This window comes from Chlamydotis macqueenii, chromosome 3, assembly GCF_036417535.1.
Source record: "Chlamydotis macqueenii isolate bChlMac1 chromosome 3, bChlMac1.mat, whole genome shotgun sequence".
In the NCBI taxonomy this organism is placed as follows: domain Eukaryota; kingdom Metazoa; phylum Chordata; class Aves; order Otidiformes; family Otididae; genus Chlamydotis; species Chlamydotis macqueenii.
Window position 1 is genome coordinate 105,406,259 of NC_141558.1, and position 423,070 is coordinate 105,829,328.

The window sequence follows — 423,070 nt, forward strand, 5'->3', positions numbered from 1 at the left end:
TTGTTAAGAAACTTCGTGCTGCCTGCTCTGTAGCAGGGATATTACAACTGCTGCAGGTCACAGACCCAGAAATAAAGCTCTGGGGAAAGGGATGCAGACTGGGACAAGGACTTTAGGAGGCATTATTCAGAAACATGCTTGGGCACAGACATGAGGACTCTCATTGCTTTAAGTTATCCGCCATTACTTCTAGGTCTTTTATCTATGGATATATGCATCTGGATTTTTATAAATAAAATAATTAGAGTAGTGCAAACATCAGAGGAGCCACATAGCAATGCTAATGTAATGATTGCTCTCACTTGGTTGTTTAATCATTCAGAAGTGCCATTTGGTGCCTGCACAATTTTTGTATCTTGCAGCCCCTGAGAGATAGCCAGATGAGTGCAGGTCCTCACTTCTGTCATCATGCTGGTGGCCTCTGACCTGGGGCAATGAACAAAAGGAAATCAGAGGAAAGCAAGAGTTAAAGGAACGGATGCTATGTGGGCATGACATGCCCACTTTATTTAAAACCTCAATAAACCAGAAAGTTTTTGAGGCAGCAGATAACAAACAGGGATAGAGGGGAAAAATTGTCTCAAGGAAAGCAGAGGTTTAGAAGTGACATTTTAAATGTCTACACCTAAACAAAGGCTCAGAGCAGGGAGTCCCACTTTAAAACAGAACAAAATGAGTTTAGCTCTGCAGCAATGCTGTTGGAGCCCTCATGCTCAGCAAAGCATTTGCAGATGAGCTTGAGTTTAGGCTTGGGCTAAGGCTTCATTTATTCCCACTGGATTTCATCAAGCACTTAATATTCTGTTATGTGTGTGCTTAACAGAGCACACGCTTCTCTGATGGAGGAGGTGGAGAAAAAATTAATTACACTCTGACTCTTCCAGTACAAAAACTAGGGGCTGTGAAATGCATTGCAAAACAAACAAAATAATGTGGATTTTCCTCCAGTGTGTAGCAGACTTGTGGAGTTTTTTGCCAGAGGCCACTGTGAATGCTTGAAGCGTACGCCCACAGAAGACAGACAGAGTAAGCACTCGAACAGAGATACATCACAGATTACTAAACAGAGAAATTACACCAGCTCTGGAAATTGCTTGAGCTACAAATGGTCAGAGGCTAGGGGCAGCATCGTACCCTCCGTTCGCCCTGGTCTAACTCTGCCCTTGGCTTCTGCTCCACGCCACTGTCCCAGTCCCAAGGTGTTGGGCTGGGTGAACCCTCAGTGCGACCTCCCGCAAGAGAACCACTTTGTGGTGGAGAACACCATTATCAGCCTCGCTTCAGAAACACAGAAGCCAAGACTAAGTCTCAGATTCTGTTTCCAGGATATCCCCAGGATGCAACTCATGGTTATGAGCTGAGCAAACAAGGTATGTTTGGGATCACCCCAGGAATTAGAAAAGAAATATTACTCTTACAAGCCCATGGGAGACACCAAGTATAAATCAAAGCAAACTCAAGCAGCTGTTCTCAGCAACTGCTCTTGTTTAGCCACCCACTTCTCTGCTGAAGCTCCGCTGTCAAACAGAGGTCCTTGGACTTCTGCCACTTCCTTACTGGGTTCAGGAACTATGAAGGAACAGGTGAAAAGAAGGATCTGTGGCATTAAAGTACATAGAGTAACGCTCTAGTATTTGGCAAGTCTGGAACAAGCAGTTACCAAAAATGTGTAAGGAAGCCCATCGAGAACAAAAATCTCACAAGTGAAAGAATTTTCCTCAAAATTTCTGTAGAATTTGAGTCTGTTTCAAATGGGAGAGAAACAGAAGCAGAATGCAAGCAGAAAAGTAGAAGAGTAAATATGTACAGACTAGAGAAAATCACATCCATACATAACACAACACTGCTAAAAGCTGCAGGCTCTCCCCAAGACACTGCAGAGCTCATTTGTGTTTCCAGCCATTAGGTATCTGACACGTACATATACATTATTTTCATTTGCAGTCCTGAAAACTCAGATCTTTGGTAGGCCTTCTCTCAATTTTATTTATTTTCCAGACAGGTATGTGGCACGTGAACACAGATGCTCAGAAAACTGCTGGCATGGACAACACAGTTTTCAGATACTGTATTTGTATTGAAGTTCCAACACCTATTATCACACATTCCCTTGAAAAATGAAATTATTTCACTCTACCGCCTCACACAGCTTGTTTGAATCACAGAGTCATGCAACAAGCAACTGTCCTTATCCTTTTCTAAGGGCTCACAACTCATGGCATTTGCTGGGGGCATTCTGGTTGCAGCGATATACGAATTTAGAACTCGTCTCATCAAAAATCAAGGTGGAGAATGCAGCAAAGCACTTAGGCACTAAGCGTAAATTTTTCAATGTGAAATCCCCAGGACTATTCTCGTACTTAAATCTCCATAGGCAGCAAGTGCTTTGTTTGATCAGTCTCTATCTAAAGGAGATGTCCCCTGAGTAGAACCTCTCAGAGCACAGAAGGAGAATCAGCAGATCATCTGCCCGAACCCACTGCTGTGGGAGGAAAGGTATGTTGATGTGCGTAAGCATGTCTTCTGTTTGACTTTAACAACTTTATCCAAATAGTTTTCTCTCCTGCCTTGTCAAATGAAAAGCAGATAACAGCAGAATAAACATTCTGGGAACTGTTGCATTTCTCACCAAGGTTTGTTTTACAGGTGTGGGGTTTCTAACACAGATTTTAACATCTGGATCTTCACAGCAGCACAAAAACATAACAGTTTCAGAAACAGTTTCAAACCTAGCTATTTTTTTATATTTTCTGTACTACCCAAGCATACGTTTTAGTCTGGAATATGAGACAGCAGTTGAATAAAAAGACAACCACTGCACATTCTAAGCTCAGTAATACTCCCACAAACCAAGATGATCATCATTAAAAGCACAGAAAATACCCTAGATACATATCATTAATATCGATTTCTTGTATGATTCTTTGGGGGTTTGTTTTTTTTCTTTTCAAATCAAGGTGCCACTGAAGGAGATCTTGAAATTACTGCTATTCAGGAAAGCAAAATAAAACCATATTTACAGCTAAAATTAAGTTATTGATTTCAGTTCCATAAGCAGAAATACACGAATGACAGAGGTCAGCATTTTCCAAAGTGTACTCAAGTCATGTTCCCTGCAATCAAGAGAGACCTAATCAAATTTTTTCCTCTCAAAAATAATGAACTTGGCAAATTTTGTTAAATAGCTTGCCAGGCTTTGCTGTTCCTGTGGATATTGTGTGCTTTTGGTGATCGCTGGGTGCTGAGATGTATTTGTGTCTCAATGCCACATTATTTCAGTCCCTGTGCTTGTGTCTGCTAAGTGCTGAATGAGATTTTTTCAAGTGCATTGAGATAAGAGCGATGATTTGACTGCGGTGGTCACACCGCTGCCCCGAGGCAGCAAGCCCTGCTCACACCTCATCTCTGAGCCTTTCCCCAGGTTTCTGGCCATTTCCCAGCTGCTCTGGGTTCACACAGCTCTGCCCCAGGCTACCTCCCCTCACTGTCCTCAGCCTGCATCACAAGCCCTCGCTTTCTCCTCTGTTTCTTTGTACGTGACGTGAGACCACAGGATGGAAGGCCATTTGCTCTGCATCATCTCAGCAGACCACTACTCCTGCTTCTAAATCTTTCTGTGGTGGTCTAGGATATCTAGTTATTGCCTATAAAATATTTTGTAGTCCTCTGAATGAAAATTACTGCAGAATTATGGATTTATTTTACCATTTAGGAAGAGTGGAAGACATTAAAAATTCAGAGCAGCATTTTCTATTTTAGTTGCCCACAGCTGAGTATTTAAATTAATTAAATTTTTAAAAAACCAAACCTAAAACCACATCACAAATGAGATTTTCAGTGGTGCTGAGAACACTCTATCATGACCGCTTTTGTTACTCTTGGAAGAGGGCACTTGGATGGCGAGTGCCGTATAAAGCACCAAGAAAACTACAGTGAGTCTGACTGAAGATGACAGCATCTGTTCACACATCTTTATTTCCAGTTGAGTAAGACATCTGAGTTGGGAAGAAGGTCAGATTAAAGTCCTGGTTCTTATTGCTAGACTGTGTGTTGCCTGTGACTGCCATCAAAGTGTAATACTCACACACATGCCAGGAAAGTATATTGGGGACTTGGACAAGTAACTTCCTGAGAAATTTAAGTCAATCATCCAGACCATATGAACATGGAGTGGCAAAGCAGTTCCTATAGCATCTGAACAAGTGCTCAGAGGGGCCCACACAGCCACTGTGGGTGGAGGCACTGAGAACAGCAGTTGTCCCATCCAATTACCAATAGAGTACTGGGGTTGTGTTAAGGAACAGAATAACTCAAGTTAAAGAGATTAAATAACCCATTTCACCTCCCGAGTCATAGGCAGCACTGGGTGCAGGACCTTCTGTTTGTTTTCCAGTCTGCCCTTCTCTGGGCCGGATCCCACTGGGCCATCTTGGTTCTGAAAGGTGAACTTTAGCTCTCTCATGCCTGTGCCTCAGAGGGGCAGCCTTCCTCTGAATTTGGCCAGCTCTCCCAAACTCGGTGATGATGCGAGCAATGTCATTTAACAACTAACTAACCGAGGTCAGGACCACTGCTACTCACTATTTCCCATTCTGGTGCTCTGGCTTTAGGCACAGGTGCTGTGGAGCAAAAGACCCCTAAGAGGCTTTTGTGTTTCAGCAAGACACATGTGAAGAGGAAGACTCCATCAAGACATAAGTTTGTTTAGCCTTCCACTTAGAGCTATCATTTAGGCTTATTTTAAGAGGTGCCCTTCCCATGAGCTCTGAAGCACAGCCTGATCGATCCTATTTCAGAACAACACATCTCTACGCAAGGGATTTATTTCACTGCCAAACCACAATGCACCAGCAACCACTTTTGCACTCATAAAGCTTCACCTGCTTAAGTACACTCCATGAGTTAGTTGCCCAAAAGAAGGTATAAAATCGGTCTATATTCTTGAGAGCTTACCCTTCCACATTTCTTTCTTTATACAGATAAATATTGTGACTCCATTTTAAGCCTAAAAGGCTTGGCGGTATCCCTTTAACTGGCTAGCGAACTTTAAATACCAGCTATACTTTTATCTAAGACATTGATTATGTTTTAAAATGAGTTGTGGTGTTTGCTATCCCACTCCAAAATATTTCTCCCTTTGACATTAGCTAGGATTATGTTTTATATATTTTTGCCTTTCTCTAAATACAATCTTTATATTCATTTCTTAACCTCTGCGTTTATGTATTTTATTGAATTTTTGGAGATTGGATTCATTTTCAGCATTTGATTTGTTGCAGTGACTTCGGGCTGGCTGCCCAACTTGAACATGGCTGCTACCCTTGGATAATGGCCTGACTGTTAATTATTTCCCTGCTGAAACCGCATTACCGCAAAACAAATTTTGTTATAATGACATTAAGTAAAGACCATAGAAACCTGCCCAGCATTATAAATTTTGTCTTGGCAGCTGTTTTATGCTTTTTCCTCACATAATCTAAATCAAGACTGAGATATCATTTAATATTTTACCAGCTCATGAATAAACAGGCCTTCTATTTTCCTTAATGTAAATATAACATCAGCATTGAAGTAATTATCAAATCACAGACATTATCTTGCAATCTTTATAAATTCAATCCCCAAATAAGACATGTTTAAGCACAAAAACATTGAATAAGGTAAGGTTCACAGTGTCATCATCCTTGTTTTACAGGGTATAACAGTTCTTATTTCTTTATCCCCAGACATGCTTTGATTCCTAAACAACGTTCAATAAAATACACATTACTTATCTTTAAAAATATGGAAATTCTTAGTCACAAAACCATTTATAAACTTGTCAAGACTGGAAAGAAACATCTTGGGGTGAAAGGGCAACACAAGAGGAAAACATGTCTGATTCAGGATGAACACCCTATGGAGTCACTGTTAGCATAACTGAAGGGCCAACAACATGTATTTCGGTTGCTTATATCACAACTATGCAATTATGCGAATAGACAGCAACGTTGTTACCCTTGAAAAATTTGCTTTCCTCTGTTAATTTAGGAAGAAGATCAATTATGAAGTCATATGGTTTGGTCTTGCTGTTGGTGAGGTCATTGTATCACTGAGCAACAGAAAAAGGATTAGTTCTTTCATACTTCCACCATTTCAAAATCTGCTCCCTCAGAGCAGCCCCTTTCCCTTTAAGCTACATACATGTGGAAAATTTTTCCAGCAGAATATTTTTAAGGCAATAACTGCAGAGGTGTTGATTTACCCCTGAGAATGTAAACAGTTAGAGGTGGAGACAGTCATCTACATCCTGTCCTCTGCTACATTAATCCAATTCCATTTTAGCTCAGGGCAGCCTGATGTTCACTATCCTTCAAGAAGGCAAGGCTTGCTTGCCAAATATATGCTTTTGCAGTAGTTATTTTGCCTCTAAATATTTTTTCACAGTTTCCTGTTACACAGTTCCAGTGTATTTTTTTTTAAGAATCATATTATTCATTTTTTTTAACTCTAGCATTGGTTTGAAACCACTCACTGCAATTTAATGATGAAGAATAAAAGAAGCAGCAAGGTAATACAGCTACGGCAAATGTCTGACTACTTCAAATCAACCTTTTTTTTCTCAATTACAGATGAGTAGTCAGTGGAGTTTATAAATCAGAACTCAAAAAGGCCATGATAGTTGATAATGGAGTAAGTCAGACTTTCTGCATTCTTGTTTTAAGTAAGGATTTTATTACCTGCTCCTGCACAACCTACAGCCTGTCTTTTCCCTTCATCTTTGCCCAAGGGGTCTTGGCTGCCTGTCTCAAATTTTCATTCCACTCCAGAGCAGACACACTGTTTTGCACGTCTTTGTGCAGCACATACAGTTCAGTGGCCACTTGTGAGACTTTTCAACTCCCCCGGAAAACAACCTGATACAAAACCTGCAGTGCCAACCACATCCAGAGCTCCACCGTGCTGGGATGCTGCACAAACAGAAAGGAAGACCCAAAACTTACAAACTAAGCAACTAGAGCAGACCAGTGCCAAAGGGACCAAAGTTCAAAGTGGGAAATAACAAGTAAGGAGTAAGGGAGAAAAGAAGTTATTCAACAGTCATGCCAGCCAGCCCACTCTCCTTTCACCAGGCTGCATCGTCTACCTAAAAATGTCACACAGAAGATTCTCATTAGTACTTTTCTGATGTCAAAAGGGAAAAAACTGATGAAACTATTCCACTCAAAGCCCAACCCATTCCTCAAGGGTCTGTGTTTGTTACAAAACCATTCATAAGAGGTAGGATTGCCTAGCTCCTTCATGCACATAGCCCTGAGAAAGCATGTATGCCACTGTTTGGCCTAATAATGGCGTTCAGATACTCCAATTATCCAGAGTTATAAATGGTTCAATTCCACGTAGTAAATTCTACTTTGTTCTTTAATTTAACAGAAGTAAAAACTTGGCTGTAACAGGGCAGAGAAAACAGATGCTCATACCAGCAAAAAAAAAAAAATTTTCCCAACAGACACTTTTCAGTGATAAGTTATGAAAATATTTCTACGTGGCTCCCCTTATTATGTATGTATTAGCTTGGCTTCTTGGGCCCACTTTAAAATAACCGTTACTGTTTATGTGTTTCTAATTCTTTCCACAGGAGTTGTTGTTCTCTAAATTTCATAGCACTTTTATGACTAAAGTAGCAAGGAAATATACAAGTATATAAAAAACAGACTGTCTTCATCCTTTCATCCAAATTGAAAGAGCTAATAATCCCATCAGCATAAGAACATACTACAAATTGGAATTCTAATAGCTAATCTCCAGATGCAGATTTATCATGTAATTACACAATTGGAGAAACTGTATTTTTTTCTGTTGCTGTAGCCTCTTGCAATGATCTCTTTAGCATTTAAATTCCTAGTGGCATTCAACAGACAGATCTTCAAATGAATGTTACTCAACAGGGTGGTTTTCAATGAGGAAGGCAGGAAGGTGGCAATGAGGAAAAAAGTATGCTACAAATAGGTACAAAGGGACTGCAAGCCATGGGATCTCTTTGCATTCTTTGTTAACACGATGCTGGCAAGTTGTTTTCATGTAGTTCATCGGTTAATGCAATCTGTATATGATGTAGTCCCCCAGCAGTGCAGCAGACAATCAAACTGAAATGACAATACACAATGAACTAGCAGTGCCCTGCTAAGGCTTCCCTGTGTGTGTGGCTACTGTAGTGTTTGAATTCCTGTGGTACAAATGAAGCACCAGTTTGCTTCCATGGTGAATAAAACAGAATTAGGCAACAGTTAGGCATGTCCCTGCTCCTTGCGGGGGGGTTGGACTAGATGATCTTTGAAGGTCCCTTCCAACCCTAACCATTCTATGATTTTATGATTCTAACAGCTGATAGAGCATGGCTATACTTACTTAGTCATACACCTACTTGTTTGTGCCATGTTACACTCTGCTCAGTCCCAAGAGCCCTAAAAAAGAAATATAGTTAGCTGTGAAAGAAGGACCAAAACCACAAGCACTTGTCCCAACATATATTACAAGTTGCACCTGATGGAAAGGTCTGTCAAGGATGCTTGGAGACAGACTTCAACCGTGGGGTTTTAAATACATCTCAACAGAAATTTAAAACTCACTTGAGTTCTACTCTCTACTTCTTATGCCATCCTCCTCTTCTCAGCACTTGATTTTGAGAAGCACACAGCGGCAAAACTTCATAATTTTGACTTTAAACTCAGTCAAAACTAGGTAACTCCTGGGTGCTCCTGGATGCTCAGCTGTAGCTCTGCACATTCGCACAAGACCCCAACAGCCAGACAGCAGCATGGACACACTCCCTCTGCTCTACACATCAGGCTAGGAGAAACAACCCCTTTTTTGGTCTTTAGAGGTACCAGAGGTGCCATATCACCCACACATCTTTGCTATGCTGTTTTTTTTTTTTTTTTTTTGAGATTTCCTTCTAACAGCCTATCAAAACTGACATAGCATAGCAGGCAAGAAATGGGTGGTTACCATTAAGTGGGTGGTCCCACCCCTATATACTAATACCAGTCATGACTCTTTTTGCTATTCATGAAATTGGGAGCCAAAGACATACAACAAAATGGGCTACTGTAATTGTCATTATGTTTTTATTTAACAGAGAACTTTTCTCATCCATTTTCTAAACAGGCAGTGTTATTTCAAAGCAAAAAATCAGAAACAAAGTCATAATCAAACTCACACATATAGAATAACTTAAATAAATATTTTTTCCTTTTGAAGACGATTGAAGTATATGATAAAACATATTCTGGACATTCTCCATAAACAGCTTCATATCTAATAGTCTCAGTTAAGCATTCAGATAATCAACCTATATCAGCTAAACTGCTCTGGCCCTGACTGGGTCTTTAGAAGGACAAGTTGGCTGGAAAAAATTAGATTTCACTGAAGAACAAACCTATAGAAATTAGGTTTCTTGATGTTTATGCATCCTTAATTCTCTGTCCCTTAGGAAATGCTTTCTCTCCCTTCTCTCTTGGACTCAACCCACAGCAAATTGGTTTTACCTGAGCAGGGCTTGAAGCTGTTGGTGCCACTGCTTAGTTTAGCTAAGGGACTAAGCAGCCCTGGACAACATGAGGGATCATCCACAAAGCCAGCATTAGCCTACTGAGGCTAAGTCCTGAGAAACCCTCTTCAGAGTTGCTCTTTGCTCCTATACAGGAATGTATTCGCTTCACTTGGCTAAAATCTAGAATTGTGAACATCCACACATTGCTTGTGCAAGAAGGAGAGACTTTCACTATAGAGAAGAAATTCATCTAGGTCAACAACACAGGGGCTGTGGTGTCAATCAGTCTTATCACACAGTTCCTATACGTCCTGTTTTTACCTAGGAGTTACTGCTTAGATTGAATTGGCACCTAGGGAGCCCACCGTACAGCACTGCATAGACCAGAAGAACAAAATGTGTCTTCGGCTTAGAGATCTCACAGCCTAGGATAATGTAATAAATAGTAGTTCTTCCCTGCAACAGAGTAAGACTGCAGTACGTGGAGCTGTTTCCTCTCTCCATGCCACATTCCAGCATAACCTCACCGCCATAAAAAAATACAGCTGGACCTCATAATATTTAATACTAACTAGAGAGGCAAAGAGAGTAAACTTAGTTCACTGCGTTAGACGTTACCTTTTTGTTTAAGAAACTAAGTCGAAAAATCAGTTTCCTTCTGATTTTTCTCATTAATGCAATTTGTCTACAAAATTACTACTAAACACTCAATAACGTACACTCCACCCAAAATAACTGAGCAGCTTTGACAATGATCAGCTCCATCCTGAGCCTTAATGCTCAAAGTCAAACTTTGTATCTGTTTTTCTGAGAATGTCTTCTCTTTCTTGTCACTGAAATATTGCCAACTCTATTTCACATCACATCTTATTTAGTGTCTACTCTAAAACCTCAGTTCCTGTAGGCAAGTAGTTAAAAGAAAATCTTAAGTTTCCCTTTGCAGAGTTTCTAGGTCTCATACTTGCAGCAAAAGGCTTCAAAATATGAATCACATCAGCTTAAAGAAAACAAGTAAAAAACCCTCAAAGGCACTTTTTAAACAAAATTCTCACAACTTTTACGACAAGCTTATAATCTGAAGAGAAGAGGCAGGCGTCTGACTCATGACCTCTAAGTCCTTGGGGTTCAAAAGTAAGGATTCCTCTTCACTTTCCTTTTCCTCTTCTGCTTTTCTACTCTTGTACTTTGCATGAGGAACGAAGACGCCCAAATTTCTGGTAGAAATCATCTTCAGCACGGATCAGGGCTTCCTCATCAATGTAGACAGCTGGTCTGCGGGAAGTCAAAAAGTACTGCACTTTCCGCAGGCTCCATCCCATCACGTACTTCAGCCAGCCACTGACAGCGGCTGTAGACCTCCCAACGCCAGCGTTGCAATGAACGTAGACAGTGTGTCCGTTCTCCAGTAGCCCATGCAGGAGGCAGACAGCTTGTGGCAACATCTGTATTCTTCCTAAGGTTAAAAACAAGGCATGTTCATTTGCATTTGGGAAAGGTAGGTTCACAGTTGAGATAATGTCTTTACAGCCTGATGCACCATGAATCACAATGGCAAGCCTGACATATTTTGTTTTTTTTCTTTTTTTTTTTTTCCCCAAATGACCTTCTAACCCTAAGCTTTGCTTCTTCTGGCAACATAGGTTCAGATCACACAAAATCTGTAAAATGCCCCAAGTCTTCTCTAAATATACATTCTAATTAACACTGAACCTGTGTGGCATGTTAATTTTCTCAGGGACTGAGATAAAGCAGCAAATTACATCAAACAGTACATAGCGTTAAAGTTAGCAGGCCTGAAGTGCGATGTTTTCTAGGATCAGAGGTTTGTGAAGCTACTTACATACTGCTGCTTTCCAAAACATTATAATGAAGGCCATTATGTCAATAATAAGGGAGGGAGGGAGAGCAGAAGAGTATTTTCCTGTACAACTTAATACTGTTATGATTTAATTGTGTACCAAGCAGATGGTTAAACACCACAGAGCAGCCTTTCTCACTCCCAAAGGGATGACTACACCATATTTCCAGATGCCTTTCTCCCTGTTACCCAGGGAACTGAAGCTGCAAACATCAGAGCCTAACTTTTCCTCATAGAACAGGCGAGCACTGACATTATGCCCTTTCAAATCTACTTTAAGGTCTCTTTTCTACCCTGATGTCCTATTACTGATACGACAGATCTCTTTCTGTGGCAGCAGTATTTCACCCCATTAAAAGAACTCTCCTGGTAGGCTATTCACTCCAAAACATGCACACTTTCTAACCCACTGGTTGGAAGTAAGATTTTGAAATGAGAATTCCAACTGAGGAATTAAAAATAATAATTTATGTTACGACATGAGGTGCTATGGGTATTCTAAATTAATTGCAAATAATTATATAAATTACTCTGTCGAGATCATTTATTCCAGTATCAGACTGGGATACTATAGTTAAAGAAAAATTATTTTTTAGGGGAAGAGAATAGCAGAGATGGGCATAGAGCACTGTCTCTCCATTTTCAACCAGCAAGGATGGCAAGCTGTCCTGCTGTGCAAGCTTGCAGTCTTCCACCTACACAGCATATTTTCATTATACAGCTGAATTCAAGCTGAAAGGAAAAACAGTCAAGTAGATAACAATGTCGGATGGCTTTAAACTCAAATACACATATACTTCCAGACACAAAGTACTTTAGACGGCCTCTCCGCCTACAGGAAAATATGAGCAATTTCTTAGAGATAATACATACACAGAAATTACACCTTGTGCGTTAGCTATATTTTTACACAAAATTTAAACAGAAAAAAAAAAAAACAGTCATGAAAGACAGAATAGTAACTCAAAGGATTTGTTACTATCAATTTAGCTGCAAGAGTGGTCCGAGAATTACCTTCAGTGCTCATGTCTGGGGTTGGCATCCAGACATAAGCAAGACCTTCTTCTTTATACAGTCTCATGAGGATTTCGGGGCTCATGGGTTCCGGGTAGCGGTTGCAGCCCCAGGAATTCTGAACAATGTCCCATTCAGTCTGGAAGTTCATCACAGCTGTAACACCCAGCTCATGCTTCAGCTTGACAGTCACGTGCTCCAGCTGCCGAGGGCAACTTCCCAGCCAGATGTTCGGCAGAATTCTAGCATTTAGAAAACATTGCAATGGGATTGATTACGATATCTTAACAAAGAAACTGGCATGTTCAGCAGCGTTCCGGCTCCAAACCTGCTTAGCATCGTCACACGAACAGTGCTAAGAGCAGCTTTTTCATGTCCTGCAGTAAGCAGCTTCTTATTTCATTACAGTTGAGTTGGTAATGTTTGATGCTGGGGATCAAGTTCCTAACTTACCACAAAGAGCCAGATGGTCTGAGAAAAAATTCAGAGCATAATTAGTAGCACAGGTCTCCAAGGCATCCATCATTAAGCTTCCTAACATCATAGATTAGAATAAGAAAACTCTGAAGATTCATGCAATTTGCACCAAAAAAAAAGAGACCTAAAAGATTCACATGATCCAGATATTAATTACTTCAGTAATAAGTCAAAAGCATAGAACTCTTCCAACTTTGTAGCTACCACTATAATGAGGAAAGTAGACAGAAAAAAACTTCAACTTAATCTGCCCTTCTGTGAGGAAACTCAAAAATGAATGAGTAATTTTCTTCTCATTTTTCTCTGCTCTTGTGGAGTCTAGTGGGAACTAAATGTAGAATTACAATTACATGTTTAGCTTCCCTCAAGGCCTAAACAACCAGAAATTTTGCAAGAAAACTCAAGAGATATGCATAGGATGGATAAACATCCACATTTCTCGTACTTATCTAAATCAAACTTCAAGACTTCTTAGGCTTTTTCCATTGTTAATTATCATAACACTATTGTATGTCTCAATAGGCTTTGCTACAAATATAAACTGAATATGAAGAGGCTTGTTTTCAAATAAGGATTTTTAATCTGCATATGCAATTAAAGTGATGGATTATTTGCATGCACAAATTATTAGTGATCTACTTTAAATTTTTTTTTGTTTGCATACATTTTTATTTTGAACATGCAATCCACAAACTACACAAAATATCCCTGTAGCTGAACACACAACTTCACAAACATTATTAACTAAAAAAAAATGAAGCCAATCTACAACAAAAGCAAGATCTCCAAAAGGAAAACGTCTGCCATGCACTTCTTAAGGTCTTTCCAATTTTAATCTCAGGGACAAATAAGAAAAGTTTTATGCTTTTTTTCAGAAGCAGTTACTCATCTAAATAGCCCTTAAATCTCAGGTAGTTATTTCCATTCCACTATCACGGTAATAAGTGCTTACTAGCGTTTAATTAAGACCTGCAATTGACTATGATTAAATCCTGCTATGTTACTACTAAAAGATTGTCAAGAAGAAAAATTCAAATCCAGAAAGTACTTATTATTATTGTTTCCTATATTTTGGCTGCATCCACACTGAGTCACATACCAACCACACAAACACAGTGCTTGGCCTTAACAGCCCCTGTTTCAGTGGGACAATGAACTTGATGTCAGTATATGCTAACTGAGTCTCAACCTTGTGGATTACAGATAAGGAATGAAAACCTGAAAACTGAAAAAAAATCTATTACATAGCAGATCATCATTTCAATCGTGCTGCCCTGACTGTGAGTTCATTTGAAGAGATTTGACTTAGTTTTTATACATCCATGTTTTTGTCTGATACGTGGTTAAGAGTATTTCCCACTGCTAACAGAAAATGCATTTGTTCCTAAGCAGGAAGCAAGCTTTCTTGTATGTCAGAATTTAAGAGTTTCAGAATTTAAATTTCAGAATTTAAGAGTTACCCCTTGAAGTATTTCCCTTTGTCACTTTTCTCGCCCTCCTGAACACTACCTTTCTAAAGGAGAGAAGACATAGAAAGAAATAAGTTCTTAATACACAGGCTCTGGATTTCTTAAGCTACAAATTAAATTAAGTTCATTTATTAAGAAATACTAATACCCAGTAGACTCCATGGCAACATGAAGGAAATGCAATAAAGCACAACAATTGTGTATTACCATTATGTTCAAGGCACAATCCCACATGCTGGTCCAAGAATGGAGCTTCACAAAATTGCCCAAAATCCAGCATAACCAGCTCAAGCATTTCAACTGACCAGAGGGATTAGCTGTAACAATTCCTTTGCTGTCCCACCTCCCATGTGCCAGCCCCACAGCAAACGCAATCCTAACCTGAGTGACCCTTGTCAGGTCCCTGCCACACGAGTCTGTTGCAATAATTAGAGCATTTCAAGGTGGTGAATGCAAATTAAAGGCTGATGAAAGCCTGGAGATGAGCAATGCCCACAAAACTCCGTAGCAAGGAAAGAAAAATGGCAATATCACTAATACCTTGTGGCAATATGAGGCTATTCAAGAACAAGAACATTAGTATCCTTCCCTCAAAGGCTTTCCTGGAGACTCATACGTATGCAATTCTCTTGATATTTTGAGAAGTTACCTTGACAGGAGAGCAAAAGCGTGTTTTCTAGCATTTGATTGAATAAGGAATGACTAAAGGGTTCCTGAGGTAAATAAAATTCCGGGTAGTACTCTTGCTTACACATAAATCAATGCTTTCCAATTTTTTCCCCAATGATCATTTAGTGGGCCAACATCACAGCTGTGTTACCTGCAAGATCACTGGGATATACACCGTGCGTTTATTCTGGTTTTGTAGCCTAAAGAGTCTTGTCCATGACAAGACCTTCTGTATTTCACACTAACAATTGCATTTACTGAAGAATCTGATGGGTTTACCAGATTTTTATCACTCTCTCTCCCTATAATTAACCAAAGTAGCGGTGGCATTCAGAGAATTACCAAAACATCATATTTAGGACAGCCAATTCTTGTGAATTATTTTTCTGATCAGATCCTAGAGTTTAGCTGTTGAGAGGATCGAGACACAGTCTTGACCTTGGTCTTCAAGCTCTTTATTTATCCACCTCCAAATGACTGTAAAGTCTTGGTCTTGCTGCACAAGGCTTAATCACTCTTTTTTCCAGGAAAACAGTCCATGCAGAAAACAGTACTGCAGAGCTATCCTATCGGACAATTTATGTAAAAATCCTGGGATAATTCTACTACATCATACCTATATTTCCATTTGGCTTTATCTGGTTCATACCTTGACTTTGTCTTACATCAGAATGAAAGACCATGAGAGTACAGAAACTGATTAAAAGTTTAGCAGCTAAATTTTATACATTTTTTTTAATAGCCGTACCGACAGCTTAATTACACTGAGGATCAGGGAAAAGTACATATTAAACAAAGTAAGAAAGTGGTAATTTCATTTTTACATCTTGTTCCTTAATAATATAACTTTTCCTTTTCCAATATGGCCTTTCTTCTATAAGCTGCCACTACACTTCAGAAAGTAACTAGAATTTAGTCACAAGAATATTTGCATGGGAAAGAGACCTCTTATACTTTCCTCTCTCAGCTGCCATGTAATAGTGCTCTGAGCTCTCCAATAGCTGTTACTTTCCTGCTCATACGCGATTGTTTTCCAACAGCAAATTAAGTGATGCCTACGTACATTTCAAAAAAACATTTAGGGATTATGTGTGATCGATAAGCCTATAATCTTTTCAGCCATTAACCCCTGTCATATTCCCCAAATATCACAACAGGGTGGTGTTTTAACACAATTCTACTTGGAATTCTTTTTTAATATAAAAATGGCACTTTGGCATTGTACTTGTTAACTCCGTATGTACCTAAGGATAACAAACCATGCTCAGTTCCAGAAGATATGGTCAATTCAGACACAGACAGTTTATCAATGAAGAAATCACCTAGAATAACATCAAAAATATTCAGCTAACTTCAGAGGTTAAGACTTGCAGATTGTCTACAAGTCCTTTCTTTAAAGCTGCTTTCTGTAAAGTTACCTTCAGCCTGCCACACACTTCAGTTCTTCATCACTAATACAAAGATAATATTTACCTACCCTAAGGGGACTTTGGGGATTAAATGAACAAATGGACGTGAGAAGCTTGAATTTGTGGTAACAAGGACTAAATGTTAGGCAGGTGTCTGCTCAATTTACCTGACTTACAGAGCCCAGACTAAAGGCTGACGTGTTAAAAACCTACCTTGTGACTTGTAAACTCAGCAAACCAACAATTTATCATTACCAGGGAATAAATATGGAACATCTCGAGATCACTTATACGGTTATTTTCCAGCTGTCATCAGACTTCAATTATTTTTAATGATGCAGATACATATTGCACTTGGTTGCTTCCCCCCAGGACCTTGCACAGCCTAGATTAAATTATAAAAATTCACTATGAATGCATCTGAAACAACAAATGCATTCCGTTTAATCAACGCATATGCAAATAGTCTTCCCATCCTTAAGGACAAAATGAGTCTGAGGCAATGAAAGATTAGTATTCTGATTTCTTTTTTAATGGTGCAGACTGTAATTTTCAGGCTAGAAGAAACGTTCCCAAAGTGTGACGCACTGTAGCTTTGAATCTTAGACCTCCACAGATAGTACAAAACCAACCCAGCAATGGCAGCTGTAGGGATTGGATTCTCAGCGAGGGTGACCTGCCCCAGGGGAAGATACTCGGTTACTGCATCTGGCTGTGAACTCCTCCTCCATGACACAGATGTCTATGCTTCTTCTTAAGCAGCTCCTGTGTTTCATTTGTGGATGATTGTTTAAGGCAAATGGGCACCAAACTCAAATTTCCTTAAAATGCTGAGCTGTAAGCTGGGATGACTGGTACTGTTTCCAGTTCTCTTCCATCATCAGTGTAACAAGAGCAGGCATCTTCCAATTTCTCCTAAAATCGGTGAACCCTCCTAAGGAGTCACAGTTCTTATGGAAAAGAGTAGAATTCAAGCCTTTGGGGAACACATTTCATCAGAACATCTATCAAGTACAATATTTCAGATGTCCTTTTATCCCTATAGTCACCAGCTTTAATCAAGAAAGACGATCTGAAACTAAGGAAAAACACTAAGGTGTCTTTCATTGGTTATTGGCAAGTGATCCATCAGCCATTCAATCTGTTTATATTGGCAATAATTTTGACCAAGTTCCAGCATGTTATTTTAAATTAAAAGTGATGGATTCATCCTTTAGCGCCAGGTCAAGACGCAGCCTGATGTTAAAGCTTGCAATTCACTTCAGTTGTCTGCACCAGTCTGTCTCAGATCCCAATAAGCATCTGATGACAACAAGATGAGCATTAATATATATATGTAACAAGACAGAGCAATTTAGCTGAAACAACAAACAAAATAATGATTACATCAGCTGTGTCCTCCCTCAAGGCTTTTATTTCCTAAAGGTGTAGCATGTAACTACAGCGACACGTAACTTGCAGCAAAACTTACTCTGCATTCCCAGAAGAGCAACATATATAATTCAGTCAATTTACCCCCCAGCATTTTGTGATGCTCGTATGCACACGGAATATTTTTTTGTACTGATGTAGTTTTTTGCACCTTGACACCACTACAAGCAAGCAGCCCAAGGGGAATGTAGGCCTGAAGTACAACTCAGAGATGTTTTTTTCAGCACTGTAACTGCTAGAGACTGCTTCCAATTACCGTGCATTCCTATTTCCTCCCCTGATAGCGCTGGAGTAGGAACTGGTTCAGAATTTTTTGCTAAGGTGGATTTTAAATGGAAAATTATGAACTGTCAGAACCAAAAGCTTGCATTGAAACTTTCTACTTTTAACCAAATTTAAACTTGTTCAAAGACCAAATGTCTGATGAGAAATAGAGAGAGGGGGATGGCAGCATTCAACACAAAAGAGATTTCCAAAAGTATTGCTTTGGGCATATTCAAAATGAGAATATAGGAAATCCTACCAGCTGTAGCTGAGATGCTCTTTCATCTTTTTTTTTCTACCCTCTGCCTTGTGACAAGGCACATCACTTTAAATTGTGATAGCACTGGATTATGATGACCCAGAACTATCATCCTGCATGTGCTCCTTCTTTTGCCATTGGCATCATTTTAACAACATAGAACAGCTTATTCTTTGGTACATGCATGTCTCCTCTGTGCCTTCCTTATTCTTTTCTCCTGAACTGGTGACAGTGAAAATACTAAGAGCACTTGCTAGAAGTCAGATGAGGTTCCTGCACCTTTGTCAGAGCAATCTAGAAAAATTACTCAGATTGCTATCCAATGTCTTGAAATGCATTTACAAACAGAAAGATTTTCAAGTGGCCAAATTCTGCTCTCCAGTGGAAGATTGAACACTTTCAAATATTGCTTGATGTGTGGAAAGCACCCTGATTACTATCCTCACCTTCAGAAATGCTTTCCTAGTGTCCAATATGAATAGTGCAGTCACAGGTCACAGTGACGACTTCTTGTCTCCACAACGGACACAAAGAACATATTATTTCTTTCCACTCTAAAAAACCCTTTTATCTATCTGAAAATTACTAACAAACACACACACACACAGAGTCTTGTATTCTCCTCTCTCTCTCTCTCTCTCACACACACACACATCTTGTCATATAGAATCATAGAATAGTTTGGGTTGGAAGGGACCTTTAAAGGCCATCTAGTCTGACCCCCCCCCGCAAGGAGCAGGGACATCTTCAACCAGATCAGGTTGCTCAGAGCCTCATCCAACCTGGCCTTGAATGTTTCCAGGGATGGGGCATCTACCACCTCTCTGGGCAACCAGTTCCAGTGTTCTACCACCATATATTCAAAGCATCTGATGATACTTGTTTGCCTTTGGACTCTCCATCTGGTCAACATCTTAAGATGTTACGCCCAGTACTGGAAAGAGGTCTTACTATTTCTCAGCAGAACTGAAGGTTAGTTACTTCTTGTACCTCAAAGGCTATATCCCTCTTTACAGCTCCCTGATTGTCCTTTTACAGCATGACACTGTTGACCTATATTCAACATGGAATCCTGTTTCCCAGTTAAGATCTCTCACAAGAGATGAGTCTACTTGAGGAGAGGGTAAATCTGCCTGAAACAGAATTATTTAAGATTTTATTAGTTACAACTGCCAGTGGTATCAAATTAAATTAGCATGCAGCGAAGGACCAGATGAGATTCACAGCTGATGAATGCATCTCAGTAATGTGTCTTGGAATAAATATTCTCAGCCACTCACATACATCACTGGGTTTTAGGTTAACGATAATCAATTAGAAAGGGAAACAGTACATGCTTGAAGTGATGCTTGGTGAAAGTGTTGCTTTATAAAGAGGTCAAAGTGGTAATATTAGCCTGTACATAGAAGTGAACTGAAAATATCAGAAAACTTATAGTAACCTAAAAATCAATGAACCCATTCAATACACTCCACCTTTGAACTTTCTATTAACTATTTTATTGTATCAGAAAAGATACAGAAAAATGAAAGCATTCAAAATACAGGAGATGGTAGCTATATCTTGTGAAAATACTTTCATGTGAGGGCAGACGAAGAATTTAGCATATTTAAGAGGAAACTGGATGACCGCTTAAAGATAAAACATACAGGAGAGGCAAATCAACTGGCCTTATCTACATAAAAGAGGTAAAGAATCTCAGCTTCCATATAGCTTCACCTATAAAGCAACTACTAAGAGATGAGAAAAATAGCAGATTTTTTAATTTTTTTTTTAAATTCTTGCGCCTTTCAAGTACTGAAATCAGCAGACAGCAAAACAGAGGAGTCCTTGGTTTTGTCTTGTACAAGAATTCTGGTTTCATTACATTCTCTTTAAATAAAGGACTGAGAGATCTCTCAGCAAAATGCCTCCTTACCAATGAAACAATAACGCAGAACTAAGGGGTTACAACACTGACATTTCATTGCACATTGCAGAGGGCATGTAGGTAAATGGCTGTGGTCTTAATCCCTTCTCCTGCTAACTTACTGATAAAGTCTCCTTGCAGAAGACAAGCTGACAGAGGCTTTGTGATGACAGGCTTGACTGAAGTAGGATTGACTGACACAGCCCGATGCACTCAATCGCCCAGCATGCAGACAAGCACTACTGGCCAGAGCAGGAGAGCAAGGTTTGATGATACTATGGTCTAACTCACAGAAAACCAACATTTAAGAGCCAGGCTTAGTAAGATCACACTGATCAATAAAAAAGGATTAAATGGCCATAACCTTAGCAGAAGTCATCAGAGAAAAGCGTTGATTAATAATAAAACTATATCCTACTGCAATGACACAGCTGCAGACCTTGTAAAAACTAGCTGTATTTTTTAACAAAAAAAAAAAAATACTTCAGCCTAAATGCCAAGTGTAGAAGGAGCACAAGTCATCACTTACAAAATTTGTTCTGCTTTACCACTGAAAGAGCACAGTTTACTGCGAAGTTAAGAATTCTACCTCAGGGCTTTAAATGAGGAGAATTAAATAGACTACAATGTAGTTCCAAGGTGTTTTTTTTTCTTCTTCTTATTTGGCACTGTAATGAAAAGTAATTAAGCTCTGGCAAATTTTCTTCTTAAATGTAATTTGGACTACTTATCTAGCCTCTCACATGGGAGCAGACTTGGCAACTAAAAAGAAGCACCTGCTTTTATCACTTTAGAACATCACTTCGTCAGCTTAGCAATATGCAAAGTTTCTCAAGCCCTTGAATTCTGAGTGTTATGTTTAATAGCATCTTATTTATTCCATGTTCACAAATTTTTGCATGAATGTGGCATCAAACTACCTCATTTGCTGATGCAGGGAGCAAATAAACCATTAAGACTTGACCTCAAGCTGACAATGTGCTAAAATGAAAACAGGTAAGAATAACACCAAACTGATAACTGAAATACAGGGTTACACAGAAATTGAGCTACAAAGCAGTTCCAGTGCCCTCAGGTTCTGCTGTCTTAGGAGGAGATTTCCATAGCATCAGCTTGATGGCACAAAAGGGCTTGGTTGTCCCTTGTCACCCACCAACCTGCATTTACAGCAGGTGGCACAGTACACTCTTCAGGTGGTGAGACAAGGAGCAACCATGCTAAGGCCTAAGCACAGCTCTCCTTCCCATTCGTAACCTTCTGGGGGATTCTGGCTCTGGGGAGGCCTGCAGGCTATGTCTACTTTATGGATTGTTCTAGCTTTGACTGCACCAGGGATACAGGGTTAGAAGGATCCACACGAGTAGGACTGAAGTCAACCACGTAAGAGAAGTTTACTCTAGATGGATCCACAAAGTTTTCTGTTTATGGCCCATTTTCCCCTTCCACAGCAACCCCAAATATTCCCTTTACAAGAAGGATAAGACCTTTATGAGAAGAAACTCACAAAAACATCATATAAGGACAGCTGCAGAGATCAAGGGCATTTCTAACATCCTATACCTTTCCACAGCAGGGAACATGTTTGATGAAAACACCTAGACAACTGGGAAGTAAACCACATCCCACACTGCAAAAATGACAGTGATACTTGGATAAATAAGCACTATTCCTGAGAGTCACAAAATAATCCTTCCATCGTATTCAGTACTGGTAGAGTCATCAGGAGGAATGGGAAGAAGGAAGAGGAACCTGGAGAGCCCAGCAGAGAGAACCAGAACAATCAGTGATCTAGAACGCATGTTTTCAGGGAAAAGACTGAAAGAATTGCCTGTTAATATCAAAAAGAAAATACTGAGATGTTCCAACATCAACCACTCCATGATTCTGGCAAAAAGGATAGGAGTTTCCAAGCACATAAGAGACAGCTATAAGGGACAGGATATTTATCTGTTCTCCAGGTCTGCTGTGGAGAGGACAAGAAGAAATAAACTTACATTGCACTAGGAAGACTTAAACTGAGATAAGAAAAGTTTTAATGGTAGGAATAGTGAGGTAATTGAATAGAAGAGTAACAGGGCATATTTACGATCAGGCTGGATAATCCTCGAATGATTTAAATATAAATGAGACTAAGTTAGAGCATAGAAAAGGACCGGATGCTTTTTGAGGTCTCTTTGAGCCTATGATCTATGCTACTATAATCATAAACTTTAATTTCCATCTCTGGAATCACTACTATATTAATGTATCAAGCTCCATCTTGAAATAATTTAGGTTCTTTGTCCTCCTTGCCCTGTTTGAAAGATCATGCCAGAATTCAGACATAATTCCTTTGATGTCAGAAACCTTGTTCTAATTTATACTCTAAATTCATTGAGAAGCAATTAATGTCCATTTGATCTTAAAGCAGGTTCAATTTCAATAAGTCTTCTTCCTCCCTTGTCCTAATTCCTGAATGTCTTTTACAAATAGTAATATATCCTCTTTCTCAGTCTTCATTTAACTATGCTATCTCAGACACCAGAAGTAGTCGAGCTATGGTAGCACATAGTTCCTTGCAAGTCAGCTTATTTTGCTCCACCTCCAGTGTCACTAAAGCTACACCGCCTGTGGAAAATGCCTCCATTCATTCCAAATTAGCTCAGGTATCTCTGCTTTTCACTGCAGTTTGTGAGGAAGGCATATTTTATGTCAGGGAACCCCTGACACAGAAACAAAAAAAAAAAAAGAGTATTACATAAATTTGTATTTTAAGTGGGTTTGCAAAACAAATTTGCTATTTCTCCTGCGACGCAAAGAGGATATGAAGTTCACCTAACAAGAAACTTTGGGGATTCTTTCTGTGGGATATCTCCTGACCACGAAGTTCCTGTGAAGAAGGCAACACAGAAGAGGCAGTGTATCCCCGTTAACAGGGATGGCACCACTACCTCAAAGCTCAATTACTGATAGATCAGATAAACCAGCCTGATACAGCTGATCTCTTCCATGCCAGGAGTAGAACCCTGTCCCCTTCTTGGGAAACGGAAGGGGAAAAGGGATTGTAAACCATCTTTGTTCTTCTGACACAATAACAGATAAATTTATCTAATTTTGTCTCTAGGACAAGTGTGCATGCTCCAATAAATTAAATGGAATTGCTCTTGTTAATCTTGCAGCACATTTGCACCTATACAGAAAAAAAAAACCACACTATAAACCCTTCTCCTCTCTAATTCATCTCACTCCATTAAAAACCTTAAAGCTTTTTATATCTTATACACTTTTTATAAGCTATTTTATCTCTACTCTCGACGTGATCTAAAATAACTTGGTTGCACGAGACTTTATGTACATGGCCAAAAAAAAATTGTGGAAGATAAAATTTTATCCTCCCTATATTCAAAGTGAAATATGTCATATTTCACTACATATTTCTTGTGAATATAAGAAAGTAATGATTCATAAGCATACCAATACCTTACAAGACAGGGTGTCCAGATTTGACCTTACAGGACTTAGTCAGACTTCATTTTCAAGCATACACATAAGGTTTCTACTGATGCCCAAAGAGCGCACTGCATGTGGCAGAAAGCAGGATTTGCCTTTGTAAGGAATGACTCTTCTCGTACTTTCATTTGTATAAACATTATCTGAAGCAAACCATGCCAATTACAAAAATACAGCCTGAGAAGAGAATCAGGTTCCATGGCTTGTACTGAACAACCTGGAAAGGACTCCTCCGCTGACCTGTGAGGATTAATCCTTAAATGCTCCAATTATAGAATCCTGTCCCATGCAACCATGGTTGCCAATGGTTACTTCCTACATATGCCTCTGTTAGGTCGCCAAAATTCCCATTTGTTTTGAATTAGAACAAATACTCGGAAACAGAAGAACAACAGACTGCTAAACTAAGCCAGATCGTAATGAGCCATGAATCTCTTGGCATCAGGAATGAGAATTTCTAACATTAATGCTTAGCAACAGGAATGATGCCACTGCTGGCACCTTTAAGCTAAAGCATCTTAACAAAATTGACTTAAAGCAGTTGAACTTGAAGTTAGTGCTTAAGAAGTTTCAGGAATCGTTGGCAAAAATATCTTCTGTCTTCTTTCAGAATTTACTTACAGGCAGCTGCTTGGAGATTGTGAAAATAATAAATGATGAATCCACTTTTCAAAATGCAGCTTTCCAGATCCAATGGAAATGCTTTCCAATGCATCAGAAACAAGCACATATTGATTAAAATTACATAATTGCAAAGGACAGCTTATTGAAAGGTGGCCTTGCGATCCACATGGCAGCACATGCACACGTACAGAATGCTGGAATCCCCTCAGAACTCAACTGCCAGAGGAAGAAGCACATCCATCCTTTGTGGTACCATCCAAATGCAACAGTCCTGATGCGTTCTGTATCTGTCCCTGTTCATTCCAGTTAAGATATTTATTCATGATTTCTAAACCCACATCAGTTCATTTACATTAATTTTAAAGAAGGATAGACAAACTCTAGAATGCCACATGGTGGATAACATCTTAGAAATATTGAGAAAAACTGAATAAATGCATCACCACAGTCAGCTATACAAACGCCTAAGAGAATGTGTTCCCACAACAAAGTCAAATCAAAGGGACAAGAGCTGCATTGTGCTACCATAATAAAATTGTCAGAGAACTTCATTTTACCTAACCTATCTGGTTACTAGATTATAAACACAAAATTAATAATCCTGATGGATGAGTTGCCATCCTCAAAGGCTGAGGCTGTAAGGGAGCTACTGAGAGACCCCATAGGACCCGTGTAAGTCTTTTTAACACAAAACTACAAAAATACAGTGGGATCTCTTGAAGAAGTCTTGGATGTCAAAAGGGAAAAAAATGAATTTGCCTTAAATTTTATGAACTAACAATGCTGTATTTTTTATTTAAGCCCAAAGATTCACATGAATTACCAAGGGTTATCTTCCCCCCCACCCTGATTTTTCTTTTCCTAGCAATGTCATTTCACTTGCTTGGAAATTGGAATTGCAGGTATTTGAATAAATGTACTAAAGTGATCTACTGTTATTAAAGTTTATGTTAATGTGTTTACATTCTCAGCTGAAGCTTGACTTTGTAAAACTTTACTTATACTGGTGCCATAGTTTAGCCCTGCCCAGGACCAAGCTACACAGTCTCTCACTCACTCCCCCCACCCTCCAGTGGGACAGAAAGGAGAACTGGTAAAGACAAGAAGGCAAAACTCATGGGTTGACATGAAACAAAAAATAAATTTAAAAGAAATAACAGAAGAAAACAAAACAGAGACAGAAAACAAATATAGTACAATAGCTCACAGCAAATCCTAACACCCAGTTTCCTCCCAAGTAGGAGCAGGAGCTTCCCCTCAGCACCCTCCTCACCGACACACTGAGCATGGTGTCCCATGGGGTGGAACAACCCTTGGGCCAATTTGGGTAACCTGTCTCAGCTGTTGGCTGATTGGTAACCTATCCCAGCTGTGTCCCCAGCCACAGGGGCCACCAGCTCCAGTTCCTCTCCCAGCTCAGGTGAATGTTAACTCCATCCTAGCCAGAACCAGGACAATTGGATAGCCTTATTACCTCGTCGACAAATATGTTTGAGACACTTTTTCCTCCTTTCATCTCACCAGATCCAAGCAACTTAGTATTACAAGAATCTGAGCAATCCAGTCTTCTGCAGTGAAAGCTCTAGAAGCCCAACATCCACACATACATCCTAGGGCCTAGCATCCAGCCCCTGAACCGAAAGACAGAGCAGTGAAGAGTCTTGCTGTTGGCCTACACCTGATGCATGGACATTCTGCATGAATGCTACGATCCTATTCCTGCTGCTCTTTACTCAATTAATTTAAATTATAGGAAGGGAGCGAGGGAGGAAGGGAGCTCCTAGTTCATTATTGATCTTATTTATATTCTTCATTTTCTTGTCTCTGTATTAAAACTGAAATGCACATTTCCCCTTTTTCCTCCTCTTGCATGCTTAAAATAATCTTTTCCATTATTAGGTTTTTCACATCAAAGAAAAAAGACGTTTCATTTAAACTTACAAACCACAGTGTCTATTGAACCAATAAAGAGGAAATCCATATTTCTTATAACTTGGCAACGTCTATGACATTTGACTCAATTTTTATCATAGTTCACAAGAGGACAGACATTAAACTTTTGAACAACAGCAGGGATTATGTGCCTGACTCCCTGAAATTAAATTTCCCAAAGTACAAGCATTAAAGGAAGGAACAAGATATTTTCAGTTCAGCCGCTTAATATGTTCCCTGGGAAGAAAAACACAGTTCATTTCTTTGTTTTTTTCTTTTTCTTGCAAAGAGAAAATTATATATGGGAAAATACAGCAGCAATTTGATAATCTCTATTTACTCTTGGGAAATAAAATACTTATGTTTCTGAGACAAACGTCAAAGAAACTAGAGCTACATTCAAGTTTCCGTTCTAATAAATCAATTTTTATCCTTTAAATAGGATTCTCCATATTTTTATACAGAGGAGCTTTTAAAAAATTGTCTTGCAAATATCTAGAGCATTTAAGCATGAAATCTTGCATTTATAAAAATTATTGACGATAGCAGTAGAATTCATAACTTAATAGCTTCAGCTTGCTACTCTTTTACATAAAGTATCTTTTACACATTCCGCGTTTCCTCTGAGTTGAAACAACTATTCAGTTGTTTATTTCAGATTTTTGTGACTTAAAGGTTACCTGTTTCAGAAATACAGTATACATTGAGCATGCAAACACCAAAGCAGGTGGTGTCACCTTTCATATCTGGGGACTGAAAACTCATTTTGAGGCTTTTTTTTTTTCTGTAAGAGTCAGCTGCTGGCTGCCTGGGCTAAACTGCCCTAGGAGATGTGCCTGCAAAAAAAAAAAAAAAAACAACCAACATGGGAAAAGTAGGCAGAGTGAGTCTGCACTGCAGATGCAAGTCCCTGGTTCAATGGTTTCACCAGTTGTAAATTACGGAGTTCTCTTAGTGAAGTTCTCCTGATGACAACCAAATACCTGAATTTACTCCCTCTTGGTAAAGTAAATAGCAATAAGGTTGAGTATGCAATCTCTGCTTTTGAAAAAAAAAAAAAAAAGCTTCTGCTATTTTTAAATAAACTATATTAAGAAATGCCAGCAATTACAGGGCACCAAATAAATGCATGTAAAAGCTAACAGGGAATAAATACCTGCAGGACAACTGGAATATCATCCTTGGTGAAAGAGTGATGCTACCCCTTCCCTGTCATCCCGGCTGTGAGCTAAATTGCCCAGGATTTCACAATCTCAGTCAATTTTGTTCACAGCCAGCAATGCCAGCAAATTGCTTTCCCATAGAGACAGAACTTTACTTTCTCACTGACAGCCTGAATGTTAAAGAGTAAAGAGGCAAGAAAAAGGGCTGAAGATCTCCGGAAGAAATACAGGCAATGGACAGGGAGGCACAGTAAAACAGAAAGAGAAATTAGAAGCAACAATTGTTTTTCCTCCCTAACAGTGATACCCCACATAAAATTCATATTTACTAGACTATCAACATTTGTCTGTTACATCCCACAGGGAAAACCAGAACAAATAAGTATGTTTACTCCTCAATGTTTTTTTCAGGGAGGGTTCTTGGTCTTCCTTCTGGTTTTTGCTCCCAGAACGACACAGAACCGTAATTTTTTCTTAAGAAGCAAGGAAATAGTTTTGTGCAGTAGCACACCTATGGGAAGATTGATTGTAAAGAGGGACCGTGGTTTTAAGCAAATGTTACCCATTAGCAGCCAGCTGATGAAAGGCGTTCACCTTCCCACGAACAGTCAGTCTCTGCTTGCTGTCATTTCATTAACGAAATACTCATTCCTCAACAACCACCCCTCTAAATAAATAATTCTCAATCAAATGCCCGTTTCAACTGCCACATACGAATGACAGAATGCTAAAGAAAAATTCAGAGAAAACGTCCAGTAAACCTCACAATGCTAAGCTCCCCTTGAGCTTTGTGTCCTATTGCCCACTCTCTGTTTAGAAATTACTTGGTTAAATTACTGCCTCTTCTGAGTTGAACTTCAGGTTTTTTTCTAAAGCATCTTGTAGGCCACAAGCTCCTGGTATGTGAATAAAAACCAGTTGCCTGTTACATGACATAAACGTTGAAAATTAAATATCAATATGAGGTGATTCTTGCTAACTGTAGTCACATAGGTTAAATTTTATATGAAATCTATTTGTCCTTAGAGGGAATGGGAATCTTAGAGATATTACAATACCTCGTTTGTCAGAGGTTAGTCTAGCATGTCTGGGGTAGTTAGGAGGAGTGGTAGAACAATGGTAGGTCCCAAACACCACCTGTAAAAATAGGCCCTGAGCCATCATTTTGGAGCCAGAAAAATCAAGGACAACGCGACCTTGTGCTCAAGACCGTATATGGAGATTTTAAGGAGGGGTTCAACCGGTGAATTCGAGGAGCATGCACTCTGACGACCCTCAAGACCACCAAAAGACCCTCGACTCAAAAGACTGAGCATGCGCAAGTGGGTGGGGAAATATTATAATGACTTCCAGGAAAGTTAATGTTTATGTGTAATATTTCTCAGAAATGTAGTGAATATGTATAACAGGTGTGTATTTAACCTGCGCTGTTGGATCGAACAGGTGCGCGCGCTAGGTGGAGTGATCCCCCATGCGCCCAGCGCTGCAATAAAGGAGTGTCTCCTTCTTAACTTCTCATTGCTGTTAAGGAGTTTTATACCAGATTTCGGTAATACCTCCATGAAGCAGGAGCCTGTCTTTGCCGTTTTCTCTCGCTCTGCCATCTCACCACACTCGGTTGCACACTGGTACCATTTCCCTCATCAGCAACATTTAGGGAAGCCAACTGGTTCTTCCTTAGCTGAGCCACGGGGCAGTTCAAAGGGCCCTGACATTACTTCCAAGTATGATTCAGAATGTGACTAGGAAAAAAACAACTTTTTCAGATGTGTAACATCCAAAAGATTTTCTTTCTCTTTCTTTGTAGGGATAAGGAATGGAAAGAACTTCACAATTCTCCTCTCCCTCACGACAGAGTTAAGAAAAAGAAGGCAAACAAGACTTCATAAAGGCGTTTTGGAAGCCATTTCTTTCTAGTACAATGAGAGCTAGGCATTACTTCAGGGATTCAGTAATTTCTGAAAAGTGGAAATATTCTCTGTTTCACTAGAAATACCCTAGTTTTCATCAAAAGTGAAATCCACACATCAGTGTGATGTGCTCTTACTGTGCTATCAAGAATTATTCTAATTGCTCTAATGACCTAAAGCAATATAAAGCACCACATTAAATCATTTCTAAAATATTATGCTATTAAAACATGAACTGTTCAAAGTTATTAATTTATCAATAATGCTGGAAACATACATTGCAGCTTTACAGAAAGAAGGGTAAACACTCAGAAAAGAAATATTAATGATGCCTGTCATTTGAAAAATTGCTGACATACAAATATTAATAGTTCAAAAATTTGCTAGTTTTCAGTCCCATTTGCTACAAAAATCATTCCCTCCCACAATTTTTTCAGATTCACATAGATAATTTACCAGTCACTGCCTTCACTTGACAATTCAACAGCATCACCCCAATGTCTAGACGGTATTTTGTGTCCCTCAGCCACTGCAGTACACAACAAACCCGGCAGCATGCTGGCTAGTAGGCATTCATCAGATCTAACAGGCCAGTCACTGTAGGTAGAAGTAATACTGGGAGTTCAAACTCTGATCACAGTCATGCAAAAATCTTTCATCTAAAAGCTGTGTCATTTTTTCTTCTGGTAAAATCTACACCACTCATTTAAATGCCAGATTTTGCTTGTTACTACGGCACATACAAGACACGTGATTAGAAATGAGTAACTGAGATCCACGAGAGCCCATTTCAAGCTCCTTTCGAGTGCTCAGCTGGTTCGTCACGGCGAGGGAACTGGAACTGCGCTGACAACAGCTATTTGCCAATACTCAGAAAAACAAAACGTGAAAAGTGAGTCTCCTCAACCCAGCGTATCCACGGTACTACACAGGTACCACAGTTTCTGACTGCACTGCTGGCACATCCTAACACTATTCCCGTGCACCATTTACGGGACTGGGAATTGCAGCTAACTCTCCAATAGCCTGGCTTAGGGTATCCCAGTCAGGTGCCATCCTGCCCATACAAAAATCACAAAACTTAGAAAAGAAGAATCAGTTTTCAAGTTTTCAGTCATTGTGGGATGGGCATTGTGTGGGGAGCTCATGAAAGGAGAATTTTTTTGTTTTGATGGGCATCAAATGTGGAAGAAAAATGCAATTGTTATCCAATACAGAGATACAGCCCAATTAAATAAATGTAAACAAATAAGGACTTTAAAAACTGATAAAATACCGACCTCATAATATGTTTGTCTTCTCACTCTTGCTGCTATTTCCTCACACTCCATCTCAATTTTCAAGAACTTAAATTAAAAAATTGCTTAAATTCACTTCTTACACTGATATGAAACCCATTTTCTTCACAGCTGAGACTAGGAAAAGCATTTCACAGCTCCAGTTGAGGGTGATATAGAAAAAAAAAATGAAGACACACATGGGACAGAGAAGAGAATTAATCTTTAAACTGCTATACAAAAGCTGATTCCCATTGGTAAGGAAAACTGGCTCTAATTTAGACTAGTTGAAGACTACAGTCCAGTATAATAAAACAATACTCAAACGAGCGGTCAAATATCCTAGTCCATGGGATAAACATATCACAAAATGTGGCTTAGAATATTTTCACTATTTAATGTATTAAATGGCCAGATAATTTTACAGTTAGAGCTCCAAGGACTGAAATTGAAGGCCAAATTCTTATTAAGTATTTTTAATCAGGATTATTTTACTAGAATACAAGTGAAGGCTTTTGTTCCAGAGCTCATTATTTCTTATTCTTTTCTGTAGTACCAAAAGTATTCTTTAGGCACAGGGGACAGCTAGCTCTCAGCTTTTAACAATAATTATGGTAATCTCCACAGACACCATCACCTCTTCTCCTAATTCATAACACAGGCATAAAGTATCAGTTCAGCTTTCTATTACAGGGGCATAGTACACTGCACTCTAAGGGGGTTTTGTGACCGCTTCCTCTTTGAAGCTTTTTTTATAATTCAGTAATAAAAAAAAATTACTTCAGAATTACACTTAAAACAGAAGGATATTTTATTTTGTGAAGTACTTAAAATTAGTAGGTCAGAAGAGACATTAAAGAGTAAAAATAAATAAAAGCGCGCTCTTTTGTATTTTTTTCCAGTTGCATAATTCAAAGCTAATTCTGAATTCATCCTGAACCAAGATGGACATTATTCATTAATACAGGCTAGGGATGGCACAGAAGATCTAGATGAAGATATCTAGCCCTGGTTGTCTACAAATAGGCACAGCAAAGCTCAATGCGTTGCCTAAGGACAGCTTCCCACTGACATCTGAGTTGTCCCATGACATCTGGAACATCTGCATGGGGCTCACAGATATGGCCAAAGAGCTATAAGAAAGCCTGTTCCCGAAGTGCAGCAGCTGGAGGCCAGACAGTAAACTCTAGAGCATCTCAAACGACACTAGACATCAACATTCAAGCAATCAGACAGGATGTTTAAAGTCTCATTATAGATCAATAGAGATCTCATCAGCATCACCAGCAGAGCTTGCAGACCAATTCAATTCTTCAGTTCTCTCTAAAGTAGACATCTACTTGCCAGCGAGTTGAATTGCGGTAAACAGACATATGAATTTAATGGTCTTAACGTCAAGCTGACATCCTACCACAGATGTGTTTAAGTATATCTTTATGTTCATCAATCCTAGCAGTGTTCTACCTTAACACCTTAGTACAATCAAGAGCATACATTTCATGTGACTCTCCTATCATCCCCACTTAACACTTAACTTAGGTTACAACTGGCATTACTATGGCAATGCCGAGGGAAACTTGTCTTACCAACAAGCCACAAAGCGTTTGTAAAGACTACATATATAATTAAGTCTAATTTGCAACCATAAAGAACCAACCAAACAAAACCAAAGTATTTCCAAGTATAAGGGTTTATTTTCTTTTATTTGTTGCTTTATTTTGTCTTAGGGAAAAAAAAATAGGGACATAAAAGCTGATGATAGGAACACATTTGTCAACTTCACAATGTCTTGGATTATATCCAGTTACAGGAACATCCCACTCGCTCCATAAATATCAAGTATCAGTATTTAATGGCTTTAACAACTAACTGCAAAAAAAGCTACCACAAAAACTACCTCAAAAAATTATTGTCAGGACCCAAAGCTATTCTGATGTAGTGACTCCTCCATTACATTCTTTTACATCTAAACCTGATCATGTATTTTCCTCTAAAATGTTTGGCAGCCCTAACAATGCTTCAGTTAGAGATTAGCTATTATTGTTGTCCGAGGAATTAACTTACAGAGTCCAGTTTAGCTGCATTTTTTACATGCAAAACATGTAAAAAAATATTTTTCTTCATCAGATTTATGAGGTATGACCCACAAAAAGCATATACAATGAATAGAAGTACAGTTATGAAAACAGTAAATTTGAAAAACATATTAAAAATTAGACACCATAGGTGGCATCAAAGTATACATCCTAACATGAAGAGGTGGCAGTCATACATCATATTCGAATGAGTAGGCAAAAACTATGGGAACTCACTACTTATCAGGGGTAGATTCGGGAATCTAAAATCAGGCTGAAAATAGAAAATTGTAAATACATGGCTTTTCCCCTCGGTAATACTCATTCCCATAGCACCTAATTCTGCCATCAAGCACCATTGTCTCCAACATATTATTTAAGGATTTTGTTATTTCCGTTGCCACTACCGCTCTTGCTCTTATTCAATTCCTTTCTTCTGAGAACTGCAGAGGTTATTATATAAATAATTAGGTATATAACACCTATGAATCAGGAAGTTCCACCTTTCTCAGATGGAACTGAAAGAGAGTTAACATGCCCCAGATTTACAAATTTTCTGAAGGCACCTTCTCACAGAAAAGATTACAATAACTCTAATTTGCCTTGGAAAATTACTGTGTCCTAAGTGAACTCCCCTGCAATTTGAAGGCATTTTATTGCAGTAATATCCAACCTGAAAGAGAAAGGGACTGCTCTTTTTTCCTGAATCAGATTCCGGTGATACGTATCATTACACGTCCAAAACAAGTGAACACTAATGCCACAGAGATAGCAGTCGTGACTCTGTAGCTGCAGGCAAACTCCATTTCACACTTAAAAATAACTAATGCAAGTCCTGCTATGCTTAAAAAACACGTCATATACTCTCCAACCTGAATGACCAACACAAAATGAGTTCTTTAAATAGAAGTTTAATCATAAATTCACTGGTTTATGAGCAAACACATCTGTACCGAATAGGAAAAATCCGATTCTTCAGAGCACTGCCGTCAGCCTCAGCATGACTCAAAATAATTTTTGGCAACAGCAGGAAGCAGGCGCTTTGCGTTCTGCTGCAGCCCTTTTAAAGTTTAAGCACATGTTTTATGAAGAAGCAAGGTGGTAGCGAAGCTCAGAGCAACTGTTCCTAATTGTGGTGATTAGACAGAAGACAAGTAAAATGAGTCTGAGGGCTCACGTAGGAGGCCATTTCGACAGAGAGAAACTTCCCTCTCCAGCTAATTTTGCATGGCAATCCTATTAAGTGGAGCAACGTAGAGAAGAGGCTCACATCAAAAGTTTTCACCGATAAATCACTTCTTTCCAGCTGCCACCATCCTGTAAAGATCCTACAGCCAGTGACAGGACTCAGAATTTCTGCTCATAAAGCTCCCTGTGGTATTGCTGCCTTCATTACTGAGCGGAAAAAAGTAACCTGAGCTGGATAACTACAATCTTTGCTTCTGTTTTGGGGGCCGGGGGAGGGGGAATGTTGTCTTTTTTTTTTTTTCCTTCTTGGTGATATTAATCTCCATAGTACTCTTCTGAATCAATAAATCAATTACAAAATAAAGGCATTTTCATCAGGTCACTTCAGCTGCTCTGCCAAAAAAAAAAAAAAAAAAAAATCTTAATTAGCCAGTATTTTGTTATAACCAGCAGAATGGTGAATCTGCCCCCAACTGTTAATAATTAAAAAGTCATTTAAGGCTGCCTATCTTCAAAGTATTAAAAATAATTATGCGACAGGACTGTTACGGGGTATGCTCACTTAATATAGCTCAAAGAAATGAGATAAGAATGACTTACTGAAGACATACATATAAGGTTGCCTTGCAATGAAGGTGTATGTGTGTGAGAGGGGAACGAAGGAGGAGATCCTCATCTGGGAAAGATTACACAACTCAGAAAATTTCCTCCAAATATTCTTTAGTGGAATCTGTGCTTTTTTACCTAATCTTAGAAACGTATAGTCATGCAGATAAAGCAGTATTAAATGGATCACTGCTGCCTCTGGATAGGAAGATAAGCTAGCCTTTGGTGCTTGGATACGTGCTGTCTGACAGCTGTTCTTCTTTCTCACAAACTTCCTCTAACAAGATTATTTAGGATTGACAAGCCTGTGCTCTGGAACAAACAAGATCTTTGCTCTGATAGGGCGCTGGAAACAGATGCTTAAGATACAGACAACAGTACTGTCTGTCAGGCGTATCATAGAGCTTGACGGAGTCTCAAGGAAAAGGTACCAAGGTACCATGAATACCTACATACATCTAACAGTGCTTATAAATCTGTACTATTCCAAAAGATAACCAGAGAAGGAAATCTCTCCCTCACACACTGCAACTCTGATGACAAAAAGACAATTCTGCTTCCTACCCTGTGAGAGGGTGGAGACGAAAGAGAAGAAACAGGAGACAAGATGGTGAGGCTGGAGTAGCTGAAACGGTAATCTGGAGAAATTCACAAAATGCAATGCTAAGACCTAATGAAAGTACAAGCTGGTTTGATTTATTCATAAAAGACATACCCCTTTGGGATCACCAGCTGCTCTGTAACCAGCTCCAGCTGTATGTGGCATATCAGGGCTGCCAGCATTCATGCAACCATTATCAACCAACAAACCTGCTGCCACACCCATGACTGCAGATGGGGAAAGAGTTACAAACGGTCCCAAATTCCTCAGTGTCAGTTTCTTCACTACCCGTGCTAAGGCTGCTGCTCTAAACACAGCCTGTACTTTATCTGCAGCCCTGAAGGGTGGGTGCCCATGTCTCTTTAGTCTCTTTAAGCTTTACCGTCTCCTAATTCAGGCCAAGATGCTCCACTGGTGAGGCAGTGCACTCAAGCGAACACCACAGAAGTACAAACATTTTAAGACTTGTCTAAGTTTTTGTACTTTCTTTTAAATGCACGCCCAGAAGCAGAAGTCATCTATAACAGCTGTCACTAATTGATTGCAGTTGCTGCTACACATAAGGAATAACGTGATGCCCTAAAGTTCTGGTGCTGGAATACATTCTTTTTGTTTCCCAGGAGATGTTCTTCAGCAAAATAATTCTAAACAAAACACATTACGTACACGCAGATTTATATGTGCATGTGCACAATCATTTGAAAATGACAGTTCCTCATGAACTTATCCATAAATTACCACTACTCATTTTCAGATGTGATGCAATTTAACACACTTGTACAGGCTGCGAATCCTTGAACTCAAATATCTCCTTTTTATTGCCAAATGTGACATTTAATTGCAAAGAGGCGTTGAATCTTCGTTAGACTTCACTGTTACATACATACTATCATTCACCACTTCAAATTCAAAGTTTGCTGATATTATATTGGTACAGATTTTCTGTTTGAATACTTGACACCAGCCAAGCCCTGCACTTTTCTTTTACCTGGAGTAATGGATAGCTTGATGTCCTGCAATATTAAAATAGAAGTCAGTTGTATGTTTCATCTCATCCGTATGTCCAGAGACTTCAATCCAATGTGCTACTGGGAGGCAGTAAACTCCATCTACTATGTTGCTCTGGTTGTAAACGCAACTTCGATCATGATGGGGCCCATTACCTAGAACAGAAGAAAGGACAATTGCAGGCTGGGTATCCGGAAAATCTTCCAAAAGATTTGCAGGAGCTGTGAACTGAGTATTTAAGGCCAGGAGCGGTGTTGGCTGCCTGTTCAAACTGCATTTCTCATAACACATTATTAAGACTGGAAATAGTGGTAACAGAGGTGCGGCCACAAAGCAAATGTTCAGCATTAAAATCAATTTTTGCAAATTATTTTTTAAAAGACACAGTAGAGCTGTACAAGACTGCCGAATCATCAACCATGGCACTTAAAACTTCAAGAATAATTGAATTCATTTAAGTTCCTCATTTGATGTCTGATAATACGTGACTTCAGTGTTTAATGTGTCTGCTGTGTGACCTCCCTCTTGGTGGGAGGCATCGCGGTGCCTCACTAAGCAAAGAGCCAAACTACGAGAAAGATCTCAGAGAAAGCACAGAGTACGGCCACGCAAGATCAGAAAGTTAAAACTGCAAACAAAGGTAGGACTGGTGACACTGGAGTTGACACCAGCTTAAGGTTTCAAGAGGAGAAACACTGATGTGGAAAGGCATCAAATCCCGAAAAAGAAAAGCAAGCAGGTGGCAGACAGCAACCCAGCAGCAATGAAGACCTCTTTCAGGTCTGCCCACACGCAGTAAAGTTGCCCAAAGTGACCCAGAGAGACACAGTCACATTGCAACACTGAGTGATCACGATTACCCAAAACAGCTTTGTCTAAAGTAAGAATTTTTTCTTACAGCTTTCCATTATTTAAAATCCATTCCCCTTCTCCTCTTACAGCAATAGTGTGAGCTTCAGTACAGAAAACCAATTTTTAATACTATGCCAGAGTAAAGAATTTGAATTGAACCGGGTCACGTCATCATTCAAAAGGTTATCTAGCCTCCAAAAATTCAGTACATGTATATTCTACCCCCTCTGCCATTTTTACATACTCATTGTAATACTAATTGCCATGTAGGAATTATTCTGCAGATTAGAAGTGACCCAGTCTACGGCTTGCTTTTAGTGTAAACCTGTTACGCTTATACATTATTGATGATGGTAGAACGTTTCTGAGTAAGATTATGCCCGAAGGAATACCCTCAATTTCACACTGCACGTAAATGCATGACCAGCTTCCAAGCACCACATTTAGGGAAATTTGCTAGAGCAAGAGCATCTTGGGAGATGCATTAATGCAACGATTAGAGAATAAGACTAACATTTAATAATAAAGCTCAATCTCCTTATTTCCAGATGACATGCAGCACCTTCTAACAAAATTGTGAAATATTATTATTTACCAAAAAGAAAATACTAGGCAGAAAACTATTTTCTCTTTCTGTAGTGCTGAGGCATTACATATCATAGACAACAGCAGGACACAGCTTTTGATAAATAAGGTGAGCAAGATCAGTATACATTAGCTCTTGAATCTACAAATCTTACCACTATGTTTTTATCTCACATTTCTAATCGTTTGCACATTCTTAACACTTTTAAGCAATATCTGAAGACAGCAGTATACATCAACAAATACAGCAGCATAACAAAACCTACGGATGTTTATGACACTTGACTTCATGCATTCACCAAAATCTTTATAACCACAAGTAACACATCTTGCCTTCCTCATTTTACTCTCTGAGAACTGTCCGTAGCAACGTGCATCACCATGACCCCGCCCAGCCATCACAAGGCTGTGTCTGATCCTCACCCCCACCCACCCACCGGCCAATGACCCATCCCAGCCTCAGCCCATGCCTGTCCCTGTCCCCAGGGAGGTGCTTGACACCCAATGTCCGAGGCTGCCCCAATGCTCCTGGGTGCCAGCCCTGTGGGGTGTCCCTGCAGCCCCCAGCCCCAGTCTCCAGGGAGCCACCTGCCTTCACTGCACTCTGGCAGTTTCGGACCACGTTCTCAGGATCTCTGGCTCTTTGCTACTCCCAGCCCTGTGCTTCCTTGCACATGGGCACCTCTGTGTGATGGGTACCCCCTGCACCTGACCCCTGTTAGTGTCATCATTCTGCCAAGAATTGCTAAAGAACCTGCCTGTCCCCGTGGTGACACCTTGCACACACTCTCGCTCCCTTGAGGACTTCCCCTTCCATTGCTCACAGCTGTTCCTCCTCTCCCATCAGGGTTTCTGCAGGAATTTTTTCCCATCGCAATCTATGATATCTCTCTCCTACTTAATTTCTCCTCTCCTCGAGGTGATGGTCAGTCCTACAAGAACGCCTCACTCTTCTTCATCTTGACGATCTCTGTTGCATACCTCCTGCTTTCCCGTTTCCAGCTGCTGCTGCTTGAGGTGCAATGTCTTTCGCCAGTTTTACTGTCCATCCTCTTCTCCTCCAGCTTTAATTCTTGGCTCTTTTTCTCCTTCCTTTTCTACCATCTGCCTTCTTAAATGGCAGTAACCTCCTTGCCTTGTAAGCTTCTCACCTTCACCATCATTCATTCCCTTACCTAGCCTGCAACGACACAGGGAAGCGAGGCCAAGAGTAAGTTGCCACAAGACATTTCTTTCATTTTCTCCCTCAAACAGGTTTTGTCAAATCTCATTCTGAAAAGCTTCCTTCTCTAATTGCTATTTATTGCTGTTGATTTTTCTGCGCCACTCAACCTCACCTTCCCGCTGTGGCCTACGGTCAAACCAGAATCTCAAAAGGTACGTTTCCGTTTCGGCTGTAATACTCAGGTAAACAATAACAGCTTGCATTCGTAACATTTTTCATGAGAATTGCACAGCTCTTTACCATTCCTTACATTTATACTGATCTACGAATTAATGACCCTCTTATTGAAATATGATGTCTATGCAACAGAATGTATATGAATATACATTCAACATACATATATTCCTGTATGTATATATATTCAGTATTTTTTGAATATATATTCAACAAATATAGTAATATAATTTCAGACAGAAAGGGAAGAGTGCTACCGTCTCCAAGAAATACTAATTTAGAGAACAGTATGATCCTACCGAACTGCTCAGGAGGCTGAATTCTCCATTCCCCTTGCAAGAGTTACAAAAGAAGGCAATTACCACAAACGATCAGGATCCCACCACCCAGGCAATATCCAAATGATACAAAAGCGCTTCTCACCACAGTTTGCTTCACAAGGCACATTTAACAAGTTTCAAAAAAAAGATAAAATTGTTGTATCAGTTCACATCATGCTTCTGCTAGCATCATTTGTTACAGGAAAACCGTAATTTTTTGAATTCCATAAAACAATAATGCAAGGAAACAGTTTCAGAAGTAGACACAGACAATATTTGGAGAAGTAATGTAGATCTCATCCATAATTTAGAGCTGCTATAACAGGGCTAAAGATTGAATTCTCTTAACTTTTATCTTCCAGAGTCGCTCAATGCAAAAATAAGTCAGCCAATGAAACCAACTTTCGTTCAAGGTAGCCGATCATAAACCATGTTTTAAAGGGAAAACAATTAGCATCACTTACATGTTCCGTTACACATTTGCAGAATGGAGAGGGCTAGGAAAATGAGGACAGGCTGGGTGATAAGCAGAAATCATTAACTGAGTAATCCTCAGTGACGAGCAGAAATCATTAACAGGATAATCCTCAGTTCTTCCTTCTCCACCCCTATATTTTTACACCTTTCCTCATGAGTTTCTGCTCTCTGAAGCAAGATGCATCAGCCCCATGGTATGAGGCACGTCCAGGCAAAACATGCCTTAGCCTCACCTTAGCCCCCCTTCTCTCTGCTGGTGGAGCGGGCTCCTTGCATCTCCTCTGGGGCAGTTACAGGACTCTGTCAGACTCAAAAGAGCTGGCCCAAGACTCCTCACAAGTAGAGGAAAAGTTCATGCCAAGAACAAAAAAGCTTTCAGAGCCAGAGGCAGGATAAAAATCTTACTCTCCCCTCCCTCATCATGACAGGCCAAGTGAAGTCTTTTCTGGATTTGGATCTCTGGAGTACGGGGACTATCCCATGGTGGGACAGGGCAGGGTGTTAGCTACAGGCAGTGACCAACAGCACCGCATGTCAAAGCCATCACTTGCTCACTCTTTCTCCGGCCCGGGGCTGTTTTGTGTGGTGGCTGGTTAGTCTGGGAGGAAGCAGAGCACCTGATGAAGGCAGTGGGACCGAGCTCAGCAGAACTCGATTCTTCTCAGTGCATCAGAAATGTGTGGCGGCCCTTTCCCATTTATTACCTTCTGCTCAGGCACCAGAGAGGAAAGACAGAGGCCAGTGCAGAGAAGTGCCATGAGACTGCATGGATGCAGAGTCTGGACATGTCTGCTCATGACTGAAGCTGCTCACACCCACACCAACTTCCCACTCCACTGATTTCCCCCACAGGTCCCAGTTATCTCCGTTATCTGAAAGGCCACCACACCTTCAGATCTTCTAAGTGACTTCCTAAGAAGCCAGACTCAGCAACCCTTCTGCACAGAAACTCAGCTTTGTTACTCCGTTCTCAAACACACAAAGCACTTCACAAAGTAACTTACCAAAACTGAAGGCCTAGTGCTGAAGTTTAGTTTCTGTACCTGAAGCTCGGGAAGCTCCTATCCACAAGCCGGGAAGGCTACCTGGACTGTGCTGGGCAACCACGGCTGTCAGGGTGCCTCTATATCACCGCCCAGCACGGCACAGCATCAGAGAATAGAGAACTTCCAGAGCTTAATCTGCCCCAACCCAACACGCTGCCAGGACCACAAGCACATCATGTCTTTACCAGCAACACAGCATGCACTGCTGGCCAGTCCCCTGCACAGACCGCTCACGCGGAGGCTGAACAGCCGGAGGACTTCGCACCCCTATTACAAGCTGGGTGCTCCAGACTTCACTCCGTTAGGAGGGAAAGAGCTTGAAACACAGCAGTGCTGAGTGCGGGGGCATGCTGCAGAATTCCTGAAGAGCTGCGAGGCAAATTCTCACCAAAAGGAACCCTTTGGTCCACAAATGGTTGATGTAAATACATCTGTCCCCTTACACTGACTAGTCTCCCCAAGCTTACCCAAACCTTGTACGAAGACTTCAAGATACTTTGAACAAACCCCTCAGGACTCCACCGGCCTCCAGAGCAGGAATTCACCACAACTCCCATTTAAACACCCTGCTCGGACACAGCAGCTGTGCATATCCTCACCTGCATTCCCAACTCACATGTTGCTCACAGCACACAGCACCAGACCACTGGGTAGGCTTACAGCTACTTTTAATAGGAAATAAACAATTATTTGGATGAAATGTTTTGGTTGTTTATTTTTTTAATAGCCAAGAAAACTCAAATGCGGCCTCAAAGACTTGGGGGGATCTTAACAGCATTTCAACTTTTCTGTTCCTAGAGCCAGTAGTAAAGCAAAGAAAATCACATCTGTTTTACACTGGCCTGTTCATCTTTGCAGAAAAGCAAACAAAGACAAATGCCCTTGGAGAAAGGGCAATGCACAACAGGAAACACTTGTTTTTACAGCCCAAACCACTTCTAAATTAGTCTTCTTCTCCATCTTATTTTTATTCATATTGTTCCAAGGGGCAAAACATTGGTTTAATTATTTATTTTTGGGAGGGAAATGCACAATCATTTGAAAACACGTAAAATTCCACCATAAAAAAAAAAGAGTGAGTTAAATATCTGGACAGTACTGATCCTCCTGTTAATTGCTCACGTGGACTTTCCTAATGAAGGAATTCGGAAGACTTTGTTAGAAAATACAAGTCCTAGCTTAACTGATAGGGTAGCACTCTTTCCTTCAATAAGGTCCAAAATGATGGTTTTTTAATTCTGTCTTTGTGACTCTTCACAGCAAAAATGCTTATCTGAAAGAGAAACGTAAAAATAAGTTTCTAGGCATTCAATTATAAAGTGGGTGCTTTGGCAACCCACTTGTTGTGCTCTCTACTGTGGATGGCTGTGCAGTGAAATCCACGGATGCAGGCAGGGAACTGCCGAAGAACAAAGCAACCAAACAAAAGATTAAAACCAAAGATCTCCGCATAAGCGAGAAATGGCACTGGCAAAGGACAGAGACAAGAAGGAAACAAAGGAAAAACAGGTTAAGAAATATCAAGAAAAGGACATCCATAGGTCAAGAACTGGAAGAAGATAAGCAGGGACCAGAAGAGGATCTTCTGAAATTTGAGCTAACCACATGAAGTGACAGAACACAACGAAAAACCTTCAGTTACTATTTTATTACAGCTGTACAGCAGGGATGAAAAAAGTATAATCCAACAGTCTGCCAACAGCACAGACTCAACTTGACACAGAGCACAACTGCACACAGATTGCATAATGTTCTGGAAGAGTCACACTGGTGAAATTATCAGCTTGATCTTAAAAGATAATGAGCAAAATCTGGGTCAATGAAATTTCTCAGCACCATTAAGTGTGGTGAAGAAAAAAAACATGAATGAACGAAAAAAATAAGACTGCCTCTTCCACTGTCTCTGCAGAGCTCTTTGCGGCAAAGCTACTTGGTGTACTGCTCAGCCACAGCTCTCCCCGCTACTGGCTCGTTGCATACCTTGCTGGAAGTTGTTTGTTTTTTTTTTCCTGTTTTTTTTTCACTGTGTGAGGGAAGATATGTAGAAACTCCAGGGCACAGCAGCAGCTGTAGAGGCGATACGCCTCTCATCCTTGCCTTTGCCAGACACCATGCCAAGACCAACTGCTTCCAAACCTCCAAACCCCAGTAATGTTAGCGTGTTTCTCAGTTCACTGCTACCTTTGAAAAACCATCAGGCTACTTAAATGACCTTAGATATGCCCATTAGCTTCAGTGGCAACTAACAAATCCAAACAGGAAGCAGCCAGGCAATTTTCAGATCACCTGCTTACAAATAAGTAAGAGCAAAGAGTTATTCTTTGAATGAACCATTAAGCTTTACACGTCAAATCAAAATTTCAAGTATGCTTAAACATTATAAGTAATTACATTTGAAATACTAAGCAAGGTCCTTTAACAAGGTAAATGAACATCTTGAGCTCATGCTTAGAAATCCCACTGGAAGAGTTTAATGCATTATCAACACTCGGGGGGCAGAGGAATGGGGAGAGGTTGAGGAATAGATTTTATTTTTTTTTAATAGAAAAAGGAACTAGAAAAAACATACAGAAAAAAGCTCTCTGAAATAAGGATTTCAAAGATTAAGTACTTGCTAGTATCCTTACCTTTCATACTAACATTAAAACAAAGAAAATCCCGAAGTCCTACTTTGGACACAATTTTCAGTTATCTGAGTGTGCTACTGCATGGCGTCATTATCAGACATTGCTCTAGCTGGACTTCCATCACTACACTTACAATATTCAAATTTACTTACCTTTCACACCGGGTTCTGTCATCAAAGTCTCCCTGCTGCCTAACTGCTTGAACAAAATTCAATCTCTGATGTCTTGAAATAGGATCTGTTTCAATCAAACTAAGGCTGAATTGGTATCGATTGTTAAAAAACCAGAGAGATGGGAGGCTGAATTCCTGTCTCTGGAACTGAGCTAGGTGAGGTATTTTGTCAGTCTGAGCCTGCCACAGGCTCTTAGACTGGAGTTCCACCTTCCTGAGGCCTCAGTAGTGCCCCTGCATAGCTGCCCTTTGCTTTTACACCTCTGACAAGTAGCACCAAGTGACACATTTTAATTCCTTATGTCATGTACTAATCCTTACTCATATGCTTAATAAAAATATACTTACTCTGCTTTTTAATGCTACTTTTTCTGCTGTAAATAAACTGTTTTTCTTTTAGATTCTGAAAAAAGTAGGTGAATTTCTTGTATTACTTAAATACATAATATAAGACAAAATTTGACACATCTAGTTCACTAGCACCTTCTTCATGACTGGTTTAATTTTCAGAAATGTTTCCTTGCATTTGCCAGCCCAAAAGAGATATAAAAAATCACATTTATTTTCTACCAGACTTAAAGCAGACTGCTTCAGCTTCTCATTTGGTAGGGCTAATATATAGAAAATATATATATAAGCAAGGAAACAAGTTTTAAATTCATTAAAATCCAGGCTGAAGTCAAGATTTTTTACTCTATTAGTCTACTCCTAAGAGAATTCTTTTTATAGATTTTTTTTAATTATACCAGAATTAGAACTAAATGGTTTACAAGAAAGACCTCCTCAGTACTTAACGTTGTTAATCAACAACACTTTTTTTTTCTTTTTTTTTTAATCAGAGATGACAAAATAAGGTTTTTCAAAGGCAACTTTCAAAACCATGTATTTTATTTCTCTCTCTAGCTCTGCTTAGGCACAGGTGTTTCTCAGTGGGAGCTGCTACCATACATAAGAGTTTTTAGACAAATGCCCAGCCTAATGATGTAGATTAAGCCAGAGAAAATCAACTAAAAGGGAATTCAGCCCATGTGAAAAAGAGGTTCTTCTCAGACGGATGGTGGAAATAAGAATAAAGGAAATGCAGACAATAAAATAATGGCTGATAGCAACAAAATGTATCATGTCATACAGTCTTCCTAACTGCCTTGATACTCTCTATGGCAGTGTACTGTATATTACTGATTGTTACTTTTTACTAGACCAGAAAAAACTACTGAATTATAGGCAGGAAACAAGCTGCATATAGTAACCATGGCAAAATCTTAAGCAAGGTATCACCACAGTTACTGTACTTATCACTTCTCACTGCTTCTTGACATTGAAAAGAAGTTCTTGACTTGTATCGCACGCTGCTGTCACTTGGAAGTGAGGGCAGGGAGTGAAGTGGTGGATAGGAAAAATAGTAAATAAATACAATAGTTGCATAAACAATGCATTTATTGTCATTTTACCATTATAACCACAAATGCTTTAATTAAGCACTCAGAGCTAGCCCTTGACTATCCCTGCAGGTAGGAAACCACGCATACCTGCCAAATCCAGAGGAATGCATGTGTACATACTTATTTTTATTCTTCTAATTTAGCAGTTTCATGGGCAATTCTCCATTGTTTTATTAATCTCCAGTAGTCTGCTGGTTAATAGTGACATACAGAGAGGAAATAATGAAAAATTTGCTACCAATTGTACCATAATCCATGCCAAGTGAATGTCTTGAAGGGGTTGAAAACAAAACATCAGGAGCTATTGCACTTTGTAAACAGTTTCTCTCCATTCATTAAAGAGGTATTGGGTAGCAGGTTTCAGAGTTATCCACTTTTATTCATAAAGTTTCCTCACATCTGAAAAGTGTTAAACATCCAGCATTGTCCAGGAAGCAATAGCCTTGCACAAACAAAATGCATTACAATTATTCAACTGTCAACATCCAATTGTGCTTTACGTTCCTTCCCTGTCACCATCTACTTCAGAACAAGACTGGGATGGAGGAAGCAAGTAAAGCCCTGGATTATTTTCAAAAGGCGAACCGATTACAGTAAATACTGATGAAATGTGCAAGCAGCTGCAAGAAACGAGGCAGTCAGCGGCTATATACAGGTAAAATGGCGACACCCAGTGGGAACAATACTACACAAAACATCGGCATTAAAAGAGGCATGAAGAAGTGTTATCCTCTCCAGGTTTTTATTTTTTTAATAACAGAACTGCTACCTAATTTGAGGATCTGCAGATTACCTGTGGGAAAGAAAGAAAGAGATGCATCTCATTTACAAAAAAAAAATTATGTTCCATCCAACTGTACTTCTCCAGAATGGCCTCAAAAGAATTTTTATGATGCTTTATCCTGCTATGGCTTAGCCCCAAATATTTTTTATTCTGTTACAATCTCTCCTCTCAACTTGAATGGAAATTGGTATTAACTTCCCATACCGCTTTTAAAAAATTGCCCCCATTAAAATAAGAAATTAAACCCATTTTGTTCCACAGAGTTCCACGGACGCCAAAAGTGAGATTGGTTTAGGTTTCAACATACTACAACTTTAAAAATAAAATTTTAATGTACCTTACTATCATCAATGTTTTCAGCCAATCAAGTGCTCGACCCTTGAAAGCTATGAGTAAATTTAACTTCTGATATTTTCACTAATAATATTAAATATTATTATAACATAAAATAAAAATAAAACCTTTCTCACTTCAGAAATGTACCAGTCGTTTTGAACTGTCATCAGAAGTGTACCTTGTCCAACAGATGGCTTGAACTGTAACTAACAAGCTCACAGAAGCATGAAGTGGAATGTTGGAAGCTCAACACAGGCTGTGTAACCTAACTGTTACTAATCCAAACTGCGTTGTACTGTTTGTTTTGGGCCCCCCAAAAAAACCACAGAGAACAAGAGCAGCAGGTATGTGCAAACAAGACATCTCCTTTTCTCTCCTCTCTGCTCCTCAAAACTAGAGATTTTTTTTTTGAAGGAATAAGGCTCTGTTCACTTGCACAATTTACTGGAATGTAGGCTGATCCTGCTTTTCAGCTTTAACTGACAACACTGTATCTCTCAAGCTTCAAGCAAGCACCAACTACACCAAACTCATGGTTATGTGAAAACAGATCAACATTGCAGAATATAAACTTATAGCTTTTATATATATTTTTTTTCCCTTCTTAAGACATAAGGTGTCAACAGACTGTATTCCATCATCCCAAAATACAGCTTGGAGCATGCTTAGTAACTCCTCTGTCCTTTTATGGAACATGTATCTTGTACGGTACCTACAGTTTACCTAGACCAGAGTAAAGTGGAAAAAAAGGCATAGGTGAGTGTTGAAGTATAAATTCACAAAAATAAATTCAAGCGTAAGTTTGATCTTGTATTTATTTAGTTTTGACAGCAGACACAATATACTTTTACTTTCCAAGCTGAAAGAGGGAGAATAAATAAACTCACTTCTGAAGAATCTACATCAAAAACGAAGTACACAGAAAGACACAGCGGATGCAGTTGGGGCGGGGTGGGGGGGAAGTATACAGATTCCTTTTTTCTTCTTTTAATGGGTAAAGCTATGCCCAGTTTCTAAAGCTCAATATAATCAACTTGTTTTCCACAGATGCTGTAGAATACTTAAAAACCCTCCTGTATAACAGGCCTTTCAGCTGAGCTCACAACAGGCAAGCAAAATACCATCCCTGAAGAAACCTCACTTGGGCCAGAACGCATACAGGAATCACACAATTTGAGCCAGAAGAGCCCAACGGCTTTGAGTTACAAGCCCTCAGTGCGGCACCATCACCCTGGGACAGCAGAGGTAAGCATTTGACTCCTCAGGAGGACAGGGAGTGTCCTCTCCCACCTCATCCTCCTACAGAGGGGGGAATTAGTTCCCTCCTGACATAAGCAACAAGCCAACAACTCTGCCCTCCCACAGGCCAAGCCTTGCCTGAAGGCTTCCTACCAGACCTCCTGGCAGAACCCAAAAGCCACAGAACACTGGCCCATGACTTCGACTCTTCTGGCCCACAGAAACAGATACCCTCACTTTATCTTTCAGTTTCCTGACTGCGTTGGAACAGCTGTAAGGATGAAATTGATACTCAAACCATACGATGCACCATGTACAGGAGTGTTACAAAAATAATACACAATACTAGTGGAATTCTCACATGAAGTATACTAATCAAAAAATTGGGAGCAATTGTCTTAAATATGGCAACATCTGACATCCATAATTGGACAGGAGTTTCCCTGGTTACAGATGAATGCCTCAACTCATAAATTCAGAGCAAGTATCATCCTGCCCCTTCCTCTATCCCTCCTGACCATGTCTTCAAAATTGCAGATGTTCTGTAACTGCTAAATGTCTCCCAGAGCACATTTTCATTCTAAACACATAAGATACTAAAGAGCCAAAGTACAGCATTTGCTTATCACCAAAAAAAAAAAAAAAGTTTTGTTCTATTTTTTAAAAAAGGTAGTTGTCTTTTCAAACTGTGATTTTTACAAGAACAAACAGATGACAGACAAACATTCATTGATCTTCAGTTGAAAAAAGATTAAATAATTAAAGCAAATGACATTTAAAAAGACTGCAAGATATTACTTCATTATTGGATAGAAAAACATCCTTAAGCTCCTTTCATGTAATACATGAAGAACAATAAATTTCAGAGTTTAAGCAAATTTAGTTCTTTCCGGTAAATAACAACTTAGAAAAAAATGGTTGATATGAATGACTAATTAAAAAAACCCTCTGCATTTGGATGGTATGCCTGTTTGTTTTCTGTCATTCTAGCTAAGCAACAAGCTCAAACTGCTGAGCATTCACAATGACAAGAACAAAATCCCACACAGGTTAATGCTAAAACTGTATCAGTAGCACTACTGCCAAACCACAAAATTGGTACTACTCAACAGACTACACTTACTGAATGCTCTCCCAGATACAGACAAGTACCTCGAGATATCACTACTCCCAAACTAGACAGTAACCATCACCTTACGATTGCCGATTCTCTACAGACTGGAACACTCATTATTATTATTATTATTTCTATATTCTGTGTGGTGAGGACCTCTTTATATACCAACATCACCGGCACATTATGTATAACTTGGCATCATCAAAAGAGACTCAACTCTGCTTCCTTGGACAGATGTAAAGATTTTTATTCCAAAAATTCACTTTTCCTGCATTTCTGCAAAAGAAAAACATGGTTAAAAGAGGCAGAACATGCTATTTATTTCAGCTGCTAAATAAAACAATTACTATTACATGGTGTAAATAGTACTTCATGAGGTAAACTTCCCTGAACGTACCATTAACACGTAGTCTTTTATTAGTATAAAGAAGAAACAAATGCAACAGTTACGACAACATGCATGTTTTAGCCTATACGACAGAATGGCAGTTTAAAATGTGATGTGTATTCTTAAAATGGATGAAGAGCAACTGCCCTACAATGTGTTATTTCAGTATAGGGATTACAAAATCTTTTTATAAGTTGAAGAAACCCCTCACAAATTACCTACTCATCTTACTTTCACAAAGTCCAATGCACTCCTCAGTGACAAGAGGTATATTTAGAGCCTCATTTGACTCGGCATACAATTGCATGAGTGCTCTCTTTTATTTAAGATACTTAAATTAAATATACTAGAATAGTACATGGAAACTGACGGAAGTTATTCAACACTGACAACACAGAACAGGAGAAAATCATGGCAGAATCGCTACTGAAACAGCAAGACAACTGGAAAAGCTGTGACAGAACTCTTCCCTTTTTTTCAGCAATTCTGATGGTAAAATTTACCAGCCTGAAAATGCCATCGTGACATTTCAGCTTACTGAAATAAAGTAACAAATCACAACTTTATGCATAAGTGGGAAATTCTGAGCTCCTTACTTCTGGGGAAAGAAAGAAAACAAAACATCAGGATCAACGGATGCCTAAAGTAAGGGGGAAAAAAATGCAACTGTTTCAGAGAACTTTTACCAATCTAGAAGAGCAGCTTCTTCCTGTATTCGCTCTCCTCCACCACACAGTTAAAAAAAAAAAAGTGTTTTTGTTAGCGAGCGCTCACGTCATGTCACGACAGCCCAGCAGGTTCCACCTGCAAGGGTAACTCGGGCCTTCCCCGCACAGGACGTGGCCGGCGCCTCCCGGCAGCACCCAGCTCAGGGCACGGCCCGTTTGGCGGGGACACCCTCCCGGGGCAGCGGGCAAGAGGCGGAGCTGCCGGAGCCGCCAGCACGGCAAGCGGTCCCTCAAGGAGAAGAGCTCACAGCTCCGCTCCGGCCCCGCAGAGCCACCCCACGACCGCCCCGCTCCTCCTGAGGGCCGGCCGGGCGGCGCCGGGCCCGCCCTGCTCACGCTGCGTCCGCTCCGCCCCACCGGTGACCGGTCCCGGCTCTCCCCAGGCTCTCCCCATTCCGTTACCTTCCCAGAGGAGGTGGCCGCCCTGCCGCCGGAGGAACTTGTACCAGAAGGTGCCGGCGGCGTCCTCGTCCGGCAGCACCACCTCGGCCAGCCACAGCGCCGGCTCCTGGGCCGGCAGCGCGGCGGTAGGCCGCGCCGGCTTCATAGGCACGGCGCGCTGCGGGTCCCACTGGCCCAGCTCCGGCCGGGAACCGACCACCAGGAGCCCGCCGCCGCCCTCCGTCATCCGGGCCGGTAACACCACACCGAAACGGAACAGCATGGCGGGCAGCGGCCTCCCTCTGAGGGCGACCTCCTCCCTTCGACCGCCCCGCCGCCGGGGGGCAGCGCCGGGCCCGCACTTCCGGCCGGGGCCGGGGGCCGGCGCTCGGTTCGCGGAGTGGAAGTAGCCGAGCAGCGGCTCGCTCCGTCAGGGTTTTGTTTTTACGATGCTTGTGTAGCTGAGGGGTCTTCCCTCCCAAAATACCGGTTGGGAGGTAAAACAATACCAACCCCCGGATAGCCTCCTAAGATTAGGCCGGGAGCGGAGAATTATCTCTGCGGGTAAATAGTGGGTTTCCGGGCTGCAAAAGGCCACACGTTGTGTATATTGACTTTAGCGAGGGAGTCCGATTACTTCGTTAAATGAAGCTACTGCAATTACTCCTGAGAGGCCAGACTTAATTTAGCGCAACGAACACATCATTAAATAACTGCCGTACGTGGGGCATTACAAACAAGGTTTAGCCTCAGATAATCGCTTAAATGTCCGTGATGTTTGTATCTTCTCTGCAGACAGGCAGCCACCGGTGGTGAGAGCAGAAATGTGACATATCAGGGGAGGTCAGGAAGGTTTTTAAACAATTCTGTAGCTCCCAACTGCACGCGCTCTGTTCTGGCAACTGGTACGTGTAGCAATCTTCAGGGCTTGCAGAGGATGACTGGGAAAAGAGGATGCAATCCAGCCATTTATAAGGCAGTCCTTGTCTGAATACACTCGTTTCAGAAGCGCTGAAGGACAGAAACGGAGAAGGAGTAGCTTTATTTAGGTCAAGTTCTGGGAACAGGATGAAGGCCTTTCAATGAGTGAAAAGAAATCCTGCCTGAACAATCCTGCTTGTTCCCTGTGTTCAGGGGTGATGAGACACTGAAGTGGATGTACTGCCAAATTTATTTTTAAGAGTGCTTTAGCTCATTTTCACTGATCCTCATTGAACTTGTGTCAGAGATATGCCACCACTTTTCCAGACGTAACCAAAGCTAAGGGAATTCTGGCTGTCCTCCGTGCGTTTCAGCTAGCACCAGCCCTGACTGGAGCACTGCTGCCTTTTTGGAACCCAGCACTACATTTAAATCTTTGCTCTTGCTCAACCTTACAGTCGAGTTACCCATAACCTATCTCATAACTATCTTTCAAATATCTATCCCTTTACCATGCACCTTCGGTTTAGTATTATAGGCAATGCAGAATGTAACAAAGAATTTTGGAGTTTTATCCCAAAGTTCAGGCTTGAGAGCAGCCCAGCATGTTGTGTCTATGTAAAACCGTGTGCTTCTGTTCATTCCAGTCACAGTCCCAGCTAAGAAACTGCAGGATCCACCGAGACTTCTGATAGATAGGTTATTTCCTGGCTGTTGTCTAAGCCTTGATGTAAAGAGAAATCAGCAACACGTGTACCTTTAGACAAAATTTAACTTCCTTGTGCCTGTAAGTACTGAGTTGTCGCCTTAGACCTGTAAGCTGTGTAGAACAATTTAAAAAAAAATGTATTTCAGACTGATGTGGCAAATACTAGCTTTAAAAATAATTCAGTCTGTTTCTTCTCCAGGGTCTGCCTTAATCCATTTTATGCCTGTCAATACTGGGTGTTAGATTCAGGTTAAAGATGACAGCAAGTGACAAGCTTGACTTCCTGCTCTTTCCTCAAAAACCCTACTTCAGATTAGGGTTAGCATTGAGAGATCAAACAATAAAGATTGAAAACCTGGATTTATTGCTGGATCCTACAAGACTGGGATAAAAACTAGAACTGGAGATTGGCTTGGGACTCTGAAGTCCCAGGGATTGGGGATAGTGGGAATAGAAGAGGAATTTTTATTGATGAATACTACCGAGTTGTGAACTGTATGAGGGCTGTGGACAGGATAAAATGGGTTCTCGTTAGATCTGAGACTGGGGAGCTATAGGTACTGTAAGGTTTGGGTTTTTTCCAGTGCTAGATTTGCATGGCCCATGGATTTGTCATCTCTAAACTGGAATTTTAACTAGAGTAAAGGCAAGGGCGGGGGAGGATGTTACATTTACTGTTGTTGTTTGGGATTGCAGGAGTTGAAGAAGTACTTCCACTGTTGTGCCATTGCCATTACCCTAAATTTAGTTTCAAGTGTCATTTTAAGCCTTCTAATGAATTAACAATAAACTAGTTTCCTTTGCCAAAATGACCCCCTATCCTAGCACTGCCCGACCAGTGCTCTTTCCCTGCAGTCCTCAATACTATTCTCAAACCTAAAAGCCTTCCCTATAATCCAGTCATCTTTTACAACCACAAAATTAAACACGACCATTTCCCTTTTTTTCTCCTATATTAAGTCCTCATTCCAACTTGGGAAACCTTACAGGTCCCATTAAAAAGCTTTGGCATAAAGGAGCCAAAACCCTAATAATCTTATAACTGTCCTAGAAACTATTAAGTGTTCATTCTTCTGAGAACAAACTACCATCTTAGTGGTCTGTCTGAATTGTAATAATAAGCCTCGTGCCTTTGCGTCCTTAACAGCTGCTGAGGATCTAGCAATATAATTACACCTACAGCATCTACTGAGTGCAAGCCTTGACCTACCTAAAATCTAACTGGCTCCGTTGGACATAAGGGAAGCTTCTGGCAGCTTCTCACAGAAGCTACCCCTGTAGCTTCCCACTACGAAACCTTGCCACACAAACCCAATACAGTTTCCGACTAAGTGGGGAGAATTGTATGAAAAAGCCTGGTGATTTTTCCGCAGCATTAGTATCCAAGAATGGGCTGTAGAGATCGCAATCAATTGCTTCATGAGATTTCACCTAAATTGCACTCATAAGTCTAGCCTTATGTAATTTCCAGCTAATTAGCCTTTATATGTGGTTTATTATCCAAAATTTCTGCAGGTGGTGGAGATTTCACAGGAGGAATCAGCAAGGCTGTATACCAACTGTAACATCAACAGTTATAGCTTCAGTTTCTGCCTAATTGCTGTAGCTGAAAGAGTTCTAAGGAAAAGTTTGAATGTCCAGAAATTGGACCTGTGATTATATTTATGTACATGTAAAACATGCTTAAAGGCATTTTCTGTTGCTGCACACTGAATTTTTGCAGAATCACCAATCTAACTATCTACATAGGGCCCTACTGAAATAATAATGCTGAGATTCTGTGTTCATGCAAATCCCATTGCTGTGGATGATTAACCACTCAGGAAAGATATGTTTATGGTTTTCTTATGCTACAGAAGTCCCTCTAATTTTTTGTACTGTCTGTTCCTGGCATAAAATTGTTCTGGTACTTTTGTGTAAAAAATACAGAGTTTTAAATAGTTTGTTACATTCAGGAAACTTGGACAAAACATTACTGGCTGAAATTATAATAAAGACACTAATCAAGAAGCTTGACAGTATCCAGCAGTCCAAAATTTAGTTTTCCAAGTGGAAAGTAATATTTTTCTTCACAGTTTTCTTATTTGAAAAGCGCCTACTAGGTATAGAAATAGCACAGTCATCTGAACAACGTGAACACTACTAAAATGACAGATGAACTTCATACTTGCATGTTGGCCTGTGCCTGTAGCGTACATGTTCTTTACTGATCACAAACTTTTACACAACGGGCCAGTTTGCTGCTTGGCACAGCTTTATCTGTTGTCACCGTACAGTGATCTCAAATGATAGTATTTCCAAGTAGGGAAATCTGTAGTGAAGACAGAGTTTGAAAAACAAAACCAAAACACAAGTACTGAAAGGATCTGGTTGGAGAAGGGAGGAGGGGTGGGGGGGCTGTCCCTGCTTGGAAATTGTGGGTGATGTTTAGATTAGCTGTGCTCCTTCCTCGACTAGCCTTTCTTCCCTTTTTAGGGCATTTTCTTTCTTGTAAAGATACAGAGAAAGTGTTATTGCAATTTCCAAATGATTGTGCTAATTATAGAAAAGAGAAAGGCAGCACACTGTACAGTCTTGCTTGTAAGAGGGAAAACATTTATATTATGTGGTAAGCTGATTTAGATGTGTTAGTGGTTTAGGTGTATTAGTGATTTGTGTAAAATGTTCATTGCTGAAAAATTTAGACAGCCTATGTTTCTTCAAAGAGATTGAACTAAATATGAAAATAACTAGTTTAATTCAAAGAATTTATGACCACTGTTTTAAGCGAAAGTTCATTATCTTGATTAATAATCTAAACTAATCAGTGATCTATGGATCCAAATCTTCTAATTGAAGACTAACTGTCCTTCTTGTGATAGTTCATATTTCTATCAGAATTAACGCTTTCACTGTTTGTTCTAATTTGACAGTACAGCAGCCAAGAAAAGAAAAGCTGAGATTTTACCTTTACAGTCTGAAGACTGAAAGAAAACTAAGCAATTTAAGAACCTGTTACCAGATAAGCACTGCTATTCTCATGTTTTAGATTTAGGTGCTGTGTCAGAGCAGTGATACCTGCATGAACTGTTCTGGCTGCTTAATGCCAGTAGCAGCCTTTTATGCAGACTAAGCTACAGAAGTTCTGGCATGACTGACCATTTTAGGAATTGTGTTGGAGAATTATATTGTAATAATAGGTAGGACACTACTGGAGATTATTTTCAATTTTGTACGGGGTTTTGTATAGCGTATTTCCTTAAAAAAAAAAAAAAAAAGAAAGAGTTTGTTATTCTGAGAAGTAACTAGGCAGCATAAATATGCAGTAACATTACAGTACACATTACAGGAACACATACAGGAAGAACTGTTCTAGTAGGCTTGCTTTTTCAAAATCCAATAAAAACATAATGCCATTTCTGCATCCTCCCCAGCCTCAGATGTCTTGGGAGCTGGAGAAAGTCCCAACATATTTCACCAGAGGGCCCTTTCATTATGCCGTATCAGCCTCATCAATGCCCATGTATCAACAGATATCACAGACAAGCCCAGCACACAGCGCCTTTCCTGCTTCAAACAAAGTGACCCACAGAGTTCTTGGAGGGACGCTTCAGGCCAGCCTCACCTATCTGGAGTGTCTGCACCAGGGTAATATGTCCCCAAGCAAACCCAGAATCCTGGTAGCCCTAACAGCAACGTGGCTCTTCTGCCTGGCACAAAGGGACAGAAGAGAGGCCAAGGATTTTCTAGTAGGGCTTGTGTAAACTCCTATAGGAGAGTAAAGATTTGATGACTGCAAAGTACCCTGAGCTTCTTTAGTGAAAACCAGCATGTAACAGTAAACCGTTTCAATGCCAACTCATTATAAAGTACATTGTTTGAAACTTGCCTTTTACCATGAATGGTTCGTCAAGTTTCTCATTAAAATACCTACCTCGGGGAGGAAAAAATGTGCTCCAGTGCTTTTGAATCAAAGCACAGTATAAGACCAAACACTTGACTGTATGGAATACCAGAACTTTATTCCATTAGTTAGGAGAGTGCAATCTGACCCCAAATTGATGTCCAATTTAACAGATGAATTTTTAAGTAGAAGAATGTGCCTTTTTTTTTTTTTTTTGTGGAGACTTACATAATCCTTCCACTTTCAAAAGCAGATGCACACAGACCCTAGTAACTCTGCTGCAGCCTAATGCACCACCTGGAACTATGCTGGGTTTCAGTGTTCTTAGGACCCCCAACAAATTATTGGTTGATAGAAAGTTCCTGTGTGTTACATTCCTGTGACTGTTTTAAGAAAAAGTTACTGGTTAGTTTTCATTATGCAGATTTTTTTCTTGCAAGCATTTTATCCATGCCCAACTCCAGAAAGTTACGGCGTTAGAGGGCAAAACATTTGTCACAGTCTTTGAGATTATAGCATCACTTAAGTATTGTAAGTAAAGCACAATTTGCTATTTTCAGAATATAAATGGCTAAATTATTGATCTTGAATTCAGGAGTAATGAAAATCCAAATGCTGTAAAAGGTGAGAGAATGCGCTTGTTAGTTTGCGAAGCAACCATGGGAAAGACAGTTAAAAATTTATTCTCAATACATTTCTAGTTCCAAAGCTGACTGGAACTTAATGTATGGCATTTTTTAAAATGTGATTCTTGCAGAAAAGTCTTCTGACTTGATTTTAAGGAAGTTAGAAACAGACTGTTTCTTTGTATAATAATTAAACAGTTTTGTTTCCTTTACTGTTTTTTTTTTAAAGTAAGCAAACACAGACTAAGGGACGCTGTCCCTGAAGTCACGATTTGTGTAACAAAAAAGGGAACAGAGGATGACATGTAGAGAGATTAATATTCATTTAAGTATACAATTCCCAGTGGTTATTATATGCTTCTCATAATACAAGAAATCCAACTTATTGGTGACTGACTCTACCCATCAGTTGCTTTCTCAAATTATATTAAAAATAATAACAACTTAAAGTCTTCTTCTTAGACTGAAACTGGATCCAAAAAAAATCCAGCAGTTATCTTTAGATCAACAAATTATCTTTAAGCTCTTGGTAAAGTGGCAGCAAAGAGGGAAAAAAGTTCCAGAAGCCACCCTGCTTCCTACCTGACAGTCCCACAACACACAAAAAATAAGAAGAGGTTGTATCATCAGCTGAATCTAATGAAGTAGATCTAATGCTCAAGGGGATAATAGTGTATAGAGTATCTACTCCATCACCTTCTTTCCTTATATGAATATGTTGCAGTATCAGGGTATCATAGAATCATAGAATCATAGAATAGTTAGAGTTGGAAGGGACCTTCAACGGTCATCTAGTCCAACCCCCCCTGCAAGAAGCAGGGACATCCCTGACTGGATCAGGTTGCTCAGAGCCTCATCCAGCCTGGCCTTGAACGATTCCAGGGATGGGGCATCCACCACCTCTCTGGGCAACCTGTTCCAGTGCTCTACAACTCTCATTGTAAAAAATTTTTCAATATCAATTCAATACATTGCTCTGCTTCCTTATCTTCTTGGTTTCATGCATTTACCAATTTTTCAACTGTACATTTCTTGTTTCTCTTTTAAAGAAACTTTATTTCAGCTGATTTGGCAAGCTTCAGTGAATTTGCTTACCTGACACACAAATAATCCTACCTGAGGAACAAAAACTGTTTTCATCCAGCCATAAAGAAACCCTTGAAAATAGGAATTGAAGTCTAGAACGAGTGTGCAAACAAGCTGCAACTTAGCAACTTTCCACAGGTCATGGCAACAGCTGGCAGCCAGGAGCCAGAAGATACGTATGACGTACTTTGGAGACTAGATCATAGACAGGGGACTCCTGCTACTTAATTTGGTGTGTGTATGTTGCTGTGTACCATAGTGACCTGTTTCCGCTTGAGCTCAAGTTCTCCCACAGATGCCTTTCCATTAGCACACCCAGTCCCTCAAAGTAATCCCAACACAGAAGCCACAGCTGGCTACTCAAGAGCTGTACCTGGCCCAGGAGTCACCAGCTGACCTCTACTTGTTTTTTTCCTTCGTTCGTTTTGAAGGAATAACGAGTTGGGAGATCAGCCCGAAAATGGATCAGTCGTCTTAATAAACAATATTACAATAGCCTTTGAAGTACAAGGATATCTAATTCACTACAAGCATATGAGCAGTCTCCTTGTAGAGTTACACTGATATTACACATACATACTACGTTGTCTTGAACAGCTACGAGCACACTTCCATTTTCAAATTTTCAGTACTCTCAGTACTTACTTTTTGCTCCTTACTGCCTGAAAATATAATTATACAAGCTGTCTGAAACATCTTATGAAAACCAAGTGGTTTTAAGTTTACTGAAAAATAGTAGCTAGGTCTAATTGTCCTACTTAGAATCCTTCTTGGTTTACTTGTATACATTAAGTCATCGGCACACTTACGTAGGCACAATATTCTCAAACAGAGATCATTATGCGAGGCTTAGTGCTATAAAAACATAGCTGCCGAAAGCCTTTCCTGTTCTGAGATAAATCTAATTAGAAAAGGTCATAGATTCACAGATTAGTAACAGGCACTAAATTGGCCAAAATTTAAATTTCTGAGTATGTCACTCATGACCTCAAATTCCAGGTAAGTGGAATTGTTTTCTTAAAGTATCAGAACTACTTTTTGCTTGATATCAAATTCCTTGTCTGGGAAACTTGTAGAATAAATCATTATCTGATCTCTCACTTTTCAGGTTCCTACCCATGAAACAATGAAATGGAGTTTTTAAAAATATATTTATACATGAGTTGTTGGAAGTAGTTTGCATGGAACTAGTCCCATGCAAATGTCAAGCCCTCTCTGAGTTCCTGCCAGCCAACCAACCACTCTTTGCAGCGTACTGTAGTTCAGTAATAAACACGTGTAGTAATATTGTGTTCCAAGTTCTCAAGAGCTTAATCTTGTTTAAAAAACAGTTTTTACATTGCATACATTCATGAGTATTTTTAATTTATTACTGACTACTGTTATCCCAGTGGTTAAAACATTTTTAAGGAGGAAAAGGGAAATGGAATAGAGCTATTACACTGGTGTGATGGCCAGTCTGGATTGACAGGGGCAGCACAGTGAAGCACTTGATGAGCAGTTACTAGATTTCCTTTATAAACATCCACCTTTCAAATGACTTAAACTGATGGCAACAATTAACCTCTGTATTTTCAATTCTACTGCAAGTATGAGTATGTAAATAAAGTGACTTTTTTTTACCTTAGTGATCAATGATACTGATACTGTAACTATTCACTACCCTGATTGCATTAAATGGCACACAAAATAATCTGTATCCTTCATTTTGAAAAGATCTAGATGTGATATGTGCTTCCATAATTAGAACTTCTGAGAATATCAGTCCTGACCTAGTGCCTATGACCAGTGCTGTTGTACAGCTCCCCCTCACCAGGAGCAAGTACATTAACTGAGGTACTGACTGCGCGTTCCAGACCACTTATTTCACCTTTGCTCTCTGAAGTACCTCATTTTCAGCTACACACTCATTTCTTTCAAACTACATAGATTCTATCCATATATAATAACAAACAAGCGAAAATAATTGAGAGGGTTTCTTTAACTGTATTCTAAGAAGTGATTATGCACAAAAAAAGGCATATTTAATATTTGCATGTTGATCTGCGTGTTCCCTTAGTAACTATCTGCAGATACCTGTTTGTCTGTATCTACCATTTTACTGTGAGATGGAAAGTAAACAGTCCATCAAAGTTATCAACGTCAGTACCTTTAAAAAAAATCAAGCCTGCTGCCGCGTGTGACCAGTTGAATAATCCATGCTACAGGATGCTCAAAGCCAAGCACTACAGGTGAGATGGCAATCGCAGGCCTGTCCACACTCCTGCACAACAGCCACCCGAAGGAGAACAACTCCAGTTTTATCTTACTCCAGAAAGACCCTATACTGAACAAGTGTGAGATTTACATCTTTTTAGACTTAATACTGCAAAAGCTGAGCCCACCATTGTTTGCCTGCCAAAGTAACTGAGCCAAGACGGCGTGTTCTGTTGGAACAGCTAAATTGGATTTATCTTCTACTGCTTTTCCTTTTAGTATTTTTAGGAAGAGAACACAAATCAGTATTCATATCAGCCTGGTCTCCATGTCTTTGTCGGGAAAAGTTAAACCAATCTGCCTTACCAGATGAGGTTCTCTGACAGTTTTAAACACTAAACTTTAGAAGGTGGGTGTTTGTTTCTTCATATTAAGAAAGTGTAAAATAAAAAACACTGACTGTCAGTGCCTTCACTTAATAGTAGAAAGATTCAGAGTGACTCTAACAAAAGCATTCTGATTTGGAAGCCTAAAGCTAAGACTTTAATTATTAAAGGTAACAGATAAACCAGTACTCTCTTGATTTTATTAACTCATAAAGGATTAAGTCCCTCTGGAAATACACCTTTCATTTTCTGTGCTTTTGAGCTGTATATTTGGGTATTTAACCATGGTACAAGTTTCAGGGTAAGACGTTATGAAAATAGAATGAATTGTTGTTTATAAAGCTATTAAATAATAGTCTTTTACATATGTAATTTGGGCTAGTATGACTGCAAATTAGGAGTCTCACTAGGGATATTATTTTTAGAACAATGCAAGGAAAATAACAGAAATTAAGAAATAAGAGAATAATGCAAAGAAACTCTTCACTGTCTGGACTATGTAGACTTCAGGAGAGGCAAATCATTTTGCTGCTGCTGCTATCAGCCATGCTTTTTGCAAAGCTCTATCAATTTCATTAAAGTTCACATACAATCAGCTCAAAATTTAAAGGGGGTAATTAAACTTCAGCTACGGATTTGGATTATATAAATTTTTTGAACACTGCAATTCTTCCCTGCCTTTCAGAAAGGCTTGCAAATATAACAACTTTTTCTTTAGGGACATGTCATCAACCAGAGAACTATAAAAGGGAAAGCTACAGAACTGTTACTTGGCAGCTGACGAGCATGATGGATGAATTGGATATTATCACCTAGAATGGCTTATTTCAGACTTGGATAATTAATACTTTGTTCTGGAATTGAGACGTATTTTAAGCAGATGCCAGTATGACCTGGATTAGAACAATCTGAAAACTGCATGGAAGTCCACTGAATCCACGCATTTCACCACAAACACCTATTTTCTGTAAATTTAGTAATAGTAGTGTTTTCATATGCCAGAACATGAATATGTAGCACACGTATATCCCTGTAGCTAGCAAACTTAAGACTGTTCTACTGAGACCAAAAATACTCAAAAATCTGTTAAAAGTTGTGTTTACATAACAAATCCAGCTGGCATCAATTTTCAGTAGAGTGCTTCTAAGTCAGATAAACAAGGTGCTGGCAGTCTTTCCTAAGTAAACAAGTTCTGTTAAGGTTTCTGTCCACACCACTAGAGAATGAGTGGTTTTGTATTGCATTTATTATTCTGTATTTTTTAGTACTTGTTTTGCTGTAGCACATCTTTGCTCAAACATTACTACCTGCATAAATTCAAGGACATAGAAACCGAGGTATTTGATATATTGATCCAACTATGCATAAAATGAACTCTGCATGAATTTAGCAGAATTACTGTAGTCATAGCTTTAGCATCTCACTTCATGTAAATATGATTACATCTATATGATCCATAGGGAGCAATAAATAAAAAGTGATTTTTTTTTTTTTTCCTCACTCAGGCTGCATTATGGATCAGTTTGTCAGAACATCCCCTTGAAGCCTAGCGGCAATTTTAAAGCCCTCTAATATCCATGTCAAACAGTGTTTTGGAAAAAATCATTCCTTCTATTGTTCATCCTACTTACACTGATGTAAAAAGCAACAGGCTACCATCTAATGTCACAGAGAGAAATAGAAGTGATAGTAAATCTACTGGGAAAGTGCATCTGGCAATGATGGGATCACCGACAGTACAAGCTAGATTTTGGCACCTAGCACATCCTGTGGCAATTCCTCAATCAAATTATTTGTGGAGTAACATGTCATGAGCTGAGCTGCGGTAAGTGACCAGAGGAATTCTCTCAATCAGCTTCAGCTGCAAAGTATAACACATCTGCTAACAGTACCATGCTGTCTCAGCTGATTAATGGGTAACTCGTTATACCGCAGTTATTAACTGCCTGGTCACATGTGTGTGGGAGCAGGTAACTCTCTGATCATGGGTGAGTCCCCAGGTAGTGTTGTGCAGCTGGTAATGTTCTTCATGCTTCCTTCAGTCTCTCCTCAAGTTAGTTCCAGCTTGAGCATAACTCTAAAATTTTACCTCCCTGGATATAAGCGGTCACTCTAACCTGATGTGCTGCATCAAACTTTGAAGAAAAAACAGTCTCACATGATCTTCACATAACCATCAAGTACTTGCTCAAGATCCAAAGTAGCACAGCGCACTTCAGCTGGCCACTTGTTAACTTTTTCCTGAGCATTGTTAGGTCACCACAACTGACAGGGAATACTTGACCACTCTGTGTGGTGTTCTTGGTAACTACCAGAATTAACACTAAGTTGTTCATCCAAGTTCTGTCACTTAAGACCATCTTAAAATTCAAACAGAGTATTCCAAAGGCAGGCGGTGCCCTAACTCTCTCTAGAGTTGTAGTTCTCAAATCCACTTTTGCTGAGAGCAAACCTGCGGTCAGAGCAAAATTAAACACCAGTTACAATTTATCTTGACTAATTTTCAAAGCACAAATTATCTGTATTCTCTATGCATTTTGAAGAATTCTTACTTTTTGTTTCACCTACAGACCTTCTGTCCAACCTTGTTTAACACACCTACGTACAAGGTAACTCTTTCCTATCCTGCAATAATTTAGCATCATTAAGGAGGAGAGAAAGGTGAGAGAGAACTCAGAAGCAGCTCTCACAGTGATTATGATGTGAGAAACAGCACCTTATTATTGAATGTTTCTTCTCTATTTGATTTGGAGACAAGAGAAACTGGATCTTCCACATACAAAGTGGCCTAACCATTCAGCTGTTACTCTGAATATTTGTACCTTGCTTTCCTGACATAAACCATACCAAAAGGTTTCGTTTTCATTCCAAAGGAGAAGGAAAATATAGATAAAACCTCTTTTTTTTTTTCCTGCAAAGCAGAATTACAGCTTTCCAACTGAATGATACTGTTGAGTGACATTAAACCACACAACCCATTTCACTCCATCATTACCCCTGCAACCCGAATGACAAATCTAATTAAGGCTTCAACACCTACTCTGGATCAACAACCCTGAATCAAAACTGTTCAACCATTCGAGGAAGTGGAACCAAGAAAGCTGGTTATTAAGAAGCGAAACCTTTGAAGTGGTGCTATTGTTACAAGTTCATACTATAAGTACACATGCATCCAATATTTCAAAACCAAGTACTTTTTAGTATGAGCTAGGACCTTCACGGACATGATCAGACCCTTCCCTGTCACATGCAGCAGGACTGGTGCTCACCTATCTTGCTGAGTCATAGGACCTCATCATCTCATATATGGTACAAATACACACAGTAAGCCTTGTATCTCAACCGCCCAAGTCCTTGCATGTTCCTTCCAGCTTCCAAGACCCATTTAGCAGAACGTAAACACTCATATGGACGATACATCTCAAGTAGCTTGAGTCCTCTTCACACTTTTCCCCTCCTCCAGAGTGGGATCCCTCCCATGGGATACAGTCTTTTACAAGCTGCTCTAGTGCGGGTCCTTCCCATGGAAGTTCTTCACTGAAGTGCTCCAGCATGGGTTTTCACACAGGATGCAGTCCCTCAGGAACAGACTGCTCCAGCATGGTTCCCCCATGGGGCAAGCAGGTCCTGCCAGCAAAGCTGCTTCAGCATGGGCTCCTCTCCATGGGCTCCAGCTTCCCTCAAGGTACATCCAACTGCTCTAACATGCGGTCCTCCGTGGGCTGCTGAATTGATACCTGCTCCTGTGCAGTCCTCCATGATCTGCAGAGGGGGACAACCTAAGTCACCATCGTCTTCTCCATGGGCTGCAGGGGAAGCTCTGATCTGGTGGCTGAAGCACTTCCTCCCCCTCCTTCACTGACCTTGGCCTCTGCAGGGCTGTTTCTCTCACATTTTTGTCACTGTTCTCTCACAGCTGCTGCAGTGTTTTTTACCCTCTCTTAAACATGTTTTCACAGAGGCACCACCAATTTTGTTGATGGGCTTCACTTTGGCCAGTGGGGGGTCCATGGCAGAGCCATCTAGAACCAACTGTGTTCAGCATGGGGACGCCCCCAGTCTCTTCTCACAGAGGTTCCCCTGCTCCAACCCTGTCGTAGTTTAGCCCGATTGGGACAAAACAGAGTCCTGTTCAAGATAAAACATGCTTTACACCCTCAAGGAGGAAGGCCTCAGTCTTGGATACACATACCTTAGGGTCAATCAGATAGAGCCATCTCCTGGTTTCAGTGGCAGCAAGACAGTATCCCAGGGAAGAATTTGAAGTATGAACACAGGGAAACATTTACTTGTGGGGAGGGAAGGTCCCTTGCATAAACAGAATCTGCCACAAAGGCTGAATTTTCTAAAATCATTCAGTGGAAATTGTAGCCACCAAAAAGGCTGTTAGCTTGAACAGAAGGAGGCAGATAGTCACACGCTCAAAAAATGTCCTCGTGAAGAGACAAGATCAGATTATCATAGAATCATAGAATGGTTAGAGTTGAAAGAGACCTTTAAAGGTCATCTAGTCCAACCCCCCTGCAAGGAGCAGGGACATCCCCAACTAGATCAAGTTGCTCAGAGCCCCATCCAACCTGGCCTTGAACGTTTCCAGGGATGGGGCTTCCACCACCTCTCTGGGCAACCTGTTCCAGTGTTCTACAACCCTCATTGTAAAAAAATTTTTCCTAATATCCAATCTGAATCTACCTCCCTCTATCTTAAAACTATTACCCCTCGTCCTGTCACAACAGGCCCTACTGAACAGTCTCTCCCCATCTTTCTTGTAGGCCCCCTTGAGGTACTGGAAGACTGCTATCAGGTCTCCCCGGAGCCTCCTCTTCTCCAGGCTGAACAGCCCCAACTCTCTCAGCCTGTCCTCATAGGAAAGGTGCTCCAGCCCTCTGATCATCTTTGTGGCCCTCCTCTGGACCTTCTCCAACTGGTCCATGTCCTTCTTATGTTGGGGGCTCCAGAACTGGAAACAGATTAAGCTGGTGATAAAGAACAGAGTTTGCAAGCAGAAGGAGCATGCCAAGTCCTTGAGTAAATTTTCCTGCGACATGACTGCAAAAACACAGAATGGCCCTTATTGGTGTGTAAATGGCTACTAAATGCACTTTTACTAAACTTCGGAGAGCTTCCCATTCTCAGACCACAATAAATGACCAACGATCACAGGGACTGTGTCATACCTAAGCACTGAAGAGAAACTTCTCAACTTGATCAAAGTAGACCAAGTTGCTAGTCTTTTGCCTCCATTTAATTATTTTGGAGGAGAGCAGGCACGCTTAACTCTTTGAACATGAGTTCACCTGTCATGACTTGCTTTCCAAAGGAGATGAGTTTAAGGAGTACTCACAGAACTTCTCAAGGGTTAAACCAAAGAGCAGGACTCCAGGAAGCTCTAAAAATAAGGCAGGTTTTTGTTGCCTCAGCAAGAATGAGAGCCATTTTTTTTGGTTACAATTTGCCTCTTCCCTCTACCACTATGAAAAAACATACTTTCTTCAGGTATTGTAATCAGATGATCAGAAACAAATTTATTGATCCAGGTATCTGCCCCACCTGGGATGAAAAAGATCATGATTTTGGTATCAGTTAACATTAGTTTTGATACTCATCTGGCCCATGTTCCAAATTACTTGAAATGTGAACACTCAAGCATAGAGACAACTAAGTGTTCTGGGTTTTTTTTTTTGTGTCAGCTTCCCTGCTAAGTATGAGTGGGACTCTTGCAGGTTCAATGTGACTCCTAGAAAACGGAAGTTTCAAGATGGTATGGAGGATCACAGCTATATATGAGAATTGCCCTTCTCCCTGATCTTCAATACAGGGTTGAAAAGATCATCTCATTGCAGCTAAGGAATGCAATAACCACCAGAACCTTAGCAAGGAGCTCTTATAATCACAACAAAGATCAATGGTAGAATCTTGTACTTGAAACTCTCTCAGCCCATTTAATACTTATAAAAGCTCTGAGATTTTTTTTCAGCTATTTACACACTTGAAATAGTCAAAGAGAATAAAAAACATCTGGATGATAAAATTAGCAAATCTGGTATCATTTAAGCTTCACTTGAAGATCAAAAGGACAGTAAAAAGGTGACACTGCTAATGACACAGCTTTTGTAAATGTGTTGCTTTAGGTTTGGTTTTGATTAAAATTGTGCACCTTCTTCTCTATATGCAGTAGATTTCATTTGAACAAAATACAGAAATTGAGTTTTCTATTTACTTGCCAGGCTCTCCTAACAAGCATTCATGAACACTGTCTATATACAGAACAGGACAGAAATCAATCAATGAGAATTTTTCTAGTTGTTAGAGTGGGGTTTTTTGGTGTTTTTTTTCTTGTTTGTTCATTTTGTTTTTTAATCTTCAACATAAATGCTTCTATGTTTATCCAAAAAAATAGCTGAAAAATATGATTACAAGTTGCAAATCCAGTTAATTGAAGTCCAAGTCACAGGTCACTTAGGCTGAACCTGTTTTATCACAAAATACAGGAGCAATTTTGTGTTGTGTGCAATCACATCTGCTGAGAAGTTAGTCTTAACACACTGTTAAATCAACAACATCCTACTCATCTGCATATGAAAAACCCTGTGCACAGTGAGACACCAACTTTTCTTGCTTAGAAGTAAAGCCACCTTACTTAGGCAACAAGGCATCGACTCATCCCTTACTCTTGAAACACAGGATGACATGAAACTCCTGACAGCTAATGCTCATGAACAGCTGCCACAGTACAGAACAGTGATATTTTACCTTAACCAAGGTTCACGTCTCAGTAAGCGGCACATTGTTTCCTGTTTGCTGCAAAGGCCTCCAGCATTACGTGTGGAACACAGCTATATAATAACAATACTAAGGAGCAGACCATAGTCAGAAGATTACACAACATGTAACAATCAAATATTAACACTTCTGAACAAAGTCCAACATATATTCATGCCAGGTCCTTGATTGTTCATCTGCCAGTCACATAATCAGATTAGTTTTGTTCTGCAGCCTACCCCTTTGTTGGGATGTTCACCTGAAAAATACTAATGCAACCCAACCTTCATCTTGCTAGCAGAATTCTCTCCATCTAAATAATAATAAGCATGCTTGAAAATATACCTTGGGGGGAGCGGGGGGGAGGTGTGAGGGGAATCAAACCTTAAATGAAAAGTATATATATTACAATCTATGTTTGTGTTCAATTTTTTTTATATTGCAAGATTCTCAGGCTGATATGACATTATGGCACTGTCAAACTGAAATAATAATTTTGTAAAGTCATTGCAACTTTTCCTACTACTATTTTTCTGCAGTTCATTCATTATTTTATTTAAAACAAATAAATAAACGTCAGCACACTTTAGGATTAAACTAAGCACCAGAACACTGCAATATCCTCCAAGCAGCAATCAAATTTTTCTGATTGATTCAAATCTAGCTTTATGTGAATTCATATCTCATAGAATTCTGCTTTTTTGGTATATTTTGCAGTTAAAGTAATACATGCTTATTTTGTATAAGTTTTTCTACTACTTGAGGCTATAACCAGTCTGCATACCTACCACTGCATGTGTTGCAGGATTTGGTTTGTCCAAATGGCAGAGGTGTGGACTTTTGCTGTCACATTTCATACTGCATCTGATGATGATTAATAATGTTTTCTCAAAGACCAGGCCATTACCAACTTATAGTGAATGCTGTCAGTCCTCTTATTTTGCTCCTTACATTGCCAAACACAATTTTAGTTCCCTTTTTGTGGCAAATACTGATGGAAATCATGCCGATGAATTCTCCTTATCTGAAGGACCTTATTTTCCTATTACTTTTACCAAATATTGCCTCTGACACCACTAGCATGTAGAACCTACACTGAATACATACCTTGCATTCAGCAGAGAGATTGTATTCATGGTGACTAATACTTGATTCAGGAATACAGGCAGCACTTGGAGAAACTAAAGCACATTACAGAGCTCAAACAGCAGCAGGGCAACTCCTGCTATCATGGAAGACTGATAAACCATCAGTAAAACTCAGCTGCAGCATGCACAAGTCAGAAAGTCCCAGAACTCTCACAAACGCAGTCCCTCAGAGGAGTTTCTATGCTGGGACTGGATGCCTTTGTTATTTTAAGCCTACTTCTCCATTCAGTTTTCCTCTCCGGTTTAGATTACTGCTACAATATTCACCACATGCCGAACAGTGACACTATGAGAATCTCATTCTTCAAACTGTCTCTGCTTTACGTGCCATAACTTTTTATAAACACTATCTGAATGCTATTTTCCCTTCAGTGCTGCAAACAACCACAAGACCTTGTTCATCTGAAGATGATCAAAGATGCCTAATGAGACATTCTGACTGCAAGAATTTAAATCAGCTTTCTGATATTACAGCAAGCATTGAATTCTCCACTGAACTGAAATCTTATTTTAGAAAAGTACATTCAGCAGATAAAAGCCTATGAAGATATAACAGTAGTATTCTCAGAAAAACAAGCTAAAACATACAGGCAAATCCTCTAGAATACTTCAAGCATCAATAAGTTAAAGTTAGACAAAAAAAAATACTTTGTTACACCGCAGAATATCTAATCCACTTATGGAGAGAGAAAAACAAAAGCCTACTATGGCCTGTCTAAAAAGTAAAATAGCCACAAGTTTCTAATGGCTGAAATGAAACCATGAGTCACATCACGTTACTCAAAACATTTTAGATTAATTTATTATCAGATTTATGTAGCATAGGTACATTTTTATTTGTAAAGACTACTAGCATACTCATATTAGCAAACAGCAGAGCAAAAGGTCAATTTCTGGGTAGAGTCTTCTATCTTAACAAGGTTTTGTTTTGTTTTGCCATTCCACAAACAGTCTGAACTACAACTGTTATCTAACAACTACCCTAAATGTTTGCTTCTGTACCATTTTAAGCAACAACTTTCTACAGAAAACTTTACTCAGGAGACAATACACTGAAATCTGTTCTTCGCAAATCAGTAGCATGTGTATGATGTTGATCAGATAATCTTTCCAATTTATTATTCAGAAAAAACAATTAAAACAAACCTACAAGGTACAAGATGAGTTTTCAATGTTATGTAGTTAAATCTTTAATTGTGGAAGGAAATCTATGCTGCATAATAGACCAAAGCAATAGAAATGGGTGTACAGTCTAAAAAGGAATGACTGATCTTCATAATGAAATGAATGTGAATACATATTAATTACTTCCAAATTAGGTAATGTTTAAATGTGTGTAAACAGATTGTTTTATGTAACTTGGTTTTTGAGTTCTTACTGGATTCCTATAGGCAAATACTGAGCACCATGTTTGAACAGCAGAAGGCTAGGGATAAGCTTTAAAAAAAAAAAAAAAATAAAGTACAATCATACTAAAAGAGGAACTCCAAAAGTTTTATTAGGATTTCAACAGACATTGCAAAAAAAATATTGCATAATGATTGAAAACATAATACCTTAAACAAAGTAGCAATGTGGTATCAAGTAAAAGAAAGACTGGAACAGCTGTCTATATATGCTGTAAGGAAGAAGTACCAGGAAAGGGATATGACATTTTTCAAATTCAAGGGCAAATGTGAACAAGCCACATTTTGATAGACTGACTATACACCATGGATGTTTTACAAACTGCATAGCAGTGTAAAAAAAAAAAAATAAAATTATCCTAACTATATTGTATTCCTGCATTTGGAGCAGTTTACAAGGCAGAGATTCTGTTTACAACATTGATAGTTTAATAGCTCTGGATTCTCATAAAAAATAAACTAATTTAACAAAAAAGCCTGTATCTACATTTGAAAACAAAAGTGCATGTATTGAGAAATAGTGTTATCTCTTAAGAAGAGCACAGAGTACTTAAGTTCATTTTAATAGATCAGCAACTGATGATACTTTAGATGTAGATCTGCACTGTGCTGCAAGCAAGATTCTACCAACACCAGCTCCTCTAACTGAATACCCTCTTTTCCTAAACGACCGGGACACACGCCTGCCTACCACACTTATCAGGGTTCTGGGTAGTTACAAAGAATGGCGAGTACCAAAACCACTACACTGCTGACCAAAAAAAAATACCAGTAACCCAAGACAGATGTTTTATAGTAAATTTAGCCATAAACACAACCATAAACTCCTCAACATTCAGGATCCTTCCCGTCACACAACTACTTTTAAACACTGGAGAGCAGCAGCAAGGAGCCATTAGAGCTAAAAGACAAGAACTGACGCAAGTCTGTCTCCTGCCTTGTACTGAAGAATTAGTGGGTGATGAGCATTTCAAAGCACTCAGAGAACCGGGCAGAGGTAGGGAATGCATGTTAAAATCCCTACCTAAACCCAGCTGGTGTAGTTGGATCTGTATATGAATCTTGATTCTTCTTTCCACGTAACTGTGGTAACAGCTAAGAATTACTGCAAATATTGCTAACTTCTGTAGAGGGTTTACTCCTTTTCTCTCTCTCCAGGAAAAAAAAAAAAAAAAAAAAAAAAGAGAAAGTGTGGAAAGAGAACATGGTAGTTTGAAGATCCAGGCAGAATTTCTGTTTGAGCTCTTGTAATTTCAACTCATGGCACTAGATTTAATTTTTTTCTGGACACCTGTAGCACTCTGGATAGAGAAAGGCAGTGAATGTTTAGCTGGACTGGGCCCAGAATGGGAAACGCACAGATACCAAAGATGTGAACTGCAGCCAGACTCGCCATAAACAAGTGTCCAGTACAGAAAGTACGAGTAATAAATTCAGCCATTTTTGTAAACATCTCCTCCTTACCAATGTCTTATTTTCTCCTGTAATGGAAATACGTACTGTATTTCTTTGTTCCAAGCACTGGTCTGTTTCTGTTTTAGCTTTGTGGCACAGTTGCTAAGTGCAACAGGCTAGAGACACCAACATTAATACAAACAAATCGGAAAGTCAGTTCAAGTTATTACAGTTTTGCTATACCAGGCCATTTTTCATAGCATGTATTCTCTGTTCACAAATGCTTTGTAAGATCTTTTATTATGGAAGACTAGAAGCAAATTGGAGTTGTTCATTTAACAGATGTGGTTGAACATACAATTCTGATATGCCTTATGCAATTAACAAATCATGTCTCATCTTATGAAGATGATACATTTGCTATACATACCAGTAATTTAAAATGCTCCTCAGAAAAGCAGCATTTTTATAGACAAATTAACAGAAAAGGAGACAATACATCTCACAATACCATAAAACAAGTAAAGCCCTTTCATTAGCTGCATTATAAATTCATAACTGTTCATCACATACTTTGAACTTCCGACTGCTCAAGCAATTTAACCCTCAGCCAAATGCAGGACAAGGAAAAACATTTTAAACATTTTACATTGATGTCATTGTAGGTGCGAGAGTAAAAACTAGTATTCCATGTTTTTAGGTCTAGAAGTTTTGCTCCCGAAAGTGAAATAACTGTTAATAGTTCAGAAGAAAAATAATCATTGTTGACATGTCAAAAAAGAAAGTTGTACTAAAAATTAAGCTGTTGTAAATCTGAGTTCACGTAGATCATTCCTAAAAAAAAAATAATTTAAAAAAGGCTGATCCTAGATCATCTGTTAACTAGGAAGAGCACTAGAACACTGATTTCATGAGAAAAGATGCACTTAAAAGCCATGTTTGAGACACCTACTATAAAGTTTTGAATTCTTCCTTATCTTTCAAATATTTGCATTATAATTTGTTAAAAAAAATAGACCAAATACAGAAAGTACTTTTGGTCAGGATTTTGTCTCACTACAATTCAGTGTTTCCTATCTAAATGTGCATACCATTTAGAGGCAATTTTTGAAATGTTATCAGTCAACAGCAACATGGGCACCAGTGAATCAGAAAACACACCTTAAGATTTTGTTCTTAAATTATATAAGTTAGATAAAACTACCCTGTCCAGCAAGTTCCGAATTTTTCAGACGTTAAGGCAACTTTCATTACTTTCCAGCTAAACAGTATTATAAAAAATAAATGTCACTTCAAACCTTATATACACAGTGACAGAGCAGATTTAGCTAGAAAGTATCTTTAGTACATTAATAAAGTGTCACGTAATATTACCGAGGTTATATCAGGTGCTTGAGTGTATGTGCAATTGGAGTGGTTGCAATATTTAAAGTACTGGTTTCAAAACAGAGCGCAGTGAACGTCCTTCTTTAGTGAGTTCTCGTGTTACACACATACATGGCAGCGGAACAGCCTCCTCTCTTCTCTCTACAGCATTATAGCTACATTTCTTCAAGTGGTCAGCCATGCTTACGATGTCAGCAAACTTCCACTCGTTTACAGTACAGAAGGCTGTACTGAAGCGCCAAACCTAGAAAATAAGTTGCATTTAGGCTCAAAATGTTTCAAGGTACCTGAACTCAGAACAGGAAATCAAATGTTTGTGCTATAATACTTTCAGGCAATATTTCAGGCTACTATAAGTCATACTAAAAATCAACATGATAAAAACATACAATGCTAAATTTTGTATAGCCATCTAGAAAGTAGATGCAATAAAAAGTTAATGACCAAGTGGTGCATGACCAGTCACAATAATCTATTTCTGAAATTATCAGCTTCTGCAACTCCAACTGACTGCTGCAGATACTCTGCAGTTCTGGGGGCAGGGGTCTGGGGTGTGTGGAGGAAATGGTGAAAACTATACTATAGAAAGGTCACTCCAAGATTTTAAGAATTATTTACATACTTAAGGCATTCAGTATCATGGCAATGGATAGGATCTCACCAGATGAGTAAAAACTAAAGTTACTGTAAACACTATAAAGGCAAGAAAAGCAAACTTTGTAGGCAACTCTCCCACTTTCATGCAATATTGATATTAAAGAAAATCATGAAGTAATCATTTAATATTTTGAAATTTTGGGAAAATCAGAGGTTAATTTATTTACATCAAGTAAAAACTAGGCAGATGCTACTTTAACTTCTACTTCTTCAAGTGTGGAGAAGACAACCAATTTGCTAGCAATTTTCACTGTTATTCTATATGACAATCTGTTTCTTGAAGGGCTATTATATAAAAAAACAGTAATAACAAGTGATCAAGGAAAATATTACGGGAAAAAGTAGAGACATGACCAATTTAATACTTTCCCTTTCATCTTCAAAATAATAAAAAATAACTTACCTTTTCTTTTATTTGCCAAGAAGAACTTCCGTCTGGGTACCTTCTCTTCTCCCAAAGCAGTATCACCATTCCACGTGCTTGAAGCAAGCTTCCACACACATCTCTCATTAAACGTGACACTCTTGAAAGCTGACATAAACTAAAGCCATCTAGAAAACTAGCAATGTGCTGCAGAACCTCAAAAGGTAGACTACTCAGATGGTCATTGTGTAGTCCAATTAAGCAGCTTTTTGCTGGTTCTACTAACACGGTGGATATACAAGGCTGAACTCCAAATGACCGTAAGTGGCGGTCATGAATAATTTTTGCCCCTTGTGTTGAAGGACAAAACCTTCGTTGAGAATACGTACACCCATAATATGCCAAAGGACACCTCTGCTCCATCCAGCCGTTAAGGCCAGCATGAATATCACCATGCACATTCTTAAAATGTGATGAAAATTCATTCCTCCTAAACAACTGTCCACAAACAAATGTAAACATTGAACGCTGTTTTGTTTGGTATCTAGCCACATATTCCAATACCAAATCCAGTCCAAGAGTCTGGAATGGACTTGGATTTGAGAGTTGTGGGTTGGCATGATCACATGCAGAAGCTGAAGCTATTTCCCCCACCATTGTATTTGTGGCCAGTATAGCAGATGGGAGAGAAAATGTTTGGGTCCCAAAGTCAACGTGATATACATCAACAGTGCGACTTTCTGATATCCCCCTACCTCCAGGAGAGTCTCCTAGGCAAAACAACAGAGCTGCAGTGATTAGATCAATCCCCTGAAGACCCATAGGATCTTCTGTTATCTCCAAATCTGATGTATCAACAGCTTTGTCTTCTTTCGGTGTAGACCAATAGTGGTTAACAAGGAATTTGTACGATCGATGTCGTAAAAGTGAAAACGCATCTATGTTTCTCAATCTTTCTTGCTCCGCTTGTCTCTCTAACATTTCTTCTTCGTTAGCATTATGGGGAAGTAGTACATGATTAACATTGCCATTAACTAAGCGATCAGCTGACACTACTTCTTTAAGTTGTGCTGTTACAGGGCAGGAGCTGCAAGACTGTAATGCTTCATCATCATGAGATGCAGTACATTCACCATTTGCTACACTGGATGGATTTGAATTCGATACACCAAGATCTTCATTCTGGTCCAACACCTTTGTACACTCATTTTCTACATGAAAGCCATTGCACAAAAGTGAGGAGTTATTGAGGTTTAGATTTAACTCATGTTTTTGCACTACATCGTAACAAATATCACTGGAACCATTTTGCTCCATTTGTGAATTTTGACTCAGGCTATCAAAGTTAATTCCCCCAACTGCTCCTATGTTATCTTCATCTGGATATTCATGGTCAGACTTTATATCCTGAATAATGCCATTAGAAGCTTGTTCTTTAATCTCAGCATCTTCTTTCATTTCATGTGGTGAAATGCAGAGTCTTGAACTTAACATATTAATGTCCCTTGTAGCAGTGTTCAGGATATCCAGAGCAGCAGCTAAACTCCTTGTTGTTTCTACAGTAGCTTGATAAAGTGCACCATAGGACTCTTCATCTACAGGCATCAAACCATTTGAATGCACTGTATCTGGGGCACTTGATTTGACAGAGGTTTGCTCTCTGGATTCTGGTATTTGATCACCTGTTTTTGACATCATAGTTGCTACTTTAAGTGATTCTAGTAACATGCGCTGGTCTTGAAGGGCTAAAGCCATATCTAGCTGTTCCACTTCATCAACATCTTTACTCAGATTTTCGTAAGATTTTCGGTCTGCATAACTGACTGGCCATCTATTCCACTCCATGGTACAACACACCACACTCGCGGGACAAACTTCTAGATGATCAGCAATTTTATTTCGGGCTACTATGAAGGGACATCCAAAGCCACTATTCAAACAAGGCACTCTTTCAAGTGGACATAACATGCGATGTTCCTCAGCTTTACACGAGTGAAAAACTGCTCCACAAACCAATGGGCAGCCAATCAAATCACAGGAAATGCCAGGCTCTGGTCTGGTCATACAACGACGGCTGACACAGTTCACACAGTGTAAGTGTTGCTGATGATCCTCCATGACTGTAAATCCAATTCTGAGTGAAGAGAAAGGAGACAAAAACATAGAATATTAACTCAATATTGTTAATATTTACTAGCAGCTATTTGCAGTTTTGCACCCTCTACATGTACAGAGATATGTTAACACAATGGGAACTAATCAGGAGCCATTTAAAGAGAACAAGTATGTGACATTTTATCTCACAGAAATGGTGTTCACCTGAAAATTAAAGAGACGTTTGTATCAGAGTTCAAGACATAGCCTATGCATTTATTCACCAGGTATAATATACGCAATGTAGGTAAAAATGTTGTATAATCCTCCCCTCTGGAACAGCTCTTTTCCCCTGCTCATTGCAAACAGATGATTCAATGAAAAACAAAGCACGATCACTGACTATCACTGGCTACCTAAAATCATAAACCATACAACTCTACAGAGCAGTGAGATGAAATAAAGGAAGTCAGACTCGTCCTCATCTCCAGTTCTCCAAATTAAAGAATCTACTTATTCCCTGGGCTGCTTGCTACCACCTAAACTTCTGACACCCTCTTCATGCAGTTCTGTTTAAGGCAATCTGCAGCACTCAGCGTGCATCTCAGTATCCTGTCATGTCCCATCCTCCCCCGCATCTATGCTTCTGACAGACAGCAGTCCTTTACAACAGCTCTTCACTCTTCTTCTTCATCTATAGTCTATAGCTCCTCCCTTATTTTTATAGTAGTTATGGCATAAGGGTAGCAACTATACTACACTTTAAATGTCTTTTTATTTAATTAAAAACTTTTATGTAAAACTTCACTACTCAACATGGTCCTATCTATACCTCTAGTTCAACCTACAAAAGGTAATTTTTAAAATGCATCCTATGGTTGTCTTGATTACAATACTAGCAGTTCAAAGTGTAAGAGTAACACAACTTTGCCTAACAAGGCCAAACAGCAATAAAAATCCAAATAAAATTCATTGCATAAGCTATTATAACAAATTGACACCAAAAAAAAAAATAATTTTTTGTTGTGGTATGGAGAAAAAAAAAAAGGAAAAAAAAATGAAGTGAGTAAACTTTGCATCTTTGTACCATACTCCAAGATGCTTTGGAACTGCTCACTAGCTGGAGTGCAGGCCCATGCAAGTGCTCAAGCTCTCCCCTATGCTCTAACAAACTCCCTCTCAGCAGTGATACCACTAGGGATTACAGTTCAGAGTATGGCTTGCACAGATCCAAATCTCAAAATATTGTGTCAAAAATGCATTGCTCAGTTCCATCTTTTCCCTCACTCCCAACCCTCCAGCAATTACATTGAAAAATAAAATGCTTACAGAATTTAAGATTAATAGAAATGGTACCTTATTTTATTCTACTAGCTAACAAGTGCTCTCATGCATTGCCTTCAGACTAAACACTTCAGTTTTAATGCATTAAAACTTCTTAAATTAAAAATACTCTAAACTGTAAAAATAAAACTCATTACTATTGTTCCTTTTGTTCAAACTGAAGGTAAGAGGAAACAAAATAGCCTTTTAGACACTCCACTTCAAATTATTTAAAGTATTTAAATAGAAATATATGTGACACTTCACTCACTTGTATTCCTTTAATGCTTTGAAATTCATGCCAACTTTAAGTAGCAATCAGCCCTCATCCCCCCCATCCGTCGTAATTTGGATAACTCAAATATTTTAACCACCCACTCTCCTGAACACTTCTAACAAAGAAGCATATGTGCTACACTTAGCAGGCAAAACACAGCCAAATTTTCCCTGACATATTTTAGTATTTATATGCTGAGTAACAAGCAATTTTCGAATAAATTGTCAAGTGCCTCAGTCACTGAACTCAGTGACTGATTGACTTGCTAAACATTTTAGCAAAACTTTTTTGCGCACGACCTGCTTTCAACTTGCATATTAAGTCAGACGGCATCTACTGCAAAGAGCTGAAACATGTCCAGTAAAGAACCGAAGAGAGAAAATTATTTGACTTCTCCGAGATATTTTTAGTTCTTCTGGCAAAGCCCCCTCTAAGTAATGCCTGCCAAATGCAGCAGCCTACCTGTTGCTAGACCAAAGAAAATTTCAGAGTTTTGTATCAATACTGAAACCAAACTCTAGTTTTCCTCAAGCCAACAGGTGAGCAGAGATCAAAAGGAAGCTCTCGGGTTACGTGTGTGTTTTAAAGAGCTTAACACAAAATGGAAACAGCCCTGAAAAAGACAATTGCTAGTTTATAATGCAAGAGCCCTCATACAGCCCAGCCCTTGTTTTATTTATCTCAGCACAGTCCTGCTCTCATACCACAAGCAGTCTGGTAGCAGTAAGGCTTAATTTAATCAATTATCCACAATTCTATGTAAAATAAATTTATATATATTGTTTACCTGCTTTGCAAAAAGCTATGCACCCTACTCACTTTAAGATGGCCAGAAGTGAGCCACTTCTAGAGCAGAGGGCAGGTGTGTTAGCCAGCGCACACTGCTACGCGAGCACTGTTCTGTTCCTTCTAGGCCAAAGCTGGCCCACATGCAGACAGCTCAGAACACAGTCTAAGTGAGGTGGTGTTTGCCTGCACCATTTGTGTAGACATACCCTAAATTAGTCAACCATCATTAAAAACTATCTTTAAATAGCCTATGTGAGCTTACACAGAAGAACATTCTATTAAGACAGTAAAACATCCTCCTCCCTAGCACACTATCTTGGTCTTTACAAGTCAGATCATGAAACCCAAGTTGTGTGATGATCCTGGCTTTCCTTAGGCTCCTGGACTCCCTTCACACATCAGCTAATATTAAGCAAAACTTAATACTTTCATACAAGCAAATGAAATTCTAAATTGCGTAAGGAGACAAAACCTGGTGAAAACATCAAATATCACTAACAGCCGGTATACGAAAGCCAGAACAGACACTAAAATACCATGTTTTACCAATAGATAGGGGTTAACTTAGTTCTGTAACAGATGCTTGCAATTTATAAAGAAGCAGTTATGTACATGATCAATTAAATAGCTGAAGTAACATATTCTCTCAGTTTCTGTAAATTAGAATTCTATTGGTCACTAAAAAGTTTTAGATTAGTTGCCACTTCTCTTAAAATTTAAATCCCTTGGCTCTTCTACTACATATATAATTTAAAATCTCTTTGGACATCAGTAGACCATCAGCAGGACATTCACTAAAATTCTGTGTCCTACTTAACAAGCCTTAACTTCACAGCACCTGCTGCAGAATTTCAATGTAGTCAGAATGTCACATTTTATTTATAGCTTAATACAAAGTCCTTTTATATATACTAAATATCCTTTTTCTACATTTTTAATTTTAATACTTGAGCTTCAACCTCAACAACTGTTTTTTGCAGTCATGAATTCCTAGACTGCTTAAACTAGTTAAGGTTTTTGATGTAATTCAATTATCAAATTGCAAAGTAAGTCCAAAGGCAAAAAAACAAATGACCCTATCAAACTGGTGAAATAATAGATAAGAACTCAAGAATTAGCATATTCATTAATCAACAAATGGTCATGACTCTCTCAATTTTGTAAGCCAGCCTCATGAACCACAGAACTTAGCACCCCTTTGATTCATTAAGACATCCACATATGAATCATTTTCCTTTGAAGAACCAGAACCATATATCACTAGCACTAGACTGAAAACAAGAACCACCCTCTTCCCAAACATTGCCTTGTAAAGGAAAAAACTGTTAGGTGAAGGGGAGATAAAGAAAATTCTTGCTGGAGGTAACAAAGTGCTTTCAGTTACTCTGTTACAGAAAATCGAAAAGGCTAGCAAAGAGCGTCATTGCTGACCAGAAGAAAGTTACCTGTCATTAAAACGTGTACCAATAATATTTACAGTGTTTATACCCCATTGTGTTCCTTGCCTCAATTTGGTGAGAAGATAGTGTCAGATCAATGACCATAGCAAGAATGAACAGCTGTCCTTTTCTGATACTGTAGTCAGCAACTAGCTTCAGTTCATATGAGATGCTTAAGTAGACACACTTGACTGTTACTAGCAGAGAAACCTAAAAATACATCCCGTTCCAGTGAGGTGACCATGCTCTCAGAATTTGTGCAATCACTTGATGTTATTGTACATACTATACAGTCAGCTGACCAAATCAGCCAGAACATGCTTTGAAAATCTGTCATAATTAAAAGGATTAAAATTCCTGCTGCTACAGCCACATGATTTTCAGTTGCTGTTGTAACACAAACACTAAAATAGCATAATAAGGGTTTCAAACCGTCACCACACAATACTTCAGCTACAAGTGAGAGCTCTCACTTTCTTCTACCCAACAAAGTATAGGGACCTGTATTTAGTATTATCAAACCCAAAGTCTGCTTACTTATTCTCCCCTACATCAATTCTTTGGTGCCAGTAAGATATGAAATTACAGCAACTATTACTGCTATTGCAGCCCTCCATTACTCAGCTACCTGTTATGCACCAAACCTATAAAGCTCAACTATCTTTGAGACTCTTCCCTCTATCAAATTTGACTAAATAGACCAACAGGTTCTCAAATTACTGGTTCAAGGAAGTAGAAGAATAGAGAGACACAAGCAGTACTACAAGTTTAAACTCCCAGGACCATCCAAATCCACCCACAAGCAGCTAAATATATGCAAAGCATTCTAAAAAAATTCCCTTTTGTTTTGGAGACTGTAGAAGAGACTGCCATATTTCTGAATCTTCCAGCTTTTACACAAGTCTCTGGCTAAAAGAGTGGCTAACAAGTCTGGTAAGATGCAAAAAGTTTCAGAGAGGAAAGGTCCAAGTGAGAGACTACAGATAATTATTGAAAAAAGCTATTTTATTTTTCCATATCCTACCATGCATGGGAGAACAACTATCATTCACCTTGACTCACAGGTCTAATTATCACATGCTTTAAACTTTGCAGTCTTCTAGAAGGAAAGCTTTTCTTGTCTTGTCATCCCTATCCTGCACAAAAAGTATAACATTTTTTTGTATCTAAAACCCAACACCTCAGTCTATCACTACAACAGTATGTCCACATTAACTTTCTATGTTACACGTGTAATGCTCCCTTTTTGGGTTTCGGGTGGTGGTGTTTGGCTTGGTTGGTTTGAGGTCTGGTTTGATATAACAGTTTTTGAATAACCGATGAAAAACATGAACTAGAGGTTCAGCAAGGTGTCTTTCACACCATTTAACATGGACAGTGACAAATACCACCACTAGTTGCCACCCCTGCTAGAGGTGAGCAAAACGCAGCTCTGACTCTCTTCCTCAAGACTTCACAAAGACTAACCTTAGACAACCCCATTCTCAGGCTTCTCCAAAGCCAGTGCAGCCACAGTCCTCATGAGGGAGTGAGGAACCTCAAATCCTGCTTAAATGTCTCTCCATAGCATTGGGAAAGCAGGAAATAAGACCATACAGCAAAGTTAATCTAATGCTACACTAATTTCCAACTACTGCTTAAAATGGTAAATTCAAAACAGCAACAACAACATTACAGCCTGCTAGTTATTAACATGAAATAACATGATGAATAAGTGACAAATGTAAAGGTATGTGCTTCAGTTGCACAGGTAATAGAGTAGTACATGCGGCCATATTTTAATGTCTTCTATACTAGGCAATTGTTCTTTTTTATACAATTTCTCCGATTTCAAAAGAGAGGTTCCTGACAGGAACTTTATGAAGCCTTATATTTCTTCAAACTACATCAGACATACTTTCACGAAGTAGAATCCTTCGTGATGCCACACTTAAAAGCTCAACCTTATGAGACACAAATTACCGCCCCTTACCCTTGAGTTCATCAGGACAATCCTGGCTTCTGTTAAAACCAGGCAGATCAGAGAAGTCAAAACTATATTGAAAACATTTGGACAGACAGGTTTTCACTGCATTCTCAAATATTAATTCATCCACAACAAAGAAGAGAGCATCTTCCCTGTCTGGTACTGACCACACAGATTGGACATACTAGAATGAGTCTACATTATTTTTTTGTTAATTCACAAGAAGGAGCTTCAATTACTAAACCCCAAAGTGCTGTACAAGTAGTATGCCACTTCTACCATTACCATCATAGTCTATAGCAATTTATATGCACTACAGAAAAGAGGCAGAAAAGGGTCAGGCTCAAAATGTGGCTTCTTGTTCCAAGAAAAAGACCTCAGAGGGATACATACTTCTGGAAAGATTCTAGTTTTATCAGTGATCTAACATCGAAGGAGAATATACTAACTGCTTTTTGAAGCATAAATTTAAGTTATCCATCTATCTCAAAAACAAACCAGACCAAAACAAAGAGAAACTTCTAACTACAGCAATAATAGCAAGTGAGGATTGTAATGAAGAGCAACTTTTTAATGTCAACCTTAGAAAGAAAAGCTTTTCCATGTCTCCTCCTGCCCCAAACATCCTATTAAAGGAGCTGACCTGTACTTTGCATTCTTTTGAGTAACACTTAAGGAGTTCCTTTCTCCTTTGTGGCAAACCATCTTCCTCCCATTCAGAGAATTCAGTAAGATAGTTCCTCCCAAATCACTGTAGCTGAAAAATAAATATAATTCAAGGGGGAAAAGACCCAAAGCAAAACACTGCTTTAACTGAAGTGGACCCTCCACTAATGCCCCATGTGTCTGGCTTTGTTCTGTTTCAGAATAGAACGCTTTATTCTATCACTATTTAACTCTACGAGTGTTAAAAATCAAAACCAAAACTACTAGGCTTTTCCTTAGAGTACTTTTGTGACAGATCTGCCATGCATTCTTGTCTCCTTGACACATTCCCCAAAGAAGAAACCCAAAGGCCTCAATGTGGCTTTGGCCATACACTGACACAGGACAACCACACCAGGAACAGCTACGCTTGCTGCATGGCTCAGGCACAAAAGCACTCTACCTGTTCAGATGGTGACAGGGCAGAATCAGCTAGAGAGCCAGTAGATTTCATGTGTAAAGCACTTCTGAACTTGAATTCAGTGCGACTTCTCAACTGCTGCAGACTCTGCAAGAAATGAGATCAGAAGTAAGGTTTCATTTCAGGTGTACAGATTGCTTTCTGTATGTACAATCCTCTGAAAAAGTCATGTGCTTATACTATCTGGAGCTACAAATGTTGAAATATTTTGCAGGTTTTATGGAAAAAATAAACAAGTTTCTTAACGGACTTTACAAGCACACTCTAAATTCTGTCATGTTAGCTTATTGCTAGGTGTTAGTCACACTAGATGGTTACCTATTTAGATTGAAGGCTAGAAGAGATTATTAAAAGTTATTATTCTAACCTACTTCACTTAATTCTTTGGTTTGGCCCAGTAGGAACCACTTAAGAAAAAAATCAACCTTGAATTAAAGTCTACAAGAGCTGGAGAACAAAAAAAAAAAAAAAAAAAGACAAATTTAAAGTTTGATTCTTTTACAAACTGTATTTTAGTCTAGATAAAATTTTTCCAGCTTCAATCTTCAGACATGAGAACTTAAGCAGTTGCTTAATATTAAAAAGCTCTGTAAGAAGTTGCTTTTTCCATGTGTTCATACGCATAGATTATCACTAAAACTTAACAGAGGTAGAACAATGATATCCTTATCCCCAGATACCATCTCACAAATCTTTCAGGAAAAAAAAAGAAAATAAGCAATTTGTCAGAAATCAGAAACAGTACTAGAAAAAATAATGCCTTCTACAACAGAGAAGGTAGTTTTAGCCACCCAAAAGGAGTAAAAAATAAATCCTTCTTCTTACATAATATTTAAATTCATACATGTTGCCACAGAATTCCTGACTTCTGTATATTTACAGAGATCAGACCAAAAATCTTGTTACTATACTGTTTCAGGTCTTACTACACAAGTATAACCAGTTTCCATAGCAAAATAAGAAAACAACTTTAAAGTAAATGAAACGTGAATACAACTGCTCTCCAAAATCCCAGACGGAAACGCAGATCTTATGTACACTGTACGTCTAAGGTTATCTTTTCTATTAAAAGCACACTCTTGTTAGTAGAAGATGGCCTGACCACTGTACAGCAAAAGTAGACAGCACACACACAAAAAACTTAACAGACCGCACACACACACACTACCCACTGCACCAGATAATACTGAAGTAGTCAAGATGGAGTTTGTCTTAAAATATTTTGAAAAATTAAAAGTAGAATAAAAAGAATAGGAGAACAAAACAGAGATGGTATTAACAACTTTAACCTATTTTATTTTCAGGTGTTTCACTTTTTTATAAAGTTAAAGATGTTTTTTGCAGCACCTGTTAGGCTTTTTCCTCTTCCAAGCTGCTTGGTTTTAAAACCAATGGAAACAGTAAAAAATATCCAGTTTAAAAAAAATATATATATTTTCTAAACAAAAACTCACCTGTCTCAAATAGTTGATGATAGGAAGCTGGGAATATATCTCATAATAAGCATGTTATACCAGCTCTTTCAGTATGTTTTTAACTTGACTGAAGAACCGGAAAACACAAAGATCTGCACCACACTTTTGTGCAGGGTTTCAGGACGTATAATGAGTCATCAGTTTCTGATCTCTAATATAACTTAGGCCACCTTTTCCAAATGTCAGCAGGCTTGATGCTATTACTTTTTCCTCAAAGACTCCAGCTGAACATTCCTCTCCAAACACATTCCATAGCTGATGACAATAGTGACTCAGCTAAAACAAGGTTTTGTAAGAGTATTACAGCTATGTCAATAAAGCACACTCCTAAAAAGATCCTATTTGCAATGAGTCTGTCACTCCAACAAATTACTCCGTCCCATAGGACTTTTGGAAACTACAGTTTCTACCAGAGATGCTTCTAAACAGGCAAATAAATACAAAGTTTAAACTTCAGCAAACTAAACACCACCCACCTTCCAGCACCTACGTCACCAAGCCTGAACCAGGTATCACTGCTCAACCATCAACCACTAGCTTAAGTTTCATATGAAAAGCTTAACTATGGCAATTAGAATTTCACCTCACCGTGCCTCTCCTTCTCATGCCTTAAGCTTAAACCTATCAGGTTTTCATCATAATTTCACATTAAGAGCTTAGATCAATGTTTGGCATTTGGTATACAACAGCACAGACTACTCAGTCTGAGGTTCTGCAGACTGTAAGGCTTTGCAGAGTATTTTAGATTCAAGTAGCATTAACTGATTACAATAAAATTAAAACCAGACATCAAGTGTCACCTCAAAAATGACTACAAACAGAAGCTTGCAAAATAAGTCAGAATCTAGAGGATCCCCGTGACTTTAACTCTCTTGGCCTGTTTTAGACTAGTTTACATTACAAGATTTTTTACTCTTTTTCCTTCATTCAATATCAAGACTAGATAGTGCCCAGACACACAGGACAGCTTACACAGGATCTCTCTGTAACTCTCACTTAATAACGTAACTACTTGTTTATTTGTGGTCTGTTCAGGAATACTCACTCCTTATGCAATCTAACCATCTCACCAACAAATACTCGAGTTGTCTTTATTCTTCTTGTGCAGATAAGGAAACTGAGAGAGAACAGTCACCAATACAATGATCACTAGATAAATGATTCCCTGCTCCCATCTCTGTACCACTGGATCTCATTGCCAGAGCAATTGCAAACAGCATTTGCCACATTTCAGACAGAGCTCACCAAAGAAATAGGTCTATCAAGATGAAGGAAATTTTATTAGTTATTTTTAGTTCAACTGGACTGAATACAAAGCATGGGTTTACTAAAAAGCTGAAATCCACAGCAGCTACAGGAGCTCACTTGAAGACTAATAGCCACATACTTTCTTCTTCTTCACAAAAGGTACTACCAAGACACTCTTCAGGACCTAGGTAAAAAACTTGCTTGTCCAAAAACATGTAGAAATCTTGCCCAGAAAGTTCCCAACCAGATACTGTTAGTTAAACTCCGCACCTATTTTGGCCTGTAGACTTCTAATATCAAAGCAGGAGGCAAGGGAAATATAATCCAAATTTAAGAAGTTGAGTAAAAGAAGAATTTAGTGCCAAAGAAAGAACATTCAAGCAGCAAAGTAAAAACACTGCTTTTGCATAGCCTTTGCCTATTCTGCTGGGATTCTCCTGTTCTCTAACACCTCCTAACTTTGGAACAGAATTAGAGACCCCACAAAAAATCTCTGCTTGCAACACAACTCCAATTCACCTTTTGAATCTATTTCTTCTCTGGATTAAACTTGACCACTATGGAGAAATTATGCACAGATAATTACATACAAATATAGTGGAAAATAGATTAAAGTTGCCAGTGTATTTTTTGGTCTTTCAGGTATTTACCTTGCTTACCAACCGAAGTTCTTTTCATAATATTTTTGTACTTTTGGGAGAGGAGTGGAGAGGGGAAGATCATAAAAAAGCACAACTCATCAGCAGGGATGGATGAACCTTAACCTTCCAGATCACAGCACAAGTTAAGGTGTATGGCATTAACACGCAGCAGAAGGCAGCAACCAGTAAGGAAAAGGACTTAACCAGCAAGTCCTACACATGGATTCTAGAGAAAGCAGAGGGAGACCTCTTGCCTGAAGTGGTAGCACAAGCAAGGTGGCTACAGCAGCACAGGGCCAGTTTTAGATTAGTATGCTAACACTCTCTTATTTTGGCACATTAACAACATAATCAGCAAAAGGGAAACAAGGATTATGAAAAGCTTCTCAACCAAATCCGAGCAGAACTTTATAGAACAAAAGAAAGCCGTCTCTCCTGCCCACGGGTTTTCTCTCTGGAGAATTCAGAAGACCTGCTGCAAACAACAGCGGCGCTAGAACTTTTGGAAGTGAGGCCACACGACTGTTTCAACGTGCCTGCCGTTCAACAAGCTGCTGTCATCTCCTTATACGCTTCTGACTGCCAGCCTGTGGGGTTACAGGGAGTACAGCTACGCAACCTTCTTTACCTTCATAAAGGGGGAAAAAAAAAAAAAGGTTCCAATAACAGCCATGAAAAAAGGAATTGAGAAAAGAGACAAACCATCACCTCTTGCATGATCTGAGCGCAGTTACTCGAAATACAAGAACATGGGGGATTAGAGAGGGATTTCAGCAATACCTCTGGATTATTCGCTCCCTTCCCCTCTCCTGCCATGTAGGAAGGAGACTCTCCGACCGCGGTCTCGGCAGCACCGGGCAGAGCCCGGCCCTACCCCTCCCCACGTGCTATCGCGACAGCGCGGGCAGCACTGGCGGAACCGCGGGGTGAGAGGAAGGGGCAGCGGCTGGGCCGCCTCCGCCGCCACCCGCGGGCACACGGAGGGGCCAGGCGCGGGGGCGGAGCGGCCGGCGGCCCCCCTACACGGCCCGTCACCGGCGGGCAAGGCTCAGCACTTCGGGCCCTGCAGGAGCCGGGTCGGGAGGAGGGGACACCGGCGAAGCACGCAAACCTAACCCCCCTGCGGCCTCCGCCGTCTTCTGGCCGGGACCTGTCAGGGGCGACGGGGAGCCGGCGCCGGACCCCGCCGCGACCCCTGGCGCTCGCCCCCGCCGGGCCGCCATTTGTTTACCACCCGGCTGCCAAGCAGCCGCCGCCGGCCAGGAACGGGACGCAGTCCCCGCCGGGGGCGCAGGCCCCGGCTCGCCCCGCCGGTCGCGAACAGCTACAGCTCACCCGTCTCCGTCGCTCGGCAGAACGGCGAGAGGGAGGGCGCGGGAGATTGCACTGCGCCTCGCCCTTTCCCCCGCCGGGCTCTCGCCGCCGAGACGCTTGCTTGCTTCGCTTCGCTTCGCCTCTCCTGGCCTGGCCCGGCCTGGCCTCACCGCCCGCCGGGCTCCCGCGCGCCCCCGCTGCCGGCCGCGCCCCCGGCGGCCGCGCGCACCAGGGCAGGCGAGCGCGCGAGGCGGGGCAGCGGGCGGGGCAACAGGCTAGGAGCGCGCGCGACCCCGGCACGGCCTCGGTGGGAGGGGAGGGGCGGGGCGGGGCGGGGCGGGGCGCAGTCACGGAGCGGGAGCGGAATACCCGGATGTCGAGTTCTTGTCTGCGCCTTGGCCCGTTCTCGCTCGCGCGCATGCGCGGTGGCGGCAGCTGTGGAGGAGTGGGGAGTGGGCGCGCGGGAAGGGTGTGCGCGCGGAGGGCTGCGCGCCCGCGCCAGCGCTCGCGGGCGTGTGTGTGCGCGCGCGCGCGAGGGCTGGCGAGCGTTGGGCCGGGCGGTTGGTGTGGGACGAGAGGGACTGCGGCCCGGCCCGGCCCGGCCTGCGAGGGAGGCTGGCTGCGGGGGGACCTGGGGCTGGGCCTGCCCCGCCCCGCCCCGCCCCGCCTCACCTCCCAGGCCTGCGAGCCGGCGTCTTCTGGCTGCGGGGTTGTGAAACTTGCGGGCAAGCCGTAGAGCGGGCAGGGCCCGGGCGGAGGGCACAGCGAGAGCAGCTGCTGCCTTGCGGCCGAACAACCCCCTCGGCTTCCCTAGAGCGCTGCTGGATGCTGTGGCACTGGGCCTCACTAAAGTTGTCACCTCAGCAAAACGTTTCCTGCCAGACAGTTTGAAATATGCCTTTCGGTGTTACTAGCAGTGCCAGTCTAACGTCCTTCTTGGTGCATGTTTGTCTTACGGTCACCCTGCAGGCTCCTAGAGCGCTGAGCAAAATGTGTTGGTTTTTTTTCTCAGAAGCTTGAACTTGCTCCCAGAGGTACAAGGGCATTGAGCCTGCCTTTGCAGGTTCTGCTTTTCAGACTATGGAAGCCAGCTGTTCAGGGGGCCGTAGCTAGGTAGGAATTACTCAGGGTGTTATGACTGTAAGGGTCCTTATTCCTGATGTCATGTTTTGAAAGGATACAGTGTGTCTTGTGGTCCTGAGAGAAAAACAACTTCTGTTTAGAAGGAAGAACTTCTGTTCTTCAGAAGGAATATACTAATGTGAACGTATTTTGTGGCCACAGAAAATAGAAATTAGGAAGTTTAGGTTGTTAATTCACAAGAAATAGTATTATTTCTTTAAAACTCCATTAGAAAGTCTTGTCTGCACACAGTTTTGGAAGACCTTATGTCCCTGCCATGTGTGTAGATTTCTGTTTGAGAGCGGTTGTACGTGCTTAAGAGCAAGCCAAATAGATTCTCTAAATCTCTTAGGACTTAACCCAAGTTCAGTGGAGGGTAAGTAAAATGTTGCGAGTTTGGACACTGAGCATCAGAGAAGATTCTTACCTTTTCTTACTCTAAAAATAAGAGCACATGAAAGAAAGATGTAAGCTGTCATTTTCATGTTGTGTATGTAAGACAAAGCATAACATGACCTTAATATGAGGCATCATTGCCAGCTCTTGCTATAATAAGCACTCTCAGGTTTGCCCCACCCTTATACTACAGCCTTGATCTTCCTTGATCCTGAGGATAGGGCCTTTTCTTCCTGCAGGTTTGATTATAGGATCAGGACGTAATCATCTAGCCAAGTGAGTTCCAGAAGGTGGTAGGGATTGGCTCCATGACTCACAGAAGCCAAGCAAAATCATTTTGTCTACTCAGCAGGCAATTATACAAATTGCTGGGCAGAATCTGCGTAGACAGTCATTGGTTTTTGCAGCTGCCTCTTATTGGAAATGCCTTCTGTGAGACAAGTGAAGTTTGCTGTGCTGCGTATTCTTACCAGAGACTGACTGAGATCAACCTGCTGCAAAGGTATTAATTACGTAGGGTGTTGTAGAGCTTTGGTCTCTGATTGCCTGTGTGCTGGGACTGGGCTTCAATGACGGAAGTGGGCCTTTTTATTTTAATTGCTTCTTTTGAGTGAGGAGAATGAGTTTCTGTGGCTTGGACTTCTCATACCTCAGCTGAGACTACTTTGGTCGTTTGGTCACTCAGGGAAGATTGTGCTGCTTCTCTAATGCTTTAGTGGCAGTACTTGCTCACAGGCCCTAAGCTATCTCCTTCCACCCCACCTGACCTGACAGTCATCATCATTCTCATGAACTGCTATTTAAGGTAATCAGGCAAGTTGTAATCATACAGTTTGGCTTAGTACCATTGACCTACAAGCCAGAAGGTCTTTGAGGATTCAGTGGGTGAGCAACTGGAGAGGCTATTTTCTACTGGCTTAAATCCAAACTGAATGAAGCTTCATTCTGGTCACTCGTAAATGGAAAATTCGTATCTGTGTCTGGTCCAGTATTGTTCTGTACATGACACTGTCACTGAAGTCAATGGAAGAGTGAAGTGTAAATTGATTCTTGAGGCGGTGTAATTCAGGTCTTTCCTCTTGTCTGAAGTAAAGCCTGTGTCAAATGCCAAGGCAGTTGCTGAGGTGTGCGGACAACCTCCTGTAAGCTGGCAACCGTATGTGAAATAAAACACATTTGTTCCATTACAAAAAAAAAAAAAAAAACCAGTTTGTTTACTGTCACTTTGTAATAAATGTGAATAATTTAAGCACTTTATAGTTCCAAATCCTAACAATCACAGTTGTTTTTCACTGACAGACATTTTTGTCTGGGAGTTCTTTCTACATTGAGATATACAGGGAAAAAAAAATCACAAATGTTTCCGAAATGCATTTGCAAGTGGATTTACTAATGCGTGAGCGTTCCTATTTAGCAGTGTGTAAAAATAAACAGCTGAGATCTGCCCACAAAGCTGCATATGCAATTTGCACTGCACAGCTTTGAGAGCAGGATGTTTCCAAACAACAGAGACCTCAAAAGAAGTTTTTTTACACCTCCTGGGTTTGTGTTTTTAACCTAGGCTCATCCAGAGATCTGATACTTACTTTAATGCCTTTATGTTTATACCTTTCCAAGCAAAGCCTCTCCTCTCTAACAAGGTACCTCTTCTGTCATTAAAAAAAAAAACCCTGTAAATAGCCTAGAGACTTAAAGTAGCATAGTGATCAGATTCTCTTTTGTGAAGCATTTTGATAACAGTAACGTTTGAGCTTTTCGAACATCTGGCACACCTATTATAAAAGAAGCCGCTACAGAAGGTCCGTGAATTTTGGAGTTTGGTGGTTTTGTCATATCCTGTCTTTAACGTGAGAAGGGGTTTTTTTGGTAGGAAAATCCACCCTAACATCAAGTCAGATGTCCCAATGTCAGCACAATTGCCCACCTACCTAGTTACAACCATGAAAACAGGTGCGTAGGTGCCACACATATTTTGCGGGAATTTTTGGACTAAGCTTTCAGCTGGCAGAAGTTTGGTTTTATGTGGAGAGAAAACAATAGGCAGTGTCTGTTTACAGAGGAGCCTCTTCCAATGAGATCTCACTGACAGTAAATTATCTCAGTATAGATCAGGTTTCTCCAATTCAACACCGTTTTTAAAAAAAAAAAAAACATTTCTGAATCAAAATGACAGTACAGATACAATGTGTACCAGTTTATTTAACTTGGAGAAGGGGTACTGCACTCTGAGGAAGCAGCGAATAATCTAGGACGGAGTGTGAATGGGTGCAAAAATGATTTCTTTGTAACTTAATGGCATCCTCTTCACTTTTTGCTTTTACTCCCAGTTGTCATTCTGGCAGGGGGAGTAGAGTGGGATTGTTAGAGCAGCTGAGCAAGGGACAGTGGTGGACTACGAAATAAAAGATACCCAGAACGCTTTTGTGCCATACAGGTGTGGCATATGATTGTCTGGGATACGGTGTGCCTCTTCAGTTCAGGGGTTGCCTTTGTGGGGAGGAGGCTGTTTTCAGCACTGTGGGTCTCTTCTGTTGTTTCACAGAGGCTTCTTCCTCCGTGATCCAGCTGAGAGGATGAATTGGTCTCCAGTGTGAAGGGAAGACTCTCCACCATGCGGCATTGCATCTTCCATTATGGATGGCAGCTAGGCTAGACAGCGCGTTAGGACTGAATTCTTCCTTAAGTTGCCTCAGTTTTATAACAGCGTAGTCATAGGGAACCTGGGGGAACTGTGTCTGATTTGGAGTAGTGGAAAGAGGGAAGAGCTGGGCCCTCCAGCTCCACATCTGTGAGGAGCTGTGTGTGAACAGCTGAGTTTTACCTGGCAGCATCAAGGAGACCTCACAGCAAGTTTAGCTTGGAAGCTGCAGCGCTCATAGGGATCATTGTACATCCTGGCTTAATAGCACAAAATTGGTTTTTAGTGGAGATGGAGTTCCACAGTAAACAAATAAAAATAACAATGATATAACACCTTTATTGGATTTCATTTTCTTTGGCACTAACAAGTCCTTTGTATAGCTACACTTCAGCAATTTTATCTATCAGTATTTTTATTTATTCCATATGTTTGGGGATATTCTTACTAGACAGCCTTGCCATACTGTGTGACCTTTCTGTTTTCAGTGATTCCAAGCTACGTCATTTGTTTTAGAAATAAAGGTGCTATTTGAGAGCTGTTGTATTTTAAAAATAAAATGTTAGCTAGACTCAGGTGATTGATTCAGAAGACCTAGCAAGATTCAGTCAGCCACTGGTGCGTTTCATTTCTTTTCATTTTTCCCTTACAAAACCAAAATGGTAGTGTGATAAATGCCACTTCAGCATTTTATCAGTTTTATCTGAGAGGAAAAGGAGCTGAAGGTCAAGTGATAGAACCACATCAGCTGATTGAACTTGGCAATGCCATGGAGGGCTGGAAGGGGAAGAAAGGGTCAAAATATCATATACACACTACTGCCTGCTGTGCAACCCCTTAGCTTATTTCTGGCTTTGGCAGCACCGTGATAGGGGAGAGGGAGCAGTCAGGACTCACTGTAATGCAATTAGAGCTGGCTGGTCCCTCTGTAAACTATCAACCATGTGTGTCTCAAAAAATTCTAGCTTTAGTTTTTATCACAGCCTATGGACAGGAAGGCATGGTAGCTCCCAGTCGTTAGGACTGATCAGGTAGCAGTGTATTCATGAGTCTTACAGGAGCATCTGGTTGGGTTATGCACATATGTCCTAATCCAAAAGAGTAGACTGGCAAGGAAATCAAGCCCCTTCATGACATGCATGCGTGAGTACATTTAAGTATTTTGGATTACAATAGATTTCAGTTTTAATCTCCTCAAACAGAGATAGGAATCCAACTTCAAAGCAGTGTCACATTTTTACTGCAAAGTGATTTGCACCAAGCTATGTAAAACTTTTGTGTTTCAAAGGAACCACTTTATGAATGACTGACTTGGAGTTGCTTCCCTGCTGTCTGTTAGCTTTCATTTAATGGGACCGTAAGAGACCATGAGTGGGGAATGGAGTCGAGTCTCTTTTATTTCTGGTCATCCTGCCATAGTCAGTACAATTCTGACAAAAGAAATGGCAAATTATCAGGCCTGTATATGCTTCTCTAAAAAAAAAAGTCAATTAGTTCACGCGCAAAACTACTTGCTTAGAAATGAAAGCTCACCAGGTAGAGGAAGGAACAGCTCTATCAGCTCTGTGAGGCCCTGCATAGGAGCTATCTTCTTTCAAGAGAGGGCTCTGGCACCTATATATACCAACCAATACATCATGGAGATGAGACACAAGACACAGCTTGTCCTGCAGCCAAAACAGGAGTATCTGCTACTCTGAGGACTTGTAGTGGAACATTAACATTCTTGTAGACAGGCTGGTTCAAAGTCATTTGAGGTCAATAGTGGCCTGAACCTGCAGAAAAAAAGACCTGGAGCTATAGACGGCCTGGGGCAGCTTGCACAAATACAGCTATACCAGAGTCATACCACTGCAAATCAATGTAGTTCTTGCAAAAGAGGTACCAGCAGTCTGCCTGAGAATGAATTCCTAATCACATATGATTTTAGTCATACAAGGGGTACACTCAGCAATAAGAACAATGAAAGTAAGTTAACGGGGTTTAAACATGGACATTTTACTCTTACACCATGGGGGTTTTATTGACTCCTTGAACTTGTGTTTCAGAGCTGTTACCAGCAATGCTGGTCACATCCGAAATGGGAGAGGTTACTGGTACATAGTAGAGTATGAAACACTAAGATGACAAAAGGCATACTGGAAGATACTTTAGAAATTGAGATTAGGCTTGTCACATACCCTGTTAGTTTGTAAACTTCAAAGATTTCTGTTTCTTGGTCCTAGTATTTGCAGGTACAAGAGGAAATGTCCGTATATGCTTGTTTAAGCCTATATTTCTGTCTATATTATATAGAAGGTTATGTATTTATATATTATATATTAATTTATATATTATATTTCTATATTGTGTAGAAATATAGTTCTTTTCTTGTCAGAGCTTACTCTGTCATGTCGAGCAACTTTCCAAATACATCAGAAATTCTCAGCAATGGATTAAGTTTTGGTGTCTGGCAGATACAAGGACAACTACTGTGGCTATTTCAGAGAATGGTTAGTACACTGTTGGCTCTTCAGGACAAAACTGGCAGACATATAATAAGCAGATAAATCGGAGGCAGTTTTGTTATGGCAATAAAGGACACAGGGCTGTCAATGTGGTCTTGAAGAGAACAATTCTAGTAAGAAGATGATGTAACCAGGAGAGCAATATTACAATGAATGCTTGGATTTAGAAGTATATGGGGAAAATTATGTACAGTAACAGTGCATTTTAAGCTATTTGTAAAGTTGGCCTCTTACAGTAATTTCCCTGTTTCCTCTCTTTCCAAGCAGACTGATTCAACCAATGCTCTCTGCAAAGAGAAGATAGGTGACTCCTTCATGTTAAATGCTTCTGCCTACAATTACAGGTCAAATCTGGCATCCTGCACACTCCCTTTTTCCAAGGACAAAGCCTTCCCTCTTTCCAAGCCCTATATATAGTGATGAAGTTCTTGCGAATGATGCTGGGGAATTCCACTGAGCAATGCTAGTGAATCTCTCAGCATCTTGGTTGGAATGGGGAAGGGAATTCCCAAAGTGCTGGGGAAAGATCTTAATATGCATGGTGTTGTCCTGGTCCAGTTCTCCAAAAAGAGTGAATTTCAAAAACAAGACTGAGGATTAAGGAAGAACTTTCACCATCCATGATAAAACAGATCAGGATTCAGAAATTCTACCCCTTTCACACCCTTGCAGCATACCCAGAACTGAACATTCAGGTCAGCTGCAGAGACGAAAATAAAACCTTGCTTCACTGATTGGGCTCTCAGCCCATAATTCCGTCCAGTCACAGCTGTGCAGGGAAGTTACTAGGGCTGTAGCTATCTCTCCTCCTTCATAAATACATGTGCTGGAGGTTTGGGAATCTCCCAGTTAAAGATATTGCGCAATACCACAGAAAGAGGTCTGCAGAAGGAGTCAATAGGCAGGACTTCCTTTGTAGCCATAAGATTTTCTTGCCAATTTCTTGCTTGGAAATAGGGAACTGAGTACTCTTAAGTTCGTGGACCTTAGACATCGTAAGCACTAACAACTGGGTAAGGCTGAGGAAGGCCTCTGAGTGACAAGAGTCTAAAAATCTAAAAAATCTGAGTGACAAGAATCTACCTTACTCCAGAAAGAGAAAATAGAGTCAACTACAGCAAATAGATGCTGACATTATTAGGCTGTACATTTTGAAGAAGATCTAAGGTTGGCCATGCAGTCCCCGATCAGTTTTGTTCATATTGATGAGTAAATGTAACACAGCTATCATTTATACTAACACACAGAAAAGGAGATTCAAGTCCCTTTAAGACAACCACTGCTGGATAACCCCCTATGATCAAATCAACACCAACTCTGCAGAAATATCCTGAAGTGTCTTTGTTTCTCACATTAGCAACGGTCAGTATGGAATATGCCCTGATCTTTATGGTGCCATAATCTCCTCCTTTTCTCCAGCAATAGATGAGCCTAGGTTAGGTCCTATTAGGAAAAATAAAATAAATCAGGTACAATGGTAAATGACTTATTTATGCCCTTCAAAAGTATTTTATTAACATGATGACACTGGATTGCTGAGGTTTTGAATCACAAGATATACTAAGCAGTGATTTAATAGGATCACATGTTGCTGAAATTTCTGGGTTTTGTCTTTTTAAAGGAAGTCCATGCTGTTGTGTGCACAACTTATGTAACAAGGTCTGAGGCAATATATGACATTTATATCTGGAAGCAGAAGCAAACCCTAGTATTGTTTTTGTCAGACTTTGTTGAGTGCATTTGCAATCTTGTGACTTTCAGACCTAGCATCTGGTTTTCAGTCCATTTCCAAAATGTCATCCTGCCTTTTGCTTTGATTTCTTCCCTTGTTTAATGTCAGTGTGATGGCATTTCAGATATATCTCTAAAGAAACAAACTGGTTCATAAAACCTTGTTGTCATGAGGCTGCTGCCATTAATGTGTAAACCTCTGCCACCCGAAACCTATCAACTAGATATTGTATTTTGTGTTATAGTATCTCGTAAGCACTGAGAATATGATATAATATTTTCTCTTCTGATCTACAAAATATTTCCCCTCTGGGCTTTGAATAATAAATCTTCTTGCTATTATCGTAACGCTATAGGATTCCACAGCGTAAAAGAATCTGTTCTTCTGGACGGAATATTAGAGCACTCCCATTAGAAAACTCCTCTTCTATTTCAAGAGCCCATAATTCATTAGCTGAATGCTTGTAAATGTCACCTAGTTAGAACTCCTCTAGGAACAAGGAATATCGCATGCTTTCTGGTACCACATTACATTGTCTGATCAGAGAGAGACAAATTCTTGGCTGTTTGTTTTCCTTCGAGACTAGAAGTCTGTAATTTGAGCTGTAAACTAGCATCAGTACAGATCTTTTTTTCTATGCCCCACACCGGACAGGCTGCTCTAGAAATAATATAAAGGATCAGTCCAAATAATGTAGGCAAAGCACAAATTGATTTTGATGGCACTTTTGCCTCTTTAATCATGGTTAAAAAGTTTGCTATCTAGCTGTGAGTGTAAGGCTGAAATAAAAACCTTTGCTGATCGCTCCTGGGTTGCGTTTCTGCTGAGTCATTGCACAGGCGTGCAGTGAGGAATTATTATTCTTGTCAACGGGGATGCTAAAGCCCTGTGGTTGAACACTTTGCTCGGGGCTAAGCACCAGCTAAGTGATGGCAGTTGGGACTCAGAAACTCCCACATAAGGAACTTGCTCTCAAGGTTTTAGGTTGGCCCAGCAGTAACATAACTTCATCTTTATCCTCACATCTCTTACGCACGCACAAAAAACTTATGGGCTCGTGAACAGCTGCAGTATTGTGACGAATCTGAACTTGGCAGTGCAGAAAAATGGAATTGTAAAAGACATCAACAAATCTGAACGGCTGGGTCCTAAACATTGCTTCTGCTCCTTCTCCATTCATCAGTACTGACAGGGTTTCCCCCTTGGCAACTTGGGGGCAACGATATAAAATAAAAGGTACGATGCAGTTAGATCCAAAGTTCGTGAATCTTTTACTCTGTGGAACTGATTGTATCAGACATTGGAAGAGATTTAACTAAACAGCAGGATCCGGCGGCTAGACTTGAGATTCATGCATCCCACAAAATAATCAAAATTAGAACTAAAGGAATCAAAGTCAAACTGAGAAAAGCAGAAATGAGTGAGAGTTTGCTAAATTTTAATAATAAAGTGGATTCTTGTTCAGAAGACTATTTAGGAAAAGGTACTAACACCATTTCACTCTAAAAAGTCCCAATTTCCACTCCATTTTAAAGTAATCATTTTCAACTTTCTCGTCACTTTAAAATCATCTTTATTTTTTCCAGCCTTACCAAAGGATAGAAAAAGTGAAGGACTGCAAGGAAAAACATTTCACTTATTCTTTTGACTGCAGTTTCTTCTGTGAGCATTAGAATAAGATGGAAAAGTAAAACTAAAGAATTCCTTAGGCAGGGTCACAGAATCTTATTTTAAGAACAGGGAGGCATCTAAATACACACAAGCTCAGACCTCTGGTAAAGGCAGATGTACCTTTGTAAGTCTGACCTTTCAGGTGGAGGAAGGATTCAAAAGGAATCAAGCTTTAGTGCCTGCCTGTGAAAAGGACAGCCTAAGGGAAATTTAGTAGTGGGTTGTCAGACTTTGAGATGGGGAGTAGCTACATAAAAGGTGTGGGAGGGTGGCCTCTGTGGCACAATGTCCTTCTAACAGTGTTGGCCATTGGATGTCATACAATGAACTTGTCTCACGTGGGTTATTACAACATTTCTTTTCTCCCTTCCCCTTGCCTGTTGTTTGCGTGGTGTTTGGAGATCCCTCCGAGGCACCCAGCCCTCACTTCGGGGCTGGGTGGCCAAGGGGGCTGCTTTGACCCAGCTGCAGCAGGAGCTGGAGAAGGTCATCTCTCTTTTGTCATTCCTGATGCTGCACTGCTGAGACTGGTGTCATTTAATGCTAGGAGTGAACGAAGACCTCAGAAGCATTTTAATGCATGTTAAAAAAGTGTTCAAGTGAAATGCTGAGTTCATTTCAGCTGCAATAAATCTTCATGTGGGACTTGTTGCAAGTATTTGACCTTCCATTGAAGCATGTTTGACATTGCATACATTTATTGTATTTTAAAGAATGTCAGCATCAATTAAAAAAAGGGATTTTTTTTTTTATTGTTGGGGCAATTTGATGGTTGCAAAAAAAAATATATTTCCTGGAAAATTACTGACAAAATAATTTTTACATTTTGTTATTTGGCCTACTATCAGAAGGTGAAATACTGAGAATACTGATTCTTAATGGGAGATGTAGATCCAATACCCTATATTCTGGATTCTCTGGCCACATTGCAGATTTTATTCTACCTTCCGTATTCCCAAAGAATGCAGCTTAGCCCAGAAAATCTTGTCTATAGAGGAGAATTGGATCATAAAGTGAGCAAACTGTAACTCCAAGGAATGTAATGCCATCTTGAATCAAAAGGGTTTGGATTTGAGGTTTCATGTTTTAGCATTTTTATTGAAATACGGAAATGGCTACTATAGTTGGAGAGGGGCAGGGAAGAGTGACTCTATCTATTGTGAGTAAATTTGCCTCAAAAACCAAGTTTTTCATTAGCTGAAATGTTCCATTTCTCTTATTTCTTTTTTGTTGTTGTCTCAAGCCTTTTCTGCACACTGTAAAATTTAAAATTGTCCCTTAAAGTGAAAGCTGTGATGATCAATGTGTTGGAAGATTTAACAACAAAATTGCAAGATGAGCCACCCTAAAATTACTGGCATGCGTGTTTCTGGATTCATTCCAGAAAGTATTTTGAGTTCTCCCATCAAAAATGGGGAACATTACAGGAAGAGTTCCATGCTTAAGGGAAAGGGGATACATTTTAAAGAAACCTGCTGGGGGGGGACAGCTTCTACCAACATGGCTATTTGGCTCATCAGTCAGTAACCTGCTTCTGCACAGTGGCCCAAATTAAGGCTTGCCGCTATGTAAAACACTTATTTCCCTTTGTCACCCAGAGCTCTCAGCTGAGCTGGTAAACTGGAGAGGATTTGGAGAGGAAGACGTGATGAGCAGCTGGGAGATGGCAATATAGCAATATCTTAACCTGGATCAAGAGCAGCTGATAGCTTGTCAGACAGCAGCCCACATCCCCGTCCCTGCAGTCTGCAGCACCAGCTACTGCTCATCCCTGGCTTCTCATTCCATTCATTACCGGCAGATAAACACATTAGCTTGGCGTTTCCACTCAAATTATCATCAGTGAAAAGGTAATATATTTAAATTATTGTCAGTCTTCATTTTAGTAATTCATAGAGATGAACTGCAAGCCCCTTGCACAGAAGTACGTGTTTGGTGCAGGTTTACGGAGCTATCACAGTGCAAATCTGCATTTACGTAAATGCTTCAAGTTTTCTTTCCCGCCTGCGTTAGCTAGTGGCTATTTTAATGCATTCTTAAATTCTGGAATAAAGTCGAATAGGAACTTATAGTAATATGAAAATATGCATGGCTGCATGGTCAGACTGTACGTACAGTTCAGCTAATGATCTTATAATGGAGTTGGTCAATATATAGAATTTCTCCTCTATGGAACATTTCTACTTTGACTTTTCCTTTTTTTCATGAACTGAAAGGAAAAGTTACATTTTCAAAGGTTCTCATGAAGTAAGAATTCAAGAAAATATTATTTGACAGTTTCAAACAACTCTTTTTGAAGTCTTTCATCTCATAAAGATAAGACCTTTGTTTGGAATAGCTTCAACCTATTCATAACCTGTTAAGTTCAGATAAAGCACACTGAGTTTCATCAAAGCAATAATTCTTTCAATCATTTTTTTTCCTAAAAATCAATATATTCTTGTGGAAAAATACTCAATTTCATTACATATTTTCTCTAACAAAAAAGATGCTGTTCAGAAAAATTTCAGTCAACCCTAGTTTCAGAATAATGTTTAGTGTATGATGCAGGAATACAAACCTTTCTTCTATAAAAGAGTACTGGAGGGCGTGGGAAGGGTCTTTTGTTGGTGTAGACCAGCAGTTTTCAATTTGAATTATTAAATGTCCTGGAACCTGCAAGGAGACAGACATAATTTTGTGATAAGTATAAATCTCTAACTCCAGAGCTAAATGCACATTGTTTGTGCCTTCCCCTAGTTGGTGCTTGTGACAAACTCAAAAGAAGAGAGGACGGTTATTGTTAGGTGAAACTTTTTGTAGTATTAACAATTCAGACTTTTATTTATGTATTTTTAAATGTGACAGTTATTTATAATAATTTCCCTTCAAGTTAATTTGGAAGGAGGCTGAACCTAACTCGTTTCAGTTAAGCAACTAGTTTTGACTAAAAGAGAGAAGGAACTTTGTTGAAATCTTTTTCCAACATTTTTCCCAACAGTTTTAAAAAAAGAATACCAACTCTCACTTTTAAAATAATACTGTTTTCGGAAATATAGATTTTATTGAAAGTTAGAAATAATTTAGCAACCTGAAGCTAACTAAAATGTTTTCATTTAAAACAGATTTTTGGTTTTTTTCCCAATAGCTTTATCTCACTTTGAGAATAAGAAATCCACCACTGCAATGGATCAGCCTTTGGAAGCTGGATGCCGCAGGGGCAGTGGCTGGTAGCAGGCTGCTGGGGACAGAGAAGCAGTGGAGCGCAGGGACAATGTTGGCCATGCGTGTTCCAGGGAGGGCAGAGAAGCGGACCTGAGAAAACACACAGTGCAAAAGTACCATGTGTCGTGGTACTCAGAGCAAAACTGAGGTGTGTGGGAACATCTCTCACTCAACAAGCAGACGAGCCAGACAGAGAGCTCCGGAGACAAAAGAAAAGGCAACCCAGGAGGGAATGGACCATAGAAGTGATGAAGGTGCCACTTGGCCTGACTCCACTACTGACTCATTGCAGTGAGGAGGCCTGCTCTGTTGGTCAGCTGTGGTAGGTTTGTCAGATGTGGCTCTTGTGTTTCTCAAGCCTCCCATTCTCTATGATCTCCACCCTTTACCAAAAGCCATGCATTATTGACCTGCTAGGTGAGGACACAGCCTCTCTGGCATTATCCTTTATGTGTAATATCTCTTAAATGTATTTCTCTTCTGAGTAGTTTACTCTCAATTTTCATCTGACTGCTTCCATCATTATGGGGACACAAGAAAGTGTGCTTTCCACCGGCCTACCCGTGGAGGGATATGGTCCATCAGGCTACAGAAGTCAGAGGATCCAAATCTGATGCAAGCCACATCGCTCCATCACTCCTTATGCTCATTTAAGCCATGATCTAACTTTGTAGTGGATCTTTCCTATTAAAAGAGAATAGTGTAGGAACTGGAACAATGTGTGAATAGGGAAGCACAAACAGGAGCAGAGAGAAGGAACTGGGGCTGGCAGCTTGGGGTGGTGGTCATCACTGGAACAGAAAGAGCACAGGACCCCATGGCAGAGCTTTGTCAGTTGTAATCTTCTCTGCCATCTTGTTACCATCTCAGCACTCTAGCCTCACAGGAAACATGGTTGTCCTTCAACAGTTTTTTTTATTTAATTAACTCTTAATTAGCATTTTTATTTTAAAAAACCTATGCCTAACAACTGAAATTATTCCTCCTTAATTCTCTTCCCTTGTTGAAATGTTGATGTTGACTAAGTATCAGTGAGAGCTCTCTTATGTTCACTGTTGGACTTGATGATCCTAATGGTCTTTTCCAACCTAAATGATTCTATGATTGTGAAGCACAATGGTGGTGATAGCTGTTTGGCATCCTTCCTCTTCTCGAGGAGGACTCCTCACACTCTTCCCTTGCTCCAGCGTGGGGTCCCTCCCATGGGAGACAGTGCTCCATGAACTGCTCCAGCATGAGGCGAGCCTGTCTTGGAGCTGGCTGGCATCGGCTCAGTTGGACTTGGGGGAAGCTTCTGGCAGCTTCTCACAGAAGCCACCCTTGTAGTTTCCCCCCCTGCCACCCTGCTACCAAAACCTTGCCTTGCAAACCCAACACAATTGCATAACATACCAAATTTATTTTAACAGAAATGTTGTCCTCCAGAGTTAAAAAGGGTATAGTAGGCCATATAGCCTCAAACTTCAGATCTTCGTATGGCAGCATTGAGACAGAGAAATTCCCATCTTCTGTATTCAGTGTAATTGTTCTGTGAACAATTTAGATCAGTCACATAGTGACAGGGAGACAGTCCATGAACGGATCATGAGAAGCAGGTCTGAACTGAAAAATCACTCTTTGCATGCTTTACAGCTATCCATATTTTGGTGCTTTAAATTTTAATTTTGAATTCCTTTCTTGTGTCTTTGAAGAGCCTCTTATTTTAAGAAACAAAATGACTGCTTTTTTTCAGCAGTATTTTCCAGACTATGGTGGTGCCAGACACACCATGCTTCTGATGCCACTGCTTGCCAGATGATACAGGAAGCTGAGTTTGCTCCAGAGCCCAGTTCAGCAAAGCCAGAAATTAAAACTCAAACCCTACTTAAGTCACTAGGACACACTCACATTAACTGCAGCATGAGTTCAGTACTCTGCTGAATCGGGATCTGTGGCGTGAAGGACTACGCTGAACTTTTCACAGAAATATGAAAGTTGGCCCAGACCTGCCCGCACTGCCAGATCAAACCCAGTGCAGCCAGCGTATCCCGCTCTCCCCGTGCAGCTGCTCTGTGCAGGTGCTGTAAGGTGTTTGGGTTTGGTGCTTCCAAAGCCCTTGGTCTATGCAAACATGTGTCCTCTCAGCATTGCAGGTGCAGGGTAGGTCTGGCACAGCCGGATGCCCCCAACACCTGGTGCGTGGGCTGTACAGCCTCTTCATGCATGTTCAGTGGCCGTTTGTCCATCGCGTGACCCAGAGATTCCCTGCTCAAAACCCCAGGGCACTGGATTACACCAAAAAGGAGAAGTGGCCAGTCCTGTGAGTCTTTGGCTCAGTGTTCGTGGCTGAAATGCCCAACCCAGGCCAAACAGTGTCTGTGGCCCAGCGGCGGGCAGCGTGTGCGTGCATTCCCCCAGAAGCCACGCTGAGGATGTGAGAGAGGCTTTTGGCTGTGGGGCTTATGTCTGTCCTTCCTCAGGGGGATGCATCTGACCAGCTGCTCCTGGGTGTTTGGCACAATCCCTGCAGCAAACTAAGGCGTTTGCTCCAGAGCTTTCTGACTGTGAGACTTAGATCTACAGGATCCCAGGAAATGTACTGGAAATGTATAGGGCTGCGTGGCCTGGAGAGAGGCCACAACTGAAGCTAAAACCTCACTGCAGTAAGCATCGTACGTACGTAAATCAATCATGAGATCTCACAGTTTGAAGCAGGCCAAAGCAAATTCTGCTAGCCTCATTCTTTACTACAAGGGTAATGTAAAAAGGCACTTTTTAAAGTGTAACTAATAGGGCACTGGCAAGCAAACATAATATTGACAGAGGTTCTTGCAACTATACTGGAGAAGTTACTCTGTTTGTGAAGACAGTATGTGCATCATTGGAAGTCTGAAAGCTAATAAGGAAATATTAGGAGATAAGGAGACTTGTCAGCAGTTGTTCATTGTACAAACCTTCATAACGGGAACATTTGAACACCGGGGACATTGTTGGAGCCCCCAACATAAGAAGGACATAGACTTATTGGAGTCAGTCCAGAGGAGGGTCACGAAGATGATAAGAGGGCTGGAGTACCTTTCCTATGAGGACAGGCTGAGAGAGTTGGGGCTGTTCAGCCTGGAGAAGAGGAGGCTCCGGGGAGACCTGATAGCGGTCTTCCAGTACCTCAAGGTGGCCTACAAGAAAGAGGGGGAGGAACTCTTTAGCAGGGCATGTTGTGACAGGACTAGGGGTAATGGTTTTAAAATAGAAGGAAGCAGATTCAGACTTTACACTGAGGGTGGTGGAACACTGGCACAGGTTGCCCAGAGAGGTGGTGGATGCCCCATCCTTGGTAACATTCAAGGCCAGGTTGGATGGGGCTCTGAGCAACCTGATCTGGTTGTGCATGCCCCTGCTCTTTGCAGGGGTGTTGGGCTAGATGGCCTTTGAAGTCCCTTTCAACCTAAACTATTCTATGATTCTAACATTTCTACCACTGTGCACCACACAGCTCAGTTAAAAGCAATCATCATTAATAATAATTATGTTTATTTTGTTAGCACTGAGATGCAAAGGCAGACCTGTCCTCCACCAAGCCAGGCACTACACTAACTGCAGATGGCTGGCTCTGCTCTGGAGGGTTCCCAGCCTCAAAGCATGGCTTGGCCACGGCTCTGCAAACAGAGACTGGTTTTTGGAACGGGGTAGTCTGAGGGGGGCCTTAGGCATGTGCTCCAGGCCTGCTCTTGCTCTTTTGTAAAACAACACCCAGATGGAGAAGGAAAACCTTGTTAGTGCTGAGAGGGAGAAGAGCCAGCTCTTTCCCTTCCTTTTTCCGTCCTGAATGTGGGCTGCTGGCAGCCCTGTTGGCATGCTGGCCCAATGAACATGTGGCTCACCAGCCCCAGGCTGCCTCCCACCCCCAGTCACAGGCCACAGTGATGTGGGTGGTGAATGCATGGAGGGGCTCTTGAAGGACGAACAGGGACATGAGGGAGAGCTAGGGGTACCACCACACAAGTGTCTAGGGGAGGGAACGCTCCAGGCTTGGCCTGATGAGATCCTGGGTAAGCACCAGCTTTCAACACAAGCTGGAACCAGATGGTCTCCAGGGTCCCTTCCAGCCCACGGGCTCTGGGGTTGATTCTCGAAAAGCTTGCCAGAAGGTAGGTACTCCAGAAAACCTGAAAGGACACAAAACTTTGTGGTGGAGGCAGTGACAGAGGCTGGTGCTATGGCAGAGGAGTGGAGGCAGGAGGTGACCTGCAAATCCGTGAGGAGCCAGGCTTTGTTACCAATCAGAGCAGAGCAGCTTATGAGGAGAAAATGAGCTTTCATTAAGGTAATTTCAAACTAACAGTTGGTGGCAGACATGATTAAACTCACACTGTGTAAGGTAGTACACATCATCTTTTTCGTGATAGATGTTTAAAACTCAGGCTGTCTCACATGCCCCTTCCTTCTGCATGCAGAATGCCCTGGCTTCTAAGAAAGTGTTATTCTCTTCTCTTCCCCAACGCACATCTTTGTTTATCCTGATTTTTTGCATATTTCATTAATTCACATTGCAAATTCTAATTATGGCTATTAATCCAAGGAATGTCAGTGGAGAAAACTGCTGCACCTTGGTTGTTTTTTTCTCTTAAGTTACACCTCTGATAAATCTTCTGAATTTGGCCTTTTCATAGCTGTGAGATTCTTTCTTTAGTGTATATTCTAAAACTGCACATATAGCAAGTTCTTGGTTTTGTCTATACAAAGATCTGTTCCCATGGACTTTCAGCAACATCAGCTTTTTGATTAGTGTCTGTCAATCTTTTAAAGTTAACGTACAGTTTTGCAGAATAGGCATACTTGATTTCATTGCCTAATACTTCTAATATCTTACTAATTATATTAGTTATTCAAATGGTTCATTAAGTTTATGCAAACTCTTCACAGTCATAAAATTTTCTGGAAACATCAGCAGTCCTCACGGATGTGAGTGAATAATAAGAAACCAGTACAGGGCAGCAGCAGCAATAAAAGACAGAGAAAATATGGAACTGTGTGCTTCATGGTCAAATGTGTCTCCTATTCTGTAATTTAAGCCACCCCAGCTGCAGCACCAGAAGAAGTATATGTGGCATTTAGGGAAAAAAAAAAGGTTCCTTTTTAACAGCAGGCCGTTGCGCATATTACAACTCTACTTTCACAGTCTGTCAAATGGGTTTTAATGCTGAACGTGTAAACATTTCCCTTTTCAGTACCGTGGCATGCGGGGTCACTCAGGTGAAATCAGAGATCTGGAGTGAAATTACCACTTTTAGCAGCTCGTTTTCTGTTAGCATCAGCTCGTTTTATAGGAAGATGGTCATCACCATATTTATACATATTCCAGGCTCTGAAACAGGACATTTCATTTCTAAAGAATAAAATAAACAAGGAACTATTCATTTTAGCCATGCACTACAGCAAAAAGAACATCTGTCCAGAATCTCAAAGCGGGGGCTTGGGTCTTTTCTGAGAGTCCAACTCTCAGCATCGGCATGGAGAGGCTCTGGCTTGCAGACCCATAGAATGCACAGCTGATGGCTAAGAGCTGCACTGATGAAGAACGCTGAGTAGCAGGAGATTTGTAACCCCATTTACCCAGAATGTTTTTAGTAGGTGAGCAGAGCTCTCATTTAGGGTCTGAACACAGCTCTGGAGTAATGCAGGCAGGAGCACTGAGGTTTTTCCTTGCAGAGTTTTGCTGTTGAGTCTTGAGGGGTGAACCTCTTGTGTCTGATCATCTGCCTGGGAGATCTGAGCTGGGAGGCAGCCATAATAAAATCCTCTGAGCTTGATTTGGGAAGCTCCAGTATAAGTCTTGATCCTCTTTTACTGTTCGGTTTATGCTGCAAAACACAGTTTTCTTACATAACAGATGACATTTCCAATAACTTAAATGGTGTCAGCACGTTTGGACAAATAAAGACTGGTTTTGAATCCATTGCCAAACTTAAGAAAGAAAACAGCAAAAAAAAAAATTGTCTGGATAGAAATGAAATGGATTTTTGTCTCTTATAAAACAAGCAGACCAACAAGCAAGAACATTTTGGATCAATTCAAATGTTCACTTTTCCCCTTATGTTAATTGCAAAATGAGAAATGTGTTTTTAAAGCCAACTAACATATTTCTTTCTGAAGGCATTGGAATTTTTTTTTTTTTTACTTTTCCAATATGAAGCAAATAATTCAAATGTCAAAGCAAAGTGTTTCAGTATTTTCTGGTTCTCCTTGGTTTTGATTGGAGCACATTGCAAAATTCAACCTGAAGTTCTGTATATCTACCCCTCTTCTTACCATACAAAATTTCATTTTGAAACTATGTTTGGTTAATAGGCTGAGAGAATAAGAAATTGGCCAACACTAGCTAAGAAGTCAGAGCACAGTAGTAAACCCCATATAGAGACAACAAACGCCATGTAGGTGTTTACGATCCAGCTCCAGCAAAGTGCATGCAAATATCAGTTGGATTTTACCATATTTGTGATTTTTTTTCCATAATATCTCTTCTTGAGCCCTGAAACGGAAGTCACTGTACGCTGTTGACTGTAGGCAGTCAATAAGTAGGAATGCACGTGTCTTGCAACTCAGCAAAATACGTAGTAAAGTGGGAAAACAGAAGCCTTTTACCCACCATTACATTTTCATCCAACTCAAGTAGGTAAGACGAAAAAGGTTTTTTCACATGACAAACTGAGCCATATGTAATTTGTTATCACTTGTCTTATAGGATGTAAAGATTGTATCTGTTTATGTGGAAGTAAGAGAAGAGAGACAAATGAAATATTCAAGTGCAGGAACTGCAAAGCAAACCTTTACTCTTTCAGAAATATTAAGAGAGCTACAATAGGACCAAGGTTTCATTGCAGGCGTTCTTGTATTTGAAGACTCCTGGTTGTTTTTTTTTTTTGACGTGCTATCCATCAAATTCACAGTGACTGACATAGGATTCCCAGCTACTGCTGGAGGGGACAGTGACAAAGGCCTGCTGGTTCCTCCTCAGTGCTTCAGAAACTGATAACTGACAGGAATAACCTCTCATCATCAATTCTGGAAAAAGCCATTAGGGAAGATCTTCCTTATCTGACTTCTCTGGGCCTCTGCTGATTTATGCCAAATGGGAAACAGGTCTCATTGTGTCATGTGAAGTCCTTGAGATGATCAGACAGCATTAAGCTGAAGAGGTTTGCAGCTGAACTCAGGAAAGTGGTGGAATGGATGCTGTTTTGTCATTTTTGTTCTGAAGTGTTCTGGTCTTTCACTAGGTTGACAGCCTGGAGTTATTGCTTTGCACTACCACTGCCACTTCTCATTTTCTTTACTACTGAAAGGGGGCAAAAAGTTATAAAGAATTAAAGAGAAAATGGTTTATCATATCTGCTTTTTCTTTTGACGCAAAGATGTCTAGTGAGACTTCTGAATTCAGATTAAAGCCTAGAGAGCCCACTGTTCTGCAGGGGCAGCTCTCCCATGATTTCAGTGATGCCCTTGCTCTAGCATTATCTGCCTGTCAAAATTCAGGAGGTTTTACATTATTACAGTGAGCCTGGCTACAGGAATATGTAATTGGCACTGAGATCAAATGAAATGATACTGATTAGAAGGAAAAAACCCACAGTTGAAGGTGTAAAAATACCCTATTTGTTTAATGCAGACAAATATTCACTAGAATTGGAGGATTCTGTTTCAAGAAAAAAAAAGGTACTTGGAATCTACACCTCAGTCAGGTCCTTGGTACACAGAAGTGTTTCAATGATTTCTGTAAAAACATTACAATTAAATATGGAGTTTATGCAGCCTAATTTCATTTGATCCTTCATCATAGTAAATTGTAATTTAGATTTAACAAAAAACCCTTTTACCTAAAGATCCACACAAGACTGCTGTATTGAAAATGACGTGGAAATAAACTATTCTGAGCCTCAGTTACAAAAAGTACAATGAAGTAAGTGCAGCTAAGGAGAAAAAGTCAAATGGCCATTTTTAATAATTTCCTAATAGTTTGATCTTGACTTTCATCCTGAGTAGGAAATAGTAACTTCTCTATAAAATCGAAGATTTCTAAAAATTCTGAATCAAAAATGTAAAAAAAAAAATATGTTTAAGAATGAAAATATTTTACTTCAAGTCAGTTTGACATAGAATTGTGCTCGAGTAAGTGGCCAGAGTACCTCTGGAACATTTTCCTTCAGTCCCATCATGCTTCCACTCTGTTCCGTCAGCTGTGTTTTCTTCCCTGTGCTGTACCGTGCCACTCTGCAGCTTTCCCGTAAATGCCATGATGCACCGTGAAGCAAGGAACTTGGCCTGTGGGATACGTGAGGCATTTAGACTGGCACTCTGACAGGAAAAAATGTCTCAAAAAAACTTCTACAGAAACTAGATATTGTATGCAAAGCATATTATGCCTAGAAATCTGTTGTGGTTTTGTTAGTGAGGGGGGGCCTAAGGTGGTAGCTTCTGTAGGAAACTGCTAGAAGTCGCTCCCCTTTGTTCAGTGGACTCGGCCGGGCCTAGGGCAGACCCGCTGCTGGCCAAGGCTGAGCCAATTGGTAGCAGAATGTCCCGTGATAACGCCTCTGCGATAACGTATTTAAGAAAGGGAAAACAGAAAAAAAAAAAAGAGAGAAGAGAAGATGTGAAGAAGCTGAGCGGGGGCAGAGGCACAGAGGGGGAGGCGCAGGCCTCATGGGCCCTGCAGGCCTCACCCTCTGGCCTCTCGCCAGGCAGCCGACTGGGCCCGACTCGGTCCAGCCTGGCTGCAAGAAGTAGAAAGGAGATGAGAAGTGAGTAAGATGTAAAAAAAGATCCTGAGAGACATCTACCAGCCTGTTGTGAGGAACGGCTGCAGACGCCAAGGTCAGTTCAGAAGGAGGGGGAGGAGTAATGCGGCTCCTGGCCAAGATTCCCCTGCAGCCTGTGTTGACGACCATGGTGGAGGAGGTTGTCCCCCTGCAGCCCATGGAGCTCCACGGAGGAGCAGAAATCCACTTGGAGCCCATGAAGGACCCCACACCGGGGGAGGTGGATGCCTGAATGCGGCTGTGGCCCGTGGAGGGCCCGCTGGGACAGCTGTTCTGAAGGGACTGCACCCCGTGGAAGAGATGACCCACGCCGGAGCAGTTCCATGAAGGACTGTGGCGTAGGGGTGGGACCCCACAACGGAGCAGGGGAGGAATGTGAGGAGTTCTTCCCCCAACTATGAAGCAGCGGCATGAAACAATGTGTGATGAACTGACTGCAACCCCCATTCCCTCTTCCCCCCTGTGCCGCTCAGGGAGGGGAAGGTAGTAGAGATAATGTTAAGCTTGGGAAGAGGGAGGGGTGGATGGAGGTTATCTTGTTCCCTGTCTCATTATCCTGCTGTTTGTAGTAATAAATGAATAGTTTTCCCCAAGTCGAGTCTGTTTTGCCCGTGACGGTAACTTTAAGGATTTCTCCCTGTCCTTATCTCAAACCTCGAGCCGTTTTTCCTTATATTTTCTCTCCTTGTTCTCTCAGAGGGTGGGGGGAGTGAGAGAGAGACTGCGTAGTCTGGTCCTGATCGGGCCTGAACTATGACAAAATCCTAGGTCAGCTGTAGGAACAGGAGTGGAGTAACAATGCTGTTCTCACTGTTACACCTTATGAACCTCAAAATATGTGCGATGCTGTGTATAGTATAATAAAAGTCCGGCTCATATATAGGTTTTAGGAAAAAAATTCTTCCCTTTGGACCACATTTTGATCAATCTCTTGAAAGCATTGACTTCCATGAAGCATTGTAAATTGTTCTGTATAGGTAAAGGGTATTTTAAATCTGTAGGTGCCTGGCCCTCACAGCTAGTGTGACGTGCACCCCTCAAGGAAAGCAGTCAGCAGTCCATAGGGATGTTTCCTTGGGTCTCTTTTGCCAACCTCTTGGCAGTTCATGCCATTCAGGGAAACTAATGCAGCGGGGATGGACATCTTGGGGGACAAAGCTTAGTTTAGAATCATAGAATGGTTAGGGTTGGAAGAGACCTTCAAAGATCTTCTAGTCCAACCCCCCTGCAAGGAGCAGGGACATGCCCAACCAGATGAGGTTGCTCAGAGCCTCATCCAACCTGGCCTTGAATGTTTCCAGGGATGGGGCTTCCACCACCTCTCTGGGCAACCTGTTCCAGTGTTCTACAACCCTCACTGTAAAAATTTTTTCCTAATATCCAATCTGAATCTACCCCCCTCTATTTTAAAGCCATTACCCCTCGTCCTATCACAACAGGCCCTGCTGAACAGTCTCTCCCCATCTTTCTTGTAGGCCCCCTTGAGGTAATGGAAGACCTCTATAAGGTCTCCCCGGAGCCTTCTCTTCTCCAGGCTGAACAGCCCCAACTCTCTCAGCCTGTCCTCATAGGAAAGGTGCTCCAGCCCTCTTATCATCTTCGTGGCCCTCCTCTGGACCCTCTCCAACTGATCCATGTCCTTCTTATGTTGGAAGCTCCAGAACTGGATGTAGTACTCCAGGTGGGGTTTCATGAGAGCAGAGTAGAGGGGCAGAATCACCTCCCTCGACCTGCTGGCCACACTCCTCTTGATGCAGCCCAGGATGTGGTTGGCCTTCTGGGCCGCAAGAGCGCATTGCCGGCTCATGTTGAGCTTCTCATCCACCAGCATTCCCAAGTCCTTCTCCTCAGGGCTGCGCTCGATCCACTCTCCGTGCAGCCTGTATTTGTGCCTGGGATTGCCATGACCCAGGTGCAGGACCTGGGCCTCGTTGAACTTGGTGCACTTGGCCCCGCTGAACTTCATGAGGTTGGCACAGGCCCACCTCATGAAGCTCCCATCCATCTTTGGAAGCTTTCTTCACCCAGCATATGATATTTAAAAACACAACAGTATTTATTGCTCTATTATAGCGTTCCATAAGCAGTTACCAGCATAAGCAGTTACCAGCATATTGTTTTCCCTTTGTGAGAGTCTTACCACCCCAACTAAGCCAGAGACTGCCGAGCAGGAGGGTGATGATCAGCGGGGTCAGAGCAGAGAAGGGAGGTAGGTGCAGCACCTTCAGGGCGTCCCCTGTTGTTCGTAGAGTGAGCTCTGGGTCCCCCCTTCTCCCTGCTCCGAGCCGCCTCTGTTTATACCCTCAGCAGATTCAGTGGCAGAGCACTGACCAGGTGTTGGTGCACGCGTAGCCAGCGCACGCAGCAAGGCCTGCCAAGTACGTGCCCGGCTGGCTAACAGTGGTTCCCGGATAGCAGCAACACCCTGCTCAATAACAGCCCTCCTAGCTCCCCTCTCTGAGATAACAGCCCTCCTAGCTCCCCTCTCTGAGATAACAACCCTCCTAGCTCCCCTCTCTGAGATAACAACCCTCCTAGCTCCCCTCTCCGAGATAACAACCCTCCTAGCTCCCCTTTCTGAGATAACAGCCCTCCTAGCTCCCCTCTCCAAGGTCGCATTCTCACAGCTGTGTGCAGCTTGTAATCTTCCACAGTGGCCCTACACGGACCATCACTGAAATCCCTCACACAGTGACTCAAACCATCTCCATGAAATATTATTGTGCTCTAAACTAATTTAGTAGTTCCCAAACTCAGAGATCGCTGACACAATATGCCAGAAAAACAGTCATTGCTGCCTCACATCTTGTCACAGCAGGGTACTTAATGATCACCAAAATCAGTAACCAGCCCACTACCTTTTCCACTGGTAGCAACAGAGATACGATAAACTTTTTATACATCATAGCAAACAGCTTCCATCATTAAAACAATTCTGTAACTTTATCTTTTTTCTTTAACATAGACCAATTTTTAGGTTGTGAGATACAGTGGAAGCTTGAAAAACTTTAGTTGGAAAATAATTTGAGCAACTTTTAGGGCCTGATGTCTTCTTTTTCCTTACCCAAGCCACCCATTGGCAAGTTCCTTAATAAATGATATCACATTAAACAATAGCAACGCAAAGCTCTCTGATGCCAATCCCTTCTTGAGAAGAACAAAAGTCTGACTGAAGATGGAGCAACAATCCAAGCCTACCTCTGCTTCAGTGTTAGCAATGTCACAGGTTCCTTTCTTTGAGCATCACAGCTGCAGCACAAAGTTAAGCTTGAGACCAACAGCCAAGAGTCCAGCTCTGCAGCCCCAGACGGATGTGGACCTGTTGGAGCGAGTCCAGAGGAGGGCCACAAAGATGATCAGAGGTATGGAGCTGTTCAGCCTGGAGAAGAGGAGGCTCTGAGGAGACCTGATAGCGGTCTTCCAGTATCTCAAGGGGGCCTACAAGAAAGATGGGGAGAAACTCTTCAGTAGGGTCTGTTGTGATAGGACGAGGGGTAATGGTTTTAAAATAGAGGGAGGTAGATTCAGATTAGACATTAGGAAAACAATTTTTACAATGAGATTGGTGGAACACTGGCACAGGTTGCCCAGAGTGGTGGTGGAAGCCCCATCCCTGGAAACATTCAAGGCCAGGTTGGATGGGGCTCTGAGCAACCTGATCTGGTTGGAGATGTCCCTGCTCCTTGCAGGGGGGTTGGACTAGATGGCCTTTGAAGGTCCCTTCCAACCGAAGCCATTCTATGATTCTGTGGTTCTAAGGAACGGCTCAGCTGTTGTGTGGCACTGGAATTCAAATGAGGGAACAAGTGCAGCAACCTGAGAAATAGTTAAAGGGTAAAGCAAAAAAAATCATCTGTTAAATGTAACCCAAGGTGTTTATTTTCAGTTTCATTAGCACTGCTAAGTATAGATTCTGGGGAACTGGAAACTGGCTCATGGAGATCCAGAATGTTTATGTTTTGTTTGCAAGAGTTGGAGCACCTCTTCCCTCACATCTGTGCCTGCACAGGGACACACTGTCCCCAGAAAGGAGATGGGAGTGGAAAGGAACATTCTTTGTTTTTCCCCATCAGATGCAAGACCCTTCTGCTCAGATCTTAGCCAATGGTGCAAGGAACAAGTCTTAATGCACAGTTTGTATTCGGGGAAGTGTAGCTCCAGCGACATCTCAGGCTCCAGGCTGCTGCTAGGATCCCAAGAAGGCAATCGTGTCAGGGAACATTTTAATTATACCGGCCAGGGTGAGGAAACCTTGCGTTTTCTATACAACTTTTGCAATTGTTTATAAAGCCTGTGGTTATTTTGGAAAACAAGGGGAAGATTATTTCTTGTGCTTGCAGGGTTTGCACAGGGAGAGCCCCAGCCCTCTGTTTACCACTGAGTCACCAGCTTAGCATCAACTTGACCAACCCACGTAAGCTGCAGCCAGTTAATTCCACCTCAGCAGCAGCAATTCCCTCTCGCTGCCAGCTATCCTCTGGCACAGGGAGCTGCAAAGGCTTTTGCCACATTGCAGACGATAAGTTCCTGCTGGTTTATGACCAGTTCTTACTGTAACTGAAGTGGCTTATGAAGGTTTTTATGTACTAATCGTCTTCCAAAATGTCACAGTGGCTGCTGGCTTTAAACTTGCATTCTGGAGTGGATCATGAGCTGCAGGAGGTAGAAAAATAAGCTAAATCAGTTTCTGCTTGGGGGGGGAACAATTTGTGTTTAAGAAGGGGTCTAACTGAGGAACAGAAATGCAACCACACAGTATCTAACTCAGACCGTCTCCAGAATTTAGACTTGGGTACAAGGGAAGGGTATCTAAAAGACAGCTCTCCCTTTCCGAGTATTCATCACCTTCATCCTCAGTTTTCATCGTAGCTTGCTTACTGTTTGTTAGGAACAGAGGCTGAGCAATTAATTATCAACTGATGCGTGCCCCGGCTCGGGGTAGACTGAGGCTGCAGTTCCCAAGGGACGGGAGGCAGCTGCTCAGTGCCCGTTACAATTTCACTGACACCGAAGGGAATCAGTACAATTAGCAATTGTGGGACAGAGGAGATTCTCAAGCTGTCAGTTTTATACAGGAATCCAGGGAAGCTAATTTTAATCTTCCTGAATGTAGCTTTTCCTGCAGAACAGAATACTGGGAGCAGATGGTGCCCTAGAGTGCTCAGATATTTTTCTTGGAAGAAACCCTATGCTCCCGCGAAATAGTTAGCAGGGGCCTGATTCGTCTCTCATTTCTGTAAACATCCTAGTGTTTATAGCAATGTTAAGTATTACTGTACCAAATCCAGATGTCCCAACTCAGACAAAACTTTATGGAGTCAAAAGGAATTCTTCGGTGGGTAAGGCAAGCCGCAGCTTGCTCTAGGTGGATGTAACCAGAGCCAAAGTTTTCTCTCAGTTGCACTGGCAGGAGCGCAGAAAAACTCCATAAAGCTCCAGATTTACAGTGGACTAACTGACAGCAAAATGTGGCCCCAGACACTGAAACTTGTTTAAACATTTCATTGGAAGGGGTCAGGGGCACACCTTAACTTTCAGTCTTTCCCTCCAGCTGGGATTTCTGTTTAGCTTTTAGCTCTGTCAGAGGGCCAGATCTTCCCTTTCCCCTTGCCATACAAACACCTAAGAATCTTTTTCCTAGTAATACACCATTACCATCTTCCTTTTTCAGGATGCCATGGATACCTAAGCAACTAGATGCAGTAATAATTCCTTTTTTTTTTTTTTTTTGTGCATGTTAGGAGGAAAAAGTTGCCCCTCGAAGCATTACTTGTGCACTCCTGCTTCTCTCATTACAGTTCTGCTTCACGCCCCGCTGTTCTCTGTCTCCCTGGATGAGGGTTATGGACCCCAGTTACCACCAGCGTGCACCCGTGTTCCCTCAAGCCAGAGTGGCCCCGCAGTGGGTTGGGGAATCGGCACATGGAGCATCCCTCACAGGAGCAGCCAGGAGGGATCCCCTGCCCAGGTTCCTTCTCAGAGGTCCTCTGGCTCCTTTGCAGTAAAACCTCCACATGAAATGGATGTTTTCAGGGTGATTCAATTGAAATCCTACCTGTCACTTCTCACCATGTACATTATATTACAGTATTTAGGACTAAAGAGATTTTTTTTCTCTCCAGTAAGGTGGAAAACAATTTAATAAAAAAAAAACCAAAACAAAAAAGAAGAAAAAGAAAAACCCAGAAAACCTCTCTTCCTTACCACAAGTGCTGGGACAAATGATGTCAAAATATCATAAGACAGTGTCATCATAACACATCTTATTTAAAGTCTGTATGTTGCTCACACCAGCTGTTTTCATCTTGATTTAACAAGACCCCACTATGGACTTTCTGTGAGATGATCTTTTAATAACTGGACCCCAAAGAGCTTTGGTGCTTTGCTTTAACATACTTAAGACGTTGTTATTTGTTTATTCCAGATCTGTAAAAAGCTTGATCAAGGCATGCAGCGTTTTTGATTGGCGCACTGCCTTTTGATACAAAATCTTACTGCCTGTTCACAGCATGAGGATTTCAGCACATCACATCATAAAATGCTCTGGTCCGTTAGTGGATGCAGTGTTTTTTCGAAGGTCATGCTCTCTCGCACCTGCTGGCCTCTCCAGAGGAAGACTGGCTGGTGGCTCAGCGCAGCTCCTGCACGTTTTGGTTGCAGGTTACCTCTCTCTGTTTAACTGGTCCCCAGCCTGCTTGACAGAAAGTCTCCCCTTTTGGATGTGGGCTTTGGATTACAGCCCAGGCATTTGTAGAGTGCACAGAAAAATAGGGACTTGCTGGAGTGCTGACCTAATACTAAGTTAAGCCGCTTTATTTTCAATTATAATTTCTCAGGTTTTTTTTTTTTTTAAAGTTGGGGGTTTTTTGAAACATATCACCTATTTTCTTCATTTTTTTGGGTTCTATCTAGGTACAACTAACTGAACAATTTTTTATTTTTTTAATTCATTTTTGAAAATGTTAAAAGGAATTAGAAACAGTAACACATGAACCACGATACAGCAGCAGGCCAAAGATGACTCCTAATCATACTACAGTATTAAAAATAATTTCTTGTATGTTGGGATTGACCAGGACTGGTTTACAGTTCTAGGAAGGAAAATATGATACAACTGATCCGGCAGATGACTTGATCGGGGAGGCGTCATGGGCCCAGTCTCCATGGAGCAGGGGAAGGCGGTGAAGATGTACTGAAGGAAGCGGCAGCTGTTTCCAGAAGACAGCAGTTTCGGAGCTGGGTTCAGCCAAACACACTGAAAAGAATAATTTTGGACTCCCTGGGCTTCTCCACATAGTGCAAGTGTAGTTTTGAATAACAATTGTTTACACATGCAGAGCATTCCTATGAATTGATACTTATTTAACAGGTAACATCTATCAGGCAATTCAGTGGCATGCTGAGGAAAGTCATTAGCAACACAAATTATTAAGCACTGTCTCTCAGAAGAGGTGCTATTTTTCCACAAACCAGAAAAGATGGAAAGAAAATGTTATTTAATGACTATTACAGCAATCACTGTTACTTCATTAGCAGGTCATATAAAACAAAAATTTGTGTTCACAAAGACTGTGAAATAGCTGTGAACCTTAAGAGACAGTATGACGTCATTCTGACAGCAAATTGCAAGTTCCATTGAAAGGCGATTGAGAGGAATGCTGAGTTACTCAGAGAGGAAGGGAACACCATTAACCATCCCTGGTACTTTTCAAATACAAATTTAGGTTTGCTACTTTCATGTCTGTATAATGCAAGGAAACAGATCATGTAATCAAAATACTCTTTCTTGGCAGAGTTTCAGTTTTGGAACACAACTGAAACCTGCTCTTTTCTCCCCCATGAGTTGCGTTCTAAAAGTCATTACCTCGCCACTGCAAAAGCTGATTAGTTTCACTGTTCTGTTACTAGAACGATCCAATTATTCTCTGTTTCCACACTTAAATCTATAATTAAATTACAGGACATCAAATTGCTTGTAAATACCTGAAAAAGTTTTGTTGTTATGTGTTTATATAAAAGAAGACATTTTCTATCAAAAAGCAGGTAATTTATAGGCTTTATAGTAATTTGATTACTAAAATAATATTTGAAAAAAATTAAATGTAATTCAAAGATCTATCGCAGGATTAATTTGCAAATTATTTTTTAAATTTAACTTTATTATAGTAACCAAATAATAACATGAATAAATGAGGAACTGGCACAGCTGACACTAAAGCAACTGACCATTTTATTTTAAAATCTGTATCTATTCAGATTTAAAACATTACAAAGGCTCTAGCTATGTTTTTGTAAGCAACAAAGTTAAAGTAGAAAGCTAATTCAGAGGTTATGAAAGAAATTTTGGTTTGGTACTATCTAAAATTATTCCACATCCCACTGTACATCAGTATGACACCAAAAACGTACTGCCTTCTGTTATTACATAGCTGTGATGGACTCTGATTTAAGATTGAGTTTCAAAGCTGACAGTTACACCAGCAGACGTTAAGAACCTGGCTTACAGGGTTTCTGTGTTGCTATAGCTGCTCCGCAGAAATACCCTTTTTCAATAATCAATGATGTTTTTTTCTTCATGAAAAATACACAACTCACCCTCTCCCATGTCAGCATCATCTGTTGAAGTTAAAAAAGAAAAAAAAAGAATCAGCATAGCAACAGCCAGTAAACCAGCAAACAAGGTGTGGCAAAGCACAGTCAGTATCGCACTTCCCTCTGCAGTTCAGAGTCAGGGATCTCCGAAGACCTCGCTGTTATCGTAGTGTTCCAGCTGCATTTTCTGGTGGGAGTAAAAGGCAAGGTTTTTCCTTCAGTTCAGTGGAAGGTGAAAGAATCCCTCAGGATTTGCAGTCCAGGGTCATGGTTTTGGGCTTTAAGAAACAAATGCCTCAAAAAATGACCAAATGGTGTCCCATGCCCAACACTGGATTCCTGAAGTGCAGAGTCAGTGGAGACCAAGACAACTCAGAAAGCCTTTCCTACCTATTTTAGAACTGATTCCCCCCAGACAGGACCAGACCCACTCCCTACCGTACCACCACTCGCATGTTTTTCTCTTATGCTACAGCAGCAGCGTCATGTGACCTTTCCTAGACAGAAGTAGAACCTCCCTCACTTCATTCACTTTGTCTGCCCTTTTCATGTTTTATCTCCTTCAGTTCTACTTCAGAGGCTTTTAACAAGCACTGTAAATGATCCAGAGGCACCCACCTTTGTTACAAATGAGTAACAGAAAAAAAAAAAAAAAAATACATGCTCCACAGGGAAAAGTCCTTTTGAGTAGTGGTGGCTTTGCTGATGAAGGAGGCACGTGTTAAGAACTGTAGAAACTTCACAGAAAATCTGTGCTTACAAGATGCCTGGTGATGATAGTATGCTAAAGGAGAGACTCCTCAGAAACATCTTCTGACGTAGCAGGCTCAAACCTTTGGCAAGACTTCTCAGCACTCGGTTTCCCTGCACAACAAGACCAGTCTAGGCTGATTGCATTTCATCCCCTCTGCTGGCATAGAAGTTTGCTAGGTGCAAAATTTCCCAAGTGGCAATTACAAAGTCCACTGTCTTGCCCCTTCAGAGACACTGGCGCATTTACAGGAGAAGTGATTAATTACCTCTCCTTTATTAAGCAAAACTTGTCAGTTTGTTTCAGGGATGCCTAAAAATTTATACCATATAAGATTCAACTGTTATCCTTCACAAATCTACAGTGTAAGTTTGACTAGGGTGTCTGATGACTCTTCTGAGGTGCATGTTAAAACATGTATCACAGGGGTAAAACTTTTCAATATTCCCATTTGCTCAGCCACTGCAAAGTGCTGTATATTCACATCCCAAGATTTCAATGAGAAAATGACTATAATCTCAAATCATGAACACAGAACAATGTGCCACTGCCTTCTGATGAACACTGAGCTCCAATGAATACGTTACACTTATGCTATTTCACCCTTTGTTTATTCACTGCTTGTATCAGTGACTCATTCCTCCCACAGGAAAATCACCAGAAGAGCATTCAAAGGAAGGTTCTACAACTATTCCTCAAATTTCCTCCCCAACCTCCTCCTTATCTCCTCCAACTCCATCCAGTGCAGGTTCTAGATCCACTGCAGCATGTGCAACAGCAGTAGCAGGTGTGAATGGATCACTGGGACTTGGAGATATTCCCTCCATCTCTTTCCTGGCTGGTGGTGAAACCCTCTGGTCTTTCTACCTCTGTAAGAGGAGCTGTATGATGGAATGTCTTTTCGTCAGATCTGCCTTCAAGACCTAACAGCAGTTAGCACAATATAATCATTTCCACAAAGCCCTACATTGCTTTACTACGACTTTGTAGAAGACTAGAAGAGAAAACACACATATGTCCTCTCCTTGGTGCTGGTCCCCTTCCAGTGTGGACCAGACACGCAGCACATTCTCTGTGGTATTGGAAGGTTAGCGCTATGAAGGTGGCACGCATTTAAGAGAATGGTAGCACGCTATGGAAGATCTCGTGTCATATTTAGGTATCTGTGCTGCAGAGTAGAGTGTATATATTTAAAAGTGCCCCATATCAAAGAAAACATTCCAGGGAGGAGCTGTTAGCTTTATACCTGATTCGGTTTACTTTCCAGTACATTGGGAGAAGCTGGAATAGAAACCAGTTCTGCTGCTTGCAGCTGCTGAATACATTCTTATAATATAAATGTGCACTAATTTACATGGGAGAAGGAAGAATTAGTGTAGTCATTTGTCATTTTGTGAGCAAATGTCATTTTGTGGGCAGGAAACGGCCTTTATGTTAACAAAGAGGAGATCAGAAACTTTTTGCAACCAAGATTTCCCATTCACAGGGCCTAGGTTGTCAAAGGGGAAATAGAAGAGGCATTTCCAGGAATTATTGTTCCACAGCCCAATATAGTAATGTTTGGAAATCACACAAAAATAATCCCGCCTAGAAATACTTAGGTTGACTTTCACATTACTTAAGCAAACCTCCAGTTTGGTGACGTAAAAGTAGGTGCTCATCACTTTGGTCACACACACCCTCTATTCCCTCGCCATTTGTTGTAGCGTTGCTTCAAAGCCTACAGTGCAGAATATAAACCAATTAAATTGCCTGCAGGGAAGAAGGGAAACAAAAAAAGTCACAATTGGAGAATGACGAAGAAATATGTCAAATGTAATGGCTTTGTCTTCTCTCTAGAAAATGTGTGCCCTGTCTTACCAATGTGCCTCAAAGCTGTTTTTTACAAACGCGTACGAAGCACCTAGTGGAGCAGTGACCCTGTATCAAATATGCAATTTTATTAGTAGTTATTTGACTGTGTGAGATGACATGCTGAATATGTATATGAATGTATACATATGCTCTATTAGTGCAGAACAAGCCATCAAAAATGCTTGAATGCACCTTGGTGTTTTAAGTGCCATTCTCAAATAGAACAGTGTAGACTATTTCAATTGGAAGGCACCTACAATGATCATCTAGTCCAACTGCCTGACCAGTTCAGGGCTGACCAAGTTAAAGGCGTTAAGGGCATTGTCCAAACGCCTCTTAAACAGTGATAGGCTTGGAGCATCAACCACCTCTCTAGGAAGCCAGTTCCAGTGTGAAATCCTTTCTGATGTCCAGTCTAAACCTCCCCTGGCATAGCTTTGAACCATTCCCACGCATCCTACCACTGGATACCAGGGAGAAGAGATCGGCATCTCTTTAACTGCCTTTCAACAGTACCCAGTATGATCTTCTCAGTAGTTTTTTCCAGGAACTGAGGTGAAACTAATGGATCTCTAGTTTCTTGGGTCTTCCCTAATAACCTTTTTGTAAATTGGAGTAACTTTTTCAGACACCCTGGAAGTAGTCAGACCTTACGCTTGATAGAATCTGGAAAGGTAGTTTCTACCTGCTGTGAACGTTGCTATCAAACCAAGAGATGTTACATCACGGAAATAATAACATCTGCTCCTAAACTGATAAAATTTGCTATGTGTCCAGTTGAATGAATGGGGCCGGGCACTTGCTTGTGTGAAATCTGTAAATACACAAAACAAAGGGACTTGGAATTTAAGCCCCTGAAGGCTTGTATGTAAACATCTTGTGTAGAGAAGTAAACTGAGACAGAGGTTTACGGGTATCTCACATCCTATTTTAAGTAGAATTATTCTAGTATTTAGAAACCCTACATCATTTACCTCACCCCCTAGATGACTGAATTCCTTAACTACATTGGAAAGCTACAAGTTCAACTAACTGTCCTCTTTATGCAGTGTACGACTGTAGAATATGTAGAATGACTACCTGGGACTTGAATTCAATACTACAGTATTCAATACTTACCTATTTTTTCCTCCTCCTCTACAGAGAATAAAAGACTGTGGATGCACTGGGACTTGTGATAGTGGATCAGGTGCACATTACGAATTCAAAATCTATAGACTTTACAACTAAAAACTTGTAAGCCTCACTGATTGCTCAGTAATTAGATGTTGTGGTTTTGTTAGTGAGGGGGGGCCTAAGGTGGTCTTTTTATATATCAGCTGTACAGTATAAACACAGAAATACAAAAGTTAACAGACTGAAATTCAACAACTACTTCCACAACGGTGGTAATTTAAGACATTACAGGCACAAAAAAGAATTTATACCAGGCTAAAATTCCCTTTACGCCAAACACTTTTCCTCTGACACAATAAGCTAGTTTTACTGTAGCCTTTTTAGGGATTATGACTCTCTTACTCTCCTTCCACTGACCAAACACAAACACTCTTTGTAACAAACTGAGTGAACTGGGGGTGGGTGGAGGGTCAGGGGGTGGGATGAGATGACAGACACAGAGAAAGGGAGATACACAGACAAGGAAGTCTTGGACCTCCTTTTTTTCCATTATGAAATTCCTTTAACCTATGTTTATAGCACATAATCTTGTAAAGACCTTACTTGTTTCAAGCAACCAAAAAAGGAAGAAAAGCACATGCACAGCAGCTTTGCAGCTAGCCTTTCAGTCTATAGAAATCTATCATATTAAGCAGTAAGTCTTTAGATTAAGCTTCAGAAACAGGCTCCATCTATATCTAGAAGAAAACTCATATTTTCCTTCAGAAACTCATCTAATTCCTTGCCTTGGGGAAGCAATAAATTTCAAGGTTAATTTTTCCTATGTTGGTCAATGCAAGATTGATCAATACAGATTTTTTCCCCTCCAATTTAATTGACTCACAGTTGCTAATTAAACAAATAATTCTGGGACTCCTGGAAAATTTAATGTAGTCATGATTGCAAAAAGGGATGGAAAGAGGAGAGCACTGTTTCTGTCAGAACAGACAGTGGTAGTGGTAGAGAGTTGTTACCTGGTCCTTAACCACCAATTTAGGCAGAATCTTGCAGGAAAAAGTATGTCTAATTATGGTTTTAACTAGAAACAACTATGCATTCTTTCTTCTGTAGGATCCCACTCATTTGTAATGAAGTACAGTTACTTCTGAAGTTGAGGGTTCTCTGCTAGCAGACGAATACATCTACAGATACTGGCAGAAAAGTGGTTTTGGAAGACCTGTCTCACAAAAAGCATCATCAACTCTTATGTCCTTTCCTATATAAGCAACTTCAATATGCATGAGAAGAGTGAGGTAAATATTCTTTTGAAGTATCTGACCTATTTGAAAATGATGGTATCATTAGTATGCTAAAAAGTTACCTATAACAGGTCCAGATGAAAACCTTTGCCCGGCATAGACTGATTCAGAGAGCAAAGAGGACCTTAACTTACAATCTCATTTAAAGATCCACAGCAAAATTCACAGAGCTCCATTTAACACCATCAGGGATCCACTCCTTAGTTTCCAACATGATCATATCCTGTGGTTCAAGGAAGTCTACTATTTGCACCAAGCTTTCACAGATACCTAAATAAGATGACAGCTCTGTTTTACAAGGCAGTGAACTTTTATATACAGGGAGAAAACCTTGTCCTGAAATCCTCACCAACTACAGTCAAAAAACTCCCACCATTTTAGGTCATGGGACTGAAAGAAACGAAAGGTCGGCACTGAGTTCTTTGGAATCAGTTGGAGCCTCATTTTTAAAGGGACTGACTTCACTGGATAAACAATACTGTCAACTCGGATCATGTTTACATGTTTTAGCAGGAGAACACATGAGAATCTGGTACCCGACTGTGGGTATGTCCACACAAGTATTATGCAAACACTGCAGTCAGTATTTATAGATTTCTGTCTTCTGTGGAAAATGCCATTTCTATGAGTATATTAAAACTATTACAACAGGGCAGAGTTTGTTCTCAGCTAAGATACTGTCTTTCAAAAGAGTGTTCTCCTGATATCAAAATCCCAGCAGCACCATGAAAACAGGCTTACTGTGTTTTGATAGCAGAATTTGCAGATGTACAAGCTGCACCCTTAGCAGATTAAAAAAAAAAAAAAAAAAGAAAAAAAAAAGATTTGACCTCCTGCGATGTCTTTAAATGCCTGAAAGAAAACCTTTGTCAAAGAAACTAAATGTTGCAAAGAATAGCAAAAAAACCCAGTAAGTTACAGTTTGATTTTTTTTTCAAAACTATTCTTTAAATTTAGTCTCTGTACTTAATGTTATGTGAAACTCGAAGAATCCATTTTACTACTGACACAGGCTATTTACTCTATACTCTAGTGGTTCAACCTTCCAATTTCAAGAGATGCTTTAACACAACTAGTGCACACATTTTTAACACTATCTGTCCAGAGCTCTAGGTCCTGGTGCTCCAGCGTGGTCAGGAAAGTGCCTAGAATCAGATCTCTGGCATTCCATGCTGTTATGTGAGCATAAGAGAAGTTAGGACTGAAGACTCATGCACTGCTTGATGAGAAGCTATGCTTTTGGTTTGGAATTCAAAAGTCACATTTTTTAAATAAACAATGATACTACCATCTTTATATAAATAAGCCAAAAACTTGCAGAGCTTGAGAAATCTCTCATATCAGACATTTTTCAGTTTGCTTCCCTGTCTTCATATTCACTGACAACTATTATTCCCACATCTAGTTATTTAAAATGGGAGCTATGAATGTAAACACTATGTGCTTCCACAATTTTTAACACATACATCATTTCTCAGAGTGAACAGCAGCTCCTTGTTCAGCCACATCATGTTCTACAATATTAAAGTTCTCTCAGGACGATGAGGAAACTGGAATGTTACTGCCCTGAGAGTTCCTGGAGTGTCTGTACAGCATGATATCCAGTACACTGTAGAATAATTTAAGCTGGAAAGGATCCATGGAGGTCAGCTGGTCCAACACACCACTCATAGAACGGCCAACTTTGAAGCTGGATCAGGTTGCTTAGGGTCATTTGAGTTCCCAATACATTTAAGGATGGAGAAGTCACAGTCTCTGTGCAAACTGTTTGATCAATCTCATTTTGAAAAAGCCTAATATCTATTCTATTTCCCTTGCTGCAAAGTGTAATCTGAAAAAAAAGAAAAAATCAGTACTCTCCAAAACAAAATATAGATATAAGACTAATACATATTACAAATATGAGTAATAAAGATAAAACATCTGTAAGTTTGCTCAAATAGTCTTTAGAACAAAAAATTTAATTGGTCCAGAAGGACAACAGACTATAAATGCTGAAAATCCACTTCTTCATGTGTTGTTATTCAGGTAAATTCTATTCACATTTGCTGTCAGCAGTGGAAAACTTGTCTGCCATGTGGGTAGGCTTAATACCCAAACAGTGCAACTCAAATGCGGTATGACTGAAAACAGACCTCAAGAAGATCAATAACTATATGGCAAATCTATTTAGCAGACACAATTACAGTACAAATTCTAAGATGATAGTTCTTAAAAGGCTCATTTCCATTTCAACCTCAAGTAAGACTTCTAAAATATCTGAAAAACATTGTCAACTGAAACAGTAAATACTGTAATTGGAGGAAAGTAGCCTGTTGCTTATGCATATACATTTTCCCAGTCTCTAAACACAAAATTGTGTTTAACATTAACTGCGTAACTGAGCCTGCTTCTGTAATACCCTCAGAAATGGTGTTAAGCAAATGTGTATCCATAACCTATGCCAAAAGGCTTAAAATTTATCTTGTCTACTTCCAGCAGTCTAAAAGTCACCCTAGATTTGTTTTCTAAACGCTGTACTGTCAAAGGAGATGGGGTAGAGTGATCTCTCATATCTAACGATGAAGTTTCACGAAAGTTTAATTGCACTCCACTGATTATCTGACTTGGACTAGGTATCTAATAATTAGACCACCTACCTTAATCTCATCTATTTTGAATATGTAGATTGCTGCACCTTTAAGGAGAAGAACTAGGCAAAGAAGTCAGGGTGAGAAAATGTACACAAGCCACAAATGATTATAAAGTGATCAGCAGCTTAACAAATTAATTTTTTTAAAATTCCGTACCAAAGGCATTACTTTTTTTTTTTTAAACAAAGCACTAAATTAGTCATGGCTTTAAGAATAAGTGAAAACACATACAGTAAGTTCAAGTCTTTAACTGATTACCAGACCAACACATATACAAAAAGCATAATTTAATTATTATAATTTTGCAGTGAGTAAGCATTAACAATGAAATTTGTAACTGTCACGAGTCTTTATGAATATCTAAAAGCCTAATACAAATATCCAAATTATAAGTAAAGATTAGTCATTTAAAGTGTTACCAATAAGACGCTCAGTAACTCTGCATTAAATGCTAACGAGCCCTTTCTAGAAGAATATTAATGTACATTCATTCTTTCTAATAATTCTTTTTACAGTAAAAAAATTACATTAGTGTTTTTCTGCTTCCCTTTCCCACCCAACCACCCACGTAGTTTTGCTCTCAGATTGAGCTACTAGCCAATCAAAACCGATGGTAAAAAATCTTCCCAACCAAGGGTCCAAGATGTCTGTTTTAGCATCAGCTCAAATGCTCTTTGGGAATAAAATCCTTGTTTTTGTATAATGTGCAAAGTGCAAGTTTTCTCCAGTGCTATCAGAAGGGTGTGCTGCTAAAAACTTCACCACAGAATAAAACAGTAACAATTAAGACTTTTTGATTTCCTATAGCTCTGTTACAGACAAATATTAGAAGATGTTTACAGGAATGATTAAGTAGATTATATACCGGTGCTTATTAGGTCAGGTACTTTCTGATTTCATTAGGCCAAACCAATGTTTTTACTCAAGTTCTTCGGTTTCCTCTGTAAAAAGGTCAGCCAAATCTGCCACTGTCAGAACTGAGGCTTCTGACTGTTTCATGGAAGAGCTTGTGTGGCTGTGGGAAAAAATTGCATGCAGACATCAGAGAAGGAATCAACTTAAGTAACAAGCTGGATGCACTGAAGACAGATCACACAGTTCAGAGTCCAGTAACTGTTCAGCTTTGAAGCTCAGCAGAATATCAGGGAAAATACATACACTGATCAGCTACTGTTTGCACATCTGCTGTCTCTACCAGCGGTCAACACCAAGCACTGCAGAGGCAGCAGAACAAGGGATAATCCGCTTTGCCCTCTTAACGTTTAAGGGATTGGCTTCAGCTTCCAAGCATAAGGTTTGATATTACTTTCAAAACATTAGCTCTCATTTGATCATTCACCCACTGTATATTTATCTGAATTTTATATGCAAAAGTAGTGCTACTTCACAGATATGGATACTGATTAAATCATTCTTTCAAAGCTAAAGCTGAAATCTTTTGTAACTACAGCCAACGTTATGCATGTACATTTTTAGTCTCATGATTTGTAACAGCCAAAAACCTGGAAAAATAACTAATTTTCTTAAACTAAGGCCTCCTCCTAGATTTGTTAACTGTATACAATACAGTTAAAGAGGTTCAAACCACTTAAACTTTCTCCATAAAGAATGCAAATAGCATTTCTGTTCCACTCCCACTCTGTCATTCCTTATAGATTTTGAAAAGATAAACACAATGAAAACTGCTTCCTGTTTCTGCACACCGGCTAGCATCTGGACAACTCCTGTACTGACTCCAAACCCAACCAGTGTGAAATGGAACTGACAGACTAGGTTTGCAGAATTTAAAAATAATGAAAGAAACAATTAATGTCCTATATTAGAGCTTATAACATATGCTGTTACTCCACTTAGTATTAGTCCATTAATTGCAATGCTTTTATACTAATGGAAATAGGTAAACTGAAAAGATAAATTATAGCACATAAAATTAAGTGGACTCTTACAAAATAAAATATACAAAATGTAACCAAAATATTCTCCAGAGAACTGAAATACCTTAAGCTTCAAGTTACTGGAACCAGAGTAAAATATAAATTTTTCAAGTCTTAAAACTTTTTTGTCAATCAAAACAATCTGAAGGAGAACAGTTGAAGCTGATACATAAGATATGCATATCTAACTGTAATAAAAGTTTGGTTGAGAACTTCCTTTTCATTTTCAGTGCAGTAATGTTTTCAAAAAAATTCAACACATACCTTCTATCTACAGTTTTTAGCATAGTCTGCATTCTCTCTTCTATTGTTGCTTTTATCAGGAACCTATGAACAATGGTAGATCTGAATGCGTTTAAAAAAAGAAAAAAGACCAAAGTGAGTAAAAGTTTTGCTGTTACTGTCAAATTCAAGACTACATTTTTGTCTCATATTAATTATTTTAAGAGGGCTGAAAAAACACCTCTATTTTAAGAAAGAAGTCTTACAAGGTGATTAACAACTTCCACTGACATTTAAGGATGCTTAGTGCCTCCCAGAGCACACGCTTCCACTTGCCTGGATCACATATTAAATGACTATAAACTGTATTAACTAAAATCCTAAAGCAGAATTTGGGCAAAGTTCTGCTTTCTGTGTCCCTACTCTAAACAAACAGTCCTCAAGAGCCTAGCCTCTCACTTAAAGGCATGATTTTGGCACACTGGTTATATACAGTGTTTACACTGCAGTGTCACAGGTCAGTCCAAGAGACTCAGTGTGAAGGATAATTAAAGCTCATTCCCAGATTTTTAACAATATTGTTCTTGATAATAGCAAAATATTACAATTTTTTTAAGTAGTCAAGAAACAGGAAATTGTAAACACCAGTAAAACATAAAACCTAAAATGTCTATAAACATAAAACAAAATAGGAATTTCATTTACAAAATAAAATTTCAAATAGAAGGCTGTAACAAAAAACAGAAGTGTCAGGCACAAGAAAGTGAAATGGAAAAGAATCAGCTCCAAAGATAAAAATGAAAAATCACTCCAGGGTCCTCAATATAAACATTTTTCAAGATATGAACCCTTGGAAGTGCTTGGATAGTTTTCAGATCTTAAGTTGAAACTTTGGCAGGTAACATTACAGAGGGGAATTCTGGAGGAATACTTTCTGATTTATAGACAAAGGTCTACCCAAAAAAAAAAGAAAAGTAAATAAGAACTCAGCTGAACTGGTAAGAGTTGTACTATTAGTGCAATAACAGTGAAACTAAACAGAGTATTCCCTTACGCTCATTGTACTTGAATACAGCCTGTTTTCAAATAAGCCTTGCTGAAGTACTGTATACATTCTTGCTGCTTTTATTGCCAGGTTTTTGCCAGACCTTTTGTGCCAGCATCATGTAAACTTATGATGCAGACTGTTGCAAACAATCTTTCCTGTGCCCTCACAGTTAATTCAACTTTACTAACACACCCAAATATCCATCTGTTCATAAACATTCTTTCCCATACATGCTCATTCACGCTCTCTTGCTTTGCTTACATTTCCAGAATACAAAATACACTATATTACTCCAGAACATTATTATTCCAGAATTGATTCCAGCTATTTTTCTTCTTCATGAACAGGGTTTTTAAAATTATTTTTTTCAAGTGACATGAAATCTAAGGGAAAACATATACATCTTATCATTCAGAACAAACTTTCCAAAACCTCTGTTAAGTGTTCAGTACTACCCAGGTAAAATCTCCAACATTGAAACAAAAGATATGCAAACTCATTAATGTCTTCAACATATTTAGATGGGGGTGACGACAGAACTCTGATTTAAAACTAATCAGTTCTAAAAAATGTATGCTATAGTTTTCTTTTTGGAAATAAAACAAACAAACAAACCCAACTCCCAACACCCCAAAAAACAACTTACAGAGCTTCTAATCTGGAGCTGGGAATGACCAGCTAGAAGGAGCTTCTCAAGGAAACTAGGAAGGGCCATGCCTGAACTTAGCCACGTATGATATAAATAGTGAGTTGCTCAGACCTGCAAAGCTAAGACATTTCTGGACATGCTTACAAGCTGAACTTCAAAGTTAAAAACTAAGGCATCCATGGCATACAAAAAAATAGGGCAGCAGCTGAACAAAGTTTTTCAGCATTTTGGACTCAAGAGCCTGCACTCTTCCTGAATGCCTAAACACAATTTGCTTCTTCATCTTACCCCTGTAGTACAAAATAACTCCCTAAAATATACATTGTGTATTTTCAGCATTTTTCTTTTAATTTTAATCTTTCTGTTCCTTATATGAGCATATTTAAAAATATGATTCTTAAGAATACTCTCCTCTCCCAAATTGAGAAGTTCAGTGAACTAGATTTATTCTGATTGCAGTATGCAGTTCTTTTCTGGACCAATCACTCAATGCAATTTTAACTCTTACTTTGTTTGGCCAATACGATGTACTCTGCCAATAGCCTGCAGCTCGTGTGCAGGATTCAGAATGGGTTCCACAAGCAGAACGTGAGTTGCTTCGATGATGTTTAGTCCATTGGAACCAGTGTGAAGAGGTAGCAGCAAAATATTGATGTTGGGATCATATTTAAATGCAGAGAGATTTTCCTAAAAGGCAAACATGACAGCAGTGTTCCTCAATAAAGACTGTGAGGGACATATCTGTATTTTCAAGAAGTTAAAGCAGCTACTACAGGCTCCAGAGTGACAGTCTTGCAGCATGACTGATCCAAGACCTGCCATCACAGAAGAGATACCCAACAGATATCAGGAAAGCAAGAACTTCTTGCAACACTGATCAGCGTGTCTCAGCCTTAACATCTAGGCCAACGCTTCTTTCTCAAAAGTGAATGTACTGTTTATCTCCAAAGGCTTTAAATTGTGGCTTTTTGTGATTGCAATTTTTAGAATGAATGAGATGATAGAGATCAAAGCTTCTGCCAAATAAATTTGCTGTTCTTTCAGTTTCTCAAATGAAACAATGAAGTAAAATGATGACATTAATTTCCATGAACTATAATTTTCCCCACTGAAAATAATTTTAAGAAAAATACCCCTTACGTACCTGAAATTTACTAATTCCATTGATCTGAGAAAAAATCATATTGTTGTCATACAAAGCTTTTGAAATTATGTCCAGTACATCTTGCCACTGTAAAAAAAAAGAAAACAAACCACAATAAAAGTAACTCAACATTATGAACAGCAAAGAAGACTAAAATATACTAATTGACTTCTCTAAGAAAGAGTAGATTAAAAGGCCTTTCAAAATACTAGCATTTGCAATTTTAAAAAAGGAAAAAAAAAAAAAAAAAATCACATTTGTATGCCAGGAACCAAATCTTTCATAAAACTAAATAAGAAATGTAATTAAAAAGATCAGCTTGAATAAAAGACATTGGTAGCCATCACAAAACCAATTTTACAATGTATCAAAAATAGCTGGACATAACATTTAAAACATCTAGAATATCTAACGCTGCCATATAAATCTAAGTGTTTGCCCTTTAAAGAAACAAGCTTTTACATCTGTTGACTACGGTCATTGTTCATGTCCCAGTTACATGAATTGTTGCCCTACAAATTCTCAAAACAATCAAGTAGCTGTACAGAGTGAGTCAACATTTTGGTAGCTAAGCTGATTCCTGAAAATCGTGTGACTGCTTTAAACTCACACACACACAAAGACAAGACAGAAAATGGTGATCAATACCGTTGAGAAAACTAAGGCTTTAGCCCCTGGATCTTTAAATTGAATTCTCTTCAGTGTTCGGACCACAGCTTCCACTTTGGTGGAGTGACTTCCCTTTGAAAAGTCAAAGAACAATGTTAGTAAAGCAGGATATTAAACATCTCCTTCCACATTCGTTGTTTTAATAAATAATGTTATATTAGTGCTCTTACATGTCTCACACAAATTTAAAAATTAGCAGCCTGGAGGAAGAGCTGGTTAAGTAGCACTGAACTGCTTTTATATCTCCCTCGTAACGCAGTACCGTAGGATCAGCAGTGTATTACAGCACGTGCAGGGCACGGCAGAACGAAGTGCCACACAGATACACCTAGCTGGTTCGGCACGAGGCAGAAATGGATACAGCTCAAGCAGCGCAGTTGCACCAAACACGCCAGTTAGGCCTGCTGAGGTGTAACTCAGAGGCACAATCTTTGAAGAATTTTCCAAATGCACATTTAAATTTCACTCCCTTCACACCTCTTGAAAACTGGCAACGAAAAAAACTACCTGAATGCTATTTCTGTTGCTTTTGTTTCTCACTCTGGCAACACCAAACTTATGTTCAGCACTATGAAGCTTGTTAATTGTATTTTAAAATAATACGAAATTGGTAGCTATAATTAAATTAATTCTTGAAAGATTGTGCAACGCAAAGAAAACATCTTCATACTCTGCATTCAGAAGTATTGCAGTGCTCAATGAACCCAATACTACATTCTACTTCTTGTCCACTTTGATCTCTGTACTCCTCCCTTTTTCCTTAAATTGGGAAGAGGATTCTGAGGAACAGTTCTTTAGTATCTCCCTCTATTTCCTTCAGTATGTACTTTGTACTACAGCAATTTTACCTAATGTGTTTTTTTAAGAAGCCCTTATTTAATTTCCTCACTAGTTCTTACATGCATAGTAATTTCAAGCTGCACTAGATTCAGTTGGACAAATATTGGTTTATTTCTGTCTGCACCTGTCCTCTGAACGTTGAATTAACTATGTTGGCTTGCTACAATGACAGATCAAATTTACTGAAGTTATGCTGCTTGCAGAACTGGCGGGGCAGGATGGCAGCAGTCTAAGCACAAGTTGGAAATCAATGCTGCTCGATCCTTCATATGTTATGCAATTAAATACTGTTTTACTGAAGGCTGCAATGAGCAGTAGCAGTTTCTTTCCCAGGGTCTTCCACAGTGATTCCAGTTCAGTGTCACAGACACAGAAATAAACCAGCTTTTTTTCATGTCATCTCTGTTCCACCTGGTAGACATTAACACCATTTCCAAAAGTCAGGTAGACAATTAAAAATGTCTGTGTCAGTAGGTGTCATGGTCTGCAAGGATGAATGACACATTTGCAGCCCTACAGCAGCTGCCTGCCACTCACAACCACCTACAGTTAAGCGATCCGAGACTAACTTTTGGTATTTCCTATATATTCCTGGATCGTTTATGTGCTTTTCTGGTACCTTTCATCTCTGATTCAACTGTGACAATTCTGGCTAAACGGCTCCGATTGTCTTTTCCTCAGAGACTTTTTTTGGACCTTACCATAGGTCCTATTTTTCCCTGCTATAAGAGACCGTAGCTTTAGCCACTGTTCTTGATTTTTCCACCCTGCAGACTTCCTGTGACTCAGGTGTTACAAATGTGACTTTGTACAAGATCAGTCAGAGGAACTATGGTGAAGAACAGAACAGCACAATGATCAAAGTGGTTACAGTCTTTTTGCTCTATTTTTTTTTTATACAAGATAACTAAGTGTGCAAAGTTCTCCATTCCTCTGTTTACACTACATTAGAGAAACTATATCAGACTTGTAATTGAACCAACAAATGACTACATCTTTGGTTCAGAGCACACAAAAAAAATTTCAATTTTGTTCTCAGTATTTATGGAGATGAAACTGATAGAAGCACCCTTGCTATTATGTGTTCTTGGTGTTTCAGTCTGTCTTTAAGAAAAAAAAAAATTAAATTATCCCAGTCACTGCCCATACACTTTGAATTTGTCATTTTGTTGAATATCCAGATGAGTATTTATAAACAGATTAGCTAGTTCTAATTAATTATGGAACAGCACACATTAGAATCAAAACTACCTTCTAACAAACAATTTCTGTCTCAGATGACAGGCTGGCAATACCCACTGTTATACTGACCAGACACTGGAAGCTTTTACAGAACCAAAACATGCAGGGATGCCAGTAATCTCTCTCTCAGTACAAAATGCTCCCATTTACAGTAGTCCTTTTGCATCTAAGGCATTAACTTAAGATGGCTAGTGCTGGTACAGTAAAGAACAAGATGTATACAACAACGTAGAAGGAAAAAAAAAAAGGAAAAAAAGACAGGTACTGAATACTGAAAGAGACCAGAAGGACTGAGAAAGTTCAGATGAAAATATAAATGCTGAATACATCACACAATTTTCATACATATACTGCAAGATACCAATCTTAACCTCAGTATTCTATAGAAACCAGAGTAAGTTCATTATTCTTTGTTAACGGTCCTTAAAGGAATATGAGGTAGAAATTTTTATTTTTAACAATGTTGTTTGTTTCGATAGTACAGACAGTGGAGCTACAGTATAAATTCTTGATTTTTCATGAAATATGAATGGGCCTTGCTCAAGATGACACATGAATTCACAGAGAATTCATGTTTTTGCTTTTCCTGAAGTTTTTGATTCAGAAATACTTCAAGAAAACACTAAAATCCTTTATGCAGGATAGTAGATTAAATGTTCCTTCTGTGTTTTATTTATGAAATTCATTTATTCTATTTATTTTATTTTTAAATGTAATTTATGAAACATTTGTAATTTTCTTGTTAGGCAAAAGGTGATATCTCTAAACCCTGAGAAAATAATCTGTTAAAAAACATGTATGAAGCGATGTGCTAATAACTAGCACTTCACAAATACAGCTTATTTGCTCCCTCTGGTGCCACATGCTGTCAACTACTTCAAGTCTAACAATTTGAGTTAGGAAGCACCTACTAATTAAATGGAATTCCAGTTGTCCAGGGAGGCTGACATAACTAGAGCGAACGTGGTAGCACTGACTTCAGTACAGGCCAGCAATCCTCGTATACTCACAAGGCTGAAGGAGAGTTGCACAGATACCATGGAAGTCTTTGTCAGCACATTTCGTTATTACTTTTTACTATACTAACCAGATTAAAACTATGATTGGTATGTGCAACTGTGTTGTAATGATATTTTAATTGAAGATAGCAGTATAACCTAAATCAAAACATTACCAATATTAGTCTTTTATCTTTGCATTTTAGTCCAGAGTCCTCTATTTTTTTCCACAACTGCAATAACCACAGTTTTTTTGGTCTAATGCTATTCTATAACAGATTTGTGCAAAGCAAAAATGTACCTATGCACTACATGTGTGTTAGTCTTGGTAAAGACTAATAGAGACGGTTTCTCTTCCTTCACCCTTGCCTTCAACCCAATGAAAACCCTCTGTTACCAAGAACAGTAGATAAAATAGTGCAATCAGAACTGATTTCCTACATGTTTCTGTCTAGAGATTGATTAATTTTTGTCATTAGGAAGGCGCACAAATTACAAAGTTTCCCCCACAGACTTGAACTTTAAGATATCTTTTGTAGTAAGGGGAAAGTCAAGCCACAGTATTTTGCTAAGTAGCAGACGTACTTTATGTGGATGGCTATTCTAATAAGACTTGTAGAAAATGAATTGCCTTTGAAACTCAAAACTCTGTGTCAAGCTGTTTGAAATGATCTAATGGGTTGCTAAATTAAAAGAGAAGTCTAAGATAGCACAAAGAGAAGACCTTGTCTCCTTAGAAAGCCAGGCTAAAAGGAATAAATACAAAAAGTCACAGTGGAAAATGCAGCTACCAGTCTTCAACAGAGCTGTACATTGCCAGTGGAAAGCCTTGAGAAAGAAACTGCCCAGGCCGGGAATTGTTTCAAGACCAAACGTCACTCTTTATTCAAACAATCGTCTTCTCTGTAGGTATATGTATCCAGTCAGTGAGGCTTTAACCAAATACCAACGAGTTTAAAATGAGGATAGGCAAGAAGCACTAACAGGTTTTCCAAAGTTTTCCTCCTCTTTTTTCAAATAAAAGCTAACCAAAAAACCCCAGAAAGAATACTGTTGCAGAGTATCCTAAGCTGCACAGAGTCAACGCTCTTCTAGAATATGCAGAAAAAGCTTATGCCACACAATGAGATCAAAAGAATTGGGGATGAGCTTGAAGAAAGTGGCCTCAGAATCATGGTACTGATGATACACTTGCAGGAAAAAGAAAAGAGAACGTCCCCAACATCATAGCAGAAAAACTCTTCTCTAAAGAACAAATTAATGGTCATCAGGTTCCAATGAAAGCATTGGTTTTGATAAATAATATTTTATGTGATAAATTTTTTTTCTATTGTTCTCTACTGTGATTTGATTTATTACTGAATAATCTTTGGGTCAAGTTACTGAATCTACTCATTGGAACCTGTCCACTCATTTGTTAGTGGACAAGTTAGATGGAGGAAGAATAGATATAATCTTCCTTCAGGCTTTTAATGTTCATTCACCTCTATTAACAAAGTAGTCAGTTTTTTCCTCCTAATTATGGTTTGTATAGGAGACCATATTATATAGATAGGCAAAACGCAAAACAAATACTCTACTTCTCAAATAGCTCGAGAAACAGTCCAGATGACTAATCTTAAGTTCAGAATCAGGATTTATGTTCTTTGGCTAACAATGAAGACTAACCAATTTAAAATATTTACATTATCCTAACAGCCGTATAGTACAAACAGCCTTCTCAAACTACTCATTTCAAGCACAGTGAAACTATGGCTCCAAAAAGCCTCATCTCTCCTTAGCCACAAAAAGCCAAAACCACCACAACCAAAAAAAATCAAATCACATGCCTACAAACAGCATTTATTACTCCCCAATCTCAATTGCTTAAACAAAAAAAAAAATCATAACTAAAGCTCAGCAAAAGCTGTTCCTCCCCCTGACGCTCTAAGACAGCATTATGTTACCAGATGTGTTGTAATCCATCTACAAAGCCTTTCCCTCACGCACATTTAAAGAGCAGGTGTTAAAAAGATATCCTCTTTCACACCATTTCCTCTCATGTTTTGTTTCCAAAACTGTTAAGAGTTATGAAGAGTATAATTTAGACAATCCTAAACCAAACAAAAAACCTTTTACTTGACAGAAGAACATGTGTCCTTCCTTGGGGAAGGATGCAAAAATATTGATTACACTCTAAGAAAGGCCTATATATATATCATGTCCAATTCAATAGAAAAAGAATTATACTTGCTATAAACAAAACTAATTATAAAAGTGAACCTGATCACTAGACACAATATGCAACTGAACACAACAAGTACACACTGCTGAAAGTTTGGGCCACAAAGCTCACATAAACAACATACCTTTACAGGAATATCATCCTCCTGATTTGCAGTTTCTGCAGTGAAGACATATGATATTTCTTTATGAGATGTTGTCTGCCTGCAAATGGCACATTTAATTGAGCTCCGGCGGGTGCCCACGCTGTACTGTTCTATGATGATCGCTGTACACTCATTGCAAAAACAATGTCCACACGTCAGCACTGCCCACTATGCAGGGAATAAAAAAACAAACAAACCCCACACAACACAGTGTTAGGTTCAGATCAATGCAAAAGAAAAACAGTGTACTAATACATGAGAAATTACATTATCATAGAAACATTACTTTATTTGCATGAAACTCATCAGATTACAATTAGACTTTTACAATTTTTAGCACTCCAGCTGCTAAAAAGCCTGTATTTCAAAGTTTTCCAGCACTGAAAGATTCATCATTCACCAAAGTTCTCTGCATTTATTGTTCATTTTTTTGCATTTTCCCAGTTTTAAACTTGAGGAAAAACACTACAGTCTTTCATTTCTACGAAATGATGATTCTATGAATGATGATTCTTTATGCATAGGTTAAGTACACAGATTAAGTATTTACACTATTAAAAAAAAAAATTACACAAATGTTTGTATTGGCCTTCTGTCTTTACCTATACATTCATACTAGATTAGTCTTTATTAAAAAAATCCTGAAGAAAGTGCTTTAATTTTTACATATTGTTAAGTCCTAGACAACATCTTTGGATTTAAAAAGAAAGAAGATTTTGAACAGAGAGGCTTAATATTTTTTTTGACAGAATACATTAGAAACAGAAGATTGCATTGCAGAAGCTGTGCTTCCCTTGCGGGTCTAGATCATCTATGTGTCACCTGTGAGCTTCCTTTATAGAGAAATAATTGGTAAACTAGTGATTTTGCACCTAGAAATAGTGTCTTACTCTGTACTGGTCTGTTCTATAGGCCATTCTAAGAGGAAAAAATAAAACAGTTTTTCATGGGTCCAAGTAGCAGAGGGAATTGACTAAATGACTTGATTATCAAGTGAAAGATCTTTTAGGCTTTGTAAGGTTCTTTCAATCATGCAGAAATAGGATGCAAAGTATTTTAAAAGTTCCTTGCAACATGAGGCTACTATCATCTCAAGCGGCAGTCTCAGACGAAGTTAAAGAAAAGACTCTTTTTCCTTTCAGTGAGCTCCTCCAGCTCAGAGATGAAGCATAATGGCTGTTAACAGGGCAAACAACTGCTCCCTGTAAAAATCTGTATCACCTTTGGAAAAAGACTGCAGAGGAGATTTTGGGAACATGGCGTAACAGCATTTCATGCTTACAGATGTCTGCAAAGCAACAGAAGTGAAAATACCTTAAAACAGCTACCCTAAAAAAGAGTCAATTTAGTTTGACTGTACAGGAGTCCTTTCATGTTTTTACCTAATGCATGGTAAGTAAAGTATAAACTATGGCTTTTTCCTTTATGATATAGATCAGTTTTGATTTAATCTCACTTAATTTTCAACTCCTGCAGTTCAGGAGTAAGTGGTGAGCAAAGAAATCCAGATTGCCAGTCTTCATTCTATTGTTTTTTACTACTGTTGAAGTAGCTAATATCCATTTCTTTGAAGTTTAGAATTAAAAAAATTATATCAATAAGAGCAGTTACAGTAAAATACAATAGTACACTACAGAAGCTTCGCTATTTCTTCATTCTATTAGCCTATAAATAGCAAAAAAAAATTTCTGACAAAAATATGAAAGCAAAACTTCACAGTTATAAAACAATCGGCAACACACATTTTTGGAATCCTTCTGCATTACGCATTGATGTCCATAGCCACACGCAGCAGAGGTTCTTGCATCTGAGCAAGATGTTATTTCAGGGGAGAGGCTGGCTGGTACTTTACAGGAAAGGGCTTATTGCCCCCAGTTTCAGTACAATGTTCCTTTAAATTCTTATGTTGAAAAATTTACCCACAAGTGACTCAGATCTAGGTAAAGATGTTCTAAAACCAAAAACCTACTGACTAAATCTCTTACCTGTTTTCCTAGTTGACGTGCACAGATGGGACATGGTTCTGGGTTAACTCCTCCAGTAGTTTTATCCTGAGACTATAAAGCAGAAAAAAAATAAACTTTGTGTTTCAACAAAGAAAATGTTATTCTATATTTAAAACAATCTTCTAGATAAAACAAATAGCGAAGTCCTTAAAAAAAAAGTGAGCAAATTAAAAAACGTCATTCATTAATAAATAAGTCTATCTTGAGGAGTTTAAAAAAACATGTAATTTACAATAAGTAAAAGGAGCACTGTTCATACTGCAATCCTTCAGATTGCACCTGTATCTCTACTACAGCTTTGAAAAATCCTGGTAAGATTCAAACTTCAAACAAGAAACTCCTCATATTTTCTATCGGCTTTACATTGTTGTATAAACACTTAAATATACTTAATCATGCTTAACCATGCTTACTTAAGCATAACTGTACTTACTTGAACACTATGATTAAAATAATGTACAGAGGGTCCGTCTGGTTTCTTTTACATTTATTTAACTTACAGACCTGCCTGTCCTTCTGTTTAAGGAGGTAAGCTCTTTGGAAAATAGCAAGTGTACATGGAGAGCTACGTAATTTTACAAGGCTTCAACTAAGCATGGACCAGTTAGGTTTTAATCATCTAAAATTATTTCAGTTTTATAACAGTATAATTAAGCAAATAGCCAAAATAGATAACGTAATAAATAACTTCATGACTATGCAGCAACACAAAGAACAATACATTGAATTTCAACATGTAATGAATCTTTACAGAAAATATATATTATTTAAAATTTAAGCTTTAGATAAAAATAATGGTAGGTTTCTTTCCCTGGCTACTGAGAGAAGAATTAACTCCATTCCTGCCAAAACCAGGACAACTAGGTATATAGAGTACAACACTTTGGTAAAGACCAAGGAACTGTAAACCTTACCTTCTCCAGATTAGTGAGATACAGAAGTTGTCCTAGTTTCTTCTGAAGCTGTGACTTGGCAACTGCCTTGTCATTCAGAAGTTTCACTCGATTTTGCTCTACCTATGGAAAAAGTATTAAACACATATTAAAAAAATTTTAAAAATCATTAAGTTCTGCAATAAAGCTTAAATTAATTTTTTGGCAAAATTCAACTGAATAATTTCCCAGGGACAGACAGAAGAACAGCTGACTCTGGAAATTTAAAATGCGCTTCTTCCCTAGCAACACCGATTATCACTATTCCTTTCCTGTACCCAGTATGGATACAGTACTGTGAACTGTATTCATTACAGACCAGGAGGTATACAAACTTACTCTTTATTGTTATATTTCCATTATGGGTCCTTTCCAGAGACAAAACCAATTTAAAATAATTTAATTTTTTAAAAGTTTCTTTCAAATTTCAATTTACAATTTGTCTTCTTACAGCCAAATAGATCCTAGCCTCTACTGCTGGTTCCAAAACCAATGTGTAAGAAACAATTAATTACTTTCTTTATACCTCCTAGAAGCTTTTACTTTTCATTTAACCTTTACAAAGATAGAACCATCAAGCTGACTCCCTTTTAGATTAATTACAGTTGGTAGTGCTGGAGTTATTAATACTGCAGAGAGGCAAGCACCCAAAGGATGAAGGCCAAATTAATGGGTGTTTCTTTTTATTGTTGCAAAGACTTAGATAAATCTTAGACTTTGTTAAACATACGTTAAGCAAAGTGTTTCATTTTTAAAAATTGCTTAAATACACAGATGAAATATCCATTTCCCAACAGAAGGAAAAGAAGCACTTTTATCTAACACAATCTCACTGAAAAAAACCACACATAATGTTTCTATTGAAAATACATTTCTATGGCTGCGGAAAAAAAAAATAATTAAAAGGTTAAATCAACCCAACATTTTCTTTATGCTCATGAACAGAAAGTATCTCAGAGGTGGCTTAGAAATGCCAAGATACTGAGAAAAGATTTGTCTTTTAAGTTTTCATTGCTGTTTTTAGGTCCTTGTGGAAAGTAGCAATATGGGTGAGAAATCAGGTCAACCTAATTTTCCACCAGCTTGAAAAACTGGGCAATTGTAGAGAAAGGTCCCAGAGCCATTCACCTGCTGCTGGAAGGACAGCAATCTTTTGGAAAGATGCCACTCTGACAGTCAGAAGGCTGACAAAAATATATCAAAATAAGAGTTACAAGCTCAAAAAAGGCCCATACACTGAATGTAGAAATAGGTAAGAACTCTTTACTCCACCAAGGCTTTCTGAAATGGAAACAGAGGCATATTATAGACCTTACACGTATATCTAGATACATATCTTGTTTTTGTAGATCGCTTCTTTCAGAAAAAAAAACCAACATTTTTTTCCTGCCAAGTACTTTACCTCATGCGGTTCTATGATGTAGAGAACTGGTGGATTTGGTTTTGGCTCATCAGGATGACGCACTCTCAGCCGTTCTGTAGCCATTGCCAGTTCATCAATAGCGGACACGTGATCCCTCAGTACCATCCAATATTCATGAAGTAACTACAAGAAAAGCTCCAACAAATTAGTAACAGAAGTGAGTTGAGTTCCCTTTATATGACTCTGCCATACAATGTATGATGTGAAAATCTTTTTGGAGGAAGGGATAATATTCCTTTACAGTAATTTAGCCACAACAACTAACTGCAAAGGAAATAACAGTATAGAGCTCGTCTTGCCTGCTCTCTTTCCCAGCCTCTATTAATGAACAAATACACATAGCTGTCTCATTTCTTCTACAACAATTACTATTACAATAACTAATGCAACTAAAAGTTCAGAAACAAAATGCCTTTGCAAGACTACACAAATGCTGAATTAAATAAGGAAAAATGATTAAGTAAATTTGAACAGAGAGCTATGATAGTACTAAGACTGCTTCTGAAAGATGAAGTATCTTTTAAAGAAATGTTTACAGTTTGAGTGGTCTTGATAAAAGCATGGACAAGCACAAGATGAAGACAACATCAGATTCCATTCGCCCAAGGAATTGTAAATTCTGGCCTTCTACAAAAGAAATGGCTACAACTGGAAGCATACTATAAACTGACATTATTTTTAAATTCCTGATAATACTGTAAAATACTTCCTTACAAGCTTTCCTCTATTAACATAAGAAATATCTTCAGTGATCTTACTGAAATTCTAAGACCTTTTCAAATGTCAAAAATAACTATTTTTTGATTCCTGATTTTTCAATTGTAAAGATATTTCTAAATACTCAGTTGTTGGGGAGACCAGGTTGTTTTTTGGGAGTTTTTCTTTTAGTTCAAGAAAGACTACTGAAGCTATGCCTAGATTACAACATAAAACTACTGTGTATTCAACTTGACATACAGGGTAAGGACAGAGAATAATTTGAAAGGAGCTTACTCCCCCAAAATTGAAGAGACCTGACTAAATTAGGGAGAAATTAAGCTAAAAACTTTTCCTTAAAAAGAGTTATTAAAGCAAATTAGTAAGGCTCTTGGTTGCCAGTCTAAAGGTTAATTCAAGAATTCAAGTAACATCAGTAGCTGAAGTTTCCTTTTTGTTATATTAATAATCCTACTTCCACCTGATGCTTTCTGCGAAATCCTAGGGTTACCTTCAAGTATGCAGATCATACAATTTCTTGCCTAAACTTGCACAAATATTCTTCAGTTAGTATTCACTAATGGAAAAGCCTGGCTGTTACTTTTGCTTTCTCCTCCAAGTCAGAGTTTGTGCATATTAAGCATTTGTCTGAACTGTACGAAGCCTCCCTTATTTGAAAAAAAAGCAGTCTGTGTGACTAAGAAACAACAACAACAAAAAATCTTCCTTCTGTTTTCAGAGCATTTATCATTTCATTGAATTTAACCACAAATTGTCTGTGTTTCTTGTTATTACATTAATAAATTAAGTAGTTTGGGGTGGGGTGTAAAAGGCCAATTAATGCAAGCTTGTTTTAGATTTAAGGGTTAATTTACAGAGTATCATCCCTGTAGCTCAATGCAGATTATAGTATGGACAACTGAATCAGTATTTCCAAGTCATGACAGGTGAAATCGTAACAGTGCTATTTTCATTCTCACTGGCATATTTGTCCCACCTTTTGTTTCCTAAAGGAAAAAGACATTAAGAGACTGTGTTCCCTTCTTGCAGCAGAAAATTCTCAACGCATAGCATTGCCTTGGTAACTGGTTACCTTATGTCCTCCTGGCTTTCATGAACTGCTACAAGCCAAGGACATAAGATAATGACGGGTGAGAACAGCTAGGGTCATTATTCTCCAGCCAGCATTTTGGTACCATAAGCAAGTGACCTGACTTTGTGAGAGAACTTTATTAAGTGTTTAATAACTTTAACGATCAGATACCTAAATACTGATTGAGATGTCATTTTGTTTAAAAAGGTTTTGCACTCTGTTACACTGTAATCTAGTAGTATTTTTTAAAGGCAGCTCCAGAATAAGTTTAACTCCCAAGTAGTCCCACCAGTTTGAGGAAAGTAGGTGATCAGTAATGAAGTTTGCTGAAAAACAAAGACAGACTGAATTCCATTGGTTAAGCTAAGATACGTGAAGTAAATCACTCTCTAGAGTATCTTCTCTTCCTCTATGGACTAAAGCTAATAAGAAATGTTTAAATTCTTGGATAGCATACTTCTGCAAGAAGTATCTTTGCTTTTTCAAAATCTTCTAGCAAGTTAAGCGACAATTTCCTAGAATCATGAAACAGAAGGCCTGGGAGAAAGATCAGAGGGGCAAAAACCTTTCAAGGAATAGGAATTTCCTCTGATGTCAGACCGCATTTATAGAAAAAAAAAAAAAGTGTATGAAAGAGTCAATAAATCTGACACTATTGTATCAAGTGTGTTCTACTGAAGCTAAAGTCTGTGTTAATTAAAAATGAGAAGCAGAAGCATTCAAAAGAAAACACTTTTGATAACACCTAAACTGTAAGACAGGATGAGACCCTTGTGTGCCACAGCTCTTCCTCCTTCTTCATCCCTGGTATGTATTCACTGCAAGGAAACACAGATACACAAGGATGCGTGTAGAAAGCCACATTGTACTCCTGTAGTTCTCTCCGATCCAAACAGAAGACTAATTATTTCAGGTTACATTGTATAGTAAAGAAGATCCAGGAAATAAAGCACTACTGAAAAGACATCCGTAGCTAGCACAAGACTGAAGGTAAACTGAATTACAGAATGGATCAATGTTCAATTTGCTGAGTCTTGCTACATTCTAATTTAACTACACAGATGAACACATTTAATTATATCTGTATATTGTCTTCATAGATGCAATTATATTGCTTACTAGTTTGCTTAGTAGTCAGTATAGCTTTTAGAAACTCTTAAATCATATACAAACCATTTTAAATCAAATCCTGTAATAAGCACTGTGAAAAAAAGCTTTCTGCAGGCAATCCCTAATTTCAGGAATACAACTTCGATTTGTTCATATTCAGCTTAAATTTGTTCATATAACATTAAATAGACTACACAGCTGTTTCACCACCATGTCATTTACCACACCTTATATTCCTTTTTCCATGCTTCAAAGAGTTCCAGAAATACGCTGCCTTCTTCGGTCACCTTAGCATCCATTCGGTGAGCTTTGGCAAAGGAGAGGATAGCTTTCAAGGCACGTTCAGTTTCACTGGCTGCCCACAGTCCTCTACTTGTGGTGGGCAAACGGTCATCAACGAGCCCTTCTTCGTCTTCTATCATCTCCTCAAATATTGCCATTTGGCCTTTAACACTTAAAAACAAACCCAACGGATACTTATTACTGACTGTGTACTTCCACATCCATTTCTACTTATTCACCATAGATTTCAGCCTTCTAATATTTGATTAAAAAAGAAAGCAAACCAAACAAATATAAACAGCCATTTTATTACCTGATACGCCAGAAGCTTGCCTTGAACACCGTGATCTCAGTACCAATGAAATCACTGTACAGGATATTTTGCCAGCTCAAAATCATTAATAGCTTTTGTAAAGGCTTACATCTCTTAATTCTCTTTCAGTAATTATTAATGTCCCATTCATTTAAAAAATTGCAATTTTCACTTCTTAAATCACCAAGAGTTGCAGTTAAACTCTGATGCAAAATTTGCTGCATATTACACTATTTAAGAACACTACAGCTTCCCAGTTCCCTCCTTGACAAACAATGCTAATTCAGAAACACACTAACGTTTCCTAATGATTCCAGCAATCATTAGGTAACACAGCTCTCACTGGTAAAGACTTTTCCAAATGTTTTCTCAGCAACCTCAAGTTTTTTTAATCCAATTTTGACACTGTGAGGGATTTGAGAGATAAAAATTAAAGAGAAAGCATATAGAGGGCTGTAATCTATGCCTCTCAGTACTGTCCACTATGCATGCTTCTCTCACAGCACATGCTGGTGCAAACCTTCTTTCAGCTCACAACTATATTCATGTCTGAAACACCCTCTCTCATTGTGGCTTTAGTCAAATTTTGTTGCTTTATGAGTTATACAGAATTAAAACAAAATTTTAAAAAAATCTATGAATAAGTATGGTATTACTGCAAATACTTGTACAAACAGGAATATGTGTTAAATTAGCACACTTCTATTTACACACACACTTTCTGAACACACTTCACTTCAGATGTGTGGCCGTATTATAGCAGGTTGAGAAAAAGTGGCATGTATTCACTCCTTGCACACAACTTTTTCAAATGAACTTTACATAGAAAATTAAACCTGACTAATAAAATTGCTATCAAGGCCACTCGCAAGAAGTTGCTGTAATTTGGTCAGAAAATTTAAAGTACAAAATATAAAACAATCCAACTTTCACTTTTTTCAGTGAGAAGTTTATAAAACTATGAACTTACGTATGCGAAAAGAGCTTCGACTCGTATTCTGTGAACAACTCATCAGCCTTACAAAAGACACAGCTGCAATACAGAAGATTGAAAACAAGCACTCAGAATTTCTTCAGAAACTAAAGCAAGTCTTGTAGTTCCCTATTCTAACATGAAAAAAAACACCAAAAAAAGTCCTTAAAAAGAACAATTTAACAGTTCTATGTACACTCAATATAATGACAGACAGGAAAAGATTTTAGAACAATAAAACCAAAGTAAGGTCATGATTCTAACAAATGGATCTGTGATATCTGTGTGCGTACAAACTCTGAGTACAGAATAAAGACTTTAGTCTCTTCTTATTTCAAGTGAAGGAAAAATTAATAATACATATCTAAAGTATATTTTCTATTCTCAAGACATACTTGTTAAGTGGAAGTCTAACAGGTCGCAAATGGCAGACAGTGGCAGCCTCAATAACCTGCTTAGAGGGAGGGCCTTCTAAGTTTTTCACTGCTTCTCTTACAATCTTCTGGAACTTCTTCACTTCATCCAGCTGGGTTGTGAGCAGGTATTGAAGTCCTCTGCAGTCACGGAATCTGATTTAAAGAAAAAGAGAACTAATTGCACAACGAGTCACTGAATTCAAACTTCACTCAGTATTTTGAAGAGAAAGAGCTAAATAGCAGTAAGGACAACACAGGAAGTTTGTATCATAAGCAAATTCTTACTACATGCAATTCTAACTGTTGGAAATCATTCCATTGTATCCCTTGAGATGATGCCTGATGTTTGTGGAACAGAAAGACTCTTTCCAAGACTGGAGAGATGCAATCAAGTATTAGTAGTCAACACCAACCTATAACATTCTGGTCCACAACGCAAATCTAGTAAAGGTAAATTACTGCATATACTTATAATCTTATTTGCACCTGTTGGCCAACAAACTGATTTTCAATGCACCTCTGCAATTCGCAGCACACACATCCACCCATCAGAAAAGCATACCACAAGTTAAAATTATTAAATGGACATGTCAGTGAACTATTTTCCTAAAACCTAGCTGTCTTTCTTGATTGGAGTGGGAACATGAACACCAGTTAAGCACTTCCCATATTGTGTTTTTCCTGTGAGCAGAGGTCTCTTGCTGAGTGCACCGCTCATACAACGTCTGGCAATCATACACCAGACAGTGTATTACAAGACTGTGGTTCCACCCCATATGGAAGGTTCGATCCAAAACATCCCTTTTCTAAAGTGTGGAGAGAAAAGCACAGGTTTAACAACACTACTAAATTTTGGCATTTAAATGACCTACTTAAGCAACATGTGTTTTAAAATAGACAAGTTTGCCTAAGAAGGTAGTCTGAAAATACATGTAAATTGCAATCATAAGCCTGGTGTTAATACCATCAGTTGCCAAATATTTCAGACTTACGAAAAATCTCCCACACTACACCCTGGATTAACCACTCTAATACTCAGCTAGAGACAAGCACTTGTTCCTTCCACCACTGTCCAATAATACTTCATAAAATACTGTTTTTTAAGTGTTTATTGCATATGCTAATATAAATTTCAAAGGAAATAAGTTTTATCTCTACTTTACAAAATAAACAGTTGAGTCACAGATAGCTTTTCTAAAGTTATACAACCTGTAAGCAGCAAAAATTTAAAAAAATACTTCCTAAATAGCTAATTTCTAATGAGAAAGAAATGCACTTTTTCACAATATGACACAGGCAAGCATATAGATAGATGCACAGGCACGTGAGCTCATCAGTGTGAACATGCAAACAATCCTTTCCTCAAATTTATTTTGATCAGAATGAGATTCCGTCATCTCAAATAACACTTAACTATGACACGTTCACATCGCAGACTCACAGACTGGTTGAGGTTGGAAGGGACCTCTGGAAGTTGTCCTGTCCAACCCGTCTCCTCAGGCAGGGTCACCTAGAGCTGCTTGTCCAGGACCATACCCAGACAGCTTTTGAGAATCTCCAAGGATGAAGACTCCACAACCTCTCTGTGCCACCAGTGCTCAGTCACCCTCACAGTAAAAAAAGCATCTCCTGATGTTCAGAGGGAACCCTCTGTGTTTTAGGTTGTGCCTACTGCCTCTTGTGCTGTCACTGAGCTCTGCTGAAAAGAGCCTGGCTCCATCTTTTTTGCACCCTCCCTTTAGGTATTTATATACATCGAGAGGATTCCCCCTGAACTGCTGAACAGTCCCAGCTCTCTCTTATATGAGAGATGCTCCAGTTCTTTCATCATCTTCTTGGCCCTTTGTTGGACACCCTCTTAGTATGTCCATCTCTCTCTTGTACTGGGAAGCCCAGAACTGGACACAGAGTACTCCAGGTGTGGCATCACCAGCACTGAGTAGACGGAAAAGATCACCTCCCTCAACCAGCTGGCAATATTTTGTCTAATGCAATCGAGGATACCATTAGCCTTCTTTGCTGCACGGGTACATAGATGGCTCATGGTCAACTTGGCGTCCACTAGAACCCCCAAAGTCCTTTTCTGCAAAGCTGCTTTCCAGCTGGGTGGTCCTAACATCTGTTTTGAACAGACAGAATTTCCTTCTTCTTTCTCAGCATAATCCTGAGATTTGAAGAAAGAAGAGGTAGAGTTTTGTATATTTATTTAGATTATTCAACAGAATTATGTTAAATATTGAAAAGTAAAAGATATCTTTACTTCCAGCCAGGGCAAGGAATTGCCACTGTTTGGGATCATGATAACAGACAAGTCATACTGGAGGATATATATAAATATTTAATTAAAATATGTGCTTATTTTAAGTATTTAAATTTATACACACATAGACATTTAATATACATTAGATATTTATATACATATGTATATTTATATAAATACATTTTATATATAATAATAATAATATGTATTTAACTAAAACATGATTCAGAAAGACTATTTAAGAGCATAAGGATTGCTCATGTATCTAAGAAAACTGCGGGAAATTACATTGTGAGAACACTCTCCTTCCTGTGTCTCCCTTTTCTGTGATGAACTTATGGAGCACAGAATATACAAAGGGAGACTGAGAGAAAAGGGCTTATTCAGCCTTAATATGAGATTGCTCAGGTGAGACTTTAGTGCTTGCTACTTTTATCTAACAGATACAGAGGTACAGAGAAGACTGAGCCAAACTTTTCTCAAAGGCACATGGTGAAAGGACAAGAGACAACAGACACCAGGTGCAACACAGGCAATATTAATTAGATAGAAGAATTTTTAATTTGTTGCTGGTGTTTTGTTTTTTTTTTTTTTTACTCACCCCCATCAAGTGGATCAGACACTGAAACAGGCTTCACAGAGACTATGAAATCTCCCTTCTGGGATACCCTAAACCCAACATGACAAATCCCTGTGCAACCTGATCAGGATGAATCTCTGAGCATGGGCCTGGATCTGTAAGCTGGGCGTTGGTCTAGGTGACCTCCAGATGTCCCTTCCTATCCATTATTCTGTAATTGCACACAAAAACAGTGGTAGTGTTGTCTCTAACATGAAACCAAACGAAAATTCTTGGCTCAGAAAGACAGTGATGCTATTTTATGCTGTTACACAAAAATTTTCTGATATTGTCTATTTACTTTCCATTTAAGCAAGTCAGCTTCTTTTAGAGGTTGCTCAATTTTAAGGCAATAAACTTTGCATCTTTCTTGCTCAGCAGTTGCACGAGTACAGAAGACTGTAAAACCACAGTAGATAATACCAAAGAACATTTAGAAGAATGCTTGTCTAGGAGAAAACTAATTCTCCTGCTTTTTTTTCCTCCCAAGTCTTCTATCTAGTTAAGCTTTTTAGGGGACTGGTTTTGAAACTTAATTGTAGCCCAGATGCTCTGAAGCAAAAATGCCTGCTATTTAATTGCAACTGTTAGTACAAACTGATAAGAGGATTTGAGCAGACTTAACTGTATTCATTAGCTTATTTTAGCTATTCTTACTTCTCTGCCATGGAGAGTTTATTAATCTGCTGTTTGTAGTTGCAGGCTATTTCATTTTGCACACGTTGAACAAGCTCCTCATCGATGGCATACTGTATCGCTGTCTGGATGACATCCAACCACCAAGGAGAACCTGAATGTATCTGCAAAAGAACAGATTTATCCATGAACATTCAACAAAACCAATTTGTTCATTGCAGTAGAGCAGTGGCCTGCTCTTTCGGCCACACTCAAACACAGACCGGTAAATTCCACGGAAAGTGGGAGATGAGAGTATGCTTAAAAAATATCCCCCTTTCCTGCTTCAGTCAATATATGATTAAGAAATTTTCTACATTCCCATCTACTTCCACACCTTCACATTGCTTCAGTAGAGTTAGATTCACTGAGGCCACCTACACAGAATAGCCACATAGAGATACTGTAATCTCAAAGTTTCTTCTTTCTCTCTGTAGCTCTTAAAAAGAGATGAAAGGATAATTTAATCAAGGAAAGTAAGCTCTGTGAAATTAATAGAGCAACACTGAAGTGCCATTTGCCTCCATTTCTTTATTATTTCTTTACTGTTATGCAAGTGACAAGCAGCATTGCAACTCAGGTGTTCATCAGTTCATTAAGAGTTTGCACCCTCCCATGAAACCTGAATTGTCATACTGACTAAACACAATGAAGCCTTAAGCACAATCACTAAATGCATATCAGAGGAGAGTTCCTGTGAAAGTAACTGAAATACCATCTGATACACCACAGAAATTTTCAAGGCCAAAACCTGTAACTTATTTACCTAAATTACAGGTGAAGCACAGTTAATATAAAAACCAAGCATCGTGTTAAACTTTACTAGAATCATTCCAGCATGTATTTCTGGTTTTAGTTATTTGTTCATCAAGTACTGTGGGCATATTTATGCCGCAAATACAGAATAAGTTTTGGGGCTCTGTGTATGTGTGTGTGCATGCATGCGTGCACACTGTCGAAGTTCCATTCCAAATAAGCCTTCAGAGAACTGTAAGAGATCAAAACCAGCTGGAGTTCTAGATAAAGAGAAAAGAATATTTTAAAAAATTCTCAAAATTCAGAGACTAAATATGTAAGAGATACCCTGCCTTTCTCTGGAGCTCCCGAATGGTCTGAAGAACTGGCTGTAAGGCCTGATGGGCTTCTGCAACTTCTGCGTTGGATTTACTCATATAATGCTGTCGAAGTTGTTCTGCCTGTATGGAAATAGCAGCTTAAATTATGCACAACTCATATTTATGAGGAATAATTGAACATGTGAAAACTCCCCAGCTACCATAATGTTTTAAAATGGTTAGCTATCTACGTGCTACCCACTTTCATGCATAAGCAATATTTAGCATTATTTTTTTCCTCTAGACTCTAGCCCAGGAGTGGGCTGGATGAACCAGTTGCTGTAGGACATGTGAGTACAACGTAAGTAATACAGAGAAAGCCTGGACAGATGCCACTGGCAAACTCTAGGCTATAAAGAACACTGCAAATCAGGACTTTCTCAAAAATGTTCAAAGAAGATATTATCAGTACCACACACAGGACCAAAAAGAGAGGTAGAAAAACAGCTTCAAGGCGTGACTGAGAAGATGCATTAGACAGTAGTAGCTTATATTGATTAGGAGATTGGGAAGTGTTTTGGAATGAAGGGCATCTGTGCAAGAAAAAAACAACTTTACACAGAGAAAACTCTGACTATCTGCAGTTAGAACGAGAAAAGCTAAAGAAAATGTTAGGAAATAGACTCAAAATAAATGCAGTATGATGCATTCTTTATCAGTAACATTTATGTAAGTTATTTTCACAAAAACACTGTGGGTGGTGGGGAAAAAATCACATTTCAGAGAAAAATTATTAAAACTTCCATTAAACATGCTCACAACATAACAGAGATCACCATGCATTCAGAACAGCAGCATTTTACTGGACATTTCTGCTCTCTCACAGTAAACAACTCTTGATTTTACTAACCTAAAAGGAAATGTACGTAGTTAACTTGAAAGCTATTTAATGTTTCTTCTTTAGCTAGAGAAAACAGTGAAGGATAAAAAAAATAAAAGGTGGTCTTCAAAATGTATTTATATAAAAATGAACGTTTACCTCTTCTGCAAGTCGGCTATCACGCAAAGTTGGGGGAATTCCTGGGTGCTTTGCCAACAACAGTTCCATCAAATTGTGTGTAGAATGAAGTCTCTAAATATACACAAAGTCAACAACAATTTTGAAAAAATACATTGCAACATCTGCGACAGGAAAAGCTTAAACAGCAATAAAAGCTTACAGCAATAAATTATTATCCATTTAAAAATAGTTTTATTTTTGGTCTGTTATTGTGAAAGCATCTTATAAAGAACATAAACATTATTTTCCTCATTTTACTGAGGTAGGAAATGAAACATTAAAAAGACCTTCTTCAACACCTCAAAAGCAAATTCGCAGGCAAGATTGATACCACGTCATCAGATTCTGTCCCATACTCACCCTGCTAATTAAAACAGCCCTTGACTTATGGAGAACAGGTTATTTGTCTTAGAGCACATTCTTTGGTAAATATCTTTCAGAATATTATAAATAGACAATTCACTTAGTCTGTCTAAAGCAAAATAAAGTACAAGAAAAAAAAACTAGCTTTCAAGAGCTTCAGTATTTTTTCATATTTTTCACTTTTCTGAAATAAAATATGACTGAATAAAACATTATCTTTTTGTTTATTTTTAGGGAAAATAAACTTGATTGTTAATATAAAGCAACTCTATTCCTCTTCCCTAGGCTCACCCTACATATATCCCAAATCACACCCCTAATATTGTGCTGCCTGCATATCTCCCACAAACTCATACTAATAACCTCCACTATCATGAACTTGTGCCCTTCTCATCTCCTGGATTCACCTCATCTTTGCACTATTACTGTCTCAGCCACTGAAGAGCACTGGCCAGCAGTGATTTGCCATCATCTTAAAGAGCTTACACAACTGGTAAGTCCTCAACGAAAGCTGAGTTTTATTACACAAAGGCAATTATTAAACAGTGTACCTTCTGAGGGGCAGAAAAAAAAGATGTATTGGATTGTATAATCCAGTAAAACAGCTTCATTAACAATCTTGTTATCAGTAGCTTAATAAGTTTATGCTAAGTGAAAAATCCCTCTGGGAAACCACAAAGGAGAAAGAAGCACAACAAAGCCATCAGATTACCACATGCAAGATAATCAAAGAATAACTTAGTGAAGCAAGCAAAGTAAAGAAATAGACAACTGATCACTTCTTATTTATCTGTCATTAACATTTTAAATACCTTGTTGTGCTTTAGAGAATTTTGGTCAATTTAGAATTGATATTTCTTGAAGAAATATAAAGGTGTTACTTACAGAACCATTGCTTTTTTAATCAGGAAAATACATTCATATTTTTAGTACAGTATTAAAAATGTATTAATATATTTCCTGAAGAGAAAATTTACTTTGATTCTTTTTCATGTTTTGATGCCCTTTCAGAGAACATCTTCTGCAGTGCAACAGTTTTATTATTCTCTGTCATTTGGCACATTAATATTATTCTCAATGCAAACCCTGTATTTGCAGCATGTAATAGAGCACCATTAATGGGAGCAGTCATAGTCACATACACAAGTCTAGGAATTCAGCTTGTTAAGTTTATTGCAGAACAGCAGGTGGAGATCATACACTGCTTCTGGGATATCAGGAAGGCTCACCAACAAAAGTTTCTAGAAATACAGTAGCTTTTTTTAAAAAAAAAAAAGTAAACATAAAGGTTACTGGTCAGTGAAGGTCACTGGACAGATCCCCATCTAAAGTTTGTGACACTGTCGGCAAGCTGAAAGAGTCACTCAGCACACCACTGGGATGAAGAAAATGAAATTAAATCTAAAGTAGTCCAGTTCTTAACTATGTCTCTTTATATTTGAATGCTCACTCACTTGCAAAGAATCTGTTTTGAGCTTTTCTTTGTGCTCTTCAGAGGATCGTAACACTTCTCTGTACAGCTCTGCAGCCAATGCATATTCTCCTAAATAAAAAGAAAGTAACAAAAACATACATATATTGTGTTGGTTGTTAAATATACAAACAGCTATGACTGGCCTTTGCTTGTAACGTACTAAGATGTTCTCAGAGAGACTGTATAATGTCTGCTTGTCTTCAAGCAAATCTTCCCTATTCATTCTCCCTCTCCCAAAAAAACTCAACTGATAAAAGACAGGGAGCATTATATTTTACAAAGACTAAAGCAGTTTCCAAATTAAATACCTTTTGTAACTGCAAGATCTGTAGACTTTTTGATCTTAAAATATGCATTCACAGTTGTTTAAGTAAAAAAAACCTCACACATTGCACTAAAAAAACCCCAAAAAGATCTACAACTCACTGCAGTGATGCATTAATAAATTCACACTGCGAATATGTTATTCACTCTTCCAGTGAAAACAATGAAAATTGTGTCATACATCAGAAATGCAGAAATGATTACATACATGCAGGGTGCATAACTAATGTAAGCTGCTAACATCACAATCACTTCTCAGAAAATAGATTAGAGAAATACAAAATTGAAGTTGCATATGGAAAAGTAGCAAAAAAAAAAAACCCAAACAATTTTTGTTTTCCTTTCTCAACTGATGGAAATTTATTTAGCCAGTAATAGTCTTAGAAGACTCTTAAAACATACAACAGAACATATACTTCTCCAAGTATAAGGACATGAAACATACAAAGGTAGATAACAGAGTAAACCAAAAATCATCTTGCTACCTATCTGGAAGCGTAACAACTCTACTTCCAATAAGATTGGTCGCTTCTTACATTGAAAGAGTTGCCAGTTGTAAGGGTATAGTCCTGCAATATTCTATTGCCATTACTAGTAATAGGACAAAAGCTATGTACCGATTTTTCAAGGCCTCAAGCTTAAGGCTTGTCAGGCCTCCCTTGAATTTTTCTTGACCTTTTACTTGGCCTAACTGTGACGGCAATTTCTCTAATACACTAGGTGTCTATGGCTATTTTTTTTTCTCTTACTTATATATATATATCTATATCTTTGTGTGGTACAATCGCAGCTTTATATAAATAGCAGGAACAAGCAGTTATTTTATGCAGAATGAGATATTTACAACTAACACAATGATGCAGGGTAGAGAAATGCAGGCCTAGTAACAACAGCAGAGCCCTTGAAAAATAAAGATATAGGATGCAGTGTAGAGGAGTACAGCCATGGGATGCTAAGAGATGGTGCACAGGCTTGGCAGTGAATAAAGAAGCCATGGCTATAAACAACTCACCCACAGTCAAAGAAATGCAGACCTACAGCTGGACAAAACTGGGTTTAGGGGCAACAAAGAGAACAAAGAAATTGTCTGTAACATTCATAAAAGGCATCACGTACACTAAATTTGGTGTTAACGTGGAGCTGCAGACCAATGAAGAAAGAGAAAGGTGTAGCAGTGTGCTAGCAAACATAAAAATGACCCTAATTGGATCCTTGAGCGGAAAGAAGAAACAATCAATGCAAACATCTTACTCCTCCTGACGAATAACTCCAGGTGGTGACAAACAGCCATAGCACTGCCACCACCAGTACGAAACCACTGACCTCAGGGCCCAGAAGGGCAGTAGGAAGATGAGCGTAAGAGCAGGACAAGCAGCAGAAACAAGTGGGATTATTATTATTTTTTTCACCTGTAACAATTAGATCTGGACTAATAACAATTACACCTAAAAGATTTGAATTACACTAACAATAAATTCATGGCTTTTCTTATACATAAGATGTACTTCCTCCTGGCTGATAAAAAAGATGGAGTGCAACAGTAACGCTGGGAGGGGGGGAAGGAAAAGAGTTATAGACCAGAACTGTGCCTCCGTCCTGCTTTTGCTTCTCACCAGATGCAGTGTTCATCAACCTGATTTTCAAAAAGGGCCAAACTTAATTTTTGCTACTAGTGTATTTTAGAAGTATTTAATCTGTACAGAAATCTTCTTAAGCACTTCATTCTGTCTGAAACATTTTATCTTCATCCTGCAATCATAAAGTATTTCAAACCTACTAAGTACAGACTAGAGAATCTGAACGTAGTCATTCTGTAAGGAAAGTAACAGAACAGGTAGTTTGCTTGTTCTCCTCTTTCAAGGAAGACTTTAACATGAGCTGCAAAAATTCAAGCAGCTTGTCAACTTTAGAAGACATGTTACTAAGCAAAGAGGCACTTCTTGCACATTCATGACTAAGTAATTTTAATTTATTATTATTTTGCTTATTGGGACATTCCAGATTAATATAATTATTTTTGTTTCCCATTCAAAGCTTTTTTCCCTCCTAATTCAGACAAAATCTACATTGACAGAGGGGTATAGCAGGCAGCAGCAAACAGATTCCACAGACCGCATAGCCATTTGCATGGCAGGGGGCACAAAGGGAGCCGAGAAAGCAGTAGTGATAAAACAAAAGCAGGTTAAGTACAGTTACACAAGTACACATAGATGGTAGAATCAAGAAAGGACATAAAACAAAAGAAGCCAGAAATACTCTGAAACATCTCAAAGGTGCACCAAACTACAGCTATTCTTTTCTCCCTCATCTCGAATGTTGTTTTCTGTTACAAACACTGTCACAAGCCTCTCTAGTTTCATAGAATTACAGAATCATTATGGTTTGAAAAGATATCCAAGATCATCAAGCCCAACTGTCAACGCAACACCACCATGCCCCAAGTGCGACATCTACATGCTTTTTAAACACCTCCAGAGATGGCGACTCCATCACTTCCTTTGGCAGCCTGTTTCAATACTATACCACTCTTTCAGTACAGAAATTTTTCCTAATATCCCACCTAAACCTCCCCTGACACAACCTGAGGCCATTTCCTCTTGTCCTATCACCTGTTACTTGGGAGAAGAGACCAACAGCCACCTCACGACAACCTCCTTTCTCAGGTCACTGTAGAGAGCAAGAAGATGTCACCTCAGCCTCTTCTTCTCCAGACTAAACAATCCCAGTTCCCTCAGCTGCTCCTCATAAGACTTGTGCTCCAGACCCCTCACCACCTTCACTGCCCTTCTCCTGGCACACTCTAGCAACTCAACATCCTTCTTGTACTGAGGGACCCAAAACTGAACAGTGTTCAAGGTGCAGTCTCACCAGTGCTGAGCATAGGCGCACGATCACACTGTTCCTGATACAAGCCAGGATGCTGTTGGCCTTCTTGGCCACCTGGGCACACTGCTTGCTCATGTTCAGACAGCTGTCAACCAGCACCCCAGGACCCTTTCCACTGGGCAGCTTTCCAGCCACCCTTCCCCAAGCCTGTGGTGTTGCATGGGATTGTTGTGACTGAAGTGCAGGACCCAGCACTTGGCCTTGTTGAACCTCATACAATTCACCTCAGCCCATCGATCCAGCCTGTCCAGATCCCTCTGCAGAACCTTCCTACCCTTGAGCAGATCAATAGTCCCACTCAATCTGGTGTCATCTGCAAACTTACTGAGGGAGCACTCAATCCCCTCATCCAGATCATTGATAAAGATATTTAATAAGACTGGTCCCAAAACAGTCCTGGGGAACACTGCTTGTGACTGTTCACTACAACTCTCTGGGTTCGGCCATCCAGCCAGTTTTTAACCCATCGCAGGGTACACCTGTCTAAGCCATGAGATGCCAGCTCCTCTAGGAGAGTGTTGTGGGAGACAGTGTCAAAGGCTTTACTGAAGTCCAGGTAGGTAACATCCACAGCCTTTCCCTCATCCACTAGGCAGGTCACCTGGTCGTAGAAGGAAATCAAGGTTGGTCAAGCAGGACCTGCCCTTCATGAACCCATGCTGGCTGGGCCTGATCCCCTGGTTGTCCTGCACACACCTGGTGAGTGCACTCAAGATGAACTGCTCCATAATCTTCCGCGGTACCAAGGTCAAGCTGACAGGCCTATAGTTCCCCAGATCCAGCTTCTGGCCCTTCTTGTAGATGGGCGTCACACTAGCAACCCTCCAGTTGTCTGGGACCTCCCTTGTTAACCAGGACTGCTGATAGATGATAGCGAGTGGCTTGGCAAGCTCCTCTGCGAGCTCCCTCAGTACCCTCAGGTGGATCCCATCCAGCTCCATAGACTTGTGCACAGCAAGTTGATAACTGCTTCCTCCTGGGTTATTGGGGGTTCATTCTCCTCTCTGTCCCCATCTTCCAGCTCAGGGGGCTGAATACCCTGGGGATAACTGGTCTGATTATTAAAGACTGAGGCAAAGAAGGCATTAAGTACCTAAGCCTTTTCCTCATCCTTGGTGGCAATATTCCCCCTGCATCCAACAAAGGATGGATATTTTCCTTGGCTCTCTTTTTGTTGTTAATGTATTTGTAAAAACATTTTTTGTTATCTCTTACAACAGTGGCCAGATTGAGTTTTAGCTGGGCTTTTGCCTTTCTAATTTTCTCTCTGCATGACGTAAGGATCTCCCAGGATTCCACTATGGCTTTTTCCCTGAATTCAGAAAAGCCACTGTTTTTACATGGTGTCATCTAAACCATAATAGCCTACTAAAAGGACTAAAGAATATGCTACAGCCATCCAGTCTTACCTTTAATGATATGGATACCAGCTAAGCCATTAAGAGCACACACCAACTGTCGGTGAGCTTCCTCGCACTCCGTTCGACATTTCTTCTGCAGAGATGTTAGCAGTTCCTCCATGGTCATGGTGCTGAAATGAAGATCAAATGGCTCAAATTTACCACAATACTAGAGAAGTAAAACTGTCATGCTGCGTGGCATGAAATATTGTTACATGCATCTAACATAACTGCAAATGTTTATTTGATATTTATTTACTTATATTAATAAAACACTAGTTGTCAGTTTTTCTTCCAGTTAGAGTTTTACCCTAACTTAAGTATGTCAAGAGGTTGACATCTCCTAAAAATAGGAAGAAATAAGAATCAAGAGGAAAATTAGAACTAGGTAAAATAATCCTTCACAGAGGGCAAAATACTTTGCTCCTTCTGTTCCAGTGGTGAACTGGAAAGAAGCAAAAATAGACCTCATTTTACTAGAAGCTTTTACAATTAAAACAGCTGTAAGAGACTACATTTCTCCCATGTGCTACAAATCTAAACATGCAAAACAGATGAGGTGTCAAGGTAAAGAGGAAAATGTGTAAAATGAGGACAGTGAAGATTAGCAAGTATCATTTTAAACTTCCTTTTCTACATTTGTTTGTAGTATTTGTAATTCACGAGAGGAATTTAGTCAGGAATTAGCTTAACATAAAAATACAGAAAATGGAAAGGTAAAAGGGAGAAGCAAGAACAGAGATGAGAAAGACAAAAGAAGCATGAAGTATAGCTTGAAGCCCAAGAGACAAAGAATCAAGGTAGGAAGAAGACTGATGCGAAGGGACAGGACAGTAAATTGCAACAGGAGCCTACAAAGCTGACCTGCGGCTGCTTCCATGACAAATCGCTGTGAGACCAGACACTACACCCCTCCCTGAAACTCTGCTCCTCAGCCTCATTCACCTTCAGGAGAAGCATTTCCTATTTCGTGTTTAGTGCTGCAGAGTAGAGTAAGAGGTGACATAACTTCTGCGCAGTCTGGAGCCAAGGTATGCTGGAAGGGTATCCTTTATTTTACCCTCCTTACAACACTGTTCCATTTGCAGAAGCTGTTCCTTGAGTTTACACTACAGTGTTACACTAGAGCAGGCTTTAACTCAATATAATTACTACTTATAATCAGCTGAATTCTGCAGAGGTATTAGCAAATACACATAGCACCTGCTGCTCATACTCTGATACTTCTACCACTACTACTTTCATTTTCAAAACCATCAGCAACTTCAAGGAAAATTATAAAAGCAAAAGGATGTACATAGAAAGTACACAATTTGATACATAGCCTGAGACTACCAATTAAGACAAAAAGAAGTTTTGGGTTTTTTTACTCAGTTTAACTAGGGGAGCCTAGAAAATTCCCTTTTGAGGGCTGTATTTTTGCCGAGCAGATGTTCTCATTTATTGCCTTCACTACACAGGTGGGAAAAGTCACTTAGTCACTTAGCATAGAATATGCTCCAAATTCAGCTTTCTTGTTTCCGGCCAGTTTCTCTTATCCATATGCTCCAGCATCAGCTTTCTTGTTTCAGTAAATTTCTCTTCTTCAAAGTTCCTAGCTCTGAATTTCTTCATTATTCTCATACATATAATCAAAGCCTGGAGTCAAATCTTCCTGCTGTTCTGTGAATGTCCACTGCAGCAGTCAAGCTTGGTTCACAAAAAAGATCTGTAAACGGTGCTTCGAAACAACTTTTCTATGTCTAAATAATTCTTAAAAATCATATGATTTTCATTTCTAGTTTTTCCACCAGTTACCATGCAGGTGTCACTCTGCAAGCATTCCACCAAAATCAGCACAGTACTAAGCTGTCCCCAGCATACTCAGGTCAGTTTACACATTTCATTTGTACTCCACTGGCTCATTTTAATGCAAATAATCTTGTACGGGTTGGTGGAAATATTGATTTCTCCAGTGTTTGAGTCCTTGCTTCCACACCAGCAGACTGTCAGACAGAAAGCGCTACAGCACAGTGCCTACTGTTGGTCCCTGCTGAAGTAGGTGCAACGTCTGTTACAGCTGCTTAGGCACTGTAGGTGCCCTGTATGAGAAAGGGGAAGGACACAAAACTTCAGAAAAGGATAGAAAGAGACTGAATAGAATGGAGGACCAGGAGAAGGAAACAGTCGAAATAACACTGTCAGTGCTAAACTTTTAAGTTCTTCCCTACCTGTAGCTTAAAAAAGAGACACCACAGACAGTGCTCTGAGAGCCTGGAATGGAAACAGTCTGTTCTTTCAGAACCCTCCTCTAATTGTCTGAAAAAGTAGTAGCTACATTTTGTGAAGACTGCTAGCAACATGGTTTTGGTCTAACAAAGGCTTAGATCAAACTGGTATTTGCAGGGCACTTGTGAGGAAGATAATCTTGAAAGCAGGCAAAAAAAAAAAAAAGAAAAAAAGAGAAAGAAAAACAAGCTTTCAAGTTTGGATCTACATTTACAATTTCTGCAACCTCACATTAACAACATTTTCTTTGAATTAAAGAATTATTTCATTTTGTCCATTGTTCTCATGAGTTTTGTAAGACACAAAGAAAATCAGTGGGCTTATTTAAAACTGAAAAAGATTCTGGTTGGTTTCACACTCAGTCTGTCACCTGCAGCACCCTAGTATCCATCAGCCTCATAAGGTTAAAATGTTGCTGCACAAATAACTGCCTCTCAGTACTATGTTCTTTAACATCAGAATTACACTAACTACCCTACTGCATCCTATTTAGCTTCTGAGGTCAGATAGCTTGGTGGGGCATAGTTGCACATTTAACTAAAGAAGCTTAAAATTAGGCTTGTTTTAGAACAGTAGAAGATCTTGCAATTGGAGTTTTGCTTTGGATAAAGCAAGCCATTTAGGAAGTGACAGAAATTCACCTTTTCTGTAATGGCAAGAACTCTCCCCGAACAGCTTGTGGATGACAGCAGGCCTGCCTCAGCCGCAGCAAAGGGTACAGAATAGAAGTCACCGTCCTTCTATCTAGGCTGCTAAGCTTAAGAGTCCAGTCTGAAATCTTCCTGAGTTTTGCCAACGCATCCTGGCAGCACACCTCATGCTGGCGGTGATAGAAGTGTCTCTCCACAGGAGAAAAGTGAAGCCAGTGTACATTTTCTGTCTGAGGGGGGATTTGAATCTGCAATTGGAAAAGAAAATAAGTATTTTTCAAATAAAACTAGTCATAAATGTTGTTCAGGAATTTTAAAACTCAAAAAACCTCTTATTTACTTGGTCAATCACATCCTTCTTTGCTGATCTCCACATTATCTTGGCAATTAGACTGTAGAGAGGCTGGGGATTTTTCCTACAATATGGTCGATATAAAAGTTGGTCCCACCAATGTTTGACCCAGTAAGGATCAACTCCAAGAAAAAGGACTAATCCATAGAGATCTGCCAAGAAAAAAAAAGTGTTTTAGGACAATGTTTGTGTTTTAATACTTTACAATATGCCTCAAAAAACAAAAACAAAAAACAACCCTAAGATTTAATAGCAAGGTTACCAGGCATAAAGTAACTACGTTCTGGCTGTTATCTTTTCCACTTATTTTCCAGTCATTCCCTCACCAAAATAGCTAATTTCAGGCAGAGGATTGGGTAAAGGAAGGTAGGGGTTCTCTCCTTTAGCTAGTTGCCAATTTTTATAGAACTTGCTGGAATATAACTATTTGAGAGACACTTTCCTAATTTTAAGTTTAGCAGGACAGTGCAATGAATTTAAACCTCTTCAGAGCAGGGGTGAGAGGCAGAAATTACATGATTGCATATGGTTAACTGGGTTTGCCAAGTTTTTCTGAAACAATATTGCTCAGTATCATTACTTTGTAGCCTGCTGTGCACCAACTGTCTGTTGCCCACTATCCTAAAAGGGACTGTAATTCAGAAGACTTTCACTTTTCTACTAAGGCAGAAGAAATTAACAAAACACCATTTTATTGTTGTCTTACTAATTGAGAGACTACAACTTGCTAATTCTGCACAATTCAGAAACTCACCATTTTTGGGGATGAAGTTTAAGGACACATTGACTTTAAGCTTGTACCTAAATCTTACTGGAAAAACACAGAAGCCTATGTTTAAATGTTGCATGGGGACAACACAGAAATAGAAATACATGGTATCTTACAGATAGTTCTTAAAGATCTGGTGGCTACATTCCTTATGCTGTTAGCTTTATGGTAATTTTGGTATTCACCTGAGAGCTGTAAGACATTCACCAAATACATCACACAACAAAGGAAGAAAAATCCTGGGAATCATTTCTATGCAGGAAGCAACTGTTTACCCAGAGGTCCTATCCCACTTTATTACAGCAGCGGTGGCACAGATTCAAATTACTCAGCAGTTTTTGTCCCCTATGTGATGAGAACTGCCTGAGTGCCTGGCTAGCATTTTGTTATGGACAATATGACATCTGAAATGTATTAAATCAACACTATCACACATAAGGACTTGAACAAATTAATCATGATACTTAAATTGATCACTTCCTTCTATAGTGTTTGCTTTATTAACTACATATTCTCACAACTATTATGTGCATTTATAATTTAATTCACAATTCCATAATGAATTAATGTACAATATTGACTTTTATAATAGTCTGGTATCTGAACAATAGTTCACAAATGCATGCAAATGCTTACAGTGATTTATCCACTTTCAAACTCATCGCCTCAATGCATAGCACATATTCCTCAGTCCATCGAAGAACACAGGGAGATACACAAATCAAGTCAGCTCCCTTTCTTTTTTTCTATCTCTGTCTGAAGCCTGTCTACAAAAACTGAGTACCTCACAAAAAAGACAAGATAAATGACACCTGCTAACATACAGCTCCCTACTCCACACATCTCAATTCATTAAGTCCTTACATAAGGACTTAAGACAGTTTTATAAAGCTTTAGTAAAATTTTTAGAATTTATATTCATGGCAGTTATGCCCACCGCAGTTCATACAGGGCTATGCAAAAAGCAAATACAGCTTGGCTTGCTGTATTTGACAGAAGGATTCTGTAACCAGAGCAGACTATCTTTAGCTGCAATAGAGAGGGGTTAACATTCACCCACTCTAAGTGAAAACTGAAGAACAGACTTGAGTCAGCTGTTCAACCTACAGCTGCTCTACTGCCCAAAGTATTTGTCTAACTCAGGGAGATGAAAAGATTTCAGCTCTGCAATTTTTATATTGATACATTTATTAACGTATTTTTATTACATGCTTAAGGTTTATGGCTTACCAAGTCAGAGTACCTAATGAATTCAGATTAAAACTAGCAGACATTTTAACTGCTCCAAACCACTACCTGATTACTAGCACAAGGAAAACCCACAGAGGACACCGCTACAGAAAATCTCACCTTCTAATCCTCGCTGCACAGGCGTGCCACTGACACACCAGCGATTGATTCCACTTAAACGGAGTGCCATTTCAGCAGCCTAGCAAAATAAGATAGAACCAATGGTAGGAACAGAAAACCAAAGATATAGTGGAGTACAGTGTGAAAACATGTGGACCTTATTTTTAAGAAGCCTGAACATCTTTTCAGTATGCAAGATTAGCAGACCTATAAGCAGCATTGGCACAATGTATTATAAAAATGTGTATAAAGTTATTGAGCTTTATTGAAGGTAACTAAAAGCTGATAAAAGCCATATCCACTTCCAAGTAATCAAGTGCAATTAAAGGTTCATAAAAGGCAAATAGTTAGCAACATAAACTGTATGTAAAAAAAAAAATTAAAACATTAAAATCATTACATAAGTAGCATTTTTGTCTTCCTGACTTGGGCAAAAAGACTGGTTGAATACTAATTAAAATAATCTCCCTTTGCAAGCTGTAGCCCTGGAGTTTGCAGACAGGCTGCTGTCTATTTTAGCTTCTAGACCCAAAGGACATGTCTGTGCCTCTGAACCATGTCACTGAACAGGCTAGTGTCTTGTTTGAAACTATCAAAACACCATCTACAGCATGATGACCTAGTTCTTTAAACTGTCGGTATAAATTATGTTAAGTGTTTTTTGAGCTGGATATACTTCACAGTCTGCCAAAATTCCAACAGGAGAACCATTTAATAGCAAATATCTCCAACTGAAAATTCACTTCTAAAGAACAAGCTACAAGGACAAATTATCTGAGTGCACTAAATATTAAGAGGGGGAGAGGGAAGTCTATTGTATTATTTACAATAAGCTTGTCAAAACCTTTTCATGTTAAATAAATGCATGACCAGGAATGTCATACCTTTGCAGTAGTGCATTCAACCATTTGTGCTTCGTCAAGGCAGATTCTCCACCATTCCACTGCTACTAAGGGGCTTGGGATAGCCATGTACCGCTTCTGGTTCCTGAAACGGCGCCCGTCTTCGCTGTTACTGTGCGGTATATCTACATAGTTCAGTTCAGTGCGGAGGACATCGTAAGTGGTGATAACCACGTCCTGCTCCGCCAACATGTGTGGCTGCAAAAAGCCATGCTTCTTCACACCTTGATACACCTACACAGATTTGTATTGAATAGCACAATAGCAAAGAATGAAGGGAAAAGACACTTCAGTAAAAATGCAAGAATACCAGTACAGCTTAATAAATGCATGCTTTTATGCTCACTGAAGCAACTGTTCAGAAAAAAAAACAGCTGTCAAAGTCTAATGATCTCTTCTGAGTATTTATGAACAGATTTCATGGAGGTTTATAACTTGGCCAAGTTTGGGTTGTTTCCATAGCAGGAGGAAAAGACGTCCTGCCACAAAGCAAGACCTACTGATAAATTTTAATTTCTTGTTCTATTACATAAAACCATTAGAATTTCCCATGGGTTGTAAGCATAAAAAAAGCACCCTTCACATGCAGGGCAAAGCCTGTTAACATGGAAAACTGGTACCTGGAAATACGTGCACTATTTTTGGTTTAACTTTATAAAAAAAAAAAAAAAAAACCCAAACAAATTTTCATTTTGAAGCAACACTGAAAACAAGTCAGGATGACTTACAGTTGACAGCAAATGAAAATAGTGTCTTAGAATGGAAGGTGTCACACAGCTTCAAGTACTGACATTCAGTATTTAAGCTATTTTACTGTTACCATGTAAATCTATTTCTGACAGTTTCATCAAAGCTGGCATAAAACTTGGACTGGGTCCTACGAAAACTGTGCAAGTTTTACACATTTATTAGCTGCTGCACTAAAGCTAATTAGACTGCTCACACCAATGACTTACTGGAAGCTTAGAATTCACGTATACATTGGGCAGGTATGCCATATAGCTGAAGGTATCAGATACATCTCTGAATACAAAGCATCTTCTCTTTATCTATCTACTACTGTTTTTTGTTCAAAATATAAGAAAGTGATCTACAATTCTCAAAGCACTTGATCGTTAGAAAGGTTCTTGCCTACTAAAAATACAAAGGACAAAATTTGACTACATTAATAAAAGACAATGGCTACCATTGAATACTGTGATAACTATACTTAAAAAGAAATCCTGTATAGTCATAGTTACTATATGTATAATTAGGTTTATTTTAGTGATAGAGCTAATACAAACCAATTAAAAGGATAATACAAGGTCTCCAGATAAGCAACATCCTAATAAATATGGCAGATGTTATACAGACAACACCCAAATTGTAATGGTGTTATTCTCAGCAAACACCAAGGCCCAAGACTTCTTTTGTAAAGCCTGAGAAGCAGAAATTCAAAAGTACACTCTTTACCTACTGAAACATCCGGTTTTATCTAGAATGAAATGAGAAACAACCGCCATAAAACTGCTTGGCTGCAAATGTACAGTGAGACTTGACACTGCCAAAACACCTATAGTGTCCCTTGGCAATCTTTCAGAAAAAAGAATCAAAACAACCACAAACAGCCTTTTGTCTCAGAAATGACCTGTTGCTGCAACTGCTCAAAATTTGCTATCCAAAGTAGATAAAGATATCTACTCCACTGTATCATCTCCCAGTGACCAACTAGTAAGGAAAAAACAAAGAACTACATGCAGACATTCTTTCTGGGACACAAATACACCATGTGGTACCAAAGCATAGCTCTAATACCAAGAAATGTAGAATTCTGACACAGAGGACAAAGAAACCTCCGAACTTTACATGATACAGAATTTTCAGACAGGAAGCCCAGAGCCTTGATAAAATAACTCTCCAGAACATTAGGCTACATAATCTTACCAGAACTCGAAGAGAAGATGATCTTACATGCCTGTTGATCTCATCTACCCACTGATGACAAATAGAACTCGGAGAAATTATCAGAGTTGCTCCTGTGGAAACTGGTTTCATTGCCACGAGGCAATGGGGACAGTAGAAGGGCTTGATCTTCAGGTTTTCCTCTTTGTAGTTTACACATTCCGCATGCTGCCATAAGTAACATTTCAGGCACTGCACACGAGCCTTATAGTCAGCCAGTCCAAGCTCACCACAGATGCATTCAAATCGATATTCAGAGGTATTAAAGGGAAATACAGAACTGGCATGTTGTACACTACTGCCGGCACGTTCTTGGGAATGTGAGGACTGGTCCTTTGGGATTTCCTGCTGGACATCAGCTGTAGCTTTAGAAATATCAAAATCGGGATGATTGTTCATGTCACTGGAGACAAGGAGGCTGCCATGCAAATCAGGAGACTTTGGGACCACAGCTTCCTGCTGAACATTGTTCTCTTTTACAGAGTTCTCATGATCGGCTTCAGATTTCGTGTTATTTTTGCTAGTTGTACAATAATCATGTTCGTCCATGGTGATATCCACCCGTAAAGGGGTTTTAATGACATTTTCAGAAGTGACATCACTAGTTCTTGATTCTTTGGTTTGAGTTTTAGCATCAATCAACTGCTTCTTCTGAACACTTTCTGAAGTCTTTGCTATCTACAAAGTAAAATTAACCAAGAATGTCAGACTTCCTCCTCACCTTTGTTTTGGAACTTATAAACACATCAAGACACAGTTATTAAGATTTTACACCAATTTCCAGTTTGAGGATTTCGTTCATGTTCACCACCCCTTAAAAGGCACCTTCACAGTAAGAAAAATACATCTGCCAGCCACCTTAGCACTATTTTAAAATATTTATGACAGATATAGTTAATATTTTAGCCCCAAATTTGATCTGCTTATGATTCTGCTTTTCTGTTAATGAATGTCAAAGCAAATGCTGCAGTTTTCTTCCTTTTTTATCAGTAAGTCAGTGTCACTGAACTACTGCACACAGACAACACAGCTGAGAGTAGTATGCAACCAGTAGAAATAAGATCTGCCTCTGCAACATTATTTGAAGTAACTATGACAGCATGTTTTACCTGTTCTTTGGTTCTTTCTCGCCTCTTCTGTTCCTTGTAATTCTTTCCCAGCTTGAAAGACCCAGCCAGACCATGTCCTTTTACTTGCTCTACTACTTGTTCTGTGATTAGTTTTTCTAGAGTTCTTTTGAGAAGACGTCTATTTCTCTGTATGTCATACTTATATATAGTGCTGATGTACTTAAATATTGCAATAATGGATGCTCCTTTCTTCACATTCATTTCCTTTACAGCTGCTAATATCATCACTCGTAAGCCTATATGTAGAATCAAAGCAAAAACAAAAACCTTACAATAGCTCAGATAAAAATCAAAGTTACCTCAGAGAATGCAGATTAAGGGAACTCTAAACACTGCGTTCATCTAAAAAATGCAAAAAAAAAAAAAAAAAGATGGGCAGTAGTTTTGACAATGCTTTACCTGAGGTAGCCCTACAAATCGCTATTTTTCATGGATTCTAGGACAATATTGAGTAGCAATACAAATAAGTCACTCAGTTTTCTTACTGAAGCTTATAAAAAGACAGCATATTTCAGTTAAATGCGTAAAGTCTCTTACAACAATCTTTAGTTACACGGAACTCTGTAGCACAGAGATCTCAGCTGGTACCTTTACCTCTAAGTGTGGATCACTTGTCTGTAGCATGCAATTTTACATCACAGTGCTCGGCAAAAGAATCATTTAATTCTGCAGAAGTGAAGAGTAGCCTTGAACTCACAGTCAGTGGCCCATGTAAGACTTATGCCAAAAGCAAAATGTATTTTAAAAAGTTATCAGAAATACTTACTGGGATATTGTATTTTTTCCTTCAATTTAAGCTCCATTTCCTTTGTTTTTTTCTTTATATTTCCTTCTAAAGGTTGAGGTGGAACAAAGAAATTCACAAGCTTACCCTAATGCAGACAAGATTACATAGTTATTAGCTGATTTCTCTTCACAGTAATTCTGAAATTCGTTAAACTTTTCACATCTGAAAACAAGCAAGAGCTGCTACAGATGTGTGCTCTGATCTCACCAGTTTTCTCAGATAGCTCACTTTTGGTGTACAGAGTGATACCCCGCCATTCAGTTCAGTTTCTCAGCAAAGGGTGTTCAGCACCCTACACTGAGAACAGAAAGAGCAGCCGCCCTGCAAGCCGCCTGGGTCCTCCACTACTTCAGAATTAAATTGCAGCAGCCTATAGCTGTAAAAGATCTAGGTTACTGATGGGGGAAGGAAAATATGTATTTAATATACAGCTAGAAACGCAAAAGGAGGCAAGCAATACAGATTGAAAAGCCCTAGTTAATTGTACAGCAAGTAAATGTCTCTGTCTCTTTTTAGGAACTGCTCCCCCAGAATGTACTCTATTAGTGATCCAGTAATAGTGATTTAATTCAAGGAGATGTACACTCAAGAATCAGAATATAAAAAAGAATCTCAGAGCTGGAACAAGTGCAATGCCAATATTTCTATGATTAATTTTTTATCACTTGATGTATTCATTGACACTCCATTCTGCTTTGTCCAATTGGTTGCTTTGCAGAGCTCTTAAACAGTAACCGCAATGGAACTCCAGACACTGTTTGAGCCCTACAGTAAGTTGAAATATTTGCAGTAACTATGACTTTGGCTTACACAAGCTAGGAGTCATCCAGAAAGCCTCTGCTGGAATCAATCACTTTAGGGTTTTTTTGCAGGACGTCACACAAAGACATTTTACATTGAAGACAAGAAAAATGCAGATGACAAGGGGCCTTCTGATGAGTGGAATAGTGCCTTTTAACCACAGGCAATGTCATATAATTCTGTTCATAAAGATCCCAAAATATCAGCCAAGATGTCTGTCCCAGCTACTCATATCATGAAACAGTTTCATAACTCTGGCTCTCCAAAAGCTATGGTCTCTAGCTATTGCTGACAGCTGACGTCCAGATGCTTTAGTGCTAATACTGCCCTCTTCACACTCCTCAGAGCTGACCCTCAATTTAAGAAGAATCTTATTGTCTCTTTGAGAATTGGGTCTTTTTAACTGATAAAATTACAAGCAGGCAGGAGATCATTATGAATAGATGTACAATGAAACTGGCTGCCAAGAATTCAAAAGGATGGAACCCATGGAAGTGGTAAGAGTTTCCTTAAGGATAAAGGCTCTCTCCCTTCAGAAGGAATTTTTGGTTTTAGTGAATGTGCTAGGTTTTCACAGGGTGCATGATGAGGAAAGTGAAAAGACAAAAAACTGTTGCTAAGTAAGCCCATTTATTGTATGGAACACGGGGGGAGCAGAAATCTTTATTCACTGAGTTTAAATCATCCCTATTTTAGCACAGAACGTACATCTAACGGATGTTTGATACTCATCAATAGAATGAAGTAGAGAATTCTTTCCAACATAGTAGACTAAACTATATATTTGTACACTCCTGGAGCGTGTGTAAAATACCAACAGCCTACTAAAAGCGCAGTTGTCTAACTTTGTGCTAACACTCTTGCACAATGGCAAACTATCAATTGCTTCTCATGCAAACCATTCCACTATTTATGCCACCAAGTATCACAACCTACAAAGTAAAAACTTTCACTATGCTTTAGTCCAGCTTTAAATCTGGACTTCTATGAAACAGAAAGTAATAAACTGTTTAACATCTTCATCAGTGACATAGACGGTGGGACAGAGTGCACCCTCAGCAAGTTTGCAGGTGACACCAAGCTGAGTGGTGAGGTCAACATGCTGGAGGGACGGGATGTCATTCAGAGGGGACTGGACAGGCTCAAGAAGTAGGCCCATGTGAACCTCATGAGGTTCAACAAGACCAAGTGCAAGGTCCTGCTCATGGGTTGGATCAACCCCTGGTATTAATACAGGCTGGGGGATGAAGGGATTGAGTACAGCCCCTATGAAGAAAGACTTGGGGGTACTAGTGGATGAAAAGCTGGACATAAGCCATCAATTTGCGCTTGCAGCCCAGAAAGCCAACTGCATCCTGGGCTGCACCGAAAGGAGCATGGCCAGCAGATCAAGGGAGGTGATTATGCCCCTCTACTCTGCTCCAGTGAGACCCCACCTGCAGTACTGCATCCAGCTCTGGAGCCCTCAACATAAGAAGGACATGGACCTGTTGGAGCAGGTCCAGAGGAGGGCCACAAAGATGATCAGAGGGCTGGAGCACCTCTCCCATGAAGAAAGGCTGAGAGTTGTGGTGGTTCAGCCTGGAGAAAAGGAGGCCCCAGGGAGACCTTATAGCAGCCTTTCACTACTTAAAGGGGGCCTGTAAGAAAGATGGAGACAAGCTTTTTAGCAGAGCCTGCTGTGATAGGACAAGGGGTAATGGTTTTAAACTAAAAGAGACTAGATATAAGGAAGAAATTTTTTACAATGAGGGTGGTAGAACACCGGCACAGGTTGCCCAGAGAAGTGGTGGATGCCCCATCCCTGGAAACGTTCAAGGCCAGGCTGGATGAGGCTCTGAGCAATCTGATCTGGTTGGCGATGTCCCTGCTCCTTGCAGGGGGGTTGGACTAGATGGCCTTTGAAGGTCCCTTCCAATCTGAACTATTCTACGAAACTCAAAAGAAATGCATTTCCACTAACTCTGAAAAGCATTTTCTTTGTACTAAATCTTATTCTGGTTTTCTTACCTCAGGTAACGTCAGATCATCTTGTTTAATGTCTGGTCGGGTATGAGTCAGAATAAGAGCCAACACTTCTACTGTTTTTCCAAGACCCATCTCATCTGCCAAAATGCCTCCAGGCCACTGGGGTCCAGCAAATGGATATTCACGGATAATACTAAAATTCAAGTACATTCCCAAATGAAACTCAGTAATTATAGAATGGTGTGATAGAGAAACACATGTTCAGGGACACACACAGCATAGCTTCAGCAAGGCAGAGTTTGTAAGGTGAGGCAGTACCTTTCATTAGATAAGCTGAGATAAACAAAAGCTAGCAAAGCTTTTTGGGTGTACAAACCCGGACAAAACAAACATGTATGCTGGAAGGCTTTTAGGTATTTTCCCCCCTGACAGGCCTTGCCTTGCTAACCTTAGCAACATATCATAACATCAGACTCAAAAAAATTGAAATATATTTATATTCACACGTGTTGAAGACCTGAAAAGTATATATGGGGAAAAAAATAAAAAGCAAACTAGCAATCAAAAGGTTCTATTCCAACCAAATTAATGAGAAAAGTGAAACAGAACTAGTAATGTAATACCCAGCATTAATAAAAAGCATTGTACTGCCTCCTTCCTTTAGATTTTAAAAACATTGGACCAGAAAGTCAAAGCCTCCAATGCTCTAATTTAAAAAAAAAAAATCTTAATCTTAAAACCAAAAATTCACATTGAAATTTAAAAAAGCTTTAAGAATTATGTCTTCAACCCAAGATTTACATATTTACCTGTGCTTATATACTCCAGTTTGCCTTTTTTTTTTTTTTTTCAAAATTAGAGATAGCACTGTTCTAATTCTTTAGTTGCTAACTGAAAAACTACAGTTATGGATTATCTTATATGCTCCAGGTAAAAGCTGCTAATAAGGTTTTCACAAAGTACAAACTTGAGGTGTTCTCAGGAAAAGATAACTATAAAAACATACCAGCCAGTAAACGGATTATAGTAGATTTTTACTCCATCCAGAGTGATGACCTCCCGCCATAAGAAGTGCAGTGCATTTTCTATGGAGAAAAAGTTCATTAGGAGGCTTCTCTACAAACAGCACACCGCTCAGAATTGCTCAGCCTTACTGTGACAGTTAGAGACCAAGAGCAGATGTCTACCTGCACAGTGCTTCATGACCAACAAAATACATAACTACCATTCAGCAAAGTTTAGTTTATCACTTTGCGTACTACCCAAACAGCAGCTTTTATAAAAGAGTAATGAAATAATTAACAAAGCTTCTAACCAAAAGAAAACATCACTGTTGACAATACAATGTCACTTTCCTCAATTACGCAAGTTTTCCAGACCCATATACTTGCCACTGCTTGGAGTGCTTGTGAGGTTCTCTTGGTGAAGCATCCAGTTCACAGCCTCACTTTGGTAGGGCCTCAGAATAGGAATCAATGCAGGATGCTGCACATCCTCTCTCAGCAACTGGATATCCCGCTGATGGGTGTGCCTTACAAAGTCATAAAGCTCTTCAATATTTTGTCGCTCTAGTTCCATGTCAGATTCTTCCTCATCTTCTTCCAGATCATCTGCATACACCAAGTCATTCAAGACATGCATTATCAATCAACTGTGGTCAACACTTCTGTAAATTTTGCAGCAACACATTTAGTCAACATTTGAAAGCAAGCAAAACAAAATGTCTTTTTAAACATACATCATGACTGCACCTGACTCAGCTAGCAACACTGCAGGAAACAATGAGCACTACTTTCCTGAAAGTGGAGATGAACATGCCATTATGGTGATCAGAGGTCTGCATGATCAGCAAAGCTCTTCCTTTACAGTTTAGGGATAGAATGACGAGACCTTCCACTAAACATTTGCACCTGATACAGAACCACAAACAACTCGCATTTCTGACTCAAATGTTAACATGGGTTGATGATAATATAGAAAGGGGAAAAACACAGTAGGCTATCAAGAATTTGTACATTTTTTCATTAAATAAAGCTTTTCTTGATAAAATAACATATAAAAAGGAAAAAAACCACAACAGGCGATTCCCTTCAGTGAGCTTTCATGGATAAGAAAATTGTAGCAGTAGGACAACACTAAACACTTTCCTTTAAAGGATATTGTAGTCTTTGCTCCCCTGTAAAGTTCTGGATAGATTTAGTTTATGTAGAAGTCAATTTACTATGCTCTCAAATGTGAGACTGGAAAACTGTTATTTTAGCAAGCATAATGATAGATGTCATTATAGATCAACATAATTGATCAAAGTTATACCCTGCAATCACTCTAATTTCTCCGTTCTTCCCCTGAAGTGAAGAACACATGTGAGAGGATCCCTTGGAATGGTTTCTGTAGTGTATAAAGCTGCATGCTCTGCTTGGTGCTCTTCCTTTGGCTGTAAGATTAATAGACCCACACGTGCATTCTGGCTGCCTTCTTTACTTTAAAAGTCTCTATATAGACATTTTTTATGAATTTATAGACACTTAAAGTCTTTCAGAATTATCTTTTCCCTTGTAAAACACTGGAATTGTTCCATTGACTTAAAAGGATTAGGAGAGGGTGCTGATAACTGCCATACATAGGCACATAATTTCCTGCTGTTTGTTTTGGAAACCATTCTTCACCTTCACCATTAATGTGAATGAAACAAAGCCTTTACTTTCTGTGAAAGAGACTCCTAATAGCAGCCCTCCAATCTTATTTTAAGATTAAACTCTCTGGTGCTTATGCCAGGTACATCTCTTCTTTGTTATGCATCATAGTTATGTGAGGCATTGTACTTATAATTTGATTTAATCGTGCCTGCCATTATCCATTTTCTCTTTTTATCAGTACGATAGACTTTTGAGTATACCTTAAGGTCACCTTGTGCTGAATTTGCTGGCCTTTACTTGCTTCTAATTTTTTTTTTTTTTTTTTTTGAGAAAAATTCTGCAAGTTGGCTTTATCTCCAATACTAGCTAGGGTTCGGATCTTTCTTTGAACTGTAGAGTTGTACAGCTGTTCCTAGGTAGATACAAACAGGTGTTTTATTGGTACCAATGTTTTTAATTTGACACCTAAAACACTGTTAAAACTTGTCCTCTAAGTCTTTTGTTCCCTCATCTTGTGTCAGTTTCCTAAGATACTGACCCTTGAATTTTTCATGAATTTTTGTCCTACAATGCTTCAGTTCTGCATATGCCCTTATAGCCAAATTATACGAAAAATATATAAGTACAAGGCCTTCTTTCCTAGAAGACAGAAAAGAAGAATAGACCTTCTGTCCTGGAGGGTACACACTTCTCTTGAGGTGGGATTTTAATTTCTAAAGTATGCATCACTGCAAAAATTCAGACAAGGCAATGGGATATGTTTTGTTCACACCTTTCTTGATTTGTTCATTCTCTCAAACATTTTTTTTTCCTGATTAAATGGCTCTATGTATCACAGGGATTTTTAAAAGGATGCTAATCAAGTTTACCAGTCAGTTAGTTACTTATTAAGCAGTGAACATTTAATTATACTTTCAACTATTTCAAAATGCAATTCAATTACATAACTTTCATCTTAGTATTTTTTACCTTTGAGAAACAGATGGTACTGTACTATCTAAAAATACTGTTTCTCTGACATGATTCTATAGTCAAGTATTCTACTTCATTCCTTCAATGGCTGAACTAAAGTTCTGCTATTACATCTGCAGTAGAATCTTCCAGTTTTATCTGTAGGGCAATCTCCAGATTGCTGTAAAAGAATATCTACATCAATGAAAATGTAAATCTTTTCCCCCTTTATTCTAGATTAATGGAAAACTCGTTGCATCACATTTGGTATTAAAAATTGCCATACAAAGACCCAAAATCTCTCTTGGTACAAATAATTTATTTTTTTAAGAAAACTGAAGGAGAATGGTACATGGTAAATGCTATTGCCATGCTACTCTGTCATACTATAGTTCCATGACACGATGAGAAAACAAACTCCAAAACATTTACCATTCACTAGAACAAATATATGAATAGCAATTAAAGACATCATAATTAAGATAAAAGACTAAAACGACTTTTCATACTAAGAAAGCAGCTAGCTGGATCTATAAATGATCTATGCCTGTGTGTTCACTGAAGTAACATGTAATATTATACAGCAGATAAAAGATACAAGCTGTTACAAAACCAGCTATTTGTTAAAACAAATAAAAGAAATCTCTGTAAACAAATTTATCAGAAAAAGTGGTTAACTCTACAATTAATATTCAAAGCTCGTGAAAGTCCTGCATATTAAATATTTTGTCTCTTACAGATTCAGTAATACATCTATCCTCCACTTGCCACAACTTGAGATGGCATTCCCGCCACAAAGTCTCAAAATCATCTATAAGGACATTAATGGGATGAGTACATTGAGGAAAATAAATATATAAAAATTAAATGTAGGGATAGACAGGTCACGTCCCTTGTTTGTGTCTTGTGTGCAACTCCATCAACACAAGAATTTGCTCATCAATGGGGATAACAGGAAGCCTCATCTTGGAACATTATTGTGTAACAGTTCATTTTCGATGGATACTGACAAGTGTTAAAATACATAATTACATCCAGTTTTACAAAAATTTCAATTAATTCTGTTCAAAAACAGGTGAGATTCAAACACACCCTTGTTAGAAATGGAAATCAATTTACACTTACTAAGAGGAATGCATTCACTGGCACAGAATGAGACCACATTATTATTTTATGCTACATCAAAAAGTATGTGGTGAAAAACTGTCTGAAAATGTAACTGCTTTCACAGTGTGTAACCACCTGTGGTCTTCCCTCTCAGATCTTTTCCACTTCTGTGATAAGCATTATTTCTGAATTTGCAGCGTAGCATAACACGCATTTCAGACTCGCATAGTGGTTGAATGATTCTGTTTTGTTCTCTAATACTTTCAGGACAGTTCTTTACCTTTGATTTGGTTTGACTGACACTGAGCACTAAGCTGATGCATTCACTGAGCTATATACCTACCTATGGAACTACAATCCTAGTTGCAACTGTTAGCAAAGAGGCCATCATTTCCTTCTAACATGAATTAAGGATTTTTTTTTCTTCTGCATTGCTTTATATTTATCTATATTGAATTTATACTGAATCTCCACTTCATCGCCTAGTCTGCTTGCAAGCTGTCAGTTGTTCTTCATCTCTATTATGCTGAATAACACATTTAAAGTTTGTTGATGATACCATCTCACCAATTGCTGGATTTCCCAAAACATTAGGAATATATTAAGCTGCACATGCCCTTGTAGAACTTGACTGGTGATCTTTATACATATTAAGAATCACTTATTTCTATTCTCTACACCCTCTACTTTACTTAGGCATTTACATGACATTCATCAGAATGTAGAATTACGCCACATCAAAACATACATGCTGAAAAACGGTCAGAAAATTTACCAGTTGGCAACACAGCTCCTTTATGAATCTGAGCTGGTGGCATGGCTTCTGAATAGGAAAGTTAAGGCATAACAACCCAATCACTCAGGTCCACATTCTTGCTCCAGTGACTCTGAGGGGCATGTCTTCTCTTTCAGAAGTTATACTGCTGCTTCACCTGTAAGTTACACTCAACCACATAGTCCATAAAAATCTATCCTTTACTGTACTGAGGATAAATGCCACAAGTTCCAGCAGAAAGTTACTTTGTATCTCAAAATAGGTTGCTGTTCATCTTGTCCATAAACAATCTCTTTCCCCAGTTCTTCCATAATGAGACGATACACAGGGAAGAAAACTGTGCTTCCTGTACAGTGCTCAAGTAAAGTAATGCTTTTATATGCCTTGGTTATCTCCACCCCATGAATTCGCTGGCAGATATACCGCTTTTAACGCACTTATGATAATGTAAAAACATTACTATTCATTTCTATATCTTAAACTATTTATGCTTCTGATTTATTTTTAGGACCTGCTTTACTGTGCTTTTAAACCTACATTGACGAATTTGCTTTGGTCAGATTACATCAGCTTTTTGAAAAACAACTTTATATGTGCAATATCTTCCCTTCTCCACATACTTAGTTATACTGGCCCTTCTCTTGTTGTATCACAAATCTTTTCTGACAGTTCCATGTTTGTTCTTTGCAGCAGGCACAGGTGTACAGATTTTAATCTGTTAGCTCTTCCCTTTAGCTTCTCTTTAGCAAATCCTCTAGTTTTTTAAGTGCAATTCTGCCTTTTGAAATTAAGTACAATTAGCAGGAGGTGGGGGTTCTAGGCTTCTGTTGCTTCTGCAAAAACACTGGAACTTAGTTTATTACAGTCACTGTTACTGAGGCAGTCTTCAACTAACATTTTCAGTCAATCTTACACACAGGAACAAGACCAAAGCTGAGTTTTTCAAGAGTTTCCTAAGCCATCAAACTATAAAGCAGTCATTAATCACCCTAAAAATCTGTGTTGCTGCTAAGTATGATCTGGCAAACACATTTTCAATTCCAAAATGACGATAAGGCCCATATTCGTGAATATGCAGTGGTGTATATTTAAAACAGTCATAAAGGTGCATTTTGCATTACTTTACATTATAACTGCTTTACAATATAAGCCAAACAGAAATTCTGTTGTCACAGTTGTGTGGCAGATATCAAACCAAAAGCTCTCCATATTTAATTTCTGGTTCTTTTGAGCTGTTCCTGTGTAACTCAGATAAGTTACTGTAGATCTGTTCAAACAACCCACATGAATCAGTGAAAATTGTATTTACTCCCAAAAAGGTAAGGACTCAAACTTCTACGTGCCTCGGGGCCTTATCTGTAGAGAAGGAATATTATTACCTGTAATTTAACCATAAACTTGATTAAAGGTCAGATAATAACATGGAGAGAATTACCTAATGTAACACCTTGAAAGCAAAAGCTGCTTTAGATGGCAGGAGTAACTTCCTACTTGCCCTTACATTTAAAACTACAAAAAAAAAAAAAAAAAAGAAAAAAAAGAAAAGAAAAAAAAAGATACATTTAATGACAAAAATTATTCATCAACATTCAACTGAATCACATTACCTGGAATTAAAAAGCTATAGAACTTTTCCATGAGTTTTTGAATCAGCTGATTAGCTTTTTTGGGTCTTCCACCTGCATCACTGAGAAACTCTGGTTTACTTAGCCCAGCTTCCAGAAGGTAAATTCCAACCTGTGAAGTGGTTATACAGTTAACCATTTAATTAACTGTTAGAATGACGAGAACATTATAAACAGAAGAGTACGAAAGTAACAAGAGGGCTATTAAAGTTAGCAGATGTAGACAGATATAATAAATCTACTAAAATCACCATACAGAGGATAAAACACATGCAGCTAAAAGCTTCTTTGATTTCTTCAGATAATGCATTACTAACAATGCAACAGCAAAAATAAGTTTTTAGGAAAGAACACAATGAAAACACTTATATAAGCATATAGAAACTACATATGTTCATCATATTAAAAAAAAAAAAGCATGATAGTTGCCAGACTTTGCTGTTCAGAGGTTTTTGTTTTATATTTCAAACAAAAAAGAACTTCCATATGCAAAACCAAACAATATATGTACCCATACCTTTAAAGCTTGAGCCTCTCCAGGTCTTTGATAAAGTCCAATTATCCTTTTCTTCTGCAACCACCTCAAGCCCTCCAACATTTCACCACCTAAAGTTGGTTCCACCGAAATACACTGTTCATAAGCACCCAGGTATTCTTTTGTTTCATTACTGTACTCTTCTTCAGTTCTTTCATGAACACAGACCTGCAGCTGATCATCGGAATCTCTTCTCAAAGTAAAGCTCCTTTCATGGAATTTGTCAGTTAGAATTTGCTCAGAAGGAAGATGAAGAGCAAATTCTCCCAACAAAGCTTTCCAAGATCCATCTGCACGGTATGGCAAGACTGTAATATTTAGCTGTACCGACACAGGAGTCAAGATGCAATAAGAGTCTTCATCATTAACTGTCAAAAACTTAACAGATTTTGAGCCACTGTCCTCTTTTTGACCGAGATCTTCATCAGTGCTATCATCATTTATAACAACAAAGGATGCAGAAGAAGTGCTTGGACCTGGAACATAGTCCTCGCTAGTTATTTCATCATCTAATGTTATCACCTCATTTTTTCGGTCTTCATGCATATTCCAGCAGAGCTTTTTCTTTTTCTCCTCATCTATTTTTGACGGAGGTGCCCGTTTTCGACGACTACTCATTTTGTCGTTTTCTCAATGGTATTTTCAGTCTCTGAAAGTAAATTAGTAATGACTAATGAAGTAAATTAGTAATAAGTAAAATCAAATGCCCACACTGAAATTTCATTGTGCAGTAGCTACTAAGCTTGCAAAAGTTTTGGATGCAGAAATACACACCAAGAAATCTAACTGTTCAAAAGAGACTTAGTTTAACAAAGTCTCTCCTGTCTCTGTGCCATCACACAAGGCTGGACCTGAAGCCTTTGCCTTGCCCTGTATCTTATCATTTTGCCAGACAACTACAGACAAAGATCAACAAGAACACTACACTTCACAGCTGCTACTCAGAATCTTGTGGGACAGATATAAAACGAGAAGCTGTGGAATCCCTCAATGGCAGGGGTGGGGGGAGACAGCAAAAGAAACTCCACAAACAAAAGTGCAGGAAGTACAGGAGATACAGGGGTGGGTGTGGGGAAAATACACACACACAATTCTTTGTTTCGAAGCTCACATTGAGATGAAACTTTAAGCAAATTTAATACAGGGCTAGTCGGAAGTTGTCATTACATAAAATACGATGTATAGCCTAAGCTATCAAATTCTGTCCTTAGAAGTCCCTAACAATCCTCCTACTAGTATTGACTGTTTTATTTTCCCAGGAAACTGTGCATCCTGGGACTTAAATCGCTTGCAGAGGAGCCTTTACTTATTCTATTCTGCTTTTCAGCAGGACCAATGAGCAAACTAAATGCATAATCTTACTGACTTTGACTAACAGCAAAGCTAAGTCAAGATACACGTCCAACTCCTTGACTGAACCTGGGTAGCGAATAGATTTTCTGGATAAAATACTGGAAAATAAAGTACACATGCTAAATAATACACACGAAGAAGGAGATTAAGGAATATTAGACACATCTGGGAAATTAATAACTACATGCTCATAGTTAAATAAGCAAACAAGCAGTAACCTTGTTTTTCTAAAAGTACTGGTTTTATAAGGAGCCTGAACACAGCAATAGATTTATGACCTTCTATTACAGCCCTGTCTTTGTCAGTAAAGCAAATAAAATATTTGGATATCCATGTCCACTCAGCTTCTGCATACAACTCTTAAAGAAATACAGGAAGAGGAGAGGCAAATACTCTAAGCTACTAAATCCAGTGTTCCACATCCCGGTGTTAGAAGGGTTTAGACTGGAACGGGGCAGAATTCCTAGAATTCTGCATAATTTTTAAAGAGTCCACTGGTAAAAAAAAAACCAACAAAAAACAAACAAACAAACAAAAAAACAAACAAACAAAAAAACACAAAAAAACCCCCACAAACCAAAGAACCGAAACCGAAACAAAACAAATCAGCAGCCGGCCCGGGGCACCCACCGCTCCCCAGCGCCACCGGCACAGGGCCCCGGGCCGCCGCCGACCCGCAGCCGCCCGCAAGGCCGCCCCGCCGCGCCACGGCCGCGCGGTGGCCAGGCGCGCAGGGCGAGCAGGCAGGCGGACGGGCCGGCCTCCGCCCCACCGAGCCCGGACCGGAGAAGAGAGGGGGGGCGACCCCCGGAGCCGCGCGGGTGAGGGGAGTTAAGGGGGGGTCGGGGGGAAGCAGAGCGAACCCCCCACCAACGTACCGAGAGGGTAACGCCGCCGCAGCTGCCCTGGGGGCTTCGGCTCCTTCCCTGCTCGGGGCAGGGCCCCCCCCCGCGCACACGGGCAGGGGGGCGAAGGGGGTGAACCGTAACCCCTCCGCCGCTGGCGAAGTCGGAAGGACCTCCCGGGGCTGCGCGCGCACCCGCCCCGGCCCGGCCGGTGGCCAATGGGATGCGGGGAAAGTGACAGTTCTCCCCGCCCCCCACGGCAGCGGAAAAAGCAGCGGGAGGGAGAGGAGTGGCGCAGGCGCAGACGTTGCCTCTTTGGGCAAGGGGGGCGGGGAAAACGCCCTTCGCCCTCAGTGGGGCGTGGCTGAAGGGGCTCAAGAACGAGGCTGCCACGATATTGGCGGCGTGCGCAGGCGCGGTCGACTGTAGGAGTAGGAGTAGGAGTAGGAGTAGGAGTAGGAGTAGGAGTAGGAGTAGGAGGAGTAGGAGTAGGAGTAGGAGTAGGAGTAGGAGTAGGAGTAGGAGTAGGAGGGGTTTAGCAGGCCCGTATGTCCACCTTCCCTGAAAAGGCAAAGCCTTGTGAGGCAGGAGTGTGGGAACGGGCGGGGTTATGCCTGTGAGGAAGGAGACTGGCAGGTTTTGGGTGGATTAAAGCCCCACATTGGGTTTGTGAGGCGTTTCAGGTCTCTAGGACAGGTGTTTGTGTAAGGGGCGATGGAAGAAAGTCACCTTGGCGGGTAAAGAGTGAAAAACTTTTGGGCCAAGTGGTTTTAAGCACAAATACATGCACCGATAGTGCTTCTGTCGTTGCATTAAGAAGCCTTGTCAGGTTTAGGAACAGTCAGAGGAGATGCCATCTTGCTTCCATGGCCCCTCGCACACAGGGAAAGGTGGCACTGAGAAGTGGTTTCTCAAAGCAGGGGTAACAGTGGAAACCTTGATGCAGTCCATGAGGTGAAGCACTGTAAAAAGAGAAGCACAGAAAGGTCCGTTAAGCCATGTGACAAGAGTGACTTAAGGAGTGGATTTCTGGGCAATTAGGACTGCAAAAAAAAAGCAAAATCAGTCCAATGAATTTTTAGTGACAAATATCACTTCAATAAAAAGTATGAAAACATTTATGTTATGACACACAGATCCACACTTAGGGACTTAAAATAGCTGTAAATACACCAATTGGAAAGCCATTTACTATAAGGTGTTTTTTTTTTCTTGCAGCAGTCCTTTCAACCATTTGTTAGTATTAGTCTTTACAAATAAACTCATCACTTGTCTGTGTCTGATTTTCCACTGTTTTCAGCCCTTTTGGAAGGGTAAGGCTCCTGTGGGTTCAGCGGAGCTGCTCAAAGCTGTGGTGTGCAGTAGCAAAGGGAGCCCTCAGAGCGTTGGCCCTTATGCCATGGTGGTTTGGCTGGTTTAATTCACAATATTTAGTTTGCTACATGAGCATTTGGCATTCCTATATGAAAATTCATTTAAAAGTCATCAGTCAGTTGTACGTTACAATAGTAAATTACTGCAGAACAGAGACAAAAGGGAAGACACTAATGTATATTGAAAACTGGAGTAATAGCAACTGAGGGGATGAAGAGGGAGCAAGCCTGTTTCATGGGCCCGGAGCTCGGCAGACCCCATGGCTGGGCAGGGCTGTGGGAGCTGGAAACTGGCCCTGCTGTGGCATCGCTGGGGCAGGGGCTGATGACCCCAGGGGCTGATGTGGGGCCCTGGGCCGTGGGGAGTCCTGGGGAGCTGGGCAGGGACAGCGAGGGCTGCTGGGGCCCTGAGGATGTTGATGAGTATTTGCTGGTGCTGCAGGCACAGCTTTACTACTGGCAGTTTTTCTGGCAACTGTGTGAAGAACTTGTTGAGGAGGTGACAAAAGAGCTAGGTTTGTTCAAAGTAGGAAGAAGGTCCTATTAGTTCAAAAAGCTTAATGCCAGACCTGGATCACGCTGGGGACAGCTCACCGTAGGTTGCTATGCTGTGTTCCCACACCTAGTGATCCATGCCTCTGCCTGTGCTGCGTCCTGGCACACTGGGTCCGGGCGTTACAGATTGCGCTGCCAAGCTGGTGGCTTGGAGCTGCCTTGGAGTTGGGAGGCTTTCCGTCTTCATCCTAACGAAAAGGTCTTGTTAAAAGATCTTTCTCCTTTTTTTTTTTTTTTTGAGTGGAGGCCTTTTATTTCTGGATGTGCCTTTTGGGATTTCGCTGTTGACTCAATCAGTAAGATAGTGAGCAGCTGAAGTTATAGGCTTCTCTAGGAATTTATGAAGCTACCATGTTTCACTCCCACCTCCTGGCATGCAGCCATATGCCTGGGTAGGCAGCTCCCTTTAAAGAGATGATACTCAGGTTCACCTTGCAAGATACAGACATGAGATTTTCCCATCCTGAATAGGCTCACTCGATGACAGGAATCAGGGCAGCCAGAGGACAACAATTCTGGTCTTGGTTACTGGGATGAAGGGGTCACAAAAGTGGTATACTGTCAGTCTGGGGCAGCATGTATTCCTCCCATGTGGGACCTCAAACCAAGGGTGAATTTTCCTGATCTCCTTCAAACTGAAAAAAACACACTGCCGATGTAATGTTCTAGCAGTAACTACCTTACCCTAGCTTCCCTAGGAACTGGTGACCATCAAAACTTTACCCCTTTCTCATTAAAAGTCCAGAGCACACTTCTTTGACTCAGACTTCTTCTTTTGTGGCACCACAAAAAAGAACAGACAGAAGCATCTGAACGGAAACATTATATCGCATATTCTCCTGCAGGAAAAGAATGAAGGAAAAACACATGACAGATGGTAGTCAAATCACTCGCCCATTATTATAAACCGCTCCAACAGCATACACTTAAAGAATCCATATAGAAAGAGCAGACAACAATCCACGCTTCAGTGAGCTCTGTTCACAGGCTAAGGGCTGTGAATCTCTTAATAAGTCCTTCTCTTTAAGTTAACTTCTGTATTTCTGTGTTGTGCATGCAGGTCTATTTAATGAGTTCCTCTCCAGGGTTGGGATTTCTGCTTTCTTTGGTAGTGATGGTGGTTTTTTAAGACTGTAAAGCACTTGTGAAAGAGAACTTCATTTTCTCATCTGGATGTCATAAAAATTAGTAAGCAAGAAAGGAAACTTTCTGCTTTCAGAAGAGGGTAAAATACGACGGCACCGAGAGGATGCTTGTTCCGCATAATGGTTTGTGTCTGAGTCTCCCTTTTTCTCTCACTCCCATTCAGTAGGAAATATCTTCCTAAGTTCTCAGGATAAATGTGCTGTGTTTTGAAATAAGGCTCAAGAGCAGGTGGAAGAATGCCTGTTTCTCTTCAGCAGCTAATGACTAAGGATCCTGGCGATTAGTACCTTGTAATTTCCCACCTTTTCTAAAGAACTTGAACGCATGGAAGAAGATAATTGCCATTTAATTTAATGAAAAAGAAAGGAACAGTATAAAGAGAAGAGAGTATGACATAAAATGAGATTGTGTGGGGTTTTTGACCACACTTGAGACCATAGCCTCCCTTGCCTGGGGATACAAATTCCCCTTTGCTCTCAGTAGCAGCTCCTAAATCCTAGAAAGAGTAAGTAGATAAAAGCAGGAGACATGCTACTTTCCCAAGGGTTTCTTTTTTTAGGGAGAATGGAGAAGATAAAATAGTGTGTTAGTCAACATGATGTTTTAGAGTCCTTTCCACCAGTATTTTAATTGCAAAGGCAAGTAGAAGTTTTCTAAAGAAAATCAAAATTGTATTTGTCTCCAGATTGGTTCTGGTGGCAGGAAATGTGAATGGTTGCAGCAAAAGAGTAAAACTGAGGGCAGATAGACTGTATTCCCTGTGCTACAATGGTTGTACGTTATCCTGAAGAGGTAACTGAGCATCCGTGTGCCTCAGCAAACTAGATAGAAAACCACTCATTGTGTTAATCGGGTAGTTAACTAGTAGGAAAAATCATTTGAGTTCTCTAGATAAAAATCACCATATGATAGAAATGAAAAGGTGGACCCCAGTGAAGGTGTAGTATGGCTCCAGTCTATTCCGGATTAATAAACTCATAGTCAGTATTTTGTGTCCTGGTAGGAAATTATGTTTGAAGGTTCAACTCTACTCAAATTCCTTAGTGTTTAGTGTTGTAAAATAATTCAGCTATCATAGTAGGACTTTTAAAGTGTGATCATATAATTGCTACCATCCATAGTGCATGATACTGCTTCAGGCAAAAGAGGAGAAGATTTAAATGTTTTTCAGAGAACTACAAAGATCGGAATATTTTTGTTTGCCAAAAGCTATCTTGTAAGCCAGTAGGCTAACTCCCCGGCACACAGGGAACAATACCATGGAGCCACGGGATGGCAGGCCTCTCTTTTTTCACTTCTTCAGGGCTCCAGTTCTGTTTCTTCAAAATAGCGAAGTTCAATATATCACTCATGCCCTTCTACCTCTTAACACAGCATCTCCTGGAGGAATCTATCTGCACCCCACGGAATAACACTCTTCAGGCCATCTGTCTCAGCTCATGTGTATGCACAATCCTTATACACCCTTGTCCATCTGCCGCTCAACTGAGCTACGTGCTGGTTTTGTGGAAACCAGGTGATACACCTGACCTCAGGCCTGACGGTAGCAGCTGATCAGTCACTGGTGGGAGTTAAGCCCATCTCTCTTTTTCCAAGAGGAAAGGACAGTTAAAAAGACTATCTAAATATAGAGCAGAAAAAAAAAAATAACCATGTCATTGCATCTAGGACATCGTCTAGAGTTACTATGTAGGATTTGGAATCCAGTTCTTGGAATTATTTAAATATATACCTAAATAAGGTGTTTTCATTGCTTTAATATTGCTTTTATGAACCTATTTTTTTTTTTTTACATAACAAAACTGTGTAAAGGAGAAGTTTGCAGTTCCTGAGAAAAAGCAAACCGTCTAATGAAACTAGAATTGAGTAAATAAAGTGTTTATTATAGAATCAGTAAAAACGTTTGGAAATTTAGGCTCAAAATGTAGATGTTTATAGCATAATCTGTGCCACAGTGGTTTGGAGGAGAGCTGAAGGACATGACAGAGAGCTATTTCAGACGTTATCTATTAGAGATAGATACCTTTCTTCGCAGTGAAAAATCTTTATTTTCACACTCTGGCAAGAGAAAATTTAAATTCATAGCTGACACTCTAATATAAAAATTAACCCAATCAAAACTTCTTCATGCAAAATTCTCATCGGTGATCTGCACTATGGATAAAAAGGCAATTCAGAGTGAAATTGAAACAAAAATGTGCAGTCTTCTGGGACAGTTGTCTTTTGGCCAATTTCCTCATAAAGAAATGAGAAGCAGTCTTTGTATTTTCTGTCAAAGAAAATATGAACTCCATCAAAGATGTGATTTCCTTCATTTTTAAAAGGAGTACAGAAAGATCTGCAGTACTCAAGCCAAAACCCAATGTATTTATTTAACACAGAAGAAAATCTGCCTCCAAAGATGTTTTCTTCAAGTTTAACAAGGTCTGATGTTAAAATTACTTCATAAAGATTTATGTAGCTTCATGGTAGAAGATTAATAATAATTCTCTTTAGAGGAGCGTTGTATTTAATTACCTGTCCGAAAATTCACCTTCGAGCCCACCTGGATGGTTACACTGACTCAGAAAAAGCACCTGGTTTTACACGGGGGTAGGATGCGTACTCCACACTGCCCAGCATTTGTTCTGTCTCTGAGCTGAGAGAGCAGTCAGCGCTGAATCACGGACTGCACACGGCATGAGACAGCCAAGGAGAAACGGCAAAGCTGTCGGTGAACTACCCAGTGCTTCGGGGTAGTTACACCTTATCTGGATGTTCTTAGTGCTAGACAGCATTTCTGGTAGAAGACGTGGGGATATTTCTGTCTGCAGTGTATGAAGTAGTTCAATCAAGAAGCCTGTGTGGCACGACGCCTCAAGGGAGTTACAGCGAGGCAGTTCTCAGCTGGGCAGCAGAACTGCCTGCTTTGTGCTGCTAATGCAGTGGGATCTGGTCCCTTATAACTTTTCTCTGAAAGGCACAGTAAATCTGGAGCGGGAGAGGCCTGAGTGTGGTAGAACATGGCTGATGCTGCTGTCTGGGGAGAAACGTTAAGAGACCAGAAGCCTCTAGACCCCCAGCCGCCTGGGGCATTGTGGATCCTGGAGCAAGTCTCTAGTGGGAAGGAGCCTGAAGCATCCCTGAGCTGACATTTTATTTTGACCTGGGGTATTAACTCACTAAGACAGCAACCTTAACTGATGAGAAAGAATATTTCCTCTGGATGTCATTGTACTTCCAATAATACATGCACCTAGACTCATTAATTAGATGATGTTTTTGCATGTCTTTGGCCTAAAACTTAGAACTGCACCATCTGCAGTGACTGGTGAGCAGTGAGAAGCTGGTTTGGGGCTCCAAATGTATATTTGGTTTTGTTTTTCTACATGGTGCCATAGAGAGCCTAACCTAGTGGGAACTGATGGAACGGGCCACGTAAATGAGCAGCTCTAGTTTGCAGTTTATAACTAATACAAGTGGTGCAAGCAATGTAAGTACTTTATTTTGGTACTTCTATGCATAGTCACCTTTTCCAGTTACAGAAATTTGTAGTTGAATTTTACTATTTTTCTTTAACCTTTTCTTTATTTTTCTTTAATCTCCAGTATCTGTAGATACTTTGCCTTTCTCCATCCAACCAAACCCAACTGCCTGGATTGAGTTCTAGCTGTAAAACCATAACAAAAAATAATTCCATGTCTACCATACTCTCACCAGGGCAGATGCATAATCTGTTATGTAGCACCACAGTTACAAAGTTTGTACACAAATTTCAGTAATAAACCATGCTTCAGCTCAATCTCCTTCCTGCTTTCAGTGCTCTGAGGGTTTTTCTTTTTGATTTGTTTTGTTTTAAGGCATTTTCCTACATGGTGTCCCATCTGTATGCCACAGGACTGGTCATGATTCTTAGCTGTGGTTGGTAGCATCCACCTTTGCTGGCTGGGGAAATGAGTCAGCAGAAATGACTGTGCCTCACTGAACACAATCTCAGCGAAAAAAAACCCACCTTGTCACATAATAAAGCAATGAAATATTGCATCTCACAACCCTGCTTGAGCGAAAATAAACCTTTTTAATTGAGGAGGTAATTGGGAGGTGAAAGAGATGGGAGAAGAGCCTTTTATTTGAAAAATGATTGTGAGAGAAAGTAATGGGGTCAGAGCAAAATCAATATTTTCCTTTTTTTTTTCCAACAAAGTATTACTTTTCATTAACTTCAGTTTGTTTCTCTAGGCAATAGGAACAGAATACAGAAATGTTGTAAAAAATACTCTCCTTAGGATGCTTATGGACCTGCAGATGTTCCTAATAGATGAAGTCCTGGATCTGCAGCACAGATGGAAAGTGATAAATGATTAAGATGTTGTAGGATATAAATAACGATACTACTATGTTGTGAGTAGAGATATCAGCAAAACAAGGAATCTTTATCTTCTGGCTGGATAAGCGTCTTGTTTATGGTTTATCACAAATCGCAACAGTTCTGGCTCCTGTCCAAAGCATAAGTGAGTGTATTTCTGTCAGAGGCCCAGGGGCACCACCAGCCCTGGCTGTCCCTACCTGGCTACCGCCCCGGGGCTCTGCCCCCAGCTGTCCTCCTCCTGGCTGGGGCAGTGGGCCGGGTCCTGGCTGCTAGACCCTGGCCCCGATGGACCCCCATGGGCAGCCCCTGCCGGCACTGGCCCCCAGGGAGCCCTGCAGTGTCCGCTCCCCCGGGAGAGCAATGAGGATGCTTCTACCACAGGCCAAGGATGGTTTTTCCTTTCTTCAGTACTTGGAAAGAGTATTTGTCAGGAAGCCTTCCAGAAAAGATTAACCCAGTGGGAAATACCCACACTATTCAGTTTTAACTCGAATGCTTAGAAATTGTGACAGTGCTGTGCACAGCTACTGATGGGATCCAACAAAGAGAGAAGTGTTGGACGAGCTTCCTGCGCTTGTTGCTGTGCCGGGGTTGGTCCAGCTCTGGGTGCAGGTCAGTGTGTTGTTAATGAGCATGGTGTCAGAAGACCTGAAGACAAACATCACTGGTAACACAAGAAAGGCCAAGTTATTTTCAAAAAACCAACCATATACCATTATTTATAAGTTATCCACCAAAAGTGATTTAACCCTGGATGCCAAGTTTTGGGTTTTTTTTTGCTACCCTGCTAGTTGTGAAAGAATTATTTGCAGCTGCTGGTGTCGTTTCACAATTTTGCTCCTTGTTCTTAAACCAAATAAACACCATTGTTTGAAATGGGAAAAAAGAGGGGTAATGTCCACACTAAGCAAACCCTCATGGATTTTTTGTCCCAGCTTCTTTTGACTTGAGAGCTTTCCTAGGAAGGTCCTGCCCAGGCAGTCACATTTTCCAGTTCAGCCTGATATGGCCCAGTCAGAATTGTTCAGGCTCGGGTTTGCTGTATCCGATGAGACTCTGGTGTGATGTGACTTTTGGTGCCACCTTTCCCAGGCAATATGCTCCTTCCACAACTGCTTCTGTCCAAGCAAGGTGGTTCCCTGAAGAGCAAAGCTCATTGTTCCCTATCCACGTCTCACATTTTGGAGCGATGGTGAAGTTAACATTGTTTGGAGCAAGATGACTTCAGTCTGAGTGATCATTAAGATACCTGTAATGTAAAGTAGCATAAAGGACAATCTGCTCTAAAGTGGTCTTTATTGTTTATTCTTCAAAGGCATGCACTTCCCTATCTCATAGCCCTGAAGTATTATGTGCTAAACAAAGAGCTTTCTCCTGAATAGCGAACTTCCGATATACAATTACCATAATTATTGTAGGCATTATATGCTCTATCCACAGAGTAAGAACTGCATCTAATCAAAATTATCTCATAAACTATATAAAGATGTGATACTCTTTAACAGCATAGAATGCAGATTGCCTTCAAAGAAAAGGTTTCTGAATACATTATCTACACCATAAAACTAAAAATAGCATCATACTGAATAACAGCTTCCTCTCACCCACATTTCATGTCTCCAACCAAGACAGTTAAAATGGGCAAAGGGATAAGACAGTTTAATCTCAGCATCCTAAAAAGTACAATTTACAACCGTGAAATGCTAAGAGGCTTTTCTAACACCCCTTAGAGCTCTTCCACACCCTCATATGTACCGTGCAATCTCAAGGAGCCAATGTGAATGCTGATCTTACAGCATCAGATCTTCCTTGCAGCACCAAATACACCAGGATGTCTCTCGTCAGCTGTGGGGGTCTTGAACTGGGAAGTATATATGGGGATGGAAAGCATAGCTGTGATGCATGGCAAACGTGTGGGGTGCTTGCTTCATAGAAGAGCAGTTCCTCTGAATGTTTACTGGGCAGACCTTTTATTTATTTATTTATTTATTCATGAGGCTTTTAATGCATTAGAAATGAATAAACAAAATTAAAAAGGAACTAGACAACTGAAGCTGAAGGCAGTCTTCTCACCACATATCCCTGAATTCTTCTCCTTACCCTCCTCCTCAATTTCTAAAAACAAAAGTGAGGGCACAAACTTAAAAGCTGTGTTAAATGAGAGTGCAGTTAAGCATATGTCCAAATACTCTTTGGGATTAGGTTCTATTTTCATGTAGCCACAAAATGAAAGCAAACAAGGAAGACTTTTAACGCAGATCTAGGCTGAACTTTCAGATTTTAGAATGATTTAGAAAACAGGCTGAAAATGTTGTATAAATTATTTGAGTGGCACATACTACATTGTCTGATAAAGGAGAGTGAGAAGAAAGAACAATGTGCAGATTTGCTTCCTCTGTTGACAGTCGTTGAAATTTAGAGAAAAATAAAAGCCAGCTAGGACATAAGATGTTCAATTAGACCGAGAGATCTAATAATGGATTTGCAAAAGCCAGTTTCCTGAGATTTGAACACAAGGCAAAGAAGACAAACTAAGTGCAGGTACCGTTTAGAAATCAAAAGCACAATAGGAATTAAGATGTTTATATGCAGCAGTAGCAAGCGTCTGTTGAATTTAAATAAAGACATGGAAATCAATAGCTGCCTATTACTGTAGTGACAGCAGCTGTCAAATCAATTGAACTGGTTTGGGATAATTTATTGGGAACTTATGGTTTGCAGCTAAAGTAAAAGTGCAATGGTGATGAAAAGGAGTCTTTTTAGAAGCTGTTGCCAAGAAAAAGGAGAACAAAAGCAAGCATATGCTATAAAAACAAGCACATGCTAGGGTTATCAAGAAAATGTCCTCTAGAATAAAAATAAAAGACTATACCATTAAATTAATACGTGCTTACACAACAGGCTTGTACAGATAATTTGAAAACCACAAGGACACCTTCTTTTAAACTTATAATTGTGAATATGAGACTGTTCTTGAAACAATACAACTAACTGCTACTAAGAAATTTTCCCTGAAGTGAGTTCTCATAATTTAGTGAAGAAAGTGGTGATTGCCTATGCGCTTGATTTACAGTATGGCACCACAGCACCTCAGCCATATATTCTTCCTGTCCCTTCATCCATTCATTGCTAATCAAGTTTAATGAATCACCTTGTGAGTTACAATTAGTAATCTATACACATGAGGGCATTAGTGGTTCCGTGAGGACTCCACTTTCCCACCCTACTCTAGTAATCAGGCACGTATCATCAGTCTGCCTAATGATCGCTCCATCATCCACTTCTGAAAATCACCTCTCTTGAGTACCTGGTTGTACCTGCCCTGGTTGATACTGATGGTTATTTAACCTCTCTCCCAGTCTGGGTATTTATGTAGGTCTACTTCTTCTAGTCAACTACTGACCTTCAAAGACTCAAACAAATGTATTTCTCTTTGAGACTTTTTCAAATCTCAGTGATTTTTCTTTTGCCCAGTTGCAGCCTGAATAGGCTTTGGCATTTTGTCTGGAGGGGGCTGTGCAGGCCATAGGCACAGTAAACACACTGGATTTTTTTTCCTTAGACAGCCAAGATAAAAGTGTTCTTTAATTAACACTATGTGAGATTCTTCTCTTTGGGTTTTGTTCACTGCTTCTGGCCTTCCTTTTTGACCGTTTTCAGTTCAACCCCATGGCTACAGGTAGTAAGTAAGATTTTTTAAAGAAACTAATGGTTTTATGTGCATCCTTCTTCTTCATGTCCAGTTCAAAGCATATGAAAGGGTCTGGTGTGTCAGAACATTATTACTCTAATGTTTATAGAAAAACAAGATCTGTCTTATAACTATGTTTTGGCAAGAGCCAAAAAAAAAAATTATATCATCATGTAAGGAAGATATGCAGGAGAGCAAACATCCAAATATCATGTTTGAAGCTCTGTGATCTAATGCATGAACCAAATGTGAGCCATTAATCATAAGTCGACTGGAGATATAAATGAAGTATTGCCTAGTTAGAGAATGGGTGGCAAAAGGCAAATAGCTGACGGAAATGCAAGACCAAAAGCATTTGGATATATTTGCTGAGGGCCAGCATTCACGGCCAGTGAAGTCAGGCTGCTGGATCAGCCGGACCTCAGCCATTTCCTCACCAGTGGTGGTGTTATGCTTGATGTTTGTTTTCCCGCTTTAATAAAGGCATTTTTTTGGTGATAAATCCAGTGTTAAGTCAAATAGAGTTGCATAGCTGGGTGAGAGTAAGAAAGTCTGATTCTGGAGGAACTAGGATTTGAAACACCCTAAGGACCAGCCAGTTATAGCTAGCGGCTGAGGAGCCAGGCATCCCAGGTGGGGATCAGGATCTTGGCATCACTGAAATGGCAGTGGGCCAGTAAGACTGTGCAGCCACTTTACCAGAAGGAAATCACAGGGAAAAAGCTATTAATGTGTCACCAAAATCACAGCAGCAAACTGTCAGGGAAGTGAGAGGAAAGAGAGTTCTAACGATGATTCTAATAGACCCTGAAGTAATGAAATGCTTCCAGAAATGCTTTGCCTGGATAGAAAGTAAAAATGGTAAAGTCTGTGTGCAAATTCTGTTATCAAGGCAATTCCTCATGAGAACTATAAATAAAAGAAGTACTTAAAAGAAACATATGTACTCTGATAGTGTTCTTGGTTTTATTATAGTATAGAAGATGTCAGAACACATGTAAACAGTGAGAATATTTTAAGTACTCTGAACTAGCCTTTCATTTTGTAGGAGTGATGCTTTTGTGTATTAAGTTTTTACAGATGTAAATATGTAAGCCGTGTTATAAAAATACATATCTGCTCCCTTTTCCTTTTTCAATATGGAGTATTTTTCTACGGCTGTTTACAGGATGCAGAGCATTGCCGATACCTCTTTATCTCTCATTCAGCATAATATGAATCTAGACCAGGTTTCCTCTGGTCGATGCACCCGTTTGCTCACTTCGCTCAGCCCAAAGTGCTTATGCAGTGTATAATCCTTGGAAGACCAATAAAATCTGAAAGAGGGCAAAGCTGTGGCACCTCAATCCCTTTGAATTCACTCATGCACATCTCTGCAGCTCAGCATATCTCAAACCGCAGATCAGCTTTGAGATGTGTCTTAAACCCCTTGAAAACATGCATCTTCCATTATTTTATTGAGTAACTATGCAATGATGTGCTATTCTGTCACGTTATCTACATTTAGAAAATGAATCAAAATAATGATTGTGAAACTGCAACAATAGGCCTAACATTCCCCTAGTTGACACCTCTGAGTTGATTTAACACTCATGTTTAGTGAGAGCAAAGTGAATGAAAGCCAACCAGTCTGATGGCAGTGATTCCTTCCTTCCATCCATCCTGGACAAATGTAAATGCATAACGAAAGTGTAGGGTAGAAAAAGTTCATTTCAGTTAAAGGTCACCACAAAATCCTACTAATCTCTGAGATATTCCATTCTCCCATTCTTTATTTGCTATTGCAGACTTCAAATATAGGTATTTATGGAAGCTGATAAAGAGTCTCCTATACAGTGTTACATAAACAGCAATAAACTATAAATGGGCAAAGTAACGTTCTGGGGTATTCCGCATCAGTTACACTTTTGATCCGTTAATTTGGACTTTTTTGAGCATTAGAAAGGTTCTTTAAAATGTGTCAGATATTTGTTACACATGGTTTGATTGCTAAACTGGTATTTGTAAAACCATTGATTTGAGCATTAGAAATGTTGATTCTAATCAACCTGTAAATCCTCCATTTCAGCATTAGAAAGATTAATTCTAATCAACCTGTAAAACCTCAGTTGATTATTTAGTCATGTAAAATATTCCCATTTTGGAATTGTGGCTAGCCTTTTCAGTCTCTGACATTTGTGATTTTTAATATTTTTTTTTCTTTTTGATTTACAAAATGTCTAGAAGGGGGTTGTGTGGTGAAATGAAGGATACAGATAACGGCCGGTAAATACAGAGCTGTTTTCTTCAGTGCTAGCTGTAGTCACTGGGGAAATTTCAGAAATTACTAGGTACTTGCAGGTTTCCCTCTGAGCAATGCAGAGATGTGTTGTTTAATAGTGTAGTCTGAGAGTAAACTTTTTATATTCCTGAGTTACTTGTTCCTTTTGTAACTGAAATTTGCGGTGTGAGGGATAACTGACTCACAGCACCAGCCTGAAAGCGGACATGGCAGGAGGGAGCAGGGATACCTTTCCCTCACCTACATGGCAAGGACTCCCTTTCCATGTATAGCTGTTACCAGTTTTCTCTCGTACCAGACTGGATTCCTGCAGATGGCTTTACACAGAGCTGTCCTTGAAAATCACTAGAAAATTCCGGCTAGCGGATGCTTTAGCTGCCATGTTTCCCACAGAGTACCCAGTCTTTCTCTGCAGGGTATAGTGACTTCTAGTTAAATTCCTTGTCCTGTTGGTTAGTTACAATCTAATTAAGTAGACATATCTGGTTAATCTGTATTAAGTCCCATGTATCCAAGATGCTGTCTCTCTCTTCACACTTACATAAGTCCCCGGCTGGTGAGTTCTGCCAGAGTGATTCAGACTGACATTTCCGAATTAAATTAGGAGTCCGTGGATTTTAAATGGAGAGTCTGAAGTTCAGACATTGTGGACCTTTGACTTTGAAATGCACTTTTCTCTTTGGCCTGATGTAGCATAAGCTTGTTGGCATGCAAGTCCCAGCACAGATTTATCTATTTACTCAGGTTGTTTCTTAGGGGATGATTTCAGGGAAATCAGGGGATTTCAGGGCAAGAGAGTTTTATCAAAATTAATCGGGCTGGATAGAATTGATGTGTGTAAGAGTGTGCCGTAAATATTGTGTAGCATTTTGGCCTAGAGGGCACCCTAAGTATATTTTTGCAGTTAAGAAATAGATAAATACAGGAATGGCTTGAATCATTTGGGCAAAGACTGTTCAGTAGGACCTGTTGTGGCAGGACTAGGGGTAATGGTTTCAAAATAGAGGCAGGTAGATTTCGATTAGATATTAGGAAAAAATTTTTTACAATGAGAGTTGTAGAACACTGGAACAGGTTGCCCAGAGAGGTGGTGGATGCCCCATCCCTGGAATCATTCAAGGCCAGGCTGGATGAGGCTCTGAGCAACCTGATCTAGTCGGGCATGTCTCTGTTTCTTGCAGGGGGGTTGGACTAGATGACCTTTGAAGGTCCGTTCCAACCCCAACCATTCTATGATTCTATGATTATCCAGGACCAAGTATTTGTGCTGTTTAGCAAAGGAAACGTTCATCTGACTTCTTGTTTACTCTTTGGGAGCGTCTCTGTAGCCATCAGAGTGACTTAATTCATCCTTGGGTGTCACAAGAGCAGGTGCCCAGGAAATCTCCAGGCTTTGAGACACGTCCTCTTGACGAAGTGAAGGGAAACCAGGTGCTTTTGGCTATCGCGCCTCATTGCGCTGATGGCACAGCTTTGTGGCAAGTAAACCATTTGTGAGGCAAGTTTCCCTTGAGGAGAGGTCAGGCCCTGTCTCTTCTGGAGCATGCTTCTCCAGCCTCTCTCCTTAACAGTCAGCATGAAGCACTTCTGCTGAGAGTTTTTTAATATGGTGTTATGAAAGCAATCAGTTACTTATTTTAAAGCATAGAAAGAATTAATCTTAGCTTATTAACAGCTCCGCTAGCCAGAGATGGAAACTGCTAGATGTCGGAGTAAGTCTAGTCTATTCATCACTTCATGGAGTCTATAATCCTTAGAGAGTGTAAAAAATTTCCAGGATGTCCCTGAATGCTGAATTTTGCGTTGATTGGGATCTCACACACATTTGAAATCATAACCAAGCAGACAGTTCCCTCCTGACTAAATCTCTGAGGATGTTTTAAAAGGATGTGAAATCTCCTAAGCCTGTAAAAATATGCTCAAGATACTGTGACTTGAGACAGGGGATGAGAGGATGTGTGATGACTAGCAATGGAAGCTTTCAAATTTCTGGGGATCCTTGGGGTCAAGGGGTGTGTATGCCTTTAACAGCCCCTTACCATCACAAGCTTATGTAGAAGCTATTGCTAGTTTCTAAGTATCGCAGAAGTGAAGCCTCAATTTCATGGGTTAATCCTATTTAATTTTAATCGATCTACTAGTACAAGGAACAGCTGAGCAATCAGACCTTCATGAAGCGCTGTATATAGTGACATCGATCCATTAATGTTCATTTCCTAGCAGCTGCAGCAAGTAAGTGTAAGTAATCAAAAGTGTTAAAAATGCTGTTGCTTTGTTTCTTAACAGATAGGATGACTTAAAAGCTTAAATATAAGAAAGAGGGTGAAAACGGTGTTGTAACTGCCACATGTTTGAAATGAAAACCTATGAGAAATGTTTGCTTTGCTAAGAGAAAATGAGAAAATGTATTGAATATATCAGGAAAATTAAAATCCCTCTTTCGACTGAGCAAGCCTGCCAGATGATGAGATGACTCTAAATCCTTGTTCATGAGCAAACGTTTCAGTATCTACTACAGAGGGCTACCTATGCATGTTTTGCAGGCACACTCTTTATATATAGTAGGTGGCTTTTGTAAATCATGGGAGGAAAGCATCTGAGTGAGCAGAACAGAAAGGACTATTGACAATTTATAAAAGAGCTGGTATATGTTTTATCTGACTTCAGACAGGAGTGCATGAGCTTTCTACTTGTTTCCAAGGCAGAATAAAATTGTATAATTTTAGCAGCATTGATCCTTGCGGAATAGCTTTAAATCTCCCCAATAGTTTAGCCAGAGAGTCTGCACAACGAGTCAATCTGGCTTTTCTCTCTTGGTAGGAGGTAGCAGAGGGAGGAGCTGTGTTTGGGAAACCAAAAGTGGGGTCTCAGCAAAGCAGGTTTCCAAGCTTCAGTCTTTGCTACTCCAAACCACCTCCCCTTTCAAACTATTTGCTATAGTACACTGATCTCTCTCATTACACCTGACCAGAACTTTCCAATAGAAGATTTTCTGTTGGAAGGGGTAATTTTGATGAAATAGAAACATTTAGGAGGAGTATGCCTGTTGCAGAAAAAAAAAAATCTTTTGAAGAAATACTGGAACAGAACTTCCATTTTAAGCTGATGATTGATTTCATCTGAAGTAAAAATAATGATACACTGTGCTACACTGTATAAAATGTTTAAACAGAAAACAGAACAAAACACTTTTGATGCTATCAAAATAGAATATATCAATCAACCTCCAAGTGATTTTTAAATTGTATTTAATAGGAGATTGAAAATTGTTCACTTTTTCTCTGTTTCAGGAAGGAAAAATATTCAACATCAGGAGAGCAAACATTGCTTACCACCCAGCTCCAGCCCCCGCTCTATTCTTGCCCTGATCCTCTGCTTGTCTGACAGCAGCTCGTGTCTCTGCAAAAACTGCAGTCCTGTGCAGTGCCCCAAGGATGGTTGCCAGGTGATAAAGGTACTATGTGTTAAGAAATTTGGGAAGGCAGTAGGACTGCGTCATGGGCTCTTCTTGAGGGGATAAGTGTTACATCTGTGGGCTGGGGCAGGATCAGGATGTGTAGGAGACAGAGTCAGAAGGCAGTGGGATAACTCTGGCCTCTGTGTGGGGACAGGGACAGTAGGGCCACATGGTTCTGCTTCCCCATGGGGGAATCCTTTATTTTCCCCATGACCAGTGGGGAAGATTGAAGCCCCTACAGTCCCAGTGCCCCCTTTCCCCAGCCTTTCCTAAAGCCTCCTGACATCCCAGGTGTCTTTCATGAGCCCCAGACCTCTGCCTGTTCCCACCTACTCTCACCTGCCACTGCAGGGATTGGAGAGGCAGCAGTCAAGGCCATGGCTGGGCATCAGGATCTGGTGACCTCCTCTCCAGTCTCAGCAAAACTCAGACCATCCACCACAGGAGGGAGAATAGCTCTGTGTGACAGCCGTGCACGAGCCTCAGCAGAATGACCTGATGTCTTTGCAGGTGCCAGGTTGGAGGGTGTGAAATGTTGGGAGGAACCCAGGGGAGCATTTGCAAACACTTCCCCTGCTGGAGCCAGCAGAGCAAACCTTTCACTTAACCACTGGAATAATTTGCTGGCATGTTGCAAGTCCGTTGTGTCCAGGGCAGAGACTAAAGTTTAATAATTAAAGAGTGGATGAAGGGGAATTTCTTCCCCATTTGTGTGCACATCTGGATGCCCCTCCAGGCCTGGTCCTGGCAGAGCTGTCCCGAGCTGGCTCTGCAACGTCCCAAGGGAGCTTCATGCCCAGAAGCAGACGAGAGGCAGCCCCTCTGCCCTGGCTCCTTCTTTGGGAAAGGAAGGAGCAGGGAAAGCGGGCACCTGCAGACCCCTCGGCTGGGTCTTCCACAGTGAACGTGCCTCATGGATAAACACACGACGCAGGCATGTGACTGGCTGTGTGACAGGGAAAAAAGTGCAAATATCGACACAGGGAGAAGACACCCCTGAGGCAGCATTCCCTGCAAACCCTTCTCCAAATGAGCAATAGTTAAATGTTTGTCCTTGCCTCTTTCTTTCAAAAGTAGGGCAAATATCTATAGAGTTCCCAGCGGGGAGCTAATCTAACTTTAACTTTCATACAGTCAAGTAAAACACCCGAGACCTGTGTTAGGGATGCAAGCAGGTCGTCTGAATTATGATTATTCAATCTGGTATTATTTTAATCTGACATGCCTTTCACGTGCTTCATTTAGATTCATCTTGACCTGAAAACTGTAATCTCGATGCCTTTATCCTTACAGGTGATTTATCTTCTTGCAGTATCTTTAAAAAAATTATTTTAATAGCAAAACCCTGCCCGTGGGGCAGACCGGCACGTTTCACTGTCTGGGGTCTCCCAAGCGTGGTCTGGATCCCCTTCGAGCAGCAGTCTCTTGCTTTTGCTCTGGTTCTGGCTAATTGCGGCAAGAAGGTGATGAATGAAGGGGAGGGAAGGGCACGCACCTCCCCTGCAGCCGAGCCGTGCTGGGGCTGATGCTTCCCCGCTCGCTTACCAGACAGTAGCCGGAGAAATGAAGGAGGGAGGAGAAGATGACTGATCCTTCCCTGTGAGATAACGGGTGAGCCCGGGATGACCTGTTTTTTTCCTTGCGGTGAAGCGGTGCTGAAGACAGAGGGCACCAGCGCCCAGCCCACAGCCGTCGCCCGGCCGCCAGCGCGCCAGCTCGGGCCGGCCGGAGAGCGACCGGTGCTGGCTCCGGGCAGGCGGGGAGGGAGCCGCCGCCTCACCCGGACAGGTAGGTCTCAGGGGGAACCCCCCCTCCCACGAAACGTTCGGGTCCCGGCCGTGGGGCAGGAGAAAAGGCGCTCGGTGAACGGGCCCGGGGGAGTCAGCCCGCTTCGGGCGGCTGTGCCTGCCTGCGGGTGCGGACGGGCGGCCGGGACGGCGGCTCTTCTCGGAGCATCCCCTTCCCCGGGACCGCCTCCAGCCCTCCGCGCCGCTAGGCAGGCAGCCCTGGCCCCGGCCCCGGCCCCGGCCCCGGCACTCCTGCCCGCCGCCGGGGAGGGACGGGGGAGCGGCGGCCAACCCGAGCCGGTGCGTGCGGGGAGACCGTGGCAGAGGATCCGGTCGCAGGGCAGAAGTTTGGGGGGATGCGCCCGGCAGTGCTGGCGGGTGGCCGAGCCGGCGGTGGCGGGGACAGCGGGGCAGGGGGACAACGGGACAAGGGGGACAGCGGGGTGCTGGGACTAGGGGACAGCAGGGTGCCGGGACAGCACGGTGCTGGGACTGGGGGATAGCAGGGCAGGGGGACAGCGGGGTGCCGGGGCAGGGGGACGGCGGGGGAGGGCCTCTGCAGTCCGTCCGGTGGCCCCGGCTGCCGGGCGCTGTCCAAGGTTCTGAACGGCGCCGCCGTGCAACAGGGACCCAGTCCGGCCGCGCTCCCGCCTCCCCGGGCAGCGGCGGTCGCGGCGGTGGTGGCTGGGGTGGCGGTGGCCGTGGCGGTGGCAGCCGCGCCGCCCACCCACTCGCCACCGCGGCGTTTGGAGGCTCCAAGCCCAGCCGCCGGGCTCGCCGCGTCTCCCCGCCCGGAGCCTGCACGCAAGGCAGGCGCGCCGGTAAGGCACACCAGGACTTTGCCCGCTGTTGCCGTAGTAACTAATATGTGGTTCCTTCCCCCCACTGCCCCCCCCCCGCTTGCATATGTGTGTCCCTGGCTGAATTTTGCCCCCTACCCACGGAAAAGTTAATCTAAACTGTAAAGCGGTTCCTTTCTTCCTCCTTTCGCTGACCTTTAAATGACATTTCCCGTTGCTAGTAGGGCAGATTGCACCCCTCTCTCTTCCCCTCGCCTTTCCCTACTGGGAAAAGAAATTCCTGAGCCGAGGAAGATGCCTTTGGGTAGTCAGGACGGCAGAAAAGAAGCACTTATCACCCCACTTTCCGGCCCTGGGGCCGGGCTCGGAGCTAACTGTCTCCTGAAACTTTCCAAACTTCCCGGGGGAGGGGGGTGGGGGGTGCCGGCTGGATATGCGGGAAACAGCAGCCTCGGCTTGGAAAGGGTCGTATAGACTTAACACACGTGAGTACGCCTGATCGTATGTCAAGGCAAACAAATCCCCTCGTGAAACTTCCTTTCGAGAGGCGAACGGCAGCGCATTGCCCTGAGCATTTGCGACAGCAGTCATCTCCCACTTTGCGGGGATGCTTTATCGAGCTCCGGTTTGACATCGGTTGTCCAGCTTCGTCTGTTTTTATCCCCAATTTCTGTGCCGCCAGGTTAGAAGTCCCGAGGATGACGGCTGCCTTGGCACCTCCGAGAGCCACGCCGTAAGATTTCGCTGTGATGGTTTTTGGACCAAGTTGGGCGCCGGCGGGGGGAAGCGGATGCCATTTCCTACATGTCCTTAAACCATGTACCGGCAAGAGGAGCCCCTGAAATTGGTCACCTGGGTCTGGATGGCATCGCGCAACAAAATGATTGGCGTGCTTCTGGTCTTTTTCCCTGCTCTCCTCCTGGAGATGGACGTGCTGCCCAGGAGCGCCGGGAGGAAGGCGCTCCTCTCCTCAGCCTCCTCGCAGCGCTCGGTGGCTCGGATGGACGGGGATGTCATCATCGGGGCCCTCTTCTCCGTCCATCACCAGCCGCCGGCTGAGAAAGTGCCCGAGAGGAAATGCGGGGAAATCCGGGAGCAGTACGGCATCCAGAGAGTCGAAGCCATGTTTCACACTTTGGATAAGATCAACGCCGACCCCGTCCTGCTGCCTAACATCACCCTGGGCAGCGAGATCCGGGATTCCTGCTGGCACTCCTCGGTGGCCTTGGAGCAGAGCATCGAGTTCATACGGGACTCCCTCATCTCCATCAGGGACGACCGGGACGGGGGCACCCGCTGCCTTTCCGACTCGCAGCCCCAGCCCCAGAGCCGAGTGAAGAAGCCCATCGCAGGGGTCATCGGTCCGGGCTCCAGCTCGGTTGCCATCCAAGTCCAAAATCTGCTTCAGCTCTTCGACATCCCCCAGATCGCTTACTCCGCCACCAGCATCGACCTGAGCGACAAAACGCTGTACAAATACTTCCTCAGGGTGGTCCCCTCCGACACGCTTCAAGCCCGGGCCATGCTCGACATCGTCAAACGCTACAACTGGACCTACGTCTCCGCCGTCCACACGGAAGGTGGGTATAGGGCAGTGCTCCCCCCCTCCGCCCCCCGCCCCCGTGAGCCTCCCGACCGGTCCTGGGTGCTGGGACCCCGGGGGCACCGGCCACTCCCACCCCCGGAAGCTGTAATGTGAACGGGAAAAAGTGGTTGGGGACGGGTGGGGATACGGAGGAGCTCCCCTTGCCCCAGTTGCTCCCCCCTCCCCCCGGCACAAAGAGCGGTTCTTGCGTTTCGGAAGAAAAAGTGACCGGGTGCGAGCATCCGGCTGTGGGGCTGGCGGCGGGGGCGCCGCGGGGGGATGATCCCGGCGGTCGGGTCCGTGGGGAGGTGAAGCGGGCTCTCTCCCATCCGCGGCAGCTGCCGTCGCGGGAAAGTTTGGCGTTTCTGGCAGGGCACGCATGCTTTCGCGCAGCTCGAGCAGTAGTAAAAAAAAAAAAAAAAAAACGGCTCTGTACAATCCTTTCACAGTCAACAGGTTTTATTAATTTTCAATACCGAAATATCAAAAGTTAGGGTATTTTTACGAAGGAGACGCTGGTCTATAGCCAGGGTAGGTGTACCAACATCAATTAGAGAAGTAATTGCGTTTGATAGAAAGCAAACTCCTGTGATACATTATTGCGATATTCCTATAGTCCAGTTATGCTCCTCGAAACGGGATTTTTAAGTATAAAATTGCAAACTCGACCACATTCTTGCTGTAGTTTTGCAGGTATTCAATTTCTCTGACTACACCTCTTGTATGGATTTGATTTATGGTTCCCTCTGGTTGCTGAGCTGACTCCACACCTTTTACTCTCCCAGAGATGACTAAGTGAAAAGAGTAAGAACACGTGTTATGATGAATAAATAAAAGACTCCCCGGGAAGAGTTGCATATGCAACAGTCAAAGGTCAAACTGGATTAAACTGGACACCTAAAACATGACAGTGCTGCAATTTGGGGGAGGGGTGAGAAGTACGAGCAGGAAGCAATGACCTGACATTTGCAGTTCATTTGTGCCCTGTTCAGATGAGCAAACGAACTGCTAGCAGGAGTTGGACATGAGCTATTAAGGCTCTCTGTCGCTGACAGATACGATTAGATCCTGTGGCAGGCCAGGGTGAAAAATAAACAGGAAAGGCTTAATTTCTTTGTTGATGTAGATCGGCATCTCTCCCTTCAATGCACTTCTGGGGAGCTATGCTGACTCCCAGTACCTGAAAAGGTTCCTTGAGGGAACCTACTCCCTCCCTCTCTCACTCTCCTTAACATCAGTGAGATCTCTCTCTTCTGGAAAAGACGATAGATATGAAGGTTATGTGTTCATTCGTTTTTAAAAGATCAGTATAAGTCGTAATTGCATTCATTGCTTGTGAGAATTTTTAAGTTAAATATCTGTTTTTATGAGCATGTTACTGACAGATGAAAAATGCTTGTTGCAAGGTATTTTTATAGACTTTGAAGTGATACTTTCGAAAACAGTGGATCAGTTCTACATCACCAGGCAACAGTCTCTTATTAGGAAACATCACAAGGATTTTGCAGATGATGCAGCTCGAGATTTGTATTTGCTTTTTAAAAATGATTATTAATCTGTATCTGCCACACCTTTATTGTTAAACTCAAGCTACAAATTCCACTGGAAATATGTAGCAAGCTTCAACTTCTGTGTTTCTTTCCAGAAAGACAAGTTATTAACCCCATCCCAATTGCTGTTGGGTGGGTTCCAAAGACGTGATTTTTTTTTTCTATTTAAAGTGAAATTAGTACTCATGAAGACTGGTGTAAATTGTTACATTTTCTTTTTTTTCAAATCCCATGCGTTCAGTGTGAAAGATCTGCTTGCTAGTATGTTAAAGGTGGCATCATTCTTCGCAGACAACACAAAGCCACTCTGAATAATAGTCTGCATGAACAGGAGCTGCTCCATCCACGCTGTGTTTGGAAATACAGGCATAAAGTGTAGTTAGAAACATTCCTCCTCCACAGTTACTCATAGGCCTCTATGCTGTCTTTATGGTGGGCTGCAAAATGTGCTGGGAGGAATTCTAGGATATCATGGGCTGGGGAATCACTTCAGCAGGGACTGTGAGAAATGGGCATGTTTCTAGGAAATGCACAAGTTGATAGTGTGAAGAAGTTCATTGTTTCACTTCCGGAGTAGTCCGGATCCAGTCTGGTCACCTCTTTGGGAGCAGAAAAGCTGTTTAGTTTCTGCCCCAACCCCTGGTTCCCGTGGGGATGGACAATCCTCAGCTCTTGTAGCCACCCAACCACAAGGGGATGCAATGAGACCACGGAGTTGAACGGCACCTGTGTCAGACAGCCCTGCTCCTACCCTGCAGTAGCCCAGCGCAGGGTCACAGAAAGAGCCCACAGGTGATGAGCCCTTTCTCAGACAGCCCAAACCACCCAGCTCCTCTGTTTAGCCTGTACTCTATCATCTGGAGTTATTTGAATGCCCTAAACAATACCAGTCACACAATTATACTTTTAATGAAAATTGGAAATAAATACTGCATGATTTAGTGCCCATGTTTCTTAACATGAAGCTTACACATGCCATGAGAATGACAATAATAACCTGTAGCATGATGTCTTTAAGTAGTCCCCAATACCTCACTTTGCATTTGATGTGAAAGTTTATTCTGCATGTGTTAATACGATAATTAGTGTTAATCAGTGGTGACAACATTTGACTATATACTGTCTCCACACACGAGTATATGAAGCTGCATGGAGGTATGCCATACTTGTTTTGGGGTGGTTTTTTTTTTTGACATGGTTGTTTATTAAGATGTATAAACATTGCACTTGGGAAGGAACTTCTCAGTTAGTGAATAAAATCTGTTTTCAAGGGCCCACAGAACACATTGCTCCTTTTAGATTAAAATTGAGATCTAGAGCTCCACATTCAAGAACAAAGAAAGGCAAGTTACTATGTGTGGTTAGTTTATTACGTGTCTCAGTTGAGCGTAGTTGCACATCGTGAGAGTGCATTTTTTTTCCCAGAGTGGGCAGCAGTCATTAAACAATGTGAGAAATCTGTGCATCTGCCAGCAGAAGGCTTTGGGACTGTACAATTTCAAGGCTATTGTTTTTTTAAGGATTCTTCAAAGGTAATTCAGTGTTGGAGTTCTTGGCGTGCATACATCTCAGCTCTTTGGCTTGGAAGTCATTCTTATCTGGAAATGCACCTAAGGGGATATCTAACTCCGAGCCAAGGCTTTCTATGGAAATGAAAAGCATCAAAAGCACATGTGTTAAGTTGGGCACAATCCTGAGTGTGCTAAGGGCAGAAGGAACTACACTTGCTAAGGGTTACTTTCCAAGCAAGATAGTTCTGCTCTTCAGTAAGACAACCTCAGAGTCAGGTATTAATCTCAATTTAATTGGTAAAACTGTGAAGAATTACCGGGGACACTTTCTTCCCTGCTTGGAGAAGAGCACCTGGGCTGCCTCTGGGATGAGGCAAGAAATGCTGAGCGCAGATGGCAGGCACCACTTTTGTGCTGTTTTGGTGTCAAAGGCACAGAAATTAATAGGGTTCTCTTCAGAAAATGCGCAGCGCTTGTGAGATTTGCTGTAGGTTACTCCAGCTTCCAAAACCCACAAGATGCCTGCACCCTGGCTAATGATCAGTCTGGAGGCTCCACCAAATCCCTCACTTTTATCTGTTCCTCTTATACATGAAGCAGGAGAGCTGATAGTGCAAGAAGCCTTTTTATCATCTCATCTTTCAAATTTATCACTTCTGAATAAGCAAAGAGAAATACTGAATGACTGTGCCTGGCTTTTCATTTAAATCGTTGCATATGTGTTAGCCTTATAAAATGTATGTGAAACTTTTGATTCCGTGAAAACAAAATCTGAATGTACAGAAGAGATCTGTTTGAGTGCCATTTGCGATTTATGGACCATTCTTACACTTTATTGTGCAAATACTCCATTACACAAAAAATTTCCATTCCAACAGATTAACATGCAGACTTCGTAGAAACAACTTTGGAAATAGAATGGTTAAGTTAATTCCACCAAAATTTGATTGTTTACAGATTAATTTTACTGACAGCACTGAGATGTTTCTGGTCTTGATCAATTTTGTCAGATTTGTATTGCCAGGCTGTTTCTTTTTCTTGAGTATAGGGCTTAAAATGAACTATGATGAAGCAGATGGCACAACTGTAAAGACTGTCAGATCAAAGGAGATGGTAGGTAGATTATCTTCATGATGCTTTTTTGTAACCTGACTGCCGCACACTCTCCATTGTAGTAACATACAGGAAACTCATAGGCACAGTTATATAAGTTGTAATGAGGATGGCAGGGACTAAATTTTGCACTTTATTGCAAATTTCACAGGAGATAAGTTCACTAGAACTCACTAAAGTAGCTTTAGAGGTGCTAGAAAATAATACTTCTGTTTAAAGACAAGTGGGGCAGTATCCATCTCAAAGGAATAATTTTCATACAGTCATGTTTAATTTCTCGCAAGGTGTTCCTATGGCTGTTGCTAACAATGTTATATTATTAATTCCATGGTGTCACTCAATGATTGATACTTTGTGATAAAATTACGGCCAGGCTATAGAAAAGAACAACTCCAATTCAAATGTTTGAAATTCCAGATTTTCGAAATATTTCTATAGGTACCAACGGTTACAAAAATGCTCTTAAAGGTTAACTTTATGAAGTGTTCTGAGTTGTGCCGGAGATGTGTATTCACAAATGCATATTCCAAACAATTTTTTTCTCCATTTAGCTGGCTTCACTAACCATCTTCAGAGGCTTTGCAACAGGGAAAAAAGGAGAGAGATATGTCCCAAGGAGGACGGAAATTAATTTGAAAACAAGTAGGGACTAGAATATTTCCTGCATTAAACACATTAATTGTATTTATTAGAAGGTGCAGGGAAAATAATAATAATACATTGATTGAAGTTGACAAAATTATTACGGGTGACAAACACCATTGAGATCAAGAGAAATTCCTTCTTGAAAATATATTGCTTTACAGAACTCTTAAATTCACAAATAATCTACCTTTTCAGCTACACAACTGGCAGCTACATGAGTTAAATCAACTCAAAAGCCTCATCTTCTGTGCCTGCCTTCTCAGCAATATTGCTAGTGTTCATATTTATCAGTCAGCACCATGGGTTCATTTGTGCTTTACTTCTATTTTTTTTTCATTTTTTTCTGCATTATGCCCTTGCTTTCAGATTTCCATGTCCTACGATCCTTGTAAACTCCTGCAGGATTCTTGTCTCATTGAAGACTGTTTTAAAAAAGTTAAATAATCTTGACTTTCTCAAAAAGCTAGGTGAAAATGCCTCTAAAATATTCCTTTGAACATATGGTTCGTAATATGAAGGTGCTTGTGCTTAGGTTTCTCAGACAGAAAACCACAAGCTATGTGAAGTGAAATCCTAAAACTAGAAGTATTGTCACCCATTGAGAAAGATTCTTCAGGCGTCTGATGCATCAGTGAGCTGGTAACTGTGGTGGGAGACCAGAAGCATCGCATCTGCCCCAGGCAACCCAGAAAAATACTGATCAAAGTCATAACTAACTGGTGCTTACTGACCCACGTGAAACAAAGCGGTGGTGTCAGTCTATTTTCTGGATGGCAGATGTTCGCAGCATAAGCCACCACCACAGATGGCTCTAATTAACACCTGTGCTGGCAGTCTGAATGATAGGGCCCGAAGCTGACTGAACATGAACTACAATAATATTTGACCTAAAGGAACCATCCCTTCATCTTTGGGTATCTATGGGATATTGAGTGATATCGCCAGAGGTGGCAGGGGAGAGGTGTGCAGCAAACGAATGCCATCCAGTGGAAAACCAGCTCGGTTTTGCTGGCTGATGGTTCAGACTGGATCTTTTCCCAAACACTAATATTGCTATTATTATTCTTACTGTTAACGTAAAGCTTAAAGAACAATTTCTAGATCTGGCTTGCCTATCAGTGCATCACAAAGTTGGCTGTTGAGAAAGGTGGCAGGAGTCTTGTGATCTTTGAAGCAGCTGTAGCCATTGCTGCCTGTTGGGCTGCGGCCCCGGCTCCTGTCTAGTCCAAAGCTGTTCGTGGACCCTAGAGTGGCATAAAGTCACTGAAGTCAACTGAGTTTATGGCAATCTTAGGTCTTTATCAGTGAAGAAACACTTCCAGGATGAAGGCCATTTTTTAAAAACCCTGTCCCAGTTAGAATACCTCATGCCAAAGACAAATGATGTGTAAGAAATGTGTCTAAGAATGGTGTACATATAATGGTTCTTCATAGTAATTGTTTTATGTGAAAAATAAATTGTCTTTGGCTGAGGAAAGGAAATCAAAATTAAAGAAATATTAAAACTGCTGTACTGGTCTTTTGACAGTGGGCTGAATATTAAAAGAGGCAAGAGCAGGGTATGTATGGAGCATACCTTCACAGCTCCAGTGTGTAGTGACTTCCCAAATACCAGGGCTACCAGCCAATATACCTTTCCTTTATTAATTTTTCTAATCTCTTTTTGTACCTATATGTATTTCAGTCCATAGTACCATAACAATGAATTCTATAACTTAATTGTATGTTGTGTGAACAAGTGTTTCCTGTTATGTACTTAAAATTATTCCTTTATGACTGCATTACATTTGTACATTCATACAAAACTTCTCATCATTTGTTAATCCGGATCATTATTCTGTACTTCTAGTTCCAATATGAAATGTGGGGAAACAGAGCTATATTCAGTATTCAGGGTGGAGGTACCCCACGGTTAAACTCACTCGTGAAGTAACAATTTCAGTATTGTTCTCAGATCTTTCCTAATAAACTTCCGGTAGTCCATTACCTTTTTAGGAACCACCATGCACTGAATGGATGTTGTCAGAAAATACTTGAAAATTTCCGCAAAGCCCTTTCCTTAAATGGTAAAACCTACTTCAGAGGCCATTATACACGGAATTTTCCTCATGTGTGTTACTATTCATTTATTAACTTAAAATTTATTTCCTGCACTTTGGCTCCTATCTGTTAGCTGATTATTAATCCAGGACCTTCTGTCTTATGCCATATTACCTCTGTTTCTGTCAGAGCCTTTAATAAGGGACCTTATCAAAAGCTTTCTTAAATTCCAAGTACTCTATAGTGATTGTATCACTCATATGGTTATCTGCTCTAACAAAGAAGTCTAATAAACTCCTGCAAAAGCTATGTTGGTTCTTCTCTAATATGGCATATTTATTTACTTGTGCGTTAATACTGGTTTTGTTATGGTTCCTACCAATTAGCATCGTGCAGAAATATCTTAGGTGTGTAGAAATACCATGTCTTTTGTTGGATTACCCTCTATGCCTCCGTACTCTCTATAAATTCTGTTAAAAATGAAAAATGATGCGTGAAAATACAAAATTACTTTTTCCACATTACCACTTCCATCTGTTTTGATACTAAGGCCAGTTTAACTGGTAGTAACATACCACAGCAGAAAATTAGCTGGTATTGGCAATTTGTTAATGTCGATCTTGCTGATTTGTTCTAAGACAGATTCTGTTGACCCTCCGAGACAACAATTCAGACTTACCCTACATAAAGAATGACCTTTGTATGAGAACCATCCTATCTGCCTTCACAGGCAGTGCAGACTCAGAGAATTAATGTAACTTTTCTGGTATGGTTTTATCTTCCCTCAGTGCTCTTTTTATGTAACTGGTTATCACTGTATATCAGGCAAGTTTCCCACTTCTGGAATATTTGAAGAATGGTGGGTTATTAGATTCTGTGCCTTTATGTCTCAAAATTGTTTCATCTTGTTTTACTGTGGTTTTGTATTTCATTTGCCAAGGTATACTCTGTTCTCTTTCCCTCATTAGGACCCAACTTAGACTTTTAAAAGTATTTGTTTTATATTTATTTTATTTTGGTTTGTTTTATTTTAATAGCTTTAGGAAATTTACTTTTCTGCTTTATCATGCTGGCTTTTTTTTGATCCTTTTAGAGCTCTGGCTTTCAGCCTCTCATATATTTCTGAGTAATCTCCATGTAATTTGCTGGTATTTCACTCTTTTAGCTGCTTCTTTTGATTTTCTTGAAATTGGCTTTCTCATTTGTATATAATTTATTTTGTTTTAAATTAAATATTACAGTTACTTTTTTTTTTTTTTAATTTCACATGCAGCTTTTTCTGTCCAAATGTGACTAAAGTACAGTCACCATTACAGACTTTGTTGGATAGTTAGGTCTTAATAAGGTCTTGTATACTGCTCAAGACTCAATCGAGAGTTGCTTCTTCTTTTGTGAGTTCAATAAGCAGATGAGTAACACACATGAAAAAGAAATAAAATAAATCAATGCACAGTATGTAAGATTTGCCTTCATTTTCCATTATCTAATCTACAGCCTGGCAGTACTACATACAGAGCTGGATTGTGTTAATAGCGTTTTGTGACACGTGTGGTGCTTTTTAATGAAAAGTACTGTGCATCACAAGCTGTCCTTTCCTCTTGGGACGTGCCACTACCTAGATGGCTTGTGTTATCAAAAACCAGTGTGACAGATATTTCATTTTTCTGAAAAGTCATATTGTGTTATACCATGGTCCTCTGTTCAAACAATTTCCATTTGCATTCTGTCTTGAATGTTTTTAAGCAAATGAATTTCTTGAAGTATGTTTGAATTATATTAACAACCAGCAATGATTGATAATTCCCTTTGAAATTTGATAGAAATATTGTAAGGATAGGCAGTTGGCAGTTCTGGTAGACAAAGCAGGGAAGGTTACTTCCCGCGCTGGTGCATAGAGCAAGTGTAGCTGTAAGGGTCTTGATCCAGTGCTCATTAAAGTTAGGTGGTCCTAACCTCCTCTGTTGAGTCCAATGGATCTTGAATGGGGCTCAGCATGGCCATCTGATGTTATCTTTTCAGGCTGGTGGAGCTGGCATTCCTCAGGAAGCACTAAAAATCCACAGGGCTTGTGAATCCCACAGCTGGAAGGATCTCATTGTTAATTGAAAGTAGTGTAAAACTGTGTGAAGGCAAACTGTGTATGTTGGATTTGCATAGATATTAGAGGATATTCATATACAGAGTTTTTTCCTTCCAACTAGAAGGCAGCTGAATCTAGTTCACTTGTTCCCATACAAATTCCCCAGTGAATTTTACTTCCATTTCTTTAAATGCAGTCACAATTTGCAGTTGTTTGACCAGCAACTTTCATCCTTATTCATCTGTGGATACAGATGGATTTGTATAAGCTAGTAATTCCCCAAACATTTATTCAAACAAGACTCATCCTGGCAAATTGCAATAAGAACCAGGCATGAATATTGCTGAAGTGACAGCTATTTGAAATCCGAATAAGGGTTCATAAATACTTTCTTAAAATGTCTGGCCAGGCTCCATTGAACATTGAATGTGTCCTCCTATGTGGAGTGGAATATAAAAGATAAATTTGTAATTAATTGTCAGGAAGTGAGAGAACCTTTCATGCTTATTTATATAAGCCTTTCTTACCCACATAGGGCTGGGGAGAGGCTCTAGCAAATGGAAATTTGGCATGTAGATCATCGTGCTGAGTACTGAAAGATGGTGATCCTCCTAGCGAGAATGTATTTCTCTGGCTGCAAGCTCCACACGCGTAAATCTCAGTGTCTTGCCTGAGCAGCAAATATGTGAAACTGAATATTGACAGTGCTGTAAAGGAATGGTATATTGCCAGCATTGCTAAAACTGGTAGGATTATTTGAGAGACTAGAAAGTTAAAATCTACTTCCACTGAACCGGTCAGAATGGGTTACAGCAGTGGGCCAACAGCAGTCTCTCGGAGGATGCCCTTATTTGCCAGGCCATAACTCACTGGAAGGATAAATTTGCATTCAGGATGAGAATAAAAACTCTACAGCTGTATGAAGCAAAATGCTGAGCTGGGACAGTTGCTCTGCTGGGACAAAAGTGTTCAAGATTTTGAGAAGGAGGAATGAGCCAGGCAGCAGCCCCGGCGGCCTGGGTATCACTTAGCCACAGCACACCATGTGGTAACTCCTTCAGCTAAGCCACCTGCCTTTTCATTAGTCCTTTCTTGGTGCCTTCCCCCTCAAGGCACTACAGTTGTGGTCTGGTGTCACTGCATTCCCTTGTAAGTAGGCTTAGCCTTCCTCTTTCACATGGATACCTGCCCGACTCAAAACATTCTTTGTCCACTGTCAAGTTTGACCAGGACTCCAACATCTGACAGCTCAAATCTGTGCATACTAAGTGGCACAGTGCCAGTGCCAGTCACCTAGAGCCCAGAATTCCTCCTCCTTCCCATGCAGTGCCAAGCTGAAAGTGAAATTGCAAAAATGACAGGAAGATTTTCCAGGAGTTCCTTCTGGGTTTATCACTGACCTCTGAAAGAGATGGCCAGTATTCTGTTAAACACATGCTCCTAACCATGCCTCCAATGGTGTCCTCCAATGTTGGCATCCTGGATAGGGTAAGGACGTAGTAACAGTCTGAGTCTGCAGCATGAGGACAGTAATGTGGAAAACTGATGTTATGAAGTTGAGTGAGGCAATGAATATTGATTTCAATACATTATGGAACAGCCAAAAATGGACAGTGCTGAGTTGTGCCAAAAATCCACATGCAAAAGACAAATGAGCTGTCCCAGAGACCTCTGGCTCCCAAGACAGCAATCTCCAGAAAAATAATAAGATGATGATTCAGGATTCTGCTGACAAAAAATTGTAATTAGATTAAAACCAATCAGTGCGACTCTACAGAAAATAGGTCTTCTCAAACAAACCTGGTTTTATTCCCTGATGAAAGTGCAAAGTTGGTAGCTACAGATAACAGTGCGAATGGAATATCTTCAATTTCTGTAAGGCACTGAATTGGTATTACAGGATACTTTGATTAAAAAAGCACTATGCAATGTCAGAAAAACAGGTATTGCCCAAATTAAAACTCAGCACACTGACCTCAGCAAGTAAAGAGTGACCATCAAATGAGATTATATCTACTGCATTGCCCAGAGCTCAACAAAGGCTGTCATGCTTCATTGTCTTCATCAACGGTATACAAAGCATAATTGCTGACAAGCTGTGCAGATTTGTGAAATGGCAATTAATGAAGAGAAAAGGGAAGATTCAGATCTCTTGGTAAGCTAGGCCCAGTCTAAGAAAATGCAGTCAAATCAACCATACATACAGGGATAAGGCACATGTGCAACTTACGCAGGAGAAGAATTGTATCACTGAAATAAGTCCTAAATATACTGTATAGTTACAGAGGAACTGCATTAAAAAAAACCCCAACTGAACAAACCAAAACAACGCAAAATATGAAAAGCTAATGTCATCCTTGAGAGGGGGAACTGTACCTCAATATAAGGATTATTAGTATTAACTTTGCTATTCTTTGTTCAGTTCTATTATCAGCATTTTACAAAAAAAAAAAAGCTAAAATATTGAAAAGAGATAGGGATAAAACTCAATAATGAGGGCTGAAAAAATGCCTCATAGCATCAGGCCAGCTTAGTCTCTCTGGTTTGTCAAAAAGAGATAGAGCTTTATCAAAAAATGCTTCATTTCCTCCAGGCAAACAAAATCAGTACAAACTACAGGGCTCTGTGTCCTAATGGTAAAGTGCATAGCAAGCACCGATTGTTGGTAAGCCAATAAATTCCAATTATAAAAAAGACAAACATTTTTACTTGTGATGGTGATTAACCACTGGGACAAATGACTGAGGAAAGGGACACATTTTCAGACTTCTGATGTTGTCTAATCAAAATTTGCTGCAGATGTTCCGGAATAGTTTGGTTTTTTTTCTTTTTAAATGCAAGTCACTGGACACAGCACAATGGGATGGGGAGTGAATATATGGGCTGGCCTTATATAGCTGGTCACATATGAAGAGCTGACAGGTCTTTCCAGCATGAAATCCTATTCATTTATTGATAATTTTTATTATGTAAGAAGGCAGGAAAAAATGTTTAATTTAAAGAGCAGTTTAACATTTATGTGTTCATTCTTCTGCTCAGCTGCCTCAGAAAATTCAAAGTACCCTGTGCTGTTGATACTGACTGTACAGGAAGAGAAACTCAGGATGAAATAATCCCCTCCATCAAATTCGGTCTGCTGTTGCAGTTCACATGTGTTATTTTAATTCAGTATTTGTTCCCTTACCAGCAGTTGGTGCTTGTTATGCATTTTACCATTAGATTATAGAGCCCTTTAGTTCCTACTCTTTTTGTTTGCTTGGGGGGAAATTTTCAGCTTCATGGGGATTTTATACTGCGCTTATTCTCTTCCTTGTGACATAAATGTTGGCCTCTGTGACTGAAGAAAACAGCAAGTTTTCTAAAAGGATGCAGTGACATTTTTCTATGGTCTCATTAATTAGAATACTACTTTGCACCTAGAATGATATAATTCATCTGACAGCCCATGCAAAATAATTAAAAAAACCCCAACACTATGGAAGAAAACAAGAAGTTGGTAGCTAGCGTAATTAACATTTTTACCCAGCAATTTTTTCTAGAAAAGAATTCAGTGGTTAATTTTGTGATTATTTGTTTTAATTTTAACAGAGAAAATATGGGCATTGATATTTTCTGGTTGCTTCAGAACACAACCAGCATGTAATAGATGCTATCCCTTCACACAATGAACTCCTTAATGTCCTCTTACAAGGCAATTTAGAATATAGTCATGTTTGAAAACTCATTGTCCTTGTCACACCTGCTTGTGCCTTTTCTACTGAGTTGAAATATATGTGAAATAATGTATTCCAATTTTGCCGTAGCTGTGGTGTTGCCTGTGAAGTGTGAAGCAGAAATGTGCTGGTACCACAAATATCCAAAGTCACATCACTGCTTCTTATAATTCTTATCCTGGGCACATAGGAATAATGAAATACTCTTTAAATTCTGCCAATACATCTGTATTTACATTCAGAACTGCTTTAATGAAGTCAATGGGAGATTAGCTACTGACTGAAATTTAGCCATACATCTGACTCTATGGAAAGATCCTTTAAGGTGCAGAATATTCTTGTTTGATCCCAAAAGGCATGTGAACACATGTGCTTAACTTCAAGCACTTGAATTATGGAGGACAAGAATTAACCCTACGTTTACAGGACAGTTTCTGGGGATTGCTCACATCACATAATCTTACAAGATTAGGCACGATGTGCTTATCTCACATTAAAGACAGGCTTTCTACAGATAAATCTAACATTTATAAGTCTTGTTAAGGTCTGCGTAGTGGGTTAGGCTAAGGGGAACCCGAACTGTGCATATCAGGGCATTATGAAAAATCATGAGTGGGTTGACTGAAGGCTGCTGCCCGCTGGAGAAAAAGGGCAGGATTTTGGATGTGCTGCTGTAGAGACAGGCTAGTAGCTGCTGTCTTTCTTAATTTAAAGCAGAATGGTGAAATAACTGATTAGCTTGGCTGTCTTTTCTAATTTTGTAAATCAAAGATCCAGGTAAGTAGGCAGCTAACTGAATGCTGAAATTTCATTGTATTTGCCCATGTAAGAATTAGGATTTATTTTTAGATATTTCATTTGTTTTGCTTTTATTACTTATTTGCTAGAAACTGGATTACACTAGGGCAAATATCACCTGGATTTTTTTCCTCTCTCATTTTTTAATGAATACTTTTAGAGTGCTGATTTGTATATGCTTAAATTCAGAAGCTCGTACAGCACTTTTATCATAATCCAGGAAAATAACACACAGAGCAGAATAATAAAAGAACTATTTCCATGTCTCCATTACACAAAGACTTGTAAAAGGCTATTTCCTTTTTGGTGTTGCCAGTCTTCTTATCATAGTACAAACCATAAACTTTCTTAACTTCCAATGAAGCTATCTTAAATTGTCTAGCCTCTAACAAATAATAATTTAAATTACAGAATACACAATATTTTATGAATCAAAATTTTTTTTTTAAATGACAAAATTAAAGCTCATATTCTGAGTAAGCACTACATATGCTTCATTGCTCAGTAGGCAGCTTTCATTGTGTACCCAGCAGAACACAGAAAGTAACTGGCTTGGAGCTACCACAAAACAGCATCGGGCTGCCTTATTTTGGGGAGAAACTTGCTGAAATGAATAGGTTCTTGTAGAATCATTTGATTTCACTGAATCAACGCCTTCCAAAGGAGGAAATATCCTGTAGAATCTTCTAACCGGCTCTGCCTCTAGCTCTGGGTCCCATCATCCTATCCCCTAAAAAATCACAGCCTGTACCTTTCTTGTACCAAGTTCTCCTAGTCTTTCCTACAGCTTCCTCTTCCAGGCCTGTATCTCAGAATCTATATTAATACCTACAACAAAGTTTAAAAATCTCAGTTGACTTTATTATTTTCAGAAGGTGTTGCCTTCTGGAAAACCACACACTTGTTGCCAAATCTCCCTTCTTCAGTATTGTTCTTCTCATGTTTTGACCATAAGCCACCATATTTCGATAATTTCGAACAACCAGATATAAGCATCTCTGGACCATACAGAATTGCTGATCATGCCCTCAGTCACTGAGAAGTCAATTTTCTTTAGACTGAAAAAAAATTCTATCTATCTGAGCTGACTTGCAAGCTTAGTTTTCAGACAGGCAAAGAATTTGAAAAAGGCTTTGTAGTCATTACAATTAGATCATAATTAGCCTTTTATTATTGTAAGTTATTTTCATCTAAAAATAGAATTCACTTTCAGCCTGATTCCATTGATGTCAAGGAAAGATTTGCCACTGATTTCTGTAGGAAGAGGTTTTGGGTATAATTATTACACAATTTCAATGCAAATGTACATGCATATGAGGAAAATGTACATGTATATAAGGAAAGAGGCTTATGAAACAGGGGATCTGAGGGAAAGCCTATACATCTTACTAATAGAAACAATATTTCATCAGTTTGCCTTATTTTCATGTAGAAGCATTTCAGTGATAAATTCTAAAAACGTAAATCTTTATAAATAATTGCTTCATGGTGATACACATTTGAATTTTGGTCTCAGGGAAACTTGCCTTTATGCTGCTACTAATTATCTTTGTGGTGACAAAGGCCATTGTTATTTAGAATAAAGGAAAAAGGATGTTCTCCATGCTGTAATCAGGAGCACTAATAGGCAAAGGCATACATTTCAGTGAACAAGAGGGTGGGGATGATGCACACCTGCAAGCACAGATGTTTTACCCTTAATTTCTGCAACTTTGATTTTATTCAGAGCATTTAAGTTCTGCATGCATCAAGGAGTTCTGCTTCACTTCTAGTTAGGAATAGATCCAGTAGACAAGAGGATTCCAAATATGTTTCACGGTTACATGAAGAAAACAAAAAAAAAAATGGGGACACTTTAATCGCAACTCACCTTGAAATGGTAATTTGCTGCAGCTCAGCTGTATTTATTGTAGAAAAAAAAAAGTGCTTTAGACAACTGAACATAAATTATTTCAACATTAAAAAAATTGTTTTATTCTGGGGCACTCTTGGTAAGAGCCAAGGAGGAAAAATGTGATGGTGGTTCTTATTTTGCATGTTATCTCAGTGATCACACTGACTGGAAGAGATTCTGGATCAACTTTTCCTCTGAGAAGACAGGAATGCCATTTTGTGAAGCATTACTGTCAAATGTTACACTATTGTATTTTTTGAGAACTTTTTTTTGTGTTCATTGTTCCAAGTGGTGGGTTGACCATGGCCAGCAGCCAACCACCTACACAGCCACTCACTCACTCCTCCCTACTCCATACCAATGGGACAAGAAGACAAAACAGGAAGAACAAGAGTGAGAAAACTTGTGTGTCGAGATAAAGGCAGGGGGGAGAAAATTAATTGATGCAGGAAGAGGGGGGGAGAAAAACCCAATTGAAACAAAGGAAACTGCTCACCACATCTGACAGGCAAACCTACACCCAGTCAGTCTCCAAACAATGACCCCCTTGGAAGCCCAAACCCCGCTTCATGTCAGTTTTTATTGCTGAGCACATTGTCATGTAGTATGGAGTAACCTCTGGCCAGTTTGGGTCAGCTGTCCTAGTTATATCTTTATCCATTTTCTTGGCCATCCCCAGCATACTTACTGTGGGGGAAGGAGGGGTCAGAATGGGAAAAAGAGAAAGCCTTGGTGCTGTGCGAGCACTGCTCAGCAACAGCCAAAACATTGGTGTGTTATTAACACTATTTTAGCCACAAATCCAAAGCACAATCCCGTACAGGCTGCTATGTATCTGGCAGCCAGATACAGTAGAGTCCAGCTCAAGAAATACTGTATTTCACTGATTAAGTCACTCTCCTGTGTGGAAGATGTATTTTCTTATCCTCTCATGTCAAAATTGAAGATGTATTGTCCACTTCTCTGATGAGTGCTCTAAATGCTGAGCTGCTTGACTTGAACTTTTAAGTCTGCAGAGGCCTTGTTGAGTTTGTAATGTTGGCGTACTGAAGCTTTCACAATTAAAACTTTAGACATAATGGCATTAGCATTTCAAACTGTAGCTAGTCTAGTACGTAAAAGTGTAATATTATTTAATCTGGATTTACAGCCTAGAGCACTCTAATGGACAGTTCCCAAGTTGGATCGTTATTGCTTAAGTAGCCTGGATATCTGTGTGACCAACCATGCTGACAGGTTATAGGGGCATGTTACAGATAAATGACATTTGCTACACTTAAATTTGAAAGTTTCTTCATTTTTAAGATATTCCCAGGTATTCTAGAAGCTATGATTTTCAGAACTTCAGCTGTTTTGAAATAGGAAACATATTTTAGGAATGCAGAGTGGAGGCAGAGGTCCAGCTTTGGTGCCACTTGAGGAGAAGTTTCCCAAGATACAGTCCAAATCAAAATCACACAATTCCTCAAGCATCTTCTTCATGGACTTCCCACATTGTATAATTGTATGTGTACGCAACTTGTTTTAAATTCCAGACTGGTAAGTTCGTTAATACTGATAGCTTTCTTGGAATGTTGTTCTAGAATTTAATTCCTTCTACAGTTAAAATCTGCTTAATGCTTTGCTTTTGGTTCTTGCTTTGAAGTGATTTTCTTTTTTTTTGGATCTGAGAAGGAGATTGAGCCCTTGGATAACTCACTTTAAGTAACATCTTCCTGTCTTTCATGATCTTGATGGCTACTTTTTGAAACTTCTCCAGTTTTCCAATATCTTTTAGTACTGGATATTACTGCAGAGGCAGTCATAATGCTGTGAAACAGAATTAAGGTAGTGTGATCTCTCTGTTACTACAGTATCACACTTATTTACATAACTAAAATACCATCCTATTATTTTTTTAGCCACAGCATTCCCTTCAGTGCTTATCTATTATAATCCCCAAGCCAGTAATTGCATCCGATGATGGAGTCCAAGATCCATGCTTGGATGGATGCATGCTTGGTCATGGTGGGATGACTCGTATGACTGGAGCGTCAACATGGAGGGGTATAGGCTTTTTAGAAAGGACAGGAAGGGGAGACAAGGAGGGGGTGTCACTCTCTACGTCAGCAACCGTTTGGAGTGCATGGAGCTCCGCCTGGGGATGGAGGGGGAGCTGACAGAGAGCTTATGGGTCAATATTAGAGGACAGGGACAGACAGGGGACGTTACGGTGGGGGTCTGTTACAGGCTGCCTGGCCAGGAGGACAGAGCGGACGAGGCGCTCTATAGCCAGATAGGAGCAGCCTCACAGTCACAAGCCCTGGTCCTCATGGGGGACTTCAACCACCCTGACATCTGTTGGAGAGACAACATGGCAGGGCACAGGCAGGCCAGGAGGTTCTTGGAATGCATGGATGACAACTTCCTCCTGCAGGCGGTAGACGAGCCGACAAGGAGGGGTGCCATGCTCGACCTTGTGCTCACCAACAGGGAGGGACTGGTGGGGGATGTGAAACTGAAGGACAGCCTTGGCTGCAGTGACCACGACACGGTGGAGTTCAAGATCCATGGGGCAGCAAGGAAACTACATGGCAAGCTCTCTGCCCTAGACTTCAGGAAGGCGAACTTTGGCCTCTTCAGGGACCTGATGGGCCAAGTGCCATGGGAGGCGGCCCTGGAGGGAAGAGGGGTCCAGGAAAGTTGGTCTGCATTCAAGGACCAACTTCAGCAGAGGTGCATCTCAATGAAGAACAAGTTGGGCAAAAAGGCCAGGAGGCCTGCGTGGATGAGCAAGAAGCTCCTGGACCAACTGAAAGTAAAGAGGAAAGCCTATAGAGAGTGGAAGCAGAGACAGGTAGCCTGGGAGGACTACAAAGAGGCTGTGCAAGTGGCCATGGATCGGGTGAGGAAGGCCAAAGCCCTGGCAGAACTGAATCTGGCCAGGGATATAAAAAGCAACAAGAAAAGCTTCTATAGGTATGTAGGGGACAAAAGAAAGTCCAAGGAAAATGTAGGCCCCCTCCGGAAGGAAACCAGTGTCCTGGTTGCCCGGGACATGGAGAAGGCTGAGGTACTCAATTACTTTTTTGCCTCAGTCTTCACCAATATGGGCTCTTGTCTCACTACCCAAGCTGTGGAAGGCACAACCAGGGACTGTGAGGATGAAGAACCGCCCACTGTATTTGAAGAGCAGGTTCGGGAGCATCTGAGGAACCTGAAGGTGCACAAGTCCATGGGACCTGAGGAGATCCATCCGCAGGTCCTGAGGGAACTGGCGGATGAAGTTGCCAAGCTACTGGCCATCGTATATGAGAAATCATGGTGGTCTGGTGAGGTCCCCAATGACTGGAAGAGAGGGAACATAACTCCTATTTTTATAAAGGGGAACAAGGAGGACCCGGGCAACTACAGGCTGGTCAGCCTCACCTCTGTGCCTGGCAAGGTCATGGAGCAGATTCTCCTGGAAACCATGCTAAGGCACATGGAGAGCAAGGAGGTGGTTGGTGACAGCCAACATGGCTTCACCAAGGGCAGATCATGCCTGACCAATTTGGTGGCCTTCTATGACGGGGTGACGGCATCGGTGGACAAGGGATGAGCAACGGATATCATCTACCTGGATTTGTGCAAAGCTTTTGACACTGTCCCGCACGACATCCTTCTCTCTAAACTAGAGAGGCATGGGTTTGATGGAGGGACCACTCGGTGGATAACGAGTTGGCTGGATGGCCGCACTCAGAGACTGGTGGTCAACAGCTCGGTGTCCAAGTGGAGACCGGTCACAAGTGGTGTCCCTCAGGGGTCCGTGTTGGGCCCGGCCCTGTTCAACATCTTTGTCAGCGACATGGACAGTGGGATAGAGTGCATCTTCAGCAAGTTTGCCGATGATACCAAGCTGTGTGGTGCCATCAACACGCTGGAAGGGAGGGATGCCATCCAGAGGGACCTTGACAGGCTGGAGAGGTGGGCCCGTGCCAACCTCATGAAGTTCAACCAGGCCAAGTGCAAGGTCCTGCACCTGGGTCATGCCAATCCCAGGCACAAATACAGGCTGGGTGGGGAATGGATCAAGAGCAGCCCTGAGGAGAAAGACTTGGGAGTGCTGGTGGATGACAAGCTCAACATGAGCAGGCAATGCGCCCTTGCGGCCCAGAAGGCCAACCACATCCTGGGCTGCATCAAGAGGAGTGTGGCCAGCAGGTCGAGGGAGGTGATTCTGCCCCTCTACTCTGCTCTCGTGAAACCCCACCTGGAGTACTGTGTCCAGTTCTGAAGCCCCCAACATAAGAAGGACATGGACCAGTTGGAGAAGGTCCAGAGGAGGGCCACAAAGATGATAAGAGGGCTGGAGCACCTTTCCTATGAGGACAGGCTGAGAGAGTTGGGGCTGTTCAGCCTGGAGAAGAGGAGGCTCCGGGGAGACCTGATAGCGGTCTTCCAGGGGGGGCCTACAAGAAAGATGGGGAGAGGCTGTTCAGTAGGGCCTGTTGTGATAGGACGAGGGGCAATGGTTTTAAAATAGAGGGAGGTAGATTTAGATTGGATATTAGGTAAAAATTTTTTACAATGCGAGTTGTAGAACACTGGAACAGGTTGCCCAGAGAGGTGGTGGAAGCCCCATCCCTGGAAATGTTCAAGGCCAGGCTGGATGAGGCTCTGAGCAACCTGATCTAGTTGGGGATGTCCCTGCTCTTTGCAGGGGGGTTGGACTAGATGATCTTTGAAGGTCCCTTCCAACTCTAACCATTCTATGATTCTATGACCCTGTATGTGCAGCAATTTTAGTTCCTAAGAGTTTGTATTTAACTGAATATTTCTTTGTCTATGCCTAGTTTACTGAATAACCTAGATCATGCTGCATTAGTAACATGTCTCCCAATCTTCCTGTAATTTGCAAATGTTAGTGGTAATGCTTTTGTACTTTTTTTTTTCAGGTCACTGGTTAATGTTAATTAGTAAAATCTAAGAACAGATCCTTCAGGGACACAGTAAAGAGACACCCATTCAATGAGTGTTCTTTCACTGCAAGTATATGTTGACATCTACCAACCAGATTTTAAACTGTTTTATGTATGCAATACTGATTTTTAGCATTCCAGATTCATAGCCAAAACGTCATGTGAAATGAAGGTAGATGTCCTGTGGACCTCTAACTGTATTGCATTGACATTATTGCTTTTAATAAGCAAGCTTGTAAATCCATTGATAAAAGATATTTTGGATAACTGAATTTGAAGGATCTAGTTTCCACATACATATAACAATCAACACCTGTTATATTGACCTACTCCCTTAATTTTTCTCCTGTTCAAGTTCCATGTCAGCTCCTGAGTTATTTTGTCCAGAATGGATGTCAGGCTGACAGACCTGTAATTACTCAGGTTAGCTCACTTATCCTTTTAAAATATTGCACAACACTGCCTTTGTTGCAGTCCTCTGGCACTTTACAACTTCCAACATCCATTGAAAAATAATTGCAGTAGTTCAGAAAGCTTGTCAGCAACTTCTGTCAGAAGTTATCTGAACGCATCCATTTTAAAATGCCTGCCTTTTGGAATTGCCACTTGATTTCCTTCTGAGTTGGGAAGGGAAATTACCATTCATCATCACCATCAACACCATCGTCATCTTCTGGTATGTATACATTATCTCTCTCTTCTCCAAAATACAGAACATAAAAACTTACTGAATGTTTCTTCCTGTTCTGCAGAATCCCTTCTAGCCCTGACCCATCATCATTATCCTTTTTCAGTATCCTTTTCTTTCTTTCTTTTCTTTTTTGAATTTCTCAGCTTCTAATGTTTCTCTGTTACCTTTTGGACTCTCATACAACGAACTTTATCCAAGTAGTGTAATTTCCTTTTTTCTAAGATAGGAAGGCCAGTTCAGATCTTAGCAAAGAACATGGCTGGGAGGGATTACTGGGAGAGGCAGAGGAAGGCACAGCTCTGCTGCCCAGTTTGTCTGTGGTTAGTCAAGCAGGGCTGGTTGGTGTCATTAAGGGCAAGAGAGGACATATGAGACAGTGACTGATGCTGCTCTGGGAGTGACACATCCCAAGAGTAGTGGTCAGGGCTCCTGGCTTCCACATCTCAGGAACTACCAAGAACAACCAACCTGCTACTCCAGAGCTTTCACCCAGCCCTGCATCTCAGGGCCTCTTCTCCCTTCTGCTCATGCTTTTGACAAACTTTGAGTCAGCTCCAGTGATAGAGCTCCCTGCGCGGCAGATGGCTGTTGCTGTGTGTGTTCAGAAGATGGCAAATCTGTGATGGTTTTGCTCAGAAAGGTTGCCCAGTCAACATTTGGGCCACTTGAGTCATTGCTGTGCCTTTAGCTGTGCCTACAGTTGGGTTTTGCATTGAAGAAAACCATATTTTGTTTCTCAAGGATAGTAAGTACAGCAGATATCTCACAGGAAGTGTCTATTCCAGTTTAGTGTAATGATGGATCTCAACTCTATGAGATAAGAAAGAAAAACAGTAATTTGTGATAAAATAAAAATTTTTCACAGCACCCCGTAGGTAAGAGACAAAATAGTTCACCCCCCTCTTGTTGTGTATACATACACGAACATACAGAAGTGCTCCGGATGTTTTTCACTGACATATTGTTTTGTGTTCATTAATCTCTGCTAATATGGATATCCACTCAAAACATTATTTAGGAGGGGGGGACACACCAACTAATCAACTCAAATTAAATCACCAAGATGAAAATAGCTTGCAGAGATCTCAAGAAATGTTAAGAAAACCAGAAAGCTTTCAACCTTTGATTTTCCTTAGGTTTGCCAGATTAGAGTGCAGGCATGATGTTAAAAGAGCAGCAGTGCTTGTGAGAGAGCATTTATCAAGTGCTAACACAAGGATGAAGGAAAATTGCAATGCCATTACAATCTTATTCTTTATTAGAAGTGAAGTACTAAATTTTCCACTAATTGATTTTGACAGATGATATTCTGACAGAGTTGACACCTATAAAAAAATGTGGCTAAAGTGGATGCAATTCAGGAAGTGATGTTTTAATTTTTTTTTTTTTCCTAGCACTATGATGTCAGTGAAATAGATAATCCAGATTTTAATTTTTTATTTTCTCAAATCCATTTATCTTTGACCATCAATACTTTTTGTTATAGGCAGATATCTACCTACAAAAATAGCAAAACCATTAGCTTCTTAGGTTATAAGCAAAATGAAGTAATTAATGTGATTAACATTGCCAAGGAAAATAGTAGCATCTAACCTCTTTTCCCAGGCAATGTGTGAGGTGACATTTTAAAGCATGACTTTGTTAACAGCTTTTTCTGTGTCAAGTTGGATTTTTTTCATTGGAAATGCAGACATTATTTTATTACAACTGTTGATGAGATTTAACAGAAGATGGAGTGCTATGGGGGGGAACTCTTGCAAGTTACTTTCCCATAAAATTTCAGTTACAGCTGTCTTTGGGACGTAGGGTCGAAAGCAAGGCTGGCAGTCACGTTCCAACAAGATATTTCATAGATATTTCAGCAACGTATTTTAGATATAATTATTAGTCATGGTGTTTGTTTGCTGGTTATTGAGATAGACTCTAATCTGCGGCTAAGAAGTGCCAAGTGAAACTCATCACAGCAGTAGGATTTAAGTCTCAATAAAGGCCCTGCTGTTCCTGAGCTTTTCTTTAGGTGTTACGATGAGGCTCCTCTGCCACTTACTGAGTGAAAGTGATTCCAAGGAAAGTATCAACCACAACTGCTTTTAGCAAGCAATACAGGGCAAAAAGCTGCTTAAGAGGCCAATGAATGCCTCCTTGAAGAGAGGTGATTCTCTCTGGGCAGGTGTATTAGCAGTGTGCCACCAAACATGGTCCCAGTGCTATTGAGTACTTGGCTACTCAGTTGTCTTTCTGAGTGTGGTTTTTTTTTTTTGCCCACAACTGAATGAATAATCTTAGGGAACAGAGAACAGAGAGGACAAAAAGAATCACCAGATATAGTTCCTTTGGGTACAGACAGCTATGCAATAAATTATTTCAGAAGGTTCCTGTATATTCAGTAAATAAACATTTTGCTTGTTTTTCCTTTTTCAATAATTGCAGTAAGCAATTGATGTCTTAAAAATACTATCTTTAAATAAGAAGTTAAATTTACCTCTAGCAGAGTCTAGTGATTTACGTTTTTTTATCAGATCCTGTTTTGTTTGCTTTCTAATCTCTTCATTTTGTTTTTAGCATGTCTTATTGGTTTGCTATGCCCTTTTTGTAAGCTAAGAAAGATGTGATAAGACAGTTTGGAAATATTGCAAGAATTCTCAGAGGCATTGTATAAGCCTGCAACTCTCAATTTTTTTTTCAGCAATCATTTGCCTGAGCCTCTGTTTTTAAAAAAATAAAATGAATATAAATTCAGTTCAGATACTTTCATGCTTTTTTTAAAGGGACACCATATAAAATTTTGGTTTTACTTTAATAAGAGCTTGGAATTTCTCAAAAAGCACTCACCTAAGATTAGGGCAGGCAAACTACTTAAAAATTGAATCCTTATGCAAAAATACTATACCAATAGTGATCAGCTGAAATAAAGCCTTTTCAGGGGTCAGAAAAAAGAATACAATGATATACCTTTCCTTTCAACTGACCTTTAGCAGCCTTCAAAAGCTTCTTGCAGGGCCATTTGTCTTTTCTGATTCTGTGGTAATCTTGCCTTGGCTGTTCCATAAGGTGTATTTGATGGTCCTGCAGATTCAGTAATGATTTCTGGGTTTTTTTTAATACCACTTTTAGATTTTCCTACTCTGTACACTGATGTTTTTTAGAGTCAATTTATCTCAGAAGAGATAATCAGTTTATCTCCTAGCCTCCCAAAAGCCTATGAGCGTACCTTGTCAACTATGTATTTTTGCTTTTAAACATAACCCCTCTGTAGTGCTGTAACTATCCTGGCAACACAATCTCCTTGCCTCTGTATGGATGGAGAATACAGAGGAATATTGGAACAAAGAAAGACAAAAGTTAGAAGAAAAGTGTTGCTATTAAAATCTCCAGACATACACAACTTTCATCCTTGGCCTTTCTCTGCATCAAGCTGCAACAGCATTTTAAAAAAAACCCAAAAGTTAAAGACTTAAGTGCCTATTTTTTTTCACTTGTGTAACTCCTGATTCAATCAGTGAAATATGCATCCTTAAGACAGAGTAGATTTTGGCCCTCATTGTGTCATTTAGCATGCTTCCAACAGCATATAAGTAGTCAAGTTATTAAAGCTGAAAATTGAAGTCTGCCTAAAGCATCTCCGTCTCATAATATGTTAATATGCATAACCATATGCTTTTCTGATTATATTAAAACCTGGACAGATGTATATGATAAGATTGTAGTTCCTTTGAAAATACCATAGCAATATGGGAGATGTTTTTAAGGATGAAACTAATCTTAGACACAAAATCTCATACACGTAAAATACAGAACCTAGCTCTTGCTGTGAAAGAGGGGTGACCATAGAAAATTCTAAGACATGTCCAAAAGTTATATATGTTCATAGAAATTCTGTCCATGATTTTGAGGCTCTTTGTTGCCAAAGATTTTGCAGGAATGAGCGTGCTCACGGTTATGCCAGTAATTCCCGTCATCAGACTGACATTTCACGAGCAGCGTTCTGCATTTGTACTCACTCTCCCAGACGCATCGAAACCACAACCACTGCCCCCCACTCCCTCCTTGCATGGAGCTGCAGGGACAGTGGAAGAGTGGCCATGGCATTAACAGAATAGAGGCAGGGTCAGACAGAACTTGGCAGGGGCATCTTTTGCTCTCTGTCCATATGTGAGAGTAACAGTTTGGAAGGAGTTGCTTTGCATTGCTCATGGAAGTTGTGCATATTGCATACATAAGGGAGCTTCTTATCTCCTTATTCCTCTGGGTAAGCATCCCAGAGTGATTTGAGCTGAATCCAGAAAGGAGATATGCTGAAATCTGTGACAACAGTTTGTGTATGATTTTATTTATCACTAGCAGTCTTTTCTCCCTCCCTTCCTCATTGATATTTTGTCTGTGCAACCAGGAAGTCTTGAGCTGGATCCTGATGGCACCAAAGGAAATGAAAAGTGGCTGATTTCAGTATTACCTTCTGAGGCTCCAAACAGTTTCAAAGGAAATAGTGAAAAAAAATTGCATTCAGACCATATTTAAAATAAAAACACTGTTTGCTATTTATTGAACACATGGATGGTGAAAAATGTAGCAGCATTTTAGAAACAGAGAAATCCTGCTGACAATGAAACAGCACTTTCTGTGCCATCAAATTCCCCTAGCATGTAAGTGGGATTTGCCCAGTCTCTGAGCATCTCTGCTGTCATGTAGTGCAGGCTCACAGATGCCCTGAACTTCTCTATTCCAAGCAGCTGTGGGTTTGTTTCTGTATACAGGCACATACTCACAGAAACATCACTTGTTTAATCCAATCTAATCCTAGCATGTAATAGGAGAGGGCTCTTCAAAACAGGCTAAGGCAAATCTCATTTACTTAAAGGTGCTGTGTAGGATCACTGCATCACAATCAGTTTCTCAAACAGGTAAGTGTATGCAAACCACACAAACAAACTATTCAGTTACAAGAGAAAGAGTGCTAAGAGAGAAAACATTTGAAATTAATAAAAGGGCCATCCAAAGTGGTATGTGACTGGAATATCTCTTAGTTACGTCTTAAGAATCATTAGCTTCTTTCTAGAAATGTATGGAAGCATCAAGGTTCAGCATAAATCTCTTGCTGAAATCTTGGTTCTGCACGTACAATCATCAAATCTAACTTAAATATCTTGTCAGCTATGGAGGAGAGGAGATTATGTGGGACTCATACAAAGGACTACCAGATCTTCACTTAAGTGCTGGAAATGCTTTGTTGGAGAGAGAAAGAGTTTATGCAAGACGTCAGTGGTATACAGTATTTGCAGTGACCTCTGCACTGCTGATTTTTTTTTCTCTGAGAAGACCCATTCCTCCTCTCCTTCTATTTAACACTTCTATGAACCTTTATGAGCTTACTGTCATAAATAGCCTCACTTTTTTTATATTGTTTTTTTTAATATTTAGCCAGCTTAACATCTATGCTTAATACTAATTTGTGCTTCTGAAGCTTAATCGCAATACAGAAAAGAGAAAATTAACTTTTCAGCCCATCTGCACAAAAAAAAAAAAAAACCACCACTGAAAATTTGTTTATTTTTGGATCTCACTTATGTTTTGGTATCAGCACCATTTCAGTCGATTGCATTTGGATTAGATACAAGTAGCAGATGATATCTGGCCTGAAAACATTCTGTGTGTCTGAAGGATTCAGTATCTTCTCACTGCATGTTGCTTACATCTTGTCACAGAACATTATGTTATTTCATACCAGAGGCATGTTAGTGATGCTAGGTTATACAACGCCAACATGAAATTTGTTGTGTCTTGTGCTTTTGGATCATACTCCTATGGTGCCTGGTCGGGACTTCAGGGACTGATTTTCTGACACTCTCAGTTGTAGAAGTACATCTGTTGAACTGCTGTACTCCTCTTTGTCAAAAGGAGATGTTCTTCTTGCTGGAGAGAAATATATGGAGTATTTTAGTGCACAAATCAGATTTACCACACTCACTGTCACAAGATCAAGAGGCATCCGTGTAGTCATTTATTGATTCAATGACCACAGAAACCGTAGAACACCCTGAAAAGCCCCAACACTTCTCTACACCCTTGATGGAGGCTCTGGTCAAAGCCCTTGGCACACAGGGGGCTGCCCTGTCTCACAACACTGGAGCAACCACACAGACTGGCTGAGGAGTCCCCTGTGATATTTTTGCCAAGAAGATCACATCCGCACAGCTGCAGATGGGTTTTTCCTCACTCCCGTAGCTGTGAGAGAAGAGCCAGCTGCATCGATGCCACCCTTTGGCTGCTGTGGAGGCTGAAAGCCTGGCTTCTACGCTGCCAGCAAAGCACGGAAGCTGAGGCTGGTAGGCCACCCAAAATCTGCCTTGCAGCCTGCCATCTCACAGCCTGCTTTGACAGCAACTAATTACAGTGTTCCCAAAGAGCTTGTACACAGCAAAGTGAACAAGCCTAACTGTCTTGCCCTCAGTAGCTGCTGTATTTGGATACGCTCGATATGTGCGTGGCATTGGCCTCTCTCTTCCCATTTCCCACCTGCTACCCTGCTATCTGGGTTCACCCACCTCCCACTTCCCTCCCTCTCCTTCACTTTGTCTCACGACCTGAGTTCCCCTGTCAATGAACTGTACACGGCCTGGCAGAGATGCCTGCCCTGCAATCTGCCACCTCTGGCACCTCGGGCAACCCAGCCGTGGGGTGTTGGCTCCGGCCTTGCAGGGCCTGCGCCCCCCAGCTCTGTGGGCTCTCCCCTGCCTCTGGAGCCTGTCGGCGGTGCCCGCTCCGCCTGCCCACTTCACTGCTGGCTCATTTCTCTGAGTGCTTTGGCCCTCACAGGTATAATTTGGGAAAAGACAAGGTGGTGGGAGCAAAGCAGGGCTGTCCCCATCTTCCCTGGTCCTTGCAGGGGGCTGTAGTTATTTTGTGGGCCTTTGGCAGAGGGTTGTTCCCTGACCTCAGCACGTCTTTCCAGGAGCATTTATTTGAGGGCCAAGCAGCCGAAGCCGTGCTGGAATTATGTGCTTGGGTTCAGACTGTTTGGAGCTGGGGACGGGAGGCTGCTGGGACCTTCTGGATGACCGTACAACCTGCGAGCACCCAGATGTCATTTCTCAGGAGCTGTCTGTAAGCCACAGGGCTGTGAGTGTGGAGAAAGCAAAATTGCAACATCTGGGGAAAAAACCACAATCTTTTTGCCTTTCTCCATGAATTATAATTTCTTCTGTTTCTTAACCCAGCAAAGGGTTCTTCTTTTCTCCCTCTGAAGAGCCATTTTACAGGTTTGCATAGCAGCATTGTATAGATCTCCCCAGACATACACAATGTGTGAAGAACCCTATCAGGAGCGTGGCAAGGGCCTCTCACCCCTAAGGCCTTCCTCATTTGGCCCAGAGAGCACAGGAGGTGATCTGGGAGCACTCCTGGGTGCCAGAGGACTCAGACGGTCCAAGGCATCATCACTGGAGCCCAGCCTGGCAAAGCCGTACAGACACAGAACCGCCATGCTTCTCAGTCAGCATGCAATGTGCTGGCAGACAGAGTTGGTTGCTCCTGGCTGCTGAGGTCAGATAATAGCTGTGCCATTTCACTATTTTTTTCCAAGTTGCCTTTGGCTCACTCTTCTTCAAAACCTTTCCTTACCAGCTAGGGAAACTTGGGAGAGAGGTACTGGGGGAATGAAGGCAGGCATTTCTGATGTGAAAGTGGAAGGTGTGTTAGAATCAGTGCAAGAGTTTATTGTCAGTTTTAAGTGCTACAACGTCTCATGTTTTCAGGCTTATCACTTTGTCCTACTTCCATCCATCTAGCCAGTTTTTTCTATCTCAGAAGTCTGCCCTTCTAAAGTTCACTCTTTTATATTACCTCTGTGGGAGCCAAGAAAACTAAACTAATAATTTATTCTTTGCTTGTGGTAATCCAACTTTTACATTCATTTCCTGTACTAGCTTTGCCTGGATTCTCAGCATTAAGTCACCTTTTCATCTGCAGGTACTACAGTAGCCTGTGGGGAAAGGTATTTCAAATGTTTCACCAATCAGCATCAGATATGCCTTTTAACTTGTGTAATTCAAACCTTTATATTGTGTTAATCCTTGAGGTTCTGAACTCAATTGGAAATGCCGGCACAAGTATCGCACTTCAACTTTATCATTGGGAGAACTGTTCAAAATCAGGATTTTTTTTAAAAAAGAAATATTTCTGTCAGTCTCAAATCCTACAAACAGTTGTGCTACGTATTTAACTTCTCTGCTGTAAGTCTTCTAAAGCATCACTGAGAGTATTGAAGTCACCATCTGTGACAGTGTTTGCAGAACTAGGACTTCTGCTTAGGGGTGATTGGAAATATTTTGACTAAATGCTTTTTGGAGGGGGGTGTTACTGAAAAAAAATATTTATAAAGTTAAATGAAATCATTTTGAAAATGTTGATTCTGTAAAAATGAAACACTTCTGTTTAGATACATTTTATTTCGGCTTACACATTGCATCATCTGCAAAGAGGCCATTGCATTTCCTAGGCCTTGTCCTTAAATTGTTAAAAATATATGTTTGTGTCTTATCTCTAGCTTTCAGACTCCGCATCTAAACCTTTTTGGTTTGCTTGCTTTCTTCTTGTGTAAATCCAAGAGGCAGAGTTGTTTAATACGTTTTTCTGGGTTTCTTCCAGCTGTGCCGATATAATTGATTGCAGATGATTGGTTGTAATAGTAAAAAGCAAAAGCAGGCTCTAAGTGAGGGTAGACAGTTCAGATAATATTAGGAAATTGTATTTATTTTCATTGAATTCTTTAATGGAAGTGTAAGGCAAAGCAGCCCCTGTCTTTCTGAAATACATTTAAATTAAAACACAATTCTTTCTAAAAATCACATACTTTTCTTCTGAATAGTAAGATTAGAATCATAGAATAGAATCTCAGATTAGTTGGGTTTGGAAGGGACCTTTGTGATAAAGCAGACATCAAAAAGTCTATCTTCTCGTTTGCAACAAAACCCATAAATTTATTCAATTTAGATAAATAGTTTCTCTGGTGATGGATAAGCTATGATTAGGTATAGTTTTTTAGAAAACTACGGTTTATTACTGAGACATTACTTCAAACCTTATATAATTCCTATCTAGAGTTGTGGCTCACAGAAAGTATTGGTGTCTAAAAATTGTATATAAACCAAAATTGCCTTAAAGGCCATGAACATTTAACTCTGAGGTTACAGTTCAGGACAGTAGCTTTTTGGATATTTGTTTCAGTGATGCATATTAACAGACAGTAAGGAATACAATTTAATAGTTATTTGGCCCTCTTAAAATAAATAAACATCTGATAGTGTAGCCACTGAAATCAAGGACTTCAGTGGGAATAGGTCTGAGCACAAACTTCTCTTTATTGAGAAAATGAGTAGAATTACACTTCAAAAAGTAATCTTGTTTCTAACATGCTTTCCAGATACCTCCTAAGCCATTCATAATGTAGGTTATGAGGAAGTGTTCATAGTCTTGCTGACTCTTTATGGAGTATCTCATGATGTTTGGCCCTCTAAGCCCATGGAAACATATGATTTGTGAGTATCTTGGTACAGAAAAATAAAATAGCCATTTTTAACTCTCAAAATTGTTGGGAAAGGTCAGAAACTAATTGCTTTGTGCCCTGAGGTTCAGAAACCAGATAACTAGTAGAAATATGTTTTTAAATTTCCATTACTTCCATTATGTTCAAATCTTCATTCATATAGGGCACTTGTGCGCATGATTTTTGATTGCTCAGGGTTGGCATAAATGTTTTAAATCTCGTGTGTGAAATGTGAGCTAACCTAATTGCATAATTGCCAAAGCATGAGCAGAACTAAGCATATACTTCATTCCTTCTTTTTGAAATGTCTGCTCATAATAAAAAAAAAAAAAAAAGAGAATATTGTTCTCCTACTTTGATGTTCCTTCTGGGTATTCTTTCTATAATTATTTTTGTAAATTATTTTACTAACACTAATATTCACAGTAAGCTTAAAATATAGAGATTATTCATAGGAGAGCATTGAAACTTTATTCTTACGTTTACTTTCTCTAGCCTTATCAAGAAGCATAAAAAGTCTGTGACCCTTTGTTCAACCAGCCAACCTACAGAAACACTAGATGTAGTCTTTGAATACATTTAGGGAAAAAATATTGGCATAAGGCCACATTCTGGTGTTCTCTTATTAAGGAAGTTTGATTTAGCACTCCTACTCTCATTACTTCAGGACTGACTTCACCTGTGCCTGTATTTATGACAAGAATACCAATTAGTTGTTCAAGACGATGCACCTGCCTTATTCAGGATGAAGGCTTAAATATAACTACTTCTATCAGCAGCAGTTTTGCTTTTGTTTGGGTCTTTACTGAGATAATACATCTCTATGGTAAGCTGTTGGCAAAACATGCATATTTTGTAATTGTTGACAAAGAGTAATCTAGCATTTAATAAAATCATGTGGATTTTCTTATTTGAAATATAGTTTCACTTCTCTGAAAAGCTGGGCTGTGGTAGCAATAGTGTGTTGTTTAATGGCTTTAACAGTCATCTAAATTCACCCTTTAATCTTCTGTTTTTATTTTCTCCCTTGTGCTCAGTTTTACTGAAAAAAAATGGAAAGTTTTTCCATTCTTTAAATTCCAGAAAATGGAAAGACTAGTCTGGTCTCAACAGCTCACTTTCTAGAAGGGCCTTAACTTCTGAAGAAAATAGGCTGTAAGCACAGATGGCAGAGATCTGTAGTGTATCAAAGATGACTCAGTTCATTCATTTAGCACGTCCTTCTGGCTTTCTTCAGGCTAGAGTACAGTTGTTTCAAAATCTTTGCTGAACCCAGAAAACTTTTCTAAGACAGTTTTAAAGAAGAGACAGTATTCACAGTGCTGTTTCAATTTCTAATAATGAGTTGCTCTCTCCATAATTAAAGGATAGCGAGGCCTTCACGCAACGCAAAGTTTCTCCAGCAACGTCAAAGAAAAATAGCTAGGCAAAGGTAAGGGAAATGCTGACTTCCACAGAGCCATGAGTTGGCCTGGGAAGCAGGCTGGTGGTAGTAAGGAGGTCTGTGATACATATGGGTGTTAGCAGGCTAAAAGAAACTTTAGAAGCAAGGAGCTGGGTGGCTGGACCTGATCTGTGCGACAGGGAGCAGTGGGCAATCCAGCTGGTCTCCAGGAGAGGAATACCTGTAGTATCTGTGACGTTCAATCTGTATTAAAGTATTCTTAGGGGTCAATGTTGGTAGGACTTGTTTCTCTCTTCTTTAAAACCATTGTACTTAGAGAAATTGAAATAGCTACTTCAGCATTCTTTGTAAAGCAATTTTTGTTTTTGCATCAATCTGCAAACTACTTTGAACAAAATAAGAGGTAGAGTTTTCCTTTTAAGCTTTGCAGATTTTAGGTCTAGTGAAGTTTTCTCTTTTGGTATTTCCTCCGCTATTTTGTCCTGACTGATAACAGAACTGGAGCCCAGGTCCATGCAGAATTCTTCTTATTGTAAAGTGGCCAGTCCTTTAGGGTTTGTGAAGTGCTCTCATAGCCTAACTCGCCTGCTTTGAAGTTGTCCTTAAAAACACCTGAGGTGAGATATACTCAGTGAAGAGAAAATGATATTGAGAAATCTATTTGAACTTGGAAAAGAAACTGTGTGGTAAAGGGCTTTAGCTAGCAAAGTCAACATTAGGTGAAGAGGATTCACTGAAAAAGGAAACACAAATCCTATTTGGAATAACTGATAACTGGTAAAATGCAGCTCCTCCTGATATCAGTATGATTTTAGCCTTGAAAAAGATATTATAGGGGAACATGGAAGTGTTTTATCTCTGCCCTTTCCACGGTGACAGAGAAGTCTGGCAGAGAAGGGGCATTGCCAGTTCAATGGTCCTGGAAGTCGTGTGCCACAGAGCTACTGTCTATGAGTGTAGCATTTATGCTTGGGCTACACCAAAATAACACACATGGGCAGATCCATTTCTACAACTTTTCATTATTTTTGTCAGTCTGCCATATTGAGGAATAAATGTAGACTTTGACTTGTATTTTTAATTCTCCCAATCAAAGGTATGGACGTAAGTGGTTGAATTATTACAGTTTAGAAAGTCACTAAGTTTTGACTGAGACACATTTGCACATTATGTATGTATTCCCAATCTGTTGCTAACATACTAGCTTAAATCTGATGATTGAACTTTTAAATTTTAGTTTGCAATGGACTACGAGTATGCACATTATTATTTAATATGGTTCAACTGGTAAGAAATACATTAAAATGAGATAAATAATTTTCTTATTAACTGACCCTATTCAAAGATGCCTTTGTGGCATAGGGAAACACAGGATGTCATAGGAGAGAAAACTGGCACTCTTTTCTACCTTTTTTTCTTTCTTCCACACCCCCCACGCCCCCCCGCCTCACTGGTCCAAAACCTTCCAGTCTTCCCTGACTTGTATTTGACAACTGTACAGTTACTGTCATATTTAATATAACCACTAGTTTTTACAAATTAGTTATTGCAATATGCCAGGAAGTAACTTAATAATCAGATCATATCCTTGCTGTACTCTTCCCTGCTTTTGACTGTTATTCCTTTCTGTTATGTCACGTAGTGCTCTTACTTTCTTATTTTCTCTCTGCCAAAAAGCAATCAATTAGCTGAGGAAAAGAGATATTTTATAGTGAATCAATACTGAACACTGAAACAAACTTCATGTCTCCAGCAATGTGTCTACAAGCTTGAGAGAGGTGAACAAACAGAGGACAGGGAATAGTTTTTCCCTTGTTATTTGTGAAAAGGAGGACCTTCTTGCCATATGACTTGCCTCTATAGTACCCTGCAGTGAAGTTAGATTTTGTGATTGTCTTACCGGTGCACTTCCTTTGCTGTGCGTTTGCAAGGTACACGCTTTTTTTTTTTTGTGTGGTTACTGCTGCTGTTTAGAGGAATAAATGCAGCAAATAAGTCTCTAATGGCAAGAAATAGGAGACTTCCCCTGAAGGTATTGCTCATGGCCCAGGTAGGTGAAGTATCTCCTGCTGCTTGCTTTTTGTTATTTAAGTGCATTGGAATGTTCTTCGAGGCACTGTTCTCAGCTGTGGGTTTTTGTTGTTGTTTTTGTAGGTGTGTCTCTAAAGGGGTATCAAAAGGAGTAGCTGATATTTCCTACTGACACTGAAAGCAGGGGGAGAGAGAACAGTCTCAGTGTTCCTCTTCTGCACTATGGTTTTCTTTCTTTAAGATGTTTTTTTTAAAAAAACAAATGCTAGCCTATTTCAAGAGGATGTTCTCTGCAGTGCAAATATGAATGGTTCATGTTTCCTTATGCTGCCGCACAAATAATCCCTATCCTTCATGAAATCAGATATTGATTTATGCGGGCCACGCTGTTTTGGTTATAACCCCCCTGAAAACCTAGCACTTTCTGTCGTGGCTTGGGAAGACCCACACAGCCGCTCTGTGCATCCATCAAGAAGACAATCTCTAGGATTCTCATAAGCATCTGATTGCTGAGGCTACATTTCCGCTCCATTTCATAAATGAAAAATAAATGGTTCTCTTGACAAAGAGAATGGGCGTAAATTTGCCAAACAGCTATATTAAAAAGAAGAGTATAAACCTTTCAGATGGAACTCATGGGTTCTGCTCCCCATGCTGCTCAAGTGTTAATACAAGCAAACAGTGTTACTTCCAGTGTAGCTGTGACGTGACTGCAATACTTACTGTCTCCTAGGAGCAATTTATGAGGCTAAATTTTTGGTATTTTCTTTTTTTTTTGTCTGTCTTGTGTTGATAAAGAGAATATCTTTGATTTTTACTACAGCATCTTAATGTTTTTGTTAAGATAATTAATGCATGGAATGCAATGAGTGAGAATAATTCCCATGACATGTAGCTCTCACCAGCCTGTTCAGATATGTGGATCCCTCTCAGGAATGGCCTTATCTAGGATCTTTACAGTGATGAAGCAAAACTGTCTTTGTCACAGAAAGATTCATGTCATGACAATCCTTTTAGTAAAATTCAGTCATGATAGGTGTCCTGGTTCTGGCTAGGATAGAGTTAATTTTTACCTGAGCTGGGAGAGGAACTGGAGCTGGTGGCCCCTGTGGCTGGGGGACACAGCTGGGATAGGTTACTAACTAGCCAACAGCTGGGACAGGTTACTCAAATTGGCCCAAGGGCTGTTCCACCCCATGGGACACCATGCTCAGTGTGTCAGTGGGGGAGGGGGTAGAGGGGAGAGTTCTGCTACTTGGGAGGGAGCTGGGCATCAGGATCCACTGTGAGCTACTGTATTGTAAGTTATGTGCTTCATTATTTTCTGTTGTTGGTAGGTTGTTTGTTTTCTCTATTTTCTGTTCTTCTGTTGTTCTCTTGAACTTTTTTTTTGTTTATCTCAACCCATGAGTTTTGCCTTCTTTTCTTTACCAATTCCCCTCCCTGTCCCACTGGAGGGTGGGGGAAGTGAGTGAGAAGTTGTGTAGCTTGGTCCTGAGCAGGGCTGAACTGTGACAATAGGGTTAGAATTTACCTTTTTGCTGCTGTATGGATTCTGCTTGAAGCATATAAGGAAAATACCTGGTTTTCTGAATAGCGTACAAGTTGAACAGAGCTAAAAAAAAAAGGAAAAAAAAAAAGTTAAAAGTTAGCAAGGTATTGTGGGTCTTGAAGTATATTACTGGCTCACCTAATTTCAGGTGCAACTCAGAATAAAAATTAGTTGTTTATAGCATCACAGTAATAAATATTTTGGCTTTTCACAGCTGATTCTGGTAACAAAAGGCAGTTGCAGATAAGATTGGTTCTTTTCTTTAGTGGCTCTTTCAAAGGAAAAATGGTCCTCAGCCGAAGGCTCTTTTGTAACTCTTCACTGACTATTATCTTGTGCAAATTTCTTTCATTATGTGTTTCCCCTCTCAGCTGTTGTATGTCTGTGGCATGAAATGGATGTAGCCAGCAAGCTGGTACAGATGGATATGTTCCTGGCTGTTGCGCAGAATTAATTAGCGTTTTCAATTCTATATACGCTCTTACATTGTGCATGCCATGGTAGCTAAGCACATAGAAGGATGTATCTGACATCTGCTAAGTGTTCGTTTTCTCCCTGACCCTCTCCCTGGGAAGGGGAAGGTGTGCACCATGCTGTCTTGCTTTGCGAGCACAGCAAACTGAGTTTAAGAGGACCTCCCAGGTCATCAAGTCTGGTCTCTGGCTGTTGCAGACATCTACCTTCTATAATGCTCTTGTGAGCTGAGCAAGTGCCAGTCTAACATCAGATTTCTTTCTTTGTGCTGCTGTTGGAAAGTTCTTCCACTAGTCCCTTCATATAAGGATTAGAAAGCTTTCTTTTTCAGCCTCTGATTATTTCTGGCTTGTTTTTTGCCTATTTGATCTTGTGTCAGTGTTGTTCTTGATCTTCATTATCTTTTCCCCTTCTGGACTGTTTATCACCCTTATTGGATTTATAGGCAACAATCTTGCTTCCTCTTAGCGTGTATTTCCGTAGGCTGTTTACTGTTAATACAGGTGTGACTTGAGGTAATTGTTATTCCATCAAAATTAAAGCTGGAAAAAATCATTCCAAGTGGATTTAATTTTTCATTTATTGAAATCATTAACTTGAATTACACAGCAGAGTTAGTGCTGCACTGATGTATGAGAAAATCTATCTTTAATACTTGGATAGGAAACCTACTACATTTATTTTCCAATATGCATTGCCTAAACATCTAAGAAGATTCAGTATAGTCCTCTGGCTCACCTTAGGTAAGGCTTTAAAAATAATCCTGCTGGTTTCAAATGAGTCTGTGTTGCATAAAGTTCCACATGAAATTGGGAAACATATCCTAATTTCCTTCCAAAGCATCAGATGCTTTTTAATGGCAAGTTAGCAGAGAGGCTGTCCTGCTTCAGTCTGTCCTGAGGCAAGTCATAAAAGCAGTACAGCTCAAGCTGCCCAGCCTCAGGACCTGGTGTAAATCCCTTGGTGACTGCAGGTTATGTCCTATAAATATAGGGAAGTGTCTCCACCTGCGTCTTTCTCAGCATGTGACAAGCCCTGTATGAGGCCACATCATTTACCCAAGTGCAGGGTCGTGGCATGGGACTGCAGTGCTGAGCACCCAGTGGGGGCTGCCTGGTGCTGTGTTCCCACCAGGAACAGCTCTTCCCCTCTTCTCCCTGCCCCGCAGCCATGCAGAGCCATGGCATCGCTCCTGTTCTAGAGTGTGTCTGGCTCACAAACAAAAACGCAGACTGACCTGCTTGCTGTATCTGGCGTCGGGTCACAGATTGGAAAAGAGGCCATTCTGCTGTGCTGCAAACTTGTGAGAAACTAGGGCAGTTCAGTGCAAAAGGCTGTGGCACTTGAGTTTTGTGTTTGACACTAGACATGGCAGGTTTGACTGCATTCTAGTATGACTGTGACTGTCATTGAGTCTGCATAGTGTGTCTGATCTGCTGTAAACAATGCACGTTTCTGGAAAACCACACTTACGTTTATTGGATTTACAAAGAATGCCTGAACTGTCTCTGCTGAACTTTATCTCTGGTAGCCTTTTGAGTTGTTGTGGGGTGTTCTTTTTTTTTTTTTTTTCTTCCCCTCTCTGTCTGTGGAGGAAGTGAGGCTAATTCAGAAGTCTTCCTCATCACAATTTGCTATTTCAAAGTATCACTGCAAAGGGGGAAGCTGGACCTCTTCACTTACCCCTGGTGAAAAGTCTGGGCCTAGAAGTGATCAGCATATCTGATATTACTGCCTGAATAAATTAAGCAAACTTTATGGATGTGGATAGAATAAAATTAATGCTTCTCTTTTTGAACTGTTTCTTGTTACTGTTTGGTTTGTGTGGTTTTTTTTTTTTTTTTTTGTAATCCATCTGCTCCTCTTGCCTGATTGATGTTCATCATAAATCCTGTGCTCATGGCAGGCATAAAAGATTCAAAGAAAACTTGAGATTTCACCTGTCTCCATAGATGAAGGCAGTTTGAGTTTTGTAAAGCTGTTGATTTGGCTTCCTAAATGTATAAATTGAAAAGTAAAGGGAATTTGAGAATTAGCTTTGATATTGTCTGGACCACAAAGTTCAAATATTTCTCTATTAGGAGGAGTTATTTCTTAAGTTTTTACAGATAGAAAGTCTCCTATTCCAAGAGAAACATCAAGCCTAAGTTTTAACTGTTATGAACACTGGTCAGTCAAATTAGTGTAAGTGGCTTTCAGAATGCTACCAGATGTTTTAAATTTACACCCATCTTTCGTTCACTTCTATGAGCGTGGACTGCCTGTGGTACAGAATGGCTTGGAATGAAATTCTTTTTTTTCCTCTTTACTGTGACTGTTTTCCTGGACTAGCACAACTGTGATTTTTTGCTATAGAAATTTTAATAAAGTTTATTCTTACTGTCTGAGCTGTCTTTGTCCCCTTTTCTACCCATCCATCCCTTGTTTGCCTTTAATATCAACTGGTAAATCATTTAAGGAGAGAAATTTGCAGGCTCCAGGTCAGTTAAGATCTAATGATGCATGGATATCTTGTTGCTCCACTGAACTTTGAGTATGTTCACCTTGGTGAATCTCCTTCGCACCTCCTGCTAATGCTAGTTAATTTTTTTGAGGAAAACTATCCTTCTCCTATCACAGCCACCCTTAATTAGTTAAATGCATGATATAATATACTTTTTTTTTTTTTTTTTCAAACCAGGAAATTATGGGGAAAGTGGAATGGAAGCCTTCAAAGAGCTGGCTGCCCAAGAGGGTCTCTGCATTGCTCACTCTGACAAGATCTACAGCAATGCTGGGGAAAAGAGCTTTGATCGCCTGCTCCGCAAGCTGAGAGAAAGGTTACCCAAGGCTAGAGTGGTGGTTTGCTTCTGCGAGGGAATGACAGTGAGGGGGATCCTCATCGCCATGAGGCGCCTGGGAGTGCTTGGGGAGTTCCTGCTAATTGGAAGGTAAGGCTCTGATTGTGATTTCTCTGCCTGTTCTCTCTCTCTCATCCTGCAGGCAGTCCTTTCATTTCAGAACCGTGCAATTCAGGCTACCCATAATTTCCGTATTTACTTGTCCGATGAATGAAATGAAGTGACAAGATGGTAGAGCAGACATCAGGAAGGGGATATGAAGATGTATGCTAACTTAATTGGTGGTGTTAACTTTTGCTGAAGTAAATGTTAATTACTAAGTGTTTTATTTGGACATATGATGTTAGTGTTTTTGTGCGCTCTAGAGGAATCTTTCATACACAGATTTTTATAACCAAAGTAGGGAGTAAAGAATTCTGGTTTCAGAATGTGATCTGCCAGTGTGACATGACAAAATTTCACATGTTTCACTAAGGATGTCTCCTGATAATTTGAACCCCGAAATTGTTGAATAGTTTTAATTACTTGAACTTTTTTCACAGTCTTTCGATTACAGCCTGGCATTCTGAGTTGTACACTTTGTTCTGATCTTTGCTGTTGAAAGCTAGGGCACTCATATTAGACTTGTGTGTTTTTAAAACATCAAAATTGCTGATGGCCAAGTCAGTATGTATGTGTGTTTTTATATTGCCAGAGTAACAGTGCAGATGTGTATTGGACAAAATGGCAACAGTTGCTTTTTTCTTCTGGTTTATCAGTTCTTTGTAGATATTCACTAAAATATGGTCAACTATAGTTCTATCACACATGGTGATATAACTTTTTTTTTGGTAATAGTTCTTATTTTGAGACTTCTTTGACTTTCACCTTGATTTTTGCTGTGTCCTTATGTTTGGTTTTCTGTTGCGATTAATATTGCTCAAATGATGAGGCCTGACTCTCTCTTGTCTGCTAGATTGATAGTGTCTTTTTTAAATCCTTCTATTTACTCTTTGTTTCTTTCTTACCTGCAGTTAAACACCATTCCTTCAAGGTCTTTGACAGTTGTCTCCTTACCTACATAGCTTCTGTTGCCTTTTTATTCTGTTGTCATTTGGATCTATCAGACTTCTTTTCATCCCTTTCTCTTTTTGAAGTCTTTCTGTCTGTCATTGTTGTGACTGGGATGCTCTCCTTTAGCCCTGTGCTATAATATTGGTCTTTCCCTGACTACATCACTCCTCAAAACTCACAGTTATGGTTTTTATAAGTCAGCTGATCTGACCCAAGTAATCATCTGAAAGCGATCAATGGCTCTCCTTTTATCATTTATTTTTGTTGCAGTCTTTGATTGCAATCTATTTGGAGCAGAGACTGTATCTCTAGAAGAGTGTGTAGATAAGATACAGCACATTTGGAAAGCCATCAGCATTAAAATGAAATAAACAGTAATGCAGTATTGAAAATGGTGTTATGTTTTAAATTTGTGCATGTGCTTTTTGTCTATATCATTCAATATGCATAATTTGAAATTAATAATGGACTGATAAATTTTAAGTATGTTTTTTTGACTGAACTGAAGAAGCTAACTCTGATAAAAATAGTCTGAGTGACAGCATCCATGGTCATTTTGTAAATGCCCTGCAGCTTTAGGCAATTCAGTGCTTTTTTCATGTATTGGGGTCCCTCTGCAGTGGTGTCTTATTGTTCACATGATTTTGGTGCTCTGTCTTGATGCTTTCCATACAGAGAGCCAAAGGAATTGAGTCTCCTACATTAGCCACCAAAACTAGGTACTTCGGTGGTACAAACCTTAGTTTTCTTGTTAGGCTGTTTACTTGATTGCCTACTCGATGGATATGTGGAACATTTTCACTTGAAATTTTGACTAAAAGCCTGTACCAAGCATTATGCTACTCTATTTAGTTTAATTGCTTGTCTCGGAATCTACCCAATGGTGTTACTCTGAATTTTTTGTCAGAACTTCTCACTTATTAAATGCTAATAATGGAATTTCTTTGGAAGTCACAATGTGTTTTTCAGGTAGATTTTTCACATACTCTTCTTTTGTGCTGGTAATTGGGTATAGGAGACTCCTTTTAAGGGCTGGCTGGGCTGTTCCAATTGTAAAATAGTCTGGCTATTGCTTTGCATAGTCTGACTTGTGCCCAACAGCTGGCTGAAATAATTATTACAGGGCTTGCACATGTTTCGTATGTGCTTGCAGAACTAAAAGAAAAGACATTTTCTTTGAATTGTCCTAATTACGTGATTTTAAAAAAATGGCAAATCTAGCAAACTTATTCAGAAGTAAGTTGCAACGAAGCTGCAGTGCTATGAATTTGGTCATCTTTATACAAACAGGAACCAAGGCACACATTAACATTGCTCTGACATGCTATTCAGTCTTTTTTATTCAAGTACCCAGCTAAGCAAAAACCCAAAAGCCTTTTAAGAACATTCTTTTAATTGACGGAAGTGGAAGTGAATGTGAAATCAAGATTTTTTGGAATAATGAGCTAAACAAAGCCTTTAATTTACCCACAGGTTTATTATCAGCCACACTGTATCAACCCCATACTCTGCTCTGACTCACTGTAAAGAGGAAGCCTTTACAAAGGGACACCTGGCTAAATAGCTTTCTTCCTGCTCTGTCTTCAGTATTGCCATTGATCAAAGCAGATAGGAACAGCTTATCTTAATTAAATCCAAGGTATCAGAAAGAGAGCTTGGAAATAAGTTTGAATTCAGTTTAATGTGGGAATGATACACTGGAAGTTATAGGGTGTTGCATTGAGCCAGGACTGGGTTGTAAGATACTAAGGACTTTTCTGGGATGGACTGATTCTTCTCAGGCATGGAGTTAGGATCCTAATTGTGTCCTATCTAAGCAAGTGTTCCCAAATTCATACTGGAGGTTTTAACTAGAAGTTCAGTCTCCTTTGCTACTGAAAGTGGGAGTCTGTGCTATGAGTGAGAAGAAAGGGAATTCCTATTTCTGAATCTGGAGGGAAGCTGGGATCAAGACAGGAGAAGAGGTTATAGTCCTGCTTGAGGGAGAATGGAGGGTGTTCTGACATGGGTACAGTGTCCAAATATAGTGGAGAGTTCACTGAGAAAACTTACTAAGCTATGAAATTAAGGATGATAAAACTTTAAAAAGTGACTGATAATCAAAGAGAAAGGAGGCAGCAAAAATTGATCATGGCTTTGTATAAAAACGATTGCAATAGTATTGGAGTAATCAAAGGCAACAGTTACACTAAGAAAATAAACTGTACTCTTAAGGGATTTCAGGTGATAGCTCTCTTAGCAGAAATTAGTTTTGATGTGAAGAGACTGTGTAGAAAGATACTCAACATCACATGTCTACTCATGTTTATGCAAGCCACTGGGTTTTATATCACTTCATAAGCATCAATTAGGTTTTGTGAGAATTTTGCCAAATTCCCAATTTTAAGAGTTAGTCTGAGATCATCGGAGGCGAGACATGTTAGATAAATAGTTGGAAATGAAAAAGCTCTTTTGCAATTGAACAATCTTTGACTCCTGCACACAATGGTTTGCTAAAAGGTATGATGAAGTTTAGGAAGGAAGGGACACATTAGTGCATGTGCTGTTTTTCAATATAACGTTTGATAATGGACTATGTACTGCTTTACTTGCGTAGGCTTTCCAATGTTTTATGGTCTTCATTAGTATCGCTCTATGGGCTGTTGTAGAACTGTGAATTTTAAGTGTTGATAGGGTGACCTCTTCTGAAATTTTAGACACTTGGTAGTGAAGATATGGTTGAATTCTCTGCTATGAACCCAGTGCATGACAGGAGGCAAGGCAGTTATTTTTCTCTATCTAATAAAACCCCTTTAGCATTTGGTGACAGAGCTTTCAGGATGCACAGTGTGATGAAATTTTTCTTTACTGCCTTCCCTTCACAAGCCAATATTAATGATGGTGGTTTTGGCATTTAACTTCATGCTTTCTAAAATATAGAAAAGACATTGTCAATGTAAGCTGTTTGGTCCTATTATCTGACATTGTTGGATATGTGAACCTGATTTCATCCAGGTGTACGAGTAAACAACTTGGTGAGTTGACAGAGAAATGTCTCCTAACCTGGTCAATCCCTTGGGGACAAGGTGTGCGGGAAGATTTGGGCAGGTGCCTAGGGCAGTTATCTTCCAAATCCTGGGATTTTATGCCTGAACAAGTATGTAATCCCATTGAATTGGTGCACCTGCGTTATGCTAGCCTAAATTATCTAGGATAGGTTTGGGCCTTGTAAATCTGGCAAAAATAGTAGATATCACACAGTGTTGATGTGATAGTGTTTTAGGCCAACTTGCTATGAGTAGAAATGTGGTGTTAAGAAAACTGGTAGTAATCCAACATTGCCAAATGGATATGATAGAACTCAAACCACTAGCACATGGTATATGTGCTGTTTTTTTTAGGGAGGATAGTCCTAGTGATAAAACTCATGCTGGTGGAATACCTAAAATAAAGATAACACAAGTGGCATGCTGAAAAATAGGAAGATAGTAATTTAAGCAGTAAAAGGTTTACTTTTCATGCTGTTTAGAGCAGGAAGAGGACTGTTTTATCTGTCTGGTGCCTCCAGGGCTAAAGATGCTCAGAATGAATGTTAACTAATGAGTCTGTTGCTACTGTCACTCCAAGTTAGTGGAAGAATCTGTGTTTAAGTAGATGTTTAGATGTAATCAGAGGTTTAGGTGGGTTTAGACTCAAATTTCTGGACTAAAATTCAGGTAGATTCTGTGAAATGTTGAAATAATTCTTGCTTAATGTTCAAATACTTTCAAGGTCTAACTGAAGTTGGCAGTTAAACAAAATATTGTCAATGAAGATAGTCCCACCTGGCAACATCAGCCCATTTCTTGAATGTTATCAAGGCTGGTAATAGGATACATTACTAATTTTAAAGTCTGGGACCTCAGCACATGTCAGTCTATACAATTTTGTATTCCTTATTAATTCACAGTTCAATCTGTAGTTGCAGTCTTGCACCTGTTAACTATGATGAGAATTTGTAATCAGTGTGGATGAAAACAGCACTACATGATACAAGAAGACTATGAACAAGTATGTTTTGTTCACCCTCTAATCTAAAATAAAATCAATTAACGATAAAATGGGATTATATGTCAAGTGCCAATTAAATAGACCTACTAGAGCAGAACTGCATTTAATTTGAGTTTCTCTGTAGTCTGCTTTTAGAGCTCACTAATAGCCATTCCATGGCTGTTGCTTGTTGATAGTGATGATGCATTAGATGTAAGATTGAGGTTTACTTAGCTGGGATTTTAGAGAGCACTTCTGTACTGATATTAACAACAGGACCAATGTTCACTTATTCAGAGACAGAGACAAGAAAATACAAGAAATCTAACTATTGGTTTTGATGGTAAAATGCGATTTAGGTATCAAAGTGGGTAATTTTAAAAAAATCTTTTCACTTCCTTTTCCCTTCTGTGACATGAGCTAAACTAGGTTTTGGATGTAATCAAACATCTCTCTTTCATATGGGCATCGAGAATTAGTTTCAAAAGCATGTATATTAACCCTTAGATATTTCTGTGGATACACTCAGTGTTTTTAATGAGGTTGACATTTTCAAAAGCTGTAGGTGAGATATTGTTGCTTTTGAAACATTGCTCAATTTTATTGTAATTTGAAGTGAGATAGTTTCTGCTTTATGTAACAAAAAAATAGGTACAAAATAGTAAATTTCAGCCATGGTCTCATGGTCTCTCTGTAATTCCTAGTTCTTCACAGAAGACTTTAACACATAGTTGCCAGTATGGTGCTTGGTAAAGTGAATCTACTTTAGAGGAAATAGATCACACCATTAACAAGTGTGAGATTGTGTTCTAGTAGTCCATGTAAATTCCTGCCCTAGATTGTCCAAGAGAGGTCCTGTAACGATAGACATGAAACACTAGGTCTCCAACAGCTTGAAGACACAGGAAAAAAAGCCCAAACCCTTTATCACAATCTTCTTTCTGGGTTGATTTTCCCATATGATCTTTAGAATTGTCTGTCCTTACATACCTATGTATCCAAAGACTTCCTGAAGGAAGAGAGATTTAAGGCTGTAGGCCACCTACATGTGTTTAAACTGCATTTGAGTGCTTGCAGACTATCTATGGTAAGAAATAATTCACAGAAGATAATATTTAGATTAGATACAGCTTTGAGTATCTTCTGTTCTTGGACAATGCTCATATATAACTTTTTTGAATTCTATACAGGAATTTGAAGGAAAAATAATATTCAGACTTATTCAGAAGAATAATATATGTCTTTTTATGGATTGTTAATATAAACATTACAAAAAATAAATACAACACTTTACTGAAACCTGGATACATGTGTAAGACTAATTAAAGTGGAAGCAGTATTGATTACTAAAATACAAGTGTATAAGTTAAGATATTTTAATAAAGTAAATACTTATACAGCTTTTAAAAGTGATATGACAGGTTGCTGATTTAACAAACAGGAGATGTCAAAACCTATTGGAAGGCAACATACACTTTTTAATGGTGTAGTCATTAATGTACCTTTTTCATAAATGTTGTTGTATTGAGGGGAGAAAAGAAACTGGGATTTTTCTGTTTCTGAATGTGTAGTGCAATTGATTATCAAGGCATAGTAATGCTATCTTTCACTTGCTTAAGTCACTGGACTAGGAGAGGAGATGGAAGTATACAGCTAAGTATCTTACAGCACAATACAAAATGTGATGCTTAAACCTCATGATGGTAAAACTTGTAGGGACAAAAGTCTCTTGTTTATGGATTTCTGGTTACAACTTCCATGATTGTAAGGCAGTTTATGCTTCTTATTTAGCAAACAAAAGCTAAGACTTGGTTCAGCATTTTCAAATTGTCTTGACGTGCATTCTACAAGGAGGGTTACCTAAGCAAGTAATGTCCAACAGAATGCAAGGAAGGAACAACCTCGGCAGAAATAATTTACCTTTAAATTTTCTGCGAAGTCTTCCAATGGTGAAAATATGCAACAGTTATTTCTGATTGTTGTCTATGAATTAACATGGATGTTAGAATAATTGAGATATTTCATAGTGCTATATGTTGTTGATGGATTATTTATTAGGTGGCATGTGCTTTATCGTGCCTCTGTAGAAATCAGGAGCTGGATGGCTGCTGTTCACCTGAAAGAATACGCTGTACTTTTGTGTGAATGAATTATATTGAATGATGCTACTTCAAGGGTCTGTGCATAATTTACTTAGAGAGACACTTTCAAGCATGTCTGTGTGAGGCTGGGATTCTTTATAAATGGTTAGGAAACTAAGCAGTTTATATTTCTACTGACAAAAGTTAAAATACTAGTACTAATACTGTGAACGCTGGAATTTCTACAGTTTACCTCAGGTGCTTTTGAGTGCTCAAATAGGAATGTAACTTAGTGCAGTTTTAGTAAAAAAAAACATGAGCAAAACCCTCCCTCAGAATATAAAACTCCTTTTTTTTTTTTTTTTTTTTTTTTTTTTTTTTTTCTCTCCTTTCCCCAGGTTTAATTTCTTAATTTTAAAAAGCAAATTAATCACCTATTTTTCAGGGAAAATTGAAATTAAAGATGAGTCTTTTCTGGAATACTTTACTCATTATTATTATTAAAGAATAATTGTTTCCATGTTTCATGCTAAGCCTTGGTATAAAAATATTTTTTCCTACTCCAGTATGAAAAGAAATCATATCGCTGTTAATAACAGTTCTAGATCTTGGATCACTAGAAAATGTTGCCATTAGGGGAGAGGTATTGACCGAAGGTAATCAGAATTGCCTGAGCTGTGTTCATACAAACAACACGTCTTGACAGGGACAAGCACATCAAGGAAAAAATAATTTAGGCTGCAATTTAAACATCTTTCTACTGAATCCTGGAAAGCATTGACTGAAAAACTTTAGAGCTCATGTGAATAATCAGCTGGCTGCATTTTCAGTGCAGCAGTTTACTGCTTGTTAAAGCCGTTGGGTCATTGACCAAAGAAGATAAGATGAAGTGCAGAGCACAATGTTGTGGAGAAAGACCATATATTTCCATATACTTCCTGATTTTCATTCATTTTCCCCTTTCCTTTAATAAATGTCTTCAACCTAATGGCCTTGCTGGAGAACCTCTGGTACTTTTTTGAGGCTGGAAAATGCACCCAGCCTGTTCAGTGGTCTGAGGAGATGAAATCATCTAAAGGGAGGCTAGCCCTGAAGAAACTGTATGAACATAATATGTGGAAGTTTTAGGACATGCAAAGGTTGTAATCTGGCAGCCAAATACATAATGTTTCTAAAGTTGCAATTAAACTGGAATCAAGGCAACTGGTCCATAGTGGTGGATTGTTAGTCTGTTGTTGTTCTACTAAAATCTTCAGCCAAGACAAATCCTTTCCATTTCTGAGGCACAGTGGTGATTTAGGACCTGACATGAGGTCAAGAACTTGTTTCACGAAGTCAGAGCTCGCTCTTTCATGTTACTATTGCCTCTTCAGCACCGCAAGTCTGTTGTTGTAGGACTGAAAGACTGCAGAACTGGCCAGCTCTTGCCCATACTTCCCTTCAGTCATTACTATCTGCATCTTAGTTCAGTTATTTGTACCTCAGAGAGGGAGAATCAAAAAAAGAATTTTGTTTCAAAGCCTTGCAAATTCACTGTTGCCTGATAACTGACCTGGCACTTATTTTAACTTACTTTAAACTGAATGCATTATTCACTATGAGCTATTTTGAGTAAGCTTTGGTACCTAGGGCTTGTAGAGTTATTTTCCATGCTGGTCGTTTGGCTGTATTTATTCATTCTGGGGGAGAGTAAGTTGAAGATTTTTCCTCCTGGCCCTCTTATGCTCAAAGACTAGAGGGGTGCAATGCAAGTCAGAGTTAGAAAGAAAAATATAGTACTGTTGTCTAGTTTGGTGGAAATGGAATGTGTTAGTTTTCTGCTTTACTGAATAAAACTGAATTATTTGGTTTCAATCCAAAGAAGGCCTTGCTAAGAAAAGGCTGAATATCAGCTCTTGCATGTTAACGTGAGGATTAGGAAAGCTGCATAATAGGTAAGATTTAAGAATTTCTGTATGCAGAAATGATGACCTGAATGTGACTCCAGTTATGGTTTCTGCTGATTTCTCACAGCAGGTTGAGTCATTGTAAGTTGCTATTTCTAATGGAAAATATCTACATTTTCTCTCCTCTTCCTCTAATACATCTCTGAATATCCACTTTTATTTACTTCCTTATTATTATAGAATATTTGCATTCTTTAGTCATTCTTTGAATGCTGCATCTTCTTCCTTGCATCTTCATCCATCCTTTTTTGGTCTTCCTATCCACATTTACCTGAGTCTCAAGACTTTCCTGCCAATTAACATACTGACCTCTTCAGCACCTGCTATCATTATGGGGCTTTTTTTTTTTTTTTTTTTAGTAAAAAGTCCCCACTGTGTGAAGTCAGGAAATATTTTAGCATTTTCTTAATCAGACATAAAGATAAGCAAAATGTGCTCTTGCAAATCCTATTCATATTACAGAGGTACTTGAGGAACAGGTTAATGTAACAACTCTTCTGCCTTGTCTGTTTGCTCCTATTATGTTAAGCAGATTGACTTTCTAAATACTTTTGTGGAAGTGTCACCCAAAGCCATAACAAAATAAACTTAACAATTTAGAAATATGTATCCTGGTTTTGCTTGTGAATGTGCAATAGCAGTCAAAAAAAAAAAAAAGAGGATGCCCCAACCTCAAAAGTATCTATGTAGGTCTGTAAGACTGGCCCCTATATTGTTTTCCGTTGTTCTTGATGGGACCTTGCATCACTATTGCAATTAAAAATACAGTATGAAGCATTTGTTACATTAACCACTATTAACTTTACAAACCTGAAACACTGTGAAGGTAACTGACTTGAATCTGGTCTCACATGTTATAATGAAAATTTTAAAACTAAATTCTGAGGATAGGCAGTGGTATAAAGGGTAAAACTAGGCAAGTGTTCTGACTTTGCAGGCTGGCAGCTGATCATTTTCAGAGTTGCAAAATAAGTAAATGTGAGGACTTACGAAGAGGTAACGTAATATAAGCAAATGAACCAGACGCTGAAGTCTGTTGAAAGAACTGCTGCTAAGGCCAGTGTCCAGACTGATTTACAGTGGAACACCTAGAGTACAAAATTAGATGTGCTAATCTGCATGCGTTACAAATGAATTTGTCTCAGCAGTGTGATTACAATGTATGTTAAATGAGCCCAGAATGGGAATGGAGAGTTTAAAGTCTTCACGAGAAACTTGCCACTGTCTCTTTGGTAAGTATGAGAATAGAAATAGAGGATGATACAGCACAATAATGTCTCTTGAGAGCTCTGTTGTCCAAGTATGACCAATTTCTTTTTTTCTGTTTGCCATTATGCTTGTAGAAAAACTTCTTAGATGAGAAGACTTAAGTAGTTGCACCACCTGCTACTCCAGCAGAGTAAGAATTGCAGTTGTAGACAGATGCAGGCAGAATTAAGAAGCAGGAAAGATAAAAAGCTAAGAAACTGAATGATTTAACCCCCTGCTTACTCCTACCCCCTGCCACTAGATGGATGGGGAAAAGAATTGAAAACAAAAGGGAAAACTCATTATTTGAGAGATAAAGACAGATTAATGGCACAGCAAAGGAAGATACAATAATAATAATAATAATAAAAGAATATACAGGACAAGTGATGCGCAGTGTAATTGCTCACTTCCTGCTGACCGATGTCCAGCTTGTGCCTGAGCAGCAGCCTCCCGAGACAACTGTCCCCCTTGTTTATATGCTGAGCATGACATCATATGGTATGGGATATCCCTTTGGTCAGTCGGGGTCAGCTGTCCCAACTGTGTTTCCTCCCAACTGCTTGTGCTCCCCCAGCCTACTTGCTGGTGGGGCGGTGTGAGAAGCAGAAAAAGCTTTGACTCTGTGTAAGCACTGCTCTGCAGTAAGTCCCTGTAATATCAACACTGTTTGCAGCACAAATCCAAAGCACAGCCACATACTAGTTGCTATGAAGAAGATTAACTCTATCCCAGCCAAAACTAGCACAGAAAGGAGAAGTGAGGCTGAAATGTGAGAATGAAAACATATATTGTGGGAAAGAAAGCAAATAGTATGGTGAAGGGGGAGAGGATGAGTGGTAAGAGTCTAGACATAAGAAAGAGATGGTGAATGATAGGGTTTTGGTTTCAGGCAATAGTTATTTATTCTGATACAGATACATGTTGATATATGAAACAAGCCACGTCTCTAAAAATTGCACAAATGGAAGCAGAATCATGACTCCAAACTGGATGAAGTGGTGGACTGCTAGCCCATTGGGATTCAATACAAGAATTTTTCTGTTGATACTGAAGCTTTCCAGTAAAGCACCAACAGCTAAATTTTGTTTTCATGGTACTGTGGATCATGAATAACCCTCTAGACAACAGTGCTTTTAAAGTTAGTGTGAAATAAGAATAACTTTCTGATACGAAGTGCTTACCTGCTAAATCAGAAAAATGTCTGTATATTCTAGGATTGTGTTTCTGTCAGTGGTGAACATCCAGTGCTTGCGATTCAAATGAAGATCTTTTACTTCTGTTTTTTTCCTCCTCTGTGAAGAAACATATCTCCTGGGAGCATCTGCTGACTGGTTGATTTGTTTCAAGCCAGATGATTGACATTCCTTGTAATTTTCATCCTTGGTATGGAAATTACAGATGTTGTGCTTGTTTGTTAATGTCTGACTCGTGTTTAAAGCTTCCTAAGCTATTTAATTCCACAAAAACTCAGCGGCGTCTGTGAGTTCCACACATTAGTCTGAATACAGAGGATGTTTTCTGTGTACTTTACATTTGCTGGCTTTTAATATAATCAAGTCTTCCTAATGGAAAAGGGAACAGGAGTCTACCTGGATTCATTTTCATAATTTCTGTTAGACATAACATCATGTTTGTCATCATATCTCTTCCTAACTAAATGCACTGTTTTTAAGATTCTGCAGACTACAAATCTTTTAGGTCTGTGCAGTGCCGTACATAGCGGGGGAAATTGGCTCATAACTGCATTTGCTGGTCACTACTGCAACTCATGCAAATAGTAATAATAATTTAAAACTGAACAAAAAATACTTAGGAAAGACCAAACACAAGAGGGAGAATTTTTTTTTTTTTTTTTTGCCTTTTAAAGAGAGACTTGCTGCAGTGTTAGGATAAATTATTCATACTTATTAAAGCCCCATTTTGATATTGCATGGGGGCCACGGCATTCAAGTGTTCAAGAGCGGCATGAGCAGCTGTGCCACTTGTTCTGATGACCGTGGAAAGGGATTGGCTAGGAGTCTGGAGGGGAAAGTGTCTGTATCAAAGTACTGTCATTCTTTCAGACTGTATGGGCTCACTGAGTTAAGCTTCAGTTCCTTTGACAGAGCTCCAAAACCAAATACTGCAAAGTGATGGAGACCTACCTCAACTCGTGCTCTTCCTTTACCTGGCTTGAGCCAATGAAAGTAGTACAGAACCTGGCCTTTAATCTTTGAAAAACTTAACTTTTCCTTAAGCCAGAATCCTTGGCTTCTTGAGAAAACTATTTTTGTGAGCCATTTGTAATACTAAGGGCTCCATGTAGTCTATGACTTTGAGATGGCAGTTCCCACTGCACAACTAGCCTTTACAGTCTAAGTTGCATTGCCAGTTATTTTATGGGATTCAATTCACTTTTCCTGTTAACCCCAAATTACTTTTTGTGTCTCTAGGCAAGCAGAACTTCATGTACCTGCCCTTTACCTGTCCAGATTCTCCAGGTCTCTGCTCCTGGCAGCCTCTAAAATAAACTTCATACATTGTTAATGCTTAAGTCTGCAGCATAGTAAAAGCTGAAACGGTGGAGACATTGTAAGAATAAATTGAATTTAACACACAAATAGGACCTCCACTGCTGTATTGACTGCATTATTCCATGTTGTATGTAACTTAATATAAAGCTCTGTGATTCTTTGAAATGAAACTGCCACAAATATTTAGACTGAGAAGCAAAAGGAGCCTTGCTGTGTAACTGAAATCCCCCCACGAGGTATGTAGCGGTTTACATCCCTTTGGAAGGAGCCAGTCTGACCATTATGGAGTAGATGGGGAGCTAAATGACAGGGGCAGATGTACAGAGGGAGAAGCAGCTGTACAGTGCTCTAGGTGATATGAATCTGCTTATTTTGGATTTACAACGTAGGAACTCAAATTTATTCTGCAGTGGGTAGTAGTCAAGGAAAAACAAACCTCAGAACCAGTATCTTTGAAAGGCATGCATCTCGAGTTGCTTTTCCCGCCTCCTTTTCAAAGACCTGTAGGAATGATACATTTTGTCATCATCTTGGAAGTTTAGTGGCAGCACTAAACATTCAGGAGGCAATGCTTATAACAAGCCGAAACAACTTTCAATGACTCTAATAGTTTGCTTTCTTTTCTCAGCAGGAATAAAATTTTATTCTTTGCCAACCTGAAACATTTTTGTTAAATCCAGAACAATGTTGTGTCAATTTCAAAACAAATATGCTATTTCAAAATGGAAAGTCAGAATGTGCCTATTTTGAAAATATTGAAACTATTTCTTCTAGAGAATGTCAAAATAAATTGTCATAATATTTAACCCTCCATGCTTTCCAAATTGATGAATAATTTTGATCTCCCCACAAGTGTAATTTCCAACAGATGTATTATTCATCCCTTTCTTTGTAGTTTCAGTAATGCTTTTGAAATCCCTGCTGATAGTGACTCCACAAATCAAAATCTGCCACCATTTTCAGTAGTCTGAGACTCTATCCTGTTCTTATGGATAATGATAGCAATATAAGCCTCCATTTTTTTTTTTTCTTCTGTGAACTACACCAATGCAATATGATGGATACATAGACTCAAGTTCTTAGAAGCATGGAACACTGCAACACACTTTCTCAGCAGCATCGGATACTCTGAGCATATCACATCCATCATCTGTTTGCATTGGCTCCCCATAGAATAGTGAATTGGCTTCATTTTCATGCTATACTTACTGACTCAGTTCCTCTTAATTAACTTATTTCTTTCCTCATATTCTTGTATTTTGCCTACTCTGAGTTACAGCTGCCTTTTTTCCTCCCTAGCTTAACTCCTCTTCACAAAATTCAACTTGCTGAATCTGTACCCTGCACACTTAAGCCTTCCTGTTGATTCACAGTTCAGTTCTGAGATGGTTACAGCCGCTGCAGTACAAACACCCGTGGAGAACGTCAAGAGGCAAAGCTAATGTCCCTGTTGACATAATTCTTGCTGTCTTATTGTAGTGATGTTTAAATGAAGTCAGACTGTATCTGGTGTGAAATAGGGTATAGCACACCTCTTTCCTGGAGGTTCTGGTACTGTGAAACTAACCATGCATAGTCTTTGACCCTTTGAAGGCATTAACTGAATTTTGAATTGTATTCCCTTTAAATGAAAACTGTTTCAATTTCTAGTAATTTCAAACCGGCTTGTACATCACATAAATTATCTTCTATGTTGCTGTTAATTTTATTTAAATAGAATAAAATGCTGAGGGATACTGGTCTGGGCAGTGGAGAGACCAGTGACATTGAAAATATTGTTGATACTATCCCTCAGGTTTGACAATATGCTAACTTGTCTGGCTAAGTATTTTGTTTACTGTTATTCTTGTGTCTAATGGTGAATTTATACTCCAATCCTCTAGCTGCATAACACAAAAAAGTAGTGACTATCTGTAGAAACGGAGTTCCTTTGAGAACAGATGAGATCACTCAGCTGCTTACCACAGCTACCACAAAATAAGTGTTTGGAAAGAAAAAGCAGCAGGTTGCTCCCAGGTTTAAAAAAAAAAAAAAATCTGGTTTGGTATCAACTATTTTCAGAGAAGAAGCTTCTCGTTGTGAACTCCATGGTGCATCAGGTAGGATCCAGTGTTAACAGATTTTAAACACAGTAAAAGTGAAGAAAAGGGCTACTCCTCAGTAACTTACTTGATTTGACTTTGCACGATCAAGGAGATGCTGCTGCTTCTGTTCAGCAATACCCTTAAAGCATAGGCTTAAAGATCCATAAAATAACATTTAGGTAAATATCCACCTGGTTACTGTCCAAATATTTGTTAGCTAGCAGATCAATTTGTGGCAATTGAATATCCAGCTAAACCTTCAGATGTGAGAAGGTGGCCATATAGCATGTGCTTCCTTGTCATTTCTCCAGTCTTATACTTCATATTATCTACATTTTCATGCCCCTTCACACAATAAGTTTAATGTTGGAAAAGATGCATGTGTATAATTTACATACCTTCTTTGTTAGAAGTAGCACAAGCTCTTTACCGGTACGTAAACGAGGCACGTTTGTAATGTTGAGATATTTTTGTTCTGGATAACTTTAAATTTATTTATGAGATGGGAATATTTTGTTTCCAAAGACATGAGAGTCTCTAGGAGATGAAGTTGTGCTTGACAATTTCTGAAAAAAAAAGTTGAAGATGGGACTCCTAGGGATAGCAAAGCCTGAAGCTGATCCAGTGAGTTTCCTTCCCGGCACTGTTGGGGTGGGAGCTACTGGCCCAAGGCTGGTGATTCAGGAAGCTATGGTTCATAGCTAGAGCCAACAGCTTGGACACTTTTCTGTCCTCACAGAAGCTCAGGAGGGGGATCTCTTGAGAGTTTGGTGTGTCTCTGGGACCTTGGGCAACTGCTTTGATACCTCTGGGCTCCTTTTTGGTTTATGGTTTCTATTGAGTGGTACAGAACAACTGACTTCTCATATATTAAAAGCTAGCATGCTCCTGAAGTTTGCAAACCTGCAGACAAAGAACCTGTCATCGATGTGGTATATTAAACTTTCCTCCAATTCAATTTTTTATTTGAAAAGTGTTAGGCATTTTATACTGGCTTCTAAAATTTAGTATTTGAAGTTTCTCAAAGGGAATGAATGTCAGAAGTAATCTTGGGGCTGTTTTAGAGAGACAACAGGACCTAGATTTATTATTAGGTTTTTATCTGTATTGAGGTTAAGGACTGGTTTCATATTTGTGGTAATAGAAAAGTAATGTGGCATCATGTTGACAATCAGCTGTGATATGAACACACATTGCAAATTATTAAGCAGAATAGTGTCCTAACTTTTCAGTTTAAAATATGACTGATTTCTTGACTCTATTGTTTGTATTAGAAAATTAAATTATGTACTTTTCATTTATACTAGCATACAGACTATGCGTACTTGATGCAATTAATAGAGCTAGATGAAAGGCAGATATATTTTGTTACAAAGGCAGATGTGAATCATTGATTCTTCTGTCATAAAAGTATGTAATTAAGTAATCTTCTGCTCTGACCTACGGGAGAAACTGAACCTTGGCTGCAACAAACATGTAAATAGCAGCCCTGTATTTTGAGGAACAAAGGGTGGTATTTACAGCAAAGACAGCATATTATCAGTGTCATCATCTCTCTGTAGTTAGTGGCAACTGCTTCCGAAGGGTGCCCCAGTGTTACAATGTTTTTTTTGGTGTGTGTTTTTTTTTGTGGTTTTTTTTTTTTTTTTTTATAGAAAGGCTCTCTCAGTGCACAATCATGTATTTCAGACTTCTATTTGCATAAAATCTGCTGATGTCATTTTTGGTATCAATGGTTCAGGTGTTGTTGGCCAGGTAGAGCCTGTCTGGGTCCCACATCCCCCAGGCAAGGTCTCTTTGCCCCCGTGTTGGGATTCTCTGCAGGGTACAATGCACAGTCCTCCTTGATGCCCTGCTAGAGCTAGGCACATATGGCTGGCTCACAAATACTTCTGAGTAATTCTCTTCTACCTTGAGAAGTAAAGCCATCACTTCTCCTTCCTTCTCCTTCCATTTAACCAGTGTCATGCTGGTCATGATTTTAGCTGTGCAGGAGAGATTTCAGAAGTGCTTGGCATCCCTAGGGCGAGGTTTTTCTCTACGTGCTTAGCTCAGGGCTTCTGATCTACTGATCAGCAAGAATTTCCTTTCTTCCATCTTCTTTCTTCTTGGTTCATCTCTTGTCAGACACCTCCTGTCTGTGTTGGAATTCAGTGCAAGTATGAAAATCTTGCTAAGCACTTTCTTGATTACCAGCTCACACTCTCCATAGCTGCATCAAAATGAAAAACTCTGTTCATCAACACATTATGACTGTGATATTTGATACAAGATCCTTACTGGCTGGTAATTTCACATAGCTACAAGGCTAGGGTTTTTTAAAGTGTTATGAAGTTAGTCAAACTGAAAACAGTAAAACAACACTTCCCTATTGTGTATGTGTTAATTTATAAGGTGAATTATCACTTTCAACTTTTTTTTTCCTGTGTGTGAAGAAGAGCAACAGAGGGAAAACCAGAGACCATATACTAATTAACATGTTCTAATAATGGAGTGAGCCTGTCAGAGTCTCAAGCACAGAAATTTAGATAACTATCAGTTTCTTCTGCAGTTGTGATTATTCCACATCATTTGTTTCCTAACTCTTCCCTCTCAGCAGACCATCATATAGAAGCAGGACTTGATGCAAGGCTTTTCTGAGCCCAGAAGACATATTTGGTGTGTCAGTGTATGTGGTGAGGCAGGGATTGCAGTGCTGTGCTGCGGGTAGAGACGCAGAGTTGATATCGTGGTAGGTTATGGCAAGGTAAGGACTATTTACCACGCTTTGCTGACCACAATTCAGGGAACAACTGCTGGTGATGGTCAGGCCAGTCTCAATGCATGTTTGGTTCATAAAGAAGAATCTTTATGCCTTATAGTCTGGCAAGTGTTTAATTTATGTCATTGTAGAGTGCTTATGTATGTAATGGAGAACGCATGTAATCAAATGATTTTTTAATAAACTTTTTAATACGTCAGAGTACACATAGCTGAGACTGGTTTTTAGAGTACGTTCACACTCTGTGACTTCTACTTGCTTAAAATGTTAAAAGACTCTGGCAAATATGGTTTCTATTATTTCAGATAAGACCAAATCCTGAGACAAACTGTCTGAATCTTGAATTTTGTATGTGTTTGTCAGTTGCTGCTGAATTAATAGTGAACATTTTTTTTTTTAATTACTGCTTGACATTTCTAGCATAGCTGACTTTCAGAATATTTAGGGTCATTGAGACTGGACACCAAAAATAATGGAGTAAGGCTTACTAAGAGAACAGAAACAAATATTGGATTTCATCCTTATTCCCATCAGGAAAAACACCTGTTCTTTGGGTTTTTTTCCAGCACCTTTTGAGGCAATAACCTTCAAGGACTCTGACTGTATCAGGCTATGGGCTACATTATTGCCCTATTTTTCCTCAGATGTTTTAGGATCGTATTGCTACTTCTCTTGGACTCATTTTGTGAGTGCATGCGGAGGACTTCTTTTACAGCTTAGAGAAGGGAGACATCATATTTAACTAAATCTTCATAGGAAGAAAATGCTGATTTATCATTATTATTTCTACTTTGTGACCCTGAGCACACTGCACCTGCGAATGCCTGGTCTTTTTGTAGTCTGTGAAATGGGCATAGTAATACTTTTTTTGACTTTGTTTCTCTGCAGGATATTGTAAGGATTAACGTGTTAATGCTTTGCTGTTGTTTTATAGATTAGAAGGTCTCTATGTATTCAAGTGTTACCTATAAATACTGATTGTGCCTGTGTATTTCTCACAGTTTCCCTGAAGTAAAAACGTGCTGAAAGTCAAATGATACTTTAGTTATATAAGGAAGATCACAGAGGATAAATGTGTGCTATCTAATTGCAGTATATTAATCAGTTTTAAAATTATTTTTAGGAAAAAAAGTGAAGTTAATTTTCACATAGCTTACTAGAGGGAAAACAACAAACATCTATGTCCTTTACAGACCAAACAGATATAGTGTAACACTCCTTAATATAATGCTCTCAACAAAGAGGACAACTGCCTTTGGCCTCCTGAATAGTGATACCAAATGATACGTCAACTACGTTTGTATTTCAGTGGCACTGCTTTTGTTTCGTGAGGAACTGAATTCACATCAATAAACATTCAATAACACACACTCATTGGCATGGTGATCTACTAAATAAGCTTCTACTTTCAGTAGAAAGGCTGGACCTGAATACTGATAGAAGTCTTCACATCCTATCACCAGTTCCATAAACTATCCAGTTCCTCTGGATATTGATTTTTTTTTTAAAAGAAATTATTTGAAAGCACTAAGATTACTTTGTCTTTTACATCAATGTTTAAGGGTTTCCCAGTCATTATATGTTTGTTTTTAATAAAAAAAAAGTCTTTGTCATCAAAGGGAAAAAAAAGGGGGAGAGAGGACAAAATATAGATCTACAACTTGCTTCTGAATTGAAGTATCTAGTATTGGCAAGAGATATACCATCAGTCAGTAGTAAGAAATAGTCTATGTAAAATAATTCTGTAAAAGGATACAATACTGGATAATGGTGAAAGAGATGCATATAGAAAAACAGCTATCTAGGATCCATTTATTCTTAAAAATAATAAAGAATAATAAATTTTAAAAAAACCCAGTTGACTGTCCTGGAGAAACTTAAGGATCTGGGACATTTCATTAGCAGAAATGATTGCATTTCTAAGGTTGCTGAAGTTCTTATTTCACAGTCTTGCCAGAATGCCCTTAACACACAGTTTCCCTTCACAAGAAAAAAAAAGAAGGAAAAAAAAGAGAGTTCTGAGTACATTCTTTAATAATGTATTATAACTTTTACTTTATGGACAATCACACATTCTAGTGGTAAAGCTAGATCTGGAAGAGATGAGCATCTGAATACTTAGTTATTAATATTTTACTTCTAAACATGAATGTGAAAGGGAATGATTTTAGTTTAAATTCACTCTTTTTCTTACCCTAGCCTCTACAGGGGAAAACCCTCTATATGATCAGGCCATCTGCTTGCCTACTGATCAGCCTAGAATAAGTATTGAGCTTCGTAGCCAATTTCAAAGAGATTTGGCAGACAAAAATCTGCCAGATTTCCCGCAGACAAGTAAAATTCTGCAGGACTGAAGTTCCTACTAGTCTTGCCACAATTGGTATCTGTGTAAAGGAGAAACACCAGAGCAGTGCTCTTTGGCTTTGTGAGAGCTAAAGTTGCCTCTTCTGCCTCCTGTCTCACCAAGCAGCACCTTTCCCTGGCCAGGCAGTCAGCATGGATGGGGCCAGAGGTACTTCTGTTGAGTCTGAGGTCAAAGAAAAGAAAGGGACTAGCGGTGACTCTGTGGTTATTCATTGAGGGGCTATGTAGAAATGCGGAAACCACCTAGATAGGGAATCGGTGCTTTATTACTTGTAGTGCTTCTGAAATTAATTTGTTGCTGAAATAAATTGGTGTAAATGGCTTGATACTGAATATCCATTAGGAAAAGGGTTCATTGCTGCTTGACCAGAAAAATGCAGTGAATTCCAGCATAATGAGGATATAAGAAAAGATAAGTGATATTATTTTTTTAATGTAACACAATTAGCATTGCAAATGGAGTTTACTATTCCTTCAGCTTTCCAGCATTGTATTTGCACTCAAAGTAGACACTGATCTTTGTTGGAAACACTTTTAACTCTTAAAGTTGGAGATTTCTTTCTTTTTGTAGTTATTATTTAGATACCTTAGTAAGGCCTGTTAAATCTGAAGGAAATTCACTGCTGTGCAGACAAAGTGGAGTCAAATACATAACAGCCATGGCCAAAGTGAGCTGACAGATGGATGATTTGGTTCAAAATAGAAAAAATGACTTTGGCAACAGTAAATAAATGAGGTTTGGCTACTCAGAAATTATATCTACCCACTATGGCATAATAAGGTTAAAACATGATTTAATAAAACAAGTGATCTTGTGTCAGAGAATACTAGTTAAGGATTTGGCTAAATTGCAGAGTGTAGTGTCACTGATGCTTAAAGCAGAATCTACTGGAAAACTTACTGGAACACATACACACGCCCCTCCTTGTCCTGCTATACTGAGCTTTTATAGGAATTGGAATTAAATTCCTTTGAGCTAATGAATTCTGAAAGTGATGGAATTCCTGTTGTTGATTTGTTTGTTTTCTCTGAAGATGTGTTGCCTTCACATACTGCATTATCTTGCCAAGTACCACAAGCTGCATCTTTTGCCAGTTTTCTTGGAGTGTTTCCATTACTACAGTAGGCTATGAAGCAAATTGACATTGACTGCTTGATCTAATGTTCTTAAGTAACGTATCAGTGAAGTAAGACATCTTTACATTGAAGAGAAAAAGAGCTAGTCAATGAATGATGATATGTGATAAACATAAGGTTACCTTTCATGGCACTGCTAATGCTTTGAGTAAGAGTAGCTTGATTAGCATATGTTAAGAGCAACACAGAGGTCTTTAGTTACTTCTGTAAAGAGGATAGATGATAATTTTGGGATTTCTTTTACCAGTATACAAGGACACTATAGATGTGCCTCACAGATTTAATAGTCTGGCCATGCTCTCTCTCAGCAGAACTCCGATGTTGGATTTTGTTTTTTATGTTTACAGCTGCTCTCAGGCATAGAGAAAAGACAGTGACTCAGATGGTATCAGTCTTTTGGACCATTCTTAAAAATGGCACAGTATCTTTTCAGGCAAGCAGGATGCTGGATGCCCTCTGCTCAGGGCTGATGAGTGCTCTTGGCTAAGATCATCATGTGGAGTGCATCCTTTTAATTTTGTATGATGAAAATGAGCACAACTGCCTAAGCTTCTGTCAGTATGTGCTCTTGGTACAGCTATAAGCAATAAAATGCTCAGTGTTCTTCAGTGTGAGAGGGCTAAATGATACCTTGATAACATTTTTGACATCTTGTAGTTCAGCACGTTCAAGACATGAATAAGTTAGATGAACAGAATATGAAGGAGATTACTCCATTACGTGTGTCGTGTATCTTGGAGAACATCTAGATGAGCCTTTTGCTTTATCATAGGATTTGGCATATTAGGCTATAACTGATGCTAATTTGGGGTGAAGGCTGGTTTTCATAAATATTCTTGTTTGATACTTGAAATTATGTATTTTCACCTACAAGGTATCTGTGTTTGTATTGTATCTGATAATTTGTTACTTGAATATCAGATGGTTTTGCAATGAAATTTTGGAAACTGTGCCAAATAGAGAAGCAAAAACAATATACAAATTCTGTTTACAAACATGAGCAACTTAAATTATGTGAGACTGGTCAGAAAACCATGTTTTTCTTACTGCTTTTGGAAGAGTGGTAATCATTTAGAGTAATTTCTTGGAAGAATTTTATTTGATCTGTTGGGTTTGAAAATATATACCAAGGAGCATCTGCCTTTAAAACTAATCAAGTAACAGAGGCTTCAAAATGTGTTTTTGCATGTGAATACACACAACTGTGTGAATACACAATATATCCCACACTATCAGTTCTGCCTTTGAAAGATGAATGGTTTTTGTTGCCATACCAACAGTTTATTTGAAAGTTCAAATATGCTGGACATGACTGTCTTGGATGTGAAGGACTTTTCAATATTTTAGTCGTCCTATTCACTTTTCATAAGATCACCTTCTGTGAAATCCTGTATTATAAAGGACAATGCCACAATATGAAAATAAACAGATTCTTTCATATAGTATGAATACAGTAAGGAACAATCTGATACAATAAATTGGAGCCTTTGGTAGTGGACGGTCCGGTCTCTTTTTTTTTTTTTTATTTTTATTTTTTTTTTTTTTTGAAACCAGACTTTCCCTGCATTTAAACAGAAAGCTTTCATCTGACTTAGGTATTCTTGCTTGACAACCTATGGCTTTCCTTTCTATAGAGATTGCATCTTCCCTAAAGCTTTCCTGCAGCCATGCAGCCTGTAATGAAAAAGATGCTTCTTTGCCTAGCAACCTGGTGGATACACAAATCACAGCTTCTCTTCTTGGTTCCCATGGCATCTATGCAATATTCATAAATATTTTAATCACAAATCTAGCCTAGTATGGGCTTGTTTTAAAATTTTATACGTAAGCAATGAAAATAGAGATGGACATAGGTGGAAGGTGATGCAAACTGCAGGAAGGAAGTACTCATATGGAAGAAGTCAATAATAGTGTCAACAACATACAGCGATCAAGATGAGAAAAGCCTTGCGTGGAAAATTGTAGATCTTGCCCGTCACACTGTAGAATGAAGAATTTTACATCATTCAGGTGGCATTTTGCAGTAAAATTAATTGTTTTGTGTTTGTGGTAACTATATAAGACCAAATAGAAGATTAGAAGCACAAGCCTTATTTGAGATTTCTGAAGCCAGGATTCAAAATCCTGTTTTAGACATTTCCTTTGGGATTTGGTCTGTTGGATTGTTCAGCTGAGCAGATGGGCCAGGAAGGGTTAGGGAAAGACTGGTATGTGTTTGTAAATATTATACACGTGCAGCTTGTTACTCTGAAGTTATAACATAGAGAATTGGGCATACAAATACATCCTTGTGTGTATATCAGTAAGCAGGCATGACTCTTACCTCATTTCTTTGATCTTACATGCATGCATAACTCAACCTCAGTAGCTTAACTTCAAGCATGTTATTCTGACAGCTTTATCTCACATATGGTGTTCGGAGGTAGATTCCAGATCTACTTTTGCTATAGAAATCTGTCGCTGAATTTTTCAATCCTAGAAACCACCAGCTAAGTTTATCTTTGTCTTTTCAGATGGCATATGTAACCCTGCAGCCTAATAAATTTCTTGCTTGTAACAACCACAGGCTTTCAGCTAGGCTTTGTCTTGGCCTTCCTGAAGATTTGTTTGAGCTTGCAGAACCAATTACCTAATGACCAGGTGACTGTTACCTACTTTTACCTGCATACTGAAGACTCCCATCCTTTGTGCACCTTCATCCACCTCTTCCCCACCCCAAGCTTTTGACCTTAAGAAGATGGGCAAAACATCAAAGGCCGCCATGAAAGTTTGGATATATATAATTTAAACTGTACATATAATTCTACATATGTAATACATTATACTGCATTTTACACTGTATTATGTATGTAATAAAATCTTAGTATTATTGTGATTAGTTAAAAAATAATGGATCAGGCTGTTAAGACTAATTAAACTGACAATAAATTCTTGAGTTTGCATATAAGGTGTGTTCCTTCTGCCCGTAACAAAATTTTTAGTTTAAGTGATGTGAGTTAACAAATCTGTAACTTGAAAACAACAAACAGGCAATGCACATCTATGGTGAACATGGTATAACCGGTGGCACTCTCTGTGTCTGATCCCTCTTTTAACCCTTCTTTAAAAGGAAAAGTTAAGTCTCATGATTAAGGTCACAGCTCAAAGATTCATTGCATTTGGGTGGAATCTGGGTGACTTCAGTTGAGCTCTCTATGGACACAGGTGATCTCATGCACAACTCACTGCTGGTTCTGTTATAAATAAATTACCTGAACAACCCTGTATAAATAAGATTTCAGTGTTAAATAAATCATATGAACAGCTAATTAAAAAAAAAAGGAAATAGGGGGATTTGGATGGTTTTAATTAAACTAGAGAGGAAGCATGTTTTGCAACAGGATTTTGAAGGGAGAATGAATTCTTTTTCACTGTGTGCTATCAATTTTGAGAGGTTGCATTTCTTAAATGCTATAGTAAATGCAAGGATTCACAAATACGGCATCATTGCAATCACATATGAATTGGCATTTTCTCTAAATTCTTGTTTGCTAGGTACTTAGAATTTCCAAAAATGTTTTCCATTTGACAAAATTTCTCATCTTCAGTGTCTCATCAAAACTGCTTATATTATTAATTTTCATTGTAGAAAGTCTGATAGAATATTACCCATCAGGCTTTACTTACATTAATGTAAAAAAAAAAGAAAAAAAAAATCCACAGTCTATCTCTTACTCATCTAGTTGAATACTTCATTACTGAAGTTGGCATGATGACTTCAGTTAGAAATATTGATTTAAGTGTTCCCTTGTGCAAGAGTAGCACATTATAACCAATAGAATATAGGACATTTTTATTTGCATTTATTTTAATAAAAATTCACATATAATCTCTTTAAGCAAGAGAAATAATTACCTGATTCGTTTTGCAAAATGGCTTGGTAGTCCTTAATAAACCATTAAGAACTACTACATGTGCATGCAAATCATACTGTAATAATTTTTTTCCATTTGAAAATACTGATAAGCTGCTTTCTAGTAGCTCAGTGATTAAAGATGTGTGATGCTGCTTGTTCAGTCTCAAACTGAAGTGTTCAAACCTGGTAATACAAAAGGAAATATAGCCTTTCTTTTTGACATTTCTAAGCTAAATAAAGATAGTGCAGATGTGCTAGGTTGGCTGTTGCTTGTAATTACTGAATGTTTCCTGTGGCTTTAGAATCAGAATAGACAAAAGCCAATGTCTGCATTGGAACTGTATTCCTTCTTCAGGAAAGAAATGTGCACTTGGCAAATCTGTTCAACATTTGTTCTAGGAAAATAGTGAGACTGAATATTGTCATGGTGTAAAAGTTTGAAATCTCGTAGTGCTTGATTTTCTGCTGTTTTTCCTTTTTAAACCAAATTGAGCTGTGGAGGAAAATGAATGTACTTGAGGCTGAACTAAGCTGGTTAGAGCTGTTAGAGGGAGGTGTAAAGAAGGGAAGGCTCTCCAGTAGCTCATTCATTGCATGACAAAAATTTATTTAAGAGCACAACTGAGTTAGGCACTTGGCTCAGTGAAACCACCCCTGACATTCACTCCTTTGTAGGAGGCCATGCCAAGGTCCTTCTTTTACAGACTTTGGTATATGAGCACTCACCTGAAGTTTCATATACTCAAACTCAAGTTTTGCTTTTCCAGATGAAAACATAATGCATTACTGTGCAAGGGAGGAATAATATCCAAGCATAGCACTTGTGTTTGTACTGCTTTACAACTGCCTCCTTTATTATGTTATTTGAATATGGAATGATTAAACTTTGTTTTTCAGATACATTATTGGGATGTATCTATACATTAAGATATCTAAACTGGAGTGTCTCAGTTTAAGTGTCTACATGTATGCCGTATGACCAAGATCCCACTATAGTTACTGGAGAGCAAATCAACACAATCTAAAAAATATTCCAGTCTCCCTAAAGCAGACACATGCTGCCTGGCCATCTGAACCACTGTCTAGTCTCAGCTGCCTGCATTTGATTAAACTTTCTTTGACTTTAATGGCTGCTTTGACAACTAGCTCATATATAAGCATGTAAGTAAACGTACCTCCATGTATGCACATTAATTAAAATTTCATGCTGTGAGACTGAATCACAATCAGTATATTTATTTTGAGATTGTGTAGAATCCAGTACAATGTGTGGAACTTAAGTTGCATTGGTTTTAATGAAAGTGTTTCTGAAAGATTTTTTGAGAGACTGACAGTGGTGAAATGACCCTTTTAGGCCTTCTATGAAATAATGGACTTGTAGTTTCTCTTTTAAAAACAACTTAAAAAATTTAAATAATCATTTACTACAACATACTGAACCAAAATGAAACAAGTAATTTTGTATAACATTTTCATCAAAAGATAAATTTTCAAAATATTTTCTCACAGAGAACTTTTGTGTTTCTACATTTTAAACCCACACAGCTCAAAACTAAATTCTGAAGTCCTCTGTATAATTGCCTTCTCTCACAACTGTGATGACAATTTCTATATCGAACCATGCAAGCGTAAAAGTGTGCTTTCATTTATGAGTGTATCTTAAAAGGGACCAGCTCAGGTCTTGCAGTTTCTTGATCGTTTCTTCTCTCCTGAACTTCAAATATCAAATGTTGCATACTCAAAAAATGTGCCATACCCAGTGAGTATCGCCACAAAGAATATGCAATGTGAGCTTTACAGAAATTCAGGTTGTAGTGGCAGAGTCAAATCCACAAGGGTCTCTTAGGTATTTTCACTTTCATGTGAGATCTAAACAGGAGTATGTCCAGCTGAATGCTCACTTGTTGGCTTGGGGTTTTGGTTTGGTTTTGTAAGCAATGGGAAAGTATGCATGCAGCTGATAAAAGCTAAATGTAAATGCAGTGGAGAGGTATAAAAACCACAGCTTGGGCTTTCTCATTTAAGCCAGTGTGAGGATGCCTGCATGTAAGAGTACTCTGCTCACTTCAAATACAAGATATAAGTCCTTCTCTATCTGGCATCATGATCTGTTTATATGGGTTGAAATTGCAGGAAAAAATGATCACTTAGTCATGATCTTACCAAATCCACTCTTCTTAGGATATAGATAACTGACTCTTTGATACTTCTGTTCTCTAGAAGGTAAAAGGTATTTGGAGTTTACACTTTGACTGACAAGACATTTATCAAAACTAGAAACAAGCAGATCTCTACAACTCTTCAGTTTCCTGGCCTGTGAAAAATCCAGTTGTGTTTCTATAGCAACTGCAATGGGCCATTAATGATGTCATCACTCAACAACCAGCTAAAATGCATATCACCTTATTGCAAATCTGGGATACAAATAAACATTGAATCATCTAATTGCTAATATGAATAATGTTTCCACCTTCTTTAACAATTTGCTACAAAGAAGAAAAGGACTCATACCTGACTGGTCAAAATATTAACCAAATGCAATAATTTGAAAGAGGGGAAAATGTCTTTGTTGCCAAACTCCCTTCTTTTCAAGCACGTACAATCTAGATAATTACTGGAAATATCTTTGATGTTTGTAGTCAACTTGAAAAACTTTCTGTGGTGCTAGATGTAAATTCTGGGAGATATTTGTACTTCTTCTGCTGAAAATAATTGCTCAAACTGAGTCATTGGCACACCAGCACCTGGCTGGCTCCGCAGAGTGGAGCTCTCTGATGTGCAAGCAGAACACTGGATGCAACAGTTGTTGCTTCATATTCTTCTCTGCCCAGCTACCCTTGAAAGAAAGGACTTGGTTTATCTCCAAATTTTGGAGGGAGCTGTTTTCTTATGAGAGGTAGAACTATAATTTGCCTTTAATAATTCTCCATAAATCAATGGAAAAGTGCAAAGATTCAGTCAAAATTTAGAACACTGTTTATCATGCTTTCTTAATTTATTATCAAGATGACTGACTATTTTTCTGATGAGCTTGTATTGAAGAGCTACATAATGCTTCTGATAGGAATACTTCCTTCTCCCTCCAAATTATGGGTTTCCTTGTTACTTGTATCTTACTATGTGATATGATTTCCACTGGGCTGGATATCTGCAGGCCTCCATTTTCAAGCAGACTAAGACAAAACTTCAGTCTTTCTGGTAGGAGTTGTTCACTGCCATATACCCATACTTCTCCTGTATCTGAAAAATTACCATCTTTTTCTCAGCTCTTTCCATAAGTCTATTAAGAAAAAAATCTTGGTGTTTACAACCAAAGCCTGCTTGACTCTTCCAGGTCTGCCCTTTGTTTGCGTATTCATTTCTAGAAAATTAAATTGCTAATTAATCAGTATTACTCTTAGCATGCTTTGGTGACTGTAGGTATTTGAAGAGATATGTGACTCCTATTTGGGCACGCTTTCTGTCTTTATCATTCAAAGAACTCTGGTTTCTTTCATGGTGGAGGAGGAGAAATGTGAGCTCCTCAGTTGTCTTTTTGTATTTCTGTGTACTCTTTCAGAGAAGGAGCTTTGGACAAGCTGTGATGCAAGGTGGTACGCAGGCTTTCCTCTGACCACTGCAAGGTGTCTGCTCAGTCTTCCTTCTTTCTTGCTTCCATTTCTGGCATTAATTTTCTGATCTTGCTTTTTCTTTACTCCTGCCTTCAATATCTGCTTTGCACTTGCCTTATCTCCACAGATAGTTGCTTCTGTTCTAGTTCGAGGTGAAAGTCAGCAGTTTCCTCCAGCTTGGCTTTTCAGTGTTTTTTCTCTAGCCCTGCCTTGGCTCCCTAGCTGCCTGATCTAGTCCTGCCTCGGTTTCTTCCTCTTAATATTCAGTGCAGCAACTACTGCCCTCTACACTCTAATGCTGTGATTCAGAACTTGTTATTTTATGGGTGCCTCAGCATTCCATTATTACATTAGTCTAGGGAAGAGAATACAAGCAGGAATGGCAAAGTGCAAATATAATGATGCCATCTTTGATGTAAAGGGCTTATTAAAAAAAAAGAAAAAAATGAAGTGCCATAATATAGAAAGGTAACCAGAAGAATGGAAATGACATACAGAGAAGATACTATATCTCTAAAATTACAGTTTGCTTATCAAAGTCATAGCATAGTGAGAGCGCTGTCTTTTTTCCTGTATCTGAAGAATGCTGTGATTTGTTCTGTGCACTTATCAAGTCGTAGATGAGCTTTTGTGAACACACAGGTGTGGCAAAGATCGCATACTTGCAGAAGGATAGTTAGAGTGAGCCTTGGGGAGAAAAGCAGAGAATAGGTTGTGAGAAAATAGGATACTGAGCCTGTTGGAGAGGAAAGAGCTAGCTAATATGACAAGGGACAGTTAGAAAAAAAAATGACTGCAGTGTAGAGGAACCAGTAGAGGACCTGGGTCTAACATGATTAAATCAACCAACTAGTAAAGTTCTGTTTTACAGTTTTGAGTGGGGCAAAGGAAAATTTAAGCAGCAGCTGGATCAGGACTTGTGCTTTGTGAGCAGATGGGAACTGAGTCTCTAGGAATGTTCTGTGAGCAGCAAATAAAGGGGGGAGAGTTTAAAATGAACATAGATCAGGGACTGGGGCAGCAAAGAAGTGTTGAAGTACTAGACACCTTGTGTCTTCAAAATCTAAATGGTAACTTTGCTTTAGTTTTTCAAAGTCATACAAACTACTGCTTACAGTTGAATTTGGTCCTCATGATTGCTTCAGCAAGTTAAACATTTCTCTGGCTAAGTGTCAGAACCAGCTGTAAGGAGAACAGTGAGCTTCATGATGAAGCTCATTATGTCTTCAGTATCAGCCAAAGCATAAATTGTCTGTGTTGGTTTTGTAGTTTCAGTTAAAGCTATTTTCTGTCTTTTAGCAGAACCTTTATGTATTTGACTCCATGAGATATCAGAGGAGTTGATACATGTTGATACATGTTCTCGCTAACTATGATCACGATGAGCCTTTGTCTCTCTTTGAGAGGCAGGTTATACTAGAAATCCCAGTTTAAAGATTTTATAAGTTAGAGCACAAATTCAAATGAGAAAATTTTTCTGTGCTTATTTGGGAATTTTCATTGACACAGTGAGCAGCTTGCAAATCTGCCCCACTCTAAAGACAAATAGATCAACTGGAATGGAACTTGACCTGTGCCAAAATTTTCTGTGTGTGCAGTCAGATACACTCTTCGTGTTCTAACTTGGAGCAGAGTTAACCCAGTTGGTAAATTTGGAATGGTTCTACCTACCTTAATTGCTTCAGCTAATGAGTATTTCAGTATTTTGGGTTAAAACACTTGCAGCAATATTGCTGTGCTACAGTATTCTTGTGGACTGTATTGCTTGAAGATTTTTTTTTTCAGGTACACGTTCTTATTCTGCTCTCTGGTAAAAATCCAAAGTAATGAAAAGCCATGCACATCAAATATCCATAACATGATATGTTCCAAAATAAAAAAAAAAGCTAGTAATTAAGTCTCTAGTAACTCACAACTGCCAGTGAGATCCTTTAACTCCTATGTATTCCAGAAATTCTCTTGACTTAGAATGATTAATCATACAAAGTGAAAGCTCACAATTTACAACATTCCAGAACAGTTTATAGAAGAAATAAGGACAAATGCCATTTTGACAAAAAACTAGAGAAAGGTGTGAAGAGACAATATGCATCTACCATGTTTACAACGAGAAATGAGAAGTAAGGATAAAGGATGTTTCAAAAAAACCCCAAATCTGATAATGCAAAAAGTGTCAAAAGAATAATAACTATATGATACATTATAATAGCTATGAAATCTTTTTATCAGGAAAACTATTTGAATTTTTGATATTTTTCCCTCTTTGCTTATTCACATGCTAAATGTCAGTATTTCTCAAAGCAGCCAGATTCTACAGGGAAGTTCTGTGGAGCTCCTGAAGATGCTGAGATATTTTTTCCCTCCAATTGTTCACTTCAAGGAGAATTAAGACACTCATTAGGCCTAGGAAATGTGAAATACCAATCAATATTGTTTTCATACCTTCAAGCAGACTGGGATCTATGGGTTCTCGTCGTATTTGATTGCTACCAACACAGACCAGGCAGTAATAATACTTCAGATGTCATCTAGCACTTCAGATTTTCAAAGAAGCTTATATTACCATTAGTTATAAAAAGTTGCCTTTCTTCTGGTGACTGAGAAATGGAGGTCATTAAATACTTCCCTAAAATTTATTTATATGACATTCCTTCTCATTAATTCAATAATTTTATGCCTCATAATAAGCATGGCTAAATGTCCTCCTAAAAGAAAAAAAGCTTATAAAGTCCCCCTTAAGTTTAAAAGGGGGTAAAAGTTTTCAAAGGTTAGGGTATTTTCATCAAAGAATTCTATAGCTTTGTTGCACTTCTAGGGGCTGTATGTTTTATCATATAATTTAGAGCTGAAAAACCTCCATAAATCATGCAGTCTCTCTTCCTGCTAGAGCAAGGAAATGTTCCTCAAAGCCCATTTTCTGCATTTGAGAAACTTCGAGACTGCAAGCAATGAGATTGCTGTTTTCTGACATTTCCTTTGAGCTGTTCCACAGCCAAATGGACTGAACTGTCAGATGCTCATGGTACACATCTCAAGCTTTCCTTTTGCCCGTTCTTTTTCACTGCTTGATATCACTACGTTTTAAAATTATTTCTATTTAGCGTATTTTATGATTCTATATTTGGTTTGTTCTTGAGCCTTTCCACATGAATATAGCTATCTCTTAGTCTAGCCATTCATATGCAATTATTTATTCTTTTCTCATTATTAATCTGGTATAGGTTTGTTGGTTTTCCTTCACCCCTCCAGTTCTCCAGTCTTTCAAGTGATAAATTTAAAAGCCAGATATCTGGGGATGTATCTAATTAGAGCTGAAGTAGGAACTCTTCAGTCTTCTGCCTGCTCTGAAAATGAGAGATCCTTCAGTATAAAGTGCATTCATCCACTGATTTGTTTATTGTTACAAGCTTCTTCTAGTCAATGGTGAAATTCCCATTAGTGACAGTGAACTTTACTCCTACTGTACTCTACTCCTGTTTCCAGTTTCACCTCTGTTTCTTCTTTCCTGATGTCTCTAGTTTTGAAATTGCTGTTAAGTTTTGAAATGCTGTATCCTTTTAAAATATTTTTTTTTTCTTCTCTAAATAGATTACCAACTTCATTTTGCACTGCTGTTTTCTATTCAGTTTTTAATAAAACTAGTTCAGTTTGTGTTATTTTTCTACCTGCACTAGTATGCATGACTGCCCACTTTGTTACCATTTTCAATTTTCATTGGGAAGTTTTTGATCTTCTCTTCAGAGGGTATGATGATTAACACTAATTTTTGATTTATGCAGAACTCTGTCCTTCTTACATCATGTTCAGTACAATTTATCATTATTCTTTGGGTAATCCCTGAGATTTTAATCAAAGGAAGAGTAAATATGCAATGGAGCTCCTTGATTAAAAAAGAACAACAAAACCTAAACAAACAACAACAACAACAAAAACAAAACAGAAAAAAAGAGGAGGAAAAAAGCTTGCTAACTTCAAGTGAGATGATCAAAGTAAAAAAGTTGCTCTGTAAGTCTGTGCTCTGAAGTCTATTATATTTAAAACCGCAACGCCAGTATGAGTTCTGTTACTCTCAGAACTCTAACCTCTAAATTAATTTCACTGTTTTTTAACTCATAACAATATTTCTTGCATTGAAGCTCTATTTACCTGAAGAAAAAAAGGTTTTGAAAGGTGAAGTATGTTACAATTTCCAGTTCTGTTAACATTTCCTGAATGTGTATTATGCAGTTAAGACTGATTTCTGTTATATCAAGTGTCCTGAATATAATCACTGCAAAATGGAAGTTAACTATAACTGCATGTTGTTCTAAAAATGTGCCAAAATATTAAAGTGCAATGAATAATGCAGGTAGTGAGCCTTCACTCTTTAAAAAAATGAAATAAACCTGAATTTATATTATTTTTCTCTTTTGTCCTTACCAGCTGAACCTGTTGCACAATTTATGTTCTTTTTACCTTACAGTCTTATTAATCATAAGGGAAGAGATTAAAGGGCCACAACAATTTTTTTTGACTCATTACTTTTAAGAGCTTTTGAATGACAAGCTTATGAATTAAGGAGATAGATATCACTATAAAAACTGTGTCATTTTTTATTGCGTGTTCACAGAGAAAATGTTGTACACTTCTTGGTTTGTGGATGCTACATTCATCATAACTGAGCCCAGAATGAATCCTTGTCTGCAGAAAAGTGAACATAACAATTATGGGATTATTTATTCATGCCTTTCCTCACCGTAGCCTAAGCCAGAAGCAGAAAAGCAAAATGGCAAAGGAAATCTTGTCCTTGAAACAGCTGAAATATAGTGCTAAAATGGATAAGAGCGGCTATCAAGTAGTTTATTTTGCAGTTATAAAGTTAGTGATCTGATGTATTTGTATGTGATAGTACTTAGAAACCTCCAATGAAAGACATGCTATGATTTCCAAAGTTTATTTGCTCCATTTTTTTTTCAATGCTTATTATTTAAAAGGATTTTCCTAGTACCTAATCTGTATCCCAGAAATTACACTGAATACTTCAAAACTCTACACCATGCTTTTACTAGCAGATTTTACATACCAGACATTGCTAACGTGTCTCCCTAACCCTTATTTTTGAAGAGATTAAGTAAACCATTACCTTTAACCTTTGCTCGTAGGTCATAATTTATATTTTTCCTTTTGCTCTGCCCTGGAATGCTAGAATTTTTGACACTTCTTAACATTATGGTCATGACTAAGTAAGTACTTTGGTTAGAGCTTCAGAAGTCCAAGGAGACTGCAGTAATTGCATGTGTCATGTCTTATATACCTTGATTAATATGTCCCAGAAAGTTTTACCCTGTCACTTGATATTGTTGTCTCATTTTCCGTTTGTTATTCATTTAATATTCACGAGGTCCTTTTGCAATACATTTTTCCTTCAGTTTATCACTTTGACTTTCGATTTCTACCTCGGGATGCTACTTTCAGTTTGTTGTTAGTAAGCTGATTTTTATTTTTTTAAAGATTACTTTGGATTCTAATTCTGCTTTCCAGTGTGTGTGCAATCCTTCTCAATTTGGGATAACCATAAATTACAGACCTATTTTCTTTTTTCCAGTGTAAATTAAACTAAATGATAATAATAATAATAATAATAATAATAATAATAAAAGGAATATTGCAGAATTCTCAACAGACATCTTTGGATCCCTCCACAGCAGACACATTAAGTACTGTTTGAATTAATTTTATATAGCCTGTACAATAATGTTAACTGGAATAATATATCTTGATATATCTTACATGTGGTATTTCATTCTAATCCACTAATATATTTAATCTGACAAAGTAGGAAATTGAATTGGTTGAAGAATGTTTCTTCTTAACAAATATGCAGTCTGTTCTGATCACTTTATCTGTTTGTGCTTACAAATGGACTATTTAATAATTTGTTCAAGTGTCTTCTGGGGTTACAAGTCAGTTTGACAGTCTAAATTCTTCTTTTTCTCCCTACTTTTCGAAATAGGCGCTGTTTTCTTCCTTCTTCAGTCCCCTGAGTCTTTCTCTGTTCTTTCATGGGATCTTCAAGACAAACATTAACCGTGCAGGCACTGCCTCTGTCCATCCCTTAATACTCAAGAGTAAATTTCATCATTTCATCACACCTTGTGACAGGGATACCCATAGTTTATCTTACAGTTCCAGAAGCTACTCTTTTTCCTTTTGTGGTCAGCTCTGAGTAATCCTTTACTGAAGACAGAGGTCAGAAACGTAATCATATATTTGTTCTCCTTTGCTGTTTAAATAATGGTCTTAATCTTCATTCAAATGGACTTGTATAATATTTTCCTTTTTTTTTTTTTAATTTGAGTTTTATCCCTTCATACCTGCACTGCTCTTTGTATTTCTATATTTTTCACATGCTGTTTATCTATGACTTCTGCTCAATTTTTTTTGTCATTGAAGAGTTGTGGGGTTTTTTAACATTTTCCACAGTACCAGAAGGCTCTACCATTCTGCATTTAACACTTTCTCTTTCAGTAAATGGCACTTTTCAGTCTTTTATACATTGTTACCAATATACCTCTCTGTTGAGTTGATTGAGGCCCATTCAATCAGAGTGGCAGCTCTCATTCCATTTTTTTTTTGTGTTATGATAGTGCTCTGTATCACTTCATGAATGCTTGAACTCAAATTTGTATCTCTGCAATCTCAAGCAATCCTTCATTATTAGCTGGAAATAACTTTAAAATGTCACTTGCTGAATGACTTTATCTGCCTTCCCAAGCAAAGGTTACTATCAGTATTTGTGCCTCCACCCTCCCGAAGTGTCTCAGCCACCACTTTTGGATCAAATGGTTTCTAGTTGGTAGGTTGTATGTGTATTGTTCTAGTTCCTTTTATATCCACACAATATATTGGACAAGTTTTCCTCTCATTCCTTCTGAATTTTGCATACTGTTCTCAGCCTGGCCAGAAATAGGAATTGGCTGTTGCTGTGAGATTTGCAGATCATTCCTGTATATCTTACAGTTTTGAGATTCAGCCATACAACATCTTAACTGTAAATAGTATGAAAAAAAAAAAAGAAGATATTTTCATTAGTAGTTGATCCACTGTTTTTAAGTGTCACTCACATCATAGTGTCCATGTGCATAGATGTGTTTGTTTACAGGATATAATAAGAAAATGGAGTGAGAAATATCTTCCTCATCACTGTAATACATTTTTCAGCATGTCTCTGTTAGAAATGTGAGATGGGACAAAACTGATTAGGTGTCACCTGTCATAACAGTTTAAATAAATGATAGTTTCCATTTCTCTACAATATACAAAGCAGAAAAAACCCTAAACCCCTAATTTTGAATACACTGTTATATTATCTTTAAACAGTTTTCAGTAAATATTCCAATGTGTTAGTGCAGAAGCTTTAGTGAGCGTGTTATGTGTGTCAATGACATTTATTCTAATCTAACATAATTTTATAGTTATATGAGCTTCAACACGGTGTCAGTCAGTGCCTGTTCTGTATTCTCATGCAAATGCTCCTGTCAACAGGAGAAATCAAAAAGAGAAGTAGAAGCAGGATGCTTTTGAATGGCTCATCCTGAAAAGGCAACAGACACAGTTAAAAAAAGTAGTATGGTCCTTTTGCTGTATCACCTAACAGCATTTCCAGTAATTAGCTTTACAATGGGTATCTGAAAAAGGAGAAATTCTGTTTCTCTGAGTACTTCAGCAGCTCTTAATTCCAGGCAGGAACAGAAAATGAGCAGCAACTGTTTCTGTGAAAGATGCTTCAGGTTCTACCTGTGGTTTGCCAAGCACTTAATTTTGATTTAAATTCCTTTAAAGATGCTTTCCTATTCTAGGTGCTTTCTCCGAATTATACTGTTGTCTGCTTTTCTGTGGGAAGGCTGGCGAAGGTTCATATAGCTTGTTTCATGCTAGACAACTGGTGAAATTTTCTGATCTGGAAAGGAGGATTACAGAAGAGAACAGACATCCACAAAAGAGGTAGCAATGAGGGAAACTTCCTTTCAGGGATGTTACTCAGCCTGGTCCAGCAGTTAGAAATCCCCTCTGCTGTGGAGGCAGTGCTGACATGCCAGCATCCTTCTGTGGTCTGATGAAACACTAGCCTGGGAAGCTGGAAAGGTTCTTTCAGCTTATTTTTTCAAGACAAACACAAGAGAGCTGGCTCCTTTCCAAAGGGTCTGATCAGCTCAGGCTTCAGTTGGCCTTCTTTCCCCCTTTATCCCTCAAATCAGAGGATTTTGATAGCAGCAGCACATGATTGTCAGTATTTCAAAACCAAACCTATTTTAGATCATAACTTATACATTGTATTGACTCAAGCATCTTTTTTCAGTCCATGTATTTTTCCATTATCAACAGACAATGCTAGTTACTACTTTTTACTTAAACTGAAATACAAATCTGTGTTCAGTATAGGCTGCTACTTGAAAGATAACAAATTCAACTGCCAGCTTACAGTCAGGGATGGTACTTCACTAAAAAATCTCTAATTTAAAGTCTGAATGTCATCCAAAAGTCAAAACTGTATCAAAACATAAGTTCTTTATTTAAGCCTTGGATGGAATTGCTGAAGTAGTGCTGAATGTGTTTGCTGATAGATGTGCCTCTGATTGTAAGACAGCTAAGTTAGCTGCAGGTAATTAACAATTTTATATAAATGTTAATGTTTTGGAGCTGACATGTAGTGCATATTGAGGTCATATTTTAATGTCAAATATGATATTTTATAATTTTACTGCTTCAATTTAGCTGCAATCCTTAGAACTATGGAGGCCCCAAATGTTGATTGGGGATATCAGTTAAGAGGTAATTGTAGTTTTTAAGCAGACATTAAACACTGCCCAATAAGAATAAAAAAAAAAAAAAAGTTTACACCTATGTTATGGAAGCTCGAGTAACTACCATTTTGTAATATTGTTTTTGTTGAGGACTGGAAAAAAAAAATCTTATATCCAGACACATTTTCCACCTCCTAAAAATGTGCCCAAAATCTATGGTATAGAGTGTTCCATATTTTTTTTTCTGGTTTTCTTGCTCTGCTTTAGTGATTATGCAATTGGAAAGTTCAGTGCTGAAAAGTTTTAATTAAGAATTTCCTGGCTTGTTTCATTCTTCATTAAAGAAAAAAAAAAGTCATATAAAATGCATAGGCAATCCAGGAAAAAGTGAGTGAAAGCTAGAAGTCTTTCCCCTCACCTTGTAGCCTAATTCTAGGCTACAGAAATGGACTCTACTGCATGCTCATCTTTTTAGCTTCTTTTCCACACTTCAGTCTAGCTGAGGGTACTGAAATTGAGAGTGCCCACTGGCTTCAACCATGGCTTGAGACACACCTGGGAAGGAATGTGGGCCTTTCAAGTCTCTTAGACTGAGAAAGAACGCGAAGCCAGGTTTCTGTCACTGCATGCATGATCAACTTTAGCAGTAGCTTAGTGTGCGATGGTTGATGATGCTCCTGCTCAATCAGATTTTGCTGTCCAAGTGCCTCCTGCCTGCCTGGAGGGGCCTGAAGCAGGTGCCCTCTGAGAAAGACCAGCTTGTCTGCTCCTGGTCTACTGGGTCAGGAGGCACCAAGGAGCCTTCAACTGCCTACAGAGATGTTTAGACCTTTCTTGACTATGTACAGAAACTAACTTTAGAACTCATAATTGCTCCAATTATGTTTTTTCTCCTTTTTTCTTTTCTCTGCGGTACAGAATTTGAATGACCAATACCAGTGCTCTGAATCTGGCCCTTACTATAACGTGTGTGTGCTATAGGGGGTGGAGCAGTCTAAAGAGATGAACATTTACTCTAGTTCCAGCTCTGGGAAAAGGCTCTAACTTGTTCAGCCTGGTTCTGGCAATAATTGCAGCCTGAAATATGAATTACTTTCTGAAAAAAAGTAACCACTGCATGTATTACACTTTTCCTAATGTTACTGGGGAAAAAATATGTTTGGGGACTAAGGTGCCTGATACCTGATTGACTTGACACTAGGACCACACTAACAAAACATTTCTGGCTTTATTGGAGTCAGTTATGACTTACGTGGAAGGAAAAGCAAAAGCAGTTTATTACTTCTCACCACAGTCCCTCGTGCATATTGCTTTCGATTAAGACCAAATTGACTTGAGACATCCCTGCAACTTTATCACTACTACTGCGTTTAGAGGCCTGGCAGCTGGCCAGCTGCTTAGTTGCCCATCTGATGTGTATGTGCCACTACGTTTTCCTAATGTCTGGTACAATCATTAAGTTCTTACAAAACACCCCAAAAAGTAAAAGTTGGCTGTGATGATTACAGGTTCTGCACTATTAACAGTGCCTATAAAAAGCTTTTCTAGTCATACTACTGCTGGCTCTCACTGGCAGAGTGATGACAAAATTGTGTAGGATCACAGCTGTATAACACCATGCATCTACCTTTGCTGTTATCTCTTGTAGTCACATGAAACATTTTTCTGTAGAGAGATATAGAAAATAATTTCTGAATGATGAACCAAAAAAAAAAAAAAAGAAAAATCCCACACTTCTGGAATAAAATGACATGTTTTATGTCAGTTTCTGGTAGTATTGTTGGGCATTCTTTATATTTTTTATATAAAATGTGAAGACAAATCTCTAGGGCCATTCATTTAAGAACTGTTTTAAAAGTATATCAGAAAATATGTTTTTCTTTTACTGTTTGAACCAGATCAGGAAAGATGTTTCACATAATCCATTTTCTGAGGTAAGTGCATCTTAGTTCCCCTCTGCAGAAGCAAATTTTATCCTAAAATGTCTTCCCAAAATGTGGTTTGAGAATATAATAAATGGGAATCAAGCTCTGTTTTGATGACCATCAAAGAAACTGCAAAATGTTTAAGGCATTATAGTTAGAATTGCATTCTTTCAAAGGAAAATTAATTAATTAAAAAAAAAAAGATAAATTCACATGCAGTCAAAGCGACCTGTGCTGCAGTTGCTCAGCTTTGGACTTCAGAGATACAGGTCCATTGCTTGAATACAGATTTTTCTCTGGTGCAACACAATTGGTATACTTCATGATGCAAAGTACTCAGGCCTAATTGATGAGGCTTGGCCTCTGTATTGACTTACACCTATGTCTGCATTATTACTTTTTTTTTTTTTTTGGCTAGATAGCAGATATTAAAATTCACCGTGTACAAAGCTTTCCAGGTAGATTAAATGAAATCCGCTAACTCTAGTTGTACAGTGGTTTCAGTGACTTAATCTTGCAGAAGACTAGCTGAGCTAGTCATTGTGTTTTGACTTGGGAACTTTCACTGTCTGCAGGGTGTTCTTGACAGAAACCTGATTACTCTTAACCTCTAGTATTAGAAGAATATTAAAGTGCTGCATATTCCATCTTCTTGCTAGTATATTTAAGAGCTGCAGCCTGCAATTTTCAAGCTTTCTACTGTATTTACTCAAGCATACAAATTAATTTTAATCAGCAATTCTCCTCCTTTCTATTTGTTCTGCAGAGACATTCAGATAGCTGACTCTTTCTCAGAGTAGACAAAGTATATATACATTTATAACCTTGAGCTGAAGGCCAGTTGAGGGCATATGTGTGCCTTCAGTGCTGTCTTTCGAAATCTTAGCCTTTCTAGTCTGAATTGAACCTCTGCCCTCTGTAGATTTTCCTCCAAGAGAAATAAGCGTTTGTTTTGTAAACTGCACATTCTGTCATGCCAAGTTGCAACCCGAACTGCACGTATCAAACAAATATTCAAATATGTTATTTGAATAATTTTACAGTCCCTTCAGCTTGCCTGTTTTCTGCAAGCTGTCTTTTTGCACAGCAAAGTAATAGCCAATATCAGTGCTGCTACAATGCAACATAATGCTCATTGTCCAAGTAAAACCAAACCATCCAGAATTTAGTTTTAAGATGTCATGTACTTGCTAAGGAGGAAAAAGGAAGCAGGTGGAAGTGGTGGAGCCTATGGACATGGGACATGTTTCTCTTGACCGCTCATTGCTAGTTTGTTTTCCTGGGCTTCAGTTTCAGGTGACATTTTGTTGGGCATAATCTGAGCACAAGGGATAACACAAAGATTCAGGTTTCACAAATTATCCAGCAGCAACACAGCAATGATGAAAGTATGATACAATAGCAGGGTCTTTTCAAACCCAGTAGTGTTCCACAAATTTTTTTGTCGCCAAAAAAGAAGCTCAGTCTCCACAAACCAACAGTTGTTGGAGTTCCTACTAAATAATTGAGAAGGTGCAGTTACAACAGTAGTACTAACAACACTGACATCAGTGACTTACAACTCATTTTTCAGCTGTCCAAATAGTGATGGTATTAGGCCTGGTGCAAACCATAAATGGTAGAGATGTACCACTACCAGTCTCCTCTAGGGTTCAGCAAATTTTAAGCAGTGAATAATGCACAAGAAAGAGCAGATTCAGTCAACCCAAAATTAATTTAAGTTTTGTGAGCTAAATTTTATTGATAAATTCAGGTTGAGTAAAGTGTTTGAGGGGTTAGGTACCATTCACAAAGCTAGCTGGGATGAACCAATAAGACTGCTTATAGCCCAGTCATCAGATTGGTCATCTAGGGTTAACAGACTGCTTCCACACAGGTTAGAGTTAGAGGAAGGATGTGAACTGAAGTTGTCCACGGTTCTTGTACTGGGGCATTTTGCTCCTGTTGGGGATGAAATTTGGCAGTGTAAAAACCTGGATGTTGTGTCTTACAGTCAATGGAATGGTCCAGCCTCCCACCTTCTCCTACTGAAAATGTTTCACTTTGTATAAACACCTTAAAAATAATACAGAAGGGAAACCCATGTCCAGCCACGATTACCAGGCTTTACACCAAATTTTGTTTACTCAGTGAGTATTTACTTTTGATGTTCAGCTGAATGTTATAAACAGTGTGAGGTAAAAATAGGAAAAGGAAAAACAACTAGCATGGTAATTAAATTTTTCTTTACATGGCAGCATCCTAAACACTACTTCAGATTCCTTCTCTGAATTGGGAGGAGTGATGTTCCAAATGTAAGTCCTAATCATATACAGGCATCTTGGAAATGTTACCTTAAGTACCCTTCTGCATCCAACCTTTGCTTTTATTAAGAAAATCCTGAAAGAAGTAATGTTTTACTAAAAAAAAAAAAAAAAACCAAAATCTCAAGTTTTATGGTATTCCTGAAAAGATTTCTTTTTTTTTTTCTTGCTTTAAAGTTTTTCTTCTTGATGTTGAGTACGAGTAGGACACATCCTTATCAGTCATTGCTCACTAAAGGAACAAGCTATGTGACCTCCAAGGAATTAATATTTATAGAAAAGGCCAAAGATGACTAAAAATGAAGAGAGATGAAAGATCATTTTAATAGAAATATTTTAAAGTATGCTTGCATTATAGTGTCTTTCATCTATTTCTAGAATACCACATATGCCAAATCCCATGTGCAGACTTTGGGTTATTTTAAAGAGAGGCCAGAAAATGGACTTGTCCATCTATGATGCTTTAAATCAAGCCAGGAACTGCTTCTACTGTTGTCAGACTATGGCTTGAGGCAGACAACATAGGTGGATACCGGGATTTGCTGTACAACAGGCAGCTGCTGCTCCTCTAAATGCGTTACTTGCACTCCGTGTCTGCTGTGGCTGGGTTAGGGCCATCTCCCCAGTGATGCTTGGAGGAGAGAAAGAGGAAAAAATGCTTTATAGTCTGCTTACACTCAGGGATATTTTTATAGTGTAGAAACAGATGAGTAAATAAGGACTTGGATACAAAGGATGTGTGAGAGGGTGTGAAAGCTTTCCAGATGGGCGATGTCCTTCTCAGGGAGCCCAGCAATCCTGTCTCTTGTAACAATGCCATAGAGAGCCCTGTGCTGGGCCTGCATATCCCACACAGGGTGTCCAGAGGGCACCTGGGAATCGGGATGGCCTAATTCTGCTCTGCAGCTGCACTGTGCGCTCTGTGGGGTGGGTGTGTGAGCAGTGCTGAGCACACCGCCCCTTCACAGTTGCTTCTAAACTGGGGATTAAACAGCTGGGTGGGGTTACGCAGGGGGAGGGTTGCAGGTTCTGCCAAAGCGGCTGCTGGCACACACTTTTAAAAAAGCTGCTTTGACCTTGATCTCTAACAGTTCTTATATTTTTTTTTTCCCCTGTGAGATACATTGTCTTGCATGTAATTTATTTTTCTGAGTTGGTATGAGATGTCAGTTCCACTTGACTGCACTTCTTGTAGAAAACAACTTCTTTGCTGCAGGTTCTCTGCTGGAAATCATATGGTGGTAATAAGGAAGACCTTGCACATCACCACCGTGTCCATATAATGGAGCCATTTACACTATCAGCTGCTGAAGTAATTACCTCTTTCCTTCTTTTTTTTTTCTTAGTCTAATTTTTCCCTTCTTTTATGTTTTTGTTTTAAAAGAAAAGAAATAACAGCTTGTCTCTTTGAGAGCAAATAACACTCTTTAAAAGCAGTTGCCAAGCAACTTACATTTACAGTTTTGGTGGGCTGCTACATTTGCACTAAGCTCTGAACAGCAATGAACCCGCCACTTCCAGCCCCTAAAATAAAATAAAGTTGAAATAACAGAGATAAAGAAGACCCGCCATTCTAGGGCTCAACACATTTTTGATACCACAGAGTGTCTCTTTCACAGTGGTATTTGGAGTGGAACAACCTGTTAATGTTGTGGAACACCATATTCAGGTCAATGGAGGAATTCACTTGTTTACCGCAAGTTTGAGAGTGGAAGCAACAAAACTGTTGATATTTTTCCAGTCAAACACACAGAAGATAAAAATTGCATACCAATCCCCAAGAAACGCTGTGAATTGTGGTTCCTCCTGGGAGGTGTAAGTGCTTCTAGATGCCAAGCAGCTCTCGGTGTTTGAGCTTTGTTGTTGTATCTCTGGGTCACACGTTTTTCCCTTCCAGCCAATCTAAAGCACCTTGCACGCTTGAGGGTGCTACGAGGGAACTGGCTGGGAGCCATCTGTGGTAGGAAACTGCTTCTCCCACTGTTTTGCATGGTTTTTTGCGTGTGAAGTTTTTTACTGGAGCTGTAGGTGGAAGTACTAATAGATGAGATGTGAATAAGGTGAGAAAAGGGTCTGACTATGGCATTGCCGAGAGAACTCATACTCCAGCACAGAAATTGTTGAGGTGGATGTGCGCATACACACAAAATCCCTGTATCCAGTCTTGTAGTTGTGGTGATTCGATTCAGTGCATCATGGAGACATCAGACTATGAGCAACAGATGTTATTGTGCGGTTTTGCTTTTCCGAAGGGCAGAGCAGAAGGACTAAGGATAGCTGTTAAGGTCCATCCTAGGCCTTGTCCCCACTACAGAGCTGGACGCAAGCAGAACATTCACCTGAGCCCTGGAGCTTGAAGGTGCTCCAGGATCTTGGACTTCAGAGGGAGCTTTAAGTGTCCCAGATTTATGCTCTGATCTACCATTTCTCTGCTATTCTGTGCAGAGTGGAGTAAGCCTGTGCAGAGCCCATGGAGTCTCCTTTGAACCCTCTATGTGAATCACAACATTTTGTGAAACTCTATCATATGTCTTTGGAATTTTGTCATTGAGTGTAATTTCCCTTCTTTGTTTTCTCTTTTAAACTGCTGTATAGTGCTTCTGTGTACGACTAAAACTCTCTGTGGCATCCTAGAAGTACATTTCGGTTGGGAGGCAGTTTATTACAGTTCTTGCCAAGTTCTTAGCCGTTCTGGACTGGCTCAGCAGTGAGCTATTCAAAGATGATAGTTTTCAAGGCCTTGAGTCTTCAGACTAGCAGAAAGAAGACAATGAAATATAAAAATTGTAGAGAACTAAAAGGGACTCGTTTCCTTTGGCTGCTGAGTGCTCTCTATTGATGTCAGCGGTATTCTTTGTTGAACGTATCCTTTCTGAATTTCATTTTATTATCAGTCCCCCCTGCTCCCTTTTCCACAAAAGGCAGGCACAGATTTCCGTTCTTCACAGGATTGCTTTTGCTGCATGGCTCAGCATGGAAGCTGAGGGGCTCGCAGCCTCCATTTGGCATATTTTAAGACTAACAATACTTTAGGCCGGAGGAACCAGATAGATGTAACTCATTGCCTTTCTTTCAAGACAGTTTTTTTTTGCCTGTGAAGTACAAGAAACAAAAGCACGTTGCTGTCCTGGTGCCTCCCTGTGTTTCAGTGAAGGGACATGAAAGCTTTTTGCAGTCACTTCAAGATGAACTTTTAAGTCACAGTTTAGAGAAAAAAATTAGTATTTGTTTTTTAAAAACGTGGTTTTTTTCTGTGTCTATAGCACTAAATTTTCTATAATGATGCATCCACAGAAAGCTTAAAATAAATTAAGTAGTGTTTGGGTTTGTTTTTTTTTTTTTTAAGACTTCCAGTGTTGCCAGGTTTTTTGTTATAAATAATTTGTGGATATGGAGCTCCATCTATCTCTTTGAGGGTTAAATCAAATATTATTATCTAATTTTTCAGGCACTGAGACTGATTTAATCCTAGTTAAGATTTCTACAATTCTGGTAAGAATGACGCAGGAGGGTTGGGACTGCTATGAGCACTGGAGGATTCCTGTTGCCATCGGTGGTGCTCGTACACAACTAGAACAGAGCCTGAACTTTGAACTGCTTCACTTTTTCTCTTAATGTTATTTAAGATAAATAAAGGTTTTCACCTGTGCTGTATAATATTGGCTAGAAAGTCTGGTCTCTTAATGACTTTTCAGCTGTACCTGCAGCCTCTGCAGCTGATAATTAGCTCTGTTAAAGCTTGCAGGGGTGAGAGGGTAATCATAGGGACTGTGTCCTTTGCAAAGTCTGTGTACTGTTCCTTGTTTTGCAAACATTGAAGCACACTCTCCTAATGTGTAAATGTGATCTACTGACCTAAAAAAAAAAAAAATTGTCAACATTACAACAATATTTTGTACACATTTCAGGCAAAATTACTTGTCTGTTCTGTGGAGGGGGAAGCAGCAACTGCAGCTGCCCACACGTCAACGTATGATGTGATGCTGGTGGGGTTTCTTTTTGGCTGCTGGTAAGCACTGATTGTACAGACCCCTTGTGTCCCACTCAGATACAGCTGTCACGCCAGTTTCTTATACCACAAGCAGGAGACATGAGAGGTTGAGAACTTTCAGTCTGCTTTAAATAGTTACGGGCTTTAACGATTTAAAATTTTTTTTTCCTCCTCTTTCAACAGTTCCAAATTCTATGTTAGGGTGTTGTAAGAGTATCAGGCAATTTGAAGTTCTGTATATTATTTACTACTGCAAATGACATACCATCAAAACACAATCGAAAGACTAACAATTCTAAATGAAATGTTACAGAACTAAAAAGAGGTATCAAAATGCTGACATAGATTTCAAGAGTCTGGCAACTGTTTCACTGGAAAGTTTTTAGCATGAAAAGAGACAAAACTGGCCTTAGGTTTGTGCTGTGACTGATGCAATTGATTTTTGTTGAGACTTGAGCTATCTGATTACATAAAGGAGTAGAACTACTTTTGACATTTATTCTAAGCAAAGGATGGTTGTTTTACTTTGCACTGCGATTTTATTCAATTTATAACAGAATCATATCAAACTCAAAGACTCCTTTTTTAGTGTTTTTTCTTTGTTTTGAAAATTTCTTGTATTTTTTTTTATCTGTCTTACCAAAGGTCTTTCCGTCTTGCAAACTGATGCAGCATCCTTATCCTTTGGCTGCAAACAAATTGTATTAAAAATATATAAACCACAAAATAAATGTCATGGTAGTTTATGTATCTTCCATTTCCCTTACCAATTGAAATAACGATGTATTCTTTCAACCTCTACATTTGGAGGCATATATCTTATTTCAAAGAAATTCTGTGGCTAACTTTTTTTCTAGCAACCTTTTCAAAAGTGTTCATATGAAAAACTTAAATGACAAATTTCACCCTTTTTAATTCAGTATTTAGCTAGTCATAGGAAATGCTTTCAAATTAACGATCCTAATTGTACTCTGTTTCCAGGTATTCTGTTGTTCTCAGAACAATTCAGAACAGTTACTCTAGTTTTAACTTAGAATAAATCACTATTGAATCTGCGTAAAAAATCCTATTTTAAATGTATTTGTTTTTAAATTATTTCCATGTACATTTATCTGAATAAATTTTGAGAGATGGTGTTTCTTGAAGAATGGACAATGAAAATAGATGGGTCATCTTTTAATTTGTTTCTAGCAAATCTAACCAACACAGTAATACAGTAGCAAACTTTGTCATACTGAAGTCCTGTGAAAAATGTCGTAGAAATGCTGTATTAGACTTATGTTTCCAACAAACTTTTTGCAAGAGAAAAATATAAATGTATCGGGTCAAATATAATCTGACAATTTTTTAACTAAATCCAACCATTCAGTAATAGTGTGAGTCACAATACATATTCCATATTCCTAGCTACAGAAGAGAAATGAGATATGGTGGCATATACAGCCAGTGTCCCAGCTGAAATATCTGCCCATAGTCAGGAAAGCATTTAAGTCATATTGATTCTGGAGGGGTTCGAGTATGTGCCTAAAGTTGAGTGCTCTGACGACTAACTGTGGATTTAAGTATGCTCTTAAATATTCTGCTGAGCACAGACCTGAACTTGTAATGTGATAGTGATCTATTGAATAGGTCTGTAGAGAAACCACTAAAATCAGCAAGTCTCTGCAGGGCCGTTAAGGTCTATCTGTGTGGAGGTTTTTTGCAGGATTAGACCAATATCAGAAGTATTCATTGTCAAAACTCCTCAATTAAATGCAAAGATGTCTTAATATTCCTAGTTGGAAATATGTTTAAAATTTCCCATAGTAATAAATAACTATACTTGGAGGAAATTCTGCAGCATGATTCCTTAGAAATACACACATATGCTAATATTTTCCAACTCTTAAATTTGTTGGTGTAGGTAGGTTTTAGCATTCAGCTTTTGTTTTTGCATTCAACAGTTGTTAGAAGAGGGAACATATGACACAAATACATCTACTTTTTAAACTGTAGTTATTGGTAGATTATGATTTTTTTTAAAAAACTTCATTTCCAACTTTTCTTGGTGTTGATTTCTTTTACTTTGTTCCATGCACTTTTCCAGCAGCTGTGTAATCTGAATATCACTTTCTATTCATTAGTGCTAGGTTGCTTCTGGTTTCTCAGGGTGATCTAGACATCTCTAAAATCAATAGAAAAATTAATGTGGACTTTGAATCCAGTCCCATATCTTCATACTCTTTAGCGTTTCCTCCTCATTAGATGCTACTGTCCACTTAAGATTTCCTCAAATATGGGTTGTTGCTAGTCAATTTTAAAAATTCACAACTTGTATAAATTAGGGAAGACCATCTGTCCAAGCGAGATATCTAATTTTCTCTCCATGAGAAAAGTCTAGAAAATGGCTATTTAAGCCACATATTTCATAGATTCCAGCATTTCTATGATTTATGTGTTAAAACAGCTAATAGAAAAACTAAGTTATTTGTGGGGCAGGCAGACTGGGCATAATTGTTCTCCTTATATTGCAGAACTTCACCCAGATGCATTATTTATTTTTTGGTATATGGCGCTTTCAAACCTTGTGCAAGGTTGTATTTTGTAGGTGCTCTAGAGGTTCCTTATTTCTCACTATCGTATGTTCCTCATGCGTTCTAGTGTTTGCCGGCATATACAATGAGAGTATTCCAGGGGAGAAGCAATGTCCTTACAACTGCAGGTCCCTCTCATTATTCAACGTGTCCCAGTTTTCAGCCAGAAGCAGATGCTGCAGGCTTCTCTTTCTCATGCACAAAACTGTCATTTCCAGTTTTTAACGTAACAAAAGTTCGCAAGGGTAAGCCTTCCTTGGAAATCATTCTGTAATGGTTCCTGGGACTTCATTTTCAATTTATTCTTTCCCCAGATAAAGAAAGGAATAAGTAGCAATAAATATCTTTCTGTATTGGTATTATCCAGAAATCATTTTCATCAGCTAGAGAATTATGTACACTTATCCCATTTGATAAATCGATTCTGGCTCACAAAGACCACTGCAGATACTGTAACAGTGCTACATGTTTTAGCCATTTGATTGCTGAGTGATGAGGGCGGTTCACAGAGGAAAGCGTTCATATACCGGAGATTGTGCTGAAAGCTAAATTTGAGGACTGCTATCGCACTGGATGATCTCTGATTTTACCCATTGTAATTTAGTGTTGCGAGAACTCGCGCTGTCTCAATAACCTTGAAATCTAGATCCTTTGCCAGATACCAATACTACCCAGTCAATTGATTCTCACCTGATGTGTTCAAAGCAGTCCCCAGGGTATTAGGTCTTTGACTCCCGCTGATTTTAGTGGAAGTAAAATAGTTTGATTTCTCTTTACTTTCCATGTATTATTTTTAAAATCCATCCCTACAGACTGAATGATAAACATGGAGGAATCCTATTTCCCAGACAATAGACTATTCAAATTACTGGATTTTGTTAGCAAGAGTGGGCGATTACCATAAGGAAAAAAAAGGTCAGTGTGAGGAAAAAAAAAGTCATAAGCTCTGTTCTGAGTGGTACATAAGCATTTCACCCTGATAATCATATCCTTTCCTGACTTTTATCCACTCCAAATGTTTCCTAAAATTACAAAAAATATGCATCTTGTCACTGTTAGGTACTAAATGAACTTATCAAATAGTATGAATATTTTTGCTTAGGAAAAAGTTAAGGAAATTCTGAAGCTGATTACCATGTCTGGAAGCTGAAATAGTATAAGTCACCGTTTAGCATGTATAAAAGTGCTTGGATTTTTTTAAACTTTGATTGATAATGAACAGAGAAAAAAAAGCAATAAATCTATGGGGTTTTTTAATGATTTAACTTACAAACCTCACTTGACAATTGGTTTCTTTATCATAGTCATAAGCAGTGTGTCAAAGGTGTTTATTTATCAGCTGTAATTTCCTGTTGGATCCCTTCCTTAAATATCCCTGTATTGATGAAGGCAGCTGGAATTTGATTTTCTTCTCACAGTATTACTATGAGTCAAGACCAGCAGCTTTAAATTTGTGCTGAGGAGGTGGAAGTAAATAGCAACAGAGTCATGCAAACAGCCTGTTAACAGTCAATACAGGGAAATGGAAAAGTATTTCTGGACATTGCAACTTATTAATTATTTGGTATGAGTTTGCAAAATTATCAAGCAAATTTATTAGCCTAAGCATAGTATCTATTTTACAGTCGTTTACTAAAGCAAACACTTTACTCATTCATAACAAAAATTTGCTCATTGAGGACAAACAAAGCAGAAGAAAATGGTGGTAAGTCATCAGCAGATGCTGTATAGAAAAATCTGAAAGCAAACTTCCTAATCACATGGACTGTTCCAATGCATGCATCCTATTAAAAAGTAGAATCTAATCATTACCCTCTGTGGAAGTCAGATTTGATCTGAATGAGATAGATAGGCCCCTTTAACATTATCACATCTGTGTTGACAAAAAAGACTGTAACCTACATAACGGATTCAAATGGTAATTCTTTTTTTTTTTTTTACTTACTGCGCTTTGAAGAAAGTAGTTGTTTAATTTTTTAATGAGAATCAAAATTCAATAATGAAAATGAAGTTAAAAGAAGAAAACAAATAAAACCCGACACTGTTCTTTTCCTAATTGCTATACCCTAAGCAAAACTTTCTTTCCTCTGTATTTCTGACACAGATAATTAGAACCAATGTTTTCCAAAACTCAGTAGATTTTCAGAAGAAAAAAAAAACTACCCTGAGAATTTTGATGTTTCAACTCAGAACATGAAACTGAATCTCCTGAGCTTTAGTCCTGCCTTTTCCTTTTGCATAGCACTATTTTCTTATTTAATTTCACTGAAATTCGCTGTGAGCAGCCAGTTGTTATTTTCCATGTGCCTTAGCATAGTTTCCAGGAGGATGTATTCCATGATCTTGTCAGTCTCGCTTCTGTGCCTGGCAAGATTGTGGAGCAGATCCTCCTGGAAACCATACTAAGGCACGTGGAAAACAAGGTGGTGACTAATGACAGCCAACGTGGCTTCACTAAAGGCAAATTGTACCTGACAAATTTGGTAGCCTTCTATGACGAGGTTACAGCATTGGTGGATAAGCAATTAACATCATCTCACTGGAACCTGTGCAAAGCATTTGACACTGTCCTGCACAACATCCTTGTCTCTAAACTGGAGAGACATGGGTTTGACAGAAAGACCACTTGGTGGATAAGGAATTGGCTGGGTGGCCGCACTCAGAGAGTGGTGGTCAATGGCTTAATGTCCAAGTGAGGACTGGTCATGAGTGGCATTCCTCAGGGGCTGGTATTGGGACTGGTGCTGTTTAACATCTTTATTGGTGACATAGACAGTGGGATAGAGTGCATGCATCTTCAGCAAGTTTGCTGATGACACCAAGCTGTGTGGTGCAACCGACAGTCTGGAGGGAAGGGACGCCATCCAGAGGGACCTTGACAGGCTGGAGAGGTGGCCCCATGAGAACCTCATGAAGTTCAACCAGGCCAAGTGCAAGGTCCTGCACCTGGGTCAGTGCAATCCCAAGCACAAATACAGGCTGGGAGGAGAATGAATTGTGAGTATCCCTGAGGAGAAGGACTTGGGAGTGCTGGTGGATGAGAAGCTCAACCTGAGCTGACAATGTGCACTTGCAGCCCAGAAGGCCAACCACATCCTGGGCTGCATCAAGAGGAGCATGGCCTGCAGGTCGAGGGAGGGAATTCTCCCCCTCTATGTCACTCTCATGAGACCCCATGTGAAGTATTGCACCCAGCCCCCATAGGAAGGAGGTGGACCTGTTGGAGAAGGTCCAGAGGAGGGCCATGAAGATGATCAGAGGGCTGGAGCACTTCTCCTGTGAGGACCTCTCTCTCCTGAGAGTTGGGGCTGTTCAGCCTGGAGAAGAGAAGGCCCTGGGGAGACCTTATAGAGGTCTTCCAGTACCTCAAGGGGGCCTACAGGAAAGATGGGGAGAGACTCTTCAGCAGGGCCTGTTATGATAGGATGCGGGGTAATGGTTTTAAAATAGAGGGAGGTAGATTTAGACTAGATATAAGGAAGACATTTTTTACAATGAGACTGGTAGAACACTGGCACAGGTTGCCCAGAGAGGTGGTGGATGCCCCATCCCTGGAAACGTTCAAGGCCAGATTGGACGGGGCCCTGAACAACCTGATTTGGTTGGAGATGTCTCTGTTCCTTGCAGGGAGGCTGGACTAGATGACCTTTAATGGTCCCTTCCAACCCAAACTATTATATGGTTCTGTATTTTGCAAGCTTACTCTTTCTTGTCATCCGTGGCAGTCAGCACTGAACTTTTCTTCCACACTGTAGTATTGAGAACGTTGAGGGCATCTCATGGTATGAGCAAAGAAAGAAAAAAAGATCATTAGACCTGAGAATAGTAGGATGCCCTTAGATAACAATGTGCATTAAACATTCACTTTATCATGGCAGATAAGGGATTTTATTTCAGTGTCGTGAAGCATAGAGGGCACTACCAGACCCCAAGAGAACCTGCACTGAGGTAGGACTTGTCTTCCTGTAGGAAACATATGACTGTAGGCAGGCGGTGTATTGAAGGCTGGAAAGAATCCTTAGGAGGCAACATATGACAATATGTTACATAAGACCAAATTAATTCACTTATGCGTAAGAATACTTAATTAATAAAGCTAACATGAAGCAATCTGTCTGCCCAGTGAACAGTAAAAACAAAGCAAAACCAAACCCAACACCTGCTCCTTGCTGGACAGTGGGAGATGCTATCCATCAAGGTAGGGATTAACTGCCACCTATACTTTCCTCCAAGTATATCAGTATCTCTCAGCACCTCTGGAGGCATTTCCTTCCTGCAAAAGCTTGAGCAAAGAAAAGAGATTATTATTTTATCCTGATAGACATTTTTATATTACAGAAACTTTGCATTTTCATTTTCTGAACTGTCAAAACTCATGTGGTTCACCAAATGATTATATTTACAGATCAAATGGATTCCCCATGGAATATGGAACAAAATCTACATATTCAATGTCATATAATTATTTGTGTTGGCCTGATTTCTTGTTGTGAGGGTCCTTGCTTATCGGTGTAAAAATAATGAAAGCACAAAAAGGATCTGGAATGTAACTGTGCAAGAATAGAAAGATGCGTGAATCATCAAAGCTGTGTTCATATCAATTTATTTCTTGCCTGATGTGGCTTCACAAGAGGAGATAACATAGAGCTTATTATATTCTATTACAAGTGGCTGCTGGGAAATACTTTCTTAAAACAAATGGAAATAACTGGAAGAACAGGACATCCATGCACAAATGCTTAGAGGCACACACAGAGAACTACTTCAGAAGTTTATTCCTGAAGTTATAAAGTAAATCTTTTGTAAGTTAAGAATGCAATGAAGCATTATTTAATTACTTAACCACAAGGTTCTTTCTCTGCAAGATGCTGCCTTATTCAGTACGTGCTCCAGACCTCCTCTGGGTATGGACAAGGCTGTGTCGGAAGGCAACTGCTGTTTAGAATAACTCTGCTCCAGGGAATACTGAAATATCACGGATCTAGTAAATAAAACAGAGGAGAACAGGACAAGGAAGGAGAGTCTGTTGCTTAAGATGCCACCATTTATGTTAAAGTATTTTTAAAAGTTCCTATCTCTGCCTCAATATCACATTTCCATCACATTTCTGTGTGATGCTGACTGAGCCATAGCGAATAAGATTGTAGTAGGTGGCTAAAATCTTTGGAATGTGATTTGCAAAAGTGCTGAAGGCATTCAATTGTAATAAAAAACAATGAAAAACACATACAGAGCAGATTTAAAAAAAAAAATCTAGATAATCTGAAAGATCAGGTACTGGGTGTTCCTTTTGGACATCAAAATTAGTCTGTACTTATTGTCTTACTCTGTATTATGTCTCAATTCAGTCTGATCTGACCTCAGAGATGACCCTGTTTTAAGCAGGGGTTTGGACAAGAGCATCGCCTAGAGGTGGATTTTCAGAAAATTGTCTAACAAAAATGTTGTACCCCCTCAGAAATTTCAAGCTGGAGTGTGCAAAAGCTTTTCAGAAGATCATCAGAGAAATTTTGCAAAGGCAAAACTATCTTTCTCTGCAACCATTACAGTAGAAATTACAAAATTGTTCTGGATGATATTTTGTAAAAAATGTAAATAAGAAAAAGAGCCCAAGGTAAATAGCAGGCAGAGAGAATTTATATTCACACAGGTGTTTTTCCAAGTTATGAATGACTGTAAACAAAATCTTACCCTAGGAAGTAACAGGCAATTTTAGTAATAAATAGAGATAGCAGCCCAAGGTTTAGTAAATGTTTGGGATGTATTAGCTGGGCAAAAGGATTTGCTGGAACCTGTTACCAGTGGGATTAAAAAGTGTGAGGTAATTCAAGCAATCTGTATTCTTCAATGGTGGCCAATTTAGTAGGGATTTCTCATGTTAAGTCCAGATGAGTTGGCTGGTTTATTTAGAAATTTTTATTTGATTTCCTTATCTGGACAGTTTGCCAGATTTTTCATTTAAGGCTGCTCAAAATGAGACCTTGTTGACTGGGGAAGATTAGCACTGACTGATTCAGAGAGAAAATGAACTTGTCCTTTAGGAGAGAAGTGTTGGAAATGCAAGTCTGAATAAAAAGCAAAGGTTACGTAAATCTTGGTTCCTAATCCTAATAGTGATGCACATGTGATCTGGTGAAACTATTAGGAGGTGCAGGCAGGAAGCCCTTTAAAATATGTAATCACAAGAACTTTGCAGTGATTACAGCTTGATAAATTCAGCAAATGTTGTTACACTTTTATATTCCACTCATTAGCTACCTTCATACGTACTGGCTACTGCGTTACGCACACGCCGTGTGGCATGAAATCCCCAGGCACGCGTACCCAGGCAAGCACACTGAACTGGGAAGGCTTTTTTCATAAACCCTTATTGAAATGACTATCACAGACAAAAAAGAGCATCAAAAGACCTGAAGCATAAAAGATGTGGGATATTTTTTTCTGTAAATGGAAAATACATCATTATGCTACAAAAAGGACAAGATTGTTTTTCTTCAGATTCTTCTTTCCCTCAGCACTTAATGTGATGGAAAATTACTTGTTTTACACTGATTATAGGTGGCATTTTTTTTATATGGCTGTAGACCATTATTTTTGTAATCCAGTGTTATGGTTTATTTACATCCTTTGTGTTTCATGGGCTTGAAATAAGTGGAACGCATCTCAAGTTCTGAGGTTCCTGCTCTGTTCTGTAGCTTGCCAAGAAGGTTGTATTTTGGTATGTCCTTCTCCATTGCTTCTGCATGATGCTATCATATTCAGCTATGCAGGATTTAAAATAACATTAATGGTACAATTTCTCTAGCTCTGTCACATCAACATTTTCTTACGATGGATTTGGATGGCAAGTTTTTGTTGTGTAAAACTATGGGTGTCCCATAGTTTTATAGCATTAAAACAGAAATAACATTACTAATCTCTAAATATATGTGAGATTTCCTCTAGGATTTCACTCTATGCATGATTTCCTCTTCACATGTTTCTAGTCTAATCGTATTTTGCTAACTTTGGATCAACGAGCTCTGTTTTACTATTCTCTATGATATGAAGAGTTGCAAAGTGACATCCCTGGTGGTTAAAAGTGACACTGTGAGTCAGTTAACACCTCTTTTTTTTTTTTTAAAGGTCAGATCCAAGCAATTTTGGCTTTGCAGGGTCTTTGTGATCATGTGGTTTACAAAACCTTGTTTATACAAAGTGACAGTATCTGAAAATCTTAGCAGCACTTGACTGTCTTAACACATTTGCACTGTTTAAAAATCTTTACCTTGGCTTCATATGAAACTTCATGTTGACCTTAAAATCTTACTAATACTAGAAACAGGCCTGTAGTAGTTGTGCTCCAAATAGCTGACTGGATTTCATCACGTTATACGTACGGACGCTTGGTCTATGTTGCCTTTTGCAGAAATAACTTTCTCAGCTGTGCTGTGTCAGCATCTTGGATCTGGAGAGTTGTTGTTTTTTTCTAAAAAAAAGAAAAAGCAATTTAGAAGATGGATTTACTATTGTTTTTTGAGTAGAGATTGGTAAAATAGTTCAGCTTAAATATCTGTTACATATCTTTGTCCTTTGCAAGTTAGTAAGTTTAACTGATGCATTATTTGCATGTGTCTGCAATTCTGCTTATAACCTGAACATATCAAAAAAAGAGCACTCATTTTGCTATATTTGCAATCAAACTTATAGGAATGGATTCTGGAAAGTTCAGTTTCCTCTGATAAAATTTGGATACCTGGATCACAAGGTTTGCATTATTTTGGTAGACTTTTATCCAAGGAAATACTTGTGTTAACTGAACCTTCAAACTCTGCTGTTATTATTTTCACAGCGGTTGGTTTTTATCATATAGCTACCAGATATTTTAGTGAACTGCTGTATATATCAGCTATGTTCTGCTTGATCGTTGGGGCTGTCAGACAGGGCTTTATCCTTGCCTATAAATTAGTGCAGTCTTGAAACTAATAGTGATTCCCTTCATCACTCAGCAAAGTGGTTAATACAGCTTTTCAGAAAAGGGTCCAGGGTGAGCATGTATGCTGGAATACATGAAGGAAGGGAGTAGAAGGAACACTAAAGCGCTCTCTAGCAAGATTTCACACATTTGCTTTCTGGGAATTTAGTTCCATTTAAAGATGAATAAATGAATAATCATATGGTGCCCCAGCATCTTGGAAAAAAATTGTGTGGGTGCTCTATGAGTTTTAAATTCATTTAGCTAAACACATATAACTGGTAACATGCACACATTCAGTGCTTACTCCAGACTGTTTTAATGTTTCTGTCAGAAAGCTCTTCTTCTCAAGCACGCTTTCTATCCAATTTCACATTTCAGTGGCTAGATTATGTACATATGTAGTACTTCATAACCTAATGTAATGCTTCCTAGGACTGGGCAGAGCACAGTAGATCATTACACCTTGTCATTTTCTCTCATCTCAGAGAATGTGCTGTATCTTCCTTCCCCTAGAATTCCTGCTGAGAAGACATAATGTAACTGTGGCTTAAATTCCTTAATTCCAGTTTTACTCATCAGTCGGTTGTAAACTGTGGTCTTCAGGCTAAAAGTGCAAGGCTCTGCTTCCTTAACACAATAATTAGGAATTTGATGAGTCTTTCCAAACTCCTGCCAGATTCCAGGAAACAATTTTGGTTTTCTTATAGAAGCATAGACACCTCTGAGACAGTGAAGTCAGCACTGTCCCTTGAAAAGCTGCAGAAGTGGATTAGGCAAGGTCTTTCAGGTAAAAACTCCACAGGCTTTGGAAGATCCAGATGAAGGAGGGGATGAGGCTGAATGTTAGCTGACTAGGGTGGCTCCTTCTAGAAGAAAATAAAAAACTAGGAGTAGAAGTATGCACATCTATGAAAGATCTGAAACCACAGCTATGGTTATATTATTTATGTTCCTAAATATGAATTCATGAAATAAATTATATTATTTATAGTCCTAAATATGAATTCATGAAATAAAATTCATTTGGTTTTAATCCACCACCAGGTTTGTCTTTTTTTCATTTGCTCTCTTTCATATGCTGCTACAGCCTTTACTGGATCTTTTCAAGTGGGCCAACCTATCTTTGAATTCTATTTCATAAGGGAACAAAAATGCTGGAAGACAATTACTTTATCTTAATTTACTGTATATATCATCTATCTTTAAATATAGTATCACATTATAGATAGCCTACCTGTTGCTGCTGTCCTTTCACATCTGAAGCTTATTAAATGGATTATGACTTATTCTGTGACTTTCCTCAGTCATGTATTTTAAGATTCTTAGTCCAGTACATATACACTTACAGCTGTATTCTGTCTTTCTAATCTTCAGCTTCCTATGCTAAGATTTTAGTAATTCATCCTACAGGTCATATTCAGAAAAGTGGGACCTTATTCCTGTAAGGTTATTCTGCTATTTTCAACCTTCACGAGATGGTATTTTTATCACTGATCTTTTAAGAAAACTGGGTGGTTTTTTGACATTTACTCATTCTGACACTGCCCAATAAAGCTTTTTCTCCCTCTCTCCCTTTTGGTATGCCTGTCTGCTATTTTTCATGATGCCACTAGTAACACTGGCCTGGATTCTTCTCTTGGCTTTTTAAGATTACACGCCATTCCTTATTGTGAGGTCTTGCTGGTTTTATCACCTCAGTTTTTCTCTTTTATGTTTCAAGAATTAGTGTAGTACTTTAGGAGGGGGATAGACATTTTCTCAATATAGTATGATTGTGTCTCTGCTCTTGTACACATATTTGCATTAACGCAGTATCCCCTAGATAACATAAGCATATATTCTCCTCAAAGGAAGTGTCATGCTTCTGGGGATTGAGTTTTATATGCCTGATCAGGCCCAAGGAGAACACTAATAACTAGTGTGGCCATCATAATCTGCCCCTGTATCTATTTATTGTCTTTGAATACTAACTTGCTGCAATTTTCTGCCTTTTGGCTCTGGGCTGTCCCAATCAGAGTCAGGCAAATCAGGCTCAGCTGGCAATTGGCAACTAAAAGCCAAGCCAGCTGATAATGGATGAAACTTGTCTTTGTCACCTCTCCATTATCAGAGTTACTCTTTCCTGTGAAATTTCACTATCCACAATGATCTAGATTTGCTCTCTTCCAACTTTAACATTCTTTCTGCTCAGAACTCACTGTTTCAATTTAACAGTCTCAGGCCATACGCTTTGTTCTTTGTTATGTTACTCTCAATGGGCCAGTACATAAATTCCTCATGTTTCCTTTTTTTTTTTTTTTTTTTTTTTTTTGGGAAACAGAAACTGATCTCACTCTAAACTTTCTTTTACAGGGATAATAAGAAGCACATTAAATTATTTTAGTAGTGTTCTACATATTCTTGTTGGTCTTCTAAGAGCACTTCTGACTTTGACCCATTTTTCAGCCACTCTGCAATCCTCTAGTTGCTCTGTGTACAATCTTGCTTCCCCTAAAAGTTTACTTTCAGGGAAAAACAGTTTCTATCTCCTCTCCCCACATCTGGTTTTGTGTTTTTATTTATTTTTTTTTTTTCAGAAAAATATTGTAGTGGCTTCAAGCTTCCCATAAAAGTATATTCGCAAGTTTGTATAAGGTGAACAAAGCACAGATTCCCAAATCAGTGCCCCTTTTCATCCACCCAGTGCTGTTATACATACAATCTGCACCTCCAGGCTTCCAAAACTTTAATACTCTAGAACTCCTTTCATACTATGACTGTATCATTTTACATTCAGAATGAGTTTTGTCTCCCATTGTATTTTTGACTAACCTAGGAAGTCTGATCTTGATTTTTGTGTTAAACATAATTTTTAGCTAGTTGCAGACCATTCTAGAGAAAGTGCTCACACATTCATCAGCAGTAAGCATATATCTTTTCTAGAATTGCTTGTGAATGACCTTTTATCTGTCTTAATGCCATTTTACACCAGACCATTCAGTTTAGGATGTCTGGAACTTGGTATGTTACATGTTGACATCTATAATCCTCTGCAGCAATTCTGCCTATTGGGTATTAGACCACAATCAGACATAATAATTTCTAGAATGTGGCCAATACAGATTTAATTCTTCCCATGAAAACATTTTTATAGAAATTTCTCAATGTAGTCTTATGGTAACACAAATAATAATCCAGCAGTATAGTTTCTGAGAAGGACTTTTAGTTACTATTGCCATGTGCAATAATACTCCATTATTTTTGAAAATTCATCTTAAAGAGTGTCTCTATCAGTACATTTTCAAATATTGTAATTGCAACTGAAAAACTCCACCTTATTTTACAGTTATATTTAACCAATCCCACCTTTGCTGTGGGCACAAGTGTTATGTGACTGGTTCCTGCTATTGCCAGTTTTCCAGAAATGAATATGTAAAACTTCTTTCACCTACCTTCTTCCTCTCTGCTAATGCACAGGGACATTCTGATTTGGTAAGTGCCCGGTATTCAGCCTATTCTGTAAGCATCTCATCCTTCAGCTATTTTCCAAAGCATGTGAAAAAGCTTAGATCTGTGTACTGGTATCAAAATACTTGAAGATAGGAACTTTATTAACCTTGTAATCTTTTAAAGGCTCTGTCCAAGCTTGAGTACCATCGTGTGCTCTTCTTTGTGAGTGCTTGACAGCTACTGATAAAGACTGTCAAGTTTGGCAGATTTTACCATCCTTCCCACTTTGCACACTCCATTGTCTTTTGCTCTTTGAAGACTGGAATAGCTTGGATTTGACAGCCTTCTTTGTACCATCTTCTTGAGACTTTCTTTCAAACATTTCCTGGAGCCTGAAGTTTCACATCTGCTGTGTAACTTTGGCCCCATTTCACAGTCCTGTTGAATGCACTTTTTAGTCTTCTGTGATGTTCTGCTGCTGTTTTCTCACAGGTCAGAACATCATCAATGTACATTTCAGTAGATTCCATTCCTTCAGGTAATATGTACCACTTAGTGAAAATTCTCAGGAGTATATTTTAAGCCAAAGGAAGCCTGTGAAAGTACAACATCCTGCATAGGGCATTGAAAGTGGCTTGCCTTGAACTTCTTTTATCTGGGGAGATTTGTAAGTGCAAGGCAGATACATTTAAATCAGTTAAAAGATTAACATGTGTCACTTCACAGAAAAAAACCCAACAAACTATATTTAGTTCTCTTAGATCTAAACACAAACAGTACTAGGTTTTCTTTCAATGTTAGTAGTACATATTCAGTGGCCTTTTCTAATTTTTCTCATCACTTGTTAATTAAATAGTCAAGTTTCTCTTGGAGTTTCTGTTTCTATTTCTGGCTTAGAGAGTTCTAAATGAGCAGGATCTATGACCAGTGTAGACATAGCAGTAAGGACAGCTGGTCTTCTGCATTGCCCTTTCTGGTCTCTTTTGTGACATACAGCCTCTGCATCTCATGCTGGCTGTAGCATGCTTTAAATTAAAAGTTCAATTTAAGCCAAAATATTTGTTCCCACTGATTTTAATAATTGAATCAATTTCATTTTTACTCTCAATTCAAGACCACAGAGTCCCTTTAGCTTCCCAATATAAGCTCTCAATTCTGCTGGGCTTTCCACTATGTATTTAGGTTTCTGATTCAGTTGTTTGGAGTCCCTCTTATGTTCTGCTGTTACAAACTGGCCCACAGATGCTGTCGTGTTACAAAGTCCTTACAAGCACCTTCTAGGTTACTTACCCAGACCTTGGGAGCAAGTACAAATTTGAGAAGGAACAGGACTGGGCATGCCACAGGGAAGCCTTGGGACTTAAGAACAATCCAGACAAAAGCTATACCAGATAACCAGCATTTGTGCCAAAATACACACCAACAAGACACTGTAGACCAAGCCTATAATGTGTTGGAGTTCCACTGATCTAGCCTCCTGCTCCACACATGTCTGCCTAACAGCCAGCCTTATCAGAGCTGGAGATGCCACTGGCCAGTCATAGGATGCCAGTGTAACCAGTTCCCTGCGGTTGCATGTCCTAATGATGTTTCAGTAGCTACCACACGTGGCTGCTGCGTACTTGGAGCTGACATGCCTTACCAGCCTCACAACTGAGGCCAGGTCAGCCAGATGTACTCTGTTGTTGTTGTTGTTTATAAAGGAACTGTGCTGTCCACAGCTAGGTACACACAAGGGCACAAACTCTTAGCTAGAGATAAGGTAAACAGGAAAGGACTTTATTTGCACAAGACTATCTCCCTTGCCACTGCCCTCCCTCTCCCTTTCTTTTAGTCTCTGAGTTTCACTGCCTAAATGCTGTAGAGAGGCTAGGTAATCTACAACCCCACAGACCCCCCCAGCTTGCTTTCTCTCTCTCTCAGGAAAGAGAAATGGGCCGATTGAGAGAGTCTGGGATTCCTCCAGCACACCGCACTATCCTAATGGATTTTTTTTCAGCTCTGTGGTAAAAGTTCTGGAGGGGAAATATTCAAAGTCAATCACTTCATTTTTCGATGCCATTTAACAGTAGCAAAAAGCTGGATTCACAAAACTCACGCATTGAAGGCAATGATTTCCTTGTTCGCATGAAGAGTACCTCCTCAACGGGGAGTGCTAAAGTGCACAGATAGAAAAGTTCAGTCTAGGTCTTTTTCATCTTCCCCTACCACTTTTCCCATGAACCCAGACCTCTCTGCATGCATAGTAAGATGTTAACGTACATTTTGAGTTCACAAGGATGAGAACTGAGCAGGGTTAAAGTCTGCAACTTCAGCTTCATGTTGTGTGTTGGAGATACACTGCCAGAAGTAGTGTCCTCTTTCCATCTCCCATGCAAAGGCAAATCCGTTTGAACACAGGGGAGGCGTGGCAGCACGTGTTCCGGCACTCATTGAGGCTTGGCGACTTTTCCTGAGGAGTCCAGGGCAGGTACTGGGTGAGCTAATGGGAGCAGAGCCGAGCTGAGCGGTGAGATCTCTGTGTAGCTGGGGAATGTAGGGGCTGTTCTGAAACCTGTAGGTAACCAGTTTTTATTTTATTTTATTTTATTTTTAAGTACAGGTGCATAGAAATATATATTCAAACACATACAAAAACGTATACAGAAATAGCAATACAAAAATTGTTAGGTCCTTTCAAGGCAAAGGAGGTATTTACAAAATTATTTACTTAAAGAACATAATGCTCCTACAACTGTTTTATGCTCAGGATTCCCTTCCCCTTGAGTACTAATTAATATACATTTGCCTGAAGATTAAATCAAATGTATTGGAAGCGCTGCTTCTGATTTGCATTATTTCAGACTAAATACTGAAATTCCAAAGAGGTTTTTTCCTCCTAGGAATATGCAATATAAAGGACAAGAGCAATTATTTCAAAATGTATATGAGAAATGTATATCAATAAAGTGCTCTGCATAATAAAGAATATGATTTGTTCAGCCTGGCTATTTGAGCATTCTTGTTTTCTGCCAAGTGGAAGGATATGACAGTAAGCCAAACAAGAACAATGTGCGAAGAAAGGAAATTACAGCACATATAGAAGGGAGATGGCTGGTGTGTTAAGAGAAATCTGAGAGGCTTATACAATTGCAAAGAGAAAAATAAATAGCAGGAAGGAAGTAAACTCATGAATAAAGATAGAAAATAATGAGCTTAAAATTACTAAACTAGTTGCAGCTTAAATCTGTCTCAAGAGAAATAAAGATGAGGCACACAGGCATCTAACGAGTATTGAAGGACATTGCAAATATAGCTGCTGATATAACAGAAAGCAATCAAATGTAGAAATGCACGAATAGACAAATAATGTCAAGGATGTAAACTGTTAGGCAGCAAAAAGAAAGATTCAAATTTATGTTTTACATGTAAATAAATTACGATATAAAAATATACTGAGAGAGATTATTAAGGGGAGTATAAGATTCTGACAAGTCTGTGTAAAGAGGAAGAGAAGACTTCTGGGTGTATTTCTGTGTAAATGTGAGGTTCAAAATTAACAATTTTTTCACGTAAACCTTCCATCATGCAGCAGTAATCGAGTCCCAGAGTTGTGAAGAGCAAAAGCAATCCCTAATAGTATTTCCATCTCCTTTCATTTTCCTCCATGATTTTTAGATGTTGGATCTGAGATGCACCCTTGATTCCAAAGTTTTTTTTTTTTAATCAAGGAAAAGAAAATAGTTTTTTCTTTTCATCTTTGGAAAATAAATAAGATTACTAGTTATCCCAGACTTTCTTGGGATCTTGGAAGCTGTTCTTTTTCTGTCACACCAAAACAACTGTGGCTCTTAAAGATGCCCCAGAGGAGTTGCTATTATCAAGTTGAATAATTAGGGCGTTAGTAACACACTAAGGAGAAGCTGGTGTCCTGTCTTGGGTGGTAAAGGTGCTGTTACAGAGGAGAAAGGAGCAGCAGTATCTTTCAGTTATTGTTGAATTGACTCGTTGGCTTTAAATGAGCTTACATTTCAATACAACAAATAAAACTAGGCCTGGTTAATTAGACTCTGGGATTTCATTAAAAAAGAGGAAAAGAGAAATATTAATCCATCCCTATTGAGCTTCATTACTTTTAGTTTTCTTTTACGAGAAAAAATATTTCTACAGAGAAGGCTGTCAAATTAACACTGGTATGTGCTTCTCTAAGGATTTCCTGCATATACCATTTTAAAAGGTTATCTTATTAAACCAATTCCCATCAGATGCTTCTCTGACAAACCTTCCCTGACAAATAATCCTTGCTTTTTCTGGTCATTGATTAAATAGGCAGATAACAAAGGCATGCCTTTCTTCTCTTTGGATATTAGAAAACCATTCTAAGCTGGGATTCATTGATGCCTCTGGATCTTGAGTCCTGAGGTAAGGACTTCTCCAGTAAGGTAATAAAAACTGAGCTAGCAAATACTACTTTTATTGTCTGCTAATTTCATTACTTTTTTTTTTTCCCCAAAATGCTTTCTTAACTTCCTGTTTCCTTGGCTGGCAGAATTACATGGCACACATATATAGTGTGTATACATGACTATAATATGACAGAAGGCTGTCTTTTTTGGGAGTGATATTATAGTTCCATCATCATGACATAGTTCCAGTTGCCCTTCTATTCCCTGTGCAAAAATATAGTTTCCAAGTCATAACTGAGTTCCTGGTGAAAGTGATAATGATGTTCTAGCATTTACATTTTAGGTAGTTCAAGCATCTCCTTGACCAATACTGGATCAAGCTCAAATTTTGTTAAACAACAGATGTATTTACTTTTAAAAAAAATATTATTCAGAACACAAACATGCATTTTTATTATATTGGGGTTCACATATCTTGTAGAACAGTTAAAACTTGATGTTAATGCAGCAAAGGAAATTAATAACATTGTTGTAGTGACTTCATTCTTTGTACTTGGTCAGTCTTCCAGGGACAGTTCTGTGCTTCCTCTGCCAAAACTATGTAGTTCCCATTAATAAAATGCCACTGTTTCACAGCTAGTTCTTTTTAACTGATGTGGCACCCTTCTACTTTATTGTATTTTGGTAGGGATTAAAATGAAGTTTCCAGTGTGCAGTTGCTGGCTGTGCAAATGGAGACACTGTCTGTCATACAAAAATAGTAGCTAATAAAAAAATGTCCTTTTCTTCATGTAGGTGGTCAGTAGTTTTATGTTTCTCTGTGATTTAAATCATGGCAATATCTAGAGGCTTTCATCAAATGAAGTCCCATTAGCTAGACAGTTAAAAGAGTGGAGGTCGTACAGTGTAGAAAGGAAGAATAACTGGGGAGATAACAGACAAGTAGATAGGAAGAAGGGTGAGATTACAAGGGGTTGCTTAGCCATAGAGGGAGTCAATCTGCAGAAGACAGTAAGCAGCGCTATATCACAGCATGGGAGACTTAGAGGACAAGTGTCGCAGGATGAAAACTCATTGGCAAATAGAGTTCATTCCCCATTGTGATGGTTTAGCCCAAATCACCACACAGTTTCTCGCTCACTCTCCCCCTCCCCATGGGGATGGGGGAGAGAATTGGGAAGGAAGGAGAACTCGTGGGTTGAGATGAAGACAATTTACTAAAATAAAAGGGAAAACTACAATAATAACAGAATATAAGGATATCAAATATATACAAAGTGAACAATATGTGTTTTCTCACCACCCGATGTCCCAATGACCGATACAGCCCGTCCCGAGCAGCGATCATGGAAACAAAACCGAGCAGCAAGCAAAGGAGCAAAAGGGAGCCAGCAAGGTAGGGGGAACGATGCCAGCAAAAACAAGCAGGAAGGATGGATGCCAGGAAGGCAGATACCCACCCTCGCCTGCCCCCACTTATATACTGAGCATGACGTTTATGGCATGGAATACTCTCTTTGGCCAGTTTGGATCAATTATGCTGTCTGTCTTTCTCCCAGCTTCCTGCATCTGCAAATTAGCGAGACTTGGAAAGCAGGACGGTGTCCTTGGTCTCATTCACAACAACTGGTATCATCAGGGTGTTTATGAACATTCTTCACACACAAAATCCAAAACATACCAGCTACTGAGAGGAAAAATTAACTCCATCCCTGCCAAAACCAGGACACCCATCATGTGAATTCTGTTTTGGCTTATATCTGTGGTTACTACCTAGATGATACATAGGTTTCATAACTACACAGTTCTCCCACCTTTTCCTTGGATAACAACTGCAGAGTGAAGTTCACTGCACGAATTTTAAAAATATATTACTATTTCTAATCAATTAGCAAACAAAGTCTGATTTCAAATAAGGGTTAATTTGATGAATATCTATATTTTTCCTCCATTTTAAGTAAAAACATAATGCTGCATTTCATAAAGTAACTGTAAAAAAAAACTGGTTTTTTTCCTGTTTTTTCCATCAGCATTGTTTCCTAAATGTTGTCAAATGGGGCATTGGGTTAAATATTTTTCCTTTCTTACAACTGGAAATAGGATTAATACCTATTGAATAGATGATGAACTACTTATATTTCAAATAGCATTGACTGTACTGTAGCAATTTACTACTTTCTCTCCCTTCTCCGCCTTCTGCATTAGTTAAAATGTCACTCAGAAAACTATGGTATCGCCAATGTATTTCTATACATATATTTGTATATTTATTCACTCTTCTTACTTAGAAACTCCCCAAATATCTTCACATCCACATTCTTTCCAACAGTTGTGTGCTGTGCCTGCCATTGGTTTTCTGAATAGGTGATGACCTGTGATGAAGGTGACCTCAATATTCCTTTATTTGATTGACCAATATTTACTAATGCTTAGCAATCTCATGTATTTTCTGTTATATATCCCTCAGACAAGTAAGTGTTACCAGACCACAGTTACAGGATTCCAAATGAATCCCATGGTATTCACTAAGGATAAGTAATTTGTTCCATGTAGAATAACCAGTCCCTCAAGGCTCAGGCTACTATAAGACTGTCCTTCATGTCCACTCCTTTTGTCTGTGCACTTTAAGGTTACCCATGCTTTAGTTCTCAGTGGGGTGGAAAATAAGGAGTTTTAATGCACCAGGAATCAAGTAGAAGAGGAAGGTAGAGGACTAAGCAGAAGTGGCCATCAGTAGATGGTAAAAGGCACCCTGGAAAACTCAAACAATTTTTTTTTTTTTTCCTAAGACAGCAGGAAGCAGCTGGAAGCACTGTGCCTGTTTAGCTTTTAATCACATCCCAGGTTTCTCCTGAGGAAGTACCAACTGTACAATCTTCTTTACTTACAGCTCACAGGTCATAATACACAAAACCTATAGAGCTGTTTATCTGGCTCTCTCCTCTCCATCATTTTTCTTCCTTCATATCTTCTTTTTGTGAGCAACAGTCCTTGTATCCAAACTATTCAATGATTCAGACTGCTGTTCTTACATTGGCCCCACAAAAATATTTTTATTGAAAAAGCTATTTTCCTTTCTTTATTCTACTATTCTGTTTTATTTGAGGTTTTTTTTGTTTGTTTGTTTGTTTGTTTTTTTTAAAATGTGCATGGGACCTTGAGAACTGTAGGTTTTGTTAGTTTTTCAATGGATGAATGCAAGAAAGTAATTTTTGTTTTGAATGCTTCTCCAGAAATAACTGTTTTTTTTCCAGTTCTCATGTATAAACACAGATTTAAACATTTGCTTTCAGATTTTGTGGATAGAGGCAGACTAGATTTCATTTCTTTGAGGTGGATTCTTAATCTTTCACGTGCCACTCAACCATAGAGCAAAAGGGTATTACAACACTGGGGACTTGTCAGCTTCTCCGTGGCTTTGAATTTCCTTTTCTTCATAAGGATCATAAGGAAACAGCAATTGGTCCAGTTTGTTGTCGTGAGGGCCGTTTTCTCTTCTGTCTGCATATGTGTTGTATGTTTATGGTGGCTACAGCAGTTGTATTTGTGGAACAGAAACATTAAGAAAGCAGTGTTTCCTGTCTCTATTTAAGAGATTTTAAAAATAACTCAAAAAAGCTGAGAAGAGAAGGGATGCTTCTGCTGTGGCATCAGTCAGCTCTTCAATTAATGCCATCAGGTGCCCTGCCCAGTGACCTTAACTCTTGGCTGAACCTGACCATGACCTCTGGGTCTCCCCACCTCACCTGGCTCGGGCGTTGTCGGACTGAGCCAGGCTGGCAAGGCTCTGCCCTGCCCTCCCCTGCCCTGGGGTCCCCCTCAGCTCTCGGCTCCCCAGCCCTCAGGGAGCTGCTGATCCATGCAGCACCCTGACAGCAGGCTGTAGCTGGTACTATTTGGCTTTTGCTCTTTCACCTTTCCTTGCCCATAAACACAGTGGTTTTACTCAAGGGAAGTTTCTGCACAGTGCCTTTCAGATTTTCTTTAGGTATCTCCTGCTACTGCATGAAGCAAAGTGACAATTATCTGTTTTCTGTGAGTCCATAGCCATTCCTCTTTTCTAGCTGGGTTCATGAATGGAAAAGGAAAAATATTTCTCTCTCACTGTGTCATGTAAGAGGAAAGGCGGCTTACGCACTCTTTCATTATTGTGCCCTTGTGCAAAATCCATACAAAAAACTTACTTCAGTTTTCCATTAGTAAGTTGTGACATCATCACTAATTAATAAAATTTGATTGTAGGAACACTTTTATTGTTCTGGGGTCAATAGATTAATAAAATATAAGAGAAGTTTTGGCTTCCTGAATAAAAGAAAGCTATAGCAACGTCAGGAATAAGCCAAATTACTTGAAGGGAAATCACATGGACCATATAGCTTACGGAGCTGTAAGATCTCCACGAGTCCCTTCCTATCTAAATTATTCCGTGACTGCATAAATAAAGGGCAAATGCATAGCCTCTACATCAGAAGCAAAGCCTCCATCCTTTCTTGGGAAAGATGAACATTAGGAGGAGTTTCCATCAGGAAAACATCTGATATCAGAAAAGATATCCGTAGCTATTGCCTTGAAGAAGTCTTCCACTTCAAGTACAACTTGGGATCTAGAAAGAAAACAGCGTCTCCCTCAATCTCCAGTACAGAATTAACAAAGAATAATTATTTATTTCATCCATTTTGAAACTAATCTCATTATACTGTAGATTAATTTGGTGATTTGGTAATTTAGACACTTTGAAGAATGGAGACCTTCTCAGTTGTGACTTTGCTGCATTTTTGTATTCTTGTTTAGTCTAATGAAATGTCCATAGTTTATTCAGTGGTACATTTACTTAGTTATATCTTAACCATATAAAAAGTATATGGAACCATTTTACTCCTGCAATTTTAAGCATGTTTCGACTACCTATAAGAAATATGTGCAATCTGAATAAGATTTTAGCAAATCACTACACTCTTTCTAAATGTACATCTGTACTCTTCACATTTTTTATTAATATTTATAATAAATTGGTGAGTTTTATCCTTTTTTCAGAGTATCTTCAATATACCTTTCTGATTAGCATAACTTACAATGAAACCTATCACTTAGGAAATCTTCACTTATGTTGTTCTTTCAAATGCTTGTATAAGTCTGCATAGTAATCAATGTTAAAACATTTTTCTACTAAAATAGAACAAAAAGATTCAATAGGTGCTTTTTCTAATTCCTAGATAGCCAGGCTAGTAGGCAGGTATTGCTGCATTCAAGCTCTCTATTTAAGTATTGTCATGGTTTTGTTGGGGGGGGCCTAAGGTGGTAGCTTCTGTAGGAAACTGCTAGAAGTCGCTCCCCTTTGTTCAGTGGACTCGGCCGGGCCTAGGGCGGACCTGCTGCTGGCCAAGGCCGAGCCAATTGGTAGCAGAATGTTCCGTGATAACGCCTCTGCGATAATGTATTTAAGAAGGGGAAAACAGAAAAAAAAAGAGAAGAGATGTGAAGAAGCTGAGCGGGGGCAGAGGCGCAGAGGGGGAGGCACAGGCCTCATGGGCCTTGCAGGCCTCACTCTCTGGCCTCTCGCCAGGCGGCCGACTGGGCCCGACTCGGTTCGGCCCGGCTGCAAGAAGTGGAGAGGAGATGAGAAGTGAATAAGATGTAAAAAGATCCTGAGAGACATCTACCAGCCTGTTGTGAGGAGTGGCTGCAGACGCCAAGGTCAGTTCAGAAGGAGGGGGAGGAGTAACGCAGCTCCTGGCCAAGATTCCCCTGCAGCCTGTGGTGACGACCATGGTGGACCGGGTTGTCCCCCTGCAGCCCATAGAGGTTCACGGAGGAGCAGAGATCCACTTGGAGCCCGTGAAGGACCCCGTACCGGGGGAGGTGGATGCCTGAAGGCAGCTGTGGCCCATGGAGGGCCCGCTGGGACAGCTGTTCTGAAGGGACTGCACCTGTGGAAGAGATGATCCACGCCAGAGCATTTCCATGAAAGACTATGGCGTAGGGGTGGGACCCCGCAACGGAGCAGGGGAAGAATGTGAGGAGTTCTTCCCCCGACCATGAAGCAGTGGCGTGAAACAATGTGTGATGAACTGACCGCAACCCCCATTCCCTCTTCCCCCCTGTGCCGCTCGGGAGGGGAAGGTAGTAGAGATAATGTTAACCTTGGGAAGAGGGAGGGGTGGGGGGAGGTTATCTTGTTCTCTGTCTCATTATCCTGCTGTTTGTAGTAATAAATGAATAGTTTTCCCCAAGTTGAGTCTGTTTTGCCCGTGACGGTAACTTTAAGGATTTCTCCCTGTCCTTATCTCAAACCTCGAGCCGTTTTTTCCTTATATTTTCATTTTCTCTCCCTGTTCTCTCGGAAGGTGGGGGGAGTGAGAGACTGGACTGCATAGTCTGGTCATGATCAGGGCTGAACTATGACAAGTATGCATCTCGCTATGGCTATTCCATGCCCCAGATGGCACAAAATGAGGTTACTGTGGGATGCAGTATAATACTATTCAGCTGCTGCATGCTAGCAGGAGCCTGTGTGGACCTTTTCCTTACATGAGAGAGTAGCTCTCTGTGATGCCAGCATTATACCTAGAAGGAGTAACACTTGAACAATCTGAATGATAACCTTACAATCTAGTCTTTAATAAGTAGCATTTAAACAAGATAGCACATGTCTGTGGTTCCTCTGAGCAAGATACCGATCGTGCCTAAAAGGCTGCTACTGTCCTGCTGTAGCTCTGCATCATACCTGTGTAGCTACATGAATAAGCATTTATGACTTTAAGATAGCAATAAATGCAGAAGAGTAAATCAATAATGCTTTTATATATTTTTAAATGCTCTATAACAGTTACTTTGGGTCAAGTATAATCGTGTTGTCTGAACAAAGTGGATTATTAAAAAATACTTAAGGCATTACACCTATTTTAATGTCCAGTAACTGTCTGTGAAGAGATTGCTTAATTTTCAGATGAAACTGTTATTCAAATTATTCATTGGTTTCTTGGTTTGCAAGTGGTTCATAAGCTGTTCATTGCAGACACAGTGCAATGCTGTGTTAGTAAGTTACTGAAGTCTAACGATTTTACTTTTTTGTTCTATGGAAGCCTTACAGTATTATTTGATATTCTCACTGGAAAGGTTTAGGTGCTTAGATGACTCACCAGCACAGTATGAATGGGATATTTTCCATATCAATATATAATTTCAAATGAACAATTTATGAAAATTTGAGTGGAACTTATCTTATTCATAAACATTCATAGTAATCTGAATGTTCAAGTATCTACATAAAGAGAAAAAGAAAGAATGGCAGATATGGCCAAATTTAAAATAGCTTTGGTAGAAACAGAAACAGCTGTTGATGGAAATATTCTTCTATGTTAACTTTGATTAATACCTTCACAAGTTTTGTGATTTTGTTATAGATTTGATTGTATTTCACCTTTTGTTTTCCATTTTATTCGATTTGATATTTTGAAGCCCGTGTTAGTACGCTTTGGTATAGAATGGATAGTGTGCTTTTATCTACAGCTACCAGTTCCTCTGCAGACATGGTTTCATTGAAGGGCTATCAAAGCAATAAGCAGTCCCTGCCTAAATGTGTGTGTAAAGGTTCAGTTTTCAAGCATGAGTGTGGAAATAGCATTCCAGAAACCTTGTACAGGTATGGAAATAGCATATATGCAAACCAGTAATAGCAACCTGATGCAAGATGTAGGATCTCCTCTTTAGATCTGCGTATTTGAAATTTGATTTCTGTTGAAAAAAAAAAGGCCTATGAACTCTGTGTATGTTTCTCTTAAGCATTGTCATATATGATGATTACATTAAGGGATGGCTTGAGGGAATCACGTAAGAATATAAACCACCAAAGGAAAATTCTGGACTATTCTATGAAAGTCAACATCTTGGAGAAATTTATAGGCTACAATTCAAGGTAATTTTGAGCTCAGTACAGTTTGTGTGAAAATGGAGATGGAAATGTGATTCTAAGACGTTTCTCTATTTCCCTGTTTCTCAGCACCTCAACAAACAAAGAAAGGAGAGAAGAAATGAAATGTGCTTCTCTTCTATGAGTTAATCTTTTAGGAAGAGCAACAAATTCACATGCAAACACCCAACAAACTCTGCTGGAGTGTCATGGAGCAGAGAGGGCAGTGTGTTTACCTGTTCTGTTTCCTGTATGTTTACCTGTACCTTTCCATGTATTTTTAGCCTGTTTCCCCTCCATATGGTATCTCTCTTTACAGTCCTTCAGACCTGGCCCCAAGACTTGTGTAGTTTGTAGCTGGCTGGAGCAGAGGTAGGAAGCGCTCTGTTCCCCTTTGTGCCTTTGCATGGTTGCACAGAAAAGACCTCAGTCCCTAAGACTTTCAGATAGGATGGAAGTCTTAACAAGAACATTTCTAACTATCCTCCCTGAAAAGGGACTACAGTTGAGCTGCCTTTGGCAGGAACTACTTCTTAGTGTCCATATTCATTCTTCAGTAGAGTCTTCTTGCATGTAATTTGCAGCACAGCAGCAGCAAGGGGGTAAAAAAAATCCCTGGGAACTGGTACAGAGAAGCAAAGATAAGCCTCTCTGTTGTCAGATTTGGGTGTATTAATGAGATGTTAAAAATCTTGGATTCAGCTGCACATGTTGGAGCCCAGGAGCACCTTCTGTGAAGCACAATGCTAATATTAAGGCCTCCTATTTGTGTGTGTTTGTTTAAAATTGGATACTCTCCTCCTCCCTACACATGTGCTTTTATTTGGAAAATATATTGCACTTTCTTGATGCCTCATGTTGTGAATTTCAAATATGCAGAGCAAGGATTCAATCCACTTGTCAGTCTAGGTTGAAAGCAAGTGTGTACACCTTTTGAAAAGTCAGCTATTGCCTTAGAGAATATATGTATGGTTGCTGATTTTCCAAGATAAGCACCATTGTGCACTCTTGAGAATCATAAAACCTTTCCTGCATAAAAGCAGCAGCTACATTTACAAAATGCTGCACACGCCAACCGTGTCAAGAATCTTCACAGTAAAGTCTCCCCATGATAATGCCTGTATGATAGGCAGTTAAATTACATTATGTAAATTGCATGCAAATATATGCACCACATAAAATAATTAAAACCTTCCTAAATACATATTTGCAAAATACAATCCATCATGGTCCACAAGGTTATAATCTACATTTTTTTTTTAAGTGAACGGTGCAAAAACTCTGAAAATTCACAGAAAAGTGAATGATAATAATTTGAAACATAATGACCTATCATTTATCAACTTAGGTTCTTTACAGAGTGTCACTAATTAAAAAAAAATCCACTGATTCACTAAACAGAAATTGGAAGCCCTTACCAACAATTTCTGCTTGTGTAAAATGTAAGAACTAATGTACTACTGCAACTGTGCGCCACCAGTAATCATGGATGGGAAGTGAAAAATTGCATTTGCAATGTTATGAAACAGAACCTGGCAAGAAGAGAAAATTTACTAAGACATATGACAAAGCACTTGCAGAAATTGACCTTGGGAATTATTTTTAATCTTCATGTTTCAATTTCTCTCAGAAGACAGCACCTCCTGTAGGACATTAGAGTTTGAACCATGATGGGTACATGTAGCTGTCTCAAAGGGAGCAGGGTTAACTGATAAATCATATCAGCCTCTTCCTGAGCCACGCTAGTGGTCTCTAGAGATGTCCACCCAAGTCCTGACCAGATTTGATATGCTCTTCAATCTATAGTCCGTGGCAGGTTTACAACCCACAGTGGCATAGTAGCGCTGTGTGAGTTATGAGTCTAAAATCAGTAACTGCACAGTCTGGCACCAAATGTTCCTCTTGTGTATGTGGGAGATTGTCAAGGCAGCAATCTTCTCTCTCTCTTTTACTTTTCATTGCCCCCCAGAAGGAGCTTCAGTGGTTTTCTCCTCCTGCTTCCAGTGTGCAGAGTAGATATTCCCATGATGCTTTCAGCTGATTTGAGTCAGGACTGACCTATGAAGGTCAACAGCTACGAGAAATCTAAAGTCTCGAATTCAAGGTGCATTTGAGCCCAGCACAGTCTGTGAGGAACGGAGCAGGTGAAAATCCCACAGTTCCTTGTGGTGCCTGCTGCAAAAGACACGCAGCTTGGGAAGGTGATGACTCCCAGCTACCTCCATCTATGGAGCAGGCAAAGACCTGCAGGAGCAAAATTACTGGCCTATATCAACCCCCCCCCCCCTTTTTTTTTTTTCTTTTAGTTGCCAAGATTGGGTGGATTTGATTCTTCTGGTTTTAAGGACGTTGGTCAGTGCTCAGCAAGCCTCAAGTTATGGCGTGACAGTGTACACAGCCTTTCAGCCTCGTCTTGCCAGCAGTGAGATACAGGCTTATCTGTAGCCATGGGACTAATCTCCTAAGATTGCCAGAACTTGTCAAACATGTAAAAGTAAAACTATACTTTTTAAGAATTCATGGTTTGGCATCTGAGAAAAACTCTCCCACCTTTCTGTGCAAGTGTATAATACTAGTGAATTAGCTGAATGAATAAATGAAAAAATGAATAAATGCATGTTTCTCATGTTTGAAATAATGCTCATTAACAATAATGATCCACACATTTCAGCTGATATTGATGCCTACTGGGATTGATTAACGCATAAACCTAAGGAGAAAAGTCACTTTGCCAGTTGCTGACTTATTAATATTGGACAGTCTCAGTTTTCTTTACATAACATCTTCTGTTTGAGGCATGTGTTACACAGACACTGAATAGCTTTGGTAGAGTTCCTTATTGCCAGAGAATAGGTCCATCCTCCTTCACAGGAGAAGTTTTTTCTTTTCAGTACATCAGGCTGGTGAAATAAAGAATTTTTTAAATGTCTGCTCCCAGAAGAGGGCAGCTAAGCAGCCAACTACAGTACTGTTTGTGAGTTACTCTGAGCCCAATTCTGCCACCTATGCTCATAGAATCATAAAGTCGTAGAATGGTTTGGGTTGGAAGGCACCTTTAAAGGCCATCTAGTCCAACCCCCCTGCAAGGAGCAGGGACATCCCCAACTAGATCAGGTTGCTCAGGGCCCCGTCCAACCTGGCCTTGAATGTTTCCAGGGATGGGGCATCCACCACCTCTCTGGGCAACCTGGTCCAGTGTTCTACAACCCTCATTGTAAAAAATTTCTTCCTAATATCCAATCTAAATCTACCTCCCCCTGTTTTGAAACCATTACCCCTAGTCCTGCCACAACAGGCCCTACTGAAGAGTCTCTCCCCATCTTTCCTCTAGGCTCCCTTGAGGTACTGGAAGGCTGCTATAAGGTCTCCCCAGAGCCTTCTCTTCTCCAGACTGAAGAGCCCCAACTCTCTCAGCCTGTCCTCATGGGAGAGGTGCTCCAGCCCTTTTATCATCTTTGTGGCCTCCTCTGGACTCATTCCGACTGGTTCATGTCCTTGTGCTGGGGGCTCCAGAGCTGGACTGATTTTTTTTGGTTGAAGCTGCTTATGAAATTAGTCTACCTGCCACACTGGTGATTTCTGGGTTGACCTTATGCTGAGCTCTGAGTTTCTGTCCATTCTGCCAAAAGAGCAGGCAGGAGGCCATCACAGTCGTACAACTCTTGCACGCCCGCAGCAGAATCCATGCTAGATTTTCCAGTGGGGTGCTGTCAGAAAAAAAAAATTATAAAAAGAGAAAATGAAATGTGCAGGCTTCTAGGTCTGACCAGCTCTGGAAATCCAGAGCAATGGCATTTATTAAAACCAAATAACAAATTATTTTAACTCTACTTATCACTGTTTAGAGGTTTGTAGTGTTTTGAAGTGCTTCTAGATAAGCAGTGTCTAACCACCGCACAGGAAGATGGCTTTGCAAAAAGCACTTTCCACTTAAAATGTCCAGCCTTTTATTTATATAATGCAGCATATAATAATTGTCCTTAACAATGAAGATATTGACATACATAACAAAATGGCATGGCACTTTATTGAATATTTAATTCGTTGAGTGGTGCTGTCCTCATATTTAAATCTATTAGAAGTTTAACATCACAGCAGGCCAGCTGGCAGCCTTGAGGAGCAATGGTAAGAAGACATTCAGAAACGTGCTCTGCGGGGATGTGTATCGACGTGACAAGGAAAGTGTATTGACGCGGGCTTTAGTTTTGTGGAAAGGACATAAAGGCAAGAATATAGACTGTGATCCGTTTGTGTGACAGTTATGGTCACCTGGGGCCCCGCTACCCTACCTCAGTGAGATATCTGTAGGGAACCTCTGTGAAGGTTGAAAGTTTGAAACAAATGTTTCCAGTTTACATAGGTATAGCTACATATAACATTGTTTTCAAAGTGAGTAGAAGTATCCATTAGTACAGGAGCAGAACCTGTCCAAAAAAAAAAAAAGATGGAAATTATTTTAATATCATTGATTTATTTGTTTTTATAATGACAAGAATATCTGCCATGGGCAGAGATTATTGCAAAAATAATTAATTTAGCATTTACAAAGGACTTTTTGCTCTTAATTTCTTTTATATATTTTATTACTTGGACAATAAAGCAGGAAAAAAAAATCTTATCATGAATGCAAACTTCTTAAGAAAACATTACCTTAGTTAATGCAAAGGGAGTTGACAAAGCTGCCAATGATGCAGCACTCCAGACAGAGGATTCTAAATCCGTTGCCCTGTGCAGCTTTGCTCCATCAGATCAAACATTATAAGGGTGCCGGGATCAAATTGCCAGTTGGTGTCCACAACAGACAAATGCGTTTCATTTGGTTTGTCTGTGAAAGGATGCCGCCTCCTACAATAATCACAGGGCAAGTAGTCTCCATAAACAATAGCATATTTTCTTTTTTTTGTGTTTGTTTGCCTATTTGGAAAAAGCATCTGGAATAGCAATGCTCCGAGTGTTGTGTGCGGAAGCAGAGCAGAGCTGCTGCTGCATGGTTTAAGAGTTAAGTCCTGAGGAGATGAAAATAGAAAGCCTGATTACTGGTTGTCTCATCAGCCCTTGTGAAAAGCAGCTGACAGCGTTCATGTTTGGAAGAGGAGAGGAAATTGGAAATCCATTACAGTTCTCCTGGTATTTCAGTCACGGGAATATATGTGACTGCAGTTCAGAGAGGCTAAGATGCTGAAGCCACAATTCAGAAATGTCCCTTGTCACACATTAGCAGAATAGTAAACTGATTAAGAAAAAAATAGCTTTGTTTCTTCAAACTCGATCTGTGATAATGGGAAATAGGACTTCTGAAGCTAGATGGAGTAGCTCTGGGCTTTTTCCCTTTCTGCCTGATTTTTGGTTTTGACTAAATGCTGAAATTTGGATTTGGCATCATGAATGTCAACCACTGTCTCAGCTACTTGGACAGAGAGTAGCTTGCAGAATATCAGTGATCATTTTTATTTTGATAAAACCACAAAAAAAAATAACAAAAGCAGTTGGTTCCTTCTCTTCTAAGAGTGAACAGAGTGGTTGCTGGTTTGACACCCACACACTTGTCCCTCCCTCACTGTTTCTGTCTTCACACTTTAAACCCCCTCACAGAGCTTCATATCAACTGTTGCACAAGATACTCGGCACATTTCAAGGCCAGAATGTCACACGAAAACCACAATGGACGCTTGTCAGGGAAGGCGGTTTGGGTGATGTTGGGCCACCTCTTGAAATGTGCAGTAAAGGCACATAGAAAGAAGGTTTTGCAAAAAGTGCTGCATGTTGTACTACTTGGTACTCAGTAAGATAAAAGAAGGAAAGTAGGTGAAAAGTACTGAATTCTGGCAACAAAAGAATAGTATGCACTGCTTTTTTAAAATGAGATTTCATTTTTCCATTGAATCAGCTCTTGGTCTTGTGATTCCGTCAGTGACATGCACACTGTCATCTGTCCTTTGGCATCATGCTGCTGCCCAGCATTAGAAATGTCAGGTTTTTTAATGTCTTCTGAAACACTATACATTTATTCATATGATGCTAAGGATGCACAGTTCCCAGAAAATCCTTTTTTTTTTCTTTCTTTCTTTTTTAAAATATAAACAGTAAAATGGAATATAGGCAGAGATTATAGCAGGATCTTAGGTCTCTGATCAACCTCCCATAGCTGCTGGTAGATCTTCATAGAATCATAGAATGGTTTGGGTTGGAAGGGACCCTCAAGGGTCATCTAGTCCAACCCCCCTGCAAGGAGCAGGGACATCTCCAACCAGATCAGGTTGCTCAGAACCTCATCCAACCTGGCCTTGAACGTTTCCAGGGATGGGGCAACAACCACCTCTCTGGGCAAGCTGTGCCAGTGTTCTATCACACCCTCATTGTAAAAAAAATCTTCTTAATATCTAATCTAAATTTACCTCCCTCTATTTTGAAAACATTACCTTTAAAGCCCCTTTCAGCATAGCCGGCCTGCAGCCACCAGGATGGCAGAGGTCCCCTGAGAGACCAGAGGACTCCTTTTTGCTTCCTTGACTTTGCTGAAAGTAGAGCAACATGTGTGAACTTTTTTCTCTGATTCTAGTGCCTTTTCTTCACATTTCACTGCACATAAAACTTATCAGACAGATTTAACACTTTGAGGAAGTTGAAGAGAGAACGAAAAACATTTGGGGCCAGAAAGAGACAAAGAAACATTAGGTGACAATCTGTGTTCCAATTTAGGGGAACTTTTCCATCAGCTTCCCTCAGAGAACTTGAAACACACTTTCTCTTGCCTTTGAAGAATTGCTCTGCTTTGCCTTCAAAGTGAATGTGGCAATTTTCCAAGCCAAACTTACAGGGAAGAGAAAATAAATCACTCTAATGTTTGGCTGGTAGGACTCCAAGCAGCAGAGAAACTACCTTCTTTCCAGAAAGTCTTGTAAAAAATGTCCCGATTTACTAAATCTCTTCAACTCACTAATGTTTCTGCTTGAGTCTACAGTTTGCAAGCCATAAACATTGTGACAAATAATGAAGTAAACATGCAATTAGGACTCAATTACTTCTTCTGTAAGAGTGACCTCTTGCTTGTTTTTCCCCTCATGTAAGAAGAAGTAAATATTATGTCTTCCTCCCCTCTGGTGCTAGTTTATGGCTTGAATTATGTGAAATCCAGAAAGTTCGTTCTGGTTTTACTGTTGTAGGGTTATCTAGACTGTGGTCATCTGTGAGGCAGTCAGGGCACACCATACGTTTTACTAGTTGCCTTCAGCACATGGGCAAGTGAAGAGTTGGGGTACATAGAGAGGATGATATGTGGCTTTTTTCCCTGTCCAAAACCCAAGGCATTCTAGTGGGGCAGGGAGCAGGGATGGACCAATTGTGGCTTTTGAACTCTGTGCACTCCTGTGGCAATTCAAGAGCAGCTGACAGACCAAGGCTGTGCCCCGTGGTTATCGTTCCGGCTGTATTGGTGCAAGGGCAAGACCTGAGTAACCTGCATTGCTGGCTGTGAGAAAAAGCAACCCAGCAGATGCCGCCAGGTTCAGCCTGGCAGAGAGAGTCACTTTGGGATACTGCTTCATGCTCTCCCCTGTTCCACAGCAGGACTCTTCAGCCATCGCTGTCTCCCTCCTGTGACCTACTCCCTGTGCCTCCCCCTGCTCTCCACTCTCATACCACACGAGATGCAACATGCATATGCGTGTATCTCATGCTGCTTGCCTATATGAAGATACTGCTCAGTGGTTTATAAGCTCGTAAATTTTACACAGTTCTACTGCAAGGCTTTGGCAAAGGGGGAAACACAGGAGGAATCCTGGCTCAAAGGTACCAGGTAGTGCCATCTTAAAGTATAGCTTTGTGGGTCCCCCAGTCCAGGCTGATCACTCACTCAGAGGGCTGCCAGATGTCCCACATCTTAAAAAACTCCTTGTAGCAGAGGCTTGGATTGTGTGTCCCCTATGGAAAGCATTTAGCACGTGGGCTTTCCTGTGTTTCCATGGAGACCTGCCATTTTTTCCCAGATGCCTACAGCACAGATGCAGCAGTTAACATGAATGTCAGCTAAACCATGCAGCTGTTCAGTCTGGTGGCTGGGGACCAACGGCTCACACGTGCCCAGTGCATAGTCACTTTACACCTGTTCGACTAGGTCTGTGACAGAGCTTCCTACTTCAAATCTTGTCTGTTTTCCATTGTGGAGTCCCAGACACATGTCTGCTGAGTGTCTCATAAATGCCCTCAGATGATATGGTCTGTACCCTGATGCTCTTCTCAGGGCTCTGTGTAAGAGGCTCCTAACAAGGACCTTCTTTCAGCCTGTCTGGAGTTCAGGATGCAAGCCTCTTTTGGGTGAAACAGAGACTTCTCTCTTAGTGGTCAATAGCGGTTTTCCTATTGAGGTCTTTGCTGATGGAAGTGCTTCATCTGTCCGCTTTTCACAGCAGCAGTGCCACTGATTTGATTCTGAGTAGACAGAGCTAGATATGAGGTGCCAGAATAATCTATTTCTCACATGACGTGCCCAGCATATTAAAATTAAGCAATGGCTGACTTCTATTTGCACTTAAATTAGACCTTAATATCACTAGTCTTAGGGAACCCTAATAAGAGCTGGAGAATGACACTAAATCCATGGATTTCTTGTTGAAAGAACTAAACTAAAACTCAGGTGCTAAGCCCAATGGATTTTGTTCAAACCTGTTAAAATAGACTTTCTATGAAATAATGTTGTCAAGAAAGGGTTTTATCTTCAGGTTTTTAAAAGTATCTGTTACATGAATAAACAGAGAAGTAAAATAGAAAGCCATTGTTTGTTTAAAATAAAAAAAAAAAGAAAAAAGAAAGAAAAGTTATGTTACCACAAATCCCATGCAGTGCAAGAGTAGCATGTGGTTTTCTTTTTAGTTTGGTCAACTTTATCGAGTATTCTTGTTCCATTCTCTTCCAACACAATGCATTTCTCACTTCATGTTTGATTTGAATTACTCTTCCAGCTGTAAAATCCATGCATGCTGAGATCTCTTCTGCAAAACACCCAGGATCCTGGCTTGGTTTCCTTCCCATTGATATTAATTATTTCGGTTTCCACCCCTTACAGGATAGCCTAAATAAGGCAGAATCTCTTTGGTCATAAAGACTGAAGCTATGCCAAAAACCCTTTCCAGAGGGACAAGGATAAATCCTCTTCATTCCAGAGAAGTTAATGAGGACTCTGCATGAAATCAGTCAGACTGCTCATTACAAGTCTTCATCACTCTGCTTTCTTCTTTCCCTTTCTGCCTGAATTTTAGACGTACCTTTAGATTCTCCCTTAATCACTTGCTTCCGAGGGTGCTGGCCTGCCTTTGGCTGGTTTCTTTTTCAAAAAAAAGCTTCCTGTCTTTGTGTAATAAGTGAATTTTTGCCTCTTTTCAGTGATGGTTGGGCAGACAGAGATGAAGTCATTGAAGGTTACGAACCTGAAGCAAACGGAGGCATCACTATCAAACTGCAGTCTCCAGAGGTCTTGTCGTTTGATGACTACTACCTGAAGCTGCGTCTGGACACCAACACCCGCAACCCCTGGTTTCCTGAGTTCTGGCAGCACAGATTTCAGTGCCGCATCCCAGGGCACCCGCTAGAGAATCTCAACTTCCAGAAGAACTGTACTGGTAAACTGTCAACTATTTTCCTGTTTGAATCTGTGTTCTGACAAAAAAAGAAAAAGTCTTTGGGTTTTTGTTGGTTTTTGTTCTTTTTTTTTTTTTTTTTAATGTATAAATCACCAGTGAAAAGTGCCAACTCCAAATTCTACACATATAAACCCCAACTCTGATGGGAGTATTTCTAGCACTGGTTGTACAGCCTCCTCTCAATTTAGTTCTGCTCTGTTATAGAACAACTTGTTCCCTTTTCACAGTTTAGGGCTATGCTGAGGCTGACAAGAGTGTCCAAGCTTGTAATATAACTTATAAAAATACACAACTATTAAATTTTAACAAAAATAGAAATGAATTTAAACTTTTTTTTTTTCTCAAACACAACTTTTCTGATCAGCTGAATAATCAGGAAATTCACAGAAAATATTACGGCAGAAAACAAATTTTAAGGAAAATTGATGAGTCTTAAAATGGACCAGTCATCTACTCCATCCTTTCTTTTCTTCACCTGTTAAAACATTTATCATTTGTTTCCACTATGTACCACTCATATTAAAAACACACTGTACTACAGATAGAAGTAACTCTCACCTCATAGCAAGAGAAGTGTATCTGTGCATAGATAGGTTTTCTCTTCCATGGCAGAATCTGAGAAAATAAATTGAAGTATTTCAGTAAGATTAAATTTATTAGCAAATTGAGAGGTGATCACTTTTCTGTAAAATACTTGCTGAATAATTTTCGCAGATATTTTGTTTATAGTTTGTAAATATTTCATATCTAGTCAAAAAGGTATATTCTTATAGTAAGGAAGTTACTCTATTAGAAACAAAACTAATGAAGCCCAGCTCCCCATGGATTTATGTCCTATTCTCTACATCTCCACTCCCTCTATCCCATAGCAGTAGTCTCAGTTGATCTTCATGTGCTCCCTGCACTGAATTCCCATAGTGTTTCTAGTTCTTCCCTTTTCCATCAGTAACACTTCTTAACAATGCCTTCTGTGTTACCTTTTGTTTCCTCCCAGTTCTCTTGTTAACACCTGAGACATGTCACCAGATACTGTCACTGACTCAAAACTGGCCTGACATGCTGACTGGCAGACAGGCTGGCTTATTAGTTCTGAGGGGCTAATGGCAAGCCAAACTGGCTAAATAAATGTTGAGGTTATACTGGTATTTTTTTCCTCAAAGGAGTCATTAACTTTAGACTCTACCAAAATGTTGATTTATGGTATATATATTTAATTAGTTTTGTGACTGCTTTAGCTCAGACAAAGGAGTTAACATAGGCCAACAAGGACAGAAGTTACTAAGGGGTTGTTGAATGATGGATGCACAGTGCAAATGCATAGCCTTCTTTCTTAAGAAAAGAAGCTTAAAATTGCATTGTTTTGTTCTTGCCATGCACATAAATAAATGTCATGCTGATACTCTATAAAAAGGTCTCATTCCTGAGGAATCTCAGCAACTGTTGTAAACACAGGTAGTTTGTTATCCAACCTCTGTTTGGTTATTTAGTCTGAACCAAACATAGTCATTCTTCATCTGCTTCATCAAAGGCAAATACCAAGTGGCGAGTTCGAAGTGGCCAAGATGGGGTTCTTCTGCATACAATATGTAGATAAGTTTCCAGAGAGTGGTTGCTGTAGACTTTAAAATTGTACTTGTGACAAAAAGCAGTCAATCAAATTCATGGAAGAAAATCAGAAAGGGCTGTTTTATTTTAAAAAAAACCTGCCACCCTAAACTGGCTCAGGACGTCTTGGGGTTGAAGCCACTGGACATTGGAGAGGGTGCTGCAGAGGTACTGTTACATCCCTGCTTTGGTGTTCCATGCTTCTCAAGGCATCAGGTATCAGAGACAGGAATCACTACATTCTGATAATACTAGTGAAACACAAAAACATTTGTCTACATTGGTAGATTCAGACAGTTAGTAATCACAATTCAGGCACTCAAATGTCTTTCCCTCTTCTAAAAAGCTGTAAGTTTTTGCATGAAACCTCAAAAAGTGCAATACTTTTTAGGCTTTGCTGAAAAGCAATCAGCTCTTAAATTTGGTGGTGAACCACTGATAACCCTTGGGCTTATCACACATAACCGAGAAGTTCATAAACGTCTCAAATTACCAAACGGAAACAGCTCAAGGTATTTGTTCCTAATAATAGCATACCTACAGAATCAGGAGACCTACATGTCCCCGGGGAGTCTGGGGGCAATATAATACCGTCTTTATTTTACTTTAACTGCACAGAGTTGACTGTCTGGCACCACCAGAGCTATCTGCACACATATCTTTATCTAACCTTTCTGCAGCATTAAGAGTGTCACTTCAAATACTAACAGCTTCAAAGCTTGCTGGTGGAGCTTTCTCTCCAAGGAGGTCTAGTATGACCATGCCAAGAAACTGCGTTCTTCACCTCTCTCAGGTTTGGAGACAGATCTCTTCACAATCTCTCTTTAAAAAGAGAAGTCTGAATTGCCTCTTCCCTCCTTCACAAAGTATCTCCATGCACAAGTTTGAAGGAGAGAATCCATGCTGCTCAATAAATAATAAGCACTAATATTTGAAATCCATTAACAGTACCAATAGACAAAGTTCTGACTTCTTCATGGTACTAAAAATTTGAGTACTGCTGCTACTACTGCATCACTCCAGAAAATTTATCAGTATTCAATACTGGTACCAAGCACCATTATATCTAAGAGCTTTCACTCTTATCTCACAGTATTCTATCAATATTCCTGTAATAAGGTACATAGGGTCCTGCATTATGGAAAAAGCCGAGTCCCCTGTGGTCCCAGGAGTTCATGCAAATTATTAGCATGCGTTGTGAGTATCTCTGGGTCCTGATCTGTTCTGTATTCCGGAAGTGCACTGGTAGTCCTTACTGGGAGCAAAGCACACCTATACTTTTGCAGACAGAAATTTATTCAACGGTAGTAGACTGCTCAAGTTCATCTTCCATGTCTGGAGAGTTAACATTTCAGAAAGCTATCTAATGAAAAAGAAAACTAAGGACAAAAATACATGTGATATTTAGGAACATAGTATGTTTGTATTTACCCAGCAGTGGGTTGCCTAGGAGCAACCAGAGACACAAAAAGAAAAGGCAGTGTTGTTCTCCAACTACCTTATTAAAAAAGATTCAAAATCCTTGGACCTATCGGTTATGAAAAGGAGATTAATTCCAAAGTTTGTATTTGAGAATCTTCAGTTACTGCCTGCCCAGTATAATTTGCTCATATACAACCTAATCACATATTGAGTGATTTATTCAGGATTGCCACTGTAATGTGAAGTTCAATTTTTAGCACTCATGGATAGGCAAGGACTTCTTCCCAAGAAACTGCAGCTGCTACATTTGCAATTTCTCACACCCTGTTACTATTGAGTCAGCATTAACTTGGGATTGCAGGCTTTCTAGGAGGCAAGGGAAAGCCAGTTCCTAGAAATTCCCCTTCTCTGATGACAGAGAATTACTGCTTGAATTCCCTCATTCAGTCCCTGAGAAGACTGATGTTGTCATTCAGGAATTCTCTTGTTACACTGACCTATGAATGTGCATATATATTTTTTGGGAAAAAAATCTATCTGCTCCAAGCACTACCGGAAGGAAGCAAGTTCAAGTGCCTTCCACTCTGTGAAGTCTGTGGGATGCCTAACAATTGGCTACATTTTCAGAATAGCTGATCTGGATGTACTAGGACTACATGGTAGTGGCACAAATTCTCGGGCAGAGAGGATAATCATCAAGACTTTTCTGTCATCAAAACTTTGCTCTTTTGGATCATCCCTTCTTGTAAAATTTAAACAACTTACTTTTCCCACTTGAGTTGTAGCCAAATGTGTGGGAGCTGGTCTTGACTCATTTTTATAGCCAAATGTCTCTCTCCCCCTCTCTCTCCTCCTCTTTATTTCTCTCTCTGCTGTAGGAGATATTCTTCAACATGAGGTTTACTGGACATTAGGAAGCATTACTTTACTGAGAGGGTGGTCAAGCACTGGAACAGGCTTCTTAGAGAGGTGGTTGATGCTCCAAGCCTATCACTGTTTAAGAGGCATTTGGACAATGCCCTTAACAACATGCTTTAACTTGGTCAGTCCTGAATTGATCAGGCAGTTGGACTAGATGACCATTGTATCATAAAATCATGGAATCATAAAATGGTTTGGGTTGTAGGTCCCTTCCAACTGAAATATTCTGTTCTGTTCCATGCTGTTCTGTTCTGTTCCGTCCTATCCTATCCTATCCTATCCTATCCTATCCTATCCTATCCTATCCTATCCTATCCTATCCTATCCTATCCTATCCTATCCTATCCCAAGAGGATTCAAGTCCAGAAATTTTCTTATATGTAGATGTATTGGATCTGACTGGAATGGAATTAATTTTCCCCATAGCAGCCCTCATAGTGCTCTGCTTTGTGTTTGTGGGTAGAAGGGTGTTGATAACACACCAGTGCTTCGGATGTTGCTGAGCAGTGCTTGCACATCATGGAGGCTGTCCTTCCAGCCCCCACCACCTCCCTCAAAGGCCAATAGACTGGGTGTGGGCAAGAGGTTGGGAGGGGACGTAGACAGGACAGCTGACACAGACTGACCACAGTTTCCCTGCCATATAACATCATATTCAGCAGTAAAAGCTAAGAGAAAGGAGGAGAGGGGGGCAGCATTCACTATTAAGGCATTTGTCTTCCGAAGCAACCACTACGTACTGAGGCTTTTCGTCCCAGGAAGTGGCTGGACATCACCTACTGATGGAGGTAGAGAATAAATCTTTTTGTTCTCCTTTGCTTCTGTGAGTGGCTTTTCCTTTATTAAACTGCCTTTATCTTGACCCATGATTTTTTTCATTTTATTTTCTCGTTCTGTGCTGCTGAGGAGGAGTGAGAGAGTTGCTTGGTGAGCACCTGCCAGCCAGCCAAGTTCAACCTACCACAGTAGAAAAGACTACTGCATTTGACCTTTGTCCTGTAGTTTCCTTGATATCTAGCAGGCCAAAACCACTTCTAGTACAGAGCTCTTCTTCTTAAACTGTCCATACCACTAAGGTACTTTCAATGTTTTCCATGTAGTAGCTATATTCTTTAGGAAACAGCATGTCCTGCAACTCTGCATGGACCCTGACTCATCATAAGGTTCAGAACTTCACACCATTCTTCATGCCCTTCAGATGAAAAGGAAGAACAGAGCAGTCTGTTTTAACACTAATAGAAAAAAATTGTTTCTAAATTTGAGATACTTAAAAGCTTCCTAAAGCAGGATGGACCTGACACCAAGTTCCTTCAGTGCACAACCTTAGGCACTGCCCCAAGCAACACTCACAACTTGTCTCAGTTCATCAAAGGACTCAACCTTTTCCACATTTTGGAGATTGTATAGCAATTGTATGCTGACAGCAAAATTAGGTGATAGACTGTGTATGTCAGGCAAAAGAGTTCAGATACTTTTCCAACAGTTCTGTAGGATGTTTCCTCCTCTCTGATCTGATAGAAATAGTCTATACTGGAAGTATTTTTCTCTCTACAGAAGTATAGTGACAAATATTTCTCTGTTGGAGTTGGTGAGCCCACATAGGCCAGAATTAAATGCAAGTCACACTTACGCAGAAATGATGTAAAACTCAGTACAGCGCAAACACTTGTACAAAGATCTAACTGCTCTTTTACAGAATGCCTTATTCACCTTCTGGAAGATAATACAACCACTGTAGTTTATGTAAACTGGGTGAGATGAGTACTCTGCACCACAAGAGACAGTTATGAAATTGGTTATGGAACTGATGCAAACATCAGATTATGTTCACAGCAGTTCATCTTCTGGGACAACAAAATGCATTGACAGGCAATCAGCACAGACATTTTTTAACAGAGCGAAGTGGAATAAAGTGGGCAATTCCTGATTCATTCATTAACTCAATTGATCTTTGAGTAGAAGGATTATTTGTCAGTGAACCTATTTGTGGCAGACAAGAACAAGAATTGTAGATTTTTTTTGTTCCAAAGAAGGTCACAGTCCAAGTTCCCTGTAGGATGCTTACTCATCCCTTGGTCACGTCATAAGGATTGCTTTATCTGCTAATTCCTGTCTCAGTTCAAGAGAAATGCAAACAGACTGAGTGCAGCAAGAGTCACAGAGTCACAGAATCATTCAGTCTGGAAAGTAGCTCAGAAAGACTCTAGTCCAACTGCCTGCTCAAAGAAGGGTCAGCTATAAGTTCGGACCGGGTTATTCAGGGCTTTATTCACTGGTGCCTTGAAAACCATCAAGGATGAAGGTGGCACAGCATTTCTGGGCAAACTGTTCTACTGCTTGAATGTGAAAAGGTTTTGCCTCATATCCAGTCTGAACCTCTCTTGTTTCAAGTCATGCCCATTGTCTCTTAGCCTCCCACCATGCTTCACCACGAAGAACCTGTCTCTCCTCGATAACCATCCTAGTAGGTATAAGGAGCTGTTGTTAGGTTCCCTTACAGCCATCTCTCCAGGCTGAACAAGCCCGAGTCCTTCAGCTTGTCCTCAAAGAGAAAGGACTGCAGCTCCCAATCATCTCGATGGCCCTCTGCTGAATGTGCTCCAGGTTATCAATGTCTTTCTGTACTGGAGGCTCAAAAATTGTATTCTAGATGCAGCCTGATGCGTGCAAAGTAGAGGTTGGTGGTGGTATGGAGGTAACCACATGCTGCAGTCACTGGCTGTGCGATCAATAGCCAGGATGCTGTTTGCTTTCATTCCCGCCAGGAATCTGTATGGCCACCATATTCTTGGGTGAACTTTGGTCCTGAGTATCTTTTCCCATCTTCTTTCTACATCAGCAGACTTGCTCAGAAGGAGGACATAAGCTTTCACCACACCTAAGTAGTTCTGGATATCCACTATAAATCTTTATAGCATGTCAAGTCACGGGCAGAGCATATTAACGATAGTAGAAAAGAGCTTGTGAGAAAGACTAAATATTCCAGAAAAGGGATTTATGCTTTGGTATGAATAATGCAGAGTCATACTTCCTGAGACAAAAATTGCAGGTAATATTATTTTGGCACTGTAAAGATCTTGAATCATTCACTTTGCTTGGTATAGCCATGGTCTGAAAGACATGTGGAGCATGGTGCAGAGCTGTTTTAGATATCGGAGACCCACACAGCAAAACATGCAGAGCAGTGCAGTGTTACACTAATGTACCAGTTCAAGTCCAGGAGCAGTATAATTGTGTCTGTGGGTGTCGTAGTTCAGCCCTGATCAGGACCAGACTACGCAGTCTGTCTCTCGCTCCCCCCACCCTCCGAGAGAATAGGGGGAGATGATATAAGAAAAAACAGCTCAAGGTTTGAGATAAGGACGGGGAGAAATCCTTAAAGTTACCGTCACGGGCAAAAACAGACTCGACTTGGGGAAAACTATTCATTTATTTCTAAAATTAGCAGGAGAATGAGACAGGGAACAAGATAACCTCCCCCCCACCCCTCCTTCTTCCCAGGCTTAACATTATATCTACTACCTTCCCCTCCCGAGCGGCACGGGGGGGAAAAGGGAATGGGGGTCGCGGTCAGTTCATCACGCGTTGTTTTACACCGCTGTATCATCCTCAGGGGAAGAACTCCTCACATTCCTCCTCTGCTCCAGCGTGGGGTCCCTCCCACGGGCCACAGTCCTTCGTGAAACTGCTCCGGCGTGGGTCATCTCTTCCACGGGGTGCAGTCCCTCTAGAACAGCTGTCCCAGCGGGCCCTCCACGGGCCACAGCCTCCTTCAGGCCTCCACCTGCTCTGGCGTGGGGTCCTCCACGGGCTGCAGGTGGATCTCTGCCCCTCTGGGGACCTCCATGGGCTGCAGGGGGACAACCCGCTCCACCATGGTCTTCACCACGAGTTGCAGAGGAATCTTGGCCAGGAGCCGCATTACTCCTCCCCCTCCTTCTGAACTGACCTTGGCGTCTGCAGCCGTTCCTCACAACAGGCTGGCAGACGCCTCTCAGGATCCTTTTTACATCTTATTCACTTCTCATCTCCTCTCCACTTCTTGCAGCCAGGCCGGGCCGAGTTGGGCCCAGTCAGCTGCCCAGCGGGAGGCCAGAGGGTGAGGCCTGCAAGGCCCATGAGGCTCGCGCCTCCCCCTCTCTGCCCCCTGCTCAGCTTCTTCACATCTTCTCCTCCTCTTTTTCCTGTTTTCCCATTCTTAAATACGTTATCACAGAGGCGTTATCACGGGACATTCTGCTACCAATTGGCTCGGCCTTGGCCAGCAGCAGGTCCGTCCTAGGCCCGGCCGAGTCCACTGAACAAAGGGGAGCGACTTCTAGCAGTTTCCTACAGAAGCTACCACCTTAGGCCCCCCCTCACTAACAAAACCAGAACAGTGGGACATTATACTTGTATATATACTAAATCAAATCATTTCAACAAGTGCTTCTGGAGCCAGATTTACTGGTTTTCTTCTGGTTAAGATGTCTCTGAAAAGTATCCTTAAGTGTTTGCCACCATTACCACCCACCCATTAAAAAGTAACTAGTTTTATCTCATTTAGATGTAGACAGAGTCTTTATAGTTTTAGTGAGGCTGGGCTTTTTTTCTGAAATAGGATAATAATGTCTTTTTAGAAGATCTACAGAGTGTCTACTCATGCCTGTCATGGTGTTTGTTTTCTTGTATTTGTGAAGCTCTCATTGGTTGCACTTATTGCACCAGATAGGAAGATAGAAGACTGGTGGCTGACCTATTCCCATCCTCAGATAGTTTTGTACTTGACTAATGCATCTTTTAGACTACAACCCGTCCACCAGTAATGTAGTTCAGAGCTTCTCTTAATCCAGGATATTTTTTTCTCAAGACCCATCTTAGTTTTGATCAATTTATATAAAATGAGGCCCTCATTTTCTCGTATTAGTGGACAAAGCACTCCAGGATGTGTACTCGGTTGTTTCTACCCTTTGCTGAAAGGCTGAATGAATTTCCAGTGAGAGTGGATCTGAGTGGCTTTCGGAGTGCTTCAGGTTATGATGTGAGTTGGAAAATTAGATCCAGCAGACATTATTAGGGGTCATTCTGCTGTGTCAGAGGTGCTCATAGGTGCTTCTCTGAGAACATTCCTTTAATCTCAACATCTGCAAGGTTCCCTCATGGAGCATCTGTCCCATGAGACTTTGCATCAGCAGAAGCACCTACAGTAGGAGCTACTCTCACTACAATATGTCAAAAGTTAATTATTAGACAGTAGCCTGACCGCACACTCTGCTAGGTCAGTCACTGCTTGTAAATCACCCAATGCAGTATATATTAGACACATTCATAAGCTCTTGAAGAAGGAATCAACCTATTGACATGCCATGACTTCAAGTTGTGTTGTACCTTATGTATCCTGTGACTTTCCCTCTCTAACCCCTGCTTTGGATTCCCATTATATACTTAGGTCTTGCAGCACAGAAGGAGCTGAGTCCTGTGTCACTCTCTTTGTCCTCGATATGAGGCAGGAGATCCTAGGCTTTGTCCCATAGTAGTGATCAAAACTGATCTCAATTTCATGGGCAGCTAGAAAGAAGCCTATTGGAGACAACTCATCTGAAAGAACTCTAGTTGCTACGCTTCTTAGTCAAGGTTTTTCTACAGCAGATAAAACAGGAGAGCTGTAGCTTCATTTTATTTCCCAGACAAGGTTACAGACAGATTTTAAGGCTTAAAGAAGAGGAAGATTATTAGTGTGTTTATCTGTAATAAATCATATGAATTATTCTGAGAAGACATAATCTATGGATAGGTTTTTGTTCATTTTCTTCTAGCTCCTTATTTCTGTGTTTGGAAGGAAGCAGCTACATTTATCTAAGATTTTGTATTTCAAAAAATATTGTTAAACCAGGCTGTCAATCAAAATGCAATAATAATAAATATTTTTCTTCTTTTGAGATCCATGAAAAAATGATATCATCATCAAATAAAGGAAAGAAGCAGTATACATATACCTTTGTAGAAACCATAGAAGATCTACCTGTTACAGCAGGATATGACAAAAGTTTTCTGAATCTATTATTTACACCTACATTTTCCACTGTGGGTTTTAACAGTCAAAGTTTCCACTTCTTGGATTAAAACAATCCTTGGGTAGGCTTGTGACATTCAACCTTCTCCATTACACAAGTAAACAGACGGTGCTGCAGAAGAACAGGACACATGAATCATGCTCCCTGGTGCCTCCTCGGTTCTCCAATCTCCTCTGCCTGCAGAGCGACGTTGACACTCCTGACTGCTCAGACTGTCACAGGGGCTTTGAACTTGGATCAGGACTGTGGTGAGGACAAAAGCACACAATTAAAATTAATTGACTTGTTCTTAGAAATCAATTGTTTGTGCAGATCACACATCAGAATGATTAGCCTGGATGTAAGCATTTAACCAAATCAGTAAGTAAACTAACACAGGTAACTGATCTGAAAACAAGGCCAACTGCCTTTTGTCAGCCCTGCTGATCTTTTTTTTATTACAGATGATATCTTCCCTTTTCTCATTTACCTGGAGGTGGAAAGTTTTCACACTCTGCTTGCAATTTTGCAGGTTATTGTTACTGGCATCATTTCCGCATAAATAGAGGTGCAAAGGAGATACAGTAGGAGCTAACGTGTAGGCACAGACTCCCACACGTCTAACTGCAGCCCAGAGATACCCTTTGTGCACACGGACATTTGCTGAAAAACAGGCAATAAAGTTCTTAAAATTAATGGGTTCCTCTTAATGGATTTTGGGCAAGCAATGGTGTAAAGAACAATAAATTACAAGTCTGAGTAGTAAAACTTGAACCATACAAACCACAAGCCTTCCTACTCAAAATAAGCTGTACTGATATTCACAGGGAGAATAATCAGATGGAAAGCATGCGCTTCAAAGAGTAGGGCTGCCGGAATAAACTTCTGTTCTCCCTCTCGTGCTGGGAGGTCTGGGGGAGCACAGAGGTCTGCTAGTGTGGAGGCAACTAGGGAGAAATAATGAAAGCAGCTGCTGCAGCTAGGCTGGGCTGCTGACTGGGCCAGAGACCGCAGGACAGCAAGGTGTGAAGCAAGATGATCTCCAAAGGTTTCCTGCAGCTCAGATTTTTGAAGCTCATATAGCAGAAAGTGGCTTTAGAGAAACCTGCAAGTTTGAATCTTTAATTTAGGTCTGGATTCAGGCTCAGCTCTGTGAAACTGGAAAATCAGGGCTGTTCTCTTCAAAGCAATAGTGCACTGCACTTTGTGCTGTGCAGTGTACTGTCTACTTTCTGCAAAGGCCAGTTCACTCTGCCTGTTTTTTAGGTTTATTTTATCTAAACAGTCACATCACAAGGGCTCATGTTCAGATCTCAAGTACTTCAGTAATTTGTGTTTGGCTGGGCTGGATAGCCCTTTTTTTTTTTCCTGCGTTATCACATCTGGCTATGCCCAGGAAAAAAGATGTGCTAAAATGAAGGCTTTTGAAATTCTTTCAGATCTGAAAGAATTCTGTTTTTCTGTTTAATTTAACATCTGAATCAAGATTAGGTCAACTTGTTTTATCTTCTGATTTGCTTAGCTCTAGTTCCCTGCTAATCAGCAACACATTGTCCTCATACAGACATCATTCAGAAGTTTCTAATCTTAGCTTCACTTTAAAATTAATATTTTCTATGATGCTGTGCTTAGACACAGCTCTGGGCGTATGTCCAGTTAAGGGGAAAATAAAGTGGATCTCTGTGATCTGTGCATTTGTGATTGATGTATTGCTTATTCCAAGGGTTGCAAGGGAATATTTGGATCCTCCTAACAATCCTTTGAAAACTAAATTAAAAAAAACCAAACAATTGTGAGTGTGCTCTGTTAAATTATAACATGGTCCAAGTAGGCACTCGTTAGAGTGGCTGAGGCCACTTTGCTCCACAGCTCCAGAGCAGCTGCAGCGGCTGCCTTTGACCTCGGGAGTTGAAAGGCGTCTCCGAGAGAAACGGTGTGGCTGCAGGGCTGCAGCGTGGTCTGGGCGCGCAGTGATGACTCATGTTGCACGTGTGAAATCCACCCCATTGCCATGCAGCGTGTGGTTCCACGAGGCTAGTCCTCAAACAGAGCGTTTATTATGTGAGGATATGGTCTATTAAAAAAAAAAAAAAAAAAAAGGTGCAAAACCAACAGCAAACTTGGCAAAGGAGAAATTTGAAGTGAGTTCTATTTTTGCAGAAGTGAGACCCGTTGGTGTTCATATTGATTTATACTTGGGCAGCTCATGCTGGTGTTCTTGATACCAGCTTACCATTGAGAACAGAAGTGAGGAAGAAGTGGTTTGTTCTTTTAGAATAATAAGAAAAGAAAAAGAAAACCAATAGTACTGCCCGATGAGTGGTACACTGTCATGCAAAAATTCTGAAACTCATCTTAAATCCATACTGTTTTAAAGAGTAATAAATGTGTGATATCTTTCCTGACTGTTCTTCAGATCCATACAGAACCACTGGAATTTAAAATAGGAAAAGATCAGTTAGACCAGCTAGTGAGTGCCTGCCAGCCACAGGGACTACTTGGTCCGATGTTAACATGAGATACTGACTTGTACCTTTGAAGTCCTCAGGATCTCATGCCCATATGCTGACAACCATGAGCTAGTACTTAGATGTTTACAGGTCTAGATTGATGGACAGAGAAGAGTTTATGTGATTTGTTCCATTTGCTATGTCTCTGCCAGATAGGAGCATGGATCTCCAGAGAGGATAGGTTAATGAGTATGTGTATTTTATTATTTTCATCATATTTTTCCACTCTGATCTAAAGACCCTGACTAATAGTTTTGGGTGTTGTGCTGGTACTGCATATTTAACGTATAATGCAACTAGATTTCTATTAACTTTTTTTTTCCCATTCAGGGGTAATACATTCTATGTTTAATATGAAGGTTGCTTACTTTCAACTCTGAACCAGCATTTTCCAATGGAGATGCCCAAAATTAGGCTCCTGAAGTGCGTGGTCTGAGACCTAGATAAATTGGCCTGATTTTTAAGGGCACTGATCTCCCGTAATTCCCATGGAAGTCAACAGTAGCTAAAGAAGTTCAGGTATTAATCAAGTCAATTAATTAGGTGCCTGAATATGTATTCAGGTTCCTAAATTAAGCATCTAAGGTGGTTAATGTTCTGAAAGCTGCAGCACAATTGCTGAATTCTGTCTCTTTTTTTTTCAGATAAGGTCTCAGGCTTCACATGAAAATCATGACTTGAAATTCAATCAGTCCCATTTCTTTTGCTTTTCATTTTTCCATCATTGTGTGTTATAATAGGATATCTGTAAGGGTATCTGACTCAACCTATTTTTTTTTTTTTATAATTAAGAGTGAAAAGCATGATTGAAGCTAGCCAAATAACACAAAAATGCAAATTTCTTTACATTTGTAAATGAATTTGATTTTAAGTGTGTTCATTCCTGTCTCATGTAAGAGTAACAGCAACTCATTATCTGCTAGACTTGTTCCAAATAACAGATCTGTTAAGAATAGTAGTTCTAAATATGTCTTTAATGGAACGTGTGAATAAGGCAGCGAGGTTACATAGTTACCTGAGGGAGAAGGGGAGACTGAAGGTTGGGTTTTCTTTCTTTTTAATTGTTTCTCCACAGCTGTTCAGGTCATGTAGAAAATGGGCTCTGTAGAATCCTGTCCTTAGGGAGACTGGGTCGGGATCCAGGATGGCGCTGGAGGAAGGTTGTAAAGAAAGCAAGAGAAGCAGGCACATTCAAGGTCTCTGTGATAATAACCAATTGCATTAAAACGGTGCCTGTGGCTTTGGAAGCGTGGGCACTTGTGGGACCCTGCAGAGTTTAAGAGAGGGGCTCAGAGATTTTATTTTACTGTTGGACTGGGAGTGACAGAAGAAGCTGTAGGACATACAGTAAGAGTAATAAATTGAATTCCCTGTTGTCATATTCCCGAGAAAGGGGACAGAAGAAAATATGATAAAATAATTTAGAAAGGAAAGAATCAAAGTCAAAGAATAACTTGGGACTGGATTGTGTTGCCAGGTTAGAGTATGGCCTCTGGCCAGGATCACACAGGGCAAAAGCCTTCCTTGCCATTCACCCTGTCTGTGAATCTTCCATTAAAATAACTGTGCTATTCCTGGTGTCCTTTAAACACAAAAGGTTGAGCTTGACCGTTCAAATGCTTTTGTCAGCATTAGATTTTAGTCAGCTAATGAAATAACAAGATGGATTTCAAATGCTATATTGGGATTTGAAATCAGTTTCTTTGCTGATTACCTGTGCAAACCATTCAATCAAGGAATGAAAAAAAATCAGCTGGCATATTTTATTCTTGTTTATAAGATGAAATATTCATTTCTAATTAAAATAGGAGCTGAGAAATAATGTCTGGCTGCAGAAGTTAAATAATAATTTCAAATAAATAATAGAACATGTTGTGGTCATTTTGCAGGCAGTTTGTACCCAGTCCAGCTTTTAAGAAAAACAAATTAATCACAATAATTATTTGTCAAGCTCTCATAATAGTTACTCTCTGTCTCTAAGAAAGGCACTGGAACCACTTCAGATTATCTTCTATGTTGCCTCTTTCTAAAATGAACATGTCATTTAATGTTATGTCCTAACTCTCCCAGTTAGAGTAGATTTTTTTTTTAAGCCTAAACTGCTTCCAACTTGATGCATTCCCGAAGTTCAGAATCAGAAGCAGAATTTCATTTATTCCAAGTTTTAAGTCTTGAATATTACCATTCATTACATTTGGGTATTTGACCACAGGCACTAATAAGCTGCTGTCATTCCAAGCCAGGTTCCTGGTCAGTTCCACAAGTCTTCCAAGAGGTGATCACAGCATTTTTGTTGGGGATGGATTTCCATAAGCTCGAAGGGCCTAATATTGAGGTTTTTTTTTTTCTGGTCAGAAAGTAGGTTAAATATCTTTACATCTTAGTGTCTTCATGGTGGAGTTAATTCCAAGCATCTTTATTAAAATGTGCATAATAATGAAAAATCATAATTTTATGTGCATTATGGTAGTTGTAAGTATAGTCCCAGTTTGGTGCACGAATGCAGCCATGAAAAAGACAGCAAATGAATACAAAATCATGTTTCTTTACAAACCATTTGAATTGATACTGAACTGTGTTTGCCTGGGAGTTCAAGATACAAAAATTGATTTATCTCAAATAAGAACAGTTATTTTCTTCTGTTGTTTTCCAGTTAATTAATTCCAAACGACAGGAATTAAGGTAATAGCCAAAATGAGGTAATCTGTAACCTTAAAACTTAACCTTCTTGTCAATTTTTGATAATGTTGCTTCACCATTGGGCATTCTGTGAGCTGTATTTCTCAAGCTGATCGCATTGCAAGAACGCATACAAATATCATGGCTGTGGATCTTCCTTTTGATTTCAAGGGGGCTGGGTTTTTTTGCCCTGCACTGAGCTGTGTTCTGTGTATCCTTCAGGTTCTATTTCATTAAAAACCAGTCTTCACTGCAGAGCTATTTCATCATGATCATTCCGCTAGAAGCTAGGAACAAAGAGAAGCAATGCTAAAATTTCCTGCCAAGCTTTTAACAATTATAGCAGTGGAGATGTAGCAAAGAGGTTTCAAACACCAGCTTGCAGGCTTGTTTAGAGGAGAAGGAATCTCAGCAAATCATCCTTATAGGGCTATAAGCCCTAGTTTTTCCTGAAGTAAAATTTATTATAAAGAATTTTACCCTGGTGGGAAGAAATAGAGAGTCTTTGGGCCATAATGTCATCCCCTATAGAAGCTTTATTAGGCTGATGAGCTTCTGTCAAGCCATCTGCTGTAAGTGGATCTCTGCAGACCTGCATTTAATGCCATGTGCCATATACATTAACTTGTAGAGAAAGTTCTTTGCTTGTTATCCAGTTTCCTGCTCATTTTCCCATTGCTATGAATAATTGCTGTGGACATGTATTCTTGCGACTTTTCCACTCTGTGATCGGTTTCTTTCAGCTCTTTCTGATAGGAATTACAAACGCATGGGGACAATCTGTGTAGATTGCAAACCTGCGATGGTACAGAGCTACGCCTTGCCAGGGGCAGCCTAGTGAAGGAAGAGACAGTTTTCTCCTGGGGTGGCCGGCATGCAGGCAGCTGAGCTGTTAGCTCAGCCCTTAGATAGCGCATTGTATTTCCCTTCGAGTCCTTTCTTTTACTGCTAGCCACCAGAAGAGAGATGCAATGCAGATTTATGGAGAAAGGGAAAAGGAACTTTTTTTCTCCACCACAAGCCTGTTTTGCACTCACCTGCCTCCCACTCCGGTGATGTAACGCTGGCAAAGCCACACTGCCAGCTGCTGCAAAGCCCTCCAGCTTCTCTCTAGCCTCGTCCAAAGGCAGAGAGGGGCTGCAGCATTGCACCTCAGCTGGGAGTGTTTGTGAATATGTAATATCTCACCCAGACGTGCTCTGCCTGCTCGCCCCAGCGCTGGCACGTACAGACATCAGGCATGCCCACTCTTCCCATTTGCTTGAAGCTGCAGCCAGCCTTTGGGAAATGATAGTCTTCTCATCCCCTGCTTAGCTCCTTTGGGTCATTAGAAAGGAGATGTAAGAGAAAAGCTCTCTCTGCTCTCTTGGGCACGGGCATATTTGAACACAGCTTTGTCATCTCCCCCAGTGTGAGCATGAGTTATGTGCATTGTCACTTGGTGTTTACATCTCAAATCTGCTTTTCCTGGAGTCATGTAGTTGTGAGAGAATCTGAATGTCCATGGGGAGAGGCAGAAAGGGCAGGGTGGGGAAGCGAGCTTCAGGTTCTTGTGTCTGCTGAGCAACATCTGTGGACTGGGAAAGACAGGATCAGTTAGAAAGAGATCAGTCTCCTTTTGTTTGGCATGGTGTATGGGCTGGACCTGCGAGTCCAGACTTGGCATAGGGCTGGCAGCAGTGCTCAGTCCCCTTTCCCCTGCCCAGTGCCTACCGGCTCTGAGACTCTCCCTGCATCTGATTAATAAGTGAGTCAGCAGCTTGTGCAGTCATTTCTCCTCATAATATTTCAGCTTTGCTGTGGCACTGTTGTATTTGTGTATGCCAGCCTCATTCTGGAGTCTTTGACACTAAGCTCTTAAAGCCCTAATGTGCTTACATAACATGATATGGAGAACCAAGAAAGTAAATTTAATTAAAATCTTTCCCTACTGCTTCTGACACAAAGAGAGAGACAAAAGGAAGACACTTCTTTTCAAAACCTGAAGAATAATGTGGCATCCTCACAAAAACAGACAAGGAAACTGAAGACACTGGTGTTGTATAGGATGTCTAAAAAGGAGATTAATCTTCTAAAGTTTAGGTGTTAGACATTTGAAATTAAGAATACCTGTGCCTTGGTGGCTGAATTAATGTTTTCATTTCCTTTAGCCATTGAGTTGAAATATGTGAAAGATATGTTGGTAAAAGTAAGTAAAAACAAACCAAACCCTTTTAAATTCAATGCCAACTTTATTCCAGGAGAAGAAGGTTCGTTAGTTATTTGACCAGCTTTGCTAGTGAAATAAGTAACCCATTGCATACAAATATTATTGCAACCAGCATCCTGTTAATGCCTTAGAGAATTCTAGTGCAGATTTTTGAGGAGCTTCTTTTGAATTTCCAGCTTTTGAATGGCTTTCACTTCTCTCTGTAGTTTTAGACAGGAATAGAAGTACACTAATCCCAATTAAAAAGCAACATTCACCAGATGCAACAAAGCAGTACTATCTGGGAGACCTACAGATTTCCCCATGCTCAGAAAGAAAATAGCAGGGTAGCTCAACTGGTAACTGTAATTGTATCCTAGCTTTTCAGGGAAAAAATGCATCAAATATAGTTGCATGAATTGAATCTCTTTGCTTGGGGAAATAAAAAACCATCTGAAGAATGGAAGCTAAACCTTTCTGATTTAATGACACCCTGAAAATGAAGTCTGCAACCCTATGAACTCCATTTATTGCTTCATGAGTGCTGTAAGATGTCAAATGATTATCATTGTGTTTTGAAATCTAGTGTAGAACCTGCATATTGTAAGATATTCCCTCCTTTTAGCTGCTTCAATGAAAGCCCTGCTTCCTCTCTTGCCAAAGGGCAGAACAACTTGCAGTTCTGTAGAGAGTGCTGCATTATTTTCTGTAGACTGGTGACATGATGCTCAGGAGGCAGTTAAGGAAAGATCCCTTTTCTTAAATAATACATCCTTCCTCGCCCTTACCTGGCAAGTAGTGGAGCTTCATCCAGCCAAACAAATAATTCACCTACAAAGGGAATTGAGTTACCTGTTCTATCTTCTGTCCTTTTGACAGCTTTTCCACTGGCCTCCCTATATGTCCTCTCTCTCGTCTCTTCACTGTATTTAGCTGCCTCTTGAACTTGCCTCCCTGCTGCAAAGATGCAGACATCAAAGTAGGAAGTGAAGGGGTAACCATTACACATATGGTCCATTTTTGTTTGAAAACTCTATAATAACTGGTTTCCTGGCAGCAGAAGCCATATAAGGAACAATAATTTACCATGATGGGATTATTCGTTGTAGGTTGGATGAAGCATTTATTATAGTCTATGACAAATTTTTCAGCCTATGTCCTGGTTCTGGCAGGGATGGAGTTAATTTTTCCTCTCAGTAGCTGGTATGTTTTGGATTTCGTGTGTGAAGAATGTTGATAAACACCCTGATGATATCTGTTTTTGTGAATGAGACTAAGGACACCATCCTGCTTTCCAAGTCTCGCTAATTTGCAGATGCAGGAAGCTGGGAGAAAGACAGACAGAATAATTGATCCGAACTGGCCAAAGAGAGTATTCCATGCCATAAACGTCATGCTCATGGGGGCAGGCGAGGGTGGGTATCTGCCTTCCTGGCATCCATCTTTCCTGCTTGTTTTGCTGTCATCATTCCCTCTACCTTGTTGGCTCCCTTTCGCTCCTTTGCTTGCTGCTCAGTTTTGTTTCCATGATCGTGGGACGGGCTGTATCGGTCATTGGGACATCGGGTGGTGAGAAAACACATATTGTTCACTTTGTATATTTTTAATATCCTTCTATTCTGTTATTATTGTAGTTTTCCCTTTTTATTTTAGTAAATTGTCTTTATCTCAACCCATGAGTTCTCCTTCCTTCCCAATTCTCTCCCCCATCTCCCTGGGGAGGGGGAGGGTGAGCGAGAAACTGTGTGGTGATTCTGGCTAAACCATCACAGCCTATCATTCTGTCTTGTGAAGATTATAAGTTGGTTTTTAATTGATATTGAAACAAAGCTTTTTTTTTTTTTTTTTGCCTTCTTTTTGCTTGGTAAAACACATAAGAATATATCATTTTTCCACAATTTTTTTTCAGTCCCATTAACTTGCACATAGAGACAGCAAGGTCGTTGAGATGACCCACCACAAGTGAAGCCTACAGCCCTGATCCACAATTGCTTGTTCTGGTCACCAGGTAGCATCTCCTGGCCTCTCCCCGACAGGCAGTCAGCTACAGCTGGAATTGCCTGGAAAACAGGCAGTTACTTCTGAAAACACAACTTTGGAAATTCTTGTAGCTGTATATTTGACTGTGGGCTGAAAGAGATTGATATTTGGATGTTTTCATATAGAATAATTGACTTTTACTAATCTGACTTATTACCCGTGCCTTACATTTGGGCATAATGAGTGCAGTGGCGTGAACAAAAGACCTCTTTATACAATCAGGAGTTGAGGATTTCATTCAGCCATACAATATTAAGGAACAGAATGCACTTGTTATTAAGAAGCTGATATGAAGAGAAGAGCTAGTTAGTGCGCAGGTTTTGAACACACCATCATTATACTGGTTACATATAGAGACATTATAATTGGTGTTATTCATTTTGCAGTGCCTTATAGTGAAATTTGTTAAATAATTTTGTTGTTATCTTTGTTGTTAGATAATGTAAGAAATATTATAAATAGAAAGTAAGAGGGAGTAAGTTGGCAATATTTGTAAAATATCTGAACGAAAAACAGCAAATGAGTTTAAACAAGTGAAACTCTCTGCAAAAAATATTTCATACAGTCTTAGTTTGGCATGGTTGTTCAAAGTATTAACCATTACTAAATAAAATTTTAAAAAATGTATATTTCAAGGAATCAGTGACAAAACAGAAATGCAGAATTGATTGAATTTTCAGTTCTGTGTGTTCAGAGATAAAACCATACTTAGATAGTTAAGCATCCCAATAAAAGTCCTCTAATGTTTTTAAGAAGCCAAATATCCTAAAATCCCTCTACAATCACAGTTAGATAAGTCTGTTCATCACCTTTCATGTGTCATTTAGCTGCCAGAATAATCTTTAGCTCTTACCTTTAGAGACCCAGATTTGAAATGACTGATCAGTTCAGCATGTTGGCCTTCTGCTCTGCTCCTTGCGAGATCCTATGACACAAATTTGTTGCGGTCAGGGTTTATCAGGTCTTCTCTAACATGAGACACTGCAAGATATGTGACTTGTTCTCCAAGGACATGCCATGTCGCTAGCAGATCTCAGCACAAACTCGCACAGAGCCAGATTTGCATGTTTGCTCAGAGTCATTTTAATCTTTTTTTTTAAAATTTGGCTCAATTGGAAAGGAACAACAATGACCATCTAGTCCAACTGCCTGACCACTTCAGGACTGACCAAAAGTTGCAGTGTGTTGTTAAGGGCATTGTCCAACTGCCTCTTAAGCACTGACAGGCTTGGGGCATCGACCGCCTCTCTAGGAAGCCAGTTCTAGTGTCTGGAAGCCAGTTCCAGCTTCCATGTGGTTAAGGTGCTGTATGTTGGGATTTAAAAAGAGCATAAGATCATGCCTCCATGATCTCTCCTGTGCATAGGGACTTGGGTACTGCTCTACTAGTTCATGGTGTAACCCCTTGCATTCTGTGGGGGAGCCCTCTTTTACTATTCGGCACGGCTTTGTGCCAAGTTGTCGCACATGCAACCCAATTACAGGAGATTTCTTTATTTAATCTTCCCAGTGAAACTTAGCCCTGATTGTGCTTCCAGAATATTTTTTTTTTTCTTAAATGAGCACTCGTATTGAATGTAACTCATCACCATGTTGTAACTCACAACAAGCTAAAATCTCATATGGCCTACCCATGAAGCATATCAATCCCAGGAAGGACTGCTACAAATAAAAAAGCCAGTGTATACAATTTCTGAGACCTTCAAACCTCTGTCAGGACCACCAGAAAAGATGATAGCTCTCTTAATAGTTGCTAACTGGACCAAGACAAAATATCTCTTTTTATGTGACCAGCAGATAACAGTTAGTAACAAACCATAAAACTATCTACCTATTCTAGATGAAACATTTTCATTTATAACAATTTTATTCAACAGATTTTGACTTTTTATTCTAATCAGGAGTCATATGTGAACAAACTATGTTCTTGATCAAATGTACATATTTGTTCAAAATTTACCAACTGGCTAAGTAATGATCGGATTCCCAAACCAAAATATTTTTACATTTCTTTCCATCCCAAACTCCTTCTGCCCTAGCCTTTCTGAAGACTGCAAATGAATAATCCTTTGTGTTTAATTTCTTATTGAATATTAGCATCTTTATACATCAAAGTTAATTCATTTATAGACATAATTCTGATAGTATAGTTTTTCTTAATTTCAGTTTATCAAGAAGGATTTGCACAAGTACCTGCTCTGCTCTCAAGAACATTGTTAGTCCCACATTGACTTCACAGCAAAGGCACTAACTAAATAAATGGTTGCTTTAGATTCAGGTCCTTCTAAGTAGCTAGCTGAAGCTGATATTAGTTAGAATTGAGGCACTTTATGGTAAAAGGAAAGACTCGCAGTGAATTTAATGAAATTTTGGTGTCTCCTGTCTTCCTTCCCTCTCTTCTTAGGTATTACTTTTGGCAATGTTGGGAGCATTTTTCAGTTGTATGCAGCCAGTGTGGTGTTTGGGCTTTTTTTGTTTGTTTGTTTTAGTAGTATATGTGTGTATATACCCCCCTACTTTTTCAGCTTTAATATTAACTGACAGGAACAAAGACAAAAACCAAAACTGTAATAAGAAAAAATGACCCAAACTATTGAGGAACTGTTAAAATGAAATTATTAAAGGAAGATTTGCATTGCATCCAGTACAAAAATAAGTAAGTATAAAATTTAGGGCACCTGAGTTCTTCAAGGTCATGCAAAAAAGTAACAACCTAATTTCAGTGACTTCAATTAATCCAGGACTCACAGGGCTTACAATTTTTCTTTGCTTAGTGAAAGCTAAGGTCCCTAAAATAAAATTTAAAAAAGCTAACAAAATACTGTTCTATATTTAATGTTAATAAACTCTAGTGTTCAAATTAGTCTTTGTAGATCAATGGTATTTTTTTTTCCACAGGATGAGAGAGGAAGGGAAAATAAAAGTTTCACAGTCCTGAGTTGTGCTTTGCCCTTTGTTACATTTCAAAGACCTTCTGAGAAAAACTACAACTTTACAGAGAAGCCCCATAACAAATGTAATATAGTTCTTGCATTTATTGAAAAGCTCTCCTATGAAAACTTAATTGAACATGGATTGCCTCTTTCCCTCTGTTCTGTCTCTGGCTGAACATAATTACATGATTTCATTTGTTTTTTTAAAAAACGCACATTTCTTACTGCTTGTCATAAGTGAATTTTTACAAGCTCAAACATTCAAGGCCAGGTTGGATGGGGCTTTGAGCAACCTCATCTAGTTGAAAATGTCCCTGCTTCTTGCAGGGGGGTTGGGCTAGGTGACCTTTGAAGGTCCCTTCCAACCCAAACCATTCTGTGATTCTATGATTCTATTTTGATAACATCATGATGAAAATGAAATCAAATGGATTTTGACTGCAGGAAGTTAAGTTTAGGTAAAGCATGACTTCTCACACTGGATTTACTGGAAAATGTCTGATTTACACATAACGATGTTTATATTACTCTTCTGTAGTCAATTCATTACCATGTGATGCTTCTCGTGTTGCTTTCTGCTACAGTACAATTATTTCTCTAGGTGATGTTAAGGCAGTCACCTCTGCAGTGTGGGACTAGATGCTTGAAGCCTCAGTGTAAGCTAGATGTCCACTCCTAAGTAGTCAAAAGCAAACTCTCCCACCATCAAATATTTATTCTCTTTGGAGGTATGCATATGTCCTGGTTCTGGCCAGGACAGAGTTAATTTTCACCTGAGCTGGGAGAGGAACTGGAGCTGGTGGCCCCTGTGGCTGGGGAACACAGCTGGGATAGGTTACCAATCAGCCAACAGCTGGGACAGGTTACCAAAATTGGCCCAAGGGCTGTTCCACCCCATGGGACACCATGTGGCACCATAAGTGAGGAGGGTGCTGAGGGGAGGCTCCTGCTACTTGGGAGGATGCTAGGCATCAGGATCTGCTGTGAGCTATTGTAAATTATATATTTAAGTGTTTTCTGTTATTGTCTGTTTGTTTTCTTTTCTTCTGTTGTTCTCTTAGCTTCTTTTTATATCTCAACCAATGAGTTTTGCCTTCTATTCTGTACCAGTTCTCCTCCGTGTCCCACTGGAGGGTGAGGGAAGTGAGAGAGAGACACTGCATAGCTTGGTCCTGAGCTGGGCTAAGCAATGACAGCATATTATATTGATATACGAGAAATCAAATGCATGTTTTTTTCTGAATTGATGCAGACTTGAGGGAAATGGCCTCTTTTTAAAACATTGGCAAGTTCTGTTACATGTAGTTTTCTGCCTCTGGCAGCCATATGAATGCTTGCCTCAGGAAACACATATGGATGCTATCATTATCTCCGGCAAGTGTCACTGATGTTTACATTCCTTTATTTTAAACTATTTGAGAAATTAAGGAGATGTCAAAGATAAACTCTCAAGTAGAAAACAGTTGATAGTGAATGCTGTGCCCTATCAGTCATTTTGTGATCTCTTTTGTAACTTGTTGCCTAGAAGCTTCAGAAAGAGAGGAGTGCCGTGCCGAGCTCAGGGACTTCCTGCCTATCTTTCACATGGGGATGGAGAACACATTTATTTTGTATCTACTAGAAAGCAGAATCAGTGGTAAATTCACAGTGTGTTAATCCTAAGGGACTAATCAGCAGATGAAACACACCTAGAGACAGCCAATACAGAATGCACAGTAACAGGCAACATATGTCTAGACCACGCTGTATGTACTATATGCAGTACCTAAGTGAGGGTACATGTAGTCATTTTGCTTTCCTGGGTAAATATTCTGTCATCTTACATATGAGATTTCTATTCTTTCTGTGTTTCTGAGTGTGGATCTGACTGGCGTTGGCTTTATGCCATTTGAATGGGAACTGTGAACCTTCTCCGGCAAAGAAAACAACGGATCCATTGCCTCCAGGAAATATTTCTCCAGCTGCTCCTTCCTTGGTGGTGCTGGCGGAGAATGTAGGGCAGTGAGAGGAGCGCATGAACTTAGACTATGCTACTTTCACAAGGCTTCTTTTAATTCACCATCAGAACTGTTTTTTATGTTCAGCTCATTTGCAGCACAGTTGCTGAAGCGAGGCTTTCTTGCCCAGTTGCAGTGAACGTCCTGTGCAAGGAAGGCCCAGAGAAAGAAACCTGCTTCTGGGATCTCTACTGTCCTAATGAATCCCCAGTTTACGTTTGAGTTGTAGGGGCAAACAAGCTGAAAAGACCTACCAAATCAGAGCCTTTTCCAAGGATAAATGTAAGGATGGTTTTCATTATTTGATTTGAAAGCCGTATCATACCTACGTTAGGGAAAGGAACTATTTTTTTAACTAGAAAGTTCCAGTGACCTTGTAGATTTTCCTCTTTTCTTCATATTAAAATGACAACTGTCTTCTCCAACCTGGATTTGAGAAGTGTCAGTTAACACCTAGTCTCTCGCACGTCCTACTTCCCTAGCGTAGACAAGGTGTTACTGAGACAAAGTAACAGAGACTGGATTGTGAGTGCCTGTTAAACACCGAGTAACGTGGGAGGTCTACAGATAAAAGCATCTTGCATTTTTGGGCATATTGCAATAAAATGACTCAGAGGGAAAGAAACAAAACGGGGAGGTTTCTTACTTCCAGCTCCCTCAGGATTCCCGCAGCACAGGTCAGCCATGGTGTGGGATAGGCGCTGACAGTGTTCAGCAGGTCGTGACGGGAAGTGGGGAAACGGCCCAGGACCCAGCGGGGTCTGATGTGAAGTGCAACCACAAATGGTACCCTCTGGCAGTGCCTGCGCATCAGCAGATCGGAGCCAAGACCTACATGTGGGGAAAACCTTCACTGCCACATTGTTTCTGCTCAGTGGACAGAGACCTCAATGTCTGCTCATACAGGATCCTCTAAGCTGCAGTTACATAAAAAGTCCTTTAGTGTGGTGAACTTCGTTTGACTTTCTGTAGCGATCTCAAATTGGCATACCTACCACTACATTTAGCTAAAATTATTAGTTCTGATAAATCGAGAAGTTATGCTGATTTAGGTTGTTTGCTTATTAATGCTGAAAGGGACATTGCTCTATTGGCCCTCAAAAACATAAGATTAAAAAAAAAAATCTTAGTGTGACAAAAAGTCAAATTTACAAGCAAATTGCTTTAAAAAATTGTTCTGCCTGAAATGCATTGTTCTAATGCTGGGCTGTTTAACCCTTCTTAGGATAAATAACATTGGGGAATGACAAACAGAAATTCCAAAAAGTACAAATTAAAGGTGACAATTTGATTAAACTGGTGATTTATCATGAGGTACTTCACTTTCAATGAATTAAAGATTTCTGGGGGAAAAAAAAAAAAGTGGTTTTGTTTTTTTTTTTTTGTTTAATTAAAATCCCTGGCTGGCACCTCATTTATTCTTCTAAACCTTTATGACAGAAATAAGAAAACTTTTTATCTCATACTGCTTTTCCATATGTTCATGTTATTTCATCTTTGTTTATAACAACACTTTCTTTTCTTACTATTTCAGGCAATGAAAGCCTAGAAGAAAACTATGTGCAGGACAGTAAAATGGGATTTGTCATCAATGCTATATATGCTATGGCTCATGGGCTCCAAAATATGCATCATTCCCTTTGCCCTGGACATGTTGGGCTGTGTGATGCTATGAAGCCAATTGATGGCAGCAAGCTCTTGGAGTTCCTCCTCAAATCCTCATTCATCGGTGTTTCTGGAGAAGAAGTTTGGTTTGATGAAAAGGGAGATGCCCCTGGAAGGTAAAGAGATGTTTCATCTCAGCTAATTAAATCATATGTTGGGAAGGGGAAATGTTGCCGGGTTTGGGGATGGGGATTTATTTGGCTGTTTTGCTGAAGCATACGGCCTGTGTACTGTGAGATACAGACAGAGTTATCTGGATTAATCTTACCAATAGCCGGGAATAACACTGTTAACACGTGATATATGATAGCTACAGCTCAAATTGAGACAGGAACTACAACACGGCCTCTAGTGTTTCAGGAGACGATAAACCTTATACTTTGTAGACTTTTGGTATCTGAGCCACCACTGGGGCTCAGCACCAGGGTCTTAATTCATATAAAGCCTAATATAAGTGCTTGGAAATTAACAAAGCATTTACTTGCTCAGGTTTTGAAGGTAAGGCTGTAGAGCACATCCTTTTCCAACTGAATCTCTGCTGTTCCAAGTGCCCCTGGGATGTAGCATTGTATCCTTGTTCTGGTTAGTGAAATCCTGTGTGCTCTCCTTAACTTGTTTCACTCCAAATAGGCTCAGCTGTCTCAGGGTTTAAAGATAAGTCTGAGTAGAGCAGGACAATTTTTTTTTTTTTTTTTTTTTTTTTTTTTATTCCAGAAGGTACTGTTCCACTCATTTGGTCTGGTAAATCCCAGCTGTGGTAGCTGCTGCTGTCTCCCCCTCCCTAGCAAACACAGTATGTACCCAAGCAATCAGTGAGATTGCAACTTTGTGGACTTGGATGTCACCTTTTTTCTCTTATGGAAGCCAGCTGACAGAAATCTTTTCTCTTCATTTAGTTCTCTGAGCTCTGTCCAACTATTTTAAGTGAGACACCTCCTAGATGGGTTTATTTTTGAATTTGGGTTTTTTTATATAAATAAGTTTAATTCAGCTGCTGAAGTACACAATCTGTTATTAGCTGAAACCTACTGAGGGGCTACTCCATTGAAGTTAGTTTTCCTACTGAGTTATTAGAGTGTTATAAAAGACTCTCTCACTCCATCTTTGGGCTTATTGCATAAATGCATCTGAGTGCCAACACTGCACAAAGAGAGTGCTCTGGGATAAACAAGGGTTTGCAGTCTGGCATGCGCTCTCAAAGAGTGTTTGTAAAACACAGTGGCCTTAAAGCAACCCTTATTTCTATTACTAGCCTTTATTAGCAAAACTGACCAACTTTTTTACTATCTGCTATTTGCATTGCTTGTTATAATTAAACAGCATATACGTTTAAACAGCTCATTACATTTAAATAGTAAGAAAAAGCTGATTAGCTTGGTCTTCTCATTGAGCTCTGTATAATCCAGATTTTTTGGTCAAAGATACGGACGAGCTAAGTCAGACTTGGAAAGCAGAGGCAAGAAATTGCCTTACAGTCAAGCACATACTTACGGACACAAATGCATAAATCAAATTTTATGTACATATCATTTAGATAATACAGAGAAATTGCTGCTTAGTGTAGCTTTAAGTTTATTACACACTATTTATCTCTGTAAAAGTGTTACTCCAGCTTTGCACATGCTGCATTGTCTGCCTGTTAGTTATTTGGTCTGATGTTTAGGTGTAATTTTCCAATTTTAGCCCAAATCTTATTTATTATCTTGTCACCTGAGAGCATTTCCGCAACTCTCATCAGTACCAAGCATAGAATTAGAATGAACAGTTCCTGAATTCAAAATACAGGAAAGTTTTTATATCAGGCTATTTCTCTGAGCAGGTCAGGATGATAGAATTTATTCCATCTACCATTTTGGTCTATAGCAAGGTTCATTTCTCTTGATTCCCTGGCCTATTTAGCTTGTGATGGGTTATTTTAGGTAGGGTTTTTTGTTGTGGCTCGCTTATGTTTTCATAGCTGGAGTTAGCAAGTTTGGGCAAGAAAGTTTAATTAACCTTTTAGTTATTTATGCTGTAATCCTTGTATCAGTCTGTGGCATTTATGACATCAGCAATATCGTATCATGGAATGGTGATCTGTATGTGAAGTGTGATCTGTACAGGCTGTCAGATTTTTGTATGTCAGCAATAGTTTATACCCATGCAGAATTGTATTTAGCTCCAGATTAACCCTAGTGTTTCCACAGCTCTTTGTGGATGAGTGAATATACCATATTCACTGTAGTGAATACCATACCACGGTATCAATACCCAAAAGAGCTTTTGTACCTCAGAAAAATGAAAAGATAAACACCACATACAACATCTAGATACAGTAAAGAGAGCCAGATCTGCAATTTCCTAGTTTTCTAGCTTTTTTATGTCGGCGCAAGAATGTCACATGAATATGTGAAAAGTTTTTGATAATATGTTACCATATCATGTGAACAAATCAACTTCACAAGATGGAATAAATCAATATCTCATCTTAGAAGGCAGCAACCTTCCTCATACTTTATTTTCAAAATCCGTGCAGTTCTTCGAGCAGTTGACTCTCAAGCTCCTAGTTAGAATCATCATGGGTAGAGCAGGTAGAGATGCTTATGGTTATGTTTGCCTACTACTCACTTAATTTCCTATTTTGAACCCCTTACAGCTTTGTCAAACCTTAAGAATTTGTTTAGATATAACTCTTTTTCTATCTCAGGCTCAAATCATAGTTTCAAGCTTTTATCAAAACGAGATTAGAAAACAAGCACTTTTTCAAAGGTTTATTTCTTCTGTGCAGAATCTTTTCTTTGAAGAGCTTTTATGCAGAAATGTGAAGCAGAGCTTTATCAGAAGGACGTAAATGCAGTCACTTAACTGACTGCACTGCCTCTGGGAAAAGCGATGTGAACGTAGCTCTGGAAAATCAACAGCTTCATGTTATCGCTATACTGTCATTAAGAACACGCTGGTAAAATTGCTGAACTTTTTACATTCACTGGCTGACTCCCTTTTCCTTTCTCAATAGTAATCATATCACTCAAATTCCCAGAAATGGCTGGAGAAGGTGTGAGGGATGCAGTAGTCAACACCACATCCTTCTCTGGGCCTATGCAAGGGGCAGAGGAGAGGTCGAGTTTGAGAGCTCTTGTCTATTCTAGAGTAACTACCTACTTTTAGCTTATGGCAGGTATGAAAAAAAATTACTTTTCCTAGACAAACAATTTGTGCTGGCCTTTGACCATAAAATGCTATGTGACAACTGTCAGGAGAACTTTCAGTCCTGACACTGGACCTCTGATGGGTGGAGAAACTTTGAGGCTCACGGGTGAACAGAAACATTGTTCCATTTACCCTAACTAGACTCAGCTGTAGACCCATATAACTCTATCTAGTTCAAAATTTCCAGTAGCTGTTCTGGCTTCAGATATGGCAACTCAATCAACCCCAATGCTTTGAATAAATTATTGGATGCATAATGCAAACACTTCAAACTTATATGGTATATAAAGGAATGTGTCTTAAAATATACACAGTTGTTTTGGAGTTTGGCTCCATGGGTTGTTGTTTTGGCCAGTTACATCCCAGCATTGTTCACCGTTGCTGTTTTCCATTCTGCCTGCCAGGATAGCAAACCTTACTGTCAGCCTGGTATTATGGGGAAAGGTAACTTCAGCCATCTCAACGAACCAGAGTAAGAGTGCCTGTGACCAGCTGGCTCATGGTCTGGCTCACCTCACAAGTAACTTGTTCTTATGACACCACCTATTTGGTCACATCATTTCCCAATATACCAGAGAGCTTGCCCTTTTATTAAAAGAAAAAAATCATTTTATTTGTAGAATGTTTTGATGGCTTCAGTAAATGCTGCTATATGTATGTGAAATCCAGCTGCCTCCATGGTCCTTGCTCTCTTAGAGCTTCACGACTCTTATCAAACCCACTTCTTTTGGAGTAATGGTTTTTAGCTTGGATGCAGCCCAAAACTTTTAAAGCTGTGTGAGTAAGGAGATGGGAGAAGGTATTCCAGCACTGAACTCATCCTTCCTCAAAGCAGAAATTTTCATTAAGGAAAAGAACAAAAGGATAAAGAACTTATGCACATCTCCATATACCAAGTGTGTTTATTTGATCACATTTCTCCACTTAAAATTCAAGCTGCATATCAAAGCTGCAAACACTGTACTACAACTTGTCATATTCAAGGCTGTGTAAGAGCTTTCAGTCTACGTACTTTATTCTTTGGCAGATAACTGATAGAAAAGGGAACAGTATTACAAGAAAACATAACAATGGCTTTCAACCTAAAATAATATCCCTGAAATTGCCAAATCTTGATTGATATTGCATTAATGCCACTCTGCCTTGTAATATATTTTTGCAAAAATGAAAATAAACTGTGCAGGTTCAAAAATTCCATTAAGGGAATGTGAGGTTTTGGTAATCTTTTATTCCCCTTCCTGAATTAATTTTCCAGCCCAGCATAACTGATTTTGTATCAGTCTAACACAAGGTCACACTAAAACCCACTAAAAATCCACACTGAAATCCAAGGAGGAGAAGACATACATTCATTTTTGCTCAATTTTACTCCTTTCTGTTGAGTCTACATTATAAAGTGCCCAGACCTTATTGCTTCTTGGTATCTTGATTCTTCAGTCTTGAAAACAGCTTTACTTTTAAAATGTTTTTCCTTTGCAAGAACTGAGATGTAAGAAGGCATTGTTTCCTAGTGAATTGAAATCTACCCCTTTGCTAAGCAGCACCTCAATTAGAAGCTGATTGTCAACGAATGGAGCTGCCTCCTGCTTGCAGCTCTGTTGAGCTCAGTGGCAAGAGTCCCTTCCCATGTCATTCAGTGGAGCTCTGCAGTGATACCGACATAATCTGAGCGTGCCATGTTTGCAAGACTGAAGTCTAAGTATACCTGTAAATGTGCACTTCTTTGGGATCTCTCTAGTTAAACATTATTTAAAGACTCAATTAAGAAAAACAAACATCTAGAGAGTAATTCTAGCACCTCTTTCCTCTGTGAAGTGCAGAGAGAGTCGAAATTTTGCATGTTTGAACCTCAGAAGGGAAACAAAATAAATGGATATGTCTCTTTGCCCACAGCTGAGGATCCCAGTTTTATTTATTGCTCATACTTTGCTTACCTTTCATTCCTAAAGCACATACAGATTAGCAATGCTCATTATAAACAAAAGATTTTTTTTTTTTTTTTTTTTTTTTTTTCCCCCCAGAGACTGAGACAATCCAGTAGAGAAAAACAAGGCAGTAACTCCCAGGCTTAGAAAACAGAAGATGCTTTGTAATTTTCAGCTCCAGTGGTGATTTCTGATTCTCAGCCCTCTTTCTGTTGTCCTTTTTTTTTTTTTTTTTTAAACAAAGCCCTCTCCCTTCTCATCTTAAGAGGCCAGGCTGTACTAGCCTCTTTTGTGGTTCATCTTCTCTGTATACTTTCCGATATTCATTCTCCCATTTTTGCTTACTTCCTACCAAGAAATCACCACAGTTAATCACTGCTTCGCACAAGCCATATTCTGCAAGTTAAAGAAGGAACAGAATATTTAGCAGTAAGGAACGTGCACACATGAGGTCAAACACATGGAAGGCAATGATGCAGGCAGGGAAGCTGAACATTTATTGTTGCAGTATTTTGTGCTTCCTTTACATTAGACTTGGGAAGTTCTCTCCTACTTGCCTAGGGCAAGGAAGTAAATTTTGTGTCTGAGTTGCTAACTTTTCCTGACAGTCTCACTGGGATGGGTAATATAAATAGTTGAACTAGTGCTTACAGTTAACTTATGGCATACCAGTTTAGTTAGTTTGAGTGTTTCTACTCATGAACCCCAGCAGGGACTATACTGCAACCAACCTGTACGTAGGCACCAAGCAAATGTTAAAGACATCTTGAAAAATGGCTGACAAAAAACATAATTGAGACAGTGCCTACATGTACATCTTTAGCAGAGCTTGCTGTCTTTGGTGTGCAGTTCTTAGACACACAATTTTTTACCCACAGTTTTATGTAAGCAGGGCAGGCAATCGGCAATTGCGCGGCAATCAGAGCTGTCATTTCCCATGATTCTGCTGCAAATGCCACGGTATTTTGTGTTTCCATGAAACTGTAGTCCCTGGTGTTAAGGGATAACATGAATAATTATGGAGGCAGAAGGAGAAGGGCAAGGTAAATTTTTATCCTTTGTGTTGCAGAACAGTGACTTATTTTCTTTTTTTCCCTGGCAGGTATGACATCATGAACCTGCAGTACATAGAGCCCAACCACTACGACTACGTCCTCATTGGGACCTGGCACGAGGGCGTGCTCAACATTGACGATTACAGGATTCAGATGAATAAGAGCGGAATGGTCCGATCGGTGTGCAGCGAGCCTTGCTTGAAGGGCCAGATTAAGGTGTGCCTCAGATAATTTCTTTCTTCTATAGAAATGTTTCCCTAAACACAAGCAAGCTTCTTTCAAACCAAGGGATAGGACTTCCCATTCTTTAGGAAAGCCAAAAGTATAGAAAGACTCCTAGATTAACATCTTACTCTTACAATCCCATATACAGACCCAGGATTTCTAAAATTGCCCTTCATAGTGATGCAGAATCTTCTAGTGTGACAGGATTTGAATTTCACCTTATGTGAGAAAGAACAAGATTTTCACTTAGTCATTGCTTACAACATTCAGTGGCTGTGATTCACTTGGGAGCTGATCCTGCAAATAACGTGACCCATGGGAAACCAGTATTTTGTTCCAGCAATAACACCTGCAAGAAAAAGGAGGGGGGAAAAAAAGAAAAAAGCCTATTCATATCTCATGTTCACAACAGGAGGTATGGAAACACAAATGAAATCACTCTGTGTTTACCAAACAGTAGCACTTGTATCAAGCTACAAATAATTTGCCACCTGCCATGTCTGGATGACATAAAAACATGTTCCACTACTATCAAAATGGTATGGATGCAGTAAACTTGAAATGGCAAGAAGCCCATTCAGGAAAATCACCTTAGAGCAGACCTTCCTTTCCAATTTCATTTAATAAGCACATTTGCAGCTCTTTAATTCTATATTGCTACTTATAAGCAGTAAGTGATTGATGATTTGGCAAAGGCGTAGTGACATACTCCAACAATCTTGGAGGGGAAACATTATTGGTATTTACTACCCTCCAAAACATCCAAAAACAACCCTCCAAAACATCTTTTCCCTGTTTTTTAAGACTGTGCAGTTTGTGTATGTGTATATGTAAACACCATGCATACAAAATGCCAGCTTCAGCTCCTATTGAAGTCTATTGGACTCTCTCCACAGACTGCAGGAGGAAATGTTAACAGAAAAAGCCCACAAAGCCAGCATTCAATAAAACAAACATTTTGTATTTCACTACTGCACTTAGCTCTGCATATAGATGGATAGGAAGATCCTGGAGAGAAGGCTGGATTCCTCCTTTCTGGCAAACAGCCAGTCTTTGTTGGAGTCCTGTGAGCTGCAGATATCCTTAATCTTTCTTTCAGCCTCAGCATAATGAAACTAGGAGTCAAGATGAGGAAACCATCTTTTCAAAATTGTATCATTACACTTAGTAGCCTTCACAGCACAGAAAGATAGAGTTTTTAGGGAAATTTGTCTCCAAAAGAGCAGTTCCAAAGCATGTCCTTGGTCACCACATACTAATTTTATTTTCTACAAGGACCCATGACATCCTTTTAGCAGTATATTTCCCATTTTGCTCTTATTTGAATTTCTATTTCATAGAATCATAGAGTGGTTTGGGTTGGAAGGAACCTTAAAGATCATCCAGTTCCAACCCTCCTGCCCTGGACAGGGACACCTTCCACTAGACCAGGAAAAGCCCCATCCAGCCTGGCCTTGAACACTTCCAAGGATGGGGCATCCACAACTTCTCTGGGCAACCTGTTCCAGTGCCTCACCATCCTCATAATAAAGAATTTCTTCCTTATATCTAATCTAAACCTACTCTCTTACAGCTTAAAGCCATTGCCCCTTGTCCTGTCTTACTCCTTGTCCTGTTTACACTAGTGTAATGAGCCCAAAAGAGACTTCCATGTAAACTGGAATTTATGTGAGTGTGCATGTGCTTGCATATATGTATATGCATGAATCACTTTTTGTTCTAACTTTCTACTTTGTTTACTGCTTTTTACTATGCAATAGATACTAAGTGTGGGCTGAGCTACTTGTCCTGACCTGAACTATCTCTCAGATTAAGCCTGTTCTCAAATTTGATTGAAAGTATAACACTCACCATGCCTCTGTATCAAAGGGAAAATGGTTTTGTACTTTTAACTCAGAACTGCTCCCCCCAAAACAAAACAGAATTGTCATCAGAGATTCTCCTTGAACTCCTAAGCACAAATTTTAATACGTAGAGGTAGATACAGAATCAAGATTCACATTTTCTAGTTCTTTGAAATATGACAGGATTCCTGTGTGTGGCACATTTTAAACAGTGCAGGTGGTATCTGTTTACTGGGGGGGCTTCTGTGTTATCTTGTAGAGGAGCATAGCTGAGGATGTCTTTTGCATTACAGGTGATCAGGAAAGGAGAAGTGAGTTGCTGCTGGATTTGCACTGCTTGCAAGGAGAATGAATTTGTTCAGGATGAATTCACGTGTAAAGCCTGTGAGCTTGGCTGGTGGCCGAATGCTGACCTGACAGGTAGGAACGTGTCCCTCCAAATGCATTCCCGTTTTACAGGGCACAAGGGGAACAGAGTGTGGTGGAGAGTAAGATGGCAGCATGCAGAGATATTAAAGGTACATACTCAAACATACATCCCAATGCTGTTTAGGGTGAGTGAAAAGTGTTGTATCTTTTGGCTCAGTTCAACAGCAGTGACAATAAAGATGGCAAAATTTCTACCAAGAAGAAATTACATAGTCTGTCCGCTCCTCCCCTTCAGTTAGCATAAGCATTGCTAGAGCCGTTAAGACTGCTAATGAACTTAGCAGCATTTGCTGCAATTCTAGCAGTGACTATCACAAGAGCTCAGGGCATCCTTGTCAGATTGACTTGATACCCTTTCTGATTGTTCTACCATGCAATTAGTAATACTTTATCTGGGATTTCAGGCCATTCAGTAACTGACTACCAGACTTTCATTTGGTATAATGATCGTTCTCACTGCACCTGCAGAAACAGCTAGATTTGGTCACCCCTGTGTATATGCTTTGGATGAGTTGTATGCTATGGCATCTCTGTTATTCTGTACTTGTCAAGGTCAACCTCTACACCTGCTCTAGACTTTGCAGTAACCATTACCCCAAGAAAATGGATTGAATGCACTGAGAAGCACCACCTTGACCTTGGGGTTTGCTTTATATCACTGTAAAAGACTACTGGCACCTCTGCCCCATGCCGCATCTGCAAATCTTGGCTGCTGGTATTCAGCAGGGCATAATTCCTAGTCAGAGAAACAATCTGACTACCTAGCTGAAGATCAAATGTGCAACCTATCACACTGTTGTCCTTTAGTATGACTGGCTGGCAACTAGATGTTGCTGCAGCATTTAACACACAAAGTACTCAACCCTTGATTAAATAGTTCCAAGAGATACTGTTAAGCTAGTTACTGAAGCCAAGTGAGCTTTCAGAGGATTTATTTTGAGAGGGAAAGCTGGCCACTTCTGCAGCTAAAAAGATATTATTGACCACAAGAAACAGGGAAATTTGACCCATTGCCTATATTGGTTTCTATGGAAAATAAGCTGTGCTTATGACCCAGATATGTCTATCTGTCTATATCCCATTCCTCTCCCCTCACTACCTCCCTTTCTCTCTCTCTCTGGTGTGGAACTGAACCTACTTCAAACAGGATACAGAAATCTCAGTGATCATTCAGACCCTTCAAGTTTCATGTAAGTGGGTTGTAGGAAGAGGAGTTATTGAAAAATACCTTCTGTAAGGGCTCCAATTGTGGAAAAACATCTTGTATTACTAGACATCAGAAAAACCACCGCACCCTTCATAAATGTCCTCACTGCTGTAAAACCTCCTATGCGACTCCCACCTCTGAGGACACCAGTGCCTGCTAATTTTAAAGCAGGGTCTCCATAGATAGCTGGGTTCTGTTAGTCTTGAAAGTTCACAGAATTGTTTGTATCTACTATTCAGGGAAGAAAACTGGGACTTCTTTTTAATCAATAAGGCAGAATAAGAACATAGTGAGAGATCAATGTGCGCTTGAGTGAATGTGGTTCAGTGCTACCAGCTGCCCAAAATAGCTCAAAAGGAGGCATGTCAAAATGACAGGCGCTGCTGAAAGGAGTTGAGGAAAGCATCAGTGCTGGAAAAAATCTTGGGGGCATGTTGCAATCTATTAACTTTTAATGAAATCAGTAGATGACCTGCTGATTTGCGTTTCTTCTCAGCAAGGAGACTGGAGTGCTGCTGTTCTAAAATCACAGTAGCATCAGCCAAATGACAGCATAGCCATCGACTAGTTTCCTAGAGAACATCAAAATGGCAGTCTGCTTCTGCACAGCTTCTTTATTCTGTCTTATTGAGGAAAAACATTCTTTTTTTTTTTAGCCCCTGCAATTCATTTACTAGAATTGCAATACGAAGTACAAAATTGCTCAGAGAAGCTGATGCCATCCTAACCTTAGAAAAGGGAAATTGAGCTAGATAAAACCTGGCTCTTGAACTTTTTGGGGGTCACCATCGGTACCATTTAATTTGCGATTCTCTTTTCTTGCCAGCATTTCTCCCATCAAATATGTTTTTATAGCTTGCTTTTGTGTGTTGTATTCATACCGTGCCTGTCACCATAGCATTTAGACACAGATGTTAACATCTCAGATTGTTTTTCCCTTTGCTTTAAATCTTAAATGCTAAGTATATATGCAATTTTAGTCCCATTTTCTGTCACAGATGGAGGCTCTAAAATCCTTACTCCCTTTAAGAAATGTGAAGTGCATACTAACCCATTTCCTAAGACATGCTTTTCAAGGTGCACTTTCTCTCCGTTTGAAATCAGTCTTTGTTGCTCAGCAATCCTTTCCTGACATTTTAAATCTACAAATTTTTTTTTAGATTGCTTCCCCTAAATATGTGTTCAGTGAAGTGGAGTCAGCAGGCACAAAGGATTTCTCACCACAGATGATAAAAACCTGACCTGACAAATAGTCACTAAAACCAGTATCTTAAGGCCTTGTGCCAAGAAGAAGAGCTATCTTTTATAGTATCAGAATCTAATACAAGAAGAATGAATGTCAAGCTACTAAACCCAGTTTACATAAATCATCTTAAATAAGCAATAAAACATATAGGACAGGAAGTTTTATAGTGTTATTATGAAATGAATCATAAAGGTTTGGGGCCATCAGTTACCTGGGATGTGTTAATGACTTCAGAAAACATCCTGGATTGTCTTACTGGCCTTGCAGTATGAATATAATTTAAAAAAAAAAAATCAATTAGCCTTCTGTTCTAGGAAATGATTCATGGTTAAAGTGCAGAGAAAATAGTAGATGAAAGCTACCAAACAGCTTTTTACTAGACACTTCAAACTGTGCTGTTTTTGCCACTAATCCTCTGGGGTTTTTTTGAGGTTTGGGTTAGTTGTCGTGGATTTTTGGGCGGTTTTTTGTGCTATGTTTTTTCTAGACCTGTAAGTACACCATTTCCTTGGTATCCTCCCCCAGTCTCAACAAGGTTCCCTAGCCCACTTTCTCCCAGCTGGGAAATGACCCACCTTCACAGGTGCTGACAACCAACAACTGTTTGCTGATATAAGTGGTGCAGGCAGCTTTTTGCAAAGTTTGTGGCATATGTGACACTTGGTGCTTGCTGGCTCGCAGGAAATACACTGATTTAACGAAACAGATTTATAAGACCTGACACAGGATAAGCTTAAAGCAACCGATAGGCTTAGCTACCATGCTGAATCAGGGCTAAAGCTCTGAAAATATTGTTTAAGATGGAATAATGAGTATGAGTTGATGTTGCTGAGCTTAAAGCCCACACTGAAATTTAACCCTTCCAGCAATCACAGACTGGCTTCTTGTTTAAGAACACCTTTGCATGTATTAATCAACAGGCAGGAGCTTCTGATTCTTAGGCTTTTATTAAATCAAAGAAGAAGCCAACTTCCACTCAGTGCTGCTGCAGCCAATGGCCAGAGGTTCCAGCTTCTAATAAAAAGCTTTTCCTTCATATTTCTCCATAAAAATATTGGTTGCAAGAATGGGTTTCCTCACCTAAGTCTTGAATGCACCACTTTGAGCAAAACAGAATTCCTTTTCTTTATAAAATAAGACCTCCAGTTGACCTCCAATCATTTCTATTGCTTTTCATGTTACAGGTACCTGTAACATCTTTACCTGTAGTGAAGAAAACAGAATTACCTGTAGTTAAGTCAGCTCAGTACTCTTAGAGACAAAAAGTACAGACTTGTAAGACATTCTTTCAGTTCATGTGACATTGGCAGACATTAGAAGTTGGAGCAGAAAATTTCCATGTCAGGACTTTGCCTCAGGCTGATTTTTTTTTTTTTAATTTCAACAAAAAACCACCCATTTTTTCTTCTTCTGTTTCTCAGAATAAGGTTACAGTAAAACTGTTCAACTGTTCAACTGTTCAATCCATACCTCTGCTTACTTCTCCTATATTTGAAGGAAGGACTTTACATTTTGGTGGAGGTATCAGTTGGTAATTATGTGTCAACCTGTGGAAGATGCATATAAATTGAGGAAAACTGTGATCCTCAGAGGCTTTTAGTTCACAGAGGTTGGTTTCTGCAGATATACTCCATGCTGAGGAGGAAAGGGCTGAGCATGACTTTCACTCATCACAATATCGGGGCCCTTGCTAAGATTTAGCAGTAAAACTGGGAGGAAAAAAAAGCCTCTCTTACAAGCTTGTTGACACCATCACCTTTTTCCTGCTCTTCTCAGTCATGTCCAACAACCCAGACAGGCAGAAGTGATGAGCAGCTTGTCCGGGACATGAAAAGCTAGACCAGCAGTGTGGACCAGAGACATCTAGGTGGAGAGGTGACTGGCTAGGAAAAAACTGAACTGGAAGGGGAACTGAGGCAGCGATGATGAGGGACTGAGAGGAAAATTACTTGAGAGCCGGGGGAAAGGCACAAAAGTTGAGCTGGGTCAAAGGGAAAACGGAAGAGGACAGAAAAAAGAAGTAGAAGAGGCCATGTGTACTTATCTTGGGATAGAGAAACATGTTTAAAGCATTTTGGCAGTATTAAGAACAGAAATTAGGAAATGTGAGAATGAAGGTTTTCAGTAACAGCTTCACAACCATAACATCCTATTAACACAAAGGATTGTATTTTCTCTGTAATGTTTATTGCTGGCATTACATCTTCAGCCTAGTGAGGAAGGTAGCCAGTTATTCCTTTAAATTGAGTGTGGGAGAGAGCAGTTAAGTACCATCTTAACTGATACCAATGTTTGCGCATCTGTACAAATCATAAAGAAGAGCTTTTCCAGTTATTTTTTGAAGGCATACATATTTTGTGGGTTTGGCTTTTTAATAAGAATGAAATTACATTATTTAGTGGAAAAACAATAAGCAGAGGGTTTGACAAAATCAGAATAATGTTAAAAGAAAAAAAAAAGTGGAAATATACTAAGAAGGTACAGTATCTATGGTGTAGTTTCATTACAGCTTTGGATTTATTGCTATTTTTCTGCCCATAGATCTCTAATGAATTTCTATTATTTATAAAATCACCCTCACAAAAATGTAGAGTCAAGTTATAGTGATTTTGATAAAGACTAAAATAAGTTAGTCTGAGGGGGTCAAAAAGCTACCCGTTCTGATCTGTAACAATCCTTTCCCTGCTGAAATGAAGGGGTGGTGCTGAGTTTGTCTCGGTTCTGTTCCCGCCTCTGCCTTTGATATGCAGGGCTTGTCAGCAGGTATCTCAAGAAAAATTAGGAAAAAATTTCCAAATCTCATTTCTGTTTGTTGCATCATGAGCATACGTTTGGGACATCCAAAATTGATGGCTATTACTTGAACATATTTCATCCAAACTTTTCCATGCTCCAGTTCCCTCCTTTGTAAAATGGTTTTAATAATCCTTGGCACATAGGCATAAGCTAATGTTTGGATTATATTGGGAGCCAGAAAAAAAAAAAGTTCTTTCTTTAAGCAGCTACCTTTCTAACACTTTGTTTCTTTTCTGTACACTGCAGGCTGTGAACCCATCCCTGTAAAGTACCTCCAGTGGAGCAATATAGAGTCTATTGTGGCTGTGGTCTTTTCCTGCCTGGGGATCCTGGTCACCATGTTTGTCACCCTTATCTTTGTGCTCTACAGGGACACCCCTGTTGTCAAATCCTCCAGTCGAGAGCTCTGCTACATTATCCTTGCTGGCATCTTTTTGGGTTACGTCTGCCCTTTCACCCTTATAGCTAAACCCACCACGACATCCTGCTACCTCCAGCGCCTTCTGGTGGGTCTCTCCTCTGCCATGTGCTATTCTGCCCTTGTGACCAAAACCAACCGTATTGCGCGCATCCTGGCAGGCAGCAAAAAGAAGATCTGTACCCGCAAGCCACGGTTCATGAGCGCGTGGGCCCAAGTGGTCATTGCCTCTATTTTGATCAGTGTGCAGCTGACACTGGTGATCACGCTGATCATCCTGGAGCCCCCGATGCCCATCCTCTCCTACCCCAGTATTAAGGAAGTTTACCTTATCTGCAACACCAGCAACCTAGGCGTCGTGGCACCTGTGGGCTACAATGGACTCCTCATCATGAGCTGCACATATTATGCCTTCAAGACTCGCAATGTGCCTGCCAATTTCAATGAGGCCAAGTACATTGCATTCACCATGTACACCACTTGTATCATCTGGCTGGCCTTTGTGCCTATCTATTTTGGGAGCAACTACAAGATCATCACCACTTGTTTTGCAGTAAGCCTGAGCGTGACAGTGGCACTGGGGTGCATGTTCACTCCTAAAATGTACATCATCATAGCCAAGCCTGAGAGGAACGTCCGCAGTGCCTTCACCACCTCAGATGTGGTGCGTATGCATGTCGGGGATGGCAAGGCACCTTGCAAGTCCAACGCTTTCCTCAACATATTCCGGAGAAAGAAGCCAGGGGCCGGAAATCCAAAGTAAGTGGATTGACTGCAGGTACACGTCTATCTGTATGTGTCCCTCTCTTTGCCATCCTCTCTTGGTTGACCATAGTCTGCTGAATAGCAAGGTATGTAACAGTTTTTCATCTCACATGTAGCAGAAAAGGTGGAAATGATCCTTTAGGTCTAAGCCTCAGATGGATATTGACATGTTGCTTCTTATTTTCTCTCCTGCTCTAAAGGCAGCCCTGTACACAACCCCCCTCTACCTCTGGGGCAGGTCAGGCAGTGGCAGAGTAACCAAGCTCCATTTGCAGCTTCTCCCATCTCTTTGTGCATGTGATGGGGATCTCGCGCCCCTACGTGCAGTTGCTCTGCATTATGTTCTAACTGAGGTGTTATTGTAGCCATTTGGGAAAGGGGACCAAAAAATCTATGTCTAATTGGTTGTAAATCACATATACTTGTCTAAGGTCACTGGGATGTGTGTGTGAAAGCTGGAGATGGAACATTACTTTTTAAGGTGGTTTTGTGACAAGCCTCATGATTGTGATCCAAAAGCACCCTTCATATTATCTCTATGCTCTACTTAATATTCAGAATTATGAGCAATGCTTTTAATCATCATTAGTGTAAACTTGTCCATGTTCTCAAACTCAGTGTTGGTGTGAAAGTTGCAGAAGTTAACTGATGGTGAAAATGAACTTGCATCCACATCTACTGAACCTGTTGTTTTCCTTGCTAATAATTAAAAGCAACCCAGCTGCAGCAGAGGGAGAGAACTGTTACTTCAAACAGCATCTCCCTATGAGCAGCTGTCTGAACATTTGCATTCTTTATTATCTTATTGCATTTTAATCTTTAAAGAAACACCATAGGGCTAGACATAAGCCTAGATTATTTTTGTCCCAATTAAAAAAAAAAAATCAAAATAATGAAGAACCAGTGAAGTCTACATTTCTGAGCTTCCTGATAGAATTACAGTTCAGTTAATTTTCAGCTCTTTGGGATCTGTAGGTTTCTCTGAGTCACTCAAGTTGGTTTCGATTCAGTTTGCATAAGAACTGTTTTTGTCTGTCCTGGAAATGGAAGGGATAAGGATGGAAGTAACACAGTAGAAAACCCACGCTGTGATCAATTTTACCTTTATGCTACTTCAATAATTTTTATTTTGTTTCCAGATAGGGGGTCGGAAGAGAAGGGAATGGAGACATAAGTAACCCAAATATACAGCTCAGTGTGCCGTGGTGGCCACAATAAGACTGCCAGTTCCTGAGCTAAACAAAGAGGGAGCTGGGACTGGGAGGCAGCCCTGGGATTCCCCCATGCAGGGAGATAGCCAAAAATCTCTATAGCTCAAAAGCTTGAATTCCATGCAAATAGAAAGATGGAGCCTGATCCACCTTTCTCTGACTCTATGGAAGTTGGCTGGGGTCTTATATATCTGTAAAAAACTAGTGTGGTGTCTCTGCAGTGTAGTCTCTGGCTAATGCTGTTGGTATCTTTAAGATGATGTCTGACAATAAAAAGGACTGTTGAGTGGTTTAGATTATGAGAAATTCAGTAATTAATTCTTTGCTACGCTTATTGTCCTACTTTCACCAGAAAAAAAAAAAAAGGTACTTTAAAAGATCCAAATGCAATATATTTAAAATACAGTTCATAATATGAGAAAATATTTCATCTTGTTCAAAAACTGAGCTTCGCCTTCAGCATTGTTCTCTTAAAAAACTAACGGGGCTTACCTGAGTTTTTTAGCAATTTGTTGTGTAATTTTAGTATGATTTTCTTGACCTCTCTGAGCCCGTGTGTGCTAAAAAAACCAACAGTGTTTTACGGTGCTCTTCTAAACTAAAAGCTCAACACCCAGTTAATATGCTTTTTTGTCTGAGGTCAAGCCTCCAGATCTTTTGCACAGAAAAATCCCAACCTCTCACCTAAACCTCTTGTGCAGTTGCTGCTATGTTCTTCACTTAAACCAGCACAGATGCGGAGGAGGCATGCTGGGCTTGCTGATGGAGAGGGGCCCTGCGCCTCCCTGTATGTTTTCATGAAGACCTGAAAGCAGCATAGTATACAAACACGCAGCTTTGGAAATAAAGTCACAAGATAGCACAAAAAGAAGTCATTTCAGGGCTTTGGAGGGTATTTTACCTCCTAGCAGGGTCCATTGCAAAGCTTGTGAGAACATTGCGCTGACACAGATAAAGAAGTGTGAGTCACTGAGGAAACCAATAAGGAAAAAGCAGAATTTGCTGGAGCCTTTGAAGTATCTAGATAACTCAAATGTGTACTTAGGTCCTTCCTGCAACAGGACTTGAAACTACTGGAACACGCTTAATTAATGCTCACAGGAATGGCCTCCAGGTTGAGTTTCAGTATTTTTTTCATTTCCTATCAAAATCTGGGATTTATTTGCCAGTTTTTCAGTAATTCACATCCCTGAGTAGATTGGTCTGCTGCTTGATTCTGTAATTGTCCCTCCCTGTGGCCACATTTTTCTGTCTGTAAGTGGCCGGCAGTGCTTCACTCAAAAGATTTCTTTTCCAGCTGTCTTAAAACAACTTTCCATCCATTTTCTTGTTATGTCTTCTCTCTTCCTAGCTTGTTTTTCTCTTTCTACTTTTCAATTTTCATCTTTCTTCTTCTTTGTACCAAACTTCTCCTTTGCTAATCCAGTGAATTCCAATTCCTAAACAGAAAAATGGCATCCATCTAAATTAAATCAGTGTGCAGATATAGGGTTAAATTGAGTTAGTTTTAAAAATGGAAACTAGTTTACATTTACAAGGGCAAGTCAAATTTACATAAGCCTTGATAAAGCACTCCTGCAATGTTGTGCTGTTAGTTTAACTAGTATAGCTTGGGGACTAGTGCAAGCCAAACCACTCTTCCTTTCTTCTTCCTAAAGTAGAGCAGAATAATTAACAAGAAAGTCTATTAACAGGGGATCTATTAGTCAATTCAAAACCTTCAGTTACATCTGGTGCTGATTCAGAGGTCAGAAAGTCCTCTTGAAAGATGACTGTCCTAGCTGCATTACCAACAGAGTTTCAGTGAAAATGAATTGTTTAGCAACATTGGTCTTAAATAATCAAGCACGCTGCCTTTACTGATCTCTTGCACTCTAAAGATGCTATATGCAATCATGAGGGTTTGAACTCTATCTTCCGTGGTTGAATTAAGCTATGAGCAAGTACAGCCAGTGCTGTTTTAAACAGAGCTGGCTGGGAACTTTCCAGTGGAATATGTTTTCCATCAGAAAATTCTGGCCTCTTAAAATGTTTTGTAGAATTGAGCTTTCATGGTAGGGATCCTCTCTGGGTCAGAGGACTTTCTTTTTTGCCCATGGAGTGATGAAGACATTCGGAAAGCATGAGGGAACTTTATCCCAACAGCCACGGGTTAAGGCACTCAGGTTAAGAGCATCTCTCTCCGTTCCTACGTGAACACCCTGTAACCGGACTATGCACTGTCCCAGGGCAAGTCTTCTCCTTTCTCTCTGTTCTTGACCAGCAATGTGTCCTGGAACAGAGAAACAAAATCCTGATGCAAACCCTAGAGAAATACTTTGTATTATTCTGCGAGAGAACTTGAATCTGGGTCTGAGAGATCCCTCGCGAGTGTCTTCAGTACCAGCTACTGACAATCTCTCCCCCTTGTCAAATGAATATTTAAATATGTATGAAAAATGGAACAGCTCCATCAGGAGAGATGGAGACAGAGTGATATCTGCTGCTTCTATTGAAGGTTTGTGCGGACATTTATTGTTAGAATTTGCTGCTTGATGACATTATGAGATCCTGGCTGTTACAGGATGATGACATAGCAGCATTTTTTTTGGAGAGCCTTTTTAATTTTTTTTTTTTCCTAGCTGTGAGATTATAACTTTTGGATATGGATCATTAGACTTGTTCTTGACCACAAATGTTACTTTGGTCTACAAGGGTCAATCAGCTTAAGGAGTAGCACTCCTGTGCAGTGCCTGTACGATTGCTTCCCTGTGGAAGCAGTGCTCCTTCTGTACTGCATGTAGGAAAAATAACCAGTGACATTGAGGATGCTGATCTTGAGGAGAGTTCAGGAAACACCTGCTCCAGCCACTGCTTCAAATGGACCCTACTCAATGTGCAGGAGGCTGAAACCAGGCCTGCACGTCTGTTGTATGCCTTTTCCATAGTCCACATACACACTTCAAATAGAGTTTGAGCCACACAGCAAGGCTCACCTCTTCTCCATGCTTATTGTGGGCTGCAGTGATCGGTGTTGTGGAGGGGACCACAGTGGATACGTTTGTTGTGCATCTTTGGGTAATTAGCTCCAGATTTGGCAGTGATTCTTAGCTGCTACCTCAGTCTTCACATATGAATTATTTTAAATTTATAGTTGAGACCCCAGGTCTGAACATCATTTTAGTGCATTTTGAATCCGAGTAAGTAGGGATTTAGTTGTCAGCATAGGTTGTGCAGTAAAATCTGAGTTGTTAGGAAGGCCAACTAGCAAGACTCACTGAGAGGCCAAGACTCCACATTAATGCGTAAACCACCTGCTTCCCCTCTTGTAATTTTTATATATTTGTATTCAATTATTTCTCCTCCATCTGTCTGCTCTTAGAAATTAATGGTTGTTTTCAAACATGTACTTTATCTTTTTAGCATATTTTGGTAGTCCATGCCTCTAGGCTGCCCTCACAAGCATCCACTGTAAGCAGTGTCCAGGCAGTCACCTAGGCCAAGGATCTCTCAAAATGGCTTTTTTTTTATTGCAATAAAAAGTGTCGGACAATCCAACATACCTTAGTACCTTCTCCCTGCTTCCTTTACAGGAGCCTGTTCCTGTTCTTCATCCTCTCTCCCTTTATACTGGGTCCCTACGTACAATTTTTTTAACTGGGAGTCAGGTTTCTCAGTTCTCCCTAGAAATGTGTTTCTGTTCCCTTACCAAGGCTTAGGGAACCATCTGCTTTTTTTTTTTTTTTCTCTTGGCCAGTTATAAAATTATGTCCAGGTAGTCTTAAATTACTCTTTCTCTTTAAAGTGACTTGCTGAGTTGCCACTTCATCTTGAGCAAGCTGTGCTGACATGCTGTGTTTTTCTGGAACTCCTTTCACTTGGCGATTCACAGTCCACAAAGGCTTTTGGGCTCCTCAGCTCCTTCATTTTCAAAGACTCCCACAGACACAGGCAGTGAGGGGAATCTTAGCATAAGTACATCCAGAAGGCAGGACGTTTTGTTTCGCCGTTTTTTTCGTGGTGGTAGGAGGAGGCAAATGCACAGTGCAGGATGGCAAGAGTTGGAGCTTCCAGGAACAGAGAGTAAATGTTCAGCATGTTCAGTTGCAGTCATACAAATGTAGATCTTTTACAGCCTCTCACTCAATCCAACCTGAGTGTGTCGTCATAGGAAGAGATGCTCAGAGTATTCCTTACTCTCGCATTACTACTCCATGCAGTCAATACGCTATCTTTAAGCAGGGGGTTATAGAGGCAAGGAGTAGGGGGAGAGAAGTGTGGACAGATGACATAAAAACACTTTTAATGTAAGTAAAAAAAATGGCTTTTGTCCTGACTCTGCAGGCTAAAGCATGTGAAATTGAACAAAACCAATCTCAACCTTGCACAACCGCATAAGGAATATTTCACTCGGTCTAGTTGAAATGCATCAAAAGATCTGAAACAGGAAGATTTAGTGGGAAGTGCAAGGGACATTAATAACAAGTGGTCACCATTGTACCTTCTCCTATAAAAGAGAACATATTGTTAAACCTCTGCACTTCACATCACAAGCCCAATCTGAGGAGTCTACAATATATTTAAGTATTTTCTTTGGTCCTAAATTGTGTCACCTAGCCTGCAGCATGTAAGAATTATCTTTAAATGCTTGTCATACAGATTACTGTCTAGTGTAGTTTTATCTTCTTGCAGCATTGCCAAACCAGTATAGAGACAATTGCTGAATCTAACAGGAAATGGTAGGCTAGCTTGCTTTGCAATTTAGAAAATTGATGCAGTGGGTAAACTTCTCATGTCCTGTAGTAGTATTGCATACACAATAAGAGAGCCCTTTATTTTCACCATTACAGACATTGGAAAATACAAAATTCCATGACACTTTCAAGAAGGCCCTTAAACCTGCTGAGCCTGCACAGCCATCCTGCCGCTGCTTACCCCAGAGGGGAAAGGCATATTATGGAAGAGAGCTTTGAAACCGTAGAAAGGTTGCAAGGTCCCGCAAGTGGGAAATAATACAAAGATTAAAAAGAAAAAAAAAGATAGTGGGAAAAATTGTACGGGACAGGTTATGTTGTTTATTTAAATAGTTTATTTCTCGTTGTATATCTGATCTCTCCATTAACCTAGCAATAAAATGTTGACATCCAAGCCCTGTTTTCAATGCTGACTTTGTAGAGCAGTGGCACCATGGGGTGCAAGGCGCAGCGCTGGTCCACAGCTGTGTAGTTCCCAGCTCCCCATCAGTCCACAGGGCTCAGGAACCACAGGGCACTTGGTTCACCTTTGCATCCCACTCAGGGCATATCATGGAGGATTCTGCCTCCTTCATAGTGTGGATGAAGATGTGGCAGCTCTGGCATAGGTCCCCAGTGCCACAGCTGTCAAAGAGAAGGCAGGTGGCAGCCTGGGCTGGCCTGACTCATCTCCCCATCACAGCTCTCCCTGGCGTTTCCCTAGCTTTTCTATGCAGTGTAGTCCTTCACACTTTTCTGAGGTTGCACTGCATTTTTGGGAAAGCATCTTGTGCACTCACAAGGACAGCTGAAGGTTTTAGTGCCAAACATCTCTCTCTCAGCAGTTGGTAGGTTTTCTGGCTTTGCTGGGCTATTTACTGGGGTTAAACCATTAATGATTTTGTGGACATATAGCACTGTGACAGGTAACAGCTCTTACCTAATTCTCTCGTGTATATGATGTGAAATTCAAATAAAAAAATTCAACAAACTCAGTCAAGCTGTTCAGTCCCTGTCAGTATGTTGATTTAAGTGAATATTTAAAACTCCCAGAAGAGTTATATGTTTCCAAACGGAGTCTTACAACTGATTTTAAAGAACTGGAAAGAAGCACAAAATAAGGGAGTCTGAAATGTAGTAATCCAATAGCAATCTCTTCTAGCCCTGCTGCAGGGTTCTGCATTAATTTTGACCTATTATTTATTAATTGCATCTAATATTGTCCTCTGTAGCCTTGAATTTGCACTTGCTTTAATAGATATGACGCAGTTTTGTCTTACGGACCAAAAAAGCACAAAATAGGTGATAAATAACTCTGAGATGTCACTTCCACACTTACATTCTTTCTAGTTATTTAAATTAATACTAAAAATAATATTTCTTTAAATAACAGGCGTGATAAATGTGTATACCAAATTATATACCAAATTGTGTATATGTGTGCAAGCTAACCAGTTCAGAGATAGAGAATTTACTTTCTCCTTCTAATGACAAATAAGAGGTAAGGCACTGTAAGTTTTCCTTGCAAATTATCCCAGCTAAAGGCAGTCCCAGCACATGCATACTCAGTCACATGTTACTCTTAAGGCAAGCTGAGGAGAAGGAGCAGGGACAGATAGACAATATGACAGGCAATATGACTGGGATGATTGTCATCAAGTGCAAGCCAAGAGGTCTATAAGTTGAGGCTTATTCCTCTGGGTTTCCTTCTATGACCAAACAGAGGCTGCCTGAGACTGCATTTAAGAGAAATAAATTAGAAAAGCAATGAGGTTCTGCAGTGACCTCCCAGTAAAAGCAGTGGGAATAAACCCCCCTCAGACAAAACCCAGGTTATATTGAACTAGTTGACAGGGCACAATTCCTGTGCCCTGGGCTCCCGTCCAGACTTCTGCTTCTTTGTCACCAGTCAGAGCCACATCTTATTTGGACGTTCCCTTTAGAAGAAAGGGCTGTTGTGTAAGGTTTTATGTAATTTCCTCCCTTTCTCTGAAGTTCCCAGTCCAGGACAGTTTTACCACTTTCTTTTCACGGATATTCACAACTGTGTTCTCCCAGGAGATTTGGACAGGATGTAAACCCAAGGAATGGTCTCTGAGCGCAGGCTGGTTCTCACCGAAGGACTCCCAGAGAACTTCGCTTTATAGCTCCTTCTCTTGTTTTGCTGCTGTCGAGATGCTGAATAATAAAAATGTTGTTTTACTTACGGGCACTGCTTTAGCACCAGGCAGCTTTGTATAATGAATCTCAGTACTTAAAGACAATAATGCATAGACAGACAATCGCATCAGAGGGGAGCTTTGCAGTTCTGTACCACAGTCTCTGCTTCTCGCCTGAAGGGAAGCAGAGGCAGTACTACAAAAATCCTGGGGAAGACTGGTATCTTTCTTGGCATAAAACACAGGAATAAGGACACCGCTTTTAATTTAATTTCTTGCTTGACTGGATGACTTATTACATTTCCTTGTATTTTTGTATTTGTATATATTATTTATTGCATTTTTATTCTGAAAGGTAGTCATAACAATCCAGTTTGGATGTTACAGAAATACACCAACTCAACAGTGAGGGATACAAAATATTGCATTCATGTGTAGGTATAAGCAAGCGATATTTATCTTCTTAGCACATAATCTTATGTTGTTTTGGTTAGCGTTCTCTCTGTGAGAAAAATAAAAAAGAAATCCTCTCCTTTTAAGAGTGTCAGGTAAATAAATTGGTTTGAAGGTTTCATCCAGATAAGCACCTAAAACCCTGGATATGTCCCTATATTACATATAGAAATCAGACTCCAACTCTCATAAGCACATACTTAGGGAAAAAGACCATCAATCCATGTTCAGGTGGTCTGAAATATAATTTAAAAATGTGTAACAGTGATTTATTTATTTAATTCAGCATTTTAAAATGGAAATGGAACAAAGAACTAAAATACAAGTCTCCTAGAGACTAGTTGATTTTTTTTAAGTCGATAATGCATTTTACCTCCTTCCTATCCTCAAAGGTGTGATGTTTCAGCCCTGTGCCTCAGTTATTCACCTCCCCTCAGCAAAAGCAAACAGAGCTGTGACATTTCACAAACACATGATAATTCGTGTACAAATACTTGCTAGAATAAACACACAGAATATTTTGCAAGTGTTTATTCTGCAGGGATCTCTGAGCCACCTTGTGATTTCATACATCTTTGAGCTGATTTAGAGGTGAACAAAAATTTGGGTCCTGAAGGATATCATGTGGATCTCATATATTCTCTTTATAAGGCTAAGGCTATAAAACAGCACAAACACTATACACATCTATATACAGGTAACAGAGGTCTTTGGTTTTTTTCCTCAAATTAAGATCTAGTCTGAAAAATATTCTTGATTCATCCCAGCAATTCAGTGCAAAGTTACTAATGTGAAATGCAGAGTTACTGCTAATTTATTTAATCCTTTTTCATGCTTAGGGCCGCACAAGCACATGAGAGCCCCAGAAGAAGACAGCACACGTGGATGTCACATCTTTCACTGGTGTGAAAGGCGCTTTGCATTCTGGCTTGTCCACCAAGCTTATCCCTGCCTGTAATGAGTGCTCCCTCTTGCTCAGGGACGCCTCACAAGGCAAAACACTGCAAGACAAACTGCAGATGCTGCAAACACATGCTGACAGAGCACCTGATTTTTAGCAAGACTCTGTAATTCACAGGTGAACTACACCCCCAGAGAGAGAAGATGGTCCATCTCTGCTAAGGGACTGTAGGCATATATGGTTTTCCATCCCATTAGAAAATAAATTGTCTGAGCAGGGATTTATCCTGATTATACAGTGTTAGTCTCAGTCCAGTATTGCTCTATGTTTCATTAGAGAAATATCTTCGAAGCCCTTGGTGGATGACACTAGCACATACATTTTGTTTGCCATGGGAAGAGACCTGCACATTGCTATGTCACTTGATCAGTAATGTGTTTCAAAACAAATTTGACAAAATGATGCCTGCTGTCACCAAGGCACAAAGACCCGACTATACTGATGTATATCATCACTGTAATTTGGGAATGGTCTCCACATCTCTTCCTTATCCCAAGGAAGAATTTGAAAAAAAAAATTATCACTAGCAGTAGCTCAGATTAGCTCCCCCCTGACTTTTTCTGCTCCTAGAGCTGGGAGTACTTTTGATAATGGGAGTTTTACTAATATTTAAACAAAAGTCAAGCAGTTTCAGCTTACATTTGCCTCAATAGCATGGGCCGCTGCCAATTGCACTAGCCTTTGTGAAACAACAACCTGCGCAACTTTGTGCCTTACCAGCATCACCAGCTGAGTTTCAGCCACTACATGGACAGGAGACAGCACGCTAGCCAGGCACCTGCAGAAGCCCATTTTTCTTAAAATACTCCCAAATTCAGACACATTCATTTATAAATACTGGTTCTACCTCTCGCAACATTTAGTGCCATCCTGATTTTTCCATTCTTCTCATTAATTTTGTACAACACAGAAGAAGATGCAGAGAGTGGTGCTGGACACAATGTGTGGCAAAGCAGAGGCTAACTTCTGGTACACTGCTCAGTCCAAAATCGGGATGTAGTCTTTGCTAAATGCCTGTCCCCACAGATGTTTCTAATGGAGCAACTTTCCTTCTTCTCTTTATTTTTGTCTATGGTGATTTAAGAATTTGTAAAGGGAAGAGTGAGGAATTTAAAAATCTCCATCTTTGCTTCCTACTTGACTTCGGGTTTTTTTTAGCTAGCATGGTTTGATGCTTTTTTCCTTGGTCTTCTGATACTGTTTTCCCTCTGTCTCAAACACCTCGAGAACCATTCACACCCAGGGCAGAGATCTGACCACATTCTCCTCTGTGCCCCAAGGACTCTGAATGAGCAAAATCAGTATTGCCAGATCTTTCTTTGGGGTTTCCAGACACAGGTCTGGAATTCTACAGAACAGACTATGACAGATTTAATGTCCATACAGAAGGTATCCACTATCAAAGAGTCACTAATAATCAGGACCAACAACAGAAGTTGTGTTCTCTGCTCTGCCAAAGGGATCTAAGAAACCATTTTAAGTGTGGGTTGGAAAGCAAAGTATATTGTACCAATAGAACATCTGCCTCCACATTAAAGTTGTTAAAAACTATTTAATTTTGAAATAACAAGTCAGTTAATTCTTCAGAGCATGTATGTGCTCTGGCATTCAGCCTCCCACACCTGACAAGCACAGGTTAAAAGGCATTATCCCTGTAAACAGCAAACAATTGTGCAGGCTAGAAGCAATCACACAATTTGTCACTTTAAAGCCCACTTGAAAACTAAAAGCTCCAGGTTTATTATTACTGAATTATAAACAAATTATCATTTCTAGCTTTCTGCTTCTGTTATCTCTTCTTAAGCTGTTTCCCCTTCTCTGCTCTGCGGTTCTTCTTTTGTGGCATGCAGGATGTGGTTTTCTTCCACGCTCTAAAATTAACCTTACAGAGAGTAAAAAAAGAAAAGTGAATTATTGTCTGCTGGATTGTCCTTGAGCCAGATCTCAAGGTCAGATAAACATTAATGTCAGCACTAGAGAAGGTGTCCCTGCTGCCCCTGGTTTGGGAAATGGGTGAGAGTTGTCCCTTTCAGCAGCAAATCATTAGATTAGCTCGGCTGTGTTGCAGCACCACAGCCGCAGATGTCAAAGCTGATCTTAAACTCTAGCAAAACAAGTGTGCCTGATCTGACTCTAGCAGCTCCTCACTAGTAGGTGATTTGCTGGTGTTTGCAGTTTCAGTCTGATCAGTCCCACGCACCCCCAGAGAATCACAGGCTCAGTTTAAATGCCCATCTACAAGCCACCTTCTAGCTAGTAGATCCTCCTTCCCTTTACCCAGCACTATTCATCTTTCCTCATCCTTAGTGTGTTAAAGCCAGGAGTGTCTGCGTTTGTTGCTTTCTTACTTAAAGCTCTTGTTAGTCTTCCTCGGTTTCAATCTAGAGGGAGGTAGATTTAGACTAGATAGAAGGAAATTTTTTTTTACAGTGAGGGTGGTGGAACACTGGCATAGGTTGCCCAGAGAGGTGGTGGTTGCCCCATCCCTGGAAACATTCAAGGCCAGGTTGGACAGGGCTCTGAGCAACCTGATCTGGTTGGAGATGTCCCTGCTCCTTGCAGGGGGGTTGGACTAGATGACCTTTGAAGGTCCCTTCCAACCCTAACCATTCTATGATTCTATGATTTTACTTCTATGGAAAATGTTTTTTTTATGTTCTCTTCTGGCCATTTCTTTTTATGGCACAAGGTAGAGCATTTCTGGTGGTTCAGTTCAGCCTGTTTTGGCTAGCTTAGAAGCCTTGCATTCCCAGGTCAAGGATTGTCTGGAAATTGGGACTTACTCCACATTACTCATTTTTTTCATCCCAAAGCCCCCTAGATGAGCCAACTAACCAGACAGCAGCAAAATACCCAAAAAAGAACAAACCAACCAAAAAAAAGCAAATCTCAGAGTCCGTGTAAGCCCCCACGGAGGGATTATCTACCTTGAGCAGACTGACAAGGACTGACAAAGAGCTACGCTTGAAAGCATAACCACAGCAACACAGACACTGCAAAAAATGCACAGTGAGCAGATTAAGTGTGTGGGTGGCGTTAACCCCACTGAGCCAAGCTGTGGGCTGCGAGGGCTGGGCCGGTGCTAACCCTCACTGCCGCCAGCTCTTGTGGCCCGGGTCACTGGTCAATGCCCTGAGCTCACAGAGGCAACCCGGCAGCTCCGCAAGGGTCATCGGGGGCTCGTGTGTGCACAGCGTGGGCTCACGGGAGTGTAGTGGGAGCTCGGATGTGTGGGCAGGGGCAGTACACGTGCGTGGGCACTACAGGCTCCCATGGGGTACAACATGTGGCTCCAGGCAAATCTATGCTCCCCAGTCAGTGAGCAGTCCTTCCTCCTTTACATTCTCATATCCTCTGAAACGTAAGGCTATATGCATTTCTTAATCCTCAGGGTTATATAAATTATCTCAAAAATCTCCCCTGCCACCATCCCAGACAGCCGAGAGATTTGCCTGCAGCTACTTTGGGCTATCATAGCCTGTAAATCCACAAATGCTTTAAGCTGTCCTAAGCCAGAAATGACACCCAAAGCCTTCCTTTACCCCATGCTGTCCCTTCACTTACACAGCGACAAGAGCCATGCTGTGAACTGGAGCGGGTAATATTTTTTTTTCCCTTTCTTTTTCTGGCTTAGCTGTGACCCAGATTAGTTGTCCCTGTCATTCCCTGCCAGTTGATTGAGCAATTGCACCAAGGGCTGCGCAGGGGTGGGTGGAGCAGCAGGAGGGAGCAGCTGGGGAGGGCTGGAGCAATTGCACCTCTGGGTGCACAGCTGGCTCTGGTTGGCCCCGGGTGACCTGAAGTGCAGCCTTAGCTCTGCACTGTGCAGCTCAGTGCTGGGTCTTTCTGGGCATCCTGCTGGGACTGTGTTCTCCTTGGTAACTGTGACCTTTCTGTCATCTTCAGCAGATGCTCACACCTTGACAGAGAGAGTGTGCTGTGAAATCCCTCCTGCTCCTCAGTCCTCCACGGGTGATAATTATGTGTGTGCCTCACTCTGCCTGGCAAGGGTGAATGACCCTATAACCTCCCTCCTACTTGCAGTGCTCTTTGCTCCACAGCTCTTAATGATTTCCTTCTCTCCAAAAACTGCCACTGCACCATTGATTAGCATAATTAAGTTAAAACTCAGAACAATTATTTCCAGGCATCACTTAGCTTGCAATTCAAGACTTGTGTTTTAAAAATGAGCATGTACTGAAAACCTGTCCATCTTCCCAACTTCATCTATTGGCTTAATGAGTCTGGGAGAAATCTCTTAGCAGATCCTGGCTCATACAAAAGGTATTGAAAATACCTTTCCTACAGGAAAAGGACATGGCCTTGCTTCTTTTTATGTTGATATCATTTGATCCAGCCATGACAACCATACATAAAACCTGACCTTTCAAGGACACACACATCAGAAGATGGAGATGTTTCTGCCTAGGAAGGCAAAAGGATTTAGGATGAGTGTTTAGTTGAGCACTTTACTGATTGGGTTCTACATACAAAGTGTGCTTACCTCCCCAGTCAACTTTTGGACTGCTAGAGGGTTGAAGAGGTGAAAAAGCAGGCTAGAAAGTTGGTGGTGCTGCTGAGCTGTCCCTTGGGAATGCCGAGGGCAGTCAGCCTGAAAGCTGGAGCAGGACTGACTCTAGGATGTGATGGCAGTGTGCCACGGGGCACAGGGCACAGGGCTTCTCCTTTCCTGTATAAAGCTAGAGGTTCTACATAAGTTCTTAAAAACTAGGGGAGGATTCAGAGCTATCACTGTAAGTATCAGCATGATGCCATCACGACTTCTCTCAAATTTCCTCCCCACCTTGCTTTCTTCCTGATGTTATTGATGGCCAGTTGTTTCAGATCAGATTGTATAAAACCTAGGGCTGTGCTTTTCTGCATGTTTTTGACTGTGGGGAATGTGAAAGCGTTTCTTACAGCTTGGACAACATCTAGTGTGGAGGATCTCTGACTGGGGCTTCAGATGATAGGTAACACAGCGTCCTGCGCTTCAGTTATCTTGGATGCCAGACTCATTCAATTTGTGTCTGTTTGAGGAGTCTGGTGGAGCAGAGAGAGTAATTCCAGAGTAGAGAGTGAATGTTTCTAGTTTCATAGCTGTTCAGATCTAAAGCATTACAGATAGCAATTTACACTTTCCTACAATCCTGACACAGCTGTTCGCCTCGTGGGATGATTCATTTACACTTAAGAGAAAAAATAGTGGCAAGAGTGACTCTTCCATCAGATCCTTTATATTCCTCACTGCAGATTTCAACAAGACTGTTACCTACCCTGTTCTGAAAGACTGGCTAGAAGCACTTTTCTGCTCCAAAGAACATAAAGTAAAGCAATTAATGCACTTCTTTCAGCAGCCCTCTGCACTGCCACCCTTCTTCCTCTTCTAGACTCCCTGTTACAGCACCCAGGCATTTGTTAGGAAGCAGTTCAGGCACTTTCATGATGGTATGCCAACTCCTTGTTCAAATGCACACAAGATATATCCTGCCTCTGGGCTCAAGATACAAATAAACACTCAGCAGGAATTACCCTTGAGAAGACTGCCCCAAAAAATAACCCACTAATCCTCATACTGTAACGATGCATAGGCTACCTAAATTTTTGGTAACCAGAGAAATTGATGTGAAGTGCCATCACTGCTTTCAGGACAGGGAGAAAGAAGAGGGGATATGTTGTCATAATTAAAAATAGAAGAAAAAAAGAGTGATACAGTGGCCTGGGCACTAATTCTGAATCAGGGTTCTGTCATATTAGCACACACTACTAGTAAGACAAAGCAAGCCTAGAAGGACACTTCAAATTGAATGCTGCAAAAGCATTTATTATTATTTAGACAGTTGACAATTATTTGATAATTGCAACATAATTCACTGAAGTATAATCAACACATGCACTACATTTCCCATAACACTATAAATCTAAATTTCACTATAAATCCAAATCCAAATTCTACTGAAGCATGAACCTTGAGATGTAGAGCTGATTTCTGTAATATATATGCTGTATATCACCATATGGAGATCCCCCATGACTTTGACCAAAAGGCAGACCACTGCTTTGATGGAGCTCGGCAGGATTTTAGCAACAGCGTCCCACAGAATTCAAACCTGATGAGGCATTTGGGGGCTGCATGTAATATCTGGTTTACATGTAATACCTGGTTTTATTTGTAATTATTACATGTAATATCTGGTTTGATTTTGGCTGAGGAACACAACTGCAGCCACAGTAAGAAAAGAGTTCACTGTATTTTGAACATGTTAGGAAGCATTTTGGGCTGCCTGAGGAAGCGGGCTTCTTTCTTCCTTCACACAGGAGGATTTCATAACAAGACCTACATGTGCCCAAAGCTTGGAGAGCAAAATGCTCTGAACTCATGCTGGGGATATATCTGAATAAGAAGAAATGCAACCAAGTAAGCCAGAAGCAACAGCAAACTGCAGTAGCTGGGAGACAATGATATCTGGCCAAGCCTGTTGATTCAGAAAGACCCAAGTCCCAAGCAGTGCTCTGGAACAAAAGTCCTCCACCTTTTCCAGGGTCCCTGAGCAAGGCTCTCCATAGTTGTGTGCCCTTTCTTGTGCGTACAGCACTGAGCGTGTGTGAAATACATTTAGGACTGTATTTTTCTCTCGGATAATCAGCTGCATGTTGCTACTTGTTTTGTAAAATTAGCTCCTGTGACTGAATAAACTACTAATTTCTGACTTTTAACAAAGCAAGCACAGAAAGTAGAAAGCTGTCAATAGACAAAGAAAACTGGAGGTCTGTAGAAATGTTGGATATTCTGTTTAATCAGAAGCTTAATAATCTCTGTAACTTTAATAGGGTGTAGGAGAAAGCATGGTAGCTAAGTTCCTAATTATGGTAGCCTTTAAACTGTCAAATCTCAGAGATCTCATTACACCTGGTAAGGAATTTAATTATTCTAGAGACTTCAAAGTGAGTAGGTTTACGAAATTGCTCAGCAGTATGTCTTATTTGTGTTTTATTCATAATAGTTCAGAAGTCATCTCAAGGCATCTACCTCTCCAAAATGGGTATGCATGTATTCTGTGTACATCACGCTGTGCTCCCATGCTTTAGTATGTGGTGAGAAGAATGGCTTGTTTGGCTCATGAGCAGCTGTACTGAGTACGTAGTACATGCACATACCATCCACGAACCTGTTGTTTTGAGGTAAAAAGAAGTTTGGCAAGCATGCACTATGATTGTTTGTTTAATGAGGAGAAATGCTAAATTTTGATTTGCATTTTATTTGCAATACAATGACAACTTTTTTTTTTTTTGCAGAAATTCATTGATACATTCCATGTGCAAAAATACCTGAGATTTTTGTTAAAGCACGCGTGTGTGTATATATTTTTATTGATACTGGGGAAGACAAATGAGAGTTTGCATCCACTTGCTAGGGTAAGGGAGAGGAGAAAAATGAAGTGGAAATTATATTAATGGCCAAAACTGCCATCTGCAATCCCTTTTGGAATTACCATTGCAGATGAAGTGTCTAGGAGACTCTTCATTTTGTCCCTACCTCAAAAAGGCCAACATTTTCATGTAAAAAAGAAGCACATACAGTGAAATGACATATAATCAAAGCTAATGACTATTCAGCTAAAATTAAAAAGTAAAAAAAGAGGAAACATTTAGAAAAGTAGATGATGGGAATAACAGGCACAGAGAAAAAGCAGAAGCTGAGTATATATTAAAAACTCCACCAACAAAAACTTTTGGTGATGCTTTTGTAAATAAGATATGAAAGGCAGATGCTCCTTTTTCATCATTTCACCCTGCTTTCAGAATACCAGGGGAGAAGTCCCACTGACAGCTAAATGCACAGCAGCCCTTGCCATCTGGCATGTAAAATGCATCAGGGCTCAGCTGAGGAAGCAGGGACAAACACCACAAGAACCTATTTTAAACAATACCATGCTGGAGCCAAGGCAAAACCCGTGTGTGAGTCGAGGTAACTGGCCCGATGAGCAAGAGGAGGAAAAATGGGAAAGCCCGCAGTGACCCTTAGGCATAGGTCAAGGACAGGCACCCTATTGAGTGGTGTAGCCACCATGTGTGCACATGTGTATAACCACTCACTGGGTGTCTTTTTCTTTTCAATCTTCAGGAAGAGGCAGCCAGAGTTCTCGCCCACCAGCCAGTGTCCGTCGGCACATGTGCAGCTTTGAAAAATCCCACACTGCAGTGAATGTGTAAGAGAAGCTGCATGACAAAGAGTGGTTTTACCCCTTGCTTTCTCTTTCTCATTGGTTTATCATGTCTAATGATGGGACAAATGTGGTGCATGCCATTAAAGATGGGAAATTTGCTTACGTCCCCTGTTTCGCACAATGCCTTAATCTGATTGTCCAGATGTGATGAAGAGGACACTGAATAATTTTTTTGCAGCTTTTACTTTTTTTTTTTCCCAAGTCTTCAATTTTATTTGTAAATGCCTACAACTTTGCAAATACATCCTCTATTTTTTGTACTAATTTTATCTTCTTTTTCCATTTAGCCAACTTTTTTTTTTTTTACAGTTTTGCATGGAGATGACATTATCCTGCGTGCTTTAAACAACAATCTAGTGGCTGTCTCACGGCAAGACACTTTTGCTGTGCACAGCTCCTGCTAACTGCGCTTGTTAGCAAACTGCTGCTGCAGAGCCAGCAGAGGGAACACAGAAAACACTGGTTCGGTGGGATTCGCAGAACAGGGAAATCTTGAGCAGGCGCATGTAAATGAAACTGGCAGAATCCGCCCTAGGAACAAACAGTTGCCCTAAAATATCTTTAAACAATAGCAGAGAAATTTTTCCTGATATAATTTCTGAAAGATGTTTAGCTTCTGCATATTCTGCATTCAGGGAACAATAGCAAAGTTCAGCTCTTCAGAAACGACGAGTGCAAATCCTGCCCTCTCAGAGCAAACACAAACCCGGTGCAGAAAACACGTTAGCTGTTGCAGAAACAGAAAGGCCTCGCCTCATTTCTCCCATGACAGATTTGTGCTCATTTCCATCTGATAAACTGCAGATGTGAAACAGTCCTGCTCCCTGCCCCAGGGAAGGTTGTGCAGTGACTAGGTGGAAAGCTGCCTGCGATCCACTGACGCAGCATTTTGAGCAGCATCGTCTCCGTACGGCCAGAGATGCTGTTCAGCTCCGCTAATCTGCCACAAAGCGTTCTGGTGCTGTGTATGTATTTGTGGACAGGTAGCAATGATGTTAATTCAATCAAATCTTCCCCTTTGATTTGTACATCAGAAGAAATATATGTGATGCATCATCTATTTGGAGCAGCAGTTTTACAGGGTCTGTGCAGCAATCAGATTTGCCACCCTAAACAGCAAAATTTACAGCGCCAGTGTAAGGAGCAGTACAAATATTTTGTTATTAGTTTCCAGTCTGACAACAATGTGCCCTTCTTTTCTGATGTGGAACAAGTACTGCAGACTCCCAGGGCACAGATCACCAATTGTCTGTCTGGAAAGACTGATGATGAAATGGGAGTCCAGCACAGGCCTACCAGTAGAAGGCAAAGAAAGGTGAATGGAACAACAAATTATATTCAAACAGCACGGGCACAAGCTGTAAAATTCCTGAGCACAGGGAAAGCTGAACGTCCTGTTTTTTGCATGACAACGTTTGGGATTTTTTTTTTCAGTTTGGAAAAAAAAAATCCTCATTCACACGCACTTCTGAGAAACGCCTCTGCTGGGACTCCAACCGGTCAATGGGACTTCAAATGCTCGTGGCAGCTGCACAGACAAGAAAGACTTCAAAAAGCAGTGGAGCTTTTCAGACCTGCTGAGCATGAAGCTTGCTATTTTGGCTTTTCCCCCCATCCCTACCCCTTAGACTTCCCTCTCCCTCCAGCCAGGGCCGATGCTTTCAGACGCCTGGCAGTGCTGCTCTGTGGACAGGGGAAGGGCATGTCCTCCCACAGTGACTGACTGCTTGAGCTTCCTGTGGCCTCCCAGCCCAGGCTGAGCAGTACGCATCCGTCTGTCACATCACCAGATGCCCATCACTGCAGCTTGGCCTCATGCCTGCGTCTCAGTCACCAGGACTGCAGCAGTTTGCCAGTCTGGATTTTCCTGAGGAAGCCCTGCTTTGCTACCCCAAGATGCTAGAAATCACCACGGGGCCTATGGTTTCCCTCACCTTCCAGTTACAAGCAAATAGATGTAGGGACTTGAAACTCTCTTGTGTTTTGATGTACACAATACTTAGCATTGGTTATTGCGCTAATGTTGATCTCCATTCCTTGTATGATCCTGGAGATGGCCAGAAATGCAGAATCATGAAAATGTAGAATAATAAAGAATTATCATCCCATTAAAAAACTCAGAAACATCAGCTTTGAATTTCAGGGCTCTTTTCTTCTGAAACTGCACATTTGTTACCATGGAAACTTTCAGACACACCCAGAAAACCCGCAGGCTCTCGCTGCTTTATCTACTGCAGCACATTAGCGCGAGCTGTATATTGCAAACGAGGGGCCTCATGACTGAGCTTCCTGTGGCAACTCGGTGAAGTTTGCACTCAAAATGCTGGCATGTTAAGGCAAGTCTGATGGCTCTTCGAGCACTGGTTAAACTGTTGGGAGTCTATTTGATTCTCAAATATTCCAGAGAATCTGGCGAGTTATAGTGGGAGAAAGAACTCATTGACTGCTACCTCTGCAAGGGCTGCGCGCTTTTTAGCAGCAAATACCCAGAGCAACAGGCTTTTACCAGTTCATTAGGAACTTATTCCTGCTCTGATACAGCTATTGATTATGAAATATTCTGGATTTTCAGTACAACTTTCCCCTTTTGAAATTTCATCTCGGGCTCTTAGTTGTGCATCTATATGCTATGTCAAATATCTTCCAGCCTCAGTGTTAATGCCCTTCAGATATGTGAAATCTGTTACTGGGTTGTTGTATCAATCCGAATGCATCCAGCTATTTCAACTTTCTCTCATGCACTCTTTTCTCTGTACCCAATGTTTTTTTTTCTTGCTGTTCTGTATACAGCTTCCAGATTGTCAATATCTTCTAGCAAAAAAAAAACATTGTGCCCCATATCATTTTCCATCAGAACCACAGAGGATTACAGAAAGCAAGGACAAACCCCCAACCATCTTAATCACTACTAAGCTGCATTCACAGGAAAGACCTCCTAATCTCTGTACCATGGTTTGATGCCTTTGAGTGGGGAGTACAGAATTCATGGGCTATTTTTTTGTGGCTTTATTATATGCAAAATTCATTAATTAGTGTTTCTTATTCAACAGCAGCTCAAGACCTTTTTCCATGGTATTTCTTTTGATGCAACAACCTTTGAAGGTTGTTGATCTTCATAGCCTTCCAGCCCTGCACACTATTTTGTCTTAGTTGCACCCACCTATACTTGTCCTAAATTAATTTCATTCTATCATTTTCTTCCCATGTTCCTAAGGTCCTTTCCAGGTCCCTTTGCTCAACACATTGCGATTTTCAGTTTTCAGGTTCTATTAACTGTGCTCCTTCTTGAGCTTGTCTCAATAAATGTTTCAGTTCAGGTATTGTCGTTGGCTGCTCTGTCATAAACACTTATTTGAATGTGAAGCATGAGACACACCTTCAAATAACACAAATGTGTTTCTCCATTGATATCAGAGGATCCATGATGATTTACATCATGCTTCTTCCATGCACTACCTTTAAAATACTTAAAACAAATTACGAAGATGATCCAACAGGATATATTCATTCTGCATATTAGGTGGGTTTTACTTACTAATGATAACAAAATAAACAGATTCAAAATTTCTTCAATTATGTCAAAGTAAAAGTACTTTTTAATTTCACTTTGATTTGCAGGTTTCTTATTCTCATTTCTTGAACACTGGAAGAATTTGCCTGCTATTTGGGACAAATGGTTTATAATGCTGAATTTTGTATTATTTATTAGAATTAAGTTGTTTTCTCCAAGCAACAGATTAGCAGCTATTTGTTTGGTTTTTTTTTCAAAATGCTTAATGAATTGCAAGCCGCAACACTGCTTTGCAATTTTGAGGACACTTTCATAATTCCAAAGCCAACAGTTCACAAGCAGTTTGCAAACTCTGCAAATATATTTCTCCAAATTATTTGTAGTAACTTATTTTTAATCAGTTTGGTATAACAAAACACACTGGTGAAACTAAAGTTTCTTCTCTAATAATTAGGTGGATGACTGAAATGTGACATAGCTTCTATATTTCAGAGGAGGCTAAAAATTAATACTAGTTACTATAATTAATAGTCATCCCTTTATACACATTATCAGTGTAATATTCTCATAACTTTGTTGAGCTAGGTAAGTAAGATCTGTGATACGTGCTAAAGTTGTTGGACTTCAACTACATTGAAGCCTTGCAGTGAGAATCTCTCTTCCCCCCCGCCCCGAATTTAAATGCCCCTGTATTAAAATGCCTATGTACGTATACATAATTGTTAAGTCCCAAAGAGAATACATCTATTTATTTAGGGATATTTGGCTATATCTCAACTGCTGGATTTGAAAGTACTTCCTTTCCCCTGGGAGCAGGCATGAGCCTAGCAGCATCCCAGTTCAATGGTAGCACGAGCGTAAAGTGTGTGACCCCATTCCTGGCTCCTGCTTTCTCCATCTCGGTGTCCAGGGCATAGAGGCAGGGGGGCTGGCACCTTCTGGTCCTGCCCCAAGGATCTGACCCCAACCTGGGCACCCTGTTGATGGAAACCAGGGTCACGTCACAGGGTACTCAGGCTAGACATAGCTACTGCATCGATGTTATAGACTGTATAACATTAACATTTCAATTTTTAAAAGAAAGAAAATAAGCCAAAAATCAGTTATCAATAGGGTTGATGTATATTAGAAAGCTTATGTGTAGCTCAGATCAAAGTAATATTTAACTTTTGCAGCACAGTGACTAATGAAGGAAATAACTAGGTTAGATTTACTTGACATAAGCCAGGGACGAGACAGAGGGTTGGAGAGGTGACTGTGGGCTTGTGCTCACTGACAACAACCCCGAGCCTCATCGGGTTCTGCCCCTGCGAGACGGCCTGACAGCATTATGTTTTTCTGTATTTTGTGTAGCGGTTTCCATCTTACATTTAAAGCAGCTCTCTAATTTACATAGAACATTGTGTCCCATTCTTAAGGCAGTTTTGTCTTAAAAAAAACAGGGAGGAGAGCGACAAGGAAAAGTTAGTTCAGCAATGTAAATTTCCAGAAACGCCAGTGGGAGGTTAAAGTTTGCTCTAATTGTGCAGCACCACAGAAAGCACTGGAGTCACATTGTGAGAACTGTTGTAAGGTCCTCTTATCGCTGAGATAGAGATTACATTATAAATGGAGTAAGCCCAAAATTAGTTTGTGATTATTTTTTTCTTTTAGGTGATAATAACTGATGCTTATTGAGCAAAAAACCTGAGCACCCACCAGATGGGACAAGGTTTCATTATGGCTCACTCACTCTTGAGTGAGCCACAGAGAGGTTAAACCTGGGTTAGTGAAAGAGATGAGTCCCTAGAAGCATTGCTCCAAAAATTCAGCTTGCAGGAACATGCTAACCAGTGCATCCTGCTCTGCTAATGTGTGGTGGGGCTGACTGTTGCAGCTCAGAGAGGGGGGTCCTGTTTATCACAGGGAGAGATTACTAACCTGAATTAAAACCATTTCACTCCCTTAATCAAATTTCATGCCCCAGTGGCCTTACTGAAGTGGAGATTATAATGTAAGAGACCTTGGGGATACCAGCAAGGCACCTGCAGTGTGCCGCAGTGCAGGCACTAGCCTTAAATTTTAAGCTTGTTAGCTTGGGCCTCAGGAACAGTGAGGCCACAGCGGGACAGAGCTTTGCTCAGGCTCGTTACTGCTTCCTACATGGCTGCAGGGTTGGAGGAAGCCTGTGGATGGCTAACTACCTGCCTTTCTGTGGGCAGGGCGGAAATTCCTTCCCTAGGAGGGCATCCATCAGCAACTGCTGTTTGGGCTGAGAAAGGCTTTGTCCAATGCACAGCTTTTGGATGGGGCCTTTCCTTTGCTCTGCTCCCTCGCTGTCTCCAAAGGCCTTCAGGGTCACAGAAGGGGCTGCTAGGTTATCCCAATGTCAGTTACTATAGTGACTACAAGATGGTATGTGTGGCCAAAGTATCAGTCTGACAATGAAAGGACGAGAGCATATATAATTTCTCCTATAACCTCTTCCACTGGTTAATTGCCACTGCTACTTTTAACAAAAACAGCCTTATGTCATAAACCTGTGCTCCAAATCTTGTCTAAAACCACCAGACCTAGCCCAAATGTCTGTATCCCTCATCTCAGCAACCTCAAGATGTTCCCTCAGCTCTTGGAGAAGATAACAGACCACAACTCTGGCATCCTAAAGGGATGAAACGGGATGAACTCTTAAAGATCAAGGAATGCCCTTTTCCTTTTTTAACTGGAAGGGCTCTTTCTCAAGCACTTTGCCTGACTGCATCTCCAGCTGTTTCACTCTGGCAGTGACAAGCACAACATCAGATGAGGAGCCATTTCCCAACATGTCAGTTCCTAAAGTTAGCCTCATCAGAGCACATATCACTCTGGTAAACCATTTCATGTGGTAGCAGCTAAGGATTTTTATGCATAAAATGTTCAAGGCAAAAAAAGACAAAGGTTCAGGCACACGGGAATGAAATTTCATCTAATTCTCTGTGCTCTGGGTCTCAGGCTATAACTTCGCTGATGAGAAGATCAGGGACTATGCTGCACAGACTAGATCACCTTAGACCACTGGGCTAATCATCTTCTACTTCAGGAGCATTCAGCCTTTAAGATGTAAAGAAACCTTTGCTATCCAATGTCTAAAGTAAGACATCTTCAAGACCCTGCAGTGTGAGCAGAAACCACCTGTTGTGGGGTGCTCAGACTTGACACTTCTCCAAGGAAGTCAACAAGGTCAGGAGCAGGATTCTCTTCTTGGCCTGTGTCCAGATTGGGTCGAGGCAGTGCTAGTCACAAGCAGGAGCAGGATTTGGGGCAGCTGGAGATACTTAACCACAAACAGTGAGCCACTTAACAAGCTGTAGGCATGTCCTAGAGCTGGGCAGGGGTATTTTGGACCAGTGTCTCAGATTTGGGTACATCAGTTCTTTTAAAGATTTGCAACAAGTTACTATTAAGGTCTGAAGTTGTTCTCCAGCTTGTTTAGTGTCTGTAATCATCAGCTGAAAGTATCTGAAAATTACTGCCCCAGAGTTACACAGAGAGTACATTGTAAAGATCAATGCATGTATTAAAAACAACACTTGGAATAACCAAAAATAGCGACAGATCTGCTCATGGAACTAATAAAAATTCACACAAGAAATAGACTTAAGTCTATTCCCCAAAATACAAAAATTCTAGATAAAGCTGTGGTGAAAATGGAGAAACAGTGGCTAAATTCAATGTATGTCCTTGCCTATATAGCAAAAACAAGCCTGTTTTATGTGTTGATAGGATATCCAAGAACCTATCTGAACATTTAGGCTAGATGCAAGGATTTGAAGAAATAGTACTTGGAGTGTTACGCTGGGTATACGCAAAGACAAACCTTAAGATCTCTTGAGACTCCAAGGAGTTCACTCCTAGGCAGTAGGTGTGAAGTCTAAATCCTATGGGAAATTGTATAAAAGAGAGAGAAAGTTAGGAAAGGCAAATAAATACATGATGGATATCAAATGGGTAACTGTCCTATTGATAAAAGCAAGAAAACATCCATTAGTCCCACCTCGTCACAGTGCAATTGAGCATCATGTTTCCAGTACTCCGGCTGTGATCTGGGTTGGTGCCCTCTCCTGCCTGTGTGTGGAAAAATCATCCCTTCTCCCATTATACTAGGCAGATTATTTTGAACCTCACCCTCTCCCACCAATGCTTCCTTCGAAAAAGAAGGTGATGCTCACTTAGTGAATGGTGACCATGCATCCCACGTGCAGTCAGGATTGTCACCATCGCTTTGCATAAGTGAGTTGACTCCTATCTCACCAAAACCCAGTTCAGGTCTGAGCTTTTCCAGCCCCATTTTCACATTTTGTCTAAATGTCGATTAATACCATTCAAGATGTCTGGTCTTTGTTCCAGGATAACAAGCTTTTTTTTTTCATGTTAATTGCTAATTCTGCCTGAATGTGTCAATCTCAGTGTGACTCCCTACCAGCTGTCCAGCAAGACAGAGCTCAGGTATTTCTATGACAGCCCTGTGACTCCTTCTCAAATGTGACTCATTAACAGGCTAACGGTGCACGGACACAGCCAGGACAGCAAGTTGAGGGAAAGAACTGGAATGAGAGACTGAGGAGAACGGTGACAGAAAGGAGAGATTTCCCAGTAGAAATTGCCAGACTGACCCCATGGAGAGCCACTGTGCCTCTAAAGCTAATTATTGCAAGGCCATTGGAGTCATGAGCAGTAAGGCCCGGCAAGTAGAGGCAAGGCTCTTCAGCAGCACCAGCTTTCCCTGTAGAGCAAGTCAGTAACAGACAAATCCTGATTAAGTTGTTTGTTCACGTTTGGATATTGCAGTCCCCGCACAGTTTAAGTACGGCTGTTGACTCGGGCTCTATTAAGTGCATTATGGAGAGTGCTACAGAAGAAAGAAGTCAGAAGAGCAGAATTTGAGTGTGAGGGGGAGGAAAATGAACTGAATAGGAGGATGATCTGAAGACAGAGGTAGTGAGTTCCTTAAAATAGCAATGCTTGCCTTTGATGTAAAATACAAAATCTTGGGAACAAAATGAGAGAGAGACTAAGCAGATGGTGTGAGGAGGGATTCAAAAGCAAGATGATGCACCAGAGCTAGATATGAAGAAGTAAATGATGCAGAAGTGAACTTAGCACAAGAGACAGCAGATAATCACCATGTGTTTTTCAGAAAAGCCCTTTGCAGTATTTGCAAGCTATAGCATCAGCAAAATACAGTATGAGAAAGCGCTTGACTTATTTTCCTCTCTGCAAGAAAAGACTTGTTTTGAAGTCAAAGCAGACAAAATGTGTTTCTGTGTGAAGAGTTTGTAGATCTTGGTATGTTAAAGTATTACTGTAAAAATCCTTCACGCCCAACAGTTACATTCATTTGCTTATCTCTACAGCACTTGAAAGAAAAAAAAAGTCATACCACAGTTCATTTTGATCAAAACAGGATTGCTTCTAAACCTTCATTCTTATCTTTTCATTGATCACTATAACACAGAGGTTTCATTCTTCAGCTGGGAACTTGGCTTTTTTTCCCTCTAGGTTAAAGCTCTAAATCGAAACAGCTCCACGTCCTACCAACTACATGCTTTGGGGAGTTACGAATTTTTTAGATTGGCCAGTGCTTGTGAACCAGTTCCCACAGAGGTGGTGAGTCACAGGTCCACCGTTTGGAGTCTGGAGTTGAAGATGAACTTCTCAGCTTGGATCCATCTCAAATGATTTTTTTCTCCAGGAACATTTACTGCTCAGCAGAATAGTGCCACATTGTCATGTGGATTTCTTTTCCGTTTTGCCAGATTTACATTATCTGTGTTGTACCAGTTTCTTCCAGCTATCACAAAGTCAGTCAATTTTTTTTTTTACAAAATTCAACTAGTAATTATTTACTCCCTGAAAAAGAGAAGCGCAGGAGTCTGAGCAAGGAAAAGCAAAATACTCAGAACACTATTGCAGGCTGTAATGTAAGGGAAGTCATCTCCCTGGTGTGTGCAGTAGCAGGAGGTAACGCTGCCGTGCCAGCCTCCCACCCAGATTACCTCCCACCTGCACGGCAATCACAGGGTCTGAGATGTAATCCTTTGTTTACTTCTGCCCCCTGAGGGATGAAACCTGGAGATAAGGCTGCTTCCCATAAATCATCTCAGAATTTCTCTCTGGTCTCTGGTTTCCGCCCAGGTGATGTATATTATAATTTGTAAGTGATCTCCACTGCCTGACCTGCAATTAAGCAATTGCTTGGTCCTCTCAAGCACTGCTCAGCTCCCTGTCCCACCAGCTGCTAAGGAGATAACACTCTGTTTTGAGTGCTGCTCCCTGCAAAGGTACAGGGAAATGCAAAAAAAAAAAAAAAACCCACTACAATTCCTCAGGGCCAGACTTGACCCTCAGGTCCTCACTCAGCCAGACACCCCAGCGTTTTGATGGGATCCAGCCCGCGTGCGGAGTTGGAGGTTTCGACTCACCGTGATCATGCCGCTGCTTGTTCCTCCGCCCACGCAAACCAACCATTTTCAATCCCAGCATTTTATCCTGGTTTGTAAATAACAGTCGCTTGGAAAGAAGTGCGTTTGCCTCCTACCTGATGGAGGCCCTGGGAGTCCTTCACTTCTGTAATAGCTAAACTGTTCCTAAATGCAAAGGGGGATCAGGGAATCGAAAGGAAAGGAGGGGTTAGTAACAAACAATTCCTCTCTCTACCCAGAATGCCAAAGGCTAAGGCTGTGGGTTGTTTTTCTTCCAACAGTTTGGAAATATTTCCTATAAGCTGCAAATCAGGCTTAATTAAAGCTCTTCCTGTGACTTTTTTCCCCCTTTTTTTTTCCTTCCCCTCTGAAAGGTGAGGTGAACTAACCTACATACAAAGTGACATAGGTAAAGTCCTCGAAACACTGCCAGCCCTCCCAGAGCCTCCCCCATGTAGTCCATGGGGGAGGCTTTCCAGGATGGCTGTAGAGTGGGTAACCAGCCAGAGTAATTGCCTTTGGAGGCAAATCACAGTAATTGCTGCTGTTAAAAGACACTGTTGTTTCCTTCTGTGGTATTTCTGGGAGGATACAAAGAAACTGGAGGGGGGAGGCTTATTAATGAGACAAAGCAATCAGTATTTTTGTAGGCTTATTTGTTATACTGCCCATGTCTGCGTAATGTAAATGCAAATAAACCCATCTTTATTTTATTCATAGTTCTAATGGAAAGTCTGTGTCATGGTCTGAACCAGGTGGAAGACAAGCTCCCAAGGGGGAACACATGTGGCACAGACTCTCAGTGCATGTGAAGAGCCAGGAGACAGGGTGCAATCAGACAGCGGTGATCAAACCCCTCACTAAAAGCTACCACGGCCAAAGCAAAAGCCTGACTTTTACCGACATCAGCAGTAAGACTCTGTACAATGTGGTGGAGGAAGAAGACAGAGAGCCCGTTCACCTCAACCAGCCCAGCAGCCCCTCCATGGTGGTGCACAGGCGGGTGGTGACAACCCCCCCTCTGCAGGCCACAGCGGAGGAGACCCAACTCTTCTTGCCTGAGCAGCCCCTCAAGACCCTGCCCCTGCAGCCACGGTCTCTCATGGACCAGCTGCAAGGAGTAGTCAACAAGTTTGCCACCGGCATCCCCGACTTCAACACTGTCCTCCCCACGCCTGGCTCGGGGAACGGCATGCAGCCCCCCTATCAGCCCCCACCACCGCAGCAGCCGCCCCTGCCACCTCTCCAGGTGGCCGCCTTCAGTGAGGAGACCCTATCTCCTTTGGCTGAGGAAGTGGAGAGCGAGAAGCTGAAGCTCATTCAGGGATACGTCTATGAGAAGAACCCAGAGGAGGAGGAGGAGGAGGAGGAGCCGGCAACCAGCAAACTGACTTTAGAAGACTCTCCGGCACTGACGCCCCCGTCCCCTTTCCGGGATTCTGTGGCTTCAGGCAGCTCTGTGCCCAGCTCCCCCGTCTCGGAGTCGGTGCTCTGCACCCCCGCAGATGTGACCTATGCCTCTGTCATCCTGAGGGATTATAAGCAGAGCTCTTCCACCCTGTAGACGCTGCAAGAGACAAGACGAGAAGGACTTTGGCAGCTGCCTGCTGGGAGGTCCTGAGGAGACAACTCTCCCAGGGCTGAGGGGAGAGAGAGCAGAGAACAAAGTCACATATGACAGGGCAAAAAACTTCATCCTGCACTTAAATAAATAAAAAGAAAGAAAAAAAAATCCATTCTGAGGGCTCAAAATTCTCTAGCTGTTAAAAATTAAAATATTGTACTTTGAGAAAATGATAGGAAACTGTTAACAAAGCACAAATCCAAGAGACAACTTCTATAGCAAAAAAAAAAAAAAGAATAAACACACAGGAAAAAAAATAATCACACTTAGTCACACCCTCTCTTGGCAATGCTTGTAAAGGACTCTGGGAAGTGTGACCTGGAGAAGTCATTAGTGCATCTCATGACTGCTGTCTGTCTGCTACGGAAGCAACACACCCAGGAGCTGGAAGGGCAGAGTTTGATGAGGAGGAACGAAACTACTTGTATATGAGACATATATGCATAAATATTTTTTTTCTGGTTTCTCTAAGTGATATACCCGCAAAGTGTGTTTGAGGGGGAGGAGCTGAGATACTGCGAAAGCACGTGGCTCTTTTGACTTTTGTCTGAACAATTTGTTCTTCATACTAGACTGCTTTTTGGGGGATCTGGGCTTTTTTTAACCCTGATTGTGAACAGAGTGAGACATACGATCCGGTTAAGACTCGAGAGGTTTCTGAAGAAAGCCCTTGCTGTAGTACTTGTAATTTGATAAGGACTTAGAAAAACTGCCCTTTTGTATAAGATTGCAGACCATGTGGCTAAACTGTTACACAACATTTCCTGTAGCAGAACAGTATTTATTGACTGACTTTTCATAATGCAACATATTTGCCATGTGATTACGTCATTCTGTTGTGTTACTTTGGAATCAAATACACTGGAAAATAGCTGTATACTTAAAGCAACAAGTATTACTCTGAAAGAAAGGCAATTCCATATTGGGGGTTATAGAGTCAGTCTCAAAGCAAGAGAGTGAGCGTACGTTTGTGTTTCCGTATGCGTGTGTACAGTGTGTGTGAAGCGTGATGTCCAAAAACTACCACTGAAAGATTGTCGTATATACTATGAACATTTTTATGTTTAAATCATGTTTTATATCGCATTGTTACAAATATTCAATAGGTCTTTGGAGGTTTGTATGCTGTGCTAACACTTTTTTTTTTTCATATACAAGCTGAGACAGTTGTTACCCTTATAATAGGGTGCTTTATTTTGCAGATATTTTATGAAGTAGACATATGGTATTAATAACCAGTGCATTGAAAACTTGTTATTTTACATGTTTGCAGCAAGTGCGGTTAACAAAAAAAAAAAAAGAAAATGCAAAAAGAAAAAGTCTGGTTTAGAAATCTTGCACATGCCAGTATAAAGGTGAGACAGGAAAAGTGATTAAACTATTTTGTTGCTTCAGATAATTTAAAATAAAATCATGTCCAGACAGGAAATTTTATCAGTGCTTAATGTGTGCATAAATTCCCAGGGTTTATCATAAACAGTTTTTTTTAAACTCTTTCTGATTTTTAGTAGTGTGTTCTTTTCATAGGCTTTCACTTCTATTTAATGTACACTATTATATCTTAAAGGTCACTTCTAGGCAGCTGTAGTTCTGTCATTCATTCCTCATCCTCCATCCTTAACGTGTTTCCTAGAGATGGGCCATATCCAAAGCTCCCTAATGGCTGGCATGTTCAAAGTTCAGGTCTAATTGCTGTGGCTTGAACTTAATTATACTTATTATTACCCCATTGATAAATGTGCGTATTATACATAAACAGGACAGGATTTTAGCTGCTATGAACTTTTATTGTGCTGTTGAATTTAGCTGAGGATCTGTCCTGCAGTTCTACACTTTATTTCCAAGGATATTTTTAAGGAATCTCTTCATGTTAATATAGTTGCAAAACCTGATTTTAACCATGCTTCTTGTGAAGATTCTATCAGGGGTTTTTTTTTTAATTCAGCATATTTTACTGTTTTTCTTTCTTTCGCTTGAATTTTAAGAAGTCCTGCTGCCAGTCATCAGCTCTCCTCTGGAGATCCAAATCTCATTGTTTTGATCTAGTTATATACTAGTGGTACTGGGAGGTTTGGCTGGTGCTCAAAACCAGATAGAGCCTTTTTTCCTCATCCTCTTTTCACGATGTCTGCTCCTTTCAGTATGACTGGTGGCCAATTGCTGTCATCGTCCCCGATGTGGAAAGCATGAAATGGCTTTGCCTAAAGACACAGTTATGTCTTTGTCAGTAGATTGATGTCTCTGTAATGAACTAAAGACACCTGAGGGTCAGTTCGTTGATTTTTGTCTGCTTGGGGCTTTTAGGGGGACTTTTTTTGCTGTAGTTTCTTTTTTTTTTTCATGTTGATTACTCATTAAAGCAATGAGAAAAATGCCATATCTTCTTTGCTGTTCACCACACTGGCACTGAATTCAATCTTCTTATAATCTTAGTATAAGATTTGTTGTGCTGTTTCCAAAAACATATGTTTTCAGCAGCACAGAGCTAGTACAAGGAAGCTGATCTTTGGAGAAATGAGATAGATATGAAAAAAGAAACATAAGAGGCTCATCTAGATGGGAGACAGCAATGTGGCAAGGTACTCTTGTTTTCATACCTGTCTGTTTTGAACATATTAAGCACTGATTTTATTACTGCAATGTAATTATATCATGAGTAGGAGTTTTCTTGAAATTCAGTATATTAGCTTTTAGTTTGTAATAATTGTTAAAACCGGAAACATACACATACATAAATATATATCTAAAGAGCAAGAACTCACCTTGTGTATGTAGTTGTATGAGCTATGAAGCTTCCTGTAAAAGTTCTTTCTTTTGGTCTGTCAAATGCTTGATGAAAACTGCCTTTTTGTCAAAATGATCTTGAAAATGCTGTAAAATAAATATTTTCTATTTATTATTTAAAAATAGAAGGCCAAGATTGTTAATTTTTACTTCCTAAGTAGAAAATAGCCATGTCTAGTGACAAATTGTTCCAGAGCTTTTCAGCATCATGTGAGAGAGATGCTCAAATGGAGGTACATACTGATTAGATTGTGGCATGTAGGTGAGGTGGTGGAGGGTTAGAGGATTTCTGTTACAAAACAAATCCCAGCTTTTTGGCTTCCTAATAAAAAATCAGGAGCACCCTAGGTACGCATTTGGGCTGACATGTTACAGAAGAGAATTCAGTGGGAACTGACAGGAGATTTTGCTTCCTAAGGACACAGGGAAACACCAGCCCTTCGCTGGAAGTGCTCCATGTGTTTGACTCTGTGAGATGTCAGCTTCTTCCATCAGCAAAACTCAAATATGCTTTCTTGACAGCTCTAAGCAATAGACATTGATCCATCCCAGGCATCTTGTGCCTGCTTCCTGTACTGTCTCCTTCTCTGTGACACACACACTGTGGCTTTTTGGTGACTACCAAACTGGCTAGGGGCTCAGTAAGATGGGAGTATAAACGTCTTCTCTGGAGTGCTGCTGAGATTTTCACACCCAAGTGGCACTAAACACAGAAAATCCAGTTCTTTTTCTCTTTACACTTGTGAATAGGCTTGTTTCTAGTGGCTCCTTGGTTTGGATCTGGCCTTGCAAGAGCCCACATCTGAGAAGTCAGTCCACTTACAACTACTGTGCTGCTGGAGTACAGGGAATGACGTTCAACTCAGCGGTAAGTGCCAAAAGTTTGATCTCTTTGCTTATAGAGGTTTTTCTTTCTTTTTGTTTTCTGTTTTTTTTTTTTTCTTTTCCAATTAAAATCTAGTCAATCTATGTCTTAGTAAAGGTTCTGCTAATCAAGTGGACTCAATTACAAAAACACCCTCAGGGCAACACAGCAGTTACACCCCTCCAGAGCACCCAGCGCAGCATTGCTGCCAGTGCTGTTCTTGCAACCAGTTACTGTTTGTGGGACCCAGCCCACAGCATCTGGTCCTGACACCGCTGCACATCTCAGCACTCGCATGTGGTGTTTGGGTTTACATTGTACGATGAACAGGGGAATAAGTACTATGGCAATATCTGCAAATTGTCTAAGAAAGTCTGTAACCATTGTTATCTGGACTCTAACTAGGTACACATATGCTGTGCAAATGAATTCATTTTCAATTTGCCATATTCACATAGGAGGTTAGTACTAATTGTTTTATGCATGACTTTCCAAACAGTCTGACTAGCAGAACGAGCCAAGCAAGTCTTACTTTCTTTTTGATGCAGTTTCAGTTTTTGTATTGCTATGCTTTGATCTTCCAGAGTGAATGAGGGTCATTTCAGTTTAAGTCATTCTAGACCAAACAAATATTTGACTTCATATTCTTTTCCTTCTTTTTTTTTTAATTTCTCCACATAAACATGCAACAATATGAACATTACCAGAAAGAGCAGATTGGGCAAAATCTATATAAACAGACTCCAGTAGATATGAGCAAACAACAGTTGGTGGAAGTGCTAAAGGAAAATATGTAGAAGGCCAGATGCTCCAGCCTGTTAAAGCTGCTTTATTAGTCTCTAAATTTCCAGAGCAGTTCTTAATGTGCTTTAGTCTGACAAAAGCAAAGACTACTCTGGTGCTGTAAAGTCTTTTTAGAGTCCTCTGGCCCCAGCCCCAAAGGCAGATAATGTGACAGGTGGAAAGGGAGCAGAATTATATGGCTTCATTTACATTTCTCTTAGTCTAACCTAAGAAAGGGCATAACAAATTGAAGGCTGGGGAGACACAAGTATGAAGGCTTTAAATTAGAAATAAGCAAATCTGAATTGTCAAGATAATTGAGTACTGCACCAGATGGTTGGGAGATTTAAGCAAATTTTCTTTAAGTCTTCAAACCAGTGAAGAATTCATAGGGTAGAGTTGTTAGGCTTCTGCTATGCAGGGAGTCAGATTAAATGATCATAATATTCACAAGCTGCCAAAAAAGCCCATCTAAAATAGCTTTACGCTGAGTAAATGGATGACTGGTCCAGGACCACAGTGCAGCAAAGCAGCTTAACATACTTGAGCTTTAGTCTCCAACCTCCTGCCAAGGAAAGAGTGTTGGCGTCTCTGCCGATCCAGTCCATGCCTACCCACTCAAGTTCTGCTCAGTAAGCCGGGTCTCTGGACCTGGGCTACTGTGTCACATCCACTTTGCATGCAGTAAGTGGCTACCAGAAGCAAAAGGCAATGGAAATTGGGCCCCTGGAGTTGTACTCGTCAGCCTTTAGGGAAGAACAGAAGCAGGTTGCCAATAGCTGTTCTACACAAGGTCTGAGCGGCTGTTATTTCTTACATGGGAGTGGGAAAAGCGTGGTTTTGCAGATTGTATTGTTGTGGTGGGTTTCTTTCCCAAATAAATGAGTCACTAGACACTTGGCAAGTACCTGTGCACAAATCACTGGGAAGGAGAAGCAGACTGTAGTGAATACCAACATCTATTTTTATCTGCCTAAGATTTCCAACAGGGATATTAGCAAAAAGGCCGATAAAGAATGTCGTGTAGCTGAGTGCGTGGTACTACCACAGGCCTCATATCTGGACCTGGGCCCACATTTTGGCAAACCTTGCAAGCTCCAAAACAGAGACGGTAAATGAGAGCAGAAGTGACTGGTTGCCATTTCCAGTGCTAAAGGTCAATCCTACCCAACTCAAAAAACAAGGAAGTAATCTTTGCCTATGCTAATTCAACTTCCACTTCTCAGTAAATCACACAAAAGAGGACTGCTCCCCACCTGAGAGAGCAAGTCACTGTTTGGTACCAAGAAAAAGCATCTGTTATCTACTCGGTTTCAAAGGTGGGCGTAAGCAGTATATCCCTCCAGAAGTAAAATATCATTGTGAGTTGTGGGTTTCCATAACCAGAAGGCCTCTGGGTAGGTGGAGAAGCAGCTGGCACAGACACCAGTGCAGACAGATAAGAATTTAGGAGTGGTATGTATCTATGACATTCAGTCCACCCACTTATTTATTGCACACCATGCAATATGTAGGTGGTACAAGCTCCATCCCCCCATCCACACCACGGTATGGTGTATGGGACTCCTACCTCCCTGTGCTGCTCGGACTCTGTATCAGGAGCAGGGATCTGGGACACCTCCTTGATGGAAAGGTGGTGTGCCTGGGAGACTGTCTTAGGGTAGATGGGTCTCTGGTCGGCTCCCTCTGATTCCTTTTTCCTTACATAGGGTGTCTTTGCAATGCACCAAGTGTGTATTTTCCTTGCAGGAATCACCTAAAGATGTGGGACTTCAGTGCTGTGGAGGGCTTCGAAAGAAGTAAATATTTTAACAAGAGCTATTTCTCCAGCTCCCCTCCTACAGACAGCATGAAGGCTGTGGTGAGACCAGTCTCCTCCACTATGGCTATCAGACCTGTCAATCCTCCTGCCTGAATCCGGCGGGCCACGAAGATGATAAAGGGGCTGGAGCACCTTTCCTATGAGGACAGGCTGAGAGAGTTGGGGCTGTTCAGCCTGCAGAAGAGGAGGCTCCGGGGAGACCTGATAGTGGTCTTCCAGTACCTCAAGGGGGCCTACAAGAAAATGGGGAGAGGCTGTTCAGTAGGGCCTGTTGTGATAGGACGAGGGGTAGTGGTTTTAAGATAGAGGGAGGTAGATTTAGATTGGATATTAGGAAAAATTTTTTTCACAATGCAAGTTGTAGAACCCTGGCACAGGTTACCCAGAGAGGTGGTGGAAGCCCCATCCCTGGAAATGTTCAAGGCCAGATTGGATGGGGCTCTGAGCAACCTGATCTAGTTGGGGATGTCCCTGCTCCTTGCATGGGGGTTGGACTAGATGGCCTTTGAAGATCCCTTCCAACTCTAACTATTCTATGATTCTATGGCTTTCCTGAATGCCCAGCAGCATGGGCAGCCAGTTGTCTGCGGTGCGCGTACAGCCGCTGCACGCGTGCTCAGTGGAAACATCTCACCTGCTGCTCCCTGAGCAGGGAAGAGGGCTCGCTGTAGCCTTCACCATCCTTAACGACACAGGGAAAGTGAAAGAGCCAAAGAGAGAGAAAAACTTGCTTTTATCTCTCTTACAAGAAAGGCAGGCAGGACTGCGGAACCAGCTGAAAGACTTCAGCTAGACCCTCTCCTCTGACGCAGTCCTGTCAGCTTCTGCGATTTGCATTTGGACAGACCTGAAGAGTTGGCCCTTCATTGTTTGAGGAAAGAGGCAAGAACCAATGTGTTTTCCTGGGATGTATATATACGTCTTGCTTGAACACTTAAGCAAAACAATTCAACTGTATTTTAATTTGGCAGGTACCTTGGCAGTTTTGGGGAGGGGGGGGGATTGGTTTTGGTTTAGGTTTATTTTTCTGATTAAAAATAATGCCTGGAATATCTACCAACATATTAACTGTGCCAGGATTTTCATGTGCATCTTGCAATGCTAATTTAGAAACCGAAGCCTTTAAGACCCTCAATGTGTATGAATCAGCATCCTAAATTATGTAACTTTCCTTGAGAAGCTGCTCCTGTACCTGCGCTATTAACTTTTGAGTTTCCTGAAGATTCATTTCCCACTCCAAGCTCCATTTTGCAGTTGTGAGAATCTTTGGTTTATCTCTGGTTTTCCTGCTGCTGCTCGTTATTCTTATCATTTGGTGCGGTGCCTTTACCAACCTTGGCATAATTGTGGGGTGGAAGTGCCTTTCGGGGTGTAATTCCCCAGGAGTGCTGAGAGATTTTCCCTCTGAGCTCCGTTTCTCTTTTTGAGAGGTGGGTATGCTGCATGTCCTCCCCACCATCCTGCTGTTTGCCCTTGGGTAATATCATAGAATCATAGAATCTTTAAGGTTGGAAAAGACATCCAAGATCATCAAGTCCATATGGTAGTTCACTTTGAAAAACATAGAATAAGAAAGTTTTACCCTCCTGTTGTCCCTGACAGCAGGACTTGCACAGACCCATGGACCCAGTGCTCATATGGGGCAGTCTGGCAGGAGTCACGCTGTTGAGGGACAACTTGGTGTATCATAGCCTGGCCCTGAGCTCTGTCCGCAGTTCAGCTGTTGACTCATGTAGAGACTTTGAGACATTCATCTACGCAAGGGTATTCCAAAGCTGCGTAAGGGAGCTGGGTGCCACTTTACAATTATCACAAGTGAAAACTGGGCATGGAAATCCTTCAGACACCTTTGAAAACTCAGCCTGTCTTTCCCTCCATTTCAGATCTGGACACAAGAGAGGGGTGTATAAAGGCGTGAGGATTTCCATAGCCCTTTTAATCTCCTTCCCAACTCCATCACAGTGCCGCTTCACTCTTGCTCATTCTTTTCCAGCCTTTCCCTACAGTGTATATGGCATAGCTATGGAAGCTAGTTTGATAATTTTGGCTGGGATCCCTCATTTTCCTTCTTGCTTCCAATTAGCTCATGGTCAGTGCTAAAGGAAGATTTTGGAGGTCTGTGAAAGCTTGTGGAACAGAAAGACCACACAAAGAGGAGCACAATGGACACATCAGCTGGCTCAGGTGCTGCAGCCATATAAATAATCAAATAAGGCCACAATCCACAGCACAGTTAATCCCCAGGAGGACAGAAATGCCAGTAGGTCTAAGGAGAACTAATTTCCCCAGTAAGATCCAAGCTTTGAGCCCCAGCTCCAGTATAATGCTGTGTTGTTAGCTGCAATAGAACCACTTGCAGAACACTCAAAGCTTTATACTTCTTATTGCTGGTTTTTTGGGGATAGGTGACATCATCTCCAATGGCTACTGTGCCTAAATGCTTCCCCACTTCATTACCACCACTTACAAAACACTCAAAGGCTTTTTCTTCTTGTTGCTGTTTTCAAGATAGGTGTCATCATCTTCAACGCAAGGCACAGCCTCTCCATGAGTGACTGAGGGACTCTGCTGTGCCAGAGCAAGATCAGGACCAGGGAGTGAATGAGCTTCCTTGCACAGCGCACTGCTTTTAGATATTTGTGTTGTATGTATTTTCCTTCTGCATTTAGAGCACTCTGAGCTCTGCTGGCTGCTGGGAGCCTCAGCACCTCTGTTCACAGTGGCATGAACAACACACAGCTGGCAGAAAACACCACAGCAAGCAATATTTACCTTTTGACCTTAATTCCCCAGCTCAATTGCTAGCACTTTCCCTTACCTACATGCCTCATGTACCTGTCACAAATAACTTTTCATTTGTGACACAAAGAAACAAGCCTGAATGAAGAAATGGGGAATCTTTAAGGTTGGAAAAAGCCTCTAAGATCATCAAGTCCAACCATCAACCTAACACCACTATGTCCACTAAACCATGTCCCGAACTGCCATGTCCACACATTCTTTGAACACCTCCAGGGGTGTTGACTCCACCACCTCCTTGGGCAGCCTGTTCCAGTGCCTGACCACTCTTTCAGTAAAGAAATTTTTCCGAATATCCAACCTAAACCTCCCCTGCCACAACTTGAGGCCATTTCCTCAAGAAAGACACTTTTCTGTGCAAAGGCTTCTCGGTGCTAATGGCAGGTGGCCCTGAGAGCCCTGTTTGACAGAGGCCAGGCATGTTGCTCAGGAGGGTCCCCCTTGTGCACAGGAGACAAGGAGACAAGGGCCCCGGGTGGGCACACAGCCCAGGGATGTCCTCTGGGGTAGAGGGAGCTTTCTCTGGCCCTTCAAGACTGTAGGTAATTTCTCAGGTGCTATTCAGCAATGGAACCAAGATGCACGTGGGACCAGTTGCGGACAAAGAGCTTTGAAAAAGGCCAGAACAGGCAGTTTCCCCTCACCATCCTCCTTCAGGGGACTCAGGTCAGAGTGTCCATGTGAACATGGGACTTGCTGCCATGTTGGGGACAGCCTGCAGCTCGCCCAGCCTCAGCTTCTCTTCACCTCCAGGCCTTCCTGAGCTCCAGCCCTGGTTCTCCCCAGTAGTTTCTCTCCTTCCTTGGGGAAAATGCCTGCAGAGGTTTGTGGGACTTTGATTATTTTGTTTCCTTGTTCCAGGGATCTCTGCTGGTGCATTTTCATCCATCCTCTAAGCGAAATGCAAACTGACATTGGAACTGCTGCTTGCCCCTGAGGGCATAGGAGCCAGTAGGTGGTCCGCTGTCACTGTCCCAGTTGGGAAGGGAGAGCAATGGTGCCAATACCCAACAGTGTGGGGTTTGTATTTACAGAGCACATTGATGGAAACAGAGGGAGAGAGGCTGCATGAATGGCCCCCATGAGTTGTTTCACTCTGACATACCACGTACATGAAATCCTGTCTACGTCCATCCAGCCCTGTTCTGACTGGGCTAGATGGGAGAAGTGGTACACTCTGTCTATTAGACCTTTATGTATCATCCCTGATGGCCCAAGCTCAGACATTCCTGTCAGCTGAGGATTTGTTTTGAGTTTGTACTCGCTGCTGCAGTGGATCACATTGGAAAAGTCAACGGAAGCAAAGCACAAAAGAGAGGCAGCCCCATCGGGCAACAAGTGCATCTCTCAGTAAGAAAAGCTAATTCTTAAAAGAGATGTATCAGCTACTGAACTTAATAACCGAGATGTTACAAGTTATTTCAGGATTCTTCTCCTAATTCTTTAGGCTTAGTCCAGCCAAAGGCTAAGAGTAATGCTTAGCAGGGCATCAAGAAATGAGAATCCTTGTAGTGTTGTTGTAATAGCACTGACTGTGCCAAGGATTTCTCCATCTTCTGCTCTTTTGAGGAAATCTGAGCTCTTTTTTAGAATTTGAAGTGGTGTCAAAACACTCACATTTCACAAAGGTAATTAATGTGAAGTGATCAGGAGAGAGGGAGGAATTGGGGTCCAGCTTCTAATGTGAAAGTTAAAGGATATAATGGCAAAAAGTCTTTTTCTTCTTTAACCCAAATTTAAAAGCATCACTGCATCTGTAGAATACTTCAAAGAAAAATTTGTATCATTCTCTACCAGGAAAGATCCACTCAAGAACTGAAATACTAATCTTATTATTTAGTTTACCATATTGCAAAAAATAAGCCTCCTGCAGACCATCTGAAACTGTAGCACAGCTCTCACATAAGCTGTTGGGCCCATGTTATGCACTGCTTGACGTGAAGAAGAAAAGGGATTCTCCAACTATAAGCATTTTTTCTAAGGCCTTTAGTCATGTTTTCTTCATTACTAAAACAACAACATTTAAAGATGCAATATGCAGGCTTTCTGTCTTACCTGACTAAGGCTGAACACCTGATGTAGTGAGCCAATGCCTGATGCTAATCCAGTCAGGCCAGTTTTGCTAATTTTTCCAAAAAGTAGCTCTCTTATGGGCAACTCATAACTGTCATGAGTGGCTAATAAGCATTTAAACAAGTTCAGACAAAATAAAATAGTCTTTAACAGAAGATTGGAATTGATTTTTTTCCTTTATTTTGAGAGGAAAGCCCTGCATAAACCTATAGAGAAGTTACACTTTCTACCACATCTTCTCCTAGAAATATGTTGCTCAATGTTTGTCAACAAAAGACAGAAAAATGTTTGCCGTAAAGAAAGAATAGTGTAAAGCTGGTTCCTTGGGGGCAAAGAGAGACTTTGCACTTAGACAGAAAGCCTGATATTTATAAGACAGTGTCCAGTTGCTAAGGATTGCATGGTTCAGTCTTCATCATCGACAATCACCTCAAGCTATCCAGGAAAAGTAGTTACTGGTCTTAATCCAATAACTAAGAGACATGAGTTCACCTTTCAATTGTCAGTAAGCAGCACTTCTATTGAAAAATACAAGAGGGAGTAAACAAACTTACCTTCTCATGCCTACTAAAACACTGAAGTTACTCAAGACGGATTGAAACCTCATGAATATCTGCATTCTATGTCACAAGTACCTCCAAGATTTTTTAAACTGATGACGTGGCATCTTACAAAATGCCTTCTTCACACTTAAACAGCTTAGTCCCAAGTCCTTTCTGCCTCTGAGATTTATGTCATTATTCAGCCTGGTACAAGACACTTGAGCTTTTCAAAGGCTGGCTTCTGGAAGACTACAAGCACTCCTCTCCTGGAGCTTTAGAGAGCATAAAAAAATAGTCATGGATTGAGTCTGTCTCTAATGCAGCGTGTTTGTGTGGGATGTAGCACTGTCCTCCCCATTTGGCAGGTGAGGAGGCTGACACATCCTATACTAACACCAACATTTGCAAATATTTTGCTAAAGCTAAGCACTAAGTTCTTATTTTGACATTTATAGAAAAAAAAAAAAGCCTGTTTCAGTTCTCATCTTCTTCTCAATTTAATGGCAGCTACAGATATTAAGTGTATATATATAAAATTTGTGTTGTTGATCTAACTTCTAATGGGCTTAGCTGCCTTTCTGAAGAACTGTTTCAAACTCTTCCTTCAAGGGAAGGATCCTGTAGCACGAGTGGGAACCTGTGGCACTGAGCAGAAAGTGAAGTGATTCTCCTCTTTCTACCCTATGATTATTTATCGATCCTTGTCTTGAACATTAAACGCTACGCTGATGTCGCTTGGTACCATCTAGTCCCAAATCTAGCATTCTGAAACAGGACAAGTGGAAAGTAAGACTGCTTATTCATCTGTAGTTCTGATTTCTTTCTAGACATTCCTTAGGACAAAGCATTTCATTATGTTACCACATGACCATCTGCCTTTTACAGGATCTATCCCTCTCTTTCAGTGCAGGGGATGGACTGTGCTCAGATAGTGAGTAGCTGCTCAATATTTTGTTGTTTTTCCCTGATGAGAAGGTGAGCAAGCTTTCTTTACTAAGCATCATTCAAGTTAATCAAATTAATTTTATTTTGTAACTCTCCTATGAGATATGAGGACACTATTGGTCCCACAAATCTGTATATAAAACTGAGACAGAGAGACGGAAGGGTGAGACCATTAACTGTGGGTACTCAGTTTGGCCAAGCTACTTCAATTCACATAATATTATAATATTATATAGAAGTCATACATAAAATCACAGCTTCGTTACTTTGGTACCACAAATGACTGCCCAAAGCTGGAAATCAAGCCTAATATTTTAAGCTGATGAAAGATAGTCTTGTGCCTTCTCTCAATCCCCCTCTTCATTTACTACATGATTTTCATTTACCACACGATTTTCATTTACCACATGAACCTGATTCATCCCTAAAACAAGTTCATCCTGTTATTGAATAGAAGAGTAGCCCATGGGAAAACGGTGTTTGCTCCTGTCTTTAAAAACTGTCTTCACATGTCTGTACAGAGGGAACAAAATAAGGTTATGCCTTTTAAGAGTTGCAGTTTGCAGAATGTTAATAATGTTCCTGTGGACAGAATTACCATCTTTTTCAAGCTGAAACACAGCCCGGGGTTCGCACCCAGCAGCAGAGCAGTGGCAGCCTCGCAGCGGCTGCTCACGGCTTGGGCTATGTTGAGTCCTCGCACAATCCTCGCACAATCCTCGCCGTACCTGAGTGGCAATAAGCAGTTCTTGCCCCCTCGATAGCCCAGTGCTACAGGGTGGTGGGGTGCTTTGCCAGTGAGTTTGCAGCATATGTTGAGGCCACTGGCTCACTTTGGAAGAAGTGATCTCAGTGTCAGATGTGTCTGCTTCCCCACTGACCTCCCACGGCTTCCCAGCTCAGGGGAGAGGGTCCCGGTCTCCATGGCCAGTGCTTTACACTCTCTTGGCAGACATTTCAGGCCTCATCCCCATAGTTAACTTGGACTGAATTTCAGTGCTTGTTAAAGAAGCTATTGGAATTTTTTTTTTTAACTGACAAAAGGAAGTATTTTATTTTGCCCTTTAAAAATTGAGACTGGTTGAACCATTGGAAAATCACAGCCCAAACAATTTAACAAAATGTCAAGCAGCTGTAAGCAAAGTCTTATAGCAGGAGATGCTGTAAAGCTTTAAGGCGATGCCAGGGTAGCAGCTCTCAGCAACACATGTTGGGGTAGACCATCAGCCAAATTCAGAAGTACAGGAAAGCACCTTTGCTGTTCTTATTCCTGTTCAGTCAGATATTTCTTGCAGTTCTAAACTACTGTCAAGCTGTCTTGTTGAAAATCTAGATGCATCCATTATTCCCTGACATTTATTGTGACTGTGCGCTATTTAGATGAAAGAGAAGTTATTCATCTGGGAATCACTTGACAATATAAATGGTGTTATTTTGGGCTTTTGTTGCCACTACAATTAATCAAATGAGAGACAATCACTTTTTTTTTTCTGCTTGTGCTATAGTTCATCAAAGAAATCTGGCAACTTCCTTTGCTAGGCAGTGCTAATTTTGGTATTCTGTCCCATTGTAAGGGCAGTTTTCATCAATCTGCAAAGAGCATTCTGCAGTAGCTTTTAATTCTGTCACGTGCTCAGATGTAATGTACAAGACACAAAACAAAGGGCGTAAAATATGCAGTAAAGCCTGAGAAAGGTCCTTGTTTCCCATAGCTCCTTACATATACACATGCTGGCAGCTACGCAGATCCAGCCCTGTTCCACCTGTTGGCACGTCCGTTTCTCTTTTGCTTTAACTCTCTGTGGAAGGGAGCGTAAGCTGCTGTGGGTGCGGGGGGGAAGAGGCCTCAGAGGGTCTGTCAGGTCTCTAATGTCTCTGTTTGTGTGAAATAAAAGGCAGATTTATGAGGACACCAAAAAGCTCTAATATTTTAACTCGTAATTCTCATTAATTGTGAGGATGTGCTACTTATCTAATGCAGATAGATGTAAAGATATAGTAGTCCCTAATGAATCATTTGCCAATGACAAATAATTGCTATTGCCAACTTGTTCTTTTCTCACATCCAAAATAAAATTCAGTGAGCTTTTCCCATCTGCAATCTGAAAAGCAAGAAAATTCAAATAGAATTTTCTTATGGTTCAAAAATGAGATAAAATATGCTCCATGACTGTCAAGATAGCCAAGCATTTCACTGAAGGAAAAAAAAGGAGAAAAAAAAAGAGAAAATGCTGTAAAATCTGGTTATCTTAGGCCATTTGCTTACAGCTTTAGCAGTCTATCTGAAAAAAAGGGACAAGAAAGTCAGGATTTTTCAATATTTTAATTAAACCTTTCATCAGCTTAGAAATATTCCAACTCTCTCCTCTTTTATACATCTGAATGTAAAAAAAAAAAAAAGTGTATATCAACCAATAGAAAAGAATTAAATAGAAAACAAAAAGAAAAAAAAAAGAGCATTTTATGTAATTAGCAAGAGTGCAGCAAGTGACACTGCGGATAATCAGGAAGAAACGGAATGTGTGCTTGTCTCTTTTGATTAGATGCTGCTTCCTTTCTTTCCTCCTCCCTGAAGTACAACTTTTATCCTATAGGCACTTTTTTGGTTTCCATTAATATATAATTCATTATTCCTACACAAATAAGTGAGCTCCCTGTTATTGGAAGATAGAAATAAATCAAAAGTCTCTTGTATTAATCCATTTTGGCTGGTGCATTCAATTACCACTGGGTCTACAGGGTCAGCAGGAGATACAGGTAAATCACTGACATTCAATAGTCTTTGTGAAAATGTCATTTATCAGATGCTGTGCTCTCATAACATGAGTAAGCAGCTAGTCTTTTATTATCCCACAGTGATGCACAGACACCCCAGCCATGCATAAGGAGTCTTTGAGCATATCCTCTCCATAAGATGCCACAGCACATATGCAGTTGAACGCCAGACCTCTTTTCATCTGAGGTAGCTCTGAAGGCATGCTTGGTGATATACAATGCAAGGCTGAAAAAAAAAAAAAAAGAAATGAAAGATAGTCTGAGGTGAAAAAAAAAGAAATATTTTCACAGTTCAAAAAAGAACTTCAAAAAGATTTCAGACAGTAATATCTTGGCTGCACTCCAAAGCACTTCGGAGCTGGCTGCCAAAGGATTAAGTCTCCAGTAAGATAAAAATATCTGTATACACACAAACACATAAACACATTAAATGTGTGCCTAAAAATCTATTAAAATAATATTAAATGATTTGAACTGGCACAACCATGAAGACTACATACAAGACAGCAATCCATCAATAAATGTGTTGCTTTGCCCTTGTGTCTGAGCTCCACAGAAACTTTGCCAAAGTGGGGACTCTGTAAAAATCCAAGCTCTGAGCCCATCGCCTGCCTTACTGCTGCAGCGCAGGAGGCATCCCTTCCAGCTGCTTTCCAGAATTAGGGCACCATGTGCCCTGCAACACTTTATCTCCCACACTAACAGGGAGGACTGCAAACACAGGTAAGGCTATTTTTCAGCTATTACTTTTTAATAATTCTGGAAACTTGCTCTGAGTTTATTTATTAATTAATATTTATTTGCTATATTTGTTCTAAAGTCAACTGTTGCTTTTTCCACTACCCAGCTTCCAGTGTCATTTTCCTATGACATCTCTGAAAAATCCTCTTTTCCTGAAAAGTGGATGAATGCCATCAATATCTGACAAAGGGACACTGTTCAAAGGCAGGGATGGTACTTCCATGTGTAAACACAAAACTAAATAGTAAATGTAGCCATAATTGTGGTAACTATCAAAATCAACCTTTGGCTGGAAAATGCAACAGCCCAGCTTGGAAAGTGGCCAGGTGGTCGTGCCCATTAACTTCACACCCCCTTATTGTTTATTAAATGGCTGTCTTCTACACCTAGGAGAGAGAACATGCATTTAATGAAGGAGGGAAGGACTTGGAACTGACAAGGCAGTATCTTTTCCTCCTGATGAAATATTTAATTAAAAGCTCCGTGCCATTCAGTCACTTGTAAGTCATGATGAGGCAGGGAGGAAGTCTGCGCTAGTTAGTCTTGCATAGAATGACCAAGAAGAAATAAGAAAATTATCAAATTTCAGTACATATTTAAGATTAATATAAGAATATTTTTTTTTCCTGCAGGTGAACGTTCTTAGTGGCCAACAATATTCTGAATATTCAGTGACTAGTCAATGAATATGCAGTTCAGCATTCTGAATTGAGCCTGGAGGTTTGAGCTTGACTCTGCTGTTAAGCCAGTGACTAATGTGAAAGAGGCTGCTGGTAAAACTAGACCAGCTAGATCATTGCATTAGCAGGCATGTTTTGTAAGAACACAATGAACATTTCAACAGCTGCACATGCAATGACAGTTGAAGGAAAGAGATTATTTTCTAGAGACTTTAAAAAAATGCAAAAAAACCTTTTTACTGGCAAAATTGCTTTTTTTTTTGCTAGTACTCAAAATTACTCCAAATGCTTAAGTTGTGTAGATTTTCCACACAAAACATCATAGGAAGATTATTGGAGAAATTCTCTCAGGGTGGCACAAGCGACTGAAGGCAAAAAAATGAAATGTGAGCTTAGCATGGCTCACAGGCTTTCTTTTGGTGAAGGCTGGATCAAGGTCTATGATTAAAACATATACAAACAAAAATGGAGCTTCCTGTTTTTGTAACCTTAAGTGGTGAAAGAACGTATTCAAGGGGTGCTTGAGAGCAGTTTGTGACATGGTAACACTTGGCAATATCACTGTGATACTCTACCACTTTGTTATTTCATAGGACACGTTATAACTTAAAAACTAAATGAAAGGATAAGTAAGCCAGAGAATGTTCCATGCCTCCAGGCCAAGTAGACCACTGGATGCTCCATTAAAATGTTTAATTGTAAAACTTCATACACTTATCCAGAACGTGAATGTGCATAGGGGAGTATCTCTGGCTAGAGCTGCTCAGACCTGTGCATCTCGATTAATTTGAGGAAAATGAATTTAAAATCGTCCACATGGAATATTCCTCAATGCTGAGAAGCTATCATCACTTTCCATGAAGAAACTATTGGAGTGTTTTGTTTTAGAGTGGCTTGGCTATTAATCTGCCTCTGTCTCTGCCCAACGAGAGCTGTAGTTTGAATGCTTGGAGTTTACTTTATCCTCTACAGACAAAACCTCATGACTAGACCTGTGTCTGCCTGCTGTGCCATGACTTCCATTCTCTACATTTTCTGCAGAGTAAAGGAGGCATCTGATGTCTCTTTCTCAACATTCGCAGCAGCAGGATGCTGTTTTACAGCAGCCCAGGTTGGCATATACATTATTGCACTGCTGGTGCTGAGGTCGGGGGTGCTGTATGGACTCAGCAGAAGATAAAATTCAGATACAATCTATGAGACATAAAAAACTGTAAGATGTTTAGATCTTCATGTAAACACTTGGAAATTAGGATTTATAATGACACTATTGACAATGTATTAGCTAAAACACCTGTCGATAACAAGATAAATGGCCAGTCTAGACTGGACATGAGGCTATTACAAAAATGATGGATGATCTCATTGCTTTTGGAGATTAGTTTAGAACTGCAGGAGCCCTCAACTACTGTTCATTGTATTTCCAAATCGCCATGTGATCCTGATGGTGAGATACTGAGGCATATATTACATGACCTGTCTACAGACTGCATAATGAGTAGAGAGAAATGCATTTTACATTATCTTTTCAGTCTAAAAGATGTACTTTCAAAATATTGATGTCATTTACATTAAATAATTCAAAAACTCATTCAGTAAAAGAAAAAATATGTTACCATTCTACTTTTTAATACTAGACTCACTAAAGGTGATTGTGCTTTAATTATGTGCTGTAATTTGGACCACAATTCAAGCATTCAATTTTTAATTCAGCTACTCCACTATTTTGGTTTCAGATTAAAAAAAAAAAAAAAGAAAAAGGAGAAGTCAGAAATCAGCTTCCGATAGTTAAAGACAGTTACTTTCACAGGAGGACTGAAAAATGGACAGATGTCATTGGGTTGTAAATAAAATGCAGTATCATTTGAATCTAAGCTGAACAAAATCAGCCGTCAAAAGGTTTTGTCCTTCTGATGTCAGTTCAACAGATTGCAATATTAATATGCAAATGTAACAAATCAGAGTGCACAATTAACAGTGACATTTGGACTACCATTTTTATCAATGGTATCAGAATTCATTGAAAGCTGATTCCAAATGTAGGCACAGAAATAATTTAAAACATGATTTAAAGAGCACAGAGTGGTAAATTTAAAAAAAAAAATTATATAAAAAAGGCCATTAACTTTTCCACACAAAGTACCTTCATAAGCCTATTGGAGGAACACACAGTCTAAGTTTGTCCATGCTGATGTTCTTAATCATCCCTGCTCTTTGCAGGGGGGGGTTGGACTAGATGACCTTTGAAGGTTCCTTCCAACCCTAACCATTCTATGATTCTATGATTCTATGTTTCTTCTATCTGTGTTACCCTAAAGGACAATTTCTTCTTGAGTTTGGAAGCTGAGTTTTTAGATTTGCAGCAAAGTTTGGGTGAGGATAAAGCCTGTCTCAGGTGAGAAGGAGGCTCAGCAATACGGAGCTCTCTTTGCCAAGGAGCCTCTCCAATGGGAAGGTTGACAAGATGTGTGTTAGATCTTGTTTTTCCCCAAGTGCACAAGATTGACCAATTCCAAGGAATTGCTTTCAGGTTACGTGGTAATGTATGACCTTTCAAATTCACTTCATATTCACCACAACCATCGTGTAGACAGCACTTCCTTTCCCCTTACGCAGGAGCGTCTCACCAGTTTTTCTCCTTAAGGCCTCTCAGCACAGGCAGCAGCTAAGTAAGCTTAACAAGGTGCACAAATTCAACCCCAGTCAGATCCTAACGAAATCAATGTCTTGTAAAAAAAACAAAAAAGAGTGAATGAAGGATCGGCTGCCACTCAGTAATGTTAAGAAGTAATTCCAGATGTACAATGTTGTCTTTCTGTTTTAAAAATGCCAAGCAAGCGACAGCAGCTAGGATTTAAAGGTTTGCAGATTAAAATATATTGCAGATAATTTACTTTGAAAAACTCTCACAGTAGATTGACCAAATTATAGCCTTGCCAGACACCATAAAGCAGAAAATTTGAGCTGGTTAAAAACTGCTTTGCAGAGGAAAAAAAGAAAAACAATTGTCGTGGTTTTGTTAGTGAGGGGGGGCCTAAGGTGGTAGCTTCTGTAGGAAACTGCTAGAAGTCGCTCCCCTTTGTTCAGGGGACTTGGCCAGGCCTAGGACGGACCTGCTGCTGGCTAAGGCCGAGCCGATTGGTAGCAGAATGTCCCGTGATAACGCCTCTGCGATAACGTATTTAAGAATGGGAAAGCAGAAAAAAAAAAGAGAGAAGAGAAGATGTGAAGAAGCTGAGCAGGGGCAGAGGCGCAGAGGGGGAGACGCAGGCCTCATGGGCCTTGCAGGCCTCACCCTCTGGCCTCTTGCCAGGCAGCCGACTGGGCCCGACTCGGTCCAGCCTGGCTACAAGAAGTGGAGAGGAGATGAGAAGTGAATAAGATGTAAAAAAGATCCTGAGAGACATCTACCAGCCTGTTGTGAGGAACGGCTGCAGACGCCAAGGTCAGTTCAGAAGGAGGGGGAGGAGTAACGCGGCTCCTGGCCAAGATTCCCCTTGAGCCTGTGGTGACGACCATGGTGGAGCAGGTTGTCCCCCTGCAGCCCATGGAGGTCCACGGAGGAGCAGAGATCCACTTGGAGCCCATGAAGGACCCCGAACCGGGGGAGGTGGATGCTTGAAGGCAGCTGTGGCCCGTGGAGGGCCCGCTGGGACAGCTGTTCTGGAGAGACTGCACCCGTGGAAGAGATGACCCACGCCAGAGCAGTTCCACAAAGGACTGTGGCCCGTGGGAGGGACCCCACGATGGAGCAGGGGAGGAATGTGAGGAGTTCTTCCCCCGACCATGAAGAAGCGGCATGAAACAACGTATGATGAACTGACCGCAACCCCCATTCCCTCTTCCCCCCTGTGCCGCTCAGGAGGGGAAGGTAGTAGAGATAATGTTAAGCTTGGGAAGAGGGAGGGGTGGAGGGAGGTTATCTTGTTCTCTGTCTCATTATCCTGCTGTTTGTAGTAATAAATGAATAGTTTTCCCCAAGTCGAGTCTGTTTTGCCCATGATGGTAACTTTAAGGATTTCTCCCTGTCCTTATCTCAAACCTCGAGCCGTTTTTCCTTATATTTTCTCTCCCTGTTCTCTCGGAAGGTGGGGGGAGTGAGAGAGAGACTGCGTAGTCTGGTCCTGATCAGGGCTGAACTACGACAACAATGTGAAAATATTTTATTTATAGTGTCCAGTGTTTGAAAAAAAAATATTATTTTCTTAAAATCCCTAGAAGTTCTCATATTAAACATTGTTGAAATGGCATCTTCCTTGATTTCTTTTTCATAAGAAAAAATCTGACCAGACCAGCTGATGAAGTTCCTTATTCTTTGAAATTGTTTGGTTTGAGATTGCTAAACTAAAGAAATGCAAAAATTTCTATGGTAGACTAAGCACAGGACTGTACTTGAATGGTGGTGGGAACATGATGCTCTCGAGTTTGATATGTATTTAGTGCCATCCAAAAAAAACCCAAAATTGAATTCTGCTCAGTCACTGGCCTTTTTTTAGAGGATACATGACAATAGGTATCAGCTGCAGTGAAAAATTCAGTGAAAGCTTGCTGGAAGCCACAGCAGATAGGAATACGAATCCATAGATTAGCATTTCAGTATTATTCTTCTTCAGGCTGTGCAGATGGTGGTTTGCTTAGTGCCTGCTCTTTTCAGGCACTGGCCCTAGTTTCAGGCACTATCGATGCCTTACCTCATTTGCATAATTTTCATTCAGAATAATGGTCTTTACATTTCACAACATATTCAAGCTCAAGGGTGCCAGAATGAGCTAGATAGTGGCAGACATCTAGAGAAAAAAAAAAAGCAGGCAGCTGGAAGTGCTATAGATTATGCTTACTCGAGTTCTGAGTTATCCAGTCCTCTCTGGTTTAAAACTTTCTACTTTCCTTAGCGGAGTTATACACTTCAGTGCTCTTCCACACTTCTGAATCAACTGATGTCAAGAGCTGCCATAGTTTAGCCCCGCTCGAGATGAAGGTACACAGCCTCTCACTCTCCCCACCCTCTGAGGGAATAGGGAGAAATAATATAACAAAGAGCTCGGGGTTTGAGACAAGGACAGGGAGAGATCATTCAAGTTACTCTTATGGGCAAAACGATTTCAGTTTATTAAGAATAAAACCAAAGCAGGATAATGCTTGACAGTTGGTCTTGATGATCTTGGAGGTCTCTTCCAACCTTAAAGATTCTAAGACTCTATGATTCTAATGAGAGAGAGAGAAAACCCCAAATCCTCCCTCACCCCTCCTCTCTTCCTGGGCTTAATTTAATTTTAATTATCTCTACCTCCTTCCCCACTCCGAGTGGCGCAGGCGGGAATAAGGTCAGTTCATCACACGTTGGTTTTGCTGCTTCTTCCTCCTCGGGGGAAGAACTCCTCACATTCTTCCCCTGCTCCATCGTGAGGTCGCACCCACGGGCTACAGTCCTTCATGAACTGCTCCAGCGTGGGTTCCTTTTTCCACAGGGTGCAGTCCCTCCGGAATGGCTGCCCCAGCGGGCCCTCCACAGGCCACAGCCTCCTTCAGGCATCCGCCTGCCCCAGCGTGGGGTCCTCCATGGGCTGCAGGTGGATCTCTGCTCCTCCGTGGACCTCCATGGGCTGCAGGGGGACAGCCTGCCTCACCATGGTCGTCACCACAGGCTGCAGGGGAATTCTGGCCAGGAACGGCATTACTCCTCTCCCTCCTTCTTCACTGACCTTGGCGTCTGCAGCTGTTCCTCTCACAATAAATTCTTCACAACTGGCAGGCAGGTGCCTCTCAGGTTCCCTTCACATCTCATCTCCTCTCCACTTCTTGCCGCTGGGCTGGGCTGAGTTGGGCCCGGACGGCCGCCCAGTGGGAGGTCAGAGGGTGAGGGCTGCAAGGCCCACAAGGCTCGTGCCTCCCCCTCTCTGCCCCCACTTCTGCTTCTTCACTTTTTTTTCTTTTTTTTTTTTTCTTTTCCTTTTCTTAAATACGTTATCACAGAGGCATTATCACTGTTGCCAATGAGCTTGGCCGTGGCCAGCGATGCGTCTGCCCTAGACCTGGCCGGGTCCACTGGACAAAGAGGAAACTTCTAGCAGATTCCTGCAGAAGGTGCTACTGTAGCCCCCCACTCCGCTACACAAAACCAGGACAAGAGCAAAGCAGATTACTTTCTGAATCCGTAAAAATTGGTTACTACACTTCAGTACTGAATGGGTGCTATAACCAGTGCTACATAGGGACCAGACTAGTCAACCAGATGTTCTCCACTCTCCTGAAAGTCTGTAAGTCTTTTAATTTATGGACACTGTTACTTTGATTTATTTCTGTTGACACTACAGGATTCCGAAGTCTGCCGAGAGGTTAAAGTCCTGGAAAAAAAAAAATTGTGACTGGCTTGATACAAGGCTCCTGGACTCCGGAGATCCTGCAGATAAAAGAGGGAGGCAGGTGCAGGAAACAAAGGCTCTTTAAGTGACAGATTACCCATCACACATGGCAGGGACAGGAGATGGCATAGCCAAGAGAGCAGCAGCATCCAGCAGCAGTGGAGGGGTCTGTGCATGGGCCTGGCGTGACTGCAGTTGCCAGCCTGCATCAACCTGCTGCTGAGGAAAAACAGCACTCAGATCCTCCTGCTTTCCACTGCGCTTGGATGAAACACCACAGGGTTTTTGCAGAAAATGATTCCTCTCTATCTCTTTTTACTCTGCCCTTTGACTCAGCATGGTTCTTTTCAGCATGATGTAGTTTTCAACTCGAACATCAAATCACAGTCAAGTTCTCTGCCAGATGCGATGGTGTGAATTTAAGCCTGTAAATGTGATTGCACTTGGAGACAGACACATGGCAGCACTGTTCACAAGTGGCCAGACTGGGCCATGCTTTGTCCTCTTGGGGAGCACAAGCCATCCGCAGCCTGTCCTGGTCACAAGAGCACCCGAGCAGGCGAGACCAGAGGGAAGACATGGAGATTTTTGTACCCTTCTGCATAAGGCGGTGGGAATTTTCAACTAGAAGGAGCAGTGCCAGTGGTATTTTTAGTTTCTATAGCGTTCTCCTTTTTTTTCCAAGAGGTAAAGGTCAAAGACATGTTGCAGTGTGTTCAAGGCTCTCACCTTGAGTGGGTCTTGGGCCCTGCTCATAGAAAGCGTATCCAAAGATGTTTCTCATGTTAAGTGAACCCCACAAGACATTTGGAGGAGAAACCCAGCATACAGGAGTAACATGCTGAAATTCATTGCATATTGTATGCCATGTCCTTCCTTCTGAGCCGTATCACGCAATGGGGTATACGACTTGGTACAGGACAACTTCAAGGCATGTAAGACCAATACCAACGGGCAGAGAAACCTCTGTCTTTCCTATCTCTAGTCACTTGGTGACTGAATATTTGATTTTTTTATACAAAATGTATCAATTTCCAGATGAGTCTGGCTATGACTCACCTTGCAACGAGAAGCAGTGAAAGAAACTTTCATTTAAGGCCCTGTTCTGGATCAGCAGATTCTCCATTCTGCTATATTGCCTATACTTACTCCCTGGCAATTGTACATCAGTGATATTATCCCAATTTTGAGCAGAAAACCTACTGTAGATTTAAGTCTTTTCTCATGAAAGTGTCATCAAAACTGAAAAACTGAATTGATTTTTTTACAGTTTGAACTAATTAGTTTCCAACCAAAACGCTTTTCTTAAATACCTTCTCAGTCAGTGTTATCTAAAAATTAATACTATCAAGTACCAGAAAACCTTAGAATTTCCTGAAAGATCAGTGTTTTAAGATGGCATTGGACACTGGACAGTATGGCACCAGTGCCACATTCAGCTCCTAGCTCTGAAGTTTACCTCCTGTTCACAAATAAACATGCTTTTTCTTCAAAAATATATGATTTGGGTACATATTGATGTTGTATAAACACATACAGATTTAGCTCTTTTGCTATTTGCTCCAAGAAAAAAAAAAAGCAAGTCAAAATAATTAGAAAAAAATCCAAACCTAAAGCATTTTATATAATCTTTTTCAATAAACTCTTAATTCTGTAAGTGTTAGTACTTTTATTAACAATCTGATAGTTAAATGGTTTAATTTTCTGATGTAAACGTCTTTTACTTACATTTTATTCTACTTAATTTTCTCAATGTTCATAATGCTCCAAATGGATTTTTTTTAATCTTCTTTATATTATTATTTTGCTGGAAAACATTTTTCAATTCCTCTAACTTGCAAGTGAATTGAAAATCCAGTTTACCACTGTTTGTTCTGTTGATAGCTGACTTTCTGCAAGTAACAAAATCTGGTATTCAGTTTATCTTCTATCAAATGAGAACAACGATCCCTCATAATCCTTTTTCTCTCTATGTCTCTTTGGTGGAGAGATTCCCTTTCACCGTGCTCAGAGATCACACTTGGCACAGGGGAATTCCTGTGTGTGTCATTCATGCCTACAAGTGTTAGCAGTAAACATCTTAAAAAAAAATAAGAGCAGCAACATTAGAAAGCACCAGAAGGCATACACACAGGACTCTGCTAAAGATACACGAGTGCTGCCTGGCCTTGAATACCCTTGTGATCATCCAGTGGTTGCAACACAGGCCTGTGTCCTGCTCCTAAATTTTCTTTGGACCTGCTCTACAATCTTTGCTACATCACCATAGCTTTATGAACACTAAGCTATTCATATATGAAAGGATAAGACTGATAACATCTCGGTTGTGAAATGCTGTATTTGTTGATTGTATCCAAGAGCCAGTTCTTCAAGGCGTCTATTGTAATTTCCTGAGCATCTGTAGACTAAAATGGATTTTGTGAAATCTCAGTAAGATATGCACAGTATGTTGCAAAATAAACTCCAGAAATTGAAAGGACGTTGCTGGGTGACCTTATTCACTAAGTGGATCAAAATGCCTGTGTAAAAACTTTTAATGAGAGTGACTTGGTACACAGTTTGTCTCTTTGGGCACGATCCAAAGCTTATTTAGCTCGGTGCTTGGTGCAAAGACTGACTACATAGGTTTTACAGTATACTCTACATCTCATTTGAATCCTTTCAACCTCTCCCCTCTTTCAGACAATCTCAGCTTCATTTATCTGGTACTTGTTTCTTGTCGTGTCTTAGCTCCTCCTTTTGCTTTGAAGTACCTGTGGCGCGTTGTCTTCTTATTCTCTTCACAAAATGCTTTTGTCGTATTCTCTGAGTCCAGGAGAAATTTAAAAATAAAAAAAAAGTTCAACTATTTATTCTGACAGTAAGTGGTATGCAATTTTATTCACAAAGTTGAAGTAATAATAGAGCCAAGAACAAAGGCAATGACCTGAACTAGATCACTGAGTCTTATCTTTCTGTGGCTCAGCTCCACTTGAGAAATGCCTTGCTGAGGCTCAGAGTTCCTCTCCAGACTGAGCCCAACTCCCGTCTCGTACCCACGTACCTAGGGGCTGCTGCCTCGGCTCCTCAAAGCTCCTCTCCAGATGTGTGGTGCAGAGGCAGCCAAGCTGGTCTTGCACACCCCTTACCACTTGGGAGTGGTGCGGCAAGGATCTTGTGCTTGCACTTCAGAAATTCTACTGCTGTAACTATTTTGCATTGTAGGAAGACATACCACACAAGTGGATGTCAGCACGCTAGAGAGAACTGGGGTGATATTGTAAATAACGATAATCATAATGTTGTCTTGCTCTGAATTGACATTTAGGCGGAAAGCACTTACCATGAGATGGCTTGATGTATACAAACAATACTTTGTGAATATGTGATTAGACATGACAGTCCTTATTGTTTCACACACTCAGATTTTGATGGGGGAAGCAATACCAAAAATTTTGAATTGTGAACAAGGCTTTTTCTGCAAACCCTCTGAGTGGAAACTTAGCATATAGGAATAGCTTCCGTGCTGGTCTGGTTACATCAGCTACACAAACAACATAAGTGGAGCTGACAAAAGTTGTCTTCTTTCTGTATAGTTGCATCTGCCAAGGGGGCCTGGTGGTGTAGGTGACGTAACTCCTTGCAGCACCAGCTGATGCTGCTAGCCTGTGCAACTCATGCTAGACCTACCCTCCAAAGGAGCAGCGTTCAGCCTGGACACATCCACAGGGTTCAGATCTGTCTTTAACCTTGGTAGTTCACAGTAGAAGAGTTAAGTCAGCCTGTAAAAACCACAGCCATAATTGATTAGTCATTCTCAGAATAATCGTCAAGTATTTGACCTGACTGCTGTGAAACTAGACCTTATCCTATTAAGAAATCAAATGCTTTGTTCAAATGCTCCATTCAAATACTTCTACATCGAGAGCTGTTTAGCACAGCAATAGCTGACCTCACATCAGCAGATCCCTGTCCTATTTTAGCCAATAGGCAGGAATGTAGTGAGGTCAGGGAGACAGAATAATAGTTTAGAAAAAAATCTTCATTAATCAAACAGAAATGTTGTCATCCTCCCTTTCTCTAAAACCAATACTGCTGTGGAAATAAAGTCATAAAAGTGACAGTGGAAAAATGAAGGACAAAGAGCACTTCTTGTCTGACATGTATAATAGGAAGTTATAAATGTGTTGGTTTTGCTAGTGTGTCGAGTTTGCTACAGTTGATCATAAAAACAGAACCTTCCTCCTACCTGGAGATCTTGTGTCTTTTTTTTTATGTGGGTGGGGATACCCCTTTGTGTACATTGTCAATAAGTAGGAAAAAGAATCTGAACTCTGCACTCAAAGTATATCAAAATAGTCTAAAAAAGATAAAAGCTGTCATAAAACTTTCAGGAGAAAAAATGGGAAATATGGGAGAAACCTGGTGTGTCATTAGTGTTACAATTTCTTTTTGCATGAACATCATTTTGTTCTTGGGGAAGAAAAAAGATGACAGAAACGGGAGGTATATAAGTGTTGTTATCATTAAAATACATTCTAATTTCCTACATTTCATAATGCTTAGGCACAAATATGCTTTCACCTGTTTGAAAAATTATCAATGCCTGACAGTTCTAATCTAGAAAATAATTAACAATATTATGGCTCTCCTTACCTGACTCTTGACTACAACTCAACAGTTGGATGTGTGCACATAAACTTTGAACACAGGTAATAAAATGACAATGTGCTGTAACAACGTGATAATTAGATATGTCATTGGTGCTTCAGTCTTCAGTAAGTCAGGTCATGATGAGAAGATGTCAGATTACTGGAAAAAAACTGAGATACTGTGAATGAAAAATTATCGTAAGCTGGTCTTGTAGTGAACTTCAGAAAGGGGGAAAAAAGCTTGTGAGAACAGGGGCCTTGAGCCATGTGAGTAATGATCTATGCCTCTGCAATTAGACATGATATCCTTACTGTTCCACACTGTTTGGTGGAAATTGTAGCATAAGCAGTTTTAAATTAAAAGCAACGATTATCACTCTTTAGGACTGAGGGAGTAATTGATTAAGTCAAATAACTCCATCTTCTAACAAGTAAAATAAGGAAATGTGATGAGTTTACAGAGAAGAACTGGAATGTGAGGAAGATTTACACTCTCTGTGGATGACATATACCTTATGAGACTCATCTTACTCAAATCATTATTAAATAGAAATAGGTCCCTGCAGGCTTCTTTTTAATTTAAGGGTGACAAAGCTGAGAAACATGGTGTACAAGCAAAAGCTTGCAGAGTAGAAATGAACGATTACATAAAGAAATTTGATCCTCTGGCATGAAGTTTCATAGCTGCACAGTCTGCTCATTATATTTCACAGCCTACAGTTCAAGAAACTCTTTGTCAAGCAAGTAAGAATACATCAAGCAAGGCCCATAATTCAACAAGAGAAGTCATTCCTAGTCCTGCTAGTCCTTCCTGGTGGAAAGAAAAGGCAAAAAGAAAGGACAACCACATCTCGTTCATTATCTCTGGAATGGATTTATTTCACTGCAAATAGGGAGAGCTGTCACAGAATAACAACCTAGCAGCATGTCATGCTGTGTGGAAATGTTTTTAAATCCTTCCATGCCCATTGTATGATCTCTCTCCAAATAATATGCTCCTTAAATCTTTGGGAAAATTTCCTCTTTAGGTCTCACTTCTTAATATTATATCCATGAGCCCAATTCACTTAACGGAGTGAGGTTTTTTTTTTCATTTGTGAAATATAAACCAAAGCAAAATAGATTAATAGACAACATGCTTTGTATTAGAATCCTTTTATAATTCTGCTTGACTTGTCCATTGGTCTTGTTTAGATTGTGAACTTGACAGCCTAGAAGTGCCTGCCTTGGTGTCTTCTCTATGTGCAAGTAGGCTGTAAGTTCTCAGCAGTTCCAATGGCAGTTATTTCCCCTTGTAACTACAAATATTTCCACCGCTCTGAGGTGCTTCTCTACTGAGAGCTCTGTGGATGTCATAAGAGGTTTAACTATATGCCATATATCTGCTACAGTCTCTAACTCCAGTCTTTATACACAGGGTACATGAACTTAAAAAGCCAACAATTTAAGTATTTCATTTTGGGGCAGTTTACAATACTGTAGGAGATACCAGAAGCCTCAAAATTATCATTCTCACAGCTATTCAGAGTTCTCATGGAGGAAGGATGTAAAATGGAAGACATAAATATAATATGGTGTCATGGTTTAGTCCCACTCAGCAGCTGAAATACCATGCAGTAACTTGCTCACACCCCTCCCGGTGGAATGGGGAGTAGAATCAGGAGAAAAAGAAAGGCAAAACACTTGGGTTGGAGTAAAAAGACTTTAACAGAACAGCAAAGGAAGAGAAAACAGAAACAATAACAGAACTAAGCACATGATTCACAGTACGATAGCTCACAGCGGATCCTGACACACATCTCACGCACAAGTAGCAAAAACCCCCTTGGTGCCATCCCCACTTTATACACTGAGCATGATGTCACAGGGTATAGAACAGCCTTTTGGCCAATTTGGGCTACCCCACCTGTTGGTTAATTAGTAACCTATCCCAGCTGTGTCCCCTGGCCACAGGTGCCACTGGCTCCAGTTCCTCTCCCAGTTCAGGTGGAAATTAACTCTATCCTAGCCCAAACAAGGACGTATGGTGATAACTTAAGGCATCCAAAGATGGTGAGTTTTCATCCAAACTGTGAACAAAACCTAACAGCACAGGAAGCACTTAAATTCAGAACCCCATTCTATGATAATTCAGTGGCATGTTTTAATCATAGTGAGCTACTTGGAAGAACAGTGAACACAGCATGAGACAGACAGCAAACGGATCTGCTAGTCAATGACGGACTGGGAGAAGGTCCAGATGACTTCACGTCTTGTTATATCTTTCACACAGAATTGTTCCATTGTGTTGCCAATCTCTGCTAAAAGACAGACTTTCCTTGCCTGCAACCATTAGGGTTACTCAAAATGCCTGCAAATGAAAGCACATATGATTTAGTTTTAAGTTTTAAAGTCTCATCTGAAAAGTCTCTGAGGCATATACTATATCAAACCCAATTATCTGCTTCCAAAAAGATTAAGGGTTTGCTAATTATCTGTCTGAGTTGTTATACCATGAACACATACATTTTAGAGAAGCCCAGGAAATGGGTCCATTTTCTGAAATTCCTTTGAAAAATATGCACTCCAGACATACTGAGGAAGGCCTTTTAGCAAAAAAAAAAAAAAAAAAAGAAGGATCACCATACATTTATCATAGGAGATTTTGCCTTTATTCTTTAAGAAGTTTAACTGAACTAAATTATAATAACCAACAGGCATATTTTCTCAGAACATCTAAAGAAACTGCATGACACCAGGCACTAGTGTTAAAGTGTAGAGCTTTTAGCTTCTAGATTATTTTTTTAAAAACCTGATTTATGTAATTTTTTTTTGTATCTGAAAAACATTAGCACTCCATTGTCTAGTTTAACAACATGAGGGTTGAAAGAAAACTCTTTACTTTTATTGACTTACTCATGGATTTTATACTGCCATTATCTCTGCAAGTATCTGAACAGCATTCACCTAAAGGTGGCTGAAAGAGCAAAATCTCTTTATGTAACTGCAGGTATTTTTGTCTTCTCAGAGCTAGAAACCCGTCTCTTGTTGAGGATTTTTTGTAGGAAATGGATATTGCTTCTGGTCTGCCAAGGAAAGACGGCCTATGTGTTTACATGGTCTGCATGTTCATTTGCCCATCTGTCCCTCCCATACTGGGTGTTGAACTAGCTGGTTCATTTCAGTCATACATAGATGGAGAAAGGGGAAGAAACATTACAGCCTTAAGTCCTGATAAGTTTCAAAAAAGTCAGGAAC

The 423,070-nt window shown here is 40.0% G+C and overlaps 4 protein-coding genes across 5 annotated transcripts; 1 reads left to right on the top strand and 3 right to left on the bottom strand.

The window, feature by feature from the left end:
* Positions 1-9,085: 9,085 nt before the first annotated feature.
* Positions 9,086-50,376, bottom strand: EPM2A (EPM2A glucan phosphatase, laforin). Its single transcript, XM_086744728.1, has 4 exons — positions 50,079-50,376; positions 36,145-36,319; positions 12,405-12,646; positions 9,086-10,985 (listed from the first exon to the last, which is right to left on the bottom strand). Exons 1-4 carry the CDS (start codon positions 50,338-50,340, stop codon positions 10,705-10,707), a joined length of 960 nt encoding a protein of 319 aa, XP_086600854.1. The 5' UTR covers positions 50,341-50,376; the 3' UTR covers positions 9,086-10,704.
* Positions 50,377-69,247: 18,871 nt separating this feature from the next.
* FBXO30 (F-box protein 30) lies at positions 69,248-86,926 on the bottom strand. Of its 2 annotated transcripts, XM_086745092.1 has the most exons (4): positions 86,696-86,926; positions 81,979-82,083; positions 73,022-75,116; positions 69,248-72,205 (listed from the first exon to the last, which is right to left on the bottom strand). In XM_086745092.1, the coding sequence occupies exons 3-4, from the start codon at positions 75,098-75,100 to the stop codon at positions 72,002-72,004; spliced, it is 2,283 nt and encodes a 760-aa protein (XP_086601218.1). In that variant the 5' UTR covers positions 75,101-75,116; positions 81,979-82,083; positions 86,696-86,926; the 3' UTR covers positions 69,248-72,001. The 2 variants fall into 2 exon arrangements, with proteins under 2 accessions (XP_086601218.1, XP_086601220.1); XM_086745094.1 differs by lacking the exon at positions 81,979-82,083.
* A 38,285-nt stretch (positions 86,927-125,211) lies between these two features.
* SHPRH (SNF2 histone linker PHD RING helicase) lies at positions 125,212-180,370 on the bottom strand. The gene is made up of 30 exons (XM_086743742.1): positions 180,240-180,370; positions 177,991-178,657; positions 177,456-177,585; positions 171,771-171,989; positions 171,386-171,464; positions 170,422-170,572; positions 167,590-167,695; positions 166,803-167,059; positions 165,676-166,371; positions 163,732-163,983; positions 162,848-162,926; positions 160,717-160,880; positions 160,368-160,624; positions 157,468-157,589; positions 152,829-152,917; positions 150,991-151,083; positions 149,985-150,092; positions 148,879-149,021; positions 145,322-145,495; positions 144,924-144,986; positions 143,586-143,811; positions 140,439-140,582; positions 139,019-139,120; positions 138,084-138,155; positions 136,078-136,266; positions 130,629-130,721; positions 129,981-130,067; positions 129,345-129,523; positions 127,182-127,262; positions 125,212-125,998 (listed from the first exon to the last, which is right to left on the bottom strand). The coding sequence occupies exons 2-30, from the start codon at positions 178,624-178,626 to the stop codon at positions 125,902-125,904; spliced, it is 5,088 nt and encodes a 1,695-aa protein (XP_086599868.1). The 5' UTR covers positions 178,627-178,657; positions 180,240-180,370; the 3' UTR covers positions 125,212-125,901.
* Positions 180,371-200,461: 20,091 nt separating this feature from the next.
* On the top strand, positions 200,462-394,932 carry GRM1 (glutamate metabotropic receptor 1). Its single transcript, XM_086744895.1, has 8 exons — positions 200,462-201,224; positions 239,888-240,137; positions 321,385-321,620; positions 347,503-347,749; positions 353,850-354,018; positions 356,165-356,291; positions 361,796-362,726; positions 391,128-394,932. The coding sequence occupies exons 1-8, from the start codon at positions 200,462-200,464 to the stop codon at positions 391,969-391,971; spliced, it is 3,567 nt and encodes a 1,188-aa protein (XP_086601021.1). The 3' UTR covers positions 391,972-394,932.
* Positions 394,933-423,070: the final 28,138 nt, after the last annotated feature.

Bases quoted from the DNA above. Each gene is read 5' to 3' on its own strand.
- FBXO30 (XM_086745094.1), bottom strand. From the start codon at position 75,100: ATGGAGGATCATCAGCAACACTTACACTGTGTGAACTGTGTCAGCCGT. The intron at 72,206-73,021 runs GTAAGTTATTTT...CTTATTTTCTAG, and splicing joins CTTGGCAAATAAAAGAAAAG to GTTTGGCGCTTCAGTACAGC.
- SHPRH (XM_086743742.1), bottom strand. From the start codon at position 178,626: ATGAGTAGTCGTCGAAAACGGGCACCTCCGTCAAAAATAGATGAGGAG. The intron at 149,022-149,984 runs GCAGGGTATCTC...GTTCTTTTGCAG, and splicing joins TTCGGGAGCTCCAGAGAAAG to ATACATTCAGGTTCTCCTTG. The intron at 127,263-129,344 runs GTAAGAGTTAAA...AAACGCATTCAG, and splicing joins CATCGTATTGGCCAAACAAA to ATCTACCATTGTTCATAGGT.
- EPM2A (XM_086744728.1), bottom strand. From the start codon at position 50,340: ATGCTGTTCCGTTTCGGTGTGGTGTTACCGGCCCGGATGACGGAGGGC. The intron at 12,647-36,144 runs GTAAAAGAAAAG...TCTAAATGCTAG, and splicing joins CAAGCTATCCATTACTCCAG to AATTCTGCCGAACATCTGGC. The intron at 10,986-12,404 runs GTAATTCTCGGA...TTTTAACCTTAG, and splicing joins CCCAGACATGAGCACTGAAG to GAAGAATACAGATGTTGCCA.
- GRM1 (XM_086744895.1), top strand. From the start codon at position 200,462: ATGTACCGGCAAGAGGAGCCCCTGAAATTGGTCACCTGGGTCTGGATG. The intron at 347,750-353,849 runs GTAAAGAGATGT...TTTCCCTGGCAG, and splicing joins AAGGGAGATGCCCCTGGAAG to GTATGACATCATGAACCTGC. The intron at 354,019-356,164 runs GTGTGCCTCAGA...TTTGCATTACAG, and splicing joins GCTTGAAGGGCCAGATTAAG to GTGATCAGGAAAGGAGAAGT.